At 37.6% G+C, this 476,264-nt stretch overlaps 13 protein-coding genes and 1 long non-coding RNA gene across 31 annotated transcripts; 5 read left to right on the forward strand and 9 right to left on the reverse strand.

Annotated features, from left to right (window-relative positions):
* Window positions 1-16,673: 16,673 nt before the first annotated feature.
* Window positions 16,674-210,216, reverse strand: MYO3B (myosin IIIB). 2 transcript variants are annotated; one of them, XM_085066494.1, is made up of 38 exons: window positions 209,729-210,216; window positions 204,603-204,668; window positions 204,365-204,401; window positions 183,659-183,842; window positions 182,090-182,224; window positions 178,304-178,408; window positions 177,941-178,040; window positions 174,302-174,378; window positions 164,195-164,340; window positions 142,781-142,846; window positions 131,457-131,612; window positions 120,415-120,511; window positions 119,416-119,532; window positions 118,458-118,562; window positions 115,889-115,972; window positions 115,007-115,209; window positions 114,544-114,642; window positions 113,832-113,946; window positions 113,338-113,464; window positions 112,985-113,195; window positions 111,757-111,904; window positions 111,359-111,512; window positions 109,226-109,314; window positions 107,951-108,080; window positions 94,063-94,142; window positions 90,908-90,928; window positions 89,535-89,612; window positions 88,114-88,319; window positions 79,096-79,207; window positions 77,863-78,025; window positions 77,082-77,162; window positions 67,955-68,075; window positions 59,578-59,641; window positions 58,554-58,692; window positions 19,602-19,708; window positions 19,181-19,227; window positions 17,728-17,891; window positions 16,674-17,565 (listed from the first exon to the last, which is right to left on the reverse strand). In XM_085066494.1, exons 2-37 carry the CDS (start codon window positions 204,607-204,609, stop codon window positions 17,756-17,758), a joined length of 4,047 nt encoding a protein of 1,348 aa, XP_084922620.1. In that variant the 5' UTR covers window positions 204,610-204,668; window positions 209,729-210,216; the 3' UTR covers window positions 16,674-17,565; window positions 17,728-17,755. The 2 variants fall into 2 exon arrangements, with proteins under 2 accessions (XP_084922620.1, XP_084922621.1); XM_085066495.1 differs by lacking the exon at window positions 90,908-90,928 and having other exon boundaries at window positions 16,674-17,891; window positions 209,729-210,215.
* On the forward strand, window positions 95,344-97,903 carry LOC146434673 (uncharacterized). The gene is made up of 3 exons (XR_014853479.1): window positions 95,344-95,617; window positions 97,417-97,481; window positions 97,600-97,903. It is a non-coding gene; the product is annotated as an uncharacterized LOC146434673 (long non-coding RNA).
* A 5,679-nt stretch (window positions 210,217-215,895) lies between the features above and the next one.
* On the reverse strand, window positions 215,896-318,987 carry UBR3 (ubiquitin protein ligase E3 component n-recognin 3). Of its 4 annotated transcripts, XM_085066500.1 has the most exons (40): window positions 318,452-318,987; window positions 306,020-306,159; window positions 305,482-305,640; window positions 304,316-304,459; window positions 303,654-303,703; window positions 300,984-301,050; window positions 297,054-297,184; window positions 291,689-291,917; window positions 288,911-289,090; window positions 288,070-288,203; window positions 286,314-286,400; window positions 285,654-285,719; window positions 285,476-285,565; window positions 283,969-284,097; window positions 283,819-283,871; window positions 283,069-283,202; window positions 282,509-282,596; window positions 280,990-281,129; window positions 277,821-277,917; window positions 277,248-277,389; window positions 274,838-274,942; window positions 273,808-273,981; window positions 273,558-273,587; window positions 271,670-272,130; window positions 268,359-268,447; window positions 261,838-261,987; window positions 261,192-261,325; window positions 257,656-257,766; window positions 255,978-256,178; window positions 255,036-255,172; window positions 249,472-249,557; window positions 240,389-240,494; window positions 233,366-233,466; window positions 226,588-226,712; window positions 224,117-224,224; window positions 223,483-223,593; window positions 222,494-222,670; window positions 220,674-220,883; window positions 218,980-219,119; window positions 215,896-218,353 (listed from the first exon to the last, which is right to left on the reverse strand). In XM_085066500.1, exons 1-40 carry the CDS (start codon window positions 318,895-318,897, stop codon window positions 218,236-218,238), a joined length of 5,580 nt encoding a protein of 1,859 aa, XP_084922626.1. In that variant the 5' UTR covers window positions 318,898-318,987; the 3' UTR covers window positions 215,896-218,235. The 4 variants fall into 4 exon arrangements, with proteins under 4 accessions (XP_084922626.1, XP_084922622.1, XP_084922625.1 ...); XM_085066496.1 differs by lacking the exons at window positions 215,896-218,353; window positions 218,980-219,119; window positions 220,674-220,883; ... (3 more) ...; window positions 226,588-226,712; window positions 233,366-233,466 and having other exon boundaries at window positions 239,823-240,494; window positions 255,966-256,178; window positions 318,452-318,985; XM_085066499.1 differs by lacking the exons at window positions 215,896-218,353; window positions 218,980-219,119; window positions 220,674-220,883; ... (4 more) ...; window positions 233,366-233,466; window positions 273,558-273,587 and having other exon boundaries at window positions 239,823-240,494; window positions 318,452-318,984.
* Window positions 318,469-330,385, forward strand: METTL5 (methyltransferase 5, N6-adenosine). Of its 3 annotated transcripts, none has more exons than XM_085066504.1 (8): window positions 318,469-318,603; window positions 320,636-320,757; window positions 321,378-321,492; window positions 321,930-322,111; window positions 322,487-322,569; window positions 322,845-322,896; window positions 323,585-323,634; window positions 324,589-324,697. In XM_085066504.1, the coding sequence occupies exons 2-8, from the start codon at window positions 320,649-320,651 to the stop codon at window positions 324,640-324,642; spliced, it is 645 nt and encodes a 214-aa protein (XP_084922630.1). In that variant the 5' UTR covers window positions 318,469-318,603; window positions 320,636-320,648; the 3' UTR covers window positions 324,643-324,697. The 3 variants fall into 3 exon arrangements, with proteins under 3 accessions (XP_084922630.1, XP_084922631.1, XP_084922629.1); XM_085066505.1 differs by lacking the exons at window positions 318,469-318,603; window positions 324,589-324,697 and adding exons at window positions 320,180-320,321; window positions 330,312-330,385; XM_085066503.1 differs by lacking the exon at window positions 318,469-318,603 and adding an exon at window positions 320,181-320,321.
* Window positions 324,359-333,310, reverse strand: SSB (small RNA binding exonuclease protection factor La). 2 transcript variants are annotated; one of them, XM_085066501.1, is made up of 12 exons: window positions 333,191-333,310; window positions 329,931-330,005; window positions 328,337-328,440; window positions 327,996-328,170; window positions 327,745-327,852; window positions 327,553-327,653; window positions 327,246-327,317; window positions 327,122-327,164; window positions 326,370-326,510; window positions 325,819-326,002; window positions 325,514-325,645; window positions 324,359-324,815 (listed from the first exon to the last, which is right to left on the reverse strand). In XM_085066501.1, exons 2-12 carry the CDS (start codon window positions 329,994-329,996, stop codon window positions 324,718-324,720), a joined length of 1,224 nt encoding a protein of 407 aa, XP_084922627.1. In that variant the 5' UTR covers window positions 329,997-330,005; window positions 333,191-333,310; the 3' UTR covers window positions 324,359-324,717. The 2 variants fall into 2 exon arrangements, with proteins under 2 accessions (XP_084922627.1, XP_084922628.1); XM_085066502.1 differs by lacking the exon at window positions 333,191-333,310 and adding an exon at window positions 332,430-332,449.
* Window positions 333,311-334,515: 1,205 nt separating this feature from the next.
* Window positions 334,516-347,185, reverse strand: KLHL23 (kelch like family member 23). Its single transcript, XM_085066509.1, has 4 exons — window positions 347,064-347,185; window positions 339,234-341,354; window positions 337,477-337,629; window positions 334,516-336,702 (listed from the first exon to the last, which is right to left on the reverse strand). Exons 2-4 carry the CDS (start codon window positions 340,444-340,446, stop codon window positions 336,392-336,394), a joined length of 1,677 nt encoding a protein of 558 aa, XP_084922635.1. The 5' UTR covers window positions 340,447-341,354; window positions 347,064-347,185; the 3' UTR covers window positions 334,516-336,391.
* On the reverse strand, window positions 344,606-347,190 carry PHOSPHO2 (phosphatase, orphan 2). The gene is made up of 2 exons (XM_085066517.1): window positions 347,064-347,190; window positions 344,606-345,905 (listed from the first exon to the last, which is right to left on the reverse strand). The coding sequence occupies exon 2, from the start codon at window positions 345,901-345,903 to the stop codon at window positions 345,178-345,180; it is 726 nt and encodes a 241-aa protein (XP_084922643.1). The 5' UTR covers window positions 345,904-345,905; window positions 347,064-347,190; the 3' UTR covers window positions 344,606-345,177.
* On the forward strand, window positions 345,902-355,194 carry CFAP210 (cilia and flagella associated protein 210). The gene is made up of 9 exons (XM_085066510.1): window positions 345,902-346,887; window positions 347,980-348,173; window positions 348,419-348,592; window positions 348,688-348,884; window positions 349,587-349,743; window positions 350,766-350,905; window positions 351,745-351,937; window positions 352,261-352,425; window positions 352,903-355,194. The coding sequence occupies exons 1-9, from the start codon at window positions 346,851-346,853 to the stop codon at window positions 353,101-353,103; spliced, it is 1,458 nt and encodes a 485-aa protein (XP_084922636.1). The 5' UTR covers window positions 345,902-346,850; the 3' UTR covers window positions 353,104-355,194.
* Window positions 355,060-363,666, forward strand: LOC146434680 (cilia- and flagella- associated protein 210-like). Of its 7 annotated transcripts, XR_014853480.1 has the most exons (8): window positions 355,060-355,194; window positions 356,559-356,715; window positions 357,715-357,854; window positions 358,143-358,335; window positions 358,892-359,056; window positions 359,689-359,795; window positions 360,541-360,707; window positions 363,249-363,666. XR_014853480.1 is itself a non-coding variant. In XM_085066512.1 (7 exons), exons 1-6 carry the CDS (start codon window positions 355,097-355,099, stop codon window positions 359,782-359,784), a joined length of 849 nt encoding a protein of 282 aa, XP_084922638.1. In that variant the 5' UTR covers window positions 355,060-355,096; the 3' UTR covers window positions 359,785-359,795; window positions 360,505-363,666. The 7 variants fall into 7 exon arrangements, 6 of the variants coding, with proteins under 6 accessions (XP_084922638.1, XP_084922639.1, XP_084922640.1 ...); XM_085066512.1 differs by having other exon boundaries at window positions 360,505-363,666; XM_085066513.1 differs by having other exon boundaries at window positions 360,509-363,666.
* Window positions 363,667-369,577: 5,911 nt separating this feature from the next.
* On the reverse strand, window positions 369,578-393,792 carry PPIG (peptidylprolyl isomerase G). Of its 2 annotated transcripts, XM_085066507.1 has the most exons (14): window positions 393,653-393,783; window positions 391,687-391,753; window positions 385,934-386,013; window positions 385,746-385,820; window positions 383,518-383,625; window positions 382,976-383,020; window positions 380,988-381,075; window positions 379,877-379,906; window positions 379,644-379,783; window positions 373,812-374,016; window positions 372,654-372,821; window positions 372,109-372,193; window positions 371,188-371,324; window positions 369,578-370,853 (listed from the first exon to the last, which is right to left on the reverse strand). In XM_085066507.1, exons 3-14 carry the CDS (start codon window positions 385,992-385,994, stop codon window positions 369,734-369,736), a joined length of 2,262 nt encoding a protein of 753 aa, XP_084922633.1. In that variant the 5' UTR covers window positions 385,995-386,013; window positions 391,687-391,753; window positions 393,653-393,783; the 3' UTR covers window positions 369,578-369,733. The 2 variants fall into 2 exon arrangements, with proteins under 2 accessions (XP_084922633.1, XP_084922632.1); XM_085066506.1 differs by lacking the exon at window positions 391,687-391,753 and having other exon boundaries at window positions 393,653-393,792.
* Window positions 393,793-395,541: 1,749 nt separating this feature from the next.
* Window positions 395,542-411,172, forward strand: FASTKD1 (FAST kinase domains 1). 2 transcript variants are annotated; one of them, XM_085066518.1, is made up of 15 exons: window positions 395,542-395,682; window positions 397,432-397,936; window positions 398,313-398,381; window positions 399,269-399,394; window positions 400,586-400,984; window positions 402,098-402,208; window positions 403,412-403,543; window positions 404,517-405,003; window positions 405,750-405,864; window positions 406,330-406,458; window positions 407,219-407,350; window positions 408,396-408,509; window positions 408,793-408,934; window positions 409,908-410,025; window positions 411,029-411,172. In XM_085066518.1, the coding sequence occupies exons 2-15, from the start codon at window positions 397,602-397,604 to the stop codon at window positions 411,116-411,118; spliced, it is 2,499 nt and encodes an 832-aa protein (XP_084922644.1). In that variant the 5' UTR covers window positions 395,542-395,682; window positions 397,432-397,601; the 3' UTR covers window positions 411,119-411,172. The 2 variants fall into 2 exon arrangements, with proteins under 2 accessions (XP_084922644.1, XP_084922645.1); XM_085066519.1 differs by lacking the exon at window positions 398,313-398,381.
* A 2,084-nt stretch (window positions 411,173-413,256) lies between these two features.
* On the reverse strand, window positions 413,257-421,420 carry KLHL41 (kelch like family member 41). The gene is made up of 6 exons (XM_085066521.1): window positions 419,676-421,420; window positions 416,899-417,056; window positions 416,702-416,809; window positions 415,671-415,856; window positions 414,977-415,123; window positions 413,257-414,277 (listed from the first exon to the last, which is right to left on the reverse strand). Exons 1-6 carry the CDS (start codon window positions 420,930-420,932, stop codon window positions 414,166-414,168), a joined length of 1,968 nt encoding a protein of 655 aa, XP_084922647.1. The 5' UTR covers window positions 420,933-421,420; the 3' UTR covers window positions 413,257-414,165.
* A 139-nt stretch (window positions 421,421-421,559) lies between these two features.
* Window positions 421,560-432,281, reverse strand: BBS5 (Bardet-Biedl syndrome 5). 3 transcript variants are annotated; one of them, XM_085066522.1, is made up of 12 exons: window positions 432,146-432,281; window positions 430,823-430,905; window positions 429,920-429,985; window positions 429,045-429,094; window positions 428,404-428,531; window positions 427,403-427,538; window positions 426,391-426,486; window positions 425,826-425,888; window positions 424,970-425,104; window positions 424,778-424,861; window positions 423,104-423,127; window positions 421,560-422,994 (listed from the first exon to the last, which is right to left on the reverse strand). In XM_085066522.1, exons 1-12 carry the CDS (start codon window positions 432,205-432,207, stop codon window positions 422,893-422,895), a joined length of 1,029 nt encoding a protein of 342 aa, XP_084922648.1. In that variant the 5' UTR covers window positions 432,208-432,281; the 3' UTR covers window positions 421,560-422,892. The 3 variants fall into 3 exon arrangements, with proteins under 3 accessions (XP_084922648.1, XP_084922650.1, XP_084922649.1); XM_085066524.1 differs by lacking the exon at window positions 429,920-429,985; XM_085066523.1 differs by lacking the exon at window positions 425,826-425,888.
* Window positions 432,282-433,653: 1,372 nt separating this feature from the next.
* On the reverse strand, window positions 433,654-465,196 carry LOC146434685 (uncharacterized). Its single transcript, XM_085066539.1, has 35 exons — window positions 464,576-465,196; window positions 462,891-462,911; window positions 461,305-461,364; window positions 460,107-460,160; window positions 459,984-460,028; window positions 459,130-459,156; window positions 458,807-458,851; window positions 458,127-458,171; window positions 457,424-457,477; window positions 456,573-456,641; window positions 455,836-455,904; window positions 454,154-454,222; window positions 451,923-451,991; window positions 451,427-451,495; window positions 451,273-451,341; window positions 450,029-450,097; window positions 448,738-448,809; window positions 448,092-448,160; window positions 447,352-447,423; window positions 446,409-446,477; window positions 445,905-445,973; window positions 444,385-444,453; window positions 443,258-443,326; window positions 442,738-442,806; window positions 441,309-441,377; window positions 440,533-440,601; window positions 439,580-439,660; window positions 439,177-439,212; window positions 438,047-438,083; window positions 437,359-437,916; window positions 436,472-436,713; window positions 435,810-435,897; window positions 435,638-435,727; window positions 434,085-434,273; window positions 433,654-433,661 (listed from the first exon to the last, which is right to left on the reverse strand). The coding sequence occupies exons 1-35, from the start codon at window positions 465,194-465,196 to the stop codon at window positions 433,654-433,656; spliced, it is 3,480 nt and encodes a 1,159-aa protein (XP_084922665.1).
* Between the last annotated feature and the right edge of the window lie 11,068 nt (window positions 465,197-476,264).

The raw sequence follows: 476,264 nt of genomic DNA on the forward strand, positions 1-476,264 counted from the left end.
CAGCAGGGCCAGGGGCCGCTCGGAGAGCGCCGCTGGAAAGCACAGCCCGGCGGGAGCTCTGGCCCGCAGAGCGAGGGGCCGGGCCCGAGCGGCGGGGCTGGAGGGGCCGGAGCGGCGCTTGGGCCCACCGGGGAGGTGGTGGCCGGGGGAAGCACGGCGGCCCCAACGCAAAGAGCCGGAGTCCGAATTACTCCGGCTGAATTACTGCCACAAGTGGCACGGCTCCCGCAGCCCCGCCGGCTCCACGGGACCCTGCCTGCTACAGCGGCCGGCAAGACCCCTACCGCCCTCGGGGTCAGAGGAGCTCAGGCTGTGCTGGGCTGGATGGCTACTGGCAATTTAAACACAGTGGATGTAAGCCACGAGTCACCATCACCAATTCTTCGATAGGTGTCCTAAAAACCAGGATTTTCCAAATTCAGCTATCCCAGAGTGGCTGTACCACCATGCAGTGTTCTGTGGTTTGAATGCAGGTAGCAGAGAAAAAAATACTTGGGAATAACAGCTGTTTGCGTGCCAGGGTCCCCTCTATGGTTTCTAAGGTTCCTCTGACTTGTAGGGCCCAAGTCCTGGAGCCTACCCCAAAAACTGTGCCAGTGATGGCTCACACTGCTGCAGCCAGGCCCTCTCATGACATTCACAGGCCCTCCAAAGACATTAGCAGTCACCTGCCATGACCCCTCCAGTCCCTCCTGTGATCACCCCAGGTCCTCAGCTCTTCCAGCATAGTCATGAAATACCCTGGAAGCTTGGATGGGCTCTGGTGACCCGCCTGTTCCCAGCTTGAGGTTCTTGGGCTGCTTTCAATGAAACACTGTTCTTTAGCAACTGGGACAAAGAATCAGAAACAGGATCATTTTTAAGTGAATGGCTGCATTAACTTTCAGCCAAGACTCCTAGTCAAGTTGTCCATGAAAGGTGGCAAAATTTAAGCCTGAAAAGGTTTTAATAAGCTTGCTCCAGAAGGCCGTGTCTTCACACCATCCCTCCTTCTGTCTGGTTCAAAGATGTACTAACAGAAACCACCTATCCACAACAGCAAAAAGTTTCACCAGAAGGTAAATGATCCTAGCGATACAGCTTTAAGCAAGTGTGGATACACTGCCAATAGTTCTGTGTCATTAATACTATTTTTACTTCAGCATGTTCACATTTTTACAGTAGGCAACATGACCGGCATAAGAAGAGGAATCACAGTGTAATCTGAATATCAGTAGATGAAAATAAACATTAAAAACTGCTTTGGTACCTCTTGGGTTTTTTTCTGTGCATAAGGGAAAAAGACATAAACCTAGACAAGATTGGCACATGTAAAGGCATATTTAGGATTTCAAGGCTTGCCTCAACAATTCCCAGTCTAGGTGTGGATTTGACAAAGATTAATAGAGGATTTCCCAAACTTCTGACAGCTGAGCTGCCCTTTATGAAAAGTAGAACAAGTTTTATGCCTCACAAAGTTTTACTACCTGTTGTCAAAGGTTTAAATATCTTAATGTATTCATCTTCTGCTCTTTCCTTGGCTTGCCCTTTGCAACTCTTCCTCCTGTCTTGGGGAACATTGGTGAACCTTTTTCGATATATTTCCTTCCCTTGCTTCCATACTTTAAAAAAAGAATCACACTTTTAATCATAACAATATTGAAAGAGTTATTCTTGGCTCTATTTGGAATACCTGGGACACTTTTTAGTTCAAAATGATAATTTCAAATTCTCTGGAAATATCTTTCTGCCTCTGACATACATGGCTGCATTTTTCTCACAACTGTAATAGCTAGAAATAGACTTCTACAAAACAGAAAGCAAGCCAAGACTCTGGCGAGCAGCTGAAAAGTATCTGCTGTGTGCACTGTCCTCTCATTTGGGGAAACATTAGGTACAAAAAGCCTCTTTATTTTTTGGGGAAGACTGGATGGGAACTTTTAATTTTTTGACTACAGATACATGAAGCTTTTTTTTTTTTTCATTGCAATTCTTCAGTATAGAAAGAAAAGGTAATTAAATTACTTACCTCCTTTGAACTACAGAGAGTGTATTATCTAAAAATTTGGTCTCATGATAATTAATTTTAGTTACTTAGTATATTTATTGATGAATTAAACATCTGGCTGTGTCTATACTGTATTAGAACTGGAAACAGCACAAAGTTTATCCAGAAAGATCACTGTGTAAACTACACATAAATATTGGATGATCATATGGCTGCCACATTGCTATTGATTTGGCTGAATGGATTAATCTAACACTGTAAAAATACACCTGTTACTTAATGAACTTGTGCTGTAATTTTAGAACATTTTGGTATGGAAAAGATTAAATATTTTCTAATGGTAGTACTTTTCAATATTTCAATTAGCACTTTTGAAATAACTCATTCTTCAAGGACTACTGAAGAAGAATGTATAAAAAATCCACAATCTTTATTATAAAAGGCAAGTGCTCTATACAAACTCATCAACCACTCCACTTTAGCTAAGGAAAAAAAATAGAGATGTGAAGAAAAAGCCCAATAGCTGGATTGTGAGGCTCAAAACAAGGACACAGATATGGCACATGACTGGCATTGAAGGTGTCTTAGGTAAGAGATACTGTCTTCATGTTATGGGAAGACCCTCTCTGTAAAATCCTTTTAAGGTAGGTTTTTCCAGTAACACATACATACTAGTGAAAAGCAGCCTATAAATTATGACATAGGTGAGTGCCCCTAACAGGGGTAGAGTTTTTTTTGAAAGGGACTTAGAAAAACTATATTTCTAAACTGAGAGATTTTTTTTGTTAGTTTTTTTTGTTTTTTGTTTTGTTTTTTAATGCCAGTCTTCTTGACTGCCACCATAGGCTCAGGATCTCAAGAAAGATTGGGGAAAACATCAATTACAATTCTGAAATGACTTATCTCTCCCTAGCTGAACACTGCTCTCATAGACTGGCAGAGAAGTCTTTTCAGGAAAGCAGTGTACAGTATGTTTCTGCATCATTTCATAACTTGATGCCTTAAGTGGTGCAGAATAATACATAAACAGTTAAATGCATAAATTACATGAACTACCCAAATAGAAATTTGCCTCCGTCCAATTCTGAAAATAAAAATACCATCAATAAAATTATTTCAAATGTATTTCAAACACACAATATTTGTATTATGCTTTCCATCCTCACAGAACTATAAAAAGGTGAAATCATTCTCACCATACTCTTACACAGTAGAGTCAGCTTCCTTTCCCTTCTTTACAAGGGGAATAACCATTGCCATACACACAACTGCTCCAGGCTTCAGAAGAGGAGTTCCTCACCTCAGTTCTGCAGATACATTACCAAGCTGCTCCTCATCAAACACTTAAACAACTTACCCCAGCTCAGCTGAAACCTCAGGAGTACTGGCTGAGGCATGTACCTCCTGCTGGCTGGCTGGCTATGCCAAATTAAAGCAAACAACCCTAATCTTGGAATAAATCACATTTCACTTCACTCTTCAAAACAGCCCCTATTGCTCAGGGACAAACAGCTTGACCAGCTGTTTGAGAAGCCAGGACAAGGAGAAAGGATATTGTCCCCAAAGATGAGGGTGCCAGCATGGCCATGACTCGTGAAGCAGTCTAATGAACAGTATCATTTTCCTCACTCTTCTGGAATCTCTCAGACAGAGGGGAAAAAAAGAGATCTTCAAATGGTTAAATTTTTTGCCTTCCCTCCCTCAGTAAATCTCACATTCCTATTTGCCTACTACATGATGAAAACTCACATATTCTACTAGCATTGAGCTGAGATAATCACACATTACATTTAAAAGATAGAAGAGTCCATGGCAAAATACAGATACTGGAACGAAGTGGAAATATATTAGTCCAAATTACCTAATTCTTATGCTTGCAAATAAGAACAAGACCATGATGCTGCAGTGCTGTCACTCCAATGGCCAAATGATATAGCAATCTGTGACTGAAAACCACTGAGTACTTCTTAGGAGGTCACATTAAACCACTAAGAACTATTTTCTGAACATTTTGTCTTAAAATAAGAAAGCTTAGAGAAAAATCCAAAGGCCAAGTCATGCCACTTCAACAGTGCCATCGGAATAACTTTATAAAATGCAGTCATTCTTATCAATTCACAGGAGTATGGGGCTGAAAAATAATATTTTGTCAAGATTCTTACAGAAGGCAGTGGAATAGATGCCCAGAAAACTGAACTGGGCTCATGATTTACTACTTTTTTTATACTTCCATTGCTACACATGCTAAGTGTACTTGGCACATGGAGTAATTCAGCAAGAAGCTGCTCTATAGTGCCAATGATTCTCTTTAATGAGATACAGTTATCAGTTGATTTATGAATTTCTGCTGCCTGTTCTCATTAAGGGTAAGGTAATTTGCATTCTAGAAGTAAGACTGTTTACAAGAGAACATAGTAATCAAAATCCCTCTAAATCAAGTTTTAGAAATGTACACAGTGAGGCTAGAGGTAGCTCTAGCAATGTCCTAGATGGGAACACTCTACTGCAAGGACTGAAGAGAAAGCGTTACATCTCCAGTTTTATCTAGTTTTCCAAATTAGCATAGCATTCCTGTATATCAGTAATTTAATATAGGAAGAGACAAAATGAACTTTCTGCTTGAGCCTTCTGATACCCTGGTGACCTCCTCCTCCTGGGAAATCCCATGCTGTTAATTTAGATACCATATGCCTCACTGGTCATCAATTCAGTTGCTGCTCTCTCTTTTATAGCCTTCACATGGATTTTGATACCACTGCCTATAAAACTAATTACTTCCTCTACCTACTGTTGCTTTACCAGTCAGACAAGCCCCAGCAGATCAGTCTTTTCTTATAAATACTTAGAAATAGCACAATCTAGTCAGCTTTGTTCTTTCTTTTGGTATATGCTGCTCTGCTACCATTTATACAGTATTTACAGTGCTCCAAGTAAAGCATTGACAACTGGAAAACAGCAGAGGAGGAATGTAGGAAGAACAAAACAGCTACACAGACTCTGAACTAACACTACTGGTCAGAAGTCTGAATGCAAGCCAGCATTTTTGGACGGGTCAGAAGCAAAAGCCTAACCATCTGGGTGGAGAGAAAAGGTTACCTCCAAGCAGACAGCACATCAGCACTGAGACCAACTGGAGAAGCTAAGAATGAGAATGGAATTACACATGCTAATGCTGGGGACACTGATTATGAGAATACCAAGATGAATGGAGCAGCTCAGCCTGAGCAATTGATTGAAGCTGTTTTCATCTCTGTGGGGTGTTCTTTAACATTTCACTCTATGTGGCCACATACAGCCACCTCTGACACTCAATTCATATATACATTCAACCTAGATAAAGTGTGGAAACTTTGTCTTAACTTCCCTGTTTTCTCCTGCCACCAATCAGTAAAGCAATTATTCTTCACAGTTTCCCTTTCTTCTTTATGTAAACTTCTGTTTATTTGCTAAGTTTACCAGTGACAGGGTATGTAAGGATATATCAGCCAGGTGTGGGAAGAATATTCAGGATATTTTTCTGAGTAAGAGGAGTGCAGTTGCCAAGCTCGGTGGAAATATGAAAATTGGATCAACAAGCAAAATCTTGTGACAGTCCTGAGTACGAAGGGGGTCAAACTGTGTAGTGAGTGTATTGGGAAGAGCTTTAGTCACTTTGAGCACATTATCATTAAAGCATTTGTCTTCACAACTCCTCTATAAAGAAGTACTGTGTTATTATTGCTTCTTCACCGAAGGCAACACGGGATCACATACCTTGTTCTGTGTCATATATTAACCCTACTGAAGGTCAGGGAGTAGGACTGACAAGCAGAGGCACACAACTTGGGACCATATAATACCATGTTCCACCTCATTTCCCTTGCAAAATCCAAACTCTTTCTCTGTAGCACTCCCATGCCCCTGAATTCATGTCAATCTCTTCTGACACTTGTACACTCTCTTAGCAACTTTTGAAGTATGAGCAGATTTTGATATTTCTGTGGAAAAGACAGAGTAAAACTCAGATAACCTCGGGCATGCAGAGAGGCAGCAATGAGACACTGTGGAGGCAATGAGGAGACAAACATGCAGTCTATGCAAATAAAGCAAGGAGCCAACATGCCCACAACACCTCTATTTCTACTCTTCCTGGTGGACAGTGATTAGAGCACATGATAAGTAAAAAACCAGAGCCCAATACCTCTGCTGTACAAAGACAAAATACACATTAGGTGGGCTGTACTTAACAACCAGATGTGCTTCTGTAACTCTAACACTTGAACATACGGAACAGAAATAACTAGATACTTGCTCACTTTTACAGCCCGGCCTTTCTCTGCTTTAGCAAACTCTTCACTACAGGATTCTGTCCAATGCACTAGTTTCACTTGCCAATCATCAAAACCACCACTCCCAGTGCTGATGACTTCCTCTGCAGACAGATCTGAAAGCTTTGCTCCTGAAACAGCTTTGGGAATTAAGTAATGCTACTATCTATATTTCCTTGATCTCACACATGGGAGCAGTTAGGAGAGCTAATTTGCTTCTACCTCAAGTAGACCCTCTCTAAGTCAGTTTTCTCCTCCTCTCAGTGTTCCACCAACTTTTTCCAGTGAATCTTTCTACTACTGTACTACTGTATATGATCAAACAGTGAATCTGTTGCTCTGCAAATACATGAAGCACAAACACATAATTGCTGGATAAGCTAAGTTTTGGGACATTGTTTTTCCCTCACCAGCATCTTGTTGATCCACGTTTGGCTGGTTCCCTCTAACAGTCTTATATCTATGAGGTAACTGACATGTTCCTATCATGGAAGTCTGGAGAGTACAAAAGAGGAACAGAAGTTTCAGGTATTTTCTGCTCTTGACCGTTCAGAAGAACTTAGAGGATGTGGACAATTACTTCTATTTATCCCCTGTTCACTACCCTTCCTTGATGCCCTAAGTTTCAATCCATGTTTTGTTGTTGTCCTTTATCAATATACACTGATGCACAAAGAGCTAAATGAAGACTCATAGGATATTGAGAACAAGTTTGTATTCCTGCCTCTCAATACTGTATGTGAGCTACCGGTGAACACATTTTTCCAACTACTGATTAAATATTTTGTCAAAACCAAAACCAGTGTGATTTTAATGAAGGTATCCAGGTTTAGTTTGGCTGAGCAGACAGATCATGTATTTAATTGTAAATGGGCTGCAAACATCTGAGATCTTTACATATGGAAAAAATAATAGTATCTATATTTAGATATTTGAGAGAAGCAAGAGTTTTTTATTGATCTGGAAAAATCAAAGTGATATGTTTTCATTTTTTGGTATTTTTTCACTACCTTTTGGTCTGTTTAATTTGAAGGCAAAAACTTAAATACATGTTAGGGAGATCCATCTTTGTGCAGTTTGTCTAAAGAAGTATATAATTTCTTGCAATGTAATGAACCCTAATAAAAGGGATAAAATAAGCTATTTTTAGACTACACCATTCCCACAATGAACAAAAGAAAGAAAACAATCTCCTCAGATGAAGGATTACCACTATTTTTGCTTCAATATGCTTATAAATTACAAATCTTTGCCTAAATCAAAGAAAAAATATTTACATCACACCATCTAGTAGTGTATCTATAAAAAGGCATCTGGAGAAGCATTTACTAATAATATATACTATATATCACCTACTTACAACTTTTATCACCTGCTTGGTAGTCTATCTTTCTGAATTTAAAACTACTAAATTTCTAACATACTGAACAACTACTATTTTTGAAAATTATTAATTCCAGATTTTTTCCTTGTGCTCATATTTTCTGTAAACTTATCACAGGAAAGACTTTTTCCAAAGCTTACAGTAAGATATAAGATAATGATTATAAAATAATAATTTAAAAACCTGATACTGATGAAGTACTGCAGGCCTAGGGAAAAAAAAAAGATGTTTTACTTTGAACCATCAAAGATTGAAGATGTTTTGGTGATCTTTGAAAGGGGAACCAGATCTCAAGACACAGATTGCAGTATTATGGCAATTTCCTATTGTAGAAAAGGTAGGAATTTTATTTGACTTTACTTTTGTAATTCAAATTACTAGTCCATTTGTAATTTTGTTCTAAACAAACCTATTTGTAGTTACAGTACCTACACCACTTGCCTTCTCAAGAAGCTTCCAAAGCATCTTTATGTGGTTTTCTAATATAGATGTTCCATACATTTTAAGACACTCTGCATGATGATTTAATGCTTTATTATAGTATATAGTGAGAATAATCTTCAAAATTTATGAAAGACTGCGTCTACCATGAAACCTAATGGTTCATGTCTTTTTTCTTCCTGTCTCAAGTAGCTTCCTCACTTTTCTTTTAAGTCTCTCTCATAAGAAGTTTTCTATTCCATTGTTCCCAAGTCCATTAATTCCCTTATGAAAGTCCAATAAATACTTCTCTCTTCATGTCCATCCTTTGAAAGTCCTCTTCCAAGTGTCACCCAGAAATTGGATACAACAGAGATTAGCACTGTAGGAAGCCAGAGGGTAGAACAAGAAAGCTTTGCCCTCTCAGAAATAACAAATTATGTGCTCTCCATTTGGTTCCATGGAGCAGTTGGAAGATGCAGTGAAGTTGGCACCTTGTCACTGCACTGTGGCAGAGACAATGAAGAATCTGCCTCTAATTCTTTTAATGCAAAGGAAGACAGAGAGAAAAAACAAGGCCATGTTTCCTGCATGTTGTGACTGAGCAGAAGAAATGGCAACAGAAATATCAGAAGAAGTGGCAATAGAAATTTCAGTAGGAAACACTGAAATTTCCCTAGAAAATACCTAATAGTCCTCAGAGTATTATCCATAGCACAAAAATATCTTAAAAGAAAGAAAAGCAGCCTTTAACTCAGTTGAATCAATACCTGTCACAAACACTATATTTTCTTTGAAAGTTTGTATCACTTCTAGCCTGCCAGCAACACGTTCAAGTACTACATATATGTATTTCTCTTACAATCAAAGCAAAGAAATCCTAATATTCTCAGAACTTCCATCTTCAAATTAAAAAAAGAACTAAAAAAATGTAAAGTATAAATAGAACAGTGACTGGGATTTCTTTCTGAAAGCACTGTATTGAGTTACTAATGAGTTTCTAATAGAGACAACTCTTTCACATTGCTTACACCTAATGGTTTAATGGCAGATATACTCACCTTCTTCAATTGTACTGTCACACAAGGAGTCCAGAATGTTGTCCTTTTTGCACTTTACGTCCAATTTTCTCCATAATGTGCAGACATACGCTAAAAATCATTGGGAATTTCCAGCTTAAGTGTAAAAAACATGCAGATCTAGGTTCAACAAAGGTAGGCATCTCTAACAATCTCAGCAAACACAACACAGCTGACAGCTGAATGTTACCAATGGGGCCTCAGAAACAGGGCTTAACAATTTTGTTTAGGATCACAAGTTCCCCACCAACACTTGAGCCACAGAAGAATGCCCATTAGCTGCTATAAAAGCAAAATTGGTAGGGCTTTGTGATTTGGTGGAGGGCCTGAAAGGCACACACAAGCAGACACACACCAACACATTAGAGAGTAGTATAAATTCTTCAATTTAAATAATTTGTACTCTTTTCTTCCTCTTGATGATATGAAATCATGCTTTGTTTCAGTTGAAAACATTTTTTTGCTCTACATTTAATCGTGTTCATATTTCTTTCTCTTTAGCTTCCATTAGTCTCTTTGCATAGCATTCACTACGATTTTATATTGTGAAGAAAAAAAAATTCTGTAGCTAGAGTTGTTTTGTCCCACTCTTGTTTTCTTTAATCTTTTGTTTGATGCATGGAAAGATGCTAACCTTTTTGTACTATCTTAACTGTAGTGATCCGGGAGCAAAGCAAATGAGATTTAGTAGATATGTTTCTGTTGTCATTATTAAACTTCATATGCTTTGCTATGTAGGCAACATGTTTTATTTCTCTTAACCTGAAAGAGGTTTCTGTCTTATTGTTGCAATTTATTAAGGGCAAACAATCTAGGGCTTATAATAGGCCTGTAGGCAGAACAAAGCCCTTGTCAAATGGAAGGGTTGGCTGCTCAGCTGGGTAGCATGTAAATGTGCAAAAAGAACTGTTCTGTTCAAAGACACTAGACATGCTTTTTAAATAAAACATCTCATATAATTGAGAGTTGCCATTTAAGTGTTGTGTTGGAAATGTTAATTTAAAAAAAATTAATTTAGCTGAAGAAATGCAGTTGCAGTGAATTTTTTTTGTGAACTCATAGTAAATAAAATCCCACATATCACTAAGGCTTTTATTGGAGGCTCAACATAGTGTGTTTCTCAAATAGCAGTTTATTGTCATTTTATAACACTGTGTTATGCAAGTTCAGTGACTGCTGTACTCACCTAAGCAGACTATGTAAACCTGATCTTATCCAAAAGGTATTTTTTGGTTTTAATATAGGAGATCACCCTGCCTGTTTCTTTAACATACTATCATGTCTCAAAAAGTAAGACAATTTCTCATTCTACAGTTCATTTAAAATTTCTCATTATGTGCCTCTTTGCAAGAGCTGAAATTAAAATGACAGATAAAGATAACAACATAATAGGCATTTTTTTAATGCACTGGTCCACTTGGGCACAGGCAGTTCTTTTTTTCTCTTCTTTTTTTCTCTTGAAATGTATAATCAGGACAGTATCATCAATTAGATTTTTCACTTTAACTTTTCGTAATATTTCCAGACTTCTCTATTTGGCAAAGACAATTGGGACAGATTTCTTTATTTTTTCCTCTGGCCTAAAACTCAAAACCCCCCACTTCCCAAACTGTTACCACCGAAGAGTTTATTAAATGGCTGAAAAAGACAGCTGGTCCCACCATCTGTTAAAAATTTTCAGGGGCCAAATGAAACAGGTTACACCTTTAGCCATGCCAAGTCTTCCAATACCCCCTCCCTCTCACAGCCTGTGGAGGGCTAATCTGAATTTCACGCTCTGATTTTGCTATTGCTAATGTCTGAGCTTCTTATGTGTGCTTCTTGTAGTTGCTTATATTAGTTCTCTAGCAGTATCAAAAGCTCCCCTCTCCTTTCAGCCCAGCTCATTTGCAATCAACGGAATCCTGGGTCTATAGTCTCCTTTACAATAAGATACTGTACCTTGAAGGAAACCCACAGAGAACCTAATATCTGACTTTTTTGGAGCAACAGAGAAAACCAAGAGTACATTTCTGTTGTTTTGCAGCCACTTTTCTATAAATGCTAATGGAAGTAATTCAGATGTGCCAACAAAGACAGAATCTGCAACACACTGCAGGTGTGAGGGGGCTGAAACAAAAGGGATGCTAACCCTAATGGTATTTCTTGTCATTAACAATTCTTTGATGTTCATACTCGAGGCTCTCTTTTATCTTGCAGTTTTCAGCCATCTTTGTTAACATGCAGTGCAACTAAATCTTTTTTTCCTTAACCTTTAAAGACATCTGCAAAATGTTTATGCTAAGTTAGTTTCCATAGCATCTATCTGTAACACACATTGAAGTAAAATGAGATAAAGCTTGCAAGGTTATTATTAAAACATCAGTAAGTTCCTATCATTAAGTGAAAGGAGCAGATCAATAAAAAGAAGCTCTTAATGTTACTTTAATAAGGATGAGTTTCTTGTAAAAGGACCGGGGATTAACTTCACTGTAACAGAAGCAGGGTTTATAATATAGCAGCTATGTTGATAAGAACCAGTTTGTTTTACTTGTACTCATTAAAAAAATTAAAAATATCTCTAAGTTCCCATATTAAAAAAGCATGTCACAATATAATATATTTAAAGACATTCTAATTTTCCATAAGGGATTTCTCTACCACTAAGTGGGCAGTGGCATCCAGTCAAGAAGCTGTAGGTGGAGATTCTCCACATCCATCTGTCTTTCCATGACTTACAGATGGAAAAACACCGTTGTCTTTTAAAATGTTCAACTCAGTAGGATGACAGTAAAATGAAATGAACAATCAAAGCACACTAGATGCCAATCTGAGCTACTGCACAGCACTACTAGCAAAGCCAGGGTTTTGCTCTCATCCCATCGGTCATGTCCTGTTAGATCACATCCCATTTTATCACAGTCTGTTGCATTATTGTTGCAGCATGCTGGAATGTTAAATGAGCAACGTAATCAATCAATACCAATTTCCAATTGGAACTCAGCTGTAAATCTGTACTGAGTTGAAGATGCTACAGAAGTTACAGTTTTATGATAACATTTTGCTTTTCTTACCAAACTTCATTTCTAACAGGTCAATTTAATCAAATAAATTAAGTCTGTGCCTGCATTAAGTACAGCACGTACCTCTGAATTTGGATGTAAACTTCCATCAAACTAATCCTACAGAACAAGAACTGAGTGCTCATTTTGTAATAGAAACAAAACTAAAAGTTCCTGTTTAAAAGACTTTGCGATCTCAGTAAGAGCCATTTTGTCATAGAAGTCTTTACATAGTCTCTCCAGCTGCATAACTGTGTTAGTTTGTTGCTTATAACAGGGAGCGGCAGCAAAACCAAAACCCCCTAAATAAACCATGTTACACAGTTCTGTGGAAGTACCTCCTGTCCTCTTTGCTAAGGGCCCCAATGTAGCCTCTCCATATCACCATTTCTCAGCTGTACCGCAATGCCATACTCCAGCACCAGATTTCTGAGGATCACTTCCACCAGAACCTCAAGATTCTGCTACCCCTGTCCTGGCCTCAACCATCTCCACCAGTGCATTAGACAGCATGGGGCCCCTAGTTCTATTATTTCAGTTTTAGATAGGTCTTCATCAGAGACTTGCCATCATCAGTAGCACGACAATTTTTGGAAACAGCTGTGACAGGCTTGCCTTGCCTCCCAGCATGGAACTCCATCCCAGTGGATGACATCCAGTCTTTGTTGTGGTGATATTACTTTCACTTAGAAATTGAGATGAGATTTTCACTGCTAATGGGTCAGAAATTGGGGCTTGGATCTTTTGCAGAAAAAAGCACACATGTTGATCTCCCTACTTGCCATCTCCATTTGCCAACTATAATACAAAATCATAGTTATATTATTGAGAAAAGAATATCTCTCTGTAATTTAATTAAAAAATAAGTCTGTCAAACAAAAGCAAGGGATTTATCTGTTACTGGCCTGATCAATAATATGTAATCTGGTTTCTGGAAACATTACTCCAAGATATGCTTTTCACTTATCTGCTCCTATGTCCTTTAGCATCACAGTATAAGTACTACAATAAACAGTTCCATGATAACACAATGCATATATTTACTGTTCTGGCTGACATTGGATTTATACATGTAATAAAGTAATATCCAATAATTCTTGACAAATATATTAAGATGAGTTAGGCATTAGCCTGTGTATCTAAAGACACAGTGCTCTATTATTATGAATTGTCAATGTTCTCCCTTATCTGTTTCAGTGCCTGTCACAAATGAGACATAAAGCCTCTCACTGAGTTCTGTAATCTTTAGCTCTGACCCAGAGGGCTCCACCCTAGCCTCTGGTTTTCACAGCATCCCATGCTACTTTTGTCAGTTTGGGAGTACTGCTTTGTTGTCAAGCAGAAACAGTTTCTGTTAAGTATACATTCTGCTACAACTCCTCCTCCGGCGAGTAGCGTTAAAGACAAGGTGTGTTATCGAAATGTATTTCTAGTGTTAACAAAACTGACATTACTTCTCACATTTTGTTGTCAGAGTTAAAAGCAGGACGGATAAGTTTAGTATGTGCCATGTCTTGTGCATATATCGGTATTAAAATCACTTACCTATTTCTCCTAGGAGGATACTTTTGTGCCATATGGCTTTATTTTCAATTGTATGCACTATATATATATCTGGTTAATCTGAAGACATTTAAAAATGCCAGAGTTTGGCTGTCTCTCAAAATTCTCCTTCTGTTTTGAGACAAAAAAGGAATGAGAAATAAGAGTATGGTAGACTTGAGTTATCTATCTCATTGCTAACTATTTTACAACAAAAAAGCAATATTCCTGTGTAATTGCAAATCTTAGAACAGGAGGGGATAAACATTCAATTACAATTTTTTTTAAAGGTGAAGTTTTTTAATTGGGAACTTAAATCCCACTTTCACATCAATTTTTAAATGGTGTAAAATAGATAGTAGTACCACCCAGTTTTACATTATTTATAGCCACAGTTCATAAGCTTCTAAGTAACAACAAGTCCTTGCATAGCCTGATAGGGGCCACTTAAAAGAGCTTCAGTGCACAAAAGCCCTTTCCACAACTCTTACAGTGTATGGGTGAGGGAGGTCACATTGAGGGCAAATTTAAGATGGCTGCAATTTACTCCTATTCTAAGGTCCCTTTATGTTACTAAAGTGATGTAAATGTTTAAGTCAGAAGCACATTTAAAATTACCAAATGAAAGGGGCTAATCTCCAAAAGCTCCCTGCCCGATTTTTTTTTGGCACGGAGACAAGTTTTTAAGCTGCCATAACTGAAAGGCAGAAATTGTCCTCAGCAAGAACCAGTTTCTAGTGCCATTAAGGTCTACCGAAGAAATCTACTAAAATCCCTTGTTGAGCTTCATCCTTTTCTCTCCCATATGCTGAAAACTCTTTAATATATTACACACTGTCGAAGAAATTTTCTTCTTCCTAACAGGATTTAAACTCTTTACTTTTATAAAATATTAAGAACAGGATATGTTACGAACTATTAAGCAAAATACATTAATATTTCAGGATAATATACATGAAAGGAAATAAATCAGAACAATGCTTCAGTGGTATCAAAGCCAAATGAGAAAATCTAAGCAATTGACATTGATATGCTTCCACTGACCAGGCTCATCACACCCACATGCCTCCTGTACTCCTTTTCACACACAAATCAATCAAACAAACACACGCTTCTATCAGTATGATAACAGAAGTTCAACTCTTTGGTCAGTCTTAATGTGACTGCATGGCTCTATGGTAAGGCTTTTAATAACCGAAAGGCATATATGTACTCTAAAATCAGGATGAGAGAAGATCACCTCACAGGGTTACCTACTGAGGGTGAAGTGAAAACAAATGAGGAAAGGGAGTAAGTTGGGAAAGAATAAAATACACAGATTATCTTTGTGCACAATGTGTAGCTAGGAAACAGCAAGAACGAAAACATACTACTCAAAAGCAGCTTTTAGGTAGTAAATTCAGTATTGAAGCATTAGTGACATTAACTAATTTGAAAAAACATAGCAGATGTAGACTGTGGCATTGCATATAACAAAGAAAATACAGTATTTTACTCTTTCCATGCAATTAAAGAGTGCTTAAAGTCTCTTTGAAGTCCATTTCTGATGGCTGAGATTGATACAAGGTTAACAACTAGAAGAAGGAAAAGGAAAAAACCGAAGGGATGTACTTAGAGAGTTTTTGCATTTTGCATTTTGCCTGTGCTTTATTCTTTAATGTTCTGAAGCTCCTCTTGTTAACTCAGGCCCCCATTCAGACAAAGCACTTAATCACGTGCCAAAATTTCATTGATTTCAATGGGACTTAGGCTTTGGTTTAAGTGCTTCACTGAATTATGTATTATTTTTCACTTTCCCTTACTTCTTTATGAACTTACTAGAACTACTACGAGTAATGTATTACTCAGTGTAATGTAAACTGTTGGTTTTTAGGCAGGTGACATAATACCTATCTGGAAACCTCATTACCATTTAACTAAAACAATTGATAAACTCCTAACTAAGCATAATGATGTGACTTGCATTAATAATAAAACTTTATTTGCCCAAATAGTTTTCAAAAAGGAAGGACGGAACCAGAAAGCATCCATATTGCTAGAACTCTGTGTGATCTATGCCAATGGAAGAGCAGAGTAAGTAATTTGTTTAAAAAGAATGTTATTTTCCATCCAGATATAATTGAGAATTTATACATTGCATAGAAAAAGTTACATAATTTTTGAAGAGTTATCATAACAAGTACTCATTCTTGTTACATTTTGACAAAAGGTAAAGAAACTGATCTGTACACATGTATTCATAGTAGTTGCCATTTCTATTTGCGCTGCATTTTTTAATACTATTAATTCATCTGCAGCTATTCACCAATTCTCTTTTGTTTAAGGAGTTTCTCCATTTCAAAGGCTCTTAAGTGCCTTTAAAGTACACCTACCCAGATGTACATCAGAGGAGAATGAGGAGTGAACTGAAAGACTTCAATGTCTGTCAGGATTATAATTTTCAGCTTCAACCTTCTCTCACATTTTGGGTGAAGAATGATTGAAGAATTTTTTGTCCTGGAATCTTTCACTCATCCTCATTTGCCCTGCCTAACTTAATTCCCGTGTTTGTTAGCAGAAACAAAGCTTTTGTGGAACCATCTATTTCATTACTTTTTTCTTCTTTTGAACCCTGTTCTCGCTTAGAAATATTCTGACTGCACTTGGGTCTCATTTCTCATGCCACCTTTCCTTGCTCTGTGGCCAGTGAACCTTGAGAGTAAGAAATTATGCAGCTTAAGGAACAGGTTTGAGCTGCATCTCCAATAGGAAGAAGATCTATTAGTACAGGTCAGGGTAAATTCATTGGAGGGAGATAAAAACAAGGATCATAACTAGCTCTGTATAATACGTGGTCAGATTTAATCAGCACAGTTTGTCAAAAAAGAAAAGAAAGAAAAAAAAAGAAAGAATCATTTTGAGCAAATGTATAAGTCAGTAAATATGAACATTTTATTTCCAAAAGTTTTTGACAAGAGCTTGTCTGGAAAAGAAGCAAAGAATGGTCACAGAACAAAATTGTGTCTCTGAAACAGAAATAAAAGAGTAAAATGAAATAGTTGGCTTCTGCCATGGAAACAGTAAATGGCAAAGAATCTCAGTGTTCCATAGAAAGTCACATACTGTTTCATTAAGGACTTTCAAAGAAAGTCAAAAGCAAGTAGAAAAATTTGCAGGTGACATTTTTTCCCCCCTCTATGTACAAGAGGGCTGTGGAAATGTAGGAGTCATTGGAGCCCAGAAAAACACGTTAAGGAATAAATTAAATATCTGCATGGATAGCAAGAACACCTAGTCACAATGATAGTTTCAGTCACAAGGACTATATGAAGTAGTGTGTGAAACATCAGCTTTAAAATTGTTTTACCACTTATATTTGAAATAATTCTTGAAGTTAAACTTACAGCAAACTAATACTTTATAAGAACATTATTTGCAAGGTAAACTGAGACACAATAACATTTTAGATTATTTTACTCTGTACATTTTTCTAGTGTTAAAAGCCAGACACAGCAGAGAGTTAGAAATGACAATATTTAATATCAGTCTAATGAAATACAAAACATTTTCACTATGACCCCAAATTAAAATTTTTAGTACAGTGCTCTTTTAATCTAGTGCAGTTCCTCGATCTTACTTTTCACACAGCTCCACCAGCAGTTGTGCCAGCACAACAGAAGGGATGGCACAGGGTGGGAACAGCAGTCGGGGGAGGGAGAAGCAGGAAGGAAGGGGTCAGAATTGTATAAACTAACCTTGCTGCTAAAGAAACATGTCCATTATCAATATCAACACATACAGGTAGTGCTGCTCCCCTTGACTGGAACTGTTTATAGAAATACAGCTAAATGTGACAATGTACAGCTGCAAATCCAGGTCTAAATCAGTGAACTAAAGTAACTAGCTAAAATAGTATTTTTAATATATTATATAAACACACACGAACAAGGTTAACTGGAAGAGATCATCAGCAGGAAAATACTCTTACCAGTATTAGTCAATAGAATAAGTGAGGTTCAGCTTTGAGCAAAAGACACATCTCTTGAAGAAGGAGGAGATGGGGACCTGAGAAAACTCTCATCTTCAGCAGTAGATTCAACAGCTGACAATGATTCATAATACTCATCCTCTCCATCCAGTACTTTGATTTGGCTTGAAAGTAAACAAAAACATTTATTAAGTTAAAATTTAATTCTGTTAATATCTTCAGAAATAGAAACTTTTCTGTGGATGTAAAAATGAAAAGCACTGGTATGAGAACAGGGAAAAAAAAGGTAGGATGATTTGATGAGAAAGATACAGCTTTTATACATACTTTAACTGCTATTACTTTTTTATGATTATATTCTGACTGATTCTGAGGATCAGTGAAATGCAATATCATATTTCAGTTTGGGAGTATAAAATGATAGAACGACTATTTCCATCAAATGGGCATTTAATTTGAGCAATGTGGGGGTTTTTGTCTGTATATGTTCCACAAGTAGGATATGATTTTGGTATTATATTTCAGATGATGGTTTGCTGTGAATATGAGCCAAAAACGACATCATCAAATTTTGGGAAAAGCCCTATTGACAGCAAGGGCCTTTCATTTTTCTGTGATGTATGATGAGCACTGCAGTCTCATGTTAGTCTTTTTATTTCCAGGATACAAAGTTTTTTAACTAGGGAAGGCACAAAAAATAAACCTAATCTTGCACAGTGGTGCAAAATTTTGGGCTTTAGCCTTGACTCAAAGACCTCCTGTTCATACAGTTACATTTGGAAGATTAATAAAAACCAGGGGAAATAATACAGTCAGTTCTTGTAAATTTTTTAGAGTAAATGTGTCTGCAAGACCAAGCATCCATCAGTTCTCTCCGGTCTATGTGATCAGGCAAGGAAATATTTGGGCAATTATATAGAGCCAGCCTAGTTTTTCCTACCTACACCAGGTGATAACTGCTCATGTAACATTGAGAACTGACTCAGTTCAACAGAGAAGGAGCAACTCCCTTCTGGGAGGAGTGGCTTTCCCATCAGCTCCTCACATGTGCTGCCCTGGAAGGCAGAGCCCCACGGCCAGTGTGCTGCTGCGGGGCTGGCAGGGCTTCTGGCCACGTTCTAGCTCACAGAACTTCAGTTCCAACACCCTTCAGCTGGCACCTTGCACTGGTGTTAAACACACTTTAAAATATGAAGAATGCTATTTTTTTTGTAGTAATAGTAAGGAGAGAGAGCTGGGGAGTATGTTTTGTAAGAAATAGTTCTAGTGTCTGCAGACAGCAGTACATGCAAGTTTTAAATTTGCTTCTGCAGAAAATGCCCAATGTCAATGCACAGAAATATGTTAATTGTTTATTTTTAGAAACCTCTCTAGAAAGTTTTGCATATTCTGTAATATCACAAAGGACTTCTTCTGTTTACAGTTGCTTAGAACTAAGAAGATAGATATTTACCCAAGTTTTCTTGGCTTCCTCTTGCTCCCTTGATATTCTAGAGTTCCCTGTGGAGAGGGCCAAGAACACACAGTCAAAGCAAAGCAGCAAGTCGTTAATTTTTAATTCAAAGTGATTTTGTGTTGAATGCAAGCAGATGCTGATAATATCAGAAGTCACAGCATAATTTTTTTGATCAAAGGGCTCAAGTGAGCCTGATGAAGCATGCATCTTGCTCGTCTTTGATAAACCACATCAATTATTCACCGTGAAGGCAGACATCCTGACATGAAAGCAACAGATAAAGAGCATAAGCACATGTTCAAGACGAGAGCAGAAGAACGTGGGGGTGGGGCTGGAGGGGCTGAAACAGGTATTAATAACAGAATTATTAACTGGAAACAAAGCCAGTAAAACAGCTTTATTGCCACTTTGAACTCACATTTAACTGGTTATAGTACATGTTGTCCTCAGGGCTATTCAGCATTTTGGGCTGCAGACATCGTCGACGAGGTGTTCTCAGCTTCTGTTCAAGACAGTTTTCTGAACCTACAGTAAGATAACACAGTTTAGTTTTAAGCTGTGCCAGGTGCTCTGAACATCTTAGCACATTTTAGTCTGTAAACAGTCTTTTCTTCTGTCCTATTTGGTCCTAGATTTATTAGCAAGTCTGTTCTATCCAAAGTAAGGAAACAGAAACTTGGGAATCTTTGCTTTCTCTTTTGAAACTTAGTTCAAATGCAAGTTTTTATGCAGAACTTAATTTTCACTTTTTAACATTTTTTATTCTTCCATATATCTATATCACACAGTTCCTTATTCCTTTCACATTTTATCTTCATATCTTCTGTTATCTAAGCAGGAAATTAGGTATATTGTGACTAGCTAGGGATGTACCATTCAGCAGCAACAAAACAGTTTTTCTACAGTAGACAGTAATAAAGTCTCTCGACCGATGAGACTTAGTCTATTATCATCATTTTCATTATATCAAAAAGCTACCTTCTTGACATGGCTCTCAGTTTAATCAGATTAACCAAACCAGTTTGGAATGACACTTTCTTCATATAATTTGTGATGTGCTATAAAGTAACTGTTGCTTAAAGTCATCTGGAAAGCAGAATTTAAAGATGAAGGCAGTATCTCAGAAGGGTTTCTGAAAAGAACTAACAGCTTGCTTTTTTTTTTTTTTTTTTTTTTTTAATATTATGGAGAAAAGACATTATGGTGTGCTATATTCTATTTTAGCAGGTATTTTCCATGGTCCATACTTTGGATGACAGGATAACTATTTTCAGGATAAGTAAGTCACTAGAAGATACTGTGGGGGGTAAGGAAAGGTAATTTACTTTTCATACAATTCTCTCAACGCCTTTGACTTTTCTTGTATCTCCCTGTTAAAAACTGTTTTAGTGACAGTATGAATAAAAACAAGGTTTGGCAGCACTGAAGGAAAAATACACATCTTATACATTTGCATTCCATACTGCATAAGGAACTTGCTCTGACACAAAAGGCCAGCACAAAGATCAAGTAGTGTAAGTTCCTTTAAATACTTCAAAACTGAAGTTAATATGGCTTTTGCAGATGCAGGGCTCTAATCTCACAAATCCATTGACAAGATCTGGCCTTAAGTAGCAGGTAACATTACAAAGGAGATTTATTATGCACCCAGGCTTACAGTTTGTACCTGCCAGCTGAATGAGGTGGAGGAGATGTTTGAACTTTGGCCTTTTCAGCCCAAAGACTGACTGTTCTGGAAGATTTTCTCTCTTTCACTGTCTTTCTCTCTCTCAACAATAAAAGTGGAAAGACACTAATTTCCTCTCAGTGTGTGACTGCAATGCCTGCGTGGGAGAGGAGCACTTGCTCCATTCCATCACAACACCTGGGAGGGATGGTGGGTTAAATGACCACCAGGGAACTGACTGCAGAGCTGGGTCTAAAATTCAAAACCAATTTTATGGAGAAAGGTTGTATTTATCCACTAACACGAAAAAACTTTAAAATAATACACTCATGCTCCTTGCTAATGTAATACCCAATGCTTCAATACTTTATACTTTCGAGTTTAGTAATACTTTCTAATATTGCTAAAGAGATTGTGATGGCTGAGCCAGAACCTGTGTTACTTGCCTGTATTGTATACAACCAGGCACGGCAGAAGCTGTACCAGAAAATACTACTGAGGAAATTGGGTGCCCAAATAATATCTGTTTCTTTGGAAAGTGTTTTTTTGCTATGATTTAGACAGGATATAAATGCAATTTTGTTCTCTCTGAAGTCTGAAAATGTTGCAGAAGACCTGTCATAACTACATTCTAGTCTCTCACTGCTCTGAAAGTTGCTCAAATTTATCTTAGACCTTTCTCTCACGACAGCAGGGTCTGCAATTTTTGCAAGCAATGTTTTCAGTCACAAGGCCATTTGAGTTTTTTCTTACAGCAATATAGTTTTTGAGTAGCTCTCCATGAATATTTTTTTTGTGCTAGAAAGAGGCTGGTATGAACTCAGGTCCTCTCTGTTTTGTGTGATTTCACACACCTCTCTGCAGCTTGCCAGAAGTAAAAACACAGCACACAAATATTTAGGAATTTTTAAACAGTACAATAATGTGATGGGGTGTTTTTTTCCTTTCCCCTAAGTGCTCTTGAGGCCTTCCCATTCTTTTTTTTCAAAACACACATGTATATAGGTTTTTAATGTCTTTTATTCATCACGATTTTGAGTCACTAATATTTTGCTCTACCTTCTCATCCTGACACTTAATTATTTCTATGTATCCTACGGGTGGTCTGCAGCTTGTGTTCTCCAAAGGAAATACCCTTTCAGTGGGCCCATTTGTCTTAGTTGCACACTACATGATCAGTACAAAATCTGGTAACATTTATCATAAACTACCATATCTGGAGAAAAGGGTATTAACATGTGCTCAGCACTCAGCAGTTGAATAGGCATTTTAAATGCTGGTCTAAAATATTTTGCTTTGATGACAAACTTAAAGCCACCAATAAGAAAGAAGTCACCTGTAATTTAATAGCAACAGTCGCAGCATCAGTATCATTAACAAGGTATTGTCTATACTGCACAGAAATTGTGCCAAGTGCCTCTGGCATGTCCAGGCTCCTTAGTTTGCTACACATTTAAAGACCAGATGAGAGAGTGAGCACATGCACTTTCTTCAGGTTGTCCTTTAGCACCACTTTTTAAGAAAGAGATCTGACCCCCTTTTGTCTGGAAAACTTTTTCTTGTAACTCTGAGCACAGAAATGCCTTAGGTTATGATTTCTTATTTGATAAATCCCTTACTGCAGTGCAGAAATAACAGAGAGTAGGAAAAATGCTCTCTGCCAAGTGCACTATGTCAGCTCATCTAAGTGTAGAATAGCTGAGGTTCTGGGCATCCTCCTCTCACTTGAACCCAGAGAGGCTGACACACGTGGGTGAGCAGGCTCATGTGGATGCTTCCCTAAAGATACCACAAACCTGATGCTGCTTACAGTGAATGGAAATAGAAACTGGCTAACAGGTCAATCTGTTGGAGTAGAAAGTATTTATAGGTAAAGAAACAGATGCTGTTTCTGTTTAGTCCTCTATTACCACTATTGCTTATTCTTTTTATTTCTGTGATACGTAAGAGCCCAAGCCAAAAGACCAGAAACTTGAAGTGCTCAGACACACTAAAAAGATATATATTTTTTTTAACTAAATGTGAAGTCAAACATTCGAGATACATTTTTATGAACTGGGAATTGCATAGGTGGAAAGCAGTGTCTCCAGGAGAGATTTGGAAACTAAGATATTCAGCTGAATATGAAATAGACTGGGTGCAAAGAAGAGAGGACTACTCAACAGAAACAGCAAAACAGATTTATCATTGTGTGTAGAATTATTTTGAAGTGGATGCAATAAAGTGAAGAATGTTTTGAGAACAGGAATAATTTGAAATCTGGAAAATCTGCCATATGGTGAGAAATATAAGAAGACTGTTCTATTTCATTGTTTTCAAAAGAAGGTTAAGAGGTGATTTGAAGCAAGTCTAAACCCCTAGATAGAATGTGGAGGGTTTTTCACATTCAAAAACAGAAGTCTAAACTAACTGATGGTCAGAAGCAGAAAATTTTAGAAGAAAATTTTAGACCAGAAATACAGCACATAGTGAAAGCAATCAATTAGGAGAAAAAATATTTAGCAATATGACGGAAACAGGTTGAGACTAGAAGCTTTTAGAAAAGGCATGTTTTGACTTAAGCTAAAGTTAAAAACTATTGAAGATGTGACATAGAGCACGTCTAGCTTAACAGGAATTATTTTCTCTAATGTGATTTTTATCAGAAGTCTCAGTCTGCAGAAGATCTGTATTGATCTTTTGAATTCTGGGGTATAGTTCCTGAATTTTCATGTGATTTTTCTTCTTTGTTTTCTTATGTCTGAAATGGAAATATTTTTTTCAATTAGCTATCACATCCATTATACTGACACTTATGAATGACATCTCTTGGCTTGGAGACAATTAGCACATTTCTTATGCCTTATCTTATTTAGAAGATTTTTCTGTTTAAAAATCCATCCTTTCCATAAGCTGCAAAGGACTCTCTCAGAAATGCACAAACTGCCAAACAAATAAGGTTTAACAAAAGCCTTCAAAGTGCTCTTTAGCCCTGACACAAGGACTTTTGCACCTAGGTTTTGGTCCCTGATCAATACTTTCAAAACAGTAGTGGCAAAAATATATTTTTCTAATGACTTCCCATAGGGCACATGACTTCACTTGATATTCAGTGAAGATTTCATCTTAGATGTCCTGAGTGTCCTGATTATCTTAGTATTGAAAACATGGATACCAGACACTGGGCAGGCATGTCAGAAGGAACAGAATCATCAGATTTTGCTTGCTGAAATGAAGTTAGGGTCTCCATAAACTCTTCATGACTAAGCTCTTGCTTCAAAAACTTCTTGATGTTGATAATCTTACCAAACATTGCTAATTTTTCCTATATAGAGAATTCTGCAGAGAAATGGCGATGAAGCGGCTACAACTGCATTTGGAACTAAAACCCACTGATGTGAATCAGATTGTTTTAAGGCTGGTGCAGCACATCTGGGGCTCTAAACACAGAATGACATCTTACTTTTTTTTCAGGGAATGCATAGAAGGGTTCTTTGGCAATGTGTCAGTGCCCCAAAGAGGCTGTGTTGCTTATTCCCTTGATGAAGGGACTTCATCCACCACAATACATATTGAAGAGTGGAGCTGAGTACACTCATTTTCCTTCTGAACCCAAAGCAGGTTTGGAAGGGGTAGTCTTGTCTCTTTTTCTGCTATAGATGAACACAAACCTAGCATCTCAGGAAGAGCAGTTTTTTCCTAATTACTCAAACAAGGCGATCTAGAGTATGAGAAGGGGCAGTTTGTTAAAGGAAAGGTAATGGGGCCATGTAGGGGCTCATATATATTATTAACAGCGTAAGCAAATAAAATAGAGGAATCAGTATGACCAAGAAAAATAGTAAGCATGTAGCTGATTTCCAATCTATAATATCAGATGAAACATGAAAGTGCAACCCTTAATTATAAGCAAATATTAGCACAGACTCATGGGATCTCATCATAACATCTCAAGGTCTACATTCATGAAAATTTAAGCAATGTTTAAAATCATGTTAATTTGTTCTTTGTTTGTTTCTTTTCCTGCCAGTCTAATTTATTCCAAAAGACTTTGGTTCTCAAGCCTGGATATATTGATCATGCCTATGTAAAGCATTGTTATAGCCTGGGGAGAAGACTTTTGTAGGAAAAACTTGTCTTTGTTCTCCTTTGATAATTTATATGTATTTTGATGTTTTCAAGTCTCCAGTTTTGAATCTTTTTTCAAGGCAGCAAGTTAACTTCACTTTTTCTCTTGAAGTCTTAGGCAAATGAAGAAGTGACCTCACAGACAATGATAATATACATCCTCCTCCTGGAGTGGATGCCAGTGGATAATTATGTGCAGCATGTTGACTTCAAGGAACAGCTACATTTTCTTGTGTGCTATGCAAGTCTGTTCAAGGAGAGGACTCAAGGGGCTAAGGATTCTGTTCCCACTCATATCAGTGTTAAATGGGACTGACTGAACATCACTTATGCAGTAAAAACTGCTGCAAATTAACTACACTTCATGATTTTCATTATTTCAGCTTTATTTTAAATAAGAGCATCTTACAAAGGGCACACAATGCTGTTTGGCTAGGAATGTTCACACAAATGTATTTTCCTTCCTTTTCCATTCCCATGATTCTCCACCATTTGTAAAAATTTGTATCATACCATAAGTGCAAAACAGGAGTAAAATGCAGAATGGGAGGGAAATGAAAAATGTGCCTGGGAACCAGAGTGAATACTTGAGCCATTAGTCCCCACTGAGCTCCTGCTGCATCTGCCTGCCACACTCAATTCCATCAGTGCAGAACTATCCTGCATATCCCTGTACTAAACTGCAGGCAGTGTGATTTTAGTATGAGCATATATTAAGAGATACCCGGCCTACATCACACGGTACTTGTACACTGCCTGTTAATGCTACCAACTATGAAAGTATCAGAAACAAGGACAGGATAACAGGTCTAATAGGCTTTACTAAACAAATGCTGTAGAATAATCTGTAGCTTCATTTGGAAATAATGAAGTTATCATGTCTATGCTACATACTATAAATTCAATTATATTATGGTAGTTCTGCAAAAATGCTGGAGGCTGATAGAAAATAAACACACTGTCTCTGTAAGATTTTAATCTCAGTACAGGCAAAACCACACCAAGAGAGAACAACACAGGGTAGGAGAGAATAAAGAGCAAGACTACTTGGTGACTTGAGTAATAAGGTATGCTTTCATTATGTTCTTTTCCCTTCTGAGGTTAGTTAGAGGGAAAAGAGAAAACCATAGGAAAGAGAAATGGACAGGAAAAAGACAAAAAAACCCTGACTAAGTCAGGTATTCAGAAACTAAGGAAAAGAAGAAAAGGGAGTAAAAACCATTAATGGTGAAGCAGCAGAATTTATATTCTGGCATCAGAGGATTAAGTTAATCTAGTAACATCAGAAGCCTGGAGGCATATTGACATAACACTATTAACAACTGTAATTCTCTCCAGAATACTTCATGCTTACCTACCAGTAGTTTTAGACCTCTGCAAATGTTCAATAAGGCCATCCATTCTATTGATATAATGATATCTAGTATGATAGGAACCATTCCCGCCACCAAATTGTCTTGGTCCTTTCCTGTACGTAAGAGTGTCCAGGAACATTTTTAAGAGCTGGCACTCTTCATGCTGCTAGTGACAAGCAAGCGTGGAAAGAACAATAAATCAGATGTGCTTTGAGGAGTTACAAGACCTCAGCCCTTGCTAACTCACAAAATATCGCACTGAATCTTCATGTAAGTGTCGCTAATGGAAAGGATGCTAACTACTTAAAAAATATATATATTAATGCTTAGAAAGAGTGATTAATCCTTACCAACTCCAGTGTACTTAAAGCTCTTACCTGGATTCATTACATAAGAATAATAGATTTAATAATTTTCAGTGTCAAGAACTTTGTAGTCTATAGCTCAAATGTAATTGCCAGATTCACTGAACACACAGAATCTGAAAGAGTAAAAAGTCCTACAGAAAGATATAAAATAAAACAAAACCAAGCTTCACTATCACCTCGGATCCCCCACACAACTGTGGTGAACTAGAATTCTGTTTATTCAGATGGAGTGTGCTCGTAGTGCCAAAAGCCATAGACTGCTAGGGAAATTAGTGTAGCCTCTTTGATGTCATGTGCATCCCAGAATCTGTAACACACTGCTGAAACTGTGAGCATAGCCTTTTGTTTATAACCTCTAAACAGAACCATTTGAATACACACGCTGAAAGAACTTGTAACAGAAGCAATGCATTTTCTTCCACCCAGTGATTCATTACGTACGGCTTCATTTTGGATACTGCAGTTATATGCAAAGCCATATGCTTTAGATTATAAAGCACACTAAGCAAATCATAAGTTTTTCAAGATGGTATGTAAAGGCTGTTTTTGCATCTGTTTGTTGCCAACGACCCAGATGACACTCTAATTAGAACAACAAATATTTTATGCAAAATCAATCATTTAGCTGTCTCTGAACCCTGAGACAATGGCTTTTAGATACACTTTGTTGGGAAACAAGACCCATAAATTGTTAGAATCTTGGCTTTTGCTATTTTTCTCCTTCCAACACAGTTCTGATCCTTCAGTATTTGTCAGGTCTTTCAGTTTGTATTGTAAGTGATTTGACTGTAGAGGAAAAAGGCAGAGATTAAACAAAGCATACCAAAGAACTAAACTGTCAGTGACTAACACAGGTAAGATTCAAACCTGTCAGCAAACAGCACACTTCTGCAAGTATGATCCTGAAGACATCTTCCTGTATGTTGAATATACAGAAGCACTTATATGCCCTGCATATTAAAACATCTAATAGTGTGTTCCAGAGGTGTGGCAATTAGTTGAAGTCCAAGAGGTTTACATAGATACAACCGTAACTTCAGGGCAAAAAAAAATTAATGCCAAACCATCTGAATGGCAGAAACTACTTCTAGACAATGCAGAAAACTTAAATGATCGGTTTTTTTCTTTTCCTTCTCAAACCTGACCCAAGGCAGTTGTGGAAGCTGCTCTTTGGTTAATTCATAAAATCACAGAATGGTTTGGGTTGGAAGGAACATTAAAGATCATCTAGTTCCAATCCCCCTGACATGGGACATCTTCCACTAGACCAGGTTGCTCAGAGCTCCATCCAACCTGGCCTTAAGGGATGGGGCATCTGTGACTTACTGGGCAACCTATTCCAGTGCCTCACCAGCCTCAGAGTAAAGACTTTCTTCCTAACATCTAATCTAAACCTACTCTCAGTTTGAAGCCATTCCCCTTTGTCCTGACACTACATTCCCTTGTGAAAAGTTTCTCTCCATCTTTCCTGTGAGCCCTGTTTTTAGGTACTGGAAGGCTGCAATTAGGTCACTCTGGAGCCACCTCTTCTCCAGGCTGAACAATCCCAATTGTCTCATCCGTTCTTCATTGGAGTGATGCTCCATCCCTATAATCAACATGGCAGCCCTCCTCTGAACTTGCTCCAACAGATTGATGACTTTCCTATGCTCGGAAATCCAGAGCTGGATGCAGCACTCCAGGTGGGATCTCACAAGAGCAGAGCAGAGGGGCAGAATCACCTCCCGCGATCTGCTGAGGATGCAGCTGAGCATACAGTTGGCGTATGATTTTTTTCAGAAGAGACATTTACTGATGAAAACCAGGTCATTCCAAGTATGCTGGAATTACTATGTATCACAGCCTTTTTCCTAGTTCTAGAGGACCTGGTTAACACAATAGACACCAGGTGATAAAAAATATCTATCTCACATTATCATGTGAAGTAAGTGATGCCTCTCTCACTGTCTGAACAATGCTGTATGATCAATACAAGTTAACGAAGAACTTCACAGGAGAAAAACCTACCGAGAGCAATTAAATATGAAGTGATCACTTCCAGATCAAGATATCCTTGAGACACAAACCATGTTTTGCTGGAGAGTGTTCTGGGCAAGTATCTCTGCTTGCCCTACTTTTGTACTATACCCTAGACTTTTCCTTTTGGTTACTGCGAGATAGAGAAAAACAAGATAAATAGATTTGGGTGGGACTGGAAATGTTCTTTCTCATATGTGGCTGGGTTTTTCTGTTTGTGGTTTTTTGTTGATTTTTTTTTTGTGTGTAAGATTGCTAATATTCAAATTACCAGCAAAGAGATCAACTTTAAATAAATAAATTCAAGCAGAACAAATCCCTAAGAGGTAGCTGAAACCGAGGCTGAGGTAACTTCTCACAAGGTAAATATCAGAGTCTTCACTGTAAAGACCATTTCAAGATCAACTTTAACTGTTTATGGCAGGAAGGTTGTATTACACTTGCCTTTTTCTTAGCAGTGCACTAGATCAGCCTGAGCTTCTGAAATGCCAAGGTTGAAATTCCATGCAAAGATGAATACAAAGGAAAGCGACTCATTCTTCAGTTTTCTGGACATGCCCCATTTCCCCTGCTCCATGAGTATTTATCTGAGGTACTAGCCCTAAAGTAGAAACACTGGGACACCTATACAGGCATTATGCACTCAGAGGTTTGCCATTATGCCAGCTTGTCTCATCAGTATTATGCCATGGCTGGGACTCAGACTGTTGATGCAGTTCATTTATTTAGTGAAGTTAAAGAAAATAGGAATAGAAAGAATCTCAGTGAATATTTTGTCCTTTCCTGTCTTCCAAACCATGTATCATGTTGGTGGCATGAGAAATTTTTAAAAATGCTCAAAACCGAAAGATATAAAAAAAATCTCACAAACACAGCATCAACAATGGAGCAACTCATGACACTTCAGCACAATAAGATGGCAGCTATTCCTTCAAAGAAGAATTAGGATGATGATTTAGTCAATATGATTAAATAAATAGCTTTGGCAACTTTGAAGTACAAATCCTAAATAATGTGACAGTATCATAAATTTTAGAGATAGTCTCCAAAACATATTTGGAGCTACTAATACACAAGTTTTCAAACTGCAGATTGTGGATCTTAAGAGCTGCATCTCATGTGCTAATATGCCTCAGAAAACTCACTGGACACTTGGCACTGGTTTATCTTGTGGATTCTAGCTAAGAAAAGCAAAGCATATGGGGAAAAAGATGAAACAAACATGAAAAGTAAACAGTGAGATTAACTTTTAAAAACAGTCAAAACATTCAGTGCATTAAAGAAGAGTAACAAATCACAAATACCTTTCTAATACTGCTTCTCTGTAGAGCCAATTACTGCATTTGCCAAAAACGCATCATACAATTGTGGGGAGTTAGCCTATGCGATCAAAAGTAGGGCAGGAGGCAATCTGTAAGTTCACACTCTATTAAGATGTGGTTCATAATGGTCTGTGTTTCAGAGTTGCTGTTGTAGCATATAGCCTGGATGCATTTAAAGGTAATCCCTCACCTTCTTCCAAACTGTAATAATAGCATTTTTATCCCATACCCTCAGAGATTAAGCCACTTGATTGACTTTGAATTCTGGACACACAGGAAATTTGTATTAATTTAGCATAATGATGAGGCGCAATAAAGGCTCTGTGGAACCACAACAGCATGGTCTCTAAGGTTTTGTTCGTTACAGAAACACAATTTGCATATCTAAAGGCTTGAAACCATGGGTCCATATTGATACAACTAGTATCTCAAATTTGAGTGTAGCAGATTCAGCATATATTTCAAAGACTAAACGGTAGAAGCCCAAGATAAAACTCTCAGTAGATTTCTTCATTAAGAAAGAAGGTCTTTTTCTGAATTCAAGGTAGTTGGCAGCAGTAACTTTTAAAGGAGGTATTAGAGAAAGCTTGACTGAAGCTTGTAAAAATACCACTAGTTAGATATTTGCATCCCAATGTTGCTAGAGTACTTTGGTCTGACATTTGTAAATGTTGGAAGCAAAGGTATCTTGGTTTGATATAGGAAACTAATGCTGCTGACCTATGTTCTACAGTAATCCATTTCTTTAAGGGCTTGTTAAGTGCTACTGGGACCCCCAATTAGTGATAGTTCACAAGTGATCTACACATCAAACTCAGGCCACTAAATTCTGAAGGAGTACTCTGAAAGAGAAACTGAAGAAGCATAGGCAAACTTTTCAGTCAGTGACAGATTTTGAAAAATAAGCAGGAGTGGAAAAAATCTTTAGGCTTTAAAGATGTCTGTTAACCTGTGAAAGAGTATCTAGGTTCGTTTTTTTGTACTTCTAAATCCAAATCACAACCTTTTATTGACAACCTACACTATGAATGTAGTGGAAGAATGCTAGACTCATATAAAACTAAGGGCTCATGATTTTCAGAGGTGCAGTTTCTTATGTTTCATCCTGAAGTAGTAGATGGAAGTTTCCAGCAATAGCAAAAGTAAATTCAGAAAATGTAGAAAAAACATTTAAAGAAATGTGAGGGAGGTCTGCAAAGTCCAGCCCTGGGATCTCAATAATAATATAGTAATTTTAAGCTACATATTTCGTGGTACTTAGCAACACCACTTGTAGTAAGAGTTTGGGGAGTGCAAAGCACACAGAATATGTGTAATTTTCATCCAGTTTTTCCTAAATGCTTTAAAAGAAAATTTTGGTGGAGATTTCAGCTCATGGAGGCAGAGGAAGATATTCACATATGTGCACACAGACAAACAGAGTAAGTTGACTTTCTGGCATTATAGTGACTTGCTTATGTGACAGTATGTTGTTTTGTTCTAAAATCACCATTCTTGACAGCGCACAGCTTGCATTAGTGTATCAGCTCACTGTACTATATTCCCCCCTGAACACAGTCTTTGTGCTTGAGTGTCACTTACTTCAAAATGGCAAATGCTGTGGAATCAGAGTTTTTATCTCTCATAAATACGTGACTAATTCAAGTGACTTTGATGACATTTTATTAATCAGAAATTGATGAACCCTTCTTTACCAAAATAAGCATTGATTTCAGGGTTCAAACTGAGGCACTGGAAAGGCTGATTTTTAAACCATTACAGCTCACCTGTTCTGGAAAATCAGACTCCTTCATGGTGTGTAAATGCAGGTACATGGAATTTGTCACTCCAGAAAATACCAGTTAAGTGATTTCTGAATTTTTTTTGTGGAGTTGATTTGGATGTTTTCCACCTCCTAATTACTACAGATGTTTGATTTTCTTTCAACCCCTTTCTTACAAGTCTATACTAGATTCTTTGTGGTATTGAATAGTGTATCCCAATAGAGTAGCTTGTGATATAACAACATCAAAACCTGTTTGTGTCCTGATTCTGTACTTGGGTCTATTGGTATTGCAGAGTATGCAAACTTGTGAATTAACACTTTATTAATTACTGTGCACTATTTCCTTGTGTGAATGACCTACAAAGGACCCCACAGAGTTGCAACATGAACAAACTGGTACATTGCAAGTGTACCTATTGCCACAGAATGCCACATCTGATTTCTCTCTTCTGGACAGCCAGGAAGTATGGCCATATTAACATAACTCTCTTCCATAACATATCCTACTTCTCAGTAGGACTAATTAGCTTAGGCACGGTACTGCACTCATCCAGCTATACTGCCTCCGGGGTCTGATTCACATCTAGCTTGAGCAGCTCTGCAAAGCACTGGCATGCGTTGCTATATCATAAATTTATGTTACAGCTCATTCTATACTAACTTTCCCATAGAGACAAAACCGAAAAATCTGCTTTGCCGCTGCGAACAGACTCATCAAAGTCTCCTACTGAAGTAATGCCATAATAATAATGAAAATATCCTGGCCCCGGTAGAAAGGCTCATATCCTGAAAACACTAACATGGGTGCACACTTTCATTACTAGGACTAGTTCCTCTGAAGCCAGCCCCAACACTAAGCATATGAATACCAGGGAAAAGCTAGAAAGTATCAGAAAAACACCTTGATATTAACATGGTTTAGAGAAATAAGACTAAAATGAAAATGTGCAACAGAATTTTAACTCCTGTCTTTAGAATGGACTGTCTTAATTATTCCCATTATTAAAGGGCACTGTGAAGTAAAAGCCTATGGGCAAAGAGAAATACGCATTTCTCTTCATTTGTAGAAGACATAATAAATTTTAAAAGTTCATCACTCAGTCTATCTACACAATACTCAAATTAACTCATGAAGCAGTTATAATTCAGAGATAAATGAGAGCCATATACTTTCTACCAATACACAATAATATGTAAGAGTACTTAAGGCTAACCCAAAAATCCTGCCTGCAACTGTGTTTTTCTTATCCTTTTAAAGAATTTATGGCAAACCTGTGAATAAGAAGTGCTTTGCTGCTATCAGGTATAACTACAATGGCACCTAGACATATTTCTAACCTCTAATAAAACTATAACTAAGGCAATTTAACTTAGGACATCAGAAAAACATACTTATTGTCCACACTCAATGAGGGGAAAAAGTTAATGATATCTTAAGAACTGCCTATGTTTTGGATTCTGTTTTTTTCTTTTGATGGTCTCAAAAAGTCTTTTCTAGATTACTGCCACTTGAAGATGAGAAACTATTAAAGTAGCACACAAAGTCAATAAAATGATCTCACTAGACTTGCCAATGTGCACAAGGGGTTTTATCTTTAAAAATAGCCTAGTATTTAGTTGTGTAAGTTCCAAATCATGTTTAATGGGTGAAAATGCCTCAAGATTTCTGAAAGATGTTCCTACTTCTTGGCCATTAGCATTTTGCAGCAGGGTAATTTAAATCTCTTTTCAGCTCTTGGTACTCAAGATCACAGTCCTCCTTACTTTTAAAGGGGAGGAATTTCCACCTCTGTTGAATGGAAGCATCCCAATAAGAATCATAAAGCACAGCCACTGATGGGCCCTCTTCAGCCAGTGCCATGACCAGACAACTGTAGAGTGTCTAACCTCAGTTTGAAGTTAATGAGGCTTCTTTTTTATCAATTTGTTCCCTCACTAATACTGGAATTTTAGGGCAACAGAAACTTTTTGTGAATTCAGGTCATATTAACTAACAGTTTCAGCTGAAATAACATGAAAAAACTTCAGAGATGTTGAAAGAATTCATTCTGGCATCTCAAAAAACAAAACATTTTGATTTTGTCACAAGGGGACTCCTTTCCCAAAACAGAGGAGGTAGTGCTGCCACCCCTGATATCCAAAAACTCAGTGATTAGGCCATGTTCTTAGGTTGTGAAAGATGTAGCTTCAAGCACCTCCTTTAAGTGATTTGGTACAGGGACCTGAACCCAAACATCATGCTTCTCAGGAGAGTAGCCAAACTGCTGGGTTAGAAAATATTCTTAGGTAGGTTTCTCTCAGCCTCATTTGTTGAAAGTGTCCCACTTTACATAAAGTAGTTAAATATTCATTGAAACAGAGATTGAAAGCCAGGTGCTGGCCCCCTTTTTCTCTGACTGCTCAAATTACCAGGATGTCAAGTAATTCACATGCTCCCTGTTTCTGTGGCCTACTTACTATTTAATGTACATTCCACTGATGGGAGAAAGGGGAGAAGGGGAAAATGCTTTCTTCTCTAAACTTCTGTATTGGCCTGGGGCATCACCCAGACCAGTCAGAATATGGGTCAGTGAAAGTTTTGAGCCTTACCTTTGGAAGGACAGTACTATGGAAAGAAAAAAATGGTCACTTTCTAACACATAGAGTGGATAAAAAAAAAGCAGTTTAATGACAAGAAATACTATTATTTAAAGGAGAATGAAGTGAGACATCTGCATCTATTTGTATCCAATGTTTATCCCTATTGGCACAATTAATAAAAGCTATGCATAAATCACACAAAGTTCATTAAATCCACTGGCTTAGGCTGCTGACTAATTGGTAAATACACACTCGATAAAAATGTAAAATGTATGCCAACTCCACATTGTAAAGCTGTTTTCTAGTTAAGAAGTCTCTACTTCTCTGTGGCTTTTCCAACAGAGCTTGATTTTCACAGTTATTGATCTCAGGGAAACAATAATGCCCAGAACCATGCCAAAGTGCCCTGGAATAGCAAAACAAAAAGCACCTCTATCAGGTTTACAGAGACCAAGGAGTTTACTATCCTGTGCCTAGGGCAATTTTCTAACACACCCATGAATCTAAGGTCTGCTGATGCCTGCTCTGTACAATTCAACAGACTATTTTAGGGACTTCAACTCTTTTGTAATTCTGGCCTTCAGCATTTGCTTCTGCAATGTTGCCTTCAGGCAGTCCAACGTGAAGGTATCACGGCTCAGCAAAACTTTGAATCTTTTAAATCTATCAGCTATGATAAATTAAAGGTCTGGGAACTATGCAAGCCTGTGCAAACAGACAACTTGACACTACCAGAATTACACAAAAACAAAAACTAATGAAAAACATGACAAGTGTGAGAGTAGCTGAGGCTGGAGAAGGTCACAGAAGACCATCTCCACTCATTTGGACAGGATGAAGGATTTGTGCTCCTCAGAACATCTTCCTTTTCAGAAGAGGCCAGCACCCTGCCAGCCACAGATTTTTATAGATAGGGAGCTCATAAAAAGGTTTTAATACTTACAATACCTGTTCAAAAATCCATGAAAAGCCTTATCTGAATGGTCTCTTGCTACCATCACTGAAGACTCTGATTATGGGCAGCCTTCCTGACATCAAACAAAACCAAATGCAGAGAGGCCTTGGGAGCCAGCCCAGTGCTTTGTCTGGATCTGACCTCAAGTTTTCTGTATTTACATTTTTTCCAAAATGTGATTTAGAACAGATGTCACTGGACACCAGAACTCTTCTCCAAGGCTGGAGTAGAAAATCACAGGAAAAGAGGGAGAAACAGACCAGCTCAATTTACATTACATGAGGATATTGATCTGCATAGCAAGGAGAGGGCCGAATTCACACATCTCCAATTTTAGTTTAATTAGAATCACAATCAAACAGCAATGCTGGTTTCCCTCTATCAAGGGTCAAGCAAAAGGCTTGGTTTGATTTTTAACAGCCTTATAAACAAGTGGAATATTTTGGTTTAGGGGTGGTTTAGGACCATCTCTGCTTGTATTCTCTATTTCTGCCATTGACTTTGGCAGTGCCTGAACAACATATTAAAAGCACTTGCCTCAAACCACACTTATGGTGTGCATGTTTGAAACAAAGGATGAAATAATGTTGAAAAACAGTATTATGAAACTGATATAGATTTAATAGTGGCCAAATGAAAGAAATGGGAATATGAAACCCCCTTCTTCTCTAGACAATGTGTGGTGAAATAATCTGTTCGCAATGGAGGGAAAAAGCTCAAAAAGAAACATTTGGAAATAATACAATGACATATGGTCCCATATGTTGAATCTATAATGCTTCCTAATTCCTTCAGGGTAAAATTCACCCTTCTCCTGAACAAATTCCAAGTAACTGAGATTTGCCTATGAGAACTGAAGGAAGGACTAGAATCTTTCCTCCATACACAGACAAGAGAAGACTATGAAGCAGCTTTACTGCAGTTGCCATTTTACCCGTGGCTTGAAGCAGCACCAGTAACATTTTTTGATCCTTTTCTGGGTAATTGTAATTGCTGATCTACAGGCTCATCCTCATCTCCTTGGCTGAGTCTGCTCAGGGTATGCTTTCCCTGTAGGGTGCTCCATGGCAAAGAAGGCATGTGCTCAGCTTTCTGAATGATAGTAGGACAGCAGTATAGCTGGAGTTGCTTTAAAAATTTCATGTCTAGCAAGCTGCACGTTGGTGCTGATAAGGCATCCTCAGGGCAATTATGCTCTATGGCAATTTTTGGTGATGCTTTTACAACCCTTAGGTTTTCGAGATAAATTATTTCCACTCATAATTCCTGGTCCTGTGCCTTTCATCAGTCCCTGGATGAGGGAGTGAAAGAGGAAATAGCCTGCAATATCTGGCAACAGGTTTGATTCTTCTAGTGAGCAGATTTTGTAAGTGTGCTGAACACAAGTGGTTAAACATCTACCCAGCAATGAAAGTGTCTCATATCCAAATGCTCTGAATTAAATTGTGATATAGTAATTATTACTGGAGTTTTCTCATATTTTGGGTGGCTGCATTACTCAGGATTGAGGAGCAAGTAACTGCCTAGGTGAATAAATCACTGAAGACAGTTAAGCAATCACAGTTCTGTTGACTCCTCACAGCTCTGGAAAGCCAGGCTACCTAGAGCTAAGGTACCCACTTGCAGTTTTCATCACTGACTCATATGGATGTAACATTGCACTGCAATACTTCTGTTTGCACACAAAAGGAAAATCTTTCTCACAATCCTTATTCTTATACTCCTTATTGATGGGTTGTTCCAAATTTCAGATGCTCCAAAGATGGAATATGCTGCTATTTGCCTGGTCACTAAAGTGAAGCTCAATGCCCATTTTATAGATCATTTAAGCTGTTTATTAATTTGCTTCATTTTTGCCATCTCTAGTCTGCTTCAGATGCTAGTAATTAGTTGTATTTATTGATCTATTTTGTTTGTATACAAATAATTTTGCAATTACAGGTTATTAAATGTTATGTATTGGTATTCTTGTTCATATTCTTTTAAAATTTGTGTTAAATACCATCCCCTGCCATCCCCATGAGTTAAATGCCAACCCCTGCCCAATAGGAAGAGGCATCTTTGCATTTTGTTTTTGTGTTTTCCCCAATTGTGTTGGTAGTAACAGGAATTACCTGTGAACATGGGAGGGAGCAACACTGCAGTAACTGACATTTCCACTGAAAAATTATCTATGAAATGATGTACAGATTTTTCAATTCAACTGAACTCCACCAATGGAGAGGGGGATTCAAAGGGTATATTCACGACTGGTATCAGAGAAGACAAAGAAGTGTAGCAGATACGAAATGAGATCAATCAAGTCACTAAAAAGTTCATTTAGCAGAAAACCTGCTGTGAAGTGGAAATTATGGCAGAAAAGCCTTTGTCTCCAATTTGATTGGTTGAGGGAACTAGACAATATGCTGAAATCAAATAAAAATTTTCCATTTAGTTTTTCTTCAACTATGATTCAATAAAGCACAGGCTCACTATATCCTGCATTCATGAAAGATACCTTTGTTCCTCACTTTCTAACTCAAAGCTTGCATTAAGAGAAGTTTCTAAGGAATCATAGCATGGTTAGGGTTGGAAGCAACCTTGAAGATCATCTAGTTCCAACCCGTCTGCCATGGCCAGGAACGCTTTTCACTACACCAGGTTGCTCAAAGCCCCATCCAACCTGGCCTTGACTGCTTCCAGGGATGGGGCAAGCACAGCTTCTCTGGGCACAATGACATTCTTAAGCATTTCATCCTCCACGAATCAATAAACCTAAACATACACAGAAGCACCTTGCAGTGCCTAGGCACAAGATGAGGAGTCTGAAGAACTCGCAGCCTGCTTCTCTGAGCTGCTCTGTAAATTGGCAGCATGCAACATGTAGGAAAGACATCTTCTAGCACCAGACACCAGCTACAATATCCTGTCCACATAGAAGGACAGCACCTGAACCGTGGGGAAATGTCAGCATTCAAAACCTCTTTTATGCTCAGAGATTTGTGAAGTCTCAGACTATAGTTCACACACATTGACTTCTACAAATGACAGTAATACCCATACCACACACATAGCGACCAGCTAGGTGTCATAGTCTTCTGGAAGTCTTTTTTCTCAAAGGCAGAAAAATCCATGTGTCTGTACTGAGAACTCTGGCTTCAGGAAAGGTGCAAAAATGCCCAGTAAAATGATAGCGCGTCCCTCAAAAGATCTTGCTGAGTACGGAAAAAATGGCTGTGCCAAGTACTGTTTTAAATGAGTTTTTGTTCTTGAGCATTATGTGAGTTGACTGAGATTCTGCCTTGCTACCTCAGCAGTGACCCAGCTGCTCAGCTCAGTGGTGCTGTCCCAATGACATCGATCCGCAGCAAATACCAGAGCCTAGCATTCAGACCTGTAACATCTAACATGAGGTGTTGCACAACCCAGGCTTACAGAAGGAATTCATATTACACAGAAGTGTTGGAGCTGTTGGGAGACTGTCCTTGCAATTAGATTGGAAACCACAGCCCTAAGGAAAGACAGGCACCATCTTAGAGAAATAGTATCTACTCTAGCATCTTTTCAATCCAGCTCTACTCATTTGGGCTCATCTCCACACAGAAGTCCACCAGAACGTCTTTCTGGTTTCTTTTCTGGAAGACAGCTATAAAGCTATCATAAACACATGGAGGATATGATAAGGATGTGGGCATCAGATCTGAGTCCCCCACTAAAAGAAGCAGAGATCTTTTAAGTCCATAGGCAGGGATTAAGAAGTACTTCACTTTGCTTCCCCAGCTGGGGGATAAGGATAAGAATTATCCAGACAAAAACTACAAAAACTACAGAAGACAAAGAAGGATGTAAGGAAAGCATTTAGCATCAGAACCACAATAAACTCCCAGAATAAACTTCTGCCCAGTAAATTTCTAGAGGGTACTAAGCTAACCTTAATGCTGATACAAGATGAGTTTTATTATCTGATAGATACAGAGCCAACAGTAGATTCTAAATGTATATACACAGGTACTACACACATGATAGGAATGAAAAGTGTTCCTCTCTTCCAATCACCACCACTTGCTCTTCCCCAGCTCTAAAAAGGGCAATGAAGGCTCTTCCATGGCTGCTAGAAATCATTTCAAAAGCTAAACCAAGATGGGGCTGAGGAGGGAGTATTTATTTCCTCTGTATTTATTTCCAAAACTATTCATTGTGCCAGTTATTTACTTCTCTTTGGTTCTTGTCTCTGCATGTCAAAGTGCTTACCAACAAACTCTGTTTATTTGGTGTCTACAACACCTCTGTCAGAATGTGAATTGGCATCAGCAATGTGTCAGCCTGTGCCAATGACGAGTGAATGCCTGTCAGACTCCCCCCCACTGTAATGCTTACATTACTTTTCTGTTAAAAAAAAAAGTGAACTTGACACTATCTACATTAGCCCATCACCAATACTTGGAAAGTCATCTCTCTTCTCCTTTAATATTTGGAAATACTTAAAGAGTTTCAGGAAAATATTTTCATGGAATGTTTGATGTAAAAAATGCTCCAAGGCAGATAGATTTTTCCGGTTAACATTTCAAAATTGCTTCAAGACTGAATGAACCATGTGATGACATACTTCTATGTTTTAATTTTCCAGCTGGAAAATGAAAATGTATTCAAGATTTAAAAGGTCTTTTACAAAATACACAGAAACTATTAAAAACAGTACCTGGGCTATTCTGCAGGAAAGGGAACAGAAAAAACCACACCTGGGATACAAGGCCCTGTAGCCACTCAGCAGTCCACAAAACAGCTCCAGTAACCTTAACCACATCCTTCCTTCCCAGGGAGGCCATGACTCAGAAGGCACAGAGCCAATACACTCATGCCAGATATTTGAAATGACAAATGAGAATAAAAGCATAAACTCACCCAGGACAAAGTTCAGCTTCTTCTAGATGGAGCTGGGTTGGTACTTTTGTGAAATCATCCTTAGACTGACTGCAAAGAGGGGGCACAGCATGCAATGACTGCATCTACCTAATATTTCCTGGAAGAGGACAAGAAGCAGGTGGGTCTATATCCCCACTCATCATCTGTTGGGTTGGCTAAACTGGCTTTACATGCATGCAGCTGGGAATGTTTTACAGCACTCTCCTTCACATTCTTTCTCTAGTGACTGCATTCTTCTTTTTACACCAAATTGCCTCTTGCGTTGAGAGAGCAGCTCCCAGCCAATTTTGCTCCACTATGCATGGAACAACTGGTACCTGCTTGATGTGTGGCTGTACTGTTTTCTTTAGAAAGGAGTAGCACTTTCAAAGTGGACAGAGGGCTGCACAAGAATTGCTATTTGTTGATCCACTGACAAAGTAATTTTGTTCTGACCACTCTGATGTGGCAGAAGGGAACACAGCAGCAACAGTGGAGGTTTATGCAATCTGCAGAGTGTCTTACTGCCTTCTACAGTAGAACCACTGCTACCTTTAAACAGAAAATAGTCCACTGGTCAGAGCCCATTTTCTCAAACTGTGGAGGGCAAGATTTGCTATCAAATGATAACTACTTGCTGTAGTTACTACAGAAACACATAGGAACCATAGACCTACAGGAAAGAATTAAGAGTTTGAGTAATGTGCAAGACTGAGCAACATTCAACATTTTAGACTTTTCTCTCCACTCTGGCAGGCTCAGCTGTGTCAGAGAGCTTTGGTGTATGCATATTCTTCAAGGCACAAATGAAGAAAAATAAATGAAGAAAAATAACTCCAGTTATTCACAGGTCATTTTCAGCCCACTACATGCTGAAAATTATGAAATTTATTCTTTCATTTACAAGACTCTGCAGTACCAGCAAAACTTGTTATAAGCCTCCCCCTTTATTTTTCTTACATTTCAAATTAAACTTTTCACTGCAAGCTAAATAACTCCTCTGTTAAAAATGTATCCCCTTCCTTTCAATATTTATAACAAAGACTTAATGGAGAACTGAAGGTCTACAGTTTTAGAGATAATGAAGCTCTAAATGTATCTCCATGATACATACTCATCTTACTATGGCTGATTTTTCTGTGTGGAGTGTTAGGTTGGTCCTGCCCGCTTTTAATTCTAGTGCAACCAGAATCAGTTTTTCTGGGTACTTGCTACTCTGCCAGGAGCACACATCCCAAGGTACAAAGTTGAACTACAAATTCTGCAACAGTGAAAGACAAAAATTTAGTCTAGCCCGAAGAAATGGCAAACTTATTACTCATCTTGACCACTCTTGTCTAAAATTTTCTTTGAAGGTGACAACAACATTTTCTTTACCCACTGCTGCAATCTGCACATAAGGCTTGATCAAAATCCAACAAGGTTCCCATGAATTAGCTAATTTAGAGCCTACACATGTATGCTTAGGCAAGTTAGAAAACACTGGTATTCCAGCTTCTTGGAAAGGGAAATTCCATGTTAAAAGGTAGTAGTAAAGCTAATAGCAGTTTTCAGTTTTAGAATCATGTGAAATACTTGAAAGAAAGGGATACTCCAGTGATACTTTGAAGTACTATGCAAACAGAATTTGGCCTAGCAGCTGAACTCAGTCTCAGTCAGAATCTGGGCTTGAAAAAAAAATTCTTAATTTCTTTAAGAATCAGATCTTAACTTTGCAATGACTTCTTTTTCATCTGCATGCAAGATTTTAAAAATAGGACTGGTGTTTCCTTTAATTAGTATTTGATACAGTATTAATATTCCTATTTATCTTTTACATGCCATATGGATTAAATTCTCATTACTTTTGATCTTAATACTTTTAAAATATGTAAATCAGCAGACAGACACCCTCTTTAAAGCAGTGTTTGCACACCACATCTATTATTGCCTTGGGCAAAAGGAAAATATCTGCATTGCTAAAATTCCAGAATTGTGAGGAAATCTTGAAAAATCAGATATTAAACTAATCAATCTAGATGCATTATATAATGACCATGTAAACTGCAGTTGTTTAGATTCAGCTGTACCTAAAATTGACATTAAAAGTGGCCAAAGGCCTTTAAAAACATGTACTAAAGAGGGATCAATTAAGTTAATTTCTGGAAGGAGAAGAATGTTTTTACAGGTTGAGCTAATTACTGATACAATACCTTAGAAGAACACTATAGGTCTTTAAAAAACTCAACTTTAATGTCAGATTTAAAACCACAATGATTTAAGTTTACAGAGGATACTGCTATCTTAATTAATCTATTGTTTTCCCAACACCATAGCACACTGCTCACCAACAGACTTGCATTTGCATCTATTTCAGTTTGTCCAAATGTTATGGTTAAGCAGAAAGGAGAAACTTATGGCACTTATCAATACAAAAAAAGGGCAAAGAGGCTACATGCGATTGGCCTCTCTGTTCACACTGAACGTAATCTCCGATGACATGGGAAGCATTTGGATTTAGTGCTGAATCAGAATGGTTCATGAATGTATTAGTCTGAAAACAAAAGTCTATCCAATCATTTTACATTTCATCTTCCTATAATATACAACATTTTTAGCTAGCCCTGTCAAATGCCTCTGCCTACATTATACTGCTGAAGTGTATGCCAAGAATTTTCAGAATAAATTAAGCAAATGTAGTTGTGGAAAGCAGGGCTTACTCAGTACTACCATGCACTGACTGAGAGGTGTAGCGAGGATGCTGTGCAGCTCCAACCACATTGCATGCCCCAGAGCATGAGTGCAATGCCTGCGTAAGGTAGCCATTCTCCACCTTTCAGCCCTGAAAAGTCTGTCTGTTGAGAAATACTACATGAAAATTATTGTCCTGTTTGGAAAAGAAACCTAAACATTGCTCCTCAGTATTAGAAAAGGCATTTTTGGGGAAATTGAGCATGGCAGGGTCCATTTTGTTCCTGTTATTTTCATTTTTTTCTGAACTCATCCAAAATCCACTGGGACCTTCTCCCCTGTCTTGACTAAACTCTGAGTACAGGCCAGTAACCTGACAGCCTGATGTATTTTTAGTGCTTTGCTTTTATTTTGGTTATTTTAGGAATCTACAGGACAAAATACTGGTGTTTATTCAAATGCATCTAAGAGCACACATCACTCCTCCTTAAATTGAATCATGAGGCCATGTTTGGCAGTGTTCTTTCCAAATGAAAACCTGAGCTCTTTAATCCTGTGATATAATGGTTGTTTATAAACCATGACTTCCCATGGTGCACAACAAGCAGAAGGTCCACAGCAATGAAAGTTACAAAAAAAAAAAAAGAAAAATAAGTTTAGCCCTTGCTCTGAACAACAGTTTACCTTAAGGCAGAGTCTATACCAGCAAATACTACCAACTCATTTATTTCCTGACATCATCTGGATTGATAAAAGTCCTCAGCCAGAAATACTGTTGGCTTTTTGACCAGAACAATTCAATCCATTTGGCAAACTGCTTTAAGAAGTTCTTTCCTATGAGGAGATGTCCTTCCAGAAAGGAAGCTTGTTGTCATACACCTGCAGTACAGTTACAGTTTCAAAGTCTTCTATCTGCAGATACAGCCTAACTTGCCAGTTCAGTGCAGGCTTTTTTTTTTTCAGATGCCATCTTGCATAAGATGACACTAAAAATACAACATTTTTCACATAAATCTGCAGGCTGTAGTCATACGCATGCACCAAAAAGAAGGCACATCAGTGTCCTTAAAATTGTACGAATCTGATAAGCAGCACAAATATTATTTTGAAATTCCTGTGCAACTAAATTAAAACATCTTCTCACCATTATTTATAAAGACATAATTAGTAAGGTATTAGTAATCTAAGCAGCAATTGTATATCCCCAACTGTGTTTAGAGTAACTAGGTAACAGAATGTCTTAGAAGTAATTTAAATTTCCCCTTTAAGTGTCTTAATGGCACTGTAGGGGACAATGCAGCAGTTAGTTATTGCAGCTTAAATGCTTTATGTACTTAAATCACAATTATTGCTCATTACTGTTTCACCCCACAGATATATGTTACTTTTGTCTTAATGATGAAACATACCAAATAAGAAAGTCTGTTCACAGCCATACTACATTTTCTATACTGCTCAACCCATTTACTTTTCAATTTGTACTACAAACATCTAATTCTAAGCAGTACTTAGAATTCAGATTTTTTCTTTTCCTTTTTTTTTTTTTCACATTGAATGGCCTTACTTAGGCAATGATTGTTATAATGCTAAACAAGATGTGTGGATAACCACTGCTACACCCTGAAGTATTGGGACCTTTGTCATCAACCTCTGCTTCTGCCTGCTGCATTTGTTATATGCAGAACAAGGAGATGTTGCACACAAGCCTGTGAAATTCTATGTTAATAAATCAAGGATTTCTTGGCTACTGAACTCAAAGCTCTGTTCTCTAGTTAGTTCACAAGTATTTCATATCAAAGGGATGCAAATGTGAAGGTTTAGAAATAAAGGAGTAGCTCTTTCAAATTGAAGCTAAATAAAAAGTCTGACAAGCAATACCATTAACAATCTATTTCACTTTTACACAGTCTCTTTTCTTGAAACTTAAGCAGAACACTACACAGTGGGACTCAACTTCACTCTCACCTCTGCCCCAGGAAGCACACTTTGTTCAATGATGTAGCATCTACAGAAACTGCATTACAGTGTTTCACAAAAATGACCCCACTAAAATAAATTCAAACAGCTATTACAAGCAAAATTTTCCTCACCTTCCACTTTTTTTCATTACTAGGGTGGGGAAACCTTCTGCCTCCTTCACTACAATCCCATGACACATGGCACATTCACATAAATATAACCTTGGACATTCCACTGGAAACAGTTTCATGCTAAAGCCAACCACTTCCTCATCTCCTTTGTGACATTATACATACCCACATTGAAGCAGATAGAGAGGATAATGATAGAATATAGGCTACTTTCATGGGCCACACAAGAGAGGGGATAGTTCTCAAAAGTGCTCACCTTCCTAACCTAACACAGGCCACATATTCACATGAGAATATGCCACAATAAGGATACCGTGTTTTCCAAGTCTATTGTTTTCAAACAGCTAAATTGTTTTAGATTAATGATGACTTCTTTTCCTGTGCCCTAGTAAAAAGGGAGTCTTGTTTCAGTTCTAGATCACTCCTGGCAAGTCAGCTGGGAATATGCAGAACACAATGTACACCAGATTCCAGCACTGCTGCCTCCCTGCTCTGAGCTTTGTCATCAGCTTACATGAAAACAGGCACAGTCCCATCCCACCAAAACTTGTTTTGCTCAGTTTGTTTTTGTTTCAAAAGATCCTTCAGGGTAAATAATCTGGTCAAAAATCCAACCCCAATTCAAAATGTTTATATAAAACACACTTGGGGCTCAAATCTGTGGGAGCAATGTTTTAAAATGCTTGTGTTTTTTGTTTCTGATCTGCTGTTCTTACTCAATGTTCTGGTATTGGTATGAACAAAGCCAGACAAAACCCCAAGCACTAGTTTAACAAATGTAATCCAGATACAATGGGCTAGATTTACAGACCAGTCATGCTTATTCATGGTGTAGCATGAAGATGCATGATGATGCTGAGCATAAGAGGCCCATTTACAATTGCTGTGAGGCCTCTTCAGAGAAGAACACCCCTAGCACAGAGGGCCTGTTCACTGCCTGCAGAGCCAGCTCTGTTGCTTTGTTCCTACTTGCCCCAGATAGGAAACATTCTAAGGCAGGGCAGCAGAAACCTGAACAAGAGTCATTAGGATAAAGGGCTGCAGACCTTGAGAAATATCTCCTATATCCTCTAATCTTTCCCATTTTCAATTGATGCAACCTCTGCAGATATGGGGATGTCTTCCTCTGCTGTACCTTTTCAGAGCTTAAGAGAGGCATTTTTCCCGCATCAACCCAGCACCTGCAATTTTCCAGTTGGCTTGCAAAGGAAATGGTAGACACAACTCTAACTCTTTTACAGTTAGATTCAGCTTTCTTCTGAGTTTGGCTTTTTCCGGCTACAATAAATGCAACTACAAATCTAAAGGCAGACAATGGTGTTCTCATTGCTGGGAATTCTTATTTGGAGAATTTACTTGACAATATTGAAGGAATATGTATGTCATCTGCCACTAATTTTATTTTTTAACAGAGCATAAACAAGAACACAAAGTAAATTTTTTTCCCAGTAAGCTTTTTTGTATTATTTCTTCAATAGCTATCCAGAGACAAATCTGGCTTTAACCAGAGACCAGTCTGGGATACACTAATTCATTCAGCAACAAGGGATAAAATATCTTGATAACCCACTGGGGTAAAGGCTGATCTTAAACATTGATCTTAAATTGTCTTCCAACTCAAAGAATAAATGAGTTCTGGTTCTCAGAAACAACTATCAATGGAGCTGAAAGCTGTTACTTTTGAAGAATTACGTCCTGAAAGCAAGGCACACCTTGTTCTGCTGTGGATGATCCTGCATAATCGTAAGACCTCAAGAAGCCACCACAAAAAGCTCTAGAGGAGTGTGAACTTGATTTACAGCTCTTGCCAATATTCCAGTACATACTGAAAGGCAGTTAAGATGCAGACAGCCATAGAATCATAGAAAGGCTTGGGTTGGAAGGGATCTTAAAGATCACCTAGTTACAATCCCCTGCCCTGGGCAGGGATGTCACCCACTAGACCAGTTCACTCAGGGCCCCATTCAACCTGGCCGTGAACGCTTCCAGGGATGGGACACCTACAGCTTCTCTGGGCAGACTGTTCAGTGCCTTACCATATTCTGAGTAAAGAACTTCTTCCTAACTTCTAATCTAAATCTGTTCTCTTTTAGTTTAAAATGTTTCCCCCTTATCCTATTGCTATCTGCCTGTGCAAAAAGTACTCTCCCTCTTTTTTACAAGCCCCCTCAATCCCCTCTGTCTCAGTTAACTTCTGGAATCTTGCTTTAAAGCTGAGTGAATTATGTAACTCACTGTGCTATCTGGAGTATTGTGTTTCACCTCGTCTTTTCTCCTGATGTGACATTAAGTATTTACATACTTTTTTATCTTTTTTTGTTGGTTTGGTGTGGTTAGCCTCCGAAATTCATAAATAGAAAATAAAAAAGGGTCACTGAAGAAAAGGTTGTTATTACACATGGGAAAATTTCCCTTATTTCATCTGGTCTCTTCATCTGCAAAGATTTTTGACCAGTAAATGCTCTTCCCTGTCTGAAACACAAGCTTCCTAAGCATAACAAAAAACTATGTTGCAAATAATGATATAAAGCGTTGCAAACTAGGCATGTTATACTATGCGCACTACTGAAAAAAAAGAAAAAAGCTCGATAAGTATTGCCCTTCAAAAAGATTTTGCCTTTCAAAACAGAGCATGAATTGTAATCCTACTTTCAAATGCTCTAAAGCCAGAATTACACTTTTCCCTGAAAAAACTGAGCACCTAGATACGAGCAAAGCAATGCACAGAAAGCAGCAGGACATTTCACTGCTAAGGCTACCCAGCCTTCTGTCCTTACTGAATCTGAATTGCAGCAGTGCAAAACAGTATCTTTTTTGTTTTTCCTTTCATCCCCTTCTTTCTCCTTTCTCTATCATGCTCGTCTGCACAGGTTTTCTTCTTTGAGGGCATATTCCTTCTACACGCCACTTCTGTCTTGTTTTTAACTCCATAACATCTGCCCATGTCCATCACACCTTTTCCCTACAGGTGAAGTTCTGCATGGTTTAATCTATCATAGGCAGTGCTTTCTGCCGTACAGATACAATCCCTTTCAAAAAAAAGATTAGGCTGGTTCCTCTTTTTTTCCACTTTTTTTTTTTTAATTCTTGCAAGTCACACCACAAATCACTACAATTCCACACACAAGCTACAAAATTTAAGCTGAAAATTGACAGATACTTTCTGACTATGCATGTTTATTTTGTGGGTGGGATGAGAAGAGACAGTTCTGTGAATTAACAGTGGTTTTCTTCAATATGTGTCAATGATTAGCTTGTGTGGCAAGCTACTACTATGTAGACAATCTCTGATTTTTTAAGTTTTAGGTTGTAGGTAGCTTATGATGATGAAAGACTATAATGAAAATCCTACTTCATTTGCAATGCCCTGAGACATGTCTGCCTGTGGCTGTCTGATGACTATGTTCTTCCCAGGAAATGTTTTAAAGTAGACTACGGTTTACAAATACAAGTATCTAAATACAGTCATGCAAAATTTCACTCTTCTAAAGCAGTTAAGCTCTTTTGGATATGAAGCAGAGGAACTCACCCTTCCTGGGCCCAAAATCAATGATGAAAAGGCAAAAAGTGTAAACCTGGATATGCAGACAGAAAACTGATCTGTACTACAGACTTGAACTAACAGCTGTCCTGAATACCACTGCAAAGGGGCAAATGCTTGTGAGGAGATTAAGAACTTCCAATTTATTAGTTTCTTAAGAACGAAAAATTAATTGGAAGCACGCGGACAACAACAGATGAAGGAAATTGATATCACTTTGTTTCAAAGTCTGATGCGCAAAATCTGAGGGGTTGGCCCAAACTGAAATGTTGTACCTGTGCCCTTTTGGGACATTAGAGGAGACAGTATGCAGATCTGAACTTCATATATATTCACTTGTCTCTGAAAACAACAGGTCAAACATTTTTGTTATACAAATACCTCTTTTACCAATTTTTAACTGCAGCACCTAGTTGTTCTTAATTTCTGAAACTACACCCATCTATGCTGTTACTAAAATTAGCTCTTTTGGTTTTTTTTAGAGCTGGTTGTTGGGTTTTTTTTTTCAAATAAGCCCTTTAAAACCAACAAGCTCACTGTTATTCATTTGATAGTCATGCTCTTTATCGTGACTAAGAATATGCAGTAAAGAACAGGATTAAAAGAATGTAGAAAAAACAATTGCACCACTTTGCTGCAGGGCATTTTTGGTGTTTGCAAATCCCAGTACAACAAAAAGAGGCTGGAACAATGTACTACTTTTTCGTTATTTTGAATGTAACTTTTGTATGTGTGCAGGAGGCAACATAAGCACACTGCTGAGACGGAGTCCAAAGAATAGCACTACGATCATGAAGCCACAGACAAAGAATTGAAGACGTTCTTCCTAGGCTATAAAGACAAAAACTAGCTGCAGCTGAAGGTAAAGAGCTGGCATAGCTTTCCAACTTTAATACTAGAAAATCACACACGTTGTATTTGATTCCCAACAAAATGCAAGATGGTCAGATGAGGAAGGACATACTAAAGACGACCAAGTCTTAATGGGTACTCTTGATGCTATTCAGCTTGTTAGCTATGTCTGCAATGTCCCTATCAGACTTAGCCTGGTAGTGCAGACCAGCCTGACAAGCAAGAGGCAATACTTAGTAATTACACAGTTGTGCTTCCCGCCTTTTCACATTGTTCACTGCTTATGTTTTCACATGTACAAGGCAGGACAAACCTTAAAGACAAAGAACAGGTACTAAGATATTTTTACGAAAGGAAGTATTAGAATTCACAAAAACTCTTCTTTTATACATGTTGTGTTATGACTAAGATATGCTCATTGCCTGCCTGACCACAGAAAGGAAGGCAGTTTCTTTTTCCCACTGGCAGCAACCCAATACTTCCTGTGATGCAGGTACTCTGACCTTCCCTTGGGGGAAAGGTGCTATAAGCAGGGAAGGTGTGGGTGTGACATTATTTTTCTGCTGTACTGCCAACACATGAGCACAACAACTGGTTCCAGCAATTCTCTCCATAGGCAAGGAAGATCAAGTAAGAACCTTGAGTTCTTACCTTAAGTAAGAGTAAGGTTCTCCTTGCCTGGGGTCAGAAAGGAGCTCTGCAAGCTCACAAACTGTGAGCTCACAAACTGTAACAAACTAGATTGGCTATTGTTATATTCAACTTAATCGTTAGACCCGTCTGAGGTTATCCATGAGAGTACCGAAAGATAAAATACTCTTAGTGAGTAGAGAGAAGTAATGATGGACAGCCAAGTAATACAATCATTCTCATGAGAAGAGCTAATGAGTAAGTAACATAAGGCAGTTTCTTGCCATCCACATACCTCAGAACCAGTTCATGATTTACTGAATGGAATACCTATTTATCAAACTGTATCTATGAGTAACTTGCAGTATCTACATCTTCACATATGTGGTTGCAAACATTTCGTCCTCAGAATCTATCCTTTACTTGTCAGAGATGTTTTGGATTTTTTTCCACTGCTCAACCATGCAAACTACATACCATGGTTTAGGTTTCTATTAAGCTGTATATGATTTTTGGCAGCTAATCACAATCCACTAAAATAATAACTCAAATTAGAATACAGGAAAAAAATCCAAACCCAAGCAAAGTATATAAGAAATTAATTTGTTATGGTACTTTCTACATTACCCCATCATGTAACATTCTTCAACATCATATTAACTATGTTACTGCTTTTACCACCATGTTATCTCTTCATAGTATCTGTGAAAAACTGTAAAAATAATTTGTGAAAGTATACAATAAAGAAATGATGTAAAGTTTTCTGATGTGGGACAAAGTTTAAAAATTCTGCAATTTGCAAAAAAAAAAAAAAGCCATAGTGAAAGTATTATCACGGTTATTTCCACTTTGTGTGCACTCTCAAAGCTCTGTACCTACTGTTCTTACTCTAACAAAGTTTACTTAGATAAAATGGTGTGGTTTTTTTTAGAAACAGAAGAGTAATGAATTAGGAACCACACTATACGCCAGAGTACATTAGTCATCTGAGATATGCTGCTGGTTCAGAGCACCAGTAACTGTGGCAAAATAACAAAAATAAGGCTGACAGAGAATACTTAGAAGAATTTTCAAACAATAACAACAGAACAGTGAAGTGCTGCACGATGAAAACCTTAACCAACAAAGATATAGCAAAAAGAAGCATCCACACAAATCTGTATGCTGTGGATAGAAAATGAAGACAAGGAGCAGGTAAACAGCAGCTTGGATCAGAAAGCCAGTGGCAGACATTATGTGTTAAGAGGAGAAACTGAACTCCCATTAAAATCTGCAGGGTTTTGGTACAGCATTATTGTGTATTTATTATTCAACTTCTTTAAATTTTTTTGGCTTCTTACTATATTTTTTAATATTACAATGAGAGAGTTCTGCAGTCTATTTTTATTGCAATGCAGTCATTACAAGCTGAATTTCAACTTATTCTATATAGAACAAATATTGAGTTGTCTCTGGAGAACTCCAGTGCAATTTATCTGTGCAGTTTACTTGCATCTTATTTTATCTCTCACCTCTGATACTAATCAGTCATGGCTGCAGGTCAAATCTTTTTGCATTGGAAGCAATCACAATAACCAATCCAGAAGTAAACCAGCCTATAATGAAATTCACTGCCTAGGGCTAAACATAGAGCTAACATGTGTTTAACAAATCAAAGCTTGTATTTATCACTTGCCACTGTTTGTGTCTTTGCCTGTTGGAGGGGAAAAAAACAATTAAGAAGCTGAGCAGTAAAGAAAAATTTATGAACAGTCCAATTTCTTTTCAGATTTGTTGGTCTGATACTTTGGCAAAATGCAGTCTGCATATCATGCCATCACAGAGTAGCAAAAGATTTAACAGAAACCATCAATGCGTGAATCAGTTCGGAATGCAAACATCATCACTACAAGACTCAGCTGAAAAATTTACATAAGGCTGAGAAAAGTACAACTGATGTCACTTACGTTTGCAGTCAGATTTTCTGCATTCACACTGAATTATATGGTAAAGAGCTGAAATCCTGGAAATGAGGTACTGTTTCTCACCCTAATAGCTAGTGAAGCTAACAGGCTCCTGTGCAGCATAATTCCAGAAAGTGAAAAGTCAGGCTTTCCACAGGACAGGCTTTCCAGGAGTGTATGTATCTCATGCTGCAGTGATAAGGTCCAAGGTGCCTCCTGGGAGCTCCTGCAGGGCCCCATCATGTGCAATGCAATGCACAGTACCAGGCTTACCAAAAGCATCCACCTACATAAGTATTTAGCCTTGCAAGCCTAGAAAGGTGATTATCCTTTCCTATAATGATAGAAACAGAAGCAACTAGGTTGGAAAAGACCTCTGAGATCATTGAGTCCAACCGATGACTGAACACCACCTTGTCAACCAGACCATGGTACTGAGTGCCACATTCAGTCTTTCCTTAAACACCTCTGGATATGGTGAGTCCACCACCTCCATGGGCAGTCCATTCCACGTTTAATCATCCTTTCTGTGAGGAATTTCTTCTTAACGTCCAACCTAAACCTTCCCTGACACAGCTGAAGACCATGTCTTCTTGTCCTGTCTCAGGTTGCCTGTGAGAAGAGCCTGACCCCCTTCTGGCTACAACATCCTTCCAGGGAATTGTAGAGAGAGATGAGGCTCCCGAGCCTCCTCTTTTCCAGGCTCAACACCCCCAGCTCCCTCAGCTGCTCCTCACAGGACTTGTGCTCCAGACCTTTCACCAGCTTTGTTCCCCTTCTCTGGAACTGCTCCAGCTCCTCAATGTTCTTCCTGTACTGAAGGGCCCAGAACTGGACTCAGCACTCGTGATGTGGCCTCACCAGTGCTGAGTACAGGGGGACAATCACTGCCCTGGTCCTGCTGGCCACACTATTCCAGACACAGGCCAGGGTGCCACTGGCCTTCTTGGCCACCTGGACATGTTGGCTCATGTTCAGCTGCTGTCGCCCAGCACCCTCAGGTCCTTTCCCACTGAACCACTTTCCAGCCACTGAGTCCCCAGCCTGCAGGACTGCATGGGGCTGTTGTGGGCAGTGTGTAGCACCTGGCACTTGGTCATGCTGAACCTCCTGTTGCTGGTCTGGCCCATTGATCCAGCCTGTCCTGATCCCTCTGCAGGGCCTCCTACCCTCCAGCAGATCGACACTGACTAAACGTGGTGATGTCTACAAATTTGCTAATGGTAGACTTGATCCCCTCATCTAGATCACCAATAAAGATATCAAACAGGACTGGACCCAACAGTTATCCCTGGGAGACACCACTACTGACTGGACACAAACTAGGTGCAGCACCATTCACCACCATTTTCTGAGCCTGGCCATCCAGACAGTTCTTAACAATAATGATTGCTCTGAGACAGAGCTTTATTATCAGCTTATTTTCTCAAGAGACATCCAAAGAAATATTTTCTTATGATGATTTCTACTTATACATTTGCAAGGTAAAACGAACAACCTGGAAACACGATTTCCATTTACTAAGCCCAAAGCCCAAAGGTGTGATAAGATCAGTAATCCAGTGATACTCTTTTAAGAAAAAATAAAAAGAAGCTACTTTTTCTTCTGCACACGCCCAGTCAGATTTTGGTTCAAAAGCCACAGAACATGACCATAGCAGGATCTATGGTTCATTGGAAATCCATTATACAACATCCCACATCAGCAAGACCTCTGCTGGGGCCTTCAGTTGCAACATGGCAAATAGTAGCTCCTCTCTTATAGTGTAGTATCTAGTAGGAGAATACTACGGAGATCTCACAGGCCTCACACACAGCTACAGCATGCCCAGTACAATCTAACACTATCTTGGCCTTTTTAGAGCTCCTTGTAACAGTCAAATTGTCCCATGATCATGCCATTTTATTTTCAAAAGAATGACCAACTCAAACCTGATGCACTCAAAAAAATTCCCTGAAACAAAACCAAATCTTTTGCCCCAAACCCCCAAAAAATGTAGAGAATTTTTCATGTCAATTTTTTATAACCAAGAGACCAAATTCTGGTCACTGTTATGATTTTACTGACTACCATCAAGTTTTTTATGATTTATATTCCCTCAATATAAGATTAGTCTCAGTGGAGGGCTTAAAAATGATGAAATGAAACTCCTCTTTAAACAACCAAAAATAATTCTAAATAGATTACGAATGTTTTCCCTTAAATTCCTGAATGATAGGGTTCTGAAATTAATGGCATTCATGTGTCAGTATCATCCCATCTGCCAATGACAACTAGCTGAAAGTCCATGCAGTATTTCATACTACATTATGTAGCAGTGGTTTTGTTTTTCACTTAGAAAGGAAGGTTTGTTATAATGAAATCAAACAGGAAGCTGAGTTACACAAACAGCTGAATGGCTTGGATTGATCTCTCTCTACTTGCAGAAAGTGAAGTGGCATCTTTGGTTACAAGGCACCTAGATCTTGATACCACATTTTGTGTGAGATACTGCCTGTTCTTTACTATAATACCTATTGCAGCCATGCTGGGATACTGACTTTCTGTGAATCGAAGGATAAAAAGTCCCCCCACTTCCAAGCCACTACTGAATATTGCTTTGCCATAGCTGTTAACTTTTTTTTTTAAATGTAAAAGTAGTAATTAAATGAGATCAGAGTTAAAACTCTACTACAATGTTAAACTACCATGCAGTGTAACATGCTTCTCTATATTTAAACACCTTTCACTTGCAAGTGGCAAGACATTGAATCAAGACTGTACTCTAGGGCTAAGATTGAGGCAGTTTAAAGTATCTTCAGTAACGAAGTCTGGCTCAGAGAAAACTGTACGCTGAAGCAAAGACCAAACATCCAAGCCACTTATTCTCTGTGGCTTGGGTACTTTAACATAATTATGGTTCTTAGCATTGAAGTTGGATCACTTCTTTAAAACTGGAGTTAAGTCCTAACTATTAATGAAGTCATCATTATTTTAAATTTCCTATTTAGGGTGATGAACCTGTAAATATCATCTGTGTGATGACGACCATGGAGTAACATTTTGGGAATAATGTCTCCCATGCCCCCAGTGCCCCTACTAAAACTTGTCCACAGTACTTTCTCAGGTGGGCAGCAGCCTTCCTCCCCATTAAGCAGTAACTTGACATATTTAATTATCTACTTGTCCTCCATTACTACAAAACCCAGTGACTTCATGTTTCTCCAAACCCAACACAGCTACATTCACCAAAACCCACTTTATGATTGGGTTACCAGCAAGGAAGAGAAAAATGATCAACAAAAAAAAAAATACATATCACAAGAAAAACATTTAAAATGGGTCAGTGACTAATGGGACTCCAGCTTGAAACATGCCAAGCCCTAATTTCCACTAGTTTTGAGAATATAAAAGATTAAAGAACCTAAAATCAAAGGCTATACTGAAATGGACCATCTACTGCCTCAGATTGTGGCTACAGAGACTGAAGACTGTATACTTCCAGATCTCACAGAATCCTGGCATATCTCTCTACCAAAGTTTCAGCATTGCAGTAGAAGGTGCAAGTCATAAACTGAACATATCTGTGAGTCATACTGCTCCCCCATACAAGAGCATGTCCACGAACAGAGACTCTCTATGTATTTCCTCACTTGTTCAAAATGTCTGTGCTAAGCATAAAAAATTATGTCATTGTCTGGTCAATGCAGAGATACTATTAGCTTTCCTTTTGCAAATGTATTTCCTTTGCATCTCAAAAAATCTGTCACATTTACCTTTGAAGCAAAGTTAGATTGGTCAATTCCCTAGGAAGCACTCACGTTTCATTAATAATTTCAAACATTCTCACTATCTATCTCATCTAAGAGAATACCACTACTTGGCCTCTAGAGATTATATTATTTTGATTCCTTCAGTACTACTTTGTTGTGACTAGAATAATTAACTTCTGGCTTAATTGTTACTAATGACTGGACTCTCTGCCCAGGCACTGTGTCACAGCAGAGACACTGGAGAGAATTCTTGGCACTGTCACTGGTCTTGCCCCACTGCTCTGGCAGAGCACAGGGGAATGTCTGCACAGTGTAAAATCAGCCCCTGCGACTCTATACAACCACAGCACATGTATGCACTTGCTGTGTATGCAGTTTGGCCATGCTGCTCAGTCTTTCAATGACCCAGTGAGAAGGCTTTTGATGTGAAAAAGAGGCTTTTGTTTCTGTATTAATTACAGAGTATAGTTTTTGTATGATTTTTGTGGTAATTTCCTTGTGTATTCTTCCTTTGCCAACCTGCTATTAAGAACAGACAGCCTGTACTATTAGACAGCTGGATAACAAGATGTGAGTGAATAGTCTGCTTGATTAATACAGAAACACGCAAACTTGTAACAACCATTTTCTTTTGTGTTCTGTCCCCTCTTGACTGCACTAGAGCCTCACCTACCAAGGCCTCAAGACAAATAAGCAGTCTGTCTTTCCTTTTGTGCTTAAGCCTGTATACAGAGTTCCTCCTTAAGCAAACACCAACCGTGCTTCATAACTGAGTCATGGACCAGTGCAGAAACCTGCCACATTCCCTTCCCCATTGGCATCTGTGTTTCAGGTCTAAGCTCCACTAAGCTGAAAGACTAGTGCTGTCTGTAATGTAACTTACAGAGAATTAAAAATCAATTTCTAACATCGCAGAATAATGTTTCACTATGAAAAGTAACAGTCTTTGCATTGTTTGGACCACCTAGTGGGCAGCTCTTTTTTGGTGTGAGTAACAGCTTATGTAGTATTGCCCTACATTATAAAGTACATGTATTTTTAGATATGTTTTCATATTCCAAAAAGGTATTTGCTATTTCACTTGATTTTCATGATAGCTGTAAGAATACTATCTGCTTAAAAGCATGCTTCATACATTAAGGCTGAATACAGACTAAGCATCATGTGAAAGCATCTGCACCTCTGAATGCAAGCCATGATTTTAAAGCACCTCAAAAAGTTATTATTCTTCACCAGGTTTACTTCCTTAATAGCTACGCATTGAAGTGTCCTTTATGTGATCCTCTATCTGAATATTTTCATGCTTAACTAGGAAGTTCCTTAGTTCTCTGCATTTGCATGCTTATTCATTTAAATATAGATGTTTCTTCAATAGTTCAGATCAATGTTGCATTAATCTCCTCTTCAAATTTTATTCTCCTATCACTTCACATTTTTTGGAGACTCTCTAAATTACTAGGTAATGGCTCTGAATCACGTTTGCTAGCCGTGTAATTCTGCCAGCTTTACCCTAATTGTTTTACCTCAGACACAAGTTCTTTGATTTCAAGAAGACCAGTTGCAGGGTAACATACAATATCCACTGAAAGTAAAGATGATAGATTTGGGCCCTGACTGCTTCCCTCCAGAGGATTTGCTGCAATGAAGATATTTCTGTTTGACAGGTTTATTGTTTAACATGTAATAATTTAAGATAGTAATGTAAACTCCCCTGCAGTCCCACATTATGGATTCAAAACCCATATGGAGAGAAATGCATGGAGAGAGAATAATGGATTTCTCAATCTGCTGCGTTTACATACTATTCTGGTTTTAGCATGGAAAGCATAATATGCCTGTGTAAAAGACGAAAAACATTGAATTTGCATATTTCCCATAACAGAAGGATCTCCCTAGAAATACCTATCTTCTATACCTACCTTTGCATTGTAAATTGTTTTACTGAACTCTGTAAAATTTAAACACACAAATTGCAGGATTAGGGCTTAATTATTCAGATAAATATTTGTATATTTACAAGATGAAAGGTATCCCAATTAACAAATAAACACAAATGTTAATGGCACAACATTATAAACACACATTATAGCACAACATTATAAACAGCTAATTTTCAGTATTAACCTGGAGATTAATTTACTATCATATGCATTTTGGCTCTGGTTACAAATATCACATTATCAACTTACTTCATCTTAAATTCTAAAAATTATTCTACAGTACAGTAATGAAGTCTATATTCATGGATTTGCAAAGACGGGATGATTACAATACCGGAGAAAGTATTCTGATAGCTAATGATTTCCTGGAATATTCAAAGATAAACCAAAGGTAAAACTCAAAAAATTTAAAAGTGTTTTACTTCAAGCTTTTTAACTCTTGCTGAACATGGCAAAAAAGCCATAATAGCAAATAAAATAAAAAAATGCACTGCACTGATTGTAGAGTTATTGCAGACTTTCCTCTGCTGCTGACTGAATCTTTGTGTGTGTGAACAAACCAGTAGTCTTTCATTCTGCCAAACATGAGAGATTTCATTACTCTCTGACTTCTGAGGTTGGAAGGCAAAGGAAAGCTGAAGCTCCCGAAGGTAGATTTGATTTCAATAAAAAGGTATTTCATGATTAGTAACAGCACTTTTAATAGAAGGTGCCTTTTAAAAGTAATTTTATTTTTGCCTCTGTAATACAGATACATAAGGGCTTTTTCATATTTTCAGAGTGAAAATGTGTAGAAGAAAGTTTTTGCCTTTATGTTTCCGGCCTTTCAAGAGATTGTTAGAAGATCTCACCAATATATAAAGCAAGTTACATGGTGACAACATGTAGCTTATAAGCAGTAAACAAAATATCTCTGCTACTTTACTATATTTCTTACCTCCTTTTTTACGGGATCTCAAGAGACTTGACAACTGATGGTCTGCAACTGTCTGGCATTGGCTAATTGATTGTGAATCATTAATTTCAAATGAATGTTTTAGAATAACTGGAGAAGCAGATATCTTATCCAAATTATTCTGGAATAAAGAATGCTGGTTTAGGCACAGAAGAAATGTATTGATTCCACTTGGTCATGATAACTTACAGCTGTGATCTCACTGAGAGCAACTTCTTATTTTCCAAGACTCTCTGAAACATCTAATGCTAGATTTAAGTTACACAAGATTCTTTTGGCTTTCAGCAACACCGACTTAGCACCCATGTCACAAACATTTGTTTACTTTTTTTCCATTTAACTTATTTATCCCCCTTCCTCATGCAGTTAAATCATAGCATGCACTGTATGCTGATTTCCTCTCATAGTTAATTTGTATCTTTAGAAAAAAGCTATAGGAAGGTATTAATCTGCTTAACATTTCTAAGTACATCATCCAAGGGATTTTGTTTTTTTAATCTTACATATGCTCAGCAGAGTTACTGGCAAAAACTGTACATTTTCTCCATTTCATCCTTTCAACATCAAATGGTAAGCAGCAAAAATTGGATCAGACTTCAAAGACTATGCTGTGCTCCAAGTCACAGAGCGACTCCTCCATTTCACATATTGAATTCGAGCAGGATATCAAAGTGCTACCAAAGAACCTCAGGTCCTTACTAAAAAAGAGTCTCTAACATCTGTAGAAAGTGAAGTGCACAGACAAATCACCTCAGGGAGCAGCTAGCATTTATTCTCAGCAGCAAATTTCCAGCCTTTTGATTCTCTTATTCACTGTACCTCCCTGTCTCTCTACAGAACTAAAGTTCTTAGCAAGCAGGCTTTTGTCTCAAAGACTTCAAAACATCACTAACGGTTTCATGTTCAGATGGCTATGCCAAGCAGCCACGAACACACTGCAGAACTGTGGACTCAGGAATTTGAAGTTATAATGTGATGTTGTTTTAGAATATAAACTTAGTAGTACCTTTTTAGTTTGTTTGTCAAGAAAATCAGGCACCACAGGAGAAGACTGGTTGCTGGTTTGCTGCCTAAAAGCAAAAAAAAAAAAAAAAAAGTAGTTTAAATATTGTAATTTCTTCACTCTTATAAAAGGTTAACTGGCATACACACTTTTTTTGTTCATTTTCCCTTTCCCCTCTCCCCCAATTTCTAAATATGCACGTACAATCAATTCAGAAAAAACACAGACTAGTCCCATTTCATCTTATAAGAAAGTGCATGCTGTTAAACACAGCAACAAGTTATGGGCAATGAATTTGTCATTAAAAATTTGTGGGTCTGTGCAGATGTGTAAAATGACTTATGAGAATTCAATGAAATTGAAGAAATGTATTAATTTGCTAAGATTTTACATGAAACTTTTTTTCCCAGGGCTGTGAAAAGCTGTTTTTGCAGAATTCGAACTTAGACACTCAAAAGTTGATGTATGAGGAAGAAGCAAAACGTGTTCTCCTAAAGCCACTTTGGTTAAGCACAGAGGAACAAGTAAGATGTCTTAGATTCTTTGTCTATATCTGTTACTATTTTACCATCACATTATACCACCATAAAAATACTAAAGGCCAGCTCCTACTCTCATAAATACTGATTAAGTATTTATATGAACATTTATATGAACATAAAAACCTTCTGCAGGCCCTGATCCTCATCCTCAGCCTTTGAAGTCAATGGATTTCTTCAACAGTGAAGTCCACCCAGACAGAACTTGTGTCAGAATCTTCAGCTATGCAATACCAAAAAAATATGCTAAGAATTCCATTTAGTGGATTAAAAAACCTGAGGTTCATAGATATTTTTGGGTATGGTCATGGTCCTCAAACTGGGATTAAAACCAAAACTTTCTGATTGTCAAAACAGAATGAAGCTTTCATGAACATGGTAAACATTCATCTTTTCTGTAATGTTGCAATTTCATGTCTGAACTTTGGATTTGCATGTCAGATTAGGAGAATTTAACATCCCCTTTATTCTTTGACACTAAAAAAAAGAGAACAACAACATTCTGCCTAAACTGTAAATTGAATTTAAACTTGTGTTTTCCTTGGAGGAAATGAAAGGATCCATTTTAGAAATGCATTATCATTTAGTACTGGCACACTTCTTGAACCGGAAAATATAACATATGTCTAGGACTGCATTTGACACTGCATTTGTGCATATACTATATTATCTGTAAAGTTCTTTATTACTATTTATGTTGTAATCTATTATTTAGATAATAATTTATTTAATGGGACTGGTTAGATAACTTGCCACTTTTCCCCAAAATTTCCTCAAGCATTTGTTGAGATGATGCACTCCCCCTTTCCCAAACAGTGCTGAAAATAAATCAAATACAAGATAAAAATTATGAATAATACTCAAATACCACTGTGGTGGATGTAAAAATCAAAATTTACTATCAGATCACTATATTGCAAATGGTCTACAATGCCAAAACCAGACTGAAAAATCATATACATTTAAATATTCAGATTTTGGGGTGGTTTGGATCTGGATCTAAATTTACAGCATGAAAATAATCTCTGTTTTCTATTTAAAAGAAAATACAGAACCTTGTATGGTTCTGTAAAAAAATGGCTAGAACCTTGTATAATTGTTTAAATCACAAAGGTAAAGATCAGCAACTTGCCTTCTGTGTAGCTTAAACTAGCAAAAATCAGCCTCTGAAATTTGGAAGCCGTTAAACACCAACTCTCTGTCAGGATCCCAGTGATGCCATGTTTGTCATTAAAACAATCCTACATTGGGTTGTATTTGCTGCAAGGGAGGCCATCCTTCCACAGAAGGTACTGTTGCTACTAGAAGTATGTACTTGATTACTAGCTGTTACTCATGAGCTTTTCATTGCATTACATTTTACTTCCCTCATCTGGTTAAGAAGGTGGAATAACAGAATGGCTTGGTGGGCACCTGGCAGCCAGCCAGGTCAACCCACCACAATGTCAAACTGGCAGGGAACATTTCTGAAAACATCAGACTGCAGATCTGGGTTCATGTGCCTGGTTTCAGTCAGGCAATTCAACAATTTGCTGCTGACTGTTCAGCTACTGAGCTATAATATGCCTCAGTCTTCACATACAGACTGTCTATAAATCACTCAATTAGCAAGAAACATTGGAAAAAAGAGAGAAACATTGATTCTTAAGGTCTGTCTACACATCTGTACAGTGTATAGACTCACTATCCTTAGCATTGAAAGCAGCTGAAACATAGCAACATAAATCTAGTAGTGGAGATTATCTTATGCTGGAGAAAAAATATCTAGTTTTGGAGTTACTCTGGCCATTATAAGTAATGGCACTTCTACTTTCATTATTTAAATGCTTTTGAAAATGTTCAAAGCACTCCTGGATATTCTACTACAAATAATACAGCTCATTTTGCAAAAATAATATTTCGTAGAACAGAACAAATTCAATCCTTCCAGTGTGGGCAGATGAAAAATTCCAAAGGGATGGGAAGGAGGAAAAAAAACAGATGACACTGGAAAATTGTGCCCAAATTCCATTTACACCTTTAAAAATCTTGAGTAACTATTTAAACTTCTGAACTGTAGTTAGAATTACATCAGAATCAGGCCCACGGATTCTACTGCACGCCACAACAACTGCAGACTTCCTATTTCCATCACAAGCAATAAATTTAATGTTTGCTATGATTAAAAAGAGGAAAGTGAAGCTATTAAAGGAAACCAGAATGTCTTCATACCAGCTTTTCTTATGGAAAGAAATGAAAATTCATATTCAAAAGATGACTTTTGAAAGACATCAGATTTCTATATAAGAAATCATACAAGTCATGCATTTCTATACAAGAAATTGCAATGCGATCTTGACTGAAACTGAAATCTTCCAAGTAGAAAATACAAGAAAGGTGTAGGGAGTAAATCACCAATGACATTCTTCTGAAGATCCTCAAAAAAAATAGGTTTAAAATGTGGAGATGTAACCCTTTCAATCAGCTCTCCATGAAGAATAGAAGCACATCATAGTGATTATTTTTCTTTTCCTTTTAATAAAAAGAATTCATGGAAGGTTTTGTTATTGACTGACAGAGTGAACCTCACTTTAGTGAGAGGCAGGCTGCAGATCAAATCAAAGAAACCACAGCAAAAGATAGAAGAGCTTTTATGCGGAACAAGTGAATTCACATTAAACCAGTTTCTGAATGGATCTGCGCTCATGCGACTGAAATCATGTTTAATCTCTACTCTCAGTGATATACAGGATATTATGTTTATGTGCTAACCTACCAGCACCCATATAGATAAATCCATATTGCATGCTATTTCCATGGGCCTCCAGCTGTAGCAAACCATTGAGAAACGAAGCTCACTCATTTTTCAGGCACAGCAACAATGTCATTGCAAGTGAAGCAGACACATGGAGAATTCCTCTAGAATGATTTCTATACTTACTCCCCATACTGATGGAGCAACAGCTGGTGGCACTACGATGCTATAAAAGTGGCTGGCTTGGGTTGCCAAACCCACTGGCACAGATATGTTACAGTTCAAGAATTGTTGTGCATTTACAAATCATAAAAACACCTTGACAAATCACCTAAGTCATCCCCATTTTCAGAAAAAAAATCAGCTATATATACCCTTTTCTTTTTGGTCATATATTTGCTTAACCTCATTTTAAAAACCAACAGTGATGGAGCTGTCAAAACTTCCCAAGTTAACCTACACAGGGTTTAACTCAGCTTGCTATCAATAAGCTGTTCTTGACATCTAACCTAACATTCTTGTGCTGCAATGCAAGTCCATTATTTCTTTCTTGATTCTCAACAGTTCATTTTCACACTAGCCTTTCTTGATTGGAGAAATGATACCATATGACCCATACTTTTCATCTCCTTTAGTTTATAGAGATATGTGATCATTTTTATTGCCAAAGGACTTCTTAATTTTCTTCAAGTGCAGTTTTAATATACTACCTTAACCAAGTCTTGACAGTGATGAGAAAATGTTATGATGCACATGTGAGTTGAATGTATCCTCACTGCTAGTATCCAATACAAACTTTGGAGCATTACTGACTTTCATATTGTGCTTCATTACATTTCATGTTACTGTTTTAAATTCAAATCCTACCCTCTTAAACCCTTGCACCATCACTCACTTGGTACTGATACAAATTTAGTAATCAGATTCTGCTTCATCAGTCAAGCCGTTAGTGAACAGAAACAGACCCATTTCTAGACCCTGACTTTCAGATGCATACTTCCTGTAGAACGGAGAAATTATGATAATTATTTTTTCTCTAACTTTTCAAACACCGAAGTTGGTGCGTGTGTAGCTTTGTACAGACTCTATTATACAATCTTGATTACCTAAGGCTCATGTGAATGTCAAGAATTTTACTAAAAATAGTATTTTTTTGAGAACCTAAGCTGACCAAAGCCTGAACATGATACCAAATAGCTAAAAAAACGTAAGGAGAAAAAAATCACAATGAACTCAGTTCAAGAGTGTGAACTGCTGTTGATGTCAGGTATCTTCTACCATGCACCCTTAACACACAGAGCTCCAAAGGAAACAAAAGGAGCAAGGGGTACTCACGGAGACACTGTTATAGTCACAGACCTAACTGCTGTGTAACAAAGTCACTATGTAGACACAATGCTTTCTGCTATATAACACAGTATAAAGGCACTGATTATGTGCAGGTAGCTAACTTAGATTGTGATACTTAGCAGTCAGTGAGCTACAGTCCAGTGAGCTAGAGGAAAAAAATTAACAATACATTAAGTATTTTCCAGGGTAAGTATCAGATCAGTATTACTTAACACAATTTTCATTTGGGAGGGAAATGGAAAAGATGATGACAGTGGAACATGCAGGTTACAGATACTTTGATGGGGTTCTAAAGGGATTTAAAGATATTTGAGAATGACAGCCCTGTCTGAACAAGAAGATGAACAAGGTAGTGTAGATTAAAGTCCTTAGTCACTGAACTGTAGATTATCCTGCTAAGCAGGAATATTTATGAAAAATATATTCACTAGAAATCGGTCAATCTAACAAGTTCAAATTACATGATGTTTTAGAAAATTACTTCTCCCTTCCCCATAAGTTATTCCTAATTAGCCCAGAAGTTCCCTAAAAATAACTTGGAATTTTAGCTATGGCATTGCAAAATGCAGCATTTTTGTTGTCTGCAATGATCAATTGCAAAAGGAGGCAGACATTAAGGTTGGTGTCCATGCCCTCCTTGTGAGAGAGGAGACCCCATCACACTCCTCCCTTCTCTGCTGCCTATTAATTGTATACAGCATGGTAAACCTGCTATTCAGCTGTTTTAAAAATGGCTCAGAAAGGTTTCCACTTTCCTCATTTGAACCATGTTTGACTCATGTCTTGATTAAGTCTGACTTTAAAATAATTGCCCCTTTTAAGGTTTGATTGTGATTCAGTTCCTTGATGCCACACAGGCCTGCCTGCAGGTTCCTCTCAGCGGCTGTTGATGTCAAGAAAAGACTTGGTAAGTATCTCATATCACATGGTTTTTGGGGAATAATTCAAACTTAAGTGTCAGCTTCCCAGGTGCACAATTATTCCCAGGATCTTGTTTCAGTACGAGTCCCAGACACTTCCACAGCTCTGTGAAACTGAATGTAAAACCACTTTTTCAATGGACAAAGCCACTTCCCTGGTAGCATTCACATTTATCTATTTCTATTCCTATCAGATATTTGCCAACTGTCAAATAGACAGTTGCAAACTGTCAACAACAGAGATATTTGCCAACTGTCAATGCATCCTTAGCTACTTGTGACATCATCTTTGCATTTGACTTGATTACTAAGTCAAGCATATAAATGCATGAAATGTTTTAACATGTAATGTTAAATGAACAAACGTGTGCATTTAATTAGTATCCTATGTCATTTATTAGCTCAGTTTACTTATGTCCAGTATTCACTGACTGAAATGCATGAACTAGGTGTACAGATTCATGTTCTTCTAAGGAATTAATTTTTCTTTAAAGTGCTCATTTCTTCTGAACACTTTGAAATTAATCACTTGGTAAAACTGAGTGCTTTATATATAACACTGTAACTTAGTTTTTAAACAGATCTTTTAAAAAGCAGCAGGTTGCCATACATTTAAATGTAAAATTATACTCCTCTGCTACTCCTCTTTATCATTTTGCTTTCTGATCCCAAGTACCTTTAAGCTCATTTCTCGTTTTCCAAAATTACCAGTTAGGAAAAAAAAAAGAAAAATAAACAAAAAATAAAAGTAATTTTAAAAAAATTAAAGAAAAAGAAGAGAAAATAGTATTTTATTATTCTATACTTTAGTTCCACAATATGTGAAGCCACAGTGAGGCTGCTTTCTCTCGGGTCAGATTATCAGCTACTGTGTTAAGCATCTGCACTATTTATCATCAACCTTTTTGTTTCCTACAAGTTTCCTGTATGATTGAACAGCCATGTGCTTAAAACAACAGCCCAGTAACAGGTACCTGAAAAACTCAAGCTTGATTTATGGCGGCTAAGTTACTGGATTTAGTCCCAGGGCTCTGAACACTACCTGTGAAATGCTGACATTTTCATGTCTTGCTGAAAGCACTGTAACCTGAGGCCATTGCTGAGAAATTTATGGGATTAGGCAAATAATCTGCAGTATTTGTTTGGGTTAAATTGAGAACTGCCAGCAGTAATGGCAGTTTCCCAACTCCAGGCAAAAGAAAAACTTATTTATCTATCTGACTGTACATAGCAACCAGGGCTTGGTGCAAGACCTGAACTGCCAATGTATTTTACATAGGTATCTTCAGGTCAGATATCTAAATGCATTTAGACATTGATTTCAATGTTAGGTTGGTGGCTAAATATCTTTAAAGGTTGTATATATCTGCTTCATAGAGCCCAAATTCACCTCAACACCCCAAATTCACCTAACTGAACCATAAAATCTTTGTGAGCTTCAAAAGATGTACAATTAAGCCAAGTTGTACCAAATCTAAATAAATTTGTTTGGTGAGTAATGAAATTCCAGAGACAGTTTAATGCAAAAAGGGAAGAAAACAATTCCTATACATGAAATAAATGACTAAAAAAGTTTAAAGAAGCTCTGCGCCTCCAAACAAGTCCAGATGAAAAAGTCTATTTACATTGTAAATAATTATAAATTCTGGATGCCAAAGACAACTGACAGTAGAGATCTTATTAGTTCTTGCTTTCAACCATCAGTGCAGGCTGGAGAACAAATGACCATGCGATCATCAATAGTTCTCAAGAGATCACAAGACACACACCCCTTAAAGATTTAAGAAACAGAAGGTGCTGCATGCGCATGAAGGGAATAATAAATTAAGAAACTCATTCCCCTGTGAGCAGTCAAGCAACCCCAAAACACATCTATGATAGTAAGATGCAGTGAGCTTGTTCTTTACCCTGAAAAGCATTACCAAAACAATTTATTTATTTATTTAGTCCTTGTCCAATGGCCTGAACCTTATTCTTGCTGAAACAGGATACTTGATTCAAAGGCAAGATTGTGGAGCATTATTAACCTGCAAGAATGCAGGTGGTTACACCTGAACCAAGTCCTATAATAATGCTCTAGTGCATGTAGCAGAGTTAGCATGGAAGTGAACAAAACTCAATGCTATGAGCATACATGGAAAACTTAACTTCTCCAGAATGGCTTCAGCAGGAGACTGAAACAGTAGCTCTCAGTCACTGAAATTAATGAAAGTGATTCATCCTGCAAATGCAGGCACCTGTCTGAGAGCACTGTTGGTGAGTCAGACGTAAGAGATCCCTTTTGCCTCTTATACCCAAGGAAGTGTCAAGGGGAGATTTGCCTGGAATGAATCCATTGCTTAAAGGATTCATAAAATACCTCTTCTCTTTAAAAACCAGAGCACCACCATGATTTACAGTATTCCTAGGCTTTCTGTCAGTGACTTGTCCATCTGCTTTTGACAGCTCTTTTCCTTGTCTCATTGCTGGTCTGCATGGAGCTTTATAGCCACAGAAGGGTAACTTTCTACCCTTGGACATTTAATAACACAAACTGCAGTCAATTCTGAAATGCTAAGCACTCACAATTCTGTCTGCAATCTACAGTGCTCTGGGTACTTACAAGAAGTGCACACAAACGGCACAGCAACCCAGAGCAAACACCACCTTTCCACTAATTGGGAGATCACTGAGATGAGTAAGCGGGAGAGGGAACTTGCTAACCTACAGGTGGTCATCCTCAGAATACGGCAGATTTTCTATGAGCTGGCTGAAGCATGATCACCTGCTCCTTTCAGATCTTAACTGTGTAGGAAATTACTTTTGTTAAAGAACAGATAGCAAAGGATTCAACTTACCAGTCTTCTTCACAGCCAAAATCAGAAGTAGAGCAGCTGCTTGTAAGCTGAGGATCTGCTACACACTCAGTGCTGTTCTTCAGTCTTGTGTAGTTTTTACGAACAATATATCCCCTAAAAGCTAAAATACATAGTTATGAATCAGAAAGGTTCTGCAGAGCCTGAAATGCAGACTGGCAGCTGTCTCTGCAGTGCAGACCTGAATGTCCCCAGCTTTTACTGAATTAGTGGACAAGAACACTTAGCATCTCACAGGAGTGACTCCAATGTTTGCAATATTACCAACACCTGGAAATTCTCAAGGGCCTTACACTCTGTCACAGTGACCACTTGGTACAGTCTAGGCAAGGAAAAGAGGCCTCAAAAAGAAAACACATCTAATTTAAACAAAAATCCAACTTAGAATGTATTGAAAGAAAATCACCCCCAAAACAACTCCTTTAACCACAACTTCCTGATTTGAGCTAGTCATAACTCCACAGAATGAGAAGCTTTACTTTCTTTTATTGTGGAGCTGTGGGATGAAGAGCCAGGGACAGATATATTAAATTACAGATAGAAAAATTATTAATGTCTTCTCCTGTTTTTTCAATTGACTGTAACCATTACAAAACATTTAAAATGCCTCTCATAAAAACAGGGAAAATTTTCTAGAGTTTAGAATTTATGCCATTCCTAGAAAAAACGCAGAACAAAATAATCACTAAAAACACTAAGTTAAGTAGGATGCATGTTGTGGAATGAAATGGTAAAGAAAATGACAATGAAGAAAATGACGTTTTGAAGATATGTACATCCTTTATTTCCATAGGCTGTCTCTGGATTTGGGTACCTGAATACCATAATTATTTATATAGTTTTATCTTGAATTTTTTACACCTGTGAGCAGTAATAAAGCTCCAGCACAAACCACAGATAGCTGTCGCTGTTGACCACTAGCAGAGAAAAGGACCCAGGTTCTCAGTGTGGCAAGAAAAGAGAGCTTTATTATTTTGATTTCTGCTTATATAGACTTTTCAGAGGTCACCCAGATTGGTCAGTCAGAAACCTCCCCCTAGGCCTGATTAGCCAGGCCTGAACTGTCCAAATCTCGAGACACTGTTTTTAATAACATCCAAACTTTATCTTTGTTTATAAAACACAGAAGAAGTTCTCATGGGAAAGACCTGTGCTAGCCACAGATAGCAATACATACTGCACTTAGGACAAAGGACTAAAAAGGTTGCAATACATGCTTAAACTCACAAAATTTTACATTTTGTTTTTGTAGGGTTTATTTCAAGCATTTTTTTAAGTAGAAATACCTAAGGAGAGAAAGGACTGAATAATGAAAAAAGTAAATACATTATCAGTGTATGTTTCAGCATACAATGAGCAGTTGCTGAATAAGAAGGCTGTGAGATAAAGGAGCTGTTTACTAGTCCACTGCACTTTTAACAGTGAGACAATATGTAAAAGAACATTGGAACTACACTGAGGAAATACCATGATTTTTGAAAAAAAGCTTCCTGTCCAGAAAAATATTTTAAGCACACTAAATGTATAAAAACCAGAGTCACTCTAGAAGACTAATTACTCAAAGGAGAAGAACAGCACCACACTGGAGTCCAGGGTTACATATTACACTGGAAAAGTAGGATCAGCACAGAAATAAGGTCTAGGGAAACCCCATGCAAGATCAGGGTCACAGTACCATTGTAGATTACAAAAGGCAACCAGGAGGTACGATGAATACTGAATAAATTGTGGAACACAGAAACTGATCAGAAGATTAACAAGATTTCTCTGTGTCTCACTCTTCTGATTTTTATGAAAGCACTGAGATTTTTGGGATAAGAATCACAAAAATTGCCTTTTAATGAGAGGTTATGAAAATAAACAACCATTCACTTTACAGAAGGCATGACAGAAGTTTGGCCTGCTGAGGTGTTGAACCAAATACAGAGCTCAGGTATCATGAGGCTTGAGGAACTTTCCTCCCTTAATAATCAGACTAGAATAATCTTCCTGTCTGGCAGAGATGAGGCAAGCTCTCACTTTTCCCATGTGATCAGGCTTCCAATCCTTAACTATCCCCTACTGACCAGACAAGGATCCTACTCTGCTATCAGCAGCAGAGACAGCTGGCCAGCAGTCACCTCTCTGCAGCTGAAACATGCTGGGTCAGTTAGTTGATGGACTACTATAAAGAAGCACTGAAACAAATGAACCAATAAGATAAACTTCAGTTTTATCCTTAGTAGTTTCTCAGCTTTTAGTAATTCTTGGCATGTGTGTGCCTATAAAATCAACCCTGATACATGCTGCGATTTTATATTTAAAAATTGTTTTTCTACTTCTCAGAGACTCTTATTAATGTCAGTGTAAACATTTTGGTCTTTCCCCCATTCACCACCTAAAAGCCTGCTATATCTGGTTTAATAAACATAGTTTTTGCCCTATCTTTGGTTTTCATAGGTGTTTGCAAAATCACCTCCTCTTCAACTTAACCTTCCCACAAGACAGTTTCTAACTTTCTTCCAAATTACCTAGAATCTGAAAGGTAAATGGCTGTATTTTTCCTACTTTTGACTCCTGGGACAAGTAAAGTACAGGATAAACAAACTTCTTTCAGTCTCTCAAAAGCTTCATCAAGCACCAGTAGGACTGCATCTTTTCAACATTTATTAACAGGATCTATAATGTTTCAAAAGAAATGCATATGCAGAGAATTCTACTGGGGGAGTCTGAGAGGCTGGGAAGCTGCTCCATCACAGCAATTTGCATTACTGACTGGTGCTGGTTTTGACACTAAGCACTTGGCTCAAAGAGTGTGAAATTAGCAGACTCATGTTGCTACTGCTCCATGAACAATCACTGCATCATTGAAGAAGAATGATTACCAGCTGTCACCTCATTTTCACCTTATTCAGCCTATATTCCAAACTTTCCAGCAACAGTAGTTTTAACCCTGATCTTTACATAGCCAAAGATTACAGGATCTGAAAAGAAACATAAGAAGTGAACTTAATTTTAACACTTCCATTAGTAACTTGGTGTTAAATGCTTTATGTGCCACAAATTAGGACATGAATTTTTACTTCTTGTACTGATCATTTCTTACACAAAGAGACTTTTATGTCAGCTTCAGCACCTAGCAAACCAAGAATCTATTTATCTCAAGGAGTCTGAAATTTGGCATCTTGCAGTTATAAACTTTTAAGATCTAAATACCAAGGCAATATACATTACACAAAATATTGCACATTTCCAGATAGTCCAGGCATTTTCCTTCTGATTCCCACAGGAAATATATAATTACAGAGCAAATTGTGAAACACAGTGTAAAAAGATCAAAGCTAAACAATCACAGGTCTATGAGAGAACTATAAAGAAAGGAGATGAAATAGTTTTAAAACAGTAGAAGGATTAATTCTCAGTCATTAAAAAAATCACATTAAGCAGATTTTTTCTACACAGACACATTTTTATTCTATAAAATCACCTAAAATAGCATATAACAGCAACTCAGAAGTGAAAGCTCATGCTTGCTGAAGAGAAGGTAGTTGATTTGCTAGGAAGAGCACATCACTTTCTTAATTTGTCTAGTTAAAAGAGCATTCAGCAGCTTAACTAACAGCATCTGAGAGAAATTAGACCCATGAATCTGATCATTCATTCAGTGCCAAATTAATTCTAATGAGTAGTAGAAGGCATAGAGTCACATCCTTTGCTGGGTGCCGTGAATACCTCCCCTCTTTCACCTTTCTAGATGGATACTGGCTAATGCCTGTTTATTAGCAGAAAAAAACCCTTCAGTTCTCCAGCAGAAGCATTATGAGAAGGAAGTAATGAATTCTCATGTACAAGCAGTAACTATCAGTAACAAAGAGCAACTATTAGCAAGACTCACTAAGGCTGTCATCAGGTGTGGTGTCACTGTGCACATCAACACTTGGACATACAGTTCACAAAATCACAGAATATGCTGAGTTGGAAGGGACCAACAAAGATCAAGTACAAGTCCTGGTCCTGCACAGGACCATCCCCAAGAGTCACACCAGGTTCCTGAAAGTATTGCCCAAACACTTCTCGAGCTCTGTCAGGCTTGGTGCTGCAACCACCATACATCACAGTCTCTGATCTTGAGACTTGGTCAAATAAAAAAGTGAAGATTGACTGTGAAACTCTGGCAATATAAGCAAGGAAGAGATTTTCTTGTACACTGTACATTGTCCCTTCCTGACTTTAGCAAGAAATCCAGTAAGAATAGTCTCCATTTTTTTCTCCTCAAAATCAGGAGACAAAATCAGACATTTGAACATGACAGAGCTTAGCTCAGAGATAAGGACAGAATATAAAATCCCATACTTTAAAACCAGAAGGCCTTCTCACTTTTCCTAAAATGCTCGCTGCATATGAGCATTAGACTTATAACGGTTACTAGAGATATACTAAACTTGAAGAATTACTGGATGCCCTAAGCTAGTACAGAACACAATGAGATGGAAGAGTAAAGTTAACCAAAGCTGTGTAGCCTGTACAACAAGTCTGGTTTACCCTGACTGTGAAATTAAGATATGATAAATCAGTTCAGCTGCTGTTGGGAGAAACAGGTCTTCAATGTTTTTTATACTGACAATTAGGTAAAAGAAAGAAAACTACTGATATAAAAAAAAGTAAAACTTGATCTGCTATTTAGGTGTCATTTTCAAGAAAATTTTTAAGAAAACTGTTTTAGATATATTTATCAAGTGCTTAGAAGTTTTTGCAACATTTTACTCATGTAATTCTTAGATCTATACAATGGTATTAGCTGAATTCATGTACACACACCCATACATAGTGATAAAAATAGATGGATAAATATAGGAATAAATATTCAAAAAATGCTTGACTTCTACTGAAGCAAACGTTACATTTTTGCTGCTGAAAATCCCAAAGGTAACACTTTTATTAAAAGTTTGAATTTATTACAAATGTAAACCAGTGAATTGCAGTTGTTATCTGTCCCTCTTTTTTTATTAAAATGGAGTAAATTTTGTCAGAAGCACATACATGTCAGAGATATGTGAGCAAGATTGCATCAGCAGAAGTTACAGAAAGAAAGCAATTTACAAGGCGATGCTTCCTTCTGAACATCCATCACCTTTTATTTAAGGCAAAGAGCCCGAATCTTGAGTTCTTGATAAAGAATTTTCTAATACAATATGACATATGGTGAGTGTGTGAGCACGTGTTGGAGGAGGAGATGGTGGCTCAATGGATTAGTCATTTGCCTTTCACCTCTGGAAGCATAGTTAAACTCAGTCTTGACCAGAGCTGCACAGTATATTCCAGATGGCTAAAGTGGGCCTAATTAAAATGAATTCAGTGATGTCACCTCAGATCTAAATGAATTGCATGCACTACTCATTTGGCATTTTGGCAATGTCAGTTCACAAATAAAATAACCAGATTAAAATCCTTCCTTTAAGTCTTTTGGGACAAGTCACACTGCATGGAAATACATGCTATCATAACTAGAAAACAGTTTCATAATATTATCTGTTGCTTTAAATTCTAATTAATTCATTATTCTAAAACAAATAAACATTAAATGAGACTTGCATGTGAGGTAAATCAATGAAGCAACATTTCAGGCAGATGTTTCAGTGGATATACACTGATTTAAACCAGCTGTGAATCTGGCAAAATAATTTAAAAAAATCTTTGACAATATATTTTTTCTCTTATGTAGATGTGAATCAAAACACTATAAATCCCAATTACAAAGAAATACTCAGAAGTGCAAAGTATTGTCAACTCAAACAGTTAGCACAAAATCATACTTTACAATTCATCTCTGAGTTAAAAATCAGCGTTTTCTAACCTTCAGAGTTTGAGAAAGTGTGACTGGAGGTAGGAGGACAGACCTTGTGTACCCTGTGTACCATTTTAGCCATGAATCTAACAACTTCTGTGTATTCTGAGAAAACGAGATGTAGATATGCTGAAGTAGGGTAGCTTTTTCTTCCCCATTTAATTTAAATTCACAAATATTTTGTTTCCTAGAGAGGGTTTCCCCCCATCTGAAATAATGGCTTTTTTTCTAGTAATATAATACACTCAGGAATTTTACCCTCATGTATATTGTGGGGGTTGTTTTTTTTCTAAGTTTGTTTTTTCTTCCAACATTTCTTCAATGGATAGTGAACTGCTGGGCCCACAGAGATCTCCAGACCACCAGCTCATGTATTTGAAAGGCATCTGTTTATTTTTAAAATGCAAATGCAGCCTACCTCAAAGACTGACTCGCAAGAAATGAACAATCTGAACAAGTCAAGAGGTTTCCAATCAGGAGCTGTGTTCCTCCTTTATATCAGTCTATGATCACTTGCTGTCAAAACCACTTAAACAATATCCTGGAACCTGAATGAAGTCCCCCTACAATTAAAATGAGCAGGATAATCCTGCAAGAATTATTCAGGCAAATCATTTTTCACACAGTTTAAAGTAATGATAAGGTCATTTACAAAAGAAATCAGCGCCTTTGAAATGCTGACTTGTAGACAGAGGACTGCCTGGAGGAGGGCCATAGATAACAGTGAAGACTGGCCTCCTAACACTACCCTTGCAGTCTTTGGAACTGATTCTGATGAGGAATAGGCCCAATAAGGTTAATACCCCTACTTTGATCTCTGTCAAAGCGTACCAGCAAGAATTAATTTACATTTCAGATGAAAAAGGTTGACAGCATGAAAAGGCATCTTGTTTCTGGTATGTGAATGTGCTGTAATAGATCGGGAATTCTGAAAGGAAGTTCTGAGGAAGCTAAAGGGATAAGCTGAGCGGCTGCTTTTATTGGGAAAGAGATGAAAGGAAAACAAATTTCAATATGCGCTGTTCTGTAGAAACATGTAAGCCAAATGCTTCCTAAATTCCAAGGCCTGCTTGAGCAGGGCAGGGGGGAGGGAAAGGAGAGGGAAGTACATATAGTTTAATTATATGGTTTTGTTAATGTGGATGACGAATGCAAACAATTTATCTCACTGTCAGAAATGGCTCATTTTAAAAAAAACACAAAGGTGATCATACTCCATTTTACTAGAAAGCTGCCTTGAACTACCCTCACACTGTGAGATGTGCAGGGAAGGGAGAGATTCAGAGTAGCTTTTGTCTCCATGTCACTAGGCACTTGGACTGTGTAATGTAATGTAAACAACACAAAGACTGTCAGTGTATTTTAAAGCTCGGAAAATGGCCACGATTAGCAAGCATAAGCTTTGATTTGAAACACAGAATAATCAGCATGTCAAGAAAACCTGCATGAAAAATATTTTCAAATAAGAAGTCCTAGATACAGGTTTCCAAAAGCAGACAGAAAAGTGTTTGTTTTTCAGGAAAGTTGTTATTATTATTATTATTATTAACAGTAATATTATATTTTAATAATAATAATCCCATTCCACTAGAGTACCAAAGACAGGAGCAGCCAGCCTAATTAATACAAAGGTGCACTGTGTTACTCTTAACCCTGTAGTCCTAATGTTTATTCACCCAGGCTGATCACTGAAACAGTCAAGTGCCAGATTACAAAGGAAGACACTGTGTGTGTTGGTGGGAAGAGTACTAACAACACAGTGTCCAGAGGGCTCAACATCGTCCAAATTCACCCCACTGCCTCTGCTCTGCCATGTCCAACACAGTATCTAGAAGATGGCAGGAAGCAACAGAGCTCTGAATCCCTCCCACATGTGCTAACAGCAGAATATATCAGTACCTTTCTCTAAAGAGCTAAAAATCTGTCTAGATAAAACTGTAAGGCAGAACGTCCCCTGCAGTCTCCAAGTGATAATGCTACACATAAACTTCCTATTGCACCTGAAAGAACTCTCACCTTAAGGAGCTGATAACAGTGAGACAGTTATGGGTTAAGTGTTTCACTTTCCTTTCTTGAATAAAAGGCTGTTGTAATCAAAAGTTCAGGTATGTATATACTTGTAAAATACTCCAGGAAATAGTGGCAGAGGGGTACTTTAGGATCTACTCTCTGTTCTCATGAAAACAACTGAAAATGACAACACAAAGGAGAGGAAGAATGGGAGAGAGTACTTGTGCAGTCCTTCACTGCTTCTTGCTAATGGGAGAAAAAAATTCTTCCATTTAATAGAATATACTGTGTTTAACCCTAGTGCTTCATGATTTTTCATGTCAGTATGCATGCAAAACTACAAATTATTATTTGATCCTAATGATATTCCATTCCTTTCTGTAATAAAATGGTATTCTGTTTTCTGCTGAAAGTTGAAGAGATGCTTAATTGCAGAGTAGCAAGCTTAGACAACATAAAACCAAATTAATTTACTGGGAATGGGTTAAGAACAGGTAAAAAAATATTAGAACAAGTATTTTTCATATTGATTTCAGACTACAATATACAGAACAAGAGGTGACAAAGCTTAAGGAATTGTAGCACAGGAAGCTGGTAGAGCAGAGGTGGTGTCTTGGTTTATCTGTAAACATGTTTGCTACAACTTGTTTTTTATCAGTCATGGTCTTTCAACCTGGAGTCAGACAGGGAAGATCTACTGCACTGTATCATATGGAGGCTGCTTCATATTGGCAGCATCTGAAAACACCATTGAGTTCACAGCACTGGTTCTTAGATTTCTGTGCCATATGGTACTCTGCTCTCTACTAGAGATCTACACAGCCCTATGGGCCTGTTCCTCCAATAATCTCTTTAAAGTTTATTCAAATTCATATTGATATGGCTGCATAGGAGTCTGGCAGAGCGTCAAAAGATTGGTCAAAGCTGGCAAACCCAGCAAGCAGTCAAAACAAAAACCTGGCAACCTGCCAAGACCAGTGCTCCACACAAAGACAGAGAAATGCATGTCCAGTGTCTCCCATCCCCACTTTTAGCTAAGAATTAACAGCTTTTAACTACTATATTTTCCCTTCAGAAAAGTACTTATAGAAAGTCCAAAGTGCCTGATACCTGTCACTGACATCATCCGACACTGAAGAAAAAATAATCAGAAGTAATATTTTTGATAACTTTTGTTGTGACTGTACTTTTTTGGGGGGGGGCTATAAACACTGACACACACAAAATCACCCACAGAAAAATAGGTGTTAGCAATTGAAATACTGTTTTAATTACCTGCTTGAATATGTATAGCAGCATCGGTTCTTCTGTTCCTTATTTCCTTGTACTTCCTGCGAGCTTCATATCCTCTCCAAGCTAAAAATACAAAACCATGTGCTGGAAATTACATTTATTTAAGGAAGTGCTACAGAGTCTACAGAGTCAGAGAAGTGCTGAACCTTTCATTTCTCCTGCCATAACTACTTCAGCCCCCACCCCCAATAGCTCTTCCCCACCCACCCACATGTTGAACTCTGGGTTCATGACTGCAGTATTCACATCCTCACAACTTCAAACACAACTTCGCTCATTCGAATTTTAATTGTCACCATGTGCTCACTGATGTCCTAACCCAAAAGACAAAGGTGCGTGATCATTCTTGCTCATGCAGCTCTCCAAACTCACTACAAAGAAGCCTGCTAAATTACTGATAATCAGTCTCTCAGGACCATCTTGATAGTATGATGTATGTCTGGAATTCTGGTATATGGGCACGGATATGTGCTACTGCATTTCAATTATGTGATGCATGTTATTATAGGCATACCTAACAGTATTTTTATTTTGTGCACAGGCATAATATTCAAAATACTAAAATATTTAAATACAGACATTACCAAAGGCTAAGAACACCTTAGAAGTCAATAAGCAATATTTGCATTAATAAGCTGGAGAGAAAACACCTCCAGAATTTAGATTTCATAGTAAACTATAATGAATGAATAAACAATGTACATGCAATTTAACTGATTGTAATACAAAGACAGTCACTGAAATAAGGAATATGAACGTTTACCTGACTGTATAGTAATAGCACTATTTTCTCTTTTATCTTTGACTTTCTTGTACCTCCTTGCTCCAAGCCATCCCTTGATATAGGCTTGCATGACCACCACCCTCCCGATAACTTCTCGCAGGAACAAATTTAACTGCTCTATATGGTAATACTTTAGAAAAACCTGTAATGGAACAACAACAACAAATCAGTATTACAATCACTATTATAAACTCTTGAATTCCGCCTTTTCACTAGTCCTACAGCAGCCTATTCAAGGGTGTCATTGCTGAGAAAACTAGCAAAATACTGACTGTAGATATCATAGCGATCTTGTGAATCAATTATTTGCTCTCACTGTGCTTGTGGAACTTCTTTATTCCACTGATTATAATCACCCCATTGCTAACCCCCACTGAGATTAACTTAGTTGGTTAGAGCATGGTGCTAACACCAAGGTTAGGGTTCAGTCCCTGTATGGGCCATTCACTTAGGAGTTGAACTTGATGATCCTTGTGGGCCCCTTCCAACTCAGAATATTCTGTGATCCTGTGAAAATAAATCCCATACTTACCCCCTTTACAAAGTAAATTGGCTGGTGGGATATTTTCAGGTATCAACAACTTTGAAAGACAACCTTTTTTCTCAGTGGAAAGACAAATCCTTGGTTGAATTTGGTTTTAGACATAATACTATCTAAAAGCATTCTGCCTGTGGGTGCCTACATACATTTGATCTGGGTCTTGGGCAGGAAAATTCTTGCTGTTTTTCCTATGTGTAATGTAAAACAACTCAAAGTACTGCGCAACATCCTTTTAAAAGAAGTCATTCACCCCAATTTAAACCATCAACAAAGGCTTTTAACAAAATGAGAAGGTGCTTGAAGAAACTGAAACTCCACAAATGCATAATGGTACCAATCAGGCTCACAGGATGGGCCAAATTGTGAGGTTTCAGCCATGTCCCTACTAAGGGCATGGGGAACTTCAGGTAGTCAGTACAATAGCAGGCGCTGACAGAGATACTGTCCTTATCAAGGCAACCACGTGCTGAATGCACTTCAGGGAGGTACCCAATGCACCCCTCCTCTTGCAGCACTAACTCAGCTGGCTTGGGAGGGCACCTTCCTAACCTGAGAGGCTAATTGAAGCAAATTCCTTACTCTTTTGTTCATTCATTCAGTGCTTTTCAAACCACTATTAGATACAATTTGTAAAAGTATACTATCCTTGAGAAAATGTTAGCACCCTCTACCTTGGTTTTCCCAAGAATCCAGTTGTCTAGTTTAGATTTTTCCAAAATGGCAAGGCAGTTTTCTCTGCTACCAAGGGGAGTCTCGTGTGCCTTGAACGCAAGATAATAATACCTGCAAAATGACAAAGAAAGAATTGAATTGACAATCAAAGTGCACTTCCACTGTTCTTCTCTAGCTCAGAGCTCTAACTCTAAAGTTAATAGGCTGAATTCTCACCTATAATCAGTTCTCTTCATTAATCATGACACAGCTGTCACAAACAGATATTTAAAACAAATACATGACCAGGATAAACAATTAATTGGATTTTTTATGATCAATTTTAGAGGTCTGGAGCAGACCCAGAACAATATTGTCTTTTATTTTGCCCATATTCCCCTGCAAAGAACAGCTCCTAACAATTATGTTAAATAACATAATTGATGAAAAAGGGATGCAAACATGTTTGAACTGGATTAAGAACCAATCCCTTCCTGCTTGTAAAGCCATTATGCATTAATCAAGAATGGTTTCCTAGTATTTAAGTAACCCTAGTTTCAAACAATCATGTTAAGTAACAGCAAGAATATGGGCCAGTTAGTTTACAAAGTTAAGGTTATTTTAGCCCAAGTACCCTGGTAGATGGTAGCAACTGCCACCTCAGAACTCATTTATTAACTGCCATGTGTTGTCTTGGTATTAAGTTATACTTCTAAAGGTGCTACTCTATTTACATCGTGATTGAGAGGAATTGGCAGGTTGAGCAAACCATTCTACTAATTATTATCATGGGGAAGAGCCATCAGATATTCTTTAAAACATGAGGAGAAGAATGTGATCAGTGAATCTCAAAGACAGGTTCCTCTGTAGCCCATAAGGCCAAGAAAATATACCACATTATACTGAAGAAACCATGGAAAAGTAATTAGAAAATTTACTGCAAGAAAATTTTTCTGCAAGAAAATATTTTTTTAAATCAGGAGAATATGATTTTCAAATATTAGGTTCAGTTAATCTCTAGATATTAGCTCCACTTGTCACAAGAAAGAAAAAAGAACCACTAGAATAGTCAATAAAGATCAAACAGGAACAAAATGACATCTGAAGTGAGAAGCACTGGAATAAGTTCTGGACCAGAGACATAGATATTCACCAACTGGAGACATTGCTAACTCTGAATAATTATAGGAGATTATGTATTACTGAGTTATTTTTAATGTAGTGACTTTCTCAATGACGTGATATTGCAAATTCTCTAGCCAAGTCTTTCAACGTATCAACTATGCTTATTAGTAGGTTTGGAGAAACACAGCATATTTGAAAGAAAAAAGTACATTTCCTTCACCTTATTACTGAAGTTAACTATGCCAGTTTTTACAAAACTAATGGTATTGAGTTGCACTAATAAAACTCAGATTTAGAATACACATATCACAAATAATTTGTGACAGCATAAAATTTCAACAGATAGTTGACAGATACATGGGGGAAGTTACACTAATATTAAATTGCTGTTTGCTACAAAAGGCAGTTCAGATAGCCACGTTATTTACACATATATGGGTGGGAATATGGGAGGGAGGGAGGGAGGGAGGGAGGGAGGGAGGGAGGAAGGAAGGAAGGAAGGAAAGGAAGGAAGGAAGGAAGGAAGGAAGGAAGGAAGGAAGGAAGGAAGGAAGGAAGGAAGGAAGGAAGGAAGGAAGGAAGGAAGGAAGGAAGGAAGGAAGGAAGGAAGGAAGGAAGGAAGGAAGGAAGGATTCAAGTGAGTGACACTGGTTTTTCATGTATCTTTTAAGGTATGTTATTGATGGGAATTTTAAAACCATGGAGCAGTTTTTATATAGCACTGATGCAATAAAATATTCAAGGGGAATCTCATATTTTTTTATTCTATCTTATCATTGACATTCCACTTACTGAAAAGTTGACTTATTTGTGACAAATATCTGAGTAAAAAGTATTTTTAAGCTGTGTAATTTACCTGTCTGACTATACTATTTTGTTTATGACAAACTTCACTATCTCTTAAATACAGAACCCTCTCCAATAGCTCTCTTTCATGATCTAGAATGTAGTTGCTTTGGTGCTCTGAAAAAACCCATAAATAAAACAATGGTTATTTTTCTTATCAAATCCTGTTTTAACAAGTATTTTTATTAATCTAGATTTATCTACAGTCTAAGAAAGCAAGCTATTCAAAATGACAAGAACTTTACAAACTATGGGAATAACTACAGCTTCTGTATGTAAACATATTGTATCCCAATATTTATTAAAAACTTCCTCTAAATGGTGATTTTCTGAACATTTTGATTGACCTAACCATTACACAGAAGACACTTCTACCTGGTTAAGTATACTTACTGTTGCTTTTCAGTTATGTCACAGAATCACAGAATATTCTGAGTTGGAGGGGACCCACAAAGATTATCAAGTCCAGCTTGTGGCCTTGCACAGGACTTCTCCAAGAATCACACCATGTGCCTGAGAGCATTGTCCAAACGCTTCTTGAACTCTGTCAGGCTCGGTGCTGTGATCACTTTCATGGGGAGCCTGTTCCAGTGCCCAGCCACACTCTGGGTGAAGAACCTTTTCCTGATATCCAACCTAAACCTCCCCTGACACAACTCCAGGCCATTCCCTCACCAAAAGTAAGGCAGAATTTACTGTACTCATCAGAAATAATGACTACCAATATGAGACTGGCAATTTATTTTTGATTATTTCTTCTCCAGAACTACTTTTGTAGTGTACATTCTGCACTGTAAAAGGTCTCTAGATTTGCATTCCAAAGCTTGAATCCATGTGTTTTGTGGGGTTTTTTTAGTAAACGCTGGTTTTGTGCCTGTTTTGGCAACTGAATCACATAACTACAGACGCCCAAGTAGTTTGACATGATGTGCTCAGGATAATTGTATGGCAGCACAGCATGTGCCACATAGGGGCATCCAATTGTTTTATCTAATTTAAAATATTTGTACAGCAATGGGTGCTATAAAAATTTTGGAGAAGCTTAAATGTTTCACCTTCATGTATCTGGTGAAGGAGTGCAAATATTGTACATGGCGAAATGGTAGAGAATACATCCGAAAAAACACTTTGGGGTATGTACAGGTACAAGTGCTCATTTTGATTTACTGGACTAATTTAATCTCTGTCATACTTATGTAAATCTACTGTGCAGAGTTCACAGAGTGACCTCTACTTGCAATGTATCACCAAGAAACCAGAAACTTAATTTCTGAAAAGTACTGCTAGAAATTACTTTTGCTTTCAGATAAGATGAAAACTTCACAACTTAATGTTTTTATTTCCATATTTGCACTTGTTATTTCAGCACAAAATGTGGTAGTCAGGAATATTTCAGTGTTCTTCTACATTAAACCACTACTTTTATTGCTATTTTAAAAAATATAGTTTATGGTCCTTCATGTGCTACTTCATAAACATACATATTTGTGCAAAAATGTATTATTTTCCTGGGTAATACATCCTGCTTGAAAATTTTCTACACATGGCACACACTCATCTACATGTTTCCTAAAAGTACTTGACTAATCACATTCTCAGCAGCAGTAAGACTAAGTAAGAGAAAAGTAATTTCCCCTCAGAAGAACTGATTTCTCAAACCTGATGAATCTCTGGGATTCTGTATTTCTTAACTAGTGGTTTTTACTCTGCAATACATACTATCCTTCATGGATGTGAATACCATTTCAGCAAAAACATACATCAAAATTGGATTAACTAAATTTACTAGTCATTAGAAATAAACCAACATATTTTTAAAATTGAATTTCAGCTAAGACTGCAAAGCCAGGACATGCAGAAATTAAGTTAAATGCTAAAGACATCCAAGTATGCTAAGATATGGAAAACTTCAGAAAGATGCTATGCATTAACTATCTGTTTAGGGACAAGGCATTTTAGTGTTGGTGGTTTCAGACTAAATAAACTGATTGTAAACAAACGGTTTGCTTTCCCACCCCTCCTTAAAGGCTAAACTGTGGAACTGTTCAATAAATAGCATTTAAACAGCACCATTAAGTACTATACCAGTGTCTCTTACTAAAGTTCCCTTCACATTCCAGACTTAAAGGCTGCATCAATTCTACATAATTAACTCAAAACAGTAATGATTAACCCTTTTTCTCTTTAAAACAAATCTTTGTACTAGAATATATTGGCCTGAGGTGGATAATGGATAATGATATGTGAAAAGCATGAGGTGCAAGAGGCCAAAATCTTTTTCTATTCAGACCACAAACAACAGTAGGAACATTCTCAACATCACAAAACCATTTGCTCCTTCTCAGCCCTGGAGCTGGAAAGTTTAAAAAAATCCCATTTTTTTCAGAACTAGAAGAGCCACAAAATAACTTCCAAAAATTTCTAATTTGTATTGGTTGTATCTCACCTCTTTCAAAAACTTTCAAATATGAATTCACAAAAATATTTACATTTGATTCTATATTAAGAGCATGAATTAAAAAGCATAAATAAAAATGATAAAACATCTGACATACTCTTGAAATTCAGTAACAGATACCTAACACTTATGCTGTAAATCATCAAATAAATACAGAATCACAGAAATACTCTCAGAAAGGCATAATTTGGTCCACTGTGCATATATGATTCCTATGCAGATAGCAGACTTTCCATTCCTAAAGTTTTCCTATCATCTCTATTCTGCAACCATTTACCAATGTTTTGTGAATGAGAAAAGTGTAGAAAGTTTATATGGAAGGTACAGTAGTTTAGCATATTGAAAATGTATGGGAACATTCTTTAGATCTGGTGAAATCTTAAAGACACTGGAACAAATAAACATTTCCATGGATAATAGTAAAACCAAGATATTGGGCAATGTTAAAATTCTGTTTCCAGAAATCACTTTTGAACTTTGGTATAATTCAGGTTTACTGTTAAAAGTAAGCTTTCATTAAAAATGCATCATTTAAAAATAAAGCATTCTTTCTCAGCAGCAAATCTGTTAACTTCTGATTTAATTCAGTGCTTCCCTGATTCTGCACAATAAGCAAGTGTATCACTACTGAATTTTTGGTGTTACAAGAAAGCATTTACTGAGGTTATATGGTTTACAGGATTTTGTAATGTTTGACTAGTTTTTAATCCTAGCTCCACTCAATGCAAAATGTGGCTCATTAAGACCAATGAGGCTTTATAAGGTCATGAGACATGTAACAGTGGTGGTTTAGAAACTCTAAACCACTATACCAGGTGTACTAACAGTGACCTTACCCAAATTTGCCCTGTGAGATGGGAAAAGCAGAACCAGCCTCACTGGGATCACTGTTACAGTAATAGCACTGGTACTGCCATGAGTGTATGATCTGAGTAAAATCAACTGACTACTGTGGATTAGGTAATGCTTATACGAAGAGTTTATCCTGCATCCTAATGCAGTACAAAAAATTGTAATGTTTGACATAAACAGGCAGGGAAGAAAAAAAGACAATCCATAAATAAAACCTGTGCAAAAGTTCTCAACACATTCCTATGACCTTATGAGGCCTTACAAGTAAGGCAGCATTTAGTACCATTACTCTACCAAGTCCCTTATCTTTCAACCCACTGAGGAGTATATGCCACATAGAAGGAGGATACAGCTGGAGGATACATGGTGAGGACACACCTGCACACCACATCATGTCACATGATGCTCCAGGGGCCTGGGCACTCAGCAAAGAATGTCCCTTCAGTGCAGGTCCCCACCAGAAAGCACACCTCCCTTAGCTGTTGTGCAGTGCATGGTCACCCTGTGACCCCACATGCCAGGCACACCTGGTTGCCTGATCCAGTTAATAACCTGTATCTAAAATCTGGGATCCCAGCCTGGAAGAGGGGCCATGTTACTTCACAGCAAACACAAGACAGATGCATGATGTCATGGGGTGCAAGACAGGGCCAAGGGAGACAAACTGTCTAAGACTTGACAGGGATACAGTGTTTACAGGGACTGCAGATTACATTTTCCTCCTTTAAGCAAAAGAATATGTATATTTATATACATAAAACAGATGGTAATATACTTGGCTGAAGAAACACTGTGTGAATGAGTTACAATTAAGCTCTCTCCTCACCATCTGTTTTTTAACCCAATAAACTACATCCAGGTTTGCAAATAATCTGCTCTATATGAAAACAGAAGACAGTAAAGAGTAACATTAGACAGAGCTTTATCTTTTGTTTACCTCCCACCTGATAAACTCTGAATGGGTCTGTTCCCTGCCTTTGATTGTTTTGTCCGCATATTTCCTGCTAAGAGTTTACAAAACAGCATTATTGAACAGGCAGATAAGAAGCACACCTATTTGTTTAATAACATCAAGGGAGAAAAAGTGCTGGCTCATCCATTTTGTTGTTCAGTTGCTCAAAAGGATCAAAATACCAATTAACTTGCTGGCTTAAAAAATCTTTGATATTCTCACATTTACTGACATTTTGAAACTCTTCTTCATACTTGCCTAATGTCTTTTTGATTATGAACAAAGAAGTGCCAATCTGTTTAGCATTTGACCTGTTTTCTCAAACATTTTTATGTATTCAACTACTTAATTCCTAAAAACACTTGACTAGTCATAGCTGCAAGTTGAAGAAAAATGTTTCTTGTTCCACTGATAGCTTTTTAAAGTATTGTTTGTTTTTATTTGCAAGAGCAAAAAAGAATAGAATTTGTTTTAAAATAAAGCATGAACTGAACAATGGAGCAACAACATCCCCTCTCCTGCCTCTGTTTATATTCTGAACTCAGAAGTCTTCTTTGCTGCTGTGGAAATTGATAAATCTATCTCCCTCTCCTCCCCTTTATGTGTTCACTTTCTTTCCCTAACAAGTTACATCAAGCTGGACAAAAAACTTGGGGAGTAATTGACAAGATGTTAACCACAATTTGCTCTTATCTGCCCGAATGGAAAGCTACAGTCAATGCTGTTTTTATTACCATTACTTTTCAAGGCTGTACTCAAATTCAGCACATTTTTGAATGAAAAGGATCTCCTGATAAGAGAACGCTTAATTTCCTCTCAATTTACACTAATTTCTGTGGAGTTAATCTTAGTTCACTTACGTGTAAATTGAATAAAAGTTAAGGTTAGTAATTCTGCCTTCAGCCTCTTCAGGATGTTGCAAAGATATGCTAATGATCACAAAAAATAATCTGTTAAATGTGTTTTAGAATGGTGTGACCTTACTAAAATTAGTCATATAACACAAAAAAAGTTGGTGAAGATCTGAAAATTAAATTGCCTTGCCGTACAAATAAACACATTGGTTGTCCTTCCTGGGATATATAATCTCTAGTGTTTTCCTATCACATATTCATTTGGTGTACTAAAATATTATAAATCAGAAAAATTATTAATTTTTCAGAATTAATTGACTAAGCTCTGGTTCATCACTCAAGATCTCTGAATGCATGGACTGCAGATTTCCAAGCCCAAGTGCATAGATCTACGTCATCTCTGGAGTTTAGAAAGGAGTGTGAAATTGTTTCCCCTTTAGCATCACATCACAGAATCACAGAATAAGCTGAGTTGGAAGGGACCCACAAGAATCTTCAAGTCCAACTCCTGGCCCTGCAGAGCACCATTCCCAAGAGCCACACCATGTGCCTGAAAGCATTGTCCAAACGCTTCTTAAAGTCTGTCAGGCTGTGACACCCAATCCCAGGTGCAGACTCCAGCACTTTCCTCTGCTGAACTTTATATGGTTGATTGCCCAGCCCTCTAATTTGTCAAGGTCTCTCTGCAGGGCCTTCCTGCCTTCAAGGAGCCAACATCTCTATCTTCTGTGAACTTGCTTAGTATCCCTTCCAGCCTGCATCCAAGTCATCTATGAAGATGTTGAAGAGCACAGAGACTAAGATGGAGCCCCGCAGAACCTCTCTAGTGACTGGACACCAGTCTGATGTCACCCCATTCACTGTAACCCTTTGTGCCCAAACTGAACCAGTTGCTCACCCATTGCATGACGTGTTTATCCAGCTGTGTGTTGAACATTTTGTCCTGAAGGATACTATGAAAACAGTATTGACAGCTTTACTGAAATTCAAAAAAGATTACATCAACTGGCTTCCCTTGGTCAGCCAGGTGGGTTACATGAAAGGAAATCTGGTTTGGTAAGCAGACTTTCACCTCATGAAGCTGTACTGGCTGTGACCAATGACTGCATTGTCTTTCAGGTGTTTTTCAATACCTCCCAGAATAATCTTCTCCATAACTTTATCAGGCACTGAAGTGAGACTGACTTGCTTTCAGTAGATTCATTAATTCTATATTGTCTGGATAAGCAACCTCCAGTTCAAAAAATATCACAACATGCTTTGTTTAGCCATTCACTACTTGCTACTATTGCCTAAACAATTGCTTAATGGTACTGCTTCCAGTCACTGTTGAATTACCAATCCTACATACTGAAAAACAGAAAATACTACACAAAACCACACTTAAAATATAGAGGAAACCATAATTATCATATAGCCACATTGCCTTCATAAAGACAATAGCATTTCCTGAATCAAATTCGTAACTTTTTGAGATTGAGAATGTGTATAAAAGACAGTAATAGTAGCCATGAGAAGGGATAGGGTGAACAGAGACCTGATCCACGATATCTATAAGATGAATGACCCTACAAAGCTAAATCTGAAGCTTTTATATCAGTTCATTCTTAAACATGTGCACATTCTTCATATGATGGATGAAGGTCGCTGACCTTCCAAAATCCTTGTATTATCCGAGCAGGATGCATAATTTTCAGTTGCTGCCTCTACAGAGGGAACCATGGGGACAGACTTGCCACTGAATACTTGTGTTCAGTGCTGGTTTCACACTGACTGTTCTCCACAGGAGATCAGATATCTCTTGTACTCTTTATCTCTGATAGTCCCTGCCCTCATTAGAGATTCAGACCACACAATTACAAACAATGTTTGTAGAACTTTCTGTACTTAAACATAGAACATATCTTATGAATGGAGTTTTACAAAAACAGCCCTATTGTACAACTCTTACCGTTTGACAAACTCTTCAAAGAGGATGCGATGAGAATACCCTTTTTGACGTATTTTGACAGTTTCCAGAATTCCAGTGTATCGTAGCTGCAGTAGAACTCTCTCACGAGAAAACATCAGTGCTTCTCGATCATCGTTAGGTTTAATGCAGCGGATAAAGTGAGGCTGTCCAACAACCATTTTGGATAAAAGATCCATGAGGGAATACTATGAGGGAATACTATGAGTGAGGAAAATAAAAAAGGTGCACACACTTGACAAGAAACTGCAATGTAACTATTTAAGCAGGAGATACATATTTGTGAACAGTTTGGAATGCTTGATTATATTTTAATCTGTAATGTTAATCTCCATTGCCTTTTTATTAATTTTTAGTATTTCAGCTGAAACTTGGAACTTATTAAAAGTTTTCAGTTGTAAAAAAAATTATAAAATTCTGATTTCCTACTTCTTACACCTTCCTCTTCATATCTCCTTATATCACATTTCCATAGTTAAAGAAGGCCCATTAAAAAAATACATTGAAAATTGTCCTAACTAAAATTCTGATGTAGACACATTTGACTGATCAAACATCCCCAACAGAAACAGAAGCTTTACCATGAAACAATCACTGAATTTCACAGGAAATCATGGGGAAAGGGTAGCAAGGAACATCAGTTTGGTGCTCTGTCCACAGAGAACACTAAATGTATCTTTAACATTTCAGGTTCATCTCTACTACACTCATTTTTCAGAATTACTGAGAATATAAACCACACAGTCTCCCTAGAAATCTGTTGAACTGCAACATTATCATGACTATTCATAAAGTTCTTAGCATCTAACACAAATTTTCCCGCTGAAATGTATGTCCACTACATCTTTTCCTATCCACCCTGGACAAAGAAAACAATTTACTCTGTTGCAATTTACACCAAAATGAAAGACATTTGATCAGATCATATGTATCTTTTTTTCCATTGACTCCTCTGAATACTGATATTTCTGCTCATACTCACCTCATTAAGCTGCTGTATGGTAAGTATATGTTACAACTATATTCAATCTCATATACCCTTATCTGTCCCAAAATCATGTACAATTCCAAGCTGATTGTGGTCACCTTGCGACAGGTTGCATGTGTATTACGGTGTACTTCCACACTCACTCCTCCATTACACTTTTTTTTTTCTTTTTACACTTCCTACAGAGCTGGCATTTGTGCAAGAGCACTCTAAGTGCACACCTGTGCGACAAGTCTGAACATGTGTCCTTGTACTTTCCACATTGGGCCAACATCTCAGTATTTATCAGCTTCCTCTACGCCCTTCCTTACATTATTTTACACAACAAATTGAATAGTACAATTCCACAAATATTTTAGATATTTAGATACTGTTCTTATTAACAAAATGCTTGTTTTCATTTCAGTTTTTGTACCCTAAAATAGGAAGCCATAGTTTGCCGCTTCATGTTAGTTGTTTCCTCAGGATGCCGCATAACCTCCATTGTGTCAACCTGGAAGACAAAACTCTGATGTTAGGACTGTTCCAGAAATGCTGCAGACCCACGCCACCTTGCCCATGAAAGCTAAGTTCAATTTTTGTTGCAGTCATTCCTTCAGGTGTGAGTACTTCAGAGCACTTTATCAGAGATAGCAAGGCCAGCTTCTAACATACGCAGCAAACACACTGATTTTGGGGAGATCTGTAAGCATTCTTGTCGCTGTTGAGCCGCTAGCAGAGAAGAGGACCCAGTTCTCAGTGTAGCAAGAAAAGGCGTTTATTATTTTGATTTCCATATATATATATAGACTTTTCAGAGGTCGCCCAGATTGGTCAGTCAGAACCCTCCCCCTAGGCCTAATTGGCCAGGCCTGAACTGTCCAAGTCTCGAGACAGTGTTTGAAAAACATCCAGGCTTTATCTTTGTTTATAAAACACAGCAAAATGTTCTCACGAGAAAGACCTGTGCTAGCCACACATTCTGAATTTTTTTTTTATAGTGCAAGAGCACTCTAGATTTATGGTGGTATAATACTCAGCCAATGAAACAGCTGTCAAGTTGCAATACCTTAGGAATTGATTTTGAAAAAGTATTCCTCTTATTGCCACTACAATGAACTCCAACAGGACTTCTATAAGTAATAAGAGTTACCGTATTTGTAATAGCCAGGAAGTAAATTGAACTGCCTCATTTTGTTCATGTATGAAAAAAATACTGTAGGATAATGAGTGGCAAATAAAGTACATAGTCTCAGAATGTGTAAATCTGTTCCCTTCTCCTGCTATGATTACTATTAATTACTTTATTTTGCCATTTTGATGCTAAGACTCTCAGCAATCTTACTCTGGTGAACTGCCATAGCATACCACTTTTTAGCATTGCAGAAGAGTTATTTTTAGAGGATATACACGGACAGTGAAATACTGCTCCTTGTAGACTTTTGTTATATTGTTAGTACAGCTGTTCTTATCAAAATGAAACCAGAATTTATGAATGAGTATAACTGTGGTTACCAGTAACAAGCAGATTGTGTTGCTGTATTACAGCTCAACAAAATTAAAGAAAATTAACCAGCATCCTGTTTGCATGGAGCATTAACAGCATTTTAGCATTCACTTGCTTTGTGGCAGTTTACCATCTGCTCTGACCAGGTGGCATTTGTATAAACCAGATAATGCTGTTGTCAGCACCTGTGCTACACTTCCCGGACTTTGCTCCATACAATCACTTCTCACTGACTTAAGAACACTCTTCTGAACACTAAAATAATTGCTGAAAGTTCTCAATAAAGTAACTGAGACTCTTACCTTCAGGAGATATTTAGGAGACTGCATGCAAAATATAAAGGAAATGAAGTGCTAAGTAATAATAGATTTAAAAAAATGGGTTTTGTGTTGGGAAAGAAATCAAAAGAAAACTAGTGAGGTCAAAATTCAGAATACAGATGGTGCAAATGAAGAGAGAGTTCAATAAGGGTGATGATAAAAATTTCAGTATGTTTTTGTAACCTGTTCTGGCCCAGAGTGGTATACATGCATTGGTACACATCTCAAACTAACACATGAGAAGAAGAAGAAGAAGAAGAAAAAAAAAAGATTAAAGAAAGAATAAGGAAAGAACAAAAAAAGTGAGATGCAGTTTGTTAACAGAACACTCTGTAATACATTCCAGGAAAAATGCCTTATCAGCACAGATAACATCAAACATCTTAAGAGGTCATCTGACAAAGTAAATACCAATGACCTAATCAAAACAGCAGGTATGTCCATGGGGAAGGATACAGGAATGTTTCAAGATTATCTTGGCAAGACACCTAGTTTCTAAGAATTGATATCTAAATCTCTAGAAAATGTCAGGTAGGAGACAAAAGCCCTAACAGTGAACATTGACAGTAAGTTCAGAATAACTGGTAATATTTAATGTTAAAAGATGACACACAATTTGATTATAAATAACATCAAATCAAGAACAAAAGCAAAGAGTTTGAGGACTGATCTGAGCCCAAATGCCAATGAATCTGATGTTCTAAATAGGATTCTTCTCTGTCTAGAAAAGCAGAGACTCAGTGATATTGCCAGAGACTGAGCACTCACAACTTCACATATTCCTATCTGGAAAATCTGCTGGTCAGTAAAGGGCAGATAGCATCTCCTTTTCACAGCCACGTATTTTCACCAAAGCTGTAGAACCTTACCATCTTGGGACTGCCACTCTATAAAATAGGGTTTACAACAGGCTGCTGGGTTCAAAAGAGTTTTGTTTTGGTTTGAGGGGTTTTTTGTGGGGGGGAAAGTGAATGAATGCACAGAAAGACAGATGGTCAGAAACACTCACAGAGGAGATGTATAACACTTTTTCTCAGAAACTTAGGCTAAAAGCAATATTGTTAGATTTCTCTTCCTACAAATGAGGTTGTAAATTCAGATCTGTGCAATACATAAGAACTAGAAGCAATTTCCAAATCTTTTTGACAAGAAATGTTTGAAATTTTCATTAGAAAAATTCTGATAGACTCCGAAGCTAGGGGGATTTTCTTGTAAGATTTTTTAGTTTTGTCTCTGGTTAATTTACAACATTGCTTGCCTGTGAAGCCACACAATTTTATCGTAGGGCAACAACCTCGTGTACAACAGACAATAGGCTTTCCCACGACTGGCTTGCTAGAAAATGACAGAACATAATAAGAATGTCATGATATAAGGATAACAGTGTCATGGTATCTTGTATTTTAAATCACTAGCTACTCTTTTAAAACAAAAATGAAGACTATTTCAACTGTTAAGTCATATTTTTACATGACAGCTGTAGTGACTTACAATATGAATTTATATAATTACAACTGTAATGGAAAACAGCCTGACCTACAAAAGTCAAACTGTTTTGTCACTAAAAAAATTGCTTCTAATACTTTTGAAACAATATAAAAAGAATGATTTATGACCTCATGGCACCTTATGAAGTCACTGGAAATTAAGACTTTCCACATATTGACCACACCTGCTGCTGGCATGGTATGAAATACTGTAAAACCAAAAAATATGTTACACAAAAAACCCTCTTAAATTAAATAATGATAAAGAACTTCCAAACTTCCAAATAAAATTATTGTATTTGGATTTTTTAAAACAAATTTTAAAATAATAATTTAAAATATGTTTCCTTAAGTTGTTTTAATTAGGTGCTTTACAAAATTCTAAGAAATAGCTTTTTCATCTAAAAAGTATTTAAATTCTGAATAGTGTTACGCATGTCTTTTCTTTTAGCCCCTTTTAAAAAGTATGAAAGGTGAGTAAAGCCCACTTGAACTACTTATTAACTGATTATGTTTATTAAAGCCCTAGAAATGAACTGCTCTATTACATTCCTGTTGTATCAATAACATGCATGCCTAGAAAGCTTGTGCTGAATATAGCTGGATGTGGAAGACAATGTGTATATAACACAAGAAAATTGAAAAGGGTACCCTTCAGCACTGAAAGTATTTACGCCAGACAGGAAATAATAGTCTGAAATCCACATGTGTATTTGCAGGTACAGTGAAGGATATAAATGTCTCGATGATATAAATCACTGTACTGATACTTCAGCTTGAGCTGCAAATACCAGAAGATACTAAGAAGAAATAGAAAACCCAGAACATAAAATTTTGTAGACTTTTGAACAGTTGCTGTTACCACACTTGTTTTTAAAATTTATTACTGTTTGCTCTGAAGGCAAAAAAACCCCAAACCCCAAAACCTTAACTAAGCTAACTCTAACAAGTACTATTTAGGAAGTGGGAAGAGGTCTATATGCCACCAGCTTCAAGGCACAAGGTTTCCCCACAAATTAAGGGTACTCAGTTGTAATCCTATTAACTGTCATAAAATTATCCCATCTTTTTGCAGTTATGGAACATACTTTCATGGCAAAATCCATCAGCATTTAAATTCTACAATTCTTCTTTTTACATAATAGTAATTTTGCTGAGTCATTCTCTTCCAGTTATGTACCAGTCACAAACATCTCCTGGTTTTCCACTTGCAAGTTGAATAAAAAAGAAATAGATCATTTTTAAGAAAAAAATTATTTTGCCTTTCATACTGTTAAATATATTGTTCAAATTTTACCTAATAAGACCCCATTGAAATAAAGAGGACCATTGCTATTGATGTAACTGAGATTTCACTCCAAAGGTTTAAAGATTAATCAGTAGTAAATTGATTCTTCACTGAATTCTACAACAGGTTTTTCGTTAAAACTGGAAACCATGCTCCAAGACAAGGTACATGCTACTGATAGTAAATGCAGATTCCTATTTAGTAAGAACCTCACTATATACATTATATACTATACTCACTATATATAAACTCACTATATACACTATATACACTATATACTATATACATCAGCTAAGTATTGTGTACATAGCCTCACTGTAATATTTTATAAACTGCCTGTCTTCAAAGGGAACACCACTAACCTTGATACGCCCAGCACTGAGCTGTGGAGGCAAAGACCGAGATGCTGCTGTCACTCTGGCTCTTGCTTGTGCCAAATTACCTGTTAAAAAGAAAAGAAATTCATACTCAAAAAACTATTCAAGAAGCTTAGAAGAGAAAAATTTGTATGGTGTAAATCAGTTTGTACAATAGTACTAAAAATAGCAGACACCACCACACTTCTTCCACACCCCTCTCATTACCAATTGTGCCTGCAGAGCATTCAGCACAGGCATGACATAGTGCAGTGTTGATTTAGAGGGGAGGAAAAAGTCAGTGATAAGGTGGTATGTCACTGACCTTAGCTACCGAGCTGATGAAAACAACGACAGCACAAAGGCATACAGCTCAATCACTAGTAACCAATTTCTCTGTAACTCATTGAGAGATTTCAAAGAGCGAAAAGACTACAGAAACAATCTTGTTTCTACAAAATCACGTGGATTCTCAAGTGTTAAGACAGTATCTTAAACTCACAAATGAGAGAGAGGAGAAAATAAGATGGCATCTTTTTTTTTACCTTTTGACATATAATTCTCAATCTTATTGTAATAGGGTTTTTAAAGACTGACTCAATTTATTGGGCAAAAAATATCGTGATGTCAAGTGAAAGACTAGTGCCTTTTAAAAAATGTATAGTAGGACATGTCCTAAACTTTTTCTTCTGTACTTGTAGAAAGCCAAAGTCATCACAAAATAGCTTTTCAAAATAAAGGCTAGGAGAAGAGAGAGGAAGTGATATCGGACTTGCATATGCAAGACACTCCGTATATTTCAAAGTTTTAGCAAGTCTAGCACAAGATGTCCAAATGTTTTCTCTGGCTATATCTTCAGAGGCTAAACTGTGATTAATAGCATTGAAAGAACCCTTTGAAGCAGGATTGGTGACATCAAAGCCCTAATCCATGGGTGGCAGGATTTTTATAATGAGTGGGAAGCATTTTAACACATTTCAAAGGATTTACAGCATGAATAAACAATAGGCCTCTGCAGATGTACCACACACCTTTCAGAACCAGAACACATAAATAAGTGTCTATTTTAATTTAAATGTAAATAAAGTGTTAACACTTCTTTCAGATGCTAAATGACTTGTTTGCATCAACTCCACTGTTTAGCTGTTTGCTTTACAGAAAAGCAGTAACTCTTAACAGTCTTCAGAGTTTTGCTAAACTGTGTATTACATAACTAGTAAGGAGGCACGATGGGAAAAACTAAAACCAAGAAAACTTAATCGCTGGTAATAATTCCTAAGAGAGCACAGTAAACCCAGTGTCCACGTAACACTGAAAGGAACTTTTGCTGTTGCTCTCCTCTGAACAAGAACAAGAAAAATAGCAAACCCCTGAAAACAATCTGGGGGCCAGCACTCAAACACAGCATTCTTCATTCGAACATTCTGAATTCATTTAAAGAAGTATTTATCTTTTAAGCTGCTGACACTGGTATTGACCCAATGCTGCAAAACTGAAATGTCACTTCCAGATCTAACATTGTATGTTACCTGATAGTCCAAATCACAGTCCAAAACACAAGGTATGTCCACTATTTTGGAAACTGCTTTAGGCTATACTGTGTATGTTCATGAGAACTGCAACTGTTTGGGAAAACTTGAATATCTATGTACCTACGTGGTGCATATTGTAAACACATGTATCTCTCTAAAATTAAAATGAGGACTTTAATGAACAAGTAGATGGTGAATTAATTTTTCTCCTAGCTACAATTTTGCTATTTTTGTATGTTAGAAATTACTCTTTTGAGCCTTTTTTTGCTAAAATAGCCTGGAAAGGTTGTTTTTGGCTAGGCTTCAGATTAGCAAGTCTAAAGCTTGAAAGCCTTGCACTGAAGAACTGACAACACAACGTGATAGAAGAGAGGCCTTGGGAGAGGAAATTACTTTGAATCAGATTGTTTAAAATTGCTAAAATGTTGTCCCATTTTGTAACAACTTTAAAAACTCTAATATAACCAAATAAAATTTAGAATGGTTCTATAGCTGCTCAAGGTTCACCATGCTCACTGCTGGCATTAGGTTTCCAGGATTTATAATTAATACCCCTGAGCTCTCCCTTACTTTTCCATGCAAAACTAAAACCAAACATCTCTGATCTGGCAAGCCAAGCAAATAAATAAACCTTTTCATTAATCAAAAATCTTTAATGACTTCACAAACAAGAAAAAAAAAAACCTAAAGTGTTCAGTTCCTACTTAAAAAAGAAAAGCTTTACCTATCATGCTTCTGTTCAGTAGTTACTTCCTTCTACGAATGGATTCTTACCAGTGCTTATTTCATGTGTCAAGTGAATTCCTATGTAATTACTTGTAGCATTAGACTGAATCCATGGAAAAAATATTACTAGGATTTTCTTTTTCCGCTGAAACACAAAATGATGTTTCAATAAAAGTTTCTGAATTACTCATCTCATGTAGCTCATTATCAGAAAAATAACTATCAATCTTCAACATGTCTAAGCCATTAAAACTAATGAACAGAATAAATGTGATTTGAAAATTATTCTACATATTAAGAAATGTTTCACTCAGGGTTAGCATGGTGCTCAGAGTCAGTAAAATTTGGTATCTATCCCTGCATTTGATTTTTATTTACAAGGCAATTTACACCTTAACATATCAAAAATAATTAAATATTATTCCACTTTGTGAAAAGCATCAATATTTGAAGAACAAATGTTTTTAGATAGTAACACCACCAGCACGAACTGCCACGGGTTCCTTGAAAAGGTAAACCAGTTAAAGGGTGAAAAACTGCACTATGCCTTTCATAAGTCTAGATTCACACCAACTATTTGGTCAAAACTTTAGAGAAAAGTACAAATAACACCACTGCAGACCAAATACTACCTACATTGGTCCTACATAAAATGGACCTATTAAGTGATATAAAACCGTCTGAAAATTGTCTTAGGTTTTTGGGTTTTTTTTTTGAGGGAGGGGAGAGAAGTTAATGGTTAAAGTTAGGATTAATCTTTCAAACATGTACATGTTTAATTTTACTCACATGCACTTCATTTTTAGTTCAATGGGACTGCTCATCTGAACAATTAAAGCTCCTACCTATGTGTCTCGATCGGAAACTAAGAACTCTGGGAAGTCTTTGTCTCAGTGGAGGAGTCAGTCAGCTCTAATGTTTCTCTTTTTTTCCTCTGTTCAATTAAGTTAAGAATGTCTTTAATGCTTTGAGAAGTTCCAGTCATTAAAATTTGTGAAATGCTTAGAGTTTTTAAGGCAAAAAGAAGTAGCAGCACAAAAATCTATGCACTCACTGGCTATGCTCAGTGACAACGCTCACCAAACCTCCCTTTGTCTTGAAGCTGTTTAGAAGATCTCACATCTCTGCAAACATATTCTTCACTGAAAGATGCCTCATTTCAGCTAGGTAAGAAAGACCATATTATCAAAGAGCTGCCTCTCTTCTATTATGCAAAGCCAAGCAGGAGAAGTTTCAAAAGTATTTACACAGCATACAAAGAAGAGATGTGTTTTCTTTTTTTCAGGTTGGACTTTGGAAGTCTCCAGATCTCAGAAGGGACTAGTTAGCATTCCTGGTTTCTCATTGGCATCCCTGGTAGTTACTCACTGTGTAATCTGGCTGAATTAATGATTTGTCTAGCTGTTGATTTGATGTACTAATTAGGAAAAGTACACTCTCTGGCTAGATGTTCTGATGTTACCTATGGTTTGTCAGTGCTTGGTTTATTCTTAGGTGATGGGTAAGTAAGTATCAAGCAATTATTAGTAATATCAGCACTGTATTTATAACCTCATTTTGGTTATGTCTGCAATAGATCACTCCTTCCAAACTAAGAGCATGCCAGGTAAGGAATACATTAAGCTTTGATACAACATTCAGTTTGTGAAGTGCAAATGACTTACAGAGAAAAAGCCTAATGACAATGTCACCTTACTGTACATGTCGCACCAGGGATATTACTATTATATAGAGGGCAAGCACAAGTTCTTTCCTTATCGTCATATATTTTATTAATTTCTTTCATGCTTCTGGTTCAGATAAAGAGGGGTTACTTGAAACACCATGTAGATACAGTATAATATGGTCAGAAATGCTACAATGCATTCATATTTCATTGACACTACTTCAAATCACAGCTAAGCACTCACACTCCAGAAGAGGTACAGGGCCAGACAATGTCTTTGACAAACACAGATTCTTCTCTGTCTTTTTTTTCAGTACATTTTATCTACCCAAAGGAAGTTGACTGCTTATCTCCATAATGCATTTTCATCTTCTGCTTCTCTAAGACTAATCTTTTAGCTCAACAATAAATTAATACATGTACTTCTTTTATTGGGTACTAATGTGAATCTGGTCACTGACTATCAAAACTCTGTTCTTTTGAGTCATTGAAGTAATTTAAGCTAATCTTGTGCAATAAAAAAGCTAGGAAACCAATTTTCTCATATACTGTACACGTTACACAAGAATATATTTATAAAAATACTGTCTGTAGAGCACAACTATCAATACAGACAGACCTCATCTACTGCTTATTCAGAAAACAGAATTACTTTACTTTCTATTCAAAATAAAACCAAGAAAATGTATTTCCAAAATTAGATACATATTACCAAACAGAACTGGATAAGCATAAAAGCTTAGTAATGGTGAAGCCCACCTGGGGATCACCTAATTATGAATATTTGTTTCAGGAGGAAACACACACACATTTTTGGCTCAGGTTATTTGAAATGAAAAATCCATGCCATAGTGAACTGAGGAATTCTGAAACTGATTCTCAATTACATTAAGGATTTCTTTAGTCTTTTTAGCATGAAGTAGACATTGATCATATTTACAAATACTTAAAAGCTTTACATTGCTAGACAGGGATTGAAGAACCTGAGTATAAGTTCAGTGCTCTTGTGCTTGCTACTGAATACATTACAGACACTTCAGTGGTTACATCCCACATTAGGAAGGGACATGCTGGCAAACACACGGCCTGTCTACAGCAACAAATAAAACTTTGCTTGTAAGCATCATCACTGCCATGTTTAAATATTGTTTTAACACAGTAGGTTAGTAGGCTTCTTGTAGAATGGAAGAAAGACACTGACAGCAGTTGAGATGAAATGAAGGTCAAACTGCTTACTGTACTCTATGCATATCACCATACACAGGATCTATATACACTTAGATACGTGAATGTATGATGTCAGCAAGAAACATCTTAACCTTTATCCTTACCTACTAAACAAGAAAAATTATGTACTAACTAAACTAGTTAGTGGTAATGCCCAAGATATTTTTCTAACACAGCCTTGAGTACTAATTGCTGCTTTAAGCAACATGCCCAATTTTCAAGCTAAATTGAATCAAACGTGTAGTCATCTACTTGATTGGGAGTATGTTCACCGAAACACAGACCCTTCCTGAAGTATCACGGGCACAGCATGTGATCATAGCATATACAAGCAAACCTGATGCAATTCTCATAGTCCTGTGATATGACCAAACTGACAGACCATAGGCAAAACACCTATGGTATAGCCTGACAACATGATAAAGAGGCTCTTGAGTACAGGCCAAGGGAGGGTCATGTGGCTCTGGAAAACAGAGCAGCAGAGCAGGGAGTAGATTGCTATCTGGCCACAGCCAGGTTGGCATAGGTTGGGCATCTCTGTCCAAACACAGGACTAAGGATAGAAGTGGCACACTAAGTACAGTGAGTGTTAATTATCTGAAGCTGCATCTAGACAAAAATGAAATAAATTTTAAAAGTTTGGAAAAAACAAAGTTCTTGTATAAACAATACTGCAATTTTCTACTGCTTTATGTTCCCCAGTTTCTTTAGTTAGGTCTGTAGCCTGACTAGCTGGAGACCTGACCAACTGGCTGGCTGAAGAGAGGTTGGTCACAGCCTAATCCAGTCAGGCTTCCAGCTGCTGCACTACAGAACGAATTGGCTTGGCTTTTTATGATTTATATGTTGTCAGAAGACATGGGCCATTTCTTTCAGTTATGGTCCTTAGCAATTTCCTTCCACATCTCTTGTAGAGTACAGTTTGATGCTGCTATATGTAATCAGCTCAGCACAACCTTGAATTCTCTGGGGAACAGCAGACAGTACAGAACGCTGTTACTGTCAGTACAATAGCCCACCATCAATATGAGGTTTTCTGCTGCCCCAGCAGATTGCCTTGGTACCTGTACCACATCTGTAACTGAGACTAGAAAAGAACTACAGAGGAATTTCCTGTGAAAGTTCACTGTCAAGGAATTCTTCACTGGTTTCAAGCATTCGTCAAAATAACCTTGTTCTACTTACATCTCTTCAGGCTGGACAAATTTATTTCTTCTTCCAGAGGTATGTAGAAGAATACTTCTAAAAACATACACCAGTTGAAAATATGGTTACCCTACATTCTGATTGAGCTCTAGTCTCCCTCATTGTTTTTTGCAATTGGTATCTTTTCTCTTGCATGTTATTTAAGAAATTTTTTCCCTGAATTGTATATGCTGTATCTAGAAAAGTAAAAATATGATTGTAAAGAACATGGCATTTATCTCATTGTTCTACTAAGCTTCATAGTGTTCAGTTTAACCTGAGGCCAAAGTAAGTTCCTACAAAAACAGTGAATAAACAGGAAATCCAGGAGAAGTCAAAAACTGTGATTTCTAGCCCATTGCTTGTATTTCCAATACAAGAATACAAGAATACAATACAAGAATATGGTCCCTGTCCATACAATGTTTAAAAATTTACTAGTATATATTCCATCACTCAGGACCTGCTGCTGAAGCTGCTCCATACATACACAGTCTGGCCTAAATCCTACTAACGCCAGTGAAGATTCCCAATGAAATCAGTGGCAAAAATTCAGGTATAAGGATGCAACCAAAAGCAGATGGAAAAAAAATTACGAACATTTTCTCTGACCTCACTATGACTATCAATCTACCCAGTCATCAAGAACCTAAGGCTACACAGGCTAAAAAATGGTGTTGAAATCAGGTTTTGAAACCTCAAGACAAGAAATATCTTTCAAAAAGTCTTAATTAAAGATGAAACAAGGTTTCCAAACCTTATAAAAGTCCCAGACCTTCCCATTTTTGAAATCTAGGCATTAATGATGTTGACTACTAATTTAATCAAGTCTCAAAGGCTTTGCAACTGAACCATTGCTCCCCTGGATGTCAGCACTTCTATATATTATCACAGTTGGCACAAAATCAGTTACTTTTGTGGTAAAGCAAAACATTATTTATATTTGTATCTCCACTCTTAATGAAATAAATGCCCATTCATACAAATACCCACAAATGCATTTTCTAACTTTGTCACACACTGTGACCTGCTATCCAGACAGCTCAATTAATCAAGCCAAGTCATGTTGGAATAACGAAGACAAAGTCAAATAATAATAGATAGTGCTGGTATAGTAAAGTACTGGCCTTTACAGCTTGTTGCAAGGTGACAGAATAAAGAAAAATTATGAAAGTACAAAATTATGTAAGAATGCACAAAATACTCTGAAATGAATATACAAGTTCTAACACAGACTCAGAGATTCATTTTCCACCCACTACATTCATCCTTTACATATATTAATCCCTAATTCAATTATTTTGAAAAAATGGGAAATATAAGCACATTCTTTGTAAAAGACACACCAAAACACATTATGGATATTCATATGAGTAAGATTATCTGAATATTCAATAAAGTTATCTGCTCCCAAAACTCATTACAAATTTAAAAAATAATTGGTTTTCTAGGGTTTGATCTTGAGGGTTACTGAATGCTTCCAATGACATACTGAGCATCTTTGAGACAGTTTGACCTTATAGCACACAGTGCCCGTAGAAACTGTCAAGTAAACTGCTCATTAAAACAACTGTATAATGTTCTATGAATATTTCTCTATTTAAATTCTGTATATGGTGCACAGTGAAATCCCACAGTCTAGTAGTTAATACTAGAAACAGTAACATCTTTTGCGTGATAGACCTCTTGTTTCCTCTATATCAATAAATTTTGAATTTAATTAGTATACAATGCAGTGTTAAGATTAATCACTACTCACTACCGTGAAATCATGTTCATTATAGGATTGAGAAGCTAGGCCAGAAACATGAAAATTGGGAAAGGCATCTCCTCTCTTCTGAGAAAAATGTAAAGAAAAATTATTCTCAAGATTTGTTCTAGAGAGAATGGTGTATTGGAAATCGAATCACTAAGTTAATTAAGATCTATTCTTAAACTTTTCCACTTCACCTTTTGTTAGAGTTCAATTTGCAAGCATTTGGAGAAAAAAAAACCTATGTCCCTCGCTCATTTTCAGTACAATATAACCTGTGAAGTCTCAGAGAAAAAAATAGTAGAATTCTGTTTGGGCAACACACTTTACCATATATAATCGTGGTAAATCTAACTTGACAATTCTCAGCTGTTGTGCTTACTGCCATGTGCAATTCCAGAGATTCACTGACACTATTTATAGGGAGTTATTCTCAACAGTAAGTAATTGTTATGTTTTATTTTAAGCTTTAGCAGGACCGAGACCTTAACTTTGATCTGATAGATGGTTCTGTTTCTAGATGAGTCCCTTTTTTAGGGCTATTTTAGAGCATTTTTTGGATCCTACTGCTATCAAGTCTTACAAATATCTGTATTGCATTTGTACTATGATGCAAAACCTTAGGATATGAAGATAAATAAACACTGAACTGTAAAATGCTCAAGTGAGAAACTAAAAAGGTAATCCATCACTCTATCTCCCAAACTCAGTTAAGCTACAATTAAGTTAGTTTACTGATGTCCCACATCTGCAACCCAGTAAAGTTCATGACTGTTAAGCTGCACAGCTGTGGTTAAAGCCTCCCTTTGCATACAACCCACTGGCAGCAGAGCAAAAGCTATTTTTGTGTTTTTAACATACAGGCCAGTTAGAAGTATGAAAGCCTCCATGTCCTGAGTGAAATACAGAGCTTCCATTAATTTGACAGAAATTATTAGAAAATATAAATTCTGATTCATCTTGAAGTAGAGATTCTGTAATTACAATGACTTTGTTTCAAATTCATTTGACTTAAGAGTGCCTGATCTCTTAAAAGTGAAAATACTAACATAAAAGTACCATTATAAAAATATTTTCTTGTGGAATAAATCAGTAAAATTGAAATTTATTTGCACTTTTGGCTCTACTGTAATGCATGGAATTAAAAGGAAAAAAATACACTAAAACCAAACGGAAATATGCTGTATTTCAGTGAATGACACACCAAACCAAGAGACCTACCGCTACTTATTGCTAGAGGAAGGGCCTGTGCTCAATAGGAGTGTACAGTGACAAACATGACAGCTCAAACCATGGTTCTACTAAAAACACTGGCAAAGCACCTATGATTTTGACTTGCCAAGATTACACTGTGTGTATGCCCAGTAGTGTCTGTTCATGGGACTGAAATGCAAGATCTGTTTCCTTTGGTTTCTGACTTGTCATGAGGAATCACAAGCTACCACAGTTACAGACAAGTTTATATTGGAGATAGTACTCTTGTCACCAAGAAGTGGTGAAAAGAAGTTCACTAAAGTGATTTTGGAAAAGGCCCTAGTTCTTTTGTTCTTTAGTGTGCATAAAGCTAGCCTGAAACATTTTCTTCACATTCTCTCTTTGCACATGGTCCCTTTGTTGTTTGGTTCGGTTTTTTTAAGAGACATGCACTGTTTATAATTACTTTTCATCTGAGGGCTTCAAGCAAGGTTAGAGACTCAAAGGCAGAAAGAACATAGACTAAAAATCAATATTGAGGAGGGGAAATGACCTTTGGACAGGTTAATTATAAATTACTTGTGTCTGGAAAAAAATTTTACTTAGGACAAAAAAATTACCTTGTTAAAACATGACTAACCAAACCCTTCATCCCAGTTGTGAAAACTTTCATCCCAATTCTCTTTGACAGATTATGCTTAAATATATGGGCACCACAGAAAAGGAGTGTCTAATCACAATGATATATTGCTACTTCATTACTCTAATGCATGAGCAATACCCAATGCTACTAAAATTATTAGACATGATGTTGCTGTAGTGGTAGTGCTACTCAGCTCTGTATTTCTTATTTCTCCTACGTAGCCAAGCACAGCCCCTACTGATCCTCAGAGCAAGGACAGGGATGTTTCTCAGCATCTCTATTCTTCTGGTGGGAAGGCTGAAGGATTTTCCTTTCCCTCCCTGCAGAAGGCAACTCTCTCCCCTCTCTCAAGTAACAACCTAAGGCAGAGCAGAGCCTATCTTTCTATCCTTCCCTGATAGAAAGTTCTAAAGGTCTGTGAGTCACAGCAAGGGCAAAAAATCTGCAGAGATTGTGTTTTAAAAGTAGAAAATCTTGTTGTGCTGCAGGTTTTCTGAGAAGATTAAGACCCTGCAGTTTCAAAAACCCCAGTCGTACTTTGGCCAAGCAATCCAACAGTACCACCCCTTAGAGGTGATGCTGCAAAAATTCTTGAATATCAGGGCAGTGAGTCAAATGGTCTGACTCCTTACTGGTTAATGTACCTAGGCTGTCCATAATTTTTCCAACCTCTGTTCTTACAAGGGGACTCTATTTTCTAGATCATGTGATTCCTTTTCTGTCTGATGCTTTAGCAGCAACAGTGATAAACTAAAACCAGAGATAATCAGGAATACATTCTATCTGGATAGGAACATGCATAATCAACCAACATAGGGGCATCACAAGAAGCTGTCTGTAGGAAAAAAGTGATAGATATGGAAGTAATTGGGAGAACTGTCGGGTTAAATCAGAATACATTCATTCAATTTTAAGGTTAAAGGTCCCTGGAAAGTGCAGATTTCAAAACATGCCGAATGCGACTAAGTTTCCACTGAAAGAGGACAAAACAAGCTGTATACACTACAAAATTAGTTCCAGAATGTTTAAGTTTCAATGTCTCATATCAGTAGTTGCACACTCAATTAACGATAAATTACTATTACAACTGTATATTTAATGTCCTGATGTTAATTTCTGGCCCTTTAGACTGCACAGTCCGCTTCCATGAAATAGAAGCATTTGTTAAGAGGGTAAGTGTATTTGATAAATTACAGGGATTAACATGATCTTAAATTAGTAAAAGAATTTAGCTTTTTAGTATTTATTTTCATGATGCTGCTCAGTTTTTGACAGTGGAAGATACGACAGTTATATAAATATACTTCAAACAGAGGATCGTCTCAGGGGGGGAAAGGCATCTTTTTGTTCTTTATGGTATTTAAAGAACTACATTTTCAGTCCTTGTCAGACCCACGATTCCAGTCTCGCATTCCCTCTCCCTTCTGGGATAGCACCACCCAGTGGCTGCGACACGTCTGGGAGACTGCTGCTTGGCAAAACCCACCTACGCTGCACATTCCAGAGATAGTTGCAAGCAGATGTAAGAATGTGCTGTCACTCATCTTCAAACAAAACACCACACACACTGGCAAAAGGCCCATTTCAAGTCAGGGTTACCTGGAAAGATGGAATATGGCTCCCATATAAATTATTAACTTTTGCATCAGTCAGTAATTGACCAAAATCTGGAGAAAACCGTACCAAGATTATGAATCTTGTTTTTTCTGGTTTGTTTTAGGAATGAAGCACATGTTGAGTGGAGGAGGAAGAGGACTAAGAGACAGGGACAGAGTATGATGGGGCATATACTCACTCACTATTCTTTTGTTTACAAAAGCATCTTTGTAGAAAGTTAAGAGAAGAGTGTTATGTTTCTTCACTGAGCAGAGATGAAGCAACATTGCCAGCAATGCCTTCTGTTCTCAGCCAAACCTTTCATTTATCTTGCAAGCTGCCAAAACTAAACCTGGCAACAATCTGATTTTAGAACACAGAGGCCCCAACACAGGATGTGAATGCCAATTATATCAGACAGCTGGGAAAAAAGAGCAAAATCACAAAGGCTTTTAAAAAATAAAAATGACATAAGGGCTTTAAGCTATTCTTATAACACCATGCACAGATGCATATGCACAATTTTTTTTTTATCAGGATGTCCTGTTCCAGCTTGAAAAACACAGGCAACACTCAATTTGCTGTGTGCTCTTCACAGAAAGGTAAATGGAGGGACAAATCATTCAATTAATATAAATAGGAAACAAGGAAGGGAATGTAAGAGACCTAAAGAAGTAGGAGAAATACACCAGCATGGTAACTATACATTAACTGCAATGAGAGTATATCTTCCTGAACCTTCTATGCATCTTAGGCAAAATAGTCAATTTGAGTGCTGCTGCTACTGAAAATATCTTTATAAGGCCAGAAGAAGATGAGCTTGCATGAGGGAATCAGCATTCTGATTTTAAAATGGCAATAAAATAGAAAGTATAATATTTACAATAATTTGTACTGATAACTGGAACAAAGCACCTAAATGGTTTCATTCTGACAATAGCTCCAAGGTATAAAATGTCCTGTAAAGAGGGTTGTGGAGGCACATTTGACCATGTGTGAGCTTTCTTTTTTGCTTTGCTTGATCAGAATCTCTTTTACCAACTTAACACAGACTTAAATGTAGAGTAGTAGTAGACAGAAAGATTCTTTGTTCCCCACTTGGTCACAAACCACTCCTCCATCATAAACCATGCTCCCCTCCATCTAAACTCATTACAGCTGAAAAGAGAAGCATATTCCTCATTGGATCCTCACCTCTCAGGGACCTCTAAAAGTGTAGTTTGAAGGGGGGTAGTCAAAAGCCTTCCAATTACAGAAAAAGAATAGAGACACTATTGACATGAATCTATCCTCTGTAGTATACAAACAGATATCACGGTAGCAATTTTATATATGCAAAGAAAGCTCCAATATAATATTTTCTACAGATGTTCTCTTTCTACATAGAAACGTCAAGAGAGGTTAAACACATCACCAGATGCTACAACTGGGTTACTGACAGTCTAGAAATTCAAGGCAGAGAGCTGCTGCACAGGCACAGAATTGCATTTAGAGCCCATGTACAATAAGCCTACACAGCATTATCTAGTGCATCTACTATGTATTTCCACCCAAACATACAACCTCATCTGCATATGCCAGCTCCCAATAATTTTGCAATCTAGTACAATCCACTGTATTCGGATTTAGTATTACATATTTTTCTTACCCATTAGGAAAAATATGCTTTAAGAGTGTAGAAAGTATTGAGAGAAGTGTTTATTTGCTGGCTTGTTTGCATGGATACTGCAGAACTATCATTTGCATATGGTACTGGCATTCTCGCATCTATCCATGGAGTAATCAAACTTCATCTTGCTGTTTTATTTAGCTAAAGATCTGGCACTTTCATGTAAGTCAAAGTCAACAAGCTTTAAATCAACAAAATTAGTTCTAGCCTATTAGTATATGGCTTTAACAATTTGTTTAAAACTGTGTATTACATCAGTGCTTCTAAACAGATGGATATTACCTCCAAAACACTTTGATCTACATCACATGATTTATGAACTGTAAGATATGGTACACAAGAATCCATCAAAGAAGTACTGATCTTAGTAAAGAACTAAGAATCAGAAACTCCTGTATTTTCATCCTGCCCTGAGAATGGGCTCTTGCCCTACACACCTGATAATCTCCCTTTCTCTGGAATCAGGGAAGAATCTTGCTAGACAGGTGTTCTAGAAGAATTCATGTACGTATATTAAAAAATATATGTATCATAATGCTTTAGATATCTTGGTAACTTTAAAGAGCAGAGCTCTTTAATAAAAGGATAATATAAATTCTTTTAAAAAGAATAATTTTGAAAAATTGTCCAGAATCAAAGAAGAGTTTGAGAGGAATAGGTAGCTGAAGAAGTTACAATGTTACCAAAACTGTGCAGAAAATACCTGTTTTTGTTAATGGGCTAGAGAAAAGCTGCTGAAGAAGTTTGTTCTCTGAAGTTCGCAACACCACCACTATATCAGCAGGAAGAGTGTCTCTGTTCTTCTCAAGGAATGCAGAGGCATCATATAATACCTAGTGTGGGAAAACAGAACCAGAAATTTTGCTGAAAAAGGTTACCCAAAACCTCCTATGTTCTTTAAAAGGTGAACAGTCAGGATGACCAAGTACACCAGTTAGCTTGGGTCTGACAAGCATAAGAGTTATCTGCAAAGGACTTAAAAGTGAACTACAGCAGTGTGTTCAGAATGTAAACTGGCTATACACAGTAGCTATACTCACAGAATCCCATTGCATATCAAATTGGATTAAATGGCTTAAATCCTGTTCTGCTATATTTTGCCACGTCAAACTATTCTATGCATGATGCAGTATAACAGAGATACTTCATTAAAGCTGAAGTTGATGCTTTACATGTGATGTAAGAAATAGTTTTCAGGCAGTCACTACGTACTGGTTGTCTGCACCAAACCTGTGATCTATAAGTAGACCTGCTGGAGGAACAGGAGTAAGTTGGACACATTGTAGCTACATTAAAACAGCTTCTCATGGCATTGAAAATCGTATTACGAAAACAAAACATTCCTCTATTTAAATTATTTTAACTGTTTTAATTAGAAAGTAATGCCAGGATATTTGGGCCTGAAATTGTAAGCAAAGCCCATGTTATTGTGAAAACTGGACTGTTATTCCCTATGTAAAATAATGTGAACCTCTGAGAACATAAGAAGTTAGGTTACAGAGTACAAGAAAACATCTCTACTAGAAGTCCCAATCTTTCCAATTCTCTCTATAGGATTTTAAGTTCTGTTACAGATACTATTTTACACAGTTTTATGTAAAATATGCTTTTTTACATATTTGAGATACACTCTTACACAGAAATACTGTGGCATTCACACACTGTTACCAAGCACGTAGCCTGCTCTGGCTCCAGAGAGTTGCTCCTTTGAAGTGACTGCAGTACTGATGTTTCTGAGGCCAGATTTCTTGCAGAAAAGACACAGTTACTGTCTACACAATTTGTGGAAGGGCCCTAAGGATAAGCTCCAAAATGGACTGCTACACATGAAAATTTCATTGTAGAGTCTATGTTTGCATAAATGTTATCATTTTTCAATTAAAATAAGGAAAAAATATATAAAGCAAAAACTCTGGATAAAAACAAATAATGACCACACCGCTATTATTTGAACTAAATAAAAATCACATGACCTTACCTTTCCAGCATAGTGCTGAATACCAAATGACAGTTCCATTCCTTTTGGTCTCCAAAAGTATTTGCATCGTAAGTTATCTTCAAATTTATCTAGACATTGAGATGTTGATTTGTGTCAGAGTGATTAACTGTAATCTTCATCCTAATTAGTTTGCTAAATTGCTGCTCAAGAAGTCAGAACTGCTAAAAACACGTTATCAGATTGCTCAGAAATACTAAGCTGTCACTTCTGAACGGAACAGTTCACTTTAAACTAACCCAGTAAGACTGTCTTTCCAACACTACCGTTTGTGGATGTTTTTGTGCATGGAAAAGTTATAAATAAGAGGATCCAATGAGAAGATGTGACAATTTCTCATATTTTGCAATGAACTTACTTCTCTGTATGCAGGGTTTGGGGTGAGTTTATTTCAGCTACGTACATTCAAAACTGTGCATATATAAAACTTGCTTAAATGCCTATTATTTGTATTTTCTCTATCTTCTTTTCTGCACTCATTTAGCTTTCTGCATCACATTTTAAGGGTATGTTATTATCTTCAGTCTGGAACTGGCTCTCATGTACCTTTGGACTTCTACAGAAAAAAAGAGGCTTCTCTATAAAAACTCTTCTAAAGAGACTTTCTGTTTCCCATAATTACCCCTAAAGAGCTGACAGAAAAAGAAACACCGCTTTCTAAGAAAAATGTCTTTTACGCCCTGTGGTATTTTGTAGGTTCTTTAATATTTTGTAATGAGATTAGTTCTGTCTGACCAACACTGAGGGCCCAGGCAGCAACTCCTGCCTGCTGAGCCAAGGAAACACCCCGGAAGGGATCCATAGGAACCCATGTTAATAAGAAATAATGTTTATACTGTGAAACTTGCTATTATACTAATTTACCTGAATAAGCAACTAGAGACCTGAGACCAGAATCAAGTGATAAAATTCTCTGTCATGCTGCGTGCATCAGAAAATATAATCAAAATGTTTTTTCTAACGTTAGAATCCAGTAATATTTTGTGTTAGGTTTTCCTTTCTATTAACATTTAATCGAGCTTGTATTTAAAGCAAAAATAACTAAGTTTGGAATTTCTGGGGGCTGGGACAGAGCAGTGGAATTAATGATTGTCTGGTACACGTGGACAAGGACAAATATCCCACTTTGCTGTCTCCTTCAGGGATCCTGCTGTGCTGTGTACAGATCAGCAGTAAGGCTGATCAGCACTGGATCAAGGAAAGTGCCTCTGAAAGCAGAAGTTCAACATTCAGTATATTAACTGATTTATACAACCCACAGGGAGGCAGACAACTTTAGTACACAAAGGAGGAGTAGAATGAAACCACAATATTCATTCTATCTGTGACCTGAATTCCAGTTTCAGCTTAGCCTAGCAGTAGTGAAAAATCTTGTACGTATATTGTGCAATTTCACTGACAACTGTTACTTTTGTCTAATAGTTTGAGTCTCTGTTGCACATTTCATTGAAGGAAATTGAACTCTTGTTTCATATTGCAGGGGAAAATGCAGCTCTAGTAAATAAAAGCAAGACAACAGTTTTAAACATGGCATACACTGCATATTTTCAGGTTGGCACCAAGATTTGTTAGAATGTATGTAAAATATGCACAAGAACCAGGAAATACTCAGCCAGATGGCACACCAGAAACAACACACACTTCCTATTTATGATGAGATAATCTGGAATGAAGCACTATTTTCTAATTGGATAAACATGGGCCTAGGAGCCTGGGAGATCTAAATTTTACTTTCAACACTAATGCTACTCACAGGGTGGTCCTAGATACAAGATTCTACTATGTCTCAGCCTTCCCTTCAGTAAATGGGGATAAATACTGCCTGGTGTACCTCAAACACATGGACAAGACACAGGTTATCTCCTTGGAACATTGGAAAGACAATAAACCCTTGCCACCTGATACTTAAGACAACTTTTCCAATATGAAAAGGATAGAAAACACATAAGCAGAGAAAAATGATGAAACACAGTGAAAAATATACTTAGAATGTCAAATGAAATTACACAGCCTCAGAACAACAAGGCCAGAAAACTTGAATAAAGATGACATTTCACCCTCTTATAATACATTTGTCATTTCCCAGGCCTTTCCCAGAGTTTTGCTTGCACATACCAACTAAAGTTAGGTCTGTTGCCTGAGGAAATCGACTTTCTTCATCTAGCAGAGACAGAAGACCCATGGGTTTCTGAAGGAACATATCTAGAAGTGGACGGTTGTCCTCATACTCCACTGTAGTAGCATCAATCCCTTCACTCTGATACTCCATCTACAAAAGTCACCAGCACAGTTTTAATATTGAACCAGTAAAAGCAACAGCATCATTAGGGCATCTATGAGGCACAGCAATGCTCTATAGGCCTCAACAACATTATTTACAAAACTCCAACTGAAAGATGTCATTACCTTGCACTTAAATCACATACCCATTTTATAGTTTATAAAGTACTCCCAAATATGATCTATGGTGTAGGATGGTTGATTCAGCTAGACCTCAACAGAGTTGAATTTACCTGCTCAAGTGCAAAGATATGTTGATTGAAATAAAACTGGATCTGTTCATTAGCAATATTTATGCACAGCTGTTCGAAAGAATTTCTTGCAAAGTTCTCAAATCCAAATATGTCCAGTATCCCAACATTCATCCCACTTTCAGCACTGCTGCATGTGAAAATACAAACAATACCAAATTAAAATAAAAATAAACATTATAACTAAGATTGCATAATTGATTCATTCTGATGCAAAAATAGAGAAGGAAAGGCGTGTCTGAACCTAAGACAACTAGTGCATTTGTTCAGCATTGTTAAGAATTTTGTTTTGCACTTGCTTCTTTCAAATTTCCGTGAACAGTGCAGGAGAATCACAGGTACAAAGTAACAGACACTTAGCAGCCATATTGAAACAAGGGGTTTTAGTAGACAGACCCCAAATAAAATCTACTGTCTGCTCCTCCAGGCAGACAAAAGGTGTCAAGGTTTAATGGTATGTTTTTGCTACATTCATTCAGAAGGATAATTACCAAGTCCACTGCTGCTACAAGCTGGACTGTTAAAAGTCCATGTGCTAACTCAAGTATACTCATACCGCAGTCATGACCAGAACTACAAGCATGGATAAGAATAAGTCTATATGACACAGTGAAGTAGCAAGTAGAGATCTCAGATCAGAGGCATTTTCACATCACCTGAGAGGCTCTCTTGTTTCTAAAATCTCTACAGCTTCTTCAAAAGATCAAACCAGCCAGATCAGTGCCTGGCAATGAAATCATAAGTATGCACAATATAAAGTTTCTGTAATTATGAAAAATTTAAAAATAATCACATCTCAAGTAGCATCACAATAATAATCTGAAATTCGCATGTATTACTTGCTTACAAAAGAAGGGGTACTGTAAGGACTGTGAATACATACTGAAGTTTTTCAGTGTACTTCAATTATTTATCAGCCTTTTGTATGATTTTCATGCTCACTACATAGGAAATATCTTTTTGAAGAATTGTACAGCATTTCAAACACCCAATTTCCAAAGACTTCAGTAGCTAAATTCTATTCAGCTCTTTGAAAATGATGGGGTTAATGTCCTGGAAACAGAATTCAGTATCACAGCGTGAAAGCCATTCTGAAGCCTTAGCCAAAATAAACACAGCACTCTTTCTGCAAAATCAAAAATATACAAATGGATGAACCCATCAGACATATTCACAGTAAGTACACATGATGCAGTGGTGTGTAACTTGCCATATATTTTTATCTGGCTGCAGCAGCGTATTAATACGATTTACAATCCAGCTGAAGAGCCGGCCATAAAGTGCTTTAGACATGGCATCTCGCACGTCAGCTGCTTTGTCCACGGTGTTTGTTCGGATAATAGTCTCCCCCCGTGTTACAACACAGTGGGAGGTTAGGGCCTCTTGAAGTTCTTCTGACCCAATGCTTAGTAGTGCAGCAGCTAAAAGACAGTGGAAAAAGACACACAACTGTGATTATGCAGTGAAATCACCAGCATTGACCAACTGTTACAATGAGCTACAGATTATCACAAATAGAGTCAAATTGCATTTACAGAACTGACAATGTTAAAAAGTATATACCATTATCTAAGGCTTCTGGGTTAGGAACCTCACTTTTATCTGTTTGGTGTTGTGAAGAAATAGCAGCAAACTCAATATTTCCAGTATTTAAGATTCCAGTCAGTATTCTGTACACTGAGTATACTTCCTGTAAAAGACAAGAAGCACTTTTAAGGAATTTAATTAGATACACACATCACATTTAGGCTATGAAAGAAAAACATGGGCACTAGAATAGCTATTCAAGCTTGTAGCTTTCTTTGAGACCAAGTTCTGCAAGTTCATGTAAGCTTTTATTTACATAGAAAACAGTGCAACAGAATTGCCTGAGTAGTAACTGGGACCTCAGGCTGGTCTCGCCTTCTGAGTGTGTGTTTATGCTTTCACAGTTCACTTCTGTCATAACTGAGATTTTGAGGCTCACAAAATTTTGTGCATCCACAAAACCAAAGGGCAGCACTGGAAGTGGTTTTCATAAAGAAGGTCAATAATGGTTTAGAAACTGAATCTCTTACCTCATCAGTAAATCCTATAATTCTAAAACAATGCTGAATTGCTTCAAATTGTCTTCCATAGGAATCTTTAGTAACAATGTCATGCATTACTCTTCCAGTGTCATTATCAATATATCTAAACAGAGTGGGACAAAGAAAGTGTCACACTAGCACATATGTCAGTACAAGCTCCAGTGACTTCAATGCAACTACCTCAGTAACTGGAAAGAACATTTATCTCAATAACTTCCAATTATATAGTTTTATGCTAATTCACAAGAAGTTTTTGTTTCTGTTGCATTAACATCTGCTTATTCTTTGTTAATGTCTATTAACGTTACCAACATTTCACACACATCCCCTCACCCAATACAGACCAGATGCATATAAAGTACAAAGACTAATTAGCAAACTCCAAAGTATATTCTGGTTTCTTCCTCAACCTGAAGCATTATGGGAAGAAATCATAAGGTGGGTTATATGCACTTGGAAGTATGACAAAATATCTACTTAATAATGAGCTTGGTTCTTCCTCCTCCTTTAATAGTTCAGCTTCTCAAACAAATACAAATAATACAATGCCTTAGTGTCCGTCTCCTCGCCTTGGGAGGATTAAAAAAGATCCTTAACGGATGGAGAAGGATTAAGGGAGATTTTAAGGCATCATACTGAAAGCAAGTGCTGATCAATAACTAATTACAATGAGTATTTAAAACAAGTGAGCGATAGTTACCTAGGAGGCTTTTTATCAGGAAGTCTATATTCAGAAAGTTTCTTCTGATGGTAAAGGCCAGCATAAATATAATAAAATATATGGAAATTTTTTTCTCCCCTGGAAAAAAAAAAGTATCCTTTTAAAGCACCTGTGTTTATTCTTGTGGCATCTTGTACAGTGAATGTAAAAGTAGTTCTTAAAATGAGCTCACTGAAGCGAGGTAGCAAATCTCCCACTTGTGTTAATAGTGTAGGATCAGCAGCTGTGAAACACAGAAAACCCAGTCAACACAACATTTCTCCAAGGAATGAAGCCGTTCTGGCTTCTACTCCAAAAGAACCTTACTGCCTGTTCTTGTTGTCATAGCACTGCACAAAGGATTACTTTTTCAGCAGAAGACAAAAAAGTATCTAAAATACAGATAATTAAGTCAATTCAAACACTATATAAATTCCATAGGACAGACAATTAATATACCTACACAGCCTGTTTTATGACCCTTGATTTTTCAAGTAGATATTCAGAAATCTTTGCCCCCATTACAGCTCCTGTAGGTGTAAACATCATTTCCAGATATTTTCCAAAGCGACTCGAGTTGTCATTGATGGCAGTGCAGGCATTTCCAAATGCTTCAACCAGAGGATTCACCTGAAGAATTTTCTCACGCAAAGCACGGTTATTGGCCTTGACAGATGAGATACAGATCAGAAGGATAATTAACAGAATATAATGCTTACCCATAATCCAATTCTTGCTTCGGAAGCATAGAACCCCCTTTCTCATCCTTGTATGGAATTAGGTACTGTGCTAACCTTTCTATTTATACAACAAGAGGTCCAACAAATTGATAAGAAAACCTCTCACGGGTAGCAAAATACAGATTCTTCTTTCTCTGCAATTGTTCCACCTCTGACTTTTTTTATAGTTAGTTATGAGTACCAAAATCATAGAAGATTAAAGATGTCTGCTTAGGGTTAACCTGACATGGTTAATTTTCCCATTATTTTGTGCTAATAACATTACTCATAACATTTGAATGTGTAAGAGCTTCTAAGATTAGAGCCACGGCAATATTTGTCATTCTTTATTGCATAAATAATCAATGACATGTGATAAACACTGTACGTAACTACAGGTACTGAACACTCAGAATCTGGCACCTTCTCTTTAAAAAATATTAATAGGCTTGTTGTGAGACACACTCTTGCATCTTCAATACTCTCACATGCACGATCACTACATCCCTAAATCAAGTGTGACAATTCACAGGAACAGCTTTAAGCATTAAACAGTAAATAAAGTGAACATTGGGGTAGGACTGGGAGGAGTTCTTCATAATTTTATATAATTGGCTAGGAAATACCTTTCCCAAGAAGGTCAAATGTTGGACGATCAGATGGGCACTTTCTGTCTTTCCAGCACCACTTTCCCCACTGATGATAATGCACTGAACACACAAAACAAAAGATTTAGGTAAATCGTTCACCACATGGTCGATTGCTGCTATTACCCCTCCTGTTATTTCATGTTTAGTACCAAAACTACAGAATGCTTTAAGGGTCAACTTCCTTCTGAAAGGAGACATCAGCAAAGATTCAGTGTAATTATTTATTCCCTAGATTATTAAAATGCATTACACAATGCCTCATCACAATGTGCATGTATGAAGCAGTGACTGAATTTCTAAGGGCTAGAACATATAAACAAGTGACCATGCCTGAGCTCACTGCATTGACTTCATATGAACTAGCATGAATCACAGGGTACAGCTGTTTTTAATGCACTGACCAAAAGTTTGCTCTGAAAAATAATCTTAAATAACTGGTGCTGTGCAGAGAGGCTATTCTGTAGGCGATGCTGATATTCAAGCTAAAACAGCAAACTAGCATCTAAACATTTCAAAAATATGCATCTGCTCAGTGGATGATTCTGGGAGGACATATCCACCTTCTTCCTGGGTCAGCAGTCCTTAACACATGGTATTTTATAGGCTCTTCAAAAGGATTCCAGACTCAAGACACTAGCTAAAATGGTCTACATCACTTTCCCTCTCTCTGCTGTTACACTTCATGGGCAAAATGGAAGCTGAAAGCCAGTTCACACCTGAACACTCAAGAATGAAGACTTCAGATCATAGAAACTTTGAATTCTAACAGCATTTATGATTTCCCCCTTTTTTCCCATGTATTCTATAGTCCTCCTGTACAAATATTATTCTGCTTAAAGTACAATATTTACTGACATATAATTAAAATGTTAAAACTGAGCAGTTGCAGAGATTCATGTGTTTTTGTGGAAACATCTGAAAACTATTTGCATATTCATGTAAATACACAAGATTCTTGGCTGGGAAAAGATAAAAGGTCCTAAAATACTTGATGCAATGCCACTTCATATAGAACTGAGCCTTGTGGAAAGGTTTGAAAGATGCAGTAGTTATCTGGTGGTACCTTGTGCCTGACAGCAGGTGCAGGGACCCACTCTACATAATTTGTGCAATACAACATTTGCAGCTCATTTATTTACTTCCTGTCAATTATTTTTGCTCTTAGAACCAGGTAACACATTGATTACACTACCTAACTTAATTGCTTTTGTATGACTAGGGAAGTCATGCACAACAGGTAACACAGCTAAGGCCTATGAGTCCTTGTAGAACTGGTAAGAACTTGACTTGCTTCAAGAGAAATACTAGACTCAAGTAAATTTTCAAGCTTCACAGGAAAAAAACCAAGAGGAAGCTCAATGGATAAACAAACAGAAGCAGGACATTTTCGGTCTGGCTACAGTGTTTACCTGGTGAACCTTTACATGAAGAACCAGCATAACACTGGCCAGGTAACAGAGATAAACAAGCTCCTATAATACTTCGCAACAGAAAATAGGAAACTGATTCGGATCTAAATGAAGATTACTTCCTAAAGAGGTACAAAACATATAATATGAAAGATGCACAAAGTTAGCCTGACGAGCTGATGTAATTACCATTTCTTTTCCTCAGATAACAAGTCTCACATAACTTACCCTACATGAGTACTTTTTTTTTTTAATGCCTCAATCAAGAGCATATAAGTCATTAAAGAAGTATTAATCACTGTCAGGCCAGAGTACTTCCGCTACTCAGTAAAAGTCCTCTTCGTCTTCAACATCCCTTTTACTTGTCTCCTTTTCTTGGCATTTTCTGATTTCAACCTTTTTATTATTTTATTCTGGTTTTGTGATTTAAAAAAAACATTTCCCATGAATTATTGTGTGACGTGCAGGGTAAAATCAGGATGATTTTATAAACAACAATAATTATCAGCCTTCAATATTCATCTACATACAGCACGTTAAATTAGAAAGACTATGAAGTTATAATCTTAAGAATGTAATAAAATCTCCCACAGCATGGTACTTTATTCTCATTAAAATAATTGCTAAATAATTTGATTTGTGTCCTTATTACATTTAAAACAGATCTATCCTTAATTTATTTTACTAAAAAATTTGTTAATGGTTCCTCTTTTTTTGCTACTTCGCATCTTTTAGCAACAGAAAAGTGGTTCAAACTCTGTTAATCTGCTACAGCACTGAGAACCTCCTATTTTACACAAGTGAAAATTATTGAAATACGTAAGTCAAGAGTCAGAGCGAGCAGCAACACTCTGCTGCTGGAGTCAACTGCCAGGACTGCATGGGTGTCCAGGAAACTATATTGGTCAGGTACCTCCATCATCTTATCTGACCTTTTAGTCTCTTTTATATTACTGTGTCCTCTTCAGAACTCCCAGATCTGACCAGATTTCTACTCTGGTTTTGCTGATATAGGAATAAAAGGCTTAAAGAAAAAATTTTCCGAACTACAACATAACAGAACATTAGCCACAGACCTGTAGCACAGTGGCAGTATGATTAATGTGAAACCCAAACCAAAATGAACAGATTCTCACCTGATCCTTGCTGAATGTAACCATGCTTTGGTAGGCAGCATCTGCAGAGGCAAATATGTGGGGGGGATTTGATGAACGCTTCACACCATGGTAAAGCTTGGAGAACTAAATTTAAAGAAATACACACAAAAGTCAAAATACACAACTTAGCTACACAATTAAGAACTGAAAAGAGGAGAGTGACCATCATCTGCCTGTTCAACAGAAGGCAGTTGCCTGTTATATCACAGAATTTTCACTGAACCACCTGGAAGAAGTGGTAATTCCTGGCACTGCCCAACTTCCAGAATACAAATTACAACACCTAGAATGCACTCTGATGTCTCCCACATAAGACAATGAAGAGACCTGTATCGCAAGGAAGAGAATTTCAAACACTTGCCTTTAATCATGGAAATAACCAATTTATACAAAAGAAATTTACAGCAAATCTGAAATCTGGCCCCCTATCTGAAGCCCTGGTTTGGAAATCCATGGAGACTAAATTATTTCTAGCTCCACCTCTCTTCATACTTGTAAGTAAACTGGCCTCTATGTTTACAGCATTTGATTCATTTGTTTCTTTTAAGGCAGAACTTATGGCACCGCACATGTAATAACCCATAGTCAGAGCAATTCTTCAGGAAGCAAAAACCTCAGCATGAGGAGGTTCATATAACCATCTTCTGTTTCCCAGAAGAAAGCCCTAAATGCTAGACAAGAGGCACAACTGTGCCTGCGGTAATCTCTGTCCCTCCCGTGGAATTCATGCCTCCAAGAAGAAGTGAGCAAAATCAAATTAAACCAAATTTAACAAACAAAACAAAATAAAATAGATTTTTAGCTGCACTGTTCTGGAAAAAGAAAAGGCTGACATTTAGTCTGTCTTCCTAAGTTCCAGCATTACTTAAGTATTTAACTAGTAGTGTTAATATAAAATATAAAGCAACTACTGTCCTCAGCCTGGAATCTCTCTTACCTGGGGAGAATAAATGCTGAGATTCTGGAAGGGGTTCAAGGCTATTAAAATGTCTCCAACATAAGTATAAATCTGTAAGTCAGCATAGCGTTTTTGCAGCTGATGAATAATTGTATCCTGAGAAGATTACAAAAAGTTTGATAGTTATACAGTATTTTCCCACTTGGGAAGATTTTCGTAAATGTACTGAGAACACTGTTTAAGAAATACTTATTGTAAGTGTTACTAATTATTTTTTAAATGCCAAACCCACAAAATCAAGTATTTTCAAAATTCTTGCTAATGCCATAAAGCTAAGTTAAATGGCAACTCCTAATTGCAAATTAGAACATATTTTGTTAATCTGCCTGAGAAATAAATCTTCTGAACAGAAAATGGATGTAGACATTATTGCTGCACTTCATAGTACATGTCCACTTAATTTTTTTATTTGGCCATGAAACAAGGATAATAATTTTTCAAGGATTAAATTTTAACTAGGGGTAAAAGACTGTTTAAACAGGACACTAGCACCATTTAGTATTATGTCTTTTGCTTGCTGGCATGTGATTTAAGGATTATCAACATAAAAATTTACAGATACTCTACAAATAGGTGATATAGTGAAATATGAAATTGATAGTTTTATCTCTTTTTATCCAGAAGCTGTAGATGACATATTATTCTACATAAATTAATTATTTTAGGGAAAAAAAATCCTTTATAGCTAGATCTTTATGACTAAACTTCACATTTTAGGGAACTCACAAAAATAATCTAAAATAGCATCACTCATTATTAAGTTTTTTTCCACATAATAGTATTCACTGCTACTACTTTTATGCCACTATATAGATTAACAAAGTGAGGGCAGCAGATCAGTCATGTGAGAATTCCTTTGCCTTGGTGAGAAAAAAAGGTTACAAGAAGGAACTATTTTCATTCTGCTAAGAGAGGCCTAAAAAGCAGAAACAGGCAAGAATGTAATTGTCAGAAACTGCTACTTAGACAGTACAGTACCTCATCAAGAACTTCTAGATTTACCAGATCGTCATCTAGAGAGTACTTGTCAGCTCTGTCCACATGGAAAGGTCTTCTGGTATGTATTCGTTCATGCCTGGAAGTTGTTAGTAGAGCACCAGTGTTATAAAAGTGTACTAGAGCCAGCAAACATTAAGATGCATAGGGAAGTCATGGGTGAATGCTTTTGTCACGCTCTCTGAACATTTCAGAGAGCATTCACACAGACATACTCTCTGAAATGTGTATTTTTGCTTGCAATATCCTTTTATAAAAGAAACAGATCAGCTTGCTGTCCAGGGTAATACCTGTTTTCTCTTTCACAATATATAACCCTATCTATTTATCAAAGTTCAGTGAAGATTTAGTTACAGACTTACAATTCCTCACTCACACTCAGTAAACAATAAAAAATTCTTCCTCTTTTCCCTTCCCTCCTTGTCTAAGTTAATAAACTACCACTCAGTTTAATTAAATGTTACCCCCACGTGCCCAGCCATAGTACTGTCATCTAAAGAAGTTATAAGAAGCAGTAAGTAGTATAAAATCCTACTGTTACCTTGATGTATGCCAAAGTGCCGCCTCAGATGACCCCAGATCTGGCCCAAAACAACATTTTTGAACCAAAGCTGCCATCAGGCTCTAAATTGTATGGATGTTCAGTCAGCTTGTCTCCAGAGCTTTAAGCCACACAATAAGTAGCAGAGACAAACTGTCACATAACCCCTTTATAATCAGATTATACTGAAGGAATCTTTGAAAATGCTGTGTATATGTTTTTAAACAACACATCATGTTGAAATGGGAACAAAGTAAGAGGCTGTAACATGTCTTCCACCGAGGGTGTGAAATATGAATGCTGTAAGTGCAACTAGGCTTTTCTTTACAACAAACATAATCAAAGCATAGTAGAAGGACACCCACCGCGATACAGTCTGCATCCTGCTGAGTAACATTTAGCATTGATCCTCAATGACAGTCCTTGACAGATTGTTTTTGCATTGGTTGCCATGTAGAAAGTTAGAATCACATGATAAAGCAACCCAAAACAAGGCTAAATATTATATCAAGCACTAACATAACAGTGCTGTAACTTGGCAGGAAATGCTGGTTTATCTATAGGGTTCAAGGTTAATTTGAAGACATACCAGGTCTGTTTTATCAGATCTTCATATACTCTTGGAATCCTCTTTCAAAAATTAACATTGAGGCTTTTGCATTTTTTCCTTTTATGTACACTTCTGTATTTCAAGCTAATCAGCTCTCATTCAGTAAAGAGAATGTTTTCATATCCAAGAGCCATTACATCATCAGAAGAATTATTACATTGAAAGCCTCTAACAAATAGGAAGGAGAAAAGTGCTAGCCATGAGTACAGCTTCCCTGATAATTGTGAATCGCATTTAAAGATCATATTTTTTAATGGATATTTTTATTCATTTTCCTCATTTCCTTCCGGCTACTCAGGGAGTTCTGGAAAACTATTCTCTAATGGTTTATTTAAATTGTAACTAAATAAAACTGTGCAAACTGTTTTGTCAGCTAGGAAATAAAACAGCGGGAAGACAGCAGGTTTTGCTGACAGTCCCACTGCATTCCCACAGATGGTATTTTGCTTGATGTTGTACATATGAAGCAATGAAAGAAGGACACAAGAACACAAACAAGAAGCTATGAAAGAAAAACTGTTCTAGTGGGTATTATTTCCCATGGGCAGCATGGTGATCATTTCAATTTTTTCAAAATGCCATTCAATTAAATCTTGCACTTTCTAGTCTTCAGTTAGGTATTGGATTGTGGGTTCTTTTTGCCTTTTTTTTTTTTTTGAGTCACTATATGCAAAAACAGTACATTTTGCTGACAAGCCAGATCTTCAAAGGAGTAAGAATGCATGATGTACTACTAGGGTTTTTAGGTGTTGTTTCCCTTTCAAACTAGAATTCAACCTCTTATTATACTGCATAGAAAAATGCTGTTGTAAATAATGTGAATCATTTAGAGATGGGAGCATCCCTAGGTCTACAAATGAAGGAGATATTTTAACAGTTGCTTTACTTAATGAAGATGTAACTAATAAAGCAATGGCTAGACATTATAGCTAACATAACTAATCTGTAAAGCTTTTTCTTCCTGGAGCAAAACATCATAGCCACAATACTGAAATGCAACAAACTGCAAGTAGGGACACATCTACCAGAGGTGCAAGGAGGAGGGGGAAGAGGGCACATTCAAACCTAAGTACATCTAATTGCAGAATGGCTTTGTAAACTAATCTGTTATCTGATTGTGTATTAAACTCCTGCTGTTTGTTCACCTTAAGTGAGAAACGAATCAATTTTTTTTATTGCAAAGGGTTCCTCTTAAGACTGTGTAAATAAATAAGTAAACTGGTCTTAGTTAAATATAAGTAAAACATATATAGCTTTGTGCATATATTTTCTTGCACTTAACTCATTTTCCTAAGTACATGATTAAGAAGAGGATATTAGGAGCATAACATCACATTAGCTTCAAATCTCCTGCTGGCCTCATCAGTTTTCTACTGACCCTATATCCTGCAGTGCATTGACAGAGTGGGAAAGAAAAATACAGACAGTAACCGTTAATTATTTCCACAATTTTACATCAGAAATACAATCTGTTTTTAAAATATATGTACAAAATTCTCAAAAAGCAGAAGGAAACACTCTTGAGGAAATAACTGTCAGTATATTTTTTGCACAAAAAGTAGAATTATCAGCCATTTTTTCAATTATCCTTCCTTTCTGACAACATATAAAAAATAAAAACTCTAAGCAAAAGAAAAATTAAAGCTGTTATGTTATTTTCCTTAAGTGTCCAGCAATATTCTGCTGCAATCCCTGGAAGATGTAGTCTCTTCACAAAACAAAATAACTGGCGTAAAGGGAGCAACGGGCCAATCACTCAAGGTACCTAACTTCATTATAGAATCACAGCATGGTTTGGGTTAGAAGAGACTTGAAAAGCACCATTAGATAGACTCCAGAAATCTAGTGATGAAGACTGGCTGTTGTCCAGAGCACCTTCCCTTCACCTTTTTTCAGGCAGGAATAGCTGGAAGGGACAGTTTTCTTGCATTTTGGAGGAGGAGCAAAAGGCAAGAAGCATTTCTTCCTCAGGAGAGCAATTTCATGAAGAGGCAGGAAGCATTCATTTGTTCTACTTGTGGCAAAGATATTTGAAAGCAACCAGTCATAGCAATAGAAGTGCACTGTAAATAGCTATACACTCACATATCCTGCTGACAAGGGATGATGAGAAAAAAGCTAGATGGACCACACAGACTTCTAAATCAAAAAGTCATTTTGCTGGCCGGTCCAGCCTGAGAACATAGCAACACAGACCAAGAATGTTTGCCTTCATTAGGAAGCCTCCTCTCTAATCTTTCTCCCCTCCACTCCTAACACTCTTAGGGCCTTTCAAGAAGCCTTTACTTTGGCGTCTTGGTGCCATTAAGCATTTATGTTTACTGTTTGTTTTTTTTCTAGGACTCACAAAGGTACAATGGTTTCCATATTTAGTCTTCTTTACATTATTACCAATTTTAAAATTAATTCCTGAGATTTACAAGAAAAATATTTGAGACAATCAGAAAGAAAAAAGGAGAGACTGTGATACTGCCACACAGAGATACACACCCTATTTTGCATGCATTGCAAAGACCTAATTTTGCTCCTAAACATCAAGTTTCAGCCTGAAGTCATTTGTTGAAGCAAGGTCATAATAGAGACACTGACACAGCCTTAATTACAATATAAACACTACAGCTATAGTTTCTAACCTCCAGTAAAAACACATACACTATACTCAGAACAAGGATCACTTTTAGGGGCCACAGTAGCTTTGAGATTTAAAAAAAAATTAAAAAGTGAAAAAAATGTTTTAAACTCATTTGCCTAATATTCATACAGATGAAGGCTGGAAGAATTACATTAAATTACATTGTGTATAGCATCAGAGAACTATTTCTGGTTCTGTTCTGTTCTGTTATTATCTCTGAGTCCAAAGGAAATTAACGGCTGGATGCAATCAAGTTCCTTGCGGTTAATTGCTTTCAAAACTAAATGTGAGCTGGCAGAGAAGCTTGATATCTGGTAGTAAGAATTATTTCCTTGGATGGACTGCTGCTGTAATCCAGCTGGCTCATAAGAAGAGGGAAGCTGCCAAGACACAGTAGTGTCATTCTAGTTTCTGACAAGGTAGCCTGAACATACCTGCCCCTTCTCAAACTATGTTTTTCTCTTTTTTTTTTCCTTTTCTATTTTTTCCCCAGGCTTCTTCAAGTTTGATTCTTCCTGATGTACAGGTTTGCATTTTATCCTTCAAAATGCAAGGCTTCACAAGTATCTGCTCTCCATTACAGAAACAAACTTCTAAAAGTTTGTAATGCTACTGCTACCAGCAGCAGCATACTGACACAAAGTCACCCAAAACTGTAAACTCTGAACTCTTTAATTTCTACCTAAAACTTGTTTAAAACCATATTCATGTAAATGCTGAAGTTTTTTTTCATTCTTTTAAAAACTGAAACCAGAGGTTAGTAGATCTTTTCTGATTCCTATGAAGGAGCCTATTTACAGACAGGAAAATAAGATACCTTGTCTGTAGGAAAACATCCAAGAGAAGAATTGAGCCATGTCTGGAGTTGGCCTCTTCAAACCTGCTGATAATTGGGAAGCTGCCACTTTGAGCCATATAACCCAAACTATTCAATGCTGATGAACATTAACTTCCAAACATCAAATCATTATATAATTTTTACATCAGGAGTTACTAGGTTATTGAGGAAATACAGAAGGACCATGGTTTTGCTCAACTTCACCTCCAATGACATTTGATAGACAGGGCTAACAAAAGAAATGTAGATGCCAACTGGTGATTATTGAATATTTTTGTTACTTTAATATAGACTTATCTACTACATTTCATATAGGCGCCCCACATTATCTCCTCCAAAAGAACAGCCAAATGCCACACAGGAACCCACAGTATCTAAATTTTTGAGAGATAGCTTCAAAGAATATTACCAAGGGCAAAATTTTTCAAATGCATTCTGTCTTCCCTGTCTCCAGTTCTAAGCTTTTAATCAGGTATTTTCCTCCTTGATTTTCTGCTTCTCCACCACAGTAAAAAGGCAGTTTACAGATCTGTTACTAAATTTGAATTTCTCTATCTCAAATGCTGTTGTGATGTTTATATTTTAGATTTTCTCCTACATGCTATTCTGGATACAGAAATCTGTTATTTTAAGACTGAGCATAAGTAGATAATGTCTTAATTGTTGTACATTCACATGGGAAAAGAAAATAACAGAACATTAAAATTTCACTCCCTTTTGCTGATAGTCAGTACTTTTCCAGGTCTTCAGTTAAAGATTAAAAATTCTACAGTTTTCCATTACTTTTACTCACAAGCCACAAAATATTTTTGTTTTGTTTTCTTATGGAATAAAATTGAAAGTTTACTTCTTTTGAAAAGGTCTTCCTAAACGATGCAAGATTTAATCATAATTGATGCAAGGAAGGGCCGTGACAATAGACAGAATACCAGGCTTTCAAATGAGTTTCCATTTTAAATGTCTCCAGGACAAGCTCTGTTGTATTTTTAAACATTATTTACGGAACTTGGTACAATTGCTAGCTTAAAAGGCTTTGAAAGTTTTTACATCTGCTTTTCAACTTTTTCAACACTGAACCAGCTGCCAGCTTTGCCAGGTTAAGATAAAGTCCTGACAAGGACAAAAGAATGGGGATAATATTTGATGTTTATAAACAAACACCAGAGAATATGCCCACTTTTTGCAGTGCATTTTGCTGGAGTAGACAGCATAAAGAGACATTTAAAATTTAGCAATATTAGGAAACAGACTAAATCTCTTCTGGCTTTCTCCTCAAGCAGGTTGTCAATCAGCTGGTACGCTGGAATCTCTTACACCGTGAATCAAAAAAGCAAGTGACCACATGAGTAAGTTCAAGAGATCAAAAGGTCTCTTTTGCTGCTTGGAAAGCAAGCAGCTCTCTCATAACGTCCCTTAATGGATTATCAAACACATTTAAACATTATTTAACAAAAAAAATAATCTCCACAAACAGAGCACATGTTTACTGTTAAGTGAGAATTAATAATATCCACAATTTGTAACAAATCTTTGCCTAGAGCCTTCCCAGAGCCTTCCCCAGACTCTAGGGCATGAAGAATGAAAACAAAAACGGCTAGAGCTCCAGGCATTATACACATCTCTCTTCATTAACAGGTTTACAGTGACCTAAGATACAGTATGGTTTCACAGAACAAGACAAAGCTCTTGCCTCAGACAAACTGCTCTTTTTCATAGGTATAATATATTAGGTAAAGCTATTAATAGCCATTTAATAAGTGAAATGAACAGAGAAGTATTGAGGGCAAATGATAGAACAGAGATTACACAGCAAATCAGAGTGAGAATGAGGAATGAAACACAAACCTCTACCATGTTTTTGCATTATAATTCAGGAAGTGCCTAAACATTCTTAGTATTTTACTGACAAACAATCATATATATCTTTATCTTGAAGAACTTATTCCTGAAATATAGCAAGTTTATAGTAACCTTGACTTGTGTACCCTTTTTTACTTAGAAAATACAGTATTAGTCACACTCAGTCACAAAGTCTACCAACAATCAGTTATTATTATTGTAACAAAAACATTTTTATAGTTCTGCTTATCATTCCTGACCAGTTTTTGCTTTTTCTGTTGTCCACACCTTGCTGTAACTTAGATTCTTTCTTTTTTATCCTGTTCTCCAACTTTTTGCAACATGAAGTACAAGTGACTTTAGGACTGAACAAAATTTCTTATTCTCACATTGTTACTATGCATAAGAATGCTATTAGAACACCCATTTCACAGTATGTATGTAAATACAGAACTGGCAAAAGGAAAAGACTGAGTGAGAGTGAGACTCTGTGAAAGCATTCCCTCTGATTTTAAGAAATGCTTCTTGCCTAGAGGCAGCTATATATTGATAGGAATAAGACTGCTGTGACTGCCAAGAGGACCTAGGAATCAGTGTCCATGTGTTAAAAAGTAATTCTGTATTTGATTTTAGAATAGACAGGGAAGAATAATTCCGTATGACTGGAATGAATACATGTGAAGCAATGTTCTGATGTACTAACCTCGATTTTTCAAGGATTGAAGAACTTTTATAAAAATAGAATTAGTGGACTACTTAACACTGAACAATTTTCTTAGAATTAAACTTCATGTAATTGTTACTATGTCAAAGCTATTAATGAAAAGTGCATTGTTGCTAATTAGCAATTATGCCTTGGTATTGTTAGAAAACACACACAGTTAACTGATAGCTTATAAAAGGGATGTGGACAAGAAAGATAATATCCAGAGCTTATCCTTACACAGCTGTGACATTGGACTTTCTCACCAAGTTTTTCCCCACGACAGTATAAGACACAGGCAATGCAGGAGCAGGGTGCGAATGCTGAAATGGCAAAACTCAAGGATTTTAGTCTAAAACATGTCAACAGATGAAAAAAAGAATATTCTTCCTCATTTTTATGTGGAAGGAAGGGTATTCTGGCTGGGTTTTCTGAAAACACCCATTTCCATAAGCATAGAAGATATCTGCATCTCAATGAAAATAATTTAGGGAAAAACTAGTGGAAAAGTTTCAAAGAGTATCTGTTTTAGTAAAAAAAAGCAGGATGTCACTTTTCATTTTAAAAGTGGTCTTTTACTAGGATTAACATTTTCTTTTTATCATTAATTTTTAACCTAAAGGAAATCATAGAATATAAAACTTTCTAGTAAGTTGCTTCATGGAAAAGTAAAAACACTATGTCTGTCAGCAACAAACTGATGATAGCAACAAATGCGTGTTAACAGACTTCTTTGAGCTCAAGGTCAATAAAGTGCCCTTTCAGTTCAGAGGTCTGAAGAAATGTACTGAAGTTAAGCCTAGCACACAAAGAAGGTGACGAAAGAAGAATGAAAAAAACTAAAATAAGGCGATGTTCCAGTCTGCGACTCCACAGGTCAACCCAGAAGATCCTGCCAAAAGGGGACAGCCTGTTTCTTTCTACCACTCTCCTTCTTATTCCTGGTCATGGGAAGCATTCCCTCCTTCACTTCAGCTATATCACCTGAGGCACCTCTCTGCAATCACTAACAGAGTAGAAAATTATCTCTGTGTTTCTGCTGGGTTAGTTTTTTTTCTCTCACTATAGAAGTTCAAGTTCAGGAGGTTTTTGACAATCACTGAAGCTGCAATAAAAACAGTATCATGAGTTTTTTTCCTGGCAGTTGAGGGAAGATGAGAGGAAGAAGCCAGGTCTGTCCTTTTTGCTGCTAGATCAGCTCTCCATGTCTCTCCTTCATATGCTCTAAGTCATTACTACTGAATTTCAAGTCTGCAGGCTTACTCTCAGGCACATTGACCGTAAGTGATGTACTAAAATAGGCAAAACTGACATGGCTCCTTTGGAAAAAGAGCCCTATTAAAAACCCCATAGGTGCTGAGTCAGTACAGAATCAAAAAAAGCAAATCCAAAGCGTGGAAGACTTTCATATGAGACAAAACACAGATACCTCCTGATCAGTCATTATCACCAGTGACTCCCTAGGCTCCTTCAAAGAAGTGCTGTTAACACAAGCATCCTGATTTTCCAGTTTCTAGAAATTTTCAGCCTGTGCTCTGAGAACATTTTCTCCTACTTATCTTTCAAGTGATTGATCTGTAGTGTTGCTCTACGCCAAAAACAGATGCCTATTTTTCGTTATTTCTGAACACCAGGAAATTAATGTACATTTCATTGTAGCTGTCATGGGTGCATCAATAACAGTAAAAGCATTCACTATATATATTTGATGTTGTAATAGAAAGGTTTCACTCAATATGGGTTTGAATTGGACTTATTTACTTTGAAGTGGTGAATATACATTCAGATGACTTCTACAGATCATTACAAATGAATGCCAGTAAATTTTTTACAGTACCATCTGGTCATACGTTCTTTTGCATGTCAAATTTTGTACTGAAAATTATGTTATAAATGCATTACAGAGGTTTTAAAGGCTTTAATTGGTAAAAATTTTCCTAGAGGGTACAATATCCTTATGACAGAGCCAAGTTTTTTACTATTATGAGGCTATGTTAATCCTCTGGGGAAAATTACACTTAGATGCTCTTGGTGGTTGGTTCTTTTGTAATAATCTTGTATTTGTAGTCCAGTATTAACTCTCTGGCCCACAGACTTGATATTTTGTATGGATATGCTTTTGCTATCTCATTAGAGTTTGTACCAATTTGATCAAGTTTACAATCTTTAGAGTATCATTCTGAACATTATGTTGTAGACTTCAGTGGTAAACGATAACTAGATTTTTGTTCTCACTGAGCATGCTCTCAACCTGATCACAGTGGGCTGGTGCTTCACAGAACAAGTAACAATACCATAGTGTAATGGTAAAACAAGCAAAAAGATTTTTGTTTGAAAATAAAATATTTAAGATGGGTTAGGAGGTGACAGGATGGACAAGGGGTTAAACTCGCTTAGATGAGCACTGATTCATACTAGGGTGCCGGGAAGCAAAATCCTTCCTACATTCCAGTCATACGTAAGGTGCAGAGGCTTGTCTGTCACAGCACACCCAGTTAATAAATGAAAAGGCTTGAGGAAGGAAATGCTGTCTTGGTCTTGATTCTTTGTCACTCCACATTACGGAGCTCAGTCCCAGAAAAATATATTGGAATACCATAAGTAATCAATTTCAGAGCTCCTCTTAGCACACGGATCATTTCGTTCTGTCTATATGTACAATCAGGTCAACAGCTGGAAAAATTCTTATACCTCTTGGGCCAGCCATGCCACAGCTATAGGAAATGTGATCTGGGAGGTGCTATATGGGAAAGGTATCTTAGGAAGCTAGATGAAGCAGAAACTTCTACTGTAACACTGGCATAGGTCCCTCACCCACAGTGAGCATCTCCAGGTAAATTTTCCCGAAAAACAAACAAACAAAGGAACGAACAAGAACAAACACACGCACCCTTCAAAAACAAACAAACAAACCCTCTCACCCCCAGAAGTCAACTTCACTTTGAAATTGTACTTAACAACCATTCCTTTATTTTAACTTGTACATTTTTGTTTGGGCCTTTAGCATTTATGCCACTGAGTTTTATGGCATGTAAGTATATACATGTTTATGACTTATGAATCATAACATCTAATTAATTTCATCAACATTAGTAGGTGTTTATTTATCATAATGGGCCAGAGCTTATCTAACTCTAGAATTTCATATTACAGAATGATTGCTGAGCTTGGGACAGTGTGCTCATTTGCATTTAATTCTCTTTTGAAACAGTGAAATTCTGCCACCCTCTGGACAACAAGTAAACTAAGACATATTTGCAACCAGCCTCAAAAGATTCCACTTCTGCTGATAAACATGCATTCCTTTTTAAGCACATTTTAAAATTAATTACTAGGCTGAATGAAAAAATAGAAATTATTATTAAACTACAGGCAAAACATTTACTTTAAGTACTGAACAGCCTTCTTAGTAATAGTATTTAATCAAACAGCAAACTTTTAATATTTTATGTTCTTAACTTTTTCTAGTATTTACTAGTTGTATTTCTAAAGATCTGTTACCAAAGTATAATATAATTTTTCATGCCAATATGTATTTCCACAAACCAGAACATTCTGGAATTATCAGCATCTTTCTGATTTGAGCCAAAAGAAAACACTTATAGAACAGTGCTCAGTGGGAGAAAAAAGGGCAAAGAAGGTCGCATTATGGCTGATCAAACTAGCTTTAAAAAGTATCAAAGGGAAACATTTCTTACATTCACATGGCAAACAACACCTATTGCTGTTATGTCAGACAATGTATTAATGTGAAACAGCAAAAGTCTGTGCATTCAAAGCTTCAATCTGTGCTTCCAGTGTAAGTGTGGGGAAGAAGGGCTGTAGCATGTATGTTGCTACATACACCACATTGTACAGTACCTTGCTTTGGCTATGGAGCCTAGCTGCTGTTGTTCTTGGATGAGCTCAGCCAGCTGTTTTCGCAGAGACATATCTTTACCATGTACTTGTTTAATAAACGGATGTTCCAAAAGATGGGTGACCGAAGGACGTTTTTCAAAATCTTTGATTAAACACCTGTGATGGAGAAATAGGGGTCTCAGACAATGATGTCATTTAATTACAGCAAAAGTGGAGTCAGCTTACTGTGTGGCTGTTACTCTGTTTTCTTTTTCCACAAATTTGAGTTCCTTAATATGTAACAAGATTCTTCTTCTACACTGCAATAAATCTGGCATAAAATAGTTAGCTAAGTGAGTGCCGTCTACAAGTATACTAGTATAAAGGCTAAAAATTGGAGCTTATTTAATCTCTTTTTAACTGTAACTAAGTTACTATGAAAAAATGGCATTGTATCTTGTAAGAGCTGTATAGTTAATACACACAAAAATTAATCCAAGATGAATAGACTTCATTCACTTTAATTTTCACTTAAAGTGAAATTCACTTCATTCACTTTAATTTTCTACCTATTCTCCGATAAGACTTTGGCTATGAACTTTGGCTTTAGTAGGCTAGTAGGATATAGCCTACTAAAAATCGCGACCAAAATCTGTGGTACAACACCAATCAGAACAATTTGATATAGAGCTTTGTTTTTAAAATGAGCATTATGGGTAGATATTCTATGTCACAGTGACGAGTGTTAGCATAAGAATTATAAAAAATTCTGCAAACCTGCGTAATTCAGTCTGGAAGAGAAAGGAATGAGTCAGAACTAAATGCTAGCAGGGTACGAAAGTTCTGGCTGTGATATGAACAGGTAAACTAGTAATGAGTAAAGAAATACATCCTATTAAATGAATATAAAGTACTGTGTTAATTTATACAATCGAGATTTAAAATTGGAGAAGCCATCACTCAAGTTGAAATATTTTCTGCATAATAAAGCTGAAATAATACCATTTAAACAGAAGAATGGTCCAACAGGATAAGACTGCTTTCAAGTATCCTCTAATTAATAATATGAAATAATTCTGTCCATCTTGCTCAAATAATTATGGTATTGACATTATTTGAGAATGTGAAAAAGAAATGCTTCAATTCAGTATATACCTCCCTTCTAGTATCTCTGATTTTAGCAAATTATAGCTCAAGATGAATTTATTTGATGATACGCATTCATACTACATACTTCACAATTTCATATTTCTTGAATACCGAAAGCACCTTTGAGGGCCAAATATCACAAATTAAAACTATCGTTTTAGCCAAAATTTAAATAAAACTAATACCTTTTAGAATTTATATTCTAGTAATATAAATAACAAGGTATAAAATTTAAACTACATTTTAAAAAATCACACACATTAATTGATTTCAAATACCACCAAACGCATTAGCAAGTTATTAAAGTTGAGCCTCACCTCAAAGACTTTACTGAAGACTAAATTCTGGTCTTAGAATGATCCTGAAATATCTTTGAACATGACCTTAATACTTCAGGTTCCTGCCAACCTCTTCTATACATCTAGTCCAAAAAAAAAAGTCTGTAAAATCTGTTATCAGTTTTGGAACGATTTTGGTGAATTTTGCTATAGGCTAGACCTGTAGGCTCCTGATAGAAACACTAAAGCAACACAACCTGCTTTATCGCCATCCCTCTGAGCGCAAGGCTATAAATACCAGTCCTTCCCCTCCATGAAAAGATCCATCACTAGCCCTGAACAGGTTCTGACAATTCCTCCACCCCTTTTCTTTTTTGTCATCTGGGAGTTTTAAAAGTCAATACACCCACACAGACAATACGGTCCATGCCAATCAGATTTAAATTCATGTTTCCTGAGAAAAAGGAAAAAAGCATTTGAAAAGAAAGACAACATTAATCAGGAAAGCAGAGAAAAAGAGAACAAAACAACAAATGCTATGCATTATACAACATCACAGACTGAAGACAAGTATCTGCAGCGGAGATTTCAGTCTGAAAAGCTCATATCTTCATGATATTTATCATTCTAGCAATAATTCCAAATTTACAGTATTTATGTTTTATTGTTAATATATATATGTTCTTGTTAAATCTGATTAGATCTGGCATTTTTCAGTACTAGAACTTGAATCCAAGTGCACCTATGCCATAGAATCATAGAATAGTTTGTGTTGAAAGGCAGCTTTCAAGGTCATCTATATGATGACATCTTCAACTATATCAAGTTGTTCAGAACCCTGTTCAACTTGACCTTTTGTTTCCAGGGATGGGGCATCTACCAACCTGTGTCAGTGTTTCACCACCCTCAACATAAAAAATGTCCTCCTGACATCTAGTCTGAATCTACTCTCTTTTAGTTTCAAACCATTATCTCTTGTCCCATCACAAAAGGCAGCTGCTTTTCAGATAATAACATTAGAATTTAAATGGATTCCGTTCAAAAAATTACAGAGTTCCAGGCAGGATAACTTGTGTTTATCAAAAGTGTGAAGAACATACAAACCTTTGACCAGGTGGAATGTAGTTATAAATATGAATTCTCTGAGCTCTGAACAATGCATCCCCAGAGACACTCTACAGCCAGGATTCAGAAGTTGCAAGAGAATTTTTTCCATACAGATGGCCCCTAGGTGAAACATACAAATGTCCAGGACACTGCACTCATTGTGGAAGCCCAAGAAGAGACATTTTGGAGAAAAAGTTCTTCGCTTCTCTGTGACATGCCTGAAATGTGAGCTTTTTACATCTAGTAGATGTTTTAATGAGCACAGGTAGATTCTGTGAAGGAGGTGATCTTGGAGATCTTCATGATCATCTTTGCTTCTGTTGCATAATCGTGCCAGTCTCCCACTGACTACTCACTTTGTGTGCACGCTTCACCTTTGCAACTGTCGACATTTATCTAATGTTTCATCTAAATGCAGCCTTCATTTGCTGGTAGTAGGATACTTCTGCAGTCTGTGCTCATGGAGGATTTCACTTGAAACACAACCAAAACTTTGTTAAATCACAGGATGACTAAGGTAATGACACAAGGCACATTGACAGGACTCTGTAATCAAAGTCTCTGTTCCAAATTCACACAGACCACACCTCCTATTGTGCAAGTTTGTGCCTGCATTGGAAGAACAGAGTCCTTGCAGATTGTTAGTGAGATGACACAACAAGGCAGAGAGCTAGTAACTAGCAGCTGTGCAAGGGTGAGGGAGAGCTGCTTAAATTCATGTCTGTAACTTCGTGTCTTCTACTTCAGGGAAGAGACTGACAGAAGAATGTACATTTCCACTGAAGTCGATTTAATCCATCAAGTCAAATGGCAAATTCCTAGCACTTTAAAAACACAGTAGCAGAAAGACCAGGCAGGCCACAGGGAATTGAAGCATGGCACACACTCTCCTTTACCTCTAAATAGCACAAGTTTTGACACAGTCACTTCTAGAAATTGCTCCTTACTATGTTTCAAATGCAGTAAACAGCTTGCAGCTTGGTCACTGTAGGAATGGTGGGCTCAGTGTGTACTCAAATATTCAATGCCAATTTGATGTGTCACCAAGCTTGCTGTGATGGAATGTAGGATGGAAAGCTGTCATGTGACACTGAAAAGATAGCCCTTATGTTTCTCAGTGCAAATTCCTTTGTCCTTACTTCTCTCGATGCAGACAAGACCTATTAATATTCTGAGGTACATTTACATGCTCTCTTCTACACACTGTCAGTTCAACTGTGTTGCTTTTAGTGCAGTATGAATGCCTGCTGCTGCTGCTGCTGCTGCTGTTCTTAGTCAACATCATCTGTAAAATAACAATTCTTGGGCCACCACCTAAGTGCTAATGAAAAATGATGCATCAGACTGCCAGTGTCACTGCAGGTGTTCAGTAAGGTGTCATCCTACTGGTAGCAGTACTGGCACTACAATGCTCTTCAGAAAATAAAATTAATATAGAATATTGGCTCTTATAATGTTAAAGCCTGCACAAAGGTGAGCATTATCACAGAGTTTTCTACACATTATAATGTGTGAAAAAATTATATGGGTGTCTGAGTTCAAAATTGCCAGTAAATTCAGTGAGGAGATGTACCTAACATATAGACAGAAAAAAAAATCAAGAAGTAGTAAACAAAAATTCAGTAATATTAACATTTGAAAGAGTACAGTAAAAAAACCAGCTTTTACAATTTCACTCATCATAGAATATTCTAAAATCAGTCTGTGCATTGCACAAGATAAAAACAACATTAAAAAGCCCTATTAATGAAGGATTTGCTTCTGAGGGAAACAAAACTAAAACATCTTCAGTTCTCATTTGAGCATTCATTTAAGAACAGTTTGGACAGTTAGCTCAGACACTGTCAAACATCAACCATGCTGCAATTACTCATAAAACCAGTAAATGTACTGCACCTGCAAATTCAGCCAATTTGTTTGGCTCATGGAAATTTAAAAAAAAAGAAAAAAATGTGGTGCACTAGTTTGAACGAAGCAAATTGACTAGCAAATTTACTACAAGACGGGTTTCAAATAAGGTATGATAAAAGCATCACATCTGGTCTGCTGTTTTTTGGATCTGAAATAATAGAAAGGCTAAGTACGTTGAGATTGAAAAAGAAATAAATATTGCACATTTGCGTCGACGAAAGTCAATCCATTATCTAATTTGAAATTCTACTATCTTCCATCATGCTTTCTTAGCTGAAAATTAATTCTCAGAATTCATTAGTGTCACTACATTAAACATAGGTTGCAGCCATTTGCTGCAATCTCACAGCCAGGCTCCTAAGCACCATTTCCATTCTGCCACAATTACAAGCAAAGATGAAGCATTTATTAGCAGGGGATAAGCACAGACTCCCATCCATATAGGCCCATCTGAGACAGCCTCTAAAAATTCACTGGCTGCTGGCACTCTGATGATAACATTGTTGGAATTGCTGGGTGTCGACAATGTAAACAGCCATTTCACAAGCAGCAAATCAGATGGCTGAAAAGGAGAGATATTTATCAGCATTCATGAGCTAATATTTACTAATGAATAAACGGAAAGAAACATTTCATAAGAACTGCAGTGGTGGTCTAAGTCTCCTGTGTGTTCAGAAATAGAAAAATAATTACTAACGTCACTCACTATTGCAGCCAAACCTAAGTAGAGCAGCAGCAGTTCTTTCTTTCAGAAATTCTGTTTCATTTGACCTATTACGATGTATTTGACCCCAAGCATTTTCTTTAAAAAGAAAGAAATCAAGCAGCTGTAATTCTCATAGCTTAGTTATATTATGATTTATCACCAGTATTTTGTAAATGCTACGTTTTCTGATGATTTCTTATCTGCTAGAAGTGTATTGCTGGAACACATTTTGTCTCATAACCCAAATATCCAACCAGACATCAAGTAACTATTTAGCGTCTATATGCCCAGAGGATGCACAGGTTAATACTTGGAAGAAATTATGATTGTATATCAGACTCTGTATTAGAGCCGGGGAATTCACACAACTGCCTCTGGGTGACAGTGATACAAAGCCTCTGTGCTGCTCAACTGTTATCTGTTAGCTAACATGTTCATTGCCACTCCTCTGGTCCCTATCTCTCTGCCAATCCCTGGCCCATCAGGATGCTTTCCCCATCACCTGCTCCTCTCACAGCTCTAGACCATTCTCCCCTGCCCTCCACATATTTCACTCCTCGCCTAAGTACCTGCTGTCTAGCAGTGAGGAATCTTTCCAGAACTCTGCTATTAGGATAGAAGAGCTTTCCAGGGTCTTGAACCAGACTTCAGGTCATCCTGAGGTGCTGAGATCCTCTCCTCCCAGACCCAGAAAATACAGTTACCAGATTGGCCCCAAAGATAGAGATGGTTCAGCTGGGGTTCTAAAGTGGAAATTTCCCAGAGGAAGAAGAGAAAGAGTAAGGAAGGTCATATCCTCTTGAAAGGAGGGAGCATTCTCTCCTAAGCAGGGAGAATGCAGTCTCTGAGTTCTGAGACTTTTTTTTACTCCCCATACTTGGCTGATTACTTTCATCACAAGGTTGCTTCATGTTGCAAGATTAATGAAATCAAGACCATGACCTCAAATGAGTTGACTCCCCCTGGTTAGAGAAATGGAAGAATAGACACTGACAAGCAAGATGATTTAGGCCAGATACATTAGGTCAGAAACTTTCCAGTCAAGGAAGTAAAAATAACAAGCTCTAAGATTTTTTTAGCTGGTTAAAATGCTCAGTAACTGAGTGTTCTTCCTGCCTCTGCACACTGCATGTAGCTGTGGCAGGCACTGGTCAGTTACATGTAGCAGAGAGGTGGAGAAGATATTTCACAAATTACACTTGTAATAATGATGCAGGGATATGCCTGCTTCTCTGACACTTCCCTGCTTTCCATTTCCAGGCCTGCCCAACCCCCACTGCTGCAGGTCACTAATCTGCAAAAGTGAACTAAAAAACTGTGACAGCTTTGCCAACAGCATTTCTGTTTTCAGTCCTAATTCAGCAGGACTCACAGGATAGAAATAACCTTATCTTCAGGACTATACATAGCTGCCCCTTTGCCAAAAGCAAATGCTGGGCACTAGGGATATATATGTGAGTTAAATAAGTCTCCAGTCTTGCACAGCATCCCATGATAAATAATAAGGATTTTACTGTTCGTTCTGCTACAATCAGATATCAGGACAAAAGACTGAACCTATGACAAAGAACTCAATTATCACATGCATGGTATAAATTCTGATGGTCAGAACACATTTATAACATTATTGATCTGCCTTTTGGTAGCAAATCCTGTAAATTACTAATCTTCCCTAAGAACGAAATACTCAAACACTGAAATGTCACCATCACCTCTTTTCTTAATAAATCTTCTTTCCGTTTAATGTTCAACATCAAGCACCATACAGTATAATTTAAAGCACACATCTGAAACATAACAAAGATTCTGTCACACTGAAATTGTAAAATTAGGTGCAGTAAATATCTTTACCTTTTCTAAATCTTCAAAAATTACAACAAGTTTCCCAGCCTTATTTGGGCTGAGTAAGCATTGGCTCATAGACATGGTTTAGGGAACAAACAACAGAAACTCTATGGAGTGGCACCTCTTGCAGACCTTAGCATGGCTCTGACAGTTGCACATATTGAAATATTTGAAATTTTACCAGTGACAACAGAAATATAATCAGAACAACTCTAGGGAGCATCTCAAAACCACCAACTAAATTTATTAATTGTATGATGAAATTGATGAATAGCCTTTCATCAGGAACTGGTCTGCTCTGTTGCTTTGCTCTGTCCTTGAAGACCCAAAAAAAACAAAGACCCTTCAGAACCTTGCACAACTGAAACTTTATATTAGAAACAGTATCCTTTGCATATGTACCAGATATTCTCCCTTAGAAACCTATCCCCCTTTGACACTACAGCACACAGCTGATTTGAGGCAGGCTTATTACTACAACTGCTCATTAGAAAGTAGAAGATAACTGTTTTCATTATATATGTCCATTCCTCTGTATAAATAAATGTATTTAATGCAATATTCAAAAGTGGTGGAAATCTTTTGCCAGGTACTACAATTTACAATTTCACTTTCATCTGTAGACAGATTCTGAGATCAATGAATGAAATGCAAAAAGTACTGATTTGGTGGCAACCTTACACATCACAATCTGTACCTTTCTGGCATTTTCAAACCTCTTGGCCTTCCCAGACACTGTTAATAAATTATGTCAAAAGCATATCATGTTCTCAGTGAAAGAAACAGTAAAATGTTCTTTATGTAATATGACCAGAATGTCACTAAATAATTGCTTAGATTGTGAAAATAATTTATCTGCATTCAGAGAAGTTAAATCTAAATGGACCACCTAAAATGTATAGAATCTAGATGAACTATTAATTGAAAAACTCTGAATTGTAGACTCATCAATATGAAATTCAGCTCGCTAAGCTGTGTTTAAATTGAGTACAAAGAAGTGAGTTTATCAGGACAAAAAAATTGTATTTGTACTGTATTTGCAAAGTCATTGCTAAAAGTTACATTCTGATTATAAATGTGAACATAAATCCTTAAATTGACATTTTGACTTTATTACTTCCTGAATTTCTTAATTCTTTAATTCCCTCCAGCTCAAGAATGACTAATTAATTCAAAGAACCATAATAGCTAATCATTGGTTAAATAAATTTAAAAGGAGAATGTCTGTCTCTGGAGATACTACTACTAATTTTAATTAAAATTACCATTCTGAGATGTAATGTAAATAAAAATTACTGCATTCTTCTGCTAAAGAAAATATTAACTCTTGTATTTATCTCTAAAGATCAGTCAAACTTTAAAGTGCCAAGAACATTATTTGTCACTGCTGTGGTAATTTACATGGTCTAACAGAAATGGTAAAAACCCCATTGATATGTAGATAAAGTAAACAGGTAATTAATTATTTCTCACATTACAACTGGAGAGCCAAGTTTTTCATGCACAATCACAGTAGTACATATAAATACACATAGATAGAACTTTGTTGCTGCCTGTATCTTAGTAGATACCAAATACAAAATCAGGCTGCTGCCAGAGATGAGAGCTGAAATTGTGTCTTCTCCGTATTTTTTTAGAAGAAAATATCTAACGCAGATTTACTCTCTTCATTATAAAAATCCTTATGAGAACAGCACATTACAGTCTTCATCTCAAGTAAAGGTCAACAGTGCTGGGAATAGAAACACAGATTCACGAAGCTAGAAACTATCTTGATACTCTCCATTTAAATTTTGTAAATATTGCATCTGACTAAAGTACTGCAGCAAAATCATCCTCTCTTGGGGCTGTAGTATCATAGTTAAAAATACAGACTTTCTGAAAAATACATTATCACTATTTTAACAGCTTAAAGAGTTACCAACAATGAAACTTACGGCTCAGGCATGTTGTAAATCACTGTAAAATGTTAGAGACCACTTATTAAAAAAAAAAAGCCTCTTCAGACAACGCCATTTCAAGGGATGGGAATGGGGTGAAAAAAGCTACAGTGACCAGGTCTGGCAATCTTGGCATAAACAAAATTATCACATGAACTGAACTAAAATCAAAAGCTTAGCCAAAGCTACATGCTTGGTTTTGGTCAGTACACAGGTCTGGCCTGCAACTTGAATAGATAAGCTTGTTATGCAAATGATGTTAGCATCAAGAAGGAGGTAGATAATGAAATTATTCAAAAGCTAACCACTCATCACAAGGGTGACAGAAACATCAGGCAAGGTCCTAACATATGGATAAAAGGCAGTATGGAATTTTTACAATCACTGCTTTTAATTTATCATAACTAGACTGTCACAAGGCGGGGATCAACAAATGCATAACTAATGCATATAAATGAGCCAATTATCAGTAATGGCTAAAAGGTTTGCAGTTGTATGATCCAACGTTTCATTATCTAAATTTTTCACGAAAATCCAGTAATGTAAATCTAAGCCTCCATAAATACATCTTGTAACCTCTGTATTGTAGCAACTTTACTAACACATGTCTAAGAATACAACAATGTCAGAGAGAATTCAATTTCAGTATTCCCTTACAGGCAGTTATAGTATAGGGTATTTATTACAATTGTTGCATTTCTCTATGTTAAGAGAACTGTGTATGAGCTTATTTCCTTATTTCATTGTGAACATCACTGTAAAAATTAAAAGCAAGATCTGAGAACCTGCAAAAGTTGATGGTGAGGAAGTAATTAAGCAAAAGTAACTAATAATCCATGGGATTAAAAACATACAATTTTAAAATCTCAAAAACTCAAAGGACATTATTAAAAACAAGTTTAGCCATAAAGTATTAACATCTGACTTGCTTTATGAACTAAAGGACTGAACAAATACTAAGAAATATTTAACTGAGTTCTTGTATTGTTCTCAAGCTCAGCAGGGACTTCTAAAAGGTAAGACATCAAGAAAGAAAAGCTTACATAACAATGCTGAAGGTTAATACTCAGTGTTTCTGAGACAGGAACGTAATCTTTTTTACCAGGTGCAGTAATTTTCTAAAGCACAAGTGGAATATAAACCACCAGTGCTAAAGTCCCCCAGAATACAGACTGCAGCTGTTAAATAGAATAAAACAAATGCTTTTTTATAAGAGAATGAAATTAATTCACTGCTTGGTGACCCTTGTACTTAAACACTGAATCTACCACAGATCCCAATGTACACTGCTGTGTAAACAAGGACATACATTACCGAGAACCAGAACTTGGATCAATCTGCTCCAGACGAATGTACTTCTATTACCTACACTGAAGAGATTCTGAGTTACATTGCAGCAACAATTGTAATGGCCTTCCTCTGCAGGTCAAACTTTACACTGTATCTCACCTTCTTGTCTGGTTAAAGACCAGTGTCGTAAATAACACTACTTTTCACGGATTACTATTCTAGTTATTCTACGAATTACTAGAATTTGCATTAGTGCTTGTATTTTTAACAAATTCCAAGATGGAAAGACACTACTAGACAACTAGCTGGAAGAAGTATCAGGTAGGGATACTGTACTCTACAAGTAATTGGATACACCAAGGAACAGAACAGATTCAAAATGCAGATACGCGTATTTACAAACCTATCTTGAAAAGTCAGTACTGATGAGAGGTGTTCAAATATTTGGTTATTTGATCAGTGTAAACCTCTCAAGGACTTTATAATGTATTCTCCATGTTGCAGTTTGGGCTGTAATAGTTTCCAATGAAATAATGAAGAATACTAAAAATCACTCATGAAAGTTGCAGTAAATTCTTTTAATGTAATGCTAGCAACTACTAAACTATGATTTCCTAGTTTCACTGTAAAAAGAAAAAAGTAAAGCAAAAGCATATTTTAGTTTGGTGACAGCTGCATACATTATGATCTTGATGCTACTGGTGCTCAGTTACATATATTGCGCATACAACCTACTGAACCTTATTAAAGTAGAAAAAGACAATTATTTTCTTTCTTGTCTTTCAAATTCTTATTTTAAATTGACCAGCAGTCATTTTCACTAACCCTTTTTCTCCTCAACACAAAACTTCATTGAAAACCGTCAAGGAAATCAGGTATATTTTATAAACCTGTGCCAGGTCCACCAAAATCAAGACACATTCAAATGAAGAAAATTACATTAGAAGATCAAACTGTGCTGTAAATCTTTCAAAAAGCGAGGCATGGTCTAGTGTCTGTGGTAAGAAAACTGTAGTCAAAAACCTGCAAAAGCAACAACTCCGTAAGAAAATTCCGTTTTCAGATTGGCACATATATGTATTGCTGAATGAGCTGTTTTTAAAAGAAAGTTAAACTCACTGTGAAATGAAATGGTTGAATCCTCTGCACCATTTTTCAGGATGTAGCAAAGTAGGGGGAGGGTTTCTGAAAAACAAAGATTTGAGATTTAAGATGTTAATGTTATCTCACAGATAGTCATCAAAGACATTACTGGTTCCACTAGGGAGAAAATCACTGTTCAATTTGGATGACACTGTGAACTCTAAAACTGTTAAAAACAGATGTTATTTTTAAACTGATGTTTAGCAGACAGTGTTTTTACATTACATAGTAAGACAACTTTCATTAAAATAATTTTTTCAACCCTGATACATTCCATGATATTTGACATATAACTTCTTTCCTTCCTGATTGTTACTGTTACAGTTCAATTACATAAACATACAAAGCAAAACCTATAGGTCATATTAAGTGAACCAAAATTTAAGAGGCTCAAATTTAAGCGGACCTACTTACTTGGAATTTTTCATAAAAGCATATATTATATTATACTATGTTATCTTCCAGAGATTTCTCCTGCAGCTTAAAATTAATTAAAATAATTAAAATATTAACTAAAAAATAAAAAATAAAAAAAGTTCATCTCTTTCTGGCATCATGTGCATAAGTTATTTCCAGAAAGGGTCATAAGAGTGTCAGCTTCTTCACTTTGCCTAAGACACCAGAAACTGTTTCATGGTAATAGCAGAAAACACCACTGCTTCTGCAGTAAAGACTCTAGGGTAACAGGTAAAGGCATATATGCAAAGGTAACTCTAAACTTTTTTGGTAAGCACACCTGGTCTTTTGCAGTTTGAAATTAATAATCTATTAAGACACCTGTAATTCATATCCTGAAACAAAAGAATAGGTAAAACAACTCATATTCATCATCAGATGCTAAACCACAGACAAAAAATACTTGCCTGACCACTTCAGCTCAAGGATCAAACTAGGGCCATTTTGGATTCCAGACTATGTTAATTCCAGTTTATGGCATTCGGTGGCTTTTGTGCACCAGCTAACATCATTGCATTTCACCAACATCTGGCTGTTTCTGCAGCACTCAAAACACATTCATAGAAAAACTAAAAAGCTACCTCTTGTTAACCTGCTGACATAACTTATTCTACTTTTTTCATATAGAATTAGAACACCCAGCATGCAATCTTTCAATCATCTTTGCTGCATGTATAAGAAGCTGAAGTACAGTGTAGTCTTATTTTCTATTATATGTGATGAACATTGTGAGGAGTAGATAGGAATATTATTCGAAAAAGCAGATACAATTGGGTTTGTCTTTTGAAAATATCCTCTTTTGATGCACGACAAGTAATCAACCATTTATTTCCCAACTTTGTCCTTTTTTCCATCAGTTCTTTCTATAATTCATAATTAGTCACAGAACTACATGCTCTATTTCCATAGGCAGATGCATTGCCCTTGTGAGTAGTTTTTCTATCCTTGTATTCAGTACTTTCCATGGTCATACTAATGCTGTTTTTGACTGGGAGTTTTGCTTCCTATAGTAAGGAATGCAGGGTTGAGACTGTACAAGACACCCATACATGGCAACAATGCTCCTCCTAAGGACATGAAGACATTAGCAAGCTTACTAAGCAAGACCTGCTGCTGAATTCTGACTGATATGTACATAGCTGTATGCTGGAAATATTTTAATCTGTAGAGCTTTATGTGTTCCCACCATTCAAACTGCCTCCAAAGTCACAGCTGGTGAGACAAAATTGGTCATTTTACCACAGTAAGGCTAATGATGCAGTCCAGTGAGCACCACTCATCCTTTACATTAAGCTGTGATCCTAATTACAGAACATGGATAATAGATATTTGTTGGTAAAGAGAAAACAAATATTTCCATTTTTGTCAAAATTTTAAAAACTGAAAACACATCTACTATTTTTTAAACTATTTCAGTAAACACAGTCATACATTTTATCAACAGAAATCAAGGCAGTGCCTCCAACGACCAAACTGCATCTGATCAATTACCACATTGTTTCTAATGAGAAAGCAGCAGATGGACAACCAACACCTGCCACCATGAACAGGCTCTGACAATCAGCACCCCGCAAAAGCACATTGAGAACTATTCCTCTAGCACACTGAAGAGACTGTAGTTCTGTTGAGTTTCCTAGGTTCATACACAGCTAGTTTTTACAAGAAAATACACTTTTCATGCAGGTTTCAAAACACTAAGTGAAACAGTCAAAAAAAAAGGACTAATTCAACCACGCATAAAAATATTTCCTTACAAAAGGTTACAGAAAAAAAATTAAATACATTAATAATTGGCAAGAATTAATACCTCATAAATTCTCATACAAGTTTAAATTCCTGCCACTCCAGAGCAGGACTCTCCACCTTCGATAATCCTCCAGAAACAGCCAGGTAATTCTCAAAAGGGCTCAGAGTATTTCCTGAAACACTTGGTTTGTGGCCCATTCAAATCAGTAAGAGGTGTTCACTGATCTGACAGAAAAATTCAGGCCCTAAACACTCTCCTATTCGTCTGTCTCCTACTAAAGTTCACTGAAGTTCAACTGACTTCCAGTATAATATTTCACAAAAGTCTACTCAGCAGGAAGCAGTGTACTGTAATCAGCTCTGTAAAGTTAAGATAGAAACTGCAGAAACTTGCAGAAGTAGAGAATCAGTACAAAATAGAGGCAGGCCCTTGAAGTTTTTTCAATACCTCCCAGAATAATATTTTCCATTATTTTACCGGGTACTGAAGTGAGACTGACAGGCCTGTGGTTTCCAGGGTCCTCCTTCTTGCCCTTCCTGAAAATCAGGACAGTCAGATGGGACCTCTCTGGATTCTCAAGAATGTTCAAGAACCATTGAGAGAGGTTTTGCAATGACATCAGTTAGCTCCTTGAGGATTATTGGATGAATCCCATCAGGCCCCATAGATTTGTAAGGATCCAGCTGGAGCAGGAGATCCCACACAATTTCAGGGTCAACTGGGAGTCAGTTGATCATACTCACAGTCATGATCCTCCAGCTCAGGACACTGAGACCCTCTTGGTCTGTAATCCGTGTTAAAGACAGAAGCAAAGACAGCTCTACCTTGTCCATGTCCCTGTTTGTGAGGTGACCATCCTCACTCTGAAATGGACTGATGTCATTTATATACTGCCTTTTGCCATTAATGTATTTGAAAAAAATCCTATTGTCCTCCACAGTTCTGGCCAGCTTCAAAGCCAGCTGAGCTATGGCCACACAAATCTTCTCCCTACAGTGGCAAGCAGCATCTCTGTATTCTTCCTGTGTCATTTGATCTTGCTTCCACTGGGCATGCAGTTCCCTTTTATGTCTTACTTCCAAGATGCCTGATCAGCCAAGCAGGCCTTCTGCCTCATCTGCTTGACTTGCAACATTTGGGAATTGCTTGCTCTTGTGCCCTCAGGAGGTGATGTTTAAAAAGTGACCAGCACTGTTGGACCCCAGCACCTGCAAAAACTTTCCCATGGGACTTTATTTACTAATGCCCTGAGCAGCCTGAAATTTGTTCTCCTCATGTCCAGAACTGAAGTTTTGCTCGCACTTTTCCCACTGTTGACAGAGATTCTAAACTTGTTCACTTCGTGATCACTGTGGCCAAGACAGCTGCCAATCCTCCACTTTGCTCATGAGATTCTCTCTGTTGACAAGCAGGAGATCAAGGTGAGCCTCTTACTGAGTTGGCTCCCTCAGAACCTATTCCATAAAGTTGTCATCTAGGTTTTTTAGGAATCTTCTGGGTTGGTTAGTACCAGCTGTGTGAAGCTCCCAGTTGATTTCTGGAAAGTTGAAGTCGCCCATAAGAACAAGGGCAGCTGACTTGGAAGTATCCCTTCCTCGAAGAATAATTCATTAGCATCCTGGCTAGGAGGTTTATAACAGATTCCCGTGATGTCATCCACATTGTTTGTTTGTCCCTTGATTCTTGTAGAGAGGCTCTCAACTGTGCCATTGTCAACCATGAGCTCCATATATTTTAGCCCTTTCATTGCATACAATGACACCCCAACCCCCATCTCTTCTAACTTGCCTACTCCTTCTTAAGCGCCTGTAACCGTCCAATGGGACACTCGTGTCAGAGGACTCATCCCACCAGATTTCAATTACACCAGTGATGTCCAATCTCTAGGACTGGGCCAAAGCTTCAAGCTCTTCTTGTTCCTTCTGCTGTGTGCAGTAGTGTAGAAATGTTTCAGGTGCTGTACTTTGTAGCCAACATCTGATGAAGCAGATTGAGGGATCCGGGTAGTATTCATTTTCTCAAGTTTTGGCACACCATCCCATTACTCAGCACTAGCAAGCCTGGTATTTTCCTTTTCCCACTTCCAAGCTAAAGGTCTATCAGTGAGCCCTTGCTAGCTCCTGTGCTAAAGCTCTTTTTCCCCTTTGCGAAAGGCACATCCCCTGAGGTGACACCAGCCAGGTGTTGAACAGACCATCCCATTGTCAAGAAACTCAATTTTTTTCCAATTACACCAGCCTCAGAGCCACGCAATGACCTAGTAGATCTGCCTATTCTTATCAGTATTATTCCTTGCAACTGGAAGGATTGAGGAAATCACTACCTGTGCTCCTGATCCTTCAACCAATTGTCCCAAGGTCCTGCAGTCTCTTTTGATTGCCCTCAGATTTCTATTTGTTATTTCATTGCTGCCAGCTTGAACACCCAATAACAGACGGCAATAAAAGGTACTTACTAGACTGTAAAGTTTTCCAGTAATGTCCCTTGCCTGAGCCCCTAGGGAACACTGGTAAAATTACCTTTATTCTGTGAAAATGAAAGGTACAGTACATCCTGGGAAAAGATTTGAGGAAAGGGGGAAGAAGAAGCATGCTTGTGCCAAATCTTCTCTCCAGACACCTTCTCACTAGCAACTGATTCACTTCTAAACAGCATTGTCTCCTTTCCCACTCTCCCCCTCCCTTTTCTCTGAGGACTCTTTTTCTTCTGTAAATATCTAATTCAAAACTGCTAACATATAATTGCAACAACTTCTCTACTAGAATTATCAAAGGCATATATTTATTCAAATAATGTCTAAGCACCTTAATTTTAACAAGGTTATGCTGCTTTAAACCAAGACAAAAACCTACTATGGGAAAAGAATTGGTTAAAAGCAAGCAGAACACAAGACATTACTACCTCATTACTGAAACAAAAATATTATTCTTGCTTAAGTATTTTACTATCCTTTAATTACAGAAACAGAGTTATCTCACATTCTCTTTTCACTGGAATTTTCCATAAGCTATACACCATTATAGAAGTTTGGACTCAGTCCAACAGCATACGATAAATGTATATTGAATTGAAAGTTAAACAGACTGCAGGATTCTAATTACCTAAAAAAATCAAGGGTAGTAATCCACATTTTAGGGTTTGGGGTTCTTTTTGTAAGACAGGCTCCTGATCTAGTAAAAAAACAAACTGAATACCTGTTTTCCATTTCTCAGAAGAGAAAGATGGCTATGTATTCTGTAACACATCAATACATATTTGCTTCTTTTTGCTTATGTTTTTACATGACTATTAACTTTGCTCCCACTATGTAGGTGACTAAGCAGATTAGCAATGAAACATGGGCTCAGCTGCAAAACAAATGCAAACCCACCAATGAACAAACTATGTGCTAGCTCTTTAAAGCACACTTAAATCAAGATTTATTCACAAGTCTCCTGCTTATAATAGTTCATCAGGCAGAAAAATAATGAGCAAAAATAAATGGTAAAAGATAGTCAGTTCCAGAATTACGCACAAATCTCCTTTTGATTGCCAAAAGAAAAGTGCTTCAGGAAGACTATAAAGAGGCTGTCAAAAGAAAGTTTCTAAGAAACCTCCATCACATGAACAATCTGTGATTCAAAATGGTATGTATCTGATAAAAGCCACCTTTAAAGTAACGAGTACAGACAGAAAAAATGTGCTAAGCACATTAAATTATCTTGAAGGTCAAATAATAACCTTCAGAAAATGTATTAAATCAAATCTCAATTATGTAATTTTTTAGTCCATACAAATAGAAAGAAAATGGATGAAAAGGTATTGCAAAGTGTTCTGCTTGGGAACATCTGGATTATCTTTGACTTTTTCCCCTGAACATTGCAATTCACAGGCCACTGGTTTCAGCCAGATTTGGCAGCTGCAAGATTTCATTAGCCTTTTTCAGAACCTGACAAGGCATCATTTATTTCTGTCGTTTATTCTTCAGTTTCCAGTTTCAGTTTCTGGCTTCACTGAGACAGAAACAAGTGTTTTATTTCAGAAATATTTTTGGATGGAGGGGAAAACATACAGCTTTGCATTCCAGTGGTCAAGCCTCCAACCAAAAATTTAGCATAATTGACTTATAATTAGGCTTTGTTATCTCATTTATTCACAGAAGTTTCAGAGAGTTAAAGAGGCACAAGCAAATTAACAGGAATTGAAACAGGGGAAGTTACAGTAACACTTTTTATTTATAACCAGTTCTTATCTTTGGTGTGATGTAGTATTTTGCTTTTCTATTAAAATCATTGCTGTGTGAATTTGCAAAGCAGTAGAATGTCAGTTGCCAAAGAAATGAAAATGGGACAGCAATACTTCTGTGCCTGACTGAAATACATATGGTGGTGTCTAGACACTATACTTCTGTAGCTGGAATATTAAAATACTGCAATTACACAGCATATTTGTGTAAATTTATGGGGAAGTAAAGTATCTTTTTATAGCTGAAAGTGAAAATCCCACAGATTAATTTCTAAGGGCAATTCCTGAACATGTTTCAAACTCCCATTGTATATCAGCCAGTTTAAGAGGCCTGAGTAGGTCACCTGCCTGAAGGCACTGCTCAGTGAAGCTGATCCACTCTTGGAAAGCAAAAAGCTGGCTCAAGAAAGACACAGAGGGATGCTACAAACTGTTTCTTTTAAGCATAGGAAGATTGCCAAGGGAAGAACTAGAGCATTTGGAGTCTGACATGGAACAGTGTACCACAGTTCTGTGCTTCTGCTGAGACCTCCCTCTGTCCAGAAGGGCAAAGCAGAGCAAAGGCTCTGTCATGCCATGGTGACTGCTATTAGGCTCCATATTGCCCTGGACACAAGGTAACACAGGTTACCTAGGAATTTTCAACTCACTGAGACATTCTTTTTGGGGCCTTCTTTCCATTAATAAAATTTGCTCCTATAAAAAGGGAACTTGCTTCACAAAACAGCTCAAGTGGGTTTTTGCACTTTGGCTTCTTTACCTCAATTTCTTTGTCTAATTTAGCTCTCCTTTTCACAGAGGCGAGCATTTTCTTAGATGAGGCTCTACAGAAATACAAATAAACCTAACACTAACCCCATGAAAGAAGTTTATTACCACATTATTGATGTGGCTGGTACTAAACATGCAATGCAATCAATATACTCAGCAAAAGCAAGCACTTAAACCCGGCATTTTCAAAGGAAATAAGGATTACACCTTCTTTGTATTTTATGACTCAAACTTTACTCATGGTTTTCAGTTTAGCATTGTATGAACTGGTATTATTCTTACAGCTCTACCAGTCTAGTTCAGAAATAAACACTTGCAGAGGGAATACATTAGTTAATGGTGGCATCTTTCCAATGGACCATTAGGAGGATCATTATAAATGTTCCAAAGTAATGGACTGAATAAATGCTGAAACATAAAGATATGTAAGAGTATAATTTTTTAGAAAAGGAATTATCATTTAAGGTAATATGCCTTCTGAGCATGAGGACTGTATATAGAATGAACTTTATTTTTTCCCTCTCCTATTCGATCCAAGAAACATTATTCTAAAATACTTAAATTTTTGTCTTAGAAAAAAACCAAAACCAAACCAAACAACTTTACAGTTTATGAATCTCTGTAGACTATAAGTGTAGTGAAGACTAATAAACACAGTATGATAAACATGCAATATTTAATCATTACCAAAAAAAGACCCATGACAGCAATTCAAATAACTCTCTCTTATGCAGAACTAAATGAAAAAAATACAATGAGACTGTAACCCAATGAACCTGTAAAGACACTAATGTAAAAACTGTGTGTTCCTTGAAACAGTTGGACAGGCTGTAGAAAATATCTTGGGACAAATACTGACTCACATAAGCACGGCAATCTAGGGAAGTATGAAGGTAGTTGAAACACATTGAAGCTAAGAACTGTTAATGACGCACGTAACGTGTAGCAAAGCAATTAGTGATGCAATAAGAGAGCAAAAAGACCCCTACAAAGCTGATATATTAAAACATCATGGAACACATGAAAACCAAGAGGGATGATTTTCTTTTAATGCAAGATTTAACCCCCACCTCATGCTGAATATTCTATGGTAAGGTCTGAAAATAAGGATCTCCTGGATAAGTTAAAAAATCCAGAGAAAATGAAGAACTGAAAGAAGCAATGGTAAATGACAGACATAGAAAAAGGAACATTTTGAAGATGGGAAGCAACATCTTGGCAAAAGGAAAGACAAGACAATGCCAAGACTGGGAAAAATATCAAAGTACTAACGAAGTGAGAAGAGCAAAAAGTGAAAATGAGAGACAAAAACAACAAGGAAGACAAACAAACCAAAATCCCCAAAGGCAAAACCAGGGTAGAGAAGTAAAAATATATCTACAATAAAAATAGAGGGTATAATATGGAACACAATTCTTCCTTCCTTCTGGAATTTCCTCTCAGTAATTAATTATGAGTAACTAAGGTGATTACATACTTGCTAACATGACATGAGCACTTAATTTTAAGTAACACATAGAATGGCTAAACAAGGAAGAAAATTACACTTTCACCAAGTCAGATCTCTGGTATTGTTGTAATGTAAGATGTATTTTGTTATTTTTGTGTCCCCAGACAGTTCAAGCAGATACTGCCTGCTCCAAAAGTCTGACATGTTTGAGAGCTGGCAACAGATCATGGATCATCAACTTGCCCGATGAATCTACCTTATTGTAATTCAAAACATCTTTATCCAGCACTTGTACTAATATGTGAACAGTCTGATAAGAGGGAATCTGATACAACTATATCGACAATGAAGAAATCGAGCAGTTACATTTTTGCTAATTTAACCAAACTAAACTGCATAAAGTCAATCACTTAGGCCAGCCAGGTAGAAAGATGAAAGCTGTTACTACCTTTTTCCTAAAGTTCTCAGAGACTGTGGGTGCTGGATGCCAAAGCACAGAAACCAACTCTTCCAAAAGGAGAAATGTTTCTTTCCCCTATCACTCCCCAAGCTACCGAAGAAAGGTTTCCTCAGAAAAAAGAGTGAGTGCTCCCTTTCCAAGAGCACTTTCCAAGAGTTGCTTCCTCTGTTCTCACAGACATATCTTTTATTTTTTTTTGTAAATACAGCTTTCATTCATTGGATCTCAACATTCATTTGCCAAGTAGATTAAAATGCTAGTCTTAAAGATCTTATACCTTAGAGATCATAGAGATAAGCAAGGCTATGCTCAAGTTGCCTCTAACTTTTTTTTTGGGTACACTATAAAAATGTTGACACTTTTTAAATAAAACAAATATAGACATCTGTAAAAATAATTACACCTGCCCTCAAAAATTCATTTGCTTTTGCTAAGTTTTACCAGGTTTTTTTTCAGTCTTCAAACCTAGTTTTATACCTTTATACCTGTATGATTTCAATGCAAATTTTCAAAGGTTACTAACAACACTGGACAGTTTGTTTATTCAGACTGGGTAGGAAAGTAAAGTATCCTTTCTACTATTTGAAGTCTTCCTACAAAACCTATATGGATGAAGAGAACATTTTTCCCCACAGCACAGACAAATACAGGCTGGAAAGGACCTCAGAAGGTCTCTACTCCAACCTCTGGCTCAAAGCAGGGTCATCTATGAGTTCAGCTCAGGTTTCTCAAGGCTTTATTTTCTCAGGTCTTCACACTTCATTTTCAGTGAATTTTCAGTAAGGACTCTTTAGTTATCATGGAAGTCAGCACTTTGAAACCCACCTCTTGAACATGGCCACTGCTTTGTATCTCTACACACCCAAGATCACATTTACCCTCATATAAACACCGAACCTTAGCACAGAACCAACTTACAGGCCATTTCACCAGGCCTTCATAAGTATTTACCACTTTCCCCCTCCTCCTCTTCTGTTCTCCATTTCCTGGTTGCTATTTCCTCAAACGACACTACTGCAACATTTGGGAAGCTAGCATTGCAAAGTCATTTAATCTGACTACATTCCAGTTTGTTTATAGGTATAATGTTGTCTCTCTGCAGGGAATGCACTATTTAGTGTCTTGCTTGGGAGTTTTCCCTTGGCCTCACAACAGTTGTGAAAACGTGCACCTCATGTAGGAACTCTTGAGAGATGTTGCAACACAAGAAAAATCTAAATAGCCTTCCTTTATCTTGAAATAAACCCCCTGAAATCATTATTAACTCCCTGAATACTGTAGTTATAAAGATTTATAACCAATGCCTACTCCAATAAATATTCCTTTAAAAATTTCATGAGTTCTAACTTATGACTACATCTGTGATAAGAAAGAAATATAAGCCACTAATTGTTAATAGTAAATGTGCAGATCCATGTAGTGCATTATTACTGCACTAATCATGAGTAATGATTAAATATACTGCATAAAATTTTAACATTAATCAAACTGATAACTGCAACAAGCAAATCGATACCTTTCAAAGTACAGCTCCTGTTAACCAAATATGTTTGCAAATAGTGTGATTACTTTTTATTGCATATTTCTGGAAATCACGTCAGAGGGCAAAGCACATAGGCATTTGGTGACTTTTTATTATAAAAAAATAACCAACACACATTCATTATGATCCTAAGGATAATTACAATCTTGCTAGAATGTGGCTAGCATCTAAACAGTTCACTTTCTTTTTCTTCTACTTCTATCAGTCAGTAAATTAATTCCTTTACAAATACGAACATCAATATTCTATTTCTCAGAAAGGCATCTGTTTTTCGATTACATCCCATGAAAGTCTCTGGAACTGTGAAATGTACAAGGTGTCTTATCCACTTTAAAATATCAAACTGTGTGAAGAGATTATTTATTATCTAATTTAATTTACTTGGCTCAATTCATCATAAGTGATGTGGGCTACTGAACTCCAACATTAACCATAGGCTATTAAGTTTGTTTTGGAACCCTACAAGGCTAATGGCTTGTAATGAAGTTTCACTTCTTCAGGACTGCACTACAAACCAGAACAGAACTTTATTGCTTTCCTTCAAACATTAAGTTCTAACTTGTATTTCTGAGGCACAAGTATGGCAAGTTGCCTGCACACCAGCTGCCCTGCAAAACCATAAGTTAAATGCACAACAACTCAATAGAACACAAGTGTGTATTTTGTATGTGCAGCAATCTAAGGATAAAGATGTATGCAAAAAAAGGAAATGTATGACAAAGTAAGACATCACAGGCAAAATATTAAAGTTTTATGAATGAAAATTTATAGCACTGATATAGCTTTCACCCAAGATAGTGTTCCAGACTTTAAAAAAAAAAACAAGTTTTTTGCAGTCTCCCCTTTTTCCTCCATGACTGACAGATAAACTTTATCACCATTTCATATAAAATACCTTTCACTAAAATTTAGTCACACACACATGAGAGACTGTATGGTCTGAGCAACCTGCCTGTCAGCATTATGGCTCTGACACCACGTAACTTTCCAACCAGAAACCAATTAAAAAGGGGACTACCAGTTTTTCTACCACACAACAAAGCTTTAATTTAAACATCACCTTCCCCAAATCCAGTGCAAAAAACCAAACACCTCTCTGGACTAAGCATGAAGGCAGTTATCATGCTAGGCCACTCCTGACTGGCACAAGCACAAGGTGAGGTAGGCTGATGAAGGACATTCAATAGCAAGGAGGTCTAAGGGAATTACTCAGTATTTTCCACTGGCAGCACTGAATGCAAGTCTCTTGTGAAATTTGACTTTAATGCAGAGCTCCCCTCAAGGAAGTTAGGTGTGGGAACACCATGTGTCCTCAGTTATGGGTAAATCCCATATCCAGAACCAATGCAATTTGCAGCCTTAATGCAATACTTGGTATTTGTAGCCTGCAAAAGGAAATTTATAAGGAAATAGATTTTCCTTCTTTCCAGTATTTAGAGAATTTAGCACAGTAACTAAGGCTTTATTTGCCTGCATCTGTTTCATAGAGAAAAAGGGGGGGAACCCCCAAAACAAAACAGACAAACAAAAACCCCAAAAACAAAATAAAAAAGAAACCAATACCACAAACAAACACAGGAGTTACCACAATTTAAATCCTTAAGGATCATTTTAAAAGGAAAGCAGAATGCAGTTTTAACAGGCTGCTTCATGCATGTTCACTTAGTACCAACCACGACATTCTCAAAATTTCAAGCAGGGAAAACCTGCTCTGGTTACCTTGGTGATAAACTGAAGACAAAATAGCACATAATTGCTGCTGATGTCACTGCTCCCAATTGTTTCCAAGGTTACAGAGTACCTCAAATAATTGTGATGTTTCATTTCTAGACTGTATTGGAAGCCCATTTTCTGTTCCCAGTAAATTGTTTAGTACTGCAGGTAATCTATCTAAACCTTATCTATTAAGGCATCAACAGCCTCTCAGCAACCTCTGGTAATGATGTAGGCTTATATGTTGAAAATGTAGCTACCTAGTTCTTTACTGAGCAATTTGACTCCTAGATTATCTTAATTATTTTTATCCTAAGAATCTATCTCTATAACAAAATATATTAATCAATCATACAAAAATACCTGAACATTAAATGTCTTAGGGCAAAGCAATATTACATGTGAGCTATCTACCTGGAAGGAAGCTGTTCTCTGGGGTGAATCATGGAAAATTGGCTCCTAACTATTGTGAGATTTTCTCATAATCTTCAAACTCATTTTAAATGCAGAGCACAAGTATTTTGCTGCACTAGAAACAAAAATCAGCCATAGTACATTCTCTCCATTGCAACCTCCAGTTTACTGTGCACCACAGCATGAATCTCCTTAAAAATCAGTATGTACTATATGTAAGGATTACATACACTGACAATATTACTGCCGAAAGATAACTACAGACACTGCTGTTAACCAGTGTAGTCCTGTCAAGAAACAGGGTGCAGTTTTGAAAACACACTAAAACCAACATATTTTTAGTCTACAATGAACAAAAGCAAGACTTGGTAGGTTAGCTCTATCTGCTAAATCTAACTAAACCACATTTCAAATCCTCATGTCTGAAGGAGACAACAGTAGATGTCCATCTCCCACCTCTCCTCCTGCTGGATGTGCCTTTCATCACATGACTGCTCTCAGACTGCAGGGCTTGACCTTGTCAGCAAGAAATTTTCCACTAGAGCAAAACAAAATGGCATTCACAGTATCTTAGCAGTCTGTTATTACTTATGCAATGGATTTTGAAAAGCAATAATTTACTTTAGAAACTGGATGACTAAAACAGTTTATGTGCATTTAATGCACGAAATTAACTGCATATGGAGTCACTAAGAACATCTGTCGGGCATCTTAGCTTCTGCTACCTAGGGTTCAGAGGCAGTTGAGTGCAGCATGAAGAGCAACACAGTGCATCAGAAGTGATTCTTTTCTATTTGCTCAGAAAATGGTTGAGAGCTGAGCATGTTTATTTTCATGATTATTCGAGTTTCCTGATGAATTCATTTCAGCTGCATACATTTTAGCTCTTCTGTGTTCTAGCAACAACTATACTGGCAGGAAACATTTGCTGAAACAGTCTGTTTTAAATAAGCACCAAAGAATATACTTATAAAACAATACCCTTCTATTCATGAGAAAGCCTGTTGGAGGAGAGACTCTTAATGAATCAAAAATCAGAAACATTCTGTGCAGGCAAAGTCCTTCTTAATAGCTGAAACAGTAAATACTTACAACAGAGTATTCAATAGCAAGCCACAGAGCACAAATTACAATTACTTGCTGAAATTCAGCTATGAATACATGTGAACAAAGAGTGCATCTGCAAAATCAAATTCTATCTGTATATGACTTATAAAAAGGAAGAGAAAGACAAAATCAGTGAGAAACAGTTAGGCAATTGCAGATAAGTTATGTGATAACTGAACAGTTAAGGAAGGAAAGGAGGAAAATTGCACCAAGATGATTTAATTTTAGGGCTCATTCCCTGGTGTCTTAATACATAAAATACTTAATACATAAATACATAATACATATGTAATACATAAAAATACTTACAATATTTTACCACTTTCTCAAATGTATTAAAATGTCTTAAGGTAAAGGGAAAACAGACCCCATTTTGCTATGATATAGCTCCTAACTACATACACTTCAATTTCAAATCTACTGCCAGGCTTATAAGACTGGTTATGCATGCAAACTTGGTACTGTCTTAGAAACAGCTCTCTGCTTTTTAAATAAAGATGATGTAATGAAGGTAACAGTACTACAAACTACTCATTACTCTGTTAAACCCTGGCACAAATCTATTTAAATACAGTATTAAAACCCAAGGATGCACTTGACTTTTTATAAATCCACATATCTGTTAGGAATGAATTAGTAATGTGTAAGTCCTATACATCCTTATAAGGACAGAATCCTTGCCCTGATGTCTTCTGGCCCCACTGCATACTCTGAGACAATGTGATAGTAACAATACTAAAATACCTTGTCCTCATAGCACAGAACTATTTCCCTGTGGACTTAACACGTGTACAAATCATGTGAACACCGACATCCACCACTAGAGGTGCACTACAGGGGTCAAAATGGTCCAGTTCCATCCAACATCTTCATTAATGATGAGGCAGAGTTCACTCTCAGGAATTTTGCTCATGCTCCTACCTGTGAGGAATGGCTGATAGACCACAAGGCTGTGCTGCCATCCAAAGGAAAGGAACCTCAATAGGCTGGAGATACAGCCAACAGGAACCTCAGAGGTTCAGCAAAAGCAGTGCAAAGTCTCAGACCAGTATTTTCTGGAGGCTGACCATCTAGAAAGCAGCCTTGCACCAGAGCAACTGGGGGTTCCAGTGCACACCAAGGCGAACATGAGCAGCACTGTGCCCTGCTGGTAAGGAAGGCTGGTGGTTTCCTGGGCTGCATTAGGAGGGGTGTGGGCAGCAGGTTGAGGAAGGTGATCTGTCCTTTCTACCTGCCCTCGTGAGGCCACGTGGAGCACTGTGTCCAGTTCTGGCCTCCCCAGCATCAGAGAGATACAGAGCTACTGGGGACAGTCCAGCAAATAGTCACCAAGATTGATGAGGGGACTGGAGCACCTCTCACATGAGGAAAGGCTGAGACAGGTGGGACTCTTTAATGTAGAAAAGAGAAAGCTCAAAACAGGTATTATCAATATAGAAATAGATGAAGGGAGAGTGCAAAGAAAACTGAGCCAGGCTCTTTCAGTGGTGCTCAGTGACAGCATAAGAGTTGATGTGGACACACTGAAACAAAGGAGACGTTCAACCTGAACATCAGAAGACACTTTCTCACTATATGGGTGACTGAGAACTGGCACCGGTTGCCCAAATTGTAGAGTCTCCATCCTTGCAGATACTCAAAAATTGTATGGACACTGCCCTGGGAAGTCTGCTATAGATGACTCAGTTGAGCAGGATGGTTGGACAAAAACGACCTCCGGAGGTCTCTTCCAACCTCAACCATTCTGCAATTCTATGGAAGAAAATACAGCCAAGCACACACACTTACTGACATTTTCAAAAATACTTCAATGTTTCACTTGCTGTGAAATCAGTGATCCTGAACTCTTTGGACAAAATCAAACACAGAATAGAGATACTGTAACAGAAATAAAAACCAGAAGTGCTTATTGGAAATTCCACTAGCTATCCAACAACATATTTGGGGACTTAAATAATTTTTAAAATCTAGTAATATTTAACTTGTTCAAGATTGTATGACAAGTCTGTAACCTCCTGAAGAATTAGTAGTGGTCTTCACAACGCCTAGTCACAGACTCATCTATTTGTCTACCTAGAGGTAAGACTCTATTCTTGAGCTGCTTTGCTGTTCATACACCAACTAAAGAAAATCCCAAGGACATTGTAGTTCTGCTGGCTAAATGTAACATGTCACCTTCCATTTTTAGTATTTGGAATTTTCTATAAAAATACAGTCACAAAACAATGGAAATTTTATCGTATAAAGCTCAACTTATTCCTCAGGCAATTACACATAACTTTTGCAGATACCACGATGCCCTACCTATAACCATAGACAGAATCTGGTCTTCTGAAGAGGTTTAGTCACATTGCTCTAACTGCAATTCACATTCCTATTCAGAAATAAGCAACATCATGCTCTGAAACTTCTATTCCTGATGTCAAATTATTTACCATAAGACTATCTTCAGCATATTCCTTTAATAACTTTACACACTTCCTATTAAGTAACTACAATTGTATTAATTCTTTTGGATTTTGTTTTACAAAACAATCAACTCTAATCTTTATTGTCCTACAACACATACCTGTGTTTCTTTACCATTCCAAGCAACAGCAGTAAAAATGTATGCTACATAATATAACAGGATCATGTCAATACCAACGCAGATTGCAAAATTACTGAAAAGTTGGAATATGAAAGGCTGTTTTAGAAAATGTTAGTTTTTAAAACTACCTCCAAAAAATAATGTCCCCACAATGAGTCTTACCTGTTCAGATGGATGAAACCACCTGCAGTACATCAGGTACCTCACATGTACACAACAAAGCAATTTGAAGGTGCAATGGGCTGTCCCACAGTCACTCTATCTACTGAAGTTATATTCTAGTCTATTTTGTCTCTTGACATGATCATACCTTATGATCATGGTATAAATAAATGAGTACTGTTGAAGAACTTCTTCAGTTTATTTGCCAACATAAAAGATGAGTGTATGGTTGGGCAGAAAGTACAAACATACTGCCTATCTACAAACTACCATGAACCTGAAGTTGTGATGGGGTGGGAGGTGGTTTGATCCTGCTAGATGCAGGTCAGCTCCTGAACCAGTCAAGCATCACTAAATTCAATCTAGTAAGTACTCCCAAGAGCTGTAAGTCTCAACATAGTACAACACAGGGGAAGAACTGCACCATTCAATGAGTACTCACAAGCTCAATTCCATTCCACTCCTGGCTATTTAACATGAATTAATGAAGCATTATAATTTCAAATGAAATTTCACTTAATTCTCAGATTTTGTGAGTTAGAAAATTAAATAGCCATTTTTTATCACCAATCAAGTTTAAAACAGGCACCTTCCACTGCTCTCAGAAGAAAAACACTTTAAGTGATACAGACATGAATGGAGAATTTGGTTTAGTTCCTGTTACTGTCAGCTGTCAGTATAATGTTGAAAAATTACTCTTTACCATCTCCCTGTAAAAAAGACTATAAAGAGACAAATCCTGAAAAGCAGGATCTTTGCAACGTGATCTGAAATCCTCACTTTACACTGGTACATACACCCCACCCACCCTTTCCAGACTACAATGTGCTATCTGTATCTCCTCTTTGCCACACTATTTTTAATAGTTGTTAGCTTTCAAAATTTCAAATCACTGCTAGTTATTTGTCACAATACTTTGAGAGATGATACTGATGTGATGGAACATTTCTCACAAGCTAACATAGTTTGAAGAATTTATGGACCTATTTTACTTTAAAAAGCTTAGGTGTAATGGTATTTGAGAATCTTTCACTTTGTAATATTTTGCCAAAACAGACACACCTAAGTAGTGACAGCAGATGGAAGAGGTTAAAAGTATCAACTCCCAAATTACCAACTTTGCTAGGCCACCCTCCTTTCATAATTTAGACCCTTCTGTTGGAGATTTGAAAATATATTCTAGGCAGATGACATGTTAACAGAATAATTTCATGGTTCACTGTCTTCGCAGTATGATTTATCTCCTATCTCTAGGCACTGGAGATCCCTTTTCAGGAGATTTATTAGTTAGATCCAAGAACCTATTTTGATGAGAGAGAATGTATGCATTATCGCAAAACAGAACATTAACATTTGCTCTAAGATAATGCTTCCTTCTCATTAGAAGTTTTAAGAAAAGTCTCATGCATATGCTATCACAACTGTTTCCAAGACACTGCACCTTCATACAATAAAATGTTCATGAATGAAAGAGGTTTTTAAAATTTGCATTAGTCCAGGAACTTGTATCCCCTTCTCTTCTAAATCTACATATTATACATAGAAATAAGGTCCAGAGTCTAATGAAACATCTGACTTAAAAATAACCGGCATTTTCTTTTTCACTCCACTTATGCTATCAGATATTTGCTGCAGATGCTACATTTTCTGTAGGACAAGGCAAAGTGTTTAACCACTGGGAGATGCTCAAACATCTGTCTCACAGCTCAGGCCATTTTATCAAAAGCATGAAGTTAATACTTAGACACATTAGAAAAACACTGTGTTTTCAAAAACACTTAGCATCCAGCATCTTGTGTTGTGAAACACTAGTCAAGCTTTGAGGGAAGTGCAGCACAGTGGGATCAGCTTTTGTTTCATGCCCAAATTGAAATACTCACGTGATTTCTGAAGGTTCACCTGCCCTCTAGAAATAAGCTATCTTGTTGAGATAAATCCAGTCTCTAATCACATTTTATGTTGCTTGACCCAATGAAAAAAAATCTGAATTTAAATGAACATAAGAGGTCTCCTTATTCCACAATGCCATGTAACACATCTTGGGATCCTATGGTGTATCCACAGACGTGCTCCTGTGCAGACCTCTGAGCTATTCAGTCTGGAGGTTAGTCTATCCCTGGTCCAAGTTACATAACACAGATGTGAATCTATGTTAGCTGGAGACAGTAAGTTTATCAGAAGTCCTTAACTTGAATTCTACACAAGATAACTTCAAAGATCTTGGGGGTACACAACTGCTCTGACTGCCTGTACAAAATTATTCATCTAACGGTTGATTCAAATCCTATAAAGTCAAAGCAAAGATTCATTGATTTAAATTATACTCATTTAAGACTAAAGCCTAGCTCCGCTTCTCACTATGTTGAAACTAAATGCCAAGGCTAAAAGCAAAATTGGCTATCTCTAGAAAAAAAGCCAATAACTAAACTGACATAGAAACTTAACTGCTTGAGAATGGAAGAATTCTCCAGAAACACGTGGAGAAATTTCTGTATCTAGTTTTGGTCATTTTTCCATTATTAACATTTTTAAATTCTCACGAGAACAGATTATTAAGCCATGCTTGATAACAAAACTTGAAAACCATTGCAAAGCTTGTAAAGAAACCACCATCACAGAAAACAGACCAGTCTAGTACACAGAAGGCAGTATAAACAAAAAGATATGGATCAACTGGAATCAAGAATGTAAGCAAATAAAGAACTAATTCTTGGTAACTCTCTGACCGAGTGATGTCTAAGTGTCTTTTACTGTAAATAGCAATGTCACCTCTTCTCCAACCTACAGTCAAATCAGCCCAATCAACAAAAAATTATCCTGGGAGAACACATACAGAAACCACATACAAAAATCAATGAATCAATAGTCCATTACATTTATTGCTTGTTATTACCCATTACATTTACTGCTTGTTATTTGCAGAAGCTTTTTGCACTTGCAGATAAAATAGCGCTTGACTGTAGGGAACCACAGTCACACCATAACTCTGCTCAGAGGATTTTGGATTGAACAGTCTCACAAGGTGAGCTCCAGTGCTTCTATATGTCACTGCTTGACACTCAACAGCCAGTGCTCAGAACCACATTCAGTCTGAGAAGAGCCTCACTGCTTATGGTGAAAAGGCTGCTAAAAATGTCTGCCTTTCAGCATAGTTTTCAGGAACTGCTCTCAGAATACTTCTGAACTGTCAAACTACTCTAAGAGGGGAATACACCTTTTTGTCATATTTGCTATGCCTCTGAACTGATTTCAAACAAGAACCAGGAGAGATGCTCTATCTCCTATACCCCAGGTGCTTATGCCATCCAGCACTCATATCCATCTAATAAGAATGCATAGTTAGAAGCAGCAGGGTTACAGCTCATATAATGCATAGCAGAGGAAAATATCTCAGCTTAAAAACTGATACTATTCTATTTGGTAAACATATGCATTATTTGATTAATCAGATAGATAATTCACCTTTGTTTTGCTAAGTCATACAGAGATGCAACAGCACATAAAGAAAGAGGTAAACTACAGACAGAAATCAAAGACTGTATATGCCCTACTTCACATATCTTCCTATTGCTTACTCCTACCTTTGGTATGACTTCCCTCCTTTTAAACTGTTTTGAGCACTGATAAAATTTATACATAATGTTTTAGTTATCTGAAGCCTCCCTTGCCTTAACTGCCCAGACCTGTTTTACATTTATGTAAAGGCAACAAGATTAACCACTACTTCAGTATGAGCAATTTTGGAAAGAGTGGTGGTGTGGCTCATGTCTGAGCTGGGGAGAAGGAGATAACTGTATGAGCCAGAACCCAGCACAACTGCATCTGCATATAAATAGACTTAATCAGAAATGCAAATTGCAATCAGAAGAAATTTTAAAAGCCTGTGATAACCGTGTAGATAACAAAAGGTCAAACACTTGTATAGCTGAAGGTTTTAAACTGTTATGTCAGTGGCGATTGTTTCTTCATGAGCCAAAATGTGGAAAAGACAAGTACATGGCAGTCTAATCAACGATGGACAATTTCTATATTTCTTCTATTATAACAACTGTTCTGTTGCTAAACTCTATTTTACACTGTCAATCTCAACTTATTCAGGAAGACTCAATGAAATGAAAACAAATGAAATCAAAATAGTATGAAACAATACAGCTAATTTACATGACTATATATAGAAGGAAATTTATATTCCTTTTTCATATCCAATACAATATTGCTCATATTGGATTATTCATGTATGACAATCCAAATCTTCATATTTTAACATCCTCAGGAAAATGATAAAATAAATTATGGCTAGTTTTCTGAAAGTGCCAGACTGCTTCATAGCACTGTCAAAATTGTATCTTTTTCTTTTACAGTAAAACAAGCCTAAGACTGTAACTTGTTAAAAAAATGTTATTTGTTACAAATGTTATTTGTTACAAATGTTGGCTTCTCCTTTCGAAATAAATTTTTTCCTCAACAGTAGCTAAGAAAAGTTCTATTGGAAGGAAGGTACCTGGATATTACATAATTTTATATTCTAAGATAAGGATAAAATAAATAAATCTTTATCATTTCAAGGAGTTCTAAATATAAATTAGTGTAGAGGCCAGGCTGGAAAATAAATCTTTAACATTACATCTTTTTAGTGTCTTTTTGTAGAAGACATTTTTAGGATGTGAAGCACAAACATTTACCAAATATTTTTCTTTTGACCAGACTACCTTTGAACAAACTAGTGAGGGAAGAGAGCCATCTAGTGCCATACCTTGGAATTTTAAAAAGGGTTTTCACCGGGTGCATGTCAAATAAAGGAGGGTCTCCATCCCCCAGTTCAATAGCTGTTATTCCCAAGGACCACACGTCACATCGAGCATCATATGAGTAGTCATACTGTTGTTCACAAGCAATGACCTATCAGAAAAGAAGCAGAGAAACCAGTGCTTTAACCTAAAGTACAATTCATGTCATCCAATATAACATGAAAGTACTTTTTTGTCTAGTACATGTCTAAAATGCTATGTAGCTATCAAATCCATATATTTTCTGCCTGTATATACGAGACAGAAGAAACACCACAAAAAGGTAACAGTAAACTAGAACTTCTCTTAGGTTTGTTTTCTTTAAAAGCAATCTCTTTCTTTTTAAAAATACATTAAGCTCCATGGGATGCTTCAAATATCTATACAAAGAACTATCAATACTAAATTCCATTTTTGAAAGAACTACTTACAGATACCTATTAGAACAGCAAAGAACCCTATTGATGTTATTCTTCTTAAATTCTATGACTATTCATGAGGATAGACCGATTTGCAGAGATGGCTTTTAGATAAGGATGTTCCATTGGTAATTTCTGCCTTTTTCTTTTTTGTTTGTTTTGTTTGTACTTACTGAATTTGAATCATTTAAAAAAAATCTTAGGTAATATACCACATACCTTGTCTAAGAAAAACCAAAGTCAACAGGAATCTCTCCTTGGATATCAGAACTGTTTTACATCACAGACTTGATGCACACTTCCAGCCAACCTATGATCACATTCTAATAAGCCAACTATTCATATGAGCTGAATCTAAATGTGAGATTCAAACCAAAGTTTAAATTTAGCTCTTATCTTTGCAAAGGGATGAGACAAAAAATGCAGCTTCACTGCACTTCATTCTATTATGATTTGGAATTCTGTCTCAAGTTTGTCTTCCAAAATCTCACCCGTTAGACAAATTACTTTGAAAATGTGTCGGATCCCTGCACATTGCTAGTGTCTACTTCCATGATTCTTCTCACAGTTTTTTAAGTATAATTAATAATTTGTACTTAAAATAAAAAGAACATGTCCTAGGGTGGCTGTACCTATGTTCTAGAAGAGATTTTATATTTAACTTCTATATTACTTCTGAATTTTCGTGTTAGGGCTTCAGTTTGGAATAACGCTTTGCACAGATTGCAATGTGCAAGTCAGCAACCCAAGCAGCTGCTGGCAGAGAGTCACCTGTTATAAAAAAAACCCTTTCCTGGAAAGATGCTGATTCCAGCTTAACCTCCTAGTTACTTTTTCCATAAACTGCACCTAACAGAGACATTCCTGACTCTGTTAGTGATTCTATCCAACAGGCCCCTAGAATTTGTCTGTCTCTTACTTGGGACTCCTGACCCCACTGTAGTGCACTCATCATTAATTTTATCAGACATCAGGGGTGTTTCACACAGTTAAAATAATACTGCAATATTAGGGGGGAGGTTTGCATTGAAGTTGCACACCAGTTAATTCCTTTTATTTTCCTAGAGCAAATCAGTCCAGACAAATTAAGACTTTTCCAAATTTTTTATCTATGTTTTGGCAAGTGTTGAGACTGCTCTTTCTCCTAAATTTTTCCAGTTAGTATGCCAGAGAAAGGGGGAAAATGAAAGTAAGCACTGCAAAAGAGGATTCGAAGATTTTTTTCTTCAACTTGAAGAGCTTTGTTAGTTAATCCAGTGTTTTTCAAAGTTGTCATGCAAAGATCGTTTCTCCATCTCCCTTCTCTTCAACAGAATGTCTTAAATGAAAGTTCTGAAATAATTTTTAGTTCTCTAAAATGTTCTCTATAGCCTTGATCTCATCATAGAGACCACTCTATCTCTTGAAATACTGCACAGTAGACAGTTTCTACACAGCTCAAGCAGAGTGCTTTAAAACACCACCCGTTTCAGAGGCTTTTATGATAACCTCCTTTTATCATTTGCGAGAGAGAACAAATCAAATGCAAAAATTTGGAAAGTCAGTGTAGAGATCCATCAGAGATATTTAAATAATATATTCTAAAGAGGCTATCATTGAAATTTTGCTCAGAGATGAAGAGGAAAAGCTTGTATGTCATGTTTGTTTTTGGGATTTTCTATCCAGTTCTCCAAATCATCTGTATATTCAACAACATTTCGTCACAAAAAAACACCCAAGTTGGCTTCCAAGGCCATGACTTGGAAGCTTATCCATATGTGGCTAATTTTATGCACTGTGCTTTCCTTCCTTTTTTAATACATGAAAAATATTTATCTGCTTAGGATAAAATCTGCTAGAGCCCATTTCCTGGATGTAAATACCTTGGAAGTTGCCTGGATTCTCCCTGGTGTGCTGAATCCTTTGCAAATACTTGTTTATTTTTTCTCAAACATCATGGTGCAGAGGAATATATTTTCATTTTTAAGAGAAGGAAAAGAAGGACATACTCAAGGTCACACTGGACTTCATCTGCAATGCCACACACATAGCTGATCTCCCACATTCAAAAACACCATTATTTTTTCCCTATAAGCACATCATAATTGTTTTTAAGTACAGGACAATGACAAAATTTGCTGTGTATCTTGGTCTTACAAAATTTAACAAACGGCACTAAAATTATTAGCATCAGAACTGATTGCATTCATACTGGGTGATGAAAAGAAAATAAACTGCAACTGCTGTTTTAAAAAATTAAAAATAAGTCATAGGGCCTTTTTCACCTTCACAGTGTATTACCTACCAAACAAAGAGAAAGGAATGTATAAATATCTCTGTGTCTTCTGCTCCACAGCTAACAGCTACACCTCCAGTATGTGGCAGTAAAAATGACACTATGGCAAAATACCGGCATTCTAACCAAGGGGATTTAGACACCATTAGATTCTCTTCCATCCTATTATCAGAGCCCATAGTGATTATTTTAGAAAAAGTATTCCCCTAAACATGTATTCTTTTTTTTTAAAGAAATTCAGCCAGTGGGCCATACATACCAGTATGTTTTAGACCATTAGCTTGACAATAGCGAGATTAGTTCACAGAAAAGATGTGAAATGAACTGCTTTTCACCCAGTATGAGGCATGTACATGAATTTATCAATCACTTTCGTTTGGAGCAAGTTTTCCATTTCTGTGGAATTTATTATTAGAACCTTAACAACTTAGCACCCCTTGGAGAAACACAGATGCCACCAATTTTAATTTTTAAAGCAAGAATCAAATTTTACAGTTTTTTCCTTGATGAAAGGTGCACAACAGCAGTTTGCTTTATGTGTTGGCTAGCAGAGAACACTCCTGCAATGTGAAGAAGAAAGTGTTCTCTAAGTCATATTTTACAAGCCAGCTAAGTCCTTGGGAATGCCCCAGTCCTGTTTTGCCTTGAAAACTATTTGCTAATCCCTGCAGAGCAAAAATCTCTAAAAGCCAAATACAAAAGGGGAATGTGCTATTGGCTTGTCTTTTATTATATTCCTGTCTCTATCAGGAAATTAGAGATACCTTTTTATTGAAACAGCTCTACTTTTTGTTGGAGTTTCGGAGATGAGAGTACCACTCAGCACTGCTGATGCCTGCTTTGCCCAGTGGGGCATGAAGACAGAAAGCCCAGAAGAAACAATCTGAAACTGAAGAACATGCTCCTCCCTTTCTCTTTCTTGTGCAAAGACATCACATTCGTACCAATTTGATATCCAGGAAAATCCTCCCCTGCTTGTAAAAGTGAAACAGAAGAAGGAGTTTGCTTTGCTGCAAACATTATGTTCACGCCAAAGCTTCAGGGGGTGATGCAGCTAATTTTGAGATTTGCTAGTAAACACCATGGGAATAAGCACAAAGTCTTTCACTTCAGCATGGGCTGTTGCTTGCACACAGTGGCCTGGGTTGCTAAGGAGACAGGCTGTCACCTTTTATTTTAGTTGTAATTTCATCATGATTTCATGCCCAGTCATACTGCTGTAGATCGAAAAGCATTTAAACACCAGAGGGAGGAACAGAAAGTGTGATGGTAGTTGTCAACACTAATTGTGCTGAGGGTCACACTGGTACAGAATGAGGAGACAGGGAATTCACAGGTCTGGAAAAAATGGTACATAAACAAATCGGTCACACTAAGTGGAGGGAATTTAGAGAAGTCAGTGTCTAGGCATTCTGTGTGATTTATAACTTGTACAGAAACACAAAAATTCACATACACAAGATGATTCACATCCTGACAAAAAAACTTTATATTCAAGGATATAATTCTGCTTGTTCTGAAATCAATACAAATATTTCTTTGAACTTCAGCAAGGCCAGTAGTAGATCAAAGGTGGATTTAAAAGAAGGAAAACAGGTAATACAGAGAACTACCTATTACTTGGACAGTGGCCATACTGACTTGTGCAGAGAGAGGAAGCTATACATATGTTTAGGTGAAGCAAAATACATCCAACCCTTTTAAGTTTACCCAGAATTATTAGAAGTGAACTTACTTTCACTTTGCCTCAGTCTAAACAGTGCCTGTACAAGAGCAGAGCTGCAAGCGTATGCTAATAATTGCAGTATATATGTGCTACCTGGAGACGACTGCTGCACAGCTAGTGCTGCTGACCCACTGGAGTCTGGAGTTAGCAAGGCTGCTGCTGCTGAAGTGAGGCACTGCTGTGCCCAGCTGACATAGCAAACTAAGCAGCTTATGAGGTGTGTGAGCTCTGCTGAAAAGCACTGCGCATGGAAAACAAACATGGCACAACATTGGCACCCTTGCTGCCAGGAAAACAAAATTGCGAGCTGTGCCAGTCAAGTGAAATAAACCAACTGAACTTCTGTGCTCTGCCTGACACTATACAACCCAACTTAATTTGTTTACATTGGAAATATAATAGTAAATATTCTTCTCATTCTTATGCACCAAAACCAAAAAAGTCTTTCATGATAGCATTTAGCAGCAGTGGGGATACTGAATTAGCCAAACCAAAGTGATACTAACCTATCGCTATGTCACTTCCTCTTTCCCTCCCTCCCTCCTCCCTCCCTTCAAGCACATTCATATAATTAACAAAAAAAAATTTGTGATTGAAATTGGTTCCATATTCCCACATTTTCTTATTTCAGTTCCTTATTTTGTACCATCATAAAATTTCTTCCATGGTATATCAGAAAATTATTATATTATTATAAATGTTACCAAAATAAGTAGTAAATAACACTTTGAATAAGTTTTATAAGTAACTATCACAATTAATATTGATGCATTGTAAATTACTTATATGTCAAGTAGTCAAATTTTAGCAGCTATGAGTAATCAATTTTTATTTTTATTTTTAACTCACCCAAGGGAAATATTCCTGAGACCACTAGAATGCTCTGGTAACAGGCTACATTTGTAGGGAAGTGTAATACCTTTTATTGGACCAAATGAGACAGTAAGGAAAAACAGACAAGCTTTCAAGCACACAAATCTTGCTTTTATACCACAAGACCTTCACTGACTCAATACGGCTCATAATAACTTAATTGACATATTTTGCTTCTGATACACAGATTTACTCCTCAGCAGGAAGTATATATACTACACACCTCACACAGATTTTTAATGGTCTTTCACAAAGAAATCAAAAACTAAGAGCCAACTCCAGCCTCCTAAGTAAATACATTTCATGCAGGCATCTCAGTGCAGACCCACGTGGTATTGAACTGATTTTCTCTGACGTTTTGGGCTTGTTGTTGTGATTTGTCTTTTAAATTTTTAAACACCCTACATGAAAGCTTTACAGCCCCTCCATAGCTGTTAAAAAAAGAACAGAAGCAACTCCTCCACATCCGTTCATAGGACTACGGGTATGTCATCAGTGTTACTGGCACTGCTCCCTGAGGTTCCCTCCAGCTGCCATGTACTTTTCAGCTCCTTCCTGCCATGCTAGCCCAGGCAGAGGTCAGCTCTCCTGGAGGCAAAGGAGGAGGTGATGCAACCTGCCAGACCCCGCTTCTCAGGGAGAGCTTGCTGGTGCTCTCCCGCTGCGCTCTCTGCCTCTCTTGTACATAAAAACTTCTCTCTTGAAGCCTCTGTATTCCAATTCAGCTTTCTAAATCCACTGCTTTTGTTCTGGACTTTAGGCAACTTCAATGTAATTCCTTACTACAGCAGTTTGTTAAAGCTTCAGTTTTAGCGTCACAGAAAAAGAAGAAAGCAGGGGGGAAAGTAGGACAGAAATTGCAATTTCCTTTATTTCTTCAAAGAAATAAAAATCTGTATTCATAAAAAGAGGGTTTTTTTAAAGTCATCTGTCAGCTCATGGTAGCATGTCAGAGTCAGGCATTTCAGTCATGTGCAGCCATTTGGAGACTTAATTCTATCCCACATTCCACCACTGACCTGCTGTAAGTTCTTAAGCAAATCACTTCACTTCTACGTCCCTCAGTTCTTCCACGCAGACTTTTCTTATCCATTTAGAGCAATTGTTCCCACTCTTCCCCCCACGGCTTCCCACACTTAGACTACTGTAGTTCCTCTCTGGCATGCCTATATGTAGTTACAAATAAACCACAGCACTGTACTCCAAGCCAGCGCTGCATTTCAAGAGGACAGCTAACATTCCCTAGAAATAATGCCTACTACATATGCAGTGCCCCAGCACCTTAACCTCCTGAAAAACAAAATGCAATTTCATAATGTGTGTCAAGTGGGAAATTCCTTTTCACCCTAGGCTTAATATAGTGATGTTAAATGACAACTTAATAAATATAGTGATGTTAAATGACAACTAAGTGTTCAAACCACAGTGTAACTAAAACCTCTGTGATAAATAATTTAATGCTACTATTTTTTATCTTTAACATTTATTTACTGCATTTATTATTTTTACCCCTTAAATGTGTGGAGTATTTCACTGTTATTTCACTGTTAATTAATCATGATGCACACAAGTTCTATAAAAGCAGCAGCAGCTTTGTTTATTCCCATCTGTAAAGTTTTTTCCAGAGGACAGTTGTTTCGGGTTTTTTTGCAAATTATACTTTCAACCTTATCTCATTTACTGTAATTTACAAGGTAAAGAGACTACAAAACTGAAAAACTGTAATAAGAGCTAATTTAATAACCTACCTCTTATCATTAGCTGTAAGAGAATTGTTACTATACTTTCACAGAAAACGTTAAAATATTTTCAAAACTTTCCTTGTTAGAGAAGGTATAGTATTATTTATCATAAAATAAGCATACTTTTCCACTGTACAACTGTTTTCAAATGGCTTTCAGGCAGAAAAGTAAGTGTACATACATTCTTGAAATCTACATCCTATTTATACTAAGTGGCAGATTCCTACAGTTTGTTATAAATCAGCATGTACAAAATTCCTTGCTTAGCTAGCAATTAAAAGTGCAGTGAAAATGCACATATGTGAAAAGCTAATTTTAGCTAATTGACCTTGAATCTCATGATGTAAGCAAAGGGCTGGTAAATAGAATAGGTTGAAGCATAAGATGAGACTATACTAAATTGTTTCATGGGAATGTATCACTGTACTTGTTTAGAGTTAATTGAAAACTTTAAAAGAATGATGGAGAGGGACTTCTTAAAAGAACATGTGACAGGGCAAGAGGGAATGGATTCAAACTAAGAGAGAGTAGGTTTAGATTAGATATTAGGAAAAAGATTCTTTACTGTGAGGGTAGTGAGGCACTGGAACAGGTTGTCCACAGAAGCTGTGGATGCCCTGTCCCCAGAAGTGTTTAGGGTTAGGCTGGATGGGGCTCTGAGCAACCTGGTCGAGTGGAAGGTGTCCTTTCCCAAGGCAGGGGAGTTGGAAATAGATCATCTTTAAGGTCTCTCCAAACCAAACCTATGATTTTATGATTCATTAAGTCCAGGTTAGTGATGGGATTATCTTTTCTGTGCTGTTTTCCCAATTCAATATTTGACTACACATCAAATGTATTTACAATTAATTTTCTTTCCCCAAATTCTAAGACCTGAATACAACCCTTACTGTAATAAACATTGGCTTCACCAGAACTGTGAGGTTTTTGCAAAATTACATTTTTCTCTATGTATATTTTTGAACTACATTAATGCAAGTTACTTGTTGGGGTGCTTTTTTACCAGCTAGTTTTGTTAATTTTTCATTAGATTATGCAGAGACACAGCTTCATACTGAAACAATGTAAATATTATTCATTGTTTCAGGAGTAGACTTATTTTACACACATATATGAGGGCAAATGAGGGCAAAAAACTGAGTTAAGTGCCTTTCTAGTGTTTACTGATCTTACCACAGCGGCATCTAGAAAACACTCTTCCTAGTAAACTGTTACCCAAGAAGACCTTTTCATTTCACTGAAGTCCTAATCTTCCATCTTGCACATAAAAATCTGGGTGCATATTTTAAAAATACCAGAAAGATCTCTCTAGAAATAAGGTAAATTACATCTTGCACATCACTTGATACCTGTCATTTATATGAGCAACTGCAGCGACTTGAGCATGTATGTTATGCAACCTATCGTTTAAAAGCCATTTCAACAACAGCATAATAGGTATCTGAGCACCCTGCAGCTGTTCTGCAGATTGGTACACCTATGAAGCCTGACTGGCACATCTCACAGAGGCGTGCAAATATGATATGGGTTACTATGTTTATGGTACTGGGTTGATTCTTTCAACAGATCTTTTCAAAACAGGAAGTATTCAAAGCTACTCCTGTTCCTGTTTCATGTGCTATGCACATAACACACCTTGGTTTTATGTGTGTTGTATTTTCAGGTCAAAGTTTTCAAATCAAAATATCTGCTTATCTCTTCGCCCCAATATTTTTTCTTTTTGCCCCAAGAAAAAATATTTTCAAAATAGAAGGGAAAATAAATTTAGTATGATTACTGCCCTTGAAAGCAATTATTCAAGCAAAACAGTATCATAAAAATAACCTATAATAATCAATGTTCAATAAAATCCTTCACAATATGCCCATTATTATCTAGGGAAGTATTTTATAGAGGTCTCATTTTAGATATGTCTCCAACCAAGGTGATTCCATAAATAATGCTTGCACAATGGTTTCTAAGGTATCTTGTGTCTCCTTTGTGACATAAACTGGTTGTTATGGAGATGGTGAAATATCAACCATTCTTTGTGAGACTGTGCAAGATCAATTTTGGACCCATTACAGCAGCTTTTCTCTGCTCAGCTATAATCAGCCTTCCTTAGAAACAAAAATAGATGCATAAAAATTATGAAATGTTTCAAAATAAATGTTTGCACAATGCTTTTAACTCTCTGACATACAGAAATAGACCTGTGTGCATTCACAATGGATAAAAATTCCATCTTAAATTTCCTTCATATGGCCTTTGAAAGAAAATAAGCTTGTACTGTTACAAAGGCTGAACAACTTATAAATAAACAGACCATTCCTGTTTCAATCCTTCTTTATAAATGTCATAATCTATAGCTTTCAAAAGTACTTTTTGTTCCTTAAAGAAGGGAGGGCAATGCTTGATGTCTTTCACCCTGAAGTTTGGTAAGGTACAAAGGGGACATTTTTTCAACAATGTGTTAAAACTTTTCAGAGCTTCATGAAATCAAAGGGAAAGGATTATGTCTGGATAGTAGTATGTAAAAATAAGATCTAAGGTATTTGAATATGGGCTAAGCTACCTGCATATTATTCTTCTCCATTTTTTAATCGATGCGAGTCCATGTGTCTAAGTTCATAGGTCCCCAGTCAATGATTAAGGTTAAAGAACACATAGCTCAGTCAGGGTTTTGCAGTGTGCAAGACTATAGCAAGAAAGGAAAGAAGGAACTCCTCCTTCTTCCCCCAGTCCATATTTACATCACAGACGAGCACCCCAAAACATACAATATTTGGCTGGAAAGTCATAACATTCTCAGGACCCAAAGTTATTTGTAGGATTGTTGTACTTTATGAAACACTACAGAGAAGAAAATAATGAAGATTATTAAAAATCTGTTTTGTATAGTCTAATAGGATGTAATTTTTACTGAAAAGAAGCCAAGATGTAAAGCAGAAACACAGCCATAAACGAGAGAAGAAAAGATACCCTCTCACTCTGGGAGAGCGGCAATGAAGTATGTATTGCAATAAATAGAGACATCCCAGACAGGCACAGTTGCCTACCTCAGGTGCCATCCAAAAGGGTGTTCCCACTGAGGTGTTTCTACGCAGCCGTGTACTGGTGAGCTGGGCTGAAACACCTGCAATAAAACAGATCAACGAAACTTGGCTTCAAATTCATTGTCATTTCAGTATAATTTACTTCAAGTATCTGAAAAGCAAAACCCAAACCTGGGAGCACAGCTGCAGAATGCCTGGCCAAAGTAAGTGCAAATTATTTGTTTGATTAATTTCAGCTTGCTCTTTTCATTCAAAGTTGCTGAGAGATTTTTTTTGTAAATGACTCTTGGTTTGAAGCGCTTTCATTCAAACTCAAAAATTCCATTGTCACATAAATATCCCAGACTTCTTTCTGCTATTTTTGTATGTACAAATGGGAACTATTAAAATTACAACTTGACTTTAAAACTTCTGTTTCACATATTTACTGCCCAAACATCACTGGCCGAATATTCGTTCACCAGCATATTTGCAGAGGCTTCTGTTCAACAAAACACTTATGCACTTGCTTAAAGCTTTCCCTAATGAGAAAAGCTCAGAAGCTCAAGCTCACACTGCATCTTGTACTTAGGGAATTATGCACATACTTAAAACAAAACATTAGCTTCAGAGCTTTGCTGACTGGGGCTGGACTAATGAAGCACAACTGAAAAAAAACAAAAGAATGAACTAGAGTGCAATCAAACAATGTTAACAAACCAGAATGAACTTTGACAGCAAATCTTCTGTCCTCTGGTCAACATATAATTGAATGAGTTCAGTTCAGTAGCATCCCAATGAGTTGACACAAAGCCAATATTGACTTAGAAATATATTTTGCTTTAACATTTTTTAAAAACAAAAGCCACAGTGGTTTGCTCTTGTGGTATTACCCAGAGGCAAAAATGGGCAGAAACATGTAATACATATTGACTACTGCCAAAAAATAAAAAATTGAGATTCGTAAGTTAAATTATTTGATTTCTGATTCCAACGTTCAATTCTGTATTTGTTTTTAATTTTTCAGTGTAATTGAAAGTCTTCAGTGATTTCCTGAGTACTGCAGTGAAACAGTTAATGGCTAAGACATACAACAAGCCTCTGTCCCTTTCACTGTGATCTCTCTACAGCTAGCTTCAGTCATAGCTGCTGTCTAGGGATATTCCAAAACAGTGCAGAATACCAAAGAGCTGAGAGAGGGAGAGCACAAGCATAAATGAATGTTAAGTTGCAGACATTTTGGGTCAACTTACTGTGACAATCATTTATTCAAATACATTATGCTGTCGAAAGCAATTGAGGTAAGAAATGTGTGTTACATTGAAAAAACAAGTTCTAAATTTATGCAATAAAGGAAAGAAAAGCCTCAATTAAAGATATCTGTGTAACCCTGTCTGTGACCTAATATCCATATGTACAGCCTTGACTATGAAGTAGCTTTTTTTGAATCAAGATTCTGTCTCATTCTGTAGATAGAATGGATAGTATTCACTGACTAGGTCGTAATTTAATTTTTTTAACCCCACTGATTTGAATTTTCATTACTTATTTAATATATCCAATCCTATACTAAATTTAAAATTATTATTTTCTTTTCCTTTTGACAAATTTCCTTCCTCACTCATCAAACAATAAATCTGCTTAACATTCTCACAAAATGGCAGAGGATTATTAGTTTCAGGGATTAACCTAAAAATATCCAAAGCATCCACTGTGTTTGAGTACTTAATCTGAGATCTTTCAGTTTTCAGGCACTCCACATGCCTCAAGTAGAGCTATAATAGATCTCAGCTGCAGTTCAAGAACACACAGCTCTTCTGCAAAGGAGGACAAGATGTTTCAAACTGGCTATTGGGAAAATGAGGAAGAGGATTTGCTGTAAGTGACCCTCCAGCATCACAGAGAAACACTGACAGAAGCAAGAATAGCCTCTAATTCGATGCCATTCAACTGTCTCAACTGCAAGTCCCTTCTCCTCCTAAACTTCTTGCAATTTCACTATTTCTCTTCCACTTTCTGCAGAAAATAAGACAAAATGGTTCTACAAACAGTATCACCTGTGACTCTTCCTAGAGACCCTCCTGTTACTACAGCAGTGGACAAGAGGGGGAAAATAGCAACTTAATAAAAGCTTGGCATTTGATACTTCTTTAGTCAGAAAGCCCATAGATATGCAGGCATTTCTTGACATTTCCTAACTGTTAAGCAGTAGGGAACACTCAAGATTTAAGTCTCTTTTTTTTCTGAGCCTGTCATTTCTGTCGTGATTTTCTAGAGTTACTGTCATAACTTAAAAAGTAGGACATAAACAATGAAACCAAAATGGGGAATCAGAGGGACCCATGGGACCCTAGGACTGAGAGTCTCAGTTTCCTTGAATGTGCCACTTGGAGTTGCAGCACGCTGATCTGTCTTTATGGCCTTTAATACATCTGATAAAAACATTTTGCTCTGGGGAGAAAAGCCCACTTTTCCCATAAAGGAGTAAAAATAAAGATCAGACTGCCAAAATTCCCTCAAATGAGAAGGGATCTTCCTCTTTTGTACTACTTCAGGGACTCATTTCAAGTTTTGCTTCAGGTCATATGTTACTCCTGGCAATATTTTAATTGTTGCCTTTACAATTCAAAATAATGAATTTCTGTCCCTAGAAGATACTAAGGAGTCTCCTCTGTGCCAGCTTACTTTAGCACCTTCAATATGTATGTATGGAAAATCTATAATACCATTAAATCATCAGCACACCATTTTCTTTCCATTGCATAAATTTAGTATTTTACAATTAAAAAAAATTTATCATTTGCAGATTGTTTTGGACATAACATTTTACCTCACACACATTTTGGGAACATTTTTCTTTACCTTCATACACTGCTAAACAAACATATTATTCACACAATACTATTTCAACGGCAATTACCTTATTTCAATAATTAATCATATTACTAACAATCTGCTTCTGTTACCTTTAATAAAATTGTCCACTCCCTTGCATACATATCTGAGGGACTAAAGCATTTATTTATTCTTCTAAGTGTGTGTTCAAAGGGAAAAAAAATTGAACTGACTTTAAATTTATTGCCATGTCCCTTTCTATCAGCCTCCCTCCCTTTCTCCCAGCCTCCCTCCCTTTCTCCTTCTTGTTTCTTATGATGTTTCCAGACTGGCAATGCTCAAATCTAAGAGCAATGATCACAAATTAAATGGAAGTTGGGTTTTGGACCCAGGGGACTATTTTACCTTCTGTTCAGAGGGGAAAAAATATGCTCAAGGCTATCAAAAACCATTTCAGAAAGAATGTTTCCTTTTCATATGCAAAAGATAGAATATGTAAATTTAAATTAGGAGGACAACTGCCCGGAAACTGACATTTCTTGTGAAATACAAAATGGCTTTGTAAATGAAATGCTACCTTCAGAACTTTTTAAAATTATTAAATTATGTTTAAGCTTTTAAAAGTTAAAACTCTATTAGCGATTTTTAGTTAGAATTTTTATTCTTGCTGTAATCAGGTTCCTTTTGCATTTTTCCTTCTTAAAATAATTCTAAGTATGCTTCTGAAATTGTCTCTTGCTGTGGCATTCTGTCTTCCCAGGGGAAAGTAAACAGATGCCTTTGGCTAAACTGCATGTATCAAGAAAACAAAGGGGAAGTGGTCATTACCAAAGTCAACGAGCTTGACTCCACCTTCTGTTGTCAGGAGAATGTTGTTCCCTTTCACATCACGGTGAATGATCCGGTTATTGTGTAAATGCTGAAGGCCCTATATACCAGCAGTAACAAAAATAAGTTTATTCCCTTATTTAAAAACAATTACCCTACTATTAGGGAATGCAATGGAGAAAATCTGCACATACTCTACAGAAACATCTGTCCACTGGATTACATGTCTTTATACAACCTCTGCTGCTACAACAGCCCATGTAATATTGTCAACATTACCATACTTAATAAATGGAAAATGCATGTGTGCAATAATTAAATTGCACCCTCTGCTGTCATTACAAGCCCAATGAACATCCTTACCAAGAGAGCACCATATAAGATGTATGAGATTATAGCTTCATCCAACCTTTGGCCACATTTCAGCAGGCCTTTGACAAGCTCTGTGACAGAACCTCCATTGCACAGCTGGAAAGGGGGTAGTTGTGTGGAGGGGAAAAAAAAAGCAAGACAAGTCCTTAGTTACTCAATATACTTGTTTAGGCTATAAACATCTACCATGCAAAACTGCACTCCAACACAAGTCTGGAAACAACAGAACTCATTTTATTAGTGATGTTAATAATAAATCACAGCAGGCTGGGTGGAGGGAGGGAAGTGAAAACTGAAAATTACAAAGTGTGATTTATAAAAGGCAACTAATAAAATAAAAATATTATCAACATGACTGTATTTCAGTGTTAAAAGAGGATTTATAAATCCAATTTATATTATTTGAGAATTTTCACAACAACACATGCATTGTCTTTTTGAAAAAATCCTTTTGTACAAAGAAAAGGCCAGACAGAAAAGACTGATGCTCTTGATAACTGAGAGACAATAAATTAGTCATTTTAAACTTTCACTCCATCAATGCTCTCGATGGCAGGCAATATAAAATAGACAGAAGCTGTATCTCTATACTCAAATGCCATGTGCTGTCAACAACAGAGAAACATTCTAATCCAGAAAAGCAGCTTCTTGCAAGTATTTTCTACTAATGGGCTGCCATATGTGAAAAGAGGAGGAGAAAAAGTAAAATTAGAATCTTTGTAAATGTGTCCTCATCCACACCTTAAGTTTACTGTCCATGCCATTCTAAGCAGGTATTCATCTCTATCCTTTCTCCTCTCTCTTTCATTATCTTGATATTCCCAATTGTTTGACAAAAAAAAATTCAAAAAAAATTTTTAAAAATTTTTAAAAATCAAAAAGAAATGGGATAATTGAATGCCTTTCTCTCACTGAATTTTCTCCTCTATGCCTGTTTTTGTGGCCAGCACCCTTACTGTTTCTGCCAGAGAATCACACGCATTTAAACACAAGCTCATTTTACATTATCACTTTAAAATACCACAGTATAAATCAGGCAAATAGGACGAGGTTATACAAACTCTCAAGATTTGCACCTTTCAAATAGCTTTTATGAACTGTATATCAGTTCAATCACTAATTTCTCTTATATGCTAATATTTTCCTTTATTTATTACTAACTCCTCCTTGCATCAAAAAAATTTCACTGAACAAAAAGTTCTAGTTCATGCAAAGGACAAGGTCACATGATAAACAAGACATTCTTCATTATAAAGAAGATCTTGAAACAAAATTTCATCACTTAAAACATTGATAAGTTCTGTGGGAATTTGACTTTATTTTTTAATTCGCTGGTAGGGAATTTTCTTTTAATCTTAATAAATTCTGAGGGAGCATTCAGGTCAGTATCAACCATCAAATGTATTTACGTGAAAATGCATGGTTTTCTTCCAATGCTTGACCATTTGCTGGCAAGCCATTCATTAAGTCAAAGTTTTTTTTAATTGCTTTCATTGTGTTAAATGTTCTGTTTAGACAGGTTATACTAAACTTATCTCTAGTACACAAATAAAATATATAAAAGTATGCCCTAATTTAAAAAAAAAATCCCAAGCTGGTTGTGACTGGAAAGTAATACAGACTGACAGCTGTTTAGTAGCATATGTTAAATGAATGACTGACTCAGAACTATATCCCACAAACACCTTGTCGCTATCAGCAACACTATTCTTGACACTCAGCAAAGAGCTAGGACAAAATGAATTTGGAAACTTCATTACCACTTCATACCAAATGGTAATACTTTAAACTGGAAACAACAGTGATGCACATTTAAATGGAAAAGTAGAGAAGTGTGCTTCATAGTTATCCAAGACTTGCATCATAATAGAAATACTTAAGGCATCCACTTTTGCTACCCTTCCTCACCACAAGCAATTATCCAAGTAAGGTCCTGCCTGTAGTGAGCAAACAATGCAAAACTGTGCCTAAAGGAAAAAAAAATCTACTTTTTTATTACAAATTTTGGAAGTCACACATCAGATGAATCTATTTCATCAAAGACTCAGGGATCAAAGTCTGAATACGTTGTATATTCCCTTTTACTGAAAATGTGTCATTAATTTATAATACCACAAGTAACTCCTATGCATACATAAATTTGCATGTAAATTCCAAGGCAAGGAATAGTTTGGCTTGTCTGGTAAATTTTTCTGTATGAGTACTTTTTTTTTTTATAATGTTAGATTTCTTCCAAACTTTGGATTATGTGCACCAAAAAACAGCTGAAATGCACATAATTGGTAAAAACTTGCTCTAATCCTACATTCAATTTTATTACATAGAGTATATGATGATTTTGCTCTATAAAGTTTTGTCATTTGGCACTTGATGGATCTTTAGAGACAAGACTTTTATTAAGAAAGAAAGTACATAAAAACCCAAGCCCAAACTCAACACAAAGCCAGCATGCATAGAAAAAGAACAATACGAAATTAAAAAAAACTAAAGTCCTTTTTTAACAGTTACTGAAATTTAAGAGGAAACACATTTGAAATTTTTCATTCAAGCTACATATTGCTCTAGGACATAGAAGTTAGATGCATTGTTGGGATTCCAAAACCTGTAGTGGAAATAAAGATTCCCTATTTTTTTGCTAGTCATCATTCAAGAACAGGGAGTGGAATTTCTAAAAAAATCAGTAGTTAAAAAGTGAATCCTAGCTTTTACCAGTCTAGCTAAGGAAAAGAGAAAGGTCTGAACGGTCTGTTAGCACTCATCAGAGCAGTAACTGCCTGTGCAGAGTTCTGTATCAATTAAGCCCAGAAAACTTCTAGCAGAAATCCTCATTTTACAACAACCTTTGGCAATCACTTAACTGGAAACAAGACCACCAAAATACAATTTGACATTGTAAGTATACTGATTGCCACTTGTTGTGGGTGCCTGTGGGTGTTGGCATTTGGCCAGCGTCAAACCAAGGAATCTTGGCTCCGGTGCCTGGAGCACCTCCTCCCCCTCCTTCTCCACTGACTTTGGTGTCTCCATGTGGTTTCCCTCACATGTCCTCACCTCCTCCTCTTCTCTGCCTAGAAAAAAACCTGTGTATCCCTTTGTTTTGAATTCTTCTTAAATAAGGTATCACAGAGGCGTAACCAACATCCCTAATTGGCCCAGCCTTGGCCAGTGGCATGTCCATCTTCAGAGCCATGAGGGATTGGCTCTGTTGGACATGGTGGAAGCTCCTAGCAGTTTCTCACAGAAGCCATCTCTGTGCCCATCCACCCCCCCCCCAAAAAAAACCCCAGGCCAAGCAAAACCAATGCACCACTGAATAACAAGAATTAGTAGAAGGCATTTCTGTTGCTAGGTTTACAACAATAACCAGCCCCTGGTTTAAAATTACCATAAAATAGACTTTCCCATGACACTTCCTCTGCTCACTTTTGCAGTGAGAGGCTTATTTATTGACTACCCTCCACGTTACTACTTCATCATGTTTTACATTCCCCTCAAATGCAAATTTTTAGATAAATCTCTTATCTAATGTTTCCTCTAACAAGAAAACAAAAAGGATCTGTTATTTCTGAGGCAGAATGTATCAATTCAAACAGAAATTAAATGCAAGAACATTCCCTATTAAACAAATTTTTTAGTTTGGATGTGATTTTCAACACTATCCTGACTACACATCATCTATCAGAAAATCATGAAAGCCTGTGGCTCTTTGAGCAATAACAAACAAAACCCCAACCATATTTGCTAAGGTAAGATGTAATATCGTCAAAAAGTTTTTACCTCAAGTACTAGCCAGAGCTGTCCTCCCACATATTGATCTGCTTTGTAAAACATCCCATAAAATCTAACAACATTAGGATGATTGGGAAGAAACTGCAAAATATTATACTCAGCTTCAATTTCTTCATCTATATCCTAAATAAAAAACACAAACATACAGAACATATAAAGACAGCGACTCCCAATAAAGCAAGAACAAACTCTCATGGATAAAAATAAGTATTTTTAATTAGTTAGTACTTTTAAATAGTTTTATTTTAATGCAGCTGAAAGTACACTATACTGTACATTTAATGCACACAGAATTGTGCCACTTGTGCTCTTCTTACATACAAAAAAGTGAAGCCTGTGTAAATCAAGCACTTGCTCTTCAAGAATTTTTTCAGTGCATAATATACTTAACAAGAACATTAAAAATTATACTTTGCCCAGTTGTCTAAGTAAGAAATTTACACATGTATGACTTTTAACCTGTTTTAAATCGTGCATTTTTTTAACATGTGGGCTAAATACATGAACCTTTGATTTATTCTGTTTTCTATTGTCACCAGATAGGGCTAAACAGAGAACAATTTCACAAAACCTCAAAGGGGCCATCAATAAAACCAAATACATTCTTATGAGGCATGTATTCTGGCGTACACTAGGAACAATATAAGAGAGACAAACAACCACCCATCAAATAAGAAAAGGTTATTAAGTATTTGCTAATGAAAGAATTCTCTGACAATTACAAAATACTGTTTCCACCAGCACACAGGCCACAGTTCAGAACAGAGCTTAAGCCCTGAAACCTTCCTCATTTTTGTACAGACTTGACTATTAGAAAATTTAAGCTTGTGCCTTCCTCAGATTTATACAAGAGAAAACCACAATGAATTTGAGGTTGATGACAGTGGTTGATGACAGAAATACAGCGGTTTTAGTTAATATTTTAGCCCAGCTGTCATGATCAAACTCTGGCTTGATCCAGCCTAAACAGCTGCCAGTTAAATCTTCCACTGAAAACTGGGGCCTTGGTTCTCGTGGGAAGCTAGGCATTTAACACCCACTAAAACTAGTGCTGGCACAGAACTACCTCTGAGGATCTTGGTTGTGCTCTTCTCTTTTTATCTTAACCATTGCCTCACACTTTATCTGCTTATAAATAGTAACTAAAATATCCTAAAGTTCACAGTGCTTCTGTGATGGGAAAAGTAATTCCTTTTACAAAACAAAACAAGAACATTACACTTAACAGCATCTTGTATTTTCCCAGCTACAGCAGGCCCTATGAGGAATGCCTCTGTGCCTTCTCACAATTTGCATGCTCCAAGCAAAGATAACTAAATTTGTAGCAGAGGAATTACACAGACCTAAAATAGAAACTGGCAAATGCTGCCCGCAAATAAGATGATGAAATTCTAAGTTGCACCACTCAGTTACTGGTACTAAACTCCTTCTGTTAATGCATTGGTAAAACTGTTCCCTTCTGGATGTTCTCAGTATCTTACACATTTGTTTTACATTTCAACTCTGAGCATTCTTTTAAATTAACACTGAAGTTACAATTTAATATTTTTTACTTACACTGACAGGATCCAGAATCTTTACTGCTGCCAAGCTTCCATCTTTCTTATTGGCAACCTTATAGACTTTACCATAAGTACCTTTCCCAATAGTCTCTATAATTTCCCAGGTATCTGAGGGATCAGCTAGTGATTCCAGTCCAATCATACTGGAATTATATTGAAACAATCCATACAATGGCTTCCTGGAAAATAAAGCAGATATACATACAGTGGGAAGCCCTAAGTAACTCTGTATTCGAGAACGCCTTTTACAATAAAGAAATAAAATATTGTCCTAATTTAAGAAGAAACACAGACAGATTCACAAATGAAAACCAGACAGAAATGCAAGATCACTCAATGAAAAAAATGAAAAGAAAACTCTGGAAACCACTTATCTTTCCTTACTTTTATCTATTATTTGCTTCAAACATTGCCACATATACAGCACCATTCTAAACACATTTTAACAAGATCTGACAAAATCTACCCCTCCCTCTACTGCACACTCTTTTAATGTACATTTTATACAATTGAATTAACACAGTTCATGAAATGAGGCCCTATTTCTGGTGCTTTAAAAAGCAAAATCAGGGTTTTTACATAAATTTCTATAATGCCCCCTGGAGATTGCCAGACAGGCATTTAGTAGCTATAGCCTCATTATATCTGATATATCTACAATAGGACTATATATAACTAACAAAAATTAAGACTGGGCTGGCTGATATCACAAAATACAAATCAACTTGAAAACAGGCAACAGGTACATCACTGGGGTGATCCATCAGCGTTGAGATGTTTCTCAACAACTGCACTTGCTCTCTCTCTGTGTACCAGTCAGAGTGTTTTATAGTCTGTTACACTGGCGGATCACCTCCAGAAGATCTCCGAGTCAGGGGACTTGTTTCCCCAAACACTCTTGAGTGGATCCTGCAGCAAATGGATCACTGCAGCCTATGCAAAGCGCTCCTTCCCACCCTGGAATTATATAGATGGCAAGTGTGGTGTTTAGAAAAATGACCATACTATTTTAGGATTTCGTTTAAAGTAGTGAGAAGATACATCTTGTCCCTGAACTGGAATTATAGAAAGGGAAGATGAAGTTTAAGATGGAAATAACTTAACCTTTCTATATCAATCATTATTAGGGAAGCTCACTGGTTGATGGTTTCTCTAAGAAAGAAAATTACTTGCCCATTTGGTGGCTGTCAGTAGGTATATTAGCTATCTGTATGCTTAACCAGGAGATGTAAAGTCCAAGTGTGTCTGATCATAGGAGTGTGATCGTGACAAGAGCAACTGAAGACAACACCATCACGGACTGCAAAAGCTCCCAATTTCTGTAGATGGATCAACAAGCACCTCAAACATACAACTTGAACTTTAAGGTTTGAGCCATTTCTTTCTAAGCATATCCAATATCTGCAAATCTGCCTGAAATAATTTTAAAAACTTACTGTCTTACCTCTTCACTATTTCTAGCATCAGTGACAACTAGAGAAAACTTCTGTTTCCCTCCTTGGTAAAACTGTGTTTGCACCAAAGCTGGTACCAAATAATGTATGAAATTGCTTTGGTCTCTTCAAAGAAGGCAAAAAAAAAAAAAAAAAGAAAAAAGAAAAAAAAAGAAAGAAAGAAAAAAAGTAAGGGGAGAAAAAAAATTTGCTAGAGTCAATATCATTTATCTGTTATGGGTCAATAATGTAAGTTATTAGGACAGTTTCTCAATATTTGATCCAATACAGACTGCTGCAAATAAATAACAGTATTCTGAACACATACACTTAGTACATCAACAGAGAAGCAGGTCAGGTGAAAGACTTCTCTGAAATCAGTGAACAGACTGTACTACATGCACTGAAACAGCAGCAACAGATATGGAGCTCCTGATAAGCCAACCTTAACAAGGTTTGCTTGCAGGGTGGGGGTGGTGGTGAATACAAACATGGGAACCATTGCACCTCACCAAAAAAATCCCAACACAACAATGTACTGAACATGTGGTTCTAATGCTTTAGGAGAAACGATTCATGTGCAAAGAAACAGAGGAGAATAGACTGGAAATAGCTTTGATACAACCTTTCAAGGAAAACAAAGACAAATATTTAGTTCTCTGTCACCGTAACAACTACCCTATCACACAGATTGTCCAGAAAATGATGCATGATACTCTTTGTACCAATATAATATTATGATGTGTCCCTCCAAGCAGCTGTTGTTTTTCCTTAAAACAAAACAATCTAATGTCATTGCCTGCTCTTGTTCTGAATAATATAACCCTTAAAATGGTATATCGAAATTTTCAAAACACTTTAACATTTCTTTACACCAAGGACAATGTTGGAAAAATAAAATCTAATGCAAAATTTTTACAGATGGAATCATGACAGAGGACGGAAGAAAAATTTTAGTGAGCGTTTTTGTGCATTGTGATAACATGACAGCCTTTACAGATAGCTTGTTTATGCATTACATGGAATCAGAGATGTGAAATATGTACCATAAACCTCTTCTGTTTAAACCATAACAGCCTCTTCTTGAGCTCATGCAATACCTATCTAAATAAGGTTCTACATCTGTCATCAGTAAAAGTGCCTTTTGCCTCTAGGACATTATTGCATTCCTATAATAGAAGTCAATATTTTACAGTACAAAAAAGCAAAACAACAGTAACTGCTATTACCTTCAATAATGTAAAATCTGGATTTAAAAAACTTCAAACCACCATAACACATAAACGTTATAGGGAAAGGCTGAAGCTGTAAAGTGAGTTTGTGCTTTTCTTTTTCTATTTTCTGATTTGCTGAGCTTCAGAAAATAAACTGTCCTTGTTTTAAATAGGCTGTCATTCACTTTTGATTTATACAGTGAAAAGTCATGTATGAACACAATCACTTCTGCAACAACCACATATTCAACCGTATTCAGAAGATCTTAACACTAAAATACTGCTGCTGAAATTTATTTAGGAAGAAATTTCTCCTTTTACTTTCCTACATCAGGTCTCACACATCTCCAGGCTTTGAAATGATACACAGAGTGGCTTCTAGCTGTTAAAACCTTAGCAATACCCTCCCCTAGAGGAAGCCTCAATCTATTAGAGGCCTACCAACTACAAGTATTTCTGCCATCAGTTGGAGAAAACTTCTCAGTGGTTAAATCTGTTCCAAGTAGGCAAGAAAATAGCCCACACCAGATGTTGAAAAATTACACTTTGGCCATTAACTCTACTGGATAGGGAACGTATAACACAAAGCTATTTGGGACTGCACATGTTGATGCAATTTGAGGCATGATTACATGCCATCAACAAGCCCCTAGCACTCTACCCTGTTTTGGATATTTGGGAAAAGACAGAACAAAAGCACAAGTAAGGACAACCTGATCGAGGTCTAGTCAAGCTTCTCTGAGGCTGGAATAGGACAAATAGCTTTTTTTTTGTTTTCTTTTCTTTTTTTTTTTTTAAGCAGAGATAATAACTTAAAATAAATCTTGAAAAAGCTGACCAACCAAGACAAACAATAGGGCAACACAAATATTTATTAACAGGCTTCAGCCAGTGTTTCTTTCTTTTATCCATGAAAAGAGATATTCTCTATCACAGGAAATTTCATGATTCTTTCATAACACCTGACTTTTTCTTTTGTAAACCTTTACCAGTCAGAACAAATTAAATCAGACCAGGCATGACAGACTAACTTAGATGGCAGTCAGACAAATGTGCAAGTAACATTTCTCTACTTTAAAAGAAAATATTTCTCTCTACGATCAACATTAGAATCAATGACTGCATATTATCATACCTTAAGAGTATCCCCACGATAAACAGACTACATGTATTATGTATATTATACAAGATACAATATATCATAAAAGAAGTATAGGTTATGGAACAGTGCACAAATCAATTTGCCATCTGTGAACCACAGCCTTTCAATTGTATTCCATGGCTCTAAACAGCCTCAGAAAAGCCACTTGGAAAAATACATGGTGTCCCAGAAGTTCTACTGTGATATTCACCTATGTTGTGAGAACAAAACAAAAAAAAATCCAAATCTAAATAGAACACGCAGATTTTGTTAATTATATAATTACATCTGGAATAAAATCAGCAACTTTTTCTCACAAATTTATTATCACAGCTCTGTTTCTCAAAAATTATAGCAACAAAAGTAACTCATAAGCCAGAGAAACAGCATCAGAAATAGCTTTAAAATTATTGTTCTATATTCACTACTGCCTCACTTAACTCCTACACAACAGTGATTTCCTTCCGCATTCCAACCTACACCATCTTGTAGCTTACAGCAAGAGAGATGATCAGAAGAGGTTTTAAAATTAGTAAGAGCCTCACTTCAGCCTGGTGCTTTCTAACAATCACGATGCACAGCACTAGACAGTTTTGAGTTCTCTACTTTTGAGTAGGGACATGATAGCAATACCAGTCAATACTAGTGAAAGTAGTGAAAATACTGTTTCCGCATAAATAATTCATGGACAGGGCTCCTTTTTACAATGTTCCATTTGTCTTACGCCTCTTGTCTCTCTGATGAAACAGCTGGCTTATGCACTCGTGGCATTTACAAGTACTGTGGGAGAGTAAGAATGATATATTCAAAAGTGAGGTATTTCACTATTTGTAGGGAACTCAGCATTGGTCCCACATTAAATTATAACTCCTTGATAGAAGACTTTAGAAGGCAAAGTTGACAGCTATGGCCTCACCTGGCCATGACAGTCCCTATTCTGCTGGCTAGTAGTGGTCACACACAGACAGCTACCTCAGAAGCAATTGGTAGAAGAATTAATGAACCAACAAAAGGCACAAGCAAATCAATAGTCACAACAGCTTCCTCCGCTAGTCCCCTCGTGCTGTTTCTCACTGGCTAGGTTAAAACAAAGAGGATGTCAATATCTTGAAATGAAGCACACAAAAAATCTTTCAAGACACCATCCTATAACTGTTCTCAGTTGGACTCAGAAAGAGAGACTGCAGAATGTGCTGTGCATAGCTCTTTTTGGGATAAAAGTCAGTGATGGAAGAAGATGAAGGAGAAGGATAAAAGTATATTCAAAAGCTATTATTGATGCTATAAAACTTACAAAAAAAAAAAAAGAACCATACTTTAGCTGATCACATCTTTTCAGTAGGCAAACATAAGGGACAAAGCAGGACCTCCAGGAATAGAACTGCTGTTATTTATAGATGAAAGGTAGATCCCTGAGAACACTCCAGCTAAATTCAGTTCACAGAACAAGTCTTGCTTGCATATAGAGACCATGAAATCAGCTCTGTGGGTGCTCAAAATTGGAAACAGAGAGGACATAAGTAGGAAACGTTCTCCCTTTCCACATACTCAAACTTTTTGAAGTTTTTACTATTTGTGCTTACATACACTCTCTTTGTCTACATTAGGTTATTTAAATTTGGGAGTATCTTAATTTTCTATTCTTTTGCTTCTTTTGTATGGATGGACTAGATACTCTAAGCTTTTAGACTTGCAGTATCAGTCACAGGGCCAGAACTGAGTGATAACCAGTGGCAATGGATTGCATCTGGACTCTAGCTCTGATGAAAGCATTGTGATTATTTGCTCCTTTGTCTTGTCTATGCTTCCAGTTCATCACAGCATGAATCACCACCACATTCCTAGTATGAACCATAACAAATTGACCACAAAACCAGCTACTGACATCATGGCACAGAAATCTAAATGTCACCTATTTCTCTAGAAATAAAGAGAACAAAGAACTTGACTTTTTAAGACTCTAGTCAAATGGTAAAAATTTCACACCACCACTCCTAAATCAGTTCTGAACTGAAGGCACTTTTAAGATCATAACCTTAACTCAAAGTCTTGGATCAGACACTTGAATCTAAACCAGAAAACTCTCCATTAATATTCTGGAAAATGCATGGTAGGAAAGATGTATGTGCCTAGCCAAGACAATCAAGTACATGTTTTAATTTATAATGAAATGCGTTGCATTACAAATGTTTGTCAATAAACTCATATTGGATACTTACATTTATGAGAACAACATTAACCTTTGTCCAATAATGTTTTATCATTTTTGTACTGTCCATATACATCAAACTACTCAGGGCAGGGGGTGAACACATTGCGCTGATCAGCCAGTTTCATAAACAAACAGACCCAGAAGGGAAAGGTAAAGTATGGCTTGGCCTCTGACTAGCTCCCCTGCAATCTTCTAACTGGGTGTGCATTTTCAGTCTTTTCGGCAGTACTATGTCAGATCCAGAGGCACTGCTGACTCTTGCTGAGTCAAAGTTATTTTACTCTAGAACTATTTAGCACCTCATCTCGTGACTCCCAAGTAAGTGCCACATCTTTTTTACTGTAAATATTCATCAGTATTTCAGAAACTTTCTAGGTGCTTTGATTCTTCTATCTAATTTGCACTGATATCAATGGTATTATATTAACAATCAAATCTCATTCTATTAGGATTATCCAATCCCACTCATTTCCATAGGATTTAATGGATAGAATATGCTTTAGTCTGGTCTCCATAGTTGCATTTCTTTAACTGAATATGCATAACAGCTGAAATCCAACTAGAATGAAACAATCTGTAAACAGTAATTCACAAAACTAAGAAAGCCAAAAAGTAACTTGTCTCTTGAAGTGATACTAATGAATTTGATCAATCTGCATCTTTTACCCCAGATAATCATCATAATAACTTTCATTCTTTCTTTTCTCTGATATCCCCAAAAGACAGTACCTGCTATAGCTGACACTGTTAAGACAGGGGTAAAACAACCAAACCAGAAAGTATCAAGAACATTCAGCCTATATCACCCCTCAGAGGGGATTGTGTTTATGGTTCATTCCTCTAGCCTGATAAAGATTTTTAGGAAAACTGTAGGATCTTATTTATTTGGGGGATTTCTACTTCTCTGTCAAATCTGGACACAATCTTCTGTGAGAAAGGATTTTGTCACAAAACTTCAACACTGTTTTACTAAGGTTCAACATAAATATCCTAGCATCACTGATGACACTGGAAGTTAAACAAAAAAATGGTCAAAGCATGTGCAGACTGCATAATTCACAGAGATGACTAGTGTAGCAAATCTCCACTTCTTGGTAATATGCAAAACATATATTTTTCTTTTGTTTTCACAAAACTAGCAAAATGGAAAATGACAGTTCCAAGGTTTTCTGGTAGGCACAGTGTATTTAAGAAACTAACACAGAAAATTATATTCAGTGATGAAAGACTGAATGCTTTGTTGAGAATCAAATTATTGCAAAAAACCACCTCCTGCACATGGTAAATCAAGTATTTTTGCGAGTCATCTTATCCTGTGTGGTAAAGAGTACCTTGCTACTGACACAGAAATCAACAAAAACTTGATCAGTCAGTTACCATGATTAATTATTAAATTAATTAAACATTATCAGGCAGAAATTATTTTCCAAGGCCAGATCCAAATATCTGAAAGCCTGTAAAGAAAAACAACTCAAACAACAGGTTCTGGTCAGTGGCATTCCTACTGCACAAATGCTATTTATATTTAAATAGAATCCCAACAAGCAAAATACACTACAGCAGTTACAAATGACTAACAGCTAACACATCAGTTTCACCTCAGGCTTTGAACTCAGCACTAAAATGAACCTTATAATCCCATGAGCCCATTCAGTTATAAACTGCAGATGGCAAACCAGGTGACTACTAGGTACAGTCCCCATTTGTGAAAAATCAGTATCTGAGAAGGTTTTCTCTGCCTCCTTCAGCAGCAATTTAACAGGGAAAAAAAAAAGGCCTTTTTTAGTGCTAAAATGAAAGGATGAAGGGCTGCAACAGAATGATGACACACAGACCAGAACCAGGCTCTTCACTGCAGACTTAATCAGAAAGTTTGATATGCTTTGTGTACAGACAAGGAAAAAGAAATCTAAGACAGAATAGGATAAACTTTGGAAGAAAATAACTGCCACCTTACATTAGTGACCTATTTTCTGAAACCAGCTTATCTTATATTGGATTTCTGTCCCGCTAAGCATATCAGAATTCTTCAGTACCAAGACAGCCTCCTCACAGGAAGAGCTTGTATCAGCCAGTACTGTTCAGAACTATGCGCTCTGTGTACTGCTTCCCATGCCCAGTATTAGACAACAGTAGTGTGTTTAGTGTGTGTTAGCTTAAGATGCTGTCGTGGAGGTACAAATAAATTGGTTCCATCCTAGCAGCTTCACTTCATTAATGTTAAAGATCATTGTGACACTAATTGATACTGAGCCTGATCTATTTATCAAGTCTTTTACAAGCAGGAGCTGAAGAATTAAAGCCACTTTGTCATTTACAGAGAATGTGCAACAACTACTTAATATTTGGAAGGGATCTTCCTATTGTTTCGCAATATACCTTAATTGTATAATGCAATCAATCATAATTCATCACCATAATTCTCCAGTATTTATTTTACAGCAATTTTATTCTAATGAGGATTTTTAGTAAGATGAGATACTCTCTTTTATCTATACAAAAAATAATAAACTGTTAATCATTATATAAAGAATCTCTCTTAGCACTGACAATAACTCTTGCTTAAGATGAAGCATTTTCATCAGTGAGCTAGTTGTTATGCATTACCAGCATGTGTGCAGTAGCCTAGCATGACACCAATTTGCATAATTTCTCTCCTCTAACAGGCTTCAAAAATAATAACAGGCATACGAGATAGAATCCATTGATTTTAAACTTCCTTCAGCAGCTATCTTCAAGGAGCAGTTATCAAAAGAACCTCTAAAGAATTAAGTATTATAAATTATAAATGCATTATTTGGGTTATGCTTTCTGGGCCTATAGCCATCAAAGTTGAATTCTGCAATAAAGTTCAAGGCAAAACCACAAGCAATTGGCTTGACATCTTCCCAGAGAAGAGGCAGGATTGGAAAGGACACTAACCAAGTTTGCAGATGATACAAAACTGCGAAGAGCTGTCGACTCCCTCAAAGGCAGGGAAGCACTCAACAAATTAGAGGGCTGGGCGATCACTATCCATATAGAGTTCAGCAAGGGAAAGTGCTGGATTCTGCACCCAGGATGGGACAACCCTGGATATACAGACAGACTGGGGAATGAGGTGCTGGAGAGCAGTGCCACAGGGAGGGACCTGGGGGTCCTGGTCAATGGCAAGTTGAATATGAGTCAGCAGTGCCCTGACAACCAGGAGGGCCAACCATGTCCTGGGGGAATCAGGCACAGCATTGCCTGCCAGCCAAGGGTCAGGATTGTCCTGCTCTGCTCTGCTCTGCACTGGGACGGCCTCACCTCAAGTCCTGGGGCAGTTTTGGGTACCACAATATGAGAGCATGCAAAGAAGGACAATGAAGATGGAACAGGGCCTTGAGGGGAAGCCATATGAGGAGGGGCTGAGATCACTTGGTCTGTTCAGCCTGGAGGAGACTGAGCGGAGACTTCACTGCAGTTACAACTTCCCCATGAGGGGAAGAGGAGGGGCAGTGCTGATCTCTTCTCTGTGGTGACAGCAACAGGACCTGAGGGAACGGCCTGAAGTTGAGTCAGGGGAGGTTTAAGTTGGATATCAGGAAAAGGTTCTTCACCCACAGGTGGCTGGGCACTGGAACAGGCTCCCCATGAAAGCGATCACAGCACCAAGCCTGACAGAGTTCAAGAAGCATTTGGACAAAGCTCTCAGGCACAGGCTGTGACTCCTGGGGATAGTGCTCTGGAGGGCCAGGAGTGGGACCCAACAATCCTTGTGGGTCCCTTCCAACTCAATATATTCTAGGATTCTGTGACTGTCTTAAGGTGGCTGGACAATGCCCATATCCACTGCTGCTCACAGTGAACTTGAAAATCAGTTAGGGTTTTGGGGGTACAGATGAAAAAGGACAGATAGTGATATACACAGAAGCTGCTAAGAGCTATTATACATGTGTATGTTATTTAATAGTGCCTTAATCTATAGGGAATAACAAAAACAACTTTGGTTTTTTTTTCTGATCTGAACCCAAAAGAGACCTTGCCATTTAATATTTACAGAAAGCAAAAAGAATAATGTGTTAGCAACTCTGATATTACTACTGATGGACCTTATCTTCTTGTCTTACGCATTTCTATATTGTGAATGACAAACAATATTGCTGCAGTATTCTGATTCTCCCAGATATTTATCCAGCAAAATGTCTGGCCTTATAAATTTGAATAGTAATTTAGACCTTGGTCCACTTTACTACACATTCTGATATATGGCCATCAATAAGAAAGAGCTGATTTACCTTTATCACACAAGGGAAGATGCCTGAAAGTCTACTCAATCAGCATTTAGGCCTAATGTCCACTAATACAAAAACACATCACCAAAATACTCAGCTATCCCATTAAGAGAAAAGGTACAAGCACCCCAGGAAAAACAATAGATGCCAATACCAACAAGAGCAAAAATTCTCAGAGCTTGCTCCTGTCAGCTATTTCACACAGAGAAGCACTAATCAATTTCAATTCCTACTGATTCAGGGGTTTTGAAGGAGATTAACACCTCCCAGAGCTGTGATCTTGAAGAGAAACAATTTAATAACAACAAAATTGCCCATGAACTTCCAGAAGAGAATTTAAACACAAAATAGAGTACCAAACTGGCCTTTCTCCCAGATTAACTCTCGGGCTGCTGCAGATGATCTGGAAGAAATTTAAGAGAATGGCTGATCTTAATTTACAAAGACAAAATATGACATGTAAGAATGCTGTATCACACACTGGGTAACTATGTGACTACAACCTGGAATAATCAGCCTTTAGCAGTTCATTAGCAGCTATTTAGTTTTCTTTCATACATATTGTTCAGTTTATGGAACAGCTCTGTGTAATAATTTAGGGTTTCAGAACTCACAAGAGGAAAGCATTTTGTTGATACCATTTGAAAAAACAGAAAGAGAGAATACATAATATAATTGTCACCACAAGCAGCACTGAACTATCAGTTAAGGTACACTAAAAGTAGATTAGATTGTACAGACAATATGAAACAAGATCTACTGTATTTACATTTTTAACAATGCTTCACCTTCAGCCATTATGTTCTATCACTTCATATGGCAGTGGGTCATTTCCCCTTTAGTAAGGATACCCTTTGAAAACAGCTCCAGTTCCCACCTTACTATTTCAGCAGGGAGTACCTGCTAAAAGAACAAAGTTTGAAGCACAATAAAAGCATGATGAGAGAAACATAAACTGGCATTATCCATTCAAGGAGTATATCTTTATATGGTATGAGTGATGTGGTGTAATTAGGACAGTCCTTCTCCAAGATAGCATTATAAATAGAGTCTACATTTCAAATACAGTCCAAGGAGTTCAGAGAACTGAAGAGATACTCTTGACTATAACTCATTTCTTGTACTGCAGAAACCATATTTTATATAGGCTTCAGGTTCTGTTTACAAACTGGTCAACCTAGTAGCTTTCAACAGTGATACCTTGTATTGAAAAATGGCTCCTACACAGACATCCCAAGCTACAACTCTCTGAACATTACAGCAATGTTCCACTGCAGCAGCCATCTCAGAAGTCTCACTAGCTGTTGCCAGGGAACAGGGCAGAGGCAGCCCATGATTTGCTGTGTTTGTAAGTGTCCCTTCAAGCTCAAAGCATGAACATTTTGGCTTCTCTTGTCAGACACCTGCCTTTGATATTAGAACAATATTTGGACTATCTCAGTTAGCCTCAGAGGTATGCTAGCAGCTTGTTCTCCCATGCCTTGAAACCCTCTCTCAGCTCCACATCTGAGAGGGTACTTTTAAAGACATGTATGAGGTGAAATAAATAAATGCACAAACTTACCAGGGTTTCTGAAAACCCCTTTACTTTAGCTAGTGCAAGGAACATAAATAAACAGTAAAACCAACAGACATCTTCCTAACATCTCAGCTTCCTAACATCTCAAATTCTTTCAGCTTCTCACTATAACCAGAAGACCCCAGTCTCTTCTTTCAAGCTTGTGCCATTTACTCTGAAACAAATTTGCTCTTATTTTCTAAGTCACTCCTGAACTCTGCAACATGCTGCCTTTTTGTGAAAAGAGAGGCTGATTTTCTTTCAAAATGGCTGATCAGAATCCCTCTCCTTTAATTTTCTGGCCTGCCTTGCAAGGTCATTCCTCTCCAAACATATTATGTGACCAAAATCTCCCACTGAAGTCTATCCTCCCAGTTTAAGTCTGATAACTGGTTTGCCAGACTGAGTATTCAATCCTTTATTTAGTGCCACTCACTCATCAACACTTAATTTTTCTTCTTTGTTAGCTTTTGGCAGGAGCAAAGTGTATTTCAACCAATTTATGGAAGCAGAAGCATAACAGATAAGGCAAATAAAACCACATTCATAATGATGCTTGTGGTCTGATAGATTTACACAAAAACCTTCCCAATGTTAAACAGAAATTATGTATTTTATATATATTTTATATATTTTTATATATACTTTCACTATATGCAGATTTCTGTAAATAGACTTTCTCCCATCACTAATTTTCACATAATGTAAGGTTTGTTACCCAGTTTAGAAAAGCAATGCTTGCATCAACGAGATATTCACTTGAGGGTGTTCCAGCAAAAACAATATATTGTGCTGCAACTTTGGAAATTGGCATATCTGATTTATATCCTTGTGGTATCAACTGTACAAAGGTAATTTTCTATAATGAATTATTTATTTCTTGTTGTAATAGACATTTGAGATAGTCATAAATATTTATATGTCGAGTTAATTCACCAATGAAAATTGAAGTAATTCTAAAATGGGATGTTATCTCAGAGGCATGGTGACCTAACAGTCTGCTCAACTTTTACATTAGTGAAGACAACCACTATATGAGAAGCAAGAGGCGGTGGAAGAAACCTATTCCTGAAAGCATGGTACAGCAATGGGCTAAGGTATCAAGATAGAATATTTTTGTGTGTATCCTAGAAAAAAGTTCTCACTTTTCTCTATCTTTGCTTTCCCAATTTGTAAAATGTGTGGTAACATCCTCTAATCACACTCTTTTGCAATCCCTGGTCTTTTCACAGGCATTCCAGAGAGATTCCTCCTCAGCAATGGAAATATATCTTTTTAGACAGTGAGTTATTGGTTTGTGCATTGACCTGTGCAACTCCACTACCTTTACTGCCTCTAAGGTTTTGGGCTCCTGGCTGCCTGCAAATAGTTCAGTACCACCTATGGACTGCAATTCTACAGGCAAAATTCCTTCAAATTAGGTGGCTGTACTGATATCATCCCACACCTAAACCAGATCAATGTAGGCAGCTAAAAAAAGGGTTTATTTACTGCATTCGTAAAACAATGCAGTCTACCAAGGTTTGCAAAGTCAAAAGAGAATAGAATTTTTTTTTTTTTTTCAAGTCTGCATCCATTTAGACTCAGATCAGCCCTGAAAGGTCTTATCTAATGAACTCACAGCTCATTTTCAGCTCACATCCCCCTTCAAAATCCATCCTTGTCTCTGGGGCAATTTACCTTCTCTGCACCTCTAAAACACAAACTATGAGTCATTTATCTATGAAGGCAGTAATCTGTTCCTCCATCAAAGAATTCCACCCTCTGGAGAGCCTGACTGCTTAAAGTCTCATGTGAAAAATCTCACCTGCCCCATAACACACTTGATTATTCACATTTATCTCAATTTTTCACAAACTATTAGTTCACTGTGAAGCATAACATTAGCTGGAAAATGGTAAAAAAAAAAAAGCCTCTCTAAATGGTAACATTTACTTTTTATATATTTGCCATGTTGCAAATTAACAACCATCCTTTAAGCAGACACATAAATAGAATCAAGATGTGTCTCATTTAACTGAATCTTTTAACAGAAGCTGCACAGGATAATAATGAATGTCGCTGAAGTCAGCCAGTGGTTTAGCATGCAATCCTATTTCTGAAGAATGCTGTAACAAAGCATTTCCAAGGTAGGACTACAGATCCCTTGCCTAGTTCAGTCCAGAACACTGGGAAACACTACTCTCATGAGCTTGGCAGCAAAGGTACTACTGCAAAACTACTACTGCAATTAGGAAATAACATTACAGACTACGCACGCTGCTTTCCTCTCATCACTGCTGAGAAAGGTCAGCCACAAAAAGATCACGCAGTACAATGAAGAATGATTTTAAAACTGCAAATTCCTATGTTAGCTTTAGGGGGAAAAAAATCAACTCATCTTACACAGACAGGTTAGGGAAAGCGATGTTCTGCTGGACTTGTTCTCTGAACAATAACTCTTTCAAGGATCTCAAACCTATAGTAATTTCAGAAATTATTCACAGGTCTCCTGGAATCCAGGAATAAAAATGGAGGAGAAAAAATCAGGAGATGTAAACCACAGGTCATTCTCCACCTTCAACTACTGATGGTCAGTGAAAAAGGAAGAAAAATCTTTCAGATGATAGATTCTGAAGCAGTTGATGCAGCTGATGCAGATGTAGAAAGAAGTGCAGTGCAATGTCACAAAATCAGACGCTATATGGTACTCCACATAAAAAGAAAATCCATTACAGGTTTGAGTTTCACTACACGTACAAAAAAACCACTTCAAGAATGTGATTGTCAAAAGATGAAGAGACAATCATGAGAGTTTACATGTTAAATAGGTCACTGGTAGAGATCTTAAGGAAAATACTGCAAAATCCAGGATTAATCCTTGACATGGCAATTAGATTGTGTCAGCAACTGAAGTCATCCATTCCAGAATGACTCCAGTCTTGAGCAGGCTGTACTCTGACATAATGAAGGTGTGCATGAATCCAAAACATTAGGAGAAAACAGATGTGCAGCAGACAGGCAAGTGAGCTCTGACTGGAGCAAGATCAGCATCTAAAACTGCTTATCAACTGCAACAATGAGTCCAGAATAATGCCCAGCACAATGGATTTCATCATTTTGCAAAAGCTTGCATTTATTTCACTTGGAAGCTCCATTTAACCAGAGGCTATCGTCCTTGGTCCCTGTCCAGGCTATCCTATAGCCATGTCTCTCCTAAGCACGTACCCCACTCATCTAGACCCAAACACTAACCCATGGATTTGATCTTCTGAACAGACCTTGAGTCTGCCATGTTCCTACACACTCGCCTGCAGTCACTACACTCTTAGCTGACTGGCTGTCATCCCTACGCCTGCCTGCAAGCCTGCCTGGGAGCCTGACAGGATGCTGCATGCTCAGTGTGGCCTCCAGCCCTGCTGCCTCACTGGCACCCATGGCTCCTGGCTCATCTGCCCTCACACGGCAGCCCAGCCCATGCTGCACAGTGCCTGCTGCCACTTTGCTCAAGCCTTTTTTCTGCTAGCCTCCTGCAGAACATGAGAAAGTTTGCACACTTTTCAAACCTATGAGTAGTGAGACCTACAGATCCATGAGTGCATATCGAGACACAAAACCAGTAAGATCAAGCAGCCCTATTAACATGAGCCAGATACATTTTTCTCATTATCACTATTTTCACCTTCTTAAAGAAATACAAATGAAGGCACACATGCTACAGCACTACCTGGTTATAACTGTTAGGGTTCACACTCTCTTAAACTAACGATTAATGTCCATTTCTTATGTTAACACTGTTTATATAGAAAACATTCCTTGAAATAAAAAAGAATGTAGTGTGGAACTTGTTAATGCAAATATTTTAAGGTAAGCAAACTCCTTTTTGTATTTTCTTTTTTTTTTCTTTTTCTTTTCTTCCTTCACACAGAATAAGCAAGCATTTGAGGCCATAAGAACATTCTGTTCTTAGTTAAGTAATTATTTAGACAACCAATATTTAATTATACAAAAAGTCACACTCTAAAGTAGAACCTTATTTCAGGCACAGCTTTTAAAAAAATCCTCTCTCCCAAAACCTATTTTAAAATTTAATTATTTTCTTACTTCTATTAAACAAATATCTCCTGCAAATGTCTAGCAATTCAGTATGTATTATTTAACTAAATTAGTCTTCTCCAGAAATGATAAAATTATTCTGATTAGTACATCTCTGAAATTCATGCAAGAGTAAGACCAAGGTTTGAATGCTAACAGAGTATTCTTCTGCCTAATGAAATATTCATACTCATTTGTCATCAAGACTTTAATAAGGAGGAATATAGCCTTCTCACTTCTGTCAGTACAGGACTGGCAAAGATCTTTCCTTCATTTAATTTTGAATGTCTTCTGAACCACTCCTAATCACTTCCTTTTCCTGTACAACACAGTACAAGAGATATTTAAAATTTACTCAGAAAGATGACTTCATATTTCAGATAGACAAATAAAGTTCATACACTTGCACCATCCAAAACTTACAAAAAGTTTTCATCATTAAAGTTTCACACTACTACTAAGTTTTCCACGTTTTCAGATGTATCATTGTTAAGATCAGAAAAATAAGACTGAATAAAGAATGAAAGCAACACTACAGCATGTGGAAGCAAACAGAATGAAACTTTAAGATAGCTTTATCAAAAACCATATCTTGAGGAAATGTCAGCATTGCAGCCTTCTTGTCCACAGTACAGCCCAAAATGCTGCTTTCTCTGTTTCAGTTCTTGTGGAGCTAATCAGATTGCAAAAGATGTGCCCCTGGACACAGACTTTTATATGTGAAAAAATCACCCTAATTTAAGAAGAGGGAAGCAGCATGGGGAAGCACAACTGTTTACAGGGAAAGCACATTATCTGATTTAACAAGTACACAAAATTGCATTCTTAGGCATTCACTGCACATGTTTCATTCCCAGTCTTTCAGGCTGTCACAAAGAGCACCTTCCAGCTCAGACAGCAGATGAATTTTCTATTTTAAAGGCCTTTTGTCAGATTGGTCAAAAGGTGCTCTTTTCACAGCAGCCACTTCACTGCTATGAGGGAACATGAAACCAAGCACATTTTCTCAGGAGTGCTGATGAATTCTGTGAAGTTCTCAGCTGAGCAACCTTAAGCCATCAGAAATCACCACCTTTTGCCCAACTATTAAATCAGTTAGTTTCTCTGTATTACAACATCTATTATTACAGTCAGTCTCCATAGTCTTTCACTCCTGAAACTGGAAAGAGGTCAAACTACCACTAGTGAGACATAACTTAGCCTTACATGAAATCACCCACATAGTTAATCCTTTCGTTTACTGTTAGCTGACTTCTGCAGAGCCTCCAAACCTTCAGCCAGCATACAAATTGTTTCTGGACCTATGAAATGAACATCAGCAAGGGAGTTGCACTAACATCACTTTCCTACATATTAGCAGTTGTCAGACTCAAGTCACTTACTCTAACACAATTCCTTCCTCTTCATTTGGTGACAATATATTTGGTTTTCAATACAGCCATCAGTTTCCTTTTATAGTCACTTTTCACTAAGACAGTATCTTGCCACAAACCATAAGATGTCCTACCAGATCTATCTTATAAACAAATTCCTTACCTTTTGGCATGTTCAAAATGTTCATTACAAAACAATGTAAGATCAACAGCTGCAAAATATCCTTTTAATTTAACTAATGGGGAATTTTCCCTATAAACACAGTTGTAAATGATTTTGAACACTTTTCCAAAAGTACAAAAGATAAAGTGATTTTTAAATTCTCTAACTTTTGAAGATATACTCTTTCCTTGAATTTTTTAAAATTATGTACTATATCTATGGTATTTATGTCACTCTCTCCTGGCTTGCCTCTCAAAACCTTTAATTCAAGGCTCCATCTGCTACAGTTGCTAATACTGCAGGTGACATTTATGTTAGTTTTGTTTCCTCAGAAGAAAATGTATTCAAAAAGGCAGTCTGACAGGTCTTTATATCCATTTCACAGGGTACACACAAGTTATAAAGATCATCCATGTAATTATTGACAGAAGCGATGAGAGAACAAGTGGAGACAACAAGATGTGCACCAAACATGCCCTCTTCTTTCAAGTGAATTGGAATTAATCACATGTATCATTCATCCCTCCAGTAGATTTAAAATACAGTGTAAAAAATATACCAGGAGACCTGAAAACTGTCACCCCACTCTACACATTTTACAACTCCTCTTGCTTAATACACTCAGATTGAGATTATTAATGAAAACACTTGTCCTGTCTTTCAGGCCCAAATTAACCATAGTTAATTTCTACTCTTCAGGTCATGCCAGACTGGGTAACAGAGAACAGCAGAAGTAAGAAGACCATGCAAGAGATGAGAACTGTCAACAGCATTGGCCACCAAAGACTAATAGAACAAATTATTCTTACAGCTGAACTACCATGAACCATTTCCCTCTTCCTGTGACATCTGCACAATGCCTAAGCCGAGGGTAGAAGTAGCAGAGAACACTGCTAGGAATCAGGAAACTTTCCACCTGAAGAGTTCAGTAAATTGTGCTTGTGCAGGGAAGTATTTATGAAACAAAACAATGGATGGGATTTTTCTTTTTCCTAGAAGTAGACAAATGTAAAGACAAGATTCCCTTTGGGATCAGGACCACCCTCCTAGTTCTACGCCTATCCAGGAAATCATAAAGAACAGAGACAGCACTCTTTAAAACTGTTTTAAGCAGCATTTTCTGTTGTTTCAAATTTCAGTGCCAGGAAAAAATGTTCCTTAAATATTTCTATATTTTCCTTTATTATCCACAAGAAAGTGCCAGAGATACCTCTACCTTTCTATACCTATTTTTGCATACAACACATCATTTCCATATGAATCTCAAATCTCTGTTTAGTGTCTGCCTTACAGCTGTACTTAAGCAGCCCACAGTAAAACAAAATCCTGCCCCCTTTGCAGGATACTTCCCACACTGTAGGTTATTATAAAGTCTTTACCAAAACATCTACAGTATGCTGCTTATTAGTGATGCAGAGCCCTCCTAAAAAACTGTTCTGCCAAAAACTTCCCTCTCCTGAAAGCCACAGGTAGAAAGTAGAAAGCCCTGGAACAAGAAGATGCAGGACTGCAGTTAAAAAACTCTTTTAGAGACCCACACACCTGGGTCCAAATGTAATAAAAGGAAAGGCTGGGAAGGCTGCAAAGATAAGGCACAACTGCATACCTACAAGTTCTGTACAGCTTCCATCACAGAGCTGAAACTGTGTCAAGGACAGAGTAGAAGGTTTACTTGGTTCTATGACAATCTGATACACCTTAGGTTTAGGGCAGCCTTACCAGTAAAGGTATCATCACTACACTCGACAAGATCCTCCACCTAGTCCCCAAAACATTTATATATTTTCAAGTCACAAAGCATTTTGGAGAAGAAGTCATGGCATATACTACCAATCACTGTGCATTTTATAGATATATCTATCTTGTGAAAACAGCATTGTCAAGGGCACAGGCATCTGCTGGCTAATAGGAGTCAAATCTTTTATACACATGGATAACTGCGTATCTCTGCAAAAATTGTGCTAAACTAACTATATTTTGTCTTGCAAGGGTGAAGATCACCTTAGCGCGACAGTGCCAACTGTCTTGTCATTAGCTCCATTATCACAACAACTTAAAAAGAGCTATTCTTGTTACTACACACATACATAAGTATCCCATGCAAGAATTTTTGGGTTGTTTTTAAAAGAAATAATTTTTTATAACTTCTTTTAAAAGAAATTACAATACGTAAATCCTTAATTGGAAAGTGCTAAGACTTACAATATGTAAATCCTTAGCCGGAAATTGTTTCCAAAAGCATTAATATTTTCAGTGAATTGATTTTTCTTTTTAAAATTTTTGATAATGAAATCCCCAGGTTTCATTTCACAATAGGTTGATACTGACATGGCCATGGATCCTGATGAGAAAGAAAGCTACCATTTTATTTTTCTGGCAGAGAACCCGAGCAGGAAAAGGTATACCATGAGTCAATTCTTCAGACAGGAGTTATAATGAAAGCAGTACAGGCTGCACTCTTCACAATCCATTCTTTCTTATTGTATCAAGGTTGTAAAAGCTTATTCCTCCTCCAACACTGTAGGCACTGCCCCACATCATAACTGTCAACACTACAAACTAATAAGTCAAACTAACAGCCTTTAAGGTATGGTTTATAACAATCTTTTGAAGGAAGCCAACAGGTAAGGCCTTAAGAACTGAAGAAACTAAGAACTGAATTTTCTTTCAGAGGTGAGACTAAGGAGTTATCTAAAAAATATACCTCAGAATTTTACTAGTCACAGAGATTTGTATTTCATCATGCCATGTACCACTCATTCAAATGTCTCTCTCCAGCAAGTTGTTTCTGAACAGCAGTGCAAAGAGAAGTGTCTGAAAAGCCCACAATCACAAGGGCAGTGGCACCCTTAGGGAAAGTTTGTGAATGAAATTGCACCTCTAGTGCAACCTATCAAGTATAGCTGTGCTGTTACAGAAATGTATGGAGACCATGCTGCAAAGAAACAACTATCAGTAACTGTTATATTTAATTACATGTTCTCCATAACTTTCTTTCACACTGTTCTTGGCATTAAGATGAAATCAGGAATCAACTGCTCTGCCTAGCTCAATAGCTTAATTTCATTACATGAGAAAGAAAAAAAGAAAAAAGTTAATAAACACAGCTCCAAGCAGAGGTACAGTCCCCAGATACAAGCTGACATCTGTAAGACAATTATGGCAAGTTAGTAGAATGAGACAAGGACTTGTCTGTTTTGTGGAAGTGAGTCAGAACAACATATTTAGTTTTTCTCCAGGGTGCCACAGACAACGACATTTAAAAACTCTTTCTTACCTAATCCAATTTGCTTCAGGACTTGCTGTGTTCTCATCTGTTGCAACAAGAAACAAAAAAAGCAAAAGCTTGACAGTCTTCAAGACACTTGAGATCTCTGGCATTTTTCCAGCTATTTCAAAGTAATAGGCTACCCAAGCTAACAGTTGTTACAAACCTGACTGCATTATAGTTCCATTCCAAAACTGACTAAACCCAAAAGAGAATAAGGTGAAAAACTAAAGGCTGTATTCCTTACCTGACATAGCTCCTGTTAGCCATATGCTCAACTCGGCAAAAGGTACTGTTTCTCTGAGCAATAAACCTAGAACAGGCAAAGACTGAATTATTAACAAGAACATGAGGAGGCCTCAATAACACATGATGAATGAAACAGAAATTCAAAGCTTACAGTCTGATTTAGTTTGTAAAGGAAACTTAGCTCACTTGATCTATTTTGAACACTAAATGGCATATGGAAAGCAGCAGAATGATGCTTTATTGCAATGCAGGGGAATGGTGAACACAGTCCCTTAAACTGTCTTCACACCAGTCTCTCACAATGTAGAATTTGACTAAAATGGAAAAATCTGATTTTTATTACATGGTTGTTATAAACATTCCCATTCCACTGGTCACCTCTCTTTTCAGTCATTAACTGCTAATGTGTTTCCAACACTCTGTTTTGGCCTCCAGCATACTGTGGCAAACACTGTAGATCTGCTCTTCAAGCACCTTACAACTGCACTGATAGAGTCTCTAGATTCATACTGAATTGCAGGTTTAAAATTGGGTCATCCAATTAACTTTGATTACGGCACAGCACAGCAGGAATGAAAGCTGTAGATAATCTAGGCAAAGGCTGGAACTTCTTTTACATAACTTTGTGCCTTCTGATACTGCTGACAGCAACTAGAAAGTACCAACAATTTAATAAACCTTGCCAGGATGAAAGGAGGAATTGACACCAACTTCTTCTCTCAAGACAGAATTTTCTAGTTCCTCTGTATTCTGTTCTGCAGAATTATTATTACTTTCAATACCATGAAGCAGACACTAAGGACTAGGACGGCATTCAGAAAATTACATTATCTGTTCAGGCACTTCAAACTGCTCCATCTAAATGTTAGGTTCCTAATTCTAGGGGTGGGAGACACAGGACTCATCTTAAGTATTCAAATGGGAATATCCACATGGAAGTTGGACATTTAAACTGACATTCACGACAATGAGAAAATAGGATGAGCATATGGAGCCTGGAAGGAGCATTACTCAGGAAAAGTAAATATCAGAAACTTTTTGTCCACATGGTGCCTTGGGAAACTGGGACCAATAGATTTAACTTTCTTACTCCACTTAAATACTTCCCCTTACTTTGAATTCACCTTTCTTATACCTTAATCTCAATTTCCTCCAGGTTTCAATCTCAGGCAGCCAAAAGTAAAGTGGTTGGTTCCCACCTTTAGACACAAAAGAAGATGGACAAAAAGCTCCTGAATTACAAGGGTTAATATTAGTTCCAGGTAAATACAAGGCAGGAAGTATGTACCTATTAACAGAGATATTATCTGTTCTACGGAGTCAACCTTGCTATTTAATACACTATTTTCAGCCATTGCACACAACGTGGCAACAGTAATTCAGCTCAGATTAAATACAAGCAGATCTTTTTTTTTTTTTCCCCACCAAAATGCCCAGCTTAATATATTGTTGAAGCTTTCAGCCATGAACACTGACCCCTTTGGAAATTATATCCTTTTCAAGTGTTTCAGGTTGCTTATTACAGAAATCTCCAGGGTTTAGTGCAAGCATTGCTCTGTGAATTGGAGGGGTAAATGGATCCCTAGTGTTTCTGCTGAACAGTGGCGTAAGACTGAAGGAGATGGAATTTTCTTGTAAATCATGGAAAGTGTGTGTAAAGTGAGAAAGGCCAAAGCAAAACCAAAAAAAAAGTGTCCACGCAGAGCAGCAGACAAACAGCTGCCTCAACAGACTGATAGCAGTAATTATGCCATTATTTCAAGTGGGCTGAACACATTCCACACTCCCTGGCATACTAAATGCACCTCTCTCCACAGTATGCTGTATGCATAGTATGCTACCATGCTTCAAGACATGAATTAATTTTCCTGAATTTTCATCTATTTCATAAGAAATACTGTACAATTAGCTTAGTCCACTGCTTTCATACGTGTAGTTCTGCAAATGTCTCCTTTTTCCACATATAATATTAGTACTCCCTCTCCACACAGCAGGGTAGAGGCTGTGTCTGAGGAAGAAACAACTAGATGAGGGGTGGAGAAAAACTGGACCAGTCAGCAAGAAGCTACTGACATGACTTATTCCATACAAAGCAGCAGCAGCGAATGAAAAATGTCGTACTTCCTCCCCCCTCACCACATGCCATTACCACAAGCCAATTCTCAGCTGTGTTCAGCAGAGCTTTTCCCTACTGTGCAGCATTCAGATGGAAAAGCTCAGCCTTATACTGTCAGACATTTATCCCAGAGCAGTGCCATCCTAGCTACAGCCACACAGCTTTTCAGCTTAGGCAAAAAGCAAGCATGTATGGCCTTACACAATGCATTATTCCGAGAAGTTCTCTTCCCAGAGGAAAAAATTCCTTGCAGCATTTTTGCACAAATAAACAACAAAAATTTCTCAAATTATTTTCCAGATTTCTGATGTGGCTCTGTGTGTCCTCACTATTTATGTCACATGTTCAGCTCCCAGAACAAGAGCTGCGTAGGACATGAAAGATACACAAAAAGCAGAACAACAAGGAAGGAACTAGCAGGAAACCGATTTCATGCATTTTATTTATCCATCTCCATTTCTACCTGCAGAGCAGTTGCCCCACTGTCCACAAACAGAGGAATACGTGCTTCCCTCAGCTGCACACTGTAACCCCTCAGGTGAACACCACCCTCACTGTGCACTCTTTGACTTTTAGACTCTCCTGCTGCAGCTCCCTTACCTTCTTCCTATCTCCCCTCTCTGTTTTAGGAGCTACATGGCTTTATCAAACAGCAGAGCAGAGACATAATTCATCACAGCAAATGAGACCTCATGTTTCATTCCTCAGGTTAGCCCTATGAGGAATACGGCTCCATATTTTCACCTGTAATACAGGAGTCTTTACTAAAAATGCCACTCTAAATTTATGTCTGGATGATTGCCAGCCCCACTACAGCTTGTTTATTCTGCTGCAGTACAGTTCAGTTTAAACTCGTGAAAAGGAGTTAAACACTAACAACAAAAGAAACATTCCTACTGAAAGAAGTGCTGATTGTTCCAGCAGGTGCAGAGCCTTCCCAACTTCCCTACGGCAATCAAGCCCAAGCCATCTTTCTGTTCCCTGGCTCTACATTACTGAAGCTCATCTGCTGAGTAGATTGGTAAAAAGTTTAGTGTTCACCTGTCCAGTTATGCCCAGGGTTTGTACGAGGCTCTTTTTCCCCCTTCTCCTTTTCTGTTGCTGATCCATACACCCTTCTCCCTTGTAATTCCTTGGACCTCAAGAATTCACTTCAAGGGACAGTAGGTTTGTAAAAAACTAGTGAAAGAGAAGCTACAGGCACAGACTGTATCTCATTGTGTTCAGATGACAACTTAAAACTAGTGTTAGGTTAAAAATAACCTGAAGAACAAAAAAAACCAACCAAACCTTTAAGCAGAACAAAAGTAAGCCATTATGATAACTTTCAGGACTTTAAACCCCCTTCCTATATACAACAGTTCTTTGGTTACTCTCACAGCACTGCACAATGCAGCAGCACTTTATTCATTACTCCACTCTTATCCAGTTCCTCAGTGGCCAGAAGGCTGGTAAAGACAGTAACTTCTGTCTTTGCAACACAAAATGTTTCTCTTTCCCAGACAAGCCTGCACTCAGGAGTCCCTTGTTAGTGAGCCTCTCCAGGCATTAGCACAGCAAGAATCATTGTCTTTGTCCAATGAACTTTTTAGCGTGAAAGCATTTGGCAAAAACACTGCAAAACAGGTCCTGGAAGCTCTAAAAACAACCAAATAGCCGCTGCACTGCTCACTGAATCCCTCTTCTCTGTAGTTAGAAAGTCAGCAATACAGATGCAATATTTCTTCTAATGAAGGATTTTGGATGGCAATGGGTAAGTCACTTACTCAGCACATACATCAACAGGGCAGCACATAATGCTGAGGAAGGAATCACACAGTGGCCCTCTCTCCAATAAGCACAAACAGTGCTGCAGATAAGGCTCCTAACAGCTTCCCAACCACGGAACACCATGGGGCAGCACATACCAGCACACAAGTTCGTATGTTTTCTGTTTCTAAAACAATCCATTTGCACTTAAACTGACTTTCCATTTTTAAAATGGTCTGAAATGGCTTTTAGAAATCTGTATCCACCTTGACTTCTAGCCAGATTACTGTATGAAAATCTTAGCCCATGGGAAAAATAGCTCTGCTCGGTTCAAGCCACCTTTTTATTGTTTGAATAAAACTTGAGTGAACACCATTTTTATTTTTGTGCTACAACGTCAATAATTAATACCAACCTGGATTAATGTTTGAAGGATTAAAGTATATAAGGTAAGAATATTAACTGCATTACAGCTTGAATTTGACATTAAGAACGAGCTGGAATTCAATTTGGGAATATAAAAAGCGTCTTGAAAAAGGATTCTGTATATTTTCAGAACACGTTCTACAAGACTCCATGGTAGGTTAAAAAACAATTTACTGCTTTTGACAGAAAAAACCTCAGTAACTGCATGTAGCTTGCTGACAGTGACCTCTATTACTCTACATCATGCTAACTGAAGTTTCTGTAAAAGAACATAGTTTCCCACCTAACAACTTGAGAAAACCTCAAAACACCGATCCTTGGTTTTCATTGCGATGAAATTGAAAATCCAGAGCGCTGCTTTTGGAGGGGTGAATGAAGTGAGAAAACCTACCTTTCAAACATGAAAACTAAAAACCACTCTGCGTTCACCAAAATAAATGCATCGCTTCAGAGAAATAGGAAGACATTTTGAGTTAGCCTTATTTCAATTTGCGTGCAGCACTCTCTATGGTTAACAGTACCTTTCCTTTCTTTTGCTAATCACTCCATACCTGTATGTACCCAGGAGGAAGATTTGCTTAAAGGAATGTATCAAATGTTATTATAGCATTTGCAGTGTATATTGTGGTCCACTAGTTACTACAGGTCGCTTAAGGACGTACTATACACTAGAGCCAGATCTATTTAGGGAACTTACAGAAACTTTTCTTCAGTTATTCATGGCCTTGTCACGATGGGCCTGAATCCCGTGTCACGCCTACTTACTTCTTGGTTTGTAGTATCCTGTGCCATTTTTAATCATAGAGATTTTTTTTTTCCTGAGCATGGCTTACCTATGACTTAGGAAAGCCAGGTACAGCTGGTGAGCCCCTCGGCGGCGGGGCTGCCGCACAGCTCAGCAGCAGTGCTCCTACGCCGCTGCCCCGTGTTCCCGGGCAGCCCAGCACCCACCGCAGCGCGCTGAGGCCACCTCCCTTCCCCGCCTAAGGCCGCGGGGCTGAGAGCAGACTCCGCCGGGGCCAAGGTAAGCTCCCGGCGGCTGTGACAAGCCCTGGCAGCGCGGACTCGCTAGCGAGGTGATAACCCCTGCCCGGCTCTGAGCGCCAGAGCACTGCAAGGCAAATGGCGAACGCCATCTCGAAGCCCCGCTCTGTTGAGGGGCGACCCCACCCCAGCAGGCGGCGGGGCGGCCCCGCCGGGCCGGAGACGTGGCGGGAGCTGGGCACACCTGAGAGACAGCGTTCTCTCTGCCTGCGCACGGCTGAGGAGCCGGAGCAGCGCACGGCAGCTGCCTCTGGGCAGCCCGGCCCGAGCGCTGAGGCGGCGATGGCCCCGCAGAGCAGGGCGGGGCGGCGCTCGGCCCGTGAGGCGGCGCGTGCCTGCCCTCAGGCTGGGCGCGGCCCCGCGGAGCGCCGCGGGAGGGCCGGAGCCGGTCGGGGAAAAAGGGTAATGTTTTGTAAGATTTTAGGCAAGTACAGCTGCGTCGATGTGCACAGTTAGCAGCATCGGTGGGACTAAACGCCTGTGCCCCTCTGTGCATTCAGTTCATTGTGGAAAACAATGGGCGCAGCTCCGTCTGTGCTCTGAGAAATGGGCACTGGTGAAGGAAACGATTTTATAAAGCATTTCTTTCCCTTTGGGTGTGAGTGTGGGGGAGAACTCCCGTCTTTGGCCTTGTCTTTTTGTACTTATTTGTCTTAACTGAATTCTTTCATAACCATGTTTCAGGTTGCTTGATGAGAAGGAATTTAGGTATGTATTTCTCTTAGACACTTTTCTTTGTTTACAAAGAAATCATAGGCAAACGGGAGGTTGTTCTTTGCTCAACACGCCGATGCTTTTTCCGAGTGAGCGCATCAGGGAGGTTCCCTCTCGCTCACCTTCCCGCACCAGCTCTCTTTGCGTTTTGCCAGCCCATCGTGAGCACCTCTGCTTCCCGCACAGAGCCTGTAGCTGTACCTGCCCCATATAGACTATTACTGTATCATCAGCTTCAACAGGGCTGACTCGCCACAGCATCCATATGGTATTCGTTCGCATCTATATTTAACAAGGATGCTGTAAGTAATCTTCATGATTAAAAAAAATATGAGAACTTCATATATTTTCATATTTATTTAAGATGCAGACTTTAAAGACTGAGGAGCAATGGATCGCTCAGCAAAACTCTTTCAGCACCACCTTTACCAATTGCTGTTCCTGTGTTGTTTTAACAAGTTTCTAACAGTGAATTACCATCATTATGACCAAGCTACAGTAATTTACTTTATCTGGCTCTTGATTAGTGACCTCTGTGCTTTGTTACCTTATAGACACACTTTTTCCCCTACCACCCACCTTCTACTAAATTATGTCAAGATAATCCTTTATCAAAACTGAAAATAACTGATGTCAAACCTTGATTCAGATGGTCACCAGAAAGTGTAAATCCTAAGCATTTTCTCTGAGTTTAGCCCATGACACCATTAGAAAGAATCTGAGGTGATAAGAGTCTTCAGAAGTTTTGTTGAGCAGTGCTCCATTTCATACTATTGTTTTGTTGAAACAAAATGTTAATATAAGAGTGGGTTCCACTGTCTCTTAAATCAATGGAAGTAATGAGAAAAACATTGGAGCTCTATGGATATATTCGAAGATGATTTAAAGAAGCAAACAGTTGCAGAGTATTCAGATGACTACAGAAGTGCAGCAAAACTACCTAGGTAGCAGCATAGCATTAAAGAGTAATTACACTTGCATCAGGAAAGAGCAGAGAAGCAGGTCAATAATATAACAATTCTAGCCAAGACTGAAGTGCAATGTACATAACCATAGTCCAACCCTTACAAATCATAAGCACAAACTGCAGACATCAGGAGGACACCAGGAAACAGAAGGGGGGAGACTGAATACCTGCTGTAGGGATAGCACTGAAATGTAAACAGCATTGCTGAACTCCAGTGAATTGGAATTATACTGGATTAATTCCTGACTCTAAACTCCAGAGGAAGGTTACTCAAAGGATTTAAAAGCCAACAACAAAAATACACATAGAAGAGCCTACACACTGTATACTCTATATACCAATTCCAAGAGAAAGAGCCAGAGTCTAGCAAGCAATGTGTACCACAGTTAGAGGTACCTAATGCATTGTGTAACTTAAGTCAGGTTACCCAAATACTGTAAAATTACTCTTTATTCTGCAGAGCTGGAGTGTGATACTCCCAAGAGTAATAGTTACTCTTGCTTTGTACAGCTTTCTTCACAGAGGTGGCAGTCATGGAACTGGGAGTGCCATTGCAACATCTCATAGCAAATTATTTTAAAATTATTATCACAGAATATCCTGACTTGGAAGGGACCCACAAAGATCACTGAATTCAGTTCTTAGCTCTGCATGGACCATCCCCAAGAGTCACACCATGTGCCTGTTGTGATGTTTAAATCTATGCATTTACTGTCAGTGGATGGACATCTCAGCCACTGAGTGGCCAGCATTGCTTAAATGCTAGGTCTGAGTGAGTATGTAGGACATTAATAATGTTTGGAAGGTGAACTTATCCAAATAACCACAGTGCCTTCTCCTTACATCTTCCCACAGGCAACATTTTACCCTCCTATAGTCCAGAAAATTAAAAGCTGCAGAAGAGTAAAATGAGATTGTATTTCACGTTAAGAATATCTTATGCAAATTTCCAGTTATGCTGTTCACAATAGCAGTGCTGGGTAAGATGTATCTATAGTTCTTTATTTGCAGCTTTTCTTTTTTCCAGCTAATGAGTTCCCTTAGTATTCAAAATCCATCTTTGCTGCCACACACAAAGGTAAATCACTTGAATGGGCTGAGCTTTCTTCTATTTATTGTTGCTAGGGAACCACCTTGGTATTCACACACGTAACATGTCTTTTGACATATGTTTCTGAGGATGAGATGCAATACAGCTCTGCAATATACAGTGAAAAAATGTACTGCAGCATTCTTGGAAATATTCTCCCACAGAAGAGCAGTGTTACTGTAGTACCTTAGCTTCAGATTGCTTTGGATTTCTTGTTTGTTTAGACAGATTGGAATTGTAAAATTGCATGCAGTAATCTGATCCCTAAATTTAACCAGGACTAAAACAGAAAGAACACCAGTCTGTGAAATAAGTGTTGCTAAAATGGCACTCTCCTAATTTTTTTATTACTCTTTTACTTGTGTACAGGGAATGTTTTGTAAGAAATCTTGCCATTAAGTTATGTAACTAAAAAATATTCAATCCAAGTCAGGAGAAAGCGGAAGTATAAGCCATTTCTGAATAGCCAGGTATCTGAAGGTTATTTGAATTACATCAGTCACCTGCTGGAAAGTATCAGTCATACAAATACTGCAGTAAGTATTGAAAGGCAGTGAGCCTCTTTAACTCTCTAAGTATTTATTTCTTGAGATAACACCTTCTGGCAGGACAAAAAAGATTATGTAGAGATACTAAAGAGGTATTATTTTGTCCAGAGTCATGTCTGACTATGGGAAACAACTCCATTTTAATTTCCTGGTGATTTTGATTACCACCAACGTATCTGCGTGAGGAGGGACATTTGAGGTTGAAGGCAGCAAAGTTTGAAAACATGCAAAAAGCATGAAAATGAAACATAAAAAGCACTTTATCTCACTTAAGTCCTGTGTGCACATATATATTTCTTTGATGATGGAAGATTGTACTACCTGGATTTGCTCCAATACCAGTTGATCTAACATAGAGCACCACTTATTTACTTACTGATCCAAACAGGAGTTGCTCCCTGTCTTAAAGAAGCTTACATGTTGAGACAAAATAAACAGGATAAAGCAGACAGCTAGAGAATCTCAATGAAACAATACTTAACTGTCCCTTCAGCTGCCCTGAAAATCTTAGTGTAACAAAACCTATGTATCTGTATTTTTTAAGATGTGTACGTTTGCACCACCATTCTCACCAAGTACCTTGTTGCAGAGCTGAGATTAAAACAGCAGCTCCATACTAAACTCTCTTGAGAACAATGGGAAATTATCCTAGAACACAGGCAGTATCTTTTAGGGCCTGTGGAGATACTTGGCAAAAATGCAAAGTTAGTTTTAAATTTTCAAAGCTGATGTGTAACAAATCTAAAATTACCAGCATCACAGAGCAAGAAAACAGCCAGTCTCTACGAACTAAATTTCAAGCTGCACCCCCCCAGTTATCTCTGCATTAAGTACCTGAAAAAATGCAATCTCATTCGCAAAGCATTGCTGTACAGTTGCAGAGAGTCTCCAGCTGGTTTAGGCTTCTTTTGTTGTGAAATACGACACAAACAAAGCAGTTGCATTTGCAACATGGAGACAACAAAGGCATGAAAGAAAGGAGAGCTCCAGTTTTGCAAAGAAACAGAAGGAAAGGAACACTTTTCACAGCAAACTGTATTAGTGGCTTCAAAAGCCAGATGCAAAGGATATTCCTTGACACCTGAAAAACAGACAAAGGCTCATTATCTACTTTAGGTATTTGCCAGTATTACAAGTAATCCCTGAGAACTTGTTCTAATTTGGCAAGTGCTTTAGTATGCAGTTGCGTTCTACATTAAAATGTGACCCATACACATTTGGTCACCAGATTTAACGCCAAAGTGTAGGGACAGTAAATATTTTAACTATGGTTTTCTCACTATTGGCATGAAGAATACTTGTTTTTTTCCAGTTCTTATCTCTGAAGGTTATCTAGCTTTAACACTAAAAAATTAATCCAACCATCAGGAATAAGCCCAGCATAATTGTTTCCAATCAAAATTATTTAAAAATTTAGTACTAATAAGTCAAAAGTATATCCTATAATGGGAGATGTATTAGACATTGCAGTAGAAGAGCCAAGATAAGTCACGAGGCTGAACTTGCAGCAGCTGGGACTCTTCTCAGTGTAAGAGAATTTGCAGAACTACTGCCCATGTGAGAACACATGCAAGTAGGGGCTTCGGGCACTGTGCCCTACCAAAAGGAGATATTAATCAGCCCAGAAGTACAGATCTCACTGACTGCAGTGAGTAATTTCACTCCAGCAAAAACAAACTCAACACAAATTGTCACACAGAGCCAGCCCCCTCTGATTATGTGCACTTCCTTATATCCTGCGGCTGATAATTACAAGCAATGGACCTCTACACATTGGGTCAGGTAATTCCTGTGGGTTTCTCTGCAAACAGCATAATTTCATTCTCATCTACGCTAATAGTCAGGCAGGCTCCATTCATCACTGCCCCCACCTCTGAGAAAAGAAAGTGAAAAGCAGGACTGCAGAATCTGGGTTAGATGAAAATTAGATCAGAATCCTATCAAGATCACCACAAAACTCAAGTCTCCTCTAGCAGCTCTGCACACAACACAAACTGATCTCATGAGACTCTGAAGTTGAGTGACATTTGTTGGATATTGTAGGAAAAGATCCTGTTTTTAAAGGAAAAATATAATTTCCTTGTAAAATACTGTGAGTTATACAAGATTCCCATTGCAGAGGGGATGAAAATATTCATAAAAAATTTCATGCCACCAATGAAAAAGGAAGGATGCTCTTATCCAAACATCAAGGTCAAAAGAAGCGTGTTCCACCAAATCTCTCAAATGTCAAAAGAAAAGGAAAAATTTAATACATAAATATTACATTCATCAAATTCAAGTAACAGTTATTCCAGAAACAGACTTGACAGAAAAGATAAAGTAGTTTTCCCAGAAGTAGTTTTTCAACTCAGCATTTTAACTTCAGCAGTTCGCAGGAGCAATGCTGTAATAGCTGGAATAAACTTAAGCACTACTTTAAGTGCTATAGTTATGAGTAAAATAATCCCAATTACTATTACAAAATACATGACTGTAAGTAACAAATTAAAACACTTACCATGTTTACTCTCTATGCAAAGTACTTTGCATGCATGAAGTTTTAACATTTAAATAACTGCCTAGCTATTGGGTGGAATTCAGTAATGTAATTTTGGATTACTGGGGTAGAGAGAAAAAATTTCATGAACACACAGATTGACAGTAGACTTTTATTAACATATCTTACAATGCCAATTACTGTATTCTAGTTTTGTACTCTTCTGATGTGTTATAAAGATTTAGAGTCTACAGTAATGTACTGTACTTAAATGACCATTCATACAGGATTATCACACCAGAACATTTGAATAATACACGCACACACCACTCTAGTTTGGACCTGTTATTTTTCAAGGTTAGCTTAATAAAGTAGGATTTTAAAAGTTATGGGGGAAATAAAAATTCTTGTTTAGCAGCATGCAAGGATATTCAAGTACAATTTTTTCAACCAAGTAATTTTTTGTTGTTGTTTTTAAATCGACTGGTGACTAATTCACCAGTACTAGAATACACACTATGAAATACCCAAATGTTTTAAGTTAAGGCTAATAGTTTCACTTCACATCCATATGCACAATCAGAGAACATTCCATTTTAAATAAAACACAGTAATCAAATTCTGGACACATTATCTCTTGTAAATATAGCACTGGAGCTTCAAACTACAGATCACTCAAGTTCATGAGCCCTGTAATAATGTTATGCTGGCAATGTAAAGAATCTTTTTGCTCTTTAACCACACTTACAAAATGGCCTGATTTTCTTAATGAGCAATGCAAAAATATCACAGGCAGAACTTATAATACAGTATCAAAAAAGTAATATTTTGGAAAAGACACAGCCATTTAGTCAGTGAAACAGAATAATTCTAATCTTACAGGAAGTACTGTAATACTTTTGAAATATATATATATATTTATATTTATATGTATAAAAACCAGTATCCTTTATTGTAAGGTTTTTCAAATTGCAGGTATCCAGAAAAACTCATTGTATTTACTTACTTTTCCTTCAGTCTGTTCTTGATTGCTATACAGTAATTTTATTTCCCCTATACACTTTTCACTAGATAATGATTTCCACTGGGGAATTAGTTTCTTTGTATATGTGGTTTTATCATAAGATGTTTTTATTTTACACATATAAATTTTATTTTACACGCAAGCTATGAAAGTCAAAACTACCAGGAACTGCTTGGTAGTAGTGTACGAAATAGCCAACAAATGTCCAACACCTGTGAAAAACAATAGTAGCAATATATTACATACCAGTATTTTGACTATAATCTTTCCTATCTACTTACACTATGGATTTTAGCGCAGTCATGCCTGTTCTCAAGAATTTTTTAGTCCTCTAAGCATAAACTGTTTTGGCATTCATCCAGCAAGGCTGCAGATGTATTAGTAGTTCATCTAGGCTACCTCTGTTGAATTTTCTTTTTTACTTTTCCTTTTTAGGAAACCAAGGAGAAAGAACAGTGATTACTTTAAACAAATACAATATTGAGAAACCTCCTGAAATGACAGTTATGATACAAAATTATGTTTTCTTTTTAGAATAGCCTGCACGTTCCCAATCCTATAATTGTGAAACATACATCTGGTTTGGAATGATAGGCAGGGCTTATAGTTGTTACGCTTGTAATTGGGATCTGCTATGTTGGGCACTATACAGATTCTCTATATACAGCAATTTCTGTATGTTGTCACTAACAATTTATTCAATTGATATGAAAAAAATGAAAGCTCCTTCCTGGGAAAAGAAATGAAGACAGAATGTGTGTTCTGGATTACGTGAAGAGCAGTAAGATACCTAATTTACAGCTATTTCGCTAACTTCTGCAGAAAAAAAAAAAGAAGTTCCTGAGAATGCATAAGTTTTCAGTAATGCCTGAAATATTTCAAGAGACCTCTTATAAGTGAAATACTCTTTAAAATTCAACTTTTAGACCAATTATTACCATGCAGTCTCACAATCATTTTACAGACCTCTCTAATTACAAATGCCTATCAAGTAAAAACCTCAGCCAACACAAAAAAGGCAGAGAAATTTTATCCAACAGACGTAGTAGATGTAGTAGACATATACACTGTTTCGGCAAAAATTGCTAAAAACTCAACTCCATGCAAAGAAAAATAAAAACCAGACGGCTTTCCCTGGAGCCTCTAAACCACTCCAAGTAAAATTTGTGCTTCTTAACAATAATGGGCTTTAAAAAAACACAAGAAAAATAGACTACTGAGTGCAATCAGATTGCTCACACCATTTTGAGGATTTAATTTCAATTATTGTATCATTCTTTAGTAGCAACAACAGCTCATTTTGCACAGATTTCACATGTTGACAAAGTTCCATTTCCCTTTTATGCCCGTACCCGACTCCACCCCGAGCCAGAGTTAAACTCCCATTCAATTAAAGCTATTGTCAGTCAAGATGCATTCATTCATGGTAACAGCAGTTACATGGTGTGTAGATGATGATGATGATGATGATGGTTTACAAGCCATTATAATGTGGCCCCCATCTTTTATTGATATGATCAAAAGTATGAGACACCCACTGCTGTTCAAGCACTTTGTATCTTTCCTTGCATATGTATAGGGGTTTACCACGCCTGTGGAGGAAAAAAAAAAAGAAGAACAAGAAGAAAATAAATGGTTAGTATGACAAATAAACGGAAAGATGCTTCATTATATAATCAACACATGATACTCATACAACTTGTTTTGCAGGGTAAATGTGCACTTTTATTGGTGAGGTGTTTTCAGTTTTGCTTTCATTAGGATAACTGCTGGAACTTCCTTTCCTCACACTGGATAGCAGAATCCAGAAACCATCACTTGTTTTCTCAGTCACGCACAGCTTGGAAGTTACACTCCTTCCCTACACCAGAATCCAAAGGCACTGTTTGATGAAAGGCCAAACAACAACACTGGGAGGTAAGTGTTTCCCAGCACAAACACTCAGCATTGACTGCCATTGGGAATGGCAGCACAGGAATCTGTCCGTTGCATGCTGGGTGTGTGTAGCTCAATGATCATGATTACACTACCTTTGGGCCAAGAAACCCTCAAAAACCCAAGAGAATAAAAGTCAGTCCAAGTTGCAGTAAAGGGGATTTTCTATTTTTCTACACAAGGAAGGTAGAGATGTACTATTATCTGTTATTCCATGTTACAAGACAAAGTCAATCTACACAGAGGCACCAAAAATGAAACACACTTGTAATGAGGACATTACCTAAGATCTCTGTCTTCTTCACCATGTGCATCGAGATAAACAGAACCCCAAAGGCAGAAACGATGGCCTCGTATGATGATGATTACAGATGCATTAATCAAAAGGAATATTCCTGTCCCAGCTCCACAGTTTTGAGAATGCTGTAATGTTACAGATGTAGAAAGGCAAGAGTGCAAAGACTGTTAGTCTTTGTAACTTTGTAACAGAAGAAATTTTAAAAATAGTACATTGTTTTGGCTTCAAATAACATGCATGCATTATTTAATAACAAACAGTTTGCCAAAGGATAGCCTGCCCCAAAATTCTCCATCCAAACCAGAATTCAGTGTCTTGTGCTGCGATAACAACACCAGTATAAAAAAACAGGTGTTTCTCCCTACTCAAAAAGAGAGGATATTTGTTATCATGTAAAAATTAGAAAAATAAATGAAAATATTCTGTACAGTATTTTGAATTTGTTGTTGTATCGCAAACTGTATAGGATTACCAAATACTTTCCATAGATAGCAAGAACAGGAGAAAGTATTCAGAAAAACTTGTAATATTACCTCTTTTACAATAGTCTGTATTGTTAAACATTTGCTTTCTCTATCCATCCTCACAGATCTAGTCTGTGGCTCTACATATCTAGTAAAAATTTTTTTTAGTAATTCTTGCTTTGTTCAATACGTCATTCATCTCCATGAATAGCTTGATCTGTATTCATCAATTCATTTTAGCAATTAAAAAATGCACTCTTCCTTTCCTATATGGTTTGATTACAATTAGAAGCTATAATCCCATCAACTACCACAAAAATTATTCTATAAATTGTTAATTCTTTTTATGACGTTCTGTTTTCATGAAGCATGACACCTTAAATGTGACTGTAAATTCTGCTGTAAATTTTGCCCACCCCTTCTTCCACCATATTAGCATTGATAGAGAAAGGTGAGTTCAAACAATTTCAAAACAATTTCCAAGTCCAAAATCTCTGAAATTTTATGCCCCCATTTGTAAATATCTCTCTAAAAAATTCCTCTCACAGTTTTGTGAAGTCCATATAGTTCCAGTCTTCTCCTAACCGTTCAATGAAAGTAAAGAGAACACCTATCAAAGCAAACCTTTATCATAGCCTGAAAAACAATACTAGATGTTGTCCAACTCAGACTCCTGGAAGAACTTTTATATACGCTGACCAAAAAACTCTGCTGCTGAAAAGGTCAAAGACCTTTTATAATAACAGCACTTATGTAGTAGTTATAGTCTGTAGATCCCTAGTACGTGGTCAGGTATCAGTGAGTACTCAACCACACATTCTGTGTACTCAGAAAGTAAGGAAACGAAACACAGGAAAATTAAAATAATATATGAACAACCATAATGTTAACAAGTTTCAACTGGCTATGAATCAAAACTACGTGTCAATATTATACACAGTGGCTTTGTAAGACCTTTACAAAAAGGTGATGTAGGTTGCTATGCAAGTAAATTGCCCTCCAGAATCCAGTCTGTTGTCCATCCCTCAGAAATAAGCACTGAACTTTATCACTGGAGCTTAGACTAGATAATCCTCCAGGATCCTTTCCAACCCTAACTATTCTATGATTACATAAACACATTTTAAAAACAAAACCATCAAAGTGAGCAATGGAGTTAACAACTATTAATAAGTGTGAGAATAAATTACAGAATCTGAATTAACTCTCTCTTACCAGTACACATTCACAGTAACTCTGTTGTTTACAGCATAGTCCTTTCAAGCATACAAAAGTACCACAAACTAAGCAAACAGCAGGATCTTTAGGAACCTTGGTACAAACAGAACAAGTTTTTCTGTGATAATACTGAAAAATGGTATTATAATTCTCAGGCAACTGAAGAAGGCGTGGCAAGTCCCACTTAGGTTCCTGGATAAGCAAAGCCTGCAAATAAGGTAAGAATATACATCAGTTCTGTGCATTCGTTTAAGCACTTGTATTTTCTAAAAAAAGAGAATACCAAATAAAAGAAGCATGCAGTTTAAAAATCTCTCATTTCTTTTGCATTTCACAAACTTAGAAGTCCAATGTCACCTTGCAATAGTCACCTGCTCCTGGTTGATCACCCTCCCCAACTGCAGTCACATTTCATCCTTTGTAATAGGTACAAAATGGGCTCTAGCCTTCTCCCGAGGATGTTTTCTAAATGTGAAATATTTTAACTGCAAAGACCTTCATAGCTAAAATAAGAGGATTAAGAGTGATCTACAGGAAAGACTCTCATTCCCTACTCTAAGTTAGCTTGGCAATATCAATGTGCTGCTCCCAAACCCTGGCACTGACTATGAAAGCTGTCTCCCAGCTAAAATTTAGACCCAAACTTTCAAAAACAGAACTGAAGTTAGGCTCTGTAAATGATATTTGAAGACATCCGCCTGTTTTTTAAAACTCTATTGGACACAAGCCATTAAGAAGTTACCAGAACTCACAACTTTATATAAGACAGGCATTACCTGTCTTAAATGCTGCTTTGAAAATCCTAACTCCTCTCATTTGCTCTTAAAAACACTGTCCAATTTTATGTGGGTTTTTTTTTTGGTTTGGTTGGTTGTTGTGGGGGATTTTTTAAACAGTAACATATTTTCCTTCAACACAGTAATTTTTTGCTGTGTTTATAACTGATGGGCATAGTGGTCTGATGGGATCTTTTCTGCAAGGTCCAAAATTTTTTTTAAGAGTGCATGATCTTGAAACCTAAATTGCAAAAAAGAAAAAAAACCAAAGAAATACTGCATTTGTACCTGGCTACTTTCCAATCATGGGAAGAATGCTGTCAGTTTCATTGCAATCTATAATTTCTATCAGATTGGCAGCAACTGTATCTTGAGATTAATCTAAGTATTCAAATTTTCACAGGAACAGATGATGTTTTAGAGTGAGGAATGCATCTGGCTTTCCCCTGACACCACAGATTTAGGAGAGGGGGGACTTGTTTTGTTGAGATGCAACTTTGTCATAAAAACAATGCACTCATGTTGAAACATTTCCATTCCTCAGCTGATTATTTCAGTTGCACTAACTCACATCTTGGTATTATTTCTTTCACCTTCAGAGAAAATGTGTCATCTTTCACCAATAACTATTAAACAGCTTTTATCCTTTTGATCTTTTGCAGTATTGCAACTGAAGATGCTCAAAAGTATCAGTAATATAAAACAGGCGAGACAAAGTTTTTATATGTATTTTCTTGAAGTTTCTATTACGCGCCCTTTATTGGCTACAGGTGCAGAAGATATGGGCACATTTAGTATCATCTGAGGATAATGTTTCTATATTCTGTCTCCAGCAATCATAAAAAATAGATAGGTCTTATTCCTGTTTTTAGCCAATTCAACCCACATCCACTAACGAATATTTCTCATTACAAGTTCTCTCTCGCAAGTTATATTCTCAGATCCTTATCCAGAACAACAGTATATGTGCATAATGAATCAAGCAATAAATAGCTGCTTCCATATCATAACTGTTTTGGAAAAAATAACTTTGCTACATACCTTTACTTGATCTGGATGTCTATCTGCAAATGAAGCCAGTTCTGAGCACCACTGTGATATCATGTCAAATGCTGACACTGGCCAGTCAAGACAAGAGGCACTGGTGAACTGATGAGCTGACTGAAAAGGTGGTAATAGACCCAGGCAGCTAGCAAGAACAGTGAATTCTTCATCTTCCTTTTTAGGCATGAAATCAGAGAGGTTTAGTTTAACACCTAGACTTGTAACTTTTAAATACTTTATTAAAAATGTATCTATTTCAATTTAAAATATTCTAGTACTAAGATGCTAATAGTCATGCTTAGAGACACAGTTCCATTTTTCCAGATCACTTCAAACTGGACTCTTGAAACAAAAAAAAAAAAAAATTGTCAGAAAAAATAAATCAAAACCAAACAAACAAAAAGAAAAATCTCAACCCAAACCAAACCCCAGAAAAAAACCAAAAGCCCCCCACAAAACCACAAATCCAAAAAACACAAAACAAGAAAGTCCCGAACTCCACAGTAATTTTTTTTCTGTTAAGCACCCCAAAATAGCTAGTAGCTATTTTACAAAGGAGATGATGTTGAGGCAAGGAAAAGAGGGAGCTGACCTGCAGTAAACACTACTGAAATTAGTCATGGAACTTAAACATAATTATCTGCTGATGCAATGTCTCTGAGAACGAAGTCCAAGTATTAAGAGGCATTAAGAATCAGTGAATTCCATTAAGTGTGGAATTACACCATCTCTGCAAATGCTGGACAAGTTTTAGAAGTATATTGTTATTTTACAAGACAAGCACCTATGACCTAATTAAATAAGCATGAATTTGCTGAAGTTTAAGAATATAATACCATTTTTCTGAAAATTGCAGTGCTATAACATATGATATAAAAAAAATCTTAGGATAGAAAATATATACCATGAAAAAGACACCTTAAAAGCCTAATTTTTGATCTCGAGCTTTTATATGGAAACATTAGTGTGCCACTCTCATTCTGTACCTGACAACTAGGCAAATCCCCTCCAAAAAGATGGTGTTGAAGAAGGCTTGTGATCCTGAGGAAAGGCAGGCAGAACTGCTGCAGGTAGCACTCGACAGAATCTGGATTTACCTAGAAGGGAGGAAGCAATTACTAAATTCTGTCCCAGGTAAATTATCTCCAAGGTATGAAACTCCAATAGGAACCAAATATTTTTTTTAAGCATATTGTATAAACGACTGCATCAAACATACATTCCAAAGCCAAGCATTTCACCAATAATCTGAAAGACCTCTGTAGGTTTTCTTTCCCCCTGAACAAATGGGTTTTCTACTTAAATATTCACTTTTCCAAGAATCTGAAAGGTCTTTCTTTCACTTGCTTACAACCCATACATATGATTAAAACCCGTAATTATAAGAAGTATTTGTCAATAACTTCCTCACCATGGCACTGACCACATCTGATATTATTAAAAGAAAGATGTGCACAGGCCAACTGTCATAAAGGGATATGCTTTGATCTAGAAAATAAAGAGTTGTACTCTTTATTACTCAAGTGTTTAACAAGAACAGAGAAAGACTGTTGTAACAACAAGGCCAAAAAAAAATTCAGGGGGACATGCTGGAAAAATTCTCCAAAAATTTGCCAATACCACTGCTAATTCTTCAGTTTCTCCTTCTTCATAAATCTTGCCCTTAGACAGTTCACTAATCACATGACCCAGCAACACTTCCCAAGATTTTTCTCCACTGGATGTATTCTGCAAATGAGAAGAAAAGAAATCCAAAAAGCCCTGGTCAAGAGAAGGAGTAAATGTTTCTGTAATAGCAACAGCAATGAAGTGTGTTTCCTTTTGATCAACACATGAATTTTGGCCTAGAAAGATACACAATGTTTAAAAAAAAATCATAACAAATATGTAATCTTACATAAAGCTCAAGGGTGCATTTAGCTCAACAGTGAAATGTGAATGCTACTTGAATTACATACCCTTCGAGTGTTATATGAAAATACTTTTATAATGTTTGCATTTCACATGTTTTCTCTGTAGTAAATGCTTACTTTAAAGCTAGAAAGAATCACTTCACGGATACATCTTGTTTTGACAGAATTTGAATTCTAATACAAGTATTATTTTTAGAAGGTAATTTTCTAAAACGTACCAACCAGAATGAATGGCAAAACACTTGCTATGTATTTTAAGTTAAAATGAATCTATCAGAAAATACAAAGTTCTGTTTGGAATGAACAATGTCTACTACAGATGGAAAATGTATTTAGTGTAAAGATAAATAGCCACTTAGCTTTGTGCCATAGCAATTACATTTAAAGGCAACAATTATAAAAAGCCTTAAGAAATAGAAGAAAATATTTATGAGAATATTGCTTTCTAAGTCAGAATAAAGTTTACCCAGGAAAAAGATGAAGCACACCCGCTGTTTATGCTCATAGTCAAAGAACCAGAAGGCAACACACACTCAAATCAGCAGCTGCAACAAACCTTCTTTCTATGTTATTCCTGAAGTTTGCGCCACAGACATTTACAGTGTGCTTCCTATGACACTGTAACATACCTTGCAAAGATAATGAAAGTGAATTTGGGTTTCAAAAATACAATATCCACCTCTCAGCCCTGCTGAGAAATAAAACTCTTCATGCTGTTTGATCATTTGACATAAATACAGAGCAAAGTCTTCAGCCCATGTTTAATGTCTGGAATACCAAACCGAAATAAATTCACTTGGCATTATCCACAGACAAAAGTTAAGTAAGGTGTGATCTGTGTAGTCATCCCAGGACTAAAATGTCAATCTTACCAGCAGAGAAGAAAAAGCCAGTCTGAACCATATGTTTTTAACCACTGAGGCTTTAAGAAACTTTGAAGAACGAACTTGGATTTCTAAATTAAAATCCAGCTCTCCTCATGACATGCATGGGGACTATGGATAGGCTCAAGAACAGAAGGGCAGCCAAAAGGCTGGGACAGGGGGAACAGGGAGCTGTGCAATTACCACTCAGTGCTTTTACCACTCAGTCCTCAGTGCTTTAAACTGTAAAATGATGTATTATGTGACAATCACTTAAGTAGACAATGAAAAAAACCCAGCACTAGCAACAACCTCAAGCAAATGTCTTTGTATTTTTAAGAAAATGATAATGTATTGAAAGAAGACGTGGAGAGGTAGCTAACAAAATTAATTACTGTCCAGTGATCTCAATGCAAAAGTTCTCATAGTAGCATGCCAGCAGATAATTTGTTCTTAAGACCTTGGAATTCTGACTGACCAGTATGACAGATTTAAGTTATATGTGAAAAGGCAGGTCATGTTTCTCAGTGTGCATTTTATTTTACATCTAAGGCCTGGCTGCTGTAAAAAGGAGAAATACTCCACCCATTTCTTCTACTGGTCCCAACACTTCTATCCTTTCCTTTGGTCTGACATTGGCACTCTTGTGACCTTCTGGGAAAATCAATCTGTGGAATAAAAAATTAACTGAAGGATTAAATGAACGCTGGTGCTAGTGCAGGGAGCTTTGTTTTTGGCGGCAAACGACATTCAATCAGCTGAACTGAAGTAGAAAGATGCATCATCACTTCACTTGTAAATACTACCAAAAGGCAAGGAAACAATAGTGACAAATTTCCTTCTCTGTCTCTTCATCACATGAGCACTCTAGATCACATAGTGAGAGAAATTTATATAGCTAGCCACAAATAGCACAAGCAAGTTGGAAAAGTCAAGAGGGTTTTTTTCTCCAGCAAGGTTGCTTGCTTTTCCTGTAAAGAAATGCATCAGATTAACACCCATGGTTTATCTAGGGAGGTTTCAATTTCACAAGAAGGAAAGCTGCAGTTACTGATTACAATCATTGCAACAAAGCAGAGACTGAAACTACAAAGACACAGCCTCAAATGTGAAACTCAGTTTTGGAACTAGGTAATTATGAAACTTTTAAGTCTCATCATATACTAAAGCCTGCAGAAATTGCACACACAGAAACAAAATACAGGATTTCTGTGAAGCAGAAGCAAATTATTACATGCAAAGCAGAAGTACTAGTTACATTCCTACCAGAAATACATAAGCAACATTTCATAAACATTTCAATAAACTAACCAACCTTTTTGAGAGATCCTGACTCTTTCCATGCCATCCTATCTTCAGCACTGCATTTAACAGAAAGTGCTGCCAAGGCTTGAGTGTACAGCAAAGTGAACAGCACTTTTACAATGCAGGTAAAGTGTTCTGTAAAACAAGGAAAGTAATTTTTAAACACTTGATATTTTTAGCAAATATAATAATGAGTCTCTATGGAAATGGTGATTCTGAAATGAAAAGCAAGTGCTACACAAAAGAATAATCCCTCAAAACATACAAAACAACATGTAACTATATTTACTGGCTTTCAGAAATGATTTGGCAGCCATAGTGAATAGAACAAGTACAGGGCAAGTAATTTTCCACTGCTTCTTATGTTCATCTTAATCCTGATTAGCAGTGACTTTATCCTAGAGACCTGGTGATAATACAAAATTATATTTTGTCCAAAGGTTACATCAAGTTAGGCTACTGATTACTGTAGATGTAAGCAAATGCATATCCTACCATCTCTTCTGGCTCCCATCAGGGTAAGTGACACTCATACAAATATTGGAAGGATTTAATTCCCAAAAAAATCACCACAAGGACATCTAGCATACTTCATTTTCTAACCCTTCACTTCCATATATGGATCCAGCCATAAAAGACTTGCTGCAAACACTCTTGAGTGAGTACCTACTTACTGGACCTCACGTCCATACAGAAGGAAGACAAAACGTACGCTGGCGTTTACTGAATTTTAAACTATATTTACGATTTTTTTTGCAATAGTTAAAGGACCATTATTTCCTACAGCTAGGCTGCAGAAGAAAGGTTTTGGAATCTGTTTGGGGAAACTAGCAACAGAAGTAAAATAAGACTTCCTGAAACGGAAACAGAAAAAAAGTGATCGTTCTCTGAAATGAAGATATTGAAGCAGTCCTTTTTTATCTTTTTACTTTAGGTTCTATTTCCAGTCCCAAGTTATCTAGTTTGTTTTTAAATATAGGCAGATCAAAGAAGTTTCTATCATCACTTACACCACTCCCTAAGCCTAAACATAACTGTAATATATATCTAAAAAAATGTGGACAAAAATGAGGCATTTAAGAAGTCCTCTCAGGCTTTGAAGTCAAGCAAAACAATTTTATTTACATAAGCACCTCACAAAAACTGGGTTAAATTCATTCTTTCTTCCCAAAGGATTTAAAGAAACTTTATATGTGAAAATGAGAAGGGAAGGAAAATAAAACACCTTGCTTCTCCTTTCCTGCTTCTAATATCAAAACCCACTACTGGATTCTAAAACACACACAGCTAAGACCTGAGTACATAATTAGATTTGTGAAATAACAATTGTTCATTTATGTAACAAGTGTTTACAAATCAATGCAGACATAGATGTTGATACTTTTTAATGTCACTGAGTATAAGCTTATGTGACCATAAACTATAAGCACAATTTAACCATCTAAAAGATCATTTCTTATTACATAATTAAAAATAGACTTTTCTGTATTATCTTCCTGTGGAGCTTGAGTTAAACACGGCAACAAATGGTGCTATACTTCATGCCCCCCATTCAAGAGCAGGCAGCTTTATAGTGATACTTCCTCTTCACATTTCCCCAGGAAGAGAATTCACCGGATTCCACTAGATCTCAAGGCTGTATTTTTTATCTCTGCTGAAACCTCCATTTTCTTAGCAGTCCTACTCCTGACAAAAAACAGCAGGCAAGCTTTCAGGAAATTTTCTGGGACTGAATTCTTCAAGATGAAACCACACAGAGAACTGTAAAAATTGCCTCTTTGGCCTGAGTTACAGTCTCTAATCGTAGCTAGAACTGAACTCAAGTACTGATTTCTAACCCCTCAATAGCAGATACAAGCAATACAAATCAATTTTACACTGGGAAAGCATGAATGAAACCTACTGCATGTAGAGCAGCAAAGCTAGACTGTTGGGCAACAGGCCCAAATCTACCACTGCCTGCTCCATCTTGTAGTTCTGCTCAGGTGATTGCAGTGCTCAACACTGGGCGTCCTTGTCACATTTTAAAAAACCTGCTTTTTGCTAAATATAATTACTCCTTGTCCCTATTCCCCCTCTTAATACTAATTGTTCACCAGAAATATGTCTAGCCCTTATTATATTTTTACAACTGAACGAATGTTCTTGTATTTACGTACATGTATGTGACTCAATTACTATGAATTACATTTTTGGACAATCCAGAACTGGACAAAAACTGCACACTCCCACATCTGGGTCACCCGTAGGAAGTTCTCAATTCTGCACAAGCTTTATCTTTTTTTCCCCCCCCCTTAGGAAAATATCTCAGGAGCAGCTCAGAGGCAGCATGTTGTGTAATAAGCACCAAGGCTTTTTTAGAGTCACAGAAACATCCCATGGGAGAAATACTAAAAACATCAGTCACTGCATCAATTATCATTTCATTACCATGCTATCTCTTAAAATGACAAATATTTGACAGCTGTAGGTACTTGTAATACTAGAGCTGTTAAAGTCTTGTCTACTGCAAAGAGCAGCTTGATGTGACTTTCTGCAGTGTGTGTGTGGGGAGCTGTGCTCTGCTCTCCTGCTGCCCCCATTGCAGGCTGTGCTTCTGCTGTGTCATCTTTTCAGTTTAATAACTCTAACAGTTGCAAGAATGTCTGTATGCGAAGTAAACTACTGAGCAAAGTTCTGTGCTAAAATGAATTTAGGATTCTTGTCCCTAATCTGATAGTCTGACAGTCTGAAAATCAAAACAGGTTAATCCTGAACTTTTGTACTTTTTTTTTTTTTGTACTTTTTGGAAAATATTTTGAAAAATTGAGAAATGCTCTTATATTCCTATTTTTGAAACTTTTTGGAATCAAATAACTTCAAAGCATCTCATCCCATTATACGCATGAAGCAATATCCTTAAAAATTAAGTTTAAATAGGAAACACTTCTGAAACTCTAATTTTAACATTCGTGCAAGAAATTTACAGATAAATGAGCATATTACCAACAGTATGTATATTTTAATTTCAGTATCAAATTAGATTATATACCCTGGCATGGAATCATGACAAAAGGAATTCACAAAGAGAATCAGATGCAAAATTAAGGACATAGGACTTTTTTATTAAATTTAGAAGGAGATCTTTGTACAAATAACCTTTGAAAAATATTCTTCTTGATCTAAAGCTTGAATGCTTCTTTGAAAAAACAACTTCAGAGCGAAGGGAGACACCACTGAACTTCAGATAATGCACAAAAGGTATATTAATAGATAAACAGATAAATATTTCAGCTTCCACATTGAAACTGGATACTATTCATGTTGATTACATCCATATTATATTTAGTCAAGATTCTTATCCAGTCATTAAAGAGAAGTGTTAATGTTCACCTGAAAGCTGCTTGCTGCACTTTTATTGCCTATCATTGAAACCTTAGAGAAAAAGAATCTGTGAGAACATCCAGGTCAGACTCTTCAGCAATTGAGCCTAACCAGTATTACAGGAAAAGGCATTGAATTTAGGTTTTACACACCAGAGAAGAAAACCTTACCCAGAGTCCACAGAGACTCATCTAAACTCCCAAAATGAGCTTTCCAGTTGGAACACATCCAGCACTCTTCAATCCCAGATCTCTCCCAGCAGCCCTGCAGACTGTCAGAGCAATGCTAGGCTGAGTAACAAGATCCTGCTGGCAAGCTTGGCCCTCCTGGCATGTGTGGCACCAAGCACAGTGCCAGGCCACTGCTGGCCCACTGACCACCAGTTCCATGCACCTAACTAGCCTCAGGCTCACTGCTGTGCACCCAGACCCTGGGTTTTAAATACTCTGTATGAGTATAATATTTTTTACATTCAGTGCAATGCACAAACTGAAATCACTAGAAGCTACACATTGTAATCCTAGAAATCTCTACACAGGAGTCCCAAGTCAGGTGCTGGGAGAATAAAACTTTTTACAATTGATGGTAACAAGGAAGAATGTCCAATTTCAATTAAATGACTTTTTCAACGTCAAAAACTGTTGCAGAAAGGACTGGTGGGGATTACTGAATTCAATTTACAAAGACAGATTTAAGTTTTGATAACCATCAAGCTGCTCTCTCCATTTCTGTGCATACACCATCATCTGCTATTTCTGTAAGAAAGGAGCTGGAAGCAAAATCTTTCTTTTGTATGGAGTCCCAATTCACAACACCACGAACACTCCATCCTCTGCAAAACAACCTCCACAGAATTGAACCAGAAACTCCTATGTGGATTATTATGTATTTAGCCCTGTACAATTTCAAACTGCTGAACATTTGAAGCCTATAAAAGCTCTGCCCATATCCTAGCGTGAAACTCAAGAGAAAGAAGTTTCACAAATGGTTTTAGTATCTTAAACAGTGTTTGTTTTGCTTGCAGAGGTACACAGAGGTACTACGCAGAGGTACACAGTATCAGCCTCACTCCCTTCTCTGCAAATTGGTTAATGCTTGTAAACACTCTGACCTCCACCACGAAGCTTTTTCAGTAGCAGTCTTCTTTATTTCTGATAGGTTCAGATCAATTTTCTGCTCTGAATGAAGAGGCTGAACAGTAATGACATTTTTATTGCTTTAATCGATGTCAGATTGAAAAAGATACCAACACCCATCTAACAGTTAATAGGGTAGTTAATGCAATTCCCAGTCTGAATTTAAAATTAACAGTTAATAGGGAAGTTAATGCAATTCCCATCTGAAGGACAAGAGATGAGGTTTTGAGTCCTCCTTACAGAGCACTTTGTGTTTTTAAAAAAACAGGATGTAGGCAAAAAGGATTTTAAGTACAAACTTGAAAAAAGATGTCATATTTGATGAAGGACACAATGCAACTTAAGTGTATTGTTAAAGGAATATGCTGGAAATATCTGTCAATACACAGAGGCATCAACCTTGTGTCTGCATTGCAGTGTACAGCCAAGCCCACAGCCCCCACACCCCCTGACAATGCCAAAGCAGCACAGACAATTCAGGAAGCACTAGGGTCAAGCACAGATTTTTTTCACCCCTAACACTGACCTTGTGCTTGCCATGAGACATTTCACAAGCCATGTTACCTTAGTTATACCTCAGCACTCCAGAAAGAATTAATAATATTGAATTTGACTCTGGGACCTGCACACCCATTGTAAAAGTTCTAAACAAATTTATTATGACTTATTTTCATGAACACCATTCTACACCTCCAAACAAAGAATTACGAAAGACTTTCTTTTCATTCTGCCTAACCATTTTGATGAAACAAAAATTAGGAAGATAAATGGCAATTTATTTCCAATTTAATGCATCACAGATTTGAAGTGGCTACATTTATTTTCCTTCTGCCACTTGCCATTTCCCTTTCAACTGCAGCATACAGTAAACCTATGAGCAAAGACAAAACATGCTGCTGATACGTGCCATTTCACAGAATTCTCCACAGAATGCCTTACTATTAATTGAATGTTGTCTTTACTAGGATAAAATATACTTTCTCAAATGGCAGTATTCAATGCTTTGATATTGACTACAAAAACACCACTGTTTTGTACCTTGGCTTCAACACTTCCCTCCCTCAATTTCAGATATTAGTCTCATTAAACTTTTATTTACTGGTTTTATACTGTAATTTTTTTTTACAGTTTGATTGAGTCCTTCCAATAGAGTTAATTTAAGTTAAACTGTAGTTAAAAAAAGAAAGTACATTTTTGACAGTAGTCTTCCTATGCAAAAATATTTTATTCTTTTAATATTTTCATATTCTAATAATCTTTTGGAAATTCTTAATCTATATGCATGTACTTAACAATTGGACTTTTCCTAGCTGAATGATTCTATGATTTTATGTATATTGAATTGAAAAAACAAACCCACAATATTAACAGATACACACAGAGTCACTTCAGCTGAACTTGAACATTCAATACTAAGAACTGAACATCTCTTAAAGGGAAGCAGTTTCTACTTAGGTGTATGCATCAAGAGCAGAACAGTTCCTGAATTTACCTATTCAAAAACTACCAGAACGCAGTAGATACCAAAACTGCCACACAGATCCCATGGGAGATATTCTGTTCATTGTCAGTGAAGTTGTGAAGTGATACTTCCTTTGTTTGTCCTCATTTTCAAATGAAGATACAGTTATAAATAATCAAGCCAGAGACCAGAGGGTCTGTACCCCTATTCTGAAGCATACCCTATCTATTAACAAGATGAACAGGTTCAGCTGTTCCCTTTACACAGAAAAAGGAAATTACGTTTTAAGACAGCTTGATTTTAATAATGAAAGATTTAGTTTTTTTAGTATCTATTTAATATTTATTCATAATTGTACTATATGCTGTTTCTACTGAAGTTGCTGCATTACAGCAATTATTATCTTCATATATGAACTCTTACATAAGACTGCTGCAATTTAAAGTCTGAAATTCAAATTAAATTACAATTTTTCAAATCTTTCTCCCTTAGGCACTCAGTTCAACTTGAAGTATTGAGCTGTCCCTCTAAGCAAAAGACGAAGGTCAAACAAAGGACACTTTTCTTTCAGCAGAAATACTTAATAGTTTCTGCTCAGCTCTTGTATCTTTAATGAATAGCTGACTGATAAGGTAAAAAGACAGGGAACACAGATAAACCTGTCAACCCAGAACAAAAATTTCTGTTCAATGCCACCTTTTGAAGATAAGGCAGAAACATTATTTTAGAATACACAGTAGATCAGCTATGATTTACCATCCTGGGAATCATCAGAAAAGCAGCCTCATCTACATAATCATTTAAATATACATATTTTTGTAACATACCTCTGTGCAATGGTTGAGGCATGGTTAAAATCTGGATAAGCAAAAGGGATGAGACATCTCTGTAAAGCACAGGAACTTCTGGCAGTTCTTCGCTTACCGGCCTGGAAATAAAACCAAAAGAAAATCACTTCTGATACTATAAACCCATTTTCATATTTTATTCTGTATTTTAAGTAGTATTACATTTGATATCAAGCTTACAGAAGGCTAATACCTGACAATTTGCTAACTGATCTCAATTTGCTAACTTATCTCAATTTCAAAATGTAATGTTACTAATGTAATAACTCATGAGGAAATTGCCATCTGGGTACCTGATTCTTATTGAAGTGTTTTAAAACTTTCCAAATCTGCCTGAACTCATTATGTCTATGTAGAGAGTCAAAGGATATTCAAACAATTGAATTGGTTTCCAAAGCATGTCATTTCACCAGTATACATATATCCATGCTGTAACAATAACAAATTCTCAAATTACATTTAACATTACAGGGAATGCTCCTATTGGAAAACAGAGACCTTAGAAAAGGTCAGCCATGACAGGTGGGATTATGCAATCTTACACACAGTCTTTACTAATGCCCCCCTTTGTCTAGAAGGACAGCAAACAAGCACAGAGATACTGCAAGCTTTTCAACTGCCCGGATTTACTGACATAACATCATCCGGTAGTCCAATACTTAAAAGTAGCAAATGCTTGCAAATTGGAGGTAGTATTTTTCTAGTTTTGTGTAGCAATATTCAAAAAAATTTCAACCAACAGTATTCTTCAAGTTCAACAGCTGAGTCAAATGGCAGAAAAAGCAAAGGGTGAAATATCATTCTCCCCTCTTTTACCTGATAATGGGGTGTGATGGAGCTCTCAAGCAGGAGCAGCTTAAGATAAAAGGTGATATGCACCCTCCACTGTCACCCTTCCTCTTCTGCAACACATGCAGAAGCAAAGTGCTGTTTGAGTTCTTACTCCCCCTTGGCAAGCAGTGGTGGTGCTACTTATCTGTGCTGCAGGAGCCACACTGTGAAGTCCTGGTCTCACTGCCTCTGAATCTCCCATGCAAAACAGAGTCCTCTACAAATGAACACCAGAGCTGCAAAGGAACAAACTGAGCTCTTGCAGACCATGTACTAGAAAAGGCTGCCCAGTGAGGTGGTGTGTGGATGCATGCATGACATCTTTAGTGTCCTCTAACAGCTTTGGAGATTCAACCAGTTTATCATCTCTAAGGCCCATTAACATGATCCTGCTTTTGAAAGGAGACTACATAGTTACTGATTTCTTGAAAACTCAGACATCTCTCTACAGAAGGAACTGCCAGGAGTCATCTGTGATAAGAATTTTAACACAGAGAAGCAGTCATAAAAGAGGAGGATTAAAAGAACACTTATGGTCTGCAAGACCAGTCTTGTAAAATGAAGTGACAGAACACATGGTCTAACTGGTCCTTTTGAGTTAATGAACCCAGACAGCTACAGAAGAAACACCATCTGAAATTCTTTGGCTATAATCAATAATTTAATAGAATTATTGTTTCAAAGCACTTTAATATACATAAATATCCATATTTATATATTTGAGCCTCCTAAACAAAACCCAAATATTCTAGAAATCAGCCTATTGAATACTAAAGAAGAGAAAGGGGGCAAAAATTTGTATCACACTACCAAGGTTCATTTTCAAAATTACGCAGGCCATGAAGTTACTCATCTCACAATGCCTCTCCAATTCTGCTTTTATCTACAGCTAGTTCTATTTTAAGATCTATGGCACTGAATTTTAAAACAACCCTCATTGTGTAATGACTTTAAAACCATGGACATCCCTTAAATTACTTCTCATCTTTAATTCTTAATTTATATATAAACTTGGGGAAAATTTAATTTGGAATAACATTAAAAAAACCTTACTCCCTCTGGTCACATTTAGCTGAACACGGTGTCAGTATTGTTTAATAGTCATGTAATAATTAGGTCAGTTCTGTCAAAATTAGTAAATATATACACAGAATACCATGACTGACTGGCAACATCATACATAAATGAACTCATTTGCACATCCAGGACCAACTGAATTATTTCTCTTAATTTATTAAGTTTGTGAGAATTGAGAAGCAAAGCTACATTAGATGTCAGGGCTTTAGGTAAGCTGCTTTTGCTTACATCAAGTGCTGCAGCATATGAAGCACTTAAAAACTGCTCTGTCATTCATTAAGAGCCTCTGCAACTTCTTCATTATGACACTGAAACTGAATTTACAATATGTGTTTATTAATCCCCAATGCATATGTGAAAGCTTGATAAATCTGACTACAAAAACTTGTGCCACAGAAGCACTCAATAAAAAGAAAGCAAATACAACTGCAAATACGACCAAAGTAATACAAAACTATTCAAACGTGTAGCAGATGTATGCTGTATCAATTTTAAAAAGGGAGGGGGAGGTGAAAATAAACTACACAATGCACTATGAACACATACTAAAATGAAAAATGCAAGGCTCAGCTTTCTCTTTGGAACTGACTTCTCCTCCAGCCCAAGGTAATTGGGCTGCACCCTTCTCTGTGCCAACACCAGGCTGCCTATCACCTGACAGCTGAGAAACTCTGCCTCTGTATTCTGCATCCTCCTCCTGAGATATGTTATGCAGGAATCACTTCTTTGGGAATGTATATAGAGAAATGGGAAATTCTGCTGTACTGTGAAATAAGCAGCATTTTGCTTATGGTAGTTCCTTATATTTATGTTCCCCATTCCCTCTTCTCTTAACCAGAGACACTTAAAAGTTCTCAGTTGATGCTAACTCCAACTGATTATAAAGGCAGAAATTCAATAAGTAAAGTAAAAGTTTTGAGCCTCACACCTCTTTGAACTGTCAGACATGAAAATCTGAGACACAGGGATATGGGTACACCTAAACAAAGACTTCATCAACTAGAGTAAACTTATATTTTCTTCAGAATTTGTAGGATAAGAAGCAAAGCCCACAAATCCCAGCTGGCAGAAAGGTCAAACAATACAGCTTCTGATGTTCACTGCAAGAAAGCAGAATCCTACTATTTATTCTGGCTGCACCTTAGGATATAATAAAAATTTCACATTTGCTCTTCATTGTGTCACAGCAGATTTTACAGCAGGTCAGTTTCTCATTATACATTCACTGACAGTACTGACATGGGCATCTCCCATTCTCTTCTACCACTGTGCCCCCCTCGGTCCCTCGTCACCTGTTCCCAAATTCACTCAATTTAACCTTTCTAAAACGTGGATTCACTGCATGACTTGATGCAGCCTGCCCAAGTTACATCATCACAGCCAAAGAAGATGGTGAGCTATAACGCAGGGGAAGGAGGAAACAGCCAAGAGCAAATACTCCCAAAGCTGGCACTACTGTCAAAACCTAGTCATTAGAACATGTGTCCCAAAAGACAGCTGTTTCAGGCAGGATTTTGTTTGTATGGAACACATCACATAAGTCCTGTTACAGCACAAGTATGTATAGACCACCTCTTGCATAAACCTTAACTAAAGCCCACTATGCCACCACCCTACTCTCTGTCTCAAGAGTATCTTCATAAAACCTGTGGGTTTTTTCCCCCTTTCACAATGGTTTCTGTGATGGATATGACTTAAGATGTTCCTACACACAGCTGCTCAATCCTATCCCTCAGTTGCAGTTTGTTGCCCCAGTACGACACTATAAACAATCTCTGAAGCGATCAGCTTAGAATGAAACATCAGCAAAACACTGTAGTAAAACGAAGCCAGCATTTCAGTTTATCATGCAGTTCCTCCCTCAAAGTGCTTCTACTGCAAAGATCTTAATATTTTACCAATTCATTCTTTGCTGACATATTCTGTCTGTCAAAACAGCCACAAAAATTTCAGCCTTTGTAGAAATTTATATTTTAAAAAATTTATATCCTTCTATGTCATGTTTGTTGCTCCTGAAACTGTGGCTATTTGGACTAGTCCATTAAATTCACATCTGGGTTTAGTAATTATTGCCTCCAGCTGCTCTTTGCCCCCTGCCAGAAGCTATTATTCCCCTTTTGTACCACAATAATTGTTTATTTGATCACCATTGAAACCAGATCTGTCCCTAGAAGAACAATTTGCTTAAGTACAGCCTGTGGGACCAAGCATACACTGAATTTTGCAACAGAAACTGCACAGGAGAAATAATCCACTAAACTATTCACAGTTCACCAGACTTAGCTTTTTCTTTTCCCCCCTCATCTTCCAAACAGCTCACATTTATTAGGCTCTTTCTGGTAGGGTATCTTCTTGGTCAAGATTTCCTTATTTCTACTTGATCTTGCTGTTGCTGCATGAGTTTCTTCCTGTGTTTCCTTTCAGTTGCCATTTTCAGCTACAAGGAGATCTAATTACAATTGTAGAAGACAATGGACAAAACCGGTAGTTTTGGGAAGTACAGTGAAGCAATTCTGTGAGACTCTTTACAAGTTACTTTGATCACTTCTCCCAGACATAGGAAATCTAAGGCATTCTTTATGAACAATGACAGCTGAATTGTGGAAAACTAAGATAAAAATTGAGGGTTCTACATCTGAGTAGCTTTTACTTGTAAATATTTATGTGTTTTTAAATAAAATAGCTATAATTAAATGAGGGCGAGAAGACAATGTAATGGCACTTGCATTCCACAGATTTTTGCATGTGGGGTTTTTTCCTTTTCGTTTTGAATAAGATCCTTTTAAATAAATGAAGATTAAACTAGCTTCTCTGGAAAACTGCCTTCTACTGAAATAATGATTTAAAGCGAAAATTAAATAGAAAAAGATGGCATTTTGGACAGAAGCTATTTTGCTTCTGTGACTTCCCTCAAGTTAAATTGTTTGGAATCACAGTAATACAGTCTGACAGTATAAATCTTTTCCTCTCACTGACATTTTCTTCCTACAAGTCTTGCCTTGAAGTCTCATGTGCAGGTCAGGCTGATGATTTAGATGACTTGGTTAACTTCAAAGTGGCAGAATGTCATTCACATCTAAAATCTGCAGTGATTATTTCTTCACCATCCTCTTAAGCTTCTTCAGTTTTCAGCAGTATGTCACCTTCTAATTGCTCTGAGCACTCTTTCCTGTGCCTGAAAAAATTTGCTATTCTGTATTTCTCAAAAGGCCATATGACTCTAAGAAGTGTGCAGTCAGATCATACACACCAATCCTATGAATGCCATCTTCAAGTGAAACTACCACTTCAAATTTCTGCAATATAATTACAGATACTCATTTTATGCTTTAATTTGTACATTAAATACATGTCCTCCAATTGCCTCCTTTGTAGTGTTCTGGTGCATGCAGACCAAGGTAGGAAGAACATTCCAAGGAGTGGGCAAAAATATTCCAGCTCGATACCATCTGTGCATCTCAACGGTAAATTACATCATGGCAAAACGGATGCTATCTCAGTTGTAGCTTCCTACAAGCCATTTAGGACTTTGTGCCAAACCAGTATCATCAACTCTACAAAGAAATATTGAAAACCTGTGAGTTTTCAATAGTGCAGAAAATGCGAGAACTGCTCAAATGCATTCCCAGCATTCAACGCTTTCTGCAAAGCAAGCTGTTACAGTCTACAGTACCATTCATTTCTAAGTGATTCAAAATATTGCCTAATGAAATCTAACTTGCTGCACTCCAGCCTTGACATGACCAATGCATGGTGAATTCCACCAGGTCAGTAAGCCCTCTCTGTTACCAGCTGCTTCCAAAGCCAGCAAGCTCTTCAAATGCCAAAATGCGAAGTGCACGATCAGTCCCACAGCCATTCTGGCCATGTGATCTTAATTTTGCCTCACAGAACTCAGCCAACCATACACCAAATTTATTAACCTTGTCCCACTGCTCAATCTAGGTCAGATCTCAATCAGAATCACATGGAAACAGATCCCCAAAGCAGTCTGAATGCATGCTGAACAGCATAGGTTTTCAGGTTATAAAATGCTTGATGCTTTGTTCTGCTAATGGTTTATCAACTAATCTGTTAATACAGTTTAATTACTCCAATAATCTACTATTCATTGCAAAAAGAAGCCTGAGTCCAAGAGGACAAACAATAAAATCTTAAACTAGAAATGAGAATAATTGCTTTAATAGTTTTCCCTAGTTTGCAATTAGGGTTGTGGCATCACTATAGTAGATCAGTTTTTGAAACTGCATGACGCTTTCTATGTCAAGCTCCTAGAAAAACTGACAAACACACAGCTGGTTAGACGCTAGAAGAACAGTCTTTTGATGTTATTGCAAGCTACAAAGTGTAGAGCTTAGCATGAGGAAGATGCTTAAGGTGCTAAGAGAAAAAAACCTGTTTTCCCCTTATGAGGAAAAGTATCATAATCTGCTTTTAGGCAAGAAACCTTTCTTCTCATCATCAAGGTAGAATCTGAAAAGTGATGGGTCTTAAGTCAAGTAAGGAGATGAGTCCTTGCAGAACAAAGTACATGGTTCAATTTATTATATTGTTAATACTGTTAATTCTTGTACAGCTGTGTATGCAAGATTAATGTTTTAAAAGCAAACTCAAGTAAGTAACTTGCTTAAAATAATGAAAATTACTTGATGAAAATAACTTGATATCCTGATGAAAATTTATAGCTTAAAATATAATTATTTCTCACATATACTAGGCCTATTTACAGGTATTAATCATTACTCAACTTTCAATACACTATTTATCAACTTATCTCAATGTAAATTTTGCTGAGCATCCGTATCAAGAACGGCAGTGCCCTATCCACTTATCCAATACTACTCAATTTGCATGTGCTTAAGCTTGCAAGAGGTGTATTTAAACTTTAGCTCAAAACTGGTATTTGTCAGATTTTTATGTAAAAGAAATCAGAAAATTTATTTTTACAAATTCATACATACAATTTTTAGATGTTAAGTCCATCAGCATACCTCACAGAGAATTTAAACTAAGGCAGAAAGTTACCCAAAGTCCCTCTGTAAGGATGTTTCTTTCACCAGATAAAACTGATATTGGGTAAATTAAAATACTTGCTCTGAATTTTTATCCTGCAACGGCTGGGTTAGTTTTCTCCAGGGATTGTATGCAGAGTCTATACTGTAGAGGCGCATGTGCATGGCCAACACGTGAAACAGCTGATCTGAAAGGTGAAGAAGACAGATTGCTGAGTATTATAGACAGTGATATGAACTATTTTACATTAAATTGCCATCATGTATTTTACAAGATTCTGAAAAGTCCATCTCATTCCAAATAAGCTGGTACCCTAAAAAGTGTATTTTTATCAAGTATTTATTTATTTTCCTAAAAAGGATTTGAAGAAAAGTAAGATTTCAATTGAAGGCAGTGAACAAATGCATATATATGGAAAAATGTTCCTCTCTGAAACAGAGAAAGGCTGTTTAGAACGCTTTGACCAGATCTCCATTGTTTTAGTGCTCCATGTACTTAATCACAGGCATTCCTAAAAAATCCTCTTTTATATGCTGTTATGTTGCCACGGTCCCATGCCCACTTCACTTGCCCCTCCAGTTTATACCAGAAGCTGTGATTTCCTAAATACTTCTTCTTAACACAGACTGATGCATTTTTAACTGATACACTTTTAGCTTTTATTACTCTCTCTCACAGTTAAGTTCTGTGCACAACGTATTTGAAATTTAACCTAAAATTGCTACAAGTTCTGGTCTATGGCAGGATCATTTCAGCTCTTCATCTTTAAAAGGTTTATTATTCCTTCTGCCTTCATATGGTTATTTTGTAGGTAACTTTTGGACAAAAAACTCCAAACCAATGAACTTCTGACTACATGTCAATAACACTAAAAGTAGCAACAGTCTTGATAATGTCAGAGATTTGTCCATACAACCTGCAGGTGAAAGTTGCTAATATTTATTATTTCAAAACCTTCTGTACTTCCACTCTATCAAAAATATAATTTGCAAAACACTTGTACAACTTTTCAGAGGATACATAATTACTCATGAAGGTTTACTGCAGCATTTTATATTAAAATGAACTGTTTTCATTTATCTCTGAATCATATGATCAACACAAATAAAATCAACACCTATTAGGGATTCTGACTTCTTTTTCAATTAATCTTTTTTTATCTTCATAGATTTATACTGAAATAATTAAAATATATTTTCCCACAATTTTGCTTACTTTTTTCTTCCTGTCATGCTACATCTTACTATTTGGTGTCTTGCTTTTCTCCTGTTCAATTTGCTAGGACCCTGCTTCCTTTCTCCCTTTCATTTTAACTTTTTCCCTTAGTATCCTGACACTATCTTTCCCCTCCACTCCTTATTTTTTCAACTGTTCCCTTTGCATCTTTCTCTCTAGATCTCTCTCCCTCTCTTTACAACCCACTTGCTCAACCTACCCACTCACAGGTCCTCTTTTTAAAGTAGAAATAGCAGCTATTAATTTATTTTCCATAAATAGACAATTACTCAGAGGTATGCAATGGCCAAGAGTCGCATGATGAAGTCAGCTGACTGCCAGAGCCTGAGGGCTGTAATTAGCTCCTGGGGTTTGTAAAATAATTGGAACTGTAGATGGCATTGGAATTGATAGCTGCCACCTGCTTTCTGAATAAAAACAGTCAATGAGGACAAAATAAGTCATCTTTTCTCCTGGCAAGAGATTCTTAGCAACACACTGCTTTGCTGATAAAGTTCAAAACTCTGAAAATATACTTGTATTTCATCAAAATAATAAAAACCCCCTCAAGCATGGTTATACCATACTTGGAACCTTTAAAATACACGTAATTATTGTTCTTAAACTAGTAGCAGCAAAACACTGCCATGACAATGGCCTACAAACATCAGTCTTGCCCAGGCTTGTGAAGAATGGGAAAGAAGGCCATAACCTCACCAGACACCCCAAACCTTTCTGCCCCTCACTGAACAAAGTACATGGTTCAATTTATAATACTGTTAATACTGAAAACAGTCCATCTCACAGCTGATTCTCTCCAGGAGAGGCCACCCTTGTAAGGGGGAAAGACAGGACCTGGTTGTAGCTCAGAGTCACCAGAAGTTCATGCTTAACCGAGTTTTGTAGGAAGAATATTAATTTTAGAAAGACCAGCAGCAACAAAATTTGGGAATGGAAATTATGAAGCCACAATAAAACAAGAATTACAGGTTTACTTATAACAAATCGTGAGAAGTAAAATATGAAAAAATTTGAGTATGACCCTCCTCTTCTAATAACTTTGTAATATCTGAGACATTAATTATCTATGCATCCAGATCTATCTATCCATCTATGCATAATTATCTATGCATCCAGGTAATCTGAATAAATATAAAAACCACACAATTTGGATGCACAATATAACTTATTGCTGCAAGTCACCAGGGGCTTGGCAGGATTCCAAAATTTAGACATTTGAGCAGGCAAGATTACTACTGTTTTAAAACATGTTCATATGACTCGAGTATTGCCTACACTGACGCACTGCTGTCACAACTCTCTCAACTGATGTCTTTGTTTTCACAGAATACATACAAGGGTTAAATAACACTTTACAGAATCATCTAGATTAGCAGTTAGAATTAGCTTTGAGTTATATTAGCACTCCTCAATACATTTCTAAAAATGATGAAAATAACTCTATTGTTATTTTGTTATTGTCACTGCTGTTCTTGGTAGATTGTTTCCAACTCTTTCTATACCAACTCTACTTTTCAGAGTTAACATATTGTGAGAGAGGAGCAATAAACTCAATTGGAATCTTTCAAAAGAGCAGCTCAAAGGATAGGACACTTTCTTTGCACTGGGACTGAAGCTTTAAGAGGAAGCATTCTAATACTGCTCCTATCACAAACCCCAAAGATAATGGGTATTTTATCTATATATCCACACTGCATCAGCACCTGCATTCTTTACTATTTTTAATATTAAAGGACACTCATTTTACAGATGTTGACCAAGCTCTTAAAAAATGCTCTGCTATGTCAAAGTGCAAAAAGCAAGGGTCTACAAAGGCAGTTTCACAGCCCTTTTCAGGTTTAGTGTGATAAGCACAGTACAGAAGAAGACTAAATTCAAGACATGAAAAGATAGTGATTTGACTGATGAATGGTAGAAATTCTAAAAATGCTGTGCTCAGTTGACAAAAATGAGTGATTCAGAAAGTGGCATGCAGATTTAAGTTTTGGTCTCACTTGTAATCTTGGTCTGGTCTTTGCCAAAGTGATCCTAAAATTGTGCTGCCTTTTTTTCTACTTGTTTCTTTCCTAGTCTCTTGACTGTAAAGTAAACTCTGAAATTACCAGAGTTCAAATCAGATGAAGTTTTCTGTTATTAGTTCCAATTCCACAATGAATAGCAATGTGTTGTCATAACGAAAACTAAGAAAACTAAGGAATTAGCTGACTTTGTACTGCTTGCAACAGTCTCAATAATGTGTTTCTACCCCAGTCTCTCTTTATTATAGGACATATACTGCTGTCATGGAATTTTCTGTCTTGATCCAGATTTCTCTTTTTACATTCCGTAAATTAGTATTCGTATTTACAATACGAAAACATTACAAAACGCAGTGACAAAGCAGTTCACTGCAAGTGGAATTGAAAACATCCTTGTCTCAACTGTGAAGATCTTATCAGGCCAAAGATGCTTCCCCTTCTTCTCCCAAAGTTGCCTGGGACTATCAAGAAGAATATAGATTATAACAGAAACCACTTGATACATACAGATAGGACTTGATTATCAATAAGGAGATTGAGGAATATTTTTTCTCCTGGTAGAGATTTACACAGTCCACTTAGCAACAGCAGCTGCAGACCTGCTGACAACATCTTCCCATTCATCACTAATCCAGTAGACTTGAATCAGTAAAAAAAATGTGAAGGTCAGGAAAAGCCTATTAAGGCATTAAGACTGGATAGTCTTGACAAAATCTTTTACCAAGTCTCTTTTCCAAGTATTAATTGCTGATGAAGCAGCTAATAATCCTCAACACCAAACTCACCAGGGTCTGAAATCAACTTTAGCAACAGAATTCTGACAGTACCTATCTTTGCTTCTCCCACACTAGATAGTAGTTGCATACCAACTGTTTTAGAAAATACTTAAGATCACCTGTTGGTGAGAAAAACGGCTTTTTCCAAGTTAGCATGAATGGACAGCAAGGATCTGTAGACTGACAGCTCCTAACTGAAAAAAAACCTCCAAACCAAGCAAGCAAATCCAAAACTCCAAACCCTGCAGCACCAAGAAGCCCAAACAACCACAGAAATCCAGCGCAGCAAGGCATTCCTGAAAACTTCTTTTATTCTTTTTATTTTCAGTGGCTGCAGAGAGCTGGGTAGGACTCTTTGCAAGCCTATCCACATCAACCATTACAGGAAAGGGACAGTTGCAACTCAGTCTTGCACATCGTAACAGAATTAAGTATTTCTCCCTACAGGAATGACCAATACTAAGTAGTTCCAAGGATCACTGCCCATATTGATAAAATGGAGACAGCCAATACTTTCAACATGGTTGAAACATTTGATTCAGAAGGATCATGAAGAGAAACAATGAGATTCTATGCTCACAAAAACACTAAAAGCACCAATTAAACTTATACTAACATCATAACCAAATAAAGGCTTCAAATGAATGAGGAAAAAATAACCACCATGAAAACAAACCAACCAACCCACAAAAACAACTCCCATGGAGCAATACTATTTCTCAATGTTTAGAGCCATTGCAGAAGTTACAAAGGTACTGGACATTCTATCTAGGAAGAGTTTAAACAACTCCTTAGTAATTTTTTGATGTCCTGTTGTAAATAATGTTCTTTCCAATTAATGCAGTTGATGCTGCAATGCCAGACTGCTATTTGCAGGAAGCATAAGGATAAGGAGAAACTGAAGCCAGAGGACAAGAGGATAGACTATTTAATCCTTCCCCAAAACCTTAATCCTATCCTTCTCACAAAGGTGAAAAAGGAAAACATAAACAAAACAAAGACAGAAAGAAAGAAAATAACTATTTAAAAGTTAAACAAGAAAGACTATAAATTCATTTATAGGTAAGTTTTAAATTTTGTGGAACTGTTCATCAACTACTGCAAGATTACTGGAGTAGGAATACGAAAGAAAAACACATCTACGCAAGTTAAAGAGAGGCCACAGAATCAGAGAATGCTAAGGGTTGGAATGGACCTTAAAAATCCTCTAGTCCCAGCCCCCCAAAACCCCACCATGGGCAGGGACCCCTTCCATTAGACCAGGCTGCTCAAGGCCTTATAGAAAAATTGTACAGAGAATTCATAACTATTCAGCCTTAACACTGTGTTCTGACCCTCTTCTATAAATACAGAACAGTGAAAACAAGAAGCTAAACACATCAATTACACTTCATAAAACAGAGAAATAAGACCTGTACAGTTGCTATATATCACAATTTTCTCTAAACCCAAGAGAATTTGCAAGGCCATAGGCTCTAGAACTGTAATGTAGTTCTTCAAATAGGACTTGATTTTCAAGTAGTAAGTAATAGGATTCTATTTGCATTTTTTGGTTGCACACACATACAAAACTTTAAGCCTTAAAATGGCAATTTTGGAGACAAATTTTCTTCACCATTCTTCTCACACAGACTTGGTCACTAAGAGCTACATTAATCATTCTTAATTTTACTTCCCAAGAGCAGCTGCCCTCATGGTGCAATCTACTAAAACAGCTCTTGACCTATTTGTTCCCACCATCTTCCCTGATGTTTGCTGCTGTAACAGCTCACCTGGGACAACATATGCTATTTTCCACAATATCTAATCACCAAACTTCACTGTTGTTACAAGACTACTACAGAGTGGTATGCTTAATCACAAAAGAAACCCTTGAGTATCACACATACAGAAAAAGCCAAACCAGGTTATGTTTTAGATTACTTCTGCTGAACCTGACATGAATGACATTTAAAAACAAAAGCAGTTTCAATACTGTGCAAGTAAGATTTAAACAGAACAGTACTCAAGTTCTAGATAGCTTATGGATTTTAAAAATCATTCTTTCCTCACTGTGTAAGACAATGAAGAAGCTGAAGGTACATTTTAAATGAAACTTCAAGAACAGGCTTACTCTTGGAAAAATAAATTACTATCAAAGGATGATAAAATATACTTCAGAACATGAATAGACAGAACTGCAATTTTTGCATAACTTAAATGCAAGGATATGGAAGGGACAATGAAGGAAACACACAATTATATAATGGTTTAGTGAAAACAAACCCTGCTATATACATAAAAAGATAACACTGCTCTCACTAGTCATATTTACCCTTATGTCCAAACATAAATGTAACAATAATAAATGGAAATACTGCACAGGTCTGTTCTAGGAGAATCCCATTACCTTACATTAAAAAAACAAGTCTGTTTTAATGGAAGATCAAATATGACTAGCTTGCTACATTAACAATTTTACGAACTACCAATACAGAACACAAACAGCATGTGAACATTTTAACAATGAATAGATGACATTCATGTCTCTGTGCTGCTTAATGCAACAACACATTCATATACGTAGTGCTTTTCAAGGCTGGAAGGCCTTGAATTTTTCTGCAGTGCAAGAAAAATATTAAAAATACCAATCTGACTGACTTAGACGTAAACAAGAAAATTTACCATTCTACCCAAAAGTGTGAAAAACCAAGTGCATTGTGGTAAGAAGCTGTCCATACCCCTTCATCAGAAATACGACTAGAATCCTTCTAGCAACTGCTGAAGCAAAAAGCACTACTACAACACACTTAAAATTATGCAACAGTTTAAAAAAGGAACAGATAAATATTGCTGTAAACAAAGTACAATGCATTGTAAGTAGAAAAAGAAAATAAAATCAAGATACATTATCAGGTTTTTAAAAATCATCAATATGCTTGTCAATCAATATTCTAGCAATTTTAGATTAAACCCCTGTGTGCAAGTACACTTAAACAGTTGAATCAAATCACGAGGGAAAAAAATTTCTTCCTCCATGTATCATTTCCAATTTTGTAATTCTCAAAAAAGAAATTTCTTCTTGTGATTAAAGTATGTTCCATGCATTTCAAAACCTGAGAAACATGTATTAAAATTCCTGACAAATCTTTTCACAGACTGTCAGCAAAAGGTATGCTGTCTTTCAAAGTCAGGCCCTAAGTATGTAAGAGTCTTTCTTCATGCAAGAGAATGACAAAGAGACTGTGTGGTAAGAATAAGAAAAAAATTAAATAATGTGCTATACAAACCTCCTAGTGTCAGCTACCAGGCCTTAGCTTGGTGGTATTTCTTTTTTCCTTTCTTTTTTTTTTTCTTCAAATAACCCCAAAGAAAGAAAAACCACTTTGAGGTAGTTTCTCCCTTTGTATCAACTGATGTAGCTCAAATAGCAAGTGAAGCTACAGAGACATCCACAAAGGAAACTACCCACCAATCCAGTGGTTCAACCACTCTCTGCAAAATCATCATCTTCCAGCACTTATTGACATTAGTTGGTGATGAAGCACCACCAGAAAACCTATTATCTTTTAGATCTATTTATCTCTCTATCTAGCTTTTAAATAGGTGTGTGTAACAAAATTTTGATATGGTGTCAAACATTTCACAGTGTTTTAAGATACAATGAATGTGTTTCATTCCACTTTTATTAAAAAAAAAAAAAAAAAAAAATCACACATAAAAACTGAGATGCCCTGATTCTGAAAAATGATCAATGAGATAAAAATATGACCTTGCAGATTACTGGCCACTTCCCTGCATACATTCTTCTAAACTCTAAAATGTCAAGAAATTTTATGACCAGTAAAGCCATGTGAAAACAAGTATACACTCTCATTATGTGTGACATCATATAAATTTTTTCACTTTCAAAAATTTTTCAATTTTAAGCTGTAATCTCCTCCCTAACTTGCTTATCATATTCTTCCAAATACATGCCTGTGAAATGGGTAACACATTAGTAAGAAGCTAAAAGTCAGGGAGAAAGTGTCCATCTTACTAGGTGAGCATACAATTAAAAATACATTGTAATCCAAGTATAAATTATCTGCAGAGCCTCGGTTTATTAAATGCTTCAAATTTGCACGCAGTGACCTAGAGATGTTCTTTTAACACATGTACATTTCAGGTACTTGGGTCTGCTGAGAAAGAGAGTAATGATGGTGGAGAAAGACAATTTGCAGTACAGTTTAAAACCACTTTCCAAAATAAAATCACATGAATTAAATTAGTTGAACTACATTTCCTGGCAGTAAAAGAAGGCTTTTGTCCTGGAGGGAATGTGGACAGCATAGCACCTGGTGAGATTTCTTTGGTAGCTTGTCATCTCAACTGATGAGAGATCCCCACAAATTGTGTTGCAAAAGGCAGAGGTGGGCCTAAGCTTTCTGGCTTTTTTCCTATGGAATCTGCTGCTATTGCTACATAGGCTTGACTTCAATAAGCATTAGTAGTAGTAGCAGCAGTATTCTGGCAGGCTTTCCAACTTTTCCTGACAAAAGAAAATGTCCACTCGTAACTGTTTATATTCCAGAAAAAGTTTAAAATATTTTCTTTCTAGAAAAAAACCACTTCTGGCGATAGGGAGTTGCTTTATTTGACAAATATTAAAGGTTTCAGAACAAGAAAAATTTGAAATTTCTATGAAAGAAAATTTTCAAAATTCTGTCTGTGGAAGAACTAGGCAAATTGAAGACATGGGATGTTGTAGCCGCATATTTCAAAGTATGATACCAATACTACCAGCATGCAGAAAACAAACTTCTTTCCTACTGCTAGCAACAAACAGGGTGAAACAAAGCTTTGCTACTTCACCCTTAAAATACTTCTAGTTTTACTCATAAAAATGTGAACTTATTAAAAAATATTACGATAATATGACAATTGATTTCTAAATAATTATATTCACAGGACATGAACAGCTCTAATGAAGAATTTGTGCAAATAAGTTTTCATAGTTCTCTAACAGAAATCAAAAAGCAAAGACTCCTTATGGCAGAAAAAAAAAGGTTTTAAAAGGAAAAAATTGACATAATTTAGAAAGCACCAGTAAGAATCAGACATCTTTATTTAATATTCTAATAATTTATACTGCATTTAGTAACATGGAACTTACTTAAACATGATCTTTTCCCAGCTGTGCTTGCACCTCCTGAACACAAATTTCCTCCTCGATGGACCAGCTCAAGTTCCAAATTTGTTCTGTAAGAAAAACATAACAGTGTTGAATGGAACATCATCATTCCAGTTTCTACGGACACAACTGAGTCATAACAAACTCCCAGCATACAATAAATAAAAGAATACTGAGAACTAATCTTTAGTGTGAAATACTGCCAAAGTATAGCTCAGAACAAAACAAACTTTATCAAGACATTGTCATACACGATCATAAGTATTATATTGACATAGTACTGAGTTGTGAGAGAAGAATTAAAAGAGTGTTAATTCTGAGGCTTTCTGTAAGCACACACAGCTCAATAATAAGGGAATTTATGTGCAAATCTGAAAAGACAATACACAGATTGGCTAACTTTCACTCAATCATATACATCTAAAAAGTGTTCCCTTTATTGGCAGGGCTTTTGTTTCACTTTAAACAATCAAGAGAGTACAATGGATATGGCACCAACTAAATATGAATACAGTTTAAATTATAATTAAAGCGCTGCCCGTTATAGATAAGTTAGTTAATAAAAGCCTTGGAGGTTAATTCTGAATGAAACACTATTCACTACAGCTCATTAATATGAAACAGAAGTTGTGTCACTAAATCTCTGCATGTCACACTGATGCTTTCTTTCTTAGTATTATTGTAATCTGATACTTAGGCACCAATTGTTTAGGCCAAATTTGATAATTTTGTTTAATTTTGGAATTTGATGTTTCAATACTGCATTATCTTTTACTCACAAGATTTGGAGCAAACAATTTATGTTATATTCTCTAAGAGTTTGTTTTAGTAAGTCACCATACATTTTTATCTTGTAATTTTTAAAATTACAAGAATGTAATTCTATTATTCTGAAGTGTGGCTTTGCTAAATCAATCCAAACTGCACATCTCATTCTAAAAATATTTTGTCCTTTAATGAAAAATGAAACAATGTTAGGTTCAATATAATGTGACTAAACACATACTAAAATCTGTTCTAGAATTTCAGGCACATAATGTATCTAAACTAAGAACACACCCCCCACACACATCCATTTAAGAAGAAACTACAGGATGACTTTTATTCAAAACCAATTATTTTTAAGAATTTCAGCTTCATCAGCTTGAAAGAATAAAACACTTTGATATGCAGTGTTTGTTAAGATACTTTCCTATGTTTTTAAAATAGCAACATTTCGGAATATTACTATCCCTAAGTTTGCAGCTTATGCCATCCATTTCTGAAGGAATGCTTTAATCCTCTCTACTCAGAAAAGGCAATTTAACATTGATAATGTGCCTGCTCAGAGCTCCATCTGGTTGCTGCTGATAAGGGCATCTGTGTGACAGGGGAATTTTCCACTCTTCAGGCGATTTGCAGTGCTCACTGAACTTCTGAAAATATACCAGCAAGGAAGCAGGGACAGGGATTTCATATTAGTGGACAAAATAGCAATTGTAGATCAGTATGCGCTAGTTCATCATGGGAATATGAAGGAAATCAGTGTGTTTTATTTCTACAAACCTTCTGAAAACTAATTTGTAGAACAAAATCAATGGCAGTCTTCCATTAAAACCAAGACAATTATGATTTAAATTAAAAAGACTACCTGAATGTTTACAAATAGTTTTCTAGGTCTACAATTCTAAATTTCCCTTTCAACAAGACATATGTATCATTTCACAAAACAAACCTCAGGCACAATCCTGAAAAATACCTCTTGTTGGTACATATGTGGTGTCATATAAAACTTTTTGCTATAAGGAATGTAAGGGAAGTTGTTTCTGTAAACATATTCTCTGCCCACATATATGACACCAACTCTCCCCTCCCACACTTCTTCACTGTCCCAAGCTCCTCAAAGGCAGAACCTTTACAGCTCAGCTTTCTTGGAAATGTAAGTATTAAGCTTTTCCTTCAATAAGTCTCTTTCAAAACAAACCTGTACTTTGGCATAAAAATGCAGAGTAGAGAAAGCATCTTCTGTGAAAATGAATGCTTATCCTTCATAAAATATCCTACATCAGGTACAGACCTCAATAATTTCTGAAAGAGGCCAGTGTACCTCCTCTCTAATTTGAGCTCACTTCTGCCTTGAGGATCTGAGTACCCTCTGCCCTTTACTGGAGAAAAGTAATGAAGAAAAACTGGGGGCATCTGATAGAAACACGGAACACAGAGTGGTCTCTGAAAGAATCCTTTGCTATCTCAGACTCCTCAACATGAAGGAGAGAGAATGAGAAAGAAAATCTATATGAGTGCTTTCTTTTCCTATCTAGAAATCTTAGCATCATTCACTGGAGTAAAAAATTTTGTAGAACACTCCCTTTATCTTCCTCACTCACAAGAAAAAAGCCAGAGAAAATGGATTTTGCTCAGCTGTCCAGACTCCTGATTAAAAACAGATGTACTTCATCCCTTCTTGTGGGCTTTTATTAAAGGAACATATTGGGGATGGGAAGGGTGAGTTCACATTTCTCAGAATTCATACCAGGACAGAGTAGGGGAAAGTAAAAATGCCATGTCCTTTCCAGAAAGGGAACATATTTGGATGGACTTGCTCTTCCTGTTGAAACAGAAGAAGCATACTAAGCACTATCATTTTTTCTCACTTCAATTTACAAACACAACACATATATGGAAAAACTCCAGATACTGAGACAGAAACTCATAAGGAAAGAAAACATGACTCTTATATTAGTCTATAAGTGGCTGACAGAAAAACCAAAAGGTTTGTTTGCACAGCCAAAAAAAAGCATGAAACTACTGCTATGCAATACAGAAACAGTCCTCCAAGGTATTGCAACAAATGATAGACTTCAATGCTTTGATTGTGGAGCTATTAAAATTAAAGCTACGCACACATGATTTGGGAATGATACACTGCACTAATTTCATAAATGTCAGCAAAGACAAGGAGGAATGCATATGAAAAGGGTACAAATTTTAAAAGACACAACTGTTGGAAAAGCAGGAGATAGCCAAGGAGCTGCTCTTCCAGCTGTGCATGCAAATCAGGATGCCGAGACCCAGAATGCCTCTTTTGCTAGGAAAACTGACAGCAGCTAGCCCTCCCACTAGGTGGTAGAGAGTTCTTTTGTAATTTCTTTTCTCTGCTACCAGTGACATATGCCTGGGTAAGCAAAAATGAAAAAAAACAAGTTCCTTTTTTCCTGAAGGAGAAACAACAACCTGCAGTCCCTGGCTACGAATCATTTCACCAGTAACATTCCCATTCCAGCAGGCAGTAATCCACTTCAAAGCTGGCATTCAGCTGGAAACTAGCATCTTTTAAGACAGGAGATGATGTCATTTTCTGACTGAAAATGGAACATGACTTATAAAAAGATTAAGAGTGTTAAATTCACATGTAATATATGGAGTTAATAAGAAATATCATTGCATTCAAATGCTCATCTAAACAGGGGTTAAATACCAGGAAAAACTGTTTAACAGCTGTAGATGGTCTGACCAAAACCAATTACACCTGGAACTAGAAATGCTCGAAAGTTACTGGTTTATAAGGAACACAAGAACTGGATGGAAATAAGGAAGAAACAGGTCAAATGACAGGCATAACTTACAGAGAGTAAATTACTTCAGTATGTGATTTTAATTGTGGATGGTCCATTATTTGATTACTTAGAACTAAATACACAGTAAAATCATACAAAGAAAACGCTTTCAGTTTGGAGGATGACTAGCTGATTTACATATTTATTTCCATAAATATAAACTGTAAAATTGTATTAAAATGTCTATTTAAAAGTTTAATTTTTTTCAACCTATAGTTCTTATAGCAATTTTCAAGTAGTAGAAGCATGTAAATGTGGATTGCTGCACTGAATGGTAAGAGAAGTTAACCACCTTGAAGTGATCTGCCAGGTTCCCTCATAAGTGATCTTAGGAGTTAAAGCAACAATACAGAAGGCTGGATCCAACACCTGAAATTCTTCAGTCACGGATAAATGAAAAATTGCTGACACCAGTCTAACCCTAACAGGAAGAGGTCACAAGGAGTACAGGTGACCTCTCCTAATCTTGGTGGTCAACCACGATTTCTCTCTCCAGCATTGCAAGAAGCAATGAAGTGCTGTTCTGGTTTGAGGTATTTTTAACTCTTTGAATGAAAACAAATCTTGGGCTCCAGGCATAAACATAGAAGTAATATATGGATACATTTAAAATATGTTTAGCTAGCTTTAAAAAAATTATATAACATTGCACCCAGAAACGTATTTTAACACCATTTTAGTATCTTAAATGGCAAGTCAAGTTATCGATACAAGTAATCATACTTTTATATGTGAAATAGTGATTTTGAGTCCTTTGTATTTTTGGAAAGGTATTAAAACGTATTGATTAACATATAATTGCTAAAAGTCTCAACATTACTTATCCTTGTATAGCATATACCACTTTAACTTGCTGTGTATAAAATTTCATAGCTCTTCTTTATCAGTTAAAATACTCTGAAAATACAGACAGTATTTATTTCAATAGACTTCTCTGATAATCTAAGTTGGAAGGGAATTCTGAGCATTAGATGGTCTAACCTGTGAAAAGCGGAATCTTAGATTTCATTACTCAAGAGTCCTGCTGAGCCAAACCTTGAATATTTCCACTGCTTATATACTAAAGACACTCAGCAAACAGAGTTTATGAAACTGCAATAAAAAAATGCTACTCAATGGTATCACTTCTGTGCTTGCAGTTTCTCTGCAGTCAGCACCTTCCCTGCAGGCTTCAGTAAGTCAAGAGTTTAGAAAATTATTTGCTTAATGAGTATTTCAACTTCTTATGGGAAAATCTTGTATTACAGTAACTCTGAATTTATTAACCATTCAGAGTATCTTAACATTAATCATACAGATAGAAGGAGGGACTGTTTGATTTTCTTGGAGACTGTATGCAACACTGACAGCTCTAAAACTACAATCAAAGATCACAAAGAAAATGCTGCCAGTTTCAACACTTTTTTAGAAGTCTAAAGACTACATGAAAAGAAATTCCTGGTTGCTGATGCAAAAAAAGCTCCTTCTGTGATCTTGAGTTAAGTAAATAAAAGTAAAGTCTGGCAGAGAGATTAAAAACATCTTGTGATTTAAAAACTAGCAATATGGCAACGACATAGAAAAATCTCATTCTGCCAAAGAGCAACAGAGGAGATTTGACAATTTGCAGGAGTAAAACAAGAAATGCAACCTAAAATTTTCATATATGGAAAGCAAAATCTTGTACAGAGAAGAAAACTAAATAAGCATATAACACAATGTTCTCCAGGTTTTGTGCCACTGCTGCACATAGTAAAAATGAACTGAGAGGCACATCTTTTCATCTTTCACAATGCCTGAATATGAAAATCAGAAAATGTAACCTTGACATACTGAGTATTTAAAAGGTCCTTTTTGGAGAAGATGAAGTTTTTTAATTTTTTTTTTTTTTTTAAAGAAGAAAGCTATCTGGTGACTAATACCATCACTGAGAAATACAAAAGAAAAAATATAAAAAGAAAAGTCACCCACCTGGCTACAGAATACATGAACAGGAAATCATTGTCAGGTGATCCAGGAGTCTTACTATAATCTGTATACTTCTTCTGTGTGGTGCTTTTTATATCTTTCATTACAGATTCCATTTCTTTACTGAGGTTGGTTTCAGACTACAAACAAAGACACAAAAGAAGATTAGTTAATTTTGCCTGAATAAATGCATTAGCTGATTGTAAAGCGTAGCACTTTCGTATTTGTAAATACACAGTTGCAAGTTATGAAAAAAATGGCATTAAAAGTCAGTATTCTGTCTCACAGAAGTGTCAGAATATTTTGGGAAGTTATTCTGATTTGTTCTGAATATGAAAACACAACTGTTTTGTCCATCTCCTAAGCTTAAGAATCCCACTGCTTGCACTATTTTAAGGTATATTTGCGCTGTACAAGTACACAGAAACATAAAGCATCTCCATCAAGACTGGAAGGTAACAAAAGTTAATACAATTTATTCTGTCATTCAGAGGACCTCATGAAGCTTTGTAACACATGAGCATCTGCAAACTGCTCTTTTTGTAAAACAAACAGTCCATACTTCAAGAACTTCTTAACAGACATTGTTTAAATAGCTTCCAGTTATGAGAATATTGTTTTTTCATTGCACAGTAATTATAAACTCTGACTTCAATCCATGTAAATTACTATGGAGAAAACTGAAAATGTTCTTAATAAAAGAATTACATTAATCACATTTTGTCACAGCTTTCAACTGTTTATTTTTAGTAGGTAATGCAGTAAATGCTCTAAATACTTTAAATTTCTTGATAAGAAAACAATAGTATGTTGTCTTCCATATCAGAAGAAAATGAACTTTCCCAGGTTGCCAGGTTTCTAAGAGATCACAAATGCAATATAATGTAAAAACTGAAAGGTAGAGGCAAATTAACAAGGATCTTTCTGCCTTACACTGATGCTTACTGGGAAAGTTCCCAGCTGTTCTTGAAGATCTTCCACCTCTTGTACAAGCTCTTGCATGCACTTGTTACTGTGGCTTTGCCAAACGCTTCTTTCCACGTTGTTTCCAGGGTAACAAGGAAGAACACTGTTAGCAAACTGCCTACACAGGGGACAGGTAAATTCTCCTTTGTCCACTGAAAAACCCTGGAGGACTTGGTCATTCTAAAAGAAAATAAAGAAGATGTAGGTGAAATGTGCAAACTATTATTGTTTCTTTAGTTTGACTTTTCAGGTGTATAGCTAAAAAAACGAAGTATAACCCCAAAAACTGTAAAGAAAGAATAATTAGAATAGTTCCCCATTTTAATGACAAAGGTCTTAGCTGCTAGAGACTGTCTTACAGTCCTTCAACACAACCAGTTTCCCTGATTTTCAAGTATTCTCCACTGTCAACAAAATCCCCATAATAAAGCAGGAAGACTTCAATGGAGTATCTTCAACATTTCAAGTGTGCTGTCTCTTTCTGACAATTCCCATAAAGTTTGAGACTCCAAGTACAGGTTGAAAAAAACCTAATCAGCCCTGATTATTTCTTGTATCACATGCAGGATCAAAAAAAGGACACAGAAGTACATGTTTGGGAAATAAGGGCATGTCCTCAGGATTCCTGTTAACTGGCAAGCAACCTTGCTTCAGCTTCATGAGTTGCCTCCATGGTTTCCCATGTTGATATCTGACTGTATTATGTAAAAATAATTATTCAGATGAACACAGGTCTATATGAACTATTTTGATGCTAAAAATGGTAGTAGTAAATATTGAAAATTATTATGCACTCATCCAAGTACTATTAAAGCATGCTAGGATCAGAAGTTCACTTAAATAATCTAGAAATCTTCAAGAACACAATTAGGTGGAATAACAGTTTATTTCAAGTTTAATAGAGAATCTACCAGAAAAATTCCTTCAGAATTTATATGATGCAAAAAAAATTACTTTTCCAAAATTCTGCAAAGCGAGACTCTACCATGAAAGTCTAGATTTTGCTGCTATATTACTTTATATAATTTTCATATTATTTTATATTTACCCTGATGACACAATTACTGTTGCAAGCAAATATAAATTAATATGGAAAAAAAAAGTTCATCATGGAATGCAATAAAGGTTGCATAGCTTCTAGTTTCTTTACAAGTCAAGTTTCACAGTATGAGCAATGCTGATACTAAAAATACAAGGAATTTCTCACCATTTTTCTCAAAATGAAATCAACAAAAATTACAACCCCCCCCAAACAAAAACAAACAAACAAACCAAAACTAAACAAAACCACACCAAAAAAACACCACCAAAAGCACCAAACAAAAAATCTGAAGAAATAACCCATAAAGTAATCTTGAACAAAAATGCTAGCCAATACAAAACAAGAAGTCATCACCTAGTCTTTGGTTTTTGCACTGGTTAATTTTATTAAATGTTTTTTCTGATATATCAGAATAACTAAAAACAAAGTACTTTTGTTAATAATGTCAAGATGCAATACGAGATTAAGTTATTAAGTTCTTGAAACATAATAAAACCATTCTGTACATTCATACAAAACATTTGATTGATCTGATTTGAACAGCAATAATCCAACTGATTTCAGTGAGAGCAGTTCAGATCCAATTAAGCAAGTATGATCTTCAGTTTTACTTACCCGTAAGGATTCCATGTAAGATTTGTGACAATCAATGTGTAAAGTGTGACCACAAGTTTGTACATAAACACCTCCTTCCCAGCCTATTGACACTGCTTGTAGGCAGGAACTCTAAAACAAATCAAAACCAATAAGAAAATACAAAATCAATTATATATGAAGTTATAAAAGTATTTACCAAAACTTTAAGGTTTACAAGATACACAGATTTTTATTTGCATGCTATCTAATTAAAAGATATCCTGAGGAAATAAAGAAAAAAATCTGTTTTATGAAGTGTTTATTTATGCTGACTTACATGGCTGTCATTATGCTATTCTTTCCAACAAACAGCCAAGAGTTTAATTTAACTTCTGCAGTTCTTGTCACTTAAGATAACAACTTCTTTAAGGAATCTTTTCCATTACAGCATCAAGCTGGGTCTAACTCCAACAGATGTTCCAATAGCAGAAATTATCCCACTTACAAGGGCAATATACTGTTCCAATACATTTAATTCAGTTTTGTAGGTAACCAAAGTAACAGTACCATAGTTGGATAATTAAGCCCAAATCTGTTAGTAAAAATCAATGTAAACACTTAGGGGTTTTAATGAGTTGTTGAACAGCATCATATATAACTCATCATAATTGGAAAAGAGAAAAAAATACTTGTTTAGTGAACTCAGTTTTATACCAGGTTTATTTTGAAAACATTAGTCTCATTCAAAGACTGCACTTACAGCCCAAAAGTCCAAAGAAGTTACTCCACTGGTATCTTTTTTTCAGAAAATAATGACCTGAAGAAACAATCACCTCTGGCAAACTTACAAGGAATTCTAGAAAATTCTCTTGCAGAATATCTAACTACAGTCAAAGTATTAAATTTCCATTTCTCAAAAATTTCATACACAGACTGAAATGGACATTCTGGTTATACATTTAAAGGACAGAAAAAGGTTTATGGCTACCAGAATTGGAAAACTATTTTTAGCGTAGACTTACTCTAAAATGGTCTTAAAAATAGTCTTAATGATGCAAAATCAGGGTACCATGAATAACTCTGACAGTTGCATTTTTTAAGGGTGTTCTAGTATCTCTCTCTCTTTTGAGCAGGAAATCAAAACAAAATTACAAATTTTAGCTATGGGACATGTTCCTGTTCACCATGCCTCAACCTGTCATTCATTATGTGCTGTGAGCCTCTCAGACCATAAAATAAGAAAGATTTTCTCCTGCTGATTCCTGCATGATTTAGCAGACTGCACTATTAACAAGGTCATATGATGTATCTGGCAAAGCCCTGCAGGACAAATGTTTCATTCGGGAAAATCATTATTTGCTGTATGTATCTAATGAGGCTACTGAGTAGCAGTAGCAAACAGGAAAATAAACCAAAACCCTAAAAACCCCAAAACAACCCTAAAGTCTTAGCAGCAAGGCTTTACTCTATTTCTCTTGAGCTCAGAAACAAAGGAGATTCCAAAGCAACCCATAGGCTTGGATGGAGCATACCTATATCAAGCTATTGGTTACAGAGTACTATGTGATTCTGAAAACAGTCCTATCAATTCAGTGTATGAATTTTTATCTCCTAAATCTTAGTCACACCTCTCCATATAAAAAAGAATCCCTTTCAGTGACTTTTCCTTTAATGGGCAAAAACTCTACTGCCCAACAGCAAGCATCAAATTCCAGCTAAGAAGGTGCAAAAAGGAATCTCTATGGAAAGAAGTGATCTGTTTTGCCCAATCTCTATGCAGCATGTAGCTTTTGAATGGTGTTTATTGGTTTTCTTTTTTTTTTCTTCCAGCAGAATAAGCTAGATCATATTTTGTAACTTAAAATTTTTACATCTAGGTGAAATTATTCACTTGCCTCCTGAAATCTGTTAGAGGAAGGACACTTGCTGGGGAGTACACTGGTGATAAACAAAAGGACTTATTGCTTAGCTTGGCTGAACAAGACACTCAAGACACTAGCAGATGTTTCCATTTTTATGTGAAAAGCAATTTAAGGATTAGTTCTTTCATGCAGAGACTTTTTTTTAAGCACAGATTGACCTGAAAACGTGAAAGCAAAAATGGCTAATTCAACTAATGTTTGAATTAGAACTGGAATTTTTGAAAGCAGGATGCATTTGCTCACTGCATTACAGTGTACGTTAAACTAATCTGTTGGTAGTGTTACTGCACAGAAAGGGAAATAGTAAGATCAAGTTTTGGTAACATTTTGCTTGGAACTCCTTCCACTTGTAGCATGCAAACATGTAAAAATAAAGCTCCACTTCAGCATTACTTCAATGGATTTTAATCACTTCAGCAGGAAAAATTACTATCTGAAACACTAAACCAATATCATCAATGTTAAAAGAAGAAAAGTTTGTCCACAGATTCTTTCTCAGCTAAAAGTCTTTTGTCCAAAAGTAATTTTTTGCTTAGGCCTTTAAGAGTTTCACTTTCTAGCACAGAAATGCATGGTATTTGCCTTAGAATAAGATCCTTTCTGAAAAGATTGAGCAAATTTTAAGACTGTATCAAAACAACTATGAATTTTACTCTACATTAATCTACATAAGGAAACTTGACTGCAGTTGGCAAATTTCAGTTATCTGTGGATGTTATTATGAAAAAGCTAGCAACTGTGTCAGAGAAAAAATTGCCAGTTTTTCCACTTTAAAGCCAATAGTTAAGCTTCTAAAGGCTCATTATTTAGTTAGAAAGGCCAAAAAGCTGGCGCCTCACCTAGGACTAGTCTATAGAAGCTAATTTAGGGTCACAGGTTATGTATTATTCTCCCCCAGAATGATTTCTCAGAAAAGTTGTATATTATTCAAGGAAAAGCTACACTTCCACAAAGGTGTACAACTGAACATGTCCTGCTAAGCTCTAAGAATTGGCTCTCAAAATTAAATGTGAAAAGCTGTAATTTGGCTTTGCAAAGTAATGCAAAACTCCGTTTGGTACAGCTAATAGATCCACAAAGCAGACGTTAACTACCAATTAATATAAAATTGAACTTCAAATGTTGTGCAGAGTTGAGGATTCAGCAGAAGAGGGTGCATTCTACTGGTTCCTCCTTCCCATCCACTCATCCTCTCCTTCTCTGCAGTGGCTCAGAAAACCTACAGATTAAAACAAGTCTTTCCACTTACTTTGTGCTGCCAAAATACTTTTACCTGATGAAGAGCAATTCCTTGACTGGGTTCTCTGAATGGCTGCAAGAGAACTAGTGTTTGCTTAGACACCAAAGCCACATTTCAAGTGTGTGGTCACACTGGATTGTGAAATGCCTTCTTCTAGAGAATACCTGTGTGGATATTTAATGACTATGTAGCCTGTAGATACACTAGATGCCTATCACCAAAAACATAACTAGGGGAAAGGCAGATGCTATTTAAAAATAAGGACCCTATCAAATGTAAACACTTCAGAATGCCTGCAACATGAAGAAGTATTCACTAAATATAGAAATGAAACTAGGAGAACTCTAAGGTAACTTTCATTTATCTCCTTAAATACAAATTTTTCTGAAGTCATGTTCCTATGAAATCCTTACGTCTTTGAAGTATCGCTGCAGAGTTGTCAGCCTGATGTCATGCAGTGCAGCACAGGTGTCCCAGGGATAGATCTGCTCCTCTTCAGTGGTTGGGAGCCTCTTTGGCTCAGTGCTATTGCGGCATTGCCCCAACACTGTGGGAAGAAAAGCAGCAATACAGAATGCAATGGGGAACAACAGGCTAAACAAGAAAACAATCAGGTAACTTTGTTTGTAACTATAGCGTGCTTTGTTGATGTTAAAAAGTAAAAACTTACTGAAGAATCTAAATACTGGAAGTTCTGCTTTTGCACTTGTACATAAAATATATATATACACACACACCTACACACACAAATGCTTGTATCTACATGCAGACCCACTGATGGCTGTTTAATTTTCTTTTCCTTTCAATACTGATTTTCCTGCATATCTGTAATGTACTGCTGCATTGTATTTGCAAAAATTAATAGGAAGTGGGAGCGAATTAAACTATTTGTTCTTTCCCCAAACATTTTAAAAGTTCCTTACATGTCTCACAGAGGACCAGCCACAAAAAAAAATAGGAAACTCTGTGGTTCCAGACTTCACGAGACACAACAGGATTTATGCACACATGCTAAAAGCTGCAGAAACACTGCTTTTCCTACAAGGTACACATTCATACCTGAGGACGCCTGTAATAGTACAACTAGCCCTGTAGGTCTGTCTTCAGTAGAAGGACCACTTTGTCCACAAATAACACAATCATATATTGCCTCAGAAACGTGCTGTTCGGACGTAGCTACCTCCATGGCAATATCAGCATCTGGAGATTCTAAAAACAAGCAAGAAAATTTATATTAAACAGAAAATAAAGAAACCCAATTGCATCTGCATTGAGGTAGTGATGAAAAAACATCAAAATATTTTCTCTAGTTTATCTACAACCAAAACATTGTCAGTTGTTTGAAATTAACTTCTCTGCTTCAAAGAAAGACACCTACAAAATGAACTACATGTTTTTCCATTGACAAAATTACTCCCTGTGGAATTAAATATTTCATTTAAGATTTGTATTAAACTTGATCTCTTTAAAACTTCTATAAAGCAGAGATCTAACACCTATTTCATTAGATATTATACTGAAAACTTTAAACATATAGTGATGAAGGGCAATGTATATGAATCTCTAGTAAAACCAGATTTGCTCATAGCTGACTGCAGGAACAAGTTAACATGGACACCTTAGAAATAATTTTAAGATGCTTAGACATAGTGAATGAAATGTGGAACTTTAAGTATTTTTTTCAATATGAAACTTGGACAATCTTGAAGAATTTGGGGTGCATTAAGAAAGCAACCAGCTGCGATGCAGCAGATGTTTTGCGTAACGTTTACTGTATACAAGACATGTCAGAGATCTGTTTTCTTAATGCTCCACATTCCTACTTCCGAGGTGCACAGAAAGGTTCAAGGCTAAGGACCAGCTCTGAAGCATCAAAGCCACTGCACTGACATAGCCTCGACCATGTAACAGTTGTGGTGCTGTTTTCAGGGCAAGCCATTTAATATTGTGTTACAATCAAAGGTAAGAATTCTTTACTGGCTTCAAAGAAAAGCACCTTAGGACTAAATGATCCACTCCTGACTGCTCAGGAACATATACAGTCAGGATCTTGATTTAGAATATGTGGGTTCTTTGTGTCTTTCCTAGAAGAATTTTTTCCGAAGGAAAACACTTCCTCCCTACCTTCAACCACACGCTTTATCTCTCTGATTAAGTAGGCCAAGGTACTAGACAGAAAATCCAAAAACCTTGAGTACAGCAACAGTCTTCATGTAGAATTGATTTTAAGAGAACTGCTATCTTCTGAAAGTCTACTACAAGTTTGGCACAGGAGGCTGCTGCCATAAGGAGAGGCGTGTTGGGTGCCAGGCAGTATATCTCTTTGCTATAAAAGGCTCCATGAAATGCTCTTGCTCACAGGGCTGAATCAAAATTACACTGTTTTAGTAACTACTGATTTCCCAGTCAGTTATTGAGGGTCATATGAAAACGAACCCTGATCTTCAGTGACGTGCAGTTGTTAATATTGTACACATGTCTATCACCATCTAGTGGCAGCCAGATGTACAATGAAAGAAAAAGCACAATGCATCAACTGCAAATGTCCAAAACATCCAGGAAACCTAGAAGCAAACTGTAGCACAGAAAGGAGGACATAAACACTAAATGCTACTTTTTGTATTTAACATCACCTCATAACTGTGTGATGCACACTCATATGCACCCATGTATCAAATACAGGAAATGACAGGGACTCCAGAGTTTCAGCTTTCTTTTTTCTCTTTCTCTAAAATATTGTCAATACAACAGAAAATATGCATCCATTCAATATATTTCCAAAGTGTAGAAAGAGAATACAATGTATCAATCTCATTTTGAAAAATTCAATGGAAGTAATCAAAATCTATCAATATTTAATTTACAAAATACCATTAATTCATCATAAATTGCTTGGTTTTTTACTTGAAAGGAAAGAAACCTGCAGAACTTATGATTTAAAAGGTGTTTAAAACTAGTTCAATATATGCAATTTATACCTTTTTGCCTATGGGGAACAGGCACATAAAAATCAGGCTAATTTAATTTTAGAATTCAATGATCAAGTGCATGCTTCCTTCACAACTACTTATATGTAGCTAGGCTACTCTGGCAAGCAATAGAATTTCAAGGAAAGTAAGCTATTAGCACCAAGGAAGACTTACTAATAAAATCATTTGCACTAAAGCTAGTAAAAGAAAACAAAGAGATATTGGCATGAAATTAAAATCTCAAATAATTAAGCATAGCAGAAAAACTGTAATGAAACAAAACCCCTCACTTCTTTTTGAAGCCTCTGATAAACCTCAATTACTTACTTAAACTTATCTCCAAACATTTAACATCATTGATTTCACACAGACTTGTCCTAATGATATCCACATGTGTGAAGAAGGAGCCAATGAAATATACAAGGTAAGACACATGGTGCAGGTATCAGTTCACCAAGTTTCTCTCATGAGATTTGTCTAATGTTGTAATACACCTTATCCCCTTACAGTGGATTCTGGAAGTTTTCTTTGTCCTTGTGATTTATTTCACAAATCTGAATAAATATGAACCTTAAAACACTGAAGGAGGATGAAAAAATTCAAACTCTGACAGAAATCCAGGGAAGAGCCAAACCCTATAGTTCCCAAGAATTTTTTTTAAGTTAATTATTTAGCTCTTTGTTCAGCTTCATACCAACAGAAGTTGAGACACAAAGTGACAAAAACCTAGCACTTCCTACCTCCTAACAAATACTGATCAACCTGCTAAAATCTAGCAAACTGATGTACTGCAGAATGCATTGCTGCCTGAATTTAATTTCATTTCTAGTCTCCAGAGCTAAGGAGGCATTCTATTATTTCCCCTACTCAGCAAAGCCCCAAAACCAAAAGGGCTTTGTAAACACAGTAAATATAGTTCACAATCTCCACTGACGGTAGTCAACATTTGTCCTGCTGTACACACTGTGTCAAAGCAGCCCCTTGGAATCAAAGCAACCATTAGTATGCTAATATTCTTTGCCCTGACCCAGCATACATATTCTCAAGAGATCAGTACCTAATTTATTTTTCTATCTGGGTTCAGAAGATTGAGTGTTAGGAAATATATGTCACCTTGCATTAAAACTCTGCGCTTCTTTTTAAGTCTAACTAAGGAATGCTGCATGAAGGACAAAATGACATCCTGCTAAGACACACATTGTAAGAAAGACATAAAAGATCAACTGCACACTTATCAGGATGCATTAAAAAAGTTAAAAATTTACACCGGGCATTTCAGAGGCAAGAAAACTACTGAAGAAATGAAAGATATCTCAGTATTTCTAATTAACAACCAATTATTAAATTTTCAATACTATTAGTAGTTCAGCAGCTTGCCTGGAATGGATCATATTTGTTTTTATGAAATTCAGATAAACAGATCTTTACAAATATCACCATAATTTGTTAAAGGCTACTATTAACCTAGAACTGAGTGGTTTAGTTTTGCTCTTATCAAGTCCCTGCTGAAGGTTATGAAGTTGCAAAAATCTCTTGCAGAGTTCCACATTCCAAGATAAACCATGGTCTCACCCTGAGGCAGTGCCCTCACAGAGCTCACAGGAGCTGGGAAGGTCTCTGGAGGTGAAACCAACAACACATTTTTGACTCTGGACAGTCTCCTCAGACATTTCAAGAGCTCTCTATGTTGTTTTTAGAACACTTTTCTTGGTTTATTTTTCTCCTTTTTTTGTTTATCCTGCAGTCAAACAGCTAAAGACAGCACAGTGGATGCTGTTCTACCCTAGTTCATTAACATAACTGTTTCTAAATTTCACCTAATTACTTCCAGGCAAGCTTGAATGGCAATGCAGTTCTGCAGATGTCACAGAATATAAATAGAAAGTAACAGGGGGCACAAATGGAAAGCGCTATATAATTGGAATTTTTTCTACAGTAACAGTGAAAGAAAATGCCACCCTTTATTTTCAGAATCTCAGATGAATTTGTGCATTTCAATTCAAATAAATAAATTCTACCGGTAAAATGCAACACATTTAATACTGAATAATTAATATGTAGTTAGGGAACTTCCTTTTAAGCCATGTTTCATTGCAGCATCCCAACAATCAAAGAGGAATACCTCAGGGGATTAAAAGTGGCTCAGTGAACTTTTTAAAACGCTTTAGAAACTATGAAGTATATGGGTTTTAATAAAATAATCTTTAAACTTAAGCTATTCTCCATTATTCCTATCCCCTCCTAGACACATTTCTTTTCAGAGTATTTCCAGTCTTCTATACTGTCAATAGAAAGGTATTATGAAGTTTTCAAGTGCTATACCCAAAACCAACTACAGCAATTCTCATATTTTACCACTGAATCACATCTACTTTTCATGGTTGAAGTTTTAAAAGATGATGGTGATAATCATATAAATTTGCCCAAATGACACCAACTGAAACAGTGCCAAAACAAGGCAGCTGAGGCCTCACCATCCCTGCAATTCTGACAGTATTATTACTGTTAAAACAAGTGAACAAAATGAAGAAATAAACCTATTGCTGAACTTCAATCTATAATAAAAGTAATAGGTAACAGACTGTGTGAGAGGGGAATGAATTCTGACTGATTTTAGTATGAAAGGCTTTTTTTATTTTCAGACAGCTATGCTACAATTCAGGGTGAACCTATGAATTACTTAAGAGTAGTTTTAAATTGAATCACTCCACAAAGACTAGTTTCAGAATTCTTACTGTGTCTTGTGCTTTAAAATTAAGAGTAACAGTATCTTCAGAATTTTCTTTAGCATGTAGAGACTGCATTCACAGCTGAACAAACCCCTTAGGTCCAACAAACTGAAGAAAATATCCCTGGCAAAAATTAATCTAGATTTTTAAACTAATATCATGCACTGTAATGGTACATGTACTTGCTTTCTGTGAGTTTTTTTAATGCCAGTCAGAACATAAAAGCTAGTTAATTCTGGACTATAGTACTAATTCAGTGTATTTTCATAAAGTCAGAAAATGGAATGACAACATAAAAGACACTGGAAACAGCTAGTGAAAAGGCAAAGTAATTATTAGTTAACACAGTGCCTGGATTTCTGTTCAGCTGTTTCCAAATGTCTTTATGTAGAATAATTTAATGAAAAGGTAGTTCATTAAGTTGATTCTATGTAGTGCTGCGCATGACCTGGTATAATTGACAACAAACTACATTTTACATTGAGGCATCAGAAGTTACTAATTATTTAAATACGAAGAAGCAAGCAATTTAAATGCCCAAGAACTTTTTAATGCACAATCATAAACACAAAGGCCCAGGTCTGCCTCGCTGAGAATTTAATATTAATTAACTAAAAGCTAAGTGTTCCCAGTTCTTCACACAAATAAATGCTCTGTAATTTACTGATTTGGCCACTGCGATTTCTCTGCAAATCAAAGTAGTTATCTTAAATATAGTTTATAAAACTTATGTATGGAAGTATTTACACACATTTATGTAGATATTCAACTACAGATATATCTCTATTGGCAGGTGTATCTATATCTATATATATACCTGATTTCATACATAAACCCCATCAATTTCAAAGATGCAGTATGAAGAATTCAAAATATAGGTGACTGAACAATCAAAGTTTCCCAGTTATTTTCAGTTAGCCATGAAGGTATAAAAACCTAATTTTTTAATAAGGATTCTGCAAGGTTCTTCTTTCCTCCTTCAACAAATAGATTACAAAGAAATAGCTACCCATTTAATGAGGTTGACTTAGAATACAAAATTCACAGATAAAAATTAAGTGCATGCCCTCCAAACACAACACTATATACAAAGTGATTAACTTCATAGAATCATAAAAAGTTTCGGTTGCACAGGATCTTAAAGATCGTCTAGTTCCAACCCCCCTTCTATGGGCAGGGACATCTTCCATTAGACCAGGGTGCTCACAGTCCCATCCAAGACTGCTGTATCCAAAACCTTAATAAGTATAAATAAATAAATAAATCTTCTCAGCAAGCTGTGAACTGAAGGGAATTTAACAATTTCAAAAGACAGACTTTCTCAGAAAATACTGTTATCAAAGTATTTCTAACCAATGCTTAAACTCAAATCAAAACCATAGCAGATGATAATTGATGGAAAGAGGGGGAAAATACCTGCTTTTTCTTATCTTTCAGAAGGTGAAACTTTTACCTTATTAAAATTTGAGGCTCTACAGAGAAATAATTTTAAATTTTATTATTACAGATTAAACACAGTCTTTAAAAGACAAAACTAATTTTGGGATATTTTATATTACAGGTAAATACTTTAAAACATCACACAATCATTTAAAGCACTGTAGATTAAGAAAAACTAGGCATAAATTTATGTCCTACAGATTAAATCTATTGTCTAACAATTATGTGTTCAGTAGTATCTGTCTAAAAGCTTCTTAAGAAGTGTAAAGTTAACAAGTGAATACAAAAGTAGATTCTGAGGGAAGGATTTCCTGTTTAGTTGGGGTAGTTGATGGTTCGGGGGTTTTTGTATGTGTCTTTGTTTTTTAAACTGAGTAAAAACCTTAACACTAACATGTGGTAGAAGAAATAAAAGCAAGCAGTCAACCACACAAAAACGTACCAACATCCATGGCAGTTTCCATGAAGCTTTTCTGCCTTGAGGCAAATTCAGCCAACAATTTCTGTTGCCTTTCTCTAGCCTTCTGTCGTCTAAGTGAAAGAAGGGAGAATAAGAAAAAATAAGTATACATAATCGAGCAAAAAAACCCTTTATAATGTTAGGCTGATTACAGTTACCACCTTAAACAGTATCAGTGCAAATTAAGGTTTATATAAAGAAATAATTTCCAAGCCTAAAAAATGAATCTCTTGCTTTAAAAGTGGAGTTTTTTCAGAAGTTAGTGTTACTTTCTTTTGAGTCTGAAAATTAGGCCATAACATCACCAGAAAAGGAAGCCAAGACCTTAGCCTTGAAACATTTTTACCATGGGAAGAAAAAGTGCAGTGCCACTTATACAAAACCAAGTACTCCTGTTAGAAACCAACATCTGCAAGTTAATAATAACAGTAAAAACAAAAGCCTACCTCACTCGCTTTTGATATCAAGCTTGATGGCAAGGCAAACAATTACGAATAATTTATTTTCCAGCTAAGGCTCCTCACAGTGGTTCCTTCATCTCCACTTCCACCCAAGATACTGGCCACCAACAGCTTTTATACTTGGATTTAAAGAACCTTGAGAGTGTGTCAGATTAAAAGCCCTTATCTCCCTGAAGCCAAGTTGACTTCACTAACTTTTTCCTCATTGTTTGTCACAGCTCTGGATTTACAAATGGAAGACTTATTCTTGTCTATCCTTCTATTGAAACTGTATCAGTGACCTGTACAAGGCTGCATCAACAGCTATATAACTCCCTAAATAAATTTATACTGCAGTGAGCACAGGAATATTGATGTATGTAAAAATATAAAGAAAACAGGTATTAATTTTCCTTACTTTGACATGAGTTTACAAATAGAGGAAATGGGAGAGTAGAAGTGGGAAAAGCAAGTAAAACCCCTACAGCACAGCTGCTCACCACACAGAACATGCCCTGAGCTGAGGGGTTTACACAGCACCTCCCCAGCACAGCTACAGAAGCTCTATCATAGCTACAAATTCTGTGCATCAGCATTTGCAGGGCATTTTTCCCACTGCACACGGATGATTCAGGTAACTAACGTGGGCTTTAAAAACACCACTTGGCATCTGATAGTCTGACGGGTGAGTCCTCTTTAGTCTCAAGCACTGCCTGATTATTAGTGACCTAGTATTGGCATGCACAGGCCCAGAGCAACTTATGGAGTTATCCTGAGGTGGCCTGTTGATAAGCCAAAGCTTCTAACTTGTTTTCTTAAAGGCATCCTAAAGACCCAGATACTTCTGCCCATTTATCTGCTACATCATACAGTCACCATTTCTCAAAATAACTTCTATTTACAACATAACTAAGATTCATTATTCTGAGGATCAGACTAGGGCATTCATTAGACTTGGTTTTATTTATTTCTCCCTGGAAATTTCTCAATAAACACCTTGACTAAAAGCAGTGACTGTAAATAGATGCATTTAATAAGAAGACATAAACAAACTCTGACAGATTCAGTACACCTCAGTAATTTTCCATGATGGCCCATGGGAATATGACACTGCAATTGAAAAAATATTGCAAGCAGCTCAAGCTCGCGTCTAGTTCTGTATTTCAGTTTCTATGGCAACAATCCATTGCCTGAGTGATGCCATTACATGTTGAAGTAAGCTAAAAAAGGTGCTTGCTTAATGTGCACAGCCTGCTCAGTCTTCACTGATACAAAACCGGAATTGGGGGGAAAATTAAAACAAAACAATCAAAGCAGTAAAAATTACGGTGTGGCTTTATGACCATTATCACTCTATGAGTTTAGTAATTTCAATTATCACACTGTCCATTAATAAAATTCATGGGTCCACCACTACCAGTACAAATTTGAGAAGAAGGTAATAATCACTCAGAACAACAAAGAATGGGAAATATTCATTTCCATCATTGCTTTAGCCCCCAAACTTAACTGAAAACTTGAAAGTGCCTTCAACAGATCCTTGAAAATACCACATCCCTTATAGGGGGAAAGGAATGACCTTACCTTTTCTATATGAAAAGTTACTTGTTTCAGCAGTGCCTGTGCATATCCTGTACATAAATCTAGCACTGCTGAGTACCACAATAATGATTAGGTGCCCAAGAAGTAGCTGTGTTTTACCTAAAGCAGCTATTCATTCTGGCTTTTTCTGATCAGCAATTTTACTTGCTAAACCTTGACTATTTCTTTCATTAAATGAACCAATACAAGCAATGTTGAAAATTAAATAAACACTACCAAGACAAAAATAATTTTACTTTGTAAAGTCTGTAACATACAAATATACTAAATTTATTTGCCATATTTTTATGCGTAATTTTCCAGTACAGTGTAGGTCTTGAACATATCAGAGAGAATTTAATGAAAAATTTCTTTTCAAACAAATAAAAATAGCAGAAAAATAAAGGTAATCCAGAAACCAACTGAGTCAGATGACTGCACTTTTCTACCCAAGCTTCTAGAACCATAACTACGTACTCTGGTCATATGAACCGTTCAAAATACTACATGAACAAGCACTCAATGGTCTTCTTGTCCATTCCAGCCTGTGCTCTCTCTACTTCAGCTACTGTGGTAAGCAGTCTGACCAGAACTCCCCAGTTTCTATGCCCTAACCTTCTAACACTATCCACTGTGCTCTCCCTTTGAATACCATGTTCCAGTCTTGGAACAGACATCTGGCATGACAGTATTCAGGCCACATAATAAGAAAATACAAACTTATTTTTTTAAAAATATATTAATTTAAAAAAATTAAAACATACTTTTAAAATTGAATGGGTCAGACAAGCAAAAAAAGGTAGAATTATGAAACCCATATATAGTAAACAAAACCACAAAACAATCATGGGGTGATGTGTGCATGGAAATCAAGAGACAATACAAATAAAAGTTCTAATTTATCTTCAAGTTAAGCCACAAAAGGTAACACAATCTTAATTCTACACTGTTGTATGTATGAGTTCTATAAATGGCAACATAAAGGGTGAACATATATATCACATAAAATTACTATTAAAATCTTCTCATTTAAAGATCTAAACCAGCAAGGTACAGATTCTTCCTCAGTACCCATGTAAATCATGTACATTCAAACCAGATAAAGAGAACTGTAGAATTAAGACTTACCTTTTAGTATGCAATTTATACAAAATCTATCAGCTAGTTTTATACAAAAAACTATCAGTCTATCAAAACAATCAAACTATCAATCAATACATGCACAACATACACTGTCCTTCTACTGCCCCTTTATCTTGTTATTAATGTTACCTTTCTTCTTTATCCAAAGTTTTCTTCTCTGCAGAACTGATCTTTTTCGGCGGTACAGGAGGTGTCACCTTCCTGCATATCTCTTCAATTATACGTTTGTTCAATCTGCTCTGCACAGCAGCTTTCAGCAAAATTCTTTCTACTGCCGTCATTCCGTCTCCGTGAGAGTATCTTGGAATTTCTGGGTGGATTAAAACATCCACATCATCCAGCCATGGGGGATAGTAAGAGTTTTGTTTTCCTGAGAGTTTGTGATGCAATTTAATCAGCAAAGACAGTATGCTTTCCTTGACTTCCAGAATGGCTGTAGTTAACTGTGGAGTTGCACCAGGCGCTGACCATTTCATTGATGTTTTGGGCCGAACCACCTGATTTGCCTCACTGGTGTTCCGATTGATGATCTCCTGAAATTTCTTCCTACGTTCTGCGACCAAACTGAACACTTGAGCTGTCCCTGAGTTCTTGGGAAAAAAATTATCATGATTAATTTGCAAAAATACAAGTATAAACAACATACATTTCTCAAACTATGGAAAATACTTCAAGCTAGGAAGGATGAAACTTAAAGATTCTTCTCTGCTCCCAAAATGTACTGAAAATTAGGATAGCAAAATACTAACCCTGTATATTGTATTTTTGTATGTCTGCTATATGCGACTGCATAAAAAGCCAAGTACCAAACAAAACCATCCATACCAAAACAACTAACAACTGATTTTACTCATCTAACTTACAATTCTGTCATCCAAGTAATATTTCCTTAGTTTTCTGGAATAGTAGTAATTTCAGTATCTTTATGTCATTTAAATGCCTTTATTCAAGTCTACTGAGCACTGTTGCACAATGTAACTCATAATGTCACAGGTGGAACACAGGTGAGCCCACACATCCCCATGGGCATTGCTCACTGTGTGTGGATTCATCAGGTAAGATCCAGGAGCCACATACCCCTATCTGCCAGCAGAACTTGCTATCCAGAGCACATGAGCACATAAGCACAGCTACATTAATGACAGAGCCCATTTAGATCTATCTTATACTACTCTTGCTTGCAGTACCGAATTAAGGATCCATATACTGAATCCACAGCAGAAAAATATTTCTTCAATGTTTTGAACATGAAATTCAGCACACTAACATCTTACCCTCTCCTCCTCAGAAGGTTGGGCAATTAAGAGTATCAAATACTGCAGACATCAACCATAAAAATGGGATTCTGACAATCATCTCACCTACCTTATGTTTTCATCTGTTTCATGCCATCTCCCTACTTTTAGATTTTGTCTATTTTTCTGACATGAACATGCAAAAGAAATATCCATTGTATTTTGCTATATATGGCACACAGTAATCACAAGTGCTGTATACAATAGATGCAGAAGCAAGACTGACACAGAGATTATAGCATCTACCGCCTATAAATCTTTCAGGATCCCACCATTTACTTTTTTTTTTTCACAACAACAAGTTACTAATAATTATTTCAAACACACTTTCAATATAAGGTTAAACTTACCTAGACTCAAGAAAGCTAAGACTATTCTACATTATTAAATGTTAGTAGTATCTTGGCAAGACCAAACAAGCCTAAACACAAAGCTCAAGCAGTAAGCTACTCAGGTTTTGCACTGCTGCAACCAATGACATTTTATATTTGATAGAAAGCTTTCATTTCCAAATACATACTAAAAATGTAAAGGCATTTTATTGCTTAAAAGTCTACTAACTAAGATTACCATCAAGAACATGAAAAAAGCATGAGTCCTTGCAATATGAATTAAAAGGAAGTTCAAGAAAATTAGAAGATTCCATTGAATGTTAAGGTGAGCACAATTAAAGCCATGTTGCTAGTTAATCGCTTAGGAGAACAAACTGCACACAGATCTACCTCTCTCTGGAGGCTCTTCCGCCTTGAACTCTGGTAGATTGAGGACAAAAAAAGTCATTAAATACATCATTTCGAAGGAGGTATCATTTGAAATAACTTCTGTTTCTGCTATCAGTACACTTATGAGAAATAACTGAAGGAAAAAAAATATCCTAGGAAATTCATAAAAACAGTGACAAAACTAACAAAAATGTCAACACAGGCAATAACCTAAACTAACCTAGAGAATCTGGTATTTGTATATACTCACTTGTGATGAGGCTAAACCATCAGAACTTGTACTTGCAGGTGGTTCCCTCTTCACCTCAGGAGCAGTTTCTGGTACTCTTACTCGGACATAATTAATGAAGTGACGCATGTTAGAAACCAAGTTACTACCTGGAAACCAACTATCATGGCACCGCTCTTGTCCACCTGCAGATTCCTAAAACAAATAAAAAAACTCTAGTATACTTTCTCTGATATATTAAAATAATTTATGTTGCTTTTGTAACTGTGTTACAGAGACCATAATATCTCCATAAGATAGGAACAGTATGTTGAACATTATGTAGCTCAACAAAGCTAATATAGCTCTGAAACATTTTGATGACTGATGTGAGGCCTGTGAGGACCACAGGGCTGAAAAATATGTGTTTTATTTTAATATAATCAAATACAGCCATTAGTGCTAGCCAGCAGAAGTAGAAGAAACTCCAGAGAGCAAACCAAAGCTGTACAATGTAAGATTATTACAAAAATCAGAAATATACAGAAGTCAATCTCTGGAAAAAAATGTGGCAAATTCTTAGTCAAAAAGCAGTGTTGATCAGTGAGAAAAACTATGGTAATATAAGGGAATCTGAAATCACAAAAATAATGGCTCTTTGTATTCAAATCACATCAAAAGTAGAATTAGAATTCTGACTAATGCACATATTTTAGAACATCATACAGATTTTTAGCAATAAAATGCTCAGTGACAAGGGCTTCAGTTGAAAAATTAGAGATTTTTAGACACAATGATTCAAAATATTTTTTGCACGATTTTATTTATTCACAGAGTAGTAAAGATCTAATCAGTGTTGTCAGATCACACATACAGAAACTACTGAAAACATAACAAGATACCATACACCTCCCTACAACAGCACATTTTTGTTGTTTTTATTAGTTGTTCCCTATATAAGTAAAAAAAGATGCTTAATTCTAATACCTCTGGTAAAATCTAATTCTAAAGAATACTGAATCATTAAACAATACCTTTGTATTTTGAAGAAAAAGATGGTATTTATTCTTACCTCTTCATCTGATTCTTGTTCAGGAGAATTTTCCAACCCCAGCTCAATCAAATATAAAACCATGCAAAGCACATGCTCTGATAAATTCTGATGATCCATTAATATCTAGGTAGCAAAAGAGAATATCACATCATAGAAGATTAAGGCTTAAGTACATGTAACTTTAAAAAAGAGTGTTCTGGATAATACATTTTTTGACTCTTCAGTTTTTGTGGGTTTTTGGGTTTTTTGTCTTTAATTTGATTAAAAATTATTTAAGGGTTTAGAAAAAACCTAACCTTTGATCAACACCACAGAAGCAAAATTTAATTTTACATCTTTCCAGTCAAACAAATTTGTATCTTACAGTTATTACTAGTTCAAGCTGTGATTGACTTTAACACCAGAGTGGCAGGTGAGGTTGCTTAGACATCACTCCTGCCAGTTACGTGCAGAGAGCTGCTCCCAGCCTCCCCTTCCTTTTTCATGTGATCAATCACCAAAAGGCCTCACAAGGTCCTACTCCTGTAAGTGATGCTGACATAACTGGGAACACCATAAGGGTTAACATTAATTTAGTTCACAACCATCTTCACATAATCTTTTTCATTTACAAATAATAAACGACCTTATCTTTAAATTAATAAATGCCCATATCTTTTTTCTAACACAGCTTTCAATGCACTGAGAGGAAGAACCAGTACTGCTAAAATTAAAAACCAGGACAACTTTCCTCCTGAGAATATTCTGAATTAAAGGAAAGAAAATGGAAAAAAAAATGCAAGTTACGAAGAAAGTAGGTGAGAAAATATGCTTAAAATTTTATTGTACACAGGTTACTATAAAGCTAGTATTTTTAGAGTGTAGCCTAGTAAAGTTTTAAATATGACTTGGTTTTGAATGGATGAATTTTCTAAGTAGATAAAACCAATAGGACCATCAGAGAGGTAAAGTTCGTTAAAAAAAATACTGTTTTACAATACCTTTTCTAAAAAATTATTTTGAGAAGCTGATTTAATCAAAATTAACCAAATCTGATATAATAGAGGTTATTTAATTAAAAAGGGGACTCAGTATTATGTTAATATGAAGAGCATTTGCAATTGTACCAGTCAGAATCAAAATCGTATTGATCAATGCTTCTGACAAGTAACATCACCAAATAGAGTTTACTGTTCTTCCACAGGAAGTCCCAAGAGCCAAGAGATACAATAAAGGCTTCATGAATTGGCAAAATTTCACAGAGCAGATGTTATTTAAGCTGACCCATAGAATCAACCACAATGTATTTTCCACAATGTAAATCTGGTGGAAAAGTATTTGGCATTCCATGTAAAACAGCAACCCAGTAATGGCTAGGATTTGTAAGATTTAAGCTCTTGAAGGTTCTCAATGGAGTAAGAGAAAAAGTGGACAAAGACCCCCAAGCAAGACTGTAAAAAGTGATGCATTCCTTCCCTATATTCTCCATTTTTGTTCCATGTCAAAAGATTATTTGATCTTCTACATACTCCCAAGCTCTCCTTTCCTTCCTTCACCAGCCTTCCTGTAGTACAACAGACATTTTCTATCCAACAGAAATTTAACGGTGAAACAAAATATCAGTTTTAGGTAAGCTTGGAAGAGAACAAAAGGAAATTAAAAAGAGAATTTAATTAAATTAAAGAGAATTTAATTTAAATTAAAAGAGAACAAAAGGAAAAGTCTGGCCAGGAAAAACACTACTCAAACAAACCACTTTTTATAGTCCCTCATCTGCCTCTGCAGCACACTTTGCTTTGAAAACACTTGCTAAATACAAAGACAGATTCAAAGTCCATTTTCTGATGAATGGACTTTTCAAAAAGGATGTGCTTCTCTTGAAAGACAGCAGCCAACTATCAAAGATAAAACCAAACATAACTTAACAGCACCAATTAGCCCTGAAAACCAATTGCTGTAACGTTATCAAAAGCCAGAATGTACTCGGGAAGTGATGTTAGAAACAACTGCAGTTTTGAGACTTATTTGACATTGAGGATCTAAAGCCATCAAAGTTGTGTATTTTTGAACAGGCGCTGCTGATGCCTTAAAATTCTGCAATAGGAGTCAAAGGAACACTACGCATACCACTGTGCTCCCTGAAACCACCAAGGAAGAACAATTTGAATGGCAACTCTGATGGTTAAGATAATGTTCTTCAGAGTAGAACAGGATCATTCATTCACTTGGGTACTGACTTAAGAGTGTGGATATATGAAAGAATCCTTCGTGAAATAATCAAAGTGGTAGGAAAAAACTCATACTAGACTTAAAAAATAAAACCAAAACCAAAAACATTACATAAAATTGAACCTGACTACTCCAAATAAACTTTAAAAATCATGCTTCTAAGAACTTTTGTAAAAACATGGAAATAAACCACTGCACTTAATGAGAACCATGACTATACCTTGTAAAGAAGTGTGAAGAGCACGATGTGCAGGGTTTTACAGTGCAAAAGCTTTATGAGACCTCTATAACTTGGGTGTAGTGGTGTTCTCTTCTTGTAAGGAGGCCATGGATTCCCAGGGAATTTGCCACTTTGCTTTAAACTGTTGAAACAAATGTTAAATGTTGAAACTACTGTTAAACACTGCAATAATGTAGACACCTGCCACTGCTATAGATAAACTTCACTTGGTGTACCTAAGAGGAAACTAAACAAAAAAAGATAATACTCCTTCAAGTAAGCTATAACTGATATTTAAACAATCTCTTTGGTTAAGTATTTTATCTGTGATGACATTTACTACTTTGTCTGTGGCCCTTCAGATGTATTTTTAAATATTTATGGAAGAGTAGCAGGCTAAGATATCCAAAACCCTGATATTGCTTGTAAATTTATAGACTATTTGCTCAAGAACAAATCTAGGGCTTGAAAACATTGAGAAAGTGATTAGCATTACCAGGCAGTGAAAACAAAAAGATTGTTGTGGAATGAGCAACAATATGATGTTGCATTTCTAAAAATGATCCAACTTACAATGCTGTGTATCTGTCCATTGCAGACTGCACATCTCTACGGTAAACTGTTCGAAGTATTACCATGACAGGGTCAAACTCCTTATCCCAGACTTCAGCTGTTGTTCAAAAGAAATTACATGTTAACATTCTCTTTAAAGACCTTACCACTTATTCTAGATTTTGTTCTTAACTAGCTTTAATTATGTCACTTTTATTATTTATTTTTTCCTGGCAAACTACAGCAATTTGAAATAATTCTTACTAATAATACTTTCTATATTAATAATTACCAATATTTATCAAAATAGAAAAATATTTTGGTGACATTTTTATTGGTTTCAAAACAAAAAAATAAAGCAATCCCCAAAATATATTTTTTGTAAGTCTCTCGGTTTGCTCTTTTTCATTTCCGAGTACACGTAAGAAAGCTTTACATTATTTTTCACTTGGTACATGATAAACACAAACCCTCTTGAAAGTAGGAAGTAAAGACTGTGGGGCAGTTAGCAGGTAGATGATATTTGATCATTAAGTGTAGTGAACAAAACTGCTAGAACAACACAGTTTTTTGTTCAGCATCAAAAATGGTCAAGCTTTGTATCACATAATATTTACAATCAATCTTTTACAAATATGCCTCTGTTTTATAACTAACATCTCTGCATTCTTTCAGCATTAAAATCTTAGTTACATCTGTTTAATTTAGTAACTCTAAAGTGACACCCCAAGTGGCTTTTCAGAGCAATCACAAACAGAAAAGTCTAAACAGTTTATAAAAATATCCCATTTGACGGTCTTTTTTTTTTCCTATTTCCAAGTTATTAAAAAACAAAACTAAATTTCAATCTAAAGCCAAATGAAGACTTTAATTCTATGAGGTATTTTGAAGTGTTTAGCTCTCATAACACAAACAAGTGAAGGAAAGATTCCATGACCCTAAAACGAAGAAACCGAGCGGATACAGAATTTTAGCTCCACCAGCAGGCGTAACACAACACAAGTGCTTACAACATTCTTCAAAGTTTCCACAGGCAGAAATAAGCAGCTTTACCACATTTCTGAGGTTAATTTTTCCCAGGCAGGAAGACAAGTGCCTATACTTCTATCCAGTGGTCTGTCCTCTATATATTAACCCCTGCTAAGGTTAGCAGTTTTACAGATATCCTCATAGACTGCTGAGAGAGAGCACTTAGCAAAGTGTCCATTATGTATGAAATATGATCAAATTTAGCTTGTGAAAAAACCCATTTTTTCTGCCCAGAATTTAGTACTGCAGTCTGAAACACACATCAAGCTTGTTTGGGCTGCTAATACATAATGAGTAAAAAGGACTGAATGAGCCATACAATGAATACTGGAAATGCACACACAGCTCATCTCCAGCACACAAACCTACAAAGTGCAGAAAGAACCTGGTTTTGGAAATTGGTTTGGGTTGTCTTTGTTTTTTTTACATGATGGTTAATGGAAGCAAAATCTAGGGATCTACGAACATAAAGTAGATTCCACCCCCCTCAAATTTAGGGAAACAAGGGATTAGAGGATTAGAGGGAATGGATCTGATCATGACTTGCTTTAACTGTGACAGGCCACAAACTACAATTCGTAAAGGCAAAGGGTTTGAGAACCTATACAGTCTTACGAAGAATATGAACACTTAAGAGGGTAAAGAAAGCCCCGTCAGCTTTTAGTCCTGCAGAAGATTTTTCAGCTTTTATTACTTTAAGAAAAAGGGAAGCTGCATAGTGTTATAAATCACTTCAGTATTCACTGCTACAGATGAGATACTTAACACAGTTTACCTCTGGAATAAATTGTTTACCTAAGTTAAAAAAAAAAAAATAGATACAAAGAACTTCCAGACACCACAATCTAGCACTAGATTCCCTAAATATAAAGTGCTATAATTAAAAACAGCATAATCCACCTCTTCGTCCTTCACAGTGTGTTATGAAAAAGACCAGCATGTCATGAGCTCCAGAAACTGGACATGACATGAAGAAATGTAGTTTACATAACATTAAAATAAAATTATTTCAGATACATAGGTGTTAACCTGCCTAATTACACATTCACGAACCAGGATTAATCAATTCCCAAAATTTTGGTTTCCCAAAATTACTTCACTAGTTGTTGATTTGTATAGCAGAGCTTTACTGACACTTCAGTGTCCCAGTACAAAAACTGGTAAACAAGTTATTACAATATTAGTACCTACATTAACCACCACCCCCCAAAACAATTCACAACATATTATAAACCAAATGGTTTCAAAATTGTCAGACCCTAACCTTCCCAGTTCTCAAGGAAGGTATGCAGGGGAGGAAGGAGTTAATCCCTCTTCAGCTTTGCCATTAGCCTGAAGCACAACCAGAGCACATGGAGCATTTCAGATTTCTACAGGCTTATCTGCTCAGTGACAGGAAACAGTAATGGAACACTGAGTTCTTAAATTCTTTCTCTCCTTTGATATACCAATGCTGTGTTGAGTCCAATTTAGATGACAAGCTGGTCAGGGAAAGAAACTTGTCATTTTGTTACTGTATGCATAAGAGAATTATAGAACAATATTCTATAACAAGTCTAGCCTGAACTTTTTTCTAGACCCTCACTACTGACTGTGAAAAATGTCACAGGATACTAATACAGTTAAGCAACATAAAATAAGGAAGCATGTGTCATGGTATCTTTAATAATCAAAAGGTGGAGAAGTTCAAAGAAAGTATCTTTGCAATTGACATTTCACTGGTGCAAACAGTTCTAAATGCTACTAAATATACATCAGATTTAGATTTATTTAAATCACATTAATAATTAAGTACGCACATCAGTAAAATACATATAAGATCATTTTTTAGTTCTACATTTTCCTTTGCTTTCTGAGGGTACCTAATTAATATGAGAAGATCATTTTCCTTCTAGACCAAAATCTATTTCTTAAAGACTATTGATGGTCTTTAGCAATGCTCTTAAGTATTAGCAACAGACAATAATGAAAAATTCAAACAAGTTTTGTGGGGTTTTGGTGGTGGTGGTAGGTTTGGCTTTCTTGTGGGGAGGATGGGGTGGTAGGTTGGATTTGAGTTTTGGGTTTTTTAAGGGAAAAAAAATGCACTACAACAAAACCAAACACCTCAGTTAGACATCTTACCAATGAGTATGTTGCAAGAGAACACTGATTACCATACCTTTAGGTGTATACATTCCTTGTTGCATGGAACCTCCAGGTTCAAAAACAGGGGCTTTAAAGTCAGCAACTGCTGACAGGACCGATTCAAAGCTTAAGCTTCCTGGAATAATACCACTTTTAGGATTAGGGTTTTCTGGAATGTAATGTTTGTGTTAAGGAAAGCAAAGTTAACTTAGTTGCAGGACACAGCATTTCACTCCCCTCTGAACATTTTCAGTCAGTCATTTCAGACCACATCTCAGCAGTGCTCTGTGCTTACCACAAGAGGTCTGTATGCTCCAGCTGCTAGGAACAGTAACTGCTACTGAGGAGAATCTAAGCCTCCTAGCTAGGACATTAAACATTTTAGAGCAAGATTTGCTACATGCTTGGCTCAAGACATTAGTACTTAATGAGAAATAAAAACCACTATCTGTAGTGTGTATAAAGTTTCTGTAATTGCCTTTATGTACAAACACTTTGTCTCTCTTCATAGGGAGAATATTTTGCACTTACAGCTAAGTGCAGAAAAAGCAAGCAAATAGTCCAGGATCCATAAACACAGTATGTAATTCTGTATCTTGGATTGGATAATTCTGCTTTTTGGTAGCAATACTTAACTGACCTATTGGCATTACTCTAAAACACAAGCAGCACAAGTAAGTAAACTTTTGCTTACTGATGATTGCTTATATAAATGATTCACTTATTTTACATAGTTAAGTCATTCACTTAAGTGAATTGTTCTAAGTAATCACTTATTTTACATACTTAAGGGACTGAGTAATTAGATCATACAATAATAATTAATAGTTCCTATTATGCATTTGTTACTAACAATCTCATCCTTTCCTATCATTGTATTCCTAATATTTTTGCTCAGCGTCTACCCCTGGACTGCAAGGTCTTTTATGCATCCATGACAAGCTTCTTAATTTGCCTACACAGCCTAGGGCTGATAGCAGCAAAACTTGTGTATTTGTAGTCAGCTGCCCTACATACATACATGAACTGTATGCCTGCGCAGAGGGACTTCTTAGAGTTTGCTATTCTTTCCCTGTAACACACACACTTCACTCCAATGTCAAAGCAACATGCAGGATTGCTATTATTTGCATTTTCAGCTATTGATAGTAAAAGGCAATATAATGTAGAGTGACTTCTTTTTATGCTGGCATAAACTTAAGAAAAATCCAAGGTTCAAATCCAGATAAATGTGACACTTGGCTACTTTCCACAATGTCATTGGAAAACACACTTTTTACCTCACACGTAAAAGATTTCTGAAGTGTTAGAAAAATAATAAAAATACCCATATGGCATTTGGTATCAAAATTAATTTAAACTATTAAAAAGTATTGCATTTATTGTAAGAAAAACCAAAATTGGAGCAAATGCCTTTGCTAGTAAGTATATGCAAACACACCTTCACACAGGTTTTTAAATTATGTAAACTAAAACCTTGTTGTTCAAGCCTCGCTACTATCCAGGCACCTGTCATTCTCATTCATGCACATTAGTTAATATATTCCAAGGATATGAGATCCAATAATGAACTGTGTGTCCTGTCATTCATACAGAGTTGGGCTACCATCTCCGCTCTGAGGATCTCATCATCTGTCATTCCTAGATCAATGAAATGTAAAAAGCTGTTAAAGTAGCATGATTTTAAAACACACAGTTTTCACTTGACATTAAAAGCGTGTCAAACACAAATTAAGTAATGATACAGTGCTATAAAAATACAGGAGAAAAAAAGGGAGGCGTGCAAATGTTATGAAAGGCACAATCTCAATCAAAAAATACAAGTACGAACTCAAACTGCTGTCTCTCTGGAAAAGATACAGAATCTTCATGTGATCACCTACACAAATCACCCACTTCCATTAAATAAAATTTTCTCAATTTCTATATATTATATCTATTTCTACTTCATAAGGGATTAAAATTCAGTTACTGGCAAAGACAAAGCCAAGTGTTGAATGTTTTAAGTTACTCTATGGTCAAACAGCTTTAAGACAGCTACTAAGTGCTGAATATAAATGAAGGAGTAATAATGTTATTTACATACCAGTATTCCTAAAGCAGTGACTCTTACCTAAATGTAAACGAAGACTTAACAAAAGGACCAAAAATGTTAAGGCTCCTTCCAGCATGGACCTTTCATGCTCTGAGTCAAGAACTGTATTTTGATGCTGTGATGCCATCGTTAACAGATCCACCACCTTAAATCTACACAGCAAACAGTAAAGTCAGAAACATCATTCTCTAACATTAAAACACCAATGTGAAATGTACTGAGAAACTCAGGATAGCACTCACAACAACTTAAAATGAAATACAAAAGCCCAAATGAAAATCCTCTTCTTTTCAAATTTCAATTTTCATTTAACTATCTATGGAATGTGCTATAGTGATACTCATTCCACATGAAAACACCTTATATTTATCAACATATAAAAACTAATGCATATTAATCAGTTTTCAAACCCTGATTTTTTTTTCCAGAAAAGCAAACATCCTGTGTCTCTTACTATTGCAGCTCTATTTATCTACTTCTTCAGGACAGAGTATCCTACCACATGAATATGTATGAAACTTAAAAACCCTAAAGATGCTCAGAAAATAAATATCTGAAGCTTCCCTACTGTACTGTAAATCAAAAGTCAATGCTGTTTAAAATCAAGAGGTACCTCTTTCAGTAGAGCCCTTAGGTAAGTGCTAGTTTTGGCTAGTTGTACCACTGAAGATTTGTTATGTATCAGATATGCAATTTTTCTATTACATGCCATAAATTACTCAACAGCTTGTGCAACATTGAACAACAGCATTCATCTTTTAGTCCTACCTTTCAAAAACAGATGAAATAAAATAATCTGGGTCCAGCCTAGAGGCACAGACCTGTAGAAATAGAGTAAATTATTTTTATTAAATTAATTCTATTCAATAGTTTGCTGGTAAATAATATTGGCTTGGCTTCTCAGAAAACATAACTTACTTGCAGCAGATAAATGTCAGGATCAATCATTGAATTGCAGAAATGAGATTGCACATAAGTCATGGCCTGTCCTTTAATTTGTAGACCATTTCTAACCCACATATTGCTGTGAATTTCAGAAAGACTTGCCTGTTCAGGGAAAACAAAGTTATAAACATTTCAGGGATGTTCAGCTACTCAGTTCAATGTTAGCAGATCATCAGTATATTATCACAGGAAAATAGAAATCATAGAACAGTTTGGATTGGAAGGGACCTTAAAGATTTCCAACCCCTCTGTGCCATGGGTAAGGACACCTTCCACTAGACCAGGTTCCTTAAAGCCCCTTTCACCCTGGCCTTGAACACCTGGGATGGGGCAACCATGACTTTTCTGGGCAACCTGTTCTAGTATCTCACTACCTTCACAGTAAAGAATGCCTTTGTGATAGCTCATCTCTATTTCAGTTTAAAGCCATTAAACTCTGTTTCAGTTTAAAGCCATAGCCCCTTGTCTTGCACTACACATCATTGTAAAAAGTCCCTCTGTGGCTTTTGTGGAGAGTCATAGAATTGTCTGGATAGGAAAGGACTTTTAAAGGTCATCTAGTCCAACTCCCCCTTCAAGATGAGGGACATCTTCAAATAGGACAGGTTGCTCAGAGCCCCATCCAATCTAACCCTGGATGTTCCCAGCGATGGGGCATCTACCACTTCCATGGGCAACCTGCTCCTGTGTTTTACCATCCTGACAGTAAAAAAGGTACCATAGGTAATCTAGATCAACCTACTTCAGTTTAAACTCACTACCCTTGTTCTATTGCAACAGGCCTGCTTTGTCCCCAGCTCTCTCTAAGGTCTCCTCAGAGCCTTCTCTTCTCGAGGCTGAACAATGCCAATTCTCTCAGTCTGTCTTCATAACAGAGGAGCTCCAGCCCTCTCATCATTTTATTCATTATCATTACACATATGCGTACACATGTGTACGACTTCATAAACGTTCTTATACTACTTTACTTCTCCTGGAGAGTGAGAGATGAAAAGAACCACTGCAAGTTTATGAAACAGATACCATACTTTGATATGAGAGCACACTTCAGGCAATGAAAATTATCAAAGACAAAAAATTGATTTCTACATGTATAAATCATATACATGTATTGTCCATTAAAATCTTGAAACGTACTCCAAATGAAGGCATCATGGAACCAAAATGAACCAAAAATTAAGGCATCACAGTTAAAAGGTGTCAACCTGTACTCCATTCTATCAACATTAAAATTCTATCTTTCAAAGGAGTGGTTCTTCCTACCATTTTGGAAGTGCTATAGTGAATATTATTATTATTATATGCTTCTCAGAGTATGATAGCTAATGCCACATTTTTAATTTTGGAAATAGGAAGGGAAAAAAAAAGATGTTACCCTAACTACTTGGTAGATTCTAGTTATTATTGTCACATATTGCTTATTTTTATATTCCACAATTAAGACATACTTTCTATTGTTAAGTTAGATATCTGCTCATACCTGAATCTGAAGTGGATGAATCATTAGTTTCATCAGCATCTCCTGATCTGGCAAGATAGTATCCAGATCTAGTTCTTGGCATTTAACAGCCTAGAAACAAAAGCAAGCACACGCTGTACTGAATGATCACATTCAACAGGGAATTTCCATCTTCTGTAAAACTACAACATGTGCTTACCTTACTTAAAAACATGGCAAAGTAACGGTGCAGTGGCAAATGAAAAGTAACTTGGTTAGGTGCTGGCTGAAAGTAAAATAAAGGGTTTTAATAAAATATATAGAAAAAACCAAACATACAGATGTCTTTGGCACAACCACCAAGAACAGTATCTTACATGTCTTCATTTGACGGACTTACTAACCTAGAAGTACTTCATTCCCCTGTCTTTCTGATTATTCAGACATCTTCCTCAGACAGTTGTAATTAATCTCCTATTGAATCCCCAGAAACTAATGGCACTCTGTGTTGACTGAAGTACTGCCTGCCAAGTTGCAAAGCTGCTCCCCATTTCCATAGCAGAAGAGAACTTCTGTTTTGCCACTGCTTCATTCAGCTCTTCATTCAGCATACCGATAGCACTGCTTTTAAAACTCACACACCTAAGCTTGTACCCACAAATCTAAATCACCAAGAATCTACAAACAAAATAAAGGATCCTAGGACATAACATCGTAGGTATTAACTACAAACTATGATTTCAGTAAAATCACTTTGATTGATCCCTACCTTGATTAGCCACTTGATTTAGGGGAGGGGGCTGGGCATAGGGAGTTTATCACATCTGTAATTTAATCAGATTTTTACAGTACTTTGCTTACATTCACTAAGGATATTTACCTCATCTACAAAGTTGATTGCATCAAACCAGTCCTGAAGCGCTTCAAGGCAGTATCTGACAACATTGCGTGTGTATTCTTGTGTTTCCTGCAGTTAACAGAAACCAGCATACTATATAAGCCAAAACAGTTTTAAGTGTCATTGTTTTCCTACTACGAATAAATACAATTATTTCAAGAATATTTTTACAGCACACAGAAACATTAAGGCTGGAAAAGACCTCCAAGAGCACTGACTGAACCATACGGTGTCAACTACACCACAGCACTAAGTGCCAGGTCCAGTTGTTTCTTGAACACTTCAAGGGATGGGAACTCTACCACTTCCCTGGGTAGTCCATTTCAATGCTTAATCACCCTTTCCATGAAGAAATTCTTCCTGTTGTCCAGTGTGAACCTCCTCTGGTGCAGCCTGATACACTTTTTCTCTTGTCCCGTTGCTGGTTACCTGTGAGAAGAAGCCAACTCCAACCTGGCACTGCCCTCCTTCCAGGGAATCGTGGAGAGCGATAATGTCTCCCTGAGCCTCCTGCAGGCTGAACACCCCCAGCTCCCTCAGCCACTCCTCATACGACTCACTCTCTAGACCCTTCACCAGCTTCGCTGCCCTTCTCTGGACACACTGCAGCACCTCAAAGCCCTTCTTGTACTAAGGGGCCCAGAACTGAACACAGGATTTGAGATGCAGCCTCACCAGTGCCAAGCACAGAGGGGCAATCCCTGCCCTGCTCCTGCTGGCCACACTATTTTTGATAGAGGCCAGGATGCCATTAGCTGTCTTCATGGCTCACATTCGGCTGGCTGTCAACCAGGTCCTCTTTTGCCAGACCACTTTCCAGCCACTCTGCCCCCAGCCTGTGGTGCTGCCTGAGGTTGTTCTGACACAAGTGCATGACCAGGTGCTTCACCTTACTGAACCTCAGGCAACTGGCCTTGACCCATCAATCCAACCTGTCCAGATCCCTCCGCAGAGCCTTCCCGCCCTCCAGCAGATCAACACTCCTGCCCTACTTAGTGTCATCTGGGAATCAACTGCGGGACCACTTGATCCCCTCATCCAGATCATCAGTAAAGATACCAAGCAGAACTGACCCAAACACTGAGCCTTGGAGAAGCCCACTAGTGACTGGCCACCAATACAGTCTGAGTCCTTCTCATATGGAAATTAGTAAGCATTAGGACTGTTTCACTGTTTCTCTAAAGGATGAGCACTCCAGTGGAGGGAATTAAGGCACCTTCAGAACAGTCAGCTGGTCCCAGTGCCTACCGTTGTTTTATTTATCCATTTACTACTACTCCCAATTTAGAGCTGTAAGCACAAAAAAATACCTTTCCATGCAACCAAAAAGGATAGCCCCATCATAATGAAGCGTCTACTCACAGACACAGGCAACATTAAAATCACATTAGGACGACTTATACATCTCTATTCCCACTGAACAAAGCCAGAATGACACAGACACATCTATCAAGTTCTTCATTAGATTAGAAGTCATTCTATATCTACAGCCATATGAAATGACTGCACTCACCTGAACTTGTAGTCCCTGTACTAGAGACAATAAATTACGTACAAGCATGAATTCTATACTCACTCTACACAGAATCTGAGTTGACTGGAGTTTTATTTCATTTAAATAGACAAAGACAGCAAAATCTAAGTTTTTTCAAACAAAAAACAGACCTTTCAGGTTTGAGAATTCTAGAATAAGTCATGAATAAAACCAAGAATAATGACAGGGAAATGTTAGCCTTACCCTAACTTTGCAGTGTGACAGAAGACCCCACATTGGCTGTGCACAGGCTTCCAGCTCAGCAGCAAAGGCAGCATAGTATGTCTGCGATTCAAACTCCACATGCTCATTTAATTCTCGTTTATTTAAATTCATACCTTCAAAGATTTAAGCAGAGTTATACAACCCAAGATTTAACTAGGGCTAAATGGAATGCAGTATTTTTAGTATTATGCATTTACACACCTCTAAAAACAACTTTAACTAAGTGTAAGAACGTATTTTATATAGCAGCAGAATATTTGATAAAATACTGGAAGAAGAAACAAAGTTCAACAGAAATAAACCAGAAAAAAGACTAGCTAGTAACTGCAGCCCTTGCTGTTCAGGGTACACTAATTTCTACTTTGAATGCCACTTAGTCAATCGTAACATCTGAATGTTGGTCTTCTTTCTAAATAGAACACTTATCAGTATTGAGAAGCTTACCATTTTAAAATATAGAAACACTTAGAAAAAGATCCACATGTATTAGATTAATTTCCCATATATATAAATTTAGAACGTAACCAGTAAAACAGTTTGCTTTACAGTTATGATCTGTACTTTAAGTACAACCTCAGAATTCTTGCACCATGAATCTCAGTCGACTAAGTGTGGTGTGCCTGATCTTCAAATACTTCACATAAGACAAAGACCAGTTAGATATTTTTGTAATCTGTTTTCTGTTCTCTTCAAGAAATACAATCTTAGGGGAATACTAATAAATTAAATATTTACATACAGCATTGTGCGGATTTTGCTACTGTGAACATTAAGCTGTCTTAACATCCTTGTATTAGTACTGATTATAAAAGACACATACCTTGAAAAAATGATACAAAATTCATCCATGTTACCAAAAGACCATGATCTTCCAAAAATTTCTTTGCCACACTTTGGTGTGAAAGTATGTTTATAAAATCACTAACCAGGGGCCAGTAAGTATTATTCTTCAGTAGTGCTTCCCCACAATTCACCACAACATGTAAACTATTCTCTTCATCTAGATTTAAAAAAGAAAAAACCAAAATAAAAGGAGAAGACAAAGGAATTTTTATTATTTATTAGAAGTTACAAAATAAAGCAAAAATAAAAATTAGGATGTACTGTAATGCTGTGGTCAGACACACACACAGAGAAAACTGCAGAAAAGAAAAACTATTCTTCTGTGGTACCAGAGGCTGTTTTTGCATAATGGACTCAACAACACAGATGCCACTCAGCAGGAGTCACTTATACTTTGAATGGAATCACAACCTTCAGAAAGCAACACATTAGTAAAATCATCCCATCTATGCCTCTTTCAATACTTTCAAGAAGTATAAAAAGACCAAACAATACAATTCCTATTACAAACACCTGAAGTTTACTTTGAATTTGACATACCCCTAGTAACCAAGGTACCTCACAGCCTTCAAGAACAAACCTGGTGATCAAAACCTACACTGGCATGTTGAGTCTGAGAAGAGCAGAGCAAAGCATTCTTCTCCCATATAAAGTTCATTAGGAGCAAAGTCCTGATAGAGAGGAAAAAATTCTCCAAGAACATACAGATATAAATCTTCCCAGGGAGCCAGTTTTTATCATCTGCATCTACATTTCCACCCTTCATCCTTTCACACTACATGTGAGAGAGCTAAGGTGAGTTAGTAAAACTTATGAAGTTGGTATCAACACAGGCCAACTGTTTCATTAAAACAGTTTCTCCACAAACACCCTTAGGGAACTGTATATTTTAAATAGGTGTCAACTGTTCAAAAGACTATTAGGATCTGTAAGCAATGCAAATTAAACAAGCTATAGCACACACAATTCCTGTTCCATGTTCTTCTTGCTCCCTTCAAACACGCTTTCTCCACCTATCCATTAGCTGGATTTGTAAATTTTGTCTCATTCAGATACTAAACAACCTATTGTTTAGAGTAGCTGCACAAACAGAATTCTTCTTAATTTATCTCACCAGCACAGACTTTTCACTATTTCTCTCATTAAAGAGATCACTTGAACTGAACACAATATCAAAGCCCAAAGAACTGCAGAAGAAGACCACCGAGAATATGAGAGGGCAAAACACGAATAATGTATTTCATTATTTCTTTTCTGTCCATTTACAGTATGCCCAACCTTTCATATATAAAGCAGTGAGTGGGAGACATTGTGAAATATTGAAAAGTACCAAACATATCCCAGTAGTAGACTGGGATTAGTAGACTTGAAATTAGACTTGAAAGTAGACTTGAAATTATTAGGTTTACTGCTGAACTCAATGACCAACCTAAAAGATTCTATATTTCTATAGTGGTGTCTTAGCTAAGAGAAGTCACTGGTGCTGGGAAGAGAGAAAAGGAAACAGTGGAATAGCTGCTCCAAGGGTAAGTCTTCTCTCACACATCTATCACAAATATATCTAACAATATTTAATTTACCAGCTCCACATTACATCCATTAATTACCACAAAACTTCTTCAGAAAATGACTAATCACAGTCACAGCCTTTTTCTGCTTGACTGCAATTCTGACCCATTACACAACGTGATCATCATGCTAGCAAAAAGTAACATTCAAAAGATGCTTAGAAGTAGATTTAAATAGTGCCATTCCAACAATGGCACTGACTTAGCAAAAATCACTTGATATACAAACTGTTAAATATTCAGAATTCTTCTTTTAATACTATAAAGCAATCTATGTAGGGCAACAGAAAAATGTTTCATACTGAAATGCTGCTGAACGAGGGCACCCTTGATAGCTAGACGAGTGAGGATTTCCCATTTCTGCACAGTCATTTTTGTTTAGGCTATGGAGTGGACTCTGAGACAAAGGATACTTCAGGCAAAAAAAAAAAAAAACAGTTTCATACAGAAATTCATGATACTTATTTAGCAGCACCACTCAGCCTGTCTAGGGAGTCCTTCCAGATTCAAACTAGGATAAAAAGGGCTGGGAGGTCTCCAGTCTATTAGACACTTAGAAGTGTGAATGACAAAAGTCAGCAAGATTCAGTTGTGCCATTTTCATATAAGGACAGGCAAAACAAGAAGGGCGAATATAGGACAGCTGTCTTCACTTAAAGAAGTTATAAGTCTACCCCAGCCAAATTCAAACAGCCACTCTGTCAGGTTGATCAAATTACTATATTTACAAAGTATTAAATTCTTCTCCACTCATAATATCAAATTTTATTGCAGCAATCACAGGTTTTAAAAGCTAAAACAATTTTAAATACTGCACATAGCTTGTAAAATTATTTGAAAGTATTTCTTAAATTAATAATTTGCATACGTAAGTTTTCATTCAAATAGTTGTTTATGCACTTTATACGACAAATTAAGTACTTGCAAGGTAATACTCTGCATTCTAAACTATGTAATATTCTGATTTAAAAAAACCCTACAAACCAAAGGATTAAATATTAGTATCACACTTGACAACTACCTTTATATTTCAAGGGAATTTTGATACTAAGCCTCTACCATATATTGCTAGATCCTGTGCATTTTTGGAAAGGCATCAGAGGGGTAAACTGACTTACCAAGGAAAGACTGAATTTCCTCTATAATCAATTTATTATGCATGGAAAGAAACAAACAACTCAACCTACCTTGCAATTCACTTTTAATAAGGCAACTTTCCATCATGTACAACAGAACAGTGACCATAATATCCAGCAGTTGGCATTCTTCTGTTACTTGGCGTGCTAGTTCTTCATTGCTGAACAACTGAACACTGATATGCACAATTCTATTAGACATTGTGTCTGATTCATGGCTTTTCTTCAGTGTTTTCATAATAAAAGCATAATGCTGAACAAATGTTTTTGTAAAAGCAATCTGCAAATTATAAAGAAATGTTGACATTAATAAGCATCATACAAAAATTGTAGCTTTCTTTCATTATAAAATATTCCTTGTCGAATGTACAATCAACATGTCCTGGGATACATCAGTTGCTCTGACAAGCCAAAATTGATGCCTGTTTTCTAGAAACAGTCCAAATGAAAAGACCTATACATAGGGAGGGGTATCCTAGGCTACTAATTTTATTACGTTTTCCCAGAATCTAATCTTCTCATTCTATATTTTCCACACTAAAAAAAACCCCAAAACCCAAATCAGAAATGTTCAAACAAGGAATATAAGGTCTCAGCATGCCTGTGAAAGCAGTAAAGTTCTAATAATTAATTTATCCTAAATTTGTACATCCTAGAACAGGATGTCCTAAAACGATACACAGCGAACAATGAGTTTAGTAGTGCCTTATAAAGCTGTTTTATCACTTGCAGCCATCTACCTGTGAGTAAGTTTTTCATTTATTGGTCAAGCAAGACATTTCCACACTGACTTTCATTTCTACTATCACAGCATCCTACACTTTTCAAATAAACTTTTAGTGTCTTCCCCTCAATACCAACATAATTAGCCAGGTTTGTTATTCTTCACACAACTGTTTGCAGTTTTTTAAACTAGATCAGTATTTAAATATATTGTATATACATACATTCATCTTAGTACAGTTCTGTGATCCACCCCATTAACCTCAAAATGCATTGCAAATCAACCTTTTGCACTGCATATATGTGAACGTATCTGATAGCTTTGAAATCACTTCTCACTTGGTACTTTAGGTTCTGAATTAACACCATCTGCACTTGCTTGGCTTAGTAAGAAGACAAGCTGGGTATAGACAAAAATTTTCAGATCAAAGTCTAAAAATCCCTTGCCCATTCCTTCTGGAAGTATTAACCTTTCATAAGCATAGAAACAGAAAACTTAAAACTACCCTCTGGCAGCTGAGTTTTCACCAGGCCATAAACAGATCACTACTTTATTTTACCTGCTTTAGACTCAGTGCACTCCTATTTTTATTATGGCATTACCATGTTATTATGACTTAGAAAATACTTCCAAATATAGGATGACATAATGCTGCTGCTGGGCACAGAAACTGCTTCTCCCAGCAAATACCCCCAAAGATAAAGTTGCTGATGCAAAAAAATGGACCAGGAGAATAGGGATATCACTGCAGGAAACACTGCAAGAATATTTAACTTGCCTTCCTTTACCTGGTCCCAGTGATGAAGACCTGTATAATAACTGAAAGTGTGTTCCATATACAGCAGCCAGCAAATGGTAATTGTTTTCAGCTAAAGCCTTCTTGGCACAACATATTCACAATACTTGAGCAAAGTCAATGTGATAGCATTCTGGTATTACAGATATTCCCATCGTATAATTTTCTTTAAGTTAAAAGTGTGAAACAATTTTCATCACTGGCAATAGCACTTATCATCAAGACATTCATAATATTAATGTTAAGCCTCAGACAGAAATGGTGTACCAGCTATTTTAAGAAGTTAGTATATTAATGCTGCTGGTAAAAAAGTATCTTTTGTTTACATATTACTTCTTCACACAGTTTAAATAGGATTTTTGCGTTCTGTCTAGTTCATATCGGCATGCATCAAAATTTTTTGTGCCTCACTCATATACAATAACAAACTTCTGAAAGTACTGCAAATTTGCTCTCAATACAGCATAATGGTAGAGACTCTGTACAACACTTAACCAAAGGAAAGACAGAAGCTTTACTCCTACATTCACTTGCAAGTTAAACAAACAAATAAAACGCTTTCCAATTTTGAAAGGAAGAAACTAAACTGATTCCAGAAGTTAAAAAGCTGAAATACTGTGGTAAACTGCAGTCAGTACATAAAGCCAGCCACAGTAGGCTAAATCAGTCCATCCACATATGCTTTCTTTCGGTGGCCAAAGCTATGTACACTATTAAGGAAAAATACAGAATAGAGCAATAAAGCAATTTTCGTCATAACACGTTTCCATAGTCAGCTTCCAAGCTTTTGCAAGAAATGGTTCCTAAGATAGGTATGCTTTCTGTATATCCAATTATCTTCACTGACTTACTCTCTATGATCTTGAGCAGCTTCTAAATTTCTACCGTAAGGACAAAAAAAAGCTAATTTTTTCAACTGGCCTTTCCTCTTGGTGACCACTCAACAATCCCAGAACTTTTTGGAGACAACCCCGTATTTCACTTAGAACTTACATCCCCCATGTTTATACTCTCAATGCTAAGATGGAAGGTATTTCTGCCAGCTGAATTATGCACTAAAATTAAGGTTCCAATAGAAGAATGTTCACAGAAATTGCAGAACAGCATATCCAGGGTTTAGTGAAGTCCTATTGCTATAATAGGTGCCTCAAGAGTCACTACGGGAGGTGCCTGACAAGGCACCACATTTCTGGTGATTATGTTAGTTGATTCATTATGTCTACCAGATGCTTTTGCATTTTTATAATTCCAATATTCCAGATTTCAGCAAGACTCTGCTCTTGGACGATTTACACTCTTCCATCATCTTCCTGTTTACTGCCAACACATTCTTTGCCTTGTCCTTGGTCATGTGAAGGTCTGTTTCTCTGGCCTTTGCTTTTCCTCTTGTCCACACCATAACACTTTTAATTTCTTGGAAGCTTCAATAAACTTCTCTTCTGCTTTCTTTTTCTTCACTTGTAAGTCTTCCAAGCTTCAAATGTCAGAATGTGCTGGAAGGGATGCCTCAAGCACAAATCTGTAAGGCAAAGACCACACTTTTTGTTGTGCTATCTCTCTCATATGCCAAAGTGGGGAGAGAGGGAAAAGCTAGTTAACCCAGGGTTTTAGCCCACCCCTTTTAACACCTCTTTTCAGTACTGGGAATCCTACAAGGGAAGTTTGTTTTCCTATTTAAAAAAAAAAAAAAAACTATGAAACTGAGATTGCTGGTGGCTCAGTGACTGCTACACAGGGCAATGATGGATTCTAATATGTTTATGCTGGAGGTCAGAGATTTCAACAATTTCAAAGCATACACAGATAGCCAGCTCTGTGGTCTGTGTCTGGCAAGCTCCCTCAGTTTATCAGAAATCCAACCTAGCATAATTCTGCTGATTTAACGAGCCAAATCACCTCACAAAGAATCATATAAACTGCATAATACCAGACACAGAAAAAATTAGAACAGCACATGTGGTGTAGATGGGATGAGAGAAAGCAGAAAGCTGAGAGATCACTTGAAACAGATTATATCCCTAGAGGTATTCCTGTTGTTTAAGAATGCAATATGATTAATCAGCAAACAAGCTTTTCTTTCAAAAAAGCTAAACAGAAGCATGTATGATAAAACATTCTTCTAATTCATCCCAAAATGCTATGATCTCTCTTTTACATGTAAAAGGCAGAGCCGCTCCTTGTAAATTAACCACAGGCGTCACAAACATGTTTAAAATTAATGCAGCATTGACACAGTTTTGCAACAAAGCACAGGTATCTTGCAAAAAAATAGTGTTACTGCCTCCCTAGTACTGCTGTGTGATACATTTCCTGCTCCGAGTTTCCTTACTACTTAAAAATGCCATTTAGACAATCACAGCAACTAAACACAGATTCTAAAAAAAATTCAAATACTTCGTATTTGTGCTTCTAATAAAGCTTTAACATAGGAATTAACTGTTTTAATGGAACACAATATGAAATTGGTAACAAAAAAACCAACCAACCAACTAACTAACCAACCAACCAAGAAGTTTAAAAAAGCTTTCAATCTGAGCACGCAATGGGTAGAAAATGGACTATTTCCAGTTAAAGGTGGCAATCAGTAGAGAGACAAAATACACAGTCATCTCCATTCTAAGTGAAGAAAGATGATGAACACAGCTAAGAAAATCACTGAAGACTGTGGCTCGTTGTCAAAGGAAGAAAGATCCCACAATCATTAAAAGCTGTTTCAATTACATGGTACAGTAAAAAGGGAAACACAGCAACACTTACCAGATTCTTCTGCATGCTGCTAGCAGCTGGGTGTTTTTACAGGCAGGAATTTAGCTGGCAATGGATCAGGAGAACTGGATGTCCATGTGGGTGTCCAAATACCAAGAAGAATTCAAGCTTCATAGCAATGGATCATCAGTTAAGAAGTCCTAATGTCTCCTCATGTATTAGCTGAATCTAAGACCAAGACGAATCTATGCTGGTATCCCAAATCAAAATGGTGTCTTGACATGGACACTGTAGTGCTGAAGACCATATCTTTTTCTTCCTTGCAAGTTATCTTCACGTAATTTGTTTTGATTCAGCAAGGTTTTAAGGGGGCACAGATACAGGGTTGTCCCATTACAAACAGACATTTTTGAAGAAATCTGCATGCCTGGATTTCAGAATTTCTTGATCTTTGCCTCCCAGCAGGGATTGAGAAGGTCCAAAATATTTGCATGGCTCAAGGGTATGACATGATCAGAGCAAAATGTTAAGCCTGATTGCTATGTATACTAGGTCTTGGGACCATGTGGAACAAACAACCAAACCTGGCTGCACACCAAGATTTAAAACAGGAAGATGACATCCAGTCTCCACAACTCCAGGCCAGGAGATACTTGCTATGGACAACTGCAAAACTCTGTAAGGAAGTACCTGGAAGGCTGCCAAAATCACCTAGGGCATAGCTGCAGCAAGAACACTCACACTGTAATGGGCTGTATGGAGAAACCACTGCCTACTACAATAGCTGAAACAGGAATGAAGTCACTGCAATTATTCTCTGGTCATACCACACTACAGAATCATACAGTGCGGATCCACATGTTTTCCGTGATAAAAAACAATTTACAAAGTAAAATAAAATGAAACAAAATCCCACACATGCAAATATGCAATAACAGACAAACAGGAAAATAAACCATGAAACTGAAGTTAATAGTGCTGCTCCAGAATTACCGTTTTGTCCACATTGCTTTTCAATACTGAACACTTTCGAACTTCTAACAAAATACTCAAAACAAAGTAAAAGATCTGTATTATTTTACTGTGTATTTTTCAAACATAGGCATACATGGTCTCATGAAAGGCATAATACATACTAAGTAAGTGAATAAAAAAAGATATTAAGGTTTGAATTAAGTAAGGCCAAGTACCTTATAATCTTGATCTGGTAGCATGTTGAGTAAGAAAGTCACCATCTTCTGTGGAAACTCGTATTTTATTGTCCAAAATAATAATTCTTCTAGAAAACATTTATGCTTCAAAACATCCATGATAGACTGATCTGCATAAAAGGTTGAAGCAGGGCATGTGTAACATAACAATTATTAAAACTAAGAACAACGATAGTGCAGTTGCACTCATATAAAAATGTAGGAACAAAAATCTTAAAACATCTTAGTGCATTATGTATACAATTTTTTTAAACAATGGAAAAATGAACATGACCAACACTGCACAGTGTCAGAGTCTGTAACTATAAAAAGGACCTCCCAGGAAAGCCAGTTAAAGTTTTCAGTACAATTCTAACACACAGTCCAATCTTCATTGATTGCACTGACTCATATCACCTTACTGTAACAGCTGCACTGACTATAATCCATCACAGCAAATTGCACAATATTTACACAACCACTTAACCAAGGGAAACAATATAGACTACCTCTTAACTGAAGTTAAAATATCAAAACAACAAAATGCAACTTATGATTAAATGTTGAGTTCTGTTACCTAAAGAACACTTTACAAAGCTCTAAACAAAATAAATAGAAGCAATAACATCCGTTATTCTTACTTTCAAAGCATTATATGCACTGATTGACCAACCACTAAGTTGTTTGTTGGGGTTTTTTAATAGAAAAATTACCATAACCAGATAATCAGGCACTAGTTCCTGATGGTAGCAGGGGAGACAGTCTCATCTTTCCCCTTTCAACCCATGTCCATTCACTCTGCCCCTTTACTCATGCTGACAGTAGATCCCTGTGGGGGACCTACATCGGAAACAAGTCCAGGATCATTCCATTTTGTCAGCTGTGTTTTCAAGCAGATCAGTTTCCTGACTGCAAAGCTGCAAACTGACCTTTGCTAGAACAAACTGTTCATGAAATTATCACTTGACAGAGCATAAATCGTATTAACTGTTTTTTAAATTAATAAAATGTAAAGACTCTTCATCATCATTTTTCAAGACATTGATTATTTATGCTTTAAAACTACAACACGTAGCATTGACTCCAGTAACACAGGAGGACTAAAGAAGAAAATAAACTACTTCGCTGTATCTAGAAAATAACTACACCTGAGGATATGTGACCACACAAAATCACATATTCCAATAGGAGTGTATGAAGTGCTCCCACCAGCACACAAACAAAAACATTTACACTGAACATCATCTGGCCTAGAAGACTCACATCTTCACTTAAGTGTGACAGCTTTAGAGACTGCACTGGATAGATTTGTGCCTATTGTAAGCAGGATATTTGTGCTCTTCCTAAGCAGGAATTACCTCAATTTTCCATCATTACCAAATGTCAGAAGTTCCCACGGCAAGTAACCAATTTGCCCAGATTTAAATTTTTGGGGCTCTCCTCAAGACTCAAGCAAGCCACAAAAAGGCAAGAATATGTTTTATTCAATATATTCTACAAGCATTGATACAAAAACATTACTTTCACAGAATCATGAAATATTTAAAAATATTATAATATTTTGTAATATTAATTAATATTAAAATATTTTGTAAGGTATTATACCTCATCTACCCAACAAACATATGATGCACATTTACGTTCTTTTCTTCATCTCTTGTTATGAAGTTGCATGTGTGCTTTCACTGCCCATGAAAGCTTAGGAACCATGCAAAACTGAAGTCCTCGGTCCACAGACCAGAGAGCACAAATTTAGGTACATGCCAAATGCTTCTGAGTGAGAGCACCAGGCATGGAGACAAGTGACACAACCGTATCTATTGCTGATGTGCAACTTCCTCTGACACATATCATAGCTGAACAGTGCATACCCAACACTTTATGCAGCAGCTTCAGGCAGGGACAGAACAATACATTTCCACTTACATCTGCTACATAATTTAAGTAGGCAGAATGCTCTTAGCAAACTTGGAGAATTTGTCAAGAGCACTGGGACTACTGTTCCCACTCTTCTCAAAAGCATCACTGTATTTTTATTTAAAAAATATAGCGCCTGTGGATTTAAAATTGTCTTAAACATCTGGTATTTCAGATGGATGCAGGATGAGGTTTTAAAACAGAGTAAAAAGAAAAATTTCTCAGTACTATGTCCCACAAGTGTATCAGTGAACCTCAGAATAAAAACTGTACTTTCTTTAAAGAAACATTTTATTCTTTCTTAGTGCCATAAAACACTTCACAGAGTGTTGTAAATATCTCTCTGGAATATGAGACTTAGCATTCCAAGATATCTCCAGTATATAAACAACCCTGTATGAAGACAGTACCACTGAAGAGCTAGGATGGGACAGGGAGTCTGCTTATATGGAAAAGGTAAATCTGTTTTTATTCAATACTCAGTTTTCTAAAATTTTCTTTTCATACTCTTATTTTATACCCTATTGGACATAAAATATGAATATTGAAAACTTCAGAAAACTATTTGATATTTAATAAAAACAGATACTTACCCTTCCCCCATTGGCAGACTCCCTCCTCTGGGGCAGATATTAGGAGCTATCAACATCATGAGCACAGTCCATGTTGGGTTGCCTCAGAGGGGGAAGACTACAATCCTGGGGGAAAATGAAATGTTGAATTCAAGTATCATTTTTCCTGAAATGCCACTGCTGTTACTGGTTTTCTGATCAGGCAGTTTCTAAATCTGGGATTCCTCCCTGCCTCTTTCCCTAATTAGTTACTATGCATCAGAACAACAGCATTTTTTTATTATGTTACCTGACTCTAACTCATCTTTTAGACAAGCTAACAGCCTTTTAAATCCAAGAGAACTTTCCTTGGATGTCTCTACATTTCCTGCTCTTCTCCAAAACTACTGCCTCTTCCACATTATTATTCTCTACCACAATCTTTCTCACACCATTTTTAAGATCATCTCTAAACAACACTGTTGCCAAAACATTTAGTTGTCTGTTTTTTCAGCTTCCTCATCTCTTTCTTCTTCAATCTGAAAACACTTGAAACAATTAATCTCACTTTCCCACACTGCCCACAAAAATCACACTATCTTATTGATTCATTAACCTTTGCATTTAAAACTCAAGCTCCAAACCTTTGCTCCAGAGACCCTCCAGAAACTTTATTCCAACTTTCACAACTCTTCAACTCAAATGTACTTTTCTCAAGGCTTCCAATGCTTTGCGCTTCCTATGTTAGTCTCCTCACACTCAAATTCAAAAAAACACAACCAAAAAGGACTTCTTTATTTAACAACAGCATTTAAATATCAATAAACACTTTTTAGCTCAAAAACATGTCAAGCACAAGACAGAACTACCTTGTCTCTAGCCCGTGGTTATTATTGAATTAAAACATGCTCTGACATCAATGTAAGTGCTGCTCATGTTGGAATAGAAATTGCACAAGGGACTAACTTCAAGGTAGAAAAATAATGCACTGGTTTCAAGGGAGACTTCATTTAAGTATTTTGTCTTAAACATTACTAAAAGAGTACAGAAAGACCAACCAGAACCAGAGCGAACCATTCTCGTCTGGCTGAACAAACACAGTCATACTGTACAGAGGCACAATCAAAAATTTTTTTTAAGAACACATCCAACATTTGTTTAATAAAGCTGCACTGCAGCCTTGATAGCCACACAGTGAAAACTGAATGAATTTTTGGGAGGTCAGCTTACAACACAGAGGTGACAAAATGGTCAAACAGAGTCCCAGACAGTGGTACTCACTCAAGGGAAATTTAAGTTGCCAATCACCACATTTTCACTTGCTATTCCTTTTTCGAGTTTGCTATGTTCAATAGCTGTCACATACAGCACACCACAGTACTCAGGAATTGGGTATTCCTGGCGATTTTTAAGACAGACATAAAGCAAACGTGATAAACTGAGATCAGTACTTCATAAATACCTTTGGTGGTGCTGCTTAGTTTCACCCTCTTGCGCTTTCCCACACCTTGGCTACCATCCTGGTCCTCCTGGGGTAGGGGAAGAGTTTTAAAAATTGATAATCATATACTTAGAATCTTATTGTCAAGAGATTATATGCTCTCAAAATTCTGGTTTAACTACCAAACTAAAACAGAGAAGTCTTCAATATATTCTTACAAGAAAAACACTTTTACTGTTTACAGCAACCACGCACAGTGTGCAACTCTTTAGAGAAAAACATGATTTTTCAATTGCCTCTTTTTCCCCCTACAGGCAACATTATCATCTGCATTTATTCCATTATTTTTTAAGATTACTTGCTTTCATTTCTGAAAGTGATTGCTACAAAATAGTTTAACATTACAAAATTTCTAACCTTTGCACATCTAAGATTTTACCTTATCCACTTGTAGGGTTTGTAGGGTTTTGTTTCAGAGAAAAAATATCAGCCAACATATTGTATATCCAAGCTGGAAACACAGACAATTAGCTAGATATTTTCTAATCAATATAAACTTTTGATGCAAGAACAAAGTATTTTTGACACCTTTAACAGGTCAATTCTATCTGCTTTTCCCTACAAAATAACGGAAACATTTTACACAGGCACTTTTCATCCGGAGCTTTCAAGACACTCCACAAACTAAACAGCAAAAGTTCCAAAATGTAATACAAGTTAAAAACATCACCACCACTTCACAAAATCTAACACTGCACGTTAAGAAAGAATGTGACATTACAGGACTATATTAATGTTGCATGGATCTTTACTAACATGGGTAGTCCTAATGAAACTAGAGATAAAGATTCTTAATGGAGCTAATAAAATGAGATATAATTAATGCAGGTATCTACTGTTAAAAGTAAGTAATCAATATCCTTCCCCCTTAAGCAAATAACATGTTTTACTTCCCAACTTCACAGGAAAAATAAAGAACCTGAATCTCCAGAAGTTACTGTGCTTTCTTGAGGAAGAAGGTTGTTCATACTTTGTATCTCAGGACTAACCAAAAGTAAGGTGTAAATGGAAGGGCAGATTTTTCCTATCCTTTCATTACCTCCATCTAAAAATTCATTTTAAGATGGATACACATATGAACTCTTAGGCATCCTGTGATCTTTGTGAACACAGAGTACTTTGGCACTTCAATCAGGAATGAGTCACTAAGTTCTCAGGATGTTGCCACTGCCCAGTCCCCAGTCAGAGGGGCCATGTATTCTCAAGAAAAAAATCAGACCTGCTGGGATATTACTATGAATTGCAGGACTCTGCAATTCAAGTCTCGTGCCCTGAAAAAAGCATCAGTGAAAAAGGTTATTTTTTTATTTTTCTTCATCATGGTCTGCTTGACAAATAAGAATTACTGACAAGGATGTCTATTCCTTTCATCCAAAAGTCAAAACAGACTATGCAGGTAGAAAGCTGAAATGCATATTAGAAAAATAATGTTCCTTTCCTCTGTACTCCCGTGTGAGTTACAAGGGACGTTTACAGTTTGTTTTTAATACCATATTATACTCTCATATGGCAGAGTAAAACTATGTTATAATTAAGAAAAGTGGCAAGAGTACACTTTTAACTGGATTTTCTTCCTCCGGTTTTTAAAATGAATCTAGAAAGGTTAATAATGCTCCTTCCTACCATGATCTAATAGTAGCATTGTTTCACAGATGGAACACTAAATTACAAAACTTACACAGACTACAAATCAGAGCAGTGCTTCTGCAGGGAACTAAGCAGTTTGAAATGGTTTGCACAGCTGAGTAGTTAGTTTTACTTCTACAGTAGTAGATGGTTCTAAGCAAAAAATTAATCTGAAGGATGGCTGTTATTTCTCTCATGTATTCCTTTATGCAAAAGGAGAAAAGGCCTTCTCTAAACCTGTCCTCTTATTTATGAAGATTTTTTGTCCCAAAGGAATCAAACAGAACACAGTCCATGAACACTTTTGCCACACTGAGGAATAAATGTTTTGATATTGGACATCTCTTTATGTTATTTGAAGTCTGTTATGTTACCCTACCAAAATGTCTACAAAGGCCTACTAGCTGAAATTACGTTTTAAAACGTTGAGAAAAAAAGATGATAACAAATTGATAAAGTTACGCTAGCAGAATTTAACTTTCCTCATTAAAATCCACTTATTTATTAAAGTTCAACCTAAAATGAGATTATCTCCTTTTTATTCCCACTCAATGTGTTTGGTAAGTAAGGTCAAGTGCACCTATGGGAATTTATCTACAGAGAAATTCTCACTGCCACTATCACCAGTTCAGTTGGATTGCCACGTGCCAAAAACTGTTAACATCACTCACAGCATTACATGCTCTAAGTTTGCTTTAATCAAGCCAAATTTGCTTGATAGTGACTTTTGGAATACCTACACAGGTTTGTTCTACATTACATACATAAATTAAACTGAAACAGTATTAGCAAAAATCAGGATTTTTCAAGAGTTCCTCAGTAAATCAAAGGCATGAGATCTATTCCTTTATATATATCTATTCCTTTGTACTCCCTTATTCCTAATTACTAAAATGGTGATAATGTATGGCAGATAGAAGACTTCAAATTTGTGGGATTTGGCTGCAAGCACTCTCTCCCTTTAATATTCTATTGCAGTTCACTACAGTCTTTAAAAAGTCTCACCTCATCTGAAGAATCTCCTTGTCCTGATGTTGCTGTAGCACCTGCTAAACCTTTTGAAATAAAAAAGTTCAGAGATACCTTTCATAAGTCTTATACTAAAAAGACAGTATTTTAAGATACTTAATGAGCCAGTATGAAATGGAACACTATACTAATTTTCTTTAAAAGATATATAGCAGTGGACTGAGAAGTTTGAGTAGGATTTCCAAGCAATACAAAATCAGGGATTTGCAAATATGTTCCACTGCAGACCTTCAATGCACTGTGGTTAACCAAGAAGTGTTCTTTCAGAAATTGAAAAATAGCTCTGACGGAATTCAGTGATTAAAAAAAAAAAATCCACAGAACCTTTATAAGAATAGGTGCTGTGGATTGATAATCACTTTGTTGTAGTGACAAAATTACACTATGAGCAATTTCATCTTGCCTACTCAAATTCCACTAACGTAATGGCTAGAAAAATAGTGCTTAGCACATTAGCAACAAAAAGTTAATGTTCAGCTTTGTTGCTAGAAGTGAGAGTCTTGCAATTTAGTAGTGCAATGAATAACAGCTAATTCCTTAAGATTCATTAAGACTTTTTTTTAAAATAACACTCAAGAACAGTTTATATAACCCCATCAACAATCAAGTCTTCTCTTAAAATATTTTTCTACACAAACCTTGAACAGACAATGTGCTAGTTCCAGCTCCTTGTTCCTGCATACCACATGCAATTTTATCCTCAGGAAATGCCAGTCCAGAGCCTTTCAAAGCAATGAGGTACTTTTCGTGACTTTTCTTTGCACATGCATTCTCTCCAACACCTTAAATACATACATTAAAAAGTATTAAAGCACAAGAGCAGCTCCTTGGTTCATATACTTCATACTCTATGCAAGCAATCTAAGAAACAGCCCACAATGTTTCAATTTAGTAATACATATTTTCCATTCCAAGAGTTCAGATAAGCATGTCTTACTTTCCATTCCCTTTCCATATTTCTGTATCAGGAAATGCATCACATATAGGAAAAGAGAAGTAATTAAATTACTCACATTCAAATATTATAACAGGAGTGAAAAAGGAAGGAAAGACTACAGAGAACTGCCCTGAGGCAGCTTTACTAAGTGTTTTTCCTTTCAAATAAACATTTGGAGATTGCCTGTTCTTCAACTAGCTGCTGCCTAAACCAGTCATGGCAACTTAAGACTACAGCAACTATTTGTTCCACACCTATGCAAAGGACTCTTAATCACAAGAAAATAACATGGAGTTAATTTATAGTAGGGGTTTGGGGTTACTTGTGACTGGCCAACATTTTCAGAGTCCCAGTGATTTGGTACAGGATGGAATAAATAATGAAGCACAGGTTGATATTTAAGAAAAAAAGGTGAAAAAGGCTTTGCACAGAAATGCAGGACATACAATGGCCTTTTGCCATTCAGGTCTCCTCCAGTATACCTCTGTGAGAGCAGATTCCAAAGTAATTTAAACATTTTCTACTTTAAATAACCTTTATATGCCTAATTCAGAAGTACTAAGCTACCATGTTCACAGCACTTTGAAGAGAACAGATTTCTTATAAGAATTTTCTCAAAGGATGTTTCTTCATATATTGATTTGGGACACAGGTGAGATGTTTACTCTTGCAGGTCTTAATAACAAATGTTTCTAGTCATTCCTGAAGCTCACCCTTCTACCAACAAAATATCCTTTAAAATATGCTTTTTTTCTGTGTTTTGAGACATCAAATAAAAACATGCAGAAAAGGAAGTTATAAACAAAACTTATGCCCTTAATTCTTCATAGTTTCAAAATTTAATTATTAGAAATAACATAAACATACCAGAGCTAAGATCTTTGTAGAACTGTTGGCTAGTTAAAACCTGGGTAAGAACTGATCTCATTGCACCTCCCATTTTGGTCAAGTCTTCTAGAAAGGAAACATGAGGCTCCAAAACCTGGAGGATTTTATGAAGGTCTTTCTCTGATGGCAGATCAAGAGCTGAAAACCACACAAGAAGGTCTTTTGGTCTAGATGTAATGTAATTTGGCCAAGGCTGTCACAAGCAGAACAGTTACTACCACCACAAATGAAAATAATTTATATATTCATAATGCTCAAAAATTCACACATCCAAATTTCAAACTATACTTGATTTCATTTTCTGGAAGAGCTCAGCACAATGTTAAGTAACCCTTAAAACATATTTAAGCTCCCCAGCATGTAACAAAATCCAATCACTTAGCCAGGCTGTGATTTTGTTAGGAAGAGAGGTACAAAATACTATGGATAGCATTCATGTACTGTGTCTTCACAGACTGCAAAGCAAGAGGTAACAGCATGGTAAGATACACTAGGTACATGCAAATTTAAAACATACCAGGCTCATTATATCCCTCTCTTAAGTGCTGAATCAGACTAAAGATGAACTGTGGAAGAACTAATTCTGACATCATCAACAAGTCTTTCGGAACACATGGAACATTTGAATTTGATTTAATCCGGTGTCTTTTACAAAACCTATAAAACAGATGAGAAAAATGTTAGCCAAGTTCAGCTCAGCAGTGTTAACATATACTAAGAAAACCATTACTTTTTCTATTTTTCAGAGAGTATATGCTTTTACACTAAAGGTGGTATGGAAATGGTTTTCTGAAATTCCAATTACTATGTTCAAGCCCATTCTGATTCTAAGGCCAGAGAATTATACAAGCGCCAATTTTTTTTTATGCTGCTCAAAGTCCACATATCTAACATCCCAGTTTCTTCCCATACATAGCAGAAGTATCTTCCAGTGAACAATTAGAAGAACACTGACTTTCCTCTCCTTTCTGTGATGTAATCAGAGGCTGGACTGATTTTTCAAGTCCTCATTCAGATAACGACTTTTTAAAATGTCTTTTGACAATAAAAACAACTAAAAGAGGCATAAAATTTTGCAGGATCAGTGTGTATTTCAAATGTACAGCAACTAAGATTTACAAAATCTGCACAAAATTGTTTCATTTAAAAAGAAAAGCTAACATTTATTCTTTGGAAAATTCCTGCGTGGTAGTAGCTGAGGCTTGGCTAATGCACAGTGACATGATGTTGAGCCAAACCCCATTAGAGCAGACAGAATGATTTCCCACTCACTTAACATGAGCCTGAATCAAGAGACACTGAATACTTTTCAGCTCCCAAGATATTTTTAGAAAGGACATTTACCAACATCAAAGAGTTATTTACCCACGTCAAAAACAACACTAAACAAAGAATAGTCTAAAAATACATCACACAAGAATAAACTTTACTGGAAAGATTCACTAGATTTCACCAATAATTTTTCAACACAAAAATTCCGAAAAAAATACAGCTTTGTTTGAATACGCAAACTATTTTCCAAACTTATGCCATAGTTTCCAGAAGCAGCCCGCTACTTTCTAAAACTTAAGCCTTTCTTCTTTGAGGACTATTAAGAATCACTTTCAAGAGAAGAAGGAAACAGAAGAAAGCCACAAAGCAAGTATCTGAATCAAGAAAAAAAGGCAAAAATAGAAAAAGATAATTAAAATGGCAATTCACAAAAATGGCTAGCAAATTCACAAGATTAAAGATTAAGATGTTCTCCTTTGGTTTTACACATTAGAAATGACACTTTTTATTAAGAAAAGGTACAGAAGGACAAGTACTAGTCAGTTGATTTGCAGTTTGAAGATACAACCAATACATCCCTGGGAGGGAAAGTATCTGAGAGAAAGAGCTCAGTGATGAATGACAACTTTCTGTTAATTAATGTCCAAATAAATAGTGTTCACTTTTGCCTTCCACCTTTCATATTACACTCACAGAAGTTATGAAAAGTCATTCCATGTTCCTTGTTCAAGTACGGATAAACAGCACAATTTGCAACCATGGGGAAATCAAAGGGGCTTGTGAAAGTAATTTAATTTTTCTCTTTGGTCATCCACTTTTATCTTTTCCACATACAGAAACCTGAACTGCTATAAACCACAAATGTGGCTTAATCTATGCTGAAATAATGTACTTCATATTTTAAAAGTAACTGGTTTCCTTTTTACCATTGTCCTTATAAGAAGGGATCAAAAGTAAATAAAGACCTAAAAGACACAAAAGGAAGGAATTGCTATGCAATGTGTTCTAAAATCTTTTACAGTCCGCTCACTCCCCCCCCACATATTTTACATTCTGTCAAAAGATGTTTTCACTGGTTATGATCGCAAGCTAAGGAAGGCACTGTAACAAAACACAGAGGTAAAGTCATATGGAACCCAAGGCTCTGCTGAGCAGAAAATAAGCTCTGCTCCCCATGAAGCCTATGACAACATGCCAGTTCTGAATCCATCATGACAGAATCATATACCAAGTCAGAAGGGTCTCAAAAAGATCAAGTCCAGCTCTTAAGTGAATGGCACATGTGGGAACTGAACCCAAGACCTTGACATTACTAACACCATGCTCTGACCAACTGTGCTAATCTCAGGATCAGGGATTAATGATCCCAAATTTTATATATCCTGAAAATGGAAATTACGAATATGTCTTCTCCTGAGATTCTCAAGAAAGCACTATGGAATTATAAAGTGTGCTATAATTGCTATATTAATGCAGATCCTGGAAGACGAATAAAGAACCCAAATTCAATTCCCTGTAAGGAGAAGTTCTTCCACTGTCACATGGACTAGCCACAGCAGGTTCAAACAGGAAACAATTTCTAGATACCAGGTGCTAAACCTTAAAGTAGGAAGACCAATGTAATTTTACAAGAGGCAAAATAAGCAGCATGAATATGTTCTGAAGAACTTCTGTATCAAACTTTCCAGATCCATTCCATTCTTTTCTGCCTTTTCCATTTTTAATAATTCTGTGACTTTGCAAAATGCACTTTAGAAGTGGCTTAAGGTAAAGTAACTCCTTCCCTTTAGGCTACAGTTTCACAGCCTAGTTGAACTAGGTCAGCCCCGCCACAACTCTGTCTTCATCCCTCTTATTTGTTCTAGCACTGGCACTTGATTGATCCTGTGTTAAACCAGCTCAGAAGTTAAGCCAGCAGAAGTTATTTATTTATGAGAATATATAAAAAATTTCACTGGGCCAGTTTAAATCCACCAGCACTCACAGAGCAGTGGAAATCACATTGAAATCCCCAAATCGTTTTGCCATCATCCCTTTCCTTGCTCACCTGACAGGGACCAAAACACAGAGAACAAAATAAACCAAAACCCCTTACAAAGACATGCAGGAAAATGCCATCCTGGCCAACCAGCACAAGTAGATACAACGCTCACTCTGGAGGCAATTCCATCACTTCAAAGGAGAGTTTTTAAACTCCACAGTTATCACAATATTCTGATAAATGCCTTCAGTACCAGCCAGACCACACCTTTACAGCTTTTGAACATTTGATCAGTCCTTCATCCACTACATCCCACAGTGTCTCAAGTTGCAGTTGCATTCCAGAAACTTGACATAAGTTCATGCATACACAGATGGACTATTTTTACCCTCACTTTTCTCTCACTATTTTGTCCCGTGCCTCCCGATGTTTAAAAGTCATTTGTTCTTAAACTGGATCATAAGACTGTCAAAAGAAACCATCCCAATTTCACAATCTCAATAGTACTACAGCACTAAGAGTGTCTGACTCTGACAGAAGCTTTAAGGGATAAAGATCTGGGACCCAAGCAATAGAATCCAAATGAAAACTGCTGGAAATCAATTCTTAAGCAAAGAAAGCAAACCTCTATTTGCTTCTTCAATTCAGTAAGACATACCTAAACTGAGCTCTTATTTAAAACATAATATGCATTTCATATACACATATAAGGTATAATATACATTCATACTGTATACCTCATAACTGACATCATGTAATCTTTCATAAAGTATTCAAATGAAGTTCTATAAATAAGAATACAACACAAATTTTTTAAAAAGCATGTATTCTGTCTCCACTGTAAAGCTAATATACAACTACTATTCTTACATACGCTGAATCTACAAAATAGATGCAAGATACAAGATACTTTTTGAGTGCTACAATTGTTTCTGAGTTCTTGCAAACTCATTTTGTCATTTCTTATGTGCTGGTAGAGCATTTAAATGTTTTTTCCTGCTTTTGCTGTTCAAATATTAAACCGAATCTTAATTCAGAACAAAATAAAACTTGCATAATCAGGATTAGAATTTTTTTTTTTTTTAAATAAGGGCTTCGATACATTGTAGCTTTGCTTTATGTAAACCCACTGTCCCTAACAATAACAAACACAATGGTAACTCTGAAGAAATGCAGAGAAATAAACCTACTGTTCCTATTAAAATGAAGTTTAGCATGTTTCCCCCCCTACACCCAAATAACTACATTTCATTAGTTAAATTCCTTTCACCTGCAAAACAGGCTTCCAAAAGTGAATCAATGTGGTACTGACTTCAAGGCCCAAGGAATGAGAGGTCTTCTGCTCTTTATAAAAACTGCAAGCTACAGAATTCATAGATAAAACTGAATACTTGCATTTCTGCTATTAGGGGCAAAGACAACTGAAAAGACGTCTTCTAACCAGAAAGTCTCCAAAGCAGAGACAACAGAGTCAATAGCAGAAAACAATGAAATGCAGCAGAATATGGCTTCTCAAGAAAAATGAAAAAACCCCACCTTCCAAGGCCTTCTTTTCAGGCTTTAGTTGTTTGGCCAGGTTAGGAGGCTAGAAATCACAGACTGGACATTAAGAAGTTATTCCAGTCCTTGCAGAACAGCAGGAAGAGAGGCAATGACTCACTAGAAGCTCTCGTGGCGCTCAGTGCTACATTAGGTGAAGAAGCACACCAGTTCAAAGAAAAAGCAGACAAAGCTGCTCTGCAGAGAATTTCTATTACTGTTAGCCCTCAGACATAAACATCTTGTATGGTAGACAAAACTACAATGAGTTCCATTAGTATACAAGTACCTATTATGAATCAGAAACAGCAGATTTGGCAGTTTCAATCATAATGCCTTTTTTAAGGAAAAATTGAGTAAGAATGAGAAGGAATGGACTTCTGAGAGCTGAAGCTGAGCTATGTTAGAATGGAACCACAAAGTCGTTGAATTTGAGCATTTTGATAGCCAAGAGAGCAACTGCAGAGAGCAACAAAATCTGCTGCTGCAAAAATACTCTTTAGAGAAAGGGTGGATGCTCTGGAATAAAATTACTGCACAGTAATTTCATCTAAGTACAACTTACTTTTACCTAGTTTGATTGAAAAGCCTCAATCTACACACAAGTTGAAAATATTTGTACAACAAGACATACAGCTAGATAGCTTTCAAATGTAATACTCAGTCTCACTGGCGCAGCTTTTTCAAACATCACAGTGATTGTAAAATTACAAATTAAAAGGCTTTCAGTTAGCTATTAATGGCAATACTAAAATTATTTAAATTATCTTAATTTATCCATTTGCATGTATGAATACAGTCTTCAACAGGAACTGCAGGTTTTTCAGCTGAGAAAAAGTACTTCTTAAAGGACCAGTTAAATTTAGTATCTCACTGTAATGAAGAAGGTATTGAAGAGAACACTCTTCAAACTCAACTCTAAAAAGCAATCTTTATTAAGGTTAACATTTAAAAAATACACTAGAAAATTATTTACATTCAAGATTCTTTCATGGCATGGAGCTTTAAAGGTATAATTTCTTCCCCCTTCACCTATGGGCCTAAAGACAGAGGAATTAAGATATAATGTGTATGCTAATTCTGGATGCTTAACTTAATAATATTTAGGATCTGATTTTGCAGAGTTCTTAGTCTTACACAGCATTCACCATGCAGAATTATCATCTGACTTCAGAAGGAGAGCTGAAAGACAAGTAGATCAGCAAATAAAATATCTGGTCCTGATCCCTCATCAGAGCCATGCTTGCCTGGCCCACAATCTTCCCAAACCATTGTAAGTTCATGTGCAGTCTCCCTGACCAGTTGCTTTTGCAGTCCCATCAATTATCTACCTTGAAGTATGTGGACAGTACATCTACTTAAAAGAAAAAGAATCAACTTTTCAAAATAGAGTTAACAAAATATTTTCTGGCTAACAAAATTTTCCCAAGAGAATTTAAACAGGTCAAACATACAGCATGTAGTATTTTGACCCAAACACATCATCTGATAAAGTTCTAAGTGACTACACAAATGCTAGTGTGCTAGACAAAAGCAAAAACAACCCTCATTTCTCCAGGATTTGAGTGAGATGTGTGCATTTTAATAATAGGTATCAACTCAAGCTTTGGCCAGGCCTCCAACAGATGAGGTGTATATATAAGTAATTTGCAGTTTTCTTAGAAAGTATCTACGTGTTTCATGCCAGAGCTATTATCAGTGCAGACACTGTGCAGAAACAAAGAGGTGCATCACGATGAAGGCAACAGAATTTATTTAGTCCTTGATACTTTAATAGCCATTTGGGTATCTCTATTAATTCAATACAAAGAAAATTCATTGTTTTCAAAGCTTGCTACCAGAACCCTCTACAGAGGAAGGCACCTAAGATACTACTACTTAAAATCACCCGAAGCTGTCAGATACCATTCCAGGACTTTTTAAAAATACAGAATTCCTGATATTCTACAAGTGATAAGGAAATATGGCTGAAATCTGAATCAACCTATATGGTCACTAAGAAAGGTCCAAGAGACAATGTTTCTTTAGGAATGTGCTCCCTAAACATACTCCCAAAATCACATTTGTTCCATTGCCAACAGATCCATTGACAGCTCCATGTAGATCAGATATGTACCAGACAAGTAACACACCACCCTGACATAGTGAACTTAGAATCCTGGGCAGCTGATAGGTCCATAAAAGGTATAAAAGCAGGTTTAGAATTTGGTGGGATCAAAGTAAAGGAACTGAAAATCAGCACTGGTTAGACCAAATCTAAACAAGATTCTTTCAGAGACCTCCAAAACACAGCTCTTCTTTAACTGAATATATACCAAGGTCAATTACAAAGCAATAGACAAGTCATAAAATAAATAAGCCCAATTTCAGGCAAGGCAAAGATATGTAGCAGTCACATCTTGTGAGCTCAGCCTTCACAGTACTGCTGTGTTCTTCAACTCAGACTGGCCCTCAGCAAAACCATTGGGGTAAAACCATCATTTAACTTTGTTCAGTAACTAACACAGCAATAGTTTAGGTTTCTAAATATTTATAGTTACGTATATTGATATGTTTCAGCATCTTACTGATGACTTTGAAACAACTGTACATTATTCCAGAGGCATGTATAAAGTAACAATGCATGTAGTGGGGTCACAGATCTAAAGGCAGTAATACAAAACTAGCACTTGGCTGTTAACCATTTGGAATACATCTCAACAACTAATTTAGATGCTGATGTAGTCCAAATTAGAGACCTTCTGAAAAGAAATCAAGTCAGGCAGGTTTGAGAGCTGACTGTGTGACATTGAAAGATTTAATAAAGACGTTGACCTGCAATGTCTTGCTTTCCAAGGATAAGGCCTGACATGCAGCTCCAGGTAGACTACTCAGTGTTTCTGTGGAAACCTAAGAAGCAATACATTATATTGAGCTTTATGTCTGGGAGAGCCATGAAGGAGGACAGAGGAAATCAATTATTTATAAATGCATGGTAACTTCAAATTCTGTAGTCCTTGTGAATCCCAGTATTGTTGTATTTTGTATGAGCATGGACATGGTGGAGCATTTGTTCTGAAGTGCCCACAGACAGACGTGACCATGGATTTATCCAGAATCTCATGCTAAGCTAACAGCCACTACAACTCAGACTTCTCTTCAGTCCCTCCTTGGTATCCCAAAGGATTTAAAAGGCAGAAAAGCTGCATGGAGTTGACAGAGATCCTACAAAACCCCCTTTGTACCAGCTTAACAATTCTGAACACACAGATATTTTTACATGGTTTCATAAAACTCAGAGACTAAACTGAAGTTGGTTACTCGTAGGCTTTCAGTCTGTTGATAAAGCATCTGTTTCACCAACTTCTTGAAGGAAAAAAAAAAGTGCACCCCTACCCCTTTGAGGCTGCATTACCAAACCTAGCTTACGTCCCAGAGAACTGAAAACTTCTTGATAATTGTTAAGCAAGACAATTGATAAGAGTCATAGTGGAAGGGACAACCTTGAAGAAGCAACGTGTTATATGCATGCTAAGCAGGTGATTTGCTGTTGCAAGACACTCCACAAAATCACCATGTAATCTACTTCGTGCCAGTAAAATAAGAATTGCCTGTATGTCCCTAAATGCAGTCACAAGCAGATGTGACCTTTCTGATCTTAAGTGGATCCCAGTGCTACAATGCAAGATGGTAAAAGAGACCTTCCCTGGTGAACATGCACAGAAGGCAACCAAGGATAACTAGTAATAATAGCTTTCTCAAGAGCAAGCTTCCTTTTTTTTTGTCACTCTATTTGTTAAAGTTTTCACAAGTCTAGAATATGAAAAAGTTCCTTTACTCTTTCTTAGCTACAGAATGTAGAAGAAATAGAATATAATCTTCCATAGCTCCCAAACTCTGAAGTATCTCTGAAAAGGAATAAAATAAGGAATCTAGTCAGAGGGAGGGAAAGAATTTTACGGGGACAGGATAGCAAAGGTCATCAACATTAGCTATCTACCATCCAAAATTTAACTAAAACATTCAATAATCCTTACTAGGTGCAAACATTTTAAAACACTGAAAAAAACAGAGCCATTTGTAAATAAATTAAAGCAGAAAACCCAAGCAATTTAGAAACTAAGAATATACTTCTCATACTTGGCAGCAAGAGGAGACAAAGAAAATTGTCCAACCTTTTCCTAAGGGGATCACGGTAGACCCAATAGATGCGTCTGCCCCCAAGAGAGACATAATGACAAAAAAAAGAAAAGAGACAGAAGTCTGATCTACTGTGTAACTCAGACAGGATCTCTACGAAACCTACACTGATTCACACTTTAAGACACAGAGCTACATGAAAAGATAAGCAGGGATAAGTAGAGACAGGACTGCAGGTTTAGAGATAGGTACCTGAAGGTGCTTTTGCACACAGCACCATCAATTTGTGAGAGTTACCTTTCCTATAACTATAGGACTTTTTCACTCGATAAACAAACAGCTCACTGCTGCAAGTGGAAATGGGTAACACCTTAGTCCCTTTGATATAAGTAGTAAGAGAAGACAACACTAAGTCAATGGAGCCATTGGTTACCATAACTACCAAGAAATACACAGCAAACATCACTGTAAAAGCCTATTTATCGAAATTTTTAACCTGGCTTTTTGCCTTTCAGGATATGCAACCCTTGATGGAGGTATTATTCCTGCTGTACTGTAATGAAGCACTGAAACATCTGCTTCCCACATGACTAATTTAACAAATAAGTCAACACACATTGAGACATACTCTGAAACAGGACACGGCAGGACGCAAGAGACAGTGTTGAGGCTCTCTAGTATATCAGGTTATTGTCTACAGGCTTAGAGGGGAATCAGAACAACATAGCCACAGAAACAAGATGGTACTTGACAGTAACAGATTATTGAGTAGTTATACTCTTATAGTAAGCATATGGCATACTGCTTTCTTCAAGCTTATTTCATAAAGTATTAGTTTCATTATAATACAAGACCATCTACCAACCAAAAAACACTCCAGTGTGAATTTTCCCCTGTTCAATTGCATGGGTTTTTTTTAATCCAACAGATGAACTCATTTGAACTATGAGCATATGTCTACTTGAAATGCCTTAGAACAGAAGATTTTGCCTTCTTCAGCACATTATTAATTACCTCTGAAGGAGCTGCTAAATTTCATTTGTAAACAGCTAGATGCCATATGGGAGACAACTACAAACTACTTCAACCTCCTGACATATCAATGGATTTTAAAACCTAGTCAACCTTGCCACAGGTAGAAAGCAGCTATATTCACAAACTTGGATATTTTCTAAAGACCACATTACATTCTAGTACATCAGATCAACTGCAATTAACTTAAGCATCAAAACCACTGAAATCTGCATGGAAATCAAAAGGTTCAAAAATGTGAAAATCTGATTTTCCTAAAACAAATGAGAATTACAGAAGGTACCTAAAGCAAATCAAGGTACCTAAGGCAAGTCAGTATCCATCTATTATGCTATATTCTAGCTTCTTTTTATAAGGGCACCAGAAATTAAAAAAACTAACACTCAGGTATCCCTACAAAGCAAATTACATATTTAATTAGTACTACAAGATTAACACATACTCATCCTCATACTCCAGAGCAAACTGTCTCTAGATTTACATTAGCCATCCTAAAAGCAATGACAAGATATTCCAGATTCTAAACTGGAGAGATTTCCTTTATAGCAGATCAGTTAACTAAGACTTCATGAGAAGTATTTTTTGAGCTGCATCAAATAAATAAACTCTGGATATGGAGACCAGACAACAAGAACAGAAACAAAAGAATGTTACTATAATATTCCTATACAACATCTACACAAAATTTTATCTGGGCAGACAGATGGTAGATAAAGTTTGTAAGTAGGCTCCACATTTGATTCCCTTGCTATTAATAGAAGCCTAGGCTGTAGTGGCCAAGGTTAAATCGGGCTAGACACACTCCAGTTTCCTAAGTCCACCATGAAGGCCTCCAAACTTTAACATGGAAAGCATTACCTTTTTAATTGGTTTGTATGCACAAAGTTAAAACACTACCTAAACATGCTGCATTGAAGCAATTCAAGTCAAAAGTAAAACTCTGTGTGTCCGCACATATTAATGTTTTTACTTTGGTTTAAGCTTAATTTACTTGTCTTGTGCAGCAAACAAAGTTTCTAGTTCGCTTAATTGCAATGGCTTAAATCAGTTCTTATCTTCAAAAGCAGAAGTGACCTTATGTCAAATGCAGACACCCCATATGTTGTCATGTATTGTCCTCCTTATATGTCCAAGAGGACTGCAAAATCTACTGCTCAACACCGAGTGTTGTTTCCAAACAAATATTATGCAATTCTTTATCTTTAGTGACCAAAACTCCTGAAGGGACCTACCTCACACACAAGACAATTTACTCTCAAATTCTACGATTCAAGCCACAAGTAAGGTACATAGAAATGAGAAGATTCTTACTCCCTTGGGGTTTGCATCTGTTTACACTGCAAATTTAACCGCATTTTTTATTTCTTCTTTATTAAACCAGCTTTCTTCAAGAAGAAAATTGTTTAAAATAAGACAACTGTGAAAGCTACACACTCTGGGATGATAGCAGCATCACAAGTCATTTTAATATTCACGCTAAAGTAGTACAATTGGTGTGTGCTCTGTAAAAATCCTGCCACTAAGAGGAGCCCTAAGTCTATTCAACAATGAACAGTGGAAGAAGTACTATTAATTTTTTTCTTACTTCTCAAGATCAAGGGAAACTCTACCTTCAGTGATGCTGAGGAAAGCAGAATCACCACAAGTAGAAGAAGAAGCGATAAAGAAAGAATCACTTCAGCACTAGCCACCAGAAACCACTGAAGATTATGGAAAACAAAAGGAAGAAAAAAATTATACCATTGGAGGAAGTCTACCAATAAGATTCAACCAAAAAAGAACAAAAAAATGATGAAGGTAGATGGCAAGAGAAAAAAAAGTTGAGAAAAACATAAGAAACAAAAACTGAAGCCACTTCAAGGCCTAGAGCAGGAGAATGGTGATCAGACGCCAAGAATCAGAGTCAAGGCAATAACACTCAAGAAACAGAACAAGCAGAATTAATGGAATCTCTAAGTAGAAATGCAACAAGGGAAGAAATCTTAAGATGCCGAGTGAATGATACAGAATTATACTGCAAATTTGCAAACACAAGAAAACAACCAAGGAAAATGTTTTAAAATTTCTGTACGTTCCTAGAGTTTTCTGCTAGGCATGTAGGTATGCCACAATTTAGGGTTCAACAGCATATCATCTCATCCAGGCTAAGACAGTCAAGACAGACTATCCCAGAAAGCTTGCCAGAAGAGAATCCTCATTCAAGCACTCCAAACTGTCATGCAGTGAAGTCTTCAGCTCACTGAATGAACAGTGAGCTTCAAAAGACACTCAGTTGAGAAATTTGAAGTTTACTGATTAGGTATCACCTTCATCCAATAACTGGTTGACTGATCTTTCCATCAACCATTGAGTACAAACGGGAACAAAAGAGGATTTAACGAGGTACCCGCTTCCTCTTCTTCTGAGCAGGCACTTCAGTTTTGCCTCCAGTAGGTCACAACACAAAAGACCTTTGACTTCCACAAAACCCTGCCCTGCTGTATTCACCCAAGCGTCACCGCATTCCTTGATTTAAAGTTAAGGTGGCAAAACGAACTGCAGACTGGGAAATCGCACAAAAATGGCTCCCTCTTACTCAATCTGTTCACTTCGGCTTATCTGCTCACATGCTGTCCCAAAGTATTCTGACTTCACGGCTAGCTGCGCCAGGCCGAGGCTGCTCGCTAGGAGCTGACAGGTAGGGCCTGCCGTGCACTCTGCCTTAGCAACTTCCCCGGAGGCTGGCGCTCGGCGCAAGGGCAACAAGATTCGCACGAGCGTCTTCGAGAAAAGGCACACGCACACCAACAAAGCCACCTTGCCGAACCCCGGCGGACTCCTCGTTTGACCCCCGGAACGACCCGCAGCCAAGGCGGGAGGCGGCCCGGAAGGCGGCAGGGCCCTCACTCACTGCCCTCCCTCAGGGCGGCTCCGGGCCGGGGCAGCGCTCCAGCCCAGCCCGGCACAGCTCGGGCCGCCCCCGCCGGCAGGTACCCGCCCGCCCCGCCGCGGCCGCCCGCCGCTCACCCGGCCTCCCGCATGACGTTGCTGTCGCCGCAGTCGCAGGCGCCCCCCGCCTGGCTCCGGAACATGTTGTAGTCGTGCCCGGCGTGCTCGCCCTGGTGGAAGCACTCGGCGCACAGGCTCATGCAGGGCGAGATCCCGCACGTCCGGCACCGGTAGGCCACGAAGTTGGCGGTCCAAACCAGGCCGCACAGCGTGGCCGGGTCGTAGGCCCGCACGGCTTGCACGAAGCTGTCCCAGGGCTCGCCGCCCGACAGCAGGCAGCGGCACCACTCCAGCGCCTCGCCCGCCGCCTCGCCGCCGCCCGGGCCCGCCGCCGGGGCCAGCACCCGCTCCAGCAGCGCCCGCAGCTCCACCGCCGCCGCCGCGCCGCTCTGGCCGCCCAGCGCCGCCTTCAGCCGCGCCGCCGTCGCTCGCTTGTCCCTGCCGCCGGCGCCGGCCCCCGCCATGGCGGGACACCGAGGGGCCGTTACGGCCGCACCGGGCTCCGGATCCGCGATCCCTCCGCCGCCCTCGCTCCCCGCCCCGCGGCGCCGCCCTCTCGCGATAGCCGCGGCACCGGCGCCCTGCCCGCCGCCCGCGCCCCCCTCCCGACACCGCCTCTCCCCTCCCCTGACACCACCCTCCTCTTCCTCCGCCCCTGCCCTCCCGCCGCCCTCCCAGCGCGCAGGTGCGCCCCGCGCCGCCGACACGCAAGATGTCGCCGCCCGCCGGCCCGAAACTTCGCGTCCGTGCGGGGGTCCCGGCAGCCGCGGGAGCGCGGAGGGCGCACCTGGGCCGGCCGGCGGCCCCGACGGCAGCGGAGTCCGTTTGTCACGGAGCCGTGCCGGCGGCGAAGCGGCTGCCGTGAGACGCCGCGCTGCCGCCGGTGTGTCCTGACCGCAGGGGTCCCGCCGGGCTCAGGCGGTGGCGGCTTTAAGAGCAGGAGCAACTGCGGGGGATGCGGGAGGTACCTCCGAGGCTCCGGGCCGGCGGTTGTGCGCTCGCTGCCGTCAAACGGCCCCACTGGGGGTCCTGAGCAGAGCCGAGCTCCGGCAGCAGCACCGCAGCCCGGGGCGTCCGCAGAGCCTCCCCCGAGGGACCGGCGTGCGGCTGCCTGCGCGCTCCCACCAGCAGAGAAGGCATTTGGATGCGAGTTGTTACCGTGTTTTACACACCGATCGGCGGTTTTAAACCTCGATAAACAGATTTTCAACTGTGCAATGGAAAGCCTCTAATGAAAAAATCTATTCCTGAACAGGAGTAACCTTCTACCCGACAGCTACGGGCCCCGAGGCTGCTGCCTCTCTTCTGGTTTGCCTGTGTTTCCTAGGGCTGCCCGTCTGCCTTGCGGTTCCAGGTGAATGTTAGTCTTCTCTCAGCGACCGCTCTTCCCACCGCCCCGGCAGAAATCCAGTTCCTCGCTCTGTCCCTAAGGGCACTCAGGAGCGGAGCCACCGAGGCAGCCCGGTCTGCGGGGAGTGTCCTGCAGCTCTTTCTCGGGCACCGAGCAGCGGTGAGGCGTCAGGCTGCAATCAAACGTCTCGTGTTTATAGCACACGGCACTAAAGCTCGCACTTGCTAACGGAACACGGGGCAGCTCCGTCCCGTCTGACTCCCGCAGGTGCCCGTCAGCGCGGCGGGGCGGGCGGGGGGCGGGGCGAGGCTCGGGGGGCGGGGCGATGCTCAGGGGGCGGGGCGAGGCTCAAGGGGCGGGGCGCAGGGGCGGGCGGCGCGGCGGAAGTGCGCGGTGGCTCGGAGCGGCACGGCACGGCACGGCACGGCACGGCCCGGCACGGCACGGCACGGCACGGCACGGCACGGCACGGCACGGCCCCGCCCGGCACGGCACGGCACGGCACGGCACGGCACGGCACGGCACGGCGGAGCTGCGGTGAGTATCGTGCCCCCAGGCGGAGCGGGGACGGCCCCGTGCGGCGAGCTACGGTGTGGGCGGTGGCGATCGCTGAGGCTCGGTTCGTGCCCCCTTAGGGCTGGGCGGCGGGCCCGGGCGGTAGAGCTCCGGGAGGCGGTGAGCAGAGAGGGGCTGCCGCCCGGCTCGGCGCTCGTTCCCCATCATCGGGAAAGGGCACCGTGAAACACCCGGGAGGGGCTGAAGACTACCTGGGGATTTGAAATATTAAATAAATAAAGATAATATGCCGTTTGTTTATGTGATTGGAACTGATTATACATTATGTTCTTTAGTTAAACCATAAACATGAAGAAATTAAAGCTTAAAGAACTGGAAAGCTGTCTTCAACAAGTTGATACTTTTGAAAATCCAAAACTACTCCTTGAACAGTATCCAACACGACCTCATATTGCAGGTAGAGGTGACCCACAGCACTGTTATTTCTTTTACTAGTTCTTCATCAGCACTTTTAATTCAAAAAGTTTTTTCTACTGCCTAATCTCCTTTGAAGGCTTTACACTAAAAATAGTTAAGAAAGTGTATCCAACAAGAATGTTCAGAAGTATATTGGTAATGTACAATCCAAAAATCAAATACATTCATTTAAAAGATGATGTCATAGAAACAGCTTAATCTGTAACTGTAGAAGCTGAAATGGAGTTATGTTGGGACACACAAAACCAGTAGAAGTGTATATGCAGACTCATCTTAATCATGATCTTTTCCATATTTTGTATGTCTTTTTGTTTTTCCCCCCCAAAAAAATCAGAGGCATGCTTTTTCCATATGCAATACTCAGAGCTCTGTGTGTAATCTCTCCACCAAAGATCCACAGTTTGTAGCTCATCAAAATGTTTTTGACTTTTCACATATAAATGAAAAAGAGAAATACACACCGTGAGAACCTCAGTTAACCTAAAGGGGTTTTGTAATGCAAACTTAAGAGTTTTCTGAAGGCAGAAACAACTTTTCTTGTTTAATCAGGTGTATGTTTGATATTACTGACCTGTTGTGTTTCGGTTTTCTTCCCTCCAGCATGCATGCTTTACACAATTCACAATACTTTTGATGACATTGAAAACAAAACAATTGCAGATTTAGGATGTGGTTGTGGCATGCTCAGCATTGGAAGTGCAATGTTAGGAGCAGGGTAAGTATTTAATATTAAATTCTGGTTATATTTTTTTTATGGCATAGAAGAGTAGAAAGTGGGATTAAAACATAGCAATGCTGAACTAAACTATTTCTGGTATATAATCTGGTGCATAATCAGGCTATTTACCAAGTTTTGACCATCAAGAACCATTCATACTGTGAAAGTGATGGACAGTTGTCATGAATTTGGAAGTCATTTGCTTTCCCCTGAAGCATTAAATGAACACATGAAACTTCCTTAACAAAATTTAGATTTATACTTGAGAAAGGGCAACAGAACTACTTGAATTTTTGTCAGCACTGAATTTATAGTGTATGCTTGTTACATTTCCTAGATAAAACAAGTTGTGTACACAGATGCCTTACTGTAGAATTTAAACACCATTTTAGTTTGTAGGAGACTAATATGTGACACTTTTCTTTTTTTAATAGATTCTGTGTGGGGTTTGACATAGATGCAGATGCACTGGAAATATTTAATAGCAATATTGAAGACTTTGAGCTCACGAATGTCAACATGGTTCAGTGTGATGTCTGTGCTTTATCTGACAGCATGTCAGATACTTTTGACACAGTTATTATGAACCCTCCCTTTGGTACCAAGCATAATAAAGGTTGGTAATTGTGAAACTCAGAAATTACTACAAACAAAACAGCAAGGGAAATGCTTTTAATGGCATGCATCCCTTTTTTATTAGTTACATATTCTAATTACTTAGTGTTTTGTTGATCTGGAATCAGCTTCCTAAGTATGGATTAACAACCTCAACATTGTAACTAACAGTCACTGGAATTTGAAATAAACAATACTAGCTATTTCATACTTCTATCATCTTTCTTTTATTAAAAGCAATTGAGTATGTTTTAGAAATACTCTCTGTACCTTAATACATTCAGTGCTCTTTCTCAAATACCTATTATTCCAGAAGAAACAAAGCAGATCTTTGAGCTTCCATTTAACAATTCTAACAATTTCATCATTTTTTTAGGAATTGATATGATTTTTCTGAAAACTGCTCTACAAATGGCAAAAACAGCTGTATATTCCCTTCACAAAACTTCAACACGGCAGGTAAGTTCTTCATTTTAGTAGGGTAAGCATTAACCAGGCAATACAATAGCTGGCTATACAGATGTCTATAACTTCACTGATTTATTAACTACTTTGTGGGGTATGGTTGGGGTAAATACTAATTATGTCAGATAACTGTGATCTCACATCAAAATAACTATGTGATCTAATGCTTCAGCTTGAAAATCAAAAGCACAGGAGACTTAAGTACAGGTATAGATGTTTATAAAACAGCTAATTTTCAAAGCTCATTTCTACACTATCTAATATTGTAGCACATTCAAAAGAAAGCAGATGAATGGGAAGTGAAGATGGAAGTCTTAGCAGGTAATATTTGTTTATGTTATTTATGTTAACAGGAAAAAAAAAAACCAAACCTTTTGGTTTGGGGTACTATCTATAACACTACTGGCCAGTCATAACATCCTGAGGTGAATTTTAGTGTGATTTGACACTGGAATGACACAGGTCTCTTTTTTATTAGCAGACCTTTTTTTTTTTTTAAGTTTTTAAATTTATGCTACCTGGCTAGAATACAAGCAGGCACTTAAAGCTTTGAGGAATACATATTCTGTGTGGAATGAAGTTTGTTTCTGGACTAGATTTTGTCTTCAAGCAGAAGTTACCTCCCTTCCTGCTTCAAAAGGAGTGCTGCTGAAAAAGGAAGGTGAAGTACAGGTCAGTTGTCACATATAAAAAAGCATCCTGTCCTTAGTCACCTAAATATTTTTGACAGTTTAGGATCTTCAATACCACTAGCCAGATGCTTTTCACGGCCATAGAACTTGAAATGTGTTTCAAGCACTTGTGCAACTTCACAACTGCATTTCAGCCATCCACTTGACTGTCTGATGTGGACAGCTTCAGTGCTTAGTCATTATCTAGTGCAGAGATAAAACAGGTATCATGACAGGCCACTGCAGATGCAGACATTAGAAATAGAAGTACATAGCTGTAGGGCTGAAGTGACTGATAATCATCCTAGTCTAACATGGATTCTTTATATTGTTCACAGAACTTAGATTTGACTTACCAGCATCATACAAGTTCCATAAGAAAAAATCAGTAAGTATAAAAACTGAGGAAATACTGAAGTAAATAAATTCTCCTTAATAAAATTTAAGTTTTAGAGCCATATGTACTAGATGAAGAATGCTTACAACACTCTGAGAGCATTCAGTCACATCATTGCTGTTACTGAATTTTGTAGCTGAACAGGGGAAAGAATCATGCCAGTCAAAACTATACACAAAGATTAAAGCCAGCACTGCAATTAGCTGTGATAAAGCTAAGGGTAGTCTTATTGACTCAGTTCCTCATAGCTATTTGCTCAGTCCTGTCTGCAGCTGGGACTTCAACTGAATGAAGTGCTGAAGGCCACAGCAATTAGGATGTTACAGCAGTAGCATTATTTCAGTGATCTGTGCTCTACTGCAAAGAGCTACAGCCAGCTACAGAGCCATCCTGGGGGCAGCAGGAGGAGCTTGTGCACTTCGTGCCTCTGTAAAAGATACAGTCAGGACACTTCAGTATGTCAGCCTAAGCCTACAGCAAGTTCCTGGGTACTGAATGCTAGCGTGGAAGCCATGTATTCCCATCCCTTACCAGAACAGGAGACAGGAGGCTGACCAATAATTGAAGACTGTCAGGTATGTTGAGCAGCAAAGAACAGAAGCTTTAATCAGCTATACGTATGCTCTTGGCAATTTGAACTTAATTCAAGTCTGTCCTTATCTTTGCTACTTCACAGTCGAAACATTATACTACATCAACCAGGCTTCAGTAGAAAGCAGTTTTAAGTTCTGAATTTATTGCCAGCTGCTATTAAACATAACCACAAGATTACAAAGTCCAAAACATTTTACGTTTTAATGAGATGCCAGAAAAATTGAGATGTGACAGTATAAACAAAACTATAAATAGAAAAGGTTTCTAAGGTTTTATGTTAGGAGTAAGCATGCTTCTTAAACAAAGAAGAAAGCTGTAACTCAATAAAATGAAGCTTTTCTCAAATTATAGGTTGACATTGAAGTGGATTTCATTAGATTTTCTGCCAAGAAAGTCCTGAACTGAGGCATGTATTTAAAACCTATTGGAAATGGAACAATAAAACCACTATTTTTTAAAACTGTTTTATTTATTTTAGTATTACTGTTGGCCATCTCCATTTTCTGTTTTCAGTTGTTTTGGTGCAGGTTCTTCCTTTTCTGTTTCCTCTAGTGGTCTCTTCTTGGGACTTGCTGGTTCTGCAAGATTGAATATGTAGTCATTTAGGGTAAAGGAAAGCATTACCTAAAATCTTCTGAAAAAACCCCAACTTTTCCCACAGGTAAGTTCAAGTCCCAGTTATCTACAGCCACAGCTGCACTAGAGGGTTTACTTCTTACTGTGACTAAAACTTTTAGCTGTTCTAAAATACCACACTTGAAGAGCCTCTCCCCTGTCACAGCTCCACAGCAGGAGGGCAGGCAAGAACATGGAAGGAGTACAATCTACCAAGAGTAGGTTTCACTGGGTTTAAAAACAGACGCTGTATCTAATGAACAGAAACTTAGCTATTCCTCTTCTCCAAGCTAAATACTGACAGGCAGAACTATTAAGTCTTCTCATATCCTTAAGTGGGAAAAAAAATCACCAGTCAAGGGACTGGGTCTGTACAGTTGTGTAATGTTACTGACAACCACCGTTTTTCAATGCATAATGCTTTAAACAGCCCTGCAGTATAGCCTTACCTATGTATTACTATGTATTAATTATTTTAATATGCTTTTTGGACAATTGTGGAAGGAATCAAGACAAGATCTTAAGGTTACTGATAATGACAGGAGGGCAGAAGTACTACAGTGCAGAGCCAAATCTGAAACACTTGTAAGAAACCTGAGTACATGGAGCTACTTTCTGTAAAAGGACTGGATAAGCACATGATGTGCACAGAATGACATACCTGTTTTAGTATCATTTTCACCATCTTCTTCGTCATTTTCAAACTTTATTTTCTTGCCCTGAAACTGTATTTTTCCTTTTTGTGCCCCCTGAGGTATTTTTCCCCCTCTTCCTTTTCCTTTAATTTTGCGCCCTGTGAAGATACAAGATCAGGAACTTCATAATTTATCTTTTAACTGGCAAACTCCAAGGACTGCTTTACAGCTACAAGTCAGTATGCAGTATATATTCAACTACTAAGGAGTGAATTTCACACACCAATTCTAGGACACTATAAAGGCTTAAATTAATAAAAGGAGGGAGAACCTTTTGTTTTCTGTTTCAGCAATTCCTGCTGATCTTCCAGTATTTTCTTCAGAGCTTCTTTCTCTGCATCTCCTTCTAGCACCTCCCATGAAACATCCTTGTTCCGGAGCTGCAAGTTTCCATTATGTGCTGCTTTGGCTTTTTCCAGAGCTTCTTTGGCAATAGCCTTAAATAGGATAATTCCCTTAAAAAGAACAGTGGCATTTACATTTTAATCTTACTGCAAAAACATTCAGCTAGAATGATGGACAAGATCTGCTATTAAGTGCCTCAGCAAGTTCATTACTCTTGCATGAATGCAAAACATGTCTAGAAGAAGCAAAGCCCTCAAACTGTCCTAATGAACATTCTCAGTTTTGACCTTATCAACTAACAAGGCTGGAACTTTTATCTGTTCTTTTGAAAGAAGTTAATGGAATAATTTAATTCTCTAAATATTCTGCAATTTCACAAGACAATAACTTACTTGATAACATAAGAGAACAAGCATTTAATCATGCATTTTCAAACTTCAATACAGAGATTTTAAGTCTTTGTCTAAGATTACTGACCTCCTTTGCACCTCTGACAAAGTGTATCCACTTGATTTCTCCGTGACCAGAAAATACTTCATGGAGATCTTCTCTGCACGTTTGGTCATCTAGATCACCAGAAAACTTCAAAAGACATCCTGTCTTTTCTTCTAGAGACTTCTAAATTAAATTAAAAATACCCACATTTTCATTGAACATTCAAGCTTGAATATTCATATTCCCCCCCCCTTAATCCTATTAAACATGATAGTGATAAATATGCAGTTGAAGTTAAGAGTAATTCAAGCATTTTTCCTACATAACCTAGTTCTGCTGATGTCCAAGTCTTGTATGGTGTGTTTCCCCTTGTTTTTAAGTTTTCTTTGCTTATTATGATACACTTATGTGGAACTTAGTATTCATTTCCCATAGGAGTTACACGCTTTAAATTCTACAAAACAGCTTTCTGAAGGCTGATAGCTCGGGTTGAAAATTTATATAATACTGACTTAATCCTTAATGGATCCTTTGAATACCACAGAAGAACAATCATCTCAATGGTGCATTCAGGATCACTGCTGAACAGGCAAACATGCCTAATGTAAATTCAGGACACAAGCCTTAAAAAAAAGTCTATTGAAAATAAGACTAAAAACCACGACAGAACAGTTTTACTCTTAAGTTAGTTGGAAAAGCTGAAGTGACTTTGCAGAAAGTGCTCTATATTATGGCATTTCAAACAATATTCCATGTTAGCTTTTCAAAATGTAGGTGATTCAAGAAACCCATACCATTTCAGCATCTGCTGCTTGTTTCTGCTTTTCTTCTTTTTCCCTGTAGAAAAGTTAAATTAGATGTGAGTCAGTTCAAGCATAGTCAGACAAGCAAAACACACTTTGATTGAAAATTACTTACTGTTTAGCTCTTGCTTTTGCTTCTACTTTGTTTTGTTTCCTTTCTTCATTCTTCTTTGTACAATACTCCTCCCTTCAACAGAATATAAGATAATTTAAAATATTCTGTTACAATTACTTTGTAAGACAGCAGTAGACATGAAACAGTTGAAATTATTTGTCCAAGCTGAGATGCTAAGTCTCCAAAAGGTACAGCTATCAATGCCTGTACAACAGCATAGAAACTCACACTTTTCAGGTCAAGCCAGGTTGTTGTGCATATCCACCCCTGACCACTGTTAGTTCATAAATCAGTTAAAAGGACTTACTTGAAAAGTACTATCAGCTCTGTGTCTTTGTACTTTTGATTTGGTATCTCTGTGAACTTCTTAGCAGACTCAACACTATCAAAAACTGCAAATATTGAGCCCTGTTAAATGGTAAGAGACATTGTTAGAGTAACTGAACAGAGTGTTGTGCAGGGGGGAATCCCTGCCCCAGGTCTAAATGTTCATCATTACCTTAAATGTTCTCTGCAATGTTCTCCTCATTTGAATATTTTCAACTGGACCTTTATCCTCAAGCCATTCTTTGATATCATCAAGAGTAGCATCTAGTGGAAAGCCTTTCTGCAAGACAGCAATGAGCTTCAATCACATGCCACAAACTCACTCTTAAAAATTATAATCTCTACAGTATGAGTTAATTCAAGCATTACTCAGATGGTTATCAGTCAAAGTCATGCAGAACAGCACAAAGAAGATTTACTTACAACATATACAGATCTGTTTTTAATTGCAGCCTTATACTGGTCATTTAATTCAGGAAGGGGTTTATTTGGAGATCTTCTGATTTTAGTTTTGTCTTCATTTACTTCCATTAACCCTGTCTTGGATTTTCTTAATGCTTCTACAATAACACCAAAATCTTTTGAAAGGCGACTTAACCTATGGAGTAAGCAGACACAGTTTATTACAAATACACATGCAAAGCTGAAGCCAGATGCTAAAACAGCAATGGGAATTGTACATGCACACCAGGAACACTTGGCCCCAAATACAATAGGCAGTTGAAAGTTACTCCTTTATCCACGTTAGTTGTACTTTGTTTTACCTGTTGAATTTGATCATTACTTCTAAAGGTACCCAGCCATCATCTAGTTTGATCTGTTCCTTTAGAAACTTGTCTCTTGGTAGATTGTGATTGCCAAAGTAATACTGCAAAAAGGAACGGGGAGGGGGGGAGGAAAGAGAGATGTGTCTTTAAATTTTCAGTCTTAAAAGCTCATTTTCATATAACAGCTTACTGCAGTAGATTGAGACATACCAAAATTAATTAACGTGAACAACTAGGTTTCCTGAAATTATTACTTCCTGCTTTAATGTGATACTTTGCTGAAAGTTAGCTGCAATGTGTAAGATGTAAAAACAAACAAAACCACCAGAAACAAACCCTACAAAAACCCAAACAAACAAACCCTACACCAAAACAGTACTTAATCCAATGGTATTAATGAGGCAAAGATACATTGCAATTTTGTTTAGGAATGGAGTGAAGCTTATTCTGTTAACATAATATGCATTCATCACCCGGATCAAGAGCCAAAAGTCAGGTTTGTCACAAACAGATCAGGCTTGTAGTCCTTATTTAAGGAATATATATACAAGAATATTGTATTTGCACACTGAAAAATCATACACGTGGACTAGAATTTCTAGGTCTCATTCAAAAAAGCGTAAGTTACTTTATATTTAATTTAAAATTTTATTTAATTACGTTGCTATTTCAGTCTTGTCCAACATGGGAAGACAATTCAGTTTAAGACAGAGAAGTTAATCAGATTCTTTCCCTGACTAGTAATCATCTAACAAAGGTCAAATACTTGAAACCATAAGATAAATTGAAATATTTTCACCAATATCGTGGTGCTTTAAAAAGTCAGTGCTAAGTTTTACAACACCACAGCTTTCTCAAACTCACATTACCAAAAGTCTAGTTTTGTCAACTATTTTTCCTCAATCTCTACATTTTGTTTGTTATATATAATTAATGGCTCCATATGGTAATGGGCATTCACATGCACCTACATTTTTGTCCTTCACGCAAGTGCTTTTATTCTAGATGCCATTTAAAGTAATGGGCTCATGTTTTTTTGTTGTAGGGTAACCCTCCAAGCCTCAAGAGAGACAGAGTTGATCCAAAGTAGTCACATAAGTTTAGTTGTGATTTGTAGCAATAAATTACAAAGCAGTAAATCATAATAGCAAGTTATGCAATGTGCTATGCAAGTATTTTGACTAGCAGAGATTCCTGAGTAGGAGGATTTTTTCCCCACAAAAATTAAGGCACGTAGAATTAAAATGCTCTCTCCTCCTACTTGCACAGGTAGCATAACCCCAGCAAACATGGTAGCAAACTATTTAATGATACATTCACTTGCTATAGCACCAAAAATGCTAGCAAACTAAACCTTTTCTGTGTTTAAATGGTGGTCTTATAAGCAAATCTAGACAAGTGTAACTGCCAATTTAAACTACAGTTATGACTATCTTGAAGCATTAAATACCTGTTACAGACTTGTGACATTTTTAAAGAGCTGAATATTTGAGTCTAACTCCCTGTAAAGTTAACTTCCAATTAGCCAAACCCCTGCCAATGAATACCTCCAAAACCTCAGTCCAGATCCCAAATTATAAATTAAACTTACCTCAATTTGCTGACAGATTTTGCTTTCCAAGATAGACATATTTTCCCCATTTCCATTTTCAGCCATTTTCACCACCTATTTTGAAGAGAATACAGAGCAAAAACACTAAGTGTTGAACAGTACTTTCTACAGACTTACATAGCACTGCATTTCACTGCAAATTCATCTAAGCAAGGTACCAGTCAAGTTCATTAGCCATACACTTATGCCTGTGAAGCAACTATTAACATGACTGCAGAACTCCAAGGGGAAACTATGAAACAACTAGGGGAAAAAAAACCCCCTAACTTTGGTTAAGGCAGCATTTGGCATGCAGCAGTCAAGATTAATTAAAAAACTGCTGACGCTTCACAGCCTTATCTGTTATTCATCTTTTTCTAGGCACAGATCCTCAGTTCCTAACAACAGCAACAAAACTGAGAGCCAACAATATTTTAAGTCAAATCCAACCTCTCATCACAACGTGAAACATCAATAATAAAAATGTTCAATTCCTAAATAGGTTGAATGAGAGATGTTTCTTATGTTTGTCTCTTGTTTAATCTTACAAAGTTCACAGAACTTTCTGGAGGAAGGAATGAAAATATCTGCATTTACTGATACATCCTAAAGATGTTTAGTTCTCTCCTTCACAAATGTGTCTTCATTGCAGTTCTGCTTGAATAGTGAATCAGGTATCTTTGATAACACATAAGACAATTTAACTTGGAAGTAACTTCTTTATTTAACTGGCAGCAAGTGCATAATCGCAGTACATCAGATGCAGTCACCAAGAAAACAGCTACTGGCCAGAAAATTAACTGTGATCAAACAATTTCAATCTAGTTGCTCTTAAGATAGGAATAGAGTGTGAAGATTAATCCTTGAGAAACAAATGTAGCTTTATGAAGCTGTCAGAAATTAGTTTGAATTCAGTTTTGAACTACGCAGCAGATTTCTTCTTTTTCCCTTTACGCACTAACACGCTTGTTAAATCCAGCTTCAGAAGATAAAACAGTTTCTTGGTCCTGTTACCCCAGTTCACAGATCTGTGATCACAAAGGCTGCTGGTGAAGATGGGTTTGCACTCATGTCTTGCATGGCTTATTGGGAGATTTAACCATACACCTTCTGCTCTTCTGCCACTTGCAGGGCAGTAACATCTTGCAGAGCATCAAGATGACTGGCAATACAGAAGCAGGGAAAACTCCCCCGAGGTGCCCTTGTTACAGGAAATTATGTTCTTCATCAGAATACCCACTTGGCAGCCTCATCTTCTTATTTTAGTAGTTTAATTCCCCAGTAATTTTTCAGCCTACTGCAGTCTGAAGTATTTCCATTTCCTCCTCTTCCTGATCTCAAAGCCACATTCAATCCTTGAACTTATTTGTAGTTCTTTGGCACTTTAAGCCTTGAAGTGTGCGTCCTGGTCTCTGCTACTGTGCTTGCACCTGTACCTAACACTGTAACACTCTTTGAAGCATGATTTCAGCAACTGTTAGTTGCCAGCTATGCTGAGTGCAGTGTGCTTGTCTAAAAAGCACTTTACAAAACTCAGGCCAAAGCACCCCCGGTGGGATGTCCCACATGAGCCACACTGCCTACAGGAGACTGACACTTCACCACTCAGATGCTGATACTGCCTTCACACTCTGCTGTGCTGTTGTCCCCAACACCTGACTTGTGAAAGAAACCAGTGCTCCGTTTTACATTATACCCAATTTGGTCTAATTTAATGGCAACCTATAGAGCAGTCAGCTTTTTCCATGGGATCACTGTCCCAGTCTGGCTCAGCCCAGGTACCAAAATACCCACAACCAGCAACTCAGTTTCCAGATAAGGCTCAGTTCCACTGTTAAGAAGAAAAAAAAAACCCAAAGTCTGCTTTCTTAGCAATATTTTCAAGGTTAACACCAAAAAGCATTAACCAACACAAGACTTAGGACACATCCTTTAGAGTATGTCTTACACATGGAAAAGTTTTTCTAAAAAACATCCTTTCAGCTGCAAGTAACAAACTGTAGGCTAAGAAAGACTAAGAAAGACTCAAGCTTGCCATGCATGAAATTCAGTTCAATGATTGAGTTCTAACCTATTTAGAATAAATGCAAAAGCAGCCTTCTAATTTAAGAGAAATTCTAGCCTTGTCTGCACATGCTCACTTCAGACTCTTTAGCTCAGTCATTTGGCACAAGACATCTTCCAGATCAATAGTTTTCAGTAGCTATGCAGCAGTGAAGACTGATGAAAAGCTCCAATGAACAGCAATCACACGCTGAACTGCATGCAAAATCCGACATAAGATTTTAAGGGCTTTCTTAATAAACTACACTGACTCCTTCCATATGCAAAAAAGTCTATCAATACCACACAAAACAAAAGGTTAAAATAAAGCAAGAAGTCATCAGATTTAAATTACAGCTGGAAAAAGACAGTCAAGCCCCGTAACTAGAACAATTAGGTCCCACACTGTATTTAGCTAGATCATCCCAAAAGAACTCACAAGTAGATTTTCCTTACCAAACATTTAGTTTCAAGCTCTGGACAAAGCTTAGTTGCAGGTCGGTTCTACCACTACTGTAAGAGAGGGAAAGTCTTTTTTTTTTAATGAGAAAGCTTCCTCAATAAAGTAACACGGAACTGTTACTCGTATACTGCCTTGTTCAGGAAGCCCTGTATAAGGTTAGAGACTGGTTTTTATTTAAGAATTAACTACAACCACCCTTCCCACAGATGTTACTTTAACAGTTATTTTTTGAGTAAAATCAATTTAAGAAAAAAAAATCTTACAAGAATTATTTAACTAATTAAAATGTCGGCCCCTGAACTGTGCTAGCACAGCACCAGTTTGCTGTTCGACACTTTCACACGCCTGCAGCGGCAACACACAGCTCTTCAGACTCCCCGGGGCGCCGCGGCCAAGGCTCCGGCCCGGCGCACACCTCTGCCCGGCGGAGCGCTGCCCTCGGGCCGGCCCAGGCCCCGCTGAGCTAGCGTCGCCGCCGGCTCCGCTTGCCCCGCACACAACGCGCACCGAGCGCCGCGGGAAGCGCTGCCGGCGGGAAGCGACCGCGCCGGCACGGCCGGGCCTGCTCCGCGCCTCCCACGGGCACAGGCGGCACGTGTTTCCCCGCTCCGGCAACCCGCCCTGCCTCCCGCCGGCCCGGCCGCCGCGCCCCGCCGCCAGCCCTGTCCCGGCCAGTCGCTCCTCGGCAGGGACCGGCCCGGCGGGACGCGCCCGAGCAGCGGTGCCCCGGCGCCGCCAGCGGCCCCACACCAACCTGCGCGCTCGGCCCCGCTCCGCCGCTCCACACACCGCGAGTCCGCGCCGCGGCCCAGCAGCCCCCGCGCCCGCCCGCCCCTCACGTGGGCAACACTTCCGGGGCGGGGGAGGTGCCACAGCGCGGGCTCCGCCCCTCCGGGAACGCGCGCTCCCGAGGGCCCTGCGCGCTCCCGACGGCCCTGCGCGCTCCCGAGGGCCGGTAGCGGCGTGAGGCGGCGTGGGGCTCAGCCCATCCATGGCCACAGCCCGTCCATGGCCACCCGGCCGCACCTGTGGAGTCTGCTCACCCTTTCTGTTCACAGCAAAAGGAACTTAACGACTTCAATTTGTACAGTGCTGCTATATTTACATTTCTTAAATATTGCAAAGATTCACTTAAGTACTGCAGATGTACTGTAGTCATTTATAAAGCTACGAACACGGGGACCGCACAAGCGAAAATTTTAAGAAATAGTATTGACTTTACAATAGATTTGACTTCCGCATTAAATTTCTAGTTGAAAATGAAACAGTAAAACAGTGTGTACCATAATGCAGGTCCAATAGCACAATAATTCAGTGTTTACATTCAACTGTTTTTAAAAACGTATCACAAGATGGCTAAGAGATTCCCTGCTCTGAGCTTCTCACCTCCTGTAGGCTGCTGACCAGAAGTCAGAATCCCTGTTCCTCTTGCTGAGCTCCTTTTCCTGCCTGTCCCCACGACCTGATTGCAACACACCTCCTTGGGATGTGCTACAGACATGAGCTAATTTAAAAGGGCATTGTAGGTTATTGTGAAAAATAGCACCAGGTGAAATTTAACCCTGAGTCTGCACTTACTCTCCTCTCCATTTATTCTAATGCATTTAAAATCTCTGAAAAATTGGGATTTAACTGAAGCCCTAAACAGTAATTGCTTTGACTTTTTTTTTGTGCCAGACCAACAAATGCTCTCCTGATAGGGGAGAACTAAAAGCTTTTTTCCACTTTGCAGTTAACACTGAGGCCAAAAAGCAGCATTTGCTCGCCTGCAGGTTGCCCAAGGGGACAAAGCAGAGTCCAGCTTCCAGTGGCTGTGCTCCAGCCCCGGTACAGCACCATCTTTCACCAACATCAAACACCTGGTTTAGAAGCAGTGGACAAGTGGACACTGAGGGGTTTGGTTTTGTTAGTCCTCACCTTGCTCTTTAATCCATTCACTGACTCACAACTGTTGGTGACAGGATACAGGCCAGAATGAACCTCAAGGCCAGCCCCACGCAGCTGTTCTGTGCTTGTGTTTTTCAACAAACATGAAGCTTCATGGGTACATAATTTGCACTGAAAAATTACATACACACGTTGAGTTCACTGTGGTTTCATTCAATACAAAGATCACCTTCATTCTCCTTTAAATCTCTACCTGCCCTTGAACAATTCTCAGATGTGGAGACTTCCAGGATAAACAAATTCCCTTTATTTCTTTCACCCACCTTTGGCCCACGCATTTCAAACAGCCTCAGAGTTCAATTCTCCACACCTCTTTAGAGTTTAGAGTCTTTACACAAATTACATTGGATCCTTAAATAGTTCTCAGTGGGACTGGTAACAAAGCAAAACACTGAAAACACACACACACACAAGCTTCTGACATAGTGAGGTGACATACAAAAATATCAAAAAAAGAACTGTACATACACACTACAGAACTTCACATCAAAGCTCAGAGTTGAGTGCTGCCTGCTACCAGCAGTCAAATGCAAGTCAGAAAAAGCATAAAACTGTGAAAGAACAACAACAAAAGTTGGCAATGCTTATAATCAAGAAAAAGAAATACAAACTCAGGGTTTACCTGAGTAACCCTGAAAAGTCATTTCTTTGTATCTGAGAAATCCAATAAAACCCAAATTTAGTTTTAGGTGGCAGTGCTGGTGTGGGAAGTTCCCACCACACCCTATAGCAGCCCTGTGTTGTCCCTGCCTCTCACACCAATACCTAACAGCTGTTTCTGCAGTCATTTTGTAAGCTGGACTGGGGGATCAGTGCTGAAGGAGCCTTACTGCTCCCCAAAGCATTTCTTCATTTGATCACTCTTATTAGGCCACTCAGAGCATGATCTGTTTGTCTATATATCACTTTACAAAAGTCTACTTTCTACACAGAATTCAGAGATCTTGTATTAACTTTCAATATAAATAATAAATAAATCAGTCATATAGATAATTTTTTTTCTTCATGTATAGCATATTTTGACCAGTTTCTTCATTTTTGCTGACCTTTGCTCAAGTCACAGTTTAGAAAAGATCAAACGGTATTAAACAAAACAGAGAAGTTTGAATCTCAGGGGGATGTTAAGAATTTTCCAGTCTCTCTCATTTCCCCCTTTCATTCCACACAGGCACACATCTTGAATTGATGTTAAAAATGAGTTAAAACATTAACACATTAAGGCTTTTCTCTGATCCTCTCTCCCCCCGAGAAAACCCAAACTATAAATACCTGTTCATCAGCCAAAGATTCCATTGCAAAGCTTTGCAGAGTCTTTTCATTTCTCATTGGCAGTGTCAAAGTGAGTGTGAGAATGGCAAAGAAGTACTTTTCTCAAATGCCCTTGTACTTCTCCTTCCAGAAAACTAGTGCATGCTTTTGGCTTGTGGTCTGGGGCTGCTACTGACATTTCTTCCCTCATTCCTAGCCCAAGCTCTGCTTTGCTCTGGCACTTGAAGGTAGCATTGGAGGCATCCTGTAAATGCCCATTTCTGAATCTGATAACCAAGTTATCCAAGTAATATTGCTCTGTATGTACCATGCATTTAGCTTGTGTCAATGATCCATTTCTATAGCTACCTTCACAATACAAAGATTTCATCTTAAGGCCATTAGTCCTTAGAGATGTATTTTGTTTGGCTTTACTCATCTTAGCACCAAATCATAGTTTCACCCACTGATTAACAAAAACAAATCAGTTTTTTCACAGTAGTTCCTATGTAGCTGCACAAAGTATTATAGAAGAGTAATTTGAGAACCTCCATGACAAAGAATGATTGGACTGAAAAATATATGGAAATATTGTTACCGCATTTATATTGCTGAATTGTTTAAAATAAGAACAAATTATATCTAGTTATTAACAATGTGCGCTAAGAGATTGTATTAGACAACTCATCATGAGGTAATCAGTACTGTTAGGAATACTGCATCTGCTGTTTTCTGCAACAGCAAGAAGAAAATTAAATGCTTACACATTATACACACAGACACAGCCATGTGACCGCATAGCGCTGGGAAGATTACCTACTGCTTCCCATTTATTCAGTTCAGGGTCATATTTCTCAATACTCTGCAGGTATGTTCCTTTTGAATAGGAATATCCTCCTGTTACATAGATGCATCCGTTCATAACCACCGTGCCACACTCCATCCTTCTCTCCATCATGTGAGCCATCTGCTTCCACTCGTTTTGCTCTGGGTCGTAGCAGTCTGTGATCGTGGTCTGTCCACCCACAAAATAGATCTTGTTTTGTAATGTAATTGAACACAATCCGTATTCTTCAGAAAGAAAGGAATACAGTACAACTCAGCATGATAACATTAACTTAAACCACAAGTACCTGAAAAACATTGGGCACCGCTGAGGGCAGCTGAGTGTCCTCACTGAGCTTAGGAGACACCTCAGGATTTTCTGTTACACTACAGCACCAGTGTGGCTAGCACAGGTCTTTCCCATGAGAATTCCTTTTGTGTTTTATAAATAAAGTTTGGATGTTATTAAAAACAGTGTCCCAAGATCTGGATGGTGCAGGCCTGGCCAATCAGGCCTAGGGGGAGGTTTCTGACTGACCAATCTGGGTGACCTTTGAAAACTCTATATATATGATGAAATCAAAACAATAAAGGTCCTTTTCCTTCTTGCCACTGAGAACTGGGTTTTTTACTCTGCTAGCGGCTCAACAGCGACACACCAGTATTCAGCGAAAATTTCAGTAAGAACTTACTGTTATCAGATGTGGAACACAGAGAAAACCCTTTTAAAATTAACATAAATTATTTTTGTCAAATGTCAATGAATAGTTAGATTTTACAGAAAGTTACATTATTTAATATAATGTGGACATTCCTTAATTCAGTATTATATAGTGATTTCTAAAGAACAGATGCTTGAAGGTCTTCCCTTCCACTTTCAGCGTCTGGAAATCGCCCTTGCTGCCCTACAGGCATTTCCTTTTTTAATCAGGAATATGCAAAAAACACCTAACTGGGCTTAAGGACTGCCAGGTACAAGTAATCAAATGAAGCTCTACGTTTGTTAGAGAAATTATTTACCTGGATGTGGACTTGTAGTGACTATACTCCACTCGTTGCTACCTGAATGGTATCTCTGGATTTTATCATAGGTGCAGCTTCCCCTGTACCCATAGTGACCTCCAGTGACGTAGATGACTTCATGCAGGACACAGGCAGTGGCATTTCCAACACCTGTACATGGTGTGAAAGTCAAACGTGTTCAGACTGCATGAAATAACCATGGTCTCATCCATCCATAATTCCATTTCAAATGATTCGTTAATATTTTAGAGTGAAATTATGCTTGCAAGTATTTAATTGAATGTGAATAAAAGAGATTTATCAAGAAATCAGCGTAAGTCAAGAATGACTAAATAAAACCGCAGTAACCAATACATATTGCACATAATACAGCCACACATTAGTTCACAGGATTTTTAGGCGGTGATTAAAGTCACATAGTCTCATTGATTTTGGAATAGGGAATTAATTTCATTATTTCACTAAGTTGTTAAAAAATCACTTAGATGGCAAGACCAAAGGTAATGGGAGTTGAGATTGTTCAGTGTCTCAGGATATCTTTTCTGATACTTTTCATCATTCCCATGGTATTATTAATTGAGATGTTGTATAAACAAGGACACAAACAGAATGGAGCCATGTTAACTCCATCTCTAGGACAACAAAATGAAATAAAGCAATGGGGGGTTTGAACATAAAAGTAGTTTCACACAGAAAACAGCAAAACAACTGCATAGAATACATAACTCATAGTATTAGCATATTTCTGCTTTTGAAAGCATTATTAGCATTTTGAATGCATATTAGCATTTCTGCTTTTGAAGGAAATGAAAACAGTAGCAATGTTTAAGGAAAATATACAAACAATGGCGAAAGTTGTAGAAGGCTGCTTTTTTCTTTTACATATATGTCCAAAAATTCTCATGTATGTAGAAATATGCTATGTTGCATCAACTTACAGTACATTTTTATAATTAATTGTAAATATTTGTATTAATTTATAAATATGTATGATAAAATGTATAATTGTAGTATTGTTGTTACTGTTACAAATAATCACATAGTAGTCTGAGTTGGAAGAGACACAGAAAGATTATTAAGTTCAACTCTTAAGTGAATGGCACATACAGGGATCAAACTGGTGACCTTGACATTACTTAGCACCATGCTCTGAACAACTGAGCTCATCTCAGGGCCAATACCCTTTGGTTAGGCTGTGATTCATATATTTACAGTAGATCACTACTTTGGTTGCTAGAAACAGGTATTAGTGATTTTCATTATCCTCACACTAAAGATTAAACAAAGGATCCTAAACAGATGATACAGAAAAATAGGAAGGAACTTCATGCAAGAAGTTTTAAATTATGACACCTTTATAAATGACTGCATGGAAAATCTTATATAAAAATAATACAGTCCCTTTATTGGAGCTTGCTCTTTGATCATCTACTGAATGGGCTCTAATCCCGGGTAGTTTTCTAATTTCTTTCTAATTTGAACAGAAATTTTACTCTTGAAAGGAGGCAAAATTAAACTGAGACTACCATTTACTTTTCTACCTGCTGTTCTATGGCACTGCCCAGCATAGCTTTTGGATGTTTGCAGTCATTTGGCTAGTGAAGACCTGAACCAAAGCCCACTAACATTAACAGGAGATTCCCATGGACTTCTCTAGAACTTGTATCAAACCCAAAATGTTTCCATGGCACTTAAAAATGGCAAGTGCAAAAAAATCTACATTGGAGGCAGACACCATACAAGAATTTACCTACCTTTGATCATGTTTGCAATGGGAAGCCATTTCTGTATTAAAGGATCATAGAACTCAGCTTCTTGGACTGGAGCTCCCTTTCGGTACCCTCCCAATGCATAAATGCAGCCACTCAAGGAAACTGCGCAGTGGTAATATCTTGCGTCAAGCATGGGGCAGCCTTCTGTCCACTCATCTCTCTCACTGTTATATATCCACACGGTGTCAAGAGCTTCAATGCTCTCTGTTCTGTAACCTCCTGTCACATATATGTCTGGTCCCAAGCTAGTGACCCCATAGCTCTCTCTGGTGTGATCTGGCATCTCCGTTCCCTGGACCCATGCGTTGGTTAAAGGATCCCAAACATGCACTTCTGATAAGGGATGCCAATAATATCCTCCAATCACATACATGGCTGCTGTGGATCTTCTGGAAAGACCTTTGGGATTGAGGTTCAGGGCATTATATATGAGCGACCTTATCTTACTGTCATCGAGTCGGCATTTTTTTTGCAGGCTTAAAGCTGACCTCAAATATACGTTATCTAAGTCTACTTTGATGCAGCTCAGCACTTCACAGATGTCTTCAATTCTTCCTTCCACGTTGTGTGCAACCCACTTAATGACAGCTTCAATGGCTGCCTCTTCTTTCTGAACATTGAGATTCTCTCTGGAGAGAATGTAAGAAAGCTTCTCCTTGCCAATGTCCAGAAACTCTTCCTGCTTCCACACTTCTTCAAACTGCCATAACAATATCCTTCTCGACTCTTTCTCTAGCTCCGAGCAATCATGATACTCAGCAAAGGAGTGCATCCCAATGCAGTTGTCAGTATCTAAGTGCCTTACCAGAAACTGCTCACAGGCTTTCTTTACTGACACGAACTGGAGCAGGTCTGCAGCCTGGAGTAGGCTTTGGACATTTCTCTTTGTTATCTGGATCTGTGATGTGTATGCGTAATTCACGAGGGCTTCCAGTACTGCATGGCTGAGCTCGGGAAGACTGATCTGGTTTTTGGATTTTTCTTTCATATCGGCTGTGAACATGGCTTTAAAATAACTGCTGCAGGCTGCCAGGGCAGCTCTGTGGCAGTGGAAGATGACCCCCGAAGCGCACTGCAGGGTGATGTCGGTGAACAGCCCGTCCAGGTAAAAAGCCCGGAACGCCTCCAGGAAGCCGGCGGGGTGCGCGGAGTCCTTGTAGAGGTACGCGTACTCCTCCTGCCCGGCCGCGGCCATCGCCGCGCCCCGCAGCCGCCGCCGCTTTGTCCGCGCCGCTCCGCGCAGCCCGGCCGCCCTCCGGCTGCGGACCCGCCCGGCCCACCCGGCGCGGCGCTTACCCCCTTGAAGAGCGCGGCCGCGGCCAGGGGGGGTCCCAGCCCGCGGCGGCCCGTGACCGTGTTTGGAAGAGCCGCTGCCGGAGGGAGCAGCGGGGCCGCGGCGACAGCTCCTATTTTGGTGCCCCGGCCGCCCCCCCGCGCACCCCTCCGTGAAGCCGGCGGTCCCCGGCGCCCAGCCCGACCCCCACGCGCCCGCTCGCCTCGGCAAGGTCCGGCCCGAACTGCTGCTGCCGCCGCCCGGGCGCTCCCCACCCGGGGCAGGGGTTACGGGCTGTCAGCGGTGGTGACAGAAGGCCCGGCCGTATTAGGGACAGAAGCAGATGCTTGGGGAGCGTCACCAGCTCGGTGTCACTCAGCCACACAACAAAGCGAGGGGCCTCGGCTGCCGCTGTCAGCGACCTGAAGGTGCCTCTCGCAGAGGCGCCTCGTGCTCCCAGGCACTCGGAGGAGCCGATACTGGGAAGAACAGCAAGATCCAAGGGCTCCCCCATTACCGAAGGGCTGGAGTCGAAAGGGAGCAGCCAGAGCTCTCCCCAGACTCCTGAACCTGGCAGGACAGTCACACCGACAAACAGATTCCAACTATAAGTAAATTTTTCAGGAAGAAGGCTATATTGACTTTTAAAACTTCTGAAAATGTGATTCGCAATTTAAGAAGTAATTTTCTTCTCTGCTAGCAACACATTTTCTTTATTTGAAACACAGCATCCTCTGGGTTCAAGCAGCTGTGGGCTCTTCTTCATCTGCAGCAGGGTTTGGATCCTTTGCATCCAGCAGCCAGGCTCTCCCTGCCCTGCCAGAGCTTTCCTAGATTGAAAGAACTGCCAGTAATTTTTCCTACCAAAAGGAGGTGAATGTTATTATTAGCTAACTGCAACAATACCCAAAAGGAGAAATTTTGAAAGTTTTTCACTCAACATAAATGAAAACGCATCATATTTTCCTTTTAATTACTGGTGGTACTTCCACCACAATGCCCAGCGGAAGTATGAAGTAAGGAAATCCAAACAGGAAAGTGTATATGGTCGTACCCCTCTGCCATCCTTCCTCCCATGCTAACCATGCAACCGGATTCAAACTGGCCCTTGGCCTTTACACAGTAACATAAAACAAAAATGAAGTGATCCAAACTAACAAAAGCACCCCACAAAGCCAAAAATTCCCCACACCTTCACACATCTTTGCCTGCCTTTTTTTCAACCCCTCTTGATGTATTGTTAGCCCAGAGAACTGGAGTTTTGTAGTGTAACCCAGGAATTAGAACAGCTCTGATGTCTGATATGAGCCTGTCCCTCAGCTATGTTACTCCATTTCTTTCTCTATAAAATTCCCTTGTACAGCCCTAAGTGTTTATACATCCCCATGCCAACAGCTTTCTTTTGGTTGCATTTTCCATTTCATCAGCTTCCCATGGACAAGCAGGAACTTCCTCCAAGTCTTGGCTATCCTACCAGCACACAATACTAAGGCTAAGTCCTCTCATAGTAGTGGTATACAATAGCAGACCTGTTACCATACAGAAAGTTTCCCATACATAATGTGCCTTTTTAATGCATTTTTTGGGTAACATTTTTACCTAACTCATCTCCCTCCCAGAGAGCAAGTCAGGAGGTCAGCGACACTTAGTGCTGTACATGCATCCCCCTCAAGGAGCTTCTCCATTTCTTTTGATTGGTTTACCAGCTTAAACCAGCTTCACTCCTTGGAGATACTCATCTCCCCTCCATTGTAAGCAAATGTGGAAAAATTTGGTAATTGTGATGTTTCAGAGAAGGCCTCTCTTTTATTAAGAGGGGGAAAAAACCCAAACAAGACCTGATTAAGAGCTTAATGGTCTGCCTACTGGAATTGAAAAATTTCTTTGGTGTCCAACATGCACTTTGTCTAGCAAATATCAGCTCTACCTGCTACTTGAAGTGATTAGAACATAATTGCTAATATTTCAAGTACTCCACTTAATCTACTCTCAAGTCCTGCTTCAGCACTTTCATCAAAACCACAAAGAGAACCCCTTTTTGACATGAAAAACAATTTTCTATCCCATTTCTTACTCTCACAGCAAACTACAAGGTATGTTCCTTAAGGCTAAAAGAACAATAGTTGGTGTTAATGGAAGAAAAAGCTGAGTAACCATTGATATATTGCTTTTGTTTGTTTTTAAGTAAGCAGTAACTGAGATCTGTGGACAAACTAAAAGCAAGCTATTCCATAACTAAGTTCTGAAAACCACAGAAGAGACCAGCACAGAATCTGGAACATTCAGCAGCACATCTAGAATTAAGGAAACACACAAGTATCCTGGTTTTGGCTGGGACAGAGTTAATTTCCTTCTTGCTAGCTGGTTCAGTGCTGTGTTTAGGATTTACTATGGGAATCATGTTGACAACACACTGTTGTTTTGGCTGTTGCTAAGTGGTGCTTACCCATAGTCAAGGACTTTTCATTTCCCATGCTCTGTCAGTGAGAAGCTGCACAGAGAGCTGGGGGGAGCAGAGCCAGGACAGCTGGCCCAGACTGGCCAAAGGGATATTCCATAGCACAGGAGGTCACACTCAGTACAGAAACTGGGGGGAGTTGGCTGGGAGGGGCTGATCACTGCTTGGGGTGGGCTGGGCATCTATCAGTGGGCGATGAGCACTCTTGGACTTCATTCCTTCCTCTCTCGTTTTCATTACAATTATCATAATCATTTAGTACTACTATATTTTATTTTGTTTCAGTTATTAAACTGTTGTCATCTCAACTCACGAGGTTGAACTTTTTTTCCCCAATTCTCTTCCCTACTGGGTGGGGGGATGGAGTGTGCCAGCAGCTCTACTTAGTTGCCAGCTAAGGCATTTAACAAGGGCAACAACTTAAAACCCCAAAGTAATAATGAAATTGCCCTCTGCAACAGCCATTACCATTCGTTTGTATGACCTGTAAACCAGACAACTTAAATCTGCCACAACCTGAGATCCACTAGTCCTAAGATGTCTTCGTGCCCTTGCACAAGACAATAGGGCGAGATCCTGAATATGAACATCTCAGTCACCTATCAAATATCTATCACTACGCCAAGGTTCCTGAGAACTCAAGTATATTACTTCAGACATCTTATGCAGCAGACTGTTCAATGCAACCTTCTACAATACAGTAAAACAGGTGAGGCAAGGAAGGAAGTACACAAAGGAAATTTATGTTATATACACTATCAGCCTGAAAACAGGCAAGACCACTTAAAAATCTCCAATTAAGGAAAAAGAAGACAGTGACATCATCAAATGTCCATTAGAAAATGAGAACGTTGTGCAGAAAACAAAGGAAGACAGATACAGCAACTGTAGGCTGCTGAGCTATACCTCAGACATCTGCAACTGAGATGCTGCAAAAGTTGGACTAATCTCTCAGGTATTAAAGCACTTAAGCTAAAAGTGACCTCAGTTTAATAGCAGACTACATAATCATTTTGAATCTTTTGTGGGATATAAGAACAAAAACATTTGGCATGAAAACACATTATTTAATTTTAATGAGACTTATTTTTAATACCTTTATATGCATAGTCCAACACTTGGGGCTAATCTCACTGTCAGTGATAAAGACTCCATGTTCACAAATGATTCCTTCATGCTACTTAAAGACAGCACAATTCTGTTTAAAAGTTCAAATGGACATAGATCTTCCCTTCCAGCCTGTATGAGATTGTACTACAGATATAGATGAGAATGAACAGGTAAAATCAGTGTAAACATATATTTATATATGTACCATTCTGTGGGCCTGTGCGCTGCAGCAGAAACCAAGGAGGAAAAAGGCATCTGGCTGACTCAGAGCTGTCAGCATGGAAGATCAAACCAGTGTTAGCTCTGTACAGGGTGGCAGCAGCACGCTGTCAGTGCAGCAGTCAGAATGGGAGAGAGACTTTTCTTTAAACAAAAGAGCAACACCCTTACCGCTTTCCAGAAGAGAAGGGGTCTGAGTGGCAAAGGCTGACACACCTGCGTCTGCTCTCTCCAGGCCCTTACAAGAACAGGTGCCTGATGACACAGGCCAGCAGAATACATGACACTAATTAGTTGTGTTGCATTTGTCAATGACAGCAACTTTTATTGTCTTTACAATACAAGACAAAACAAACTATTAAAAATAATTTTGTTTGGTAAAATATTTAGTAGATTGAAAATATAAATGCATCTTCAGATTAAACAAGATTACAAGCAAATTTGCCATCAGATCTAAGAAGTATAAAAGTCAACAACTCCAGAACCATGCTCCTGGCACCTAATGTTTTCTAAGTAAAGAATTTCATTCTTTTGTGCACTAATCCTACTCCTTCCCCTAAGTGTGTGGGACTGCAAAGGTCAGTTATATAGTTGGTAAAGGGCTGGAGACTAAAAATAATGACAAGTCCTGTCCCAACCCCACTTATGCTGGAATCTGTACTATGTTAGAAGGCCTTTTTTACTTCACTTTCCCTTTATTACCAGGATTGAACATAAAGAGTTTTATGTTGTGTTTAAAAAAAAAGTAATTTCAGATAATAGCCCAATTTTACAATGTTGAACTTTTATACACAAGCAGTTTTTCTCTCCCAGGAAGTTAAAATGTAAGGGAAGTTAAAATGCAATGTTTCCTTTTCTCATTTGAATCATTCCTTTATAAGCAGTTTCAGGTAAGACATAATGTCAATTGCAGATGACCAAACCAGAACAGAACACTGTACAGGACTGAGACTCTGGGCCAGCTGAGAAATCTTTTTCTCCAAGGTATACCCCTGCCTCGGCATAGCAATATCATTCTTCTTCAGAAACATTACTGGACATAAATCATTCCCACCATCACCAATATATACAATTTGTGTATAACTTACTCCTCGCTCCAACTGTTTGTCTAGAAATTCTTTTAAAACTTTCCTTTTGCAAAGGTTTTTAGGGCACTTTGCACAATGGTGAGCATGGAAGTGCTGTACAGTAAGATAGCCAGTGCTGCTGAATGCTGCAGGGTTTGTAAACACTTCATCAAACACTTTATGGAAGTCAGCAGCTTTCAAAATCCAGTCAATAAATACTGTATTAGAATCTGAAATGATTATGCAATCAAACAGCTCTTTGTTCTCGCCAATAAATCCCAGAAGATCTATCATTCCTGCAGTGAAAGGAATTGTTGTCATAGTTCTTTTCATCTCATCTTCTTTGACACCATTATCTCCCAAGTAGACAAAGACTCTGCCCATATATTCTGTCCAATGTCCTGGCTGGTAGGAGTTTCTCAATCCATTAGGAAGTTTTCTCTCAGGAGCACATTTCACAATCCAGGTGTCACTATTTTCATCTATGATTGTATGGTCAAAATCAAAAACCAACAGAAATTTCATAGCTGTGAGAAAACAGTTTCCAAAACAAACAAAAAAGAGAATTATTTATATAAACACAAGTACTATGTTCTTACCCCTGACCTTGTGCTCAGAGGAGAAAAATTTGGAAGAAAATACTCAAACAAAGCCAACTATTTATGGTCACTACTGCGATGGGAAGTTGTGCTGCAGCTAAACATGCAGACTGTAAAGGCCAAAGTTCAGTGTCCAGCTTCTCTTTAAAATAGTTACTGTGACAGTATCTAAACCCCTGCTGCAGTTACTAACACAGCACCAATCTTCCTGTACTCACGCACCACCAGCTTGAGCAGATACTACATTTCTCCATCAGCATTTACCTGTGCAACGAAACTGGGATTCTCCTGGCAAAACGCCTGAATAGGTATTTTGAAAGGAAACGTCCACCGAACAGATGGAGCCCGTGCCTTCAGCGAGGCCGCACTAAATCAGAGCAGCCACCGAAAGGAAATGCAGCCATTTGTGCAGCTGAATCGGCGGCCTCTCACGGCAGGTGCCCGCGCAGCGCCGGCTGAGCAGCGCCCGGAGCCCGTGAGGGAAGGGGCAGTGCCGGCGGGACTCGGAGCAGCGCCCGGAGCCCGTGAGGGAAGGGGCAGTGCCGGCGGGACTCGGGGCAGCGCCCGGAGCCCGTGAGGGAAGGGGCATTGCCGGCGGGACTCGGGGCAGCGCCCGGAGCCCGTGAGGGAAGGGGCAGTGCCGGCGGGACTCGGGGCAGCGCCCGGAGCCCGTGAGGGAAGGGGCAGTGCCGGCGGGACTCGGAGCAGCGCCCGGAGCCCGTGAGGGAAGGGGCAGTGCCGGCGGGACTCGGGGCAGCGCCCGGAGCCCGTGAGGGAAGGGGCAGTGCCGGCGGGACTCGGAGCGCCCCGCCCGCGCCGCCACGTGACCGCGCGCCGCCGGGTCGCCCGGCAACGCGCAGGCGGCCCGGGAAGATGGCGGCGGCGGGGCGGCAGCAGCGGAGCGGTGCCCGTGAGTGCAGCTGCCCCGCGGGCAGCGGGACCCGGCGGGAGGGCAGTGCCGAGCCCGCGGCAGCACGGCTCCGGGAGGCTGTAGGGGTGCCCGGCCTGACGCTCCCCAAAGCCACCCCACTTTCCAGACAGCAAGCGAGGCTGTTTCTCCCTAGGAACTGAGTGGAGAGAACTGACCTGAACGCGGCGCAGGTCCGGTAACCTCCAAGAGCAGAGCTGGGGAGGACCGAGGTGCTAAGCAGATTCCTGTCTGCAGGGCGCAGCCGCATCAGTGCGCCTTTCCTTCTGGCAGGGCTGTCTTCACCTAGGACAGGGAGAGATCAGGTCCGGTCCCTCTCGGGAGACTGGTCAGCAGTGGCATCTGGAAAACAGACTTTGACACCTTACCTTTTAGACACTGCCTCCTTACCTTTCAGTCTGCTGCAAATCATACAGACAATTTCTACAGGACACTACTCTGTACAGAGTGCCATTCCCTTCAAAAGTGGTGGTGACACTTGAAAGAGCATTTCACAAAACCTAGATATCGCCTAGAAAAGCTGCATTTATGCATGCACACGTGTATGTAAGCCTAATGCAAAAAAGAAATGCTAGTCTTGTCAACAATTGACGAAACTGTTCTACAACACATCTATTTCAATAAACACGATGAGTATGCAGGACAAGGGTAGTAAGGCGCAGTCTGTGCCCAAACTGATGCCTCATCCAGCCAGTGGAATGGCTTTACCAATATTGTCCCATTCATTTTGGGAATGGTCCCTGCTCCCTGCTGTTCTAAGAATCATGCCCAAGTACTGCCTGGGCAGTGTTACTACAAGCCAAACCCACACACACACAGCAACACGCCAGGGGACATACAGTCTGTCAGTCAGTCAGTGCCACCATCCAAGTACATGCACTGGTCATAGGTAGACTACAGATACAGATACCCGGTCTTAGCTCTTGGGTTTGGGGGACTAACTAATACTAAGGACAACTTAGTATTGTTACCATGTGAGAATTCAAATCCTGATACGTGTCTGATTATTGGATTTTCTGATATCAAGTAACCTTTGCATTTTTTCTTCCCTCTGCACAACACATCATTTGAAAGAAAATAATATTCTAGATGGGTATTTACTTCCACATGAAGCAGATCTCCGTCAGGTAACTGTATTGTCAAAAGCAGAATGGGAAAGGATTCAGGGCAGCACTAAAGAAGCAGCACATATCGATGAGAAGAAAGAACAGGAAGAAGTGCACTTGGGCTCCAAAGCTGCTGGAAAAGATCAGCCCAATGCCACTATAGTAAGTCCAAGATACATTTGTAAACAAGGATAGTCACTTCTGTGTATACAAAAACACTCATAGTAACATTTCTAGCTGTACTCCCTTTGTTTAACATTTGCTTTTGAATATGTATTTTAACTAAATGCCATTTAAATACATTTAATATCTAACATGAACTTTTTTTTTTTTACCTAAAGCTAAAAAGCAAAATAAAAAAACAATCCAAAATTTAAATGTGATTTCTGACTTTGTCTGCACTATAGAGCCTGACAAAACAGAAACTTCTAGCCAAAGCATTACGTGAAGAAAAGGAAGAGGAAGAAAGAAAGTTACTTGATTTGGAAGAAGCAAAGCTCCAAGCAGCAAAACGGAAGGAGGTTATTGAGCGTGCAAAAACCTATCTACGTTATCAGGATGACAGAACAAGAAAGTTGCATGTTTGTTGACAACTTACATTTTTTTAAATTGAAATTGTACTGGATGTCTTTAAAAACTTCTGAACATGAAAATTACTTTAAATGTTCTCTTGCAGAGTGCACTACTACTTGCTAAGGTCCTAAAAGAAAGAGATGCTCAAATTGAATTTCAAAAGTCAAAATTACTTGGTAACAAAAAGGAGGATTATGAAGAACAGCAACGTCTATTTAAAGAATACATTCTTAGTGAGCAAGAAAAAGCCCATCAGCATTACATGAAACAACAGGCACTATACAAAGATCAGCTAGAGCAGTAAGTAATAATTAAAATCAACCCTACTTCATTATTTACTTAAAACTCTTCTCAAAATACATTCTATGAGGATTTTACAAAAACTTACTAATAATTTGATTCACAAATGGCACTTCCAGCCTGAATGTCAAGAGAAGGCATTACCATCACTTCTATTCCTTCTCTCAGCTCTTCTGTAAATCTTAGGGAGGGGTCTCCAGTGGTATTCATAGGACTGGCCCTGGTGGTCTGATAGAAGGAATCAAATTTCCCAAGGCAGAGGAAGGGTTCAAAGTCTGGTTTTACAGACTTCAGGCACAACACATAAATCCTTGCAGAACTTAGTATAGAATGCTACCAGCTTAAGCTGCTGCCTACATGCCCAGAAGAAACACAGGTATGGTAGGTCATGCTGGGGAAGTTTTGTTCTCCGAGGATGCTGCAGATATAGGCCCCAGTATTACTAATGCAGTGGTGCTAATGAGTCATCCAGCTAAAGCTTGTCACCACAAGACTGCACACTGTGAGCATACCATATAGCTAATTTCTGGCCAGGGCTACCATTACAAACAGTCATACTCTTTTTCACCTCTGATATTCTACCTACCTTCAACTCAAAGTATCACATTCTTCACTGCAAGGTACCTGTGGTTATGCAGAATATGTATCTGTTCATTACTTCATGCAGTTCCTAGACCATTTATTCATCTTTTTCCAATTCAGAATAAAAGAGCGTGAGCATCAGGCAGATCTGACCAAACAAGAACACAAAAGAGAACAGGAAGAATTAGAGAGATCAATCCAACTGTACAAACTAGAAATGCAGAGAAAAAAAGAAAAGAAAGAGGAGGAAAAAGTAGAACAACAGAGGCTGTATCGTGTAAGTAGCAGGAAAGCAGACAGTTAAAAATGCTTGTTTCAGCTTAGAAAATGGTTGGACTTGGCCCACAAATAAAGGGGCCTACTGGCAACAGGGGCTTTGCTGACAGCTTTAGTAGCATGGGATCAAATGCCTACCCTGCCAGTTGCAGGCCATGTCTTTCCTTCGTGCTTTTGAGAAAGACCTCTTGGAGGCCACTCCCTTCTGCTGTCTGAAGGGATGTTGGCACTTGATGCTTTGACTGGTCTATGGTTAAAGATTTGGCTGCAGACATCAAGAAATATCTATCTCCTTGACTTGAGAACCGGATTTAAATTTCACATTCCTACTGTTTTTAGCCCATTTTTCTTTATTAGAAAGAGGGAATAGACAGAGACTGAACATATCTTTTTAACTTGACTTTCTGTTTATGATTTGAGAGGTTTAGAAATTTAGTCAAGACCTGCTGCCATCATGTTTCATCTTTAAAGGCATCCTGCTAAGTACAAACTAGAAGTGCCTCATGGCAGCATGCAAAACACATTTGTTTTCTTACGTAAAAATATAGAAAACTCCTCTTCAGCTGTGTTTTGGATGAAGCTCTTAGACTGGGACAGTTTTGGATGAGGTGGGGCCAGGAGCAGAATGATCTGTGTGTGTGTGTGGTGGTTAGACAGTCCCCTGCCCCTCACCTTCCCCCTTGCCCGTGTGTGTCAGTGGGAGCATAGAATAATGCTCTTTCTGCATTGCACAGCAATTTGTTTGTGCAGTGAACCGGAGAAGCAGCTATTTGATGCTCAACTCCTCTTCCCCATCCTTACATCTACTGTCTCCTCTTGCTGCATGTTTGAATAGGGAGGCAGAAGTAAATGGAAGTATCCCTTTCCCGTCTTCTCTCTCCTTTCCTGAGAATCCCTTTCCTCTCTTCTGTTTTTGAAAGAAACTTGAGGAGAGAGAATAGGGAGTGGTTCTTGTAAGTTGTGACCCCAGGTCCATATATTCTAAATGTCATCTGTTACATCAGGACCATTTTGCCCATACAGGAGTATATAAAGGACAAGAAAATACTCAAAGCAATAGAGGAACAAAAAGAAATGGAAGAAGATGATCGGGTCAAAGCTCATTTTAAAGCAAAGGAAATTATTAAGCAGATGACAAAAAAGAAAGAAGCTGAAATGCGTAGGTAGGTACAATGCTAGGGTATAAATTATAAATAATCTAAAAATTATGCTGTATTTGTTTTCAGATCATCCAGACTAATGATATAACACAATCAACAGTTACTCTAAAAAGTTATTTTAAATTCTACTGATAGGGAGAGACAGGAATTCAGGAGAAAAAGGAAATTCTTTCACGGGTTCCTTAGTAATAGGTGTGTGAGGGAGCAATATCTCCACCCTTCAAAGTACAGAGGCTTACAGAAGTGCAAAGCTTTGCACCAGTGTATTGGGAAGAGTGATTTTCCTTATGGCTTGCCAAGCCTCCATCTCCTCAACAATTAAAGACAGTTAAGATCCTCGATGAAAATTTTTTTGAGTATAAGCTATATTGCTCTGAGTCAGATTACGAAAAATTATTTGACTTCTTAACAAGGCACATACATTAATTAATTACATCATGCTCTTATTAAGGGGAGATGTTTTATCAATTTACCATTAAGGGTATAACATGATAATACCACTGAGTCAATCTATGAGTTTTCTTCCCTTCCTGCTTCTGGCCAATACTTCCAACATTCCTTTCCTGATGGCAAGATGCTAGGTGGAGTCCTTACTGAGTGATCCAGCTCATTATTGCAACAGAAACTAGTGCTACAAGAATACAGGGAACATTTATTTGCTAAATCAGAAAATATAAAAAAAAAAAACAGGAGGAACAGAAGAAGATAATGAGTTGGGTGGGTGGGCCAGCCTGTGTGGCAAGAGGAGAGAAGTCTAGAAGCAGGATTACTGAGTTTGGTAGCTTCAGGTAGACCTAGGTGTGCTGCCCTGGTATGTTATGGAAGCTCATGTTCTTTTGCAGACTAGTACAGGAACGACAGGACAGAGTTGGTAGTCTTTTGGCTGAAAAAAGGGGTAAGGCGTTAACGATGGAAGGCCAACAACTGGCTAAACAAGTTGCAGAAATAGAAGCTAAGGAAGAAAAAAAACTCAAAGAGAAAGAAGCAAAACAAAAGGCTGCCATTGAATCTATTGCTGAACACAGAGCCAGTGTGGTAAGAAACTTGGACTGATCTTATTTCTGCTTACTCCAAACAAGGAGCCTGGCCCAGGTCACAGTTGGTGACTCTGGTGCCATGCATCAGCAGGCTTCATCAAGTCCACTGACACCTTTCCCGGAGTCCCCTCTGCCTTTCCCCCTTCCGTGTTGGGCACACATCTGCCAAGGCTGATGAAAACCCTGCGCTGGGACACTGGCCAGCCACAATGACTGCACTTATCGGAGTGCTGATACAGGGCTGCTTCTGCAGAGAGACAAGACTTGCAGCTTCGCAGAGCAGCTCCTTGGTTAACTTTCTGTGTGTTTTGTAAACTACAGATAAAGATGAAGGAGGAAAAGGAGAGACAGGAAAAAGCAGAGGCTGAAAAAGAACGTGATGCGTTAATGGAAAAAGACCGCCTCTACCGAGAAATGGAAAACACCAAAAAACATGGACGACATGAGGAAAGCAGAGAAGTACAGAAATTTCAGATCCAGCAAATGGTAAATAGAAGAGCTGTACCTTGTCAATCCCTTCAGAAAGAAGCATGCATCTAAACCATCAGCACTAGCTCCTGCTGAGAGAAAGGGAGGAAGTTCGCTGTTTTGTTTGGATTTTTTGTGTTTGTTGGGTTGTTTTTAATGATGTGTGCTGGGTGTATGCTGGTGTTGGGACCAGCCTCCTCAGAGCATTGGTGCAAATTAAGGCTGGTTCACAAGGACAGATCACATCCTGTTCTGTGCCATTATGTTCTACCGCTACTCTCCTGCATCTTCTGTATCCTGCAGTTAATGCTGATATTTATTCAGCTATTTAATGTACCCTTTCTGGGGGAATATGGCAGGGAACAGAACTGGGGAGGCCAAGTACCAACTAAGAATGCCACAGACCTTCTGTAAGCTTTTACCCTCTTTCAGCTTTAAAGGATGGTGATGTTGAGAATAAAATACTAAGCTTTGTTATTCCCTTTTCTTCATCAGGCTGAAAATCAGGCACGAAGACAGCAGGAAAAGCAGGCAGAATTGGACTACGATGCTCAGAAAGAGGCTCTTGCACTTTGTAAAGAGCAAGAATTTCAGAAATATGCAAAGGAAGTAATCGAATCAGAGTCCAAGACTAACAATCATCTTTATCCTCTTCTCAAAGCATGCAAAGACTGGAACATTGGGCCATTTTTCTGAGAAAAGAAGACATAAATACTAGTTTCCAAACATGTAATTCTACGTTGGGACACAGTTACCTTGTTGTATCTGTAATGCTGCTTAAAAAGCAAAACCAAGAAATAACATTTAAACTATCCACCAAGGAAAGGCAGAAGCTATTTTCAAGTTAGAAAAGTATGCTTTTGAACCTTACAGGCAGAGTTAAAATGTAAATGATTTAAATCAAATATGTGCCATGAATCTGGACGTCCAGTTGAAAAAATGAGACTGCCATGTAACTGATTATATTCTCAAAAATTCCTAGCTTGTATTTCATCAATGTTACTTTATTAAATTTGAAACAAGAATTCATGTTGTAAAATTGACTGTCAATGTAACGCGTTCCAGCCAAAAGCCCGCTATTTTTCATATTTTTAATATTCATTGTTCGAAAAATTCACTGTCCCAGGTTTTTCAGGTCTGTGATATGAATTCCCAGTGGAAAAAGTCACATTTTTCACTAGCCTACTTCCAGTTAATTATTCCCCATAACAGAAAAGACCAAACCAGAAAAACTGAAGAGGAAGGAAAAAAAAGAGAGCATATGTGTAAGTTAGAATACTTAGGGTGTGCAGTTCAGGTAGCATTTTGCAACTACGTCTGAAAAACAAATATGCTATAAATCAGTTTTATTACATGAAAATATTAATGTGATTTGATCACAGCCCTTAAAACATCACCGAAGAGGCAAGTAGGTCCCAACTTAAATGCAAATGGAGCCTACAAAACATCAACAGGAGACAACAAAGTTCAGCTGTCCTTTCAAAAAGACTAACAGCAATTCAGTCTGTGGCAAATAAATGTGATCTAAAACTGTTTCTCAAATTCCTCAGCAGATTTACTCACCAACATCCAAGCCACAGACGTGTGCCTCCTTAAGCTTAGGTTTCTTTGCTGAAATGTTAACATCATTTCCTTGCCTTGGACAGTGAGGGGATCCTGTAATGACTTCCTCCACCAGTACCCTGGGCTTTAAACTGGGTATCCCTCTATCCTGGCGTTCACTGGAAACAAAGTCCAAGAAACCTGAAGCTTTGCTTTGTTGCGCCCCAGCTGCCAGTCTCTGCTGGCCAGACTAGAAAATAATACAAATCCTTAAAAAAAAAAAAGTATGCTTGCTAATGTCTTAGTTTTGAAAGTGGGTCTTTGGTGTGTCCTCGAGTTCCTCAGGCTAGCTGCCGAAAGCAACAGGCCTTGGAGAAAGCACAGGTCTTGGAGGAAGATGTGAGGCTAGCCCGGAGGCAAGGTACGCCTAGCAAGCTGAGGGCCAAGCAGAACTGCCTTTACCTTCCCTACACTGCAAAAACGCTGGGTGTAAGGTGGGTGTTGTCCTTCTCGGGGGCATCAGTCATCTCCTCGAGGAGTCTCTTGCAGGCAAGGCAAGGGATGAATTTCTGGCAGGAGAGGGTGTCCCGACCAGCTCCCAGGGCCGCCCAGGGCTCTGGGCCCCGGCAACAGGCAGGCCTGGCGGGGCCAAGGCTCGTGTGAGGCGCGGCAGCGCAGGGAGCCAGGCCGAGCTCAGTGGCCACAGCCCCGGGGAACCGGCGGGAGCGGATCGCCGCCGGAGCAGAGGGACAGAGGCGGAGGGGGCATTTCAGCCTCTTACCAGGTACGGCCGCGCCGCTGTAAACGAGCTGTGCAGGAACCGGCTGAGGCGGAGGGCCCGCCTCCGGGTCAGGGCAGCTTCCTTCCTTCCCTCCGCGTGTGACAGAGCGGGCGGTGCCGCCCTCAGCTCCCCGGGGCGGGGCGGGGCAGGGCGCGGTCAGCTCCAGCCCTCAGCACAGAGCGCCCGCCGCCCGCTCCTGCCAGCCGGCTGTGCTGTTCCCGCCTCGGCGCCGGAGATCTCACCGCCTGTGAGCGCGGCGTTAGAAGGAGCCCCGATTTCCCAGGGCAGCCGGGCCGTCGGTGAGGATCCCTCCTTCTCCCTCGGCAGACGTTCCGTCTCCGGAGAGGCGGCGAACAAAGGCCGACGATGGACCGCGATGGGCCGGACGCCGCCCGCCAGGACGCAGAGCTGGAGCGTGCCCGCTACTCGAGCCGCCGGGCCGTGGCCCAGGAGCAGCTGGCGCAGTGAGTCGGGCGGCGGGGCGCCGGGAGTGGGGCGAGAGGCTTTGGGTTAAGAACCTTCCCCGGCGGGACCCGGCTGCGCGGCCAGCGGGAAGGAGCGGCTCTTTGTTGCTCATCCGCCTGCCGTGCCCGGGGCTGCGTGACTCGCTGCTCGTGAACGAGGGTTTCACATCCTCACGTCGTGGGCTGACTGAAAACCTATCACCTTTCCTCACCCTGTGGTTCCTCCGTAATTCTGTTCTCCAGCTTCAGAAACGTCTTGCTGTCTTGTTTATCCTAATACATACAAGACTGGCTCAGTTCTGGCACTGAGAGCAAGTGGTTTGTCTCACTGTTGCTGTTTCCCCAGCCTAGAAGCCTTCACACTTCCAGCTGGCATGGGCGTCATGGCCATGTCGTGCAGTGCTGTGGCACTGCTTAGAAGATTGCTAGCTGGCAATGTCACCAAAACTGCGTGAAAAACAAAAACCGTCCAACAATATGTTTAATGGTAGAGAGTCAAGACATTAGCTTATTATCTGGCCAGGATGTACCACAGAAATCATCTCATCCACGCATAGCCCAGGTGTGCAGAGAGAATCGTTCCATGACACATGGCTTTTACTAGATTTTTCAGATATTTTATACAGCCAAAACTCATAAACGAATTGGGTCAGTGTTCATTGGTCCTAAGTTGCATAGTTCTTAGTATTTGGTTTCCTATTGGATCCGGATTTCTTTGCTTCTGGTGTTAATTAGCTCTTCATTCCTTGATTTTCTTACCAGTCTTTTCCAGATGGAGATGTCTCCAACTTAGCTAGAGGCAGAGGCTAGGGTAGATGTTCATAAATGGCCGCTGATGTTTTGTTGATGTTCTGTCGATGGCCTTTATCTCTTTGGGGCTGCTCCCAGACTGTTGAAATGGTAAAACTGTCAGGCCTCACCTAGAGAAACAATACCCTGGAAAGAAGCTTCAGTTCTTTTCCCCCGGGGCAAAGATGAACAAACCTGGCTAAAGTCACATTTAAAAAAAAAAAAAAAAATTAAACTGGTATGTTTTCCAGCAGCAAAGGCCCAGGCTGTACAGGGAGTGGGATAACAAACAGGCTAATCAAATTCAATCTAATATTTTAGTCCAGACACTGGTCGTATTCACTTTTGCTAGTATAGACTTCCCTAGCACCCTCAGACTGGACTGATTTTTAGCCAAAGAATTTAGAGCTAGGTTATAGAAATTGATTCTGGTTTTGATTTGATATTTTACTTTCACTTAAAAGTATCAGGGTTTTTTACTGTTGAAGTACCCGTAGATGTGCATAATCTGTATCTGTTCATTATTACTTCATGCTGTCCCTAGTTCATTTATTAATTTCCCTTTTCTGATTCAGAATAAAGGAGCACAAGGATCAGGCAGATCTGGCCAAACAAGAAAACAAAAGAGAAGGGGAAAAAATACAGAGATCGAGCCAATTGTACCAACTGGAAATTCAGAGAGAAAAAGAAAAGGAACAGAAGAAAAAAGTTGAATGCCAGAGGCTGCATCATGTAAGTAGCAGGAAAGCAGACAGTTCAAAATGTGTATTTCACCTTGGCTGTGATGGTTGGTCTCAGCCAACAAATAAGGGGACTGCAGGCAGTGAGGCTTTGCTGACAGCATTAATAGCATGAGATCAAATGCTTACCCTGCCAGTTACAAGCCATCTCTTTCCTCTGTGCTTCTGAGAAAGGCCTCTTGGAAGTTGTGATGTGGCACCTGAGTATTGACTGGCCTACAATGCACAAAGTCTTACAGAGTCAGCAAGGAGATTGTTCTTGACTTGAGAACTAGATTTGGATTCCATGTACTTGCTCTGTTTTAAGTCCGTTTTTTTTGTCAGGGAGAGGGAATAGCCTAACAATATCTTTTAAACTTGGTGATCACCTACTTAGCACACATACTGTTTCCCTGCCAATGCCTGCTTGAGCAGGGAAACTGAAGTAGAGGTACTGTGATGATTCATTGTCAGTGAGTGAGTAAAAGGAGAGAATTACCACTAAAACCTTACTCATCTTTTTTTCCTCCCATACTTCTCACTCCAAATATACAAATTTTCCCCTAACCTTATATATGCAACAAAAAGTTAAACTGCTGCCTAAAAAGCTATACAAGTGCCATTTCTGAGTCATTACAAAATGCCTTATGCTCTACATTTTGATGGTTCTACAGACTTACTGCTTGAGCCCTTCAGAGTCTGTACCATATGAATAATATGTGGGATGGGAACAGTACAGTTGGAGCCACTGGGAATGTAGAAGAGAGAATATAAAGATACTAAGTTTGGGGCTGCAACCACGTACTAATTTTACTTTTGTTGTAATTTTTGATAAGTAGATAATGAGAATTCTCTTTTATATCTGTGTTTCTATCTTCTATAGCTTCTCCACTGATATAAAAAACTCCTTATTATAGGCTAGGCCTGAAGTATTTGCTAGAATTTTTTTTTTAGTTCATGTTTCCAAAATCTCATTCTACATGAAAATAAAAGTAGTTTTCCATTTAAACAGGAATATGTAGCTGAACAGAAAATAATTAAAGCTGAAGAGAAACAAAAAGAAGACAAAGATGATGATCGGATTAAGGCTTATATTAAAGACAAAGAAATGATGGCTGATCTGACAAGAGAAAAATATGCAGAAGCTAACAGGTGGGTCAAGGGATAATTTTCAGATTCAAACTTGCAGTTTAATTTTGCGACAAACATTATTTTCAGTTGTTATATCAGCAAAATCGGAACTTCAATGCAAGCAAGTTTTCTGTAATTAAAACTTGAAGTAGAAAGTGCAGAAAAAATGCCTACCAGTTCCAGTAGTAATTGGTGCTGTTGAGGGTGGAGGTAGGATTGCTGGTGTTGTTAGAAGCAACAGTTACCAGTCGCATCTTGCAATCTCAGTGGATGTCCTGGTATGTTACAGTAGCTCGTTTTCTCCTGCAGGATGATACAGAAGCATAAGGATAAAGCTTTTGAACAATTAACTGCACAGATGAACGAGGCATTCAAGATTGAAGATGATCGTCTTGCTAGAGGAGCTGCAGAGGTAGAAGCTGAATACCAAATGAAAAACAAAGAGAAAGAAATTCAAAAAAAGGCTGCCATTGATTCTATTGCAGAACACAGAGCCACTGTGGTAAGAAGTGTGGGCTGTTCTTACTCCTCTTTCTGTCATGTATTTGTACGTAGGAATGGTGTTTGGAAATGCCATAGTTTCTAGCGTAGTCATCTGTAGTGAGACACACAAGTTCTCTCCAGTTGCTTCTCATTTATCATCTAGAGTTTTAGAACTAAATCCTTAAGAAAGGTGCAAGCAGTATATGTGGTGATCCTTTCTCCAAAAAAAATTAGACTTGAAAGGCTCTGTAATTGTTGGTGATTGTGCAAACCCTGCACTGCTTATTCCAGCTGAGAAGCCTGGCCCAGGTCACAGTTGGTGACTCTGGTGCCATGCATCAGCAGGCTTCATCAAGTCTGCTGACACCTTTCCTGGAGTCCCCTCTGCCTTTCCCCCTTCCGTGTTGGGCACACATCTGCCAGGGCTGATGAAAACCCTGGGCTGGGACACTGGCCAGCCACAATGACTGCACTTAGCAGAGTGCTGATACAGGGCTGCTTCTGCAGAGAGACAGGACTTGCAGCTTCGCAGAGCAGCTCCTTGGTTAACTTTCTGTGTGTTTTGTAAACTACAGATAAAGATGAAGGAGGAAAAGGAGAGACAGGAAAAAGCAGAGGATGAGAAGGATCGTAATCAGTGGATGACAGACGATGACATTTACCTGGAAATGGAAAAAGCCAAGAAACAAAAACAGCGTGACGCAAACATGGAAATACAGAAATTTCAGATCCAGCAAATGGTAAATAGAAGAGCTGTACCCTCTCAGCCCCTTCAGAAAGAAGTACACTTCTAAACCTGTAGTACTAGACCTCTTGGGTAGAAGAGAAAGGTTGTGATGGGTGTGATGTGCATGTTTTGGTTGGTGACTGACTGTACCATGGGAGCAAGAGGCTTGTCTGTGGAGTGAGGAAGTTACTGCCTAAAACTTGACTGTGCACAATACATGTGTTTCAGAGCTTTATGGGCCGCCCCTTAGAGTAGTCAGAACAGAAGCCTCTTTCAGGCTGATGTGTCCCATGTGAGCCAGAGAGGATTACTGTGAGGGCTGATAAGAGATCAACAGTGACAGATCAGATCCTGTCCTGTGCCACTATGATGTTTTTTCAGCCATGCACTGCTGTCCTCTCTTACATTCTGAGCAGGTCACCAAAGAGCAGCAGCTAATGCTGATGTTCACAGCTATTTAACGTACCCTTTCTGGGGGAATATGGCAGGGGACAGAATTGGGGAGGGATGATAAGTGCCAAGTATCAACTAAGAATGCCGCAGACCTTCTGTAAGCTTTTACCCTCTCTCAGCTTTACAGGATGGTGATGTTGAGAATGAAATACTTAGAAATACTAAGCTTTGTTATTCCCTTTTCTTCATCAGGCTGAAAAGCAGGCAAGAAAACAGCAGGAAAAGCAAGCAGAATTGGACTATGATGCTCAGAGAGAGGCTGCTTTTCATCGGGATCGACCATTTTGAAGATAAAGACAGTAAGTAACTGAATCAGTGTCATTACTGGATGTAACTTTAAATCTCTGCAAGCATTCAATGAAAGAACAAGATGTGAGCTTCCTAACTAGGACAACTGCAAGAATGGTGGAGTGGATTTATCTGCAGTATTAAAACCAGTAAAAACTGGGGGGTGGGTGGGTAAGGATAGTTGTTGCAATGCTATCCATGTTCTTCCTGCCACATGTACATGAGCCCCCAGCTTGCTTACGACTGAGCAAACACTTGGTATTTTGCCAAGTCTATTAGAGCTTTGGCCCTAGAAGTTCTGCCTGAGGGCAGGGCCAAGAACTCTTCCCAGGGCCAGCACAGACTCAGTCATTGTCTTGGTCAATCCTGCTGTGGCCTGGGCTGCTGCACTCCTTTTGGACAGCAGAACATGGTTGGGTGGAGCTGACTGACTCTGTACCCATGTCAGTTAGCATGGTCCATTACTCTGTAATGTGAACCAAAGCACAGTAAGTAGGAACAATCAAGACGTTTCAAAACCTCACTTCTGACCTAAAGTAAAAGGCTAACATTCCTGCACTATCACCTAAAAGTCACAGAATTCTCTCCAATTATCTTGGAGTAATTAATTTTGGAAATTATATATGAAAAGAAGAGACATGGCAATTACCTTGTTAAATTATCTTTCAATACTTTTTTCCTTAGTTCACTAATGAAAAATTTATTTCCCTTCTCTCTGAGCCAGTGCTCATTTCATTACTTCAAGCTTTTTTTCAGCAAGCAGAAAGAATGGAAACTTATTAAAGCCTTTTGATGGCAGAAGCTGAAGCCTTACGAAGAAGCATTGACTACAGGAGTGGTGCTAAAATCTGCAGAGCTTGATAATGTATGCTCCAAATACATCCTTAAGTGCATATTTGCACATGCTCACTACTATGAAATTGGTGAGTTAAATGACTTTTTAGTCTGCCTCCACAGCAGCAAGAAACAAGGTGGATTGCAGCCTCATTTCCTACTGAGCTTCCAGAAACTTCCCATTTTGCAGATTACATATGCCTGCATTTGAAGTCCACAAGTCTTGCTTCCATCCAGCTTATACCATCCAACTCAAGTACCAGAAAACAACTCTTCATTTCAGTACACCTAGAGTGAAGTGGAAATCCCGTGTAATTTTAAAGCACATTGGCTAAATACAGATTTAGTTACCCAAATTCAGCATGAAAAAAATCCAGCAGCAATCATGATCTCACTTTATTCTATTGGCTTTGAGATGCACATGCTTTGTATGCTTGTTTTAAATAACTAATTCTAGTTAGTAATTTTCTCTAAAACTTCTATAAAGCATAGTATGATGACACTAGATCAGAATGGTCAGAGGTGGTCAAATATGGCCTGTGAAAGATGGCCTGTGTAAGGCAGGAAGATGGTCTAGCTCACCAGAGTCCTTTTCAGCTGCCAGTTAAAGAGGGCAGCAAAATGTAGGGAGATGAACTACAGCTGATAGGAAGGGTAATTGTTGACCTGGAAGAATATACTAATTGAGAGGTACCTCTCATTTCATGCCTAGGGCCACTACTTGTATTAGTTATTACCTGAATTACCATTCCTGATATTATTTAGAAGATGTGTAGACATGGTGCTTAGGATTAGTGGTAGACTTCAGGACTAGGTTAACAGCTGGACTTGATCTTAAAGGTCTCTTTCAATCTAAATGGTTCTATAAAGTTTTAATTAACAGCTAGCAAATCAGAATGTGCTTTGAGAAGTAATTTGACTAGTTAACTTTAATTACTGGTTTTGCTCAAAAAAGCAGCCTCTCAGATACTGTGCAGCTTCAGGATGTTGTCGCTGATGAGAATCATAATAGGCATTAGCCTTATTTGAAGGCCAAAACCTTAGAAATGCAAGGCAACCCCCAGAGGGACTGAAACAGAGACCTTAAAATCAAACTGTATTTTTCCCCCACCTGTGATCCAACTCTGGAAGCAGAACAACAACTTTGCTTTGAACATGTGGGCCTCCAGTGTCTAACATGGTATTCTCCCAACAGTATTTCAACTCATACCTGTGCAGCTCTGGTACACATGTAAGACAGTACAGTTTTCATGGATCTAATACAACTCCTAACTAGGAAATGGAAGAGAACAGAATTTTAAAATTTAAATTCCCTTGTATCCTAAGGGAATTTGAATTAACTAACAGCTCTTTCCTGTTGGGTAGTGTTCCAGGTTGGAGTTACTAGATCTGTGTATCTATCTTCTTTTAGCATTACAATCTTTGGTACCAGTCAACTCTGAGGAAGTTTGAAGAGGGATACCTACCTGGAAACAAATGAATGGCCCATGAACAGAAGACCTGGCACCATGGGACCACAAAGGATGAACATTTTCAGGTCCCAGTGCAGACCTGCTCTGTACTTCTGAAAAAGAAAAAAAAACCCAAACCTTTTCAAAGCTTTTTGGTCATACTAGGTCAAATAATTTCCTCTGTTTCAACAACTAAATTCTTTCAAATGTCTATTATTAACTTGGGCCTGTCTGTTATCTCTTGAATGGAAGACTGCTGTAACTAGTCTGTAATCTTCCTCCTTGTTTTGGCAGTGCATCCTTGTCTCTGACACTGAATCTTCCTTCCTGCTCTAGCAGTGTATTTTTGAGAGACATAAAATTCCCGTATAAATAGTGCTCAAAAATCCCCATAATCAGTGAAGGCTAAGAGTGTAGAAGGAGGTGGAGGCAAGAGATGTGAGACCACCGTATGAGATGTCTTCTTTGGAATTATCTTAATTTTTCTTTAAAAATAAGTTGTGGTATAGGCTTTGTTAAGTTTGTAATGTGTGAAGTCATTGCTTTCTAATTACTGCACTGCAACCACTTCAACCTAAGCTTTTTGTTTTGGCATATCATGGCTTTGATATTACTAGATATTTCAGTGAATACATGAACGATGCAAATCTGTCCTCTGATCTGTTAAACCAATCTTTAGTACACAATGTTAAAGCATACCTGTTTGTAGTCTGTTGACACCATCTTGCATAAGCCAGCATGCAACTTTGTTTTTCTGTGGGTCACCTCAGCTCCAATACATTATCCGAAGAAATTAACAATTCTGTTATGTACTGAAGGGCTTGAACATCAGTGCTGCAGGCCCATGAAAATTCAACACCACATCCCTGTTAACATCATAGTAATTGCCCCTGCCTCAAATGAGTACCATCTGGTCTGACTCCTTTTCTATGTAAAGGAAAAATAAGCAAAGTTTAAAAAGAAAAAAGCAGAAAGTACTGGAAGAAGCAAGTGTTACTGAGCAGACCAGGAAAAATCCAACAACTGGCACAGTGGGCAAGGGCAAAGTTTGGAACTATCTTTGGTAAAGCTTAGGGGAAAAGTACTTCAGCATTAGTCTCAGCTATAATCTATCAGTGCATATACAATTAATAGAAGCTACTATTTATACACTTACACTGTTTGGTTTTTTTTCTTTAGAAACACATTTGACCACTATAGCAGTATCTACAAAGGAGTAAGAAGCTAGCCACTCTCTCCTTCCAAGTTCCATGTGCCTGCAAAACCAATCAGTGCCCAACAGCAGAAGGTAACTGTGGACCAAGTTACAAGACACGCTATTTTTCAGAACCTGCCTATACTCAAGCTCAAGGAACAAGTGCCACAGCTCGCAACTGTACTGTAACTAGTCTAATTTTATTATGGAACAAAGCAGCAGATTCTTTTTAGAATGTCAAGAGGTAGCAACCAAAAGTAAACTATCTGTACTGTACTCCTTGAATATTGCTGGCCCTCCAGGCTTCATTCAAACCTTTTGTTATGACTTAAAAAAAAAATCTTACTTAGCAAATAAAATTGAGTACATCTGTCTGTAACAATAAAATCCATGTTGACTGTACCTTTTATTTGTGACAGTTTTCTACTTACTTTTACTTTACAGAATGCAATGGAAAGTAGAAATACTATCTTGAGAAGTTGTGACACTGGCTGAGTCTTTAATCCTTTATGGGAAAGAGATATCTGCAGCACGACTCTGCATCTAGCTCTCCAGCAAACTACTACAGGAAATGGGAAAAACACTTTCCTGTTTTCTCCTAAGTGCTCTGCTTCCAACATAGCCAGGCTGTGATACTGCTGTAGGTGACTTTTGGATTGAAATTTGTTCTTTCACTCAGTTCTAAACTGACTGTAAGCTGTCTTACCACTCCATTTACGTTCACATTGAACAGACAGTTCTTCTGTAACTAGTGAACTATTCTGCTACACACACACACACACACACACACAGAGACTTGTACTTTTTCAAGTCAAAGAGCATAGTTGGCAACAAGCAGAGTTTGCAATTCAGATAAGACACTAGGTCAGCTTCATTACATGGCTGCATTTTTTTATGTTACAATACAGAGATAATAGATAGGTTGTCATTTGCCACTCTGTCGTAGAAATTCTTAATTGCACTATCAAACTATTTGACATTATCATCCATTGTAACATGGAATGAAAATCTACCTTCACATCTTCAGTAAAAATTTACCAATCCTGGTTTAACTGAGGAGGTCATATGCTGACATTAAATCACTGTGCCAAATCTGTACTCAAAGTATCGCCATTTCAGAAGGCTGGAGGTTGGACAAGCACATTTATCCTGAGATGAGCTCAGCTGGTCAGAGCATGGTGCTAACAACGCTGAGCTCATAGGTTTGATCCCTGAATGGCCCATTCACCTAAGAGCTGACTTGATGATCCTTGTAGGACCCTTCCAACTTGGAATACTCTGTGAATTGACAAGCACAGATTGCACAATATGACTTATAAATGATTATTTCTCTAAATGCAGAAGATGGTAATACTGCAAGAAGCACATGTGGTAGACATGGAATACACTAGCAAAATATGCAAAAAATGTATTTATTTCTGAGAAGTACTTTAGTACACAAGTTGTACATTTCAAAATCAAGAACTCAGTATACCAGCTTACAACTGGATCATCCTCCCTGCTATGAAGTATAAATTACAAAATGTCCAGGAGACTAGTATTAATTACAAAATACTCTGCTAAATGCTACATGCCCAATACTGCCAGTATAACTACAATTCTTTTAGCTGGAGGAACCCAATTATCAGTTAGTTCCTCTTACCACTGTTCATGATATGTCTGAATTCTTTCCATTCATTCCATTCTGAATTCAACCATTCTTTTCATTAGCAGAAGCCACATACAGACTACCTTTTGTAATGGGGATATGTAGCAATGTCCAATTTCTTGCCAAAAATAGCAAGTTTCCTTAAGTGCTTTATGTGTTGCAAAATTTAAATTCAAAGTCAGGGTACTCTATTAATTCAGTTTATTTAGCCCTTTTAATGTCTGAGAACTTCCATGAGCACAAACATAAATTGAAAACCAATCATACGCATATTCTGCAGTTCAAGATTTCTCCTCTGAACTTATGCATGTTAACTGCTCTATTAGTTCTATTTGAACAATGACTTTATGATTAAGGAAAGATACTAATTTACAAATTCTTTTACAAAATGTACCTTTACCTTTATGTAGTTTTACATATCTAAACTCATCACTTTTAAAATATTTTATTTCTGCTATTCCTTTCGTGAAATTTCATACTAGAGCTAGAAAACTTATTTTCATACATCTTAGAAAAAAACCCTGAACAGGTGAACATTACTTTTGGCTTTTATGCAAAAGTTTTTTTGAAACAGTGCTCCTAATGACATGAATTGTTCAACGGTAAGTAGTAAGAGTTAAACCAGAAGTACATAAGCACCAAAATGGAAAGCTAATGTTTTATGCTAAGTAACTTCAGAACTGTACCAAATTCATATTTTGCAAAATGCAGTTCACAGACTTTTCAAAATGCATTTTCTTTAATAATTTAGTTACATACTGCATTAGGAAAATTACTGTTTTCAGCAAAAGGAAGGTACATAACAATTCTTTACATTTCCATTACACTGACTCTAGAAGTGCTAAGATTAATTTTGTCATTGGTATCCCTCCAGTTTAAAGTTGAACAACACCAACCACCTGCCAAAAGAACCTCTTCAAAACACCCAAACACAACGAACAACCACCCAAAAAGAACACCTTCATGGCTGCTGCTTTGATAAAGTATAGTATGTATATCTTTAAGTTTTCTATTACAACTAAAGTCCTAAAAGCAGGAATATGTTTTTGTTGATCAGAAAAGCAATGAGTCTATTATGCCCCTAGAGGTGTGTCCAAAAATACTTTATTTGCTTCAATAAATCAACAGTTCCAGAAAAGGCAGCTAAAGGACTGCTTCTTTTGTGTTTACATTAACCTAAAATCCACTTGCCAGACCAACACTATTACAAATCAGACATTATTGGGGATCACTGCAAATTCTCCAAGGCATGTGACAAAGAACACCGCAAGAAAAACCTGTAATCTGGGATTTAAAGTACAAAGTGCAAAGTTTCAGGCTAAAATTCTAACAACCAAATAGAACAAAGAGTTAAAATTTAACCATTGCCTTTTTTCTTTCTTAAAAACAACCAACTGAAATAAACAGAACAACAACTGAAACACTATGACTGCAATAAAGAAGTAGCAAACAGCAACACATTTTTTACAGGTAATAAGTGTCTACAAAACTTTACATTCTATCTACCCATCCTCAGCAAGAATTTCTGCTTCTGAGTTGATGGCAGCACCCAAAGAATCCAGCATAAAATAACAGTCTCTTTTAAATAAAGTTTGGAAAACTACTGCCAATTATAAATTCAGCATTCCAAGTATTTATATGCTGCATGGTGTTAGTAAAATGTCAGCATCTATCGTTGATACAACAGAGAATGCATGTCTAACCTTTGGAAGTTATTTCAAGCCTGTATAGACACTTATACACATGCTTACAAAGTTAGTTCAGTAATACCTGCCTTCGTTTTACATTGTGTCTTGGGGTTCACAAATTCCCTGGAGTAAGGTCAGTTCTGGAGTATCTGCAGAAAAAGCTGCACTTTGTATGTACTACCTTTTTCCACATTCACAAGGAAAGACCACGAGCACTGTTTTTACTGCCTCTGGTACACTTAAGTATTACCTTCAAATATCCTTCCAGATCAGTCCTCTGAGCCAAAAGCCAGTGAATGACCTGTGACACAGATGTCAAAGACGGCACTGAGCTACACCGTAACTATAGCACAGGGTGACTACTGTGAGGCTGGGAACAGGAAAGCTCTGTATTAAGGGAAGAAACAGTTCCAGGACTGCAAGAGCAGTAGTCAGTTCCTCCTCACAAGGCAGCAAGAACTGACTAGTGCTTGGGGACATCTTGCTGTCCCTGGAATTGTGCTTTAGTCCCACCAAATTCTTAATCAACATTCTCAATTTCTAGTTTGATAAAGAAAAGCACAAATCTGGCAAACCCTCCCTTGTACAAGACTGAAACTGTGTTTCTGTTTAAACAAAGTGCTCCACCCTAAGCCAAATTTACCCTGAAATATAATACAGGCAAGTGTATCCCATCACCTGCAATTTAGTGTCATCAGCTTTTATAAAATCCCAAAGTACATTAAAAACAAGAAAATGGGCTTCATGCCACCAACTCAGACGAATTTTTAATGTGCTATGAAAGAATTCAAAAATGAAAGAAAGAGTTCATTTAACTTGTACAAGTAATTTTCTGAAGTGTAACAAAGCCTATATGAAAGGGTATACATGTGCATTTTTTGAAATAAGTAGTTACAACCACAAACTACAATTGGTTATGATCTCCATTTTGAGATTTTAAAGGCAAATTAAAAAAAAATATTATATGGATTGCAGTATTGCTGACTGCCTGCATTTTTCCCCCTTCTACAGCAGAGTCGGCATAGTTGTGGATTGTTTTGTTTGCATGCTTATACAAGTTTCAGTGATATTGGCAAGGATATTCTCAGTAGTGCAAATATACTTCTTCAGCAATAGCTTGCTCATGTGTCAGCTCCATTAGAAATAATGAAACGACATTGCACACAGTTTTTAAATGAGACTCTGAAGCACATGGCATGCACAGCACAGTATAAATGCATGATTAAGCTGCCACACAATTTTCTGAAGCCTAACTTCCGACCATTTTCCTACTACAATCCCCCAAAATAGGACTAAAACTTCTCCAGTCCTACAAGGTTCAGGCAGAAGAGATGCACTATACAGGTCTTTGGTTCACTCCTCTATGTTCTCTTAAGTAACAGCTGTGTCATCCACCCACATGTGGACCTGGGAACATTTTTAAGCACTCTGCATAAAATAACCACTGCAACTCAAAATCCACAGGAGACACTTCTAAAACGTAAAAAAGTAAAAAAGCACTTGACAGCCAAAGCAGCTCCGCTAACTATTCTGCAAAAAAATAACTACACACTTCTAATTTTCTTCCTTTAAAAACATTGCTTTTGTTGTTCACAATCCTCAGTTTTCTCTTGCTTTCAAGACACAACTCTTTCTTTAGAGTAACTGTCTCAATCATAATGTCAAGCATGTTTCAGCACTTCTCCTTATCTGCTGTAAACACACACTGATCATGAAGTGGGTTATAAAGTGAAAATGTTGACAAACTCCTTACAAAGACAGCAAAAGCAAGTTGTATCATCCAGTGAAAAATCTGGCAAAAAATTTCAACTATTACAACATTGTTTTGCCTTGACACAGCTTATGATTAATGCTTGTCACTTCCCTTCGAGATTTTAAAGATTTGCCAGTCGCAGGTGTGAATAGTTTCAAGGACTGGAAGGAGTGTTGGGTTTGTACCACATCTATCCTCCTTTCAGACCACTGCACTGAGTTACCACGTACCAGCTGCTCTTTGAGGATTGCATGTACAGGGGCAGTGCTGCAGCAACACAAGCCAACCTCCTTCTCTTTCGCATGAAGGCGTGGTGGTGAAATAGAAACTGGGGTGGACCTAGAGGCAGGAGAGGAAAGCAGAAAAGGGATGGAATTGGTTTGAGGGACACACACGTTAGAGAATGAGAAGGAATTCCCAGTACAGTCTTTAGAATTAGGGGAAACAGGGAATAAAGCAAATTTCAGTTAAAAACAAAAATATTAAGAGCCTGTCTTAAAACATTACTTGAAATTCTGTTTTAACTAGTCCAAAAGCCAGTACTGGAAAACTGGAAGGGTTTTCTCACGGACTTGTTAATTAACAGTCGAAAAGACTTCTTGGTTCCTTATTCTGACCTCACTGTAAATTCTAGCAATCTGTTTCATCTCTGCGCATCCACTAATTACTCAACTGAGGCACGGTAGTCTGAAGCATCAATTTCTGCAGTAGACAAACATGAAAGCATGGAATGGAAGAGGGTTACAGCAGAAAAAAGTTACACTGATGAGCACTTAAAGTTATTTTTCAGGACAAGGAAATAACTCCCAAACACAGATGACTGCCTTACATGAATGAATTCTACTGCTGGCAGTGACAGGAGCACAAACAAAGATTTACTTAAATCAATTCACTTTGTGATTACAATAAGAACTAACATAATTTACCTCTATAAATAAATTTCCTTAGGATTTATACCTACTGAAATACAGATGTAGCAAGACTGGAGTAATGGATACCTTGCAATATTCTCCTAGCTTTAAGATGACATGTAGTATATCTGCAGCTTTCTTCTTCATATACGGAACAAGCCTCTTCGCTGGCAGCCACTGCTTGCTCTGAACTATGTTCATCATGTAAAAAATAAAAGTGGCATGAAAGTTACCTTTCTAGCTGACAACACACAAGAAGGATACATAATCCAATGAAATATTTAAAACACAGCACACTATATTACACATGTAATTTGTTTTTCATTTCAAGTTTATTAAAACTTTAGCAGTACAAATGATCCAGGTTTTATATTATCAAAAGACCAAACTGAAGTCCACATCTTTAAAAAAGGCGTTCCCCAAAACGTCTCTAAAACTTTGAGACAATGGAAACATTAAGTCCACAAACTCATTCATGCCTGTCGTCATCTGTTCCAGGACTTGTTTCACGATCAGACTTTTTATCCTTACTAGGGGCATGATCTCTTTCCTGACTCTTTGATTTTTGGTTTATTTCTTTTTCTGCTGAGGATCTGGTCTTTTCCTTTTCTTTACTGCTGCGTGAGTATGATTTTTTTGATTCTCTCTCTTTACTACTTGGTCTCTTTTTTGAATCTGGACTTCTATCCTGATCTCTACTAGACTTCTTATCTCTGCTAGATTCAGGACTACTACTTTCACGGCTTTTTGAACGCCTCTTCCTTTGGCTTTCACTACCATTCCTCTTATATGAGCTTCTACTTTCCCTATTTGAATACCTCTCTCTGTTTCTGCTTTGACTTTCATCCCTCTCTGAACTCCTTGATTCTCTCCTTCTCCTGTTTTCTCTTCCTCTGTATTTATCTGGTGTACCTCTCCTTTCTCTGCTTCTTGATCTTCCTCTTCTTCTAGTTTCTCTATCTCTATTCCTTGAATAGTCTTTACTCCTACTGCGATCCCTGTCCCTGCTTCTTGATCTTCCTCTCCTACCCCTATCTCTGCTTTTGCTTCGATCCCTTGTTCGGCTGCTGGAACTGTGTTTTCCCCTACCATGTTCACGCTCTTTGCTTCTTGACTTGCGTTTCTCCCTGTCTTTGCTCTTCCTATGCTCTTGTTCATTACTTCTCGAGCTTGCTCTTTTACTTCTCTCCTTGCTCCTACTTCTTTCCTTCTCTCTCCCTCTAGAATCATAGCGCTTTTCTTTTTCTCTACCTTTCTCATGGTCTCTCTCTTTGCTTCTTGATCTTAGCCTCTTTTCATCATGTCTACTGTGCCTGGAGTCTCTTTCTTTACTTTTTGATTTCTCTCTGCTTTTACTATGGCTTCTAGATTTAGCTCTCTTCTTGGCCTTGCTTTTGCTATGCTTATCATCTTTTTCTGAATTTCTTCTTGTCTCCCTGTCTTTACTGCTGGATTTGTGATCTTTTTTCTTCTCTTTTTCGCCTCTTCGGCTTGGACTTTCAGAAACTTGTCTGTGGTCTGATATTTTTCTCTCTCTTCCTCTTCCTGGGCTCTTTTGATTATCTTTCTTGGTTTCATTTATTTCACTCCTTGGAGAGAAAAAGATACAATTTTAAAAACATTTTCAACTCCCTCCACTCTGAAAAATTAAGCCAGAAGTGAGACAGCTTCACAACTAAAACTCCACATCAGGTAATTTATATTAATAACTATGTATTCATGGTAGCATGGTTAAAATCAGACACAAATAATGGAATAACCGAGTCAGCATCCTGTTTTTTTGAAAGCAATTGTAATTGAAAATCTAAGATGACAGGTACTACTTTTAAATAAAGAAAAAAATAAATTAAAACCCAAAAATTAAAGAAAAAAATAAAACAAAATTATTACATATGCACATGTTCCAGAAAGAAATAATCTTACTTGTCTCCTTTTATCCATCTTTCTCCACTGGACACTCTCATTCTTTGAGCTCTTTGCATTTCTTGCCTCCAATGTGGAGGAGTTTCACTGCGCCGGAATCGATCTCTTGACCTGGATCTGGAAGGCGTCCGGTAACGCTTGGAAGCAAAACAAGAAAATTGTGTCTAAGTTTGAATTTCATGCGCTGTGATACCTAAGCAAGATTTATACCCCTGGCAGCTGGTTCCACATAGCACCTAACATGACACTTCACATGCATATACCAAGTTTCCACTGACAAGTTACTAACTTACTTAATGTATCTGACATTCAACTATAGCAGGAATACAAATACTTCAGGATTTTTGTAATCTGATGAGAGGTCTTCTGCTACTTTTAATTAGCACAAATGCTAATGCTGCTTACTGACAATGAAAACTCATCTTTGAAAGGCAATACAAAAACAATACTTCACACTTGTTAAGAATTTTACTAAAAATTTGAGGAATAGAGACTTCGGTTATTAAAAACATTTGCTACATGGAGCACACTGCGTATGACTTCACAGTATTAAAAGAGCCAATTTGACAGCTCCCCCCTGACAACAAGAGGCAAAGTATTCCCCACACTCCTGGTACTGATATCTTTGGTTCCCTGCTCACCAGAACCCTTTTTCAGCTAACTCCATTCCCCAATTCAAACATTATCATATTCACTTAAAGCATTTTTAAGTTTTTTTTTCTCACCCCCTTCTTCAAACAGACACATGTGCAAACAGGTAGTTTAATTTTCTTTTCTGTCCTCCTTCAAGCCTCAGTCCCCAAATCAATTACAATGCACTTTTTTTTTTCCAAATCAACTATCCCAATGGTCATGGTTAGTAACACCAGCAGTGAGACTGTGCTACCACCTTATTTTGAAGAACACATTGCAAACATTTACCCTTGGTCCTCTTCCTTTTATTTTCCTTCCAGATCTGGTGACTAACAGCCTCCTCTGGTATGTTGACTGTGAATTCGATAGATTACTAAAAATAATTTAAAAAGAGTGATATCGTTTCTACAAGCAAAAATTAAAACCTCTTCAGAAATTAAACTAAACAAAACCATGCAATTTTATTTTACTGCAGACGGTAACATCTACACAGTAAGACTTCAGGTTTTGACCACAATATTTTACAAGATCTCTAGGTTTTCCCATTTTTGGAAAAAGAATAAATTACAGATTCAGATTGGAGAGTTCCAATACCTTTTAAATTAAATTGGGACAGCCGTTATAAATCTTTTATTCACTAAAACCATTTCCAAAGACTAGTCCTTTGTTCTAGGACAAAGGCAACAGTTTCCAATAAAGGGAGAAATCTATTTTTCATCCAGCAGTGCTCACAACATGGAACTATTTAATATGAAAAGGATTCAACATTGAAGTTCTAAAACAATAATGTGATCATACCACTGCCAGCACATAGTCAGACTTCGATATATTACCTTTCTCTTTCCTTCTCTCTGCTTTTTCTCTCTTTTTCTTTTTCATCTGCTTTAGGAGGACTTTTCCTCATCAGGAACCGATTTTCAGGTACAGGAGGAATTTCTTCAGGACGGACAGTAGACAGTGGCTGTGCTTCAGTGTTTTCATCTTCACTTTCACTGGATGAGCTTTATTTTTGTATAGAATAATGCATAATTTGAGTTAACTGGATGAGGGAAGACCTTTCGATCTATTTAAATAATTCAGAAATTCTCTTAATTCAATATACAATGATACGACAAGAATCTCAGAAAACAGAGCTATTTCAGAAGCAACTTTTCCCCCCATGGTATCTTTGTTCCAAAATATACAACTGCAGTAGATTTCTTAACAGCATTTTTTATCTACTAATTCCAATGGTGCAACACTTAACATACACATACTCTCTATTTAGATACAACTTTTTTGTTTAATATATATTCTTTTAAAAACACTATCAGGAGACTAAAATCCAGATTTTACATTAGCATATATAACTGTCTATAGACCGTAACAGTTCCAAGCAATTTACAAACTTTTGTGAAATGGGCTTAGGCCCACAAAAACAGTGTTTAGGCAGCACTGCCCTAAGTGAACACTTCTTAAATTTTACAGCTAGCTTAGAAAAATGTGACTTCCACTGACAACTTTTATCTCATGCTGAACTGTAACAAAACTGTTAGATTGAAAATAATGTTCTCAGAAGCAAGAATGCTACGTTTTATTATCTTCCAGTGAAACTGCAAGAGTTTGGCATATCAGACAAAAAAATAGTTATGTTAATTTGTTAATTTTATGTTTAATTTTCCTTTATTCCTGCATACTACATTTTTGTAAGTTCCACTGCACATGATTTAAACTGAATTGTACAGAAGTAAATTTAGGGAAACAAGCTATCCTTACGCATTTCAAACCTATCAGTCCTTCAACTTTTCAAGCCCATCTAAAGTCTTAGTCCATTCCTCTACATATACATATAAACACTACCCTTAATTATCAAATCACAAATTTTTCTGGTATATGGAAACCAAGTATCTCCTAGACTTCAAAACCTGCTTTGCTAGTTTACAGAAAAGTATGTTGTAGTAATAAGACAAAAGAATTGTACATGTAACAAAACAAAACATCTCAAAACTGACCTTTTCTTGCTTTTCTTTCTCTTTTTCTTTTCTTTCTTATGTTTTTTGGAATTTTTTTTGTGTTTCTTTTTTCGTTTTTTAGATTTCTCTTCTGAAGCACTCTCAGAATCCGATGATGAATCAGAAGATGATTCTGAATCACTTGAACTTTCAGAGCCACTGGATGAAGAAGATGACTTGTGTCTCTTCTTTTCTTCTTTCTTGGCTTTAAATGAGAATAGCAAAGACACATTTCAATATCAAATACTTCTAAACTAATCTCAGAAAAATCAACTCATCTACTGTCAGTCTCAGATTCTTATAATCACGTCATGAGACAACTTCATCAAAATACTTAAGAACAAATTGAATTTTGGAGAAAACACTGTTTCTCCACAGTACAGTAAAGGATATATCTAGAAAAACAAATTTTCAAAATTTGGATTTATGAAACTTTAAGTTAAAAATTTATGCTGCCAAGAACTTGCAGAACCACGTAAGTTTTCTCATGTTTTATACAACATAAGCTACATACAAAGAATTATTTAGAATTTATTTACAGAGTGTTTATAAAATAAATTTCTGTAGACTCGTTTCACCTGACTTCATCAAATCACTAACAAGAGAAATTTTGAAACAGAAACTAAGAGGCACAGACTAAACCAAGCAGTCACTGAATTTAGCTCATTATCCTATTCTGTCAGGTCTTACATTCAGAAAGGAGTGATACAAAGAGTGGTGAAAGATTTCCTCTTCACAGTGATGCAGCACACTGGCTTCCAATCGAATGAGCTAACACTTCTGGTGACAGTGAGCTAGCTGGAGCTTAATTCATGGAACTGGATCAGGTATGTGGTGCTTATCCCAACAGAAACGATCTTGGCCTGTCTTTTTATGCTCATACTCTTCATGGATACTTTTTTCCACCTTATATTGTTACTGAAACCCCCAAACAGTAGAGTGGATGAAATTCAATCCCATCGCACTAAATCTCATTCATTTTTCAGCTTAGCACAACAGACACAGTCATAGCTTATGACAACTGAGATGAGCTCAGTTGGTCAAAGCATGGTGTTAACATCAAGGTCACGGGTTTGATCCCTCTGTGGGCCATTCACTTAAGAGTGGGACTTGACAGCCCTTGTGGGTCCCTTCTGAAGCAGAATATTCTGTAATTCTGTGACTTACACACGGCGTTTTCTATGTGTTTATCCACAAGCATCATCCGATGCAGACAAACAAAAACCTGACACCCAACTGAAAAACTTCAGTCTTTCATAGAGTGTATTAGCCTTCCAGTCATTTCCAGGTGCAGAATAAACTAGCATGTAGTCTTACCAGTTTAGGGCAGCCAACTGATTGAAATCAGCTGGTTCTTATCAGATGTTTTTATGGTGTCTTGCAAAATGATTCCAAAAGACAGGTCTCACCATATTTCTGACTTTTTTTGTAAGTCCAGACCAAGACAACTACTCTCTGTTCTCAAACTTTTGCTCAACATCCTTATTTAAGCACTATATTGAATAAAAAGTCTCTGTAATATTTTGTGTCAGTTTTAGATTGTCTAAATACATATACATGTAGAGAATGTAACAAGTACATATTTACAGCAGAAAATGAAACATTTTTCTAATTAATCTCGATCAAAGGAACCCGGCCAGGTCACAACGAAACAAAAGAATCTCACCTCATCTCTAAATACTAAGAATACAAAAAGTATTAAAAAAGGTAAATGTTTCTGATCTATTACACTCTCAGTTTTGGTCCATTCAAAGGAAAAAAAAATCCTTATATTGCACTATAGTGCTTCCTACGTGCCTTCAGGTAAAACAAGATGTCTCCAAGCTCAATTACAGGAGTGTCTGAATAAGGCATTAATAAATGAAGTGATTTCCTGTATTTTTTTCCTCCTGCATATGTTTTAAGTTTGTTAAAATGTGTGACAGTTTTATCTGCATTCCTGAAACAAGTTTAGGTATGTTAAAATTATTACTTTAAAGTGAATAAGCAATAGATTTAAATGAGGGTCAGTGAGGAACTACTTGAACAAATATCATGTGGTTCTTAATGTGCAGCAAGCAGTCAATGACAGACTTATTTGGGAAATCACGTGGCAGGTAGGGAGCGAAATGACATGGGGGAAAAACGCCCCAAACAACAAACACAACTAAAAAGCCCAGAACTAGTTACACAGCAAAGACAGAGTATCTGGCAAGAGGGCTTGGATAAACTTTCTGGTGACATCTAACTACCTCTGCCCAGCAGCAAATGCTATTTCAAATACTGAAGAAACCTGGTATCGTCCTATTACAGATTATTACAACGAACGAGACCAATCCTGGAACATGGAGGTCATCAAGAAACAGACTTCTATGTACAGTCCAACTGTTCCAGCTCATTACCTTCAGGATCAGGTTTCAACTTATGATCACATCGGAAACAGATACTACTTCTGTTTCATTCTCCACTTCCTACTCCATTCCCTGTGACCTACAATATTTGCTAGACTTTGTGAACAACACGATCACGCTGCGTGATATTGACAAGTATTCTCTGCATCTCAGCTATTTAGGGACTGTAACAAGTCTTACATTAGCCCTATCGCTTGAAATTAAGAAATGACCTGGCCTGAAAACAAAGTTGGGTTCAGGCATAAAAGAACACATCTTATAATCTTGTAATTCACAGCCATGACAAGCAAATAGTTACCTTATAGAAAATCAAATAGGCTAATAAATTATGAATGCAGCCATAATCTACCTTAATTGCAGAAAGCACATTTTTACAAGCAGTGATTCTACAGGGACATCTATAACTTTAATGAAGGTCATGAATCAAGCCTAGCACTGCTCTGTGCAGAATCCTCTAGAAATTCACTTTTTATGAGAAAACTTCACTAGAGACTGTTGTTAAAAACTGCCCACTACACAAAGCCACTTAATTCTTGTTTTTGAATGAGAATGTCAGCATTTTACAGTCTTGATAAGTCCCAAATGACTTTGGTTCAGCAAAAGTACGAGACCTCAAACAGTGCAGCCAAGTTTATTGACTAAAACATCTTCTACAAAACTGGTATCAAACCTGTCCTTAAGAAAACTAACATTACTTTTTTGTTTGACAGTTTTTCTTGTGAACTGTATTAGCTTAGCTAGACTGTAATAACCTTTCTAAATACTGGGTTAATACTTGGCTTTCTTCCTTTTCCTTCACAGATCTTAGGATTTTTCCTAGAACTTTAAGATTGTCTAAAAATTATACCACTTGGCCAGAGAAATTCTTCTTTTATAATTTTTTTAATCTTCTGTTGCTCATTTTCACTTATTTCTCCAACTTTAAGGAACTAAAAAAAAGAAAAACAAAGGAAAATATGACAAACATTCCACTTTTCTAGGTGATCATCCTCTCAAATCCTGTATTAAAAGCTTCTTATCTAGGCCTCTGCAATATTGTAATTGTGATCACTATATCATTCAATTTATGGCATCCAGTAATGTAGCTCAGTCACCATCCACTCATCAATAAATAAATCCAATTCTTCTACACAAGGAGATAATTTTCATAGGTCATAAAGCACCTCACCTGGCTATTCATCGTGACACCCAAAAATCAAATCACCTTTCCTCAGCTTAAACCTACGAGAAAAACATTCATACCAAGCACCTTGCTTTTACTGTGATTCCTTCTGCTAGTGCCATTTTAGCTTCCCTGTTAAACCCAAGTATCAGCTCTATTTTCATTCCATAAAGACCTAACCCCTTTCTTTGTGTTGCCTACCAGACAAGCTCTTACAATAAATATTTAAGACTCCCTTGCCATCCTAATGTACCCTTCCACAGAAATTCATCACTATAGTTCCCTCACAGGCAACCTCCTTGTTCCTTTGTCTTAAAAATCAAGTTCATAGAAGCAGTTTTTCCTGGAAATTGCCTGATAATTCACAGAATCAAAAGTTCCCTTTTGCCTCCCATAGTACTGTACTACAAACAGTTCCACTGTCAGATGACTCTCTGTTGATCATTTTGCATGACACTGACTGCATCTCAGAAACTGCTCTTCCTATCTGGATTCCTTAGCCCCTTCCATTAATTGACAAATCCAAGGGCCTCTTCTGCTCCACTTGTGAACTGTGGACAGCAGCGCGGCAAATTTACTTCAGCAGGTGTGTTGTCACACTGCTGCTCCCATTTCCACTGCTTCAGCCCAGCACAGCTTATCAGTGGTTCCACGTTGGGCATTTAGCAAACAGCTCCATCCATGCTACCATCCCTCAGAGGAGTGGTCCATTTCCCACTAGAGGTCCTACTCATAGCCTTCCCCTTTTAAAAGCAGGATTCTCCATACAGTGGAATTCCTACCATGGTCTGTCATGCAGCATCTTTATCGAGCTGGCTGTGCATTAGTGCCCATCAGGGCCTTTGTCTCCCCCCACACTCTGACCTTCACATGCCTGATTCTGGTGCATATGGCTTGTTGTTCTCCAAACATTCCTACTGCCCATCATTATCTAGAACTGAACCTTATAGCTTTATAGAATGGGCTATCCCATCACCCTGGCATCAATTTCCCTCCATGGCACACCAGGCCAGCTTCAGGAACCAGAGTTGCCTGGAATGCAGCAGTACTGAGTCAGGACAAGGACACAGACAAATGGGTAAGGCAAGACAAGTCAAATCCTTCCAGAAGCCTGTTCCCTCTAAGGAGAAGTTAAAGGGAAACCCAAACTTTTTGTATTTCTTTCGTTCACTGTTTGGATGACAAGTACTTTAAAGCCCTGCCTAAAGGCTGTAAGTCAATAGACTACTCAGTGCCAAGAATTTCATTTAGTCATTCAAGCATTCTAGAGTGGACTTCAAAGGGAGGGTGGCAATCCAGTGAAGACATATATGCAAGTAGGTATCTCAACCCCTAGCTTCACCCCTCCTATATCTGTACTATTTTCTAGTTACACCATCTGTGCATTTCCTAGAGAGATGCCATGCTCCTCAGTACTGTCCAAAAAACCTCCTAATTGTATCCTAACACATGGGATGACCTAGAACCTTTCAGAAGTCAGGAGCCAAAAGATAACTTGGCTTGGAATTCTGTGGTATTGAAGTGATCACTTCACATGCCAAAGTCATTCCGCCACATATCACAACATGTGAACAAAAAGGAGTGAAAAACCAAGAAGCTGAAGTTCAAATGCCTGCACTTTCCTCTGGCCAAACAAACCATTATTCTTGTGTTGTGCTTCAGTATCTTTGGTGCAACCCTTCACAGTATGTACCAACACGACATGCTATGAATGAAATAGCAGGATGATCCCCCATCATAGTTCCCACAAAACAAGCACTCTGCTTCTCTTTTAAAATAACGCTCAATCCATACTATGTTCAGTTCTGAAATGGCAGAGCAGGACATCCCTTCCACAAAGAAAGACAGGTTCTGTCATACTCCTCTTTAAGAATGGTTTTTAGTAACTTATAAAGTGTATGAGCTAAAGGGCCAATCCCAGCTTTTCTAATCTAAGTGCCTGTTTTGAACAGTTACCTTAGAGCAACCTGAAACAAGTTCAATACCTTCTGGAAAATCAGAAGTTATCAAATGCTGTCCAGCTTTGTACTAAAATTTAGCTAGTGTAAGAAAATTCAAGACAGGAGAGTGTTTGAAAAAAAAAGCATGTATGACTGTTCTTTAACATCTTTTACATCACCAGCTTTTAAGCTCTTTAGAAGACAAGCTGCTCTGCAACATTATTCACCTTTTCACCAATTGCACCATCATCTATCACAAGTAAGTTTCTAAATATTTTTATAAGCAACCAACATGGAAGAAAGCAAGCAAAATTACCTCATATGTACAGTTCAACTTTACCTTTGGATTTTGGAATTAACTCTCCACAACTTAGTATGCGTACTTCAGCATATGGTTTACTAGATGCATCTGTTTTCTGGTTTTCTATTTCTCTCACAACTTCCTGACCTGAGATGACTTGTCCAAAAACAACATGATGCCTGAAGAATGTAAACAAAAGTAAGTATTTTTAGCACTTAATTTTCTCAAGGCAGTTCCCAAACAACTGAAAGAAGAAAGTAAGAGATATTTACCCATCTAAATGAGGTGTAGGTTTAGTTGTTCTGTTGTTTCCAGATTTTAATTTAAAGAGAAAACAAAATCAGTATTAGTGAAACACAGTCAGCATTTGAAGCATGTCATCTACACATACAAAGGTGCAATAATAAAATTGAACAAAACCAATATATATCATTCTAAATTTGCAGTTAAAAATATTTAATGTTTATTATGTTAAACTACCCATTCAATGAAACACTTTAATTACATTTTACTGAAAAAAACCCCCAAACAAAATTGTACATAAATTTTTAGACACAATCCTCATACAGGATATAATAAGTTCCTATTTATTAAATTATATAAGTACTACCAGGAACAGATACAAAGATCTGCAGGAAAAGTGCAAATAACCTTCTACACATTGGAAAATAACCAGAAAACACTGGAAGAAAAAGTATCTTCATGTACAGATTATTTGATACAGAAGCAGAACTGACTTTCTCTCAGCTTTCCCCTATACTAGCATTACTAAGGCATACATGTCAGTTATGGCAGAGTAGAAAATTCAGATGATTGGAGTAATGATCACTCAAAAATCCCAAAGTAAGTTTTAATGCTGACATACACAGCTTGTTATGTTAACTAAGGCTACGAAACATGAGTAAGAGTCATGTATTTTGAGAATGTTTTCTGTAGATAATTTAGATTTTAAAAGAGTTTACTGTAATGTACTTTAAGAATTTAAGTTCTACCTATAAATAAGACTGTATTGGAAAGCTATTCTGTGATTAAAAAATGCTCTATACTACTTTTGAGAGCACCCAGAGCTGTTTTGCTTCCTTCCAGAAAGCAGTTTATTAGAGTAGTAAGAATTTTATAGGAAACTAACTGGTTTGCTTTATTGCCCAAGTTAGAATACAGCTACTGAAAACTACCAAAAGCCCTTTTGCACAGACAATTAACACTAAACACAGATGGGGTAAAAGGAAGCACATTAGGAAAATGTGCTACTTCCAAGCAACTTTGAAAAAAACCATCCATTTTGGCTTTGCACAGGAGCTAGTCTTCTATATTTAAAAGGATTCTCTTCACAGCTTACAAATAGCAAACCATATACACATTTCAAGACATTTCAATACTTACATAAAGAACTGTGAACCATTTGTATCTTTCCCTCGGTTGGCCATTGAAAGGAGAAATTCTTTGTTGTGCTTTACAGCAAAACTTTCATCTAAAGAAAGTGTTTTCAGTTACTTTAAGCATACCATATATGCTTAGGTAAATGCTATCGATAGTCTAAGTAAACTCATCCTTATTAAATAAATCTGCTAGTCACTTGAATGGGTTGTATTAAAAATAACAGCTATTTTAAAAACATATTATTCTGTTCATTCTATATAACAAGGAGAAATATGAATCAATTTTGTAGCCTGAGGGAGAAAAAAATTAAAATTTAGTATTCTTGCTCAAAAGATTTGTCTCCTACCAACATTAGCAGAGATGTTTAAGTTGTTGCTCTCTTTATTTTTCCTTGGAACAGAAGCTGTGTATTAACTATTAATAAATCCCTAATTTTCAGGCATTTTGTTTTGGTTTTTTTTAGTACACATGGATATCCAGCTTAACAGCAATTCCAATCAACTCCTATTTGTCTGATAGACACAGAAAAGTTTATCAAGTTGGCCATAAAGAAAATCAGTTTAACGAATCCTACTTCTTATGAGCAAATAATTGTTAATAGCTCAAACTAAATCCCAATGAAACTATGAAATGAAAAAAGTGTAAAATGTAATCACTATTCTTCATTTAAGACACCTGTAAGAGAATCCTCTCTCTTCTTTCCCAAAACAGCAAAAGAGGCTTTGGGGGGACAGAAATTCTTCAGATGAGAGAATATTTGTTCAATACTGTTTGGATACAGGTGGCAGGAACAAGCATTAACAAAGAAAAATGTACAACATTTGTAATGCTACTGTCAGTAGTCATGAAAGGGACAGTCCCACTCACTCGCCAATCACTTGTACACTTGTACTAGCTGGCACAGCATCAAATGTCAATCTAAGCCTATGGTGACTTGGTTAATTGATCCACAAAAGCAAAATCTTCCACAAATTCAGTTTCATACTGTGGCCAGCCAGGTTGAACAGCCAGCTTGCCACTACAGAAGGTAAGTGGAGGTTGTGCTCATTTTTCCATCTCTGCCAGCCATATATTTCTTCAAACCTAGCTACTCATTTGTGTTGGTTCTGAAGGTTGCCAAATTATTTAACTCACTGATGTTGAAATACGTAATTTTTTTTTTCTGCAATAATCTTTAGGCATTTTAGCAAGCTGAATCAGGTCAAAGTTTGATCAGGGAATCAGTGCAAAGTAAAGCCCCCTCCCTCTTCTGGCAGTTGCAAACTGTTGATTCCACTTAAAGTCTAATATAAAATTGCAGCCTGGCCCTACTACAGCAGTGAACAATTCTTTTAATTTTGTGCTGCAAGGTGAGACAACAACCAAAGGTAAAGAAAAGTGTATGGGAAGGGAGAGAAGCATAACCTCGCCTGTTGGTGGCAGCTACCCATCATGTGGGCTAGGGCGTAACACAACAACCGCCCCAAGAAACAGAGCTACTCCACTACATTCTGGAGAAACACAGGCTGAGAAACACAGCAAGTACATCTTCTTCTGCTACACTGGCTGAAAAAGAACCAGGACTGTGAGATAACTAAGGGCTCTACCAGTAATTCATCTTGGGTTCAGGAATGCAGGGCTTTATGTGTTCTTTTAAATAAAAATTTGCAAGGAAACCCAGCCCCATCACACCTTTCTCCCTTCCCCTTGAAGAGAAGACAATCCCCAACTTTTAGCTAGCTGATCAAACCAACAGTAAATGCTTAAAAACAGCAAAAAAATGTAAATCTGGTAAAAGGGACATATACAAAGGAGTTCAGTTTTAGTTTTTCATTCATTACAATGGTTCATATCTTAAAAGTAAAATAACTTAAACAGTACAGTCAAATGCCTCTAAGACCAAATAAAATGTTTTAAAAAATGAAATTCAGGTTTATAGAACAAAGACTACAAAATGTAAAAGTGATTATTTATTGTAACACCAGAACAGAGCAGACTGATAAAACTCTTACCTTCAAAAAAGCCACCATAAATGGATTCTCCTCCTCTGCCATTTCCTTGAAAGAGGAAAAGTAACAGTTAAAGCAGTGATTTAAAGAGTCACACTATGTGGAAGGTGCTTCATAATACTAATGTAACTGCATCCAAGTCACTGACATTATTCCTCAAGATAGGCAAACACAATCAAGATGCATCTTTGTAATCCAAAACCAAAAAACTTGGAAAACAAGAAAGTATTCTCCCATGTATTCTGCTATAGTCTCCCTTTTTTTAAGCAGCAGATACAAAATTTTATTCTCACACTTAAACCTTCCAACAAGAGGTACTTAGATCTCTGAATATTTAAGGTAACAGAGGAAAAGTATGTGTATGTGTATGCATACATGTACCTAAGTTTATCATATAAGTTCTCATGGAAAAGTTCTCACACAGAAGAAAGGGAAAAAAGCAGCCATGTCTGTCACAGAATAATTACTATAAGTAAATGGTTTTATACAAACTTCTGCAATGTTTACATAAGCATTAAAGTTTTCTTTAAAAGTTCACATCATACCTTCACTGAAGTCACCTCCTTGGATCATAAAATCTTTCACAACCCTGTGAAACAGACAACTTTTGTAATGCAATGGCTTTTGGGTGGACTTTCCTGTACCCTTTTCACCTAAAGAAGAGAATGAACAAAATCAAAAATTACTCTCTTCACCTGTAAAATCTTCATTACAAAAAAAGTGCTATACATGCACTTAACCAAAATCATCTATTTCACTCTGAAAAACTGGCTTGTGAGGCAGACACCTGCATCACCAGCAAGAAACTGGCATTTAAGAAAGCAGTGCAGAAACTACTTTCTGCCTTTACAGTTATACTAGAAGAACCCCTTACCGACATTAGTATACAACTCTGGTCTTTTCCATGAAGACTGACTGAAATTAAACATCCAGCTTAGGTTTATGATAACTGGTATTGCTCAGAAACATGTAAGAAACACTCAGATTTTTAGTTACAACCCCAAAAGGTTAAGGTACCATAGAAGCTCATAAGGTGGAAGGAGGAGGACTCTCATTCCCTCCCCTGCTCATGATGACAACTTCTTCCTTCCTTACATGGGCTCTGCTACTTAAGCAGACTCTGCTTCAGCTACATCATCATGGCCTTTCCCCGCTACCCTCCAACAGATAAGGTTTCTGCTGAGTTTGCAAGATTAATGGCTCATGGGTCCTGTAAACAGTAGAGCCAACCTCAATGGAACAGTAAGGTAATCAGTGGGACTTCTCAAGAAATATCTCTCCCTCTCAGTGCTGGCAAACTGTTAGACTGCATCTTCCTACAATCTTATCCTGAGTTATTAACTGGCAGCTTTTGTCAAGGGCAGTTGCCTCTGAACTTAATCTGCAACAGACTGGTGTCTCCAAATGGATTTGAATAGCTAGAAAAACCCCCCCTCTTGATAGGAACTCTGATAAATGTGAAGCTGTGTATGTTCCACTAACTTAGCGCATGCCAGGAAAACATGGAGTTGCTGATCCCCATTTTACAAAGACAGCACACACTTTTCAAAATCACCAGAAAAAAGATGAGTAAGAAAAACAAACGAAAAGTTTGAATTCATTTGCTGATGATCAATATCATAAACTTTCTACGTATTTTTCTCACCATTCTTGTATGTGTTAAGGCTGCAAAATAGTTTAGGATCTGGATTTGATTATTGATGTCTGCAACACAGTGTTAACTTAGTCATACTTGTTGCTGACCTGAAATGCTGTTGAAAGACTTCAATTCACAAATTTAAGTCAGTAGCAGGGAGTAACACCTTCATTCAATAATCTGACTTTTGGGCAGTTGACAGCAGATCAAGAATGACAGTGTTGTGTTAACGTAGTCACAGCCACTAAAAATAACTACTTTAAAGTTCAAACTTGTTAACAAATTCTGATAATCTGATTTTGTGCCAGTAAACCTAATGTCAGATCAGATAGTACCTACATTCCCACAGACTTTGTGAATGATGTACTACATGTTCTAGTTAACATGAATGTAATTATGTATCCACACCTGATTCAGATCATGGGAGTCACTATAAGACCTACAGATCCTTAACCTGAAAAACAACAAAACTGGAAGGAAAGGAAGAAGAAAAAGCTGAAGACAGAAAGCATGAATGCCATTTACGTATTCACAAAATTATTCTTGTGACAATAAACTCAAGTTTTGCTAAGCTGTCACCATTTGCAACAAAAGTGTGCAGTCCACAGGAAAATAATTCTGTTAGTAAATGTTTCTGAGAGAGAATCTTCCGAGTATTTTCTTCAAGAACTAAACTTTGAATAGGATTGGAAATCACCAGTGTCCATCAATAAATTAAAATAAAGGCAAAAATAACTAATGAATACCAGCCGTACCTTCCAAATACCTTGAAGTATCATAAGACTGAAAAGTAAGTCTGTGTGGTTGACCTCTTGCTGGCTACCTTTCAAGACTGGATGATGTTATATAATGTGAACAGTAATATCTGTGCTAGGAACAGAAAATCAGCTTACTGTGCCTGTACCTAAAGTTGGTTAGTATATACTCCAACATACTAAGCCAAAGCTCAACTGCTTTGGCTATAAGTGATATGTGTATGATCGTATGTGTATAATCAGCTAAATCTTCAGAGGTGTCAAGAACCAATGTTGAACTTATTTTCCTATTTAAGAAAATGTCAGGAACAATAACAGATATCAAACTAGTTAACGTGGTATTACATTAAAAATTACAGATTAAATAGGAAAATCTACAAACCTGTGCAAAGGCAGCGAAAATTCTCACATGTCTTTGGACACACATCTGAAAATAATTCAAAGACCACTCTTCCAGCTAGAAAAAAAAAAAGCACCATATTTATTGTGAAGTTAAATGGTATTTGTATTATTCTTATACATATCTCATAGGAATATCATGCTGCTGAATCAATATTTTCATTTTCTTACCGGGTACATTGTTGATGGCTATGTCAAAAAAGCAACGAGGTCTCTGGACCTTTACTCCCATGGCTTCAGAAGTCTAAATACTGTAAGTAATAAAAATAAAATTTAGTTTTTCCTTCTGTGTATTGAAATAATGCGTAAGTCAATACAGAAGTCAACAAAAATAGCACGGGAAAAAAAAAACCCAAACCCCAGACAGCAAAAATAAGCATTTTTTAAAATTTCAGAAAATGCAAAGTATTTTAGGTCATTTTCATGTGTTGTAGCCCCAAATGAGTGATTTTCTTCACATTTGCTACAACAACAATAAATTTAAACTTGAGTGCCATACTTCAGGTGGGGAAATACGAAAGGAAAAGATACCATAAGATATGGGCAAGACTTAAGCATTCAATTTTCAAAATTCAGTATTTCCTGGACTCCTGTCATGGCAGTTATCAGGCATTGCTCCAATTAGGATCCAAACCATGCTAGGCAAAAAAAAAATACAAAAGTGTAGCTCTTCCACAACTTCTGCTAAATGAAATTATTTCATCTTTTCATTGTTTCTTTTCCTTTTATGTCATTGGTTATCTCTTGACACACCACCATTGGTAACATTTTAAAGTTGTATAGATGCATAGTGCTGCTTAAGGACATGGTTTAGCGATGGTCTTGGTACTGTCAGATTTACTGTTTCAACTCAATGGTCCTAAGGCTTTTTTCCAACCTAAATGATTTTATGATTCCTTATAGAGAATTTTAATACAACTTTTCCCTTATCTTTGAGCATACAAATCCTTTTATTTTTCTGTAACAACCTATGTTTTAATTCCATCTGCATCTCCAACATTCCAACCAGTATGTACAATCATATTCTTTTCCTTTTCTAAATCCCTATCCTCTCTGAGTAACTTCAGAGTGGGGAAAAAACACCCAACAGAACAGTGACAGCAAAAGGATCTGTAAGACAGGAGCATCTCTTCCGGAATTTGGAGTATAATCCATACATTTTCAGTCCTAATCATTTTTCATTGCCAGAAAACATGACTCAAATCTAGCTGACATACTGCACAAGTCTCTCCTAAAGCTTCACTCATAGCTGCACCACAGAACATCCTTGAAAAATTCAATTGTCACCATCTGTCACCCTCAGCATATGAACAAGAGGCTGTAAGAAATTAAGACAGTAGTGTAATCGTGTTAGTCTATATTCTCTCTACTTGTGCTGTCATTCCTGACATTTTGCTAAGATTACACAGCAAAAATTAAGAGAAATGCAGGACTGGTTTAAATTAAGCACCACTCAGTAGTTAATTATTGTGATTTTTAGCACAAGAAGGTTTTGAAAAAATGCAGAATCTCACTAGATATTCTTTGGGTGTGTAACAAATACATTCACACACAAGCCAGACACTGGTCAAAAGCAGCAGGCTTATCTCAGTCTGCTTGGTCCTCTCCCTGAATTAGCATTTCTCTCCTATTAGTATAACAAATTTTGTAACTGGCAGAGAAACAAAAAAAGAAAATGCCCATAGCTGAAAACTTTGATGCCATCAGGTTAGCAGGAGGCTGCCCAGGTTGCCACACTGCTGCAGAAACTGCAAAGCAGTCCAGGAAGGATGAGATAGGTGGTAGTGGACAAGCTGCTTTCAGAACTGAGACCAGCCCAAAGGACATCCATCAACTCCCTGTCAGCAGCAGAACAGACTACACAGCTGCATGGGGATACTTTTTGCAAGGAAACCTTTCACAATAAATGCAATAATATTGTTTGGTGCTACAACTGATTGTTTCAGCTGAACTGTCAGTTTTAACTGAATCTACTGAGCATCAATACCACAAGTGATTGACCACTTGTACCCAAACTTTAAGCACTTAATTGTAGTGCTTAAGTGAGAAGGAATTTAACTCCTCCTTTATAAGCCATTTGCTTGAGAAATGTAGAGGTATACCTTAACATTCATATACTGTATTTTAGCCAAAATAAATGACAACTATCTTGACATGTGACATAATTTTTATTTCAAACATTGAAAATGACTAAAGCTAAATTGTGAAGTAAATATAAACATATTTATGTCAGTCAATTTTTAACTGGGTTCTGTAGAGGATAGGAGGGAGAAAGCAGAAATGAAGAATTCTACTTGAGTCCCTATTCCCACCAAGTTTTCTGAATTTGATATTTTTCTATCTCCACATTGTTTCATGATCAATGGGAAAAACGGTAGTCCATGCTCTAATCATTACCTCCAATGTACTCTGCACTTTACCTAAATCCTCCAATAATATGCCCTAAACACTGGCTGCACTTGATTCTAAATGACAAGTATGGCAATGGGTCAGTGTGAACCTCCTGAATAGACAAACACCAGGCTAAGCAAATATATCTCACTCTTGAGCTCACAGTGCCTAGAAAACCAGGCTAAGATATCAGTGTCACATATTTATCCTACCTGCCTTACAAGTCAAGTGAGCATTTCTTTTCCAATACACTTAAATACCCTTTGCACTGTTATTTTAGCAGATCTTTTCCTGATATGCTACACAGAAAATTAATAAGTTACCAATGATCCTTAAAGTAGTAATTTCTATTCATGTAGTATGTAACACCAAACATGATCTTCAACATACTGGTAATTTAAAACCTGTCTGTATTAAAAGCCAGTACAGAGGGTCTGGACATTAAATATAGAACCAACAAAGACAAACAGGAAAAATATGCCAAGAACAAAGTCAGAAAATACCAAGAATGAAGCCAGAAAATTACAAGTAAAGCTCAGTAGTGCTACAGGTCTGATAACAACAGGGCTTAAATGACTTGTGCTATTTATCTCTCAAAGTTTATTTTCAGTTAGAATGTGGATACTTTCAACCCTCAAGACCCAGCATTTAACTGTGAACTTGACGGAATTTTACTAGTGAAAAGAATTTGAATTTGATGCCAACCCAAAAGATGCTCACTATCCATACATGCAAAAAATGTGCTACGCAGGAGGACAATCTTGCTACGTCAGCTCACTTTTTCCTTCCAAAACTCTAAGGAAGCCCAAACTATCCTGAAATTTTCAATCTATTCATCATTCTCAACCAACTTGTTTGAAGAGGCTCTTACTAAGTCTAAAGAGAATCTATGACCAAAAAAACCCCAAAGGCAGCCAAGCACCCAAAATACCACTACAGCATATCTATAAAAAAAGGCTTCTTTCTTTTATGTCTGAAAGTAGAATTACTGTTCAGCTTAGAGCATATTGGTATTTGTTGACAAATACACCTAAAGTACTTAGTCTTGTCAGAATAGCTTCATCCACAAACAACATTTCACCACGTCCCTAAAGGTTCACGTCACTTCACACCTCCATCAGCCTCGTTATTTTGTTAAAATATTTGCAGGGTTAAAGCTGGCCAACTCAAGGCCAGGCTGCTAGCAGCTCTTCTCCTTCAAAATTATAATCTGTGTCAATGGAAAAAGGTAACTATCCCAAACTGTTCACAAGCAACTTTCTGCCAAGGATTATCACTGATATTTGTGTATCTGCTTAAACACATCTTGGGAAATTTTGTTTTCAAAATCACCTGTGCTAGCAGGGATCTGGTAATAATACTTTTTAACACACACTAGAACCTTTTGATTGAACAGGCAGAAAGCACTCACAGGTGCACAACTGAATTATCAGTGTGTCATGCATCCCAAAGAAGCTGACAGCAAGCAGCAATACAGTAGTATTTCCTAGTTTCATAGGAGGAAAAAAACCCTTCATTTATAACTGTGCTGAACAGGTCATGGGACTACTGATTTGTTTCAGTCCCAGTACAGGATAGAATAGTAAGCAAAGATTTATTGTGTCCTATTCCTTCACTTTTTCCCAGTCATTACGAGTTCATCCAGATTTTGAATTTCCCTTTACCTTGCCTTTCTATGCGCTTCCTTGCATCAACTTACAATTACCTGCACTGATCTTTATTCAATGTCCAAATAAAGTGAACAACAAAGTACATAAATTCACATTCCTAGCATTTTATTTCACACCATCTACGAATGCAGGAAGACTAAACCATATTGATACATATCTCAAAAACAGGCATGCAGAATCTCCAGAAATATATTTTTAAGCAAAACTTTGAGTTCAGAAAACACAAATGCACAAAGTAAATACTGAACATATATTCTTTAAAGCTGTGGCTGCAGTCACTTGAAGACAATATAAATGTGGGCTGATACTGCAATAGAAGGTTCCTCCACCCACGTGTTTAGCTTACATACAAGTGGCTACCTAGCTGCATAAAAACTACCCTTTCCTCCCCCCTCCATGGAAAGACATGACCACAGCATATATCAGCTTAAAGTGATGGCAGAGCCATAGACTAAAAATGTTACATGCTCGTTCCAGTATGGAGTAAACTAGAAGTGAATTTATGATTGCAAAATGGGAGACATGAAAATTTGTTCATAGTTCCATTCCTGTGACAGAGCTTGCAGCTGTGTTAGCATGATACTGAAGATGAGAACAACAAAAACCTAAACAGACCAACCCTCAATCTCCGTAATTTCCTCAGCATTTTTCCCAAACACCACCATCTTTTCCTCTGTACTTCACAGTCTGAAAATTCTGAATTAGCAGCAATAACATCTAAGGAAATGGATTTTTTTTCATTTCACTGATTGGCAGCACAGGACTTTTGTCAGATCTAGGAATAAGGTACTACATTAGAACACATTTCAGATTTAGGATGACATCTTTTCAATCCCATGAACTCAACACACCTATATGAAAATAAGAAAACATTTGCTTTCTACACGTCTATGAAACTCATGCAGGAAGACTTTCTACTCATTAAGAAGAACCATGCATTACAGGCTTTCAATCCGACTGTCTCTTCCAAAAAAAGCAAACCATAGAGTAAAACTTACAACATTTTTTCAGGCAAAAAGTTATTGACACTTTCCACCAGGCCTCCTTCTCAATAATAATGTTACAAGTCGTGACTGGACTACTGACTGGACTACTGACTGGACTACTGACTGGACTACTGACTGGACTACTTAGTATTTGTTTCCCTCTAAAAAAGGAAATCAGACACCTGGCAATATCAGCCTTGTCTCCCATGGACATGAGGCAATTGAGACTTTAGAAAATAGGTCCTTAGATAGGTCCTGACTAAATATGCAGTACATACTCCTAACCCTACTGCACTGGTAGTCCACTTACATCACTTTCAGTATGACTTTTTGCAATTATGAACATGAATTTAGTCTTCTTGTACTGAAGTATAAGGACTACACACCCAATTATAACACCTCAGCTAGGAGAGCATGACTGAGCTGAAAAGGTAGTAAGATTCTGAAAGTGTTTAAACAGAAGTACAGGTTCTTCTTGGATCATCCCCTTTATTTTTCTAGAAAGGGGGATACCTACAATGAAAAATGTTAAAATATCTAACCACGCTCTTGTCACTTGCAAGTAAAAATCTGTTGACAAGTCTTAGTCATGATTTTCTATTATCTAATTTATGCAGAAAGTACTTTTTTTCCTGTGCTATGATTTGTGAAAAAAATACAGGTATTTTCTATCAGGTCTGTGCACAAATAAGTGCACTTGTTGGTGTGAGTCTGCATAAGCCTGAATCCACGAACTTTTATTTTAAAGTGTATAAAGTGCTTAGAAAAGGCAAGTCTTTGCTTTGTATGAAAGTGAAAAAAAAAAACCTTTTACAGCATATAATCTCCAAGTCATGTAAATCCCAAACTGAATTTCAGCAGTGAAATCCTTTCCTACCTGTTACTGAAGATGACAGCGAGGCAAGAAAACCATGCAACGGTATGAGACAGCGCTGAATGCTGACCTGTATTTGTCAACCATAACGAAAAAAGGTTTGTTGTATCATCTTTTATTCACATGTTCTACTCCTTTCTCTACTCCTCTAGCACTAGACCCCTTCTATGCCTCATCCCAGCCTCTGACCTAAACCTCATTGCATTAGAAGATGGCCAGATTTTTTCCTTGGCACTGACTGACTCTGATTGCAAATGGAAGATTGCTCCTAAATTACCACTGCATGGAGGAATGGACTGGTAGTGGAGAAATCATGCTGCAACACAGTAAAATCCTCCCGCATTACATATTCTTCACTCTAAATTCCCTCATAATCCCCAGATTTTCTGAGATCCTATGAGGGAAAAACCCAAATCTTCTCTTGATAACAGCTTGATGACTGCTAACTAATTAAAAAAAATAATGTTTGTTTCACAGAAGAGGACTCGAAGAGTGGGAAGACTTAGTAAGAAATATAGTTCCAAAGGGTGCTCTCAGAGAGCTACTGATGCTGCTATCCTTTTTATGCTCCCCTTCAGATCTACTTCATACACAGGGAACTACATTATTTCTGAAATATTTATAAATAATTTTTACAAACTGATAAATCAAGCTGTGTGAGTTTAGACAAACTAATGCTTCATAAATCATGTCTAACATCCGAATTGTTACCATATTTTTATCATGGTAGCACCTAAAATTTTGAGCCATGCTGGACCTCATTGCAATGGGAATAGTGAAACAAAACGGCAGGAAAAAATAACCCAACATAAAACCACACCAACCTAAAAAAACCCCCTAGAAACATTTATCATTATCCAAAGAACAGCCTCTTCTACAAGCAATATGGAAAAGAAAAAAGTGAAACTCCCCAAATATTCTCTCAGAAAAGATACACCTTAGAAAATAGACTAAATGCAAGATAATGGTCTGACGCTTCTCTTAAAGCAGGTCTCAGATGATTACTAAATACAATTAACTTAACCAGTCAAATATCACGAAATCGCTGGCCAAAGTGACTTTATCATTATTAATAGATTTTCTGATTGTGACTGACCTGAAAGGCAATGTTTTGTACTACAACAGATATTCTGTCCACGGTTTCAGTAAACTATTTCTTTTTCTCTTAAGTCTCTTTCTTTTAAAGCCTCTTCATGCCCTCAAAGTAGAGCCATATATATGCAGTACTTATAGTTTGGTCATGGCTGCAAACAAAATGAGCCTGAAACTCAATATTCATGGAAGTCTTTAAAACGCCTTAGGAAATCCCTAAAAGATAATGGCAGAGGAGTCTCCTGCCAGACACGGTAGCTCCTGCAGGCTCCACTTCCCTAGGAGAGGCCTGCAGAGGGAAGAACATGTGGCACGCAGACAGCCCCGCTCCTTCTCCGTCTAGGGGAGGAGGGAAGACTCATTCAAACTCCCCAGCAGCACCCGAGCCCGCCCAGGGTGCTCGCTGCGGGCACAGACCCGCGGCTCGCCAGGCCGCACAGAGGCACAGCCGGCCTGGCCGACGCGACCCCCGGCGGTGTGCGCCAGGCCCCGGGCGCCGCTTCACCCACCCTGCAGCTCCCGCCCGCCGCGGGCCGCGCTCGCAGCTCCTGACACCCTTCCCCCTCAGGGCCGCTCTCAGCCGGGATGCGCCGGGCGCCGCGGGCAGCCCGCCCCCCGCACACGGGCCGCCGGGCCTTGCGAGGGGCGTGTGCGCCGAGGCAGCGCGGGCGACCGCCTCAGGCCCGCTCCGAAACGGCGGCCGGGCCGGCCGGGAGGGGCCGGAGCTCCTATCCGCGCCGTGACCGAGCCTCAGGCCCCGCGGTGCTGCGACCTCCTCCTCCTCCGCCGCCCGCCCAGCCCCGGCGCGGCCCGGGCCACGACCCTCCCTCGGCCGCTCCGGCGCCCGGCGCTGCCCGGCGGCGTGGCCGGCACTCACCCGCTGGTGGCCCTTGTCGCCCCGCGCCGCTCAGCGCCGCGCAGCCGCCATGTTGGAGCTGGTGCGGCACGGACTGCGTCAGTCGCGGGCAGGGCGGGAGCGGCGACCCGGGGGCGGCGCGCCGGGGGCGGGGGGAAATGTGGCGGCGGGAGCGGCGGTGCCCCGGCCCGGGCGGGGTGCGAGGGGTCGCGGGCAACGAGTCAGCCCAGCCCGCAGCGTGGGCCGCTCGCAAGGAGCCCGAGCGGCTGGGGGAGGGGCGCCCGCCTCTCCGGCTCGTCAGCGGCGCTCCGCCCCTCCCGCCGCCCCGGGCGCGGCGCGGGAAGCGGCTGGGGCGGCTGGGGCGGCTGGGGAGGCGGCAGCTCCGCGGGCCCTTTCTAGCCAAACGGGCTCGAGAGTAGTGCTGCTCTTCCCCGCCCGCGCGACAGCGACTGGCGCCGTAGCGACGAGCCCGCGAAATGGCCAAGGATCGGTCAATGAGCCATCCTGCGCGGTGCTGGCAGCGCTCAGGGTTCCTCCAGCAGCACAGATCGCCTGCGCCTGTAAAGAATTAAAATGTACGCCCGCTGTGCAAAAAAAAAGTTACTGATAGTAGTATCCCATTTGTGTATATTGCAATTCAAAGTTAATTTATCTTAAAACTGAGGACATGAAAGTTTATGACAATGCATAAAGTTGTGAGCACCTTCAAAATTAACTGAGACTGGCACCGAGCTATGTACCTCCTTTGGTGGGTTTTAATTCAAACCAAGAGGCATTTCGGTCAGTAATCATATACATAATGGGAAGTAATGGAAGTTAACGTAACTGGCTGTTGAGAAGTTTGTTAGAAGCAGAAAACCTAATGATGTCCTTATGGTTTTCTGTAAAAAAAATAGTGAATCTGACACCTGTGAGTTCTGAAATACTGAAGAAACTTGTGAGTGAACATCTGTTCAGTAAATCAACACTGGCTTCAGCACAGCATGCTTTGTTAAGTCTTGCTTTCCTCCCCTATGTGTCCAATTTAGAATTTAATGTAATTTTACGTAGCATTTTTAATTTGGTTTGAGCATTGTTTCATTTTATCCAAATGTACTTTTACAAGTCAAAAATGAAAAGTTCAGCATCTCGTAAATGAAAAATCTGTATGATTTACAGAAGTCTCCTTCATATGAACATGGAATTGCTTTCCTCTACAGTTTTCCTCTCAGATGCCTTCGAATTGTTATGAGTTTGCACAAGGCCTGACATTCTTGAAAGGGGTACCTCATGTGCCACCCTTTGGGATCACCTGGCAGGTTTTGGGTCTCGCACTGTTACTTGCATGCATGTGTAAACTGTAACTGAGGTGATACGGAATTTGTTAGCAGGAGGATACAGAACCTGTTCCAGTTACAAAATTCTACAGTTACAAAAATTGTTACTAATACAGTTTAAAAAAATGCTCTTTTTCTAAAATACCACAGACCTGTAATAAATAACACAGAGTCTATTCTATTAGTTTGAGTTCCATATTCATAGGCATCCAGTATATTAGGAGGTGAAAGACAAAAAGTAAAAACCCCAAACATTTGATAGAGAGCTGCAGAACAGCTGGTCAGAATTGGTCATGGTAATAGTCCTGGTTCTGGTTTTTGGATATAATGCAGAACATCTGAGATTGTTATCGTTCTTTCCAAATGTCTTTGCTGCTATCAATGGTTGTGAGAAAGGTCCAGAAAGCTGACCTGGAGCTATGTGTATTCAACATAAGGAAAATACTTGTTGCAACCTATGTTAGATTTGTCTTCCAAAATTCATTTTAAATTTATTTTTGTTGCAAAGCATTTTTAATTTTTTAAATTATTATTAACTATTATTTTATTTCCTTTGCAAAGTGTTAACAGTGTGGACTGTGTCCTTTCTCCCGGCAGCTCCCGGGAATGCCGTGCCTCGGGGCATGCGCACGGGCAGGGGCAGAGCAGCGGCACGTGGAGCGCCGGGGTGCCGCCGGGCGCGTCTGGAGAGCGGGCTGCGGCAGCGGCTCGAGTGCGGGAAGGTGCCGTGCAAAGGTAAACCGCGAGCTTCTCGGGCTGTGCTCTGGGGGCGCAGGGAGGCCTCACAACTTGCGGAGGTGACACTTTGCTTTCTTGTTTAACCTCGCCTGCTGGTGGAGTTTGCTGTGTGACGAGCCCTCGCTGAAGCCAGCGCTGGCAGCCGCTGCCGCCCCGCGCCCGGCCGGCGCCTGGGCCTTGTCCCCCTGCCCGGTGCCTCCCGGTGCCGCCCGGCGCCTCTCGGTGCCTCCCGGTGCCGCCTGGTGCCGCCCGGCGCCTCCCGGCCTCAGGCGCGCAGGGAGCGCCCCTCAGCGGAGCCCGCGGCTCTCGGAGGCGGGAATCGAGTGTGGCGGCGCGGGTCGGCCCCTCCTGCGGAGGCTCGGCCCCTTCCCACGTTCTTTGTGGGGCGCTTCTGGGTCAGATTTCCCCGCGGTGACGGAGCAGGTGGCAGCGGGAGAGCTCTCCGTGCAGCCGCAGCAGCCCCGGCGGGCCAGCGCTGGTACCCGGGGACTGCGGTGCTGTACTCCCCCGGCTGTGCTCACGGGAACTGAGGCGACTCTGGCAGGCAGGGCAGAAACACCCTGTGCTGCACAAGCAGCTCTCTTAAGGCTTAGTTACTTAAATCTCTAATAGTTCTTATACGTGGTGAGTGTCCACATTTTCTCCTTTTTGGGAGACTTCCTGGCTCACTGTGTTTTGTAATACAGTCCTGAAAGTGCTTATTGTGTTTCAACTGATAGAAAATAATTTGAAAGACTTTCTTGTCCTTCTAGTGTGTATTTTGCATGGTAAGCAGAACACCTTGAAAAAAGTTCGTTAAGTAGATCCAAATGTCCTGGGTTTACTCTATATTTTTGGGTGTTTGAAAACAGCCAAAGTTTTCTGTTGGTGAACTTTTAAAAAGATATTATAATTAACTATGATTTAAAATTGCATAGAAGTTTGTGGTAAATCACTTGCATCTGCTCAATGGAATAGAGAAATATTTGGAAACATCCTGCAGGCTGTGTTAGGTACAGATCCTGGTTCCCTATCAGTAGGATAGAGGATGCAAGTTCCATTGCAGCATGAGAAGGGGAAAGGATGTGTCACCTGGACTTACAATAAACTGAGCCTGAAAGTTTTTATATTTTTTTGAGGTATCTACTTTATTCTGACTTCTTGCAGCTTAGCTTTCCACTACTGTGGGAAGTAAATTCTTTCTAAAGGCAACTACCATATGGAACAAATAAAAGCAATATCTGAAAAGGGACTATAAAGCAAATCATTATTATAAAAGGTACTTAATACATAATATGTGAAAAATTTGTACCTTTTTTTTTGTATGCTTTCATTTTGCATAGAAAAGAAAAAATTCATATTATAGCATAGATAATGAATTAGAATGACTTCATTTTAGCTTTCATTGTATCTGCCCCAGTGTCAGTGATAGCATTGTAGTACATTATGTTGTATGGCTTTTTATCCTCTGAAGAGGATTGTACAGACATCAAAAGAAATCCACCTATATCCGACTTTCTGGAATGATTTCAGTACCTTGCCCAGACTGCACAATAAAGTTTTTTCTTTCTCAGTAGACCTAGTGGACTAGCTTCATAATACTTGAGAGGGTGTCATTGTTCCTTGTTGGGAGCTTTTCTACGAGAAGAGTCCAGGCGGTAGGTTCTTCTCAAGTTCACCTTACTTGGAACATCATAATGTAGAGACACTGATTTTTACCTAGTTCTTGTGACTGAAATTAAGTGCTTTGCTATTTTCTCATTACAGGTACCTCAGAATTGACTTCTTCTTAATACAGTGACCATACAGGATCAAAGGAAAATGGTCTTCTGTTTTTCAAATACTGGAGTTGGTTGTTTGTAACAGCATGGTTTATTGTGAAAAGTGAAAGAAGACTCTTTCTGGACACTTTAAAGATAGCTGGTTGGCACAGCAAAATGCTTTGTTTGAGGCAGGTTGGCTTGTTTACACTGAGATATTACCAAGCTCGGACTCTGTGTAGTGATCTGCTTTTGAGCCAGATAAATAGTTGCACCCATGAAGATGAAGTGTTCAGCCTTGTTGGAAGGAACAAGGCCAGACTATCTGAAAAGCACGTGGGAATTGCATTGAACATGCTGTGGCAATTGCAAAAGAAGAGGCCATTTCTCTTAAGGACTAGTGACTATGTAAGAAATCACTCCCAGTTTCTTACCCTTTGCATTTTGGCAGAAAACAAGGTGGAACACATGGAAGATGAGGTCATAGTGGACACCTTATATAGTATCCTGAGGTAAAGTGCATTAAATACATTTCGTATTTGGTAATAAAAAGAGAAGGAATTTTGGCTACAGAGCAATCCTATAAGGAGACTGTTATGAGACTGCCCTCCCACAGCTTTTGTACTCTTGATTCTTTGATACAGGTGGCATAATGTCCTATGCCTCAGTTCTGGAAATGCAGGCAGAACGGATCTGTTTTGCAGTCCCAGTAAATATATTTTATGAGTATTATGAATTCTAATTATTCATGCACAAATATTTATAATCTGTTTGAATGGAGGGGGTGATAGAAAAGTAAAACACTATGATAAATAATGAAAGGACATGTGTCTTATTTCTTTATAATTCGTAAAGCAAACTTCAAAGTATTATGTCTTTCTTTTGAAGGCTCAATGTTGAAGACCACATTTCGCTAACAGAAGTGCTTGTTACAGAAGCATGGAAAAGGTTAGAAAGGCAAGTATTGTATTACTGGGCTTTGTGAAAGGTATAAGTTGCAAGCGTTATTTGTTTCATATGAAGTTATGCAAGAGTTCTCAAGGAGTATTTATGTTTAAAACAATATGAGTATTTTAAATGTCAGTTGTATTTTTGAAGGTTATGAATAGTATATATACAGACCTTAGTACACAAATGCTTGAGTGATTCAGATACTATAACAACAGGATCCAACATCTGAGATTTGGAAATATATTGTCAGTGTAGATTTATGTGTTTGAAGTAAATTGCAGGTTTTCATACTTACAGTTTTATTTTAGTGCTTGCTGTCCTGCTCTTAAATGGTTATTAGAACCATACTTATCTCAATTTTAGTAAAAACATTTTGTTTTGAAATAGCAGCATTTTCCCTTTGTGCATTTTGTTGTTGTGTTTTGTTGTCTTTGTTTTTTTTATATTGTAGTTTTCATTCTTTGATCTCAGGGTAATGGCAGAACCCAGTGTCAGTAGTGGCACCAGCATCACAGAATTGCCTCTTCTTAATGTGTGGGGCATCTTGACAAGTAAATAAATACAGTGTAGCTTGAAAACAAAATTATATTAAAGTAATAAATTGCTCACATTCATATTATCTATTCACGTTATTGCTTGAGAATATAATCTTTATAGATTTCTTAGGCTGATCTGGTTAAGTGAAAGACAACTAATTCTTGTAGAATTCCATGTACACAACATGTTTTAATATTAAACACATAGGTGTTTTGCTTAGATACTTTGTCTCCTTGTTTTGTAATTTGTCTATAACCTTAGTTTTTATATAATTGTTAAAATAGATTTTTGTCTTTAGTTATTGACTAGAAATAAAAGGTAGATCTCCTGTGTGACTGTCTTTCATGTCTTGACAGGCTTAGTTTGCCAGCTCTGTCTAAATTCGCACTGTGCTTATACAAGCAACACAGGCACTGCAGTCCTATAATTCGCCAAGTAGCTCATATTGTGGACTTGAAACTGGATTCTATACAGGATATAAGGTAAGTGTCAGAATGAAACTAAGAAGCAGAAGAAGCAATACGTTGTGATTACTGGTCTGTCTTTGCTGAACACTGTCCCTTTTTCTCAACCGGAGGTTGAGTTTCTTCAGGTTGGGGTTTGTGGGGAAAAAAGAATTTTGTATTTGTGCAGTAATTGACAAGTGAATGCATTTTCCCAATGACTTTACAAAGAATTTCCTTATAACAAATCTAAACAATTAAAACTACTGCTTGATTGTTTAATTGATTATAAAGATTTAATTAATTTCCACTGTTCTACTTACTGTACAGCAGATATTTAGAATCAGCTTTATCCTGATTCTAAACACAGACTTTTTTTTGATAATTTAGAGGCTATTGACTCACCAGAAGATGCTTTTCTCCCTTTTTTCTCCTTTGGCATTGATAGTGTCTCTACAATGACATGGATTTGTTAACAGCAGTAAGGGAATTTAAAGCAATGTTGTGTGTATTTATCTTCAGAACAGTTTTTTTCTGGTCAAGTTGAATTAATAAATTCTCTTGCTAGCATGTCTAGCACATTACCCTCATACTTAAACTACTTAAAACATAGACTTAGTCAGAAAAGGCCAAACTCCTTTTTTCTTGTTTCTGTTCCCCTGGGGCTGTGTCAGCAAAGGCTCCTCTTTCTTTTTTCTGCTTTATGTAGCATTGGCAGTCCCAACACTTATTTTTGCAGATATGAGGAGCCTGCTTATGAAAATCCTTGAATGGGACTGCATTTCTTTACTGGAATCACCTTCCCTGTGGTCATAAGTTTTACTCCCTTACGAAGGGATTCTTTCTTTAGTAGTGACAATGACTCTTCTCCCCATTCTGTCACTTGTGAATTATTTGGGTCTCTTTAGTGTCTGTTGAACATAAAAGATCTTTTTGCAAATATGAATCAGGCAAATCAGGGTTTTGCCTTGGGCAAATGCTTTTTTCATGCACAGCTTTGTAAGGGATGGGTGAAAAGTCCAAATCATTTCAGAAGTTCACTGAAAGCAGAATATTTACTTGAGTAGGATAAATGGTTTTCATTCATTCATTATTTCTGCACTAGATTTAAAATTCTTTTTGCATGGAAGTCAACAACACCTCAACTACCATTCCTTTCTTTGTGTACTTCATTTCAGAAATTTATTACTATGTTCAGCATGTAAATGTAAAATCTTTTGAATTTCTTAGGATCTTGTCAGTTTTGATGATGAGCATATCTGATGTTATCACAGAGAGTTTTCGAGATCGATTACTACACAAGGCTGAACAGCTCCTAGAAGAAAAGGATGAAGTCCACTTCAACTATGCTAGAAGAATACTGCAGTTTCTCCAAAATGTTAAGCTGAGATATCATCCGTTGCTAGAAAAATGCAATAGGATTTTCCTTGAAAGTGCCTCCCACATTGATGTACACAGTATTAGTCATATTTTTGGACTGTATGAACAGCTGGGTTTTGACAATGCTGAATTCCGCTTGATTGCTAAACAGCTGCTGTCTGAAAATGTAGATGATTATTATGATCCTGAAACCTTTGCAAAATTATTTTTTGCTCTTGGACCTATGGCAGGATCCAAGGTTAGAGAAAGGTAAGTTTATTAATGAGTTTGTCTTATTTATGATATACATTTTCTTGCACAGAAATTAAAGATGGACCGGTGTTTGGAGGAATTTCTTAGCCCATCTGTCAGCAGAGCCTTAGGTTTCTTGGTTGTAATGTTGTAGCAATGACTTCATCATGGAAACACTGCCAAAGCATTTAATATTTTAAAAAGTTGAATCAGATCCATCAATCAAGGGGTGTGTGAATGCTGTCACACAAGGCATCCTGTAGCTCTGTCTTTTAGACTATAGTCTTCTTTTCACACTGGATGGTGATAAAATCCTTCCTGTCTTTCTCCTGAGAAATATATGCAGTGATATGTGTTGGTTTTTCCTTTTTAAGACTGTCAGTAGCTGAAAAAGCCTTAGTCTTGTCCTATACCAGATTGCTGACATCCTATTCTTTATGAAAGATCATCAGCAGGGAACACTTCAGCATTTATTCAGAGCACAGTATTGTGTGACAGATTTTTTTTTCTCTGCATGTTTTTCTTGTGCCACAAAATCCTATTTGGGGTGGTATTGCTCATGCGTCTCTCAAAACCTGCAGTTTTAGGCACAGTTTTCTGTATTAGTTACAGTGAGTCATATTTTCATACTTCTCTTCATGAACATTTGCCTGTATTCAGAGATTTGGATATGCTGCAAGCCTGTGTTGGTTTTGCTATAGCTGATTTTGTTCCAAAAGCTTTTCCTAGATTTTTTTTTTTAAATTTGTGATAAACACTGGCTTTAATTACTGCAGAACCAGTTCAGTTCATGTTTGATTCTCTTATCTGTAGCTTGCTGGTTGATCATGAATTTTTTAGTGTCTTACAGTATCTTCCCTATTTCTTGTCTACTTTTAGAATTGTTGGACATGCTGGTTTTTAACGTCAGAACAATATACACTGATCCAACACACTCACACCCCTTTATCTGTGCTATACACACCAACTGCTTAGCAGAAAAGTCCACAGAACAAAAGTCTCTACTTTGGGAGAATTTTGCTTCCAGAAGTAGTGTTTGGTTCTTTTCCTCATAAGTAAAGAAAATGACTGCAATCTTTGCCACAGATTTTCAACTGTTTTTCATTGGAAAATATGTCTTTTCCTCTTTAGGTTGCTAGTTACTGCAGCAGACATGGCAGAGGAATTTAGCAGTCACCAAGTATTGGTGATACTGAAGACGATGCAGAAAATGAAATGCAGAAATTCTCATCTACTGAAAAAGTAATTTTTTGATACTACTAAGAAGTTGTATTCTCTAGGTAAACTTCCATTTAGTGTGGAAAACTGTGTAGTATACAGTAAGTTAAGAATGGTGGGTGCACCACTTGCACACAAATGCTTATACACTGTAAAGAATTGGCTTTTATGGATTTTAGAATATTGCAGCTTGATCCAGAAGTAATTGAGGCAATTTAGGAATTTCAAAGAAAATCATTTCACCCTTACCGAGTTACTGTCATATAGTATCTGTCTAATTTACAAATATGTGATCCTCTTGCAGTAAACTTATCCTCTAACAATTGCTGTAAACTCATGAGATGCAAATGAGAATGTAGTAAATTCCAGAGAATGTGTTCCATCTTGGAGATCCTGTTACTTTTGTGAGTTGTTTGTTCAAAAGTCATTGTGTCCTATTTTAGACTATTAAAGCTTGTGTCTTTAAGAACCTGGGCCACCTTTTCTGCAGTTTTGAACTGAACAGTTTATAGGGAGAGGTAGTGTCTGTCATAGAGTGAAGGGAAACGAAGAAGATGTTTTGGTCACAGAAGATGTAGCATTAGATACATCAGAGATGCAGCAGAGTTCAGTGTTCAGAGTTCAGTTCAGTGTTCAGAGTTCAGTTCAGAGTTCAGTTCAGTGCAGGTTGTGAGCAATTACTGGATTGAAGGTAGTGGTGTGAACTGAATAGATCCTTGAAAGGACATACTTGTGTGGTGTGGAGCAAAGGGATACTAAAAGGAAGGACCAGGTGAATGAATGCCTTTTCTTCTTCAGTCCTACTGTCTAAAGGTATTGTCTTTCCCTACAAATCTGTCCCCTTCTGCAGCTTTAAACCAGCATAGCTGTAGCAACCACTGTTACATAAGTGAGTGCGGTGGTGCTGAAGTTGGTGATGCTATTCTAGTTTATTGTGTTCTTGGTCCACTCTAAATTTAACTGGTTGTGAAATCTGCAAAAGAAATTACTAGTGTGAAGGAACTGATTTGTTATGGTGAGGGCTTTAATTTTGCAAATCAGTAAGTGGAGAGAGGTTGCTCTGTCTTAAGTGGAATAGTGTCAAAACTGGTATGGAGAGGAGTGCAGGAGTGTGAAACCTTCCACGTAGATACTGTGCACCATATGACACTCCTTTTTCATGCCAGATGTTCGGGTTTGCAGTATCTTTTATATTAATACCATTAATCTTTTTCTCTTTGCATTCAGAATGACTTCTGTTCTGCACAAACACTTGGATAGCTATCATGTATTACAGTTGGTAAAGTTAACACAGTACTTGGTGGTATTGCATTGCCAGGATCTGGAGCTGTTTGCCAAACTAAAAATGTTGCTATTAGGGTAAGTGTGTATTCTTGGAAATGTAGGTATTTAAGTTTTAAACAAATCTCTACTTAAGATTTTAAATAGCAAGCTAAGATATTAGTGTTTTGTTTCCATAAAATACGAAGAAGTAACAAACTGTTACAAGTATTCGATGCTATTAAACATGTAAATCAGAGGATAGAAATTAGATATTGCCTTGATTATAAACCCATCAGTATCTGCTAATAGATATGATGTCTTTAAAAAAAATTATTTTTGCCCCTTTTTCCTTTGACCACTGTAATATAACGACATATATAATATTGAAATGACAATAAATTTTGTTTGGTACTTGAGAGGATGGTTAGGTATTAATATTGTCTTTGATGATTGACTGAAGAAGTAATGAAAAAGAGACCGTAAGACAGCCTTGGCTGGGACAAGTGTGACACAGAAGTACTCTTGATTGAAGATCTGTCCAGCTAGTTCTTAGGCTTGTACAGTTGCAACAGGAAGTTGCTGGAGGAGAGATCTTGCTTCCATTGCTCAGCCTCCATAGGAATGTAGTGCCTTGGCTGTAATTTTTTTTTTTTTTTGTGGATGATGTCCTCATGTTCCTCAGGCACCTCAAAACCTGCTGCTCCCTAGAACAGAAATCACAGAAATGAACCAGGCCCATAAACCCACAAATACCCTTGACAAATGTGGACCTTCTGGCCTCACTAAGAACTTCTGTGTTTATCAGTAACAGCTGGGAGTCTCACCAGCTGAGCTGCTCACTGTCTTCTTCCCTTTCTTCAGTTTTGAATAAATTAGAAGGAAGAAGTTACTCTCACTTGAAAAAAAGATGTGCGGATTTCTGCCAAGTCATTAATATTTTGCCTATTTTATATTTGATGTGCAGCTTTTGACTTATAAATTAGACTTTTCAAGCATGTCATTTTTTTGTTTTGTTTAAATGTGAACTTTATCACTACTGATGGACTTTTTATTTCTATCTCTCTTCTAGTTATTTAAAATCTAGTGTGATACCTGCTGATACTGCATCCATAATTCGTGTTCTGGCCATGCTTCCTTCTTTCCAAGTGGAGGAAATGATTATAAACAAAGCAGCAGCAGTTCTGCCTCAATGCAGCCTCCATCATTTGAATTGCATTGCTACAGCTCTTGTCAAATGGAATCATCATGGCCAGTTGCACTGGCAAAACAGTTCTGAGCTATGTGCCAAGCTTCTGCAAAATCTCAATGACTGTGGATTTCAGAGGCTTCAGGAAGCCAGTGACTTAAATCTTCTGTTGGAAGAACTTACACTTGTGAATGGAGAGTGGTTTGAAGAAGTCCTTAGTGAGGAAACTATGGCCACATGTCAACACTTGATAGATCAAATAACATGGGCAAATGTATTACCCTTGTCTTTGTTTCTCATAAAATCAGACCGCCGCTGTCCTGCATTATTTGACAGAATAGCTTCTGTGACTGTTGAAAATATAGACAAGGTATTACAGTTTTTCTTTCTGTCTACTGTGAGTTATTCAGTAAGAAAAGACAGGTTAGTAGTTGTGTTTCAGATCACAATCCACACAGTGTTTTTAAGAGTTTTCTTCAGTGTACCTGATTAGGAGATCATCTTTTTTTGTGCTCACTTAAAGCTGTTTTGCTTCTATGTATATAATTTTGCACTTCTCATCTATTTTAATTTCTTTTTTGTTGTTCACTCAGTGTTAGATCAGCCATAAAACTTTGCATTTGGTCATCTTAATTTTTTTTAAACCTGTTTATAGTCACATCACATGGTGAATATTTTAACATTACTCATTGTTGTGGGGATTTCCCCAATAGCTTATCTATTTGGTCAAAAATCCTTTCTTTTTCTTACTGTCTTTTTTCTCATTCTCAATCTGGTGTTCATATAAATCTTCAGTTTTATTCTGTAGCAGTTTAGTTTCTTTAAGAACATTTTGTGCGAAATCTTCTTAAAAGGTTCTTTAAATGCATAGAAACACTTGGATCACCTACATGAAATAGATTTTATGTTTTAGTTGTGGCTGCAATTTCAACTATTACTGCATTTTATTTTTGTATTATTTTCTCCAGGAAAAGTTGACCAAAGAAAAAATTACTAAATAGGTCATCTAGTCTTAAATCTCCAAATTCTGAATTAATGATAAAATTTTTCTTTATTATAAAGCAATGTTAGAATATTTTGCAGTGACTTGATTTAGGATGCCTTTTTTTTTTTCAGATCCACCCCACAGAAATCCATTTTATTCTCTTCCTTTTCTCTGCCTTGAATTATAACCCTCCTGACAATGAAGAATTCTTTAATAATTGTATCCAACATGTTACTTCTAACTTGAGTAAGTGCAACAGACAAAGATTTTTACTGAATGAAAATGGGAATAGAATGGCACTTTTGTTAAGCAAAGAAAAAGTAAGTATTTTACTACTAATACTCTGCCTACTGATGTTAAACCATGACAAATATTCAATCTGGGGTCTTGTTTCACCGATTAAAAATGCCTGTTGATAAGGGACTAGCAAAGGATTTTTGGCATAGTAAAATGCAAGTGAAAATTCTGATTAATTCACTGTGCTGTTATTGGATAGAATTTTTCTGGGGCTCCCCAAGGAATCATCATTTGGGAACAGGATACAGTTTGCAATTCATCACAAAGAAGCAGTTAAAATTGTAGAGGAAGTGTGTAGAGATTTGTGCAGTGCATTAAGAGAAAATCAGACAATTTGAGAGGCTCGGAAAAGGGCATTGCAAATCCTTTCAACTTTCTCATGTGTTAATATGGGTTTCTCTCTGGTTTTTCAAGGTCATCTTGAAACTTACCACTTGGTGCTGCTTGGTCATGTTTTAGCAGTGGCTGGGTATTTTCCTCCAGTTCTGATAACAACGATATTTAATGTTTGTTTCCTTAGCAAACTGGATGCTCAACTTGAAGGTAGATATTTAGCTTTCTGATGAATTTGATTGTGTAGCATTTGGCATAAAATACAATTGTGGACCTACATGTGACTTGAGATGTACAATTACTCTTTAAATTATTCTGTTTTCAGGAAAGACACCCTCTATATAATAGAATCATAATTTGAGTGCTAAAGGGGAAGGAATGTACAAAAATCTGTTATTTGTTTAAAACATACAGACCTGTATTGCAGATGAGAGACAATAATATAAAACAAATTTTATAGTCAACTTATTGCACTCAGTATTTAATAATTATTTAATTTTATTAGAAATAAATTAACCTGACTGTGGTGTTTATTACTAGAACTAGTCACAAATCTAAAGAAATAATGTGGGATTCTTGTCTGCAAGAAATGTATCCTAGCTGTCTCTTCTCTCTAAATAAGAGACTAAGTGACTGTTTCATTCCTTTCTACCTGTACATTGATTGTTACCAATGTACTCTTGCCATTTTGCCCTCAACTACTTCAGTAAATTTACATGATAGAAGCAATTTCTATCTTCTGTCTTGATGTTGTTCTTAATATTGAGCAGAGCTGGGTTTTTTTCATTTATTTTATCAGGGATTTTGAGAATATTTCTAAAATTCTGCAGCATGAATTTTATAAATGCCATAGTATACAGATAATTGCATTTCTAGCAAAGAATTCAGAGGTTAACATTTAGTTCAGTTTGTTGGATTTTTCACATTTCAGTTCACACATTTCTATGTTTGTTTGTTTTTTTTTAATCAGTCCTGCCTGATACCATGAAGCAGAGGGTCCACTCAAGCCTCATGAAATTGAACAGAGCAGTCTGTCTGGAATGCCCAGAGTTTCACATCCCTTGGTTTCATGAGCCGTACTGCCAACGTGTCTTTCAGAAGAGTAAGTCATTTAGGAGAGGAAAACCTGCCCTTGTTACTAATAATAGTCTATTTTGTTAACAGTATACTAGATATTTCTTCTAAAACTGTCACACTGATAACTAGCACACAATAGAAGCTCAGGAAGGCACACTTCACTCTGCTGACCATATATTCTTGAAAAGTGCAAGTGCTTAGCAGTGCAACTGGGAGGAAACCAGTTTTCCTTGTGAGAATTAATGTAATAGAGAAGAGATATTTCTTCATAAGAATTAAAATTTAAATACACAGAAACAGTGTATATGGCATGCAGGATGGAATGGCAGGAAGAGGATCATTCTGTACTGGAGGAGATGGGTCATTTTGCTCCCTGCTTCACTTGCAAGACTTGAAAATTTGACTTAAATTTTTCAAGGTAAACATTTTTACTGCCTGCTTTTGAACTTGATCCTGCCTTCTTCCTCACAAGAATCAAGATCTGTCAGGGATAAGAGATAAAGAAGTAGGCTAGTGATCAAGTGTAGCAGCTGAGATCTTTCAGGATAGTGATCAATTGAGAAAATCCATCTAATGCTAACACAGTATCTCTTCCACTAATTCTCAGCGGGGAGATCTGCTGTGTTATCCATAGCACTCAGCTACTTTGTCTCTAAGACTGAAGATGTTTAATGGACCAAGGTGTTAATCTGCAATGGACAGAGAAGTGGCAGATAGTGTGGTGTGTCTGTAATAAATACAACATGAGTAAATATGTGTCTAAACATGATTAAAAGCAAGCCAAATCCAACAGGTGAAACCTAAAACTTAAAGTTTTGTAGTATGTGAATAGAAAAACCCTGAGATCTAAAGTCTGGATTTGAAGTTTGTGCTTAATAGCATGCACCTGCCAATTTCTATTTAAAATAGGATCACTTTGTCTCTGAATTATAATGGAATAACACTCGGGATCTGTGCAAAAGATTTGATTCAGCAGCCTGGCTGTCAAAAATGCAATGTCTCAAAGCACTGTTTTCAGAATTTTGGCTGTGGAAGTTTTGATACATGAATTCTTTATTTTGTCTTTGTAGGCATGGGCCAAATAAATCCACTGCGACGGCATGTTCACAGAATGCTGACAGAGATCTTAGGAGGGAGCCATTACTCAAGAATATCTGTTCTCACACCATACTACTATGAAATAGGTGAGAAGTTAATACTCTAAAAATTGTTATGGAGTCTTCTCTTATCACTGTTATCACCAAGATTAGAAAGCTCCTGGTCATATAGCCACAAGATAATGCAAGATATTGCAAACAAGAAATTGTTGTATAAAATACAGTTTCTAAAATGTTCTGCATACTATAAATAATGTTGGGTATCTTTAATTATGGCTATCACTTAGGTTTTATAGAAGTAAACATTGTGGAGATGAAATTCTTTCACGTTTATTTTGTCAGTAAACAGGTTTGTTGTGTTTTCTGGCAGATTTTGAGTGTGTCCTGGATGTAAATAAAAAGCCTCTTTCATATATGGCTCAGAATTTTCCTTTGGATGGTATGGGGGGAATACACTTGAGACATGACATCAAGAATGAAGGGAGAAAGGCTCTGCCACCAGGAGCTCAAAGGTTAGTATATTGAATTCTTGCACATTAGCTCTTCCAAGCTTCCAAGTTAACATCCAGTTTAGACCAGGTTTTTAGTGCTCATGTCTTTAAGTTCTGTTCCTTTTTCCAAAGTCTAATGAGGTTTAGCCTTCTGGGGTGTGGTGAGTTAGCCACAGCTGCTCCCATCCATTTGCATGGCTCATTCCCCTGCAGTGTGATGAGGGAGAAAATGTGGAGGGTAAAAGCAAGGAATAAAACTCCTGGGTTCAATTAAGACAATTTAGTAAGTGAAGGAAAAAAAAAAAGGTGGAGGGAAAACAAAGCAATTGGTGCACATGCAGTCATTCACTACCAGCAGACCAGTGCCAGAGCAATAGCTACATGGGGAAAAACTCCCCTCTATTCTGTTGCTGAGCATGTTGTGTGGTGTGAAATACTGCTCTAGGCAGTTGAGGTTCCCTCCCAGCTGTGTCCCTTCCCAACCTCTTGTCAATGTAGCCCATATGCACTGTGGGGGCAGAGAGAGAAACAGAGAAGGCCTTGATGCTGTGCAAGTGCTTTTCAGCAGTAGCCAAGATATTGGTGTGTTGTTAACAGTTCTGGTCACTAGTTCAAAACGCAGCACCATACAAACTAGTATGAAGAAAACTACCTCCATCTGAGCCAAACCCAGTACAGGTTCTGGAAGTGTGTTTCATGAGATTGGAATACTGTTTTCCTCCCACCTCTTCAAATCTAAGCCTTGAAAATGCTGGTTAGCTGGTTTTGCCATTTGAACAAAAACAGATGCAGGGAGAAGATGCTTTTTCTGAATTCAAGTATCTCTACATAAATGGGAGGAAATGTTTTGTCTAGCTTCACGGAGTTGTTTAATTTTCACTGAGAATTGTCATGTTTATCTAGTCTTGCTGCAACTATCAATACTGAACTAGAAGTACCACTTCTTGCTATTGAGGCAGGACCTGAAAGTAAATGACTTTTTTACTGTTTGCAGAATTGCTTTGGAATTTCTTGATTCAAAAGCTTTTAGCAAAGATTATTCACGTCATCTGAAAGGAGAACCTGCAGTGAAAAAGCGACACCTGGAAATGCTGGGATACCAGGTAGTTCAGGTGAGCAGTCAGCAATAGTTTATGTCCTTTCTGCATTGTATCAGCAGTGCAAAATGATCCATTTTCCTTGCAAGAGATATAGAGACAGTTTCATTGTTAAAAGCACCTACTGGGAGAGAGCAATTTTTGTACTTAGAAGGGAAGTTCCAAGCTGTTCTTAAAATGGTGTAAGGACTCACACCTTCTCTGAAAGAGGGTGAAGCAAAACTGAAGTCGAAAGGTCCCAGTCTTACCTTACTGTAGGCAAACTAGCAATCTCAATGTAGCCTGAGTAGAGAAAAAGTGAATTATTAGAGAGTTTCAGTTCAATTCACTAAAGATTTCTATGGTAGAAAAAGATTGAACATACCCTCCTTGAGTGATAAGACAGTTTTGGCAGCTGCCAGATGGGATATGGATACTGTTTGTCTGCTGCAGTGATAATGCTGTGACATGGAACCCTAGTGGCTAGAGATAATTCATCACCAGCATTAAAACATTTGGGTAATGGAGACTCATGAATTCAGAGGATCCTATATATTTAATTACTCACCTACCCTAATTTTAGCTGGAATCCTCCTTTAAGCTTAAGTTTTGTTGGTTGGGGTTTTTGTTTTTTAAACAGAACAATAATCATTTCTTGTTATACTACTGATACACCGTTCCAGTCTGATACATTAACATTACAAACTACAGTGACCAGGGATTTCTCTCTCAATTTGGGTTTTAAAAGATGGGATGGTGTAATGGAGTTGTCACAGCTGGTATTGTGTGGGCATCTGTTTTATATCTCTGCAACTATGCTGCTTTTTGGAAGCAAACTGATTGTACTTATATAAGGGAGAATTTTACAATAAGAAATGGATCTTTTCAGTATTAGAGTAAGCCTGGCTTTTGGAAGGATACAGGTGGTAAGTGTCTTCAAGAGAAGAACAACAGGTATCAGAGAGCCTTTTCTTTGCTCTTAGATGGTATGTGGCTCATACCAATGTTAACAGTCAGTTTGTACCATTCTTTTCTACAGATTCCTCACTTTGAATGGAATTCTATGGTTCTGTCAACAGAAGCTGAACAGCTGGAATACCTGAGACAGCAGCTGTATGGAATACAGTGATGTCAGACACGCAGTCAAAAGTACTTTTATAAAAACAGTTTACGTACCATCAAACATCTCATAATCCTGGAATACTTAATTTTCAAAAATCTCTTTATCTGTGTCAGCTGGACCAAGGCTTGCCAAGGTCATCAGATGTAAAGAGATTTAATCCGCAATTTGTTAGGGATTGCAAAAGGTAGGTCAGAGTGGACCATGAAGATGTGATAAGGATGCTTAAAATTTCCCATTATCTGGAAGCTGAGTACATGAATCTGGCAGTTTTGCCATAAAATTAAATTATTATCTCCTAAATAAATTGCACAGAGGCTTAGCCAGATAGAAAACTCTCCAAATAAAAAGTTAGAAATACTCTTGACTAGGAGAGTGGAGTCAGCCATCAACTGGAAACTATGTTCTCCAGCGTGTGACAGAATGAGCTGTTACGAATCAAACAGTACCTGTACTCTGAAACTAAGAAACTGAAATGCAGATTTACTAAGAATAGGGCTGCTTTTAGAGCCACTCAGTTTCCATTCTCAGAACAGAGGTACTGTGGGGGACTGTGCTGAGGGAGGGTGTTGCGTGGTAAAGAACCTCCAGCTGCTTCTCCTTCCCTGTGATGTGGTGTGTGCAGAAGTGTGGCTGAGCCTTCTGCAACACCTTCACACACTTAAAAACCTTGCCAGGGTTTGTGCAGGAGGCGTCAGACACTGAGATGCAGAAGTGGAATAGCCAAGGGAATTTTCATTGTGGAGCAGTAACTGTAGGGTGGTCATGCTTGGCAAATCATCCCATTTTCAGAGGCAGCCACATTGTGCCTATAGCTGCCATCACCTTAGGACAACTGTGAGCTGTGCCTGTTTTCTCACATGTGCAATGAGGACATATTTTCTTGCTTATTTAGTAGAAGCAAGAGACATTGTTTTACCACTTCACTTGAAACCTGGCAGAGACAAACTGCATTTCTGAATTGGCCATTATACATCTGACTGTCACATTTTATTTTTACTATTCAGTAGCAGAAGAAAAATTTCTTATTTACACAATACAAATCAGGATAGGAATGGAAAGTCGTGAAAAACCAACAGAACGGCGCTAAGCTGCAAGGTACTTTCCTCCTGAGGCAGCCCTTGTGTTTTTGGGATGACTGACAAAACTAGTAGATGGCAGTCTAGACACTTAGGGTTATCAAATGGACAAGGTCTCCAAGATGTAATGAGTGCTTTGAGGAAATGTCATTGAAGGCTTAGAAAGATTCTATGTGCATTATATTTTGAATAAAATGGAGAAGACAATCATAAATATAGGTTAGTATCTCAGAAGGTGGGTTACATGTCAAAGAGCTCTTGCATGGCTCTACTTCTGTACAGATGGCCTTCAAGAAGCAACCTTGGAGTGTAAGAAAGGTGGCAGTGGCTGAAGTCATCAGTCATGAGTGGTCATGTGTTTGAGCTCAACCCTGCTTTTCAGGGTCCTAGCAGCACTGTACCAACCAGTTTTCTTCAAATTATGTATGGACAAAGTTATGAGTATGCATAGCAGAAAGAGGATTAAAACTTGTTATGAGAAAGGTCCAGAAAGGGCACTGAAGAAAAGCAAAAAAAAAAAATTCAGTAAAATGTGTTGTCCTTGATTCTTTGCAGTCATTTTTTCTAACTGTTAGAGCAGATGGGTGCTGTAAACCAGTGATCAAACTGGAGCCAATGAGAACGTGCTAAGAACAGTTGCCAGTTTGGGTACTAAAGGGGAAAACAGAAAAAATGTCCCACAGATTAAGTACTGGTGGACAGTAACGTACTGAAATGAACTATGATGACTGTGCCTTTGCATATATTTAACCCTGTCTTATAGGAAGGCAACGCAAAGGTCATTTGATAGTTGGAATTGCTATTCAGTCAGGTGTGGTTGGCTTATTTTCCAGTTTTCCTGCTACATAGATTGTAATTATATTTAGATTTATGAAATCCTTAAGATTTATGACACCCTTTTTATGCAATGGTGAAATCCTTTGAAGAGATACTCTACAAAAAAATGGTAAGCATGCTCTGAAGAAAACTATGTGATTTTGGGCGAAGGCTGTACTAAGAAATCTGTGTCTAGTCAATATGATAGTGATGATGAGCTAATCACTAAAAAAGACACCATCAATTGATACCTTTATAGTTTTAAAAACAAAGTTTAATTGTTAAAAGTTTCAACGTTAAAAGGCATCAACTCCATAGTAAATGAAAAAGCCCTCTCTGTCACAGGTATTTACTGATGATAATTCTTTTAGGACTTTTTCATGAATGCTTGTTATTGGCCTCAGATCTCTGAGAAAAACTTCCATAAAATATTTGCTTTGGAAATAAATATAAAAGCATAAAAAAGTGGAAAATCCTTGTTATCAGAAGTCTAAACATAGTAAGTGAAACAGTAGAGCAACTAACCTTGTGAACTTCTCCCTCTTCCCTCTCCTCTGTCTACTAGTGTAGCTTTGGCTGTGACTGGCATTTATTAGGCCACATAGTATGAAGTCACTTCTGTTTTCAACATTCATTTCAATTCCAAGCTAAATTATTTTTATGAGGTCTGTGATGAAAATATTTCCAAGATATCACTGAAGAGTGCAGGATTTACATACATTACTAAAAGAGGAAATCCAGCCATACAAACAGCCAGTTAGAATAAAAATAGCTACCTATTATTTGTACTTAATTAACAATTAATTAATGAGCATTGTTTGGAGGATAACCCACAAATACCTGGATTGTATGAGGGCAAGGAAGTCTAACTAGTTTTGTTTGCAATTTCACAGAGTGAAAAACTGAGTTCTTGCCAAAATCTTGATCTAATCAACATTAATGGTAACTCTTCAGAAATCTAAACACCGGCAAAAAACGAATGGTTGCTGGTTATCTAGTAAGTATCTTAAGAAGTGGACAGACAAATGAACTGTGTAACAGTTCCCAGTATGACTAATATCCTGCTACAAAACTGTACAATTTGGGGACATTTTCATGCAACAAAACCAGAAGAGCCTATCAAAACTCCCTCACCATATAATATCTTCCATAGCATTTCATTTACAGTTTTGATAACTTGAAGAGGTTTAAGCGTGTGGCCAGGCAGGAAGCTCCAGTAGCGTATCGGATCTCTTTCAGTATGCCAACCCATTCCTTCTTCTCATCATCATACCTGCATATTAAAAAAATGTTAGAAAGTAGCTTCTATGAGTTTGATGCTTCAGCACACATGCATGAAGAGGATAGTCCACCTGCTGCAAAGGCTTGTAGCACCCATGTGCTGAAAGGCACCACGAAAGGATGCTTTTTTCCTCTACTCCAGAACAGAAAGATGTTCTTGCACACAAGTATTTCTTTTCCTGACCCCTAAAGCTTGTTGCTGACCTGTGTCATGCTTTCACTACCCATATAAAAGCTTCCTCCTTAAGTATCCCTTCTGAATTTCTTCATAGTCTTTCATATAAAGTTGGGGGTTTTTCCTTGCTACTGCAAACTAAAACTTCTGAATTTACATTAGCAACTAAGAGTCGCAGAAGAGACATGCTGTCTCATCACTGCTGCTGTAATTAGCTCAAAAAGATCTAGGAGATAGGGACTTCTGATTCTCTTGGAACAGTTACTCATTTGACTATCAACACATCAGTATTTACAGACCTCTGTGTATATATGCATCACAGTGTCACAAGAGAATGTTTTTATTGTCAAAGCTAAACCTGCCAAGAGATGGCAATTTACTCTTAAAGAAGCTGAAGACTGTGCTATGGATCATTTTCAGAGTTAAACAGAAAGATAATGTTAGCTTCAGGTGTCTACAAACCTCAATTTTAGGTAAGGCTTTCGACCAGGAAGGAGTGACTAAAATTGAACTTACTTCCATATGTCAGTGACTTCACTAGGTGCAAATTCTTTAGATTCAAGTTGAATCATTGCAAAGCCTCCAATAGCATACAAAGCTCCACTTAAAGTGACTAAACTGATGGAACTTCTTTCTTGGGGAAATTCAGGCATAATCTCCCATCTAAGGATGAAAAGAAAAAGTTAAGTAAAACACATGAGATATATTGTAAACTGAATGCACTAAATGGGCAACATAAATTCAGGTACCAGGGCCATGGGTTAGTAAAAGGAAAAAATTCTGAGATTTATCAGCAGTAAGTTCCAGTGTCTCCATCCCTGTAGGGACTTCTGCAAGTCTTAAGTGACACAATTACACTGTTATGACATCTCTTCCCAGGGACTACTACTTACATATTCCCTGATTAATCAGTAATATTCTTCATACAGATACATTGTTCCCCAGTTACTGTCAGTTTTCCCTATAGTTTCCAAACCACGTATTTATTTCAAGTGGCATTGGCATAATAATTTGAGTGCATATGGGGACAGGAAAAACGTCCAGAGACGGGCTCTGTAAACTGCTGCTGTTGTTGCTGAAGATGTGATTGCAGACCAAGTGTCTCAGGGGAAGTATAGGTACATGAACAGCTTTGTGACTCTTACCTCAGAGCTCCTAAAAGCCTAGATGATAAAACACTTGCTTAAAATAGCTTGAATATTGCACTCACTTATTGGTGGTCAGATCAAAAGCTTCAACAGATGCAGTAAGGCCTTCCTCAGTGACACCACCTGCAATGACAATCTTGCCCTTATGGATAGCTGTTCCAAACATGGAGCGAGGCACTTTCATGGGAGCTAGGTCTCTCCAGTCTCCTTTCTTGGGATTGTACACAAATAGTCTATTAGTGCATTTCCTGGGAAAAAGAAGAAAACTAGTGATCATTTCCAATGAACTTTTGACTTGTTCCAAGTAGATCTAATTCAGGTACATTGTATGGGTTTATCTATACCACCTCTTTCCTTTCCTGGACATCCTTCTTGTATCTAATCTGAGAATCCTTGCAATGTCTACAAAGCACTAATCACATCCACGGGAGTAAATCAAATGTCAAATGTGGTTTATATTACACAGGGAAGCAATTTCACTGTATTTTCGAGGAGAAAGACAGCATCCTTTCCCAGCATATTCAGATGGATTTGTGGGGAAATACATGGCAAAGGTTATGTAAAGGAAAGAATATGCTGGTGTTTTGGATGGTATCTCAAAGACTTGTATCTCAAAGATCCCCTATACAAACACTTAAAAATTACCACCAAATTTCAGTGTGAGTGAGAACTTTCATTTTCCTAATGTTATACCCATTAAGGTGTAACAGGTATCACAGGTCAGAAAATTGGGGAAACTGAGGCAGCAATTCCAGGGCACCTAGGTATATCTATCTAAAAGGAAGGACTACTTTCAGTGAATGTCCTCATAGCTATGTATTACTAATGTGTCTACAGTGTAAGTAAAATTTTCCTTGGAAATAAATATGATTATTAAAATAACAAGTTAGATTACAATTTATATGTAATTCACCTTATCACAAAAAAATATATCCTACATACCATAATGTGTTCCCCTTTGCTAGACTGTTAGTAACCTTAATCCAGATATGCAGAAAAGGGAAACCCTAATTTCTGAGTGTGAGGACATATTATCTATTAAGGACCAAGAAGACAATGTCATAATTTGTCACAAAAAGACTTAGAAACTCACTTATCATCAGTTTTTCCACCAAGACAATATATCAATCCATTGTTTGAGATAGTAGCATGGCCATATACTTTGATGGGTAGTTTTTTGATCTCACCCCATTTCATTGCCCTGGAACAAGAAGATCACTGTTAGGTTTTTTCAACTAACAATGGGCCATCTACATGTCCTCAGTGGGCATAATGAAGTTTGAAACATACACAGGGTCATAGCACAATACTGAATCTAGCGACTCCTCAGTGCGAAGGTCCTTGCCTGCTATTACATAGATCTTGTTGTCTGACTCTCCCAGCCCGAAGAGACACCTGGCTGACGGCAGTGGAGGAAGGGCAACCCACTCAGCAGCAATGCTGTCCAGCTGAAAGAGCATCAGAACAGGATGGGTTAGGAAAGGCAAAGAGTAATATCCACACAATGAATATTGTTCCATAGAATTTATCTATTGGCACTCTGTGTCTCTCAACAGCAAATCTGCTTGCCTGAACAACCTACCCTTCCCTCAGTGCAGGTAAAGAATGGTATCTTCTACCCACTCATGCTTCATAGTGCTGAGATCTAGCAGAGTCAATGCCATACTACTCTCTTTGTGTCTGCTCACCTTCACTGTTTCCTTGCCTCTTTATTAAGCTCTTCTTCCTTACATAAAGGTTCCTCGCTTTCAGTTCCCTATTCTGTTGGAAAGAACAAGTGGTTCCTCTTCCTGCCTGGGGGAGCAAACACTCCTGCAGTTCCACACCTGCATGTTCCAGCTGGTTGTGCTCATCGCTACGAGATGCCAGACATGCTTACACAGTTCTTCGCACTGATCGGGAGGTATCAAATGGCACAGATGTTCTGCAGTCCCTAGAGCAACAGATGTGTGTTTCATCACAAATACCCTCAAAAGTTCATGAGATCTCTGAAGACACAATAAATAAAGACTTCACTCTTAAGCAAAACAGGCAGTCACTGCAGCTCCCTTGGCAATAATGTTGATGGCATTTCTACTGCAGTACTCTCAGAGCTGTCTCAATTCACATCCAGTATGCTGAAAACATCTAAGGAGAAGCAGCAGCAGGAGGACAGAAGAAAAAGAAACCCAGTATGTTCCTAGAACTGTGATGCTTATTTTTGCTTATTTTGCTGAGAACTTGCAATTGAACTCCCTAATGTTCAAAAAGAACTATTCTCTCACACCTACTGCATATAGATTTACTTGATGTTGGTACAGGAAGAGAGGGTAAGATAAGAGTTTATGTGAGTGTAAAGGCATTTGATAGAAAGCAAAAGAAAGTTCAAAGTAAAGTTCAGGGCTAAGCTGGGTGACATTCTTCTTCCAGAAATACATTCCACAGGTTTCCATGCTAAAATGCATCTCCCAAATTTGACAGACCACCCCTATTGGACAGAAAGTTTTATTGCAACAGTGAAATGTAGTTCATGGACATGGATTTCCCCAGTAGCTGGATCTGGGTGGGGTAATGAAATGTTACCCTCAGAGATCACAGCTCACCTAGTGCATGAGTCTTCAAGAAGACATAAACTACCAAATACAATGCTAATACAAGTAAGCTACCAAATACAATGCTTCACTGGTGGAGACAGGAAGAGCAGCAAGTGAAAACTGGTTTGGCACCACATTAATATTTTAGAGGGAACAACAACCACATGGGTGATGCAGAAAAGTGTTTTAACTATAGGGAATAGCAGCAGCAAGCAAGCTTAAAGATTACAAGCAAACGAACATGATTTCAGGAAATGGATGTTGACATATAAACTAGGATTCTGAAAACTGCATCAATTTTTAGTATCAGTCTTGAGGTTTAGTTTCAGAGAGGCTCCTTTCTAATAGGCTGTGACTTAGTTCTGGACTAAATACACATTATGACATCAGCATGTTATTTGTACTGGAAGAGTATTTCTGTAACAAGTTTTGCACTTCAGTGATTAGTGTTTTACACCTACATAAGGAAATTAAATAGTCTTAATTCCTCTCCTACAACCGAAGACTTCCCTCTCATGGATGTAACAAATGTCTGAAACCAAGTCTTTCATTATGTGTGAAATCAGTGGCCATACTCCTATAAACAATATTTGCATTTTTTAATATCTGAAGGCTTTAAAATTCTATCACTGCTTATTACTATGCTTTATTTCATATTGAAACAGGACTTACTTTTACTCTGTTAGGCCAGTGTGCCTAAAGACAGGACATGGCCAGCAGCATATTGCGTAATTCATCACAAAATAGTTAAAATATACCCCAAATCATGTAGCTAAAAGTACAACAGATTTAGTTTATGGTATAAGCACGCCAAATTGAATTTTTGCTGATTTTCCTGAAATACATTGTGGAGTTACATTTAGTATTAATCAGCCTTATACTATACAGATTTACAAAGACATAAAATTACCCTCAGTTGTAACATGGTATTTAGTGTACTAACACTGACAGTTTGCCAAGAAAAAAACCTTCTGTCTCTACATTACATATTTATATGGCCCTTAGGCTTTCAACAAACAGGACTTCTGCAATTTTAGTGACAGAAATCGCACTTAAAATACACACATTACTGCTGTCATGACAGTATTTCAGATGCAAAAAAAGAAAGACATCTCATTAGGTCTAAACCAGCTAAAGCACTCCAACTTTCATCAAAGTTAACAGAAATACACAAGAAATATTTTACAAAAATATTATTAGACTTAAATTTAGACATCTGTGCCATGAATAATCTGGGCCTTAAGGAAAGCCAGTGCCTAGAAAGAATATATTAATCCTTTTAATATTTTCTGAGATCTCACCAGGGGTTAATTTTGAAAAAGAAGATACAAGTCCCTCAGCTTCATTTCTCTCTCCGAGACAAAAATAACTCTCTAGATACTTCCCTCCATCACCATACAAAGAGACTAGACAACCCACTTACAAAGACTCAGAACACTTTTCAGTAACCCTTAAAAGCACCTATTATTATACCAACAATTATAAAGCTTGTACCTGGAAGAAGTATGACTGGAAAGGCTGATCCTTGTTCTCCTCTTCCACATACAGTCCTCCAACAATATAGACCTGATTTTCTTTGGTGACTATACTGGAATGATTTCTGGGAATCTGTTCTGCCAGGGCTGCTAGGTAGCATTCATTTTCAAGAGGATCATAGGCTACTGCAGCAGTGTCATTAACCAGAAGAATCAGGTCTTTGACGAACATGCCATGCCTGGGAAGGTCATTTAGGTAGCCAGGCAGTAAATCTTCATCTCCTACATCACCATTCACCTCCCCTTTGGCTGACTTTTCTGTGCTTTTGATAGAGTCAGGCAATTTTCCAGCAAAAGCATCCTTAATAATCTTTATTTTTTTCTGAAGGTCTGAGTTGCTTTTAATTATATCATCCTTCTCCACCTGTTCTTTGAAATATTTTTCTGGCATAAGACGAAAACGTATGCAGTCAAAAATTTCCCCCAGGCTCTTTACTCTGTTCTCCTTGTCTGTTCGGACCCATCTCATTACTGCTTCAAATACCAGTTCCTCCTTCTCTACATTTAAACTGTCAGGTGAAATAACTGAGATAAGTTCATGAGGGGCAAGCTGCATGAAGTCCTCTTCTTTGCAGATCTGCACAAAATGATCTGAAACAAAATCACGGGCAGAAAATGCAAGTCTTGGGCAATCAAGCAGAACACCTAATCGAAGGATGGCCAGGCAGTTACCAACAGCAAGCCTCTTCTGAAGATAGGAGACACACACAGTGAATACAGAAGGGATCTGAAAGCGGCTGGCCAAAGCAAAAATATCTTGCACATTAGAATCATTGAGATCAATACTTGCTGAATAAAGGTATTTGACAATCATATCCAGGATGTTGGGGTCAACATTATCTAGAACTACCTCCTTCTTTTTCTCTTCATTTTGCTCAGATAAGAAATACTCACGAAAATAAGGGCTACATGCCGACAGAATCAATCTGTGGCAAGGCAGGCTTCTGTCACCAGCTTTTAGAGAGCAATCTACAAACTTTTTCTCTTCGAGGAGTTCCTTGAGGCCATCCTGAAGGAGGGTGGATTGGTAAAGTCTGAGCTCTTCAGTGAGTTCCCTTTGGGAATCCATTTCACAAACACTTGGGAAAGGGGAGGGAGTAGAAAGGTTTAGCTGTTGTCTGCCCAAAGGTTCGTCTGTAAAAAAGGCAGACCAATGTGCTTTTTGCCCTGCTTGAAGCCTCTGCAACTTAATCTTGCTAGCTAAATATAGGTACATACTCTTACAGGTTGGAATTTGGGATGGACGGTTTGGAAAAACAGAGTTGCTCTTGCAGCTGTCAAAGACTGAAAGAAGCAACTGTTGCTCTTAGTCACTATGGTCAGGTTTTGCCATCATTCTCCACATTGAATCAGTAAGATTATGTGCAATGTAATAAATTATTTGAAATGAGTAAGGACAGCAGAATCTGACCCTCAGTGAGACAGCTATGAGCAAGACTGCTCTGATACATGTTACTAAATATTCTGAAATAGAAATATTATTAATCAAGATGTGAGTTGTAACTACTGTTCACTTTTTCAGAGTTGCTTAATACAGCTCATCGCTGCAGTCATAAAGATACTAAAAAAGTCCAGAACTTTGAATCGATTGCCTATGTTCTAAGATTATTTTTTTACATACCCATATCACATACACTATTTCAAGATATTAAGACCTTGAAATTTTTGGCTGCTTCTTAATATCCATTTGGTTATAAAACCAAATGCTACTGTTAAGACAAAAAATGTGTTAGTTCAGGTAAAGTCTTGCTTCCAAAAGCAATTCAAGTTGAAGTCTCCACCCCTATGGCAAAATGTTCTTTGAATGTAATGGAAACAGGATCAAAATACAACTACTTGAATGTAAGATCTACAAGATATAATATTATCAAAGTTTATTGAAATAATGACTGCTTTTCAATACAGGTAGTATTTCATTAAAATATGTACCATGAAAGATTTTCTACAAACATGAGTATTACATTCATACCACAGTTACTTTAACAGTCAGCTGCTGAAACAACAGCTGAGAGCTCATTTGACTTTTTCCATTTATAGAAAACAGCACAGAGGTTTGATCTCAGTAGAAAACGTAACAGCTGTGTCTCCCTTTAAACAATAAATGACTCATTTCTCTATAACACATAACATCATAAGAGGTCTAATGACTCACACACAGAAGCTATTTGCATGTGCACTTTTTTCTAGATCACTGCTTTAAAAAGTGCTCTAGCAAAAACAAACAAGAAAACAACGACTGTATGAGGATATCTGGATTACAATTAAATATTTGGAATGATATGTACTGAACAATTAGCAAAATTATAAGACATGAAAGCTATTATCTGGAACAGAATTGCTTTTTCTTAAAGCTATCAATAACACAGCCAATATGCCTACATACAAAATGTTCTGTGTGTGATGGTATTTGTGTGTTGCAAATCATTAAACAAGTTATGGAAATTTAATTCAAACATAATCATTATGGGAAAGTACATCGCCCTGTATAAATACATAAATACTTGAAATTGAGCATCAAACTGCATACCTCACACTGCCCTGTCTCAAACAGTGGTCTCCATGTGCAGAAAAAGAGGAGGCTTCCTTTTCTGACACAGTTCTGTATAAAACAGCATGCAGTGCCTGGTCCTGGCAGCTGGTCAAAGTTGTAAAAAAATGGTGGCTACTTGCCATAACATGGTGTCTGAAACACCGTGGCTGACTCTGTGTTGTCAGGGGAGGGAGAAACAGGACAATCCTGAAAACACCGGAGGTTACACAAGTGTGTCAAACGACACTGCCATGCCCGTTGTGTGAAGGGACTTGCAGGTGCTCGCAGTCTGCCAGGCAGAGGGAACTCGCAGGTCCTTCCAGCAGTGACCGAGGGGAACCTGCAGGGGGAAGCGCTGCCTCCAGCAGCTGCGCCCTGCCCCGCCTGCCTTGGAGAGTGGTTGTCCTCCCACTGCTTAGGGAGGCAACACAATCAATGCAAAGCTTTTAAACGTACGAGGGCTTTCAACAATCTTGCTGTTATGACATAGCCTGAGGACTTTTATATAATATTTGCCCGCTCTTTAGCTTTGGCATGTTCTTTCTCTGCTACTCTGATATTTCTAAATTATCTTCTACAGATCTCCTAAATCCAGCAAGAACCATGAATTTTCCCTGCTTAGGAAACAAACATGTGCCAATCTAAATCAGGTCATTACTTCCCAGAGTCCCTGGAGTGTGAATCCGTCCTTTAGCTTCTCTATTGCAAGTCCCAGTTCTTCTGAAAAAACAGGCTCCCGATCATGTTGCTATTTTGAATCCATGAGATATGAGAGAAAATAAAGCAGAAGGCACTTTTAATTTCGTTATCCCATTTTAACATCATGAATTTGATAGTATGAAAAAGTATCTCCTTACCTTGTTTTCATCAGCAAAGTAAGCCTGCAAAGGGAAACAAAAAAGAACCTTGAAAAAAGAAGTCTAAAAACCACATCTGCTAATAACTCCTTGGGGTCAAAACTGTATTGGGTAGGTCTTTCACAACAATCCAGTCTATATGTGTTTTACTTCTATGTAAAAATAATTTACAAAAGGGTTCTAACAGGAGTTTTTATTTTGGATGACAGATTAGGTACCACTGGATTATGGTATTTTTCCTTAAATACCAATCTTTGAATTTTCCATCATAATAAACAAAGATTTTTTAAATGGTAACATTTTTTGTATTACATTTGGTACACCGACAAACACTTTACATAGACTAAAAACTTAAAAAACTATCTTAAAATGTATAGTATCAAGATTCAGTTAACACGGTACTCAATCTAAGAAACAAAAGAGTAACAGAACAACTCAACAAATAGAGATGTGGGAAAGAGATAACATCTTTCCCATTCTGTGTGTGTGGAAATTAAGGTTCAAACTCTTCAGGATATCAGATCTCTAAAAATAACCACAGCTCTAGAAATCTCTGGACCAGCAGGTTCTAGATCTTATTTACCAAAAAGAGCCCAATCTTGCTTCAGCTGCCCCTATTGACTGGTGAGAGGCAGCAAAGAAAAGTGCTTTCCTGCTCAATTGGCTCTCGAGCTATACAAGACTCTACAGAACAGCATCAAGTGCTCTGGAATATTCAGATGTAGCCACTCCTTGGGTCCTGGACAACCTCCATCTCCTACAGCAACTACCTTTGAACCATTTTCAGTTTCCAGTTTTTGTCTGAAAATGTACAAAACACAGTTACTTATCCAGGTGACAACGGCACCAACAGAGCAAACAGATCTCCATTTAAGGAAAAGGTATGTCTTCAAATATGCTGCAGACTGAATAAAAATGTGCAAAAATGAAGAGAAAAAAGGCAAAAAGCTAGGGAAGAGGGAAAGGAAATAACAGGGGCTTATCTGCATTAGTAAAAGATCACCAAATTAAAAGGAGTGGAAATAATGCTGGTGCTGGCTCTGCTAATTTACCAAACTTCAGAGATTGGTAAGAACACATGTCAATTGTCAATGCATCAAGGCTAACATTTGAAAGTATATGCCATCTACTCTTCCAATCATGGAGCCAGGCTGCACACTAAGTTTGGAAATTTGTTGAAAGAGGGTAATCAAGCCACCTAATGCATTTTAAAGTAAATCTTCCTGAAATACTGAGAGACATAGTAATACAAAATTATTGCTTCCTTTCTAAAAAACTTTCAAGTTTGAATCTGAGATGGATGGTGAACATATAGGCATCACCACCTACTCATCTGCTCCAAGAGAAGGAAGACTTGTTTTAGTATCATGTATCTGATTATATTACACTGCTGATTTTCAAGCTATTCCTGGTTTGAATGAGTTGAGAAACTACATACAACTATTCCTTTAGATATCTACTACTATTTATTTTGAATAATAGTTCTTAAAAATTTATACACAGAATAAACTCCTGTAATAATCAGGATGTTTAATAAAAGGCACATAGATGTGTTTTAAATATAGAAAGTACATTTGCAGCTTATCTTTAATAGAGGATTACAGCTGAACATTGCTTAAATCTGAATAACCACAACAATGATTTTATTTTTCTGTTCTCTGTGGAGCTGCTTACCACAAAAGCATCTGTATGTTCATCAGATTCTATTTCCACATCATCTGGAACCTGCTCCACTGTTAGGTCTTCAAGAGGTTGAGGCTGAAAATTAAAACACTGTAGTAAGTAAATGCATGTATCTAATATGTTTAATATATTTTTATTACTGTTAACACAGTGTTGTATCTAATTTAAAATTAATAAATGTACCTTTTCTTCCATTTCATAATCCACTCCAAATATAGGATTAGCTGAATAAACTTTGTGAAGTGAATTAATCTCTTTGACTGCCTCCTGTAGTTTCTCTACAGGGTCTATTTTAAAACCAAGTACATATCCTCCGCTCTACATAACAGAGAAAAAAAGACAACATCTGTTTATTAGTCTTGCTTACTATTTAAACTTTTTTTTTTCTCATGGATTGTGATTTCCAGTTTAATGATAGCAATTTTCAGCTTGCTGACAAAACATTATCTTTGATATTATCTCTTTTCATTCTGCTACTCGAATAATGGGTGAAATAATAACAATGACAGTGCTTCTCTATGAGGCAGATAAACTGTTAATAGCTAGCCCATTATATAAAAGGGGAACAAACTCCTTATTCAAAAAACCACAGGCAAACAAGGGTGGGACAAATTCAGAAGTGATATTAATGATTTATTCCCAGCTACTCAGCAAACGTTTAGTCTGTTAGGTCTTGATGTTATTAAAGAAGCTTTCAGATACACAGAAATAATCAAAAAGATTTAAAAGAGTGGTCTTATTAAGTACAGAATTAATTAGATCCCCAAAATAATCTGTCAGAAGACAGTGTATTCAACACTTATAAGCTAGTCATGCTGGCCTATTGTTGCTTTGTTTAGAGAAACCAGAATTCACAATAGCCATATTGACCCTAACATATACTTCAAGCAGTGCAAAGAGAACATTTTTAAGGTTTTCAAAAGCCTCCACAGAGCCAAAGCTCTGTGTACTTTAAAATTAGTCCCACAACATTTCAGAAATAGAGAAATACTTTATATGAAAATGAAATCAATTAAAAAAGGCTATTAAAGCTTCTTACCTGCTGAGAACTCTCTATCACAAGTGCCAAGCCAAACTTTGAGTCTCTCATTTTTATTGAACGCTAATGATAAAGAGGTATAAAACAGTCAAAAATTTTGTAATTACTGGATAAAAATCTTGTTTCAGTTTGGTTTTTTACACTGTAATAATTACAATTACTGGCTCTGGAAACTTGGCTACCAGCATTTCTTCCCATTTACCACTACAAATCTGAAACCCTGAAACCTTAGGGAAAAGTGTTTTATTAGAAGTGGTAACAGTGATAACAGTAAATTTTTGAGTATCAGATTCACAGATCATTAATCCAACTGTATGTAGGTGGCATGAAACATCATAGTAAATACTAAAAAAATTTGAAATGCAAGCCTTTTTCAGCATCTGTACCTGCCCAAGAAACCCCCAAACTAATCTGGACAGAAAAGAAAATATACCCTGTGGTTGACAAGAATAAATTCCTCCCTGAATGTGAGATATGAAATATAATTTTGGTGAGCTGGGAGTTTTAACTAAAGACTTGAACATATGTTGTTTCATTTTGAAAATGGTTGTTGTAAGATACTTACAATTTGTAGATATGGTATGCTGACATTAAAGCTGTCATTCATATTTGCATGCCAAACTACTCTCACATTAGTAATAAAAAATGTTCCCAAATTTCCCTATTAAAGAAAAGGTATGTTAGAATTGCTTTTAAGTATAGAACTTTTTTTCCAAACATGATGGTTTCTGCTATCCATTTAAACACAGGCAAGGTTCATATTTAATTCACTAAAAGCCTGATTCTTCCCTACCCAACCCAGTCACAATGTTTCTATGATTGCAAGGAAGCAAGATCCAATCTTTAAAGGCTACAGAACCTCTGTAATGAAAATAGCTAAGAGTATCTACTACTGCAGCAAAGCTGGATCAAGTCACAGCCCAGCCAACCTCATGGGGATACATGAAGCATCTGAGAACGTTATTAACTGTACAGATCTGCAATTGGCATAAAGCGTAAGTATAATGGCATGTGGGTTAAACTTAGGTAATTGAGGAGATGTGTGCCAAGGGAATGTAGAGGAAAGAACTTTTTAGTTTGTCAGGGTGGATCATATTTCTATTCTGGACTAAAATTGCACAGACAGAAATATCAGCTCCTGTTTTGTTTCACTGCTCTGGGAAACACTTGCAACCAATGCCCTATAAAATAATAAATGTTTTCTATTTTTATCTTCAAGTCTTTATTTTTTCTTGTTTTAAGACACAGCTTCCTCTTCCAATACTTTCAATTTACAGTAATCAAAAGACACTACAATCTTAATACTGTTTAGCCAAAGCTGCATGTAAACATACAAATATTCAGCCATCTAGTTCCTTGCATATTAGCCAAGTCATGTAGACGTCAGGCTGCCAAAAGGAGATTTTGTTGTAGTGAGTAGCAAATACATAGCATCAGTTTCTCTGCGTGCATCAGCTGATGAACAGCATTAAGGGTAATTCCTTTGCGGTTACAAAACTGTAGTAGTACAACTGGCAGATGAAAGCTGAAACATTTTAACTTTTCTGTAGTCAATATAATCTGACTCTTTACTATACCTGGTCACTTGATAAATTCCAGACTCCGTTGACTTTATCATATATTTGTTCTTGTGGTAACAATCTCAGTTGCTTGTTTTGAATCAATGCACTTCTCAGCTTTAGATCACGATACATTTTAGAAGTTTCATAAGCCCTGCAAAAAAACCCCAATAGATTACAGTTCAGTTTTTCTATTATCTTTACTCTTTGTTTTAGTTGTGATATAAAAGTTACGTTTTCAGCTTTTTTTGTCACCACATTGCACAAAAGTGAGAGTACTATTAAAACGTTTCCAACATAATCCATTATATTCCAGCTTTTCTTAATGAAATTATCATTAAACTTAAAAAGGGTTTTTAACAATTTTTTTATCTCCTGTATTGTTTATATCTATAGTATTTCTTCCTTTTCCTTAAGATCATAATTTCCCAGCCTCAATTGCAAAGCGTAAGTCCTCTGGGTCCTATGCTATACACAGCATGGACATTAACAATCCTTAATTTTTCAGTGCCAGTTAAATCACAAACATCCAATATACATGTCAGTATTCCATAGCTCTTAAATAGACACCTATGGTAATGTATTATGCACACGTTCATTCAGATGACTTGTCTTTAGGTGGGAAGCCTATACTGTTTTGTAGTCAGTTAAGAGTTCTGTCCAGGATTTATCTCTTCCTTTCCTTTACATGGCCTAAAATTACAGGAAATCATTAAAGACAGAAATTGTAGCTAGAAAATGCACAATGAAATTAGCTCCTTTATACTTTTATTTGTTCAGATAGTTTATACACACAAGGTGTATAAACTGTGATCAATAACTAGTATAAATAGACATTAATTTTCATTATGTGCAGTTACCTACTAAAGTTTGTGATCATTCTCCTTTCCTTCCAGAAATTTTTCTCTTTTGGGAAAGTTTTCTGAATGTTAAATATGGACATTCATACACTGTGTCTATCAGCAGTTGTATTCCCCCATATTTGAGTCACTGATCAAGCACTGCTTTAAGTACACTACCTGTGCACAGCAATAACTGAAGTGAAGAGTCTGGGACTTCCAGGAACAACATTGGTAAATATGAACTCAAACCGAGTATTGCTACATTTAGTCAATATATACAGAGCTTCTGTCTGCCCTCGTAATTTCTGTAAGGAAAAAATGAAATTTTACATTTTGTCAGTATAGCAGCTTGACTGTACATATAATAAATAACCTTCAGATACTGTCTAAGTTATTGTTCTAAATAGTGTACATGGAAGTATAATCCTGATTCTACCACTGATCTACTGCTGTCTACAACAGAACTAATTTTCCTTTTTGATAAACTAGCAGTTTCATCAATAGTAAAACTAATGAAGCCTGCAATTTATGACTGAAACAGTATTTTTGGTTTTGTTATCATGTGGTTGCCCAGGAAATCTACATAAACTCCCTGCTACTTCTTTGCAGCAAGTCAAACAAATAGGTTGACAGTTGCATGTAATTCCATTCAGGCTATGTATTTGAGAGCTCTCAACTTTTAAAACTAAGTTTTCATTACTGTTCTATTACTGTTCTTGCAAGTAAACGTTGGGATTATTGTTGATATAATGCAGTAAGTATAAAACAACTAATTACAGCTTCTTTTACTATTTTTAAAAGTATGTTTTTGAACTTACTGAGTTGGCAGTTCTTGTAGTTATATTTATAACACAGTTGTAACCGACAGCTTAAAAGTCAGGGGAGAAAAAAACATTGTTTAGAGAACAACAAAAATAACAGTCAAAATTACAAAGTACATTACTGAATTTTGTAGCAAAGCTCTGGACACTATTTGTGACAGTTACCCCTTGTGGTTAATGGCCTGAGTCCTCACCACAGCACTGAAGACTAATTTAAAATGGAAAGGATATTGGGAGGTTGTTTGGTCAAGTGCTTTTCTCAAAGCAGGACCAATTCTGTCTGGCTGCTCCAGGTGCTATCCAATCCAGTAAATATTTCCACAGAACGAGATTCCACATTGAGCACTGGAAGTAATTTGGGTACAAAGTAACTGCATCCTGCCCCTGTTTCAGCACATTAAATTAAATACTGGTAGACCGCTAGCTACTCATACAGTCAAAATGAGAAACTTATTCAGAGTTTACAACAGTAAAGCTGGAAATGCAGGTACTTGTGGGGCATAAATAGAAAAATGCAGAATGTGAATAAGCAGGTGGCAACAAGAGGTACAAGCAAAGCAATGTATGAAGAGGTTCAAACTTTTGTTTCTTTCTAAAAAACCAAACGAATCCCACATCAGCCAAATGAAAAATATGTCTGAAGAACTCTTCAACTTCTTTTCTGAGAAATTAACATTGAATAATTAATATTACTATTTTGCTATGAATTATCATCTCAGCTCCTATATTAAAAATAGATTGATTACTAACAATTCATTTCAGACTTTACACTTTACAGAACAACACAGCTATACTTTAGTATTCTGTACTGAAATCTACACTTCGTGAAGGAATAGCATGCCACCACAAAGGAAGCAAAAGATAATACTTACAGAGATTGACTCTGGGCAATGACAGTGAGCGCCAAATGATCCGCAAATTTGTCACAAGCAGTCTACCTGGAGATAAAGAGTGTAAATATTTTTAATCTCAGTCAATTCCATTAAATGAAATGTTCTGCTCTGTTATATATATTGGCCGCTAGTTTTGAAACAACAGAATACTCCTTCCTCTTGATAGGAAAAAAAAGAAAAGCACAGGACACCCCACCAGAAAAATCACTAAACCACTAAACATAAATTTTTCTTAAATACTAGGAGAGAAAATCCAACAAGGAACAAATGAAACAACCTCTAATATATACCAGCATTTCTCAAACACAAACCAAGAACAATTACTGATTTCCATCTCGATGCTTACAGTAAAAATACAGACACAATCAGTGCAGAACTGCTCTGGGCAGGAGAAGGGGAAGGCAGTGAGTTAACTACCACAGCTGCCTTTATGAATAACCTCACCCCTTTGTCACATGCAAATTTATTCCTTTCTATACCTTGTAGAGCAGCACATCCAACTTCCTAGAAGGGTCATCTCAGCATGCTGGCAGCTTCAGCCCCTGCCCACTACATATTCCTTACTGATTCAGTTAAAAACAGGGTGGGAAAAGTTAAGCATTAAAGAGGATTACAGCAGAACATCATCACACTGCTTATAAACAGATTATACTTACAAGGCTTTCAATTCTAAACAAATCCTGAGACAAGACTATTGCTTTCCTACAACTTTGATCAAGAGATCCTATCTGAAAACACTCCGAGGCAGATTTATGAATTAATCAGGATCTCTTCTGTGCAACAGAACACTGATACTGAGTTCAGTGGAAACCTGACAGGGCTTTCATGAACCTACACAGGTTAAACAGTAGAAAGTTTAAAATTTCCTGAGTATGCAGTTACCTCTGTCTCCATTGTTTCCTTTGGTATCTTCAACAGACTCTAAGCAGTCTATAAGGACCTCTCCAGGTCTCATTTTCATTTGTCTAAAAAAAAAGGAAAAATAATTAGATTTATCTTCCAAAAATGAGGCCATTTCTGTTTCCCTGCTTCACCTTCTGCTGTGCTCAGTACATCATGCAATGAAAAATCCACATATGCATACATACACACAAATCACATATACCTGAAATTATCACTACATCTCCAAGATAAAAAGTACGAATATATTTATTATTAAATTATAACAGTAAATAAATAATTATGCAGCAAGTGTGACCAAGAAAACTATACCCCAAAGTAAGGAGAAAATGTGTGGAAATTGGAGGACAAAGCAAAAAAACCCCTTGCATTCATGTAATTTTTAGAGGAACGTTTATTGCCTCTTGTACTTTCAGGTCATAAGGAGTGGAGCTAGGCTCAGGAAAGAAGAGATGTCACCAAAAAAAAACCCGCATGTATAAGGACATGTAAAATGCTCTGCTAAATTTTCCTCAAAGGGTACGGTTAGGTTTTTTGTGAGGTCTTCTATTTATTTGTTTAAATTATTATTTTGCTTTGTTTAACTAATCTAACAACTCAATTACATAACAACAAATATAGTGTGAATTTTTGCTGCATTTTAATCGTACTGTCAAAAGCAGCCAAAACTCTTCATGTATGGCATGACAGAAACAAAATGTATCATTAGGACATGGATTTCGTGAAATACTGCACAGCTACCGCCCTGTTCTCTGAGGAGGGTGCCAACTCCACAGCAGGGACAGAACCTCCTGGTAACCCTAAGTGCCACCGTGCCCGCAGACACACGCCTGAAGTTTGGCTGTACCTCTCAGTGCTAGAAAAGCTCAGCTGGGAAAAGTATACACCCTTCCCTCAGTCGTCCAGCGTCCAACCTTTTGTTTTGTTTTTACATTGGAAACAGTGACCGGACCCCACCCACCAAGCACTGCCCTGCCCTGCCCTGCCCTGCCCTGCCCTGCCCAGCACTGCCCTGCCCTGCCCAGCCCAGCACTGCCCTGCCCTGCCCAGCACTGCCCTGCCCAGCACTGCGCTGCCCTGCCCTGCCCTGCCCGGCTCAGCTCCATCCCGCGCCGCTCCGCCACACGAAGTCGCTCTCCCCGCGCCGCCACACCAGGGCGCTCCCGGCGTGCACCGCGCCGAGAACGGCGGTGGGCCTCAGCCTGCGGGGACGGCGCTCAGCCAGCCCATGGGCGCCGGGCGGGCCTGAGAGCGCCGCTGTGAGGGTAGGGCAGGGCCGGGCCGGGTCGGGACACGGTCACTCACTGCGGGGAGATGTCGAAGCGGACATCCCTGTCCTCCCAGAGCACATCCAGCGCCCCGCTCATGGCTGCCACCCGCCCTGACGAGTCCGCGCGCTGCCCTGGCAACGGGCTGGGTGGAGTCTCGCGCTGGCGCGGCGGCTGTGATTGGCTGCGGCCCTGCACGTGCGGAGCGCGCGCCCTTTCCCGCCCGCCCCGGCTCCACCCCCGGCTCGGCTGAGGCGGCAAACGCTAAACCTTGAGGAACGCTTGCGTTCTCGGCAATTCAGCCAAATACTGAGGATTGGGCGGGGTGGGTGCTCGGTGGTTTTGGGTTTATTTTAAAATAGCTGGAATATGGAATTTTTAATTTGGAATTACTGAAATTCTGAATACTGAATTACAGTTTTGAAAACTGTATCCAGATTTTAATTACACTGCCCTACCACTTTCAAATTAACAAAATAATACTCTGAGTAAGAATCATAGGAAGAAACTTTTCCTTCGGCAGTTCTTTCTCTGAAGCTTGTCCCTGGGCTGGCGAGGAGCCCTTTGAAGCCATCTGGAAGGTGGCAGAATGTGGATGAAATCAGAAATCTCTCTGGCCTTGTCAGGAGAGGGGCTGAGGGCTCTGCAGGTGGAAAGGGTGAAGGTGTTTTGGTTGAGGCTAAACTCTGGTTTTTTTAATATGCTTGATGTTACCATTTGCTCAGGAAAAAGAACCAAACCACACAAATGCAACCAAAAATGATAATCGAGTTTCATGTACAGGAGTGTGTAATCTGAGATGTTTGGCCTTGTTAAGGGCTGTGGCAGAAATCCAGTTACATTATCAGGAACACATGACACAGTAAGTGTAATTTAGCTGTGAGGTAAGCTTTTAGCCCCGTAAAGGTACCATTATTCATTTTCTGTCCTGGCAGTAAAACCAGAAGTGTTTTATTAGAAAGAAGCTTTAAAACGTATTAAATAATAGGAAATACAACATATACAGGCAGACAAAAATGTAAGAAAGCAGTATCACAGGGGCACACGGTGCTGAATTTAACATTTTGAATGCAACTCTAAATAGTTAACTAAGGAAGGTGAAAACACTAAAATGCATTTAAAAATTAGATTTGGCTTTCAGAAGAGAAACATTTAATGAGGACCACTTTAGACATGAACTAACCCAACACAGTGATGCCAGTTATTGGTATATTCACTCATAGAAATCTGTGGATGTGTTTTAACTGTAATTGTCATTAATCTTGGCTAGCTAATAAAAACTGAGGGGAGGTCACTGAAAAGAGAGGACTAAATGTACCTGTGATATGTTTAGGAAAGGTGGGTAACTGAACCACATCCCTGTCTTGTCACACAGAGAGCATATAGGCCACAAGCTGATGCATTTGTTGTATTTTTCTGTACTAACTAGTACTCTGCATGTAATTTGGTACTTGATATTTTGTGCTTTAAATAGTAAAATAGTATTCGTGCAAATAGTTTCTCTTAAAAGAAGTGAAGTTTTCATTGCAGAATCCATGCCAAATATCAAGTTTCTGTAACAAAGGGAAAAGAAATTATGTAATAACCAAGGATTGGTTTGCAAAGCCATACATGTAATTTAAAATAAGGTCTAGTTAGTGATTGTACAATGGTAGTATTTAAAGATCTAGGTGAGGGAAGGGCAATTACTATACTGATCTTGCTATAACTGAGTGAAAAAGGAAATTTGCTACTCTTGATACTGCTGAAAATTTGTTATTTTGTTGCATAATCATTATGTCATAGAATAAATGCCAGAAGTATTGAAGTATGCTTGCATAGGTAGACATTTCTTTAGTTAGTGGGCATATGACTTCATAATAGCATTCTATAAATTAATTAGTTTGATTTTAGACACCATGCTGGATACTTGATAAAAAAGCCAATCAATCAGTAGCTTCAACCTGCTTATTTTTAATGTAGAGACTAATTCCTACCTCCAGAAAAAGATACACAAGCCTGTCTACATTCCTCTTCAGTCTCAAAGCGGTTTGCATTTCCATCACAGCCACCATACCAAAACTGAGCACAAGCATTGGCTTGTTTATCGTAGTACCATCTTATTCTATAAACACGGCATGGCCCTTGATCTAGCCTTAGCTTGCACCGCAGGTCCACACTACCTTCTGAAATCAAGAAAAAAGAGGAATAGAAACAATTCAGTTTGTAAAAGTCAATTGTATTCCATAGACTTCACCTTTAAATCTGATCTTGTTTTATTTTTTTCTGCTAATCTTATGCAATAGTTGAAGATTCACTTTTAGTTCTAAAGATTAGCATTGAAGACAAGCTATAAGTGTGCCTTAGTAGGTCAAGTAAACTGCTCCTTTACTGGCATGATTCTAGTAATTCCAGAAATAATAGTATTATGTCTCCACATACAAAAAGAATAAACAATATGAATATGATAATTTTGAAATATATATATTTTTAATTTGCTTAAGTGCAACCAGTCATGTAAGCAACCTGAAATTGTTAGCCAAAGAGCTGTAAGCTAGTTGTATCTGCTGTTTTTGCATTGCTGCATCCTTCTGCATTAGTTCTTCTTGTGGTGTGAGAGAGGAGGCATCAAAATACTGAGAAGAATATAAAACTTTTGTCTTGTTTTTGTAAGGTATTTGTGTTACTTATCTAATAAAATGGTAGTGATTATGTACATAAATTTGAATGTAAAGCCTGTTGATCTAGTGACTCTTACAGATACAGATTAGAGGACTGTGACATACTAACCTAGTCACACTCACTTCAATAACACCATGAGATAGAAAACAGTTTTCTGTGAAGTTGAATGTTGTGACACTAATATTTTGTCTTTTGCAACTGGTATCTTGTCACTTTTTTGAAAAAAAATTTAGTGCCGGAGACCAAATAAGAGATGCCACTGTTCCCAGGAAACATGGGAGCATGTTTCTGTTGCTCTCTTCTGTTGCTCCCATCATAATACACTATTACTGGAACTGAAAATCCCCCAAATGATGAACAAAATAAATTTGGGCATTTCATATCAAAAGAATCAACCCTTTAAGCAGTCAGCTACTTATTATACTTTCCTTCAGATGACTAAGCACTGTTTTTTCCTACTGCTCCTCTGAAAGAGAAACACATTCTTTCTGTCCAATTCTGAAATCACTATTTCTGTCTTTATTGAAGCCTCCCACCAAGACTGCTCCTTCTTGGCTGACAAATGACGTGCTGACTGGCCCACCCTCAGTGAGCATTATATTCTCTTTTTGATGTCACTTACGAGCTCCCTCTCAGGTTATAGATAACTTTGCTTTTGCTTTAAGTGGAGTGGTGGGATCTGGAATGGGGGAAGACAAGAACTACAAGTAGATCTGTTACAAAACCCTGAAATTACTTCTCTTCTACATCACAGACTCACAAAATCTTCGGAGAATGGAATAAAATTGCTCTGATTTAAAGCTATATTAAAAGTTAATACCAGGAGAAGGGGGAAAAAATGAAAAACTAATTCTGATCTATACCCCACCTAGTCTTGGTGTGGGGCTTGCAGTTGGAAGAGATGATGTCATCACTTTATTGGATGGTGGTTGTTTAGATGACAATAACAGTCCCACAGCTGCAGGTGAAAAGAAATAGAATGAGACATTGATTTTTCATCAGCCAAAAAATGAAAATGAAGAAATGAATGACAAAAATACCTCTAGTGTGCACTGTTTGGAAGGCTGGCTGTTTTTCTTCACCTTGTTCCTCTTCATAGGCTTCATATACTACAGGAGGTACTTTGGTCTGAAATAAGCATTTGATCTTTTTTTGCTTTCCAGATACTGTGAAATGTTTCAAAATGAACAAGCCCTCCATGACTAAGGGATTTTCTAATGTTTTTCTTTTCCATTTACCCTGACTTCAGTGTTAAGAACCAGAATTTTAACTTCACCTGGTTGGTTTACCAGGAAAGTTGTCATACCTAAATGTGGGATATATGGATTTTTTTTAGTTGAGCTTTACTGAACTTTATTTATAAATTTAAAATTATAATCTTCAATTGAGTCAGCTACTATTCTTAGACTTAATTATAACAGTGTAATTGCTTTTTAATATTGCTATGATTCACACTGTGACATTAATATTACTGTATGAAAGAAAGGAATCATTGTAACACTATCAAGAATAAGTTATAACTATTAGTTAATCGCCTTCATGCAACATTAGAGCTCTTACTCAGAACAAGGAGCTCTGAGCATACCAAGTTAAAGTACCTGTCCTGTAGAAAATGCGGGAAAATGGTACATATTACATCAGGTGGCACAGAAAGATATCTATTTTAAATTTCTGCTCATTAAAGCCTGCTGAATTTTCCTACCGGAGCTAATGGTTGAGGAAGATGGCCAAGACTCAGAGGAATTTCTACTGTAGATACTCCAAGTGTCTGTGCTGAAAGTGATTGTCTATTAACATTGTTGTTCTGAAGTATGTAATGTAAAGAACTTGGAGATCCTGAATGGGAGGATGGTCCACTTATACTTGCACTGTTTCCATTATGGTTGTATATTAAGGTGCCATGTTCATCTTCACAGAATTGATTGACTAATTTGGACTCCAGAGCTGTTAAAAAAAAAAGTAGAAACCCTATCATATTGAGAAAATCAACGTATTTTTAAAATTTGGATTACTTACGTATGCCAGTAATACACATGTAATCTAGTACTCCTTTGGATTGTTTACATGCATCTAAGGAGATTATTCCAGACTCTTTGGACTATGGATTTTTTTGGTCACAAATTAGCCAGCGTGGACGTCCTCGACATGGTAGAAAATACACTGAACTTATGTAAAAGTGTTCATCTAACTAAGCTGGTAAAGTGAGAATAACTGCTTATCTTGCTGATGTGAATAACCAAGTGAAAATGGGTTATTTCCCAGGGGAAGTGAACAAGTAGAATTTATGACAATGGGTTTCATTCTGATTTACAGTCTTTCAGCTTTTTAGTGCATGAGCACTTACTCAGCTTAGAAAACTAGTCTAAGCAGCTGTTTCCCTAGACTGGGTAACGTCCCCCTGTTGGCACATTGCCCTATAATGTGACACTGTAAAAGAAGGAAATCTGTATCTCTAGATTCCTATTACTTTGCGTCTTGTAACTAATCCTGATCAGCATCAAAACATATCCACTAAGGTAATGCTTCTCCCCGACCCTGCCCCGTGAGAAGAATCAGATACAAGGCAGAATAAAACTTCAATGAACGCACCTGAGAGGGTGTTAAAGTCATCAATGAGATACATGTGTTCTCTGTCTGGGTCTGAAGCAATCAGATTTAGCTCTCGCACAAACTCAGCCTGTGTTGGATCTGAAGTATTTATGATTCCTATTGCATACATTTCAATGTTTGCTGCATGAGCCTCTCGAACAGCAAGATCTAGTTTTACAGCTTCTCTCTTGTCTGTTTGGCCATCTGTTAGCACAATAGCTACCTTCCGCACCCCTGCTCGAGCACCAGCAAATCCTTCCTGGGTTGCTTTATGGATAGCAGTTCCTGTGTAAGTGCCTTCTCCCATGTACTGCATTTTTCTGATTGCTCGCTTAACATCCTGGCGGCTTGGATACTTGCTGAGACCAAATTCTAGCCGAACTTCTAAACTGTATAACACAAGGCCAATTCTGGTTGCATTTCTGTCTACAGTTACTCTGTCTACTAAAGTGGTTACAAAGTCTTTGATGATCTCAAAATTTTCTGGTCCCACACTCTCAGAGCTGTCAATCACAAATACAAGCTCCATAGGAATTTCCTTACATTTAACACCGCAACCTACAAAGGAAAAATAAAAGAAAAAACCAGATCACAATGACATGATTAAGCATCCTTTTGGAAAAGAGAAAAATGCAAATGTAGTGAAGGAAATAGAGACTCTGAACATAAAGATTTCCTGAGTACTTACCACATATCTCTTTAATTAATTTAATTATATCTTCTCTCTGGATATGAAAAAAATTAAATATTAAAATATTTTGCAACTTGCCTCTTTCAAATGAGGTATAATATTGACACTAAGAAAGAATTTGTTTATAATTAGTATCTGTGTCCTAAAGTGACTTAGCAAAATCCTTCTGTTTAACTTCTAAACCAGTCCTTCCAAACTGAGAATTTGTCCCACATTTTACAATGAACTGTTTCATATGCATATAAGAATTAATAACTTGCCATCATGTTAACATCCCTATCTAAAACAATTAACTGTTATTTTTAAGAATGTTTTGTCGATTAATTTGTTCTCATTAAACCTGGAAGGCATAAATCTTTTAGCATCTGAATAACAGGATATCCTTTTAAAATGTATTGGGAGTAGAGAAATAGACCCAACTTTAGGAAGTGTATTGCTTGTGGTGAGCTGACGTATGCCAGAGCATCAACACAGAAAGGAATTGGGAGTTGTGAGCCTTGATGTACCTGGCCCACTCTATTACCCAGCCTGCATCAGCAAAAAACCCAAAACCTTCTGTCTTCAGAGCTGTCTGTTTGGAAACTTAATAGCTTCTGTGATATGTGAACAAAGTGTTTCTCAATATTAGAGCAATTGTTTGTTATATTTTCTGAATTACATGACAGGCCTCATCTGGGCATTGAGTCAGTCATTCAAATACAACCTGTTGCTTATTGCTGCTCAGCTTCCATCATAAACCTTAGTAGTATTTTTATACTCACTGACATACTTTACTGAATTTGGGTCAAGTGTGGTTCTGGCTTACCAGAAATATAATTAACTTCATGGCATCATAGACCATGACAAATTTGGAGTTCTTTCCTCTTTAAACTCTTAAATACTTGTAAAAAACCTTCCTGCAGCAAGTACACACCTGGGTCATCTAACACAAACTACAAAAGAACACATAGCAAAAAAATATCTAAAATCACCAGGAACTTTTAATTCCATTTCAGCATAAAGTAGACGAGACAAAATCAGAAATATTTAATATTTCTAAAATAATTAACAGCATGCATTTCTTCTGATAGTATCCAGTGTTATTTATATCTTGCTGTAATGGCATTTAAATAATGGAATTCACTTACTGTTAGGCCTTGGTCTCCCTTTGGTCCAGTTTTGCCCTGTAACAGTAATTGCTAATTAAGCCATTGCAATTAGATAGTAACATTGTAATTCAGAATATGACTTCATCAATACCATTATTAGAATAATATTTGGCCAATAGGATTTAGGCTAGAAAAATTATACTTGTGATACTACCTTGTGCATGTAGTATCTACAATCTCCTACAGTGGAGGTATTAATCCCCTAATTAATCTCCTAAGGTATTAATCATGTAAAGGTCTTCTTTGTGCTTTTCAAGTTTTTACTAGTTTCAGTTTCTTAAGTGTTTCAGATAATATGCAATTAAATAGAAAGAACAACACACAATCCAGCTTAGTTCTCAAGTGGTTTAAAAACGAGCTGAGAAAAACCCGAGTTACTCACAGGTTCTCCAGATAAACCAGGGTCACCCACATCACCTTTTTCTCCTTTTTTCCCCTTGTCACCTCTAGATCCTCGATCTCCCTTTAAAACCATGTTGATAAGCAGACAGAAAGTAGAAATCAGTTTTTATTACACCTTTCAAATTTCTCTTTAGTAGCCTTTGTTGAATGCACATCAAGCTTCTAACTCATGCCTAACTCAAGACATGAGTTAGAAATCTTTGTTGGTGATCATTCAAATAAATTGGTATTTTGTGAATTTCATTAACAACTTGTAGAATTGGCTAAGCATTTTTATGGGAAAAAATACCTGAAGCAGTTTGAACAATGAAGCATCTCAAACAACTATATGCAGACTGAGGGGTTTCATGGGATATTGCATAATGGAAATTATTATCTGTGTCTTAGAAAAAATACGATAACACTAGGGAAATAAAAAAGAAACCCAAGGGTGTCATTGGAATGAATAAGGGGAATGTCACTCTGAGAAACCTTTTGGCCCAGATAAGGTGTTTGGCGTAGCAAACAGATGTATTAGTACTTCCTGGTTTGATTTTTATTAGGCTATGGGACTTTGTACAGCCTTTCTGAGCCATTGTGATCACATCTAAAGACTGATTACAGCCCACAGTTCTCTTTAGATTGATGTATTCCCAAAATTTTGCATAGCAGGGGGGTGAAAGCAAGACAGTGATATCAAATCTAAAATCCATATTTGTTCTAATAATAAGACTTCTGTAGCATCTAATATCTATATTTATTCTAATAATAAAAGAATAATATAACTTCTAATAACAATATAACTTCTAATAACAATATAATCTTATAGTGTCTGGGGTTCCCTTTACACAGAATTCACATGCCTTCAATGAGAATAGACCATAAAAGAGCATTTTGAGTGTGTTGGCTTCCATCTAGGGCATTATCTCACTATCTCTGATTTAGATATCATACCTTCTCTCCCAAAAGCCCATCTCCAGGGGGGCCTCGTGGTCCTGGCATTCCTTGAATACCTTGTTCCCCCTAATGATAATCCAGGTAGTGATATTAACTCTTTGTAATCATTCATCAAGCAGTAATTTAAAATGTTCAAAGAGAAAGTTTTTCAAACTGCATATTAAGAAGGATCTTGAGGCACTTGAGACAATTTAGTAGCTAACTTACATTTCTTGAATACTTCACTATAAAGATATACAATATTGAAAACCTGCATGATCATTATTTGATTTAATTTTAATTTGGTTGTAATTTTAATTTTTCCCTCTTTCCATCCCATTTTATTCCTTGCCATTCTCCCTTTCTTATTTCTATCTTTTGAGTCTGTCTCATCTGACTGCTGCTTTGGGTAAAAGTGCATATTACAAGGAAAAGTTAATAGTACACATTCAGGATTCAGGATGGAGGCTTTTTCTCTACTGAGTAGAGTGGTAGTATGCATAACTAATTCAGACTGTCTTCATGGGCATGAGTGCCAAGGAAGAGGGAGTGGTATTATTAGTTTTGTAGGAGTATTTTTAACTGACAAAAGTTCATTCTTCCTTCCTCAACACACACATGCTTGGGCTAGTTTGCAGCAGTAGACAGAACATACTTTGTAGTTGCTCACATTATCCTTCTCATTTTCTAGCCTGAGGCTCTCTTCATATAAGAAACAATGTGAAATCTCAACACTGTGATGGTCAGATTGACCACTCAACACAGGTTAAATATTGAAGACAGAGTCCTTTTACCTTAGTTCCTTGAATACCTTCACCAGGAGGTCCCAGAGAGCCAGGTGGACCTGGGCGTCCTATGGTTCCCTAGAGAATATTCATAACAAAAATACACAAGAAATTGTTATACTACCATGTAATTTCTTGTCCTTGCTCTACCAAATATGTCTTTTATAAGTAGTGAGGATAAGATTGCTCTAGCTGAGAAAGAATCTTTTCAGCCTTTATCAGATTATTAAAATCCAGTTTATACTTCAAAGGAGTCACTTGGCTTAATACTTAATGAGTGTGAATCACCTTGCTGATGGAGATATATGCTGCATTGAAGGATGGATTGTATTGGTGGGACACTGGGGGCTGAATTAAGATTTAACAGAAGATTATTATTGGTTTTTTGTCATTTACCACCCTTAAACAGTAAGACCTATAGGTATACTAGTGCCCAAGACATACTAATGTGGCATTGCAAATAAACACTTTTTGCTAATTTATAAGCTAGTTTTCAAAAGAACTCTAGAGAAAATGTTCCTATTCCATATTATTCACAGGAAGCAATCAAAACCCACATAGTACATATTAATTTTATGCCTATACTGCTATTCTAGTATCCCTGCATAAAATTCTCAGTTTCCTTGTTTGTAAGGATCCTGTGCACATGCCAGTCCTTGGGACTAGTACTGCCTGAGGAGGTGCTTCACCACCACTTTTCTCTGGACCCAGCCTTCCTGCCAATGGGAACTGAATCTCAGAGACCAATAAGCCACAGTAAGCAGGTAATATGTTATGTTGCATAATCTTTGCATTTGATGTTGAGTTCCTTTATATGTACATCATAAACCAGATCTTTTGTATTCAGTAGACTCCTAAAACAGCTGTAGGAGAAAAAGAGTTTCCAATTTCTGAGGTTTCACAGTGAAAACTGTTTTTTATAGTTACAATTATTTTTGGGCCTTTGTCATGGTGTATATTATAATTACAAAAATAATCCTTTTTGCGGGGATTGATCCTCATACTGATTATTAGATGTTTCTTAGATTATTCAAAATACAGTAAAAAAGAGAAATTAATCCCAGAAGAACTCAACAGTAATGCCTATACCTGTAACAATAGTATAGGCAAGAGATACTAAGTGCTTGCCCAGCCACTAATTCTGACCAATGCTAGGTCTGAAGAAATTTTTGCCACTCAGCTGCAGCTAATGTCTGCAGGAGCTAAATGTTTTGTCACTGATCTTCACTGCAGGTCTATCACTTTATCATATGTAACCACAAGGAGGCTATGGATTATGGCTAGGCACCAGAAATATTTTTTATTTTCTACAAAATAAAGATTATTTGTTGGATTAGTTGTTTCCAATGAGAACATTGTTCACACATTTTTATAGTATACTTTTATTCCCTATTTTAGAAATCAGACAAAGAGAGACATAATTGTTTAAATCTCTTACTTTTGGTCCTGGCAGGCCTTTTCCTGGGGAACCAGGGGGGCCAATTGGTCCTCTACTGCCAGGATCACCCTGAAAGCCAATACTTTAAGAAATAAGTAGTGAATACCAAAATTTAATTTATCTCTAGAATTCCCAGCACCTCTTATAGTCAAATGGGACAAAGAAAAGAACTATTGAACCGCACAGTGCAAGTCCAAACAATGCTAACCCAAGAATATTGCTGCAAGCAAGTTATTTGGGATCAACAGTAGCTAGTGGTCTAAACATATTCAAGACATGTACAGTCAATTATGCACAGTTATACAAGAATTACAATTCCCATGTTATAAAACAAACTCCCAATTCCCCAAACAAAAAAAAACCCTCAACAAACCTAAACCAAAAAAGATCTACCTTTTATATACTGAGAAGAAAGTTAAAGCTGGATTAAATAGGTATTCTGACTATGATCTATAGGTAGGAATTACATCTCCAGGGAGTAGACACAAGCATTTGCTTTTCTAGAAGTTAAGGTCTGTACCTTAGGTCCTGGTAATCCAACTCCATCTGGTCCTTGTTCACCAGGAATCCCAGGGAGGCCTGGCAAGCCCTGAAATTTTATGTACAGACAGAATATAAATTTAATTTACAGCTACATTGACTACATGCATTTGTTAACATTTACCTGGTAGTATCTTGACTTTATTGTCTCTTAATGGGATTACTGTGGTCTACAACTGGCTAAACTTTACTCTGATATGCCAGAAGTGGTGTCAGGAGCATCTGCATGTGTGTTGCATATCATGCAGGAGCTTGAATGTGTTCGAAGATAGAGGAGTCTAATCTGGAGAGGCAGTTGCAGAAGCAGTTCTTCATTGGGTTGCACAAAAATATCAGAAAGCATTATAAATCAATTTCTGATTTCCATGTTGACATTTGTTAATTTTTGTTGCTCAGTGTGGCAAATGCATACATTTTTTCTGTTGTCTTTAGCATAGGCAAGTGCAAGTATGTGTGATCCAAACTCCCTGACTGTAGCCAGCAATCTTTTTGAGATCTGCTCACTGCACAGGCAGCTAACTGCCAGGGCTGGTGGAGCACACTGATGAGCAGACTGGATATGTGAGGCCAGTGTTGCATACATGTGCAGGAAAGGGAGAGGAAGGAGCCTTTCTCTTTGCATTCTTTTTGCAGGGATTAGATATATATCTACCAGTAAATGCCTTTGTAAAGGGTAGTTCTGGCTTTTTGCACACTAGTTGCTTTTTTAGTGGTTCTGGGATGTATATGGACACAGCTGCTTAGCTAGGCTGTATTTTCTTGTTTGGGAATAAATTTTGTACGGTTGGACAGAAGGCAGGACCCTACATCAAGATTTTGAGGGAACTGATTGAAACATCAGTGACACTTTGGGAAAAAAGAACCCACTTGGAATATGTTACAGTGTGTAGTCAAGAGAAGTGGAGGACATGGATGATCTTGTGCTGTTTCAGAGGGAGATTTCTTTTTCTTCTGTGCTGAAGTGCATTTCCACAGTTGAGGAGTTTTAGGCTTTTTAGGCTTTTAGACCAGCAAATCTTCCCTAGCATGTCAGACATGAAGGCTAATCCCTCAGGTGTAGCACTTATTTCTTCCCACTTCACATAAAAGAAAAATCTGTAAACTTACAGGTGGGCCGGGATAACCATCTCCTTTTTGCCCAAAGGGGCCAGGAGGTCCTGGAGGGCCTCGGTCACCCTGATGAAGACAGGAAAAACAGCTGAGTGAATGCTTAGACAATTGCTAGCAAGAAATTTCCCATGAAAGTGAAACTTATTTGGCAAATATACTGTAATTTGATTTTATCTGTGTGTTTATCTGCTAATATAATATTAATTATTATTTTAGGTTTATTTAATCCTGGACTAAACCAGTGACATTTAACAGTGCTCATGATTTACAGGACCTTTCACTCCTAAGTCACTAATTCTAATATTTTTCAAGAGCTCTGTCATCATTTGTGGCCTACATATAAGAAGAAATTACTTTAGTTGAATTTCCCATGTATTTATCATCATTTGTTCTAGAATTCTATTTTCCTGTAACACTGTGGAACCTCATTAAATCTTTTGAGTATAGCAGGATCTTCCTATAACTTAACTCCCTTCATGGATCCAGACAGCTGGAGTATCTCAGGAACAGATATACCAAGAAAACTCAGAGGACCTTAACCCCCTCAGCCTTACTGGAGAGTGCAGTGAGTTGCTCAGTTATAACAGAACGGATGATCAAGATTGAGTTTGTCCCTGTAGCTACCCAAAATATGGGCATTTTGAACAGTGGCAAGAAAAGGCCCATGCAAAAATAGTTAAAAAAAACTAGACTGCAAAAAGCTTTAGCCTGTATGGCTTTGTCCTGGATAGTTGGGTGTCTAAGAACTAAGCAAAAGCAGAACCACTAATGCCGACAGGTACAGCAAAAAGTGAAGAACATAGAAATATGCAGTATTGCCCAGTTGAAAGAGCTTTGGGGGCTCAAGGCTGAGGGAGAGAGACTTGCAACTCTGAGCAAAGGATGTGCTTCCAGTTGATTAATTCCTGTTGGATCCCCAGAAATGGGCCAACATTGAAGTTCTCTGAATTGACTGGACTATACCAGAGAAGTATGTGATTCTGTCATGATAATCTCCTCCTGATGAAAATAATTATAAGAATCTTGAAAACCACTGACTGATCAAAAAGGGATAGAGATTGTCATGTTTCTCATGCTTCTGCTACTCTGTTCAGTTCACTCAAAGAACAGGGGATAAGGGTTCTTCTTACACTATAACCCTGTGTCAAAATTAGGAATGAAGCAAAGGAACCTGTCTGAGAAAAATTAACTGTGCTTGCTAATTAACATGTAGGCTAATTAACATGCAAGCAGGGTTAATCAGGTGTTTTCTCTGAATTCACTCCTCATCAATTAGAAAGTAATTCTTCTCCTGTTTCTCTGCTATCTGAAAGCTTATGGTTCACAGACTCTGAAAGATTGACCATCTATGGTTTTCCAGGTCTGCAAATCCTTATACTCTGCCAGAGCTGTAGGGCACACACATTAAGAATTGTGGAACATTTGGCCATCCTAGGAGATTTGTTGTCACTTCACTGAAATCCTCCTGCCTTATTTTACAGTTCTATCAGAAATTAGTTTAATGATTTAGGAGCTACCTTTGCCCCAGGAAGCCCCAAACCTGGTTCTCCAATTGGTCCAGGAAGACCTGGTAACCCAGTGTCACCCTGCAATGAAGAAAATAAATACTCTTGTTACGTATCTTATTAAACACCACAGGCTGTGGGTTTCTGTTATACAAATTTACATATAATGAACGTAATAGCTAATTTTATTTATTGTTATTGCAAGAATTAAACACCAAAAGCATAAATAAAAAAGAAAGAATAAATAGGAAAAAACCAAAGAATAAACAAAAGTGTTTTGAAATTCAGGGTCATTTTAAACAAGGAATGAACTAACGTGGGCCACACCTCAAGCTGCCATAGAGTTAATACCAGGGCACAGTGATAACTAGACTGGATACAATCCACATCTTTGTTCAGAGGAAAGAAGCTTTTGTTGACCTCATAAGGCTGAAATAGTTTACATAAATATTGACATAGTCTACTTCAGTTTTCACCCTGGGTTCTAAGCACTAGAAGATGGAGTGTGGATGCTACCTTTGGTCCAGGCACAGATCTTCCAGGAGCACCTGACATTCCAAGACGTCCTGGTGCACCAGGCTCTCCCTGCAGTGAAGGTGGGAGAGAAAAACAATGGATTTTTCTGAAAGTGAACATGACCATCTCATAGAGAAAACATTTATGCAACAATTCACATTTAATTCCATTAAAATTCTATTAGAATTTCTAATAAGCTGTTCTATGCAAAGTGCAAACTAACTATTTTGAGAACTGATAACAACCATACTTCTGCTTTCTCCATGGAAATGAGATTCTTCTCAGTCACTGAACAAACATGTTTTTAGAAGTCGCTTTCTTAGTGTATTTAAGACTTGGTCCACCACATAGAGTGCTCAAGACTTCCTGCCCGGCTGTGTATGTATACTGAAAACATATATACATTTCTGTTAGAGTAGATTTTTTAAATGGCTCTTTCAGTGTACTTTTTAACCTCTTTTTCCCTTTTTTTTTGGAAATACTCTTTTATGTATAAATAGTGAAAGAATAAGAAACGGGAGGAGAAACCTGGAGTAGCTCTTCTCTCACTTTCAGTGAGTACTGAGTATTTTAACAGAAACTCCAAATCCATAAAAGAGTATCAGCCATGAGTCAGCGTAAGGGAAAAGAATGTCCTGTCATATATTGATATGCCATACACCATACTATCTAACCAAATATTTCAGTATAAAAATACCAGGATATACCTCGACTTCTTCCAAACCAACAGGGAAGCAATATGGTAAATGCAAAGTTTTATAAAAAATGCTTTTAGATGTTTATAGATATCATGGTGAGTCTTGCTCAGAGAAGCCTTTGCTGAACTGCTTTGAAGTTATTTTTTTGTGAAGCAAGTTCATTCTGGAACAGTTGTTTCTGAGATCTGGAAAAATGTACAGCTTTGGGAGGCTATTTTACACATGTAACATAGCAATAAAGTTACTTTAGCTCCAACAGGTCCAGGCACTCCTGTTGGTCCTGTTAATCCACGTATTCCTCTCTGTCCTTGATCTCCCTATAAAAATGGAAAAGACATGTTGCACATATCAAATAATTTATGAACATGTTAACTGAAATTAATTGTAAATGCCAGTGAAAGACAGCAAACTTCTATTTGTAGGTGTTGCACATGTGGTGTTCCTATTGCCTTCATTGGCAAGTCAGTTAATTCTGCTCAATAATTGTCCAGTTTTGGATTTATTCAGTTAAAACTACACACATTTAATCTGAAATTAAATTAACCAGTTTACCCCAGAATACTGTGAGAAAAATAAAAGCCAAAAGGAATCTTAAAAATTGAATAATTGCAGCTGAAAAGTAAGTTATTACATTAAAAATGATACTATCTAAGAAAAATAATAAAACAGGAAAATACAATTCATTCGCTAATACTTTTTAATTTTTAATTCGAAGGTAAATAGGGCCAAACAATTAATCACAATGCCCTGTCTGATTGACCAGAAAAAGCTAAGAAGAGTGTAAAGTTGCAAGGGGAATACTGCTGTTCAAACAGCTTACTAAACTGCAATAATTACAACAAAAATGAAACAACTATGCGTCCAGAATAGTATTTTTTGCTGCTTATAACAGACAAAAAAAAGAGAAGTCTTTGACAAGATTTCTTTGTTCCTATTCCTGGAACATTACAAGTTTGAGTGGCACCTTTAGTTAAGAAATCCTCACCTTTTCCCCCTGTATTCCAATCCCTGGAGCACCTTCAGGACCTCTAAGACCAGGTAACCCTGGTTCACCCTTGAATAGAAAAATCAAAGGAATGTTTCAGAGCACTACATAGACATGATGCAAGACCAACTTTGTATTTCCTTTAATAAGTTCATTACAATCATAGACCTTTTAGAATCAATGACAAAAGTCCCACTGATGTCAGGTGTGTCCAGGATTTTCTTCCCATATTCAAACATCGTAAAACTCTGTGAGGAATGTGTGAAGTAGTACATTTTGTTAGTGATGGCTGAACACTCCGAGCATATAACCTTAAATATATGGGGTTTCTGATTCTAGAAAAAACATGGTCAGAAGGCCATGAAAGGTTGCCTATCACCATTTTAGTGGTTTCCCTTCTGAGCTGCAGGGTATTTACAAAAAGCACACAATAGTAAACATTGTAAGACAATGCCCCACCCCAAAAAATTAGTAAAAGTGAAGTTTTTCCTAAAAATGTATATTCAAAAGAGAATTTTTTTTGCTGAAAAAAATGTGGTACTTTTCCTCTTGTCCATGAACACTCTCTCTTATATATTTGGGTGTTAGCACAGGGAGAACAGTAGGAATGCTTGGAGTGAAAGACTGAAGAGAGAAATGAACCAACCTTTTGTCCGGGGGCTCCATCTTCTCCTGGAAGACCGGGCAGACCTGCCAGTCCTGAAGGCCCTGGCTCTCCCTGACATCAATAAAAAGTAAGTTATTCTATTAAATTCAGACTTGCCACTATTCCTTCTCTGAATTAAGGAAATATATTTAATTTTTTTTCCTAAACTTTAAATATATTTATAGAAAACATTTATGCATATGAACCCAAGTCTTGACTTTTTATAAAGACAGCTCTCTTTATGTGGTACTATCCTATTGCCTGATTGTTTGAGCTGTGCATTTTATCTGTGCAATTAAAATCATTAGCTTTTAATGATTCACCTTAAAAAATATGCCATAATTTCAGTAAGTGGCAGCATTTGAACTAAATATCAGATACAACTGACTGTGACACAATGATTGACATCTTGCTGATGAATATCAGTGCAAATCTATCAATGTCAGTGGAATTGTCTTGGCCCTATTTAGGTAAGATTCAAGAGCCTGACCTGGTCTTAGATAAAATTGGATCATTTGGGGTCAAAAGGGTTCAATCAGCATTACTATATTTTGTGAAAATAAAGAAAGAAATTGAAGAATTTATTTTCTTTTCCAACTCCTGCCCCAAATCCCTAAGAAACAAGAGCAAAAGCAGGACAGCCTTGTGCCTTTCCACTGTCACAAGAGTACTTTTTCTTCCGTTCCCATATTCTGTGGTAATCTGGCTGTTAATGACATAGGGACTAGTTACTATCTTGGGCACTTCAGCACTAAAATAATCTGGTTACAGCTTCCTCTCCTCTTAGCAACTCCACTGTTCTTTCTGTCCACCAGCACAACTTGATTCTCATGTGAAGGTGTGAGGATGTACCTGCTCTGTTTCCATCATATTCTGTGTGAAAAGGAAGGAGCAGCACAATACTCACAGTTCAGTGCTCTTTTTTTCACCTCTCTGGCCAAGGCATAGCTTACAATTGGGACTGTGAGTTCTGGCAGCTGTTTAGTATTCTGGATGGTTTTCTGAACAGAGCTGTAGGTGAGCTATATGCAACAATGACTTGAGCATGAGCCAGGCAGGTGGAAATTTCCAGTCACCATGAACCTCACTATGTTTTTACAGAACTGCAGTATTTAAAATGCTGCCATTTCTGGAGGTTATTGAAAGTCTGTGTTAGAAATTTAAAATACTAAGAACCTAAATTTTATTTCTAAACCAGTTTTTATGTGTCTACAGAAAGGATACTCAGGAAACGCAAATTTATAATCCAAATAAATAAAAAGATCAAATAATTACAGTATTAACAATGTACCTTAGAACCAGGTTCTCCAACACCTCTTTCTCCTGGCACTCCAGTCTCTCCTGGCAAGCCTTGTTCACCCTTAAGTAGATATTAGTTTTTAACAGCATTATTATGAAAAAATATAAAAGCATATGCTTCACTGTTTAAATTTAAAATAAGATTAGTGTGCTATTGTCTACAGCATGTGTTAAACCCTTGGTCACAAAGATTGGGAATTTGCCACATGTTTTGAGCTATCAACAAAGTTCTGTTGATGGAAATTACTGATGCTGTAAATCTATATTTGTATGTCCCTGACAATCTTTCCTGCCAAAGAGCTGATATTTCAGGAGCATACATGACATCCACAGACAATTAATTCTTCTTTTTACTTTTTAGCAATGGTAAAGCATATCCCTGCACAATCAATTAAACTGTAAGAGGTGATCTCTGATGCTGCAAAATTCTTTATCTGTCACGGACACTTGACCCACTTACACCTCTAGTTCCTTTATACCATTCTTTAATAGCTTTCAGACATTCAGAACTTTGTCACATCTTTCAGGAAGTGACTTTAAATCTCCATTCTAAACACTTCTAGGGTGATGTCTTTCATTAACATTTCTGTATTTTGTGAATCAGTTAAGGCTAAATTATGCTGACAGTTTTCCTTCAGAAAAAGTAATCTTTGTTACATCTTGGACCATTTTTAATGTCTAGATACAGTAGAGAGACAATAGGCAGGTAAGACAATAGGCAGCAGAAGTTACAAGGAAGGCAGTCAATCTATGACATATCTATGTATATATTTTTCTGGAATGGAAACAGTACAGTGAGAATAAAAGATGATATTGAGATTTGGGTGGTCCTCTCTTTTAAGTGCAACTAGTTTTTGGAACAGATTTACTGCATCTCCACCTGATATGATGAAAGTGCAAGTTCAAGGCAGATAACCTTCTCAATGGAAGTGTATCAGAAAAAGTGCAGCTTGCTGTCTGGTATGTGGTACCTGAAAGGTTCTCTGTGAGTCAAGGAAAAACCTAAATAAATAGCCATGGCATTAGTTTACCAAGGCTTTTCAGTGGAGTAGGATCTGCTGTGCAGTTTTATAATATTAATAAATAGAGTTATTAAAGAAAACATCCTGCATCTATGTCAGTACTTAGATTGGTGTTCAGCAATCCAGTGTAGAGTGGATAGAGACAGGACATTTATTGATCATGAAACAACAGTAAAAACAGCACACTAGCTTTTACTTCAGAAAATTCCCTGACCTTTGGTCCAGGTATTCCCTGTCCTGGTAGCCCCCTAGAGCCAGGTGGTCCTTTTGGGCCCTCCACTCCCTGAGAAGAGTAGTAAAATAATTATTAAAATAGTCTCTGTTACTACATATTCAAGTGTGGGGTGAGGCAGAAGTGAAAATTGTACCTTTTCTCCTTGAATTCCAATTCCAGGTAAACCAACTGATCCAGGTAAACCTGGAGGACCACACTCACCCTGGCAAACAAAGTACAATTGCTTAGTTGTGTAAAGACAGAAACAATCTGGGACAGCTCCCATGCTAGTACATGTTGACTTAACTTCTCTTGAAGTCAATGAAACTGGGGATCTGACCTTTTATCTTTCACATATGCATTTATTCCCCGCTGGTTCAGTTGCAAACAACTACTACTCTCTTTTTCCCTTTTTAAACCTTTCACACAGAATTGGATGCATTTTCTAGTGTCTCCTATTTTAATATGAAGAGATGTTAAAATGAGTTGGGAGAATTTACTGGGCGTAAATGTCAACTAAATACCACATTATCCAGGGTCTTTCGTGGGTTCCTTGTCTCATTACACCTTCTGTAGTGTGTATCAATCCTATATTCCCTGTATTAGATTTATTTGCACTCCATTAATCCCCTGGTGTATTTATTGCTCACCTTTTCACCTTTTATGCTGATGCCTGGAAGTCCACGAGGGCCTTTTGGTCCATCAAAACCACGGTCTCCCTACGTGAAAAAATAATATGTTGCTAACTGTGTGTGGAAACACAGCTGTTCTCTCTGAAGTCACTAGAGACAGTGTTTGCTTTGTCTTCATGAAAACCAGAATGAGACAAACCAGAAAACAGCTCCTGGATCTGTGTTCCAGGATACCAAAGAGATTATCTTTTCAAAAGAGTTTGCTCTGCAATTTGAAATTGATGATGAAAGAGCTGAACAAGTTTCTTTTTATCTTTCTGCCCACCTCAACTACTTAAGGTCCTGTTCTGCTTCCTCTCAAATCAATGGCAAAACCACAACTGATTTAAACGTCTGCAGGGCTGAGTACTGACACTAACTAAAAAGTGAATTCCGCTTATTTTTCTCATGGGTTAATCTCATTAAAGTGTGGGTTAATCTGATTGAAGTGTGGCCATGAGGATCTGGCTCCCAATAAGCATTTTGCCAGAATGAAGACCAGGTTGACTGTATTGTTGTAGAAGTCTATTTGTAAATGTCATTGTCTTTCTAAATGTTCATTTACAAAACAGTGGTCTTGGGGAAAATGCTGGTTACTAATAAAGGTATAAATATTGTGCTTTCCTGTACTTCTCTTAATAAAACATGTAGAGGCAGATGTTAGCTTGTATAAATTGTCCAAGAATCACCCAAGACAATAAAATGACTCCCCAGACAGATATTTTCTATCCTCAGTAACCAATTCCATAATTTTAACTTTGACAGAAATAAATTATGAGGATTTCTATTTAAAATAACATTCTTTACTCCTGATGCTTTGGAACATCTTCCTTCATTATCCTTTTTACTAAAATGTGAGCTTGTAGTAAAAATGTTGTGAAGAAAGCAACTGTAAAATTTGCTTAGAATAATAAATCACCTGTTTAAAATGTGTTTAAAACCAGAGAGCTGACGTGCTTGGCAGCCACAGATAGGATTAGAGGTACATATGGACTCTGTTGATACATGCTTGGCTCCAGCTCAGGCTTGGCAGTAAAAAGTAATACATTTTTTAGAGAATGAAGAGTTCCAATAATGATGACAGAATTTCACTTTGATTATTTTATCTGTCTATCCATCTCAATTGCATAGTAGTTTCTGTTAGATTAGGCATTCATCTGTACTTGTTCCTGCTGTGCCTTGTTGCTGTGTTTAAGTATTAGTTGTAGTGTTTCTTCCCACATGAATTAGTATTTCAGTGGCAACAGAGTGTTTTCCAAATGCATTTTCTTCAAATTGTATTTTTGTTAGTTTTCATTCATGAGATCTGCTAAGCAAATACAAGCCATCAACAGTGAGGTTAAATAATTTATATAATTCATCATTATAAAACACACACTGGATGTTTGAAGATATTATGTTGATGGCAGCAATTTAATTTCAACCTAGCTGACAATAGTATTGTTCTAAGAAGAAATTCTACGATTTTTAGTAAAGGGGAAGTTGGGAACAATTTTTTATTGTTTTCTCAACCAGAATTGGTGCTTGCATAAAAATGAGCAAACTGTTTAGTTGGTTTTTTAGTTCATATACAAGCTGTGTCACTTTGTTACTGTAACCAAAGGCCAAAGTGACAACTCAGCCTAAGAACTGTTTTTCAGAGGGCAGCAAAAGAATCTTCTAGTGAGTCCATCTGTGTAGGTACAACTACTGCTGTCATTACTTCCACTGGATCTGCAAATTAGTAACAGTAACTTTCTTTTCCCACAAAATGAATTCAGTCCTCTGCTAAAACACATAAGCCAGTGGCTAAGATATGTAAGAAGCTTAGAACCCTGTCTTTAGTGACAGCAAAGATCTTTCTATATAAGGATTTAGAAAAAAACCCAACAACAAAAAGCTAAATTTTTCATCTAGGAATGATTTAATTTAAAGTCAAATGCTTGAGGCTGTTTTAAAATTATAGCTGGCATTCATTCCAGGCTTAGATATCACAAATCAAGTATCAGATGAATTAAATATTGGTTTTACAGGCCCCAAAGGCTAATTGGGCCTACAAGTCATGTTTGGACCAAGTGAAATCCTTGGAAATATACTGGATTGTTTGATGGCAAATTGTCATATTAATGAACAAAGTACTTTCTCAGATTCCTGTGACTTCTATGGACTTGTTTTGGCATGCACTCGTTTAATGGTGCTGCTCTGGTCCTAAAACCCTTTGACTGCTGTACCTTTGCTCCTGGAAGCCCTTCTCCTGGTGAACCTCTTTCTCCTTGAACACCTTGTGGTCCTTGAGGGCCCTGTTAACATAAGTTTAAAATGACCTAGAATATGTATTAATCACTCAAATGAACAGTAGCGTGTTCTATGTTATTGTCTGTTATAAGCATATCTTCAAATGTTGGTGTGTAGTTATCATCTCTTACAAACAATACAGTACTACAGCATTCCCAGTGAGTAAGTGATGATCATTCTGGCCTGTAGCAGTAACAATACCTTTCTGGTTACTAAGGAATCACAGGTTACATAGCTGAAATTTCCATTCCTAACGTTTTTGAAATCTTCACTCCCTAAACTTCCATTTTAAAATTCTTGCTAATCCTTATTAATGTATCAATATAATAATGAGAGACAAGGAGAACCAGATTAAAGCCCACGCAGAGTAATGCTGAAAGAGACACAGCTGTAGAGAGACTTGACTGTAATTGGCAAAGATTAATAGCATGCCATTCTCTTTTTGAAAGCAGATGAGATAGAAACACAAGGGGCAAATAACCAACAAAATGCATGTCCAAACCCTGTGCCTATTGAGCCTGCTTCACAGTGTTTTCTCGCATCTGTTTTTTGGGTTTTTCTTTCTGATTTATTGCTTGAGGTTACACATACTTCACAGAATGGTAGATTTGGCTCTGCATAGCCTAAATATGCTTCTCCTTTTGCACAGAGCTTTAGAATTATTCCTAGTTCTTAGATAAAGATATTTGCTCTATATTAAGCCATTAAAGTGAACTTCTTTTGAAGCAAATAAACTTTAAAGAAACATATTAGTATGTTTTTTAAAAATCGGAATCTCTTGTTATAGCACTACTTTTGTGGCTAGCAAAAATTCATGTCACAGGCACCTCTTCCCCACAAAGTGGGTCTTTGCTCTATGGTGTTATTGAATAGACCGTGGAAGCATTACTGCCCCACTTGGACTGACTGTCACCACCAGCCTTATTTGTAATGCTCTTCTCCTTGGGCTCTTCAGAAAGAACTCACTCCTCTCCAGTAGTGTATTTTCAAGCAGGTTTGAAATCAGTCAGTTCACCTACCAATCAATCTTTCTCTTTTTCATTGGAGCACCTCTTTTGAAATGTTTATTACAAATCTTGCCTTGTCAATGGCGAAAAAGTAAAAAATGGAACAAGATTTCCATTGTGGTTGCACTAAAAGTCTTTCATCCAGGTGAAGAGGTTGAGTTTACAACTGCCAGGAGAAGGAGAGGAAGGAAAAGAAGGAAGAGACTTCAGAGCCAAACATACTACAAATTCTGAAAGTCTCCTCCTCAAAGCTATGCTGATGTTAATGTTCTAGTGATACTGAAAAGCAGTCAACTTCAAAGTTACCACATAGGGATTTGACTCTATCAAATCTATCAGGGGCAGATTTATTTAGATGTTTATGTGGTTTTGCATCAGATGTTATATTTTCATACCTGTTTTGGAGATATGATAATTTAAAAAGTTAAGACATTGGAAACATTTCCAGTTTATTGAGGGAAATGAGAGTCAGACAACATAGAATGTATAAGAGTGAGAAATAGCAGAAGAAAGAAAAGAGATTTCATTTAGCCCACATTTTTACAGGGAAGCATGGAGAATTTTTCCTTTCTGTCCTGCTTTCTTTTCACCAAATAAAAAAACAGACATACCATAAATCCCGGCTCACCAACTCCAGGTGGGCCAACAGGGCCTGGTCTTCCTGTCAAACCAGTGTCACCCTTGAAACAAAGATGTACTTTGAATATGACTGATTTAGGTATTTTTATGTGTGCAGCATATAACAACTCATCAGACATTCTGTGCTTGAAATATTAGTTGTAGGAGAATACAGGAACAGCAGGGAAAAATCTGAGTGTCCTCAGTCATACACCACGCAAGGCCCAACAGGCATTGAATTGTGCAGTTTCACAACTTTAGGAGACTGCCTCAATTCTGCATTTGAGAGAAGACAATATTGAGTCTAAATGGTCAATTATTCCCTTCATATGCCCAGTCATGTATCACTTATTGTCCTTTCCCAAGAAGTCAGTATTTCTATCATACAGTTTCTGTTCTCTTTATGCCAGTCATCAAAACCAACAAACCTGTTTTGCACAGATTAATTTCTATTTAAAACTAGGAGTATGTTTTTACCTAGCCATACTCTGCTTGAATTATGTCAAGCGTAACAACTACTGTAAAAATAATTTAAAATGCACACTTAAAATGTACTTTCTGTTTGCAGTTGTTTGCAAACAGTTTTGATAAACTTACAAAATATCTTTCAAGTTCTACAAAACCAGCATTTATGACCTTGACTTTTCTTGTTAATCAGCAAGTCGATTATCTCAGCTGTCTTGGTCCTTATCCTACAATACATGTAATACAGAAGATGAGGTTTTTGTACCTTTGGACCTGGCAGTCCTATTCCAGGCTCTCCAGGCAAGCCAGGTGGCCCAGGGAAACCTCTTTCACCCTTTCAAAGAATGAAAAAGAAACAACTCTGCTTATAAATTGGTGTCTAAGAAAATCAGTTCAACTCACATTGTCTGTTAATTTTTAGTGTATCCTGAATTTCAGCCCTTTGGAATTGTGTTACACAGTATTTCATCTGTTCATTGTTTCAATGTTTCAAAATTCCCTTACAATAATTCATCCTCCACAAAGATATCAGATTAAACAAAAGGAAAAATGTTTCATTTCCTGTGGGATATAAAAGTTTTGACACCCAACTGTTCTGTGTATCACTGCTGGCCAGCAGGCATCCTAAATATGATGCAAAGAAGATATCAAAAGAGATAACAAATAATGTCCTTTATACACCTATTTTCAAGTTTTTCTTCATGACAATATTCCATTTGGGCTATAGAATTCTTCTTGAGAATGTTCAGTTTCAAAAGAAGACTTGATTTGAGATGCCAAACAGAATTCCAGTTTTGCACTTAAGGAACAAAAAGGTTTTAAATTGAAAACTGAAGAAATGCAATGCTAAGTAGTATTCTGTGACACTACCATACTTTAACTGTTCATAAATAAAAATGGGAGTGTGATTTGGACCTGAATTTGATACAAAGAGCCAAGTCATACCTTTCTTAAGAATCATGTAGAATACAAAAATACACAATTTGCTATCTATGTCATGTTAAACTGCATCCACTACAAGAAGGGTATAGAATATAAGGATACAATTGTTATTGCTGTGAAGCTATATTAATACCTTTTAACATTAATAAAGAGAAGAAATAAATCAGTTCTTGCCTTTGATCCTTGCAGGCCTTCAGGCCCTTGATCTCCAGATTGTCCTTGTGGACCCTATTAAAACAGGAGTGGTTTTAATGATATTTTTCAAGCTCTTGTAACAATGGCAGCTTGAAAAACAATCTATAATTTGCTGAAATCTGCTTGACAATAACAGTTTCAAATATTTCAGAACTAAAGCCTTGCTTTGTGATGCATATATAGATTCAGTTACTCAACTCAGCTGGGGCTGGTTCTGGTATTCAGGGAGAGAATTTGGCTCTCCCTTTATTCGAATACAATTAAAGGTAATCTACAGTCAAGATGTACAGAAACATCTGTATTGGGCTAAGCTTCTTGCCCTTCACTCTGAGAGTACTGGGATGACAAGAGACTAAAGAATTTCCATGTACTTCTTGAGATAATGAAATAGTTAAGACACTGAAAGAGAAATGAGTGATTTTGGATTTTATGGAACTGTATTTGCTGTGCTCTTTGGGACTGAATGAATTATAAGAATGATTTATTTTTCTAGACTGCTGCTCCAAATTCTTGTTAATTTTGCCATTTAAGAAGATAGATTTTGGTTGCCATGAACTCAGCAACTCAAAGTTTCCATGTCAGTTATGTTATGATATTATTTCAGATCTTTGAATCCCAGGGAGCCAGGTATTGTGAATTTTGTAGTTGGTAGGTTTTTTTGTTTTGGTTTTTTTTTTTTTACCTGTATCCCTCTTATTCCTCTGGGGCCTACTGGACCTTCAGGGCCCTGAAAGATAAGTGAAAAAAAGGATATATTTCTGTATATTTAGATTTTGTCAAAACCACTTTTAGATAACTTTTTGCTAAGGTGTCTTCTTTAGATATATTTACATTAAAATCAAAACTAAATTTAAGAGAAACTGAGCAGCCAGACAGTATTAAATAAATAATTTTAAATGGACTGGTAATCAAAATACAGAGTAACAATAAATGGAGTTCATTATCAAGGACCAGTAGGCCAGGATTAAACTCTATTTTCTCTATTTAAAATATTTACAGCAATTATACACCAAATCTTAAAGACTGGAATTAGAAACCTTGATTTCATTTTTATGTCTCATACCCTTTGCTTACTAATTTAAGCCTTCTGCTTCTGTTAAAGTAGAGTTTTACCATTGTTTTAAATAGGCTCAGGCTTGGGCCATAAGACAAATCATATGAAAATGTAGAAAGAGCTCAGAAAGTTGCTAAAAATGGTGTCCTTGCTCCCTACATATTTTTAAACTGTCAGCTGTGATTTTCCCTCAGCCTTAGAACTAATATATGCCTTAAATCTATAATCCTGGTTGTTATTCAGGGAATTGTATTTTTATGTGGTTTAACTGTGCTTCCTGGAAGTGTAACAGCTTTGTGGCTACTTACTCTGTCTCCTTTTATTCCTGGGATTCCACATTCACCTCTTTCACCCTGGAAAGGAAGAGGAATAAATATTTTTGACTTATATTGGCATATCATCCTTATTCTCTGTGTGCTTTAGTTGAAAACCTAAATGTTATTCTATTCATGACATATTACAGCAACTGTGCTGCAAGTTCATTGAGGAGCAGTCACATCTTCTGTTACAGCTTGTGCAGCAGCTGCTAAGATGATGTTTCTGTTTATTTCTAGAATTTAAAAGAAATATGGCACTACACATAATAAATAACATCAAATATGTAGGCATCAATTCTGACTAAAAGAATTACCTTCTGTCCTTTATATCCAGATTTCCCCTGGGAAAACAAAAAAGCAAAGCAGGTTGTGATGATATATAACCCAAAAGCAGGAACGTGAGTATTGGTTCATTAACATTCTACCCTCTTCAGAAAAACAGCGTTTCAAGTAGAGAAGAGGACTCTAATAAGTATGGCAATACAATTTGAAATACTGCATCTTTTAGTCATGGCAGATGCTGTTGCATGAGTGAATAAATTGTATGAACCCATCATTTTAGACTGGGATTTTGGTGATGTAAAAGCAGATCAAGTTGAGTTCGTATTTCCATCTTTGTGAAAAACATGCCAAAATAGAAAACAAGAAAAATTAAACTTAAAATGATGTACTGAATAAATAAGAAAGCATAAAGTAGAGTAATTCATATGTGAATGAATTCAGAATTAAGCACTAAGAGACTGGTCCTACAGTTACTTCCTACATGTATTTCATTCAGTTTTTTCACTGCTATTATACACTGGGTCCTTTATTTGTCAAATTTAAATGAACCCAGAATGATGCAGGCCGAGTGCCAATTTCTGTAATGTTCTTATATTATCACAGCAGAGCATTTCAATGTTTTGGAGGTACCATGTGTTATTGGAGAGTATTTTCTAGATCACACATATAAGAAGGAATTATTCCTTTTCCCTAAGCAATGAGAATGTTTTCTGTTCTTCAAATGGTAATAAATCGTTAGTTGGTAAACCAGAATTGAAATTTACTGTTATAACAAAATGAAAACAAAACAAAAAACAAACAAACAAAGAAAACAATTTTTAAAAAGCTGTTATTTTGCCTTAAAGGAATACTGCTTATTGGAGAAGAAGGGGAAATTTTTTTTTACCTCTATTCCATCTCTTCCTGGGATTCCATTAAGACCTGGCTCCCCCTATGAATAATTCAGCATCAAGATAAGTGAAATAAGGACAAGACAGATCTTTCTCCTAAATATGAAAAACCACATCACCTTTGCTCCTTTCAGACCTGGAGCTCCATCGTCCCCAGTGCGACCCTTTTTACCCTGGAAAAAACAAAATACAATTCTTATGATATATGTTAGTAAAAATAATTTTGTTTTACACTATATGTGCTATTTTTCTCATACTTAGGATATTTGCTTCCTATATATCCATTTTTCAAATTCTCTGCATTTACCATAGCACTGAAATTAAAAATTTGGGAGCAGTAGGACCAACTCAATAGGCAGTAATTTTTCTCTTTTGTCTTTGTTATAAACAAAAATTGTTCCGTTCTCCTCTAAAGAAAAGAGGTGATCAGCTGTTTTTGTAACTACTCAGCTTGCTAAGTGGGTGTTTTATTTTCTTCTGAACTCTTTGGGGTATATGCTTCTGTGTTTGAAATACTTGCACTCTCCAAGTAAAGACAGCAAACAGTAATCCTAACAAAACTACTGTTTGCACACAGTAATGGGTACATTTTCAATTCAAGTGCATTGTACTGTGCAGCATAAACCCAGTGTGCCTTTCTGTTTATGTATGTATAGGATATTCAGATCAAAAGGATGAGGATGTGCAAACCTAGGGTTCTCTTTCAAACTCTGCCACTGTCCTTTCACCTTGAGCAAGGGCTATAAGGTACCATGGTGTTTTAGTTTGATGTTAGGGATATAACATCAGATCATTCAGTTTTTTTTTGAAATGTAAGCCCTGTCGTTTAGATCACCAAACTTTGTATGAAGCAACCCCCTAGATTTGCTAAGGGGTTCTATTTGTAAGACTATTCTGAAAGAAGTCCAGTCCATTTTATTCTTGTCTCATTTGTTCCTAATGCTTCACTGTTTTGCTCTCTCTCTTGCTTTCAGAGAGCTTTTTGGATATTAATGTTTGATTTGAGGCTAGTTACATCCAGCTGGTCTTGTCTGATTGCAACAGGAAAGTTGTTCCTTTCTGCCTTTTCTTCTGCTATGACTAAAAGGGGTACCACACCACACTGTTGTTCTTTCTGTCTGTTCCCACACAGAGGGAGTGTTTCATGGCATTCTCAGGCCTCTCCATGCAATGTAACTATGGAGGAGTATGCATTGAACCTTGAACTTTTGTTGTCTCAGGATTTGGGTTCAAATACTTTCTTTTAAAAATTTCAACAAATAATTACATTTTAATTTATACTGTATATCAGTTATTTGAGAAAGGACAGCTACTTACAGCAGGACCAGGAAGGCCTCTTTCCCCCTTCTCACAGTTACATGTGTCAACCCGAGGACACTGTGAATGAAAATAGTACAAATCAGCACATTTTAATGGAAGAGATAGAAAACACATAAACATTTCCTTTAAGTTACTGTATGGCTAGTTTGAATACACCAGTAATGACCAGAAATTATATTTACATGTTTTACAGAAATCTTTTAACTATCAGTTTACCACTCATCCAGAATGTGACCTCCTACACTCCATCCAAAAATTTGTATCATTCCTACTCCTGAAATTTCAATCATCTTGATAATAGTTTCACCTCCAAACTCTTCACAAGGTCAGTTTATAGGTATGCTGTGTTTGTCATTATAAATTTGTTTTGATTACTAGGCACTGTAGAGATAGCCAAGACAATGGAGTAAAAAAAGCATCTTACATCCCTTTTCTGCTTAACTCCACTAGGACAGATCATAGTTTAGCTCTAGCTTGATCTATAAACAAAATATGTATGGATTTATACTTTTATTTAGTTAATGGAATTCATTACAACATTTTATAATCTTTCTTTCTCTTCTGTCATCTCTATCACCGGGTGTCCCAGTCAAGCATCATTATGATATGTATTTATGTGATTTTTAAGATATTTCTGAAACTTTAAGATCATTCTATAAATACAGAGTTATCACAGATACTGGAGTTATTTTTGAATGAGGGATAAGGAACGTAATTTTTATTTTTGGTTTAGTTATTTATTAAATCTCTGTTCATCTTGAACATGTCTAGAAGTGAAGAGTTTAAATATCATTCTTATCTGAATATGCTTATTAGTAACAATATGTTTTCCAAGGTTGACATTGAATGTCTTACTACTTCTATATTGATAGAGAAAAATCAATTTCAGTGGAAATGAGTGAAAAATTAAATATTTCAAAGTTTTGCTAGCACTCATAACATTTAGCAGTTTGCTTGACCTGCTTATGAAAACATAATTTCTCTGAGATAACTGTATACCTTAAATAGCACTAACATCTTTAAAAGGGAAACTAACTTTATTTCCTGCCAGCCAAACCTATCAATACCTGCAGTCAGGAGGACACAGTGTGAACAAACTGGAAAAGCACAGTGGTGGAGCTATGAGATTTTACCTTTTTTTAAACCCTCTCTCACAGGAAGAGGATTAGGATTAAGGGTTAGAACTGCCCTGTCGTCAGCTCTGTGTCATGCTTTCTTTTCCACTGAGTTTGTTAGATGACATGTCAAGATGTATCAGCAAATTCTTTCTAACCTGAATACTCATACATTGTTTCCTTTTCTTTGAAAATACCTTAGGTAAGCAAATTACATTATTAGTTAGTAAATCAATAAATTACTGATTAGTAAATACATAAGTAAATTACATTAGGATAGCAAATTAAAGCTCTGTCCTGCAAATTCAAAAACGTGTTTAACTTGAAGACAATCCTCAGCAATTAGACTCAGCATTTAACCAACTTCCTGAACTATCAGTTTTCTTGAATTATGTTTCCATATAATTGTAAATATCCATATTAAGCAGTAGCTCTGCACAGGCAAAAAACCCCCCTTAAAATATTTACCTCTTCCTCAGATAGATCTTTCTGTAAAAGAAAGATATTGAAAACAACATTAGAAACTTAAAGTCTTAATCCACCTCTACAGAAAGGACCCTGAAAGATGTGAAAATGAATAGATTCAGCAACTAGCTAATTAAATTATACAGTTAATACAGTGACTAACATTAATTAAACTTTAATTTCTGAGAAACATTCTAGCAACCTCTCCACTCCAAAAAATAATTTAAATATTTAAAATTCTTATTATAGATTGTTGACTGAAATCACTGAGTCTCCTTGTCCAGCCATAATTTGCTAAAATTACAATGGTAAACAAGTTAGCTAGATATATGGGAACAATGCACCCACAAACTACATTGTTTACAAATTGCTGAATAGCCGCAGCTCTCTAGCAGGAAGGAAGGATAAGTATTCTACACTTCGAAAATCAGCTCTCCTATTCATATTGTTAGGCACATGGAAAATGAGAACAGTAAGAACACCTTAGAAAAGATTTGACTTTGGCAGTGATCACATGAAGTTATCATCATTGATTTAGCTGTTATTTTTTAGAAGATATCTAGAGCAGAGACACCCACATACAATTCATTCTTCTGACTTTCCACAGCTCATGTAGTAGTCTCTTGAGAGGATATAAATGCGTTGATGAACAGCAGTGCAATACAGGTCTCTAAAATTCTCATGTATGCATGTATATATGACAGCGCCATTATTTAAACCAAAGAGCAGCCATGTTCTCAAAAGAAGGCACCTGAGTATGCCTGCCTGTTTGGAGCAGGTAAAATAAAGTGTGTTTAGTCACTTGAGAGGTGGTTACTGCGACACAGGAAGCACAGTACCAGAGAAGATGGGAGGGGTGCCATGCAGGGAAACCAATGCCAAGTAGCAGGCTGTCAAAGTGAAGGACAAGAAGACAGGAAAGCCAACATGGGTGCATGTTCTAGGCCTGTATGAGATCACTATGGTGTCCATTTCACTGCAGAAGTCTCCTGGTTGTTATTCATAATTCTAGTTAGTATCTCTGTGCATGCTTAGATAAGGACTTCATCCACAGCTTGTGTCACCAAGGTTATAGGTTAAGAGTATGGCTCTATTCTCTATACTTGGCAGGGAATGTTTTTTGTAAATTAAGTTTAAATAGAGAAGAAAGGCAGCCAAACAAAACTTCAAAATCTATTTACATATCTCCTTCTGATTATGTGGTAGATTTTCCATGGAAATTTAAAGATGTCTATCACCAAGTTCAGATTTTATCTAAATTGAGCTATCGCCATGGTCTACAAATTTATTTTCACTTCTGCAAGAGCTGCATCTTTTTCTGATACAAGAGGTAACTTCACTTTCCTACTTGCTACAGAAGAAAGCACTCAGATGTAAAAAAAGTTTTTTTTTTAAAGGAAGGAAAAATGAAATACCTGTCTTAGGAGAAAAAACAGAGATAAAAATAATGTTTAAATCTAATTCAGTGTGTGGCTGAATTAGATTTGGCTGACAAGATCTGAATGGTGGGAAGAGAAAGGAAACCTGTATTTTGGCACAGTGATCTCATTAATCAGTGGGCCACATTAACATGTAAAAAGTACAGGTTTCTTCAATGGCATATTGAAGAAATATATTTTCAAAATATTGGAAATAAGACACGATTTACTATGTTCCTAACACTATTTCAAATTCTTTCTCATACATACCATTTCTTTGAGAACCTTCTCCACAGTTTCTTTTTCCTGGAGGTTGAAAACGAACCTGGATGCTGGGACACTGGCCAGGAGCCGGAGCTTGGCAGCATTGCTGGCCTCCTCAGCCACTCTGGTCATTCCCATTGTGAAAAATACAATTCCTTGGTGTTTAGCATCAGCTGTAGCTGCAAAAATATCTGGGTTTCTTGGATGATCCACACCATCAGTGAAAAGCATGGCTACTTTTACACTACCCAGAGTCCCTTCCGTCATGTAGAGTTGTGTAAGATTAGTTATAGCATAAGTTGTGTAGGTGCCATGACCTATGTGGGTGATGGGAGCAATGTGGGATTTGAATGCTTCAGGACCTTTCCAGTCATGGAAAGTTTGCTCTATGAAAACAGTGCTGCTGTACTGCAGTAAGGCCATCCTCCAGCGAAGGATACGTCCAGAACTAAGCTGCAGACTTTTCATTCTGTCTACTGTTTGCAGTACAAATTTTTTCTGCTGTTCATGATTATAGTCCTTAGCACTTTCGGAGCTATCCAGTAGAAATGCAATTTCCAGAATGCAGTCTTCACCTAGAATAAATAGGTATGTAGGTGAGTGGAGTGACTTCGTACTAAATCTCATTTTACCCTTACATGTATTTTAGGCTTCAAGAGTGGGATTGGAATTATGGAAACTTTTGACAACATCTGTTCACAAGTGTGAGCCCTTCATGAAGATGGAGCTGATAGAGGCTGAGGAATTTGCTCCAGAACAGATGCCCAAAGGAATAAAAAACGGAAGGTGTGTGGATGTCATGTAGTATGAAATGAAAAATGTTGTAGTGTTTTTTTAATTTCATTCTGTCATCTTGCCTGGTATTTCATGCTATATCCTACCAGCATAGGTGGAAGTCATGTACAAGAAAATGAGGCTTACTGAATAGGACGCTGGAATGTGATTTTACAGAGCTGGATTTTGTCTCTAGTACTGACACTCACATCGAGTGACATAAAAATTTCCAAAAGCAGGATCTGTAGAGTATTACTTTTCTGAACTACTGATGACACTACTTCTATGAAAATACAATTATATGGGCTATTATTCTTCTTGTGACAGTAAGAGGCTCTCAACCATATCATAAAAAAATATAGATGCTATCTCCTTTTCTGAAATACACGAAAAGGGAAGGAAAAGATGGGAGTAAAAAGATAAACTGCAAAAATAAAGCATTTGCAAATGTAGGATGAGGCAATATATAATGCTTCTATAAGCATCTTAGAAGTTAAGTTAACAATATAGTCCAGAATCCAAATAAATCAGGATGTTTTAAATTACACCTGTTTTAAAATTACAATATTCACCTTGATCACTTGGGCTGGGATAATTTTCTACAGTATTTGACAGAAAGTGTTTAGGTTTTGATCTTCTCAATCCATATCTCTTCTCTTCCCTGATATTTTCTGCCAAAAACTCATGGTGTTCAAGTATCCACAAAAGCCACCAGAATCTGAGGAACATCATTTGTTTGTTTCCTAAACAACATAAATACAGAAGCACAGCAGTACAAGGACAATAAAACTATATTCAATAAAGCATTATTCAGTTTTGCTTCAACAGGTTGCTTAGTTGTCTGTATTTTAAACTATCATCCCTAAAACCAAGCCAATTTTGCTTTCTTTGGGTAAAATATTTTCAAAACAATGTAATAAATAATAAACAGAGGCATACTGGAACGATTTTCAAGCATAGTACATATAGTTGTAGCACTTGACAAACTGGAGATAGATGTTTTACGAACACACCTTCAGTCCTACAGAGGAACAGTCATGGCCTGAGGGTGCTGTCAAGGCATGAATGTACCTCCTGTGCAACCCTGGGGATGTGGGCCCAGAGTGCTGAGCCTCGGCTCAACAGCTACATACTGATAGGACTTTTTCATTCTGAAGGGATCAGAACTATTCGTCCTGGACTCACAAAGACCTCCAGAGCAGCTCACACGCTGTTCAGGGTCTGATAAATCAGTCCTGCTTCACTTTGGTTTCATTGGTATCTCCCTGCAAACTCTCCCCAGGTAGCTACAATGCATACCAAAAGGTCAGTTTGGTGGCAAGAATGAACCTCCCAGGACTAAGCATAAGTCATCTGACTCACAAAATTTCTTTACACAGCCTTGACTGCGAGGTTTCTTGGCTCCTGATATTTTAGGATGGAAATTCTAGCGCCCACAGACACAGAGAGGACAGGTGGTCCTTACCTCTATGTTCCTAAGCAAAAGGTTGTGCAGAGATGCAGGATGCTGCTCTGGGCTCGCTGGCAGTGGTGTTGCCCTCCCTGTGACGGATGCTCTGTGAGGAAAGGAGGGAGAAGTTGAGCTGCAAGCTCCTGTGAGATTCGGTGTCATATGTCAGGAGGGGCCAGCAAAAAGGAGAAAGGCAAAGAAAAGCAATCCTGGCTCCTCTTTCTCTGCACCTACCCACTCCTCTCCTGCCCCCGAGGCTATGCATATCCATTCTAGGTTTAGCTCCCACCCCTTTCCTCCCCAGCCATTTACACCCGACAATCCTCATCCATAACTTGGACATGTATGGAAGAGGGCTGTTCTTACCCAATACACTTCCCTACACACCAGCCCAGTTGTGTTCAATCTCTTCTCCCATCACTACCATGCACGCTTTACCCTCATATTGTAGCACATCTCTCATGCTTGGCAAGGCAGCTTTTTGTACTAGGCACCATGTTTTCAACATCATCTTAGCAGATGATGTCTGCAGGATCCCTTTTAAACCCAAAAGAATGTCCTTATAATGAGGCATTACTGTTGACTGCTGAACTAAAAAGGTATTTATTGTCCCATGGACTTGGCCAACTGAACTTCCGGGTCCTGGTGAAACTGATCAGCATGAGGTGGTCAAAAAAGGCAGGCCCGTCTGAAAGCCAGTTTCAGTTTTTGCAGATTTGTCTGTCCCACATATCCTTGCAAAGACTGTAATAGAGAACAATGACTGACACATAGTATGATGCCTTCAAAATCTAAGCTGTGTGGCTAAGGATCCTGAAGGCTGTCTCTTTTACCAGTAATTGCAGCTTGTCACCTAATTCTTCAAATATGCTCAGAAAACTTTGCATTCCAAATTCATATATTAAACAAGTAGCTCTTCTTCACAGAAATACCTTTTTTCTCTTCCTGTGGACTCATCATTTTCCACCCACAGGCACACAAAGAGGACCCAAAACAAACTGCTGTCCTTCTTTGTATCTTAAAGTGCCCACCACCCCACTTACCACAGGCACAGCCAAGGCAGTTGAGATTGCAGGGAAAGGATGCAGCTTTGGCTACAATATAGATATGTGGGAGAGACTGGTAGGACAAAGCAGCTGGATGCTGAAACCGTTTGCTATGGTTCTAACCCTGTTTTCTATTTTCTGTATTTGTCAGTAATTAGTGCAGAATTGGTGAACTAGGATAACTGAATGCAACTCTACGTATTGTATGGCTGCTTATCCTCACCTAAGCTCAAACTAACTCAGCTACAGCTATTTGTGCCACAGTTACAGCTAGGAAAGAATCTTCTTTCAGGACTGGAAAGAATTGATGTTTATTTCTCTTCAGCCACTTTTGATTTTTCTGTGCTTAGACTGTCATACTCAGATTTTGATTACGGCAAGGAATGAAGAGGCAATTTCTTGCCATTTAGGAACACAAATGATATGGTGTTTAACTGAAATAGGTATAATCTCCCATAGTCCCTAAATCTTACTGAGAAAAAAATCTAATTTTAGCTAGAAAAAGCATGTTATCTGTGGCTGGGATTGTATGCCTCCCATAAGCAAAACCTTGTCATTCTTTCATTTTCACTGCTCATTCCTACCTCAAAACATAGCTGGCAAATATTTTCTTAATTAAGTAACTATTCTGCTTGCATGTTTAGTAGCAAGTTCCTGGCTTCAGGCTCTTTCCTTTTATTAATGAATAATGTTTACCTTCAGGACAAATTTTTCTTTTTTTTCTTGGCCAGGTGCAACTTTAAAACTTGGGGAGGCTTCCACATTTTTATACCTGTTTGCATGGGATGCATGGTATTATTCTGTCCAGAATTCCAGGTATGTATAACACAGTACTGTATAACACAGTACATTTCTAGACTTGCAGTCTTCTGAACTTGTGATGTTCTCAATACCTGCACTATTCTTATAGTGACAGCTTATCAAAACCTGAATGATACCAATGTAAAATATGTATGCCCTGATACATCTGAGATAAATCTTAAAAATAAAAATTAACAGCAAGCCTTCTTCCCTCATTTATCACAAAGTTTACTAAGTGCTTATTTAACATTTTCATGGCATTATACTGTACATATTTTTAAAATAAAATAACTGCCTTAGAACCTATGCTGTCATTTAAGTGTTATAAATTTACTGCTGAAATGTAATTTTTTTTGTAAAAGAGTAAAAAAGTTTTGTATTTTACCTTAAGGAGTCTAGACATTGGATGCTTCAGCACATGATTAATTGCATTTCCATTCCACTAATATTTAAACATATTTTAGTGTCTTTTACATCTCTGGGAAATGACACTACAGACTTCTGTATTTAGTTGACTAAGTTGGGTCCAGCTATCCTACTTCATATATGCTTCTAACATTAAGACTGATAATCTTTGCAGGAGTCAAAGACTGACATGAATATAAGGCTATGTTACAATTGTACCAGCTGAAGCTGAGATCATAGATATAGCTACGTATTCGGATCTTTGGATTTTTTCCATCACTGTTTGAAATCCAAGAGTTCTCAGCTGTCTGATCTCAGTATTTCAAATCTTTGAAATGAGGTCTAATACTTCTTTTCAAAGAATAAAGAGCTATATGAGAGCTATTTAAAACCACATCTAAATAGCTTATACTCAATCAAAGGGAATTCCTTATCATTTTAGAACCATGAGGAAAGGTATAATGAAGAAAGATCCGCAAGACTTTTTGCAAATGAGTGTGTTTAAGCACTTTTAGGACAGGAAAACAGGTGACATTTATATCCCTTTGTTGGTGGCATTACCATTGCATAGGAGGTGACAGCTTCAGAGGTATGCCACTCATAGGTGGTGACAGCTTCAAAGTTGCAAGGGCACTTTGAAGGGACAGTGAATGAAGAACTGGGGCTGAGATGCCACTTGCTGTGGTGTAGCATGACCTCTTGTGCCCACAACAGCTCTCACTATTGCTTCCCAATGGCCAGAAGTAGCCGCAAGCCTGACTGTTCCAAACTTCTTTCCCAGTGCTCCCTTCTTCATCTATCCCTCCCCTCTGTGAATGGGTACCTCTTTTACACAGATTCTTGAGCCTGGTCTGACTTAATTGTGACCACTTCATCCACTATTTAACAAAATTCAATACATTATTGAGAAGCCTTAAATAATTTCTCTTAAGATGGAGTAACTAAAGTCTTCTAGCATGATATCATGTCACTAGAATGTGGCAGAGTCCTGATTAGCCCTTCAGCTGTCCAACAAGCCTGAAACAGCAGTGGATATGGAGTAATCATGAGCCAGCATAGCTGGCAAAATACCATCTGAATACTTCTATATGCTAAAGGAATACTGAACCACCAGGGAGGCCAGTTTGTGGGCCTGAAGCATGAAGCACACAGACCATGCCTTCGATTTTCCTCTGCTCTGATGGTACTTTTTTTGGTCCCAAAGAGCTTGACATGATGGTCCTGAAATATGTTTGCATTTTTTTGCTACCTCAATGTGAATATTTCACATATCAAGTCTGCTGTGAACTGTTAAAAATAAAGACATTTCACACAAACTTCTTCTAGTATTTCATGGCCTCAAGATAGTCTTGACCATTTAACCTCACTGCATGATGGTGTAATGGTATTTCAAGAGTATTTATTTCATTATACTATACATGTCAGTACATGACCAAAGTGCCCAGAAGAAACAAAAACCTACCTGACTTGAACTCATAAAATAATGAAAGCATAGCATTTACGATTTTTTGAATCCTGATATTAAGGAGCACTGTTATAAAGAATATGGTTCACAGTCCTGTTAAGTTGTGTCACATACGTGAATTTTAGGAAAAACAGTTCAAAAGTTCAAATACTTAGAGTAATTGAACAAGAAAATTGTAAAAAAAAAAAAAAAATTACTGAAGATTGTATCTCAAAAAAACCCCAAAACAAAATAAACCTGTATTTCACCTTTCGACTGCAAAATGCGTTCTAGTGAATTTGACAGCCCAGCATTCAACTGAGCAGTCAAAGTATGTTCAAGTCTTGACAAATTGACTTCTGTTGTCAACTCTTGAGGCTACAGTTAAAATTTTTTTTTAATATGGACTTATGTTCTGCAACAACACCTGATTATTCTATATGAAAAATCCTCTAATGGAACAGCCTTATAAAAAACTATAATGAAATCTTGGTGTACATTAAGGTAGTTGCAGAATTATTGATTCCAGCAAAATCAGAATTTTGTCTTTGCTTTTTTGGTACAAATCTTGAGCATGTAGTCTGAAAGAGCTGATCAAAGCAAATCAAATGTTTTCATCTAAACCCACTGTCACAGAAAATGCTATAAGCAAAGGTTTTGATGACAAAGACTTACTCTTTGTGTAGCTCCCAACAGATTGTAATGATTCTTTGAGACTGGAGTAATAAACTTGTCTTTTGCAGCTGGTGTGAACATGGCTCTCCATTTCCCTCTTTTTTAACACAGCTCTTCTGCAAGGTTTTTCTGGAGGTGCAGCAAGAAAAAACTCTAACAAGGCATAAAAGGAGGAGGCTGTCTTCAGTATTCCCCTATTTTATCTCTAGACAATGCAGCTAAAAACTCACTCTGAACATTTTGGTGGTGAGTAAGTACTCATAGTCTGCATGCAATATTAATCAATATCAAAGCTCTTGTTTTGTTTTTAAGATATTTGCTTATTTCTACTTTTATTCTAATAGTTCTCCTTTCATTCTCAGTGTCCTTCAGCAAGAGATATTTTCCATCTTACAGCCTAAGTATGTAAACATATCTATGAGTTATGTAAGTTATTTCCAAAAGTATTTGTAGCATTTAGCCTAACAAAATAATGGGCACATAATAATAAAATAGTACAGTTACAGTTTTAACATGCTAAATATTTGACTTAACATTTGGTGCTATTGAACATTCAACTAGATCAAGAATATTTCTAAAATTAAAACTAAACCAAATCTTAAAGATTTCATTTGATTTGCTACATTAGTGCCAATGAAAATGTACTTTGACAAGTAATTATTTTGAATTTGCTGTTACACCTCAGTTACTTCTTATTGTACAGTACACTTTGCATAATTATTTTCTTCCACCTGCCTGATTTTCATGTTGATAACTGTAATTAGTACTACAAAACTCTTTTTAAAATACAGTAATTACATTTTTCAGGAGTGAAAGCTCATGTATTTTTAAGGAAGGTGCAATAAATAGCAGATGCATTAATGTCATGTAGCACATTTTGAGAAGATGTTTTGTAATAATTTTAAGAGGAATTACTCTGCTGGAAATATAATCAGTTAGATAAAGCAAGTTGCTGTGTGTAGTACACCATATTTAGCAAATTACATATTTGGTAGAAAAAGTCATGTTCTATACAGTTCTAAAGTTCTGAAGTGTAATCCTTTTCATGCTAGAAATAGATTTCGTCTCTCAGAGAAGTGATTGTAGTGCTGTAAAGAGGCACGCATTTATCTTACAACCATTGTTGTCAATATCACTCTAAACTTGGATAAATGCTAGAATTTGATCTTTTAACTTAAACTGTAATATGCATCAGCCTCTCAGCTCGAGCAGTAATTGTGCTTGTAAACCAGCCCTCAGAGCCTTTAATGATCCTGCCAGCCTCAGCTGACACCCTCAGCCATACCCTGGCACCCGAGGGCTCTAGTTCAGCTCAGCGTGAGGCCACTACTCTTGCTCATAGTGGTGCAATGGGAGGTTGGTCACAGCCCTGTCTGGGTACACTGATGTGACTTCTAAAGGTCCCTTTCAATGCAAACTATTCTGTGATTTCTAATTGAAAACTTGTAGAATGTAAACAGCATCGAGTTCCTTCTGTGGAGTCATGTTAGGAGAACTCTATCCATTCATTTTTATGGCGTTCAAACAGCTCTTTCCTTTTGGTGTGCCTGTAGCACAGTCCATAGATGTGTTTTTATGTGTGGGCACACATTAGCCACAGGAGTCTATGGTATGGCTTGGTGAGTTAAGAGCTTAAAGAAATGCAATTATTGTTGAATGTCATTGCACAGATACAATTGACAGTAGTAGGCAGTATTTAATAATCTTTATTCTTAAATATGTGGAGCACCAAGGCTGCTGAATTTTCTTTTTAGCCTTAAGAAATGTCTGCAGCTTAGTACCATATTTAGTATCCGCCTATTACAGGACTTGAGTAGAGGCATTAGAGAAGGCGGTTAAGAAGGCGCTCTAAGATGCACGGGGATAAAATGAAGCAGGGGGACGCTGAGGTGCGGTGGATCCCGCGCTGGCAGCGAGAGGCGGGCCCGGGGCGGGACTGCCCCTGGCGGTGCACTTTAAGATGCACGGGGATAAAATGAAGCAGGGGGACGCTGAGGTGCGGTGGATCCCTCACTGGCAGCGAGAGGCGGGCCCGGGGCGGGACTGGCCCTGGCGGTGCTCGGCCGGGCAGCGCGGGCTGTGCCGCCTCGCCTCGCCTCGCCTCGCCGGCTCCGTGCTGACAGCGGGCAGCGCCTGCGGCTGAGGCCTCAGCCCGAGGGAAACAACGGGCAAACAGCACACGTTTTTAAAAGCAACGTTTCATTGCCGGCTGGCACTAAGCTGGTACGTAGAGCTGAAACTTCTGCAGCACCTCTGTGTATAAACAACCAGCTCCTCTTCGGAGGGCAGCCAGCCTTGCTCTTAGCGGCAGCTACTGTAAAGGTCTCCTGAGCTCCCGGCGGCTGAGGCCCGTTTAATCTGAGAGGAATGTTTTGCAGGAGTGGAGACAATAAATTGTGTGAAGGACAAAATGGCTAGTGGCATTCTGAAGTACTTAGTTCCTACTGCAGAGTTGACTTACAAAGTTGCTTAAGCATCTGATACAGCCATAAAATACCGTGCAGGAGTGAGGGAATACAGTCTGCAGGGTGAAGCTGAGGGAAGGAGGCTATGTGTTGAAATGCTTAAGTATTCACAGAAGTGGTGTAACACATTCAGTGCAGTATACATATTTTTGTAGTGAAGGCAAGTATTTGTTCTTTTAGGAACCATGCATGGAGAAAATTATAACAGCTGATGTCTTTGAGGGAGAATAATGTAAACTTTCCTGTTTTGCAGTATTTCACAAACATGTGCATGACTTACCTATCTCTCAGTTAGATTTAGTGATACTTCCACAATCAAAATAGACTATGTGTGAAAATATTGATGCTTTTGAAATAAATGAAGCAAGAGACATAGAAAGCGAACTTATTTTTAAAATACATGGTGGTCGTTCTATGTGTTGTGTATTCTACTTCCACAAAAAGTTACTTCCCTTGGTGTTAGATTGAAATTCAGTGGCTAGAACTGTGTATGAATACTGCTGTTTCTAAATAATCACTAGTACTTGAACCTAATACCATACTTACAGTCTGTAGTCCTCATAAAAATGATTATGTGGAAATACAGAAAATAGGTATCAATTTCTGAAGTAGTTAGCCTACCACAGAGCTTTAATATCAAAACATTTTTCTACTCTACTTCTGGTATTATCATCTATTAACCATAATGATTAGAGAGGTGGGATTAGATTCTCTGAATTTTTTAAAGCTTTCAGGATTCTTGTTAAATGCTTGTGTAGTGGTACAAAATATCTGACTTGTTAGAGATTTAAGAAGAGAATTTTATATATAGTGTGAGTTTTCAGCTGATTTTTTTTTTGTCTTTTGTATGTTATTGAACCACTGTATCTTTTCAAATATTTTTCAGAAGGGTCCTAAAGAGGTCTGGAGTAGAATCTCAGTTCTTATAAAGTAAGATTGGCATACAGAAAAAAAAAATTAGTTACAAGATACATCCACAGGGTGTCAGCCTTGACTCAAGTATGAAGGTTGCTAGGTCATTGCTGACTGTAGAGGTTTGATGAGAGATGGCTGATAGAGTTAGACTTAATAGCTGTACCACGGCTAACAACTTTCTTTAAAACTTCAGGAAATTATTGTCATGTAGGAGTAGCAGTGCTATCACTATAGCCACTTTGGTTCAAAAAGAGACCAAAACATGTAATATGGTGGGTGTTTTTATAGTTTTTCTTTTAAATGATCTCTTCGGGTGTTGTGCGTTACCTATGGATCAAAAATATCAGGATGGAAATAGCTCATTTGTCCTCCTACCTGGCCTGTAATGCAGTGTGGGCTACCAGAGATGTCCTTGAAGTAGAGAAAAAGGGGACATGGAAAAGATGTCTTGTATGAATAGCCTTGCCTATTGGAATGACTGAGAGAAAGAGTTTGTTACGTACTCCAGTCTGCTTAGTATATTGCTGCCGTTTGCATGCACTTTTCCTTTATATAAGAACTTAGACATTTTTAGAGTTATTGTCATGTGAGTGACCTTCAGCCTTCTTTTCTGAAAACCTCTTGAAAATCTTCAGTTTTTCTGCACTGTGGAAAATAAAGTAGGTTTTTGAACAATAGCATTTCTACACTCTCTTCACAAAGGTATTTTTAACTGAGCTTTGGATACTGCATACACAGTAAATGTCTAAGGCTATATTGCATTTCTTTATGTTAACCATATTTTCACCTGACGGGGAAACAAAAACATTAGTTAGCATCAAAAAGTAGTGAATTAGTTTTGCTATCCTCTGTTTGTGACTATTAATGATTCAGCTGAAATGAAAATGGTGATTGAAAATATTCTGTAATGTTTTCATACTTAAAATTAATTCTGTTTGGGATCATCTCAGAGCACAAGAAAAGAATAATCAAATTCAAAGGAATGTGTAAAGATACAATACTAGTTAAACAAAATTCATTTAAGAAGCTTTCCAAAGTGAGTAAATTACAAGCTCATGTTTTCTGTCTTTTTTTGGATCCGAAGGCAGCCTAACAGTCTGCTCCTTCTCCCGTTTATTTTAATTAACTGCATTTATTGCTTGCATTTTCAGGAAATCTTTTTTCCCTGATGAAACCACTTTTCAAGAGGGAGGTAGTAGTGCTGATGAAGCAGCATAACTGGGGAAGAATGGTCTTCTGGTTACAGTTAAGAATTCTTAGTTCTGTATTTCTTATATTGTTGAGACTGTATGTTGAGCTGAGAACTTCAAATACTTGCTAGCTGAATATGAGAACATTGAAGTACCTATTGTGTGTGAGCAGGATCCTGAAGCATCTTCATTGTACCTTTTTTGTTCTAGCTAGGCAGTTTTTTCTGTGGACATGTCAATGGATGTATTTTACAGATTAGTGACTTTGGGTTGTGGAGCATCTTTAATTGTTTCACAGTGGTTTGTAGACATTAGAGATACTGGGAGCACTGTGGGACAGAACTGCTCAAAATAAGGTTCAAAACTGGCTTTCATGAGTTATGTAAGGACAACTACCACATACCTGTAGAGGTTGCTGAGTCCTGGGGTGATGGTTCTGAACTGTAACTGGGAATTAGGAGATGATGGATCATTCAGTAAGGTTAGGTTGAAGCAAACAGCAGTACCTTTTTTTCCTGCATGCTCATGTA

This window comes from Lichenostomus cassidix, chromosome 7, assembly GCF_008360975.1.
Source record: "Lichenostomus cassidix isolate B80296 chromosome 7, HeHo_3.0, whole genome shotgun sequence".
In the NCBI taxonomy this organism is placed as follows: Eukaryota; Metazoa; Chordata; class Aves; order Passeriformes; family Meliphagidae; genus Lichenostomus; species Lichenostomus cassidix.

What these genes read in the sequence shown, in the direction of transcription:
- MYO3B (XM_085066494.1), bottom strand. An exon ending in TTCAGCACTATGCTGGAAAG is followed by an intron (nt 108,081 to 109,225) that starts GTAAGGTCATGT and finishes TTCCCACACTAG; the next exon opens with GTATTATATGATGCCTCTGC. An exon ending in CTCCTAAATATCTCCTGAAG is followed by an intron (nt 89,613 to 90,907) that starts GTAAGAGTCTCA and finishes TTTGTCTTCCAG; the next exon opens with GTTGACACAATGGAGGTTAT.
- UBR3 (XM_085066500.1), bottom strand. Translation starts at nt 318,897, where the DNA reads ATGGCGGGGGCCGGCGCCGGCGGCAGGGACAAGCGAGCGACGGCGGCG. An exon ending in ACTTTGGATAAAGAAGAAAG is followed by an intron (nt 268,448 to 271,669) that starts GTAACATTAATA and finishes TCTTTCACTTAG; the next exon opens with ACGACAGAAGGCTAGAGAAA. An exon ending in AAACTGAAGAATTAGCAGTG is followed by an intron (nt 223,594 to 224,116) that starts GTATTGGCAAAT and finishes CCTCCCTTCTAG; the next exon opens with GTAAATCCAGATTCTGTCGA.
- METTL5 (XM_085066504.1), top strand. Translation starts at nt 320,649, where the DNA reads ATGAAGAAATTAAAGCTTAAAGAACTGGAAAGCTGTCTTCAACAAGTT. An exon ending in AACACGACCTCATATTGCAG is followed by an intron (nt 320,758 to 321,377) that starts GTAGAGGTGACC and finishes TCTTCCCTCCAG; the next exon opens with CATGCATGCTTTACACAATT. An exon ending in TGGTACCAAGCATAATAAAG is followed by an intron (nt 322,112 to 322,486) that starts GTTGGTAATTGT and finishes TCATTTTTTTAG; the next exon opens with GAATTGATATGATTTTTCTG.
- SSB (XM_085066501.1), bottom strand. Translation starts at nt 329,996, where the DNA reads ATGGCTGAAAATGGAAATGGGGAAAATATGTCTATCTTGGAAAGCAAA. An exon ending in TTGTCAGAGGTGCAAAGGAG is followed by an intron (nt 326,003 to 326,369) that starts GTCAGTAATCTT and finishes GTTCTTTTTAAG; the next exon opens with GGAATTATCCTATTTAAGGC. An exon ending in TGAAAATGATACTAAAACAG is followed by an intron (nt 324,816 to 325,513) that starts GTATGTCATTCT and finishes TCAATCTTGCAG; the next exon opens with AACCAGCAAGTCCCAAGAAG.
- KLHL23 (XM_085066509.1), bottom strand. Translation starts at nt 340,446, where the DNA reads ATGGCCGCGGCCGGGCAGGAGGAGTACGCGTACCTCTACAAGGACTCC. An exon ending in CATTGCAAACATGATCAAAG is followed by an intron (nt 337,630 to 339,233) that starts GTAGGTAAATTC and finishes CACCATGTACAG; the next exon opens with GTGTTGGAAATGCCACTGCC. An exon ending in CACTACAAGTCCACATCCAG is followed by an intron (nt 336,703 to 337,476) that starts GTAAATAATTTC and finishes TTCTTTCTGAAG; the next exon opens with AATACGGATTGTGTTCAATT.
- PHOSPHO2 (XM_085066517.1), bottom strand. Translation starts at nt 345,903, where the DNA reads ATGAAATTTCTGTTGGTTTTTGATTTTGACCATACAATCATAGATGAA.
- CFAP210 (XM_085066510.1), top strand. Translation starts at nt 346,851, where the DNA reads ATGGCGGCGGCGGGGCGGCAGCAGCGGAGCGGTGCCC. An exon ending in ATCAGCCCAATGCCACTATA is followed by an intron (nt 348,174 to 348,418) that starts GTAAGTCCAAGA and finishes TCTGCACTATAG; the next exon opens with AGCCTGACAAAACAGAAACT. An exon ending in AACAACAGAGGCTGTATCGT is followed by an intron (nt 349,744 to 350,765) that starts GTAAGTAGCAGG and finishes TTGCCCATACAG; the next exon opens with GAGTATATAAAGGACAAGAA.
- LOC146434680 (XM_085066512.1), top strand. Translation starts at nt 355,097, where the DNA reads ATGGACCGCGATGGGCCGGACGCCGCCCGCCAGGACGCAGAGCTGGAG. An exon ending in AATGCCAGAGGCTGCATCAT is followed by an intron (nt 356,716 to 357,714) that starts GTAAGTAGCAGG and finishes CCATTTAAACAG; the next exon opens with GAATATGTAGCTGAACAGAA. An exon ending in CAGAACACAGAGCCACTGTG is followed by an intron (nt 358,336 to 358,891) that starts GTAAGAAGTGTG and finishes TGTAAACTACAG; the next exon opens with ATAAAGATGAAGGAGGAAAA.
- PPIG (XM_085066506.1), bottom strand. Translation starts at nt 385,994, where the DNA reads ATGGGAGTAAAGGTCCAGAGACCTCGTTGCTTTTTTGACATAGCCATC. An exon ending in CCTACACCTCATTTAGATGG is followed by an intron (nt 379,784 to 379,876) that starts GTAAATATCTCT and finishes TACATTCTTCAG; the next exon opens with GCATCATGTTGTTTTTGGAC. An exon ending in AGAAAGAAAAGCAAGAAAAG is followed by an intron (nt 372,822 to 373,811) that starts GTCAGTTTTGAG and finishes ACAAAAATAAAG; the next exon opens with CTCATCCAGTGAAAGTGAAG.
- FASTKD1 (XM_085066518.1), top strand. Translation starts at nt 397,602, where the DNA reads ATGCTTTGTTTGAGGCAGGTTGGCTTGTTTACACTGAGATATTACCAA. An exon ending in GGATCCAAGGTTAGAGAAAG is followed by an intron (nt 400,985 to 402,097) that starts GTAAGTTTATTA and finishes TTTCCTCTTTAG; the next exon opens with GTTGCTAGTTACTGCAGCAG. An exon ending in CTGTTGAAAATATAGACAAG is followed by an intron (nt 405,004 to 405,749) that starts GTATTACAGTTT and finishes TTTTTTTTTCAG; the next exon opens with ATCCACCCCACAGAAATCCA.
- KLHL41 (XM_085066521.1), bottom strand. Translation starts at nt 420,932, where the DNA reads ATGTACCTATATTTAGCTAGCAAGATTAAGTTGCAGAGGCTTCAAGCA. An exon ending in GGTGGAAAAACTGATGATAA is followed by an intron (nt 415,857 to 416,701) that starts GTGAGTTTCTAA and finishes TCTTTTTCCCAG; the next exon opens with GAAATGCACTAATAGACTAT. An exon ending in TTTGATCTGACCACCAATAA is followed by an intron (nt 415,124 to 415,670) that starts GTGAGTGCAATA and finishes TTTCATCCTTAG; the next exon opens with ATGGGAGATTATGCCTGAAT.
- BBS5 (XM_085066522.1), bottom strand. Translation starts at nt 432,207, where the DNA reads ATGAGCGGGGCGCTGGATGTGCTCTGGGAGGACAGGGATGTCCGCTTC. An exon ending in CGCTTCGACATCTCCCCGCA is followed by an intron (nt 430,906 to 432,145) that starts GTGAGTGACCGT and finishes CTTTTTTTTTAG; the next exon opens with ACAAATGAAAATGAGACCTG. An exon ending in TCAGTTATTGCTGTGCACAG is followed by an intron (nt 427,539 to 428,403) that starts GTAGTGTACTTA and finishes GTTTTTTTGCAG; the next exon opens with GGCTTATGAAACTTCTAAAA.
- LOC146434685 (XM_085066539.1), bottom strand. Translation starts at nt 465,196, where the DNA reads ATGAGATTTAGTACGAAGTCACTCCACTCACCTACATACCTATTTATT. An exon ending in TTGGAATTCAAGGAGAAAAG is followed by an intron (nt 451,342 to 451,426) that starts GTACAATTTTCA and finishes TACTCTTCTCAG; the next exon opens with GGAGTGGAGGGCCCAAAAGG. An exon ending in TTGGATTACCAGGACCTAAG is followed by an intron (nt 442,807 to 443,257) that starts GTACAGACCTTA and finishes ATTGGCTTTCAG; the next exon opens with GGTGATCCTGGCAGTAGAGG.